This window comes from Homo sapiens, chromosome 9 (assembly GCF_000001405.40).
Source record: "Homo sapiens chromosome 9, GRCh38.p14 Primary Assembly".
NCBI lineage: Eukaryota > Metazoa > Chordata > Mammalia > Primates > Hominidae > Homo > Homo sapiens.
Window position 1 is genome coordinate 91,535,496 of NC_000009.12, and position 487,587 is coordinate 92,023,082.

General features: G+C 44.5%; 1 protein-coding gene, 3 long non-coding RNA genes, 2 other non-coding genes and 2 pseudogenes across 17 annotated transcripts, besides 35 other annotated features; 3 read left to right on the top strand and 5 right to left on the bottom strand.

Annotated features, from left to right (window-relative positions):
• Window positions 36,440-36,976: an enhancer, noted in NCBI's record as "NANOG hESC enhancer chr9:94334217-94334753 (GRCh37/hg19 assembly coordinates)". NCBI's record gives its function as "activates a minimal SCP1, AML or CMV promoter by ChIP-STARR-seq in primed H9 embryonic stem cells {active_cell/tissue: H9 hESC(primed)}" and the evidence as "EXISTENCE:reporter gene assay evidence [ECO:0000049][PMID:30033119]".
• Window positions 53,771-53,990: an enhancer, noted in NCBI's record as "active region_28587". NCBI's record gives its function as "activates an Ori minimal core promoter by ATAC-STARR-seq in GM12878 lymphoblastoid cells {active_cell/tissue: GM12878}" and the evidence as "EXISTENCE:reporter gene assay evidence [ECO:0000049][PMID:35858748]".
• Window positions 75,764-77,035, top strand: PAICSP2 (phosphoribosylaminoimidazole carboxylase, phosphoribosylaminoimidazole succinocarboxamide synthetase pseudogene 2; annotated as a pseudogene).
• On the top strand, window positions 100,756-100,866 carry MIR3910-1 (microRNA 3910-1). Its single transcript, NR_037472.1, has one exon. It is a non-coding gene; the product is annotated as a microRNA 3910-1 (primary transcript).
• Window positions 100,769-100,850, bottom strand: MIR3910-2 (microRNA 3910-2). The gene has a single exon (NR_037489.1). It is a non-coding gene; the product is annotated as a microRNA 3910-2 (primary transcript).
• Window positions 157,675-158,236: an enhancer, noted in NCBI's record as "NANOG hESC enhancer chr9:94455452-94456013 (GRCh37/hg19 assembly coordinates)". NCBI's record gives its function as "activates a minimal SCP1, AML or CMV promoter by ChIP-STARR-seq in naive and primed H9 embryonic stem cells {active_cell/tissue: H9 hESC(naive and primed)}" and the evidence as "EXISTENCE:reporter gene assay evidence [ECO:0000049][PMID:30033119]".
• Window positions 157,772-158,066: a silencer, noted in NCBI's record as "tiled region #8875; HepG2 Repressive non-DNase unmatched - State 23:Low, and K562 Repressive non-DNase unmatched - State 22:ReprW". NCBI's record gives its function as "represses a minimal TATA promoter and a strong SV40 promoter by Sharpr-MPRA in HepG2 and K562 cells {active_cell/tissue: HepG2 | K562}" and the evidence as "EXISTENCE:reporter gene assay evidence [ECO:0000049][PMID:27701403]".
• Window positions 179,132-179,181: a silencer, noted in NCBI's record as "silent region_20027". NCBI's record gives its function as "represses an Ori minimal core promoter by ATAC-STARR-seq in GM12878 lymphoblastoid cells {active_cell/tissue: GM12878}" and the evidence as "EXISTENCE:reporter gene assay evidence [ECO:0000049][PMID:35858748]".
• Window positions 184,216-184,385: an enhancer, noted in NCBI's record as "experimental_109450 CRE fragment used in MPRA reporter constructs". NCBI's record gives its function as "activates a minimal promoter by MPRAs in K562 erythroleukemia cells, with activity observed for both the introgressed and non-introgressed 9:94482078 variant alleles {active_cell/tissue: K562}" and the evidence as "EXISTENCE:reporter gene assay evidence [ECO:0000049][PMID:34662402]".
• ROR2 (receptor tyrosine kinase like orphan receptor 2) lies at window positions 187,106-414,733 on the bottom strand. Of its 10 annotated transcripts, XM_047423435.1 has the most exons (11): window positions 413,112-413,233; window positions 351,173-351,275; window positions 347,763-347,888; window positions 240,246-240,323; window positions 221,777-222,064; window positions 220,576-220,606; window positions 201,896-202,023; window positions 197,627-197,941; window positions 195,415-195,660; window positions 191,046-191,248; window positions 187,106-189,612 (listed from the first exon to the last, which is right to left on the bottom strand). In XM_047423435.1, exons 5-11 carry the CDS (start codon window positions 221,817-221,819, stop codon window positions 188,167-188,169), a joined length of 2,412 nt encoding a protein of 803 aa, XP_047279391.1. In that variant the 5' UTR covers window positions 221,820-222,064; window positions 240,246-240,323; window positions 347,763-347,888; window positions 351,173-351,275; window positions 413,112-413,233; the 3' UTR covers window positions 187,106-188,166. The 10 variants fall into 10 exon arrangements, with proteins under 10 accessions (XP_047279391.1, XP_047279392.1, XP_047279393.1 ...); XM_047423436.1 differs by lacking the exon at window positions 351,173-351,275; XM_047423437.1 differs by lacking the exons at window positions 347,763-347,888; window positions 351,173-351,275 and adding an exon at window positions 388,270-388,433.
• Window positions 246,650-247,149: an enhancer, noted in NCBI's record as "H3K4me1 hESC enhancer chr9:94544427-94544926 (GRCh37/hg19 assembly coordinates)". NCBI's record gives its function as "activates a minimal SCP1, AML or CMV promoter by ChIP-STARR-seq in primed H9 embryonic stem cells {active_cell/tissue: H9 hESC(primed)}" and the evidence as "EXISTENCE:reporter gene assay evidence [ECO:0000049][PMID:30033119]".
• Window positions 264,192-264,692: an enhancer, noted in NCBI's record as "H3K4me1 hESC enhancer chr9:94561969-94562469 (GRCh37/hg19 assembly coordinates)". NCBI's record gives its function as "activates a minimal SCP1, AML or CMV promoter by ChIP-STARR-seq in primed H9 embryonic stem cells {active_cell/tissue: H9 hESC(primed)}" and the evidence as "EXISTENCE:reporter gene assay evidence [ECO:0000049][PMID:30033119]".
• Window positions 308,100-308,674: an enhancer, noted in NCBI's record as "H3K4me1 hESC enhancer chr9:94605877-94606451 (GRCh37/hg19 assembly coordinates)". NCBI's record gives its function as "activates a minimal SCP1, AML or CMV promoter by ChIP-STARR-seq in naive H9 embryonic stem cells {active_cell/tissue: H9 hESC(naive)}" and the evidence as "EXISTENCE:reporter gene assay evidence [ECO:0000049][PMID:30033119]".
• LOC124902210 (uncharacterized) lies at window positions 315,485-323,718 on the bottom strand. Its single transcript, XR_007061662.1, has 3 exons — window positions 317,375-323,718; window positions 316,826-316,988; window positions 315,485-316,473 (listed from the first exon to the last, which is right to left on the bottom strand). It is a non-coding gene; the product is annotated as an uncharacterized LOC124902210 (long non-coding RNA).
• Window positions 321,370-322,029: an enhancer, noted in NCBI's record as "H3K27ac-H3K4me1 hESC enhancer chr9:94619147-94619806 (GRCh37/hg19 assembly coordinates)". NCBI's record gives its function as "activates a minimal SCP1, AML or CMV promoter by ChIP-STARR-seq in naive H9 embryonic stem cells {active_cell/tissue: H9 hESC(naive)}" and the evidence as "EXISTENCE:reporter gene assay evidence [ECO:0000049][PMID:30033119]".
• Window positions 322,030-322,689: an enhancer, noted in NCBI's record as "H3K27ac-H3K4me1 hESC enhancer chr9:94619807-94620466 (GRCh37/hg19 assembly coordinates)". NCBI's record gives its function as "activates a minimal SCP1, AML or CMV promoter by ChIP-STARR-seq in naive H9 embryonic stem cells {active_cell/tissue: H9 hESC(naive)}" and the evidence as "EXISTENCE:reporter gene assay evidence [ECO:0000049][PMID:30033119]".
• Window positions 349,982-350,565: an enhancer, noted in NCBI's record as "H3K27ac-H3K4me1 hESC enhancer chr9:94647759-94648342 (GRCh37/hg19 assembly coordinates)". NCBI's record gives its function as "activates a minimal SCP1, AML or CMV promoter by ChIP-STARR-seq in primed H9 embryonic stem cells {active_cell/tissue: H9 hESC(primed)}" and the evidence as "EXISTENCE:reporter gene assay evidence [ECO:0000049][PMID:30033119]".
• Window positions 350,566-351,149: an enhancer, noted in NCBI's record as "OCT4-NANOG-H3K27ac-H3K4me1 hESC enhancer chr9:94648343-94648926 (GRCh37/hg19 assembly coordinates)". NCBI's record gives its function as "activates a minimal SCP1, AML or CMV promoter by ChIP-STARR-seq in primed H9 embryonic stem cells {active_cell/tissue: H9 hESC(primed)}" and the evidence as "EXISTENCE:reporter gene assay evidence [ECO:0000049][PMID:30033119]".
• Window positions 351,150-351,731: an enhancer, noted in NCBI's record as "OCT4-NANOG-H3K27ac-H3K4me1 hESC enhancer chr9:94648927-94649508 (GRCh37/hg19 assembly coordinates)". NCBI's record gives its function as "activates a minimal SCP1, AML or CMV promoter by ChIP-STARR-seq in naive H9 embryonic stem cells {active_cell/tissue: H9 hESC(naive)}" and the evidence as "EXISTENCE:reporter gene assay evidence [ECO:0000049][PMID:30033119]".
• Window positions 359,029-359,611: an enhancer, noted in NCBI's record as "NANOG hESC enhancer chr9:94656806-94657388 (GRCh37/hg19 assembly coordinates)". NCBI's record gives its function as "activates a minimal SCP1, AML or CMV promoter by ChIP-STARR-seq in primed H9 embryonic stem cells {active_cell/tissue: H9 hESC(primed)}" and the evidence as "EXISTENCE:reporter gene assay evidence [ECO:0000049][PMID:30033119]".
• Window positions 362,977-363,591: an enhancer, noted in NCBI's record as "H3K4me1 hESC enhancer chr9:94660754-94661368 (GRCh37/hg19 assembly coordinates)". NCBI's record gives its function as "activates a minimal SCP1, AML or CMV promoter by ChIP-STARR-seq in naive H9 embryonic stem cells {active_cell/tissue: H9 hESC(naive)}" and the evidence as "EXISTENCE:reporter gene assay evidence [ECO:0000049][PMID:30033119]".
• Window positions 362,977-364,205: a biological region, named in NCBI's record as "H3K4me1 hESC enhancers GRCh37_chr9:94660754-94661368 and GRCh37_chr9:94661369-94661982".
• Window positions 363,452-363,746: an enhancer, noted in NCBI's record as "tiled region #1031; HepG2 Activating non-DNase unmatched - State 20:ReprD, and K562 Activating DNase unmatched - State 1:Tss". NCBI's record gives its function as "activates a minimal TATA promoter and a strong SV40 promoter by Sharpr-MPRA in HepG2 and K562 cells {active_cell/tissue: HepG2 | K562}" and the evidence as "EXISTENCE:reporter gene assay evidence [ECO:0000049][PMID:27701403]".
• Window positions 363,592-364,205: an enhancer, noted in NCBI's record as "H3K4me1 hESC enhancer chr9:94661369-94661982 (GRCh37/hg19 assembly coordinates)". NCBI's record gives its function as "activates a minimal SCP1, AML or CMV promoter by ChIP-STARR-seq in naive H9 embryonic stem cells {active_cell/tissue: H9 hESC(naive)}" and the evidence as "EXISTENCE:reporter gene assay evidence [ECO:0000049][PMID:30033119]".
• Window positions 370,161-370,724: an enhancer, noted in NCBI's record as "H3K4me1 hESC enhancer chr9:94667938-94668501 (GRCh37/hg19 assembly coordinates)". NCBI's record gives its function as "activates a minimal SCP1, AML or CMV promoter by ChIP-STARR-seq in naive H9 embryonic stem cells {active_cell/tissue: H9 hESC(naive)}" and the evidence as "EXISTENCE:reporter gene assay evidence [ECO:0000049][PMID:30033119]".
• Window positions 370,161-370,783: a biological region, named in NCBI's record as "H3K4me1 hESC enhancer GRCh37_chr9:94667938-94668501".
• Window positions 370,674-370,783: an enhancer, noted in NCBI's record as "active region_28588". NCBI's record gives its function as "activates an Ori minimal core promoter by ATAC-STARR-seq in GM12878 lymphoblastoid cells {active_cell/tissue: GM12878}" and the evidence as "EXISTENCE:reporter gene assay evidence [ECO:0000049][PMID:35858748]".
• Window positions 372,554-373,160: an enhancer, noted in NCBI's record as "NANOG-H3K4me1 hESC enhancer chr9:94670331-94670937 (GRCh37/hg19 assembly coordinates)". NCBI's record gives its function as "activates a minimal SCP1, AML or CMV promoter by ChIP-STARR-seq in naive H9 embryonic stem cells {active_cell/tissue: H9 hESC(naive)}" and the evidence as "EXISTENCE:reporter gene assay evidence [ECO:0000049][PMID:30033119]".
• Window positions 385,294-386,134: an enhancer, noted in NCBI's record as "OCT4-NANOG-H3K27ac-H3K4me1 hESC enhancer chr9:94683071-94683911 (GRCh37/hg19 assembly coordinates)". NCBI's record gives its function as "activates a minimal SCP1, AML or CMV promoter by ChIP-STARR-seq in primed H9 embryonic stem cells {active_cell/tissue: H9 hESC(primed)}" and the evidence as "EXISTENCE:reporter gene assay evidence [ECO:0000049][PMID:30033119]".
• Window positions 386,135-386,975: an enhancer, noted in NCBI's record as "OCT4-NANOG-H3K4me1 hESC enhancer chr9:94683912-94684752 (GRCh37/hg19 assembly coordinates)". NCBI's record gives its function as "activates a minimal SCP1, AML or CMV promoter by ChIP-STARR-seq in primed H9 embryonic stem cells {active_cell/tissue: H9 hESC(primed)}" and the evidence as "EXISTENCE:reporter gene assay evidence [ECO:0000049][PMID:30033119]".
• Window positions 399,205-400,038: an enhancer, noted in NCBI's record as "H3K4me1 hESC enhancer chr9:94696982-94697815 (GRCh37/hg19 assembly coordinates)". NCBI's record gives its function as "activates a minimal SCP1, AML or CMV promoter by ChIP-STARR-seq in naive H9 embryonic stem cells {active_cell/tissue: H9 hESC(naive)}" and the evidence as "EXISTENCE:reporter gene assay evidence [ECO:0000049][PMID:30033119]".
• Window positions 404,484-404,998: an enhancer, noted in NCBI's record as "NANOG-H3K4me1 hESC enhancer chr9:94702261-94702775 (GRCh37/hg19 assembly coordinates)". NCBI's record gives its function as "activates a minimal SCP1, AML or CMV promoter by ChIP-STARR-seq in naive H9 embryonic stem cells {active_cell/tissue: H9 hESC(naive)}" and the evidence as "EXISTENCE:reporter gene assay evidence [ECO:0000049][PMID:30033119]".
• Window positions 409,716-410,217: an enhancer, noted in NCBI's record as "NANOG hESC enhancer chr9:94707493-94707994 (GRCh37/hg19 assembly coordinates)". NCBI's record gives its function as "activates a minimal SCP1, AML or CMV promoter by ChIP-STARR-seq in primed H9 embryonic stem cells {active_cell/tissue: H9 hESC(primed)}" and the evidence as "EXISTENCE:reporter gene assay evidence [ECO:0000049][PMID:30033119]".
• Window positions 413,524-414,025: an enhancer, noted in NCBI's record as "H3K4me1 hESC enhancer chr9:94711301-94711802 (GRCh37/hg19 assembly coordinates)". NCBI's record gives its function as "activates a minimal SCP1, AML or CMV promoter by ChIP-STARR-seq in primed H9 embryonic stem cells {active_cell/tissue: H9 hESC(primed)}" and the evidence as "EXISTENCE:reporter gene assay evidence [ECO:0000049][PMID:30033119]".
• Window positions 414,026-414,525: an enhancer, noted in NCBI's record as "H3K4me1 hESC enhancer chr9:94711803-94712302 (GRCh37/hg19 assembly coordinates)". NCBI's record gives its function as "activates a minimal SCP1, AML or CMV promoter by ChIP-STARR-seq in naive H9 embryonic stem cells {active_cell/tissue: H9 hESC(naive)}" and the evidence as "EXISTENCE:reporter gene assay evidence [ECO:0000049][PMID:30033119]".
• Window positions 414,719-414,898: a silencer, noted in NCBI's record as "silent region_20028". NCBI's record gives its function as "represses an Ori minimal core promoter by ATAC-STARR-seq in GM12878 lymphoblastoid cells {active_cell/tissue: GM12878}" and the evidence as "EXISTENCE:reporter gene assay evidence [ECO:0000049][PMID:35858748]".
• Window positions 415,012-415,306: a silencer, noted in NCBI's record as "tiled region #183; K562 Repressive non-DNase unmatched - State 1:Tss". NCBI's record gives its function as "represses a minimal TATA promoter and a strong SV40 promoter by Sharpr-MPRA in K562 cells {active_cell/tissue: K562}" and the evidence as "EXISTENCE:reporter gene assay evidence [ECO:0000049][PMID:27701403]".
• Window positions 419,312-419,606: an enhancer, noted in NCBI's record as "tiled region #9366; K562 Activating DNase unmatched - State 5:Enh". NCBI's record gives its function as "activates a minimal TATA promoter and a strong SV40 promoter by Sharpr-MPRA in K562 cells {active_cell/tissue: K562}" and the evidence as "EXISTENCE:reporter gene assay evidence [ECO:0000049][PMID:27701403]".
• LOC105376148 (uncharacterized) lies at window positions 431,051-450,561 on the bottom strand. The gene is made up of 2 exons (XR_930124.1): window positions 450,200-450,561; window positions 431,051-431,181 (listed from the first exon to the last, which is right to left on the bottom strand). It is a non-coding gene; the product is annotated as an uncharacterized LOC105376148 (long non-coding RNA).
• Window positions 438,946-439,115: an enhancer, noted in NCBI's record as "experimental_109489 CRE fragment used in MPRA reporter constructs". NCBI's record gives its function as "activates a minimal promoter by MPRAs in K562 erythroleukemia cells, with activity observed for the introgressed 9:94736808 or rs7854552 variant allele {active_cell/tissue: K562}" and the evidence as "EXISTENCE:reporter gene assay evidence [ECO:0000049][PMID:34662402]".
• Window position 439,031: a transcriptional cis regulatory region, noted in NCBI's record as "Neanderthal adaptively introgressed variant 9:94736808 (GRCh37/hg19 assembly coordinates) or rs7854552 in the experimental_109489 CRE". NCBI's record gives its function as "modulates activity of the experimental_109489 enhancer by MPRAs in K562 erythroleukemia cells {active_cell/tissue: K562}" and the evidence as "EXISTENCE:reporter gene assay evidence [ECO:0000049][PMID:34662402]".
• A 14,028-nt stretch (window positions 450,562-464,589) lies between the features above and the next one.
• Window positions 464,590-469,011, bottom strand: LOC107987094 (uncharacterized). 3 transcript variants are annotated; one of them, XR_001746835.2, is made up of 4 exons: window positions 468,533-469,011; window positions 465,798-465,911; window positions 465,004-465,217; window positions 464,590-464,767 (listed from the first exon to the last, which is right to left on the bottom strand). It is a non-coding gene; the product is annotated as an uncharacterized LOC107987094 (long non-coding RNA). The 3 variants fall into 3 exon arrangements; XR_001746836.2 differs by having other exon boundaries at window positions 464,590-465,217; window positions 465,807-465,911; XR_001746834.2 differs by having other exon boundaries at window positions 464,590-465,217.
• Window positions 470,529-471,082, top strand: RPL21P82 (ribosomal protein L21 pseudogene 82; annotated as a pseudogene).

Genomic DNA, 487,587 nt, shown 5'->3' on the forward strand with positions numbered 1-487,587 from the left:
TTGGAGGACACACATGCACACCTGCACAAGTGCATATGTGCACACACTTCATCCTATTTAACAGGAAAATTGTTGGAAGCCTACTTCTTTATGGAAGAGCTCCATTTTGTATTCCTTGTTACCTGTGGAGACAAACTTAATACATGATTTCTAAGATGGTATATTCAAGAGCCATTCTCTGTGACTTTTCAGGCTCAGATTTAATGGCTAGTGATGTAGTGAAAGCCTGGGGCAGCTCATGATGAGGACCCTCAGTTTCTCAGCATGAGGCTCTATCTCACTGGCCACTCCACTGTCAGTAATAACCACCATCGAAAATTGAAGTCCCCTAGCAAAACACGCCCATTGCTGTTACTTCATTTTGTCTCTGAGACAAAGGTCTTTAATTGGAGGACACCCTCAGAAGTGTTGGGCAGTCACCTGGCCTTGATGCCTTTATCATCATGGGGAAGCCTGCACTGACCACCTCCAATCTCCTGCTAACTCCACTCCAGCCTAACAAAGCAGAAGCCGAGAGAAGCCCTCTGCGCAGACACGCAGCATCTGGGGTGCCAACTTCACACTCTTTCTTGTCAAGGCCCTGGCACTATTCTTACTCTTCCTAAAGAAAGACTTAGTGTTTCAGAAGGATGTACAGCATGGGTTCAGCCCAAGAAACACAGTGAGTGGCCATTTAATCAAAAACTAATATAAATAGCTTAAAGAGTGAAAGGATTATTCCAATAAGGGCTGAGTCTATTTTTCTATAAGGAGTGAAGCCAGGGAGCTGAAGCAGCCCAGTTACTCACAACCACAGAAATGACCTATACTGAAGACACTCCACTGAGTCACTGTTTAACCACCTAGGCCCCTCGGCAGGAGGGGACTCTGCTGACAAGCCTTTGGGGTCAGTCCTGAGACAACACCTTGATATGTGGCCCAGTGGGTAGCAAAGAATTCTGAGGTGTTCAACATTCCCCAGTTGAAAATGCATTGAGGGGTAGAAGCACTATGGAAGGCCAGGGTCACAAAGTGTGAGTGCTGAAGGCCGACTTGTTTATGGTGTCTGAGTCTCACATTGCTGCTGTCCTATGTAAACAAATGTTAGCAGGGCCCCATGGAAGTGAGCAGGCTTACACGCCTTTGGGAGGGGCATGCACCAGCATGACTCTTCAGGAGGCCAGCTTGGCAGTGTGTCTTAGAAGCCCTTTGACACAGCGATTTACGTGGAAGAGTTTATGAGACACAAATTGCTGCATGATTTATACAATAGAGTTTGAAAAGATGTGAAACACAGGCATGATACAAATAAATTATGTACCTCTATCCAGTAAAACACTCTATAGTCCTAAAACATTACATGCTAGAAGAACATTTAAGGACAGAAAAAAAATTCACCATGTATAGTTAAGTAAAAAGTGTATGAAACAGTATCACCCTGATTCCATTTTAAATTATTTAAAATGCCAAATTAAAGTTTAAAAATTAAAATTAAAAAGTGTCTAGATACATGATTAACAAGATTTTAAACAAGTCCCTTGAGATTTCATTCCCTTACCCCCAGAACTTGTGAACAGGGTGAGGTATCACTCCATGATTATGTTATGCTATATAGCACAGTTGCTCTTAATACAGAAAGATTCTCCTCGTGGGCCTGACATAATCACATGAGACCCTTTAAAAGCAGAGAATCTTTCAGGCTGTTTGAGGAAAGGAAGCCAGAGAGATTTGAAGCATGAGAAGTGGTCAATGCACCGCTGTTGGTGTGAACCTGGAGGAAGCAGGTGAGGAGGGAATCAGACAACCTTAAAGAGCTGAGAGATGGGGAGCTGACAGTTCGCCAGGATACGAGGATCTCTGTCCTGCAGATGCAAGGACTTGAACTTGGTCAAGAACCCAGTGATATTGGAAGCAGATTCTTCCCCAGAGCCTCCATGGAAGAGCCTAGCCTGGCCAACGCCTCAATATCATCTTGGGAGACACTGCACAGAGAACCCAGTCAAGCCATGCAGAACTTCGGATCTACAGAACTGTGAGCTAATAAATCTGTATTGCTTAAAGCTACATATGTGTGGTAATTTGTTACACAGAAATGGGATACTAATGCAAAAAAAAAAAAGCACAGAAAAGACTAAAAGATGAGAATCTAAAACAATAATAGCAGCCAGTCTCAGTAATAGAATGCTTCCATTATTGTGGATCTTATGTGATGGGTATGGGCTCTCTTTGAATTCAGGAAAAAGACATATTTTAATAAGCAGAAAAATGCATAATTATATCTTTACAAAAGAAAAAGATAAAATAATGTGTATGGTATTCATTCAGAAAGGGTAGATTTAAAAGGAGAAAAAACTTCTTTCTCTAACTTACCAATTATATCCAGGGATTCTTTGTGTTAAAAGATTTTCTTAATTCAGGAAGTTCACTTAGGAAAAGTGAGACAGTTTATAAGTGTGTCACTTTATATATGGTCATTTCTTTGTCCCATACAGGCACTCAAAAATTATTTGCATAATCCTCCTAGGTGTACAACTCCAGTTACCTGGGAATCTCATCCCCATCCCCCACAGCAGCCGCAGCAAGACCGGCCCAAGGAGACTCTGAGCTCAGACACGCCTAGCCCTGCCCCCATCTGATGGTCCTTCTCTACCCACCCTGGTAGCAGAAAACAAAGGACATATAATCTTGGGATTTCTAGGGCCCTGCCCACTGCCAGTCCCTCTCCACACTACCACAGCTGATGCTTTCTGGCAAGTGCCACCTCCTGGCAGGAGGCCAACCAACGCAAAAATAGAGCATTAAACCACCAAATCTAAGGACCCTCACAGAGTCCATTGCACCCTCCGTCACCTCCACTGGAATAGGCACTAGTATATACGGCTGAGAGACCCATAAATGGTTCACATCACAGACAACCCCCAGAACCAGCTTGGAGCCAGGTAGACTCACTGGGTGGCTAGACCCAGAAGAGAGACAATAAACACTATAGTTTGGCTCACAAGAAGCCACATCCATAGGAAAAGTGGGAGAGTACTACATCAAGGGAACACCTTGTGGAACAAAAATATCTGAACAACAGCCTTCAGCCCTAGACCTTCCCTCTGGTAGAGCCTACCCAAATGAGAAAGAACTAGAAAACCAACCCTGGTAATACGACAAAACAAGGCTCATCAACAGCCTCGAAAAATCATGCTAGTTCACCAGCAATGGATCCAAACCAAGAAGAAATCCCTGAATTACCTGAAAAAGAATTCAGGGGGTTAGTTATTAACCCAATTAGGGAGGAACCAGAGAAACGTGAAGCCCAGTGTAAGGAAATCCAAAAAAATGATACAAGAAGCGATGGGAGAAATATTCAATGAAATAGACAGTTTAAAGGAAAAAAAATAAAATGTCAGGAAACTTTGGACACACTTTTAGAAATGCAAAATGCTCTAGAAAGTCTCAGCAATAGAATTAAACAAGTAGAAGAAAGAAATTCAGAGCTTGAAGAATTAACCCAATCCAACAAAGACAAAGAAAAAAGAATAAGAAAATATGAATAAAGCCTCCAAGAAGTCTGGGATGATGTTAAACAACAAAACCTAAGGATAATCAGGTTCATGAGGAAGAAGACAATTCTAAAATCTTGGAAAACATATTGTGGGGAATAATAAAGGAAAACTTCCCCAGCCTTGCTAGAGACCTAGACATGCAAATACAAGAAGCACAAAGAAAACGTGGGAAATTCGTTGCAAAAAGATCTTCACCTAGGCACATTGTCATCAGGTTTTCCAAAGTTAAGATGAAGGAAAGCATCTTAAGAGCTGTGAGACAGAAGCACCAGGTAACCTATAAAGGAAAACCTATCAGATTAACAGCAGATTTCTCAACAGAAATGCTAACAGCTAGAAGGGATTGGGGGCCTATCTTCAGTCTCCTCAAACAAAACAATTATCAGCCAAGAATTCTGTATCCGGTGAAACTAAGCATCATATATGAAGGAAAGATACAGTCATTTTCTTTCCTTCAACAAATGCTGAGAGAATTCACTATTACCAAGCCACCACTACAAGAACTGCTAAAAGAGCTCTAAATCTTGAAACAAACCCTGGAAACACATCAAAACAGAATCTCTTTAAAGTACAAATCACACAGGACCTATAAAACAAAAATGCAAGTTAAAAAAACAAAAACAAAAAACAAAAAATAAAGAGCATGATGAATGCAACAGTACCTCACGTTTCAATACTAACATTGAATGTAAATGGCCTAAATGTTCCTTTTAAAAGGTACAGAACTGCAGAATGGAAAAGAACTCACCAACCAACTACCTGCTGTCTTCAGGAGACTCACCTAACACATAAGGATTCGCATAAACTTAAAGTAAAGGGGTGGAAAAAGACATTTCATGCAAATGGACACCGAAAGCAAGCAGGGGTAGCTATTCTTATATCAGACAAAACAAGCTTTATAGCAACAGTGGTTAAAAGAGACAAAAAGGAGCATTATATAATGGTAAAAGGCCTTGTCCAACAGGAAAATATCACAATCCTAAGCATATATGCAGCTAACACAGGAGCTCCCAAATTTATAAAACCATTACTAATAGACCTAAGAAATGAGATAGCACACCATAATAGTGCAGGACTTCAATACTCCACTGACAGCACTAGACAGATTATCAAGACAGAAAGTCAACAAAGAAACAACGGATTTAAACTATACCTGGGAACAAATGGACTTAACAGATATATACAGAACATTTCATCCAACAACTGCAGAATACACATTCTATTCAAGAGCGCATGGAACTTTCTCCAAGATAGACCATGTGATAGGCCATAAAACGAGCCTCAATAAATTTAAGAAAATTGAAATTATATCAAGCACTCTCTCAGACCACAGTGGAATAAAACTGGAAATCAACTCCATAATGAACTTTCAAAACCACACAAACACATGGAAATTAAATAAACTGCTCCTGAATGAGCACCGGGTTAAAAACGAAATCAAGATGGAAACTAAAAAATTCTTTGAACTGAATGACAATAATGACACAATTTATCATAACCTCTGGGATACAGCTAAGGCGGTGCTAAGCGGAAAGCTCACAGCCCTAAATGCCTACATCGAAAAGTCTGAAAGAGCACAAACAATCTAAGGTCACCCCTCAAGGAACTAGAGAAACAAGAACAAACCAAACCCAAACCAGCAGAAAAAAGGAAATAACCAAGATCAGAGCAGAACTAAATGAAACTGAAACAAACAAAGAAAAATATATAAAAGATAAATGAAACCAAAAGCTGGTTCTTTGACAAGATAAATAAAATTGATACACCATCAGCAAAATTAACCAAGAAAAGAAGAGAGAAAATCCAGATAACCTCACTAAGAAACGAAACAGGAAATATTACAACTGACACCACTGAAATACAAAAGATCACTCAAGCCTACTATGAACACCTTTACACGCATAAAATAGAAAACCTAGAGAGGGATACATTCCTGGAGAAATACAACCCTCCTTGATTAAATCAGGAAGAATTAGATACCCTGAACAGACCAACAACAAACAGAGAGACTGAAACAGTAATTTTAAAATTCCCTGCACGTTCTGCACATGTATCCCAGAACTTAAAGTATAATTAAAAAAACAAAGCAACCTATTTTGCAAAGCTGTAGGATATACTATCAGTATATAAAAATCACTTGTGTTTCTATACAGTAGCAATGAGCAAACTGCAAATAAAATTAGAAAAGCAATTTCATTTACAATAGCATCAAAAAGAATAAAGTACCCAGGAATACATTTAACAGAAGTTGAAACTTTATTTAAAAAAAAAATTCCAACAAAAAAAGTCCCAGACCAGATGGATTCACAGCAGAATTCTACCAGATGTTCAAAGAAGAATTGGTACCAATCCTTTTGACACTATTCCACAAGATAGAGAAAGAAGGAACCTTCCCTAATTAATTCTATGAAGCCAGCATCACCCTAATACCAAAACCAGGAAAGGACACAACCAAAAGAGAAAACTACAGACTGATATTTTTGATGAACATGGATGCTAAAATCCTTAACAAAATACTAGCTAACCGAATCCAACAACACATCAAAAAGATAATCCATCATGATCAAATGGATTTCATACCAGGAATACAGGGATGGTTTAACATACACAAGGCAATAAATGTGATACACCACATAAACAGAACTAAAAACAAAAATCATACGATTATCTCAATAAATGCAGAAAAAAAATCGACAAAATCCAGCATCCCTTTGTGATTAAGACCCTCAGCAAAGTCAGCATACAAGGGACATACCTTAATGTAATAAAAGCCATCTGTGACAAAGCCACAGCCAACATAATACTGAATGGGGAAAAGTTGAAGGTATTTCCTCTGAGAACAGGAACGAGACAAGAATTCCCACTCTCACCACTCCTCTTCAACATAGTACTGGAGGATATTACACTAAGTGAAATAAGCCAAGCACAGCAAGACAAATACCACATGACTCACTTATATGTGGAGCATAAAAAAAGTCAAACTCATAGAAACAGAGAGTAAAATGGTGGTTACCAGAGGCTGGAAGGTGGCAGAATTGGGGAGATGTTGGTTAAAGGACACAAAATTAGACAGGAGGAATATTGTACAACGTGGTGACTCGGATTAGTAACAATATATAGTATATTTTAAAATTACTCAAAGAGTAGATTATAAGTGTTCTCTCCACAAAAAAAAGTATGTAAGGTAATGCATATGATAAATAGCTTGATTTAGCCATTCCACAATGTATACACATATCAAAACATATATAGGTATAGGAGGCATGTATAGATGGTATATATAGGTATAGAGGGCATTGTACAGTGTAAATTGTACCTTTTATCATTATCAAACGACCCTGCTCACTGAATGCTCTTTGCCCCACATTAAATCTTTCCTGATATTTTTATTGCCACCTTGCTTTCTTCTGATTTTGTTTCCCTAGTTGTTTGCCCATCTTCTGTCATCTCAAATGTCCTGTGCCATTTTGTCATCTGTTATTTGTTTTTATATGCAGCTTTTACATGGGTTATGAGTCAATCTGAAAATCATTTTTTCCTTTTAATAAAGCAGTTCATCCCTTATTTGATGTTACGGATGTGTTTGCCTTTCTCTCTTCACCTCTTATTTTCTTATGTCTTCTGTGCCGCTGCTTCATTTTAAAAATCTTTTGCTGTTTGGCTTCTCTTTTTGAGTGTGTCAATATTTTCCTTTTTATAAAGAAGTAGCTTTACAACTCTTCATAATTTACTTAAACCTTTTTTCTTTACTGACAAACTTTAATAATATCTATTGATTCCCTGCAATGAAACAAGCACTTCCTTTGCCTAATTTTTGTTTTAATATTAATACTATAATTCTACAAGTGGCTGTTATTATATCTTTTAACATGCCTTCCCAATTCAAGATCACTTCCATGAGCCCTAGATTTGGCCAGCCAACTGTCTACCTAACATCACTGCTGGGTGGCTAAGTGCCTCCAACTTGATGTGTCAAAACCAAATCATGATTCCAGCCTCCCAGACGCTTTCCTTTCACACTTTCCCACATTTCAGTAAAGAGATGACTCTTTTACCTCCTTACCAGGTCAAAAACTGAGGTGTCATCCTCAATTCCTTCTTTGTCTTTATCCAGCAAAGTTCAATCCAACAAGTCATGTCATTTCTTCTCCACAGCACAATTGATTCCATTCACTTCTCACCCTCATCACTCCAGCCCCCTCAGTGTGACACCAGCACGTCTTCCTGGAGGAGGCAGGAGCCTCATTACTACCCCCTAGCCCTGCACACACACTCTACCCTCAACATTCATTCATTCTACACATGGAGATAACACTACTGTCCTGCTTTACATCCTTCACAGACTCCATTGTTCTTAAACTAACACTCCATTTCTTCCTCAATGCCTGCAAGGCAGGGTTCTGCAATGGGCCAGACATTCTAGGGCAGCCTCTCTGTATCTCTATTGCCCTAGCAGGGCTTGGTCATCCTGTCCAGCTCTGAAGCCCTTTCCACTCAGGGCTCATACACTTGCCCTAAAAGGTTCCTTCCCAGGTCCACACACGACTGCCACAGCTACTCCTTCAGGTCAAGCTCAGACATCACCTCCCCAGAGAGGCCATTCTTGACCTGGCATCCACTTTCTCCACCACATCTCTACCCTTACTATCATTATAACAAAGACCACCAAGTTACCGATCTTACTGTTGGCCAATTTTTGGTTGTCTTCTCCCCTCACTAGAGTGCAAGTTCCATGGGGACAACTGCATGACTGTCTATCCCAGGCTGGAAGCTGTGACAGACTCAGAAAAGATTTTCAAATGAAGGAATATACTTAAACATATTTATTTATTTATTTATTTATTTATTTATTTTTGAGACAGAGTTTTGCTCTTGTCCAGGCTGGGGTGCAATGGCGTGATCTGGGCTCACCACAACCTCTGCCTCCTGGATTCAAACGATTCTCCTGCCTCAGCCTCCTGAGTAGCTGGGATTACAGGCATGTGCCACCATGGCCAGCTAATTTTGTATTTTTAGTAGAGATGGGGTTTCTCCATGTTGGTCACGCTGGTCTTGAACTCCCGACCTCAGATGATCAGCCCACCTCAGCCTCCCAAAGTGCTGGGATTACAGGTGTGAGCCACTGTGCCCGGCCTAAACACCTTTTTTGTTTATCAAATTTGGGAAGTATATAGCAATTCCATATGATGGCAGTGGAGAAATTTACTCACTTTACACCTTCTCCATCTTCTCATTTTCTTAGTCCCTTCTCATTTGTGTCTCCTTGTTGCTTATAATACAGTACTTACCTTCCATTCGATACACACAATCCCCGTGCTCTGTGAATTTTATTTATTTGTTTTTTAAATTGAAAAGTAGGCCAGGCATGGTGGCTCATGCCTGTAATCCCAGCACTTTGGGAGGCTGAGGTGGGTGGATCATTTGAGGTCAGGAGTTTGAGACCAGCCTGACGGACATGGTGAACCCCGTCTCTATTAAAAATACAAAAAAAAAAAAAAATAGCCAGGCATGGTGGCGCATGCCTGTAATCCCAGCTACTCAGGAGGCTGAGGCAGGAGAATGGCTTGAGCCCAGGAGACAGAGGTTGAAGTGAGCTGAGATTGCGCCACTGCACTCCAACCTCGGCAACAGAGCGAGACTTCATCTAAAAAAAAAAAAGTAAACACTATGTATATTTAGGGTATACAAAATGATCATGAATCTCCACATTCCAAATAATCTATTATCAAAATTTATAAAGCAAAAACTGAAGGAAACACAGGGAGACATGGAAATACAACAGCCGTAGGAGACATTAACTCACTTGTCAGCTACTGACAGATCAAGTAGAGAAAAATTCAGTAAGAACATAGACAGTGGCCTTGAAAATGCACCGTGCACCGGAATTGTCTGTGATGTGCCTAAAACTGCCATCCAGAAGCTTCTATGTTAGCAAGTCCGGAGCAACACCCAGGAATCTGAGCTTTCACATGCTCCTCAGGTAATTCTAATGAACAGAAAACATTTCAAAATAAAAACCATGAGGAGATTCTAAATGATGCACAGAATAAGGTAAATCTAATAAATATATAGTGAATGCTATGCCTGGAATAAAACAGAATACAGCTTATTTTGAACTGTTCATGAAATACTTACTGATTATAGATAAAGCCCCAAATGAAACTTCAAAAAAAATTCTATAAAGTAGAAATAGTTCAGGTAACATTTTCAGATTACACTGTATTAATGAGAAATAAAGGAAAATTAACAAACAGAAAAACGCAAACATCAAAAGACATTTAACTTTCTCTTGTACAATAAGCAGATCTGGCCCCAAAGAGGGACTCAAAATCAAATTTGTGCAATACTTACAAAGTAGTACTTTAAAAAAAAGTATGTATCATAATCCATAACACTTGGTTAGCTTACACTCAGGGAAAAATTCTAGGCCTTAAACAGTTCCACTACAAAACAAGAAAGAATACAAATAAATGAAAGGGAAGAGATGACATCTTAGTTTTGCACCATCTCAGAGCTATGAGATTGGCTGATAATCTGTTCATATGCCTGCTGACCACTGCTTTTCCCCTTTCACTTTCTTCTGTTTGTATCTTTTCTTAAAGGTTGGTAGAAAATATTTACGCAGTTTTCTCCACCTCAAGTTCATGAACATTTTTTCTTATACTTTAAATAAGTTTTATCATAAAAGACTTTAAAATTCAGAGAAGATTAGAGAATAAAACAATCCAAATCCCATACATCCACCACTCAGTTACAACACATTTTCATATTTTGCCATGTTGCTCGTTTTTGCCATTTTAATCAAGTTTTACTATAAAATACTTTAAAATTCGATAAATTTAAGGAATAATATAATAAATACCCACATACCCACCACCCAGTTTTTACACACCCTAATATTTTGCCTTTTTTTGCCTATTTTTTTTTTTAAGTATTAAAGTATCACCTGTGGGCATTCAGAGGGCTTATGGTGGCAGTAGGAATTTTGTTTTGTTTTGTTTTGTGACGGAGTCTCGCTCTATCGCCCAGGCTGGAGTGCATGGCGATACCTCAGCTCACTGCAACCTCCACCTCTCGGGTTCAAGCAATTCTCCTGCCCCAGCCTCCCAAGTAGCTGGGACTACAGGTGTGTGCCAGCTACTGCACTACAGGTTGACCCACTGCAACCTCTGCCTCCCAGGGTCAAGTGACCCTCCTGTCTCATCCTCCCAAGTAGCTGGGACTACAGGCACATGCCACCATTTCTGGTGCATTTTTGTATTTTTAGTAGAGATGGGGTTTCACCATGTTGGTCAGGCTGGTCTCAGACTCCTAACCTCAGGTGATCCACCCACCTCAGCCTCCCAAAGTGCTGGGATTACAGGCATGAGCCACCGCATCTGGTCTATTCTCTCTACTTTAGAAATGTCTTCAAATTTCCATGATAAAAAGTTTAAAAATTATAATTCATGTAAATTTTTTATGAGAGGCTTTCAGTTTCACCTCTGACATGTCAGAGCTTGGAAGTCAACGTTCCCATCCTAGTAACAAGAAAAAGCTGTATAAACTGAAACGTAATGACTTTTCCGGGGCCCATCAGAGAACTGAGGATTCAGGGCAAGTTGCCATCCCAAAATCTTGAAAGAGGCAAGTCCAGAGACTCACGGTTGACATCTACTTACCTGGAACAGAAGCCACTGGAGTCATAAGCTAGTAGCAAAACTTCAATGGTAATTTTGGCAAATGACTCAGGGCTGAGTGTAGACTAGTGTGGGAGTGAGGAATGTCTGGGTCTGCAGGCTCTGGCGGGCACACTCTGCTGGGCTTTCCCTCCAGGAACCCCAGCAGGTTCCCATAATGAAACACTAAGAAAAAGCTCTAGGACTAGAGTAAAAGGAAAGAAATTGTAAAATTCACCCAGAACCATTCCCAGGGAAAAGACTGCTAGAGCTGTATGCCAGCTGTTCCAGCCCCCTCTAGCCTTCCTCTAAGGGTGAACCCAGAATCAAGAGGAGTGGGGGTTTCAAGGAAACAGACTGGGAACATGGCAGCCAGGAAAAGGAGTCAGGGGCAGGGAAAGACAAAAAAAAAAGAAAGAAAAAAAGCTATGCTAGGGGAGAACTACTTGTGAAGATCATCTTCTTGGCCTGCTGTCCAGAGGAGCCCAAAGTGGCTGGGAGGCAGTCTTAACTTCCAGTTCAATGGACTCATTGCTGTGCCTCCCGATGGAAGCATTTCTCCCTCTGGAACTAAAACCACAAGGCCAGCAGAACCTGAGGTTGTGGAGACAGGAAACAAAAATTTTGCTAATAAATCACTAGGGGTGATGGTAAGTGATGCCACTCCCATTTCTACCCCTTGATTTCTGGACCAGTGAACTCTGGCTATGGGAGAAACAGCACCATAGATTAGTTGCTGATTTGCAGCATAGGCCGCCTCCTGGAGAATGTTGCCCCAGCCCTGCAAGGTATTGCCACTTACCTGGCACTGGCACTGAGACTTTGAAAGGCCATTCCACTGTTCTGTGAAGTCGGCTGCACCATGTTGATGGGGAACATGATAAGACTAATGGATTCCATGAGCATGAGCCCATTGCTGTATGTCTTTGGCTGTGAAGTGAGTTCCTTGATCAGAAGCAATGCTGTGTGGAATACTATGATGGCAAATGGCATTCTATAAGTCCATAGGTGGCAGTTTTGGCAATAGCACTGCATGCAGAAAAGGCATATATGTATCTGGAGTATCTATTCCAGTAAGGACAAAACAATGCCTCCTCCATGATGGAAGGTGTTCAATGTAAGCAATCTGCCACCAGGTAGCTGGCGGATCACCGTGGGGACTGGTGCCATATCTGAGGCTTAGTGTTGGTCACTGCTGCTGACAGTTTGGGCATGCAGTCGTGTCTGTGGCCAGGTAGTCCTTGGTGAGTGGAAGTCCATGTTGCTGAGCCCATGCATAACTTCCATCCCTGCCACCATGACACTTTGTTCATGAGCCCATTGGGAAATGACAGGGGTGGCTGGGGAAAGAGGCTGACTGGTATCCACAGAATGGGTCCTCCTATCCACTTGATTATTAAAATCCTCCTCTGCTAAGGTCACCCTTTGGTGAGCATCCACATGGGACACAAATGTCTTCATTCTTTCTTTCTTTCCTTTCTTTCCTTTCTTTTCTTCCTTCCTTTCTCTCTCTCTCTCTTTCTTTCTTTTTCTCATTCAAAGAGTTTTATCCACACACCTCTTCCTCAGATCTCCTTCTCAGTAATTTTCCACTCATGTTTCTTCTAAGTCCATGACCATCCAGCAAAATCATTGGCTACAGCCCATGAATTTGCATATAATCACACATCTGGCCCTGTCTCCTTTCAAGCAAAATGAATAAGTTTCAAGTAGCACTGCTTGAAGTTCTGCCCACAGAGAAGATTTCCTAGAAAGGGGTTCTTGTGCTGCAGCTATCCACTTTTGGGTAGTGAGTGCGTATTGTGCAGAATTGTCTATAAATAAGGCCTAAGCCTTCTCCTCCTCTGTCAGCTGGTTGTAGGGAACTCCCCATTAGGTCATAGGTGCAGTCTGGGAGAGAGGAGGCAGTGTAGCTGGAGTGGGAACCATGGGCATTTGGGCCACTTCTTCGTGTACCTTACTTGTACCTTGAGTGCTCTGTCCTATTTGATGACAGTGCTACCGTTCGTGTCTCACTTTATGGCTTGGAGGGTCAAATAACACCCAGTTCATGATGTGCCGCTCAGGTCCCATAGTTACTTGGTGGCCCATAGTTAAGTGTTCCGTGTTACTAAGGCCCAGTGTCACTAAGGCTAAAAGGTGTTTCCCAAAAGGAAAATAATTATCTGCAGAGGATGAGAGGGTTTTGCTCCAAAATCCTAAGGTCTTGCACTACAATTCACTTATAGGGCCCTGCCTAAGACTGCAAACAGCATCTCTATCTGCTACTAGCACTTCAAGCACCACTTCATCTGCTGGGTCATATGGCCCAAGGGGTAAAGCAGCTTGTGCAGCAGCCTCAGCCTGTTGCAGGCCTTCCTCCTGCTCTTGGCTCCATTCAAAACTAGCAGGTTTTCAGGTTACTTGGTAGATGGACAAAAAAGCACAACCAACCAAATGAGAAATAAGTCCGCTTCAAAATCTAAAGAGGCCCAGTAGGTGTTGTGCCTCTTTCTTGGTTGCGGAGCCAGATGCAACAACTCCTCCTTCCCCCTAGAAAGGATAGCTCCACGTGCCCCACACCACTGGATCTTTAGAAATTTCGATGACATAGAAGGCCCCTGAATTTTTGTCAGATTTATTTCCCACCTACTGGCACACAAAAGTCTTACCGAGAACCTTAGATTAGTCACTACTTCCTGCTCAGCAGATGCAATCAGCATAAGGACATCCATGTAAGGACTAATGTGATGTTTTGTGGAAGGGAAAAGTGATGAAAAACCCTGGAAGCTAAACTATGACAGAGCTGGAGAGTTGATATACCCCTGAAATCGGGCAGTGAAGGTATATTGCTGGCCTAGCCAACTGAAATCAAGTAGCTTCTGATGGTCTTTACTAATAGGAATAGAGAAAAAAGCATGTGCCAGATTAATAGCTGTATACCAGGTATTAGGGATGTGTTAATTTACCCAAGCACTGAAACCACATCTGCCACAGCAGCTGCAATTTGAGTCACCAGGTTAAGCCATGATTCTATGTTTTTATGATTTAAGTTAATTTTTTATTCACTTGATGTAGAATTCTTCTGCAGATCAAGTAAGGATTTAGTAAGCATCTTACCTATTTCACTTCTAGAAGTACCATGATCACCAGCCAGTGCCACAGTTGTCTGCAGGTCAGACTATTACGATGGCTGCTTTGACTCCATTGTTCATTACAGCAGCCCCACCTGCCTTGTCTTTAGTGACTGAGTGCCAACACATGGTCCCTGCCACCCAGATTCAACTACCCTCCTTTGCATTCAGGTTTTCCAATTCAGTGGCAGCAGTTCCCACTCTAGTTTCTGATCTACAGAGAGAAGAGTAATCAAGGGGCTCCTCAAGGATGCTGGAGATCCCCTTGCAAATTTGTTTCTCACAGTTGTAGTGAAAGGTGTATCCTCTAGACTCTCCAGAGTGAGTGAGCAGGTCTGAGGTGACAAATCTACTCTGCCGTTCTAATTTCACAAGCCTTTGACTCTCTTTCTCTACAAAATGCCAAGGCAGGTGTGGCATTTCACATTTATTTCCTGTGGGCCACGTTTTGCTCCTTGTTTCATTTAACCAACCGAGCAACTTGTAGAGCCTTTCTAACTCCCCAAGCTGCAACATTAAATTTAGAATATCCACTTAGTAGTCGATGTTAACAGTTCCAGCTGGATCCAACTTTATATCCAACTCTATGTTCTTTCTCTCTTTATTCCACACCCTTACTATCCCTGGATTTCTGTCTGCGTACACTGGAAAAATCATGTAGTTTTTTGGAGTGTAGTGCACTCTTCGTGGATCCCACTATATGCCTTACCTTTAGGGGTCTTCTGGGATGTGAGTCTAGTTATAGGCCTAGAAGCAGAGCAGTGCTGGGGGTGGATCCTGAGGGGAATCAGCATTGTCTTGTAAGACAACTACCACGGAGGATACCATTACAGTTTCCTCAGACGGGGATAGAATAATAGCTTCTACTGGTAAAGAAACTCAGCAGAATCTAGGGGTTCAATGTCCCCAGCCTCACTGGGGTCTTCCTATATATCCCCATTCCATTGTTTGGAATCTCATTCCTTATCAATCCCTCACTTTAACAGTAGACACCTTACAAGGCTGGGAATTCTATTTGTATTGTAATTCAGTAACTTGTAGGATGAGATTCTGGATTTGGTTTTCCGCAATCTCAGCTTTGCAGGTACAAGAGTTAAGTGTCTCTTTCAGGGCACAGAAAGCTTTCAGATCATTCATGTGGATTTGAATCAAATCTCTGAACTCCTTTTCTTCTTCAATTTGTCCATTGAAAGCAGGAGCTACCGGCCAATCTTGTCTTACTCATTAGCTTGACAAAAATGTTTGAAGGGTATCACCCAGATCCTTGCTTCTTGATGAGTGTTTGATTAGGAGTATCTAATGACGGTCTTTTGCAGACCTGTATTACCACACAGCACCATGGACTATCAGTGCTCCTTTTACTACTGGAAATAGTCATTCATGTCTTTAAATCTAATCAGATTAGAGACAAAATTACAGAAACCCCAACCCAGAAAACTCATTCTTAAAATTCTGTTCCTTTAGAACCACTTTCAGTACCAAATTCTGTGTTAGGGTTCTCCAGAGAAACAGAACCTATATCTGAATCCATATTGGTACATATATGGTGTATTGATGCTATATTTTGGTTTGTTTGATATTTTCAAGCCTCATGTTGAGATTTCATCCCCAGCGTTGGAGGTGGGGCTTAATGAGAGATATTTGGTCATGGGGGCAGATCCCTCATAAGTAGATTAATGTTCTCCGTGGTTGGCGTGAGTGAGTTCTCACTTTATTAGTTTCTGTGAGGGGTGGATTTTAAAAAGAGCCTGACACTTCCCCTCTCCCTTGCTTCCTCTCTCACCATGTAATCTCTGCACACACTAGTTCCCATTCCCTTCCCACCATGAGTGGAAGCAGCCTGAGGCCCTCACCAGATGCAGATGACAGTGCCATGCTTCTTGAACAGCCTGCAGAACTGTGAGCCAAATAAAATTCTTTTCTTTATAAATTGCTCGGCCTCAGGTATTACTTTATAGCAACTAAGACATTTGACATGTACAGTTAGCCTTCTATATCCAAGGTTTCTGCAGAAGGGGGTTCAACCAGTTGTGGATCAAAAATGCTCAGAGAAAAAACAATAAAAGGTATCAATACAATAAAAATAAAACCCAATACAGTATAATAATTATTAACATAGCATTTACACTGTAATAGGTATTGTAAGTGATCTAGAGGTGATTTAAAGTATACCAGATGATGTATGTAAGTTATATGCAGATACTATGCTATTTTGTGTAAGGAACTTGAGCATCCACCAATTTTGATATCTGCAAGGGGTCCTGGAAACAATCCTTCTCAATTACTGAGGGACAACTGTATATAGTTTGTGCACACACACACACACAGACACATAACACACACACACACACACACACAGAGGGCAGGGAGGGGGAAAGAGAAAATTTTCTCACACATCTGTATAGGTTGACAAGTCCAAAATCTACGATAGGCTAGCAGGCTGGAGACCTAGGGAGGAGCGAATGTTACAGCATGAATCCAAAGGCAGTCTTTTGGCAGAAATCCCTCTTTCTGAGGGAGGTCATTCTTTTTTCTTTAAGGCCTTCAACTGCTTGATGAGGCCCACCCACATTGAAAGGTAATCTTCTATACTCAAAATCAACTAATTTAAATATTAGTCATTGCTTAAAAAAAAGCATCAGAGAAACATCTAGAATAGTGTTTGACCAAATACAGTAGTCCTCCCTCATCCTCAGGAGACGCGTTCTGAGACATCCAGTGGATGCCAGAAGCTATGGATGTTACCAAACCCTATATGCACTATGTTTTCTCCTATACATACATGCTTATGATAAAGTTTAATTGATAAATTAGGCACAATAAAAATTAGCAACAATAACTAATAAATAATAAAGTAGAACAATTAAAATAATATTCTGTTCAAATTTCAAGAATAGATTTTTATCTTACTGTAGATATTAGCAACCTCGGCTTATGATTTTTTTCTTATTAAGTTGAGAACTTTCACCTTTTCACTTAAAGTAAGCACTTTACAGCTTCTCTTTGGCATATTTAAATTGCTGGCATTACTACTTATGTGCTTTAGGGCCATTATGAAGTAAAATGAGGGTTACTTGAACACAGGCACTGTGATACCCTTATAGTTGACCTGACAAACGAGGTGGCTACTAAGTGACTAATGGGCAGGTGGTGTAGACAGGATAGAAATGCTGTACAAAGGCCAGGCGCAGTGGCTCATGCCTGTAATCCCAGCACTTTGGGAGGCCGAGGCAGGAGGACACCTGAGGTCAGGAGTTCAAGACCAGCCTGACCAACATGGTGAAACCTCTCTACAAAAATTAGCTAGGCGTGGTGGCAGGCGCCTATAATCCCAGCTACTCGGGAGGCTGAGGCAGGAGAATCACTTGAACCCACAAGGCAGAGGTCGCAGTGAGCTGAGATCTCACCATTGCACTCCAGCCTCGGCAACAGAGCAAGACTCTGTCTCAAAAAAAAATTAAATAAATAAGTAAAACTTTCATTTAAAAAAAAAAAAAAGAAATGCTGGACAAAGGGATGATTCATATCCCAGCTGGGACAGGGCAAGGTGGTATGAAATTTCACCGTGCTACTCAGAAGGAGGCACAATTTAAAACTTATGGATTTTTTATTTCTGGAATTTTCCATTTAATATCTTCAGACCACAGTTGACTGCATGTCACTAAAACTGTGAAAAGAGAAACTGCAGATAAAGAGGAACCACTGTATCTGGGTACTGTGGCCTAGCCAAATCAACATGTGAAATTAGCAACTAACCATCAACAAATATTTAGGTGTAAAGCTAACAAAATATGTTTAAGATCTAGATAAGAAAAACTACAAAAATCTGATGGGAGATATTACAGAAAATCTCAATAAATGGAGAGACTCCATATACATGGATAGGAAGATTCAATATTATCAAGGTGACCTTCTAACTTAATCTAGAGATTCAACAGACTCCCAGTCAAAATCCCAACAAATTATTTTATTGGATATCAACACACTGATTCTAAAGTTAATACAGCAGGCCAGGCGCAGTGGCTCATGTCTGTAATCCCAGGACTTTGGGAGGCTGAGGTGGGTTGATCACTTGAGGTCAGGAGTTTGAGACCAGTCTGGACAGTATGGTGAAACCCCATCTCTACTAAAAATACAAAAATCAGCTGAGTGTGGTGGCATGCACCTGTAATTCCAGCTACTCGGGAGGCTGAGGCAGGAGAATTGCTTGAACCCAGGAGGCAGAGGTTGCAGTGAGCCGAGATCACACCACTGCACTCCAGTCTGGGTGACAAAGTAAGTGAGACTCTGTCTCAAAAAATAAAAAATAAATACATATATAAAGTTTATACAACAAACAGCCCAAAATAGACAAAAAAAAAATATTGAAAGAGAAGAAGAAAGTAGGGAGACTGACAGTACCTCACTTCAAGACTTGTCATAAGACTACAGTAATCAAGTGTGAATAGACAAGAATAGACAAATAGACTAATGGAACAGAGTAGCCCAGAAAGAGTCCCACACAAATACAGTCAACTGATTTTTGACAAAGAAGCAAAGGCAAATTAATGGAGGATAGTCTTTTCAACAATTGGTACTGGAGCAACTGGGCATCCACATGCAAAAAAAGGATAGACCTTACACCTTCACAAAAATTAACTCAAAATGGACCAGGAAACGAAATGTGAAAATTCAAGTCTATAAAATGTCTGGAAGATAATATAGGAAAAAATTTAGGTGAACTTCGATTTGACAATGACTTTTTAGACACATTCCAAAAGCACAATACATAAATGAAAAAACTGACGTTGAATTTTATCGAAATTGAAAAACTTGCATTCTGTGGAAAACACTGTTAAGAGAATAAGAAGACAGGCCACAGACTGGGAGAAAATATTTGGGAAAGACATAGTTGATAAAGGACTGATATCCAAAATATACAAAGAATTCTTAAGACTCAAAGTAAGCAAATGAAAAAGTTAATTAAAAAATTAATTTTTAAAATTAACTTGCAAAAGACCTCAACAGATACCTCACTAAAGAAGACATATAGGCCAGGCACAGTGGCTAATGCCTGTAAGCCTAGCACTTTGGGAGGCCGAGGCAGGTGATCACTTGAGCTCAGGTGTTCAAGACCAGCCTGGCCAAGATGGAGAAACCTGGTCTCTACTAAAAATACAAAAATTAGCTGACTGTGGTGGCGCATGCTTGTAAGTCCCAGTTACTCAGGAGGCTGAAGTGGGAGGATCACTTGAGCCCGGAAATCAGAGGTTGCAGTGACCTGAGTTGAGGAGTGTCACTGCACTCCAGCATGGGCAACAGAGCGAGATCCTGTCCAAAAAAAAAAAAAAAAAGACATATAGATGGCAACGAGTACATAAAAAGATACTCAACATCACATGTCATCAGAGAATTTCAAATTCAAGCAACAATAATAAGCTACACACTTATTTAATAAGCTATGCACTTATTAAAGTAGCTGAAATCCAGATCAAATGCTGGTGAGGTTTGGAGCAACAGGAACTCTCTCTCATTGTTCATGTTAGTGTAAAATGACTCAGCCACTTTGGCAGAAAATTTGGCAGTTTCTTACAAAACAAAACATACTCATACCACACAATCCAGCAATCGTGTTCCTTGGTATTTACCCAAATGAGTTGAAAACTTATTTATACACAAAAACTTGCACATGAATGTTTATAGATGCTTTATTCATAATTGCCCAAACTGAGAAGCAACCAAGATGTCCTTTAATATGTCCTATTAAAGGTGGTACATCTCGGTCCTATTAAAGGTGGTACATCCATACAATGGTCTATTATCCAAAAATAAAAAGAAATGAGCTGTCAAGTCAAGAAAAACATGGAGGGAACTGAAATGCATATTGCTAAGTGAAAAAATTTAATGTGAAGAGGGTACACACTGCATGATTCCCACTGCGTGGTAGTCTGGTAAAAGCAAAACCATGGAGACAGTAAAAATTCTGGTAGGAAAAGGAGGGAGGGATGAATAAGTGAAGCACAGAGGACTTTTAGGGCAATGAAACTCCTCTGAATGATACTATCATGGTAGATACATGTCATTATACATTTGTCAAAATCCAAACCAAGAATGAAAGTTAATGCCACTATGGACTTTAGTTAATAATAATATATCAATGTCGGTTCATCAATAGCAAAAAACACACCACACTAATGCAAGATGTTTATAATAAGAAAAATTATGGGGGGTGGGGATGCTGGGGGTTTAGAGGAACTCTGTACTTTCTGCTGAATTTTTCTTTAAACCTAAAACTGCTCTATAAAATAAAGCCTATTAATTTAGCATTTTTTGGGTGTTTTAAGGTCTGCTGTCAGTGCTGAGACAATGCCAGTGACCACCTGCAGATGGTTCATGCTGGTGGCATCCTTGCATCTTGGAGCTTTCTCCAGCTGCCAGAAAATGCTCAATCTGTGGGCAGGGCAGGCTGAAAATACCATACAGTTAACACTCACAGGAGTGTCTCCACCAATAAGAAAAGAAAATCAGGAATCAATATCCCAGTTTCCTCATCCCCGGTTGTCACTCTGCTGAAGTGTTTTCTGCACAGTTGCTCAAAGGGTCCCAGTGGGATTGAGCTCTATTACCCACAACAGTAACCCACTCAACAATGAGTCCTTCGATAACTTTCCTGTGTCCCCATCTCGCTTTCCTATGTCCTCGCTGGGCTTCCTGCCATTACCGCTCAAATTCGTCTCAGGGTTGGCTGTGGGGGAAACCCAAACCAAGACAGGACCAGAACCAAGAAAAAAAGGCTCGCAGCTTCGCCTCAGGCTATCCACAACATTTCCAAATGCCCTTTCATTTTCTTTCTTTCTTTCTTTCTTTCTTAGTTTCTCGCTTTCTTGCTTTCCTTTTTCTTTTTTTTTTTTTTTTTTTTGACAGAGTCTTGCTCTGTCACCCAGGCTGGAGTGCAGTGGTGTGATCTCAGCTCACTGCAGCCTCTGCTTCCTGGGTTCCAGTGATCTTCCTGCCTCAGCCTCGTGGGTAGCTGGAATTGCAGACACTCACCACCATGCTTGGCTAATTTTTGTATTTTTAATAGAGATGGGGTTTCACCATGTTGCCCAGGCTGGTCTCGAACTCCTGACCTCACGTGACCCATCCACCTTGGCCTCCCAAAATGCTAGGAATACAGGCATGAGCCACCGTCCCTGGCCTCATTTCTTTTCTAATTGCATGTGATTTTCACAAGAACCAACCTCAGAAATAAGATAATTTTTTAAATTTTTTTTACTGTTTTCCTATTTGAATGATTGATATTGTTGCAGTTTTGTTTTCCACACTTTTCATTGCAGATGCAGAGTGTTTTAATTATACTATGTATTGAAAAGTTTCTCATGGGCTGGCCTGAGACACAACCAACTTTAACACTGTTTCTATAGGAAAGGGAATTCCAAATGAAAAGGAACAAACTTGGAAACCAAGTTTCAGAATGTGTAAATTGAGTGCCAAAAAGTTTAGGTGGAAGATACCAAGCAAACTGGCCCACCACTACGTGTGACCATGTCTACCAACTTTATCTTAAGGTTTTGTTTAGTTTTTTTGTTTGTTTTTGTTTTTTGGTTTTTACTTCTTTTAAATTTATTTTGATTGCTTGATAATAGACACATTTAGAAGCTTCTATCAGTTTCCCTACATCTGCCAGCGACTGGCATCATTCCATTTTGCTTGGATAATTCAGTAGCATAGCCTCCTGTGGAAATAGCTGCTTCTGGCAAAACTGTTTAGTTTATCATTTAATCAAAACATTTGCATAGTTCCACTCAGTTAGAACACAAAAATGAGGCTGATCGTTTTTGCATAAAGACAAGTCATAAAGTCATAAAGCAAAGGAATGCTTTAAACCATGAAATGAAATTTAATTAAATATTGGAAAGACAAACATTTCACCATGAGCAGACATTCTTAAATAATGGTTAAATAATACACAAAAGAAATTACAGTTTTACATGAAAAGGGTATTTAGTGGTGACTTTATAAATGTTTCCAAAAAACCATTTATAAACGCTGGGCTGATGTGTCTTGCTGCACCCAAGGCATTGCTCTCCTACCTTTCAGCACGCAGTTGGCTGTACCTCATATGTATTTGGCCTGGACGTGTTCTCATGTGACAGTAGCAGTGTCCCCTGAAAAACACCTTGCAAACATTCATACGCTGCCTAGTCTGTGCGATCAGCAACTCACAGGGTCACCTAAAAACATACTGCCCCTCTCCAGGTTGAGGAGAAAGGCTTGGGGAAAATTGGAGAATCCAAGTGTCACCCAACACGGCGGGGCTCAGAGGCACTGAAAGTCACTTGAGATGCGGAGGGCACTTGGAAGGCTGACTGGGTCCTGTGGACCAACAAGTTTAAGAAAGGATCTATCCTAAGGGAAAAGGCAGTGTTTCTAAAGTCAGCATCCATCCCATCCTTTTCAAGTGGGAAAGAGCTGCATAGGAGGCCCTTTGGGATTCAGGAAACATCCAGCAAGGAAGCCAAACCGCTTTAGACAAAATCCACAAACTTGAGAATCTGATCAGGACTCTGGGACCTCTATAGTTTTCTTCTCAGCAGCCTCATTAAGATATAATTCAATATTATGTAGTTCATTCAATTAAAGCATACAACTCCATAATTTTTAATATGTTGTCAAGGTTGTGCAACCATCATCACAATCTAACCTAATTAGAATATTTTCAGTTTCCACCCTCAAAGACCAGGCACCCATTAGCACTCACTCCTCATAACCCTCCTAACCAGCCCTGCCCTAATCAACGCCTAAACTACTTTCTGTCTCTGTAAACTTGCTTATCCTGGACATCTCATATATACAGAATCACAAAATATGCAGGCTTGTGTGACTGGCTTCTTTCACTTAGCATAATGTTTCAAGTTCATCATATCGTAGCATGCGTAAGTATTTCATTTCTTTTCATGCCAATAATGTTCCCTTATAAGAATATACTACATGTTATGTATCCATTTGTCAGTTGATGGAGAATTGGATTGTTTCCACTTTTTCACTGTTATAAATAATGCTGCTGTGAACATTCGTGTCAAGTTCTTGTATATGTGTATGTTTTTAATTCCCTTGGGTATAAATACCTGAAAGTAGAATTACTGGAACATGTAGTTTAACATTTTGAGTATCTACTAAACTGTTTTCTACAGCATTCCCATCAGAAACAGAGGAGGATTCCAATTCACCGATCTTGTTAACACTGTTATTGTCTGTCTTTTTTATTGTAGCCATCTAGTGGGTAAGAAATGGTATCTCATTGTTATTTTGATTTGCGTTTCCCTAAGGACTAAAAATGTTGAGCAACTTTTCATGTGTTTATCAGTCATTTGCATATTTCTTTGGAGAAATATCTGCTGAAGTCATTTGTACTTTTGAACATTGGGTTGTCTTTTTATTATTGAGTTGTAAGAGTTCTTCATATATTCTGGATACAAGTCCCTTATTAGATGTATGGTTTGCAGATGTCTTTTCCCGTTCTGTGGGTTCTATTTTTGCTTTCTCAATAGCATCATTTGCAGTGCAAAAGTTTTTGGTTTTGATATAGAGCAATAATCTTTTATTTTCTTTCATTGCTTGTGCTTTTGGTGTCGTATGTAAGATGTCCTTGCTTAATCTAAAGTCATGAAGATTTACTCCTATATTTTCTGCCAGGAGTTTTATAGTTTTAACGTTTCCATTTGGGTCTATGATCCATTTTTAGTTAATGTGTGTGTATGATGTAACATAGGGGTCCTTGTCATTCTTTTGTGTGTGGCCATCCAGTTGTTCCTGTATCTTTTGTTGAAAAGAATATTCTTTCTTTATTGAATTGTCTTGGCACCCTTGTTGAAAAACAGTTGACTATAAATCTAAGAGTTTATTACTGGACACTCAATTCTATTCCCTTGACCTATATGTTTATCCTTATGCCGGTACAACACTATCTGTTGTAGTGTATGCAACTACAAACACTACCTTTACGGTAAGTTTCACAGTCAAGAACAATGACTCCTCCAACTTTTTTTTTCAAGATTATTTTTACTATTCTAGGTCCTTTGCATTTCCATATAAATTTTAAGACTAGTTTGTCAATTTCTGGAAAAAGCTACCTGGGATTTTGCTAGGAATTATGTTGACTCTATAGATCAATCTGGAGAGTATTGCCATTTTAACAGCAACAAATCCAAAACAATGGGATGTCTTTCCATTTATTTAGATTGCCTTTAATTTCTTTTAACAATATTTTATAGTTTTCATTATACAAATTTTTGTACTTCTTTTGATAAATTTATATCTAAATATTTTATTCTTTTTGATGCTACTTTAAATGGAACTGTTTTCTTAATTTTATTTTTAGAATCCTTGTTCATTGCAAAAGAATAAAAATAGAATTGACTTTTGTACATTGATCTTTCATCCTGCAATCTTACTCAACTCATCTCTTATTTCTAATAGTTTTTAGTAGATTTTATTAGGATTTTGTGTCTATAAAGTCATATCATCTGATAATTTACTTCTTCCTTTTTAATCTGGATTTTTTTCTCTCTACTTGTTTCTTTCTTTTGTTCTTTTTTCCCCTGACTGCCTCCAGTCCATTGTTACATAGAAGTGGTGAGAGCAGACATCCTTATCTTGTTTCTGATCTTAGAAGGAAAGCATTCCTTCCTTCACCCTTAAATATGATGTTAGCTGCAGGCTTTTTGTAACATTCCTGTCTAGAACACTGAATAAGTTTGCCCCTATTGCTCACCAGCATTCTTCTGTTTTCTGAAGCTGGATGTGCTCGTAGCGTGTTAGTAAATGTATAACAACTGGTTCTTCAAAACATTTTTTGTTGCATTTGGGGATTTCTGTGGTGTAAATACTCCCACCATGGTTTAATCAAGCTACAAACCTGACATCACTGAATACAGAGTTGGGAAGAGATACTCAGTATCACATCAGTATATAGTATTTCCACTACACAGATACAATAAACATATATAATTTTAAGAACATAAATGGACTGGGTTCCCCTCTATTTCTAGTTTGTTGAAAAGTTTTTGTCATGAAAGGGTGTTGGATTTCTGTGAAACCCTTTTTATATCTATTAGGCTTTATTCTACCAATATAGTTCATTGTATTAATTGAGCCCTCACAATGGCTTTCTGCTTCTACATTTGCTACTACATGAGTTGCTTATTTGTAGAAAACCCTGTATAATAGCATATTTTGCTAAGGAATCGAAGAGGGAAGTTAGAGGCTGAACTTTAGTTGAAAAGTGTGTTCCAGCCGGGTGCCGTGGCTCACGCTTGTAATCCTAGCACTTTGGGAAACTGTGGTGGGCGGATCATCTGACGTCAGGAGTTCGAGACCATCCTGGCCAACATGGTGAAACCCCATCTCTACTAAAAATACAAAAATTAGCCAGGCGTGGTGATACACGTCTGTAGTCCCAGCTACTCGGGAGGCTGAGGCCAAGAAGAGTGGCTTGAACCTGGGAGATGGAGGTTGCAGTGAGCCAAGATTGTGCCACTGCACTCCAGCCTGGGCAACAGAGTGAGGCTATGCCTCAAAAAATAAAATAAAATAAATGTGTTTTGGGGGGAAAGAGAGAAAGCAGAAACAGGAAACTGATGATGTCCACTTCAATGATGAAGGGAAAGTAATTGGAATCTGTACAGAAAAGAGCCAGAGGGACGGTCAAGTGGGTACATAGACTTTAAGAGGCATTTTTCACAAAGTCATCATTGTTATAGTCATTAAAAATAAACTCTGAAATTACAATCAACTATTTTATCAATAATGATAATAAGTACTCAAAACTCATCACTGCCTAATTAGTTTGCTACATTTTACTGCTACTTATGCTCTTAAAAATATGTATGCTCATTGTATCTGTGTAGTGGAAATACTGTATACTGATGTGATATTTAATATCTCTTCCCAACTCTGTACTCAGTGATGTCAGGTTTGTATCTTGATTAAGTTATTGTGGGAGTATTTACATCATAGAAATCAGCAACTGTAACAAAAAAATTTTCTGAAGAGCCAACTGTTACACATTTACTAGTGCACCACCACTAGCACACTCAGATTAAGAAAACAGAAGTGGGATGGGTGCTGTGGCTCACCCCTGTAATCCCATCACTTTGGGAGGCTGACGTAGGTGGATCGCCTGATGTCAGGAGTTCCAGACCAGCCTGGCCAGCAGGGTGTAACCTTGTCTCTACTAAAAATACAAAAATTAGTCAATCATGGTGGTACGCACCTGTAATCCCAGCTACTTGGGAGGCTGAGGCAGGAGAATTGCCTGAACCCAGGAGGTGGAGGTTACAGTGAGCCAAGATTGCGTCATTGCACTCCAGCCTGGGCAATAGAGGGAGACTCAGTGTCAAAAAAGGAAGGAAGGAAGGAAGGAAGGAAGGAAGGAAGGAAGGAAGGAAGGAAGGAAGGAAGGAAGGAAGGAAGGAAAGAAAAAGAAAGAAAGAAAGAAAGAAAGAAAGAAAGAAAGAAAGAAAGAAAGAAAGAAAGAAAGAAAGAAAGAAAATAAAAGAGGGATGCAGGTGAGCAATAGGAAAACATTATATAATTTTCTAGACAGGCATGTTAAAGAGAAATATATAGCTCTTTCCTACTGTTTTTCCCTGGGAAGGATTAAGAATAAGATAAATTCAATTCACGAAAGGTTTACTGAAGGCAACTTCCTGTGTGTTCAGCACTGTGGTAGAAATCCAGCATAAATGCTTAGAATGATTTATGCAAAGGGTGCCTCTTTGTGGAGATGGAATTAAATGATCCACAGAAGTTTCTTTTATTTCAAAGAATCTATTCATCTATAAAGAAATGCATAATACAAGGCCTAGTAGCCAAGATAATTGTTTTTCTCCAGACTGTTGAATTGCAACATCATTTTCTTCTATTTACATTTAAAGCATTCGGGTCATTCAACGTTTGAGCTCCTTCTAAGATTTATATAAACAGATTTTTGAAATGCAGATAATTGTTATTTGATGTAGCTCTTCCTTATTGCTTTAAAAATGACTTAGAGAACTCAAATAAATTAATCTGGAGTAATCTTCTTTTTAGTGATCCAAAGCAATTGTCTTTCAATAAACCCTGTGCTTATAAGAGCTGCATAATCCAGTCGGTGTCCCTGTCTCCTCTTGCTTTTGCCTGAGCTACTGATGTGTATAGCAGGACACAGGAAGAGAATCACAGTCATCTTAAAAAAAATTATTCCCTTCATTTTAATCTGTCATCTTTGCTGAACAATATCATTTTAAGAGCTTAATCTTGAAAACAGAGCCACATTTAATTTTTATTTTATTAGAAAAATTCTTTCTGTCTACACAACCACAAATAGTGTTTAGAGATCCCAAATTAAATCTGCTGTTGATGTGAAGTGGCCAAGCTCGTGGTGGTGTTGATAGGCACTCAACAGCACTGGGGCATCCATAAAAATATTCATGGGGCTTCCTCTTCCAACCACATGAAGCCAGAATGGACATGAAACTTCTTCCCATTTCAAATATGGGAATGCTGAATCTAGTAGAGAAAAAAATAAATTTTAAAAAATAAGCATGGATGGGTGCAGTCATTCACATCTGTAATCCTAGCACTTTGGGAGACCTAGGCAGGTGGATTGCTTGAGGTTAGGAGTTCAAGACCAGCCTGGGCAACATAGCAAGATCCTGTCTCTACAAAAAATTTTAAAATGTGCCTGTGGTTCCAAGTACCTGGGAGGCTGAGATGGGAGGATTGCTGGAGCCCAGTAATTTGAGGCTGCAGTGAGCTATAATCGCACCAGTGCACTTCCAGCTGGGTAACAGAGTGAGAGAAGAAAGAAAAGAAAAGAAAAGAAAAGAAAGAGAGAAAGAAGAAGGGAGGGAGGGAAGGAAGGAAGGATGGAAGGAAGGAAGGGAGAGAAGAAAGAAGGAAGGAAGGCAGGAAGGGAAGGAAGGAAGGAAGGGAAAGAGGGAGGGAGGGAGGAAGGAAGGAAGGAAAAGAAAGAAGAAGAGAAAGAAAGGAAGGGAGAAAAGTTCGACTATGCAGTTTATCTCACAAGAAAGAAAATGCCAGACACAAGGAACAATCGGAGAGTGGGAGTGTCAACCTTGCACGATCTTGCTATAGCATCCTGGGGAATGAGAATGGTATTAGATGAAGTTATAGGTCAAACAGCCAGACTTGGATGTTAACACCCACAGAAAGACAAGATATGAGGCTGTGGGTCCAAGTGTTAAGACCTTGGTATAAATTGGGGGTTTCTAAAGGTTATAATGTCGGTTAAGAGGTGATAAAAAGTTCCTCCCACCAGCCAGGGTAACGACAAAGAGGCTTCTTCCATCAAAGGATCTGGAAAGAAAACAAAATATCTTTCATTAGGAATAAAAATGCCAAGCCAGAGCCACATGTGAGTCTAGAATTTATACTGTCCTCGTGCTGTAAGACGCTTCAAGGCAAGAAACTCACAAAACTGTAATGGATTAAGAACTACCCCAGAAGAAATAAGCACACAGCTCTTTTGGAGAAACAGCTTCACAATGCATGAAATGTGGGGTTGCCACAGAAAAAACAATCTCCAACAAAGGAAGGATTTTTTTAAGCAAACAAACAAAAAAAAGCACAGACCATGAATTGAAATACTTTTTAAAATCCACTACATAAAAATTAACATGTGAAAGACATTATGGAGTAAAAGGAAAAGGGAGATCTTTCACTGAGAGAAGATATTTTCATGTGCTTAGCTTGTAGTATATTAAAATCTGAATATGTAAAGAAACACCACAGATAAAGAAGAAAAATACAAAAACCCAATTAGAAAGACAAAGGTTATTGTAGGGGCCATGGTAAGTTGCATACCTAATGTCCTTTCTCTCATCTTCCCTGCAACTTTGAATCAGATTTGATTATGGTAACAGTGAACATACTCCTGGATAAGAGTCTTGCTTTTCCAGTCTTTCTTAGGTCCAAGGGTAGCCATGTGGCATGGCATAGGTCTGGCTAATGAGACACAAAGAAAGAATCTGCTGAGGGGGCTTATAGGAAAATCATTTCTCTCCGGATAGAAAGGGGGGGGGTGGATCTTACTAGAGCCATGCCTCCCTCTGCCTTGAAGGCTAATGTGATATCTAAAATGATCATGTAGACACAGGCAAGAGAGAAAGGCCCAGAGATGGCCAGAGGCAGAGGGTCTGCCATCAATGAGCCATTGACACAGAAGTGCTAAGTGGATTTAACATTTGAAAATCAATCAGTGTAATCCACCATATTAACATATTGAAAAAGAAAAACAATACAAACATGTCAACAAATGCAGAAAAACCATTTGATGATAAAAAAAGAATTAATAAACAGATTTATTAACTGGTCAGTCAGACTCATTGAAGGTGGAAAAACTCAGACTGTTTTTCCTCTGCTCACACCACAACAATCAACCAGAAGACTTCCGTGACTGAAGGGCCATGGAGTTTCCTACACACACAAAGCAAGCAATCAGTTCTGCAGCAGACACCAACTGGGTGTCCTCCAATTCAATTCTGACTCTATCTACCTGGAGATAGCATCAAATCCTGCAGGCTGAGGGCTCAGTCTCTCACACTACCCCCTCTTCAGACACCAATCACAAGTCTGGGCCTCCAGAACTTCTAACTGGTTAGCTTCAAGTTGGGCTTCCTACAACCCTTTCTTCAGGTTTGATAATTTACCAGAGTGGCTCACAGAACTCAGGGAAACACTTATGTTTACTGGTTTATTATAAATGATATTAAGGCCGGTCGCATGCCTATAATCCCAGCACTTTGGGAGGCCAAGGCAGGCAGATCACATGACGTCAGGAGCTCAAGACCAGCCTGGACAATGTGGTGAAACCCCATCTCTACTAAAAATACAAAATTAACCGGATGTGGTGGCGCACGGCTGTTATCCCAGCTACTTGGGAGGCTGAGACAGGAGAATTGCTTGAACCTGGGAGGCAGAGGTTGCAGTGAGCCGAGATCACGCCATTGCACTCCAGCCTGGGGCATAAGAGTGAAACTCCATCTCTAAATAAACAATATTACAAGGTAACAGATAAAGAGACACATACGGTGAGGTATGTGGGATAGGTGCAGAGCTCCCATCCCCTCCCCAAGCATGGCACCCTCCAGGAACGTCCACGTGTTCAGCTATCCAGAAGTTCTTCAAATCCTATTCTCTTGGGTTTTTATGGATGCTTCATTTTGTAGGCATGATTGATTACATCACTGGCCATGCTTCTCTGCCTTACCCGGAGTTTGAGGAGTAGGGCTGGAAGTCCCAACCCTGTAATCCTGCCTTAGAGGTCATAGGCCCAATTGTTTCTCATATATATGTCTTTGCAGTGACCAGGCCCCATTTTGAAGCTGCCTAAGGGCTGCCAACCATCAGTCAACTCATTGGGATACAAACAGACGTCACTTAAGCGAGTCTAAGGATTTTAGGAGTTCTATGCCAGGAAACGGGGATTGAAGACTAAATATATATTTTATCTGGCCTGTTGCTCAGGCTGGTCTCAAACTCCTGGCCTCCAGGGGTCCTCCTGTCTCAGTCTCCCAAAGTGCTGAGACTACAGGTGTGAGCCACCACTCCCACTCACCCTGTATCTTTTAATATGGTATTTTACATTAATTGATTTTCAGATGTTAAACAACGTTGCATTGCTGGTAGATACTCCCACTTGATCGTAGTGTAATGCTTATTATTATTATTTGTTGCTGGATTAAGTGCGTTAATATTTTTAAAGACTTTTTATGTGTATGTTCACAAGTGATATTGATCTGTGGCTTTCTGTACTTGCAATATTTTTCTTTTGGCTTTGTTATTACGGTAATACTGGCCTCATGAAATGAGTTGGGATGTGTTCCTTGCTCCTTGACTGTGGCAGAAGAACAGGCAAGTTTCTAAACTGTTTGGATGCAGAGCCTTTGACTCTGAAGGTAGGAGGTAGAATTTTATCACAATGCACGCGCTACCTTCCCAACTGAGCCTGGCCTCAGGACTTGGACCTTAGGTTAGGGGTTCTATGCTTGACACATACTAGTAGTGATTGATAGGGACAGGATGTTTATGTTCTGAAGTTTTTGTATAATCCTTTTTATTTTTCCTCCTTAAATATTTGAAGATCTTCACTAGTAAATCCATCTGAGCCTGGGTTTTTCTTTTCTTTCTTTTTTTTTTTTTTTTTTTTTTTTGAGGTTGAGTTTTGCTCTTGTTGCCTAGGCTGGAGTGCAATGATGCAATCTCAGCTCACTGCAACCTCCGCCTCCTGGGTTCAAGCAATTCTCCTGTCTCAGCCTCCTGAGTAGCTGGGATTACAGGTGCTTGCCACCAGGCCCAGCTAATTTTTGTATTTTTAGTAGAGATGGGGTTTCACCATGTTGGCCAGGCTGGTCTCGAACTCCTGACCTTAGGTGATCCTCCCACCTTGGCCTCCCAAAGTGCTGGAATTACAGGCATGAGCCACTGTGCTCGGCCAGGTTTTTATTTATGGGGCAATTTAATCACCAATTAAAACTCCTTACTTGATTTTCTATTTCTTCTTGAAACAGTTTCAGTTATGTCTTTCTAGGAATTTGTCCATTCCATTATGGTTCTTGGGTTTGTTTGCATGCAATTGTTTATAATATCTTTCTAATCCATTCAATTTCTTTAGTCTGAGTGATGTTCCCTATTCTGTTTCTAATTTTGGAATTGGTGTCTTCTCTCTTTTCTTCTTAATCAGTCTACCTAGTGGTTTATCAATTCTGTTGATCTTTCCAAAGAATGAATTTTTTATTTCATTGATGTTTCTGTATTGGTCTTTTTAAAAATTGACTTTTTTCTGGTCTGATTTTCATTATTGCCTTTTTTCTTTTTCTACTTACTCTTGCTTTAATTCACTCCTTTTTCTAGGGTTTTGGTTTTTTATGTTTTGTTTTAGTCTGGACACTACAATGAAGCAGGATATTTCCCTGACCTCTCTGTGGGTGGGAACTGGAGTGCACGGGCACTGGAACTAGCCACTACTTCAGCACCGACAGGGCAAACTCCACTTGCTTGAACCTGCTGCGTTCCACCCCTCGTGGGAGGGGGACTTCAGGTGAGCAGGTGCTGGAGCCAGGACGAGCACTTGTGGGCTCTGGCAGGAGCAAAACTCTATGCGGGCCTGCCTCAACATCTGCAAGGGGTACCCATGACCCCTGAAGCCCCAGAGGGAGTGTTACAGTACTCCTTTAGCTCTGCTGTCCACGGGCAGCCTAAGTGTTAACAGCTCAGTCAACCTTCTGCCTTTTCGCCTGAGGCAGCTGCCTCCTGCCAGCGAGGGCAAAGGGTCAGTGTGACAGCCTTTTACATCCACACTCGTGACACCCAAGCTCTTGTCCAGCGTCCAGGAAAAATAAGGTCACATGAACAAATTGAAGGATGGTAAATGTCAGGGATTTATTGCCGATGGAAGTGGCTCTCAGCAGGAAGGGGATCTGAAAAAGGGACAGAGTGGGAAGGTAATCTCCTGATGTCCAGCCTTCTCCGGCCAGATTCTTCCCTAAAGTTACACTATCAAGCTGTCCCTCTGAAGTCAAGCTGCTTCTCTCTGATGTTCAGCCATAGTCTCTGATATCCAGTGGCTTCTCCTCTCTCTGCTGGCTGAGCCTGGGGTTTTTATAGACACAGGATGGGATGGGGTAGGGGTATGGGTGGTTTTGGAAAAGGCAACATTTGATGGGGAAAACAGGGATGTAAGTTCTCACTTTGGGCAGTGGTTTCAGGCTTTTTGGCTTGAAGGTGGGACCCTTGCTGAGCACTCACCATCTTCTGTCCAGAATTTCCCTGCATCCTGTCCCTATCAATCACTACTAGTATGTGTCAAGCATAGAACCCCTAACTTAAGGTCCAAGTCCTGAGGCCAGGCTCAGTTGCGAGGGTAGCATGTGCATTGTGATAAAATCCTACCTCCTGCCTTCAGAGTCAAAGGCTCTGCATCCAAACAGTTTAGAATCTTTCCTATTCTTCTGCCACAGTCAAAAGAGGATCCACAGCCCCGTGTGGCCCTCTCCCTTCTGTGCTCACAACCCTTCAAGGCACCCTGCTGCGGAGTTAAGCACAACTTTTTTTCCTGACCTTGGGCAGCTGGCAGCTCCCCACCCCATGCCCTCACAGAAGCCTAGGGCTTCCCTCTCCAGGATCAGGCATTCCTTCCATCCCCCACCCTCCTAAATTTAGGACAGGGATGCTTTAGTGCCACTGTCTCTCTTCCGGGACTGACCACACTTCATTCCAAATAGGAAAAGATAGAGGGGAAAAAAGGGAGGGGCGGGAGACCTGGATGCTGGAGAGTTACCCCCTACAAGCTGCCCTCAGGGACCAGGTGCCCAATGCCCCACGGACTGCAGTGAACCCAGAGGGAGCCCTCAGTGCCCAGAGGGAGCCCTCAGACCCCTGCTTTGCTTGCCCCCTGGGCTCCATGCCCTTGATTCTCAGGCCAGAGAGGAAAGGGTCCCTTCCCTCTCACTCTGGCAGCTGGTGGAGGGTAGGATGCAGCACTGAGCCCTTTTTCTAGCTTCTTGATGAGGAAGCTTGTTATTCTTTTTTAAAACTTTCTTTTTTCAAATATAGGAGTTTAAACCTATAAATTTCCCCCTAAGCACTGATGGCATCCTATAAATTTTGAAATGTGGTACTTTCATTTTCATTCAATTTGAGATATTTTTAATTTTGTTTGTGATTCCTTCTTTGATCCATGAATACTTGGAAACTGGTAGTTTAGTTTCCAAATGTGTAACCGTTTTCCATATTTATTTCTCTTGTTGATTGCTAATTTAATTTTTAGTCACAGAACATTTGCATTATTGTAAGCCCTTTACATTTTTTGAAACTTGCTTGATAAGCTAAAAAAAAAAGATCTCCCCAAAGGTATTCATTTCCTAATCCCTGAAACCTGTGAATGTGACACTATATGGAAATAGGGTCTTTGTAGGTGTGATTAAATTAAGGATCTCAAGATTTAAGTCATGCAGCCACAAGCCAAGGAATGCTGCCAGCCTCCAGAAGCCAGAATTTGCCAGGAAGGGATCATCCTCTAGAGCCTCTGCAGGAAGTGCAGCCCTGCTGACTTCTGGATTTCAGCCCAGTAATACTGATTTCAGACTGGAAGTTTGGAATTCTGGAGTCCAGACTTGGGAGAGGATACATTTCTGTTGTTTTAGGCCACCACATTTGTGGCAACTGGTTACAACAGCCACAGGAAACTAATGCAACTCGTTTCATGGCTTAGAATAGGGTCTAGGGTCTATTCTGTAGCACAGCGGTCCCCAACTTTTTTGGCACCGGGGACCAGTTTCATGGAAGACAATTTTCCCACAAACGGGTGGAGTGGGTGTTGTGGGATAGAGGTGGTGGATGGTTTCAGGATGAAACTATTCCACCTCAGATCATCACATATTAGGTTCTCATAAGGAACACACAACCTAGATCCCTCACATATGCCGTTCACAATAGGGTTCGTGCTCCCACGAGAATCTAATGCCACCACTCATCTGACAGGAGGTGGAGCTCAGGCAGTAATGCACACCCGCCGCTTACCTCCTGCGGTGCAGCCTGGTTCCTAACAGGCCACAGACTGGGACTGGTTCCTGCCAGGGGTTGGAAATCACTGCTGTAGGATGTTCCTTGAAGTCCAGGAAAGAATGTGCATTCTGTTTTGGGGTAGCGTGTTCCATATATGTCCCTTAGGTCAAGTTGGTTGATAGTGTTGTTCAAGTCTTCTATACCCTTCTTGACTTTATGAATTGCTGTTCTATCAATATTTGAAAGACTATAATTAAAATCTCCGACTTTATTTCTGCTCTCAATTCTATCAGTCCTTGCTTCATGTATTTTGAGACCCAGTGTTAGGTGCATTTACATTTATAATTGCTATATCTTTCTGATATGTTTACCCTCTTATAATTGTGAAATGCCTTCTCTTCTCTTGTGATTTTTCTTCTTTCAAAATCAGTTTCATCTGATATTAGTATAGCTAATCCAGCTCTCTTTGCCTACTGTCTGCCTAGTGTACATTGTGTCATCCTTTTATTATCTACCTACTTGTTTCTATGAATCTAAAATGTGTCTCTTATAGATAGCCTATAGTTGCATGGTTTCAGGGTGAAACTATTCCACCTCAGATGGAAGTCTGTGACATCTGCAAAAGATGTCCTAGGAGAGAAAGTGGGAGAGAGAGAGAGGGCATAGATTCAATTGTTTCTCATACAGACATGTCTGTAATTTCCACAATTACTGCCCTACCCTGCAATTCAGTTGGTTTCCCAACATCCAGCAGTTCTCCTGCTTAGCTTCTCCAGTGAATAATACTCATCTCATCTATAGGGGCAGTGGTTGGAGGACCTGGAGGAGTGACTTGCCTGAGTGTGGAGGGTGAAGGTGTTCTAGAGTCTGACTGTTCCACAGTCTCCAGCCAGCCCTCATTAATCCAGCTGACCACTGTATGTACTGCCTCAAATTCCTGAGCATTTCACAAGTTCTGCAAGGCAGAACACTCTCTTCCCATTAGCCTCAATCTCTACAGGCACCATGGATTGTAAATTTCTTCCCCCTTCTAAACCAGTTGTATCATCTGATTTTTCTCTCCCAAAAATCTGTTGAAATTCCTTTTTTTCCCCATCATCTTCTGCACATTGCTTCCACCTCATGATCAAAACGACTGCTCAAATTCTGGCTACTACATCTGCATTTCATTCAGCAGGAAAGAGAGGGAAATAAGAAGGACATTCCATCCTCTTAAAGACTCTTCCTGGAAGTTACTTGCAACATTCTGCTACCTTCTCCTTGACCAAGTCCTACCCACATGGCCACACTAAACGCAGTGGAGGCTGAGAAATGTGGTCTTCATTCAAGACAGCATGTGTCTAACTAAAAGTTGTGAGTCTATAGCCAAAGGAAAAGGGAAGACAGAGATTGGTGGACGTTTCTGTCACACTCAAGACAATACAATGTTTCAAAAAAAAAAAAATTAAACAAGCTCATAAAAAGAATGGCTGTTCATTGAAATTACCCACATTAGGCCATCTCAGGTGAGTAGCAACTAATAGTGCCTATTAAGTATCTAATAAATATTTGTCAGGTATTTATTTGTCTGAATGGATGAACCTGAATCAACCATCAGCCTGAGAGAGGGGTGGCTTTCTGTTTACTATGACCCACGACAGGTGACAACATCCATTTTTTTCTTTTACTGAGTTTATCAACAAACAGAAAACCTCAACCTGCTTCTGACATCATATGCCAGCTTTGCATCTTGCTACTATATTATACCTGGTCTTAAACCTCCAGGCACACTAACCGGTGCCAAGTAGAAAGACTGGAGAGAACAAAGAGAAAAATCAGGAAACAGCAAGAAGTCTTTGACTCACATGTACCAACAAAGCCTCTCCCAACACAGAGAAATGGTGATAACGTAATCACAGGCATGCTAGCCATTGTTCCAGTGGACTTGAAGCCAAAGCCGGGATTAAATAAATGGCTGGCATTTTTCAAAGAACCAGAGGCAGCACTGTTTAAAAGAGCTGACAGCTGTGAGATAGAGTATTCTTATTACAGAGGCTTAGCGGGGAGACTTAAAGTAAACCTTTCCACCAGCAGAGCACTCTCAAATGGGAGAAAAAGTAGAAAAGCTCCCTCTATGAGAGCAGAAAAATGCACGAGGATATAGGCATGGTTCTGGGGCTGTCATAAAGATGTGAGAAGACCTTAGTAAAATATCTTCAATGTTATTAAAACCTTACTCTTTAGAGGTAAGAAGAAATATGGGGGGCAAAAATAAAGAGGGAACAAAAAGGAACAGTGTTTTGTTTAACCCATGGAGATGCAAGTTAAAATTTGGATGAGTCTACGTAGCTTTTCTTTGTACTTCCCATAAAGATCAAAATAAAGGTTCTTTGTTCATCCTGAAAATATGCATTGAACGGAAATATTGATAGGACCCTACATTCTAGTGATGGCAAGAAAGGTAACTAGGAAGTGAGCACACAGACTGTTTCAGTAGTAATGGCGGCTAGAAAAAGGCACCAATTGGGCAGTAGGAGACAGAGGGGTGATTAGTGGGGTAAGCTGCTTTAGACAGTGGGGCCAAGACAAGAATCTCTGGGGAAATGCCTTTCAAGTAGACACTTGAAGTGTAAGAAGAAGCTAGTCTCATGGCCAGGAAGTATGAATGGGGTGGAGTGAGGACGGAGTGAATTTCAGGCCGCAGGGTGAGCAAGGCATGGGGGGTGGGGCTGGGAACGCTCGCTGTTGTTTGTTGGTGAGCTGAGGCCCCAGTGCTGTGGCATGTGTGTGGCCCATGTGAGACAGGAGAAGGAGGAAGGAGGCACATCCAGGAAAGATGTGCTGGCCATGGGAAGGGATCCCATGCTGGGAGCATTGGAAGCCATCAGAGGGAATGAGGTCAGGTAGTGTCATTAACATTTACATTGCACACAGGTCACTGTGGCTACTGGGTGGAGGATGAGCAGAGGAGACAGATTAGGGAAATGAGCTCGAGGGCTGTTGCAGTAGCTGAGGTCAGAGGGAGTATGGCTTTGCTGAGTAGTTGTAAAATGGAAAGATGGAGAAAGAAATGAGAGATACTAGTGGAAGTACAAAAGGACTTGGAGGTTGATATGGTTTGGCTCTGTGTCCCCACCGAAATCTCATCTTGTAGCTCCCATAATTCCCACATGTTGTGGGACGGACCCAGTGGGAGATAACTGAACCATGGGGGCAGGTCTTTCCTGTGCTGTACCCATGATAGTGAATAAGTATCATGAGATCTGATGGTTTTAAAAACGGAAGTTTCCCTACACAAGCTCTCTCTCTTTGCCTGCCACCATCTAAGTAAGATGTGACTTGCTCCTCCTTGCCTTCTGCCACTGTGAGGCCTCCCCGGCCATGCGGAACTGTGAGTCCATTAAACCTCTTTCTTGTGTAAATTGCCCAGTCTCCAGTATGTCTTTATCAGCAGCATGAAAACAGACTAATGCAATGGTGGAGATGAAAACTTTGTTATACAGCTGCCATTGAAAATACTAGATTTAAGGCCAGGCACGGTGGCTCATGCCTGTAATCCCAGCACTTTGGGAAGCCAAGACACATGGATTGCTTGAGCTCAGGAGTTTGAGACCAGCCTGGGCAACACGGTGAAATCCCATCTTTACTTTAAAAAAATACAAAAATTAGCCAACATGTTGGTGCATGCCTGTAGTCCCAGTTACTCAGTGGGGCTGAGGCAGGAGGATCACCTGAGCCTTGGGAGGTCGAGGCTGCAGTGAGCCATGATTGTGCCACTGTACTCCAGCCTGGGCAACAGAGTGAGACCCTGTCTCAAAAAACAAAACAAAACAAATAAAACCTAGATTTATTATCCTGTTTGATACCTGAAAACACCTGTGTGAAGCCACAATATAAAAAAAAAGAAGTCCCACAGGCAATAACCTCCTATGTTAGTAGGGAACTGGCATCAGCATTTTAGAGTCACGTCTCATACTTAACCAAATGAGGAAAAATTAAAATTTAGTAAGTATGATTTATCATGATATGGTAGACCTGTTACAGAAAATAACAACCATAAGTGAGAAGTGTTATTACCAGGCACAGGAGCCCAGGTGTTCTTGTGTGTGTGTGTCTGTGTCTGTCTGAGTGTGTGTCTGAGAGACTTAGGATTCTCTAGAATATGAGGCCTATAGCAGGGGTCCTTCCTGTCTGGATCTAAAGGCAATACTATTTATAGATGCCCCCCAAAAGGAGATGGGAGGCAGATAGAGCTTCCTGGTTTTCTGATGTTTTTGCCCCTCAAGTGGCAAAAAGAAAAGTATAACAAAGATTATCTTCCTTGACCAAATTTGTCAGTTTCGTCAAGCCTGACCAGGCCCTGTTCTTGGCCATGTATGCCCAATTTTAGCAAGAATCTTTCTAAATTAGTTTAACCAGAACCTCCCAACTTCAAGAACTGATGGCCATCAGTTCTCATCCTCTACCACCCCAGGTGATGTCTGGTCATCCTGAGTTGCCTTTAGCAAGAATCATGTTTGGCTGGTTTAGCCAGAATCCCCATCACCCCTGATGTTTCTTCTTAGGAACTTTTCACTCACTGACCCCCATCTTTTTTCTCGGCTATAAATTCTCACTTTTCCTTATTTATGTTCTGAATTAAGGTCTCTTTTCCCCTATTGCAATAGTTCCTGATTAAAATCTGTTTTCACTCTTTTAACTACTGTCGGGCTCTGGGTTTTGGGTTTGTTTGTTTTCTGGTTTGGGGGTTGGTTTGTTTGTTTGCTTGTTTGTTTGTTTGTTTTGACACGGGGTCTCACTATATTGCCCAGGCTGGCCTCGAATTCCTGGGCTCAAGTGATCCTACCAGCTTGGCCTCCCAAGAAACTGAGAGTACAGGCAAGTGCCACCACACTGAACAGGCTCTGGGTGATTTTGTTTTTTGTTTTTTTGGACAAATGCGTACAATGGGTCCTGCAAAAAAATGAGAACAACAAATCACAAACATGCATTGAACACCTACTATTTATTTACCACTGTCCTTGGATGAGGAGAACATAATACAAGCAGTTTTGTGATGTAACTGGAGACAAAGGATGAGTCTTTTTTTTTTTTTGAGACCAAGTTTCACTCTTGTTGCCCAGGCTGGAGTACAATGGTGTGCAATCTCGGCTCACCGTAAGCTCCGCTTCCCGGGTTCAAGCGATTCTCCTGCCTCAGCCTCCCGAGTAGCTGGGATTACAGGCATGTGCAACACACGCGGCTAATTTTGTATTTTTAGTAGAGACGGGGTTTCTCCATGTTGGTCAGGCTGGTCTCGAACTCCTGACCTCAGGTGATCCGTCTGCCTCGGCCTCCCAAACTGCTGGGATTACAGGCGTAAGCCACAATGCCCAGCAAGGATAAGTCTTAAAGTGAGGGACTACTTCCTAGCTCCATGTCACCATCAGATTCTATGCAATAATTGCACCTACTCTGTACCCAAAAGAAAATTGGCAACCAAGAAAGTGCTAAGTTGTGCGGAATAGAGAAAAAGCCAATTATGTGATTCAAACGCTGCATGCAAAGGCTTAAAGAAAGGAAGAATTCCACAGGCTGTAGGAGTTCCTTGGCTGCCTTCAAGGAAAAAGATGTAGAAAAGGATGCTGAGTTGGATGAGATGCGGCTAACCGTGAAAGGACATGGGAAGGGGTCATTTTTTCAAAGAAAAAATGTTATTAATAGAAATGTATGAAAATAAACACTAAGGAGACTGCTTAGCCATGTTATCCTTACAACCATAAATTTCCACCCGGGTACTTCCCATTTAAATCCATATCTCCCCACGGAAGGTGGAATTCTGATTCCTTTGTTATTCCAACAGCTGTGTTTATCAAGCACGGACTGCAGGGATTCTCATCCTGCAGACTGACTTTGCATCCCGTAAGGTAACTGCTATGTGTACCCCCCAAATTAATATGCTGTGGCCCCCTACAAATTTATATGTTGAAGTCCTACCCTCCAGTACCTAAGAATGAGACCTTACTTGGAAAGAGGTCTTTACAAAGTTATTTATAAGGTTAACTGGAGTTATTAGGTTGGCCCTAATCCAGTGTGACTGGTGTCCTTGTAAGAGGAGGAAATCAGGACACACACACGCAGAAGGACAATCATGTGAGGATGGAGAAGGCGGCTGTTTACAAGACAAGGAAAGAGGCCTGGAACAGATTCTCCCTCACGGCCTCGGCAGGAACCAACTGGGATGACAGCTTGACCCCCAACTTCAGGCCTCCAGAAGTGTGACACATAATCCATTTCTGTCATTTAAGATGCCTGCCTAGTCTGTGGTACTTTGTTATAGAAGCCCTAGGAGACCAACATAGAAACCAACACTTCCAATCTGATTTTATTTATTTTATTTATTTATGTTAGAGACAGAGTCTTGCTCTGTTGCCCAGGCTGGGGTGCAGTGGTGTGATCACAGCTCACTGCAGCTTCCAACTCCTGGGCTCAAGTGATCTTCCCACCTCAGCCCCCTGAGTAGTTGGGACTAGAGGCACATGACATCACCTCTATAATTTTTGCATTTTTTTTTTTTTTTTGAGGAGACAGGGTCTCACTTTGTTGCCCAGATTGGTCTTAAACTCCTAGCCTCAAGTGATCCTTCCACCTTGGCCTCCAAAATGCTGGGATTACAGGCGTGAGCCATCTTGCCCAGCCCAGTCCTGAAGACCATTCTGTCTGCAGTGGAAAAGGGTCAGGACTAGTAGAACTTTGCTATCTATTATTTCTCATATTTATCAAAACTGCCCTCCAACTATAGAATTAAGAATTGGTTTTCTCCAGAGGACCACTGGAAATGTTTCAGAAACCCATAGTTTACTCTTCTTTTGTGAAATACATTGCAAGATAATGAAATCCTTTCCTGGACACCCAGCTGGCTTGTGCGTGAAGTGATTATGTGTGCCCTTCACCTCATCTTTTCCTCACCAAAGGCGAGAAAAAGGGTAGATGGGGAAGAGAGAAACAACGAAGTCACTTTTAATGAAATGCTTGAAATAGGCCTATTCTGAATAAGGCTGTTCAAATGTAGACACTATATTCTGTAGTTATATTTCACATTGTCCTGAGTTCCCTGATGGCACTTCTTGCTCAAAGTCCAAGACTTGGCCCTCAGATGTGACCCTGTTGAGCCTGGGCTTCACAAACAGTCAAATTTGAGCAGAGTGTTAAAATATTGTAATTATCCGGAAAATAATTCTTGGTGGAAAACATTCTGTCTTTTAAAATGGGAGGGCTCTGGACTGCTGAATAGGACATTCTGCATCTCAGTGGTGTGAAACTAACTGGCTTGGGGCTGCCCCTTACCTTGAATCCCTGCAGAATGAACGCACGCTGGCTGAGGAGTGCTATCTCTGTAACATCCAGCCAGTCTCAGCCAGTCTCCGGCAGCTGACTAATTAAACTACACCCAAATAAGGCAAACGCTGAACATAGCCAATCCAGCTACTTCTGTGCCTCACTTTTCTTTCTCTGAACTTCTGCTGGTTCTGAGGGCTGCCCAATTTGCCAGTCTTCTTTGCTCAAATAAACTCTGTTAAATTGAATTTGTCTAAAGTATTTATTTTAACAATGGTGAAGGAGGGCTAGATGTTAGCTCCCTGTCTTCCCTGTAGATAACAAGCAGATGGCTTCCCAATTTGGGATGCGTGCCTAATGAGAGACAATAGGGCCTGGGAAGACAGTTTGGTCCCACGAGGAATCTTTTCACCAAAATTGCAGGAGTTCATGCCAGGCACCCGGGAGTTCATGCCAGTTATTAGGGTGGCCCTAATCCAGTGTGACTGGTGTCCTTATAAGAAGAGGAAATTAGGACACACACAGGAATAACGACATGAAATACACGACTTGAATGCTATTACTGTGTTTATTCTCATAAAGAAAAAAAGTAAGTTCTATTCCTTGCTGCCACCAGAACTTAAGCATTATACCTTTCAGGGAGAAAGGGATCGGGGAAAATCTGGAGCTAGGATGCAAGACAGTTAAAGAACTGCCTGTGGCAACCTTTTCCCCAAGCAAGAAGACCCACTGTGCCTCTGCAGGCCAGAACAAAGCTCTGCAAAGCACAAAAGCAATGGAGTCAGGGGTGGATGCAAACACCCTCCTTGGCAGTGTCGCTGGAAAATTCACCACCATCATCCCCTTGACTAGCTGCACGAGAGCTCCAAATCTTGGGGGCAAGTTCCAACACTCACTTGCCATCTAGGAGACATCAGAGACCTACTTTGCCTGAAATCGCTCATTGGGCAATTAATGGTGCTCCTAAGGATTCATTTATGAACTCACGATTCCTGGCAGTGCTTGTTTGGCAAAAGCTGTTTGTTCCCAGGAGCCAGAGACAGCTCTCAGTAGCCAGGGCTGATTCAAAATTGCATCCTGGGAAGTTCCCGTTCATAAATGGGGTTCCCCAGAGAACAGACCAAAGGAATCCTGGAACTCCCACAGGGTGGAGAGTTCTCTGGAATCCTCAGGTTGCCTTTATATGTCTTTCTGGCTTTGCTCCATACGGGTAAGGAAAAGCTGATGGGCTACTCCCAGCAAGCAAGGGGCTGGGAGACAAAGTGTGGCAGAGCCCTGGGTGTCCTCCTCCTGTACAGACCTTGGGCAGTCTGCTCAGAAGGGGCCAGGACATCAGGAAAGCTGAATTGATTTTATTCTAATCTGTATGATACTACATGGTGATTGCATCAATATACATTTGTCAAAACCCATAGAATCTACAACACCAAGGGTGAACTCTCATGTAAACTATGGACTTTGGGTGATAATAATGTGTCAGTGTAGGTTCAGCAATTTTACAAGTGTGCCGCTCTGCTGTGGGAAGTCCGTAGTCAGGGAGGTTGTGCATCTGTGAGAATAGCAGGATATATGGGAACTCTCTGGACTTTCCACTCAGGATTCCTGTGAACCTAAATCTACTCTAGAAATAAAGTTTATTGATTTAAAAAGCTCATATGCTGATTTCCACTCTGGGCTTTATACGACTTTTCTGTCTAATTTCTTTACAATGCTTTATTCTTTTTTTACAAACCTTAATTTGAACTAATATATATTTTCAATCTTAGTTTAGTAGTGCATTTCAAGTTTATAAATATTCTCTTCATGTAACACTTTAGCTGCAAGGCACACATTTTTATTTTTGGTATCTTCTTGTTGTTATAAATACTTAAGAATCTCTATTGTTATTTTCTCTTTAGTATGTGACTTATATTTAGGTTTACATTTTTAATTCTTATTATTTTCCCTTTAGTTATATTGAAGTTGGAGCACATGGTTTCTATGACATATACTCTGAATTCAGTTTTTTGGGGGGAAATAGCATATGATTGGTTTTTATAAGTATTCTACATAACCTTAAAAGGAATATAGATTCTCTAGCTACTGAGTGCAACAGTCTATCCTGAGTCTAGCTACTCAGGTGGCTGATGCAGGAGGATCACTTGAGCCAGGAGTTGGAAGCTGCAGTGAGCTGGGATCACACACACTGCTTGGGTGTTTGTATCGAATCAAGCTTATTAATTTTATAGCCCAAATCTTCTACTGCCTGACTAATCATGTAACTGATATGGCAGTTTGTGATATAATTTTACCAAAATATCCCACTTTTCTCTTTCTTCTTGTAATTATGTCAATTTTTTACTTCATATATTTCAAAGCTATGTTGATGAGTGCATATAAATTCATGGCTGTTATTACTTCTTGGTATATTATTCCTTTTTTCATAATGTATTATCTATTTTAATCCCTATTTATGCTCTCTGCCAAATTCTATTTTGCCTGTTAGAAATATTGCTGCATAAGCTTTCTTTTAATTGCGACTTGTCTGGTATATCTGGAAACCTGAATTTAAATCCTGGCTCTGATTTTAACTCGTTATGCATTAGGTGGAAGGCTGAGACAAGCCACTCAACCACAATTTCCTTACTGGTGAGATTAAAATGCTGGGCTGGACAGATCCCAACACCTCCAGCTCTGACATCCTGTTAGCAGCCTGTTCAGCAGTCACCACAGGGGCTGGTTAGCACCTCCTCCCTGGCCCTTCTCAGCCCTGCAGCACCAACCTCCTACCAGAGATGTCTGCATGGGGTGGTGTAGTCATATATTCTTTTCTTTGTAAGGTTAAACTCCTCTGAAATGGAACTTGGGGAAACTGTCTTCTACAGCAGGCTCAGGGATCTCCTCCTTGACATTATCTAGTCCTCAGTTTCAACATATTTTATTTTCTGACTAATCTTGTCTTGATATGGGGGGAAATCAAATTTACCATGAAGCTCCCCAGTTTCTGTTAGCTCAGTTTGAACCTCTCCTTTAGGTTTTACCAGGCTCTTTAAGGCACAGACTGAGTCTTCTGCAGACACTCTAGCTATCAGAGACGCTCCTGTCTTCCGAGCAGCCGGCTCACCCATTTCTCTGTCCCAAATGGCATCTAGGTGCAGGGAGGCACATCCCAGCCTCGAGGCATTGGAGGAGCCTGCTGCTCCAGATTAGCTGCCCACTGCCTAGCTGTCTCACCCTGGTCTCTGGCTCCACTTGCTCTGCAGCTACCTGTACTCCCCCATGCTGCACAAATGGGGCTCAGACGATGCTCCTGGGAGGTCCCCATCTCAGCCCCTGGGGGCACAAATCCTTCAGGGTCTGTGTGCAACTCCCACTGGGTCCCACCCTCAGCTCCTACTCTGGGGTCCCTGTGCACCTTGTTCTGGTGCCCTTGAAAGCTCCAACCAGCAATCTCAGGCACAGTCCCTGTCCTGTGGCTTCCACAGAGAAAAGGCCCCAGGCTAGGCCATCATCTGAAGCTTCACTCTTAGCCATTGCTGCTTGGCCATGGCTGTCTTGGGAAGTTCCAAATAGGAGCAGGGATAAGCCCACACTACATTGCACTCCACCTCACTCCATTTGGGGTCTATACCTTCTCACGGAGGGCTGATAACATCCTCACCTTGGCCCTGTCCTTCCCTACAAACCTCCCTCTCCAATCCATCCCCCTGCCCACCTGGAGGCATGAGACCCCCTCCTCGGCCTCCCTGTTGAGGGATTCCCCTGTGCAGAGCCTCAGATCTCTCTGCCTGGGCTAAGAGGGCATGTATGGTCAGAACTGCTCATCTTCACTCTTTATATATGATGGCAAGTTTGGGAATTCCAAACTCTGTCTCTCTCTCCACAAAGCTGGGCTTGCTTTCTCACCAAGTGCTTCAAGAGTTTATCTTAGAAGTTAAAAGCTAGACATTGCCTCTTTCTCTTTGTTTTCATCCATAAAATGTCTAATCTTCCCCAGATAACATAAGGCCCTGGCTGAAGAAGAAGATCACATTGAAGAAGGTAGAAAGAACAGGTGCATCAATATTTTTTCAAACATTTGCTATCCTGCCATCTAGAAAAGGGAGATTTACTTCTTTTTTTTTTTTTTTTTTGACGGAGTCTCATACTGTCACCAGGCTGGAGTGCAGTGGCACAATCTCGGCTCACCACAACCTCCGCCTCTCTGGTTCAAGCAATTCTCCTGCCTCAGCCTCCCAAGTAGCTGGGACTACAGGTGCGTGCCACCACACCTGGCTAATTTTTGTATTCTTAGTAGAGATGGGGTTTCACCATGTTGGCCAGGATGGTCTTGATCTCTCGACCTCATAATCCACCCACCTCGGCCTTCCACAGTGCTGAGATTACAGGCGTGAGCCACCACGCTAGGCTGCTTTTACTTCTTTAAGGGGTTCAAAAGCCTCATTCTGTTGATTGGCAGAGAGGGACATTGAGGTGTTCTGGGAAAAACCCCTTCCCTCATGCCTTATTTCATGGGTTTAGACACATGGAGAAGAGACTATATTATAGGACATCATCTGTGGTCCCTAAATAGGTGTGTTCTTTCAGGGAAGAACACCTTTGTGGAAATATTTTTACCATTTTGGCACTTTATGTCATGCTATATTGCCACATACTTTCTACTCCTACAGTAATTATGATTATCCACACACTAAGGGGAACCAGAGCTAGTTTTTAATAGCCAATAAAGGATAATGTTAGCATTAACGGCGCTGGCTTGGAAAAAAGCCTGGCTGTGCTTGGATCCTAAGGGTCCCAGCGAGACCTTCTTCTCCCCTTTATTTCAGACAGCTGGGGCTCCCCCACTCTTATGCCCCTGAAGCTGGGCTTGTGGGTTACCCAACTGGCTTGCTTTTCAAGACTGTGCACTAGGAAATCGGTAGAATTTCTCTGTGCCCTGGTCTCAGTCCAATAAGAGATGATGAGTGTAAAATATCCGGCACTTATTAGAGGTGGGTAAATAGGAAAACACTGACATTTGCCCTGTGAATTTGGCAAAGCAGGAAAGTTTATTCTCCTCACCCGTGGAAACTGTACAATAACAAATGCTTATTGTTTTAAGCTGCTGTTTGTGGTCGTTTTTTCAGCAACAGAAAACGAATCCACTGGAAATTGGAATTCTAGTGCTTTTTGAACTCTTTATCGCCCCGCCTCCCATTTTTTAATGGATAGGAAAGGTGGAAACACTCATCACGTGTATCTTGTGTACGCACTAGGGAAAGTTTAACAGTTGCTATGAGAACTTGCTTGGACCCCTGCCTTTCCAGCCTTCCTCTATGTAGTTATCAGAGTATAATAGACAGGACCTGGACAGACCCAGTAAGACAGACCTTTACTGCTTTCATGGAGAGGCAAGAGATGGGAGTCACCCGAGGCATGGGGAATATTTCCTTGGCTTGAATGACTCAGCATTGTCCTCCCATTTGAGGTCCAAGAAGAGGAATTATATATTTTTTAATATTTTTCTTTCATCACTAGTACTATACTGAATGATAAAAAGAATGAGATGGATGAATAGATGGATGGATGGAAGGATGACTGGGTGAATAGATGGGTGGATGACTGGATGGATGGATGGAGGATGGAAGGATGAGTGGATGAGTGGGTGGAGGTTGGATGGATGGATGGATGGGTGGGTGGAGGATGGATGGATGAGTGGATGAGTGGGTGGAGGATGGATGGATAGATGGGTGGATGGGTGGAGGATGGATGGATGAGTGGATGAGTGGGTGGAGGTTGGATGGATGGATGGATGGATGGGTGGATGGGTGGGTGGATGGATAGGTAGGTGGATGCATGGGTGGATGAGTGGATGAATGGGTGAATGGATGGAGGATGAATGCTGGGTGGATGAGTGAATTGAGTAGATGGGTGGATGGTTGAATAGATAGATGGGTGGGTGAATGGATAGATGGATGGATAATGAATGATGAATGGATTTATGGAGGTCAAGCATGCTGTTAGTCTCTTGTGAGCTTGGGCCCATTCTAGGACCTGGACTTACATTTTGTTTCTGTAATGGAAATGTGTCCCTGCCCTTGCCCTTGCCAGCCTCCTCACCTATACCCCTAAAGGTGCAAGGCTGCCAGAGAGCCTGTCTTGATTACTGCATCTTCCCTATTCCTGGATCCTGGATCCCAACCTGAGCTGAACAGCCATGTCTTGGAGCCTTGGCTGCCATTAACTGTGGTCTTACAAATTTCCTCCATGGATGACCTTGGGGTTAAACCTAGTTTCTGCTTCCCCTCCATCCTCATGGGTCTGCAGTTCTCAGGAATCCCTCTCCCCTGACCTGGCTTGTCTAACTGTTGCCCACCCACTCCCCTCCCTGACAGGTGCTGTAAAACGTAGTCTCAGCAGGCATGCACCACGCCATATGGGATATTGTAGAATAGTGTGGTTACTATTTTGGGGAATACGCTCACATACTATTTTGGGGAATACACTTGCAGAAACACGATGATGGCAGCCACCTCCGGGTGGCTTGCATGGAAGCAGGAAAAAGTGTTTCCAGCTCCTACGCTTGGCTCCTACGTGCTCCATTGCATAGGCAAGGTCGGGGGACTGTGAGCTCACCAGGGAAACTGCTGTAGAATGGGATTAGCCCCTCAGGTTTTATTGAGGTGGGTATGCTGAGCTACCTGACTTGCTCTTTTGGCAAAGTTGAGGTCTCGTGGGGCCATCTTGGACAGCTGTCTGGGCAGCTGTGGAAGTGGACAGTGCCCTGGTCTCAGGGGAGGAGGGTGTCGTGAGCTGCTTCAGCCCAGGGCTCCCCGTCACTGCCACCTGGCAAGGTGGGAGAGCTAAGCAGGCCCTCAGGAGCACACACTAAAGCCAAGCAAAAGCACATGGGTTCATCAAAGCCACATGAAAATCGAAGAGGCTGGAGTTGGGTTTCCTCCCCAATCCCACATGAAGCACAATGCTGGAAAAGTCATTGTGAGGAGCTTTATAGTCTTTTTTAAAAAATTCATGAAGATTACATAATTTTCAGTTAAAATATCATTTTCAGCCCGAGATTAATGTGCTTCTCAGGACAGGGCCACTTCTTAAAGGCCTAGCACTAAAAATTGCATCCATTTTTGTCTATCAGATTCTGCTTTAGATGCATTTTTTCAACTGTCCCTAATAACAGTTCTGTGGGTGGGTTATTAATATTACTCCCATTTACCAGTGAAAACAAATGAGCGGGGCCACACAGCTAGTTAACAGCAGAACCAGGGTTCAAAGTGTGCCCGGACAGCTCCACAGGGCAAGATGCTGGTGGTGCGACACCCTGCAGGTCGAACTAAGGAGGCAAGAGGCTCATCGGGACCTGGTGACTTCACATGGATGTTGCTGCTGGGAAGAGCTTTCTTGCTTGTTTCAGTTCAATTCTCAGCCCCATATCCTGGCTGGGGTGGTGCCAGAGGCCCCCAGGTTTGGGTGTTCTCAGAGCTAGCACCCCATGCCATCTGGCATTTGGCTCTGTGAATGTGTGGGTGCTATTTAACCTAACCTCTGCTTCTCACATGTAACATGGGAAAGCTAGCAGTACCTACATCTCATACCGTGGCTGTGAAGAAGGCACGTTTATAAAGTACCTAAGCCAGTGCCTGACACAAAATAAGCACTAAATAATTGTTAGCTGTGGTTATTAATCATGCAACAGATGTTGGTTTTGTTGAAGAAAAGGTGTCCTTAATGGTTAGTCCCTACAGGAAAAAGCCCTGGACACCTGATCTGAACAGCAACTTGTTATGATTGATGTTCCACGGCTGAGCACAGGGTTGGAGACAGATCACGTGGGTGCTGTGGATGCCGTGGATGATGGTGATGATGCAGGAAATGCTGTGTTGCCTCGACAGACTTGGGGCTTGAGATACTACTCAGCAGCCCTGTCAGAGACGTCAGTGAGCACATCAGTCTTCTTTTTTTTCCTTTTTTTTTTTTTTTAAAGACAGGATCTCATTGTTGCCCAGGCTGGGGTGTAATGGTGAGGTCATAACTCACTGCAGCCTTGAACTTCTGGGCTCAAGCGATCCTCCCACCTCAGCCTCTCAAGTAGCTGGCATTACAGGTATGTGCCACTACACCTGACTTATTTATTTATTTATTTATTTATTTATTTATTTATTTATTTATTTATTTATTTATTTTGAGATGGAGTCTCCCTCTGTCGCCCAGGCTGGAGTGCAGTGGTGCGATCTTGGCTCACTGCAACCTCTGCTTCCCGGGTTCAAGCAATTCTCCTGCCTCAGCCTCCCGAGTAGCTGAAATTACAGGTGTCTGCCACCACAGCCGGATACTTTTTCTATTTTTAGTAGTGACGGGGTTTCACCATATTGGCCAGGCTGGCCTCAAACTCCCGACCTCAAGTGATCCGCCTGCCTCGGCCTCCCAAAGTGCTGGGATTACAGGTGTGAGCCACCATGCTCAGCCCAATTTTTAAAAATTTTTGTAGAGATGGGGTCTCATTATGTTGCCCAGGCTGATCTTGAACTCCTGGCCTCAAATAATCCTCCCACCTCACCTCTCAAAGTGCTGGGATTATAGGCGTGAGCCACCATGTCTGACCCAAATAAGTCTTCATGATGACAAACCTTGAATGTATCAGCCCAAAACAACTTTCTGCTAGATGGGGGCACTCTTTACTACAATATCTGTCAGGATGAAATGTACATGGCCATTTCCCCAGCCAATGCAGAAGCGCTCACAGCTTGTTTTCTGTATGTGAATGTTAATGGTGTCTCTGCTGGATGAAACACGGGTTGCAGAGTGTGTAAAGCAAGCCCCTGCAGAACCTGGAGGGACTACTCAACACGGGGTGGTGCTTTACAAAGAGCGCTTTGATGTGGTCGGCCACAGTCAGAGCTGCCCAGCAGCCTCTCCTGTGGCGTCTCCAGTGGCATCGCACACACCCAAGCCTGATGTGCTGTTCTCATCTTTGGAGCGAATCCTAGCTTATAGAATGCTCTGGAAATGTTGCCAGAGAATGATGAAAGGTGTTAATTTGACTATTAAAACTCAACAAAAGGGCCTCCTTGTTAATAAAGGACAATTTCAGACAGGAAAGAAACTAAAACAACATCGAAACTGCTACTGAAGTCATCCAACTTTACAGAGTGTCTTAGAGGGAGTCGCATTTCTTATACAGAATCAATACTAAAAATAGCAATGAAAACAAGTTGGTGCCTTCTTCAAACTACACACAGTAACTTGAGGATATCGGTTCTTTGGGTCTGAGAGTCCCAACCAAACACTAGGGCAAGGCTATAAGTCAGTGCCTTGTTCACTCAGTATCCCATAAAATGCTCCTTCATCCACACTTTTGGTTTTTCTCCCCTCATGCTCCCACTTAGACTAGTGGTGGACATTGGGCAGAGGAGGGCTCTGGCCAAATCCCCCCTCTACTCTACCCCAGCTTGTGGGGCTGAGCAATTTGTCCATGCCCCTGAGTCCCAGCTCCCTGTGTAACAGGGAACAATAGTACTAGAGTTGCTGGGATGACTCAGTAAGACGAAGGGGAGAACTAGCATCTATGTAAAATGCTTAGTACAGTGCTTGGCAAGTTCTGTCTTTGACAAACGTTAGTTGCTGTTATATTGTTGTTGTTATTGCTGTCATTGTTATTATTATTATTGTTAGTAGTAGTAGTAGTCAATTCTTCCAGACAATCATCCCACCTTTCTGGCCAGCTTGACTCTGGTGAGGCACTTTGTGAACATTCAGAGGTGACTGCTCTATGCTGCACTCAGGTCAGGCCCAGTAGGATTCTAACCATTTCCATCCGTTCATTGAGATGTTTATCAAGAGTCGAACGTGGCATGGAATTGACACACGAGTGTTTTAGAAGCGACTCTCTAATAGTATAAATTGAATATTCAAAAAAACGACAGTATGTTTTCTCACTGGAGACCTTAATTAAAGAAGTGTCTTACTGACTGTTTCGTAAATGAATCTCGCTTCTTACGTGAAAGCCCTGGATAATAGGTGCGTAGCACCGGGATGGAGAAATCTCTCTTAGGCCTCATCAACCAAGTGTTCCTGGAATAACTGATGGGCTCCAAAGTGCAGTACTGACAACACAGGGAAATTTGGGGCTGTGACTTCTTAGTCGGGTGGAAAGGAGAAAGAAAAAAGCATTCCTCTTCATTTCTGAATGCCTCAACCTAAACCAAACAGTTCAGTTTTAGAAGGCTGTAGAGTCAGGCTTAATGAAGTCTACAAATGACCAATGTGTAGAATGCTGAGAAAAATTCTCCAAGAGTTTTTTAAAATGCAGTTATGATATTATTTAAGTATTTGAGTTTTAAAACAAGCAATAAAATATCCATTTTTGGCCAGGTACAGTGGCTCACACCTGTAATCCTAGCACTCTGGGAGGCCAAGGCAGGTGGACCACCTGAGGTCAGGAGTTCAAGACCAGCCTGGCCAACATGATGAAACCCTGTCTCCACTAAAAATACAAAAATTAGCCGGGTATGGTGGCGCATGCCTGTAATCCCGACTACTTGGGAGGCTGAGGCAGGAGAATCGCTTGAACCTGGGAGGTGGAGGTTGCAGTGAGCTGAGATTGCACCACTGCACTCCAGCCTGGGTGACAGAGCCAGACTCTGTCTCCAAAATATATATATGTATATATATATGTATATTTTGGATATATATAATATATATCCCAGATGTCTCCTGGCTCCTGCCTGCCCATGTCGACATGAGACTCCACAGGGATAAAATGCAACAGAGGTCTCTGCATTTTCTGTAATTTAATCCTCTGCGGATCTATTGTATATAATATATATATAATATATATATTTTTTTTTCATTTTTGACCTGGCCTTCCTTTCTTCTTATTTTCCTTCATTCGTTATATCGTTTTTCCCTCCCACAGGTTTTTCATTAACTAGCCCAGGAGTTCTTAACTTTTGTTTTTAACTCTCTTTAGGCCACAGACTAATATTTTGAATTCCATGAAAGGAATGGAGTTTCTCCCCAGAAAAGTGAACAAACGCACAATGCGGACCTCCTGGAACCTCTGAGCACTCAGCTAGATAGACAGATGGTAGGTAGGTAGGTATATAGATAGGAAGAGGGCAGGTAAGTAAGTGGAGAGACAGATAGTGGGTAGGTAGATAGAAGACAGGTAGAGGACAGGTAGATAGGTAGGTAGATGATAGATAGATATGCATATGATAGGTAGGTAGACAGATACACTGGTAGATAGATGATAGGTAGACAAAGAGATAGACAGATGATAGGTAGATAGGTAGATTTATTTCAAGGAATGGCTCATGCAGTTACGGAAGCTGACAACCCCAAAATCTGGGAGTGGGCCAGCAGGCAAGAGACTCAGGGAAGAGTCGATGGTGCAGTTTACGTCCAAAGGCTCTTACAGAGACACCGTGAATAATATGTGACCACTCATTCGGGCACTGTGGTTCAGATATGTCCACACATAACGTGAACCATCATAAGGGGCCAGGGCCTGGGATCAGAGAACCAGGAATCAGTCCAGCCAGGGCCAGCATCCTTGATACTTCTTTTCTTCCCCTGGGCTCCTCAGCCCTTGCTCACTGTATTAACTGGCTTCCCCTTGACGTTCTCTCCCCCATGTGAGTGGGAGGCTTGCCAAGAGAAAGTCCCTGACGCAGGGGTTTCCCAACACATGATGAAGCCATCTTCAGGAAAGCAGGTCAGGCACTAGCGTGAGTTTTATTTGTTATTTGTGTATTGCTTTTGGCAAACGACAGAGCAGGCCAATCCTGGGTGTAGAATTGGCACAACTCCACATCCCCCACCCTCACCATCATGGCAGTAGCCCAGGTTCCCACACCAGAGGGAGCACAGAGTTCTGACGGGGCTCCCTGCAGCCTGCTTTGGAGGAGGCGGCTTCCCCGGGGCTGGTTTCTAAGCAGCACATCGCCCATTCCAGCAAGAACTGGGAGTGCTGGGGGGACACTGGACCTCAAATGATGTATGTGTGAGTGGCAAGAGGGTGTTGTCGTGGCCTCGAGGAGATGACAGATTCCGGGAGGGGACAGCCATTCCTGCGGCTGCCAGGTCAGGAGGCGACCCTCACAACTGCTTGGCGCTGTGGAGGGAGCAGGGGGCAGTGCCAGCTCGTTCCACCCATGTAGTTCTGGGGACTTGTCCCTAATGGATGTTTGAGTGGGGAGGGGTCTTCCTGCCTCCACCCATCAGTGTCTGTGACCACAGGCCCTTTCTGTGGCCAGACACTCATTGCAGCCCTGGCAAAGGACAGCTGAGTCAGGGCATTGGTTCATATCGAACAGATGCCATCACGGACTCCGTTCACTCTCAGTATTTTCAGGTGTCCCCAAGGGCCCACCCCAGCCTCTTGGTGAAGAGGGACCCAACCTGAGCCCAGCCCCCAGAGCTCCTGGACATCTCCTGGCTCCTGCCTGCCCATGTCAACATGAGACTCCACAGGGATAAAATGCAACAGAGGTCTCATTGCATTTTCTGTAATTTAATCCTCTGCAGCTCTTTGGGGGCAGTTGTTAAATGGAAATGGAAATCAAAACAAAATAAAACAAAAAGTGCCCCACATTTCCTAACAGACAACGTTGCCAGGGTACACCTACTTGGGAAATAAGATTTTTTTTTTTAATCCTTCTTTTTCACCTGGACACTGTGTCCCTCAAGCCTATGGGAGATTACTCAACTTCCTGAAAGAAAATGTTGAGCCAGAATTATGCAGAGATTCAGAAGTATAAGGGAAAGAAACGCAACGCACTCAGGTATCTCAGTGAAAGCTACAAGGGTTAGGAACTCCGTCCCCTCCACATCAGAATGCTCTGAGGTGTCAGCCCAGAGCATCATCGCATAGCCACAGAAGGGAACGTTAGGCAGAGGCCCCTCCCTAGCCATGTTGGCCTCACAATCCCCACCAGCCCATGCCTGTGAAGGAGACAGACACTGTCCAATATATACGTGCCCAGTACCACCAGGCCCTGTCCTTTTTCTTACTCTCTCCTGATCCTGCAAAAATGATGAAGGAGAGGCATAGGTGTGTCTTGACTGTCAGTGATGATGGGACATTCTACAGTCTCATCAATTCCTAAGCCTCAGGGGACCGTGGACACAGCCTGATCCTGCCTGCGTCCTCCCACAGCTCCATGCCTGCTCCCAGTGTGCTTCCAGAACAGCAGTTTTTTGTTTTTTGTTTTTTTGACAGGATCTTGCTCTATCACCCAGGCTGGAGTGCAATGACACAATCATAGCTCACTGCAGCCTCGACCTCCTGGGCTCAAGTGATCCTCCCACCTCAGCCTCCCAAGTAGCTGGGAATACAGGTGCGCACCACCATGCCCAGCTAATATATATGGAGATGGGGCTTTGCCATGTTGCCCAGTCTGGTCTCAAACTCCTGGACTCAAGTGATCCACCAGCCTCAGCCTCAGAACAGCAGCTTTGACACTCGGAGAGCCAGGGCTCTCAAGATGTATATGTCCTGGCCCAGCAGCTTCGACATCCCAGGGGGCACGGGTTAGAAAAGCATGCTGTGGGGCCCTCCCCAGGCTCGCTAAGTCAGGACCTCCAGGTGGACCAGCCTCTGTGCTCTCACAGCCCCCTCACCTGCTACCCCCACTCGCAGAGCATTCTGCTGCTTCTCAAGCCAGAGCCTGCCTTGGGGGTGAGCTTCAGGGATTGCTGACAGGGAGCTTTGGCTCTGGGAACCTCCCCTCAGGATGACCTTAGAAAGGGCTGCCCACAACAGCCAACTATTGGTTTAATTTTTTTCTTAAGGAGAAAGACGACCGCACAAGGCCTAGGTCTCCCCAACAGGCCTGCTTGAATCTGAGGGCTCATCCTCGTTCCCTAGATGGCAAGTTGAACCCTGGCCCAGGCAGCCCCTGTGAGCACCACCTGGGTCTATACCTGAGCCAGCTCCACTCCGTCTCACTCAGCCTGCTCTTGAGGGTTGTCGGCTTTAGGATGCAAGGAGTTTGCAGAGCACACCCACTGACTTGGGGGTTCCCAAAGGGAACACTTTGGCAGAAGAGGCACAGAAACCCGATCCCCACACCACGAGGATTCCTCCCTCCTTCCCTTTTTATTCTTCCCTTCTCCCTTTCTTCCTTCCTTCCCTCTCTCCTTTCTTCCTTCCTTCCCTCTCTCCTTCCTTCCTTCCTTCTCTCCTTCCTTCGTTCTCTCCTTCCTTCCTTCTTTCCTTCCTTCCTTCTCTCCTTTCTTCCTTCCCTCTTTCCTTCATTTCTTCCTTCCTTCTTTCCCTCTCTCCTTCCTTCCTTCTTTCCTCCCTTCCTCTCTTCCTTCCTTTCTTTCTTCCTTCCTTCCTTTTTTTGACAGAGAATAAATCAAGCAAAAAATACAGTGACACAGCTCCTGCACACTGCTGAGAGCACATTAACCTTCTGCGGTTGCTTCCGCTTCTTACGTAGAGCTTCATAAGCAGGGCTGAAAATCCCACACCACATGCCCGGCCTCCATGGAACCCTTCTCCTTAAGTTTGTGTGGCTTTACAGATCCACGTTTTTATACCTTTCCCTCACTATTATGCATCCAAAGCCAAGGTATAGCATTCTGTTGTGTGTTTTACATTTTTACACAGGTGTGCATTGCCTTGCAATGATTTACTTTTCTTTCTTTTCTTTTCTTTTCTTTTTTTTTTGAGACAGAGTCTTGCTCTTTTGCCCAGGCTGGAGTGCAGTGGTGAAATCTTGGCTCACTACAACCTCTGCCCCCGGGGTTCAAGCAATTCTTGTGCCTCAGCCTCCCAAGTAACTGGGAGGACTGTCATTCTGTTGAGTCATTTTGCAATGTTTAGGGAGAGACTCAGCAGCAAATTCGGTACAGGAGTACTGAATTTTCTGTGCCAACTGGGACACACACCACCACACCCGGCTAATCTTTGTATTTTTAGTAGGGACGAGGCTTCGCCATATTGCCCAGGCTGGTCTCGAATTCCTGGCCTCAAGTGATCTGCCTGCCTCGGTCTCCCAAAGTGCTGGGATTACAGGTGTGAGCCACCTCAGCCAGCCTACCTTTTTTATTTAACAACTTTTTTTCAAGATTAGTTTATGTTGTTACATTCATTTTCACTGATTAACATTATTTTATTGTATGAATATACAACAATTTATCTGTCCAAGTCCCTATAGATGGACAACAAATCGGCTTCCAGATTTTTGCTGTTACAAATACAATCATTCACCACATAACGTTTTGGTCAACGATGGACTGCACGTATGACAGTGGTCCTATAAGATTATAATACCTTTTCTATGTTTAGATACACAAATACTTACCATTGTGTTACAGCTGCTTACAGTGTTTAGTACAGGAACATGCTATATAGGTCTGTATCCCAGGAGCAATAGGCTCTACCACATAGCCTAGGTATGCAGTAGGTTCTACTAGTTAGGTTTGTGTTAATGTGCTCTGTGATGGTTGCACAATGATGAAATTACCTAACAAGGCTGGGCACGGTGGCTCACGCCTATAAGCCCAGCACTTTGGGAGGCCGAGGCAAGCCGATCATGAGGTCAAGAGATCGAGACCATCCTGGCCATTATGGTGAAACCCCATCTCTACTAAAAATACATGCCGGGCATGGTGGCATGCACCTGTGGTCCCAGCTACTTGGGAGGCTGAGTCAGGAGAATCGCTTGAACCAGGGAGGCAGAGGTTGCAGTGAGTTGAGATCGTGCCACTGCACTCCAGCCTGGTGACAGAGAGACTCAGTCTCAAAAAAAAAAAAAAAAACTTACCTAACAACACATTTCTCTTAATGTATCCTTGTCCTTAAGTAATGTCTGTTATTTTCCATTTTCCGTCACATATTGTCATTAAGTCTCTGACAATTACCGAACACAATTAACATTGTCGTGTTTAAGAGAAATCATTTACCGATTTCTCTAAAATACTCCTTCCTAGTACTGAATTTGCTGAGTCTCTCCCTAAACATTGCAAAATGACTCTGCAGAGTGACAGTCCTCACTATCCCATATCTTACCAGCTCTGAGAATTATCACACCTAATGATTTTTTTCAATCAGATGGGTGCGAACTGTTTCATTTATTATTTGCATTTCCTGATTTTTGTGAAGCTAAACCTCTCACTCACATTTATTAGCCAATCAGATTTTTTGGTGAATTATCCCTTCTTTTGCCCATATTGCACTTTTTCTTTTTGATTTGCCCAAATGTTCTTATATTATGAAAACACCAATCTTCTGTTAGTCTGTGTCTGTCTCTATTTTATCTTCCATTTCCTGTATTGGCAATGCTATCATCTGCAAATGATAATTTTGTCTTGTTCTTTTCTGCAACGATTACTTCTATCTTTTCCATCTCATCTCATTGTCCTGGTTGGGACCTTCACGACAATGCCGACTGGACACTGTGGTAGTCCCAGTCTCACTGCATATCTGCTTTTAAAGGGACTATTTCTAATCTTTGCCTGTTAAATGTTAATATTTGCTGTAGGTTTCCAGCAGATAGTATTTACCTGGCATAGGAGTCCCATTCTAATATTATATTAGTTTGCTAATGTCTTTCTTTCTTTCTTTCTTCTTTCTTTCCTTCTTTTACTTTATTTTTTTGTTGTTGTTGTTGTTGTAGTTTTTAGACAGTCTTATTCTGTCACCCAGGCTGGAGTGCAGTGGTGCGATCTCAGCTCACTGCAACTTCCGCCCCCTGGGTTCAAGTGATTCTTGTGCCTCAACCTCCCAAGGAGCTGGGATTACAGGTGTGCATCGCCGTGCATAGCTAATTTTTGTATTTTTAGTAGAGACAGGGTTTTGCCATGTTGGCCAGGCTGGTCTCTAACTCCTGACCTCAGGTGATCCACCAGCCTCGGACTCCCAAAGTTCTGGGATTACAGGTGTGAGCCACCACACTCAGCCTGCTAATGTATTTCTTAATGAGTAAATGTAGAATGTCATCAAATGCTTTTTTCCCTGCGCCTTTTGAGGATAGCATGCTTTTTCTTCTTTAACCTGTAACTCAATGAATTATATTAATATATTTCCTAAGGTTAATAATCTTGCAATCCTCAGGTGAGGTGTGCTGATGTGTGATATACACCGAAGCATTTCATTTGTAAATTTTTAAAGGATGTTTGTGTTTATGTTCACAAGTGAGATTTTCTTCTCTCCCCTTGTTTTGTCTGGTTCTCTCATGCCATTCTGTGGAACAGTCTTAAGATAAGAAGTTATCTTTTCTTGGGAAATTTGATAAATTTCACTTATAAAATCATCTAAGCTTGGCCAGGCGCGGTGGCTCATGCCTGTAATCCCAGCACTTAGGGAGGCCGAGGCAGGCGGATCACGAGGTCAGGAGATCAAGACCATCCTGTCTAACACGGTGAAACTCCGTCTCTACTAAAAATACAAACAATTAGCCTGGTGTGGTGGCGGGCGCCTGTAGTCCCAGCTACTGGAGAGGCTGAGGCAGGAGAATGGCGTGAACCCGGGAGGCAGAGCTGGCAATGAGCCGAGATCACACCACTGCACTCTAGCCTGGGCAACAGAGCGAGACTCCATCTCAAAAAAAAAAAAAAAAATCCTCTAAGCTTGGTGCTTTTTGGTTTATTGATTTTTGACTACTGATTTAATTTCTCTTATGGTCATTTTTAAACCTATAAGTTCTATGGCTATGGTTATATGGTTAAAGGTCTATTCAGGTTTTAAATCTGTACTTGAATCAGTTTTGACAGGACACCCTTTTCTAGAAAAATAACCATTTTGTCTAGGTTTTCAGATTTATTGGAGTAAAGTTGTCCATTGTATTTGGTTATAAGTTTTAATCTTTGGGACAGCTGCATTGAAGTCTCTTTTTTCTTCCTTCTTTGTTTTCTTTCCTTCTTTAACGTTTTCTCTTTTTTCCCTAATCAAACCTTCCAGAGATTGTAGACTTTACTTTTTTCCCCAAAATTAGCTTCTGCTTTTGTTAATTCTCACAGATATTTTTGGTTGTCTAATTTGCCAATATCTCCTCGTTTCTTTCTTATTTCCTTACTTGATTTTGGTTTAACTCTTTTTTCCAAAAGTAACCTCTTGAGTTGAACGCTTATGAGCTTTTAATCTTTTTTCTTTTCTAATATATTTATCTAATGCTATAATTTTCTGTACGCTGTGTTTTCATATGTTTTTATATGCAGTGTTCTTGTCATTCAATTCTATATATTTTATGATTTTTATAAAGGCAATTTTTTTTCTTTTTCAAGTTCAGGGGTACATGTGCAGGATGTGCAGGTTTGTTACACAGGTAAACGTGTGCCATGATGGTTTGCTGCACAGATCAGCCCATCCCCCCAGTATTAAGCCCAGCATCCACTAGCTATTCTTCCTGATTCTCTCCATCTCCCCACCCCCTGTCCTCCAACAGGACCCAGGGTGTTTTGTTCCGCACCATGTGTCCATGTGTTCTCAGCATTTAGCTTCCCCACTTATAAGTGAGAACACGCGGTATTTGGTTTTCTGTTCCTGTGTTAGTTTGCTAGGGATAAAGGCTTCCAACTTTAACCATGTCCCTGCAAGGGACATGATCTCATTCTAAAGGTTATTTTTTGAACCCAAAGTATCTAGGATTGTTTTTGAAGGCAAAACATTATTACTAATTATAACTATTTTACATTTTGATCAGAGGATATCATCTATAGCACAAGCCAGTAAATATTTTTCTGTAAAGGGCCATTATTGTAAATATTTTAGGCTTTGCAGGTTTCATTGAATCTCTGCTACAACTACAGCAAAGCTGAAAAGTGATAGAAACGTTTGACTGACATACTCAGGGGTGCGACCTGATCATTAAGCCAGGTGAAAAAGCGCCTGCTAGAAGATTCTTGAGGCAGAGCTAGAAATTACACCAAGAGTAGACGTGTTTTCTTTTTGATTTGTACCTAGCAGAATGGTGTGGCAATAATTTCTCAAGCATTCCATTCATTTCATGTCCTAGGTAGAAATAACCTAGAAAGAGAAAAAAGGCAAAGAAAATCAGGTGTCCATGCCTACGTGAAACAGAAAAAGAAAATTGTTCAGGTATCTGTAACCAGGCCTAGGCAAATAAAGGCAACTTACAAAAATACAAACACTATTAAGGTGTTTTATTTTGTTTTTTAAGGAAAACTGGGAAGGGAGAATAAATAACAGGGACATCAGGGGCAAGATCAGTTGCACCTGCAGAGTTCTGCAGCTTGTTAGAAGGCAGGCAGCTTGAGTTAGCTTTCAGCAGCCAACCCCCAGAGCTACATGCAATCATCAACCAGTGTCCACAAGGAACAAACAAGCAAGGGGCTCCAGTAGAAGAAAGGGAAGGTGCTGGTTGGTGTTGCAGGTCCTCTTAGGAGGACCAAGTTCATATCCACGAAACTCGTGGGCTGCTCCTGCACCCCCAGAGTCCAGTTGCAAGGCCATGGGCACCGAGACATGCTCTTCGTCTTTTCCAGCTCTAACCTAGACAGTCTTCTCTTTTTATGGAATACTCTTCTGAGAAATATCCCAAGTGAATTACTGAATGATGCTTTGATGAGATCCTTGAGGACCATCAAAAGAAACAGCCCTCTGAAGACAACCAGATCCAGTGGTGTGCACCTGAGTCTCAGCAGTTCCTCATCCTTTTCTAAAGGAGGTGCAGAACCTGAGACCGAGCGTGAGGTCTGAGTTCCAGTTCCATTACCTAACTCGCTGCGGGACTCTGGGCAAGTCACTGACCCTCCCTGGGCTTGCTTTCCTCATCTGTGAAATGGGATGCTACTTGAACTTCCCTCATACGGTTCTTGTAAGGATGAGTGAGCTCCTTTATAAAACTATCGGACAGTGCTCAGAGCACAGTAACTACTGCACCCTATCTTCTCAAATAGACTTTTTTTTTTACAGCAGTTTTAGGTTCACAGAAAAATTGGTCAGAAGGCACAGAGGTTTCCTTTATGCTCCCTGCTCCCTCACAAGCACAGCCTCCCCAACTATCGATATCCACCCCCCTCACAGTGGTGCATCTGTTCCAATCGATAAACCTACACTGATACCTTATTACCACCCAAAGTCTACATCCAATTTTTATTAGAATGATTTTTTTTCCATGGGGCAGTACAAACATATCTTGGCACAAACTTATTCTCAAGCTTGTACACTCTATTTTCTTGGGATAAAGGTGGTTCAAGGTGTAGAATTTTGGTTTTTAATAAGACCCATTGAGGAATGTTATTATCTGAATGTGTGTGTTTCCTCAAAATTTATGTTGAAATCCTAGCCTCCAAGGTGATGGTATAAGAAGTGCAGCCTTCGGGAGGTCATGAGGCCATGATAGTAGAGCCCTCATGAGTGGGATTGAGAGGCAACAGAGAGACCCTTGCCCCTTCCCCTATGTGAGGTCACAGCAAGAACTGCGCAGTCTGCAACCGTCCCCAGGTGGCCCTCACCAAAACCCAACCATGCTGGCACCCTCATCTTGGACTCCCAGCCACCAGAACAGGGAGAAATAAATTTCTATTTTTTACCAGCCACCTGGCCTACGATATTTTTTATAGCGGCCTTAATGGACTAAGACAGTAAGGGAGTCAATTAGCAGAGGAAATAGTAGACATTGGAGATAGAGGACCTGGGTTTGGCTCCAAATTCTGCTGCTAGTAGCTCTGAGACCCCAGTTCTCTGAAGCTCAAGGGTAAATAAATGCAGTCATAGTCCCCAAGGATGGTGGCCAGGCTAAAGTGGAGTTCACAACTTATTATTATTATTATTATTTTTATTTTTGACAGTTTCACTCTGTCACCCAGGCTAGATTGCAGTGGCACAATCTCGGCTCACTGCAAGTTCTGCCTCCTAGGTTCATGCCATTCTCCTGCCTTAGCCTCCCGAGTAGCAGGCGCCTGCCACCACGCCCGGGATTACAGGCGCCTGCCACCACGCCCGGCTAATTTTTTGTATTTTTAGTAGAGATGGGTTTCACCGTGTTAGCCAGGATGGTCTCGATCTCCTGACCTCGTGATCCGCCTGCCTCGGCCTCCCAAAGTGCTGGGATTACAGGCGTGAGCCACCGCGCCTGGCCACAACAACTATTAATATCCTGATGGTGCATGGCTGGGTGGAGCATACATAGTAACCTCACATTTATCCTTTTCCATGTCTTCCCCCAGCATCTCTGTCCCGTCTTAAAAGAAAAGGTGCATCATTTATAATTTTGGATGGTTTGGTGCAGGGAATATTATCAGGGTAGGTGGCAATTTACTTGAGGAGTATTGACACGTTAGCAAATACTCTTTCCTTTGCTGCAATACTGGGAAAGTCCATAATACAATGGGATTTTTTTCTTGTAGTCAAAAGCAGTTGTACATTATTTTTGCTTGTCTCTGATGGTGTCAAGTCTAAATCACAGCCATCAGCTGACTCCTGATGCATGGGTAGAAAAGGTCCTGACAAGCCCCATCTTTTCCTGCCCAAGAATGGTAAACAAGTTGCTCCCTCTAGCATCAATACACTCTCTGAAGGTGGCTTCCTAAGACTGTGTGTACCACAACAGGCTATTTCTTTGTGCAAATGACTGCACTTTAACTTTTTTATTATTAAAAATGAGAATGAGTGGGCCGGGCACGGTGGCTCACACCTGTAATCCCACCACTTTGGGAGGCCAAAGCAGGTGGATCACGAGGTCAGGAGATCGAGACCATCCTGGCTAACACGGTGAAACCTCATCTCTACTAAAAATACAAAAAAAATTAGCCAGGCATGGTGGCGGGCGCCTGTAGTCCCAGCTACTCTGGAGGCTGAGGCAGAAGAATGGCGTGAACCTGGGAGGTGGAGCTTGCAGTGAGCTGAGATCACACCACTGCACTCCAGCCTGGGCGACAGAGCGAGACTCCATCTCAAAAAAAAAAAAAAAAAGAGAGAATGAGTGGTAGGAAAACAAGTCCTTTGTGTGTGTCCCAGATAATTTCATCTGATTGTAAAGTTGAGATACATTGGGTTATGTCATTAACCTTTGGTAGCTTCTTAAGAAAATAGTTTCTCTAGAGTATCTATACTGTGAAATGTATTTTTATTTTCCAAGTAGAACATGCCTCTGGGATTTTGAGAAAAAATAAAAACATACATAAGTTCAGTAACATGAATATTGACATTTGTTTTTGAAGAAAATAAAGCTGAGCTTTCAAAAATGATGTCAGCTTTTTGGAACTCACAATCTATAGACGATTCCATCTAATCTTTATTGAATGCCTGCTGTATACAGGCACCAGTATGTGAAACCTTTTTATGGGGTAGGCTTTACTTTATTTATTCTTTTATTTATTTATTTTTTTGAGACAGAGTCTCACTCTGTCACTCAGGCTGGAGTGCGGTGGCGCCATCTTGGCTCACTGCAACCTCTGCCTCCCAGATTCAAGCGATTCTCCTGCCTCAACCTCTCGAGTAGCTGGGATTACAGGCGCATGCCACTACACCTTGCTAATTTTTGTGTTTTTAGTAGAGACGGGGTTTCACCATGTTGGTCAGGCTGGTCTCGAACTCCTGACCTCATGATCTGCCTGCCTTGGCCTCCCAAAGTGCTAGGATTACAGGTGTGAGCCACCGCACCTGGCCCTATTTATTCTCCTTTTATAGATGAAGAAACTGAACACAGAGGGGGGAATTATTCACCAAGTTTGCATGGTTACTATGGGGCAAGGCAAGATTCAAACTGAGCATTGGTCATCTACCAAGCCCACACACTTCCCAGGTGGCTGCACTGCCCTTCTCAGGACCTAAGGGAGGCTCCAGACCTGTGCTAAGCAGTAGCCTCATGAGGCTATTGAGACTAACTATAGAGTAATTACAATTAAATCAAATCAAAATTTTAATCCCTCAATTGCACCAGCCCCAGTTCAAGTGCTCAAAGTCTTATGGTGGCCAGTGCTTTCCCCTGTACAGCATGTCCTGTAGAACCCTTTACAGCAGAAGGCTGTCTTAGACATGGCCATTTGGTTGCTCTCCACCTCTCAGCCCCTCGGCTTCTGCTGGAAAATCATCAGGTGCCTCTGTGGAAAAACGACACCCAAAGCTGAGTTTCCTGGTCCTGGCTTACCTTCTCTCTGGGCTCTGTAACCCCAAGTCCTTGCTCTTTTGCTAGCTTTCTGGTTCCTTCCTACAGTTTTGTCCATGTTTTCTAGCTCTCGGTAGGAGTACTGGCCTGAAACAAGTCAGGTCACTTTCTCCAGCATTTCATTTTCCCTATGCATCTGTCCACATGCCTTTCCTTTGCTCTAATCCACAGAGTCTTCTGTTGCCTGGTGGAGAGTACACCTAACCATGCCTAAAATTTAAAATGTATTGTTTATAAACCTCATCTAGTGATTGTCTCAATGGAAGATAGCCCCATGTCATGCATCCAGAAAACCCCATTATATCCAAATGCCACCAGCCTCATGGGCATCTACACACACATGAACCCACATGGACAGCACCAAGGCCAGGTCCTCTCTTGGCACTCACATATAATCCCCCCTTAGCCAACTCTTTCAGGGCTTCCCCAAAACGTGCCTTGCTTGCCCATCCAGGGCATCAACAACCGTCCCCACTCAGCTTCACCTGCTCGCCCCTGCAGCTTCAATCTACCTATCAATCAATACACCCACAGTCCTGAAGACCACTGCCTACAGGACTTGCCGTGAGGATACTGTTATTTATGCCTCTTGAGGCTGGCTGAGTTTCCAGATTCCAAGAAGCCAGAGCAAACATGTATTCTAATGTAATTACATTTATTTTGTTTTTATTTTATTTTTGTTTATTACAATGTAATAAGCATGTAATACAATGTGGGAAGAACAGCTTCCCAACTCTTTGCTGCAGCTTGTTACCTGGTTCCCAAGTGCCACTGCTTGTTCCCAGAGCATTCCAGGAAAGCGGCCTCTCTCTCTCTTTTCTTTTCTCCTTCCTTCCTTCCTTCTTTCCTTCCTTCCTTCTTTCCTTCCTTCTTGTCTTTCGTTTCTCTCTCTCTCCCTATCTCCTTTCTTCCTTCCTTCCCTCCCTCCCTCCCTCCTTCCTTCCTTCCTCTCTCTCTCTTCTTTCCTTTCTTTCTTTTTCTTTCTTTCTTTTTTTCTTGCTTGTTTGCTTGCTTGCTTGCTTGCTTGCTTGCTTGCTTGCTTTCAACAGAGTCTCACTCTGTTGCCCAGGCTGAAGTGCAGTGGCATGATCACAGCTCACTACAGCCTCAACCTCATGGGCTCAAACAATTCTCCCACCACAGCCTCCCAAGTAGCTGGGATCACAGGTGTGCGCCACCATGCTCAGCTAATTTTTGTATTTTTTGTAGAAATGAGTTTTACCATATTGCCCAAGCTGGTTGCAAACTCTTGGGCTCAAGCAATCTGTCTGTCTCAGCTTCCCAAAGTGCTGGGATTACAGGCCTCAGCCACCGCATCTGGCCACAACTTTATTTTTTAAAGCATGTTTAGGTTCACAGCAAAATTCAGAGGCTGGCATAAGGTTTCCCATATACCTCCTACCTCTACATATGCATAACCTCCCACATTATTAACATCCCCCACCAGAGTGATACCCTGGTTACAACTGATAAACTTACACCGACACATCATTGTCACCCGAAATTCATAGTTTACACTGGGGTTCACTCTTAGTGTTGTAAATCCTGAGTTTAAACAAATGTATAATGACACATATCCATCATTATAGTATCACACAGAGTATCTTCACTGCCTTAAAACTCCTCTGTGCTCTGTTTCTCTCCCTATCCCCAACCCCTTGCAACCACAGATTTTGCAACCACTATAAGAATGTCTTATAGTTAGAATCATACAGTATGCAGGCTTTTCAGATTGGCTCCTTTTATTTAGTAATATGCCTTTAAAGTTCCTCCACATCTTTTCACAGATTGCTAGCTCATTTCTTTTTAGTGCTGAATAATATTCCATTGTCTGGATGTACCATGGTTTATCCATCCATTTACCCTACTGAAGGACATCTTTGTTGCTTCCAAGTTTTGGCAAGTATGAACAAAGCTGCTATAAAGCTGCTATCTCTGCGTAGATTTTTGTGTGTATGTGTATGAACATGTTTTCAGCTCCTTTGGGTAGATAGTAAGGAGCATGATTGCCAGATCCTATGGTAGACTGTGCTTAGTTTTGTAAGAAACCACCAAACTGTCCTTCAAAGTGGCTATACCATCTTGCATACCCACTGGCAATGTTCCTGTTGTCCCATATCCTCACCAGCATTTGGTGTTGTCAGTGTTACAGATTTGGTGATTCTAAAAGATGCGTAGTAGTATCTCATTGCTGTTTTAATTTGCACTCCCTGATGATATGTGATACAGAACATTTTTTTCTCATTTTTTTTTGCCATCCATATATCATCTTTGATGTGTTTGTTAAGGTCTTTGGGCCACTTTTTAATCAGATTGTTTTCTTACTGCTGAGTTTTAAGAGTTCTTTGTGTGTGCGTGTGTGTGTGTGTGTATGCCCTTACTGTGAAAAAAATATATATATATATTCCCTTTCTGTGTATGTATATATATATATATATATATATATATATATATATATATGCCCTTTCTCTGAATATATATATATGTTTCTTTCTTTTTCAAATTTTATATTAGATTCAGAAGGTACCTGTGCAGGTTCGTTACCTGGGTATATTATGCGATGCTGAGGTTTGGGGTATGAATGATCCCGTCGCTCAGGTTCTAAGCACAGTACCCAACAGTTTTTCAAGAAGGTGTTTTTTCTATGCTCAGTAGGTAAACCTAAAGAAACTGTGTTCAGCCTGGCCAGTCACCTTTTTTCACTCAGAAGGACTTTCCATGCTTTACCCAGATATATAGAGGAAACTGTCTTTTAGCCAGTTTCAAAGATTTTTATTTTATCTGTAATTCTGACAGCAACTGGTATATTGCAGTTCAATTCTGCCACTAACCACCTGGAGTTAGCACGGACCTCACAGGTGAAGAGCACAGTCAGTCCCGAGTGTATGTGTATGAATATTCACATAGACAGCCCCCTCCAGACAGCAGCCACAAGTTCAGTGGGTCCCAGGCCACTCACACTTTTGACCAACTGGCTAGTAATTCAAGGGTTTCCACAATCCTGTCATGTTTGATCATTGGCTATAACAATGCATAGAACTCAAGGAAGTGCTACACTTTTGATTATAGCTTTACGATAAAGAGAACAGCTCAGGGCCACCCAGATGAAGAGATACAGAGGGAAGGCCTGGGAGGATCCCCAACACAGAGCTTCCTTGCCCTCTCTGTGAAAATAGGGTGTACCTCCCTTCTGGCACACCCACGTGTTCATCAACAAAATCATCCCTGATGCTCAGTGTGTGGAGTTTTGACGGGTTCATTACGTAGGTATGATTGGCCACCAGGCTGAACTCAGTCTCCAGCTTCCCCTACCTTCTCTGGAGCTTGGGCTGGGTCAAAGTCCCAACCCTAGTATCTCATGGATGGTCTTTCTTCTGTCCAGCCCCTATTCCTGAAGCTGTCTAAGGGCTCACTGGGAGTCACCTCATTAGCATAAACTCAAGAGTGAGCCAAGAGGCTCATGAATAACAAACGCAGTTCTACCACTCAGAAAAATCCAAGAGCTTTAGAAGCCCTGTGCCAGGAAGTCAGAACAAACACCAGACAAATCCCTTATTATAGAAAACCTTTACAGCTTATTCACAGGTATATGATGAGACTCATATTCACAAACAGAAGGATGTCAGAATCTTATTTTCCTACTCAAGAATAAATCAAATACCATCTACTCCTTTGTATGACTTCCTCAAAATCTGTCCAAGAGAACAATTAAAATTGCAAGATGGCAACGGATCATATTTTTTCACTTGGAAAAGATAATATTGCTACTGCTACCTCTCCTACCATAATGACTAATAACAATTGCTGATCTTGCTTTTGGAGCCTATACTGTACACTACTTAAAAGGCAATGAGTCAGGTAAAGGCAACAAATATAAGAGAATTAGGCTTCAGAAAATCATTGTAAAAGTTTGCCTCTTGAAGCTGATTTCCACCAAAAGCAAACAACTTATAAACGCTATACATGTACGTCAGCTTGAATCATGTGCACAGAGACATGAGGAAGTTTGGAACGCCAGGTTTGCAAAACCCTTAGGGTCAGGCTTGAGTGAAAATGCAAGCCTCAGAGTCAAAACCAATTTACAATATAAGATGCAGTTGGTTGGCATAAAGAATTCAGTAAGGCTTGAAAAAAAAATTTAATTAAGAAAAGTTTGGGGGAAAAAAAAGATAAATGTTGCCTGGAGCTTTCATTTAAATTGGAAACATCCTAAAAAGCCCCTGGCCAGTTCTGGCCCCATACAGCTAAAGGACCTGGCAAAACCCCAGCCTTCAGTAATAATTAACACTCATAAAGTCACAATGAAGTTATCAAGGGGCCATTTTGGCCATGCTTAAAAGACTAACCACATCTGCCAAAACAATGACATTTCCAAACTCTTAATTTTTGCAACATGTATATATGTGTTCTCAGTTTTCAGTGTATGCATTACTGAGAGGAAAACAGCTAGAGAGAAAGAAAAGTGCTTTTTCATTAATCAAAAGGAGACTAGACTGCTGTTTCTGCATACTATGCACAGCAAGATTCAGAGTTAAACATCATCATTCAAAGAGTTGATGTTGAACAAAAAATAACAGTTGAACTTATTCCTGCTTTACACCAAAAAGTGTTATTAATTTTTAATTTCCTGGGCATGCAGTAGTATTTTCTGAATTAGATTCTGAGAGAGTGATTTTGACCATGGGATCACTAGTAAAATATCAGCTCACAATCTACAGTTATCAACATCCAGACAAACAAGCTAGTGTTAGGGAATGCCAGCAGAAACTAAAACAAAACACTCAAGAAATTTTGATTCTGAAATAGAATATAAAGTAACAATGTGTGAAATAAGAAATAAAAGGCAGAGGTAGTAAAAACGTTTATGAAAGATCAATGAGACAGATTATTTTTGAAGTTTTTTTTAAAAAAAACTTTGTATGTGTATGTGTGTGTGTGTTTGTCCAAAGTCTTGCAAGTTTCATGAGAAAAAAGAGGTAGAATGGGAGCACATTCAACTTCGTTCAGTGGATAAATGGATAAACTCTGGGTTGAGAGACAAAGTCAAAAGTTGACCTTGCCCGGATGTTTTGAATCCAGGGCTGCTGAGTTAAGGAACAAGATAATGGGGTTCCACTACTAATTAAAAACCCCTGATGCAAAGGCCCAGGCCTTCCCCACACCCTGGTTTTCCTCATCCATCTCTCTTCTTGTATCTCATATATTTTCCTAGGAGAAACCACGTACTTTGCAAGGATTCTAATACAGTACTTCTGAGTTGTAACTTTCTTTTATTTACTCAGTAAATATCTAATGAGTGACTACTAGGTGCCATAACTTCTTAGCACTGGGATTCAGCAGAATTTGTGCTCCTGGAATTATATCCTAGAAAAGAGGCAAAAATAAACAGAGGAAGTGTAAAAACAATTACGATCATTTTAAATGGTGATAAATGCTTTGAACAAAACAGGTAATCCAGTGTGACTGGTGATGAGGGTGGCTGCATTAGGTGGAATGGCACTGAGAAGCCAGACTGAAGCATGATTACTGCTGAGATCCTACTGATGAGGATCCTGGCATGCCAAGACTGGCCAAAGAGAGGATGGATGCTTCAGGGAAACAGGCAGAATTTCAAACAGAGGGTCTATAACTGTGCGATGGGAACTGCTGTCTGTGGAAAGAATCTAGAAAATGTCCCTCTGGACCATGCATGCAGCAGTAGGAAACAGAGTCCAAGAAACAGGCACCAACCAGATTCCGCAGGCCTGAGGTGCCAAGATAAGGTATTTGGGTTTTGTTCTCAGTGTGCTGAGAGGTGCATTTGAGAGTTTGCAACCAGGGAGGAGTGTAATGTGATTTATGTTTTCTTAAAAAGTCTCTTTGGCTGTTGTGTATCTACATGTATCTACAACCACATGTAGATACTTATGAGAGGTATCAAGGGCTTCTGACATTACAGGGTTTGAGGTACCCTGAAGGGCTCTCTCACTACAATATACATGGTAGGATCCCAGGAAAGCAATGGGAAATTTTCAAGAAGGAGTGAGGAGAAAGCCTGAGGTGAAACCTGAACAGAGCAGGTGTGCAAACACAAACTCTGAAGGCAAATTCTTAGAATTGCACTGCAAAGAAGTCAAACTTTGGACCCACTGCAGGATTGGAGATCTGAACTCAAGCTCTTAAAGAAGCAGTGTGGTTGTAGTCTGGTAGTATCCTTGAGCTCCCAGCAGAAGCAACAAAAATGCTCTATATTGCAAAGTAACCTATTTTAATCCCAAGGATTTTCTCAGATTAAGTTCAAAAAAATATGAGCTCACAATCTACAGTTATCAACATCCAGACAAACAAGCTAACATTAGGGAATGCCAGCAGAAACTAAAACAAAACATTCAAGAAATTGTAATTATAAAATAGTATATAAAGTAACAATGTGTGAAATGTTTGAAGAAATAAAAGGCGGATCTTAAAAATCATTATGGAGGCTGGGTCTAGTGGCTCACGCCTTTAATCCCAGCACTTTGGGAGGCCAAGGCGGGTGGATCACCTGAGGTCAGGAGGTCGAGACCAGCCTGGCCAACATGGCGAAACCTCGTCTCTACTAAAAATACAAAAATTAGCTGGGCGTAGTGGTGAACACCTGTAATCCCAGCTACTTGGGAGGCTGAGGCAGGAGAATCACTCGAACCCGGGAGGCAGAGGTTGCAGTGAGCTGAGATCAAGACACTGCACTCCAGCCTGAGTGACAGAGCGAGATTCCATCTCAAAAAAAAAAATAATAATAATTATGGAGTAAAATACTGTAAAAAATTACAAGACATATTTGAAAATGATCAAATGACACATTAAGGAATAAAAATGTAATTATTAAAATTAAAATGTTAATGATAAGCTAACTCGTGGATTAAGCAGAGATTGAGGAATTGGTGAACTGAAAGATGGGCCTAAAGAAATTGAACAAAGCCTAATACAGGGATAAGGAGATAGGAAATATAAAAGAGAATAAAGACACAGAGGATAGAATAAAATATTTAAGTTACATCTATCAAAGTCCCAGAAGGAGAGAACAGAGAGACAAGAAAAGAGGTGATTTTTAGGAATTTCCAGAGTTAGTTGATTTCATGGTGCACAGATGCAGGAAACATAACAAATACCCAACGAAATAAATAAAAAGCAGTATATATGCAGACAGATTTTGCAATATGGTTGTAGAATCTCAAGTCAAAGAGAAGATCTTGAAAGCAACCAAAGAGAAAAATAGAGCAACTACAAACAAGCAATCATTATCCTGACAGAGGCTTCTCAACAGTGAGCATGGAAACCAGAAGACAATGAAGTCACATCTGACCACAAAATTATTGCCAACTTAGAATCGTAAAACTATCAAAAGTATCTTTCAAAAAAGGTATCTTTCAAAAAGAAAGGCAGCATAAACACATTTTCATTTGAATAAAAACGTAGTTGCTTTTAGACATCTTCTGATCTAAAATATTCTAAAAGATGCATTTCATTAAGGAAATTCTAAAATATGTATTTGTTTCAGTAGGAAGTTCAGAAAAAGTATCTAGAATAAAAGCCTGGGATACTTAAAGGAATTATGACCAAAAGAACATTGAAGTAAATAAAAACAAATATTAGCAGTGTTAAATAAAAATGTCTCACGTGGGGGTTAAAAAAAGAAAGAAGAGAGCTAGAGTACTAGACATCAATGGCATGTGAACGAGGGGGGAGGAGATGATAGGAATTTTTTTGTTTGTTCTGTTTTGTTTTGCTTTGTTTTGAGACAGAGACTCACTTTGGAGTGCAGTGCCACGATCTCAGCTCACTGCAACCTCCGCCTCTCAGGATCAAGGGATTCTTCTGCCTCAGCCTCCGGAGTAGCTGGGATTACAGGCACGTGCCACCATGCCTGGCTAATTTTTGTATTTTTAGTAGACACAGGGTTTCACCATGTTGGCCAGGCTGGTCTCAAACTCCTGACCTCAAGTAATCCACCTGCCTCGGCCTCCCAAAGTGCTGGGATTACAGGCATGAGCCACCATGCCTGGCCTATAGATAGGAGCTTTATGCTCTAAGGTTCATATACAGATAAAGAGATAATTAAGATATTAATCAACTTTAGATTCTGTTAAATCGTCACAGTGACATTTCAAAGGTAGTTGCTCAAAGAGGAAAATAGATCAATAACTTCCAAACTATTATACACGGAAAGTATGGAATAAGACAAAATTAAAAATATACCAAACTCAATCTACTCCCCTTTCAAAGAAAGCAAGACAAAAGAAGGATAAAAGGAGCAAGAAAAAAATTAAGTTAGATAATTGAAGTAAATCTAAAAACATCAGTAATAACAATTACTATAAAGTGACTCACCTTGCTCTTCAAAAAAACCAGACTGAATATTTTTAAAAGTAATAAAATACTTTTTATAAGCAACATGCCTAAAACAAAAGAATGGCTGGAAGATTAAGAAGAAATGGTTGAAAAAATATAAACCAGGCAAATAATCAATAAAAGGCTGGTTATTACATCAAACAGAAGAGTCAAGTCTTGAAGCATTATTAGAGTAAACCCAGTAATCAAAAAAGAATAAAAGAATCAATTCACCAGAAAGCAAAATAATGTATAACTTATATGCGTCTAATGAAATAAGCTAAAAACATATAAAGCAAAACTTGATAGAACTATAGGAAGAAACAGCACGTCTATAATTGCAGTGGGAAACGTTAACACACTTCTCTCAATTATCAATGCATGAAACGATCTGAACAACTGTAAAATGGTAAATACAAGCAGTTATTCAAATAGCTACTAACAAGTTTGAACTCATAAAAATATATAGAATCCAGCCAGGTACAGTGGGTCTCGCCTGTAATCCCAGCACTTTGGAAGGCCAAGGAGGGAGGATCGCTTGACCCCAGGAATTCGAGACCAGCCTCAGCATGGTGAAACCCGGTGTTACTAAAAAATACAAAAATTAGCTGAGCAAGGTGGCATGTATCTGTAGTCCCAGCTACTTAGGAAGCTGAGGTGGGAGAATAGATTGAGCCCAGGAGGTCAAGACTGCAGTGAGCTATAACTGTACCACTGCACTTCAGCCTGGGCAACAGAACGAGACCCTGTCTCAAAAAAATACACACACACGTATGTGTGTGTGTGTATATATACATAAATACACACACACATATATATATACACATATATACACACACACATATACACACGTGTGTGTGTGTATATATACACATATATATAAATATACATAGTTGTGTGTACATATGTGTGTACATATATAAGCATATAGAATCCTGTACATCTCAAAGAATATACATTATTAGAATAAACAGAAGATTTGATAACCACATACTATAAAATAATGCTCCATAAATTTTTTTAAAATGTAGGGGGTTATAACCAAAATTTTTCTCTAAAATAAACCAGATTGGAAAAGAATAGAAAATATCAGAGCACATCATACTGAAGAAGAAAAGTATCATTTCGAGAAAATTGCTTTACATATAAACATCCTAATATATGTATATTTGTGTGTGTGATGAGTCTCAATATAAATGTATTTCTTATATAGTCACAGTAAAAAATGTTTCAAAACCACTACCTAAGAAACTTTTGTACATAGGCCTCTGGAGAAATGTACAAATATATTCACAGCAAGATTATTCATATCGGAAACCAATAAGTTGTTCTCTCTTCCTGGGATGGAGCATGGACAACACTGCAGAGCAGTAAGAATGAACCATAGATCTACGCCCAGCAACATGGATGAGCCATAAAACTAATGTTGAATTTTTAAAAAGCAAGACAGTATATATGAACCTCAAAAACAAAGTTAAATAACATTTTTTAGTGATATACAACATATAAATATGTGTTAAAAATATTTAAGTATCAGGAAAATGATAAGTTAATTTCAGGTTGGAAGAGAGCTATTGCTGGGGAAAAGGCAGGATAACAGGATTGGGGAAAACACACAAGTATGAGATGAAATCATATGAAATTGCCTCTATTCAAAAATTGTTTAATCTTCAAAAATGTCATTTCACATGGTTCAACCTAATAGCTCCAAGTGTACTGGTAACATCCTGTCACTTAAGATGAGTTGTGAGTTTACAAATATTAGGTTTACAATTATGATGCCTAATTTGAATTTGTTTATGTATTACATTACATGTATAAAGTATTACAACATTAAAAAAAAAAAACTTTTCTTAAAAGAGTGCAACAAGGTCCCTGGGGTCCATGTGAGAGAGGGTTGGACAAGGTTGGAAACCAGAAAAAGGAGAGACGTTAAAGGGTGGAGGATTTATTATAGTTAGTTGAAGGCAAACTCAGTAAGGCTCTCTGATGTGCTGGTTACTGGGAATGAGGGAAAGGACAGCAAATCTATGTCAATTTCCTCTGAGCTAAATGAAACAATATAAGATGATGCTTTCATTTGGGGATGAGGAGTTAGGGTTTGATATGGGTTTGTTTTATGGTATAAAATATACCACCATGAAAGTGATAGATGTTTAGGACAGAAATTTTAGGAAATGTAAAAAAAAATAAAAAATAAAATAGGTTACCATCCCCAACCCACTCAGGCTAATGGCAGCAGCTAAGGTACTGAACACTGGTTAAAAAAAGAAAAAGTGCATGAGAAAAAAAAAGTCTATGAATTGTTAGGTAGTTCACGGAAAGCCCTCTTGTAGTCCAAGGACCATATTATAGCAGGAAATGCAGCTAGAATCGCTTGGAAGGAAAAGCTGCAATCACAAATAAAATCATCAGTTGTATAATATTTTTCAGTCATTACAGGAAGCAAGTATCAAAGCTGCTTTCACCAAAAAATGTGGGGATATGGCTTTCATTGTGCCCCAGTGTGAAATTATTCCAGTTAAAGGGGTTTGCAGAATAGCAACTTGTTGTTTTCTTAAAAGAAATCCTGGTGTCATCGACAGATGTGAGTTTTACTCACCTAACGTGGAGATGTTTTCAAGGGTGCTGCCAGTAATGAGAAACAGTGAATTGCTGTGAAATTTTGCTGTGCTGGACTTGGTAAAGGCCAAAGTGAAGTAGCTAGCGTGAGTCATGCTGCACAGGTTATTTTTAAAATACTGGAGAAATCCTGGTTGCCACAGAACTGTGTACAAGTTGACACGAAGATTGAATTTGGTGTTGATGTAACCACCAGAGAAGTTGTTGTTGCTGCTGATGTTACTGATAATGATACCCAGAGACTCTGGCCATCGAGAGATCAAAGCAAACAGAAAGACAAACAGTCTTGTTGTGACCTCAAAGAAGCAACTCTGGAAGGGCTCCAGATGGTAAAGAAAAACTTTGAGTGGGTTGCAGAGATTGTAGAATTGCTTTGGAAATCAGAAAGTCAGTGCAGGGGTGTAATATGCATAGGCTCAATGTCTGATCTAGAACACTGTGAAAAAATCAAGAGGGCCTGTGGAAATTTTGGGTTTGGGTAACATCTGCCCATAAAGGACTAGATGAAACTCTGAGGATTAAAGCTGAGTCTGAAGGGGATGGCATTCCTTCTGTATCTGTGGCAGTGGTAGGCAGAGGCCATGGCTAGGGACCAGTGATGCCTGGGAACACTGCATAACCACGTAGTTATCAGCTGTCCTCCCCTCACACCAGACAGTGACCTCAGGATGTGTGAGCTTCCCTTTGACAGGGGTCTCAGGTAGTGGACCATACTTTCTGCAGAAGACTCAGCTCAGTATGATGCCCAGATATTTGGATTAAGCGATCATTTGGCAGGAGGCAAACTGTGAACAAGCATATTGAACACATGGATTTCATTGAAAAGAAAATCAGAGATATAATTTATAAGAAAAAATGCCATTCACAAGGCAGGGATGCCCTCTCTCACCACTCCTATTCAACATAGTGTTGGAAGTTCTGGCCAGGGCAATCACGCAAGAGAAGAAATAAAGGGTATTCAATTAGGAAAACAGGAAGTCAAATAGTCCCTGTTTGCAGATGGCATGATTGTGTATTTAGAAAACCCCATTGTCTCAGCCCAAAATCTCATTAAGCTAATAAGCAACTTCAGCAAAGTCTCAGGATACAAAATCAATGTGCAAAAATCACAAGCATTCCTACACACCAATAACAGAAAAACACAGAGCCAAATCATGAGTAAACTCCCATTCACAATTGCTTCAAAGAGAATATAATACCTAGGAATCCAACTTACAAGGGATGCGAAGGACCTCTTCAAGGAGAACTACAAACCACTGCTCAATGAAATAAAAGAGGACACAAACAAATGGAAGAACATTCCATGCTCATGGATAGGAAGAATCAATATCGTGAAAAGGGCCATACTGCCCAAGGTAATTTATAGATTCAATGCCATCGCCATCAAGCTACCAATGACTTTCTTCACAGAATTGGAAAACACTACTTTAAAGTTCATATGGAACCAAAAAAGAGCCCGCATTGTCCAGACAATCCTAAGCCAAAAGAACAAAACTGGAGGCATCACATTACCTGACTTCAAACTATACTACGAGCCTACAGTAACCAAAACAGCATGGTACTGGTACCAAAACAGAGATATAGACCAATGGAACAGAATAGAGCCCCCGGAAATAATACCACACATCTACAACCATCTGATCTTTGACAAACCTGACAAAAACAAGAAATGGGGAAAGGATTCCCTATTTAATAAATGGTGCTGGGAAAACTGGCTAGCCATATGTAGAAAGCTGAAACTGGATCCCTTCCTTACACCTTATACCAAAATTAATTCAAGATGGATTAAAGACTTAAATGTTAGACCTAAAACCATAAAAACCCTAGAAGAAAACCTAGGCAATACCATTCAGGCCATAGGAATGGGCAAGGACTTCATGACTAAAACACCAAAAGCAACAGCAAAAAAAGCCAAAATTGACAAATGGGATCTAATTAAGCTAAAGAGCTTCTGCACAGAAAAAGAAATTACCATCAGAGTGAACAGGCAACCTACAGAATGGGAGAAAATTTTTACAATCTACCCATCTGATAAAGGGCTAATATCCAGAATCTACAAAGAACTTAAAAAAAATTTACAAGAAAAAATCAAACAACCCCATCAGAAAGTGGGCGAAGGATATGAACAGACACTTCTCAAAAGAAGACATTTATGCAGCCAACAGACACATGAAAAAATGCTCATCATCACTGGCCATCAGAGAAATGCAAATCAAAACCACAATGAGATACCATCTCACACCAGTTAGAATGGTGATCATTAAAAAGTCAGGAAACAACAGGTGCTGGAGGGGATGTGGATAAATACGAACACTTTCACACTGTTGGTGGGACTGTAAACTAGTTCAACCATTGTGGAAGACAGTGTGGCGATTCCTCAAGGATCTAGAACTGGAAATACCATTTGACCCAGCCATCCCATTACTGGGCATATACCCAGAGGATTATAAATCATGCTGCTATAAAGACATATGTCCATGTTTGTTTATTGCAGCACTATTCACAATAGCAAAGATGTGGAACCAACCCAAATGTCCATCAATGATAGACTAGATTAAGCAAATGTGGCACATATACACCATGGAATACTATGCAGCCATAAAAAAGGATGAGTTCATGTCCTTTGTAGGAACATGGATGAAACTGGAAACCATCATTCTCAGCAAACTATCGCAAGGACAGAAAACACCACATGTTCTCACTCATAGGTGGGAATTGAAAAATGAGAATACTTGGACGCAGGGTGGGGAACATCACACACTGGGGCCTGTCATGGGGTGGGGGGAGTGGGGAGGGATAGCATGAGGAGATATACCTAATGCAAATGACGAGTTAACGGGTGCAGCACACTAACATGGCACATGTATAATATGTAACAAACCTGCATGTTGTGCACATGTACCACAGAACTTCAAGTATAATTAAAGAAAAAAAAAAAACCTCAAGCTTCTACCAGGCTCTCAAAAAAAAAGAAAAAAAGAAAAAGGAAAAAAGAATGCCATTGCATTTTTTAAGGAAAACACTTCAAATTTCTAATTTAGCTGCAGGAACAAAAGCAAGATAAAAAGATGATTTTATTTATTTATTTATTGAAATGGAGTCTCACTTTGTCACCCAGGCTGGAGTACAGGGGCGCAATCTTGGCTCACTGCAACCTCCACCCACTGGGTTCAAGCGATTCTCCTGGCTCAGCCTCCAGAGTAGCTGGGACTACAGGTGTGCACCACCATGTCTGGTTAATTTTTGTATTTTTAGTAGAGACGGGCTTTCACCATGTTGGCCAGGCTGGTCTCAAACTACTGACCTCAAGTGATCTGCTCTCCTCAGCCTTCCAAAGTGCTAGGATTACAGGTGTAAGCCACCACACCCAGCCAAAAAGATGATTTTAAATCAGAGAAGACAAATTAAAGGTACTGGTAAAAAAAAAAAAAAAAAAACAGAAACCAAAAATAAAATAAATTGAAAATCACTTATAATTTTACCATTCAGAAACTGTCTTTTAAATGACATTCCAATAGCAATGAGCACATCTAGCAACCCATCTTGGTTTCTAAATACCTTTCTCCACTAAAAAGAACCAGAGGCCAGGCGCAATGGCTCACGCCTGTAATCCCAGCACTTTGTGAGGCCAAGGCGGGCAGATCACCTGCAGTCAGGAGTTCGAGACCAGCCTGGCCAACATGGTGAAACCCCGTCTCTACAAAAATACAAAAATTAGCCCGGCATGATGGCACGTGCCCATAATCCCAGCTACTCAGGAGGCTGAGACAGGAGAATCACTTGAACCCGGGAGGCAGAGGTTGCAGTGAGTTGAGACTGCACCACTGCACTCCAGCCTGGATGACAGAGTGAGACTCCATCTCAAAAAAAAGAAAAAGAACTAGGGCTTTTGGGAGAAATAGTTGATTCTATGGCTAGGGCAGAAAAAAGAAGATGAAGCTGGAACATTTAGTTACAGAGTGTAAGAAAATGCTCAAGAGTGATGGAGACTTGACAAAGGGCATGAAAAAGAGATTTGAAAAGGCTTTTGCCAGCTAAATCTGGAATAACTTGAATATCAAAGTAAATAATGACGGTAAAGGATTATAAACCTTTTAATAAAACAGGGAACCATCAGTTCATACAGATATAAACACAAAAACAAATACAAGTAGAGAGAAAAGGAAGTTTTCCTTATAATATAACGCTAATAATAAATGTATAAGTGAAAATGCCAAACAACATGGTAACAATAAATTCAGCCAAGAAACATCAATAGGCGCTAAATCTGGTAGGTTAATGAGTACAAGTTTGAGGAGAAACTGGATAATCATACAATTTCCACATAACTTTCCACAAAATACCACTTAGAAAGAGAACAAGAATAGCATGACCGTGAAGAAGCTGGATGACCTTAACCCAGTGACCCAACTTAACATCACCTGTAATGGGACAAGCTGACATCACAGGCCACCTCACAGAAGGCAATGAGACCTCAGCATTATTTCTGTAATTGCCTGCCAAAAATGCATCACCTCTGCCCATTATGAGGAATTATCAGAAAGAAACAAACAAATGAGCATGCTTCAAAATGTGTGACAAAAAGTCAGGGTCTTAACTCTTCTAGAATGAAGGAGATTAAAGAAACATAACAACTAAATGCAAAGTGGGGTCCTAGGTTGGATTTTTTGGCTATAAAGGACATTACTGGTGAAACTCAAAGGGGGTCTGAGGATCGGATGGTAGTATTACGTCAGTGTTAATGGTTATTCTGAGATAACACAGAAGAAGGTCCTTCAGTATTTATACAACTATAAATACTGAAGTATTTGGGGGTGATGGGAATCCCAGCAACAACTTGCCCTCAAATAATTCCGTTAAAAAAAAAAAGCTCTTTGTACAGTACTTGCAACTTTTCTGGATGCTTGGATTTCATAATAAAATTACTTTGAAAAAAATATCTACTTGAGATAGTGCCATAAAGAAGCAAGAACAGAGAAATCTCTACTATTCTGTTATACAGCTTGGTGCCCTACCATTAATGATCCTTAACTTTAGATCTTCAAGCATATTTAAGTCTCTAGGCCTTGGATGACCATGCAGGGGGTTGTGCAGCAATAAGGTCAACCTTAGTAGCTAAGAGAGAGAGAGAAAGGCAGATCATACTAATCAAGTTAAGCAGTTTACACAAAACTACAATGTGAGTTGTCACTATTTCCATTTTTCAGGTGCAAAAATTGAAGCTCAGAAAGGGGAAGGAAGTTGGCCAAGATCACACAGTAAACATTCCAGCTGGAATTAAAGACCCCAAGGTCTGTGCGCTCGACAGCCCTTTAGCAGGGTTTATCTTTCTCGTGGTAAATTAAAAGCCAAAGGGCTACTTACGGGTAGTTGTCTGGTGAGGAAAGCCAAGGGAGTATATGCCCAGGATAAATACCATCACCAATTGCCCTGTTCTGCAGCGGTAATCGAAGATCCACACCCCTTGCTGCCATCCAGTGCTTCCTGAAGACCCCAGGGAAGTCCTCAGTTGACAGAATCTTCCTTATCCTGCTCTCCACCCTTCACTTCTGATGTTGGCTCTTCCAAGGCCTTCCTTTGGCACAGCCAAAGCAATACTCAGTGACAGATCAACACAAAATGATGTCCTCAGAATGCTCTGGGCCTCTCTGGGAATGTCATCTTAATTAGAAAACCTTTCATGACTTTTAATTTGTATTGGTCATTTAAGAAGGCATTGAATTAGCTGAGGATTCAGCAACATTGAATACTGACTCTTAAGAACCTCATTTAATTTACTTTGTTATTTACCAAGTACAGGTATTGGAATGTGAATGATGAGAGTTTATCTTTGCAAATGCATACAAGAGTTTTTAAACTTACAGTTTAAAAGAGTGTCTGAGGATGTACCGCCCAGACCAAAAAATATATATATCAAATGCTGTAAGATCTAATATTTGTTTCCTCCAAAGAAAAAGCAATCACTGCTTTTGAAATGGACATTAGCTCTTTTTTTAAGTACTTAGTTCAGTGCTTGTCACAAAGCAGATATGCAATAACAATTTATTGTATGGATAAATGAGTGCTGATACCAAGAGCCGAGAAAATTGCCATCATCTCTCAAATGGTCATGTACCAGCTTCGTCAAAATGAAAGTTCTTTATAATTAAATTTAAAACACACTATTTTATTTAGGAAAGTTCCTAAATTATGAGTGCCAATTTGCTAATCTTATTCAACAGTGATATTTAAATATTTTATTGATATTAAAAGCACTTTTCACTAAGAAAGGTATTTTGAAGTTGAAAGTGTAAAACTTTCTTCAACAACAAAGGAAAAGAATGCATAGAAAATGTTAGATCAAATTATAGCTTTCAATGTTATATTTCTATTTCAAAATTTTTAATTGTCTTTTTTAGAAATTTTTCTGGGTTCATAGTAGGTGAACATATTTATGGGGTACATGAGATGTCTTGATACAGGCATGCAATGTGAAATAAGCACATCATGAAGAATGAGGTATCCATCCCAAGGGTAGATTTATCCATTGAGTTTCAAACAATCCAATTACAGTCTTTAAGTTATTTTAAAATGTACAGTTATTACTGACTATCGTCACCCTGTTGTGCTATCAAATAGTAGATCTTATTCATTATTTCTATTTTTTAATACTCATCCCCACCTCCCTCTCAGCCTCTCACTACATTTCCCAGCCTCTGGTAACCATTCTTCTACTCTCTATGCCCATGAGTTCAATCATTTTGATTTTTAGCTCCCACAAATAAATGAGGACATGCGATGTTTGTCTTTCTGTGCCTGTCTTATTTCACTTAACATAATGATCTCCAGTTCCATCCATGTTGTTACAAATGACTGGATCTCATTCTTTTTTATGGCTGAGTAGTACTCCATTGTGTATATGTACCACATTTTCTTTATGCATTCATCTGTTAATGGGCACTTAGCCTGCTTCCAAATCATAGCTATTATAAACATAGGAGTTTATAAACAAACATAGGAGTGCAGATATCTCTTCAATATACTGATTTCCTTTCTTGGGGGTATATACCTAGTGGGTGAGATTGCTGAATCATATTGTAGCTCAATGTTTCGTTTTCTGAGGAACCTCCAAACTGTTCTCCGTGGTGGTTGTACTAATTGACATTCCTCCAACAGTGTACAAGTGTTCCCTTTACTCCATATTCCCACCAGCATTTGTTATTGCCTATCTTTTGGATAAAAGCCATTTAAACTGGGGTGAGATGATATTTCATTGTAGTTTTGATTTGCATTTCTTTGTTTATTTGTTTTTGTTTGTTTGTTTGAGACAAGGTCTCACTCAGTTGCCCAGGCTGGAGTGCAGTGGCGCCATCTTGGCTAACTGCAACCTCCGCCTCCTAGGTTCAAGAGATTCTCCTGCCTCAGCCTCTCAAGTAGCTGGGATTACAGGCACATGCCACCACGCCTGGCTAATTTTTGTATTTTAAGTAGAGATGAGGTTTTGCCATGTTGCCCAGGCTGGTCTTGAACTCCTGACCTCAAGCGATCCACCCGCTTCAGCCTCCCAAAGTGCTGGGATTACAGGTGTGAGCCTCCGCGCCCAGCCTGATTTGCATTTCTCTAATGATCAGCAATGTCGAGCACCTTTTTTATATGCCTGTTTGCCATTTGTATGTCTTTTGAGAGATGTCTATTCAGATCTTTTGCCCATCTTTTGATTGGATTATTAGATTTTTTTTCCTATAGGGTTATTTGAGCTCCTTGTATATTCTGGTTATTCATCCCTTGTCAGATGGGTTAAATTGTCTTTTGAACTTTTAAAGTTTAAATTAAAATTATTTTTGCCCTGTACACTTTGGCATTAGAGGCCATGGGCTCCAGGGCTTTGCTGGTGAGCAGGGGACGCAGCAGGCACATGCTCTGCATCTGCGCCGACTGTTCGGCATTTGACTCCCAACCCCTAAGTCCACTTTCCCCGCTTTTCTGCCCTGCCCAGGCCTGGGAGGTTCACCTCTGTTTTGCACCATCCATGCTCCATTGCCTTCTAGCTTCCAGGTGAATCCTGTGCACTAGCAGCAAAGTAGCTACAGGAGGGAGAAGTTGGATTATTTATTTTTCCTTCTCATTCCTCACCTCTCCAACTGTGTCAGGAATCCCCAAAACCCCCAGGCTTGATGATTTGCTAGGACGACTCACAGGACTCAGTGTATAGTCTTGTTTGTGATTATAATTTATTCCAATGAAAAGATACAAACCAAAATCAGAAAAGGAAAACGTTTGGAGGAAACCAGGCACAATCCATGTCCTGTCCTGGTAGAGTCACACAAGATGTGTTTAATTCCCTCAACAAGGAACTGTGGCAACACTTGTAAAATGTTGCAACCCCGGGAAACACAGTAGAAACTCAGTGCCCAGGATTTTTACTGGGGGCTGGTCATGTGACACCCTATTTTTCTATATCAAAATTTCAAACTCCCAGGCTGGGCATGGCAGCTCATGCCTGTAATCCCAGCACTTTGGGAGGCAGAGGCGGGCAAGTTGCTTGAAGTCAGGAGTTTGAGACCAGCCTGGCCAACTGGTGAATCCCTGTCTCCACTAAAAATACAAAATCTAGCCAGGTGTGGTGGCACGTGCCTGTAATCCCAGCTACTCGGGAGGCTGAGGCACAAGAATTGCTTGAACCCAGGAGGTGGAGGTTGCAGTGAGCTTAGATCATGTCACTACACTCTAACCTGGGCAACAGAGAGAGACAATGTCTCAAAAAAAAAATCCAAACTCCGAGAAGGAAAGCAAGTGTTAGTTAAACCATATTATTTGTACCATTCAGTCACAGTGTAGCCACTCTTATCAGTAAAGGTAGTAGGAACCCTCCAGAAATCTTAAGTTCACAGACTCCAGCAAAGGGCCACCCTTGTAAGCTGGCCTTTCAAAGGACAGCGGCCAGGTCTTCTATGCTAACACTTTTCTGCACCAAGGTTCTGGCAGCGGCTATTTTCCCGGCAGTCCCAGCTCTTCTTAAGTGTCCTCTTCTGCAGTTACGTGCTGCCAGATTCCAGGAACTTCTCCCTCCTCCTTATTCCTTCAGGTTCAGATTGGGGTGAATCTCTGAGAGCATTTCTTGTTGATTGCCTTAACTCAAGCCACCCAACTCTGCACAGAGTCTCATCATTACTATCTGAAATGTTTCCAGTGAAGAAGGAGGAAAAGGAACCAGATTTACCCTCCAGACTGAAATCACCCTAGAAAACAGACAAAATACAGGCATACCTCATTTTATTGTGCTTCACAGATACTGCATGTTGTAAACTGAAGGTCTGTGGCAACCCCATGTCCAGTAAGTATATCAGTGCTATTTTTCCAACTCCACCTGTTTACTTCGTATCTCTGTGTCACAGTTTGATAATTCTTGCAATACTTCAAACCTTTTCATTATTTTTATATCTGTTATAAAGATCAGTGATCTTTGATATTCTTATTGTAATTGTGGACTAATATGAGTGTAAGTGGATTTTACTAAGAAGAGAGAATAGGGATCACAAATATATCTTTGAAAAAAATTAAAATTTTCCAAATTTGGTATGAACTGTAAACCCACAGATTTAAAAAGTCATGAAAGCCCAAGCAAAAGAAACATAAAGAAAAACCATACAGAAGTATGTCATAATTAAAATGCTCAAGACCGGTGACAGACAGAAAATCTCAGAAGCCAGTGGAGAACAAAAGACACACAATAAACAAACAAAGATAAGCCAGTGTCTCATGAGAAGCTACGCAAGCATGAGGACAGCTTTAAAGTAGTGAAAGAATAAATCCTTTAGTTTATCTAGAACTCTATACTCACTAAAAATATCTTTCAAATATGAAGATGCTTTCAGACACAGAAAATCCGAAAGAATTTATCACAAGCAGGCCTGCATAACAGGAAATATTTAACATTCAAAATTCAATGTAAAATTCACCATATTAACACACTAAAAGAAGAAATAAAAACATATGATGATCTCAATAGATACAGAAAAGGCATTTGAAAATATCCGACAACTATTCCTGATAAAAACTCACAGAAAACTAAGAATAGAGGTAAATTTCGTCAACCTGTTACAGGGAATCTCTGAAAAGCCTGCAGCTTACACATACTTAATGATGAATGATTGATTCTTTTTCCCCAAACATAAGAAACAAGATTAAATGTTTGCTCCACCAATCCCATTCAACTTTTACTGGAGATTTGAGCTCTCAGATTTGAGCCAGTGTTATAAGGAACAAAAGAAATTTTAAAAAAGAGGCTGGGCGCAGTGCCTTACGCCTGTAATCCCAGCACTTTGGGAGGCTGAGGTGGGTGGATCATGAGGTCAGGAATTCAAGACCAGCCTGGCCAACATAGGGAAACCCTGTCTCTGCTAAAAATACAAAAATTAGCCAGGCATGGTGGCACACACCTGTAGTCCCAGCTACTCAGGAGACTGAGGCAGGAGAATTGCTTGAACCCTGGAGGCGGAGGTTGCAGTGAGTCAAGATCATGTCACTGCACTCCAGCTTGGGCAACAGAGTGAGACTTCATCTCAAAAAAAAGAGAAAGAAAGAAAGAAAGAAAGAGAGAAAGAAAGAGAGAAAGAAAGAGAGAGAGAAAGAGAGAGAGAAAGAGAGAGAGAAAGAGAGAGAGAAAGAGAGAGAGAAAGAAAGAGAGAAAGAAAGAGAGAAAGAAAGAGAGAGAGAAAGGAAAGAAAGAAAAAGAGGAAGGAAGGAAGGAAGGAAGAAAGAAAGAAAGGGAAAGAAAGGGAAAGAAAGTTATTACCAGCGAACAACTGGATATTTGAATTTTTAACAACTTTATTAAGCCGCATTTCAAAAACCATACAATTCACCTATTTAAAGTGTACAATTCAACAATATTTAGTATATTCACAGATACACACAACCATCACCATAGAACATTTTTATCATCTGAAAACAAAACCCTGTCTCCCTTAGCAATCAACCCACCCTCCCATCCGCCACCCCAAACCCCTAAGTAACCATTAATCTACTGTCTGTCTCAGTCAATTTTCTTGTTCTGGACATTTTATATGAATGGAATCATATAATATGTGATCTTTTGTGACTGACTTCTTTCACTTAGTATAATGTTTTCAAGGTTCATCTATGTTGTAACATACATCATTCCTTTTTCTGGCTGAATAACATTTCATTGTATGGATTTAATACATTTTGTTTACCCAATCATCAGTTTATGTACATTTGCATTGTTTCCATCTTTGGCTTATTGTGAACAATGCTGCTATAAACATTAGTGTATGAATTTTTATATGGATATATGCCATTTTTTCTCCTGGGTTTATACCTAGGAATAGAATTGCTGGTTACCATATGACACAACTATTTACCATATGAAAACTATGCTTAATAGAGTTATTATGTAAAGAATTGCCAGACTGTTTTCCAAAACAGCATCATCTTACATTCCTATCAGCAGTTTATGAAGGCTCAGTTTCTCCACATCCCTGCTATCTGATTTTTTTATTCTAGCCATCTTAGTGGGTATGAAGTCATATCACATTGTGGTTTTGGTTTGGTTTGGTTTGGTTTCCCTGATTACTAATTATGGTGAGCATCTTTTAATGTTCTTATTATCTATTTGCATACCTTCCTTGAAAAAATGCCTACTCAGATCCTTTGCCCATTTAAAATTGGTTTATCTCTTTATGATTGAGTAGTAAGAGCTCATTATGTATTCTAGATATAAGTAATTAGATATATAATTTGCAAACATTTTCTATTATTATGTATATATCATATTATCTATCTTTTTACTTTTGTGCTGATGTACTTTGAAGCACAAAATTTTTTAATATTTTTTCTTTTGTTGCTTATGTTTGGTATTGCACCTAAGAATCCTTTGTTAAATCAAAAGTCATGAAGATCAATCCTTGTGTTTCCTTCTAAGAGTTTTATAGTTTTAGCTTTTACATTTCAGTTTTTTATTCATTTTGAGTTAGTGTTTTGTAACTTATGCCAGTACCACAGTCTTGATTATTATTGCTTTGTAGTAAGTTTTAAAGTTGAGAAGTACAAGTTCTCCTGCTTTGTTCTTTTTCATGATTGTTTTGTTTTGCTTTGTTTTGCTTTGCTTTCAGATTTTTTGCATATCCACATGCATTTTAGAATCAACTTGTCAACCTCTACAAATAAATCTGCTTAGGATTCTGATAAGGATTGTGTTAAATTTATAGATCAGTATGAAGAGTATTGCCATATTAACAATGTTAAGTATTCCAATCCATGAACATAGGATGTTTTTCTAATTATTTAGATCATCTTAATTTTTTTCAACAATATTTTATAGTTTGTAGAGTATAAGTTTTATGCTTCATTATTGATTTAATGCTTGTGTCCCTACTACCCTCAAATTCATATGTTTGAAGTCCGAATCACTAACATGATGGTATTTGAAGGTAGTGCCTTTGAAAGTTAATTATGGCCAGGTGCGGTGGCTCACGCCTATAATCCCAGCACTTTGGGAGGCCAAGGCGGGAGGATCACGAGGTCAGGAGTTCAAGATCAGCCTGGCCAACATGGTGAAACCCATCTCTACTGAAAATACAAAAATTAGCTGGGCATGGTGGCACCACCTGTAATCCCAGCTACTCAGAAGGCTGAGGCAGGAGAATTGCTTGAACCTGGGAGGCAGAAGTTGCAGTGAGCTGAGATCACACACTGCACTCTAGCCTGGGTGACAGAGCAAGACTCTGTCTCAAAAAAAAAAAAAAAGTTAATTACATTTACATGAGGTCATGAGGGTGAGGCCCCCACGATGGATATGCTCTTACAAAAAGAGAAACAGACACTGGAACTTTCTCTCTCTCTCTCCATGCACACACTCCAAGGAAAGACCATGTGAAGATACAGCAAGAAGACAGCCTTCTGCAAACTAGGAAGAAGGCCCTCACCAGAACCTGAACATGCTGACATCCTGATCTTGGACTTCACAGCCTCCATAACTGTGAGAAATATATGTCTATTGTCCAAACCACCCAGTCAATGATGCTAATCTTAAATACTTAAGATTAAATATAACAAAAAAGTGCTAAGACACACTTTTGTTAAATTTAATCTTATGTATTTTATGCTTATCTTAATTTCATTTTCATATTGTTCATTGCCACAATATAGAAATACAATTGATTTTTGTACATAGATCTTGTACCCCACAACCTTGCTTACCTCATTTATTAGTTGTAATAACTTTTTAGTGGGTTTCTTAGAACTTTCTAGATACAAGATCATGTCATCTACAAATACAGATAGTTTTACATCTTCCTTCCCAGTTGGGATGCCTTTTACTTCTTTCCCTTGCCTAATTGCCCTGACTAGACTCTCCAGAACAGCGTTGAATAGAAGTTGCTGGAACAGACTTATCTTCATGATCTTAGGAGAAAAGCATTAAGTTTTTCACTATTAAGTATGATATTGTCAGTGGATTTTTTGTTGATGCATTTTATCAAGTTAAGGAAGTTCATTTGTATTCATAATTTGTTGAGAGTTTTTTTTTTCTCATGGATGGGTGTTGGATTTTATCAAATGCTTTCCCTGTGTCTATTGAGATGGGCATATGAGTTTTGTTTTTTATTCCATTGATAAAATGTATTATGTTAATTGATTTTCAGATGTTAAGCCAACCTTGCTTTATAAATCACACTTAGTGTGATGTATAATTATTTTTATGTGTTGCTGGATTTGGTTTACTACAATTTTGTTGAGGATTTTTGCATTTGTATTAATAAAAGATACTGGTTTATAGTTTTCCTGAGATGTTTGGGCTCACAAAATGAGTTTGGAACTTTTCCCAACTCTTCTATTTTTTGGAAGAGTTTGTGGGAAAATCGTATTAATTCTTCACTGAATGTTTGGTAGAGTTAGCAGTGAAGCCATCTGGGCCTGGATTTTCCTTTGTGAATAGATTTTTTTATGATTATTAATTCAATCTCCTCCCTTGCTATAGTTCTATTCAGATTGCCATTTCTTTTTTAGTCAGTTTTAGTAGCTTGTGTTTTTCTAACCATTTGTTCACTTTATCTAAGTTATCTAATTTGTTGGTATACAATTGTTCATAGCTTTCCTTTATAATCCTTTTTGTTTATGTTAGACTAGTAATAATGTCTCCTTTTTTGTTTCAGTAAGTTTTTGCTCCTTTTTTTTCTTGGCCAATCTAGCTAAAGATTTATCAAACCTGTTGATTTTTCCAAAGAACAAACTCTATTGCTTTTTTATTTATGCTTTCACTAATTTCCTCTGTAATATTTTTTATTTCCTCTCTTTTTTTGCTTTGGATTTATTTTGCTTTTTTTCCCAGTGTCTTAGGTGGAAGTTTAGGTAATTCATTTGAGCTCTTTCTTCTTTCTTAATATAGGCATTTATAGCTATAAATTTCTCTCTAAACACTACTTTAGGTGCATCTCATACATTTTTGTATGTTATGTCTTTATATTCATTCATCTCTTAGTATTTTCCAATTTCCCTTTTGATTTATTGTTTGACCCATTGGCTATTTAGAAGTGTGTTGTTTATGTTATATTTATTTTTGAGTTTCCAAATTTTTTTCTGTTATTTATTTCAAATTGCATTTTACTGCAGTCAGAAACCATACTTTGTATTCTTTATATATTTTCAAATTTATTGAGGTTTGTTTTACAGGTTAGTATATTGTCTATTATGGAGAATATTCAATGTGCCCCTGAGAGGAATATATATTCTGTGTTGTTGGGTGGAGTTCTATAGGTGTCTGTTAGTTCTAGTTGGTTTATAGTGTCATTCAAGTCTTCTATTTCCTTGTTGATCTGTCTAGTTATTCTTTTCAGTATTGAAAGTAGGGTACTGAAGTCTTCAGCTGCTTTTCTTGATTTGTCTTTTTTTTTTTCATTTCTGTCAGTTTTGCTTCATGTATTTTAGTGCTCTGTTACTAGTGCTTATGTTGGCATAATTGTTATAACTTATTGATGTGTTGACCCATTTATCTTTATAAAATATCCCTTTTTATCTCTAGTAACTTCTTTTGTTACAAAGTCTACTTTGATATAACTATAAGATTCTCTAGCTTTCTTGGGGTTTCTGTTTGCATAATGTATCTTTTTTATCTTTGACTTTCAACATATTTGTATATTTGAATCTAAAATGTGTCTCCTTTAGAAATCGTGCCATTGCACTCCAGCCTGGGCAACAGAGCAAGACTCCATCTCAAATAAATAAATAAATAAATAAATAAAATGTGTCTCCTTTAGGTAGCATATACTTGGATAATTTTCAGTCCCAATCTGACAATCTCCACCTTTGATGTGGATTGTTTGTGTGTTTAGTCATGTTTAAACTTATTATTGATATAGTTGAATTTATGTCTGCCATTTTATTTTTTATTTTTTATATGTCATGTTATTTTTATTCAATTTCTTGTTTATTGCTTTATTTGAATTTGGCAAATATTTTTAATGCTGCATATTAATTTATTTAATGCATTTTTCACTATATTTTGAGGGACTTTTTAGTGGTTACTCTAGGGATTGCTATATACATCTCAAAATATACAAATCAGCTTCAGATTGATACCAGCTTATTTCCAGTGATACAGAGAAATGTTAGTCTATACAGCTTTATTCCTTTTCCTTATTTTTGTGGTATTATTATGGCTATGCATATTATTTATCTTAATGTTATAAGCCCAACAATAAGTTATTATAATTAGTGCTTTAACATCTGTGTTGCGGGAAGTCAGGGACCCCAAACGGAGGAACCGGCTGAAGCCATGACAGAAGAACGTGGATTGTGAAGATTTTATGGACATTTATTAGTTCCCCAAATTAATACTTTTGTAATTTCTTATGCCTGTCTTTACTGCAATCTCTAAACATAAATTGTAAAGATTTCATGGACACTTATCACTTCCCCAGTCAATACCCTTGTGATTTCCTATGCCTGTCTTTACTTTAATCTCTTAATCCTGTCAGCCTAGAAGGATGTATATCGTCTCAGGACCCTGTAATAATTGCGTTAACTACACAAATTGTACAGCATGTGTGTTTGAGCAATATGAAATGTGGGCACCCTGAAAAAAGAACAGGATAACAGCAATTGTTCAGGGAATAAGAGAGATAACCTTAAACTCTGACCGCCGGTGAGCCGGGCAGAACAGAGCCATATTTCTCTTCTCTCAAAAGCAAATGGGAGAAATATCGCTGAATTCCTTTTCTCAGCATGGAACGTCCCTGAGAAAGAGAATGCGCACCTAGGGGTAGGTCTCTGAACTGCCCCCCCCACCCCGGGCATACCTGTCTCTTATGGTCGAGATTGCAGAGGTGAAATAAACTCCAGTCTCCCACAGCGCTCCCAGGCTTATTAGGAAGAGGAAATTCCCGCCTAATAAACTTTGGTCAGACCGGTTGATCTCAAAATCCTGTCTCCTGATAAGATATTATCAATGACAATGGTGCCAAAACTTCATTAGCAATTTTAATTTCACTTCGGTCCTGTGGTCCTGTGATCTCGCCCTGCCTCCACTTACCTTGTGATATTCCATTACCCTGTTAAGTACTTGATGTCTGTCACCCACACGTATTCGCACACTCCCTCCCCTTTTGAAACTCCCTAATAAAAACTTGCTGGTTTTTGTGGCTTGTAGGGCATCACGGATCCTACCAATGTGTGATGTCTCCCCCGGACGCCCAGCTTTAAAATTTCTCTCTTTTGTACTCTGTCCTTTTATTTCTCAAGCCAGTCGACGCTTAGGAAAATAGAAAAGAACCTACGTGAGTATCGGGGCAGGTCCCCCGATACATCTGTAGTTATGTTTTTAGTTCAATCAACTTTGCTCCCAAACACCTCCTTTGTGCTGCTATTGGCAAGCATATGATGCATATGCTGTATTTCTATATGGTCCAGGCCCAACAATACATCATATAAATATTATTTACACCATTGTTATTTAAATCAGTTAAGAGATGAAAGGACAAAAATTTGCATCTATGCTATTTTTTTTTTTAAATCAATGTTGACCAGGTTGGCCTCGAACATGCAACCTCGCCTCCCCGAGTGCCAGAGCAACCGGCCTGAGCCACAGCGGCTCCCTATGCTATTTTTTATAATTACGTAATTACCTTTACTAGTGTTCTTTGTTTGCTCACGTGGGCTTGAATGACAGTCCTGAGGCACTTGATTTCAATCTGAAAAATTTTGCTTTAGAATTTCTTGTAAAGTGTAATCTGCTAGCAATAAATTCTTTTTGTTTATCTTGAAGAGTCTTCAATTTTCCCTGATTTCTGAAAGATGCATTTCTGAATATAAGATTCTTGTTTGACAATTTTTTTTCCTTTAAGAACTTTGAATATGTTATCCCACTGTCTTCTGACCTCTGTTGCTTCTGCTGAGAAGTAAGCTGTTAGTCTTACTGGGGTTTCCTTCTAAGTGACCCGTTATTTCTCTCTCACTGCTTTCCAGATTTTCTTCTTGCCTTTGACTTTCAGCACTTTTACTATGATGTGTCTGTGGAACTGTTTGTAGATTTAACCTGTTGGAGTTCATTGAGTTTCCTGGATGTGTGGGTTATTGTTTTTCAGTAAATATGGAAAGTCTTCAGGGATTATTTCCTTAAATATATGTTCTGTTCTTTCTCTCTCTTTTCACTTTCAGGTAGTCCTATTATGCCTATCTTGCTGCATTTACTGGTGTCCCACAATTTTCTTAGGCTCTGTTCATTTTTCTTTATTCTTTGTTCTTTTGGCTGGCATAATTTTTATCAATCCGTCTTTAAGCTTGCTTATTCTTTCCTATGCTAGCTCAAATCTACTACTGAACCTGTCCAGTGAGTTTTTTATTTTGGTTATTGTACTTTTCAATTCCAAAATTTTTATTTTTTTATAATACCTATATCTTTACTGATATTTTCTATTTAATGCAAAATTGTCATCATACCTTCCTTTACTCCTTTAATTATGGTTTCATTTAGTTTTGTAAATATGTTTATAATGTCTACCTTGAAGTCTTTGTCTGATAAATATAATATCTGATTACTGTCATGGGTAATTTCTGCTGCCTGCTTTTGTTTCAATATATGACTCACACAGTCTTGGATTTGAACACCTTGTAATTTTTTATTGGATATGGGATATTTTGTATAATATATTGTAGCAACTTTGAATACTAGTGCCCTCCCCCAACCCCCAGGCTTATTCTAATTTCCTGGTTTATTTGTTTAGTGATTGACTGTATTATTTTAATGAAGTCTATGCCACCACACACACCCACTTCTGATGTTGCTCCTCTGGGAGGTTCAGCTTTAGCTTTACAAACCTGGAATGACAGTGGTTTTGGTAGGGCTGTCTTCCTCTGACCACACCCAGTTGTTAAACCCCACTAATTTCCAGCTGATTAATCCATTATTAACAATTCCCTTAGGCATAAATTGTTCTACAAACTAACCCAATCAAATTCTGGCTCCTTTGAAGAAACAGTTTCTGAAGTCACTGTTTGATATGTGTTCTGACACTATGAGGGCCCTTCCCAGATGTCTTCTTCCCCAGTTCTCTCCTGCAAACTAGAAGGCCTACAGTTTAGCCTAGATCTTGACCTGCCTCCCAATCATCTTTCACCACAATTTTCACTGTTCTTGAGAGAATCCTTGAGCTTGAACTCTTTTATCCTCTTTTGCAAATGAAGTAAGTTCCTTTAGGAAGAGATTAGGAGCTGTCTGTTTTATGGCCTGCTTCTGCCTTCCAGCCAGAGCTTTGACTCTGGGGGCTAGGACAATGGCAAGCTTCTCTCCCAGGGACACTTTCATTTCAGGTTCTGAATGCCCAGTGGAGGCAGGGCAGAAGCCTGGGGTCCTCTTGGTCCTTACATCTCCTGATGTGGAACAACTTCCAGTCAGCTGGAGCAAGGGTGATTATGGCACCACCCTTCTCAGCATGCCATGCCAAGGTAGAGTCTCCATTCCAAAAGTAGGGGCTGGGTGAAAGAATGGAGCCCCCATTACCTCATGGCACTTGCTCAGAACTTGGAAAGGGGTAACAGGAGAAGATTGCAAGGGGACAAAAGAAAACCTTTGGGTGATTATGTCAATTGTGGTGATGGTTTAATAGAGGTATACTAAAACTTAACAAAAATCCTATACATCAATAAAACTGCCAAAATTGCAGAACATAACTTAGGGGGAGATATTTCTAATATAATAAAGAGTTAGTATAAGAAAAGTTCATACCAAAGGAAGGGAGAAACAAGATACTAAAATAGGAATAAATTCAGTCATGAACTCAGGTATCTTCCATCTGTATCTCTAGATAGAAATCTTGGTTGCAGAGGAGGTAGAATAATGGCAGAATGCCTGGCAGAGAGCTTAGCATTCACCATGTACTTGTTAATGTTTATTGAGTAAATGTTTGTTGAGTTTGTTGCCCTTGGGAAGTTACTTTCACACCCATCACTCCCCTAGGGTCAGTTTCCCTCTAACACCACCATGATAAACAGCCTTTGATCACAACAGGAAGTCATATTGCATTAGACTCAAGAGTCATTCAGCACATCTTCCTTACATTGCCTTCGTCATAATAACGAAGAATGCCGACCCATTACATAGACACAATATAGCAATAATATTTAGCGCCTTATCTTTTTTTAAATCTGACCATCTCAAAATGGAGATGATAGGTTCCATATACCTTCCATGTATTTCCAGTTTTAAGAAGCTTTAAGAAGTCGAGAATAATTTTTAAAGAAATTACATTAGTTAATAATTTTCCATGACTTGGCTCCTACTGGAGCCTTTCAATTCTACATGCGTCTTTTTTCTCAGCCAGGCTGGTCTCTGTGTTGCTCTAACCATGCCTCATTATAGTAATAGCCGTCATTTCACATAATCTAATGAACACCATGCACATCATACACACTTCACATATGTCAGCAAAAATCCTCACATCCACCCTCAAAGGCATTAATTATTCCCCATTTTACAAATGTGAAAATTGGTGATCAGAGAAATTAACTAACTTGCCCAAACTCTCTCAGCAAGTAAAAAGTTTCTGTCTGACCCTCCAAACGTATACCATTGGGCTCTCTCTCTGTCTGATGTTCAGATTTTTGTCTCTGCCTTTTTCCTCCTGCCATTTCCTTAGTTTGGATCTTCCTTTCTCTCTTTCTTTCAAGGTCCTGCCTTCAGCACAAACCCTTCTCCAACAGTCCAGGCCCCAGGCTCCTCCAAGTACAGCTTGCCAATTCCTTGTCTGGCAAGGGAAAAGGAGGGAGAGAGAGAGAGAAATGGGGGTCAGAAGTGAAGCCATTAGATGCCAGGCATAGTGGCTCACACCTATAATCCCAGCACTTTGGGAGGCTGAGGTGGGCAGAAAATCACCTGAGATAAGGAGTTCGAGACCAACCTGGGCAACATGGCAAAACCCCGTCTCTACTAAAAATACAAAAATTAGCCAGTCATGGTGGTACATGCCGGTAATCCCAGCTACTAGGGTGGCTGAGGCAGGAAAATTGCTTGAACCCAGGAAGTGGAGGTTGCAATGATCTGAGATCATGCCACTGCACCCCAGCCTGAGTGACAGAGTGAGACTCCAAAAAAAAAAAAAAAAAAAGAAGAAGTAAGGCCATTAAGAAAGCCAGGAGGTGAGGAGTAGGGGATGAAGAGCCAATCTCAAGAAAAGGAGATGAAACTTTGTCTCCTCTGCCTTTCAAAATGCTGTAGCCTGATCTTGCTTTTGAGAGCAGGTAAGGAAGATGGGCAAGCAGAGGAAGGAAACGTGTTGGGTGGAAGATTCTTCTTCACCCAGAAATGGCTTCAGCACTCACCAGGACCAGAACCCAGGCTTTGTAGGGCAGGAATGAAGGGCGCTAGCCAATTTCCTTAGCCTCTGCTTCACACAGCTGTGGGATTACTGATTTCTTTGTCCATTTTGTTAATTAAACTAAAAATAATTTGCCATCATCCATCATGCTTTCAAGAGATAGTCTTTAGCTATGAGCATCTGATTTGGAGTAGCAGAGGAAATGCACACTCTGTTAATCAAATTTCAAAAACCAGAATCCAGTGGGACCTTTGGGCCAGCAAAGTGGGGCTAAAGCATATATGCCCTGTTGCTGCACTTAGGTAGTGAACCACTTGAGGAAAAGAACTGCTTTGAAAATCTTTATTTCCTGAATCTGCAGAGGAGGCCAGGAGAACTTTCTAGGGATGAGGGTGATGTTCTATATCTTGATAGAGGTGGTGTTTACACAGATATATAGCTGTCAAGTCATCAAATTGTACACTTAAGATCTGTACTTTTTACTGCAGGTAAATTCTACCTTATTATGGCTAATGGAAAGAAAGAAGGAAAGTAGAAGGGAAGGAAGAGGGAGGGAGGGAAGGAAGGAAGGAAGGAAGAAAGGAAGGAAGGAAGAGGAGGGAGGGAAAAGAAAGGAACAGAAAGGAAGAGGAGGGGAAGGGAAGGGAGAGGGGAAGGGAGGGGAGGGGAAGAAAGGGGAGGGGAGAGAAAAAGAATCCTCCCACTTCTGTAAACGTAGGTTTGCTGTATTAGAAATCCTGGTTCCCATTGGGCAGTGCTTCTGTCCAGGAGCCAAGTAAGGATTCTGCTGCACCTGCAGCTGCAAATGCCACATGGGCACTTTGGGCTGCTCTTACCTGTGAGCCCACACGTGGTGAAAAGACTAACTGCATGATGGACTAATTGACCCTGACTGTCATGAGAAGATGGTGCTGCCACAAGTGTGAATGGGAGGAGAAGATCTGGAATGCAGGGAGTCAGTGGACCTCTCTTGAGGCTTCTGTGTGGCAAACAAGAAATTGCAGCCATTCTGAGCTTCAATGAGAGTAGGTAGAAAGGGGTTGCTGTGCTGGATAGTGAAAAGCCAAGATGACCATCTGAAGGTCAGTCAAAGGCTTCTTGTCAAGAAGCTTCCAGGTTTCCTGATGAGATGTAGCTTGAGAGTCACTTCCTTTCCAATGGACAAAGTGATGGAACAAGTGACCTATTGTAGAATTAGTCTGAGGGTTTCACCTACATTTGCCATTATCCTGGCACACCCTCTCCATCTCAGGGCTGCGCCACCTTTTTGTGTCTGTCTGATACAGGCTAATTGCTCTCTGTGTACATAGGCAGAACAGGTTACTGTAACAAGTAGAGACTGCTATGGAGATTTCATTAAGGTTGACACATTCATTTCAACTGGCCAGGAGCGTCAGACCATATCCCAGAACACTCAGGCATTCTCAAGTACTAACAAATAATCCCTGTAAATCACTCACTTCCACAAAAGTTTAAAATAAAAATAGAGGTAGAGGAATCTTTCTCCAACTTTTTCCTGATGCTCTTTTCTATTCTAGTGTGATCCTGCTCTATGTTTTCCAATCTCATCATTCTTGTTCATTGCTGGTCCACTCAGTCCTTTTAAGTCAACAGTTATAAGTGTGCTTACATTCTATTAGAATGAGATCTGATGACAGGGCTTATCTAAGGCTGAAGTCCCTCAAGGACTTCCCTTCCCCAATCTCTCTCACACATCAATAAGAGCCGCAGGAGTGGCTTTATTATGTGAATTTATTGTGCCTTCTCTTGAAGAATATCATCCAATGCTGTTTTAAAATTGTATCTTTCAAATGCCATTTGAAATGGTTATAAGGCATAGAACAATATAAGCTATGGCATTTGCTAATAAGCATTAGCATGGAGCCATATGCTCCCAAAATATATTACACTTTCCACAAAGAAGTCAGAGACAGAGTTTATCAAGGATAGATACCATACTTCTTTATTCCCTAATAGCTATAGCTATATCCTTAGGGTTCTATGCTATTTTTATTTTGAAACTCTTAAATATGCAGTCTATTTCATCCCATAAACATATTAAAGACTAAATTTACCACAGGTTGTCAGACTAGAAAAAGATGAATGAGACTCTCTAAAGGCAGGCAAGCTCACTAAAAAAATATTACCCAAATGAAAACTCTGGGCAACAGAATAGTAAAGCAACACTCTTTAATGTTACTTGATCATTTGGTCACTAATTCCAGAGGATATTTGGTAAAATGTTCAACAGATAATCTGTTAAATGAGATGAAAGCCTGGGTTTGAGAAATAAAAGTGCTCTCTAAAGTTGTTTGAGTGGAAACTGTAGGGAAATAATGAGAGAGAGAGAGAGAAGAAGAAGAAGAAAAGAAGAAGAAGAAGGAGAAGGAGAAGGAGAAGAAGAAGAAGAAGAAGAAGAAGAAGAAGAAGAAGAAGAAGAAGAAGAAGAAGAAGAAGAAGAAGAAGGAGAAAAAGAAGAAAAAGAGGAGAAGAAGAAGAAGTAGCAGAGGAGGGGAGGAGGAGAAGGAAGAGGCAGAGGAGGAAGAGGCGGAGGAGGAGGAAGAGGAGGGGGAGGAAGAAGAGGAGGGGGAGGAAGAGGAGGAGGAGGAGGAGAAAGAGATTACATGCCTGTAATCCTAGCACTTTGGGAGGCCGAGGCGGGTGGACTGCCTGAGCTCAGGAGTTTGAGACCAGCCTAGGCAACACGGTGAAACCCCGTCTCTACTAAAATACAAAAAAATTAGCCGGGCATGGCGGTGTGCACCTGTAATCCCAGTTACTTGGGAGGCTGAGGCAGGAGAATTGCTTGAACCCAGGAAGCGGAGGTTGCAGTAAGCCAAGATTGCGCCATTGCACTTCAGCCTGGGCAACAGAGCAAGACTCCGTCTCAAAAAAAAAAAAAAATTGAATATTTTACCTCGTCTTAAGAGTTTCATGTCAATCTGGCCTTTATCCCTTTAAAAAGGGTCTTTCTTTTTTTTTTTTTAACTTCTCTCTGGGAGTTTCCAGAAACCTCTTTTTTCCTTTGGTGCTCATAAATTTAATGAGCATGTATATCAGTTGGGGCCATTTCTCATTCACTGCACTCAGGAATCAGCATGCCCTTTCAATAGGGGATTCATATCATTCAGCCCTGGGAATTTCCTTTAATTTTTTAAGAAATATAATTTTGGGCCAGGAGTAGCGGCTTATGCCTGTAATCCCAACACTTTGGGAGGTCGAGATAGGTGGATCACTTGAGGGCAGGAGTTCGAGACCAGCCTGGCCAACATGGCAAAACCTGTCTCTACTAAAAATACAAAAATTAGCTGGGCATGGTGGCAGGTGCCTGTGATCCCAGCTACTCAGGAGGCTGAGACAGGAGAATCCCTTGAACCCAGGAGGCGGAGGTTGCAGTGAGCCAATATCACGCCATTGCACTCCAGCCTGGGTGACAGGAGCAAAACTCCATCTCAACAAAAAATAAATAAATAAATATAATTTTGTTCTCTTAATTTTCTCTGTTCACTCTTTCTGAAAAGCCTGATGAATTGGTTTTCTATACTTCCTTTGCTTCTCTAATATTTTCCTTCTTTTTGCTCTGACTCTAAGGAGCTCATTGGATTTTCCAGGCCTTCTATTGAAATTTTTTTTAAATCCTAATTTTTCTTTATTAAAGATCTCAGTTTTTTTGTCACATTTTTGTAACATCTTGCTCTTGTTATCTAGATATGTTTCCAAAATCTCTTTTAATTCATCAATTAAGGGGATTTTTAATGTCTTCGGATTCTCTTCTTCTTTTGCTGTCAGTTTTTCTGTTGCTTGTCTTGGTTTTATGCCTTTTATATCAAGGCACATAAAAGGCATAAAACCAAGACAAGCAACAAAAAAAGGATTGATCACAGAAGTTTCTCCTTATGTGCCAATTGGTCTTCAGTTGCTCAGTTCTAGTTAAATCAAAAGACCAGGGTGGCTGGTGTGGTTTCCTCTGCTGTTGAGAACATTAGTCTGTTTTCCATCAGTCTCACCACTGAATGGGAATTCTTGCTGGATGCTCTGGGCAGGGCAGGGCATGACAGGGCAAATAGACTGGTGGGCTTTCTTTGGGTAAGCAGAAAAGGAACTGGCATTGACACTGGGCTCTCCAAGAGTCAAAATGAGAAAGACATGGTACACAGACTCCCAGACTAGAATACATATTATTTTCCAATTATGTTTTAGCATAATTTCTTTAAAACAGAGCCCTCTGTTCTTTGGTGGGAGTAGCATCCTATCCAATTTTATTATTGCCATTGAAAAGAAATATAATTTTAAATAAGTAGTTATCATTGCTATTCTAATTTGTAGGTAACACAGTATAATAGAATTAGCTATCTAATTTACAAGTTACTGAATAATATGATTTTTAAAAGGAAACATATCAAAAGATGTGAAAGAAAAGAAAGAAAATTTTAAAATAAAGCAACATAAACAGAAAACATAAAATAAGACTGAATAAATAGATAACACATATGAGTTATCATAATAATTATAAATGGGTTAAATTCATCTAACATGATTCAAAACAATTTTAGAATTATCCATCTTGGGTTCAAAACCAAAGTTTGTCGACAAGTATTTTACTTAAATTTACTATACTATCTGTTAGGCTACTGTCTCCCAGCTTCAAGCCCATCCTTCTACCTTCAGTATATGAGGCTGGGGCAGGAGCTCTGCAAACACATTTATGCTCTATCAATAGAAGGCACTAAAGGGATGACTGAAGCCTGGAGTAGAAAGAAAAAAATGTTTTACTTTTTCATTCTGAGAGTGTAATTTGTTCCACCATAAGTAGTTTGTTCCTGAATGTTCTCCCAACATTCCCCAAACCAGTCTCACTCCCCTGTAAAACACAGACACAGACACACACACACACACACACACACACACACACACACACTTTGAAATGCCAGCATTTGTTCTTTTGTTTTCTGCATCAGGTCCCTAAAATGGCATTTAAAAGATAAGCTGGGCAGACACCTCTCCTCAGAGGTCTAGGCCCCAGACTCAAGGGGTCCCCTCCTCTGAGATTTTAAGTTTTAAGAAGTGCAGCTTCTTTCCTTTGTTTTCCAGGTTCTATGGGTGGTAGCTGCTTCCAGCACTTGTTACTTCCATGATACTTAGAGTTCTCTTTGTTTCCTTTCAATTACCTGATAAACTTTATTCCTACTTAACAAGACAGTGCTGTCTTATCTTCTAAATGTCATTGTAGGGACCTGATGCAGAAAACCAAAGAACAAAGACTCAAGTAACTTCCAGCTTCCTATGTGTAGAAGTGAAAGAGGTGAATAAGTAGACTAATCCAGAGATATGAATTTGCAGGCTGGGAGCAGGGATTGATCCCAGAAGTTTAACATGATAGAGAGTATTGATATGATACATTATGTGGCTTGAACAGGATAGAAAAGAAGTAAATCAAAGCCAAGAATCAGCTGACAGACTGGAGAAAACTTCAGGAGTTTAGGGTGATGAGGTTTGCTGAATATTAAATTCTGGCATGGTGAAGTAAGTAAGAGGAAGAACAGATAGAAAGGTGTTTGCAGCCTATGGACAGTTCAGTGTTGAAGCGGTCCAGGAAATGACAGGATCAAAGCTGTGGAATTAGAGTTGAGATGGAGGCGAAGGCCAGTAAAGACAAGGAGATTGTTCTACTTAAAAATTTAGCGGCTTAAAATGACAGTGATATTTTGCAATTTTGTGAGTGAAGAATTCAAGGATTAAACTGGGCAATTCCTCTGGTCTATGTGTCAGTCACTTGTTTATATTCAATTAGTGGCTAGTCTGGCTTAGGGAGCTCAAGACTGCTTCTCTCACACACCTGGTGCCTTGTTTGAGACAACTAGGCTCAGCTGAGCTCCTTTTCCATGCCATATATTATCAGAATCTCCATGTATACACTCTTGTAAACTAGTCAGACATGGTAGCTCAGCACTTGCAGAGACCAAAACAAAAGCTTTAAAGACTAAACCTATAATTGCATAACATCATTTCCTCCATACTTGATTAGTCAAAACAGTTATGGGACAGTCCAGATTCAAGGAGAGGAGAAAAGGATCCCACTCTTATATGGAAAGGATGTCAAAGAATTTGTAGTCAACTTTAACCTGCCACAGAATTCCTACTAAGATAGGAGTTAGCTCATCTAGATAAAAGATAACATGAGTTGGACTTATGAGGGAGACAAAGGAAATGTTCCCAATAAATGTAGGAGAGTAGCCCAAAGGTGAGTGACAGCTACGAGATGGGGCAGAGAACAGTGTACTGGGATGATATTGCCTCTGTAGTTAGCTAACACAGTTACTTTCACCTGTGAGAGAGGGTGGGTGTTATGGGCTGAATTTTGTCCTCCCAAATTCCTATGTTGAAATCATAACCCCTGATACTTTTGAATGGGACTATATTTGAAAATAGGGTCTTTAAAGAGGTAATTAAATTAAAATAATGTCACTGGGATGGCCCTAATCTTTACAAGAAGAGGACCTTAGTACCCATACACACACAGGAAGAAGACCATGTGTCTTAGTTCAATTGGTGTTGCTATAACAGAATACCACCAACTGGGTAATTTATAAAGAACGGAAATTTATTTTGTCACAGTTCTGGAGGCTGGGAAGTCCAAGGTCACAGTGCTAGCAGATTTGGTGTCTGGAGAGGGTCCAGTCTCTGCTTTCAAGGTGGCACCTTGAACACTACATCCTCCAGAAGGGAGGAACATTTGTCCTCATGTGGCTGAAGGCAGAAGAGCAAGCAAGCTTAGCCCTGCTTGAAGCCTCTTTTATGAGGGCCATTAAGCTGAATCACAAGGGAGGAGACTTCATGGACTAATCACTTCTTAAAGGCCCCATCTCTCAATACTTTCACTTTGGAATTCACACCTGAATTTTGAAGGGTTACATTTAAATCATAGTATTATGAGAAGACATAGAGAAAAGATGCCATCTACATGACAAGGAGAAAGGCCTCAGAAAAAAAAACCAATCCTGCCAACATCTTGATCTCAGACTTCTGGCCTCCAGAACAGTGACAAAATCAATTTCTGCCTAGAAAACTAATGTGATAGGTGATTTTTGTGGGGTGGGGAGAGTGTCCACAGCACAAGAGGTTGCAGTGGCAATGGGAGATTGGTTACGTATGGTGGAATTGACCAAGCAAATGTATTCAAGACACTGAAAGCCAAGTTTCCCGCTGTCAGAGAAGGAAATTAATACACAGAAAAAGAAAATTAGAATGAACCTTCCAGTTTTGCATTGGAAATTGAGATATTAGGACAAATCTATGATTTTCAATATATAAGTAGGTTGATAGATAGATACATACATACACAGAGTAGGATACAGGCATGTAAATGCTTATATACAAATATTCCTTAGCTCTCTCTTCACTGAAAGAGTCTGGAAGGGGCAATACCTTAAAAGCGATGAGCACATCTAGAAGCCAGATCTTGGTATTTAAATACCATTCTCTACTAAAAGAAGACTTGGCTTCTTTGAGAGATGGCCGATTCTAGTACTAGGGCAGGGAAAGAATAAGAAGAGCCTGGAATGTCTTGTGCCATCAGGAAAGAATAAAGCAATCACAGCACACTGAAAGCTTAACAAAAGGCCACAGAAGCCAGCTTGAAGGGGCTCCCATTGATCAAATCTAAAACAATTTGGTTGTCAAAATACATGCTGAAAATAACAGATTATACCCCATTGAGTAAAAGAGGAAAGCACAAGTCCATAGTGATAGAAATAAATAAGTAAATAAATTAAAAATTGAGGACATTTCCATAGTTCCAAAGTAGATTCCCCCAAAATACTTATTAATTACAAAATAAAAAAGAGTACCTTGATAGTGAAGGAGGCTGGCAGACACCAGCTTAATCAAGAGATCAAAGTGAACATTGTAAGGAATGGGGCAAATCAAGATCAGGTGCTACCTGCTAGTGTATTATGAGGACATGACATAATTTCTGTGGGATTCTTGCCCAAAATGCAGAACCTGAATCAGATTACAAAAAAAAAAAAAAAAAATTCAGGCAAATCCAAACTGAAGGACATTCTGTAAAATAACTTGTGTGTAATCTTCAGAAGTGTCAAGGTCATGAAAATCAAAGAAATACAAGGAAAAGGGAGTTGTTCCAGATTAACCAAGACTACGAGTCACGTGACACATGCCCTGGCCTGGATCCTTTTGCTATAAGAGACATTATTTGCACAACTGATGAAATGTGAATGGGTCTGTGGATTACAAGCTTGTAGGAAATCAATATTAATTTCCTGCTTCTGATGGATGTATTGTGATTATGCAGGAGAATGTCCTTGTTTGTAGGAAATACACACTGAAGGATTCAGGTGTCCTGGGGGCATCAAATGAGCAAAACACGCTCAGATGGTTTAGGAAAATAAAATAGTGTATTTGCATTGCATTTACAACTTCTTTAATGTCTGAGATTTTTTTACTTAATGAAATTAATAACATTGATATTCTTTACCCAGAATAATAAATGGTATCTATTTTTAGTATCAGTCAAAGTCAAGTCAGGGGACAGAAACTAACATCTACTTAAATAGAGATAATCGAATACAAACAACTGGCAAATAAGTAAAAAGTTATTAACTAGGTAACTGAAATGGCAATAAAAGAACTCTGAGGTACCACAAATGTTGCATTTGCAAAATGCAGCTACCATTCCTAGGGCTAGGGAAATAAAAGAAAAAGTTTGGAATTATTAAAACTTAGAAACCTTGAGGTTGATCCCCATGGGCCTAGGCCCCAGACCTCTGAGGAATCTGAGCTCAAAAGGGAGAGTCAGGGACATTGCCATATAGATGATAAGCATGTCAATTCTCTATATCTGTGTAAAAAAGTCCAACAAAACTTAGGCTCTTAGAAATTTATTTTTATTATACTCATTGATTCTGTGGGCACTTTAGAAAGAACACGATAAGGTGGCTCTGTCAATCATTTTGGGGGCCTCAATTGGAAGGACCAGAAAGCTGGGGGTGACTTCGTGGGTAGGGTCAGGAATCTCAAGCACATGTGGTTTCTCCATGTGGCTTGGGCTTCCTCACAACATGGCAGCCTTGGATTTCTTACATGTCAGTCAGAGCTTCAAGAGAACCTGGAGGTGGAGGCTGTATCACCTTTCATGACCTAACCTCAGAACTCACATGGATTCTCTTGCCTGCCTGGATTTGAGCACAGGAAATACAGGTACTGCTCAGCATTTAGGGAACGGCAAGGTCACCTTGCAGAAGAGCAGGTGTGATGAGGATGTAGCTGTCTTTGGAAAATATAGCCTGCACATAGGTAAACTTACAGGTGTCATCATGGAAAAAGCAGTCTGCAAATCTCAGACTGCTATGACAGGAGGTTAAAACCGAAGCACTAAGACATAATAGAAACAAAATTACAAATTCAGATCTTCAAAAGAGATGGCTCAGAGCCAGTTTGACAAGTCTTGAGCCCCTCTACCTCAGCAAGGGAGGAGCGCTGGAGAAAAGAAGATTTTAGGGGAAGGGTTTTGAAGAGAGCTTGGGGAAGAAGTGGGCCCTGTCTCTTTCACTCCTGTCTCCTGAGGGGCTTCAGCCAGGGGAAGCATGAGCATGAGAGTCTTGGGGAACACCCTGGAGGGGAGTCTGATTCCTACCCAGGGAAGCCTGGATGACAGGAGAGAGCAGTGTTGAAGCAGTAGCAGAGTTGGGGGAAAGGCAATCTCCTGCCACGCTTGGGAGGAAATGCCCCACATTCAACCAGGAGAGGGGATGCTGGGTCCTGGGGGCATGATTCTCAAGACCTGGAGCAGAATTCAAAGTTAAAGTAGTGGTTGGGCACTTTGTCAGTTCTGCCTAGAAGAACCTACCGGAATAGGTCATGGGCCCTAAAAATTCCAGGCTACGAGAGGGGAACAGCAGGAGAACGAGGCCTGGGTGCGTGGTGGCCTCCAAGGGACTCCAAGCAGGGGCCTCTGAGCCCCCCTCCCAGAAGTTTCCATGGAGTTCACTCACAGAAGAAAGGACCTAAGAGTTAAGTAACTCACCCAGGGTCGCAAGTAGTTAGTGGCAGCACTTTAAGCACCTGCCAGGCCTGGAGGATGCAAAGACAGATTAAGATCCCTCTATCTCAAGTATAACTCCCTGGTAGCCCCCTGCTCTGCCTGCCTGCAGGAGGCAGCCTTGGCCACTGGTGAAGCATGGGTTGTACAATAAAGAGAGGCCGATGGTGCCTTGTCCACTCCCATTGCTTCCCCTCAGTGTGCCCGGCTGCAGTGGGCAGAGGGTCTGATCCCATATCCAGGTCCTGGACTTTATTCTTGTCTCAGAAAGGACATCCCAATTGCCAAGCCAAGGCAAGAGTGGGTGGAAAGGTCACAGGGCCTGCCCATGTTCTCCGGGGCAGGGCAAGTTTGCCCCTATGAAATAAATCACAAAGCAGCAGTGGAACATAAAAGTCAAACTGGGACATTCTTGTGGAACAGGCTGGGCGCAGCCTCAGGGAATTCCATGTATGGGTCACAGGACAGGCCGCCCAGAGGTGCTAGAGGGCTGAAACAGCTGGCTAGATGAAACGAAAGAAAGAAAGAAGTAAGCAGAGAAGAAGTGACATCCACTAAGAGGAAGGTGCTCCCAGGGCCAGCCCCTCTCAGACCCGAGCAAGTATCACAACCCTGTCTGGGAGGAGGAGGCAGAAGAAGGAGCCCAGAGAGGCTTGCAGGCCTTTGCAATTGTGCATCTTAGACCAGAGTTCCTCAGGCTCCCCATCCAGGTTCAGAGCCAACACGGTGGCAGCTGCTCAGGGCCGCCTGTTCAAACACAGATCACTGAGTCCCAAAATCATTAAGTCTGGGCTTGACCTGAAAATTTGCATGTCATCCCCAGATGAAGCTGAAGCAGTTGGACCAGGGACCAGAGTTTGAGAAGGAACACTGATTATGGTGTGGTGTAGCAGCAAGGGGCTCACCTCGTGCCTAGGAATCACACTAGTTTATTTTAAACACTGGCATGGACAGTGTTAAGTAGTGTACAGCTTTAGTAGAAATTGAAGATTAATGAAAATACTGCAGAAAACACACAAATAGATCATGTGCTATATATGCAATCATCGGCCTGTAGGCCCTAAGCAAACACTGCTCCTCCTGGGGGCAGCGCCTGGGAGGGAAGTAACATGGCCCCAAGAAGTTCGACAGGCCTTTGATGCTATGCAGGACAGCACAAAGCTCGCCAGTTTCCTCCATCTAGGTAGAGAGCCAAGACGGGAGTGGCTGAAGTAATGACTGCCTGCTGAAATGAGAATTCTTTCATTTGGTAAATCAATAATTACAAGCACACTGGGGAAATTAAGCAAAGAAAATTACATCACTCTAGTGTTGCACTAGAATCATACATGCCTACAAATAACAAATCGGGAATTCCCCCAGCAGTTATAAATAAACCACACACATTGCACACTTGCAAAGGGATGTGAGTAAGCAGAGTGTTTGCTCCTCATCAATGATAACACACATGTGAGCTGGTTGTAAATATGAAGGTTGTAGCAGCTACAGGAATCATTGCTTTAAATTTTCTGTAGTGTGCGTATGTGTTTGTGTGCATGTGTGTGAACGTATGTGTGAACGTGTGTGTGTGTTTTCCTGTATGTGTGTGCATCAGGCATTTCCCAGAGAGAAAGCACTATCTTTCTCTCCAGGGAAAAAAAAATCATTGAATGGAAAGAAATGGCAACAAACCACTTGGAAATCTAAACATCCACCTTAAGGATCAGTTCAGAGAGCTGAACAGAAACGCTCCAGCCCACAGACCCCATCAGTCCACGTGTCCACTTCCTTCCCTCGTGGTTACTCTGGTCCTTCATTACTTTCTGCTGTGTAAACTCTAGCCCTTCAGACTCACTCACCTATAGCCACGAGCCTTAGCAATAAATTGGGTGGGGTGGGGGGGTCTCTTTCATTTTAGGGACATTTCAGGTACAAGGGAATATAATTATTACATACTCATGCCAAAATTTGTATATTTTTAAGCCATCTGCATCTTAATTTCTAAAGTTAATATCCTAATTTTATAGGAAAGAAAAAGAGGCAAAGTTGGAGAGGTGAGTGTTGTCCAGAAGTTGACCCAGTGGAGGCTGGGGGACTGTGGTGGACTCCTGGGCTCCAGACGCCAGATGCACACTGGTCCTGCTGCCTGTGCTGCCCATCTCAGGCAGACTCACCTCTTCTTCCTCCATGCTGGTGCACCGGATCTGCCCCTCAACACCACCTTCAAGGCCATCACTGATGGCATGAAGGTTTGCTTAGCATTTCTCCAGCCACATCTCCATAAGCTTCTAAAGTGTTTGTGCACGTGTACACTCATGTGAAAGCACATTGAGTCCTGAGAGTGGGACTTACATACATGGCACTTTCCAGAGTGGAGGGACACAGAGGGCTAAAGGCCTGGGGAGGAGAGGTAGGCCTCAGCATGCTCAGCCCAGGGCCATTTGCCTGGAGCGTTCACCCTATCCAATGCTATCTCCCCTCTTCACCTGCCATCACCTGCCATCTGATGGACTCTAACCGCCATGCCGGCAGAGCCAGGTCAAGGGATGGGCCAGCCAGGGATGTGGACAGGACCCTGATCTAACCCAGACATAAACACCACTCTGGGAAGCGAGGCACCTCCAGAAGAGTAAGGGGTGGAAGAGATGGCATTGGCCAGAACTTTCCCCAGATATGTGGCTTAAGAGGAAAACACTGGGAAGCCATCCGGGCAGCAAAGAAGACCCCAAAGAACAGAGCTTGAGGAACGAAGAGAAATGAACTCCTTTGAAAGACATTTCTTCTGAGCTGGGGCCAGAAATGAACTGCTCAGGGAAATAGAGATGGGTGAGGCAGAGGTGCCATCCGGGACCTCTTTTCTCATGCTCCAAGGAGTACTCTGCCTCTCCGGATCCACATCAAGTGTTACTCAAAGACTCCCAGCTGGAAAGGTACCATGTTTGTTCTGGCCTTGCCTTCCACAAGTTTTAGGCTGGTACCAAATGAAAGCCTACGGCTTCCTCCCTAATGGCGGAAGATGGCGCACCTGCTGGCCTTGTCTGCATCAGCAGAGGGCACCGACTCTCCTTCTAAGAGGCACTCACGGAGTCTTGACTCTGCCAATCCAGGCTCACTTTCCATTTTACGCCTGCAGGTTTACCTGATTATTAACTGCACCCTCACTCTGCCTCCCCCACCACCATGCGAGTATTAGCATCACCTCCCAAAGACCCCTCTCTGGATATTCTCAACAAAATTCATCAACCAGTTATATTAAATGTCCTCCCTTGGCAAGTTTTCTTTTCCTCCTTTTGTGTCCCCCTGCCTCAAGCATTTCTCGGGTGAACTGAAGTCACAGTATTCCTCTTAGACCCTGTCACCCTCTCCCTTTCCCCACACAGTTTCACCAGCATAAAAACGCCATGTCCTCTGGGAACACAGGCTGCTTGGAGGGTGATGGAGTCACATTTACCAAATGCTAGTCCCCAGGAGAAACACATAGGGATCCCAAGATGACCAGGCAGCAAATTTCAGCAGCTTGCACCGTTCACAGTCCTGGACTTTTTTTTTTTTTTTTTTTTTCCAATTTCTGCCTTATCCTCAGAATCTGGCTACTTTCATTTTTGGAGCCTCTTCAGCTTACAAAATCAGCCAGGATCGTTGTTGTAGAGTCCTTGAGGGAGAGACAGCCTGAGTGTTCTAAAAGGTAGGTGCCTTGAGCTGCTATGTATGAGCCAGCTGCTGCATGGAGCCATCTTCTGAAGGCTCAAATGTTGGCACTTCAGTACTGAAAGAGGTTCAAGGAGGAGCAAAGAGAAAAGAGTTCATTCTTGCTGTGGCTAAGGAGTGTGCAATTTTCTGGACCCAAATCAGCCCAACAAAAGTAGGGAAAAAAGGCATCTTTGGAATCTGCCACAACTTCCCTTTTTGTCCTTTAACTCCTATTATTCTTATGAAGTGAAGATGGGTTCTCACAAAGCTCATGATGAAGGAAGAAAAAGGAAACAACGTTGAGCATCTGTTTCACTGCAGCGTATGCTTAAGGCATATTTTGACTTATAATTCTCAAAACAGTACCTTCTGTGATAGAGGTATTATGAAAACCATTTTACAAATGAGGAATCCAGAGCTCAAAGAGATTAAGTAACTTATTTAAGATATACAACTAGTATTATGTAGAGACAGGGTTTGAAAGCAGGTCAATCTGGCTTCAGCAGCATATTGGTACTAGAGTTCTAATTAATTCAGCCAGGAAATAGTTAAGTGCCAACCTTGAACCCAGAACTGTGACAAGCACTATAGGGCTAGAGAAGACATCTCATGTATTTCCACATGAGGCTTAAGATTTAGTTAAAGAGATAAGAATAATAAACATGAATGAATCAGCAAGAATTACAAGTTGGTATATAATTATGGTATATAATTATGTCCTAAATTACATGACACATAGTAAAAGACTATAAGAGTTAAAGAGAGAGGAACATCAGTGAAAAGTGGTATAGTCTTGGGCTCAAGGTGGCAGTCTAAATGAGATAACATTTTATCAATAAAACCAAAAGGGGAGAGTTTTTGGTTCCAGGCAAGGGGGAATAAGCACATTCCGCCCTATCCCTCCTACTAATTATAACTGAAGACCCAGATGAAATGCATAAAGCAACTATTAGAAGTCCCTGAAAAATGGAGAAAAGAGACTGATTGGGGACTTCAGGACTCCGCATAGAACCTGGTGGTAGCTCTTTGGAGATTTCTGGCTTCCTATATATCTTGCCCTGGTTCCTACATCTGCCTGCAACCCAGAATCACCAATAGGCACAGTCAAATAGGAAAAGAAAACCCAAGGAAACCCCACTATCTCTAGCCAAGACTGGAAAGAGAACAGCCCCACAGGATGAAACCACACAGACTCTGCCTGCCTTACTCAAGGCAAAACCGTGAAAGAAGTTGTGTCCTTCCCCACCTAGATCTGTGGAGACTCTGGGTTGCCAACCGTCCCCCCGCCCCAGCCCCTGCACAAACACAAGCAATAGTAGCCTCCCTCCTCTTCACCACTAGGTGCAGTAGAGACAGTGGAAGAGAGTTCTGTTGACCATTCCCACCCTACACTGAGTGAACATCAGCAAAGGCAGGTTGTGTCCCCCTATACACACTTGAGGCATCAGCCACAAAGACAGTGAAGCAGAGCTGTGCGGACCACCCCCTTCCTACCCAAGGGAGCACCCCAAGGCAGTGCCTCTCAACCCCTCCCACCAGACACAGTGGCCACAAAGACTGTTAGGGGGAACACTGTCCATTATCCCTGCCCTGCAGTAGGTGAACAACAGCAAAGGTGTGGGACAGTGGGAAGGGGAAGTTACAGAGAAGAAGAGGCTACAGAAAGATTTGTGGTTTTTTTTGTTTGTTGGTTGGTTTTGTTTTTTTTTTGTTTTTTTGTTTTTTGTTTTTTTGAGACAGTCTCACTCTGTAGCTCAGGCCAGAGTGCAGTGGTGCGATCTCAGCTCACTGCAACCTTCACCTCCTGGGTTCAAGAGATTCTCCTGCCTCAGCGTCCCGAGTAGCTGGGACTACCGGTGCGTGCCACCACGCCCGGCTAATTTTTTTGTATTTTTAGTAGAGACGGGGTTTCACCGTTTTAGCCAGGGTGGTCAGGATCCCCTGACCTCGTGATCCACCCGCCTCAGCCTCCCACAGTGCTGGGATTACAGACGTGAGCCACTGCACCCAGCCAAGAAAGGTATCTTTTAGTCTGGGTATAAAGCTCTGGGAATACCCCCAAAGTAGACTGTGTGTGAAATGACTCTGAGAACTGAACTGTGGTGTGGAATGCTGCCCAGGTTCCAGATTAACTCTGGGTCATCCACAACACTGCTGTGAACACTTGAAACTATTGACATTTGAGCCACAGTTCACAGAATTGAGCCAGGATATGCATTCTAAAGTTAAATGGGTTGACTACCTGGTAAAATGGAAAACTTAAATAGGAACCACAGTTGCATGGCATAATATTCAAAATATCCAGGATACAACCCAAATGTACCCGTCATATCAAAAACCTCAACTTGAATAAGAAAAAACAATCAATAGACACAAACAGCAAGATAGCACACACGTTGAAATTATCTGGCAAGTATTTTATTTATTTATTTATTTATTTATTTATTTATTTATTTATTTATTTATTTTGAGACGGAGTCTCGCTCTGTCGCCCAGTCTGGAGTGCAGTGACGCGATCTCGGCTCACTGCAAGCTCCACCTCCCAGGTTCATGCCATTCTCCGGCCTCAGCCTCCCGAGTAGCTGGGACTATGGGCGCCCGCCACCATGCCTTGCTAATTTTTTGTATTTTTAGGAGAGACAGGGTTTCACTGTGGTCTCGATCTCCTGACCTTGTGATCCTCCCGCCTCGGCCTCCCAAAGTGCTGGGATTACAGGCATGAGCCACCTAGCCCAGCCTGACAAGTATTTTAAAGTAGTGATTATAAAAATGCTCCAACTAGGAATTTCACCTTTCAAGCAAATGGAAAAATAGAAAATCTCAGCAAATACAAGATATAAGGAAGAACCAAATGGAAATTGTAAAACTGAAAACAAAATAACCAAAATTTTCAAACTCACTGGATGGGCTCATTAGTAAAATGAAGATGACAGACGGAAGAATTAGTAAAGTAGAAAAGATATACAGAAGTGAACCAACCTGAACAAAAGAGAGAAAATAGATTGAAAACCTGAACCGAGCCTCAGAGAGTTGTGCAGCAATAACAAAAGATCTAACATTCATGTTGTAGGAGTCTCAGAAGAAGAGAAAGAATGTGACAGTGAAAACATATTTGAAAAAGTAGTGCCTGAGGAAACTTCCAAAACTTGGTTACAAGTTATACTTAACCTACAAATTCGAGAAGTTTAGAGAGTTCCAACTAGAATAAATCCAAAGAAATCCACATCCAAATACTTAATAATAAATTTTTGAAAACATAAGACAAAGAAACAATTTTTAAAGCAACCAGAGATAAATAAAACATTATTTTCAAGAGAACATGATTCAAGTGTGTCTGGATTTAAAGAATAAAAGAAGAGGGAGCACTTGCAAACTCATTTTATGAGGCCGGTATTACCCTGATATCAAAGCCAGGTAAAGACACAACAAGAAAAGAAAGCTACAGGGCAATTTCCTTGGTGAACATGGCTATAAAAAATCTTGTTAAAATACCAACAAACCAAATTCAGCAGCACATTAGAAAGTCCCTATACCATGACCAAGTGGGATTTATGTCAGAAAGGCAAGGATTGTTCAATAAACACAAATTAATCAATGTGATATATTAACAGCATGAAAGAAAAAAACTACATGAACATTTCAAACAATGCAGAAAAAACATTTGATCAAAGTTTAACCTCAACTTATAATTAAAACTCTCGGCCAGGCACAGTGGCTCACACCTGTAATCCCAGCACTTTGGAGGCCGAGGCAGGCAGATCACAAGGTCAAGAGATTGAGACCAGCCTGGCCAACATGGTGAAACCCCGTCTCTACTAAAAATACAAAAATTAGCTGGGCGTGGTGGTGTGTGACTGTAGTCCCAGCTACTCGGGAGGCTGAGGCAGGAGAATCGCTTGAACCCAGGAGGCAGAGGTTGCAGTGAGCCAAGACTGCACCACTGCACTCCAGACTGGGCAACAGAACAAGACTCTGTCTCAAAAAAAAAAAAAAAATCTCAACAAAATAGGCACAAAAGGATCTTTCCTCAACACAATAAGGATTGTATATAAAAAGTCCACCACCAACATCATAATCAATGGGGAAAAGTTGAAAGCTTCTTTTCTAAGATCTGGTGCAAGGCAAGGATGCCCACTCTTGACACTTCTTTTCAACGTAGTATTGGAAGTCCTAGCCACAGAACTTTGGCAATAAAAAGAAATAAAAAGCATCTTAATCAGAAAGGAAGACGTTGAATTGTCTCTGCTTACAGATGGCATGATCATATATGTACAAAACCTTAAAGACTCAACAACCAACAACAAAAATGTGAGAACCAATACATAATTCATTAAAGTTGCAGGATACAAAATCAACATGAAAAAAATTAATGTTTCTATTCACAAATAACAAGCTATCCAGAAAGAAAATCAAGAAAACCACTTCATTCACAATAGCAACAAAGAGAATAAAATATTTAGGAATAACTTTTCACCAAAGAGGTGAAAGACTTGTACACTAAAACCTATAAAACATTGATAAAGGAAATTAAGGAAGATACAGATAACTGAAAAGACATCCTATGTTCTTGGATTGGAATAATTAATATGGTTAAAATGTCCATACATCCAAAATGACCTACAGGTTTACCATGATCTCTATCAAAATCCCAGTGACATTCTTAGGTAGAAACAGAAAAAACAGTTCTAAAACTTATATGATACCACAATAGCCATTATGGAAAACAGCAGACAGGTTCCTCAAAAAATTAAAAATAAAACTATCACCTGATCCAGCAGTCCCACTTCTAGATATATATCCAAAGGAAATAAAATCAGGATCTCAAAGAGATAACTGCATTCCCATGTTCCTTTTAGCATTATTTACAATAGCCAAGATATAGAAACATAAGTGTCCATCAATACAAGAATGGAAAAAGAATATGTGATATACACACATAATGAAATATTATTTCACCTTAAAAATAAGAAAATCCTACCATTTGCAACAACACGGATGAACCTAGAGGACATTATGTTAGGTTTGAAAAGCCGATACAAAAAGACAAATACTGTATGATCTCACTTATATCTGATACTCACAAAGAACTCATAAAGAGTAGAAATGATGGTTACCAGAGGCTTGGGGGAAAGGGAAATGAGGAGATATTGGTCCAAGGGTACAAAGTTTTAGTTACACAAGATGAATAAGTTCTGGAGATCTAATACACAGCAATGAAACTATAATTAACAAGAGCTTATTGTATACCTGAAATTTGCTAAGAAAGTACATCTTTAGTGCTCTCAACACCAGAAAAAGCAGTAACTATCTGAGGTGATTGATATGTTGATTAGTTTGAGATGCTTAATTTCACAATATACATGTATCAAATCATCAAATTATGCACCTTAAATATATATAATCTTTAATGGTCAAATATACATTAATTTAAGATATTAGTAAAAAATAAAGACAAAAATCGTGTTATTTGAAGGCAATTAAAAGAGAAAACTATTTTTAAAAACCGAAATGAGTCTAGATTGATGACGAGAATTCATGAACATGAAAAAAAAGTGGCACAATATATTTCAAGTACTGAAAAAAAAGAATAGTTTTTTTCCTAATAGATTTTTTTCTATAAGATTCTAATAACTTATATCCAGCAAAATATCCTTCAGGAAAGAAAGTGAAATAAAGATAGTCTCAGATGAAAGAAAACTTTTTAAAATATTCAGCCAACAGACTTGCTATAAAACAATAATTGCTAAAGACAGTTCTACAGAGAGAAAATAAATAATAGTCCGGGTGCAGTGGTTCATGCCTATAATCCCAGCACTTTGGGAGACCAAGGCAAGAGTATCACCTGAGGTCAGGAGTTCGAGACCAGCCTGACCAACATGGAGAAACCCCGTCTCTACTAAAAATACAAAATTAGCTGGGCATGGTGGCGCATGCCTGTAATCCCAGCCACTCAGGAGGCTGAAGCAGAAGAATCACTTGAACCTGGGAGGCAGAGGTTGCAGTGAGCTGAGATCTGCCATTGCACTCCAGCCTGAGCAACAGGAGTGAAACTCTGTCTCAAAAAATAAATAAATAAATAATAAAAGAAAACTTGGAAAATCAGAAATAAAAAACAATGAAAAGGTAAGCATTTTGTTTTAAAAAAATAGATTGTTTTTATTCTCTTAAAATTTCAAACACATGTTTGAAGGTAGAAAGCAAAAAATATAATACTGTCTGATATGGGACTTAATGTATATAGAGGTAATATTTAGACATGTCATAAGAAGGGAGGTGGATAAAGGGACCCAAATGGTGGTAAGGTTCTACATTTCAACAGCTATTCAACAGCCTATACAGGATAAAAGTAAAAGGGTAGAAAATATACAACTTGCAAATACTGATAGAAAGAAAGCAGGAGTGTCTGTATTAATGTCTGACCAAGTAGCCTTCAGACCAATAAAAGTTACCAAGGATAAAGAGGGGCATTACATAATGATAAAAGGGTTACTTCACCAAAAAAATATGACAATCTAAATGTGTCTGCACCAAACAACATGAAGCCAAAACTGAACGATCTGAAAAGAGAAATGGAAAAATCCTCAGTTGTTATCAGGGACTTCAGTGTCTCCTAATAGATACAAGATCTAGGCAGAAAAGAATCAAGGCTATCGAAGAACTGAATAACCATCAACCAATGAAATCCAATTAACATTTATAAAACACTTCACCCAACATAAGCAGGATACACACGATTTTCACATACCAATATTATAGATAACATCCTGATCCATAAAATAAAATTTAACTAACTTAAAAGCATCTAAACAATACAAAGTATGTTCTCTGAACATAATGGAATTGAGCTAGAAATGAGTAACATAAAGATAACAGGAAAATCTCTGAGCACTTGGAAATTAAATGACACATTTCTGAATAATCCATGGTTCTGAGAGAAAGTTGCAAGGGAAATTGAAAAATACATTGAACTGAATGAAGATAAAATAACAACATAAAATAAAATCTGTAGGATACAGCTAAAGCAATGCCTAGAAGGAAGTTTATAATACTAAATGCTTATATTAGAAAAGAACAAAGTTCTCAATTAGCAATCTAAGCTTTCACCTCAAGAAACCAGAAAAAGATGAGCAAAATAAATCCTAAGCAAGTAGAAGAAAGTAAATAATGCAGATAGAACAGAAATGAATAAAATTGAAAACAAAAAAATAATGGAGAACATTGAGCTAAAAGCACCTATTCATGATAAACTCTCAGCAAACTAGGAATGGAAGGGAATTTCCTTAATATGATGAAGTGCACACATACACACACACATGAAACCTACAGCTAACATAATACTTAATGGTAAAAGATTGAATACTCACCTCCTAAGATTAGGAATTAGGCAAGGTGTGCACTCCTGCCACTCTGTGACAGTTAATACTAAGTGTCAACTTGATTGGATTGAAGAATACAAAGTGTTGATCCTGGGTGTGTCTGTGAGGGTGTTGCCAAAAGAGATTAACATTTGAGTCAGTGGGCTGGGGAAGGCAGATCCACCCTTAATCTGGTGGGCACAATCTAATCAGCTACCAGTGAATATAAAGCAGGTAGAAACACGTGAAAAGTAAAGACTGGCCTAGCCTCCCAGCCTACATCTTTCTCCCATGCTGGGTGCTTCCTGCCCTCAAACTTCAGACTCTGAGTTCTTCAGTTTTGGGACTCGGACTGGCTCTCCTAGCTCCTAAGCTTGCAGACAGCCTGTTGTGGGACCTTGTGATCGTGTAAGTTAATACTTAATAAACTCTCTCTCTCTCTTTCTCTCTCTACACACACACACACACACACACACACACACACACACACACACACACATATATATATATCCTATTAGTTCTGTCCCTCTAAAGAACCCTAATACACACTCCTATATTCGACACAATACTGGAAGTCCTAGCTAGTGAAATAAGTCAAGAAAATGAAATAGGCTGGGCATGGTGGCTCATGCCTGTAATCCCAGCACTTTGGGAGGCCAAGGCAGGTGGATCACTTTAGGTCAGGAGTTCAAGATCAGTCTGGACAACATGGCAAAATCATGTTTCTACTAAAAATACAAAAAAAAACATTTGCTGGGCATGGTGGCAGGCACCTGTAATCCTCGGGAGGTCGAGGCAGGAGAATCGCTTGAACCCGGGAGGCAGAGGTTGGAGTGAGCCAAAATCACACCACTGTACTCCAGCCTGGGCAACAAGAGCAAAACTCCATCTCATAATAAATAAATAAATAACCCAGTCTCAGGTATTTCTTTACAGCAATGCAAGAACAGAATAATATAGAAATTCTCCCAGCAACAATGTATTTCAACATGCAGGCAGTATCGCCTTCCACAGATGCTCACACCAGCCTGAGTGGCCAGGATTCTTACAGGGGATCAGTCCTGTAGACATGCATGGCCCAAGTGACTGGCCTTAGTTAGTCTCCAGCTCCTCCAGGGGTCAAGTTGATACTGCATGGCCCAAGGCCCCCACCATAAATCACATTGTTAGCATAAGTTATCTGGAGTGGCCCAAGATGGGCAGGTATACAAGCACATTCTTATCAGGAAGGTTATTCTAAGGGTTTAGAGCTTTTCTCCCAGGAGCCAGCCAAGGGCCAGCCCTTCCTCTGGAATGTGCAAGGTTTAAAAATCCCAAGACTGTGGAGTTAACCCTTTACTGCATGACATGTGATAAAATCTTACAGAAATATATACCAATAATGTTAATAATAATAATTTTAAAAAGAGTGCATGTAATATCTTATGAAGTCCAAATAAAGTCTGCAGTTTAGTTAACAGTGCCATACCAATGTAATTTTCCTGTTTTTGGTGATGGAGGATTGTTCCGTGGTTATTATGTAAGATATTACTAAAGAAAGCTATAAATGCACTCTGTAGTATTTTTGCAACTTCTTGTGAATATAAAATTATTTCAAAATAAAAACGTTTTTAAAAAAGTAAATGACAGGCAAGCCAGATGAGGCAAGGGAGGAGAATGAAGATGTGAAGGACTCTGATCACCAAATACTCTGTGAATTGCAGGCACTGCTCCAGGTACAAGAGGTAGAGCAGCACACTGAGCTCATTCTAGTGGATAAGGCAGACCAATGAATAAGAAAGCAGTAAGCACTGGAACAGAGGAAACAAGCAGAAACAGTGATTCATGTGACAAAAAGGCCAGGAGAGCTGGAGGCGCTGCTCCGGGTAGGTCTGCGGGAGCCCCTTAGGGACTCCAAAGTGAGAGGGAGGCACTTGTTAGAAGAGCAGGGGAGGCCAGGTGCGGTGGCGCCTGTAATCCCAGCACTCTGGGAGGCTGAGGCGGGTGGATCACCTAAGGTCAGGAGTTTAAGACCAGCCTGGCTGACATGGTGAAACCCCATCTCTACTAAAAATACAAAAAGTAGCTGGGCATAGTGGTACAGTCCTGTAATCCCGGCTACTCTAGAGGGCTGAGGCAGGAGAATCACTTGAATCTGGGAGGCGGAGGGAGGTTGCAGTGAGCCAAGATCGCAACATTGCAGTCCAGCCTGGGTGCCAGAGCAAGACTCTGTCTCAAAAAAAAAAAAAAAAGAGCAGGGGAAACAGCAAGAGATAAAGGCCCAGAGATGGAAAAGGGCTTTTCACACATGGGGAAGAGAACATCAGCTGTGACAGAGCTTGGAAGAGGAACACGGGCTGAGACTAGGTCAGGGAGTTGGCCAACCTCAGACTTCCCAGGGCTTTTCAGGCCTTGGAAAAGGATTCGGATTTTCATGTGAATTTGAGTGACTGCAAAAAATGGAAGAGTTTTCCACCAGAGCATGATGTAGTCTGATTTCTATTTTTAAAAAATAATAATTCCTTTAAGAAGAACAGGTTGGAGAAGGAATGGAATGGAAGTAGGTCAATCCATCAGGAGGCTCTTAGCCAGGCTGATGAGAGGTGTCAGAGGCTTGAGCAGGCTGGTAATAATGGGGAGAAGTGAAGGATTCACACTAAATTATAGGGGCAAAATACACTTTTAAGGAGATGGTGCCTGAGGATGAACTTGTGGCAAGCTCTGGGCAGGGGAGGAGGGAGTGAGGACATCAGAGGCTCCGTGTCCAAAGTCTTTTGTCGGAGATGGGAGATAGAGAATGGGGTGGTGGGCTGATGGGAAAAATCAAAAAAGAGGGAGGACGGATGATCCAGGAAACAGAAGGAGACATAAGGGAGAGAAGATGGGAGCTGGGGCTCAGAAGACAGAGACTGAGGCAGAGTGAGGATTTGACTCCAGAAGACAACGGGGTTTTTCCTAGGGCACGTTTATTTCTCAGTGAAAGGTGAGGTCAGTTGACTCCGGTGGGGTGGTGAGGGGGTGGAGCTAGACAGGAATTTTAAGCTAGAACAAAATATAAACTCCAATGCTCTCAGAGTCTGAGATGAGAAAGCAAAGTTCCTGGAGGAGACGCTGCTGGCCAGTGGTGAGTGCAGATATGCAGAAGGAAGGTGAGGGGCCTTGCCAGAAGCAGGGCCAGCTATTCCCACTAGACGATGCCTTGCTTTCTTGAATTGCAGGGAAGCAGAAATGCATCACACCATGAAGCAAAGGCTAATCAAGGAGGTTTGCTGTACTTTTTCAGCTACTCCTCACAGCGCTAAGGGCTGTGGAGACACTGCCCTCTGTGTGCCTCCGTGCCTGAGCATGAGCTTTATCACTAGCCGAAGCCTTCCCGACAGGCTGGCATCACTCACCTGGATGCAGGGCAGATGCTGAGGGGTCTGTTTTCCCTTCATCAGTTTTTCCCTCCCAGCATCAATTTCTCCTTTTCTAGTATCAATTTCCCCTTCCCATTATCAATTTCCCTTTCCCATTGTCAATTTTCCCTTCCTAACATCAGTAACCCTTTTCCAATGTCAATCTTTCCTCTTTCCTTTCTTTCTTTCTTTTTTTCTTTATTTTTTTCTTTTTTTTTATTTTTTTCTAGATGGAGTCTCGCTCTGTCACCCGGGATGCAGTGCAGTGGCGCGATCTCAGCTCACTGCAAGCTCCGCCTCCCAGGTTCATGCCATTCTCCTGCCTCGGCCTCCCGAGCAGCTGGGACTACAGGCACCCGCCACCACATCTGGCTAATTTTTTGTATTTTTAGTACAGATGGGGTTTCACCGTGTTAGCCGGGATGGTCTCGATCTCCTGACCTCGTGATCCGCCCACCTTGGCCTCCCAGTGTGCTGGGATTACAGGCATGAGCCACTGCACCCAGCCTCCTCCTTCCTTTCTAACAGAGCCTCGGTTTGGTGCAGGAGTACTTTTCTTTCTTATGTCCATCCTCTGCAAGAGAGCATGGTCTTGTCCCCAACTCAGGCTGTTTGGTCCTGGAGCTCGGGAACCTACCCCACTGTTGGTACCCAGGGTCACTTCACCCCTGTGGCAGTGACATCCCCTCTACAAGGTCCCCAGTCAGACACCAAAACCACAGCCACGTCCCACCCAGCAGCACAGGGGCCCCCATCCCCTCTGCTGGGACTGCCCCCCGGCCACCCAACTTGTTCATCTCTGTTTTCCATCTAGGTCAGTGCAGAGAGTGGAGTGTGGGGTCAGGGCACAGCCCAAGAGGCCACTTCTCACTCATGTCTTAGCCTCTTCCACTGCCTTTCTTCTCTGAGATGTTGGTCCCTGGGTTCTTCCCTCCTCCATCTCCTTGTTTTCCTGCAATACTTGGACACTGGAAGAAGTGGTTTTTCCTTCCCCAGCAAAGATCCTCTAAGGTTTGGCTGAGGTTGGCCTACTCATGGGGAGTGTGGCACCGTGGACAGGACTGTTCAGATCCCAGCCTTGCACTTACTTTGTACCATTGGGAAAACCTCCTCACAGCTCGTCTCAATGGTAAACTGGGAAAGAAAATATCCCCAGTATTCCTTTGAGAACTAAACAAATTCATGTCCAATATAGTCAGCTAGACATCAGCAGTCCAAGAATTTAGCTTCTTCATCTACCTGTTTCAACAGACGCTCTTCAAAACCTGAAGTTTCCCCATCCCAGGAGTGAACTGAGTGCTGGAATGTCAGGGAAGATCTCATACTCATGGATGGGTGAGGTCTTTTGTTTTCCCTTCATGTCTCACTTACTCAAACCCATTCAGATGACTGCCTGTTAGCAGGACAACCATAGAATGTGGTGTTCAAACCCAGCCCCCTTGAGCAGGGCCTAACAAAATCTAGGGACTGTCAATCCCATCATCCCTCTAATCTTGGCAAAAACTCCATTGTGTTCCAGCATCAGGAGATGAGAACTAAGTTCTCTGCACACAAGGCACTCATGTCCATGCAAGCTGGGACTCTCAGTATTTGTGGAAAGAAAAGTCATTTCCAAACCCTCCCAATCAATAAACAAATAGCATATACTGGATATGAAAACCAGGTGAGATGAGGAAGCCAATAGGTTGGATGGCACCGGACTCCACACAGCTGCTGGGGGCGGCCCCTCCCTCTCCACATCACAGAGGGCCAGGCAAATGAGCTCAGGGAATAGTGAGCAGATGACACACTGCCCCTGAGTGACGGCGGGATAACAGCAGAGCAACAAAGTCCCAGAGGATTTCAAAATGTCAGTGGCTTTCTAAGCCTCACAAGATACACACGCTGTGCCAAAATCACTCGGCAAGGCTGAGGCCTCTGCTTATGCAGCTGATGAGGCAGTGTGAGGGTGCCCAGCTTCATGAGTGCAGATGCTATCTCTCCCGACAAGAGCAGGGCTGCTGCATCCAAAGCAGAATTAATTAGTCATAGAGAGAAAAGCCCACTGGTAATTAGAGAACCCTTCTCCCCACTAACCAGACAGCACCCATTCTACCCACAGTCATACCACAAGTACCTCTTCATCTCACGACCGCTCCTTCTCAGTCTTGAACTTGTTAGGACCCAGGGGCCCATTTCACAGAGGGCATCCAATGGCAGCAATTCCCAATCCAGGATCCTACTGCCATTGGTAGGAGATAAGGCCGCATTAGAAATATATAGCTAGGCCGGGCATGGTGGCTTATGCCTGTAATCCCAGCACTTTGAGGGCCAAGGCGGGCGGATCACCTGAGGTCAGGAGTTGGAGACCAGTCTGGCCAACATGGCACAACCCTGTCTCCACTAAAAATATACAAAAATTAGCTGGCCGTGGTGGCATGCGCCTGTAACCCCAGCTACTCAGAAGGGTGAGGCAGGAGAATCGCTTAAACCTAGGAGGCAGAGGTTACAGTGAGCCGAGATGGCACCATTGCACTCCAGCCTGGGTGACAAGAGCAAAACTCTGTCTAAAAATAATAATAATAATCATAGAAATATATAACTAGCTCCTCGCGCCCACCAGTTCACAGCATCTTGCTTAGGATGGGTCTAAAGTGTGCTGGACCATGGAAATAGTAACTAGCTCCTCATGCCCACCAGTTCACAGCGCATAGCTTAGGACAGGGCTGAAGTGTGCTGGACCACAGAGACCCCTCTTTTTAGACTTTACTGCTAAAGTCCTGAGAGAGGCATTTTGGAAAAGCAGTCTATGGCCTATGGAGGCAGAGTGACATGGTTCTTCCTGCAGGTGGTGTTCTGTCAAGAAAAGCTGAGCTGCTCAGAGAAACTTTCCCAGTTGAAGCTTTCTAAAGCTTTGCCCCTCTGTTAATAGGCAAATCCCCCACATGACAAATCCACTGTTGCTCTTGGCTAACCCTCTGTGAATTCATGCCCTAAAAGAAGCAGGTTATAAAAGGGAGGGAGACAGAACAAGGGAGGGATGCCACTGAGGTGGGGAGGTAGTAACCAGAGACTGCAGGAAACACCACCAGTGCCATACTCCTGATCCGACTCCAGAGGGAGTGTGCGGACCACTGGCCACACCAGCTGCCACATCATACACATACTTAATAGTTTGTCTGAGTTTAGCAGAGGGACACTAAAAAGTTTATTGTCTCATTCAGATGAAATGTTCTTAGTTGACATTCCAAATAAACAAGAAGTGCCCAGCTTAGCGGTAAGTCCCTCATGGTGTAACAGATGCCTTTATAATTTAATTCCTGTGCATTCAGTGACTATTCATATGCATTAGATGAGAATTGTTTGGCTCCAGTAACACTATGCAATGTCTCTTTGTCAACAAACAGAAAGAGGTGTGCAAGTCTGCCAAAAGTTTATGTACTCTTCATTAATGCCTGTGAACCAAAGTCCTACTGAATCTGCGTAGGTTAGAATGAGACAGCTTTGTTATTAGTTACAAAGCAACCGAGGCCTACCTGTCTGTTGCAATCAGAGGGCAGAAAATAAAGGCTCAAGTACACATTGCAGGCCCTCCATGAAATAAATGGTCTGATTTCTCATGTCATCTTGTGGGATAAAGCCTGCATAATATCACAGAACAGTTCTACCCTGGTACTTTGCAGTGAAGACTTAGCCAAAGAGCAAAGCATAGCAAATTGAATGGGTCAGAGAAACACACAGTGAAAAATCTCCATACATCTGTTCAACACATTTGGATTTTTATACCATTTCCTCCCAAATTAGCTTTTGAATGCTCTAGACCCCAAAGCTGTTTCTCTGCCTGGGCCACAAAATTCAAATCTACTGACTTTGCGCCAATGTGTGTGTTCTCTAAATGGCTGAGAGAATCAATCACTCAACCCCAATTTGAACCACAGTCCTTGATGTGAACCAGCCTTAAAAGTTACTCCATCTGTTAACCATTTATTTGGAAAACATAACTAGAATTGTGTTTTTTAATTGCTGTATCAATCACTATTTTTGCAGAACAGTTTCCATATATTCTAACCAAACCCACAATTTTTAGATGTTCTAACACAACAATTTCTCTAAACTAGGGAAATGCTCTAATGGTTCGATTGTGCAAACCACCAAATACCTTATCCCCAAACTTTAGACAAGTATAAGAATTATAGATGAGTTATGATCTAATATGATATATTATCATATATTTCATATTATACACAATTTAGTATATTATTATTTTTATAAATATAGCATGTGTGATATATTACATGTTAGATGTCATATGTTATATTATGTATGACAGGTTGGGCAAACTTTATCTTAAAGGGGGAGATAGTAAATATTTCAGCCTTGCAGGACATATGGCCTATGTTGCAACTACTGAACTCTGCCATCGTAGCAAAAGCAGCCATAAACAATATGTAAATGAATGAGTATAGCTGTGTGGCAATAAAAGTTTATTTACAAAAACATGTAGTGGGCCCATGAGTCATAGTTTGTCAATCTCTGATATATTTTATATATTATATATTTCTAAATATGGTTGTATACTAAATACTAGAAATGTTTCATATATGTGGACTGGATGTCCCAGTAACAGAGCTTAGATTCACTCTATGGGCAGCAGGAACTTCCAGGAGGCATTTGACATGGTGAAGAAAACACTACAGTGATACGATGCATCACTGAAATGTTCCAACATTAACACTGAATTTAAATGCATTTAAAATGAGTGTTGAAATGCTGGATAAACCTGTTTCACTCATGTTAGAAACTAGCAGGCACTTTGTCCTGAGTTTTGGAGTGCGCCACATTCCTCTCCTGTCTCCTGCCGCTGTCTTGGTCCCAGGTCCCAAACACACTTCAAGCAGAATTTGTGCATACATTGCCTCCTTTGATGGATTCCTCAGGAACTCAAATGGTAAATGCTTTCTTAGTCCCCTGTGTAATATCCTTGACATTTAGTGGAAACTTTTTACTTCTACTTCTTCTCCATCATGTATTTTTGACGAATTGACTTGAAGCGGCATTCCTTGATTTTGAGTTGCATTTTCTCACAGTGGAGTTCCCAGGGCCTTCCTACTCCTCCAAGATTTCTCACATGGACCACGCCTTGGAGATTTGCAAGCCTCTGGTAGTTCTCCTGTGGAGCTTTATGGTCCTTACCTAATTGCCAAATTTCTTGGTGAGGTTACTCCTGGTTTAACATTGACTCTTATATCCCAAGTGAAGAAAATGTATGTGTGTGTGTGTGTGTGTGTGTGTGTGTGTGTGTGTGTGTAAAAGAGAAGTGAAATGTCACTTCTCTATTAGGTGGGAAAGAAGGGGGAAGTGAGGAAAGATTGCAAAAGTGGAAAAGAAGAAAAGATTCTGGGAAACCTTTTGAAATGACCGATCGGGTACGCTGTACACTATTTGGGGGATGAGTACGCTAGAAGCCCAGACTCCACTACTATACAATTCACCCATGTAACCAAAAACCTCTTGCACAACTAAAGCTATTGAAATAAAAAGGAATTGAAAGCAAAATGTTAAAATAAATTAATTAAATTTAACTAAGCTTAATGAATGATTGGAAGCTTTGAAGAATGGTGAGTACTCACGATGACAGGTTGGAGTCCGAGAATACCTTGAACTGCAGGATGAACAGTAGATATTACAAAGGAAAGTATAAGAGGAATAAACATGAAGTCCTCTACTTGAATCCAAGAAATGAACAGCATGTACAAAACAAGACACATGAAGACTAGGAGGTGGGGCTTAGTGAACCGTAAACTCATTCAATAGCTTCTCACAAAGCTAATGTGGCCATAGGTGTATTAAAAAGTTGCCATATATAGAACAAAGGTGGTCATAGTTCTTCCACGTGTGTATTCTCCAGCTCTCATTGCCTGGGATGAACCTGTCCGTAGGGTTCCAGGTATCCAGGGGTTTCTCATCCAAGGAGATGATGGCGATGCCCAAACTCACTACCAAGCAGAGGGAAGACAGAAGTCCACATGTAAGAGAGTAAGTGCAGGATCCAGTGGTGCCCAAACCCGTGGCCAAAATACAGTGAAGCACTGAAGGTAGAACAAAAGCCAAGGAGCAAGTGGAGGTTAGGATGCCGTGACTGCCTGCTCTCTGTTTGGGTATTTCAGTCTGCCAGGGTCTGGGGCTGGAGACCCAAGGATGAACACATGCTCTACTTTGAAGGTTTAGACCATACTGGAGCACCATGGCTGTGGGCAGGAAGCATGTTGTAAAGGACGGACTGGGATGTCTCTCAAGCAAAGCAACTAGAATGGGAGGGGTCTAAAACCCTCGTCACTGTGTGGGGGACACACAGGCTGGGGGTCATGGCCTGAAAAGAGGAGCACAAAGGAAGGCATGGGGGGTGCGTGAGGGTTGTCGCTAAATTTGTGAAGAGATATCTCTAGAGGAGGGATTTGGCTCTGTTTCATAAGTTACCAACAGAAGCTACACAAACACATATTTGAAATAAAGAATGCATAGTTGATGGATGAGAATCAAGCAGAAGCAATTTCAATGCAAGGAGGTGTCTTTTATCATGGGCTGCAATGTGTGGACCACAGACGTTTCCCATCTCCAGATGGCTTGAGCAGAGATGAGAAAGACATTTGAGCCCTGTCCTAACTCTGCTATAAGTAGCTGCAAGACTGTGGCCACAACACTCAAAAACCCCTGTCCTAATGAACGTTCTGCTCACTGTGAATGACATATCCGAGAGCACTGCATGAACTTCAAAATGCTATCAGGTCAGGCATTACCACGTGGCTATGGAATAACAGAAAAGGGTTAAACTGTACTAGCTTTCGGGATTCTATGATGCACAAGACAGAGCAAAGTTAAACTGCAGTCCCACACAGGTAGAATTACCACGAATTTTAAGACATGGAATCTAAATAATCCCTGTTTCTTTTCTACTTCCCAAAAATGAATCCCCTGGGTGCAATCACTCCTGTTATGAAGAGGATTTACCATGCTGGGGAGTCAACGCTAAGACTCACAAAAAGACAAACAGTAAAGAGTTCCTGGGCTGCCCCATCGACTATGCCAAAAGGTAGTCCCAAAGGTTTCAGCAGGTCCCAGAGTCATCCTCCACACTCTCACCTCACCCTCACGCTCAGTCTTTGTGTTCGCGTCTCTGATCCCTCTCCACCCCATCCCAAAGGCACCAAAGGGTGGTTTGGTCTGGAAAGCCCTGGCCAAGTTGTGCAATTGACTAATGCCTCATATTCCTCCTCTCGAAGAGGATGTAAACACCTCTGCCCCACCCACCTCCCTGGCTTGCTGGAGGGATTACAAGATTCAATATAAGTAAAGCTGTTTCAAAAAGTGTAAAAGCCTTTTGCATTTTAGCAACTACTAAGGACTTCTAAGTCCCATATATCCATGTCCCTGGACTAATGAGCACTTCCCAAACATTGCCTTCTAATTCCCAAGTCTCCTATTAAAATGTTCTTACTCCATTAGACACAAGAGGAAATAGATTCTGTCCCAAAACTTGTAAATGGCACCAGGATTTAAATATGGTTCTGTTTCACTCCAAAAACCTATGCTCTTCCCCTCTTCCCCACCTCTTGGACTGCCTTCCTGATTATCAGCATCACCTTTGGAGAAAGCAGAGAAGGATCTTTGGGGAAAGATGGAAGAACAGATGAAGCTGCAACCCTCGGATATTTCTGTATCCCTCCTGTATCTTCAACCTCATGTATCTTCAACCCTCTTGCGTCTTCAAGGAATCCAGGAAAGAAACTGAGGGGTAGGCAGTGTGAACTAGCACATGAACTGCGGTGAAAGACACACACACACTCCCCTTCAAGCTGAAGCCAGGCTGGGTGTCAGAATGGTAAAACATCATCCTGACAGTTGTAAAATGCTGGAAGCGTTTAATTACACTGATGTGTATCTGCTGGAAGTCTTCCCAGAGATTCACGCACTCCATCAGCATTCTACCGCCAAATTAATCAACAGATTGTTATCAAGACACAAATCTGCTTGCAAAGATATTTTTGTGGAGTTTAATTCCACAAAGAAAACACTGCTGCTTGTTAACGTAAAAAAGAAAGACATAAAATACTAAGAAAAAATCGCATGCTTGGCGGTCCCCAGAACCATTTGAAAAGAAGATTAATAATTTGAATGATGTGTGAAATCTGAAATTTAGAGACTAGGGTCTCTCAAGAATGAGCATATTTTAGATTCTTTTTATGGCTTGCCATGGAAAGTCTGAAGCTGATGCAACACAGACCCTTGAAGACCTTTACTAGGTCCATCGTGTCGCTTTATTTTATTTTTTTATTTTTTTTAATTTTTTTTTGAGACAGAGTCTCGCTCTGTCACCCAGGCTGGAGTGCAGTGGCACGATCTCAGCTCACTGAAAGCTCCATCTCCCGGGTTCACACCATTCTCCTGCCTCAGCCTCCCGAGTAGCTGGGACTACAGACACCCACCACCACGCCCGGCTAATTTTTTGAATTTTTAGTAGAGATGGGGTTTCACTGTGTTAGCCACGATGGTCTTGATCTCCTGACCTCATGATCCACCCGCCTCGGCCCCCCAAAGTGCTGAGATTACAGGCATGAGCCACCGCGCTCGGCCTCGTGTTGCTTTAGGGACAAAGCATTCCAAGTGCCACCATTTTGTATGGCATCTTTGTGAAACAGTGGAAACAAGGCGGAAGTTCTAGCAGGCTGTTGGTGTCTTGGAGAAATTGTTGTTACATTATACTCTGGGCACCTCCTTCTTTCCTCCTTCTTTCCTTGTCCCCAACCAAGGAAGACACAAGCAGTTACTCCCATTGACTACAACAGCTGAACAAGCACACTCTCCCATTGATGGTGTCTGTCTGATCACTGCCCTTCATACACCAGGGAGATGATCACGCCCTGCTGCCAGGTCCTGCGGTCCCACTTCCTGGCCATGTTGTCTCTTAAACCACCTGAAGAGGTTTAGTTCCTTTGGAAATATCAGTAACCGCTCAACAGTGCTGTGTCATAGAGTCACAAAACAGGAAGGTAAGTCTAGGTCTATGCTGATGTGTAGATCCCTGTGTTGGCCTAATTCATATTTTCTTCTTTTTTATTTCCAGTGTTACTTACTTTATTTCAATAGTGGTTTTTCCCTTGTCAAATTATCTTTAACTGGAGACCTTTATTTTTTTTTTACATGGAGTCTCGCTCTTGTCACCCCAGGCTGGAGTGCAATGGCATGATCTCGGCTCACTGCAACCTCCGCCTCCCAGGTTCAAGCGATTCTCCTGCCTCAGCCTCCCAAGTAGCTGGGATTACAGGCGTCCACCACCATGTCTGGCTAATTTTTGTATTTTTTTAGTAGAGATGGAGTTTTACTGTTCTGGCCAGGCTGGTCTTGAACCCCTGACCTCAGGTGATCCACCCATCTCGGCCTCCCAAAGTGCTGGGATTACAGGCCAGAGCCACCACCTGGAGACTTTTAACCCACATCTAACATCTAAGGCCAGTTTTCACTTTAAACTTTGTATACCATTCCCTTTTTTTTTTTTAGATGGAGTCTGGCTCTGTCACCCAGGCTAGAGTGCAGTGGCATGATCTCGACTCACTGCAACCTCCACCTCCCAGGTTCAAGCAATTCTCTGCCTCAGCCTTCTGAGTAGCTGGGATTACAGGCACCCACCACCACGCCCAGCTAATTTTTTTGTTTTTTTAGTAGAGACACAGTTTCACCATCTTGGCCAGACTGGTCTTGAACTCCTGACCTCGTGATCCACCTGCCTCAGCCTCCCAAAGTGCTGGGATTATAGGCGTGAGCCACTGCGCCCGGTCTCATTTCACATTTTAAGCAATATTTTTACATCACTTTAATAAAGTTTAAAAGTATATTAAAGAAAATAAATAATCTTTCCCAAATTCCCCATCCCACAGTTCTCTCTAGAAAGATTTATTATTTATTCTGGATCCTTTTGTAAAGGGATTCTATGATTACATAAGTATGCGTAAATATGTGTGTGTGTGTGTGTGTGTGTGTGTGTGTACATAGGTGTATCTATATATATAGACACACACCCATGTACAATTGCTAATATATGATAGAAGCTTAAATTGCATCCTCATGCTTTAAAATTCAAGTTTCACTTAAACTGATACCCCCTGCATTTGCAAGTATTTATGGTATATGTAGTTTTGTTCCACAATTCTTAAAATCTGCACAATAATTCTAATAAATGGAGACAACACATTGTATGTACCAATTAACTGTTGAGTGAAAGAGTCTATAGTGGTTTTAACTTTGGAAAATTAGAAACAGTGCTGCAAATAACTTCCTCTTCCAGATATGCTGACACCCTTGCCCAAATAATTTTATGAGATAAATTTCTAAAATTTAAACTACTGGATCCAAGGGTCATGATGTTTAAATTTTTCTAGCTATTGCCAAATTGTCATCCAAATAGCGACGCTACCCACGAACTTTCTATGAGTGCCCATTTCCTCACATCCTCAGAACACTAGGTATAGTGAGTTATTTTAAATCATTGCCACTGTGATAAATGTTTTATGATGTCTTAGTATATTCATTTGGATTTCATTAATTATTGGTAACATTGAGCTTCTTTGGCATTTTAATTTTTTTCTCTGTTCATTCCTTTGGTCTGTTTTTCTATTATCTATTTTCTTTCTCATTAGGTATTTTATGTATTATTCATTACTGTGTCCCAAATATATCCTCAAAATTTGTCATAGGTCTTGCTTTATTTATAGTATAGCTTCCAGAATCACAAAGTATTATTTCTAAATATCAGCTCTGTTATCCTTCTCCTTCAGGCTTCCGAATTCTATATCATGCTTAGAAAGACTCCTTCCACCTGGATATTATGAAAATAATATATGTTTTCTGCCACTGATAATTAGGATTTTAGTTATTGAAACCTTCTGGAATTTATGTGAGTGACTTGACATATTTATGAATTTATACATGTGACTAACTTGTTTTGTTTTGGCTTGCCTATTTTCTCAATTAAATAATCCATACTTTTAGATTTGAAATGCCACTACTATTATATGTGAAATTTCCATATTTAATTGTTTGAACTTTGGACTCTGTTCCACTGATACACTGGTCTCTGCTATTACCACATTGCTTTAATTTTTGTAACTTTATATTATGTTAGGGTTGGTGCTCTTAAAAATATAATTATAGATGATAAGAAGTTGCAAAAATAATACATAGAAGTCCCAGGTACCCTTCCCCAGTTTCCCCCAATGGTTACTTATATCTTACATAACTATAGTACAATAGCAAAACAAGGACCTTGACATTGTACAGTGTGCTTATAGCTCTATGTCATTTTATCACATGTGCAAATTTGTGTAAGTACCACTGCAATCAAGATACAAAAGTATTCCATCACTACAAAGATCTCCCTGTTCACACCCACCTCCATTCCCACCCCATCATTCCTAATCCCTGGCAATCACTAATCTGCTTCCTATCTCTACAATTTTGTTAATTCTTGAATTAATAAGAAGGTGTGTGTATCTATCTATAGAATTTTGTTAATTCTTGAATTTTTAACAAAATTGTATATATATACACACACAGCATTCTTGAATTAACAAAATATGTATTTTTATATATATACGAAATCATGCAGTGTTGGCCCTTTTGATATTGACATTTTTGCTCAGCATGTTTTTGAGACCCATTCAAGTATTGTATGTTTCAATAACTTGTTTTCTTTTTTATTTCTGAGTAGTATTCCATGTATGATATATCCTAGTTTGCTTAACCATTCATCCATTGAGGAATCCTGTCATTGTTTCCACTTTTTGGTAATACAAATAAGGCTGCTATAAACAATTATTTATAGGTTTTGTGCAAATATAAGTTTTCATTGAGCTGATTGAAATAAAAGCCCAGGAAATCAGTGGCTAGATTTTATGGTTAGTGTAAGCTTAGTTTTCTAAGAAATTGCCAAATGACTTTTAAGAATGCCTGTATTGGCTGGCACGGTGGCTCACGCCTGTAATCCCAGCACTTTGGGAGGCCGAGGCGGGCAGATCACGAGGTCAGGAGTTTGAGACCAGCCTGACCAACATGGTGAAACCTCGTCTCTACTAAAAATATAAAAATTAGCTGGGCATGGTGGTGCACACCTGTAATCCCAGCTACTCATGAGGCTGAGGCAGGAAATCACTTGAACTCAGGAGGCGGAGGTTGCAGTGAGCTGAGATCACACCACTGCACTCCAGCCTGGGTGACAGAGTGAGACTCCATATCAAAAAACAAAACAAAACAAAAAATAGAATGCTTGTATCATTTTACATCCTCACCAGCAATGTATGAAAGATACCGTTTTTCTGCTTCTCCACCAGCATTTAGAGTTACCATTATTTTTAAAGTTTAGTTGGCCTAATAAATGTATAGTGATATCCCAATATGGTTTGACGTTGAATACCTTTTCAAGCACTCATTTTCTATCTGCATATCCTCTTCTTGCCTTTTGTCCATTTTCCAGTTGGATTGTTGTCTTTTAATGCTGATTTCTGAGAGTTCTTTGTTATTCTAGATATGAGTCCTGCGCCAGATGTGGCTTGCAAATATTTTATCCCAGTAGCTTGTCTTTCCACGTTCCTATCAGGGTCTTTTGCAAAACAAAAGTTTTAACTTTTGATAAAGTCCAATGTATTAACTTTTTGCTTTTATAGAATGTGTTTGTTTGTTTGTTTGTTTTAAAGTTCCAGGATACATGTGCAGAACGTGCAGGTTTGTTATATAGGTATATGTGTGCCATGGTGGTTTGCTGCACCCATCAACCCGTCATCTAGGTTTTAAGCCCCACATGCATTAGTTATTTGTCCCTCCCCTCACCCCCCATCCCCTGACAGACCCCGGTGTGTGTTGTTCCCCTCCCTGTGTCCATGTGTTCTCATTGTTCAACTCCCACTTATGAGTGAGAACATGCCGTGTTTGGTTTTCTGTTCCTGTGTTAGTTTGCTAAGGATGATGGCCTCCAGCTTCATCCATGTCCCTGCAAAGGACACGATCTCATTCCTTTCTATGGCTTCATAGTATTCCATGGCATATATGTGCCACATTTTCTTTATCCAGTCTATCACTAATGGGCATTTGGGTTGGTTCCATGTCTTTGCTATTGTAAATAGTGCTGCAGTAAACATACGTGTGCATGTGTCTTTATACTAGAATGATCTCTATTCCTTTGGGTATATATCCAGTAATGGGATTGCTGGGTCAAATGCTATTTCTGGTTCTAGATCCTTGAGGAATTGCCACAGTGTCTTCTACAATGGTTGAACTAATTTACACTCCTACCAGCAGTGTAAAAGCACTATTTCCCCACAGCCTCGTCAGCATCTATTGTTTCTTGACTTTTTAATAATCGCCGTTCTGACTGGCATGAGATGGTATCTCATTGTGATTTTGATTTGTATTTCTCTAATGATCAGCGATGTTGAGCTTTTTTTCATATGTTTGTTGGCTGCATAAATGTCTTCCTTTGAGAAGTATCTGTTCATATCCTTTGCCCACTTTTCGATGGGGTTGTTTTTTTCTTGTAAATTTGTTTAAGTTCCTTGTAGATTCTGGATATTAGGTCTTTGTCAGATGGGTCGATTGCAGAAATTTTCTCCCATTCTGTAGGTTGCCTGTTCACTCTGATGATAGTTTCTTTTTCTGTGCAGAAGGTTTGCAAAGGAAATGCTTCGCTTTTGCCTATTCAGTATAATATTGGCTGTGGGTTTGTCATAAATAGTTCTTATTATTTTGAGATAATGTTCAATATCTAGTTTATTGAGAGTTTTTAATATGAAGGGATGTTGAATTTTATTGAAGGCCTTTTCTGCATTGCATCTATTGAGATAATCATGTGGTTTTTGTCATTGGTTCTTTTTATGTGATGGATTACGTTTATTGATTTGCATATTTTGAACCAGCCTTGCATCCCAGAGATGAAGCCTACTTGATTGTGGTGGGTAAGCTTTTGACGTGCTGCTGGATTTGGTTTCCCAGTATTTTTATTGAGGATTTTTGCATTGATGTTCATCAGGGATATTGGTCTGAAGTTTATTTGTTGTTGTTGTTGTTGTGTCTCTGCCAGGTTTTGGTATCAGGATGATGCTGGCCTCATAAAATGAGTTAGGGAAGATTCCCTCCTTTTCAATTGTTTGGAATAGTTTCAGAGGGAATGGTACCAGCTCCTCTCTGTACCTCTGGTAGAATTCAGCTGTGAATCCATCTGGCCCTGGGTTTTTTTTTATTGGTAAGCTATTAATTACTGCCTCAATTTCAGAACTTGTTATTGGTCTATTCAGGGATTCGACTTCTTCCTGGTTTAGTCTTTGGAGGGTGTATGTGTTCTGGAATTTACCAATTTCTTCTAGATTTTCTAGTTTATTGCGTAGAGGTGTTTATAGTATTCTCTGATGGTAGTTGGTACTTAGCGGGGTCAGTGGTGATATCCTCTTTATCATTTTTTATTGTGTCTATTTGATTCTTCTCTCTTTTCTTCTTTATTAGTCTAGCTAGAGGTCGTCTATTTTGTTAATTTTTTTTTAAAAAACCAGCTCCTGGATTCATACATTTTTTGAAGGCTTTTTCATGTCTCTAATCTCCTTCAGTTCTGCTCTGATCTTAGTTATTTCTTGTCTTCTGCTAGCTTTTGAATGTGTTTTCTCTTGCTTCTCTAGTTCTTTTAATTGTGATGTTAGGGCATCGATTTGAGATCTTTCTAGCTCTCTGACATGGGGATTCTGTGCTATAAATTTCCCTCTTAACACTGCTTTAGCTGTGTCCCAGAGATTCTGATACATTTTCTCTTTGTTCTCATTGGTTTCAAAGAACTTCTTGATTTCTGCCTTAATTTCTTTATTTACCAGGAGTCATTCAGGAGCAGGTTGTTCAATTTCCAGGTAGTTGTGTGGTTATGAGTGAGTTTCTTAATCCTGAGTTCCAATTTGATTGCACTGTGATCTGAGAGACTGTTTGTTATGATTTCAGTTATTTTACATTTGCTGAGGAGTGTTTTACTTCCAATTATGTGGTCAATTTTAGAGTAAGTGACATGTGGCACTGAGAAGAATGTATATTCTGTTGATTTGGGGTGGAGAGTTCTGTAGACGTCTATTAGGTCCAACTTGATCCAGAGCTGAGTTCAAGTTCTGAATATCCTTATTAATTTTCTGTCTCGTTGGTCTGTCTGATATTGACAGTGGGTGTTAAAGTTTCCCACTATTATTGTGTGGGAGTCTAAGTCTCTTTGTAGGTCTCTGAGAACTTGTTTTATGAATCTGGGTGCTCCTGTAGTGGGTGCATATATATTTAGCATAGTTAGCTCTTCTTGTTGAATTGATCCCTTTACCATTATGCAATACCCTTCTTTGTCTTTTTTGATCTTTGTTGGTTTAAAGTCTGTTTTGTCAGAGACTAAAATTGCAACCCCTGCCTTTTTTTTTCTTTCTTTTTATTTTTTTGCTTTCCATTTGCTTGGTAAATTTTCCTCCATCTCTTTATTTTGAGCCTATGTGTGTCTTTGCATGTGAGATGTGTCTCCTGAATACAGCACACCAGTGGGTCTTGACTGTATCCAATTTGCCAGTCTGTGTCTTTTAATTGGGGCTTTTAGCCTATTTACATTTAAGGTTAGTATTGTTACGTGTGAGTTTGATCCTGTCGTCATGATGCTAGCTGGTTATTTTGCCCACTAGTTGGTGCAGTTTCTTCATAGTGTCATTGGTCTTTATATTTTGGTGTTTTTGCAGTGGCTGGTACTGGTTTTACCTTTCCATATTTAGTGCTTCCTTCAGGAGCTCTTGCAAGGCAGGCCTGGGGTGATGAAATCCCTCAGCATTTGCTTTTCTGAAAATGATTTTATTTCTCCTTCGCTTATGAAGCTTAGTTTGGTTGGATATGAAGTTCTAGGTTGAAAATTTTTTTCTTTCAGAATGTTGAATATTGGCCCCCACTCTCTTCTGGCTTGTAGGGTTTCTATTGAGCGATCCACTGTTAATCTGATGGGCTTCCCTTTGTAGGTGGCCTGCCTTTCTTTCTGGCTGCCCTTAAGATTTTTTCCTTGATTTTGACTTTGGAGAATCTGACAATTATGTGTCTTGGGGTTGATCTTCTCGTGGAGTATCTTAATGATGTTCTCTGTATTTCCTGAATTTCAATGTTGGCCTATCTTGCTAGGTTGGGAGGTTCTCCTGGGTAATATCCTGAAGTGTGTTTTCCAACTTGGTTCCATTCTCCCTGTTTCTTTTTCAGGTATTCCGATTAATAATAGCTTCAGTCTTTTTACATTGTCCCATAATTCTCGGAGGTTTCATTCATTCCTTTTCATTCCTTTTTCTCTAATCTTGTCTGCCTGCCTTATTTCAGCAAGATGGTCTTCAAACTCTGATATTCTTTCTTCCACTTGGTTGATTCAGCTATTGATACTTGTGTGTGCTTCATGAAGTTCTCGTGCTGTGATTTTCAGCTCATTTAGGTTCCTCGCTAAGCTGGTTATATGGAATGTGTTTTGATGGCATGACTGAAAACTCTTTACCAAGCCCTAGGACCCAAATATTTTCTTCCTTTTTTTTTTTCTAAAAGCTTTATGGTTTATTTTTAAATCTATGATCCATTTTGAGTAAACCTCTGCATTAGGTGTGAGGTTTATGTCTATTCTACTTCTATTCTATTCTATTCTATTCTATTCTATTCTATTCTATTCTATTCCATTCCATTCTTGTCTGTGGATATCCAATGGCTCCAGCAGTATCTGTTGAAAAGCCTATCCTTTCTCCATCAAATTATTTTTGCAACTCTGTCAAAAATCAATTGGCCGTACTTGTGAAACTACCTGCGAGTCCACTATTCTGTTCCGGTGACCTATATGTCTATCCCTCTGCCAGCACCACAGTACCAATTATTGTAACCACATAGTAAGTCTTGAAATTGGGTAAAGTGATTGCTTCCACTTTTTTCTTTTATTCCCGAATTATTTTAGTTATTCTAGTTCCTTTGTTTTTCATATAGATTTTTAGAATGGTCTTGTCTATATCTATTTAAAAAATCTTCCTAGGATTTGATAGGAATGGTGCTAACCCTGTCTGCTAATTTGGAAAGAATAGACATTCTCACTATGTTGAGTCTTCCAATCCATGAACCCAAATTCGGTCTCCATTAATTTAGATTTTCAACCAGTACTTTGTAGTTTTTAGCATACATGTCCCATACATGTTTTCTTCAATTTATGCCCAAGTATTTCATTATTCTCTGAGTGATTGTAACTGGCATTGTATTTTAAATTTTGTTTTACACATGTTCCTTGCTAACATATAGAAATAAAACTGACTTTTTTTTACAGTTGCCCTTATATCCTGCTTATAAATGAGTTGTTAAACTCATTTATTAGTTCCAAGAGTTTGGGTTTTTTGGTTTTGTATTTTCCTTGGGACTTTCTACATAGATCATCATGTCATCTGCAAGTAGAAGCAGTTTTATATCTTTCTTTAGTGTCTACGTGACTTGTGTTTCCTTTTCTTGCTTCTTACAGTGCCTAGAACTTCCAGCACTTTGCTGAATAGAGCAATGACAGTGTGGATATTCTTGCCTTGTTCCCAGTCATAGTAGAAAACCATTCCAATTTTCTCCATTATGTATGATTTTAGCTGTACAGTTTTTTGTACATATTCTCTATCAAGTTGAAGTTCCCCTCTACTCTTAGTTTTCTGAGAATTTTGTATCATAAACAAGTGTTAAACTATTCAAATGCTTTTCTTCATGAATTGATATGATCGTGTGATTTTTCTTCTTTAGCCTATAAATATAGTGGATTACATTGATTGATTTTTAAAATATTGAACCAGCCTTGCATACCTTGAATATGGTATATAATTATTCTTATACAGCAGTGAATTGTATTTGCTAATTTTTTGTTAAGAATTTTTGCATCTTCATGAGGATATTGGTCTATGTTTGTTTGTTTGTTTGTTTACTGTCTTTGTCTGATTTTGGTATTAGGGTAATACTGGCTTCATAAAATGAGTTGAACGTATTTCCTTCCTTTTTATTTTCTTGAAGATTTTTGTAGAATTGGTGATAATTCTTTTTTAAACAGTTGGTAAAATTCTCCAGTGAAATCATCTGGGCCTAGAGATTACTTTTGGAGGAGTTTTAAATTACAAATTCAACTGTCTTAATTTCAAACGGATATTTAAATTATCTATTTCATGTTAGGTTAATTGTGGCAGTGTACTTTTTGAGAAATTGGTTCATTTCACCTAAGTTGTCAAATTTATGTATGTACAGTTGTTCATAGTATTCATTTATTGTCCTTCTGATGTTTACAGGATCTATCATCATATCTTCTGTTTCATTTCTGATATCAACTTTTGAGTCTTCTCTCTTTTTTATTAGTCTTACTAGAGATTTGTCAATTCTATTGATCTTTCCTGAGAACCAGACTTTTTGTTTCATTGGTTTTCTCTACTGTTTTTCTGCTCATGATTTCACTGATTCCTGCTCTTATCTTTTATTATTTTTTTCCTTCTGCTTGCTATAGATTTATTTTGCTCTTCTTTCTCTAGTTTCTTGTAGTGAGAGCTTAAATTACTCATTTGAGAATTTTACTTTTTTCTTTTTTTTTTTTTTTTTCCGAGACAGAGTCTCGCTCTGTCACCCAGGCTGGAGTGCAGTGGCATGATCTCGGCTCACTGCAACCCCCACCTCCTGGATTCTAGTAATTCTCCTGCCTCAGCCTCCCAAGTAGCTGGGATTACAGGCTCATGCCAACATGCCTGGCTAATTTTTGTATTTTTAGTAGAGACGGGGTTTCACCGTATTGGCCAGACTTGTCTCAACCTCCTGACATTGTGATCCCCCTGCCTCAGCCTCCCAAAGTGCTGGGATTACAGGCGTGAGCCACCGCGCCTGGCTGAGAATTTTACTTTTTTCTTATGTAAACATTTATTGCTATAAATTTCTCTCTCAGCATTATTTTAGCTGTGTCCCACACATTTTGATAAGATGTGTTTTCCTTTTCATTTAGGTCAGTATTTTTTTATTTCTCTTGAGACTCTCTCTTTGACCTATGGATTATTTGGGAGCATATTCTTTAGGCTTCAGGTGTTTCTGAACTTGGAATTTAGCCATTCTTTCAGGCAGCTGGGGGTGGGGCCTTTCTCCTACTGATGGATAGAGAAGGTCTTGACTTTCTACTAAGCCTCTTGGGACACCACCTTTGAAAGAAGGAGGAACCTTGTTATATGTGAGTCAGGTTGGAAGCACAGGCTCCCCATGTGATATCCACTGATGCCACCAGACACAAGGTGGCTTGCTGCCACCCAGCGGGGAGCTGGGGCTCCCTGTTGGCCTGTCAGGAGTGAAAATCAAGGGTCCCCACTCAGCCACATGTAAGTGCTGGAGTCCTGCCATAGTTTTTTCTGTGTCATTTGGTTTGAATGCAGTAGTTATTGTCTGAAAGTTTTCTGTCTTGCTAGGCTGCCCCTTTGCTGATCCTCTGTCTAGGGGAAGCAGATCTTTTTTTGGAACTTTTTTTGTCCAGGGCACATTGGTGTTTACAGACTGCTGGCTTCTCCAGTATCCAGTCTAAGACATAAGAGGCAAAAGAAAGCCCAGAGAACTCATCACCAAGTCTTCCTTGGGTCCCAAAGCCCCTAAACAGTCTGCTTTCTTCTGTCTGCCAATCGAAGTATTCTGATGTTTATCTTATATACAATCTCCAGGGTTTTTAGTTATACCTATTGGTGGGACTAAGTAAATGTGCATCTACTTCATTTCCCCAGAAGTAGAAGTCTCTAGAGTATGTTTTGCTTCTGGTAAGGAAAAGAAATCTCCATTTTTCTTTATTTTTCTAAACCATTATATATTAGCTATTTTTTTTGTTCTTCCAGAAAATGTCTAGAATAAAATTGCTGATCTCTCTCAAAATTCCCATTGGGGTTACAGTAAATGTAAAGTGACTCTATGACCCAGTAATTTAGAATATTCAATAACTAAATTGCAAATAATCTCTGGTCTCATATCAGAGAGATTGAAAATCTCAGGGAAACATCAGCCCTGGATACTTAATGAAGATTTCAAGACATAGGCCTTCCACTTCGTACATAACAAGTTCATTATAAAGTTCTGCTTCAAAATGTCATTCTTTGTCAGCGATTTTTTTTTTCCTGTCACACCACGCTACTCTAGCTATAACACTAAATTCTGTCATTCCCACTTTTGCACTATAGGATAGGGCTATGAACTCCTGAAAATATGGACTATGCTAACTTGGGCATATGGTCTAGTTTTTGTCCCCTAACTTTTTGAATGGGAGGACTTTAGGCTGATCATTGTAGGGGATGGCCTTGCTGATAAGGAATCTATAAACTCTGACTTCAGCTGACTCTCTTTCTGAAGAAAGCAGACCAAGGTTTTTAAAAATAGAGCAAACTGGAGCTTCCTGATTGTAGTACATGTCTGTGTTTGTTTTCTACTGGTTACATAAATATGGCAAATCACTCGACAGAGATTTATACTGCATTTCCTGGGATCCCAGGAGGAATGTTTTCTTTTCACTTGCCTTTTCTGCAAGAACGTGACAGCAGGAAGAAGGAGGTGGTGGTATTAAAACAAGTAGTTACGACTGCAAGTTGCAGAAGAAACATTTTTGGACAGATGTCAGAATGAAGAATTTCAGTCTGGAGAGTAATTTTTATGTAAGAGAATATGATGTAAGTTACAGTGAAATTGGGAAAAAGAAGTATTTAAGGAAAACTGTGACTTTTAAAGTCAATAAAAGGCACTAAAGGTTTTTTAAGAAACATCTTCTTGCACAAATATTGCAGTGGTGCTGACTGAGTCCCTCCCTTTCCTCTCTGGGCCCCACATTCTATTCAGGTGCGTGGAGAATCCTGGGAACCTGCACACAGGTGCTGGGCAACACCTGGCCCGAGAAACGTTTCATTTCACATTGATATGTAACATGGCCTGGCTTTACCATGTCAAATTCCATTTAGTTTTGTTTAAAGATAAAATGTAAACATGCCCAGAAGAGTTCTCTTTTTTCCCTTATTGGAAACAGATGAAAGGACTTGATGGCGTGGGGGGAGGCAAGGGAGGCATCTTTTGTGATTCAATTATATAGATGCAGTGACAATAGGCTTTTCTCTAGAGGAGTACATTGTGTGCACAGGCATTTACTTAGTAGTAAATGAATTTAATTAAATTGGACTGCTTGAGCTCCCAGAGTTTCAAGAGAAAATTTGTTGGCTCCTTTGCTTCAAAATTCTTCTGCAGCAACATTTTGGAAAAAGCATTTTACTTAAGTAGAGTGTTATGGGATAAACTGCATCTCCCCACAACACCCCAAAATTCATATGTTGAAGTCCTAATCTCCAATACCCCAGACTGTGACTGTATGAGGAGGGAGGGTCCGCAGAGAGGTAATTAAGCTTCAATGAGGCCATTTGGGTGGGCCCTAATCCCATATGACTGATGTCCTTATAAGAAGAAATTAGGACACAAATTGGTAAAGAGGGACTGCAATATGAAGACACGGAGAAGACAGCCATCTAGAACCCAAGGAGAGAGACCCCAGAAGAAACCAACCCTGCCAATAGCTTGATCTCAGACTTCCAGCCCCCAGGACTGTGAGAAACTAGATTTCTGCTGTTTAAGGTACTCGGCCTGTGGGCCTCTGTTACTGTGGCCCTGACATGATACTGCATGTGGTTATACCACCTAGTGATGCAGCGGCTGCAACTGTTTTAATGGATTTAAGTTACAAACAAAGACAAGACAAAGCAAAAATATAAAGCAAGTCATTTGGGTAACCTAAGATAAGACAGACCTGAGACATGACAGTGGCATTTTCCTGGATGTTTTCACAGAGAATATATTCTCCATACCCCACCTGATTCATCCTGACACAGGTGTGGCCGTGTCATTCTTGTGCTTCAACCCCTTTGATGACTCTTCCCTTGGCTGAGGGTAAATTATGTCCACCTCCTGGCTCTGGTTCTCATCAAGGCCTTCTCAGTCTCCCTGCCTCTTTCCCCAGGCTACCCTTTCTGGGTACTGCATTCCAGACATACTCATTTTCTTTCAGGTCTTCCAATGCCTTTCCTGCTTGCACCGAGGAGGAACCTTTGCCTGGGACAGCCCCAGTCCTGCAGCAGGCACTTCCCACTTTCTGTCTAGATAACTTCTGCTCCTTTTCAGGAAACGTGGTTCTAACTCCAGACTACTGGTCTACCTCCTGTGCTTCCCTAGACCCCAAAAAGTTTCTTGGTCCAGGTGTTGCCCAGCACCTGTGTGCAGATTCCCAGGATTCTCCACGCACCTGAATAGAATGTAGGGCTGAGAGAAGAAAGGGAGGGACTCCGTCAACACCACTGCAATATTTGTGCAATAAGGATGTTGTTCCTCAAAAAACCTCTGTCTAGGGAAGGCACTCTGTGTCACTAAATTTCCCCCTCTCTGTGCTCGTTTGATTGACTGTCCTCCTGTGAGGCTGGAAGCTCCAGAAGATACCGTCCCTGCATTTGATTGCTGTATCCTCAGCATCTCGCACAGTTGCCTGACTCATTATTAATTTCACACCTACAAAATATTTGACAAACAGCAAAACAATAGCCTATAAGTCTCTGTTTGCTTCCAGAAAAGCAAAGGAATAAAAGGTTTTAAACACTCTACTCTCTTTTTACTGTCCCACTCTTGAATTTTAATAAGTAAGTAATTTCTTCTCATACCCTAATAAGCATGCAGGAAGGATCTCTTGAGGCATAGGAGTAGAATGAAATGAGGTCGATTGATCCTTCGGGCTACCTTATGAAACTCATCTCCAATTTTAATCCACCCACACAGACTGAGCACTTTCTTTTCTTTTCTTCTTTTTTTTTTTTTTTTTTTTTTTTTTTTGTAGACGGAGTCTCGCTCTGTCGCCAGGCTAGAGTGCAGTGGCACAATCTTGACTCACTGCAACCTCCACCTCCCAGGTTCAAGCAATTCTCCTGCTTCAGCCTCCCAAGTAGCTCGGACTACAGGCACACACCACCACACCCAGCTAATTTTTTTGTATTTTTAGTAAGACAGGGTTTCATCATGTTAGCCAGGATGGTCTCGATCTCTTGACCTTGTGATCTGCCCGCCTCAGCCTCCCAAAGTGCTGGGATTACAGGCATGTGCCACCGTGCCCGGCCAGACTGAGCACTTTCTAAGTCTGAACTGAATCCTGGTAACACAGTCCTTACCTTCAGCATGCTGGATAAATGCGTGCTGGTTTCTGCGTCGTCGTGTGTTAACATCTGGATAGGCTCTGGGAGAAGGGAATGGTAAGCCACCGGTTCTAGAGAAGTGGTTGGAAGTCTGTTAGAGGCAGAATCTTCCAGATTCAAAGCTTCCTGGGTGAGTCATTCAGCAAAAAATGTTTTAAAGTTACCTCAACCATATCAGTTAGACTATTTAAGTGAGTCGATTATAAATAATCTGTGGTCTCATATAAAAGTGATTAAAAATCTTATCAGCCCCAGATACTAAAGGACGATTTCATGCTCCCAGGCCTTTAATTTCATACCTAACATGCCAATCGTAGAGTTCTGCCTCAATATGTATTTTTTCATCATGCAAATGAAAGTTTGTGATTTTACTACAACAAAAATTAGTGTAATTCTTTTCATAGTGTTTGTCTCATTCAATATATTGTATTATGACCCCCGTTAGCTTCCAGTAAGCATATGGATTTAATGAAAAGGGGACTCCAGCTCTTGGTAAATTTCTAAATTTACTAGAACTGACTAGTTTTGGTTATTTGATGCCAAAAGAGGGCGTGTCAGACATTAGCCTTCCTGGCAGCCAAACGGCAGTGAACTGGAAGCACTGGGAAAGGCAGGCCGGCGCCCTCAGCCTTGCAGGAAATGTCTGTCTTTGGTGCCCCACCAGCCCCCTTGCCATGGAGCCCTACAGAAACCAGACTTAAAATCTGTTCACGCTGGCCTCGACGTAAAATACAACACCTCACATTTCACACCTTGTTGGCCTATCATGTTTAGTTGGATCCCGTTTCGACTAATATTTTTCCACAGTTGGCTCTTTAAGATGGCATAGAAATTATTTACAACATCAAAGACCTCTGTGACACCATTTCCCCCACCTTCCCCCCGACACCCACTCAACATATCACGTGGCCCCCTCCAAGGCACCAGCACTCACTGGGAGGCTGCGGATGGGCCGCCCCCACTGCTTGCCGCCCCACCCCACCCCAGCAGGAGGGGACCTGGCCGGGGCTGGGGACTGGGGACGTCTGTGCCACGGCCACAGCACGCAGTTCCTTGGGTCACACCCTGCAAAACGAGATGCCAGCATGTCGCCATGGCTTTGCTGGTCCTTCTTGTTGACGATAAAAAGGAACAAGCACTAACTGCTGAAGAAACGCAGGGGATCTCTGCTCTCTTCGCTCCTTTAGTGCCCGAGGTGGAGATGGGCTAGCCTCGGACTCTGGCGGGAGCAGCCTCACGCCATTCCCTTTCTTTAGAATAGTTTTATTCCAGTTCAATTCTTTAGAATAGTTTTTCTAGGCCATTTCCTCTTTTCGAAGGGTCTAATAACCGTGCCTCCTTCATAAGGATATTGTGAGATTACCGAGATGACATGAGTCCTTTAGAGGCTCAGAGGAGGCTTCCGCACACGCGCTCCTTCCCCGGCGCCCGGCTCTCCAGGCACGAGCAGGATCCCTAGAAGCCCCCCAGCTTTTCCCACTTCCCTCCCGGGGGCTGGCACAGAGGCCCCGAATCGCGGTTAGAAATTAAGCATGCGCAAGCACTTCTCTTCACACGAAATAATTCACAGATGAAGAAGCGCCCATAATGGGGCCACCCATCTGTATTAATTGTGAGAAAATACGCTCTCCCACCAGCCAAGGGCGCCGGGAGTCAACACAGGCGCTGCCAAGGCGCAGAGGAGCGGGCGCTGCCAGGACTCGAGCGCCATCTACAGCCCGCGGAGGCGCCGCACGGACCCCACAGGCAGGAAACAGCCTCGGGCAGCCGGGCTGCCAAACTGCACTCCCTCGAGAGAGATCAGTGTAGACGGAGAATTTCAGTCCTTTTGCTAAATTTATATATAATTTTATTTACCAAAATAAAATTTTATTTATAAATGTATAGTACAAATATATGTATTTATACAGAAATATATGCTGTATATATTGCGTGCATGTATATGTGTGTATATATATATTTATGTGTGTGTGTGTTCTTAAATATACTTAAATAGACAAGTGTTTTAAATAGAATCGGTCCGATCTCCAGTGCTGCCACTGAATCTCCGTTTGATCTCTGATGATCGCTAAACTCTGGGAACCCGAGGTCTCCACTTGTCCGCGGAGACTGGTCCCACTTATCCAGCACGGCTGTTGTAGTGATTGAGAGAGATAATGTACATAAAACGCTTACCCCAGAGTCTGAGACAGAGAATTATAACACTATTAAGAATGTGATGACAACCATTTGTTCATGTACCTAGTTATTTAACCAATATCTCTTGAACCTGCTGTGTACCCAGCCCTCGCTGGTTATTGGGGGATACAGCAGTGACCTGGAAAGACAAGGACCCTTCCCTGCTGGAGCTGCAAGCTCAAGTCATCTGACTTTGAGAACAAATAAAACAGGCAGGGGAAAGTAGGAACTAGCGCATGTTTTAGAACCGCGGGTGAGCATTCAACTACAAGTTAATGTAATAGGCCCTGGGAAAGAGTTAATATAAACATTATCTATTTCTTATCTGGATAAAACAAACCCGGTGGAATTGGTTGGAACATTCCAACCATCGTATGCATTAGCCAGGAAAATGACTTTCAGAAATCATCTGTAAGTCAATGTATTAGTTTTCTATTGCTACATAACAATTACTTCAAACATTATTGCTGCTTCAAACAACACGCATGTATCATCTCTCAGGTTCTGGGGGTCGGAGTACAGGCATTGCTCAACCAGGCCTCTGCTCTGGGTCTCTCAGGCTGAAATCATGATGTCCCCAGGGCTTGGTTGTGAAAGCTCCCTGGGGTGGTGTGTTAGACAAAGTTTGTGTCATTGCGTGTCTGGGACTGACTCATGGCAACTTGCTTTTTCAAAGCCAGCCAGGGAGAGAGGGACCAGAGTGAGTGAGCTGGCAACAGAGTCTAATCTAACATACCCTCACCACCGGAGTGACAGCCCATCACCTTTGCCGTATTGTGTCTGCCTAAGCAAGCCACAGGTCTCACGCACAGTCAAGGCAGGGGTCACACAAAGGTGTGAACATCCGGATGTGGGGACCCTGGAGGAGGTCACCTAAGGTTCTGCCCACCACAGACACTGTCACAACTAATTCCCAAAACATATAAAATAGAAAAAGGAAAAAATATAGTGATTATTTCTCAAGTACATCTTATTTCACAAAATAGAGCTAATCCAAGATGTGCCCTGCACCTCACCACAATGATTCCCCCATGTAAATTCTGAAGACTGGGTTCATTACCCAACAATTCAGAATTTTTGCAATGCTAAATTTCATGATGGGTTGCCTGGTCAAGAAAAGCTAGGGCGTTCCAAAAGAAAAATAAACAACAGAATGCATGATGAACTCTCTTAGGACTTGCAGAACCATGTCTCACATATGAAGAGTAATCTCATTTTGTAGATAAATGGAAACTACCTATCAATCAAATATTTACTGACTGGTTTCCTAGGAGGGTGACCCTCAAGTATCCCAGTTCCTCCCCATTATCAGAAGTGAGAGAAAACAGCACTGGTCATGTGGCCTTACAAGCAATTCAGAGGCACAACAAAAAGATGGCATTCTTCTGCATACAGCTCTACTGCCCAGATGATAAGGTTAGTAGATTAGGACTCATTTATTGCGATATAAGAATGTAATTTCTCAACCTGACTTAATGTATCTGCAAACATGACAGCATAAAGAATAAAATATTAAAAATAGAATATATTTGTTTTAAAGAAGCATTTGTGGGTTTTTTTGTGGTTTTTGGTGGTTTTTTGTTTGTTTGTTTGTTTGTTTGTTTTGAGACAGGGTCTCACTCTGCCACCTGGGCTGGAATGCAGTGGCGTGATCTCAGCTCACTGCAACCTCCGCCTCCCAGGTTCAAGTGATTCTCCTGCCTCAACCTCCTGAGTAGCTGGGATTACAGGCGTGTGTCACCACGCCAGGCTAATTTTTGTATGTTTAGTAGACACAGGGTTTCACCATGTTGGCCAGGCTGGTCTCCAACCCCTGGCTTCAAGTGATCCACCTGTCTTGGCCTCCCAAAGTGGTGGGACTACAGGCATGAGCCACCGCGCCCAGCCAAGAAGCATTTGTTTTTAAAATGTGTTTAGAAGAATCAACGAGTGGAGAAAACAGTCTGCAAATAGACTTCTTCCTGTGTTATGCATACTGTGACGGTGTGTCACGGAAGTGCGTTACACTCATAGAGAAACATCAACTTTTAATAAATGGTGCTGGACAATTGCCTATCCTGCAGAAAAATAGGTACGTTTTATTTTCCTACCTCATATCACACACTAAAATAATATATTCTAGATTAAATACCTAAATGTGAAAAGCAAACTTTAAATTTTTTGTAAGAAAATATTGTCTGGTATTTATGAGACATCTGGATGTGGAAAGAATTGTTGAATAAGACACAAGTCATCATGTAAAATCTGGTTAACTCCATTATGTTAAATGTAAAAGATTTCGTGGGCGAGGTATGGTGGCTCATGCCTGTAATCCCAGCACTTTGGGAGGCTGAGGTGGGCAGATCACGAGGTCAGGAGATGGAGACCATCCTGGCTAACATGGTGAAACCCCTTCTCTACTAAAAATACAAAAAATTAGCCAGGTGTGGTGGTACGTGCCTGTAGTCCCAGCTACTCAGGAGGCTGAGGCAGGAGAATCGCTTGAACCTGGGAGGCGGAGGTTGCAGTGAGCCGAGATCGCACCACTGCACTCCAGCCTGAGTGACAGAGAAAAGAAAAAAAGATTTTGTGAGACAGATATTATAAAGAAAGATAAAATTTGAGCAATATACTAGAAAAGATATTTTCAATTCATCTAGCCAGCTAATGATTAGTATCCAGAAGATGTAAAGAGTTCATGTGGGACAATAAGAAAATGACAAACTACTCAGCAGAAATGGCCAGAAAACATGAAGACTCAATTGATGGGAAAACACCCAAATGACCAGAAACTGTGAAAAGGTGTTTGACCTCTCCAGTAATCAGGAAAAAAAAAATGAACACCAAATTAAAAATGTCCATTTAAAAATCTAAATGAGGTGCCATTTCATACATATCCAGTCAGCAAAAGTAGCAGAACAAAAGGACAATACCAGTCACAACAGTTAATATTAGCCGTCAGCTTGACTGGATTAAGAATATCTAGAAGCCTAGTGGCACATTGTTTTTGGGTGTGTCTGTGTGTCTGTGAGGGTGTTTCCAGAGGAGGTTAGAGTGTGTCTCTGTGTGGACTAGGTGGGCAAACTCTGCCTTCAGTGTGGAAGGTACACCGTGCAATCTGCCGGGGCCTCAGAAAGAAGAAAAACAGAGAAAGGGGTCATGTGTCCACCTAGCTGCTGGCATCGGGACACACTCCTCCTCTCCTGTCCTTGGACAACAACTCCAGGATCCCCAGCCTTTGGACTCCAGGACTTAACAGTAATGGCCCCCTGGGTTCCGAGGCTTTTGGCCTCGGATTGAGAGTTACACCCCCGGCTTCCCTCATTCTTAGGCCTCGGGACTTGGGCTGAGCCACGCTACCAGGATCCCAGGGTCTTGACCTTGCAGACAGCCTGTGGTGGGACTTCTTAGCCTCCATAATCACGTGAGCCAATTTCCTGAATAAACCCCCCTCTCATCTGTCTATCTATCTATCTATCTATCTATCTATCTATCTATCTATCTATCTATCTATATTCCGTTGGTTCTGTCTCTCTGGAGAGCCTTGACTAATACACCAGTGTTACAGAATTTATTTCACTTGATGCTGAAATAGTACAGTAAAGAACTTCTGGGGCCAAGTGCGGTGGCTCACGCCTGTAATCCCAGCACTTTGGGAGGCCAAGGCAGGTGGATCACAAGGTCAGAAGGTCGAGACCAGCCTGGCCAATATAGTGAAACCCCATCTCTACTAAAAATACAAAAATTAGCCAGGTGTGGTGGCAGGCACCTGTAGTCCCAGCTACTCAGGAGGCTGAGGCAGGAGAATCACTTGAACCTGGGAGGCGGAGGTTGCAGTGAGCAGAGATCACACCACTGCACTCCAGCCTGGGCTGTCTCAAAAAAAAGGCTCTGTCTCAAAAAAAAAAAAAAAAAAAAAAAAAAAAAAGAACTTCTATAAAGCACAACTTGTGGTTACCACCGTGGAACCACAGATCTCAAAGAAGACCCATGCCCAAGACTGATGTCCCTCTGCATTTTGTCCTTAAGTTTCACCGGGGACGGTAACTGCAAAAGAACATCTTGGGGGAAAAGATAGCCTAGGGGAACAGAAGCAGGCTCTAGGAGACTGTATTGGAAAGAAAGAATGGATGAAATAGGACGTGGTCAGCTCCAAGGAGGAAGCTTCCCTGTCTTGCTCCCCTCCTCTTGTTCCCCACCACCTGCTTCTGTTTGCCTTCATGCCCTCCTACTCTCCACCTACCCCCATCAGTGACCATAGATGTTTCAAACAAGTCTAGTCACGCATTACTTAGCAATGGAAACACATTCTGAGAAATGTGTTGTTAGGTGATTTTGTCATGGTGTGAACATCATAAAGACTTAGCTGGTACAGTCTGCTGCACACTTAGGCTGTATGGCGTGGCCTATTACTCCCAGTCTACAAACCTGCACAGCATGTGACTGTCCTGAATGCTGTAGGCAATTGGAACACAATGGCAAGTACTTGTGTATCTAAACCTGTCTAAACATAGAAAAGGTACAGTAAAAATACAGTGTAAAAGATGAAAAACTGTACAGCTGTATAGGGAACTTAGAATGAACGGAGCTTGCAGGACTGGAAGTTGCTCTGGGTGAGTCAGTGAGCAAATGTGAAGGTGTAGGACATTACTGTACACTACTGTAGATGTTATAAACACTATAAACATAGGCAATGCTAAATTTATGAAGATACTTTTCTTTCTTCAATAATAAAAAATTAGGCCTGGTGTGGTGGCTCATGCCTGTAATCCCAGCACTTTGGAAGGCTGAGGCAGGTGGATCACCTGAGGTCAGGAGTTCAAGACCAGCCTGGCCAACATGGTGAAACCCCGTTTATACTAAAAATACAAAAAATTAGCCAGGCATGGTGGTGTACACCTGTAATCCCAGCTACTCGGGAGGCTGAAGCAGGAGAATCGCTTGAACCAGGAGGCAGAGGTTGAAGAAAGCTGAGATCATACCACTACACTTCAGCCTGGGCAACAGAGTGAGACTCCATCTCAAAAATTAATTAATTAATGAAACTTCGCTTACTGTCACTTATTTACCTTATATGCTTTAATTTTTTAAACTTTTTGACTCTTTTGTAATAACACAGCTTAAAACAAAACACATGGTACACCTGCACAAAAACATTTTGTTTATATCCTTTTTCTATAAGCTTTTGTCTATTTATAAATTTTTTTTTTTTTTTTTTTTTACTTTTTAAACTTTTTGTTAAAAGCTAAGACACACACACACTAGCGTAGGCCTTCACAGGGTCAGGATCATCAATATCACTGTCTTCAACCTCCACATCTTGTCCCTCTGGAAGATCTTCAGGGGCAGTAACACTCTTGGAACTGCCATCATCTGTGATGACAATGCCTTCTGAAATGCCTCCTGAAGCACCTGCCTGAAGCTGTTCTATAGTTAACATTTTTTTAAGATGTAGAAGGAGTACAATCTAAAATAACAATAAAAATCAGAGTAGGCCGGGCGCAGTGGCTCATGCCTGTAATCCCAGCACTTTGGGAGGCCAAGGTGGGTGGATCACAAGGTCAGGAGATCAAGACCATCCTGGCTAACATGGTGAAACCTCGTCTCTACTAAAAATACAAAAAATTAGCAGGGCATGGTGGCAGGCGCCTGTAGTCCCAGCTACTTGGGAGGCTGAGGCAGGAGAATGGCGTGAACCAGGGAGGCGAAGCTTGCAGTGAGCCAAGATCGTGCCACTGCACTCCAGCCTGGGCGACAGAGCAAGACTCCGTCCCCCCAGAAAAAAAAAAAATCAGAGTAGAGTAAGTATAGAAATCAGTAACAAAGCCGTTTATTATCATTATCAAGTATTATGTATTGTACATAATTGTGTATGCTAGACTTTTACACAACTGCCAGGCAACACCTTTCTTTACAGCATCACCACAAACGCGTAACATTTTGCGCTCAGACATTACGATGACCACGACGTCACTAGGAAATAGGAATTTTTCAGCTCCATTACAATCTTATGGGACCACTGTAGTACAGCGCTCCACCATTGGCTCCAACATCATTATGTACGCAGCACGTGACTGTAATAAACATAGGCAAAAATGCTCATGCCCACTAGAAACCCTGGAAATGGAAATGCACAAAAAGATAACTGGGTGGGTTTCACAGGAGAGCACAGAGTGCACCTTTTCACTATTAGAAAAATTGGTTTGTTTAAATGAGACTTATTGAGGGATAATTTGCATATCACACAATTCACTCCTTGCAGGTGTACAGTTGGATGAGTCTTCAGGAAATGCGTCCGATCATGTAGCTACCACCACAGTATGCAGAGATCTAGAAACATTTCTATCACCTCAGAAAGTTCCTTCGTGTCCACCCCTACCCACAAAGCCAAGCCCTCCCGCAACCCAGCCCTCAGCAACCTCTCATCTGTTCTGGGACCTTACAGTTCCACCTCTTCCAGAATGGCATAAGTGGAATCACGTGGTGTATGTGTGAGTACGCACATATGAGTGGACATGTTTACTGCAGCAAATGTGCACTCATGTATGTGTGCAAGAGTGTTTGTGCGTGTGAGCATGTTCCACAACACGCTTCAGTCCTGTGGGCTGGTTTGGGCCTCTTGAGTCACTGGGCACGTGCCCATCAATCTCCCCAAGGCCGAGATCAGACCTGAGTCCAGGCCAGGCCTGCACGGGGTGGAAAATGCCTCCTGGAGGCCCCAACCAGCCAGGCCCACCTCCAGCCCCATGAAGTCTCGCTCTTCTCTGAGCTCTTTCCAGGTTTTCACACTCTCTGCAAGGGCCAAGGACCTGGTTAGGAAGGTGGCCGCAGTGGAAAGAGAAGGAATTGCTTGGGAATTCTGCCAACAAAACCATTCAGAGTGGTTTTGTCAGAGACAAATTTGAGTCACTGGGGCTAGAGGTGGGGAGGTGAGGAGGAGGCAGACATGGGGATATTAATGGGGCACCCTCTCAGCCCTGCAGCATCATCCCTGACACCACCATCCCCTTGCCATTACTACATGGCATCCATATTTTAATCTGAATTTTGAATCATTACTTCATTATTATGTTATTTTTTAATTACAAAATATGTCAAATATACTGAAAAGTACAATAAATATCATCATAGGTACTCATCACCAGATTTAACAAATCTTAATAATTTGTTGTTACTTTTTATTTTTTGAGACGGACGGAGTCTTGCTCTGTCACCCAGGCTGGAGTACACTGTCACAGTCTCAGCTCACTGTAACCTCTGCCTCCTAGGTTCAAGTGATTCTCCTGCCTCAGCCTCCTGAGTAGCTGGGATTATGGGCACCAGCCACTACGTCCAGCTGATTTTTGTATTTTTAGTAGAGATGGGTTTTCGCCATGTTGGCCAGGCTGGTCTCAAACTCCTGACCTCAGGTGATCTGCCGGCCTCAGCCTCCCAAAGTGCTGGGATTACAGGCATGAGCCACCATGGCCAGCCTATTTTATTTCTTATAAAGAAAAATATATATGTAGATATAAAGTTCCTTCTCCAGCTGCCCCACCCCTGACATTTCCTTCCTCAGCCTCTAAGAGCAACCATCCCGACAAAGTTGGTGGGGGTCAGTCATGGGCATGTATTTCACTTTCACTGTATATGTAGGTTTCCATGACACGTTGGGATTTTAACATCTGTATAAATGGTATTATATTGCATGTGTCCTCTATAAATTGCTTAAATTTTTAAATGATTAACTAATTAATTTAGACTTTGTTACTGATTTATATACTTACTCTACTCTGATTTTTATTGTTATTTTAGATTGTACTCCTTCTACGTCTTAAAAAAAATGTTAACTGTAAAACAGCTTCAGGCAGGTGCTTCAGGAGGCATTCCAGAAGGCACTGTCATCACAGGAGATGATGGCAGTTCCAAGCGTATTATTGCCCCTGAAGATCTTCCAGAGGGACAAGATGTGGAGGTTGAAGACAGTGATATTGATGATCCCGACCCTGTGGAGGCCTAGGCTAATGTTTGCCAACATTACAGTTTTGAGATTCATTCATTTTAATATTTTGAGATCTAGTTCATTCATTTTAATGGCTGTAGTATGTAGCAATTTCCATAGAATGAATAAACCATAAATTATCCATCCATCCATTCTCCTAAAGTTAGACATTGAAATTCTGTTTTTTTTTGTTAGTCATTCATTCATCATCGCTGAGCTCCTATTAGGTACTGGGCAATGTTCTAGGGATTATGTCAGTGGGGAAAAAAAATTAGATAGAAACCTCTCCCCTTGTGTAGTGTAGAAATAAACCAAGGACAACCAAGTGAGAGCAGGCAAAGGCTGTTTATACAGAGCTTGCTCTAGCAAGGATGTTAACACCATCACTGGCATTTGGCAGAGATCAAAGGCAGGCAGAGGCCCAGGACAGCTTCACAGTGGAGGAACGGGAAGGTTACAGTGGGCCCTGGTGGAGGCTGTGGGCCTCGGGAAGCTGGAGGTGGCTAACTAGAAGCAGGGATCCAATGACATTGGTTAGGGGGACACATTTGGCTTTCTCTGCTTGGTCCTAAGTTGGAAATGGGGACAAAAATTAGAGAAGCTGTCAGTTATTAATCATGTCCTGGCCATTTGGGCCTGATTATTACAGAGGTAATTGTTTAGCTTCCTGGATTGTCGCCAGAAAGGGCAGTGTGACTTCCTACCAGGCTGACTGACAGCAGGGCTGCCTTCCTGGGTTGTTTACTGTGGGTAAGAGTTTGGTTTTCTGGACAGGTTGCTGCAGGCTGTGAGTCAGAGTGCTATTTTTAGTTTTTAAAAATTAATTAATTAATTTAGACTCAGGGTCTTGCTGTGTTGCCCAGGCTGGAGTGCAGTGGCGCTTCACAGTCATGGTCATAGCTCACTACAGCCTCAAACTCCTGGGTTCAAGTTATCCTCCCTGCCTCAGCCTCCTGAGTAGCTGGGTGCACACCACCACACCCAGCTCAGAATTTTATTTTCATACATGGTCTGACCATAATCCATTTGTATATTTATAGTTTATGTTCTACTTTGGGTGGGGGATGATACGGTTTGGATCTGTGTCCCCACCCAAATCTCACCTTGAATTGTAATCCCCACATGTCGTGGGAGGGAACTGGTGGGAGGTGATTGGATCATGGGGGCAGTTTCCCCCATGCTTTTCTCATGATAGTGAGTTCTCACGAGATCTAATGGTTGAAAAGTGGCAATTTTCCCCACATGCTCTCTCTCCTGCCACCATGTAAGATGTGTTTTGCTTCCTCTCCACCTTCCATCATGACTGTAAGTTTCCTGAAGCCTCCCAAGCCATGGAGAGTTGTGAGTCAATTAAACCTTTTTTCTGTATAAATTACCCAGACTCAGGCAGTTCTTCATAGCAGTGTGAAAATGGACTAATACAGAGGTTGAGGAGGACACACATAATAAACATAAGTGAATACATTTCTAGTGTGTTGGAAGCTGCTAAGTCTTACAGGCAAAAAAAAAAAAAAAAAAACCCAGCAGAAAAAGAGGGGTCTGGATGGTGTGGGTATATGCAGAGGGAAACAGGCTCCCATTTCAGTGGGGATAGGGGTCAGGGCAGACACCACTGAGAAGGCATCTTTGAGCAAAGGCTTCAAGGAGATAAAGAATCAGCTCAATGTACATGTGAGGAAGAGCCCCAGGCAGAGGCCAACATCAACGCTGCTGTTCAAACTTCTCTATGCCTGTTTCCTTGTCCACGGGTGGAAAATTTTCTCAGTGTTATACCGAAAAAGGGAATTGTAGAACATGGAGTATGCAATTCTTAAACTTGTTGATGCTGTCCAATTGCTCTCCAAAGAGGTTGTACCAATGTACCGCTCCACGTTCTGGAAATGAAAGTCTCCATTTCCTCACAGGCCCCCCCAGAGTTGGGGTTTGTCGGACACAGACACTTTGCCTGTGGCAACACCACTTCTCAGAGTCCTGTGGGAAGTCTTATGCTTCAGTTCTTAAGAACCTTCAAAGACAACAATTTGGACTGAAAGAAAACAGTAATATCCATATAACTAAGCTAGCAACCCAAAGTGAAAACCTAAAACATAACATTCTGCTCTTAAAGTCTTCTTCCTGTCAGGGTCATCATGGGGTATGAGTTAAGAAATAGGGCCAGGCACAGTGGCTCACACCTGTAATCCCAGCACTTTGGGAGGCCGAGGTGGATGGATCACCTCAGGTCAGGAGTTGGAGACCAGCCTAGCCAACATGCTGAAACCCCTTCTCTACTAAAAATACAAAAATTAGCTGGGCATGGTGGTGCACACCTGTAATCCCAGCTACTCAGAGGCTGAAGCAGGGGAATCACTTGAACCCGGGAGATGGAAGTTGCAGTGAGCCAAGATCGCACCACTGCACACCTGCCTGGGCAACAGAGTGAGACTCAATCTCAAAAAAAAAAGAAAAAGAAAGAAAGAAAAAGAAATAGGTTTCGTTGTGGGAGTCCACAAACGAAGGATCAGAAAGAGATGAGGTGAGAAGCTGGTTTCTCATCCTCGCACTGCCTTGTGGAGAGGCACTGCCCAAGGAGGCCACTCTGTGAGACATGGGATGGGTTGCTGTCCTGGGGAGGAAACTTGCTCCCTGAACCTTCAAACTTCCAGCCTTTAGAACTGAGAGAATAGACGTCCATTGGTTAAGCCACCCAGTCTGTGGCATTTTGTTACAACAGCCTGAACAAACCGACACTTCGCTACAGGCTGATGAAATTCCTCAATTGGAGGAGTAAAGAGAAAAACCTTAGAAACATACAGACTGGAAAAATGGATTATTTAAAGAAAAAAGAGAGTAAGAGTGGCACAGATTTTCTTGTCTCCCCATGAAGCAAAACTTTTTAAAGAAAATCCCATCCTCATTGTTTTTCTTTGCTCTCTTCCAATTTGCTCGTGACCCCTTGGCCTCTCCACCCAAACTGTCGAAACCTGCGAGGCTGCCACTTGGCTATGTCCACACAGTGAAAGGTCAGGTGTCATCCACGGCGTGGGCACAGCCAATTACTGCCTCCTCCCCATGACACCTTTTCACTTAAGTAATGCTCTCAGTTCTCCTCCTATCTCCCTGGGCACGCCTCCTTACCTCCAGGGCCCTTAAACAATAGAGTGCTAATGACTCAGTTCTCAGGCCTCTTCTATTTTTAAATCTACACTCAGACCCTCAGTGGCATCTCTTCCAGTGTTGCGGCTGGAATACCATCCATATGCCAAAGGCTCCCAAGTGGGTACTTCTAGCCCAAACTTCTACTATGAATTCCAAGCCGTGGAATTGACATTTCCAGTTAAATATCCAACAGGAAACTCTCTAAGCCTGGGTTCCCAGGAATACAGTGCGGGAGGCAATTGGAGAGTTGAGGGAACCAGGAGTGAGGCAGGGACGGAGGGAGAGCAAGCCTGAGGGAAGGAGTTACTGAGCTGCACCGTGTGGAACCATGCACATTCGGTTGGGACCATTGTCAGAGATGTGTGCACAGCAGTACCTCAGGAGAGTCTGTCTACAGGGGAGAATAAAGATTCAGTTCCAGTCTCTTGCAGGTCACACCAAGTGTTAGCACCCCTGCACATGGGGCTGCACCTGTGCATTCACTAGCAAGTCCGAGAGCCTTTCTACCTACAGCAACAGGGAGGCTCCTTGAATGGGCTCCTGGACCCTGGTCTGGCCACGAAATGACAGACTCTTAGCTGGACCTGGTTCTGCAGCTGGGCAGACCTCACCCAGAGAGTCCTCTGATCACAGCTGAGGAAGTGGTCCAGGGCCCTGGACACACCCAGAGAAAAGAATGGGTGCAGAAGGTGTAACAGAGACTCAAGCCTGAGGCTTTTGATCCTCCCTATCTCCATCAACAGGAACCCGTCCTTGCTGAAACCAAACATCTCATCTGATTGTCTCAGTTATCTCATGTTGTCCCATAACCCACTCCAAAACAGTGGTTTGAAACAACCACACTCACCTATTTTGTTCATGAGTCTGAGTGCTCTGGGCCCAGGGTCTGTCATGCGGTTGAAGTCACATGGCAGTGCAGGCTGGGGTCCCGTGGCATAACTGCATAGATTTAAAAAAATCTTTCATTTGAATGCAAACACTGTCCACTCACCATCTGCACTTTTGTGATGGGCAAGTATTAGCATCCACATTTAAGAACATTAGAAGGGTTCTTTGTATTTTTTTTAAAACCACTACTTTATTTTTTTTCAACTTTTAAGATCTGGGGTAAATGTGCAGGATGTGCAGGTTTGTTACACAAGCAAATATTGAGGTATACTTTAAAGCAGGGGTCCCCCACCCCCAGCCTGTTAGGAACTGGGTCACACAGCAGGAGGTGAGAGCCACTGAAGCTCCATCTGTATTTACAGTCACTCCCATTACCTGCATTACTTCCTGAGCTCCGCCTCCTGTCAGATCAGTAGCAGCATTAGATTCTCATAGGAGTGTGAACCCTATTGTGAACTGCGCACGTGAGAGATCTAGGTTGCACACTCTTTATGAGAATCTAATGCCTGATGATTTGTCACCGTCTTCCATCACCCCCAGATAGGACCATCTAGTTGCATGAAAACAAGCCCACGGCTCCCACTGATTCTACATTATGGTGAGTTGTGTAATGATTTCATTATATATTACAATGGAATAATAATAGAAAGAAAGTGCACAATAAATGCAATGTGCTTGAATCGTCGTGAAAAAAATCCCCCGTCCCTTGTCCATGGAAAAATTGTCTTCCACAAAACTGGTCCCTGGTGCCAAAAAGGTTGAGGACCGCTGCTTTAAAGTGTATATAATCTGTATCAATTTAAGGTTATCATTTAGTAAATTTTGACACGTATATACCTGTGTAGCCAACACCACATTCAAGCTACAGACACTTCCATTATGCCTAAAATTCCCACCTACGCTTGTACCCCTGGCTCCAGATACCCCCCAAAAAGCTGCCTAATCACTATAGACCAGTATTTCCTCTTCTAGAACTCCACATGGAATCATACCATATGCACTTTCTGTTTTTGAGACCCATGTGATGTGATGTGTGTGTGTGGTGTGAGATGTGTGTGTGCGTTGTGTGTATGTGTGTGTGATGTGTGGTGTGTGTGTTATGTGTGTGTGTGGTGTGTGTGATGGGTGTGTGGTGTGTGTGTGTGGTGTGTGTGTGGTGTGTGATGTGTGTGTGGTGTGTATGTGTGGTGTGTGTGATGTGTGTGGTGTGTGTGGTGTGTGTGTGATGTGCTTGTGTGTGTGGTGTGTGTGTGGTGTGTGTGTGGTGTGAGTGTGTGTGTGTGTGTGTGTGTGTGTGTGTGTGTTTCATTCCGACTGCTGAGGAGTATTCCATTCCATTGACTGGATATACATTCACCTGTTGATGGACATTTCGTTTGTTTCTCATGTTTGGACACTAGGAATGAGCCTGCTATGAACATTCATGTACAACTCTTTGTGTAGATGTTTTCATTTCTGTTGGGCAAACACCTAGTAGTGGAACTTTCAGGTCATAAAATACTTTAAATTTTCTAAGAAACTGCCAAACAGTGATTGCAGCACCAGCAGGATGTGAATGTCCCATCTTTCATTTGCCTGCACAAAGTCCTGTCCTAACTGTCCTTTAAGGGGGTTGGTGTGATTCTCTCCCCTCCTTCTGAATTGGCTAGGACAGGACTGTCTCTATGTCTGTGTCCCCAGGTCCCTCTGCCCACCAGCCCAGCCTCCAGCATCAAGAACCCTCAGCAATGTTCCTAAAATCCCACGATTCCTCCAGCCCAGCTCTGGTACCCAAGGTGCACAGCGAGTGCCTACTGACTTATTCAATTGCTTCAACTCCTTTTGGAAAATAGAACGTGCAGATATTAACTGATTCTTCAGCAAGGGAGGCTACTGCTGACCTCTTCCTTTATTACTTTCATTTTATACACTTCTCCGGTTTCCCTGCTCTGGCAATACTAACTTTTGAAGAATTTCTCCCCAAAGATAACTTTTAAAAACTGAAGAAGTTAAACTTTAAAAACTAGATTTCAAAAACCTGAGCATTAAAAAAACAAATCTTTGTGCATGGGGGCAGAGGCATTTGTTCTTAGTGCCTAATGTTTATGATATTTGGGAGAATTTTGTCTAAGATTTTCAATAAGCTTCTAGTGAGCAATCTGATTCTTTCTTATATTCTTTTGCCTCTCTATTTATTGTGCTTTGACAGTTCTTTCTTCTAAAACTAACTTTCTTTTTTTTTTTTTTCCTTTTTTTTTTTTTTTTTGAGAAGGAGTCTCGCTCTGTTGCCCAGGCTGGAGTGCAGTGGCAGGATCTCGGCTCACTGCAGCCTCCGCCTCCCGGGTTCAAGCGATTCTCCTGCCTCAGCCTCCTGAGTAGCTGGGATTACAGGTGCGTGCCACCACACCCAGCTAATTTTTTGTATTTTTAGTAGATACCGGGTTTCGCCATTTTAGCCAGGATGGTCTTGAACTCCTGATGTCGTGATCCACCTGCCTCAGCCTCCCAGTGTTGGGATTACAGGCGTGAGCCACCGCGCCTGGCCTCTAAAACTAACTTTCTAAAAGATCCTCCCACTCCAGAATGTTCTGCCTAATGGGATCTCTATTACTTGGGGCTATGAATATAAAATTACAAAGAATAATAATAAATTACATAATAAAACAAATGATGTGTAATATATGCCATTTTAATAACATAAGCTTTCCATCTTGGCATTTAAAAAGCGATTTCACAGCGTTTTAAGAAGTAGAAAACAAGCTTCCCCACTTTGAGGGTAACAAAATTATAAAATTCCATTTTTGGCTGGTGTGTGGTTTTACAGTTAAATTAACATTAAGTAATTGATGATAAAAGAATAAATGGGCCCACATCTCCATAAAGACAAAACCAGCTGGGTTCATCCGCCACGGTTACTCCGGGCTGAGGCTCATTCTTGGGGACCCCCCCACTGTACAGATCCCTGCCAGCCCTTCAGGTCACAGGGATCTTTCTGGGAGCCCCAGAGGACCTGCAGCCCAGGGCCCCTTTGGCCCAGCGGCATCACATCCATCGTGCCAGGACCTGTCCTGGAGGGCACTGTGGCTGGGGGCCCACAGGCAGCTCAAAGGTGCCGCAGCAGGAAGGGCTGGGGAAGGTGGGTGGAGAGGGGGAGCAACCTGCCGGAGGAGCCTCCTCTTCCCCCACACCCTCCCTCAGGACTCACACCCACCTCACTCTACTGCAAGGAGGAGTCCCTATGCTCCCCAGAACCTCTGCACTGCACTCCACACTACAGGGCTGAGACCCTCCTAGCACCTCCAAGTGCAAAGGTCCAGTGGGATTGCAGACAGGGGGGCTGACTGTCACCCCAGGTGTGGCACCTCCAGTCTGCCACCTGGCACTCGTGTTCCCACACCCAGACACTGTCACGGCCCTGGTCTAAATGCCTGCTTTTTCCTAAAGGATGCTTTGGGTTGCTTGATTCCCCTGAGCCTGTTTCCCCAAGTGAAAAGTAGGAACAGTACCTCTTCCCTGTCAGGATTTTGGGGAGGTTGAGGTCGGATTATGTAATTCTAGAATGTCCTGTGTTTATCTCCACAAATTCATCCCGTGTTTACTGCATAATTCCCGGCTCATAACTCCCCTAGCTCTTGCTGTAGTGTTAAAGCACTTTAGGCCTCAAAAGTAAGCCTCAGCAAACAGAATCTCTCTCTCTCTCTCTCTGACCTCCTGCTCTCCTTTCGCCCGATTAGGACCCTACTCTTTCCCTGCCTTTCCGTAAAGAAATTACCTGCCCTACCTTGTCTGACTGTGGCTCACACAGCCCCCATTTCAGAAGGGTCCTGCCCCCTACCCTGGGGGAAGGAGTGCCGCAGAGAGAGGCCAAGAAGAATCTGAACACACAGGCCTTGCCTGGGTTTCCCTCCCAGTCTGTCGTTATTAGATCATGGTCTTTTTTCCAATCACAGTTGTCAATCATGCCTCTTATTAAGCCGCTGAGTTTATGGTAATCTGTCGGTAGTAATTTGTCAGTAGTTAGTCTTAGACCTTAGAAAAATCAGGAGTAAAGGCTACTTTGTACTACAAATTACACAACTTACATGAAAGCCACAAATGACCAAAACTGACTCAAAAAGAGATAGTAAATTTGAATAACCTATAAAAGTAAAAAATGGAGTTAGCAATTGTGACATTATGCTATATATATGTTGGTTTTCAAGCACAGTTCACTCCTGACTCATAACTCTCATAACCCTTATTATAATGTCGGGGTGCTTTAGCCCTCACAAAACAGTCTCTCTCTTGAACTTCTCCCACCCTCCTTCCACCTGCTCCTTTTTCTCTTCCAGGCAGGATTCTTCTCCCACTTGTCTGTCTTGGAGTTGGCCATAAAGAAATTTTTTTTTTTTTTTTTTTGAGGCGGAGCCTCGCTCTGTCGCCCAGGCTGGAGTGCAGTGGCATGATCTCGGCTCACTGCAAGCTCCGCCTCCCAGGTTCACGCCATTCTCCTGCCTCAGCCTCCCGAGTAGCTGGGACTACAGGCGCCCGCCACTACGCCCGGCTAATTTTTTGTGTTTTTAGTAGAGACGGGGTGGCCACAAATAAATTATTTAACCTGCCTTTCTAATTGTGGGTCATAAGACCCCCATTTTGGAAGAGTCCTATCTGATATCCTGGGGGAAGGAGGGATGCTCAGAGAGGCCAAGAAGGATCTGAACACGCAGGCCTTATGGGGTTTCCTGCTCAGTCGGTCAGTATTAGATCATAGGCTTTTTGTCCAATCACATTTCTACATGGTTGTCAATCAGGCCTATCCGATAAAGTCCCCATAAAAAGGCCAGAGAGGACAGGATTTGGAAGCTTCTGGAGAGCTGAACATATGGAGGCCCCCAGAGGGTGGCACACCCGGGGAGGGCATGGAATCTCCGCACCTCGCCCTCCGCATCCCCAATACCTCGCCCCACGCATCTCTTCATCTGTATCCTTTGTAATACCCTTTACGGCAAGCCAGTAAACGAATAAGTGTTTTCCTGAATTCTGTGAGCTACTCCAGCAAATTAATCAAACCCAAAGAGGGGGTTGTGGGACCCTCAACTTGAAGCCAGTCAGTCAGTTCTGGAGACCGGACTTGGGACTGGCATCTGAAGGAGGTGCAGTCTTGCAGGACTGAGCCCTGTGGGATCTGACACTATCTCCAGGTAGACAGTGTCAGAACTGAATTGGAGGATACCTAACTGCTGTCCCCTGCAGAATCCATTGCTTTCTTGGTATGTGGGGAAAAAAAATCCCCACACATTTGGTCATGGAAGTCTTCTGTGTTGATTATTATTGAGTGATATAATTAAAAACAAACAAACAAAAAAAAACCTTTGAGTGTGTTTTTTTCCACTCTCAGAACTTTCAAGAGTCATCCTGGCCAGGCACGGTGGTTCACGCCTGTGATCCCAGCATTTTGGGAGGCTGCGGCAGGCAGATAACTTGAGGACAGGAGTTCGAGACCAGCCTGGCCAACATGGCAAAACCCCGTCTCTACTAAAAATACAAAAATTAGCTGAGAGTGGTGGTGAGCACCTGTAGTCCCAGCTACTCGGGAGGCTGAGGCAGGAGAATCGCTTGAACCCAGGAGGCAGAGGTTGCAGTGAGCCAAGATCGTGCCATTGCACTCCAGCCTGGTGACAGAGCAAGACTCCATCTGAAAAAAAAAAAAAAGGAGTAATTCCAATTTAGAATTCTGAGTTTGTGCAAGGAAGGAAAGGGAGGACAACATTTAGCTCAGAGGCTCCAATTTTCTTAGACCCCAGACTTGTGTTTAAGGCTCTGAGGGTTATTCCTCTAAGCATTACTTAATTGATTATTTCAGCAATAGAGGCCCAGAAAAGTTAAGAGTTTTCTCTAGGGTCATACACTGGGTCAAAAAGAGAAAGAACCAATATGATGTTAGCAAGAGCTGCACACACTCCTATTGTCAAGTTAGAGAATCTTAGAATCACTAAAAAGAAAAAAGAATCATTGAGAATCAATCACTACAGACTTACCTCAGCCAAAAAAGGGGGAGAAAAAAAAAACAGACTTGCCTGGGCATTGCTGTTTTAAAATTCCCTTCCTTCTTTGCTGTGGAAGTGCCAATAAACAAGGAGGGTGATGCCAGAGAGGGGTGGCAGATGAGCCAGTCCCAGGCAATGCATACCCGAAATAGAACGTTGTTGAATAATTGCCCATGGACAGTGGGAGTTAAGTCTGATTTTCTCACTAGGGAAGAAATTAAATAAGTCGGCTATTTTTCTTATTTTTCACCAGCTTTATTGAGGTATAATTGAATAACGAAAATTGTGCATATACAAGGTGTACAATGTGATGACTTGGCAAATGCATGCATTGTGAAATGATTACCACAAACCAGCTAATTAGCTCACCCATCTCCTCACATAGTTGCCTTTTTGTGAGTGGCTAGAATCTTCAAGATCGATACTCTTAGCACATTTCAAGTGTACAACATAGTATTATTAACTATAGTCACCATGCTGTAACTTAGATCTCCAGAACTTACTCATTTTATAACAGTAAGTGTGTACTCTTTGACCAACATCTCCCCATTCCATCACACCTGTCACACCCCATCCCTGTTCAACATAGCACCACCTAGTCTCTACTTCTATGAGTTCAACTTTTTAAGATTCCACATATAAGTGAGATCCTGTGTTATTTCTCTTTCTGCATCTGGCTTATTTCACTTATCATGTCCTATAGATTCATCTATGTTGTCATAAATGGCAGTACCTCCTTATTTGTTTGTTTGTTTATTTTGAGACAGGGTCTCACTCTGTCGCCCAGGCTAAAATACAGTGGCACAATCGTGGCTCACTGTAGTCTTGACCTCTCTGGGCTCAGGTGAAACCTCCCACCTCAGCCTCCTGAGTAGCTGGGATTACAGGTGCATGCCACCACACCTGGCTAATTTTTATACTTTTGCAGAGATGGGGTTTCACCATGCTCTCCAGGTTGGTCTAGAACTTCTGGTCTCAAGCAATCCACCTGCTTAGGCCTCCCAAAATGCTGGGATTATAGGCATGAGCCACCACACCCAACTAGTTCCTTATTTTTATTTTTATTTATTTATATTTTTTGAGACGGAGTCTCACTCTGTCGCCAAGGCTGGAGTGCAGTGGCGTAATCTCGGCTCATTGCAAGCTCCACCTCCCAGGTTCACACCATTCTCCTGCCTCAGCCTCCCGACTAGCTGGGACTACAGGCGCCCGCTACTACGCCCAGCTAATTTTTTGTATTTTTAGTAGAGACGGGGTTTCACCATGTTAGCCAAGATGGTCTCGATCTCCTGACCTCGTGATCCGCCCGCCTCGGCCTCCCAAAGTGCTGGAATTACAGGCATGAGCCACCGTGCCCAGCCTAGTTCCTTATTTTTATGGCTGAATAATATGCCCTTGTATATATATACTACATGTTTTTAATCCATTTATCCATCACAGACACTTAGGTGGTTCATAATGCTGCAATGAATATGGAAGTGTAGCTACCTCTTTGAGGTATTGATTTCAATTCCTTTGGATATACACCCGGAAATAGGGGTCCTGGATCATATGATAGTTCTATTTTTAATTGTTGAGGGACCTCCACACTCTTCCAAAATGGCTATACCAATTTATATTCCCACCAACAGTGTACAAGGGCACCCTCTTCTCTACACCCTCACAAACACTTGTTATCATTTGACTCTGAAAAAAACTTGTTATAAATTTGACTTTTTGAAAACTAGACTTGTTATCAACATGTTATCATATTGTTGATATCATCTTATCAACTTGTTATCATGTTGACAACAAGTCGAACAGATATGAGCTGGTATCTCATTATGGTTTGGATTTACATTTCACTGATGTTTAGTGAATCTTAGTATATTTTCACATACCTGTTGGCCATTGTATGGCTTTTTTGGAGAAATGTCTGTTAGGCGCTTTGCCCATTTTTCAATTACATTGCTTTGTTCTTTGTTTTGTTATTGAGATGTGTGAGGTCCCTATATGTTCTGAATATTAACCCCTTAACAGATATGTGGTTTGCAAATATTTTCTCTGTAGGTTGCCTTTTCATTTTATTGTTTCCTTTGCTGTGCAGAAGCTTTTTAGTGTGATCTAGTCCCACTTATTTATTTTTTATTTTGTTGCCTATTATTTTGGTGTCATATTCAAATAATCATTGACAACACCAATGTCAAGAAGATTGTTTCTATGTTTTCTTCTAGGAGTGTTACGATTCTGGGTTTTACATTTAAATCATTTTGAGTTAATATTTGTGTGTGATGTAAGATAGGGGTCCATGTGGATATCCATTTTCTCAATACCATTCATTGAAGAGACTGTCGTTTCTCCCATTGTGTATTCTTGGCATTCTTGTCAAAGATTAGTTGACCATATATGCTGGAGTTTATTTATGGGATCTGTATTCTGTTCCATTTATCTATGTGTCTGTTTTTATGCCAGTATTATACTGTTTTGATTACTATAGCTTTATAATATAGTTTCAAATAAGGAAATTTGGTGTCTCCAGCTTTGTTATTCTTACTCAAGACCTCTTTGGCTATTTGGAGTCTTGTGGTTCCATATGAATTTTTTCTATATCTGTGGAAAATGCCATTGAAACTTTGATAGTGATTGCATTTAATTCATAGATCACTTTGGATAGTGTGGATATTTTAACAATATTAATCACTCCAACCCCATGAACATGGGATATGTTTTCTTTGTCTCTAAAATTTCTTTCATCATTGTCTTATAGTTTTCAGTGTACAGATCTCTTACCTACTTGGTTAAACTTCTTCCTACATATTTTGGATTTTTTATGAAATTGTAAATGGGATTATTTTCTTAATTTCTTTTTGGATAGTTGGTTGTTTGTGTATAGAAATGCAACAGATTTTTGTACGTTAATTTTGTATCCTACAATTTTACTGAATTAATTTATTAGTTCTAGCCATTTTCTGGTGGAGTCTTAGGGTTTTCCATATATAAGATCATGTCATCTGCAAACATAGGCAGTTAACCTCTTCCTTTCTGATTTGGGTGCCTTTTATTTCCTTTTCCTAGCTCTGGCTAAAACTTCCAGAACTGTGTTAAATAGTAATGAAAATTATCCTTTCTTGTTCCTAACCTGAGAGGAAAAAGCTTTCAACTTTTCATTATTGAATATGATGTTAGTTATGAGCTTGTGGCATATGGCTTTTATTGTGTTGAGGCACATTTCTTCTGTTCCTCATTTCTGAGAGTTTTTTAAAATCATGAAATGATGTTGAATTTTGCTGAATGTCTTTTCTGCATCTATTGAGATGATCATATGGTTTTTGTCCTTCATTCTCTTAATGTGGTGTATCACATTTGTTGTTGGTCTGCATATGTTGAACTATCCTTATATCCCAGGGAAAAATTCCACTTGATCATTATGTATAATCTTTTTTTTTTTTTTTTTTTTTTTGAGACAGAGTCTCGCTGTGTCATCTAGGCTGGAGTGCAGTGGCATGATCTCGGCTCACTGCAACCTCTGCCTCCAGGGTTCAAGCAGTTCTTTGCCTCAGCCTCCCGAGTAGCTGGGACTATAGGCGCCCACTCCTACACCTGGCTAATTTCTGTATTTTTAGTAGAGATGGGGTTTCACCATCTTGGTCAGACTAGTCTTGAACTCCTGACCTCGTGATCCACCTGCCTCAGCCTCCCAAAGTGCTGGGATTATAGGCGTGAGCCACCATGCTCGCCCTGTATTATCCTTTTAATGTGCTTTGAAGGTGGTTTGTTAGTATTTTCTTGAAGACTTAAAAAATCTACACTCATCAAAAATAGTGACCTGTAATTATCTTTTCTTGTAATGTCCTTATCTGGCTTTGGTATGAGGATAAAGCTGGCAATGTAAAATCAGTTTAGAAGTGTTCTCACCTCTTCAATTTTTGGAAGAATTTGAGAAGAACTGGCAATAATCCTTCTTCAAATGTTTGGTAGAATTCATCTGTGAAACCATTTGGTCCTAGGCTTTTCTTTTCTTCTTCTTTTTTTTTTTTTTTTTTTTTTTTTTTGAGACAGAGTCTCGCTTTGTCGCCCAGGCTGGAGTGCAGTGGCATGATCTCGGCTCACTGCAAGCTCCATCTCCCAGGTTCACGCCATTCTCCCGCCTCAGCCTCCCGAGTAGCTGGGACTACAGGCACCCATCACCACGCTGGGCTAATTTTTTTTTTTTTGTATTTTTAGTAGAGAGGGGGTTTCACCATGTTAGTCAGGATGGTCTCCATCTCCTGACCTTGTGATCCGCCCACCTGGGCCTCCCAAAGTGCTGGGATTACAGGCATGAGCCACTGTGCCCAGCCAGTCTTAGGCTTTTCTTTAATGTGAAACATTTTATTACTGCTTCAGTAATTAAATTTAGTAATAAAATTCTTGTTACTCATTATTGATCTGTTCAGATTTTCTACTGCTATATGCTTCAGCCTTGGTAGGTTGTTTGTGTCTAGAAATTTATCAATTTCTTCTGATTATTCAATTTGTTGATATATACATATTCATTATAATCTCTTATGATCCTTTGTATTTCTGTGGTATCAGTTGTGGTGTCTCCTCTTTTACTTATAATTTCATTTATTTCAGTCCTCTCTTTTTTTCTTGGTGAGTTTAACGAAAGTTTGTTTATTTTGTTTATTTATTTATTTAAGATGGAGTCTCACTCTGTCACCCACCCTGGAGGGCACTGGCATAATCTCAGCTCACTGCAACCTCTGTCTTCTGGGTTCAAGCAATTCTCCCACCTCACCCTCCAAGGAGCTGGAATTACAGGCATGAGCCACCACACCTGGCTAATTTTTGCATTTTTTAGTAGAGACAGGGTTTCACCATGTTGGCCAGGCTGGTCTTGAACTCCTGACCTCAAGTGATCCACCCACCTCAGCCTCCCAAACATTTTGTTTATTTTTAAACATGAATCCAGATGTCCATATTCCTCCCAAGATTTGAGAAGTCTTCAGCCATTATTTCTTTAAATAGGCTTTAATTTCCTTTGTTTCCTCCTCCTAGAAATCCTCAAATGAATATATTCATTTGTTTGATGGTGTCTTGTAGGGCTTGTATACTTTCTTAACTCTTTTTCATTATTTTTTTCTTTCTATTCCTCTAACTGGCTAATTTCAAATGACCTGTGTTTGAGTTCACTGACTCTTCTGCATAATTAAAAAAAAAAAAAAATCTGCTGCTGAAGCTCTCTATTGAATTGCTTAGTTCTGCCGTTGTATTCTTCAGCTCCAGAATTTCTGTTTGATTCTTTTTTCTCCATTAATCTTCTTATTTTATTCATGCATTGTTTTTCTGATTTCATTTAGCTGTCTGTCTGTGTTCTCTTGCATCTCATCAAGCTTCTTTAAAATGAGTGTAGTTGTCCCTCAGTATCCATGGAGGACTAGTTCCAGGACCTCCCATGGATATGAAAATCTGTGGGTGCTGAAGTTTCTGATATAAAATGGCATAGTATTTGTATATAACCTATGCACATCCTCCTGTATACTTTAAATCATCTTAGATTACTTATAATACCTAACACAGTGTAATTCTATGTAAATAGTTGTTATACTGTATTGTTTAGGGAATAATGACAACAAAAAGCCTATCTGTGTGCAGTTGGAGACACGAAAATAGTTTTGATCCATGGTTGACTGAATCCATGGATGCAGAACCCACAGGTACAGAGGCCTGACTTCATTTTGAGTTCTTCATCAGGCAATTTGTAGACCTCCATTTCTTGGGGTCTGCTACTGGAGCTTTATTAGTTTCTTTTGGTAGTGTCGTGTCTGCCTGATTCTTTGTGCTCCATGTAGGCTTGCATTGGTGTTTGCACATTTGAAGGAGCAAACCCTTCTTCTAGTCTTTACAGGCTGGTTTTGGCAGGCAAAGACCTTCTGCTGCCATCCAGACCAATGGGATTGTTTCTGGGATCACAGCTGAGTGGGTTTGGGGCCAGGTTATGTGGCTGTTGCTGGGTCTGCATGGGGTCCATCATTGGTAGGCCTGTTACCAGACATTCAGGTGGGTGATAATTCAGCCTTTGTCCCTGGGCAGATGGAACTGCCTCCAGAAAATTGGGCAGTAGGTCTGGCACTAGGACAGTAATCCACTTCAGAGTGCTCAGTTGGGTCTGCAAACAGTGGGCCTGTTACCATGTGTGTGGATGAGTGTGGCTTCTGCCAGGTCCCTGAGACGTCTCCTATTGGGTCACTGGGAAAGTCTCTGGGTGGGGAGGACTGACTTTAGGCTATGGCTGAGTGGGGCTAGAACTAAGTCACAAGGCTGCTTCAGAGTCTACAGCACAGACTGAGGTCTGCAAGTCTGCCTCCAGGGGTATGGATGGGTATGCCTCTTGCTGGATTCCTTGGTGGGCAGGACTGCCCCAAATCATGGCTTAGCAGAATTGGGGCTGGGTCACAGGTCACTTCATTATCTCCAGTTGGACTGAGGTCCAGGGTCTCAGTTGGGTGTGTCTCCATCTGATGCCCTTGGTGAGCAGAACCATTCTCAAGCCATGGTTGAAAGGAGCTGGAGCTTGTTACGGGGCTATTTCAGGATCAGCAGTCAACCTTCAGTCAGTGGGCATGTTACATGAGGCATGGGTGAGCATGACTCCTCCTAGGGCCTTTGGTGGATCATGTTGGTGGCAGGACCAAGGCCAAATGGGGCTGTAGCTGAGTCCACAGGGGAATAGGCTGTTTCCAGGTGTGTAGCTGGGACCACAGTCAGTGAGCCTGGCCACCTGGGACTGCCATAGTCAGTGAGCCTGCTTTCTCAAAATGGCCCTCCTTGGTCATGGCCTCCACCAGAGTTTTGCAACCTCCTACCTGGATCCCAGAGCTTGCACACAGGCATTTTGTCTGTGGATGGCTGTAAAACTGTTGTTGCTGTAGGGGATACAAGAAAGGGAACTCCTTTTCCACCATCTTGCTAAAGTTACCAGAAAATCAGTTATCACTTTTTTTTTTTTTTGAGACAGAGTCTCGCTCTGTCGCCCAGGCTGGAGTGCAGTGGTGCAATCTCAGCTCACTGCAAGCTCCACCTCCCGGGTTCACGCCATTGTCCTGCCTCAGCCTCCCAAGTAGCTGGGACTACAGGCGCCCGCCACCATGCCCAGCTAATTTTTTTGTATTTTTAGTAGAGGCGGGGTTTGACCGTGTTAGCCAGGATGGTCGCAATCCCCTGACCTCATGATCCACCTGCCTTGGCCTCCCAAAGTGCTGGGATTACAGGCGTGAGCCACTGCGCCCAGCCTCTTTATCACTTTTAATGTCAGAAAATAATGAAAAAATAAATAAATTCAGTTTACTATTCATTTAACAAGTTACTAGCAGAAGTAGAACACTCAGAAAGGAAAGGGTCGAAGACGAGGCCTGAGTGAGGATGTCAGAGGGAGGAAAGAATGGGGGTGGATTGCAGAGGAGAACAGAGTTAAGAGTTGAGGAAGCTCTAAGGGCTCTGAAAGCCAGTGTCACAGCAGTGTGGACAGGAGGATGGGGGTTGGGGATCTTTCCTGTTTGTGAATATAAATTGTGCTTGCTTTTTATTGTTTTTAAATAAGATAGTAGTTAAGCTCTAACTTTTCCTTAGAATGCAGCTTTAGCTGTATTCCATAATTGTATTCTTCTTTCATTAATTTCTAGATACCTTGACATTTGATTTTGATTTTTTCTTTGATCCAGGGTTTACCTAGAAAAGTGTTCAAGTAGTTATTATTATATATTTTTTTTGAGATAACGTCTTGCTCTGTCGCCCATGCTGGAGTGCAGTGGTGCGATCTCAGTTCACTGCAACTTCCACCTCCCTGGTTCAAGCAATTCTCCTGCCTCAGCCTCCCGAGTAGCTGGAATTACAGGTGTGTGCCACCACACCTGGCTAATTTTTGTATATTTAGGAGAGATAGGGTTTTGCCACGTTGACTAGGCTGGTCTTGAACTCCTGGCCTCAGGTGATCCACCTGCTTCAACCTCCCAAAGTGCTGGGATTGCAGGCGTGAGCCACCGCACCTGACTGGAAGTAGTTATTTTTCTGGTCATATTAAGATTTACGGGCCAGGCATTGTGGCTTGTGCCTGTAATCCCAGCACTTTGGGAGGCCAAGGTGGGAGGATCACCTGAGGCCAGGAGTTCAAGACCAGCCTGGCCAACATGGTGAAACCCTGTCTCTAATAAAAATACAAAAAAAATTAGCCAGAGGTGGTGGTGGTGCATGCCTGTAATCCCAGCTACTGGGGAGGCTGAGGCATGAGAATTCCTTGAACCCGGGAGGCAGAGGTTGCAGTGAGCAGAGATCATGCCACTGCACTCCAGCCTGGGTGACAGGGCAAGACCCTGTCTCAACAACAACAACAAAAAGATTTATGGAATTATGGTCAGCAAAAACAGTTTGTAAAGTTTCTACTTTGGGGATTTTAATAAGGCTTACTTCGTTGTTAAGTACATGATTGATTATTAAAAATGTGCTATAAGAAAAACTTGATACTATGTGTATGAACCAAGGTTATCAGTCTGCCTAATTAGACCAAGCTGAGGGATTGTGTCCTTCAGAACGAAATGTTTGCAGATATTTTTTCTGACTTGCTCTTTCAATTTCTGAAAGCTGCATTTAATGTTCCCACAGTGGCTATTCATCCTGGGAGCTGCTGCTCTACACATCTATCTGCCAAGCTTGGTGTGGACTAGTTGTGGCTTCCATGACTTTTCATGGCCTTTTATCAAAACATGGACCCCTTCATTATCTCTGAATATTTCTGACCTTACTATTTCTGATTAACTAACAGTAACCCACCTCTTGTTGTTGTTGTTTGTTGTTGTTGTTGTTGTTGTATTTTTAATCAATCTTTTTGGCCTCAGGCAAGTGACAAAAATTCTTCCTTGGCCAAACTCTAAACAGTCTCTTTTGAGCCCCTTCTCAACCAGGCCCCAATAAACTCTAACATAGTTTCTAATAGCTCACAGCTATATCCCTAGCACCCATAATGTGCCTGCCTAGGAAAACTCAAGGCTGCCAAAAGAATTTAGTTTATTCCAGCCAACACCTGAAGGTAGGGCCTTCAAGCAGGGTCTCCCAGCCTCTGTGGGCAGACAGGAGCCTAATCTTGATATGTGTCAGTTAGTTAGCAAATCCACATGGGTTTCACATGGACCAGAGCCGCCTTCCCAGCTCTCTGTAATTTTTTACTTCCCTGGCTCCACTGAGCCCCTACTCACCCACTCCCTAGTCCCTCATCCTCCCTTTAAAATGCCTGGTCACTTCTGTTCAGATTGATGCGTTCATGCTGGATTTTCTCCTATTACCAATAGTTACTAATTGAGGCCGGGTGCGGTGGCTCATGCCTGTAATCCCAGCACTCTGGGAGGCCGAGGCAGGTGGATCACCTGAGGTCAGGTGTTTGAGACCAGCCTGGCCAACATGGTGAAACCCCGTCTCTACTAAAAATTCAAAAATTAGCTGGGTGTGGTGGCGTACACCTGTAATCCCAGCTACTTGGGAGGCTGAGGCTGGAGAATCCCTTGAACCTAGGAGGCGGAGGTTGCAGTGAGCCAAGATTGTGTCACTGCATTCCAGCCTGGCCTGGGCGACAGAGTAAGACTCTGTCTCGAAAAAAAAAAAAAAAAAAGTTACTGATTCTGATTGAAACGTGTCCTCACCACTCTAGTGTCTGGCTTTGGCAGATGGTCACCTGGCATTTGGCAGTGGAACTCACGGAAGGATTAACTTCTGACAGAGCACCAGCACCCAACATGCACCCCATTTCATCCCGTATCAGTATTGGTGTCCTACTTTTTAATCCAAATGAAAACTAATGCAGACATTTTTACTTGGTGTAAGAGAAGTCGCCTTCAAAAGTTCAATAATTTAACTTCATGGTAGGAGGGAAGTGCAGGAAAAGTGTTTTACTTTTCTTCTGCACATGTGAATTCATGCGCACGGTCACCAAGACCTGTGACCACAAAGCCTTGTGTGAGGGCTTTATTACTTGGCTGCACTTGAAGCCAAGTTAGGGGGAGAAAGGAGGGGCTTCCGGTGAAACACGAAACTTTGTTCCCCTGACTTCCATCTGTGGACATAGATTGTGAGAAGAAAATCAACTTGAGTTCGAGAAAAGCAAAACAGTATCAAAAAACAAATCAAAACAAAGGTAAATAAAGGTAAGACGCAGAGAACAAGAAAAGCAGATAGGATCACGCTGGCACCGCAAGAACACACAAAGATGGTAACTGCAACCATCGAGCCCACACTCGGCTAAGTCAGGTAAGGTGGCAGGTTAATGTTTGGTGCACAAGAATGTTCACTATGACATTAGAAGAGCAACAGTTTAGAAACAGCCTAAATGCTAAAAAATTTAGAGGTGGAGAATTTTATTTACCAGAAATTCACAATGAGGATTTTTAGAAAGAAAACCAGTGAACAAATAATTGCACTCCTTGGGGTAGAAGAGAAACTTGTGTGCGTGTGTCTGTGTGTGTGTGGTGTGTGGTGTGTGATGTGTGGGTGGTGTGTGTAGGGTTTGTCTGGTGTGTGTGTGTTGTGTGGTTTGTGTGTGTGTGGTATATGTGCTGTGTATGTGCATTTGTGTATATGATGTGTTTGGTTTGTGTGTGGAATGTATGTATATATGTATGTTTGTGTGATGTGTGTTTTTGTGTGAGGTGTGTATGGTGTGTATGTGTTTGTGTGTGGTGTGTGTGTGTGAGGTGTGTGTTTGGTGTTTGTGGAGTGTATGTATGTGATATGTGTGTGGAGTGTATGTGTATGGTGTGTGTGATGTGTGTAGTATGTGAGGTGTGTGTGTGGTGCATGTTTGCGGTGTGTGGTGTGTGATGTGTGTGGTGTATGTGTGTGGTATGTGAGGTGTGTGTGTGGTGTTTGTGGTATGTGTGAGGTTGTGTGAGGTGTGTGGTGTATGTGTGGATGGTGTGTGAGTTGTGTATGTGATGTGTGGTGTTTCTGGAGTGTTTGTGTGTGTGCACATGTGTGTGCTGTATGTGTGGTGTGTGTGTGTAATTTGTGTGCGAGGTGTGCAAGGTGTGTGTGTTATCTGTGATGTGTATGTGGCGTGTGTGATATGTGAGCGGTGTGTATGGTATGTGTGAAATGTGTGGTGTGTATATGTTATGTATGTGTCTCTGGTATATGAGGTGTGTGTGTGTAGTGTGTGTGTGGTGTGGGTTGATGTGGTGTGTATGTGTGTGGTGTGTGCAAGATGTGTGTGGTGTGTGTGGTGTGTGTGTATAAGTGTGCATGTGAATGTGTATATGGTGTGTGTGTGAATGTGTGTGGTGTTTGCAGAATACGTGTCTGTGTGTGGTGTATGTGTGTATGAGTCTGTATGGTGCTGAAGGTGTGTGTGGTGTGTAAGTGTGTGTGGTGTGTGTGGAATGTGTGTGGGGGTGTGGGTGTGTGCAGTGTGTATGAGTGTGTGGTGTGTGTGGTGTATGTGTGGTGTGTGTGTATGAGTGTGTGTGGTGTGTGTGGAACGTGTGTGTGGGTGTGGGTGTGTGTGGTGTATGTGTATGTGTGGTGTGTATGTGTATGGGTATGTGTGGAATATGTGTGGGTTGTGTGTGTGGTGTATGTGTATGGGTGTGTGTGTGGTATGTGTGGTGTCTGTGTGGAATGTGTGTGGTGTGTATGTGTATGGGTATGTGTGGAATGTGTGTGGGGTGTGTGTGTGGTGTATGTGTATGGGTGTGTGTGTGGTATGTGTGGTGTGTGTGAAATTGTGTGTGTGGTGTATGTGTATGAGTATCTGTGTATGTGTGTGGGGACAATTATTTATGGAGCACCTACGCTCTTCACCAGCAGTGAACACAAGAGAGGGGGAAACCCTGCTCTGGGGACGTCACCTCCCATGATGCCATTCGCAGTTGGGGACCAACTTCCTCCATTTGTGGCTTTCACTCTGAGAATGCCTCAACACGCAGGTTTCTCCACCGATTGGTATTTACACCCCCCACTTTAAACTGCTTTCCTGCCCTTTTTTCTGGCTGTGACTAGAATTATTTTTAGGGAAAAGAGAGAAGGATCTGGATGAATGAATTAATTAGAATTCATTTTCTAGTGGCATTTCTCCCAGTTCCTTCATTTCTGCTTGAAGGACAATTAAGGGTTCCGGTGTGGCTAATCATGTGGATTAAGAGTGGCTTCTTGTCTCCCATACAAATCCAAATGACTCACCACCAGTCATTTTTCCCGCTTTCTATGATCCTGAGATCCTAACTTCACTAACTGGGAAGTTACAGTTTTCAGAGATGCATTTTTTTTTTAAATAATGAGAGTGACTTTCTCAGTTTTATGTTACACTCTCTTGGCAAATAAGCTGCCTGTGCTGCTGTAGCCTGCACATTTTTGTTTGCAGTTAAAGAGGATGAAGAAGCCATCACCGGGTTCAGGTGCAGACACCTTTTTAGATGATTCTTAGTTACAGTGATTTTTAGAGGCACAGTTGATGACTAGTGGAAAGGCTTTCCGACCAGACTCTTTAAACTACCCACTCAGGCCAAGGAATCCCCCTCACCAGCTGCGTTTTCCTCAGGGAACTGAGCTTCCCAACCCTGTAGAATGTACTTCCCTTCCCTTCATGTGTCTGTTTGGTTCTCTGCCCCATCCCTGTGCCCAGAATAGCACCAGGCCTCCAGCAGACTGAGATCTCCATCTGTGGTCCAGGTTAATCTAATAATCTCACATCGGATCAGTTTGACCATCGGGATTTCTGTGGTCTAGTCTCTAATACCGCATGTCTGCATTTGGGATAGAGCATTTCACCCACAATTTAACCAAAAAATGCTGTTCCAAATAATCGTGTTGGCCACAGTATATTAAACACGCAGCTTTCCTAATAAGCACTTTAGTTTTCTTGCACATACAAGGAAGAGATTGGGTTTTTATATAGACTAGGTTATTTCAGCAAAAAAAAAAAAAAAAAATCCCGAAGGGATAATCAAGTTAATACAATTTGTTAAAAGGGAACACTACATGTGCAATGAGTTTGCATATTTATAGAACCCACATAATAAAGCCAGCTTTTACCAGATCACTTTCCCTTGTAAACATGGTCAATTGTATCTTGTAGGAAAGAAATGTAACAGTTATGTTAAACTAATGAAGTTCACATTGAAAACTATTTTAGGTAACTAGAAGTTTACTCTTACTGCATAATAACTAAAACTCGAAGAAAATTTACCTGAAATTAAAAAAGAAAAGCGTTGCTCGCTTTTATGGGACCACTTGCCTTAGAGAGGGAGCCCCCACAACACGTGAGTCTCCTCCCACCCCGTCCATGGACCTCCGTGCCAGCAGAGAGCAGCTCTTATATATGAATATGTGTAGTGTGTATGGAACGTGGTGTGTGTATAGTATATGTGTATATGAGTGTGTATCTGTGTGTGGGAACAATTATTTATGGAGCGCCTCTCTGTGCTGGGGACCAGCAGTGAACACAAGAGGGAGAAACCCTGCCTTAGGGACCTCACCTCCCACGATGCCACCTTCGCAGGTGGGGACTGACTTTCTCCATCTGTGGCTTTCACGTACCTCGACACACACATTTGTCCAGGGACTGGTATTTATGCTACCCCCCCCCCCCCTTCTTAAACTGAAGGACCTTTTTCTGGCTGTGAACTAAAATTACTTTTAGGGAAAAAAGAAAGAGAACCCTTGTGAACATGGTCAATTGTATTTTGTAGGAGAGAAACGTAACATTTATGTTAAGCGAATGAAGTTCACATTGAAAACTATTTTAGGTAACTAGAAGTTTACTCTTACTGCGTTATTAAAACTTGAAGAAAATTTACCTGAAATTATAAAAAAATTAAATTTTTGAAATTAAAAAATATTTTTTAAAAAATTAAACTTCAATTTTAAAGTTAAATTAAAATTTAAATATTTTTAATTTTAAAATTAAAAATTCAGAGCCCGCGAGCACAGCAGACAGGCACCAGCTCCCAAGCAAGAACAGCAGCGAATCAACATTTACTCCGAAAAAAAAAAAAAAAAAAACCCTTTCAGAACAGTTTGTGCTCCTGTTCAGCCCAGGAGACGTCGTTCCTGCTTTTACGCGGCGCCATGTCCTTCTTGGCGTACACTTGGCAAAACAGAATGAGAACTGTAGGTCGATAGAGAGACCTCCCTCCCTCTCGCCGGACCCCTCCCTCTCGCCGGACCCCTCCCTCTCGCCGGACCCCTCCCTCTCGCCGGACCCCTCCCTCTCGCCGGACCCAACTGGGTAGGGCGAGGAGCCAGGGGTGGGCGGGGAGGCGCCTGCGGGGAGGTCTGGAGCACGCCCGAGGCCAGGAGGAGGCGGAGCCGTAGCGAGCGTATGAAGGGAGGACCTGAGCTAAGGACCCGCGCCCGCCCGGGGGTTCCAGCATGCGGGGGAGTGGTCCCAGAGGAAGACAGGTCATTCCAGGGCCCCTAACCTTTTCTGCACCTTGGACCCATTTGGACTTGGGTCTCTTCTCAGGGTATAATTTCATAACACAAAAAATAAAACACAAACTTCAAAGATAACATCTAATATTAAAATTATCAAAATATTTAAAAAATAACATTGGGATGTGTTATCATTTGTGTGCTTCTGTATTAACTCAATAACAAGATTTTGCAGCGGGCCCAATAATGTGTGTTATTGTCAAGCAGTGATGAGCGAAATAGAATTTCTAGTATCGGCCACAACTGCAAAGTGACATGAAAATAACCAGTGTTTAGTGGCGACCAGCCACCCATAATAGCAATACGTCTCTGGGTTTTTTCCCTATGTGTATAATAAGGGAAATGCTACATCGCAGTTCTGAATGAAATGTAGGTTAGTGATTTTTTTTTTCCCAACCCAAGTTCCCAGGCAGAACTATGAGGGTCTTGGCAGAACCGTGGGGGTCTTGGGCTCTGCGACTGAGGAAAGATAGAGTCTTCAGGTGAAGGAAGAGCTCTGCCTCCAAAGAAAGAGTGCAGCCACTGGGAATCACAAGCTGCAGAGGAACGCAGGTACCAGATGTCCTGGTGTGCCCACGATGGAGGCGGCAGGCTTTCGCCCTTTATCTAATGCTATGAGCGTGGGCCTCATCAGCTGCCACAGCTGCGCTCTGGCTGAGGCATCACTCAGCAAATACTGCTTTCTCAGGAAGACCTATTCTGTTTTTTGTTTTTGTTTTTTGTTTTGTTTTGTTTTGTTTTTTACAGTATTTCCTGTTTAATAACCTGCCTCCAGAGAGTAGGGATGGTGTTCCCCAGCTTGTTCACCACTGAACCCAGCCTGTGCCCAAGAAGCATTTGTTGAATGGCTGTGTGGACAAATAAATAAATGAAGGGCATTTGATGAGAATTCATAAACTATTCATAGAACTTTCTCTGTGACTGCAATCCTTTCATCTAAGTAATGTTTTCCTCAGATATTCTTAAAAGTACATGGCTCTCATTCCACACCCACTGAGATGGCTATATATACAGTACATAAGGCAGATAATAACCAGTGCTGGTGAGGATGTGAAGAAACTGGAGGCCTCATTCATTGCTGGTGGGAAGGTGAAATGGTGCAGCCACTATGGAAAATAGTTTGGAAGTTTCTTAAAAAGATAACAAATGCCGGGTGTGGTGGCCCATGCCTGTAATCCCAGCACTTTGGGAGGCAGAGGTGGGAGAATTCCTTGAGCTTAGCAATTTGAGATGAGCCTGGGCAACATGGTGAAATCCCATCTCCACAAAAAAAAAAAAAAAAAAAAAATTAGCCAGGCATGGTGGCATGGGCCCGTAGTGCCAGCTACTCAGGAGGCTGAAGCAGGAAGATCCCTTGAGCACAGGAGATTGAGGGTACAGAGAGCTGTGTTTGCACCACTGCACTCCAGCCTGGGTGAGAGAGTGAGACCCTGTTTCAAAAACAAAAATCAACGATTTACTATACGACTCAGTGATTTCACTCCTAGGAATCGACCCAAGAGAAGTGAAAACATATGTCCACACATGAATGTATGCAAATGTTCACAGTAACATTATTCACAATAGCCCCAAACTAGAAAAATTCAAATGTCCATGGATGGATGAATGGATGAACAGTGTGGTATATCTTTACAATGGAATACTATGCAGCAAAAAAAAAGGACTTTTTTTTTTGAGATGGAGTCTCGCTCTGTACACCATGGATGAAACTTGAAAACTTTCTGCTCAGTGAAAGAAGCCAGAGGCAAATACTACATATTCTATGGTTCCATTAATATGAAATGTCCAGAAAAGGCAAATCCATAGAGACAGGAAGCAGAACAGGTTGCCTGGGGCTGACAAGCATGAGGGACCCTTGCAGGATAATGGAAATGCTCTGAAATTAGACTGGGGAGAAGGCTGCACACTCTGCAAATGGACTAAAAAATCACTGAATTGACACCTAGAATGAGTGAATTTTACGCAAGTAAATTATTGAGAGGCGAAGCCAGCTGGACTTGAGTTGAGTGGAGACTTGGAGAACTTTTCTTACAAGAGAATTGTAACATGCACCAATCAGCGCTCTGTAAAAATGCACCAATCAGTGCTCTGTACCTAGCAAGGGGATTGTAAAATGATGCACCAATCAGCACTCTGTAAAAACGCACCAATCAGTGCTCTAGCTAGCAAGAAGATTGTAAAATGCACCAATCAGCACTCTGTAAAACACACCAATCAGCGCTCTGTAAAATGCACCAATCACTGCTCTGTAAAATGCACCAATCAGCAGGATTCTAAAAGTAGCCAATCGTGCAGAAGACTGAAAAAAAGGCACTCTGATAGGACAGAAAGGGAACATGAGAGGGGGGCAAATATGGGAATAAAAGCTGGCCATCTCCTAGCCAGCAGCGGCAACCGCTCGGGTCCCCTTCCACACTATGGAAGCTTTGTTCTTTCGTTGTTCACAATAAACCTTGCCGCTTCTCACTGTCTGGGCCCGTACCATCTTTAAGAGCTGGAAAAACTCACCGCGAAAGTCGGTGGCTTCATCCTTGAAGTCAGCGAGACCACGAACCCACCGGCAGGAACCAACTCCAGACACATTATGCCACAACAAAGCTGTTAAAATATGAAGTGGGGACTCAGTCTTCTGTAACACAACCAGGGGACACTAACTGAGCCCCAAGATTTCTACCTGAAGGGACCAGAAGAGCCTGCCGTGGGGCCTGGAACTCATTGCTAAAAAATGTTGTGGGTCTCCCAGGGTAAGAAGTGTGAGGTCGCAGCACATAAGAAAAGTCAAACGAGGCAACAGCCAGATTTCAAGAGCACCGCAGGTCCGTGCACCCATCTGTTCCCACCCTGTCGGTCCATCTGACACTGGCCCGTGTTAGTTCCGTGCTGTGGCTGCAGTATCCCTTTGCATTATTTATGGGAAAAGCTTTGCCAAGCAAGTTGAGAATAGAAATAATAGAAGCAGGAGGATGCTTCGGGAACACTAATAATATTCCAGGCAATCCGCATGTTAGTCTTTGGCTCCTGTAGCCTAATTTGAATTATTTTGTGTATCTGAAAGTAATGGTGAATTTTCTGAACAAAATGCTATGGTTCCACATTCTTATTAGTTTACACTGGCTTTCCCCCAAAACAGGTGGCTTTAGTGCAGTTTTCCTGTAAAGACACCACCGTGGTGAGGAGACAATCAAAATGCAGTTAAAAAAAAAAAAAAAGAGAGACAAAAAGATGATTTTTCAAAACTAGGAAAAGAAAAGCCATATTAGACAGCTAGTGGAATGTAGAAAAATGCTTGTGCGGATAAGGCAATAAGGATGGAAAGGCGGCCTTGTCAGATACCGTACAGGAGCAGGCAGTGCCATGGAGAGAACACAGAGCTGGCACCAATGGGCAGGAGGAGCTGGAGAAGCCACTGCCTCCCTGCCTCCTGGATTCCCTCCACCTGTCTGGACCCCTCTCCCTTCCCAGACACCGCCTCCACTTTGACTCATCAAGTATCGTTCACGTAGGCACCCCAGTCCATCTGGAGTTAGCCCCTGGTGGACTGCAGCAATGAAAGGGCAGGGCTGGGACATCTTGGGGGGAGTGATAGTTGCCCTGTGGGCGGAGGTTGTTGCTGCCGTCCTGCGGGGGTTGTAGCTGCCATCCTGGGAGGGGAAGTAGCTGCCATCCTGGGGGAGTTATAGCTGCCACCCTGGGGGGGAAGTTGTAGTTGCCATCCTGGTGGGGGTTGTAGCTACCATCCTGGGGGGTTACAGCTGCCATCCTGGGGGAGTTGTAGCTGCCATCCTGGGGCGGGGGGGGGGGGTTGTAGCTGCTGTCCTGTGGAAGTTGTAGCTGCCCTACCAGGGGACTTGTAGCTGCCATCCTCGAGGTGGTTGTAGCTGCCATCCTGGGCGAGGAGGTTGTAGCTGCCATTTTGGGGGGATTGTTGCTGCCATCTTGGGGGCGGTGGTAGCTGCCATCCTGGGGGTGGTTTATAGCTGCCATCCTGGGAGGGTTGTAGCTGCCATCCTGGGAGAAGTTGTAGCTGCCATCCTGGGAGAGGTTATAGCTGCCATCCTGGGGAGGTTGTAGCTGCCATCTTGGGGAGGTTGTAGCTGCCATTCTGGCGGGGGGGGGGGGTTGTAGCTGCCTGGGAGGGGTTAAAGTTGCCATCCTGTGGGGTGCTGTAGCTGCCATCCTGGGTGTGGGGCGCGGCTTGTAGCTGCCATCCTAGAGGGGTGTGACAGTTGGCTTCTGAAGTTCCAGAGATATAGTCACTTTCTTCTGGTGCCTCCCCTGGGTACTTGCAGATGCCCAAGGGCCTTCCAATGCCCAGTGGATGGTTTGATACACCTCTCTGCCTCTGGGCAACATTTTCACTGAAAAGCTGACTGAGAAGGAGCATGAACAGGACAAATTAGTGTAAAAAACAATGAGCTTAAGATGCCAACTTGCCCTGTCTTTCTAAAAGCCTGCATGAGAGTTGAGCTATGTGTCCCCAGGCCCTTCATGGGCAGCTGCCCTGGGCAGAGATGTGAACAGCATTCCAGGGCTGGGGGAGCCAGCACTCTCAGGTGTCTTGGTGGCTGGGTGCACTGGCCGAGCCCCACGGAGGGCACTGTGGCACTGATGATTGGCAGCTCATTCCCCAGCAAAGCCACTCTGGGGATGTCTCCAGCAGTCACACTTGCAGACTCCGCAGCGGCAGTGAGCAATGGGTTCAACCAAGTTCCCTCCACCCCTAGCACAGAATACTAATGAACCAGAGCTCCCTACCACTAACAAGCTGAGGTCACCAAAACACACTGTCCAGTGAAAAGAGCAAGGCAGAAAACAAGTTGTAGAGAAAGTTACCACTTGTGTAAAAAAGTCAAAGGAAGAACTAGAAGAACATACGTGTATATTGACTTACGTATGTATAAAGGAACTCTGGGAAGATCCCTCAGAAACAGTTAACAGCAGTTACTTGTAGGGGGAGGGTGGAGGGAAATCTGGGCAAATGAGGGATGGAACTTCCCTTGGTATCTTTAAACTATGGGACTACATCAGCTACTCAATAATTAATAAGTTAAATGAAAAAGGAACGCGACACTGTAAAGACAACGAGGCTATGTCCTTCTTTGCAGCTGGTATCAGGTAAACCTACACCCAGGCCTTCTCTCCCTAAATAGAGCATTACTCTTTTATTTCAAGAGCCAATTATTGGGCACCCACTAAGAGCCAGGCCAAGAAATACTTGCAATCTCTACTACTTTGGGGAATGATGAGGGAGGAAAGTGTGTGGGGTGGGAGGAGAATTGATCTTGGGAAGTTCGTGTGGACTGACTGTGGCGAGGAGAGGGTCAGAGATCTCACTTTGAAGCACACTGACTTTGACACAACCCCCTTTTCAAAGTTCATCTCAAAAAGGATTTTAGATATTCCCGTAGGAAACACATAAAACCAATGCCTGTGCAAGATTTATTTTAAACATCAGATCACAAACTGTCCAAAAATAGTGATCAGTGTGCAATTGTGAGGTCAAACTAAACCTGAATTGAGTTTTTAAACAGTGTTTCCATGTTGGGAGAACCAAGGGATTTTCCTGAGTCAGTTGGAAGCTCTTATATACTGGAGTAGTCACGCACCCTACATCAGTAGAGAAAAATGTATCCAGTGCTCTGACAGACTGTTGCAACAATGATGATCAAAAAATATAAGGAGTGCAAAGGCATTTGTGAGTTCATATGGCTGGATTAAAAATCATGTTTAAGTGACTTAATAGCTGTGAAAACTTCCCTGTTGTGTGGGTATGAACAAGGACAGGCACGTTACTAGTATCTGAATCATGCATCTCAGCTCTAGAATCAATTGTTCTGGAACATCCCAACCAAGTCGCTATTATTCAACTGCAGGAACTTTAAACACTCAGTAATCTTATGATGCATCAAGATTTTACAATTAAAATGATGGTAACACACAGAGATGTTCAAAATCCCCAAACCAAAATCTCCCCCACTCTGTAAAAATAAACCTCCGAACGTTTTTCAGCAGAATCTCTGCAGCTGTAGTTCTGCGGCACTGTCAGTTGCCTGGGGGTTAATTCTGGCAGGGCAGGGTGATGGTCAACTGCTTGTGGAGAAAGCAGCCACAGGGGGGTTATTTCCCATTTTTCACTCTCAGGTCTCAATAGAACAGTTAAGCCATCAGGTGTACCAAATTCGAGATAAAAGTAAGTTCCTCTTTCAGCTCAGTGGAAATGAGAAGTAACTCCATTTCACCGCGAGCTTTTTTACTATTCAATCCAGACCGCACTGGCCGGGAGAGGTGCTCTGAATCCTTAGTCTAATCACATTTCTTCCTTCTGCTGAGAAGGGAGGGTCCATCCTGACTTTTTAGGATGCACATTAGAACTCTGTGTTTATTTGTGTGTGGGTGAATCTTCTGTGAGCAGCGCTATGCGCAAACCAGGGGAGGACAGTGATGGGGTCAGGACATGATCCCCCAAAACGTGGCACCTGGCATTTGAGGAAGCCACAGAATCAGGAAGGTCTCTCTGACCTTCTCCCGCCCTTCTCCTCCCAGACAGGCCATAAAACCCTCATTCCAGAGGTGCCCTCCCTCTACCCAGAGGAAGGGAAGCTCCTTATCTCTGAAGATACAGGGACAAAGAAAAGAATCTGAACAAACAAGCCTGCAAACAAGCCCCTACCCGGCCCCACCCCGGTCTATTGCCATTGGTCACATCCCTTTGTCCAACCACACTTCTGCCTGCCTGTCCACTCCACCAAACTTAGTATGGAAATACACAGGCTTCCCTGCTTCTTTGGGTTGCTTGAGGCTTTTCTCGTTAAGCTGTCTTTTGTTACAGGGGCCTCAGCCATGAGCCTTGCAGTGGGTTAGAAAAAGATGTTACCACAGTGGCTCACGCCTGTAATCCCAGCACTTTGGGAGGCCGAGGCAGGTGGATCACGAGGTCAGGAGATCGAGACCATCCTGGCTAACACAGTGAAACCCCGTCTCTACTAAAAATACAAAAATTAGCTGGGCGTGGTGGCACGTGCAAGTAGTCCCAGCTACTGGGGAGGCTGAGGCAGGAGAATCACTTCAACCCGGGAGGTGGAGGTTGCAGTGAGCTAAGATCATGCCACTGCATTCCAGCCTGGCAACAGAGCAAGACTCTGTCTTAAAAAAAAAAAAAAAAAGGAAAAAGAAAAGAAAAAGATTTCTCCCCTATGACAAGATAAGGTTCAGGTCGACATGGTCAGTTTGATGATCTACTCCAAGTGAGGGGACTTGCTACACCTGAGTCTCTGCATACTCTCTCCCCACACCAGTTAATACTGGAAGCTCTGAAGCCACTGCTCCCCAGGTCACCCTATAACAGCTGTGCTCAGACCCAGGTGTACCTTGGACTAGCCAACTGCACCACAGATAGAGCAGGGGATGCAGGCAGCCCATGAAGGAGGCCCATTCTCTTTCACCCCCTCCCTTGAACTCAGCCCTGCTGCTCCAGGGCCCCCAGAAGTGCCAGGCTCCAGGTTTAACAATGTCAGGGGCTCTGGGACCTCAGGAGGGGATGAGATTAAAACCAAAGACCATCTTCACACCATCTGCAATTAACTAACCTGCATTGGAGACCTTAACAGAGAGAAGCCACGGAGCTAGTTCCATCATTTATCTGCCAAGGGATATCCCCATTAGCATGGGGCTCCTGGCTCAGGGCAAACCTCCCAAACCCACAGAAAGGGCTCAGCTCAAATCATCACCGTTTGGCGTCTCCGTCATCCAGCACTGCCTCCCGCTGCCTCGCATCCTTACAACCTGCAAGAGAGCCAATCACATGCTTTGTTTCACTTTATTGGATACACCGGGTGTGGGATTTACAAATAGGACCAACAATGTGTGCGGGGCACAGACGGCTGCCTGTGGGTCTGTGTGTAACAGGGGCTGTAAAATGAATGGACCTCATGTGCACGTGGTACAGAGAGAAGCAAACCAAGACCAACTGGATCCCAACGTGGGTAACATAAACAGTTAAATTACTAAAGTCATCTTAAGACCAAAATACTTCAATGAAAATGGCATATTAAAAACATATAAATTACATTTAAGCTCTGTACATGATTCTTAACAAAAATAACAATACCGTGTTCTGTACAATACTGCTTCCTCTGAACATTCCAAACCCAAGAAACACTTTCCCTTGAATTCCCAAAAAAAGTGGGCAAAATACACATGGAGTATAATTAAAACCATTTCACCAAATACAAAGCTGTCAGTTTCTTTGAAGGCACACATTTTGTTGTATCTCAGGAACTCCCATTTCAGAAGCCCCTTGTCTTCCGACCCCAACAGGCAGCAGAGGGCAGCCTCCGTTCCAGCGAATCTTTGGCTGCTAAAGGGAGAATATTCTCAGCAGGGAGGCAGCAGAAATGGAGCCCCTTCATCCTCAAACCAACAGACCAGATCGGTTGTCAGGAACCTCAAGACCCGAGGTGCCTCCTCGCTGCCTTTTGCAGGCCCTTATTCCCAACGTTTTGAAATATTCACTCCATATATGACATGGAGTGAAGCTGCCACCTATTTTCTTGAAAGGCATTTGCTGCTCACTACCAGTCTACCACCAGAATCAATGTATACAGCCCTGGGGATGACCATGTGTCCTGCTCCCCAGGACGCCGTGCTGCCAGACCCCCTGCCTGGCTTGGGTGCTCCTAGGCAGGGCAGCTCTCTGTGTCAGAGGACAGAGAGGAGCAGGGCTCCACCTCACCCAGTCTGCAAACAAGCCCACTGGCCGGCGGGCTCTTGTGATTGCTGAGTATGGTGTCTTCTCAAAGGTGACTGAGGTCCCTGTGGGGTCTCGGCGGGGCTTCTATCCCCGAACCCCGGGCCCTGGTGCCACTCAAGCTTCCAGCTGGACTTGGGCCTCGTCCACCTGCAGAGTGTCACAGTCCCCCAGCAGCTCAGTCTCTGGGACAGAGCCTTCCTCCTCCTCCTCTGCTTCCTGCACGGTGCTCTGGGCCCCATCTTCTGGGGCGTTCTGTGTGTCATCAGCGCCCTCTGAGAGCAGGGCTGCCCTGTCTGCCATGGATGTGTTGGAGGGGGCCGTGGTGACGTAGCCTGTGCTGGTGGAGCCACTGCCACTGTGGTGTGAGCTGGGCTTGGGGACCATCTGAGGAGGCACCTGCTGCGGGGCCATCTGCATTGGGATCTGCACCGGGTAGAAGTTGGGCAGGTAGGCCCCATAGGCCGGCACCGGCTGGTAGCCGTTGACGGGGACGTAGAGCTGCGGCGGGGGCACCATGGGTCTGATCTGGCCCTTCATGGGGATGAACTGGGGCTGTGGGAAGGGCGGGGCCTTCTGCTTGGGCCCCACGTAGCGGGCGTTGCTCACATTGCTCACTGGGCTGGTGCTCAGGGAGCTGGTCTGCGTGGTGTTGCTGGCCCCCGAGGTCTGCGCCGAGCTGTTGTAGTTGGAAAGGTTGCCCCAGGCTCGGAGCCGGCTGTGGATGTCCTTGAAGCGGGGCCGCCGGCTGGGGAACTCGTTCCAGCACTCGATCATGAGGGCATACACCCAGGCGGGACAGTCATCGGGGCAAGGCAGCACCTGCCGGTTCCGGATCATCTCCACCACATCCTGGTTGGAGTACCCGCAGTAGGGCTGCAGGCCGTAGCTGAAGACCTCCCACAGGACCACACCGTAGGACCAGATGTCTGAGTCGATGGAGAACTTGCCGTACATGATGGCCTCTGGGGCCATCCAGCGGATAGGCAGCAGCGAGTTCCCCAGCAGCTTGTAGTAATCGGCGGCATACACCTCTCGGAAGAGGCCCAAGTCTGAGATCTTCACGTTCAGCTTGTCGTACACTAGCACATTGCGGGTGGCCAGGTCCTTGTGAACCACGTGGTGGCTGGATAGGTACTCCATCCCCGCCGCGATCTGTGCCACAAGGTGCACGAAGTCGGGGGGCTCCAGGGCGGACTTCACCGTGCGGTCATCATCGGTGCTGCCCACGTCCGAGTGCGGCGAGCGCATGACCAGGAATTCGTGGAGGTCGCCGTGCGAACAGTAGCTGAAGATCATGCTCAGGGGCTGGTCCTTGGTCACCACGCCCAGCAGGCAGACGACGTTGGGGTGTTGCAGCCGTGCTCGCAGCATAGCCTCATGCCGGAACTCCTCCCGCAGGGGCCCCTCCGCTTTGTCCTTCAGCGTTTTGATGGCCACAGCCTGGGTCTGCTCCCCCGGGGCAGGGCCGAACAGGTGACCTTTGTAGACTTTCCCAAACCGGTCCTCTCCCAGCTCCTCCATGAACCTCACCGCAGACAGGCTGATCTCTTTGAGTTTGGCCTGTCAAGAAGAAAAGCCCCACGTGAAACATCACTGTCACCGCAGCCCTGGAGGAAGCTGCAGAGCAGCCGGGAGGAGTGGAGTCCCTGTGCGGCCACGACTAGGGGGGCCTTGCAGAAGACCCGCTGGTTTTGCCCACCCAGCCTTGGCCTGCCCACCCACAGCTCTCTAGTTAACCTTAAATACGGCTCTGATGCCAAGGTTGCTTCCCATCTGCAATCTTCCACAGATCCCAACCAGGCTACAAATAAGGTCCCTCCAAAATCCAGCTGGGACACACTGACTTCCTTCCCACTTGTGCATGTGTGGACACACACACACACCCTACAGCCAGGCCCAGGCACCAGCTGCCCTGGGGCTGCCCCGGACATACCCTGCCAGGTTCCCTCCAACCCCCATGTGTGCCGACACATCACGTGAGATGTGATGTCTTTTTCTCATGGACCCCACAGAGGCTTTCCCACGACATTTTTGTCTTGGCAATTTTGTCACTTATAAGAGTCCAAGCCAGTTGTTCTACAGAGGTTCCCTCAATGGGCCTGTCCATGGGCCTCTTGACTAGGGTCTCTGTTAAACATGTTCCTGGAAAGAGTACCCCACAGGTGATAGGAGCCCTGAGAACCCTGCATCTCTCTCGGCCTCTATGACACCAGCTCCTCCCGTGTGGCCAGCCCTCATCCTCCCCAGAGGTTCCTGGGCCTCCGTGCAAGCCCCGGGGCTCTGTGCCCTCCTCGCTGGCCAGCCCCTGCCCATAGCAAACTCTCACCGACTCTGGGACTGAAGAGCCAAGTGCATCAGCTCCCTCCTGGCCACCTTGAAGAGCCCCTGCAAAGCTGGCTGAGAATGATGTTACCTACGGCTTGCAATGAGTGTAAATGCCCTTTTACAACACAACCTGGAGAGGCTGCAGCACATGTTCTCATCTGTTGTATTTCAGTGCCCCACCCCCATCTAAGGCTGCTCTGGGATGAGGGGTGGCCTTTTAGTGGTAGCCTGTCCACCTACTCCCATTTAAGAGCTATTCTCCTATCCTTCCCTGTAAACAAAACAAAGCAAAACCAACCCAACCCAAAAGTGTCAAGAAAAATTATGGGGAGCATTGGAGCCCTGTTGTTCTTGTGTGTCTTCTGGGCAGAGCTGAGGCACCTGGACAGTGAGGACACTCGCTGGGGCCCACAGGGGCAGCATGGTCCAGGCAGAAGGAGGCCCATGGACTCTGGGGCAGTGAATTCCCAACACGCCTGCCATTTATTTTCTAAAGCACACATGTCCTGATCTAGTTTACAGAAAAAAAAAATGGCAAAATGAAGCGGAGTTTAAAATAATTATGTGCTATGTATCAAGTAAATTAAGACATTTAATGTTGGGGGAAACAACCCCTGAGGATTAAACCTGGAAGAGCCACCCGGGTAGAAAATGTAAGGCATGGAGACCTGTTTGTGCTGGTTAATGAGGGGCATTTCCATGTCTTGGCTGGGCGAGGCCATCAGCTGTCGCCGCTGCGGTGTGGACGCAGATGCCTTCTGCTTATTCCGGCACATGCAAACCAAGAAGAAAAGGCAAGCGATGACCAGTGGAATTGCGATGCTGGGGACCAAGATGTACAGAATCCCCATCTTGCTGCTGTCTCGGGGACCTGTGAACAATAAGGCTTTCGTGATTTTTCAGAAAACATCCCTTTTCTACTCTAAGTTCTCTACCAACCCACTCTCCACCTCCAGCCAAAATCTTCACGTGCACGTGTGTCATCACCTAAGTTACACAATGGGGTAAAAGGGCACACCACACCTTAAAAAACATGATGCACCAAAAAATGCACACCCGGCTGCATCCTGGGGAAACAAAACCCAAAACTGCCCAACCTGGAAACAAGCGGGAATATGCAGTATAAAAAGTAAATGAATTCTAATGATCTTAATAACGACCACATCCGCTTTCTGTTCCTGATGTTTGAATACCATCGGAGATAGGTGCTCTGCCCAATTTCACTTTTATCAAGGTCTCCCCAGCTACTGACAAGTTCATGAAATTCACTGGAGACCCTTGTCCAAGGTGAGTGAAACTTGGTACTGGGATTAGACACGATCCTTTTCCTCATTCAACATTTTAATGTTTTCTTCACATTTTTATCTAATGATGACAGATTCTTTTAGGGTAATAATTAAACATGCACTAGATTTAAAAGAGCACCAGTAGTCCATGCTCTTGACCCAATACAATATGCAACAGGGGCACAAGAATTCTTGGAAAGCACTGGGTACCAAGATTCAAGGCCACCAGCTACCTTCCCTGCATTTTTTTTTTTTTTAAATCACAGGGAAAAGTAACTCTTTGTCTCCCTCTACAGGATTTACAGAAAGGTACAGGGGGCACACCAGGCAGGCTGAGGTGACCTCAGATTCTGAGCAGGACTCCAGGCAGGGCTGGCTCCTCCCAGGCTGCGTGGCCCCAAGCACCCCACACGTCAAAGCAATTGAATGTAAGACAAAGTGGTGCCGTTTCAGGACGCTGACCCTAAGCCTGGTGGAAGGTGAGTTCTCTAGAGAGCCACTTTCCCACATCCCCAGAAAACCACGGTGTTCTGTTTTCTCCTTAACCTTGCAAATAACTATATCAGACTTAGAGGGCCCCATGGCCAGGGGGCAAAGCGCTTCTCATCTGGAAGCAAACAAGTGATTTCTGGTCAGTGTGAGGCCTAAAAGAGCTAACTCGGTTCTAAAAGTGAACATGCTACTGCCACCTTAGGAAAAAAGCACCTTGTCCCAAAACCCAGCCTTGCCCCACCCCTGCTCCCCCAAATAAGAAGAAATCAAGTAAAACCACAAACAAAACTTTCTTCTGGCCCCACCTAGCAGCTTCCCCTCTGAAAGGGTTCTGAGGCAGGTGTTCCAGAAATCTTCGGGGCACTGGGGATGCCGATTCATTCTTTTTTACTAGGGTTTGGTTCATTTTTCATTATTAAGGTTAGCAGGAGAGTCCAGGCCACTCTCACGCCAAGACCAGAGGTGTGAGCTCACACTGACACCATCACCTGCTTTTATTATCTACTTAACATTACCAACATGACTCATGCTTACTGGGAAAAACTGTAGTATTACAGAAATGTGGCCTTTCAAAAGATAGTATTTCTAACAGTCCTCTTTCCCAAAGGCTATAAATGGTTAAGTTTCGTGTTCTCCTAACTTTATGTATATTTTAGGTTGAACCACATGGAACAACCGATATTCAACTATTCTGACATATAGACACAGTAGTTTTATATGGTTTTCTTAATTCGAATGTTGAATGAACTTTATTTTATTTATTTTTGAGACAGAGTGTTTGTTTATTTATTTATTTTTGAGATGGAGTCTCGCTCTATCTCCTAGGCTGGAGGGCAGTGGTGGGATCTCAGTTCACTGCAACCTCTGCCCCCTGGGTTCAAGTGATTCTCCTGCCTTAGCCTCCCGACTAGCTGGGATTACAGGCGCCCGCCACCATGCCTGGCTAATTTTTATATGTTTAGTAGAGACAGGGTTTTGCACTGTTGGCCAGCCTGGTCTTGAACTCCTGACCTCAGGTGATCCGCCTGCCTTGGCCTCCCAAAGTGCTGGGATTACAGGCGTGAGCCACCACACCCGGCCTAAATGAACTTGATTTTAAATAGAATCGTGTCATCCATATTTTCCTGCTCCTGTTTTTTTGGCAGAATAAAATCTCTTGGACAGCAGCTCATGTTGGAGCAGATAGATATGTGTGTTCTCCCACAGCTGCATGCCACTCCACAGCACAGGCGTCTCCAACTGCCCCATCCAGCCCTACTGATAAACAGTCTGTTTTATGTTTAGCTCTCACAAGTGATTCTGCAATAAATATCCTTCCATTTATGCCCTGTAAGTACAAACCTGCGATACAAGATTCTAAGAATTGACTGGTCCAAAATCATACATTTTTTTCATGCTTTGATTTATTTTTAATTACAAAAGTAATTCCTACTCACTGTAAAAAAAAAAAAAAAAGTCTTGTATTTGAACACTTTTGTAGGTCTGGGGAAATCACTGCTAAAAGTTTGATATCCATCTTTCCAAAACCTCGTAAAAGTCAGGAGCCTGTGTGTGCTCACACACAAACTCCCACTCATTTTCCTTTTGCCAGAAACAAAACAATAAGCAAAAAAGCACCTCTAACACAGTTCTGTCCTACAACCTGCTTTTGTTCCTTACAGGGCACAGGGCCATCCTTCATTGCAGGACAGCTTTAAGGTCTGGAGTGCTCCAGAGTGCCTAGACCGCAATTTGAATGACTGATAATTTCATTCTTAAAATTTGTTCTCCCATAATGAACACATTCTTGAAGATTTGTGTCTGATCTGCTGAGCCAGAGGCAATGCCAAATCTGGAGCTGCTGAATCACACATCAGGAAGGTCATTAGTGCCAGTGTTTATTTCCTGCACTTCGGAGTAGAGACACGCGGGCCTGCACCCCAGGAGGAGATCTCCAGGTGCATGGTGAGCCCAGCCTCGCTTCACCGGCTGCTCTCTCTTTATCCGCGGGTGCCCACTCATTCACCAATTGCTGCTTCCAGCTCCCAGCCCAGCCTTGGTTACCCTGCTGCCTGGACTGGTGAACCGGGCATGACTAAGACAGAGGTGAGAACTGTCGAAGCTGTCAACCATCAGCCACGTGAGCTTCCATATTCATGACATTACAGACACACTTGCAAGGAATGAGGACAAGCAATGAATTCTATTTTCGCCTCACTCCACCAAACCTAAGTGTAAAATCTGAGAAGCAGTGAAAAGCTCAAAAGCTGGTGGGTGGAAGGGAAATATTTTTACGAATATTAGGAACTACTGAGCAATAATGGTGTTTTTTGTTTTTTGTTTTTGAGAAAAGGTCTTGTTTTGTTGCCTAGACTGGAGCGTAGTGGCACCATGATGGCTCACTGCAGCCTTGAACTACTGGGCTCAAGCAATCCTCCCACCTCCACCACCCAAGTAGGTGTGCCACCACGCCTGGACAATTTTTGTATTTTTTGTAGAGACGGGTTTTTGCCATGTTGCTCAGACTGGTTTCAAGCTCCTGGGTTCAAGAGATCCACCCGTCTTGGCCTCCCAAAGTACTGGGATTACAGGTTGTGAGCCACCGCACTGGGAGATAATGTTAATGGAGAAACAAAATGTCAAAGTGAATATCCCAGGACCATCCATACATGGGAAAAGGGCTGATGGAAGGGGGTGGGCCAAAACGCAAACAAGTCACTACTGGGTGGTAACATTAGGGGTGATCTGACATTACTCTTCAGACTTTTCTATATTTTAAAATGTCTTGTAATGGTCAGATGTTACTTTCATAACAACCAATAACTTGCGTTATTTATTTATTTATTTTTGAGACAGGGTCTCACTCTGCTGTCCATGCTGGAGTGCAGTGTCACAATCTTGGCTCACTGCAACCTCCGCTTCCCAGGCTCAAGTGATTCTCCTGCCTCAGTCTCTTGAGTAGCTGGGATTACAGGCATGTGCCACCGCACCTGGCTAATTTTTGTATTTTTATGGGGTTTCACCATGTTGACCAGGCTGGTCTTGAACTCCTGACCTCAAGTGATCTGCCCACCTCGGCCTCCCAAAGTGCTGGGATTATAGGCATCAGCCACTACGCGTGGCCCAACAGCTTTATTTAAAATGGTCACTGTGGTAAGATCAGGGGTCTCTGGTCGCCACCGTACAGAGGCACACCCCAACCCAGGTCAGGACAGAACGCCCTCATCACAAGGTTCACTCAACAATCAACACATTAAAAAAAGAGAGAGAGAATACATACTACACGAGGGTACGTCACACAGTTCCATGCGTACGTTTTTATTCTGCGTAAAGCACCAGGGGCCCTCCATCTGGCCTCCGGGGTTCCGGCAGTAGGCGTGCCCCCCTCCAAGCTCAGGGAAGTCTGTGCTGGACAGGTGGTGGCTGTGGGGGTGCTGCAGGGCCCACGGCTGGCACTGGTGGCCTGACTTGGTGGTGCTTGCCGTTCCTCTGTAATCCATGCCTGAGCCGTTATAGCACTGATGGTCTGAACAAGGAAAACACGTTAGGAAAACCTCCGGGGTACAACAAAACCATTCTGCCTACACATGCCCAAACTAGAATTTCCAAAAGATCCAAGGATTTTACATAACTTACCAGAAAAGAGGCATTAAAAGTAATGGCTTAATGAAGTCCCAAGCCCACAAATTAAATGCAGGGCACATCAGGGATAGGCATGGGGAAGGAAACTTGTCTAAAGTTATTCCACAGCCCCAGAACCATCTCTTGGGACCCACGAGGCACCTGCACACCACCACCCCACCAGAATGGGGATGTCTCCCCAGCCTCAGGATCAACTTGCTCTAGGAAGAAAGCCAACTGTGCAAGCAAGAAGGGCCTGGCCCCTCCATCTCAGGACACCCTGCTCAGCCATGGGTGAGAACAGTGCAGGCCACGCCACCTCCATGGAGGAACCCTGGGGTTGGGGTGTGCATTTGGTGAACATTTCTGTAGTGTTTACCATGTGTGGGGCGCTGCTCTAAACCCTCCTGGCTGGGGCACCGTGGCTAACAAGGCGGGTGGATCACTTGAGGTCAGGAGTTCAAGACCAGCCTGGCCAACATGGTGAAACTCCGTCCCTGCTAAAAATACAAAAATTAGCCAGATGTGGTAACGCACGCCTGTAGTCCCAGCTACTCAGGAGGCTGAGGCAGGGGAATCGCTCGAACCTGAGAGGTGGAGGTTGCAGTGAGCCAAGATTATGCCACTGCACTCCAGCCTCAGTGACAGAGTGAGACTCTGTCTCAAAAAAACAAAACAAACAAAAAAACCACCTTCCTAAATATTGCCTCATTTGACCTTCATTTCAGCCCCACGGGTTAGTACTGGTGTCATCCCCACGGAATATAAGGATATGAGAGCTTAGCAACTTGTCCAGGGTCACAATGAGGGTCTGAATGCAGGCAACGGGCCCAAGGACCAGGCCCTGGCTGGTCCTGGTAAGGAGTCCTGGCCATTCCTGGACCCCCAGATTAGCCAACGATGCTAAATACAGCCCCGGAGCTGTGGCGGAGGTGGCCCGTTCCCTAGGTCTCACTCCTCAGGGAGGCAACAACCCGTATGGATGCAGTGATGTCAGCCAATGGTTTTCCTCGGAGACATAAGCAGCGCTCCCTGTCCTGTGTCTGCCATCCTGACTGGCCATGGCCACCCTGCTGGGGCTCACAACTTGGGGTTTACTAAGCCTCCAGAGGGCAGGGGCTGCTGCCAGCAAGAGGGGCAGTGGGGAGCATGCTCTTCGTCCTGTGCAGACCCCAAACAGGCCACACCCAGGCCCCGGGCTCAGAACTGTCCCCCTCCCCCACGCTCATCCCTTAGGCCCCACGATTCAGGGACCTGTAGAAAGGTGCACGGTGCTTCCCTGTATTTCCTTCCCTAGTGATGCCTGATTGTTACAGGTTCTTCTCAGGTGCCCTCCCAGGCCAGTCCTGCAGCATCTCCGTGGGCCTCACATTCATCCAAGGCTAAGGATCCTACAGGTTTCTGGGGACTGATCCTCCAGGTTTCAGGAGGTTGGGGCAGGAGTTGAGAGTCTGCATTTTCGCCTGGCGGCCCGAGTGCGTGCTGACCGTCGGGCAAGTTAGGAAGCTGGCCCTGTCTCCTCTCATGCCCGCAACAGCCATTTCCACAGGAAGTGAGATCACTCCCATTTCAGAGAAGGGAAATCCCAGGCTCAAGCAGGTGGAGGGACTTCACCTGAGTCCCACAGCTGGACACAGTGCAAGCCCACATGCGAGCCTGGGGCTGAATGGCTCCAAAGCCCCTGATCCGAGGCCCCGCCTGCTGCCCTGCTGGAATGGAGGCCTAGGCTGTGGGGCCCTCGGCTGCTAAGGGGGTTCTGTGGGGCCTGGACAGATGGGGCTCCCTGGGCTTCACCGACACCCCCATACACATTTCAAGGGCCCTACACTCCCTGCGCCCCCCGGTCCCGCCCCGGGCCCTCGGGCACTCACAGCGGCCCAGCCTCTCGGCTGGGATGCCAATGCGCATGCAGTTGGCAGCGTCGGGGCTCTCAGGCATGGGCAGCGCCTCACACTTGGGCAGCTGAAGCCGCATGAGGATGAGCGGGTTGGAGCGGGCGATGGTGTACTCCTGGCGGCACAGGTCGCTCTCCAGCACCTCGCACTCGTCGCGGCACAGCTCACGCGGCTTGGGTGTCCGGGAGCGCGCGTCGCACAGAGGAAACACGAAGTGGCAGAAGGATGGGATGGCGAACTGTGAGCACTGGTCCGACAGGTGCGTAGACGTGCCGATCATGGTGAAGGCCGCTGCAGAGCCCGCGAGACTCGCGTTAGCGGGGGACCCACCTTGCGCCCTTGACATTCATCCAGTCCCCACCCCCAGCCTGGCATCCCAGACTGCCCACTCAGCCCCCTGATGCCCCGCCCCGCCCCAGACTCCCCAACCCCGAGCCCCGCACACCACCCTGGAGAGGCTCCCCACCAGCAGGCCAGCCTGCCCATCACCTGCTCTGATTTGCAGCAGTCACAGAAAAGTCCCTGGTCCCAGGGCCTCACTTAGAAACATCAGAAGCAGAACAAGAAAGAAGGAAAACTCGGCCCCCTAGCTCACTCCGCTAGGTGCTTCTTCCAGGACAAGAGGGTTCAGACTTCAGATGCAAAAGCAGATCCTAAGGACCCGCCATGTGTGGAGAGCGCAGGCCAAGAAGTGCAGTACCGAGCCCCAGGCTTCCCAATGTCCCAGATCTGTCTGGGGAGAAGGCTGTCCCGGAAGAGGGAGTCAGCTCAGCTCTGTGAACTGCAGCTGGAGGAGACAGTTGGTAAAATGCGGAAAGCCAAGAGGGTGAGAGCAGCAAAGTGGGAGGAGAGCCGCGTTACAACTCTGGAAGGTTCTGTGATAAGGGGGAGCAGAAAAACCCGAAGATCCAGAGCCCCCTTTGGTAGGGCGGTTTGTTTTTTAAGGGCAAGATGTCAGAGGATGCAGTTTGGTGGTTAGAAGATGGGGTGAGTTCGGGAACAAAGTGGGGGTGTTGGGGAGAGATCTGCTGCACCTGGGGTGCATGGCTGGACACTGGTAAGGGTGAAGAAGCTGGCCAAGGCAGGGCTCTAAGGAATGCATCAGCCTGCCCTGGGCTCACTACCCCATTTTCACCTGTGAAAGGCTGGCTTACAACAATTGAGCTTGGGGACAGTGGAGGCAGACAGGCCCCTTTGCCTGCACACCCAGCAGAGGCTGTGTCCTCCAGCGTGGCAGAAAACCCAGAAGCTGGCATTTAGTCCCTGAGGAGCCCTAACTCCACCCACGAATGCAGTTCAATCCCATCATTACAGATTTGGCGATTATTTGGTGATTATACAGAGGGCTGTCAAGAATGCTGGCCTTGACCTCCAGGCAAGGAAAGCGTGTAAGTGCTGTGCCAGGTTTGGCCAGCAGGTGGCAGTGCCGCTGTCAGTCATTCCCTGGGAACCCACCCAGGAACGGGATGGGCAGCTGTGTGGGAACAGCCTTGTGCGTGATCACTTTGTGGTATCACTCATGCCTTTCCGGGCCTGTTTCTGTACCTGAAGAGTGATTTGAGACCCCACACTGGGGAATGAGAGTGCACACAGAGCCTATAAAGTGGCCCTCAGCGTGAATGGGCCCAGGGGTCTGGTAAAAGGCGGCGTCAGTGGGCGGGAGCAGCCACGCTGTCCTGATTGTGTGCAGGCACTACTGTGCTCATCACATCACCTCCCCTCCTCTGGGTTCCTGTGGCCGATATTTAAATGGAGGAACAGAGAGGGCAAGCAGTTACAGTACAGGATGTCTTGGATTTGGAGGAAGAACTGAGGCTTCAACCCTGTTCAATCCCATCATTACAGATTTGGGATTATATGGATGGCTGTCAAAAATGTAGGTAGGCCTTGACCTCCAGGCAGGGAAAGATTGTCTAAGAATGCCAAAGCTGTCACTTCTCTTGGGCTAATCCACTGATAGGATGTCTCTGCTGATCTTTATAGGATTTCTCTTTCTCCTTCTCCTCACCCTGAGAATGTACTGCTTATTTCTGAAAGTGCAATTCTAGGCACAAAGAGATCCAACAACTCACATCCTGTTATCTGTCCACACCCTGAATGTCACACAACACTTTCCAACACAACACTGCACACAACGCAGTCATTACTATGCTTATTTCAAAACCACAAGTCTGTTGAGAGCAACTTCAAATTTACTGTTTTCAAAAAGCCACCCACCTAGAAAATCTTCATTCTAAACTCTTCTCTAAAAGATGCTATAAAACCAGGCTGCTTGGATGCAAGCTGATTCCTTAAACAACTCCTGAAGAGATAACTGAGGGACAATCTTGTGCCCTGGATCAGTGCTTGCCAATTAGTAGGGTGTCTAATTAATTCTGAGAGTCTGCAGCTAGCATTTTAAAAGATGGTAAGAACAGACTAGAGGATGTCAGAATGCACGGTTCCTACTAAGGGCTCTAACTTTTTTTTTTTTTTTTTTTTTTTTTTTTTTTTTTTTTGAGACAGAGTCTTGCTCTGTCTCTGGGGCTGGAGTGCAGTGGCGCGATCTGCAACTTCCACCTCTCGGGTTTAAGTGATTCTTCTGCCTCAGCCTCCCAAGTAGCTGGGATTACAGGCACCCGCCACCATGCCCAGCTAATTTTTTGTGTTTTTAGTAGAGATGGGGTTTCACCATGTTGGTCAGGCTGGTCTTGAACTCCTGACCTCGTGATTTGCCCGCCTCAGCCTCCGAAAGTGCTAGGATTACAGGCGTGAGCCACCGTGCCCGGCCACTTTTTTATTTAATGAAATAAAACTGAAAAGAAAAATCCAAGTGCACCGCTTTTACGAAGGGTGAAAGTTATTCCCTGTAACCTATGTCAGTTGTGTGAAATACATGTATGTGTACACTAAGTCATGGCGTAAAGTATATTCTCTATTTTCCACTGTGTGTTTCGGTAAAAACCTTTGAGAAGTCCTACTTTAATGGCAAAGAAAGCTTTTGCAGTGAGAGGTAGCCATATTTTCAAAACCATCTCCCGCTGGAACAGGATGGCATCTCCAGGTTCCTCTCTGTCTCATGATGGCTCTTTCAGTTTGCACAGGACCCCCTGGCCCTGTCCTCAGAGGTCTCTGTACCAGCACATGGGCCAGGCAGTCTCTTCTGTGACCGTGAATGTGATGTTCGACTCTCTAGTCCGAGGGTGACCTGAACTTAGAAGGGCTTGTCAGTGACATGAGGTGACTTTCTGCCTTGGATCCTCATTGTCACCCCTTAACAGGTCAGTGCCCTGTATCCCCTTTGCCCCACCACACTCTCCCAGGAGCGCAGGCATCAGAGATCACCCACTGACTCTAATCTGCAGCAGAGCCTCCCGCTCCCATGGAGAGGATCCAACTAAACTGAGGTGCTGGGGCACCGGCCATCTGCACAGGATGTGTCTTGCTCCTTATGGGATCTGGAGAGAAAATGTGTATGTGTTTGTGGAGAGAGTAGAGACAGCAGGAGGAGGGCTCTGTAGGACTATTGTCTAATTAATTTTCTTCCTTTCCAAGGCCTTTCCCCTAAGAAGGACCCCGGACCCCATCAATGTGTTCGAGTTGTATGCTGGGAACTGGGACAGCCAATCAGAGAAGTTAAGTCCTAATGAGACCAAGGATGAGCAGCTGCAGTTCCTAATTGACTTGCCACTTTCTCAGACCCTGAACCAGGTACCCAAAGACGTGGCTTTGTTCTCTGGAAACCCAGGACTGACAAAGTGTGTGTTCACTGCAGCATCCCTACCACTGATGACCCGCGACTCTTTCCCCAAAACAGCTGCAATCAGGCCTGGGTGCCTTTGGACCAAACGTGGCTCAGAGAGGATAGAAGAGTCAGGAAGTACAGAATGAGAAGTCAAGCAGAGTGAGTGTGGGGGCGCTGAGGCTATCTGCGCCAGTGTGGCAGGCCCGGGGCAGGAGGCCCTGGCGTTGCAGTGAGGACAGTGCTTTGGACCCACACGGTTTGGCTGAGTTAAAAGTGCAGAAGTATATTCCAAGCAACCCACACTTGCTAATTTAAACATACAGGCCAGGAACATTTTTAGGGCAAATCATGTTAGCAATTGCCACTACTTCTAAAAAAGATCTCTGGTTTCTACCACAAATGAAATGGAAGAGGCACCCACTGACCATGCCATTAACTGATGAAACACAGTGGCCACCATCTGTGCGACAGATGGCTGTGTGCATGCTTATCATCCTGGGAGAAAGGTCTGCAGCTCCTACCTGTGATTCGGTTTTCAATCTCCCCCTGCATCTGAAGCGAGTCCACATAAATGGTCCGGTTGCCAATGAAGCGTGCACAGGCAATTCCCCGGTAAGGCTGGCAGAACCCATCCTCGTGGTAATCATCCCTGGTAAGAAACACACAAAGTCTGTTAGAGCTCTGGGAGGTGCCAGGTCCCGCCAATGACTTCTTTTATGATCCAGCATCTTGCGATCCAGCAATTTTGTTACTTGGTATTTATATAAGTAAATTTAAATAAGTAGAACACATAAGTCACACAAAAACCTGTATGTAAATGTTTATGGCAGCTTTATTCATAATTGTCAAAACTTGGAAGCAATAAGATGTCTTTCTGTAGGTGAATGGATAAACAAACTGTGGTACATCCAGACACTGGTATTATTTAGTGCTAAAAAAAAATGAGCTATCAAGCCACAAAAAGAGAGGAAACTTACATGCATATTACTAGGTGAAAAGAGCCAATCTGAAGGCTACATACATACTGTATGATTCCAATCATATGACATTCTAGAAAGTGCAAAACCATGGACAGCAAAACTATAGAGACTGGTTATAGAGAAATGTCAGTGGATGCCAGGGGTTATGAGGGAGGGAGGGATGGATTCCAAGAGACACACTGGGGTTTTAGGGCAGTGAAATATTCTGTATGATACTGTAATGGTGAGCACACGTCACTATACATTGGGCAAAACCCATAGAAGGTAAAACATAAAGAATAAGCCCTAATGTAAACTACTGATTTTAGTTAATAATAATGTTATCAATATTGGCTCAGCAGCAATAAATGTCTCACATGAATGCAAGACATTAAAATAAGGGAAACTATGAGAAGGAGGGCGGGAAGACTCTGGATTTTCTGTTCAATTTTTCTATAAACCTACAACTGTTCTAAAAAATGCCTATTAATTTCAAAAAATTCCACATCTTTAAGGGAGTATGGAAAAAGAATGGGAGGACTGGTTAAGGGTGAGGATGATTCTTGAGGTGAAGGGTACACGGGGATGGGTATGTGTTTGTGTATACATGCACATACCCAGAACATCAGGCACGTGTTTCACCTTACCCTTGAACTATTTAATACATCAGGGACATTATGGCAATGCCCCTGCAAACTTCCCTTGTTTGCAAACAAGGCTTTTATGATAACGATGACAATCCACAAGGTAAACAGCAGAAATATTTGAAAAGGAGAAAAGCAATACACAAATGTATTCTCTACTATGTTCAAAGGTGATGGTAGGGACTCCAAGAAGTCCAAGCCTCAAAGAACTCACAGAATGGCATACATGCATGCCTACTCTACGCAGAAGTGCGACCTGGCCACCGCTGCATGGACGGCACAGACTGCATGTCACAGGCGTAGGAGGTCAGAAGAGGGAGAGACACGGACAGGCTGTTCTCCCTCCTGCTCCTCCCGGTCAGCCTGCATGGATGGGAAGATGGGGTAATCCTTTCCCAGGTCCCCAGGTTGGAGTTTGTGCTGAATTATTTTCTGCAGAAACTGTTGGTCTGGCTTCAGCCAATGAAAGCCATCATGATAAGTATCCTGGAGGATTTTAAAGTGGTGCTCAGGACCCTCCAAAGGTCCATTGACGCCAATGAGCCACAGCAGACACATCGGGGGCTGCCACTGCTGGCAGAAGAGGGGACTGAAGATGCTCGGACAAGCCTTGCATGAGCACCTCAAGCCTGTAGCTTGTTTTCCAGAAAATCTGGAACCTACCCCATAAGCCTGAGAGCACTCGGCTTTCCATTCTACATCCATTTAGAGTAGACCATCCCCAAATGAAATCTGAATTCTGTTCAATTTAAGGCTAGGCACAGTGGCTCGTGCCTGTAATCCCAGCACTTTGGGAGGCCAAGGCTGGTGAATCACTTGAGCCCAGGAGATCGAGACCAGTCTGGGCAACATGGTGAAACCCCACCTCTATAAAAAATACAAAAACTAGCTGGGCGTGGTGGCGTGTGCCTGTAGTCTCAGCTACTCAGGAGGCTGAAGTGGGAGGATCACTTGAACTGGGAGACAGAGGCTGCAGTGAGCCGAGATCAAACTACTGGGCTCCAGCCTGGGTGACAAGAGCAAGACCCTGTCTTTAAATTTAAAAAAAAAAAAAAAAAAAAAAAAGAATGTGTTCAGTTTAACCACATGGATTTAAAATCCCTATCTGAACTCTCTTGCTAAGGCAGAGGCTGAACACTTGCAATAGTGAAGACCTTCTCAAGCTTCTGCAGAAAACCCTTTTCTCAAAGAACAGAACCTGGAGCTATAAATACTTCAAGAAAGAGATTTTGGTGTTAACTCCAGCTCACCAGCCATTGTTTCCTTGGGTTAAGGGTTCCTTAAAGGTAGTTTAAATAGGCAGCACATGTGTTAACAATGCGAGCCTGCCTGCCCAGCTTTCACTCTTTTTGCACTGGAGTTAACTGCTGATTAGACACTGGCCACACTACCAACATAAATGGAAGTCACCTCTGCCTGGGTATGTGCTGGACATGTCCCTGTCTGGAGGCGGGCTCAGGGTGCTTTGTCCACTCTGCTAGAAAAATCATTAAGACATGCCTGATCAGATTAATGTCAGCTATGCCTAAGCTATGAGATTCAGATCAGTCCCTTGGGATGCCCCCACAAGTGTAAGCCATTTCTTTTCTACCTTGCAAGAGTCAAGGAAGAGAAGGTTGTTCCCCCTGTTGCAGGCTTCTCCCTGGCCGCTGGTCAGGTGCCCACAGGACAGAGAGAGCAAGGGATGTAAGGAAGATGACAAGGGGGTGCTGGGGTGGAGGGTGCTCCTGCCATCATACCCCGCTCACACTTCCCTCACCGAAGCGGGCTTTCAATCTGAATAGACAATATCCAGGCTGGGCGCGGTGGCTCAAACCTGTAATCCCAGCACTTTGGGAGGCCAAGGTGGGAGGATCACAAGGTCAGAAGATCGAGACCATCCTGGCTAACACGGTGAAACCCCATCTCTACTAAAAATACAAAAACAAAATTAGCCAGGCGTAGTGGTGGGTACCTGTAGTCCCAGCTACTCGGGAGGCTGGGGCAGGAGAATGGCGTGAACCCAGGAGGCGGAGCTTGCAGTGAGCCGAGAATACGCCACTGCACTCCAGCCTGGGTGACAAAGCAAGACTCTGTTTCGGGCGGGGGGGGGAATATATATATGTATATATATATATACATATATATATCCCCAAAAAGCCAGATAGAAGTGCTTGGAAAATGGCATCTTTGCTTTTGAATTGTCTGAGAAAACTATGGGAGTTGCTTTCTATTTTCCAACAATTATATTTTATCTTTATCTGGCACATTTGGGGCCTTGGAAGAGGAACAGAGCTGGAGAGAGTCTGTTAAGTGGATCCCTGGGAAAGCAAGGAAAGGACTGAAACGGAATTTGGCAGCTATAAAATTCCTTCAGCAACGTAAGTGCAGTAGACATGCTCACCAGCTGGTGGAGCATCCACGTTTCAGAAATGAAGTGTGGAAATCCCCTGCCCCTCATGCTGCCAGGCACTGATCCAAGGCCTGACGGGACATGGATGAAGAAGAAACTTCTACACCAAGAAGTGATTGTCAGGGAGGAGAGAGGGTGCTAAATAAAGACAACTCGGCCGGGTGCGGTGGCTCACGCCTGTAATCCCAGAACTTTGGGAGGCCAAGGTGGGTGGATCATGAGGTCAGGCGATCGAGACCATCCTGGCCAACATGATGAAACTCCGTCTCTATTAAAATACAAACAATTAGCCGGGTGTGGTGGTGCACACCTGTAGTCCCAGCTACTCGGGAGGCTGAGGCAGGGGAATCGCTTGAACCCGGGAGGCAGAGGTTGCAGTGAGCAGAGATTGTGCCACTGCACTCCAGCCTGGTGACAGAGCAAGACTCTGTCTCAAGTAGTAATAATAATAATAATAATAATAATAATAATAATAATAAAATAATGACAACCCTGGGTAAGAAAAGCAACAGGAGAGGGGTAGGAGATCAGGGAGAAACAGAGGCAGGGGCCAGCAGACTGTGATGGCAGGTGCTCCTCCACCAAGACTGGCAAGATGGTGGGGATCCACAGCCTTCCCCTAGATGACACATGCTGAGAATAAAAATTCATGGGTATTAATAATGAAGGAGGTTTAAAGGAAACTAAGGCTTTTTTAAGGTTGAAAAGGAATCCATGTCAAAATTCAAATGTAGCTACATATTGCATAGGAAGTTAACATTTTCCCCTAATTGTTTTGTTACAAAGTAGTAACCCATTCTCATAATTGTTTATCTTATTATGAGAGAGGCTGACTGTCTAAATGGGCTGCCTGCCTAGGTGAAGCAGAGGAAGCTCAATCTGTGACTCACCAGGAGACAGAGCAGACCAGCCACATTCACAAAGCAAAAACTCCCTAAGCATTGGGTGCTCTGACAGTAAGCTAATATGCAGCTGTATCAAAACTCAATACTCTTTACTTTGAATGCAAAACCTAGCATACAAACCATGATGTCCACTATACAATAAAATTACCAGACATGCAAAGAAACAGGAAAATATAACCCGTGGTCAAGAGAAACAAACACAAAGATAACCTAGATGTAAGAATCAGCAGAGCAGGTTGGATTAGGCCATTTTCATACCACTGATAAAAGACATACCTGAGACTGTGAGCAAAAAGGAGTTTAATTGGACTTACAGTTCCACATGGCTGTGGAGGCCTCAGAATCATGGTGGGAGGCACAAGGCACTTCTTACATTGGCAGCGGCAAGAGAAAAATGAGGAAGAAGCAAAAGTGGAAACCCCTGATAAACCCATCAGACCTCGTGAGACTTACTGTGACAAGAACAGCACAGGAAAGACCGACCCCCATGATTCAATTACCTCCCCCTGGGTCCCTCCCGCTACATGTGGGTGATTCAATTACCTCCCCCTGGATCCCTCCTGCAACATGTGGGAATTCTGGGAGATACAATTCAAGTTGAGATTTGGGTGGGGACACAGCCAAACCGTATCACAGGGCTTTAAAGTAATAGATGTGGAAAACACAGAAGAAGGTGTAGTGAAGATGTGGGGTATTTCAGGAGGGATGGAAACTATAAAAGAACTAAACAGGAAGCCTAGAACTGAAACATAAGAGTCTACAATAAAAGATTCATTGGATGGTGCAGCCATGCACCACATAACGATGTTTTTGGTTAACAGCAGACCACATACACAATGGTGGCCCCCTAAGATTACAATGGAGCTGAAAAATCCTCATCGCCTAGTGACATCGGAGCTGTCATAACACTGTAGTGCAATTACTCAATTTTTAATAAACTCACTGTAGCCTAAATGTATAGCGTTTACACAGTCTACAGTAGTGTACAGTAATGTGTAATGTCCTGGGCCTTCACATTCACTCGCGACTTACTCACTGACTCACCAGCAACAGCTTCCAGTCCTGCAAGCTCCATTCATGGTAAGTGCCCTATGTAAGTGTACCATTTCTTAATTTTTATACCATATTTTTACTGTACCTTTGCTGTGTTTAGATATACAAATACCATTACGTTACTGTTGCCTACAGTATTCAGTATAGTCATATGCTGTACAAGTCTGTAGCCTAGGAGCAACAGGCTGTACCATATAGCCTAGGTGTGCAGTAGGGGAAATCATCTAGGTTTGTGTGAGTACACTCTATGATGTCCCTACAAGGAGAAAATCACTAATGCATTTCTCACAACGTATCTCCACTGTTACATGATGCATGACTGTATAACAGAGTGGATACAGCAGAAGAAAAAAATCTATGAACTTGAAGACAGATCAACAGGAGATTTCCAAACTGAAGCAAAGAGACAAAAAGACTGACAACTCTGATACAAATATCTAACAAGGACATCAGAAAAATATGATAAGGGCCGGGTGCAGTGGCTCACATCTGTAATCCCAGCATTTTGGGAGGCCGAGGCAGGTGAATCACTTGAGGTCAGGAGTTCAAGACCAGCCTGGCCAACATTGTGAAACGCCATCTCTACTAAAAATACAAAATTAGCCAGGCGTGGTGATGCGTGCCTGTAATCCCAGTTACTCAGAAGGCTGAGGCAGGACAATCGCTTGAACCTGGAAGGTGGAAGTTGCCATGAGCCAAGATCATGCCATTGCACTACAGCCTGGGTGACAGAGTAGGACTCCATCTCAAAAAAAAAGAAAAAAGAAAAGAAAAATACGATAAGGACATCACAAGAGTATCTAACAAGGACACCACAAGAGCGTTACAGACCAAAATGCCTACCATCAAAAGGGGCAACGTCCTCCTCAAAACATTAGCAAACTGAATCCAGCAAAATAAACACAGACAATACTAAAGAGGCCCATGGACCAACTGGGGTTAATTTAATGCCACTGCACTCTATATTTGAAAATGGTTAAAATACCTGGGAATAAACCTAACAAAAGATGTCCAAGGCCTCCACACTTGAAACTTCAAAAATCACAATATTGAAATGAAAACATGTTCACAAAAATATGTGAAAACAAATGTTCATGGCTTTATTTATAATTGCCCCCAAATGCTCATCAATAGGTGAATAAACATATTGTAGTACATTCATACAACAGAATACTTCTCAATAAACAGGAATGAAGTGCTGTATAGTTAACCAGAATAAATCTTTCAGACATTACATTTAATGAAAGAGGCCAGACATAAGAGTCTCCAAACAAAATGTCAACAGCACAAGGCAGGAATTTTTAGTTTTTATCTGTTGCATTCATTGTTGTATCCTCAATGTCTTGAATGGGACCTGGCGCACAGTTGACCCTCCACAGAAATTTGTTAACTTTTTTTTTTTTTTTTTTTTTTTTGAGAGACAGAGTATTGCTCTGTCGCTCGCCCAGGCTGGAGTGCAGTATCACGATCTTGGCTCACTGCCACCTCCACCTCCTGGAGGTTGATTCTTCTGCCCAGCTTCCCAAGTAGCTGGGACTACAGGCAGTCACCACCACACCCAGCTAATTTTTGTATTTTTTAGTAGAGATAGAGTTTCATCATATGTTGGCCAGGCTGGTCTCAAACTCCGGACCTCAGGTGATAAGCCCACCTCAGCCTCCCAAAGTGCTGGGATTACACGCGTGAGCCACCACGCCCAGCTGAAGCTGAAATGTGTTAACTGAATGAATGATTTCCTTGAGAATTAGACGCTGTATATTACTCTCTGCTTCCAAAATGAAATACTCTGAATATCTGACTGTACTGATAACAGATGTGGCAAAAACATCCACTTGATCCAACTAAACATGCCCAACACCAATGTTTGATATCATAAAAATCCAAGTCAGCAGAACCTTGGAAATACTGGCTTTTGCAATGGCCACCTCTAAGGCCAGGATCACATAAGGTGGCCAGAGGCAGAGAAGACAATGGCTCTGAGGGTGCCAGTTCCCTGGGAAGTAAATTTTATTTTCCCCTACGCTGTTCAGGTGGCTAGTCCCTCCCAGGTAAGCCAAACACTTTCCCCCTTGGAAGGTTGCTGTATCCTTGAAAAACCCTGAAGTCAGTTGGTAAAAGGCTCTCACTGTGCATAATATGGTGTAAGAGCTAGCCCCTGGAATCCACGGGCTCGGGTGGAAACAAAACAACCTAAAGCGGCATTCCATGTGTGAGTGCACATCAAGTGTGCACATTTTCATTATTGTTGAAATGCAAATATCCTGTGTCACCATATGGTCTCATTTATTATTTATTAATTATATTATATATATATATTTTTGAGACGAAGTCTCGCTCTTTTTGCCCAGGGTAGAATGCAGTGGCGCGATCTCGGCTCACTGCAACCTCCACCTCCTGGGTTCAAGCAATTCTCCTGCCTCAGTCTCCCAAGTAGCTGGGATCACAGGCATCTGCCACCATACCGGACTAATTTTGTATTTTTAGTAGAGACGGGGTTTCTCCATGTTGGTCAGGCTGGTCTCAAACTCCCGACCTCAGATGATCCACCCACCTTGGCTTCCCAAAGTGCTAGGATTACAGGCATGAGCCACCATGCCCAGCCTATTTTTTTTTTTTTTTTTTTTTGAGATGGAGTTTTGCTCGTTGCCTAGGCTGGAGTGCAATGGCGCGCTCTCAGCTCACTGCAACCTCCACCTCCCTGGTTCAAGCAGTTCTGCCTCAGACTCCCAAGCAGCTGGGATTACAGGTGTGTGCCACCACACCTGGCTAATTTTTCTATTTTTAGTAGGGATGGGGTTTCACCATGTTGGCCAGACTGGTATTGAACTCCTGACCTCAGGTGATCCGCCCACCTCGGCCTCCCAAAGTGTTGGGATTACAGGCATTGAGCCACCGCGCCCAGCCTATAGTCTGCATTTAGAAATGTGTATCTATTCTCGAATTATCTTACTGATGATTGTCTATTTAGTCACCTACTGCTTGTATCACATAACCTTAAATTCAGTTTCTAGCTTTTATTCCGGTTCTGTACTATGGGATTTAAGGAAAGTTGTATTTTCTAGAAAACAGAACTTACCATAAAAAGATGTCACTGAGAAAAAAATTAGACTGGCTTCCCTCCTTCAAGTTCTGTCTGAATTAAGTTGAACTTGATTAGGTTGGTGGTCTGAGGGCTTTAATATCAAATGCCAAATGTCAGCCTTTTGCCTGAGTTTGTCAGCAATAAGGTGGCTTGGTTTTTTTGTTTGTTTATTTATTTATTTATTTTTTAAAACATGGAGTCTCGCTCTGTTGGCCAGGCTGGAGTGCAGTGGTGTGATCTCGGCTCACTGCAACCTCCACCTCCCAGGTTCAAGCAATTCTCAGGCATCAGCCTCCCTAGTACCTGGGATTACAGGCACGCACCACCACGCCTGGCTAATGTTTGTATTTTTAGTAGAAAGAGGGTTTCACCAAGTTGGCCCGGCTGGTTTCCATCTCCTGACTTCAAGTGATCAGCCCGCCCTGGCCTCCCAAAGTGCTGGGATTACAGGCCTGAGCCACCATGCCTGGCCTGGCCTGGTTTCTGCTCACGTCATTTCTAATTACCAGCTTCTTACTTGGCACTTTCAATTTTATAGTGCTGTTTTCCTGTAATTAGGATAAACTCTGAACTAGACTTATGAAAACTCCCCGAAAATAGCAATGGAAGGAGTTTGGGCTGGCAGCTGGCCGAATTCCGTGTAGACACACTTGGCGAGCGGTGCCTTCGAATCATCCACTTGGCGAGAGGTGCCTTCAAATCATCCACCTGGAGAGGCTCATTATGTGGGTGAAACATATGGGGCTGGAGCTGGGGAGATAAGTCAGACTTGAAAACAAGGAGTCCCGGGTCACAAACATCTGGATGGAGAACGGCTGAAGTCTTGGAATTAACTGATTCTTGTTCCCATAAGAAAATAACAGGGCCATGGCCCCAGGAAGGTGATTTCCCAGAGGCCAATAATTAACATAACTTTTCATTATTCAAAAGAATAACACACTTTCCTTGAGCAGGTGTGTGTGTGTGTGTGTGTGTGTGTGTGTGTAGCACAATATGCATGCACACACCTGTGGGCCATGGGGTGGGTCCAGGACAGCAACACACGCCAGCCAAGGGCTCTGGTGCTCTGACTTCGGGAAGGCAGCACGCCCCACCCCACCACTTCCCTCCCACTAGAAGCAGGACCTGTGTATGGGCCTATACTCATCTAAATGTGCCACGTTTCAGCAGAGCAGGAAAAACAAAACCCACATATGAAATATGAGACAGGCAGCCTAGCATTAATCTCCAAGCACGACCAACACTGCCGCTGAGTCAGCTTGGATAACCCGGGCCTCGGAAGGTCCATCTGTGGAGGCACCGCCTTTTCTTCAAGCTTTGTTCTCCATATACACACCCTCCTCACCCCCAATTAAACAGGGATAGAAGGGAAAGCAATGTCTTATGGTGGTAAATCCTTTAACCTTCAAGGATATCCACCTCCCTCAACATGCACAAGCTTTAGTCCCACACATCACAGCGCTCACGCGTGTGGACAGGCCAGGGCAGCACCCAAGGAAGAGCCACGAGTGGAAGGCCTGAGTTAGCAACCATCAGAGTTCATGGCTAAGAATCCATGGTACCATGTCTTGCTGTCACGCTGCACACAGGGCTAAGCCAAGGCGATACTACTATTCGCTGTTCAACTCTCCATTTATACAGACAGGACACACCTCTTGACCAACAATGAAAGAATGCGAACTGTTGTGCATTTTCTATAGAAGTGGCCCAAAAGAGGTGTCACTGATTGATAAACTGGTCGAGTAAAAGAATCAGAGAAACTGTGGATTATTGTTTTAAGCTCACTGATTCTCTCCTATCTTTGGTTAAGGTCCAGAGATATCGTAAGCATATCATCACGGTGGGGCGGGGGAGGAGTCAGTCTACTGAAACAGAATCAGGGTCACTGGGGAAAAGAAACTCATGGCTGCAGAAAGATGACAGCCAGTGGGCTGCTACTACACACTACAAAGTCAAAGGATGTCCTCGTGTGGAAAAGCCCTCTGCCAGAAAGCACAGTGGTGGTTACCAGAGGCTGGGACTGTGGAACTGGGGAGATGTTGGTCAAAGGATACAAAATTTCAGTTAGAAGGAGGACTAAGGTCAAGAGATCGGTTTTACAACATGACTATAGTGAATAACAATGTATTGGCAGATCACCTGGGGTCAGGAGTTCGAGATCAGCCTGGCCAATATGATGAAACCCTGTCTCTACTAAAAAACCAACCAACAAACAAAAAAATTAGCCAGGCATGGTGGTGCACGCCTGTAATCCCAGCTCCTCGGGAGACTGAGGCAGAAGAATTGCTTGAACCTGGGAGGCGGAGGTTTCAGTGAGCCAAGACTGTGCACTGCTGCACTCCAGCCTGGGCGAAAAAGCGAGACGCTGTCTCAAAAAAAAAAAAATGCCAAAGAGAATAGACTTTAAGTGTTTTCACTACAAGAAAATGATGAGTTGTCAAGTGAGACATATGTCCATTAACTTGATTTAGCCATTTCACAATGTACACATATATCAAAACATCGTGTTGTACACTGGAATATAGATAATTTTTATTGAATACATAAAGGTGGGAATAGAAAAAAGTATTTGTAGAAAACTTTAATTCCCCCATGGAAAAAAAATCCAAAAGATACTTCAGGAAAAAATAATGAAAAAGTTCAACAAAGTTGTGGGTGTAAGATTTGTATTTAAAATTTAATGCCTTTCTCAACCACCACTAGCACACAATTTAAAAATAAAATTTGGGAGAGAAAGATTATCAGTATCATTAGCAGAATCAATGAACCACCTGGAAACATACTTAAGAAAGATATGCCGGGTCGTCATGGAGAAAATTATAAAACTATATTGCAAAGGGCACAGAGGCCGGGCCTGGTGGCTCACGCCTGCAATCCCAGCATTTTGGGAGGCTGAGGCGTGTGGATCACCTGAGGTCAGGAGACCAGCCTGACCAACATGGTGGAACCCTGTCTCTACTAAAAATACAAAAATTAGCCGGGCGTGGTGGCAGGCGCCTGTAATCCCAGCTACTCAGGAGGCTGAGGCAGAGAATCACTTGAACCTGGGAGGCGGAGGCTGCAGTGAGCCGATACCGTGCCACTGCACTGCAGCCTGGGCAACAAGAGCGAAACTCCGTCTCCAAAGAAAGGAAAGAAAAAAAATAAAAGCACACAGACAACTTAAAGAAATATCAAACTACAAACTAGAAACAGCAGCATTAGTTCTCCCCTAATCAATCAAACTTCTATTCAATTCTAATACAAAGATATAAAATTCACAAGGAAAAGAACAAGGCAAATAACAGGAAAGATAATTTAGAAAAATGGTATGGTAATAAGGTGGGTCAATCATCAGTTTAGGCTGCCATAACTAATATCATAGACGGTGGCTTAAGCAACAGAATGTATTTTCTCACACTCTGGAGGCTGGAAGTCCAACATCAAGGTGCCAGCCACTTTGGCTCCTGGTGGGGGTTCTCCTCCTGCCTTCCAGATGGCACCTGAGATCTCTGTATCTCTTCCTCTTGTATAAAGACACCAGTACTCTTGGATCAGGGCTCCACCCTTATGACCTTATTTAACCTTAACCACCTTTCTAAAGGTCCTGTCTCCAGTACAGGCTCTGTCACCACATGAATTTGGTGGGAAACACATTTCAGTCCATAGCAGTAGAGGAGGGTATGTTTCCCTATATATGGCAAGATATATTACAAAGCTGTACTGTTAGCATACTGTGGAATTCGTCCAGGAACAGAAGCTATAGGGACAAAACAGCCTATAAGCAGACCCCCATCTATAGAAATTTCACACAGGACAGGGGTGATATTAAATTTAATGATTACAGATTAGGTAATTCATTAGATGATGCCAAGACTCCAGGCCATCTGTAGAGAAAAATGTTATAGGAGAATACTAGCTTATACCAGCATAAAAATAAATTCTAGATGGAGTAATAACTATGTAAAGGCATATACCTAGAAATTATTTTGAAACTCTTATAAAGCAAGAAAAACACATATTCTTTCTTTTTTTTGAGACTAAGTATTGTTCTGTCGCCCAGGCTGGAGTGAAGTGGCGTGATCTTGGCTCACTGCAACCTCCGCCTCCCAGGTTCAAGCAATTCTCCTGTCTCCGCCTCCCAAGTAGCTGGAATTACAGGCATGTGCCACCATGCCCAGCTAATTTTTATATTTTTAGTAGAGATGGGGTTTCACGATGTTGGCCAGGCTGGTCTTGAACTCGTGACCTCAGGTGATCCACCCGCCTTGGCCTCCCAAAGTGTTGGTATTACAGGCATGAGCCGCTGCACCCGGCCGAAAAACACATATCCTAACAGAAACATGGACAAAGTGCAGGCTATTTTAGTTATCTACCATAGTTATTTTCTATAATGTCACGACAAACACTGAATTAGTGAATATTGAGCCACTGTTCCCAGGGAAAATACAGTTAGTTTTCTGAGAGCCTCTGGTTAAAACATTTGCTTCAACCAATCAATACACATCTTGTTTTATGTACATTTTTGGTTAAAGACATCTTATTTGATGTATATTATTGATTCGTGGAAAACGCACAGCCTCTAACAACACATCTTCTCCGTAAGGCACATCACAGCTCCCTGCACTTGGGACACCAGATGGCACTTCAGCGCCACGCCTGGGAGCCATTTACAACAGCAGAATCACCAACAGAAAGCACACAAATAGGAAAAACGTGACACTAAGTAGACAGAAAGGATATGTGCTCACAGTATGAGGACTAGAACAAGAAGGCAGTGTAGTTTGGTTCAGTCTCAGCTGGAAACATGTGTCAGGGAGCTCAGGTTTTTCTCCACTCTGTGCATGTCCAAGAATGACCATGAAAATACCACGAGTGTTGATTTGGGGGACACGAAGTTTAGTGAATAAGCAAATTTGCAAATATGGAATCTGAAAATAATGAGGATAGGCTGGATACACACAGGCAATGCAATGGCTTTTAGAACGACAAAATGATGTTCAACCTCACTATTTACTGGTGAAATGTAATGTAAAATTACTATTTGACACCTAAGATGCTGGCAACATTTTAAGTTCTGATAATACCATGTGCTAGAAAACATGAGGAAATAATAACTCATGTGTTGCAGGTGAGGCTATGAATGACTTGGCCATCATAGAGGGCAATCTGGCCATTCCTGGGAGAGGTGGGAGATGCACACCCGTAATCCTGCTTCCTGATCTCTGTCCCTGGAGGACTTTCACCCATAGGGACAAAGAGACTTGGGATGCACAGTCACTATAAGAGGGTCCCTATCAGTGAAAAGAACTAACCTTCACTCGGCAGTCAATGCATGATTCAAGTGGAAACTGACTCACAGAATGGAATACTGTATATTAGTTAAAATGAATTTAACTATGTATTAACATGGACTTTCAGACTGGAAAGGTCTCCACATCAACCTCCCAAAAAAAGTCTAGTTATGCATCATTTACAAGAGACCTACATAAAACAGAACACAAAAAGGTGAAAGACTAAAGAGTGGGACAGGAATCATAAAAACGGTTCCTGGCAAATGCAAATTTAAAAAGCATGTGGAACTCTATTATTGTTAGGCAAAACTGAATTCAAGGCAAAAAGCACTAAAAGGGACTGTAAAAAGAAACCAAAAAACCCCACAAAAACCTATATAACCTTAAAATACACACAAAATATTAAAAATAGAGAACTAATAGAAACTAGCAAATCCAGATTGAGTGTGGGTGACTTTCACAAATCTTCAGGTATCTGGTACTCATGTGGATAAAAAATATATAGATATTTTTAATAACATACTTAATACTCAATCTCACAGATGAGTCAAGAAATGTGCAGATACATCAAAGCACACGTATTTTTGAAACAACAGGCAAGATTCACAAAAATGGACCGTATCTAACTGGTTACAAAGAAAAATCTCAATAAATTATCAAGAATAAAACATAAACAGCCCATATTCACTAATAATAATGCAACAAAAATCAGAAAACAGTATCAAACAACAGAAGCCTAAATGCGTGGTGGAAGCAGGGAGATGGTATTCAGAGGAAACTTTACAGCTTTAAATACATTTATTTGAAAATTTAAAAATGACTAGTAAAAATTGCTTTTTCAAGAGGCTGGAATGATATAAAAAATCACTTGAATCACTGCATACACCGGAATAGCTACACTTAAAAAGGCTGACCACACCAATGTTGGGAAATATGTGGAGTCATCACAAGTCTCCCACACTGTGGGTGGAGGTAAAAAGAGTTCAGGAGAAGGCCCAGGAATGTCTTATAAAATTAAGCACACACATGCCCTATAATGCAGCAATTCTACGCCTAGTTAACACTAACAGAAATGAAAATGCATGTCCACAAAAAGTATAGAGTATTCCTATACAAGGAACTTTATTCATAGTAGTCAAGCCTGGAATCTGCTTAGGTGTCCTTCAACAGGAGAATGGATAAATCAACGCGTATGTTCATACCATAAAATGCTATTCAGCAATAAACAGCTGTAACCTACTGATACATGTACAACACAGATGAATCTCAAAAGCACTATGCTAAAAGGACGCCAGGCTTAAGTGGCTACATCCTGAAGGATTTCATTTCTGTGATGTTTAATAACAGGAAAAACTAGTCCATTACTTAAAAAATCAGAATAGTGGGTGCCTGGGGTAGAAGGGAGTTGACTAGGAAGTTGCACGACAGAGCCTGCAAGCGTGACAGAGATTCTGTATCTGGATAGGGTGTTTCGATTGCAGAGATTTATGCATTTGTCAGACCTTATAGTGCTATACTTAAGATGTGTGCATTTCACTGGTATGCAAATTTTAACTGAAGAAGGAGGAGCAAGAATCATAAACAGATACTGAACTCTCATTAATGATATATATGCTGAAGTATTTCAGGGTAAATGTACAAGTATCTGCAACTCAGTGAAATGAATGAAAAATCAGATGGATTGATGGACAGATGGAGGCTGGATGGAACGATAAGTGATAAAGTTAGCACAGTAAAATGTAAATGCTAGCATCTAGCTGGTGAGTATACAGGAGCCCACTATAAAATTCTTTCAACCGTATGTTTGAAATTTTTCATTATAAAATGTTAAGAAAAAGAAAACACCTCAAAACACAAAGGAAAGTAGTCCTTGATAAGAAAATTCAATTTAGATATTAATTCTCACCAAACTGACCTAAAAATTCATTGTAATTCCAATCAAACTACCATCAGAATCTTTCAAGGAAATCATGACATTCTTTAACAAGACATAACATGAAAAACAAATTATTAATTTGTAAAAGTTTTAATTTCTATATGATCAAGAAATAAGACATAAAGAATTATCAAAATTCATTAAGAAACAATGTAAAGGAAAAATGAGCGAAGAATATGAAGTGGCAATTGACAAAGAGGAGACATGAGTGCCAAGCAATGTGTGTCCACATGCTCAGCCTCACTAGTAACCAGGGAAATGGAGAACAAAGCAGGTCATTTATTCATTTTTCATCCTTCAGAGTGGCAGAAGTTAACAAGTTTGGAAGTCATCTTATGGAAGATAAGGAGAAATGGGTCCTTTGACGTTGTCGGGAAAGTAACCTACGAATGACCATTTGGCAGTATCAGTTTTAAAAAGGGGATGCCTGTGCCCCTTTAGTTTTTCCTCTTCAGAATCTCTCCTAGAGAAACCCAGCCACAGGTCTCAGGGCCAGGGAAGGGAGACGCGGTGGCACGAGTGGCTGGGATGAGGCTTCCCTGATGGGAATGCCTGTCACAATGGAACAGTCACATGCTCTGCACATGAGTCCAGAAACAGGGAAAGAGAGCATCTGGAAACCTCAAATACACTGAGATGGAAAGATTTCTGTGAATACTGTTAACTAAACATGTCAAGTATAGCATCATTTATGTAAAAAAGTATATAAAACTGATAAGAGGTATTTCTTTTTAAAAATATTTTTGTGTTTATTGTCAAATAGCACTCCAGAAATTTCTCATCAATAGTGTATAGGTAAGCATATTTCTTCATTGCCTCAATAATACTGAGTAATTTATGTGCTTTTAGACCTTTTTTCAAGTTGATTGTTTTGTATTTCCTTAGGTAGATGTATGTATGTACTGAGTGCCTACAAACTCCCTGGATGATTTACCTTTATGACAAGGGAGGCAGGAGGCCTGGAAGGATGGGAGGTCAGGCGGGACTTTCCGAAACTGCCCCAGTCATTTACATCAATGTGTGGATTAAATCCATAACTTAAAGTGAGAAGAAAGTCAATGTAAAAATATTGTGAAATAATTTATATAAATATATATATTTACAATTTGTATATAAATATATGAATGTTTAATATTTGTATAATTATAGCTCTGTAATTATATGTTATGTATTTACAATATATTATATAGTTACATAATATATTTATGTAACTATATATAAATGAACTATAAAAGTTTTATTTATAAAATACATAAATATAGGCCGGGTGCAGTGGCTCATGCCTGTAATCTCAGCACTTTGGGAGGCCAAGGTGGACGGATCACTTGAGGTCAGGAGTTCGAGACCAGTCTGGCCAACATGGTGAAACCCCGTCTCTACTAAAAATACAAACATTAGCCGGGCATGGTGGTGCGCATCTGTAATTTCAGCTACTCGAGGCTCAGACAGGAGAATTGCCTGAACTTGGCAGGCAGAGGTTGCAGTGAGCGGAGACTGCACCACTGCACTCCAGCCTGGGTGACAGGGCGAGACTCTGTCTCAAAAAATAAAATAACTAAAATAAAAGACATAAATATAAAATAAGAGAGAACAATAGTTCAACTTTTGAAATGACTTATATGCCTTTTTCCAAAGCCCCATAATTGTGCTCATGATGCAATTTCTTCTTTCCTTACTCTGTGTCTGAAGGACTATTAAGGAAAAATGCTCCATCACTATTGCTCAGCACAGAATCTTCCCAAATATCTTCCCTCTAGGTCAGGTGTGGTGGCACACACCTACAATCCCAGTGATTTGGGAGGGCGAGACAGGAGGATTGCTCGAGGCAAGAGTTTGTCACCAGTCTGGACAGCATAGTGAGACCCCATCTCTACAAAAAATAAGAAAAAATTATCCGGGTGTGTGGTGGCACGCACCTGCAGTCCCAGCTACTTGGGAGGCTGAAGGGGGAGGATGGCCTGAGCCCAGGAGTACAAGACTACAGTAAGCTGTGATCGTGCCACTGCACTCCAGTCTGGGTGAAAAGCCAGGCCTGTCTATTTGGGGGGGGAAAAAAATCTGCCCTCTGCAAGCAAGCTGCTGATGTCTGCTGAGACAGGTCGCTGCCCTGCCCAGCCTCCCAACGTGGTGTTGCAGCACATCATGGGTGGGTAATGGGTACAAGGCCCAGGGAAACAGAAATCAGCCAACACTGCACACTTTACCAACCATATAGTGTTCATGCTATTGTTCAGAACATCTCAAAGTGAAGCACTGCTCTCCAATATGTCTGAGGAGGAAATGCAGGAAACCCGGACAGTCACTGCTCATCTCAAACACCGGCAATGGAATGAGCACTCCTCTGGGTACACGATGGGAGAGTGTGGGCAGTTCAGAGGGGACTCTCCCAAGACAGCCTGGCCACAGTGGAATAACCTCGTACTGGGAAACCAGAGGCCTGAGTTCAAAGCCACTGCTGTCAGCAGCTCGTGAAGGAGTGTGAGCCTGGCTGTGAGCCTCGGTCTCCTCATCTGCAAGGTGGGGTTGAGACTCCCACCCACTGCCACGGGGTGGCCCAAGGCTCAGGGGCACACATTTATTAACTGCAGCTGGTAGTGCTGGGATTTCAGAGTGAATTACGTCCCTGTTTCCCAATGTCCTAATGAGCCGGTATCCTTCCTGGTGCCCAGGCAACCTGGCCTGTATATTTATACTCCTCTCAGTAGCCCTGTGTAAGGTCACAATCACAGAAAGAAATTAACCATTTTTGTTTTTCTGACTTTTTTTCTGTACAAGAAACATGAAAAATGTAAATGTTTCCCAACCCTAAGCAAGCACGTGGCCACCCCTGTGTGAAGCCCAGCCAACTTCTAGCAAATTCGGCAAAGACATGAGCTGGCAGGATTTAAACCCCGGATTCCTACATAACAAAAACCCTCAGAGCAGCAGAACACGGCTTGGGGAAAACAGATACTTACTGAAAGTTATGATTTGGGCTGTGCGTTGGACCTAAAAAGAGGAAACAAAAAGACAAGTTATTAATACTCCATGATTTGGAATACAACCTTCTTCAAATCAGGCCAGTGGCAAACAGGCTGAAGCCAGCGGGCTCACTGGTGGGCAGCTGTCCTCGGGCCTCAGGCTCCACTCGTGATTACGTCAGCAAGGCTGGAAACCACACACAAGGGAAGGGGTGCTTTGTCACTGAGGATATCTTTGTTTTTGGAGTTTTTGCTGTCCTTACTCTCTCTCTTCTCATCTAGTCTTTACACACAAAATCTGTTTTACTACTTATGATCGGATGGCGTGGGCTTCGGTGGCAGGGCCGGGGCGTTTGCTGCCTGGGAGTTTTTCACAGGTGGGATGAAGGGGGACACAGTCCTTCCTGCCACTTAATTCCTTCACCAGGTGTGACGAGCACAGAGACTCAGAATCTCTGGTCATCGCACTCAGCTCTCTCCCCACCCCAGCCAGGTCAGCCTCGGGCCCTACCTAGCCGTCCTGCAGTGTGGCCACTCTCCCACTGACACCTGACCTCCTAACAAACAGCCTTCCTGCTAAACACCTCAGCTCCTCGTGTGTGCCTGGGATTGTCTTCTGGGCTCCAGGTCCATAAACCTCTCCATCTGCACCTATTTTCTTTTTGTTCTCTTTTTTTTTTTTTTTTTTTTTTTTGAGACAGAGTTTCACTCTTGTCACCCATGCTGGAATGCAATGGCGTGATCTCGGCTCACTGCAACCTCCACCTCCCAGGTTCAAGCGATTCTCCTGCCTCAGCCTCCTGAGTAGCTGGGATTACAGGCGCCCGCCACCATGCCAGGCTAATTTTGTATTTTTAGTAGAGATGGAGTTTCTACTAAACTGGCCAACTACTACCATGTTGGCTAGGCTGATCTCAAACTCCTGACCTCAGGTGATCCGCCCACCTCGGCCTCCCAAAGTGCTGGAATTACAGGCGTGAGCCACCGTGCCTCGCCCTATTTTCTCTTATTACTAGTAAATGGGTAACAGGTCAAGCTGGGCCCTGGGGCACATGGGGAAGGCCCTAGGGAACGGTTTCATTGCTCTCCCCTCGTGCTGACTGGTGTGTGTTCAGTTTCAAATAGCAACTGGACCTCTTGCTCGGTGGCTGGGAACCTTCATATCTGCTAACCCACACAATTTCACTGTCCAACTCACCCAGCCGCACAAACAGGACGCCAGTGGCGGTAATGGTCTTCATCCCGTTGGTGGCCACGCACTGGTAGTAGCCAGTGTCTGTCGTGTCCAGGTCCTGGATTCGCAGTCGTGAACCATATTCTGTCTTCCGGATGATGATCCGCCGCGGCTCCTGCACCACCGGGGCATCATTCTTTAGCCACCGCACGTTAGGGGGTGGGTTTCCTGCCACCTTGCAGTGCAGAATTGCCGTCTGGCCTTGGACAATGGTGATATTGTTTACTGGCTCCAGAAAATTCAGAAAGTAACCTGCCAAGGAGAGCGGTCACAAAAGAGCAAGCGTCAGTGAGGGCTGGAAGGAAGGGCTACCTGGGGGCTCTGCTATGAACTCTTCCAAGGGAAGGTTTCGATTTTTGTCACCTACTAAAATAGGTTGTTATCTGCGGTAATTATCTTCTAGAAAGCTACAGGGAACACTGAATTAGTGAATACTGAACCACTGCTCCTATGGGAAATACAGAGTCAAATTCCTGTGAGCCTCTCGTCATAATACTTTCACCAACCAACCAATACATAACCTTGGTTTATGTGTGTTTCTGTTTAAAGACACCATATTCAATGTGTACTGTTGATTCCTTCACATTGAACCCATGGCCAACAGCCTCATAACTCATGCCTGAACGAAGCTTCTCTCACACACATTTTTTTCTCCATAAGGCATGTCGCAGCTTTCTTGCACTTAGGAACACCAGACCACTTCAGTGCTGTGCCTGGGGGCCATCATAAACAATAAAATCACCAACAAAAAGCCCAAATATGCAAGAAACTTGGCACTAAATAGACCAAGAAAAGGCCACATGTTCACAATATGAGGGCAGAAACCAGGGAGCAGACCATCGCCTTGTTTAGCCCCAGCTGGGACACAAATTTTTCACTGCCGTGGGCGTGTGTCTGTGAAAGGCCACAAAAGCACCGTAAGTATTGATTTGGAGGTTACAAATAGACTTTAGGTATTAGGTGAACTCACAATTACGGAATCTGCAAATGATGAGGATCAACTGTGCTTCTCTTTCCAAACACTACATCTAACCCAGGCTGGTCAAAATGATGTAAATTCACGCTCAGAAAGTCCCTCCTCCTTGCCTACCATATCATTAAGCACAAAGCCACAGAAGTAAAATATTAAAAAAAGATGTGTGACAAAACATGGACATCCCCAAACCAAGCTAATCACAGTCCTGTAAATAGAACAGAAGTTACAATGCTGATGAGGGGGAGCTGAAGGCTTTGTCCTGCTGCACCCAGGTCCAGAGCAGACAGAAGCAGTCCCGCGCACACACACTAGGGGGCACACAGGGTCTTAAAGCACCCAGAATGGGGAGTGAGTGGGCTGCTCCTAAAATAGGAGCTGGAAACACTGCCCTGATAAGTGGGGAGCCCAGTACAGCCACAGGCAGGAGCTCTAGGGGGCAACGCAAGGCTACAGGGAACAAGGGGAAGTGAAAGGGACAAAGGAGGAGGGATGTGTGTGAGTATGCATGTGTGGTGTTTGTGTGGTGCACATGTATGTGTGTGCCTGCACACGCAGGTGTGTGGTGTGGTCAAGAGGCTGGAGAACTACTCCGTCTCTTAAGAGGAACATGCAAATACAATTCTGTTAATGTAACATGTAGGGAAAACTAATGTTGGACAAGAAAGTTAATCATCAACATGAACTTACATCAGACAAAGCTAAAACAACACAGCAATCTGAAAATGACTTCAAAACAGATACATCCATGTTCTGAATCTTTTGGCTCATTTCTGGTTGGCCTTGATCCTTTCTTTTCAAGTGAAGTTGAAAGATGGCAGGCATCTGTTGTTACAGATTTAATCGGAAAATTATAGTATTTCTAGTGAACCCTAAGGGTAAGAAGTGTTGTAGGATCCTCCAGCATCTGTGGAGGTGGAGGTGATGGAGAGGTGGGGGAAGCCAGGCGGTGGATTTAAGATGAGGAGACGGTCTTCATTCACGGGACAGTGGAAACGCACCTGTCTGCAGAGTAGTCATTAATGAGCAGAGACCACTACTTATAATTATTATTAACATCATTAGGTTCTACCTGGATACTCTCCTAGCCAACCCTTTTCCATTCACTGAATTAAGTTATAGAAGGTACTTCTTATTGACAACATAAAGCTGGAAGGTCACTAAAATGCTGATGACAATTCTTTAAAAAGATAGGCTGAATCAGGCAGGGTAAAGTTCTGTATGTATGATCTTCATTAACTCAACCATACAGGCACAGCATGGGGAATCTGCATTCCCCATGCTCCCGTCTACTGGATCCCATGTCTTTGTTTCTCTGTTGAATGCAGTATCTAATCTGCTGTGACGATGTGAAGTGGTGGTTTTGATATAATCTGGGCTGCCCATCCCAGCATATCATTTCACTGTGTTCTGGCCAGACTAGCATTGAAAAGAATATTGCTAAATGGCCAGCAGCTATACCTGGGAAGGTGCTGAGGCAGTGGCATATAAAGGCCTGCCCAGGTGGGAAGGGACCAGGATAGAGTCTCACGGACAGCACCACGTTCCAGCCAGGCCTTGAGGCAGCCATCTTCACATTATATTGGAAGCTCAGTGGGACCAGTACTCAGATGGGGCCATCATTAGGTAACCTGATAATTTACAGCTGTCTCCCCAAGTAGGTGAGTAAAATTGAGCCTTCAGAAAGAAATCAGAAAGACAGATAATGGAGAATAACTAGATTATATCCACAGTATCAACGCTCCCAAATTTTTCTCTAACCTCCCCACACTTCTTCCCCACTGGACAGGGAGTCCCTTGCTCTCTCCAAAGCACAGCAAGCTGGTTCCTTGTTGTTCAGTTGGCCAAGGCCACTCCTCAGTGTTCTTTGCTGTCTCTCATGTATCACACCTGCTGAAATGTCCCCTCCATGGAAGGTGTTTTCTGGCTGCCCATCTAAAACAAGCTCTATTCACTTCTAACCTTGCCTTTCCCCTCCCCACTAAATCACTTGGCTTGTTGCTGTGGCAACATCACATTTGTTAAATTATGATGACTGAAGTACGTTTGGACATTAAGAAAAACAACTGTGGGCTAGGTGCGGTGGCTCACGCCTGTAATCCCAGCACTCTGGGAGGCCGAAGCGAGTGGATCATGAGGTCAGGAGATGGAGACAATCCTGGCTAACACAGTGAAACCCTGTCTCCACTAAAAATAAAAAAAAATTAGCCAGGCGAGGTGGCGGGCGCCTGTACTCCTTGCTACTCGGGAGGCTGAGGCAGGAGAATGGCGTGAACCCGGGAGGCGGAGCTTGCAGTGAGCCGAGATCGCGCCACTGCACTCCGGCCTGGGTGACAGAGCGAGACTCTGTCTCAAAAAAAAAAAAAAAGAAAAGAAAAACAACTGTTACTTTTTGAGGGCAATATTCTCAATTTCATTGCTACTTTTCTCTTCTAAATTTTAAAATCATCCCAGCAAGTTCCATTTTAAAAGTAGGACTTTAATGGATAATTTGCATAAAACTACCCACTTCATGATATTGAGAAAGCATGGTCTATGTATCTATTTCAGACCTTCTGAAGTATTCAGAAAAGCTTTGTAATTTTCTTAATATAGATCTTCACATATATTTTTAGGTAGATTTCTAGCTGTTCTCTAATTTTTCTTACTATTGTAAATACTTTTTCTATTATTTCTGTCTAAATGACTTTAGGTTTATAGGGAAACTATTAGATAGCAATCATCTACATAGTGTACTAATTTCCTGTGGCTGCTGTGACAAGTTACCACAAACAGGGGTGTAAAGCAACACATATCTTTCATCTTACAGTTATGGGGGTCAAAGTCCTCATATCCATGTGACACGGGCTGCCTTCCTTCTAGAGGCTCTGTGTGAGAACTGCTTTCCTCAAACCTTGCCAGGTTTCCAATGAAACCAACCCAACAGTCCCATAGACCAGTGGTCCCCAGTCTTTTTAGCACCAGGGACCAGTCTCATGGAAGATAATCTTTCCATGGCCTGAGGTAGGGGCCTTGGTTTGGGGATAATTCAAGAGCATTACATTTATTGTGCACTTTATTTCTATTTATTTATACAACTCACCATAATGTGTAGAATCAGTGGGAGCCCTGAGCTTGTTCTCCTGCAACTAGTAGTCCCGTCTGGGAGTGACAGGAGACAGTGACAGATAATCAGGCATTAGACTCTCATAAGCGCACACCCTAGATCCCTCAGATGCACAGTTCACAATAGGGTTTGAGCTCCTATGAGAAGCTAATGCCACTGTTGATCTGACAGGAGGTGGCGCTCAGGTGGTAATGTAATTGATAGGGAGTGGCTGTAAATACAGATGAAGCTTCACTTTCTCACCTACTGCTCACCTCCTGCTGTGTAGCCCAGTTCCTAACAGGCCACGCACCAGTACCAGTCCATGGCTGGGAGGTTGAGGACCACTGCCATAGACAGTTCTTTTGGATAAACATAGAAATTGACCCTTCCTCAGGAAAGGACCTCTCAAAAAAGTATCAAAGAATTGAAACTCACCAGATCATCACATCACATCCAGACAATAAGACACTAGGCCCCTCCATCATCAGGATGGCTTCCTTACCCCTTCCATGTTCCTGTTTTCCCACACATAGCTACCTTTCTTCCCTGCTATATAAAGCCCTCATTTTAATCAGACAGGGAGATGGATTTGAAGCTGAGCTCCCATCTCCTCAGCTGCATCACCGGATTAAAGCCTTCTTTCTTGGCAATAATTGTTGTCTCAGTGATTGGCTTTCCGTGTGGTGAGCAGCAGGACCTAGACCAAACCCCGGTGTTTCAGTAACATTAGGGACCCCCTCTTTCCTTGGCCAGTGATTCCTCATTGCATCACTCCACCCTCTGCTTCCATTGTCACATCTACTGCTGAATCCAGTCTTCCAGCCCCGGTTTCCTAAGGACCTCTGTGGTTACACTGGGCCTACCCGGATAAGAGAGAATGATCCTCTTTTCTCAAAATAATTAACTTAATCCCATTTGCAAGTTTTTAAAGATCTTGCCACTTTACTCAGCTATCTTAGTTATAACAGTTTCTGAGTTGATTGCCTTGGATTTTCCACATAGATACCATCTTCCTCAAATAACAATAACATAACCTTTTTGCTTTCAAAATTCATATCTCCCATATCTTTTTGCCTAATTGTTTTTTCAACATTCTTTTTTGATTTAAAAATGTTAAATGCTAAAATGCTGCAAACATACAGAAAAAACACAGCTATCAAACAATAACCATGAACAAAACGTATAAAGATTTGACATTAATTTTCCCATATTTCACTTTGAACACTTAAAAAAAATTCTAGAATGCAACCAAAACCTACTCTTGCTTATTTTTCTCCAGAGAACTTGTATGCATCATTCCAATGCATATTTATATTATTTTATGCTTTTAGAAATTTTCCCTGAAAGGTCATATTTGCTAGTTGATTTCACCCATCTATGTTGGTTGATGTGCTCCATTTATTTTAATTACTGTGTAATAGAATAGCCCATTATACAAACAAGCCACAATTTCCTTATCCATTTCCCAGTTGAAGGACTGTAAGCTATTTCCACATTATTGCTATTGTAACATTTAATGACCACCTATATAGATGTCTTGTCCTGTGCATATACAAGAGTCTCTCAAAAGTACATACATGACTGGATAAAGAAAATGTGGTACTTATACACCATGGAATACAATGCAGCCATAAAAAAAATCATATCCTTTGCGCAACATGGATGCAGCTGGAGGCCATTACCCTAAGCAAATTAACACAGGAACAAAACCCCAAATACCTCATGTTCTCACTTATAAGTGGGAATAAAACACTGAGTACACATGGACATAAAGAAGGGAACAACAGACACCAGGGCCTACGGGAGGACTGAAGGTAGGAGGAGGGTGAGGATTAAAAAACTACCTATTGGGTACTATGCTCATTACCTAGGTGACAAAGTAATCTGTACACCAAACCCCCACGGCACACAATTTACCCATGTCACAAACCTGTACATGTACCTCCGAACCTAAAATGAAAGTTGGAAGGGGAAAAAAGTATCCACTTGGATGTGGTGTCATAGAGTCTTGAAATCTTTCATTGATCTGAGTCTCAAAAGTGCTTGAAACAATTTGTACTTCACTAACAATATCTGAGTTAAAGTGCTTCCCTACAGCTGTGCCAGAATTTGGTGTTTGGGTGCTTTAAAATATTTGCCAATCTGATAGGTGCTGCGCTACAGTTTTAGTTCGCATCTTATGAATTCCTCGTGAGCTTCCACATCCTTTGGAATATTTCTCGTCATTGGGGCTCCCCTTGTGTAACTGCCTGTTCATCTCTCTATTCTGATGCTTTTTCCAACTTCTGTAGTTAATTCATTTTATATCTTTTTCCTTTTCTATGTATGCATTAAGTGTAAAATTTTCCTTCCACTCTTCTTTAGCCATCCAATTAATTAATCTTCACATCATTAGTCAGACCCAAATATTGTGTAATATATCTTATGACATTTTTCTTTTAGCTATGAGTTATTTAAAGTGTGCTTTAATTGCACTGTTGTCACAGAACATGGTCTGTGTGATCACAATTCTTTGAAGCCACTGAGATATGCTCCGCAGAGTCGGCTTCCTGAAGATGGTCCACATATGCGTAGTAAGAATGTGCTTATTCTACATTCATGGCAGAGTTTTAAGTGCCCATTTGATCAAGCTTGTTGATTTTGTTTTTCATATTTTTAATATGTTTATCTACTAGATTCAAAGACTTTGCATTTGTCAAATAGCTTTTAGTAATTCTGTCAAGTTGAGTTGATATATGGGAAATGATGGGGCTGGATGCATTCCCAACTTCAGTTTTATTACATCATTTGGTCCATACATCACTAAGCAACAATTCTGCCTAGAAAATCATTTTATCTGATATTATTATAGCCATCCTCAGGGAACCTTTGGTTAACATAGCCCTACTTTTATCTTTTTAATATCTTTATCATTTTTATGATTCTGTATTAGATATAACTCTTATAAGTGGCATATAATTTTACATTTTGAGTCTACATTTTTAACTGATGAGTTTTATTTTTAATATTTCCATTGCCTTTTATTTTTTCTTTCCTATCTTCTATTGGATTTTTAAATGCTCCATTTTTCCCCTCTGCTTATTTGAAAGTTATACATAAGTGGCTAGCTTAACTACTTTTTATAGGCTTACCTAATTTAGCAAAGTCCCCCAATTACAAAAGACTTTAAATGCTATGAGCTATAATCACTTACACACACACACACACACACACACACACCACACACATTGAACTGCTTCCTACTGCTTAGATACACTCTGATTTTAAGCCTCCAATTATTGTTATTTTTACTGTCAGAGTATTTTGAGATCTACCAACTTCTTTCCTCACCAACACATCCTGCATCTCACTCCTTCCTCTTAGGTTCAATTGAGCTCATCCTGAATAACATTCATTCTTTGGGTAAAGGACTAAGGCTGCAAACACTCTTAGTCTTGGTCTGAAAACATCCATGACTTTCACACGTGAATGATAGTTTCGTTGGGTATAGAATTTGAGGCAATACTGTCCTCTGGCTTCTATGGTGACTGTTGGAAGTCCTGCAGTTCTTGTTCCCTTTGCAAGTATTCTGAACTTTCCCCTTCTTAGGCTATTTTCAATATTTTTCCTTTGTCTTTGCCATTCCAAATTGTCTATCATTAATAGTAAATTTATTTTTATTTTAGCCTCCTCAGGTCTCAGTGCTCTTCCTCAAATCTGAAGATTTGTGCTTTCTGTCAATTCTATAAAACCTCTATCAGTATTTCATAAAATATTAAATATCCTTCTAGGTATATGCTGGTTTTCCTCATATGATAATTCCACTGTGCTCTCTCCCTATTTTTAATACTCCTTACCCTTTTTGTCTTTAGCTGTGTGCATCTACCCTGTAACATACCCATCAAGTTTCTCATTTCATGGACTATATCTTTCTTTTCTAGAAGGTCTGTTTGGTTCCTTTTCAAATCCACCACTGCTTTTTCTTCTATGTGGTTTCTGTTTCCTCCTTTCATCTTTAATCCTTCTGGCTTCATTGTTTACTAGCTTGCCACTCATCCTGGGCCTCGACAAGTGTGCTGTGTAATTTTTTTATTGTAAGGCTGGTTTTTCTGAGGGAATCCCTTGAGGACTGGGTTCCCTTGACAGGCAGTGCCAAGTTTTATCTTAACTTTTTGGCTTGGAATTTCCTATAGCATGCTGGTAATGTAAATCTGGCTTCCAGAGATGCCAGTCCCAACTGATTTCTCATGGGAGAGCCTTCTGTGTTTCCCATCTGGAGCCAGGGTGGAGGAAATCTCTCATCTGACCTCCAGGGGCTGACCCTGTGGCAATGTGCTCATCCCTCTTCTCCAGGACTGCAGCTCGCAGGTCTCCTAGCTTCACAGGTAAGCTTGTCAACAAAGCTTTGGTTCTGTAGAGCCCATGGGTTCCCTCGTGGCTTGGTGTGGAAACCCAAGGCTCTTGATGAAACTGGACCTAGCAGAATCGTTTCTATATTAGAGATGATATTTCATAGGCCTTATATCAGGGTGCAAAAAATGCACATTCCTTTATTTTCCTAAAACCAAGCTAGATTTTTCTCCTAGTCCCTCATTTCTCCTGATTAGAAGAAACTTAGTACATCCAATTCCAAGTGAAATCAGTAACTTTAGGTTTCTTATTTCATTTACTCTCCATCAGGATTTCCCTATCCCTGCATATTCTCAAGTGTAGCATTTATGTTCCCGAGCCTATTCTGACATTAAAGCCCTGCAGGATTTGCTGTGTCCACGTCTTGGTGCCCTCTCTGCTCTGTGGCCCACAGACACGTCCACATGTGTGCCACGGCCATGTGGTGACACCACTTTTCACTGTTGGTGAGCTCATGTTACAACTCCATGACGCCTTCAGAATTCGGCCCTTGGTCTCAGATAAACTCTTTTTGAGGACCTAGGAAAATTGGGCTGTTCTCCAAAGCTGCAAACGTAGTGGGCTACCTCAAGTGGCTTCTGCTGCGGCAGCCCAGGGCTGTCACTTATAATTCTGCTTCCTTTCCATTCCTGGCTCCTGGGCATTTCTCCACCTCCCTTGCACATTCATATAAGCATTTGCATCTTTTACTAGTATTTTATTGAGCACTCATATGTAATTTATGTGGGAGGGCTGCCAAATGAGTCTGGTCCACCATTTTCAACGTCATCGATTCTCTAGGGGCCAAACATGAAAGCGGGAAAGAAAGCTCTCTAGAGATTAAGCACAATATTTCTTTCTCCATTGGTGTTTAATTTATAGCCAGTCATTTAGCCTCTCTTGGCTTCATTTCCTTTATGTGCAAAATACGGGGTTTGTATTAACCATTTTCTAAGCTCTCCTCCAACTCACAAAAACATTCCTTTGTAGCTGCCCTAAACCTCTCCAGAAACAATTTGCCAGGCCAAAAGGAGCCAGGCATGGCTGACTGAGGTTTCGGCTCACTTGGATTTGGGCAGCACTCACACTCCATAGCGTTACACAGAACAGAAGTCTTCCCTTTTAATTGAACCAAAAAACTTCCCCTTTCTAACTTAACAGTGGCACAACTTTAGCAACTGATGGTACAGGCTCATCTCCCCAGTGCCCACGTCAGCTCTCTGTGCACTGCAAATCTCTGGACAGGGAGCTGAGTCCAAGCATCAAAACAACCCAAAGGCAAAGTAACAGAGGAATCCCCTCACTGCTCTGTCTCACAGTCAGAGTCAGATCAATGACTTACGGTTTTTTTTTTTTTGAGGCGGAGGCTCGCTCTGTCGCCAGACTGGAGTGCAGTGGCGTGATCTCGGCTCACCACAACCTTCAACTCCCTGGTTCAAACAATTCTCCTGCCTCAGCCTCCCGAGTAGCTGGGATTATAGGCATGCACCACCACGCCCAGCTAATTTTTGTGTTTTTAATAGAGACGGGGTTTCACTATGTTGGCCATGATGGTCTTGATCTCCTGACCTCGTGATCCACCCGCCTCAGCCTCCCAAAGTGCTGGGATTACAGGTGTGAGCCACCATGTCCAGCCGACTTACGATTTTTAAATCCAGCCAATCATCCAAGTATTCACCAACTTGGTCAAATTACTTAGGCATTGAGGATCTGCTTTTACCAGGTCACACTGATCAGTCCAGGAAGATCAAGAAAACTTTACATATTAGAGATCATGAGGTCATGGCGCTTTGATTAGCGGGAAATAAAACAAATTTCCTGGAAGGGCACATGGAATGGAAATCCTGAGAGCTGCAGGAAGGACATAAAGCTGCTCCTCCCAAGGGAAGATACTTCCAGGTTAATAAATCCGTTGCGGGTGTGGAACAGTGGCCACTCCACTCGGGCTTTCCCACTGAGCTGTTGAGTGGTGCATGCAGCCAGCTGCAGAAAACCAGGGGCAGTGTCAGGAAGGATGGGAGTCAGATAAAACGGGGAAAACTAGAAGCATGGGGACTTGCGAGATGAAGAAAACCACCTAAGAGTGTTTGTACCTTTGAAGAAACTGAGAGTATGGTGGGGTGACCCGTGTCCCCCAGCCACTCATGCTGAAGTCCTCATCCCCGCAACCCGTGAGTGTAACTTTATTTGGAAACAGGGTCACTGCAGATGTAACGAAGTTAAGAGGAGTCCTACTTGATTAGAGAGGGCCCTAATCCAACAACACTGTCCTTACAGGAAGAGGGAATTTCAGACACGGACCTAGAGGGAAGAAAGAGCAGAGATGGAGTGATGCCGCCACAGCCACAGAGCACCATGGGCACCAAGGGTTGCCAGCAATGCCTGGAGCTCAGACCGAAGCATGGCACAGACTGTCCCCAGAGCCTTCAGAAGGAACCGACTCTGCCAACAAACCTTGATTTCAGACTTCCGGTCTCCAGAGCTGAGAGAAAACATTCTGATGTCTTAAGGCACCTCGTCTTGAAGTCCTTTGCTATGACAAAGGTCCTCATCCTTTGCTAGGGTAGAGGAATTGAAGAAGAAAGAAGAACGGCTGTAGAAGGAAGGAGACAGCCCAAGAAACTAAAGTTAAGACCTACACACAGGTGACATCCACACCCACCCAAAGAGACAGAGACATGGGTGTGTGCACACCCTGGGGACAGACAGAGACAGACAGGTGGTGGCACAGCCCTTTGCAGTATGGTCTCAAATCCAGCAAGCTCAGGAAGAATCACTGCTGTCCGTGTGTGTCACCCGCAGGAGGAAGAACAATAGCCACTGACAATACCAGTCAGATGAGGGAAACGGCCGCCCACCATAGGGACGCCACCCCGCTGGGCGCAGGTTGTCAGAACGCTACCCCTGGGAGAAAGACAGGGGCTGATCGAGGACTGCAGGGAAGGTTCGGAGGCAGAAATCAGCCTCATCGATGGCAGGAAGCCGCTGTGGGTCTCCAGACAGTCCAGACAGTCTCAGGTGCCCGGCCCAAACTCTGCCCCGAATAACCAACGGTGCACACTTTGAAACCTCCTATTTGTGGGGTAGAGTTTTCTTCCAAGACCATTCAGTGGCTCCAGATCCAGACAACCCAATAGGCATTGCAGACTCACAGCCAATAGGAGGATAAAGGGTCCCCTACTTGGATCAAAGGTGCCTCGAACATGGCCTTCAGCCTCCAGAGTGGTGCAACGCTCACAACCTGGACATCTCATGTTTGTTTTGTCCAATGGATGTTAGAAAACGTCTTAGGGAAAGGTTTGCTTGGGATTGCGTGGCTGTGGGCCGGGCGGAGGCAGACAAGACTGGCAGGGGCTGAACTGGCTGCTGACTTGGAACCTAAGAATGACCTGCCTGGAAGCTTCCCTCCACCAAGTCCTAGTGCTCGACAGCTGCTCCCTCCCCATGTCATCCTGGAGCTTCTCTTTGCGCCCACAAAATGTACCCCTAGCAATCCCCAGCCCAGGGTGGATGTGGATGTGGACACTGGACACTGGGCTCAGTGCAAGCCTCCCGTGTCCTCGTAAAAGGAGTTTCTAGCTCCAGCCGACACCCGCAGGGCTGAGATGCCCCACAATGAGCATGGAGCCCACCCTGGCCTCCTTGGTGGCAGCCTGGTCCTCTCCCTACCTGTGCCCCTTAAGCATATCAGCACCTTCAGAGCTGTCCTGGGGGTTCCCTGAGCACGCAGGGCATGTGGGACACCACCCCCCACTCCTGCCCTTGGCTACATAACAGCTGAAGTGGCCAGAATGAAACCCGAGTCTGACCCTGCGTGCCCACCGTGAGACTGGGTGTCATAGCCTTGCTGCTCTGAGCGGGACTCTACGTTCCCTTCCTCTCCCACGCCCGCCTCCTGCCTGGAGCATCCTGAGCTGTGGGGCCTTTGCCAGCCATTGCCCCTACGTCCTCTCTCAGTGGGGCTCAGCCTCTCGACCACCCCAACTGTGACAGCCAGCACCGCTCACTCCCGTCCCGGCCCCGCCTCCCTCCAGTACCTTCATGATCTGAGGTCCTCCTGTGGTTCCCACACTTGCTTCTCCCATTTAGAAAGACACTCAGAGAGCCCGGAGGGGCAGAGACCACGCCGCCTCATACTGGGACGTTTTCAGAGACTCTGAGCGCCCAGCATGCTGTGGGCTTCGGTAAATACTTGCTGAATGCAAGAAGCCTCAGTTCAGGGGCCACATCCTCCCAGAAACCCCCCGTGCCCATCCGAGTACCGCCTTGGACATCCAGACCACCAGCAGTTCCATGTGCATTTCTGCTGCACCGTACTCTTCACGTTATTTTCTCTTTATTGTTCTATGTGTCTAGACCCTGTACTTTCTCTCTTTGCAGGGAAATTATTAAGGAATAACAGAGCAGTCTGCTGCAGGGGGATGCCCTCATGGTGGCCCTGGGGACTGCACCACGCTCCCCTGTGCATCCTTATTTGTGCCTGAGTACCCCTTGTGGGTATCTGGTAAACCTAAGCGTCACCTCTGTGTTCAATCTTTATGTTCTCAAGATGAAAAGAATTCTGAGGACAGGCTACAATCACCTGGCAGGAGGACATTCCTCATAATCTTTACCCTGGCTCGCCTGCTGGCGGTCAGCACGGGGGCCCACCCCAGCCTCACTCGGTATGGGCGGGGGCAGGGTGCCTCTCACATTCTGGTCTGGGCACCTGGAGCACACCCACTCCAGGGAGTGTCTTCCGTATTCTAAGGAAACAACAAGCCCAGGCACAACAACGTTATTGCCTCCTGGAACCAGGCGTGCACCCAGCAGCTGACACACAACTGCCATCTCTGTGCACGCTCAGAACAACTAACATTCATCATGCCCAGTCTGTAGATTCAGAAACTGGAGCCTGAAAAGTAACTTTCTGTGGGGTCCCTGGCCAGAGGAGACACACCTAGCAGAGTTGCATGGCACATCCTGATGCTGAGCCCAAGTTGTGAATAACAAGCCTGACAGACTTTATGCTGACTATGTTTGCAGGGATGATCCCATTTTCATTTGTACCCTTTTAGCCTTGGAGACCCTCACTCTATGTTAAACCTAACAAACTATCATACGTACACACAGGCACGCATGCCAGGAGTTCCAGAATAAACCAGAAGCACACACAATAATTCGGCCGATATGACCTACATGAACTGGGAAACTGATGCTTGGTAAACAGAGACCAATAGGCATGGTCTCCATGTCAGCTCAGGGAGCTCTGCTGACTGCTTTGTTTTCTCTTTCCAAGGAAATTTTAGTTCAGCACCACAGCCTGACATGGCACAAATAGCAGGGAACAGCCTAGTAACCCAGGCACTGGTTTCACTACCCTGTTATTTAGAATCCACTTGAGATCACCTATAATTGCAACACAACCTCATATGGGCAAAGTCAGGAATCCCCCTGCTGGCTGCAGTGTGGACGAGGAGCAGCTCTTCTCTGAAGTCGAGAGACACAGCTCGCCGGGTCTATTTTGGCTGAGCCAGAACAGGAGGCCAGCAGACGGGCGAGCCCACATCACCCCGCCCCAGCCTTCAGAAATTATCCACTTCCCACAAACATTCCAAAGTACTGATCTTTCAAAACACAAGCTGTATTCCATGTGCATTTAAAACACAGTCTTGGAACGAAAGAGCATGTGGTTTCTAGGTCAGATATAAGCCTCTGTAAGTAACAGAATGATAATTCTAAAGCATGTATGTGTGTATGTCTCCTGGACGTCTAATGTAACAACGAAGACAAAGCTCTGTTAAATATTCACTCACATGTTAACCCGGTTATAACCAAGTCCTACAGTCGCCTGCAGTCTTAAACAATGACAGTACTTTGGCATATGAAAACTGAAGGCAAACTTTTCATCTGTAAATCACAACATCCTTAGTGCTCATTTTCTCTATATAGGCTTTTTGCTCTGAGAATCTCTCTCTCTGTCTCTCTCTCTCTCTCCTCTCTCTCTTCTCTCTCTCTCTCTCGATACCATCTACCAAATATAAGCTTCATGCCAAATACTGACCCAGGACATCTGAACAAAAACACATTTTCCAGCTAATTCTTAGATTCGCTTTTGCTTGGCCAAAGGTAAAGCTGTCATATCACTGATGAACTGGTCCACAGGCCAATGTCACCTGCCAGTGATTTTGCAGATGTTTATACATCATGACTGATGATTGGGTTAAATAAATAGCTAATATAGTACATTCAGCTATGATTATACATGTGATTAGGCCAAATGTGGCCAAGCGTGACATTCCCAGAAGCTCTATGAGCAAAAACGTGCAGGAAGAATGAGTCTGGCTTTGCCAGGCCGACTCCTTCTATTACTAATCATATAAGGAAGGGGCCAGGAGTAGAAGGACGGGTGGAGTGAGTCTCCATTTGTGCAGGAGCAAGAACTCAAAAGGAAGTAAAATCACACTACAGGACCAGATAATTCATGAGCAAGGGAAAGATTGGGGCCCCTACCCTGAGACTTCTGGGGGGCAGTTCACTACAGATCCTGTCCCGCTAAGAGTGCTGATGATCCACCAATCATCACGATGGTGATGCTAACAAATGGCGCCAGCATCAGCTACTGTTTCTAGGTGCTTGCAGTGAACTGAGCAAGCCCTTTCATCCCGCCTATGCTGGGGGTGCTCCCATCTTGAAACTGTGCTGAGAGCAGTGCCATGCCCAAGGCCCTGACCCCAGGGGGAAGGGTGAAGCCACCATTTATCCAGGCCCATCCTCTTGCAAACCCAGGCTCAGAACTGTGATACTATACTACTCTATCCTGCTACTGCAAAGAAAGGCAGCCCGGCCTTCTGTGGTTCTTTGCTTTCTTTTTGTACTACCCTTTCATAAACATGCATGTATGTACAGATGTGCCCACTTGACGGGCCACCTTTAGCGTCCGTGTTTCTGTGCTCTGGACAGGTCCGAGGCAAACTTCCAAACTCTGTAATCAATCAACTCCTTTCGGTCATGGGAACGCACTGAACACACATGGTTTTTAAACCATTCACTTGTGGGTTAACAACAACAACAAAAAAGTCAAGAGATTATCAAATCCCAACAAACAAAAAGCACGGTAGAAAGCATTCTATTCTACGCTTGAGAAGTTGCTCCACTCCCAGAAATGGAACTGAGAGAATCCTACCTTAGAGCACTGAATTTGACTTATAAATGCCAGGAGCTTGCAGCATCCAGGGAATAAAATTTTCTGTCAAATTTCATCTGATGGTCATTTTTTCACCTTGATAAGCAAATGCATCTTCCTAAGTGCATCATGAATATGCAGCTGTTTCTGCCTCGCAGGGTTATTTGTGATCACTCCACTTAAAGAACAGCTCCCATCCCACATGCAGTCCCAGGGCCCCTGCAGCCCTCTGCTCCAGAAGCCTTGGCACAGCCCCGCCCCAGGCCCACAAGGAAGCCCCCGGGTGAGAGGTTTGCAGCGCATCTGAAACAAAGGACTGCAATACATTTTCCCAAGGAAATATCAGAGTCTATGGAATGACTCAAGTTGGATTCTCGGCCGTTAATATGGCCTGTCTGCTTCTCATCACTCGCCCCCTCCCCCTCAACTGCATCCTCTGCTTCTCCTCAAACCGTGCTTCACAGCTGCCGTGTGATTTTTTCACAGAGTAAATCAAACTGCACCACCCCCGACACCAGACGCCCTCAACAACCGACAATCAAACACAAATTCCAGGACCTAAAGTGCTGTGCAGGGCGTAGCCCAGGGCTGCCCCATGAACTTTCCGTGATACTGGAACGTTTTAGATTTGTGCTACCCATTGTGGGAGCCTCTTGCCAAACTGAAATGTAGCTAGTACAACCAAGGAACTGAAATCGTAATTTTATTTATTCTAACTGACTTGAATTTCAAGAGCCTTCCAGCTGCCCTATTGAGATTCATGGGTTCAACCCCGGCTGACTCTGACCTCCACCTTGCCCCAGCCCATAAGCCAGGCATCTCCCCTGCGGTACCACCATGACACCAAGTCCCGCTTGACCCAGGGCCCCCACTGGGCTTCGCACACACTTCCCTCTCGTTTTCACTTGGCCAGTGTCCACTCTTCAGATCTCAGCACAACCATCTGTGCCCAGATCAAGAGATGTGTTCCTCTTCTACCCTCCCAAAACCTGATCTCTTCCTTTAGGCCACTTGGCCACAACTCAGAATTTTATCATGACCTGACAGCTTGCCTTTCCCCAGACCTGTAAAATCCACACAGCAGAGAGCACAGTTCAGCCAACACGTCCTAGGATCTTGCGCAGAGCCAGCTATGGGGACAATCAGTAAGTATCTGTGGTCTGTCTGCACTGTGGGTTAAGTCAGGCTTTTGAGAAAGAAGTTGAGAATCTAACCAACAAAAACTATTTTTCTTCCTAAGGAAATGTGGTCCCCAAGGCCAGTGTACTAAACAAGCTTTCAGAGCATGCGTTTACTACATTTAACATCCTACAGAGGATGGAATCCTCTTAAGCCTCCAAGCACCAGGCACCAGCCTCACTGCCACCCTGCATGCTGGGCAGAGCTCCACCTGCTCTTGGTTTTAAACAACTGACCTCCATGAGGAAGCTGTGCAGAGCCACTCTGTAGATTGGACAGAAATAAAGTGGCTGTTCTGGCAGTTGATTGTTATGGACTGAGCAGTGGTGCCCCCCAAACCCATAAGTTGAAGCTCTATCCCTCAATGTGATGATATTTGCAGGTGAGGCCTTTGGAAGGTAATTAGGATTAGATGAGGTCATGATGGGGGTGTTATGAAAACACCGGGATTCGGTCTAGGTCCTCCTGCTCCCCAAACAGAAAGCCAATCACTGAAACAACAAGCAGTGCCAAGGAAAAGGATTTTAATCGGCTTTAATCAGGTGCTGCAGCCAAGGAGATGAGAACTCAGTCTCAAATCCATCTCCCCAATGGACTAAAATTTGGGGTTTATACATCAGAGAAGAAATGTAACTATGTGTGAGAAAACAGGAACTAGGGAGGGGTAAGGAAGCAGACATGATGAAGGAGGGCCTGGAGAAGCATGATTCGATACTTTTTTGAGGGGTCTGGGCATCCTTTTCCTGAAGAAGGAAGTCAAGATAAAACAAATGTAAGTTTCAAACTTTAAGACCAGAAGGGTCAATTTCTCTGTTTATCCCAAAGAACCGCCTATAGGACTATTGGGTCGGTTTCAGCGGGGCCTCCATGACAGGAATAGTGTCCTTATGAGAAGAGAATCAAACAGACCTCTGTCTCTCCACCGTAAGAGGACACAGCAAGGCGGCAGCTGCCTGCAAGCCAGGAGGAGGGTCCTCTCCAGAACCCAACTGTGCTGGCACCTTGATCTTGGACCTCCAGCCTCCAGAACTAGGAAGTGTGTGTGTTGTTTCAGCTTCCTGGTCTGTGGTGCTTGCTAAGGCAGCCTGAGCTGACTGAGACAGGCTATCTGTGGCTATGGGGTAACACTATATGCATTAGCAAACACGTCAGTTCCTCAAGCCACAGGTCTGCATCCGGGGGAAACTTGTTCTATTGACCCTACAAATCTATGGTGCATTCCTGCAAGGTGTGCCAAGTGAGCATGGCTCTGACCACAGGCCCAGGGGAAGAACTGAAGCCACAAGACAGAATTCCAGGTGGCTGGGAGGAGGAGGGCCGTCCATCTGCCCACTGAGACGTACACACACCTCTGGAGTCACATGCAACAGGAATCCAGCTCCTAAGGCTCCGCTCAGGCCCTTTCCCCATCTGCCAGGCCGCCATCTGTCCACCCATGCCTCCCTGCGTGTCACCTCCCACCTGTGGCCCCAACAGGCCCTCAATGCCCTCCAAGTCAAGAAACACAGGAATCAAGGTGGCATTCCACCATACCCACCACCAGGGGGCACCAAGGGGCCAGAGGACCCCCAGCGCCTTCCTTCAGGCAATGGCAGTGCAAGATGAGCCTCAGCACAGGGCATTTGGAGGACATGGAGAGCACCTGCATGTCCCAGCTCACCTTTCAGAGTTGGAATCGGGCCGTCCTGCCCATCAAGGGGTCCTAAAGGGTCGTTCGGATCCAGAACCTCCACTTCACCTGGGAAAAAGAAACCAGGATAGGTATTAAACAAGTTTTCCTTTCAGGAGCCTTTAATTTGCTTCTTATGCAAAGACAACAGCATTCTAGCAAAACTACCCAGTATTTGTAGAAAACACAGAGGGATAAGACATTATGGTAACCTCTAGAGGGATTTTATAGTGATATAAAGATATGATGTAACAGTAAAAGTGATTTTGAAGCTTATCACAAGAATAGCAAATGCGGGGGCTTTGCAACACAGGTATGGAAATAAGTCAGTGGAGCCTGGGCTTCATTCAGAGAGGGACAGAGAGCGGGAAGGAGAGGGAGAGAAAGAAACCAAAGCACTGGCTGGCAAAATCAAACACTTCTGTAGCCAGATGCCGCAGACTGCCCTCCAGATGGAGGTCCTGGTAACTGGGTAATAAATTCAGAGTTGGAGAATTTCTTAAGCAACTCATTCCCCTCCCCATCCCCAGACCCACTGGCAGCAGCCAAGTACCCACCCCACAATGTAAAGGACATAAATGGGCGCTGTGGCTTTTCACTTCCATTCTTCCTATCATTTCTAGTCCAAATTTACCCGTCCCCAAAAGCCAAGCCCTGAGCCATCTTTCATAAAATGTCCATGACCAGCCATTTAGAAGAAAAGTTTCTATTCTCTAAGTCTCCCTGCAAACCATACACCTCTCCCGGGGCAATCCTACCATTCTTCCTCAGGTTAACAGTTGCATGCATTTTACTCTTCCTCAACAATAGGTAAACCACATGGGGACAGCTGGTGCTGCACCCCTGGGGGAGGACGAGTGGTCCCATCATGGAAACCCAGACAGAAGCACCTCCTGCTACATAACAGAGGCTGACATCAGCTATGCAAGGCAGTCCATGGACTTCTGCTGAAGTATTAAAGACTTCAGTTTGGATTTGAAATTTTACATCAGCACATTACACACACCATCACTCAGCACTGTTTAAATGTAGAGAGACCACATGAAATCAAACATACTTGCACTATATACACACATCGAAAAGAGACAAAAATTATTAACTGCTTAGAAATTGACAAATGGTCTGAAACACTCAAATAAATACATACCCCAAAGAAAAATAAGCTTCACTAGCCCAATTTCCCTGTGGAAAAGAGTCCTAGCTCTTCCCAAGTCAGCTTCTAATTCAGAAATGGAGGCATTTTCACGTGTGGAAATTTCACTTCCTCTGCCAGTCAAATGTGGTTAATAAACTCAGCATGTCCAATCACGAGATCTTTAGAACTGACACTTTAAGTTTCAACAAAACTAGGTTGTTATTGCTAATCTGAGAAACTAAGACACCACTTATATTTCGAAATTTTAAAGTGTTATCTTCCTATACTACATAGTTTGGGCTCACTCCAGATACTGCAGCCTTCTAAAGTCAATAAGCAAAATGTGACAGGAAGTATGTGAACTAGTAGAATGGGTACAAGTGAAAACAGGGCTCAGTGTTTTCAGCAGAACCCAATAGGGTTTCTCCTAACCCGTAAAAAGAGCTAAGAATACCACCTTTCCTCCAAAATAAACAAAACATGGAAATAATAACAACAAAACTGCCACACACACACACACACACCCCATCATCATCATCATCATCATCAAAATGTTATTATTAGTTATCTGGAATTATAGGTAATTTAAATTTCTTTTATTTCCATTTAAATGGCTCTACTGTGAACAAGTATCAATTTTTTAATGGTGTGTGAGACATAATTCACACACTATAAAATTCACCATTTTAAAGTGTGCAATTGAGTGGTTTTCAGTACATTCTCAAGGTTGTGCAACGATCACCACTATGAAATTCCAGAACATTTCATCATCTCCCCAAAAAACCTCATTCCCATTAGCAGTCATCCCCCCGCCAACTCTATCCTGTCTCCTTCAGCCCCTGGTAACCACGAATCTGCTGTCTCTATGGATTTACCTATTCTGGACATTTTCTATAAATGAAATCATATAATATGCAGTATTCTAAACAAGCATCAATTTTATAATTATACTTTTCAAAATGCATGCCCTGTAGTAGCAAAAAGAAAAAAAAAGAAGAAAGCATGCTGTACCACGGGATTAGTAAACAAGGCCATTAATTTGGCTCACTCAGACCACTTCCCAGACTCGGGGGGTCTGTCTCCACAAGGAGAAGGGGATGTGGAAAACATACATGAGGCCGCAGAGATGACTGAAGTATGAAAGGGAGGAACTACCCCAAAATGCCAGAGCTACTAGGATTGCTGCTCCCAAGGTGGGGCAATTTAGGAGCAGCCAGGCTGGCCTGGTAAGGAGACCTGCACATGCCCTCACTCCTGCTGCACACAAGCTGGGAGGAATGGCTGGTGACTCGCAGGATCAGGGAACACTTTCAACTTGGCCAGTTTAGGGGCCACCACAACGGATGTTGCAATGGGTACACATACTGAGCACGTGCTTCTGCACCTAATGGGCTATCATCGTTCCTGACCGAATGACTTTGTGACAACCTCACAACACCACAACTTGCCTTGGTGGTGACTGCCAACCCGATATGGCTGGTGAATGATCACGGTCGTGCGCCCTGCAACATCTCCTCGGTGCCTGTCCTGAGTCATTCTTTACATAAAGGCCTTTTCGGTTTTCACCTGGTGCAGGCACCCTTGCACCCCAGCTAGATGATGAGCTCACCAGGCAAGGTCCCTGTCCTCGTTAGTTGCCTGGATTTAGCTGGAGGAGCAAGAGAAGAGGCCACGTGGCCTTCTGGACCATCAGAAAAGAGATTCTGAGAGGAGATTCATCTGTCCTGACTCTTCAGGACTTCAATATATTTTTCTCCTGAATATGAGGACACTACTCTAGCCAAACCCACACGTCCTCCGTTTGGGTAAAATGCTCTTAAGTGTGCCCTACATGACCATCAAGAATGTCATCCGTATGACAGGCACAGTGCCCTGACTTTTCTCCGCTGGACCTGGGTCATTTTCACTGTAAAAACATCACAGAGTGGCGAGGTGAAGCCAGAGGGAAACTCAACCCTTGGGTAGATGAGTAGGGGAGTAGTGATTTATAAGCTTCTTTTAGTTTTTTGATACTTTTTAAAGAGAGGAAAACATTTAATATGAAACAAAAATTTAAGTGTGGCTGGTATAATGAAATGACACATTCAATATCTAGTTTTATCCATGTCAAAAACACACATGACACTCTAGAAGCAAAGACTAAATATAATGTGGTATCCTGGTCAGGACCCTGGAACAGAAAAGGGATATTAGGTAAAAACTAAGGGAAAATGAATAGTGTGAACGTTAGTCAAGAATAATGCACCCGTATTATGGGGCAAATGTACCATGCCAAGGTAAGGTGTTAACAATAGGGGAAACTGGGTGTGGGGTGTGTGGGGGCTCTATGTACTGTCATCACAACTTTTCTATAAATCTAAAACTAAAGTAAAAAGCTTACTGAAGAACAATTACACATTTCCATCACCTTGTTCAATCCCTTAAAACCAAGGCTCACAAGTAGAACTGCATAAAACATTCTACCTCCAAACACTTATACTTTTCTTTTTTTTTTTTTTTTTTCGAGACAGAGTTTCGCTCTTGTTGCCCAGGCTGGAGTGCAGTGGTGGGATCTCAGCTCACTGCAACCTCTGCCTCCCGGGTCCAAGCGATTCTCCTGCCTCCGCCTCCCAAGTAGCTAGGACTGCAGGTGCCCACCACCACGCCCGGCTAATTTTTGTATTTTTAGTAGAGGTAGTGTTTCACCATGTTGGCCAGGCTGGTCTCGAACTCCTGACCTTAAATGATCCACCCACCTCAGCCTCCCAAAGTGCTAGGATTACAGGCATGAGCCACCGTGCCACCGTGCCTGGCCAATACTTTACATTCTTAATGATGCAATCCCTGGTAAATGGCCTCAAAGCCAAGTATGCACCCTAACCCTATGAACAGAATCTGACACAGATTCACTGGATTTAATATGTTATTCAATGATTTATACAGCATGCTGGCAAATATTTAGAAATTAAAACATTTTGGAAAATGTTGGATTTTTCAGCTGAGTCCTACAGGAATTGTCATTGGCATGGAGACATCAGCTCTTAAGCAGGAATTTGTAGCATATTCTTGGAAGCACTTTATGAATGTCTTGTATATTCCAGGCTGAACCAATTGGTGTCTACAGAATGGCCAAAGTGAAAGGGTTCACTGTTGATAGGGATGATGCCCGGTTGCTGTTAAGAGAGTCACATCAGGCCTGCAATAGCTGGAGGTGCAGATTCTGAAGAATTAGAAATTATATAACCAGGCCAGGCACAGTGGCTCACGCCTGTAATCCCATCACTTTGGGAGGCCAAGGCGGGTGGATCACGAGACCATCCTGGCTAACACAGTGAAACCCCGTCTCTACTAAAAATACAAAAAATTAGCCGGGCATGGTGGCAGGAGCCTGTAGTCCCAGCTACTCGGGAGGCTGAGGCAGGAGAATGGCGTGAAGCTGGGAGGCGGAGCTTGCAGTGAGCCGAGATCACGCCACACTACTCCAGCCTAGGCGACAGAGCAAGACTCCGTCTAAAAAAAAAATGAAAGAAAGAAAGAAAGAAATTATATAACCATCAAACAAAACTCTTCTGAAAACCTTCTTTCAACACAGACCTCTGATGTGACATCTTGATTTATGGCATCAACAAGATAAGATTAATTGGGCTGGCGTGGTGGCTCATGCCTGTAATCCCAGCACTTTGGGAGGTCGAGGCCTCGGGTGGATCACCTGAGGTCAGGAGTTTGAGACCAGCCTGGCCAACGTGGTGAAATCCCATCTGTACTAAAAATACAAAAATTAGCCAGGCGTGGTGGCAGGTGCCTGTAATCCCAGCTACTTGGGAGGCTGAGGCAGGAGAATCACTTGAATCTGGGAGGTGGAGGTTGCAGTGAGACAAGATGGTGCCATTGCACTCCAGCCTGGGTGACAGAGCAAGACTCCATCTCAAAAAAAAGATAAATTTATATCTGCAAAGTAGCAAGCACGTCTGTTCTGATTCCAAGGCTCTACCTCTAGTATCACAATCATTCTCTCATTAACAGCAGTCACACCATTAAGCAAGCATTTATTAATGAAGTTTCACCTATGCCCTTGGATTTGAGTCCATGGTGCTATTCTGGTTTTGATTTGCGTTTCTTTTAAACATGCTTTGTTATTCAGACTGTTCATCCATTCATCTCTTCACCTGTTGATCTGAATCGGTATGCTTACTGTGATGCAATTAGATGCAGTCTTCAGGATGTTCAGACAACTTCAAAGCAGCCTCTTTTTAATTAGTAAGGGTATTTTATTCACCAGAGCTTGGCATTCTTGGATTTGGTTGTCCTCATGTGAAGGTATAATTTGCAGGATGTGTTTAAGAACAGAAGTCACGGCAGGGAAAAAGCACAGCCTGAGAAAGTGACGGTGCTGCAAACCAGACACCCCCTGAATGAATGGCAAGGACAGATTTCACAATGAGCTACGCTGCGAGCAAGCTCTGTGCACCCACTGTCCCACTTGCACGTGCAAATGTCACTCATGTGTTCCACAACAACTACTCAGCTCGGCAACACGTCAGATCGAAAACACCCATGATGCTAGAAAGGCAACAGTTAAGGAAGAAAAGTTAAAAATTGGGAAGGAGCAGCGTATAAAGTCCCGAAAGGGTAAGGCCATTATTAGTCTGGGACCTGGGTCAGGAGAAGTATGTCAATAGCAAAGAGCCTTGAGACTGTTTCGGGGAATGCTCTTACTAAGACACTGCACCCTGTGTTTCAATTGCAGCTAGAAAACCAAACAGCATTCCAGGTGGGCTGCCAGTACCTAATTGGTAGTGGTCTTAACAGTCTGTAATTTTTTATTTTCATTATTTCTAACTTTGAGTTGAGTAAATACTAGCCTCTGTTCTTATATTCCTTCAAGGGCTGGCTTAACTCTACTTTGGAAATAGGGAGTTAAAACTCATCAACTTGAAAATGGAGTAACCGTTTCACCAATTTGAACTTTGCTGTGATTCCACTTCTAAAGCAAACGTATTAAACCTCCAAGTGAGTCAATGTACCAGCCCAACTCCCTTCAATATTGCCTTCATAAAGCTCTTTCTACTTTCTGTCTCTGACAGCCCCCAGAGCCCCCAACAAAAGCCCACTGTCAGGGGCCAAAGGAATATTTAGGTGAAGGGGGAGAGAGGCCACTCAGGCAGCTGAATTGAGGCCTTTCACAGACCTTCTCTCTTCCCAGCATCCACAGCCCTGGCAGCGGTGAGCCTGGCCGGGCTGGGAGGCCAAATGCCGCACCTCCACCCCCACCAGATACAGTGAGAAGGTGAGGTCCCCTCCCTGTGACAGGGAGCTGAGGCTTGCTTTCTCTTAAGTGGCTGCTTGTTTCTGCACCAAAACCAGCAGAAAAGGAGCAAACAGAAATGCTAAGTAAAGGCTCCAGGTTTATTGTATCTTTTCATCTAGTTTCAAGGAAGTAGCTCTTGAATATTAGTTACTCCCATGCATACAAAAGGTTACTTTGTCACCTTGAATCTCTGGAAAGTTTTTAATTAAAGGGAGGGATGTAAAAAAGAAAAAAAAAACACCCTGATTAGAAAAGAAACTGCATTATCCTTTGGCAGCAAAAGCAGATGTCTTCCATTTGCTTAAGGCTTTTCAGGGGTGTCCAATCTTTTGGCTTCCCTGGGCCACACTGGAAGAAGAATAATTGTCTTGGGCCACACGTAAAATATACTAACACTAACGATAGCTGATAGCAAAAAAAAAAAAAAAAAAAAAACCCTCATAATGTTTTAAGAAAGAAGTTGTGTTGGGCTGCATTCAAAGCCGTCCTGGGCTGCATGTGCCACGGGTTAGACAAGCTTGCTTTAAGTTAAGGCCAGGTCTGGAGCAGGCTCCACCTCCATCAACCAGGAATCCAGGTCCCAGGCCATGTAGCCAGAGGCTAACCCAGAGGGGGTTCAAAAGCAGAAGATTCTCTGGTAGCCAGAATTTGCTTCAGAGTCTTGGAATCAAACAGGGGTAAATGTCTGCTATGATCACAGGAAGTAGCAGTGATTCTTTTTAAGGCAGCTTCTGTGTTGGTTTCCTAAGGCAGCCACAACAAAGCCGCACAGATGGGGCAGCCTAAACAATGGAAACGCCTTGTCTCAGTTCAGGAGGCTGGAAGGCCAGGATCAAGGTGTCAGTAGGGCAGGTTCCTTCTGCGGCTGGGAGAGAGGATCTGCTGCAGGTCACTCCTTGCTGGCAGACCATGGCTTCTCCTTCCATCTCCTCATTGTCCCTCCATGCACACCGTCTTTCCGTCCAAATCTCTCTTCCTACAGGTCACCAGTCCCATAGGATGAGAGCCCTGATGACCTCCTTTTACCTTAATTACCTGTGTAAAAACCCGATCTCCAAATAAGGGCACATTCTGAGACACAGAGGACTAGGACTCCTGTGTTTCTATTTTCAGGGACACAATTCAACCCATAAGGGAAAGCATTATTTGTCTTCAAAACTTAGTGCTGACTTGAGAATGACACACACAATGGCAAGGCTCAGCCTCACAGTGAGTGCCTCGCTGAGAAGGGATGGATAGGCTCTCTGGGCTAAGTACAGGTGTGCTGGGACTGCTCGCATGCCCAGGAACTGCCAACTTGTTAGTGACTCTAGTGCCCCAAACCCCTCCCTTCTGAGGCCAACTCTCACTTATATGGAAGCCACCTCCAACCCTCACAGCCATCTGCTGAGACCGGCAGTCCTCCCACTTCACCCCTCCAGGGTTTCAGCTGCAGCTGCAGCCCCGCCCTAGGCCTAGTCTTGTGCCCAAATGAGCTTTTCAGCTCTTACCTCCTTGGCTGACATTTCTTTTTCTCATAATATTTACACCAATGCCACTCCACGGCTCTGCGAGCCTGGAGGGCACACCAGGGATGGAGGTGGAGTTGGCCTTCTGCAGCCTGACTGCTGTGGGTAACGACCCTATTCAGCATTCACACAGCCCCCATTCCACGCACATCGTGCTCACAACCTCCCCACTCCACTGCCCACGTCTGGATCTTTTCCTGCCTCCACCCGCTTGTAAGTCTGTCCTCCTCCCCAGTCCTCTGAATGGAAAAGCTTTCCCTCTCTTTCCATCCTGACTCCTTGAGGGCTTGCTTTAAATAACACCAGAACACCTACAACTCCCAAACCACCTGTCCAGGCCAGACCGCTCCCCTGAAAGCCAACTCAGAAATCCCGCCACCTGCTCACACCTCCACTTGCATGTCCAGGAGACACCATGCTTGACCTGTCCACACCACAGCCCGGCCTCCCGTTACACACCTGTGCCCTGCGGAGCTGCCCAGCTGCAACAGTGCTGATTCCACCCTGCTCCCAGCTAAGGCCACAAGGCTGGAGTTCGTCTTGACTCCTTTCCTCTCAAATCCCACACCCAATCCATCACGAAATGCTGTTTGCTCTATCTGCAGAATGTATCAGGACCTGCCCTGCTAACATGCTGTGGGCGACTGCAGCACCCCCTGGCCCCCACCTGCTCTCCATGCAGCAGCCACAGGAAGCCTCTCAAAGGGGCTTCAAATCCTGTCACCTACAAAACATGGGTGAAGTTCAGATGCATCAGGTGGGGTGCAGGAAGCCAGATACAAAGATGCGTGCTGTGCAGTTCCACTCACACTAAGTTCAAAGGCAGGCAGACGTCATCCGTGGTGATGGCAGTCAGAACACAGTTGGCTTCAATGCCTGGGTGGGAGCAGGTTGCTGGGAGTTGCTGGTGTGGCTGCTGTTAGTGGGTGTATATACCACGTTAACATTCATCAAACTATACACTGGCAATTTATGTACTTTTGTAGACGTAAATTACATTTACAAAGTTTACCGAATTTTTAAAAATCTTTCTCATACAACACTACATCCTTGAGCAAGGCCCTCCCTGGCCCTACTCAAAATGTCAAATACTTCCCTCCACATGTACACACAAAGTCCTAACCTAACCACTCCCAACTTGCTTTTCTGTTTAACTTTTCCCTTAATGTCTTCCATGAGGTAACTGGCTGTTTATTTTTCTGTCTCGCCTTCATGGGGCCAGGAGATTCTATCTGTGTGCTCACTGCCAGCCCCAGCACCTGAAGAGCAGCATGCAAGTTGCTCATTAGGTGGATGAATGAATGAATGAATGAATGCTCCTGTACTCAGTACTTTCCAGCATCTTCCCACTTGCTCAGAGGAAAAGCTAGCTCCCTTCACTAGCCCTACACACATGGACATGGGTACACACACGTATACACACACACACACAGAGTTTGCTCCTGGGGTGGCCTCCACTCCTCATCTCTCCCTCCCTTAGCTCCAATTCCAGCTGCTCCCCTGCAGTTTGCATTTATTCTTTCCTCTGCCTGGAAAATGCTTCCCCATATGTGCATGTGGTTCGACGCCTCACTTGTTTCAGGGTCCCTGTGCATATGGTTCACCCCTCACGTTGTTTCAGGCCCCTGTTTCAATGTGAGTTCCTACACAAGGCCTCCCCTGGACAACCTGAAGCCTACTTAGCCCTACTCTCAGACTGCTGTCTTCCTTGCTGTATTTCTTTCCAGAGCACTGTGTGTGCACACATGCATCTGGTTCACCATCTGTCTTTGCATCAGAATGAAACTCCAGAGTCTAGGTGATGGTGGTCTGTCCCACCCCTGGAATAGAGCCCAAGATGCACTAGGCACTCGAAAAATATCTGATGAGTAAACAAATACTTTGGTGACCACCATCATGTTCATTTTGCACGAGGAGTCTCTGAGTTTTGGCTCACTGTCTGAAGGCTGGGGCCAGGACTCATATCTGCTCCAGATGTGGGGTGGTGCCTGCTACACCAGAGGCCAATGACAGTGTCACAGTTCAGAGCCCCTGCGACACGGCTCTGTGGCCCTTGAGATCTGCTGCAGGGCATGGGCTCCTGTTCCTCCACAACACTGGAGAGCACTGACCTGCTCCACTGGCTTTGAACCTGAAATGCCCCGAAATTCTCCAGGAACTGTGGCAGGCCCAAGGTTCCACAATCTCTCTGACAACATCCCCTTTTACATGTGCATATATATCTTTACAACTCCAAAGAAACTCCCATAACTTTAAAACTCTACCATACACTACTCAACCATAGAAAGAGCCAACTGATACAACATACACACGACAGAAGTGTCTCCAATACATTTCACTAAGTGAAAGAAGCCAGACTCAAAAGGCAATATAGCTGGCACCCGTGGCTCATGCCTATAACCCCAGCACTTAGGGAGGACCACTTGAGCCTAGGAGTTCAAGACTAGCCTGGGTAACATACGGAAACCCTGTTTCTACCAAAAAAAAAAAAAAAAAAAAAAGCCAGGTATGGTGGTGTGCATTTGTGAACCCTGACACTCCACAGACTGAGGTGAGAAGATCGCTTGAGCCTGGGAGGTTGAGGCAGCAGTGAGCCATGATCATGCCACTGCACTCCAGTCTGGGCAACAGAGCAAGACTCTGTCAATCAATCAATCAATCAATCAATCAATAAGTAAATAAATAAATAAATAAATAAATAAATGGGCAATATACTAGAGAATCCACTTCCAGAGTGGCAGAGTGATATCTAGGATGAACTTGCTCTCTGCTGACACCAACAAAAATATGAGGTGAAAATTGTCTGTTCAAGGGAACCTGCTGAACCTTGATAAGAAGGTGGGTCTGTGACCAGTTAACCTGGGCTACTCCCACTGCCCCTCCCTCCCCAGCTCAATGGTGAAGTAGCCAAGGCCACCAACCTCGCAAACAGTGAGAGACTCCACTTGTGGAGCTCTGTGAAAAGTACTGGCCCCATAACAGAGTCAACATTTTGTCTGGACTTGCAGCACTCTGGGAAATCTCTAGATTCGCCTCAGAACTCAGCTGGGGGCGGAGGGGTAGGGAAGGTGGCAGATGGCAGATACCCCTGGGGCATTATGAAAACAACAGCAAACTGCTGGCAACCTCAGCTGCCTAGAGCTGACTATAACTGCAGTCAACATGAGCCTGACCCTGAATTTAAAATGAAATCCTAAAGAATTAGAGGAGCTACGGAACTTCAAAAGCTCTGACACACTCCCGGGGAAGGGAAGAGGTTGTATGCATGCTCAGAAAAGACCTGGGACAGGAGAGGACACCACAGTCACTCCTCTCTGGGTGACAATGAGACCCTGTGCAATCCGGAAATGAAAGCTGAAGCCGTCTTTACAAACTCCCTGAAGCTGGACAGCATGTCATCTCCGTCTCATACAGATCTTTGATGAAAGGTGTCAGAAACACAGGCAAGGCATGTATGGAAAGGAAATGTGAACAGTGACTGGCTAATTATATACAATTATACTGGCTCAGATGTGACCCCACAGAATCCAGGGTTTAAAAATAAAAAGAGGCTGGGTGTGGTGGCTCACGCCTGTAATCCCAGCACTTTGGGAGGCTGAGGTGGGTGGATCACTTGAGGTCAGGAGTTCAAGACCAGCCTGCATAATATGCTGAAACCCCATCTCTACCAAAAATACAAAAATTAGCCATGAGTGGTGGTGGGTGCCTGTAATCCCAGCTACTCAGGAGGCTGAGGCAGGAGAATCACTTGAACCCTGGAGGCTGCAGTGAGCAGAGATCAGGCCACTGCACTTCAGCCTGGGAGACGGAACAAGACTCTGTCTCAAAATAAATAAATAAATAAAATCTTTCTTTTTATTTATTTATTTAAAAATTAGCAGATAACTCAGTGGTCACACATTACAGGAAATACATAAACCAGAGAACTAGTCAAGGAAAGCTGCTAAACTAACAGTAACGAGGCAAACACCATCAACCATCAAATAAAAAACAAAAAGAAAAAACACAGCATCAACAACAAACTTTGAAGGGTATGGTGATTTGCTACCTGAATTGTCCAATTTTTAACAGAGAATCACAAGACATGCCAGGAAACAAGAAAGTATGTCACATGCACAGAATGGGGGGGAGAAAGTGGCCAACAGAAAATGTCCCTAAGAGGCCAAGATTTGGGACTTAACAGACAAACACTTTATCAGCACCACATGCTAACCAACTGAGCTAACCAGCCATACAACAAAGACTTTAAATAGGATGTTATAAATATGTTCAAAAAAATAAAGAAAAGGATATGTGAAGAATTTTAAATTACAATAACTTTATCTTCCTGAATAGAGAATAGTAATAAGGTGATTAAAAGCATCAAACAGAAATTCTGGAGTTGAAAGTGCCATAAGTGAAATTCACTAGACAGACTCAACAACAGATTTGAGCAGGCAGAAGAAAGAATCAGTGAACTGGAAGGCAGGTCAATAGAGATTATCTAGTCTGCAAAGAAAACAGAATGAAGAAAAATGAACAGAGCCTAAGAGACCCATAGGGCACTATCAAGAATACCAACACATACATAATAGGAGTCCAGTAAGAGAAGAGAAAGAAGGAGAAAAAAATACTTGAAGAAAACATAACTGAAAACTCACCAAGTTTGATAAAAGTATTAATTTACACATTTGAGAAACTCAAAGAACTCCAAGTTGGATAAACTCTAAGATATCCACGACCAGGCACATCATAGACTGTTGAAAGACAGAATCTTGAAAGCAGCAGGAGAAGCGGTTTATCTCATAAAAGGGATCTTCAATAATGTTAAAAGCTGGCTTCTCATCAGAACCCAGGGGGACAACACAATCATAGTGTTGGGGAAAAAAAAAAAAAGATTTTTCAATCAAGAATTCAATATGCAGGCCAGGCGTGGTGGCTCACTCCTGTAATCCCAGCACTTCGGGAGGCCGAGGTGGGCAGATCACCTGAGATCAGGAGTTCAAGACCAGCCTGGCCAACATGGTGAAACCCCCTCTCTACTAAAAATACAAAAATTAGTCAAGCGTGGTGGCGGGCACCTGTAATCCCAGCTACTCAGGAGGCTGAGGTGGAGAATCGCTTGAACCTGGGAGGCGGAGGTTGCAGTGAGCTGAGATGGTGCCGCACTCCAGCCTGGGTGACAGAGCGAGACTCTGTCTCAAAAAAAAAAAAAAAAAAATCAATATCCAGCCAAACTCTTCTTCAGAAATGAAGGACAATTTAAAAAGGTTGATCATAGAAGTAGAGAGTAGAATAGTGGCCACTAAAGGGTGGGTAGGGGAAGGAGAAGAAAGGATTGGGGGAGGTCGGTCAATGGGTTCAAAGTTACAGTTACAAAGAGTGAGTTCTGGTGAGTAACAATGTAATGTATACTTCACGATAGCTAGAAGAGAAGTTTTTTAATGTTGTTACCACAATGAAATAATAAATGTTTAAAGTGATGGACATGGTACTTACCCCAATTTGATTATTATACAATGCATACATGCACTGAAATATCAGACTGTGCCTCATAAAAATACAGAATTATTGCATCAATTTTACATAAAAATTAAATTTAAAAAATGAGAAAATCTATCATTAGCAGACTACCCTATAAGAAATAGTCAAGAGTCCTTCAAGATGAAATAAAAGAACACTGGATAGGAATTTTATTCACATGAAGAGATAAATAAAAGAGTACTAGTAAAGGTAACTAAGTAGGTACTGTGAAAGACAGTATAAACATGTTTTTTTGTAATTCTTTTATTCATTTACTTGTTTTAAAAGACTACTGCATTAAGCCCCAATTGTAAGACCGTGCTGATGGACTAATAGCACATCAGATATAAAGTCTATGACACTAATAGTTCAAAAGAGAGGGAAGGGAAGCAAGATATTTTGCAGGAAAATTTTTGTATGCTACCAAAATTAAGTTAGTACTAATCCAAACTAGATTTTAAAAAATTTAAGATGAAGTCACTAAGAAAATAACCCCATCAAATATATATAAACAAATAATAAGGGAATTTTAAAAGTATATTAAGAACTATCTAATGCAAACAAGGGCAGAAATAGAGAAATAAAAAAGACACAATTATGACATGCAGAAAACAAGTAGCAAAATGGTAGAAGTAAAGCGTACCATATTGGTAAGTAAGTTAAATGTAAGTGGGTAAAAAAGGCAAATCAAAACACCAAGACTGGCAGAATGGATTTAAAAAAAACACTACCCAAACATAGGCTGCCTACAAGCAACACACTTCGAATTCAAAAACACAAATAGGTTTAAAAGATGTATCATAAAACAACCACCATGAGAAATCTGGAGTGGCTACACTAGTATCAGACAAAATAATCTACAGTCATGTGCTCCATAACTAAGAACCACATATAAAACAGTGGTCCCATAAGATTACAATGGAGCTGGAAAATTCTTATCACCTAGTTACATTGTAGTGTGATGCATTACTCACAGGCTTATAGTGATGCTGTCTAAGCAAACCCACTGCTCTACCAGTCATATAAAAGTACAGCACAGGCCGGGCACAGTGGCTCATGTCTGTAATCCCAGCACTTTGGGAGGCCGAGGAGGGCAGATCACAAGGTCAGGAGATCAAGACCATCCTGGCCAACATGATGAAACCCCCATCTCTACTGAAAAAAAAAAAAATACAAAAATTAGCTGGGTGTGGTGGCGAAAGCCTGTAATCCCAGCTACTCGGGAGGCTGAGGCAGAATAATCGCTTGAACCTGGGAGAAGGAGACTGCAGTGAGCCAAGATCGCGCCACTGCACTCCAGCCTGGTGACAGAGCGAGACTCCGTCTCAATTAAAAAAAAAAAAAAAAGTACAGCACATAAAATTATGTCCAGTACATAATACTTGATAATGACAATAAAGGACTATGTTGTTGGTTTATGTACTTACTATACTATACTTTCTATCATCATTTTACAGTGTACTCCTACTTTCAACTGTTAAACAGCCCCAGGCAGGTCCCTCAGGAGGTATCCAGGAGAAGGCATTATTATCACAGGAGTTGACAGCTCCATGTGTGCTACTGTCCTTGAGACCCTGCAGTGGGACAAGATGTGGAGGTGGACGACAGTGATATGGATGGTATGGACCTTGTGTTGGCCTAGGCTAATGTGTGTGTTTGTGCCTTCGTTTTTAGTTTTAAAAAACTGAAAATAAGAAAGCTTCTAGAATAAAAACATAAAGAAGAAATATCTTTATACAGCTGTGCATGTGTTAGTGCTTTAAGTGTTTTTACAACAGAAAGTTTAAAAAATTTATATAGTAAAAAGGTTACCTTAAGCTAAGGTTAATTTATTATTGAAGAAATAAATATTTTTATAAACAGTCTAGCCTAAGTGTCCAGTGTTTATAAAATCGACAGCAGTGTACAGTAATGCCCTAAGCCTTCACATTCACTCACGACTCACTCACTGATTCACCCAGAGCAACTTCCAGTCCTGCAAGCTCCATTCGTGGTAAGTGCCCTATGCAGATGGTGCATTGAAATCTTTTATACTATATTTTTACTGTACTTTTTCTATATTTAGATACACGAATACCACTGTGTTATAATTGCCTATAATATTCAGTCCAGTAACATGCTGTACAGGTTAATAGCCTTGAAGCAATAAGCTCTACCATATAGCTGAGGGGTATAGTAGGCTAAACCTTCTAGGTTTGTGTAAATACACTCTATGATGCTCACACAATGACAAAATAGCCTGGTGACATATTTTTTCAGAATGTTTCCTACCACTAAGAGATGCATGATCGTATAAGGCAAAAATCATTACTAGAAACAAAGAAGGACATTTTATACTGCTAAGAGGGTCAACCCATCAATCTATTATAAATGTATATGAACTTAACAACAGAGACCCACAATATGTGAAGCAGAAACTTACAGAAATAAAAGGAGACATAGATAATTCAACAATAACTGGAGATGTCAACACTCCACTTTCGATAACAGAAGAACTAGACAATATATCAGTAAGAAAATAGAAGACTTGAACAACATTATAAACCAACTAGATACAACACGAACAGAACACTCGACCCAAGTGCAGAATGTATGTTTTTCCTAAGTGCACATAAAACATTCTCCAAGATACTAGGCCTTTAATACATTTAATACATAACCTTTAATACATTTAATACATAACCTTTAATACATTTAAAAAGATTAAAAATCAAAAAGTATGTTTAACCACAATGGAATGAAATTAGAAATCAGCAGAAGAAAATTTAGGAAATTCACAAATATACGAAAACTAAACAAAACATTCTTAAATAACCAACAAGGCACAGAAGAAATCACACACAAAAATTAGAAAATACTTTGGGATGAACAGAAATGAAACACAACATAAAATTTAAGGGGCACAGCTAAAGCAGAGAAAAATTTACAGCTCTAAATTTTCAGTCTACTTTTTAGAAGATTTTAAATCAACAGCCTAACTTTACACCTTAAGGAATTAGAGAAGGAAGAACAAACTAAACCTAAAGCTAGCAGAAGGAAGGAAATAACAAAGATTTGAAGGGAGATAAATAAAATAGAAATCAGCAAAACAACAGAGAAAAATCGAGACCAAAAGTTGGTTCTATTTTTTTTTTTTTTTTTTTTGAGACGGAGTCTCGCTCTGTCGCCCAGGTTGGAGTGCAGTAGTGCAATCTCAGCTCACTGCAAGCTCCCGCCTCCCGGGTTCACACCATTCTCCTGCCTCAGCCTCCTGAGTAGCTGGGACTACAGGCGCCCGCCACCACGCCCAGCTAATTTTTTGTACTTTTAGTAGACACTGGGTTTCACCGTGTTAGCCAAGATGGTCTCGATCTCCTGACCTTGTGATCCGCCCACCTTGGCCTCCCAAAGTGCTGGGATTACAGGCATGAGCCATGCGCCCAGCCAAGGCCTGGTTCTTTGAAAAGATACTGGCAAACTTTAGCTAGACTGACCAAGAGAAGACTCAAATTATTAATATTAAGAATATTAAGAATGAAAGGCAGGGATTACGTTGACCTTCAGAAATAAAAAGGACTATAAAGGAATATTAAGAACAATTGTGTCCCAACAAATTAGATAACCTAGAGGAAATGGACAAATTCCTACAGAAATGAAAACCACTAAACTGACTCATGAAGACACAGAAAATCTATATAGATCTCTATTAAGTAAAGAGGTTGAATTTATTAAAAACAAAAACAAAACAAAATGAAACAAAACCAAAAAACCCTTCCCAGAAAGGAACACAAAGGACTAAAAGGCTTTCCTCGTGAATTCTATCAAATGTTTAGAGAAGAGTTAAGGTCAATCCTTCATAGTCTCTTCCTAGAAGAAGAGGGGATACTTTCCAACTTATTCTATGAGGTCAGTATTACCCTAATACCAAACCAGACAAAAACATCGAAGGAAACAAAACTATACATCAGTATCTCTAATGAATATAGACACGAAAGTCCAAGAAAATGCAAACAGACAAGCACATCTTCCTTGGAGTAATGTCTATTACTCCATGAAGTCTAACACATGGATTGACAGATCAATAGGATGGAATTTGAGAATAGAGAAATGATCCAAATATGTATGAAAACAAAGATTATTAATAAGGCAATTTTTCAACTAAATGGGAAGATGAAGGATGAATCCATAAATCACTGGAACAGGACAGTTATTTGAGAAAAAAAAAAGCTGAAGTCCTATCTCCTTCTTCATAAAAAGTAAATTCCAAATGATCACAGACTTAAGCATATAATACAAAACCATGAGTGAACAGCTCTGTTCATTAATGAGAAAAAAGACTATAGAAAACCAAAAGCACTTTGGGAGGCTGGTGCGGGTGGATCATGAGGTCAGGAGTCCAAGGCCAGCCTGGCCAACATAGTGAAACTCTGTCTCTACTAAAAATACAAAAAATTAGCCGGGCATGGTGGCAGGTGCCTGTAATCCCAGCTACTCAGGAGGCTGAGGCAGGAGAATTGCCTGAACCTGGGAGGGGGAGGTTGCAGTAAGCCATGATCATGCCATTGCACTCCAGCCCGGGCGACAGTGTGAGACTCCGTTTCAAAAAAAAAAAAAAAGACACAAAGAGTTTACATAAAAATAAAATTGCAATAGCTAATAAATATGAAAAGATTCAAAACTACAGTGCTAATTAAACAGAGGTAAACTGGGATAGGAAAGAGAGTTCATGCATGACAATGGAAGGGCTGGGAGTCGGATACCTATAGCCTGGTCCATGGTGTGAACGATGCCTCAAAATCTCTGCTGCACCATAAGGACTTCTACCAAAACCAGCCATGTGCCTATGCACAGTTCCACAGCCAGGAATTTATCTTCCAGGCTATCTGGAGGTGCAACTATAAGGATGCTTGTTCCAGCTCTGGTTGTCACAGCAAAAGATGGGAGACTATCCAAATACCAATCAAGCCCAAATTCATTAACGAATTACAGTATAGACACACAATTGTTAAATGAAATAGATAACAGTGGATATAATAAAAATACAATAAGGACAGCAATATTCACAAGTTTTGAGTGCTGGGCACTGGCTAAACCACTTCTCCTTAGTTATTTTGTTTAACTCTCAAAACAACACTAAGTTTCTACTGTCACCCCATCACCACTGAATTAATTGTCACACTTCACTGGGCTTGCAGCTTGAAGTAAATCTGTGCATGAGATGCAGAAAGTCGGCAGACTCACCAGTAAGTAAAGCAAGGTGAGAACCACAGTGTGTCCCTTTCCTGCCATTCCTGGACACACACAGCTTGACCTGTTACAGTCACCAGAAATCCCAGAAGAAACAAATCCACATAGAGGCTTTAGGGAGGGAAACCCAGTGAGCTGCTGTCTTAAGTATTTTAGCACATTTAGGCATTTCTTTTTGTCTTTCTCTTTTTTCTTGAGGCAGAGTCTCTGTCACCCAGGCCCAGGCTGGAGTGCAGTGGCGTGATCTTGGCTCACTGCAACCTCTGCCTCCCAGGTTCAAGCGATTCTCCTTAGGCATTTCTTTTTCAATTAAAAAAAAAACTAGTTTAATTTTTCTAATAAAAAAGTAAAACAAAATAATTCACCTTGGAAATTCTGATTTTAATGAGATTCTCTAGTTCTCTAAAAATTTTTAAATATTAATGTATTATAGGCCAGGCGCAGTGGCTCATACCTGTAATCCCAGCACTTTCGGAGGCCAAGGCAGGCAGATGACTTGAGGTCAAGACTTCGAGACCAGCCTGGGCAACATAGTGAAACCCAGTCTCTACTAAAAATACAAAGATTAGCTGGGTGTGGTGGCAGGCGCCTGTAATCCCAGCTACTCCGGAGGTTGAGGAGGCTTGCTTAAACTCAGGAGGTGGAGGTTGCAGTGAGCCAAGACTGTGCCACTGCACTCCAGCCTGGGCAACATAGCAAGACTCCATCTCAATAGAAAAAAAAAAAAGTAATGCATTATATAACAAAATATCAACTGCATGAAACTATATGTAGCTGCATTTAGATTTCTCTGCCTCTAATCGCCCCATGCATTTCTAATATGAGACAGAGTCTTTACATTCTGTTTTCTGAATATCTTCCATCCACCGTCTTTACATATTCAGTGCCATTAGCTGATGTCTGATTTCTACAATAAGAAGAACGAGAATTTTGGAATGAGGACAGAAATGTATATTTTATGGTGACTGTATTGTGGCACTGATGTTGAATATACTTAAGCAGTTTAAACTACTGTTTGTGATTATCATAAAAATACATGTAATTGCCAACTATGAATTTTTTCTTTAAACTAATGGATTAGTCACTTCTAAGCTTTCTCCTTTTAAAAGAATTTATTGAATGAATTAAGTTAGCAATCATATCACCAGACACTGCTTACTTCCCACGCCCCTATAAAAAAGAACATTTTTCAATACATTGTTTTCCCTAATTGAGACTCATAAACTCATAAATCATGGTTGTTTCCGAGCTTTTCCTTGAGGCCTTTTTATTTTCACAGCCAGAAGCCCTAAACTAATCAATCATGGCATCATGTCATGGGTAATTACCACTGGGTGATGTGCCTCCTGTTTCTCCAGGCTAAAGGGAAACTCTCAGCTTGGTATTTTAAAGCACTTTTGTCTGAACAACCAAATAGCACACAGGAACCTCTGTTATGGCAAAAATAAGCATGAATGTACATACAGGTGGGACAGCCTAGGAAACACGTGCACACTCACACCCATGACCCCTGACTCAGAGGCTCCCGGTGATGCCATCCTCACAGTGTTAAGTGACTTGGAAGATGAGACCATGAAAAGAACAAGTGCTGGTGGCACTCCCAGGCAAAGATCCCCAGGCTGGAGGAGTTGGCGCCTGAAGAAAACCAGAGCAAAACCTCAAGGGTCAGAGGGCCTGGGCATCGGTGCAGGGCTCACTTGAGACTGAACACGTTCCCCAGGGAAGATCTGTATGCTTCTAAAGAACACTTTTGGCCAGGCACAGTGAATCATGCCTGTAATCCCAGCACTTTGAGAGGCTGAGGCAGGTGGAATGCTTGAGCTCAGGAGTTTGAGACCAGCTTGGGCAACATGGCAAAACCTCATCTCTACAAAAATTAGCTGGGCATGGTGACGCACGCCAGTAATCTCAGCTACTCTGGAGGCTGAAGTGGGAGGACTGCTTGAGTCTGGGAGGTCAAGGCTGCAGTGAGCCGAGATGGCAATACTGCACTGCAGCCTGGGCAACAGAGTGAGACCTTGTCCCAAGGAAAAAAAAAAAAAAAAAAACATTTTCACATGTTTTACCTTTTCTTTCCAAATTCTCATGGCACATCTTCACTCTACAATTTTTGTGTCTTCCCAGATCTGTCTTCTGGAGTAGTTGTGATAATGTCTATTTGAGGTTCCAGTGTGACTAAGCTATGCCTGGGTACCTGGGTGGGACGCTGACGCCCTGGGCTCAGTGGGAGGGGTTGACATCCTGGATTCAGTAGGTGGGCCTGACAGTCTGGGCTAGTAGATGGGGCTGATACACTGGGACTAGTAGGTGGGGCTGACACCCTGGGCTCTGTGGGCGGGGCTGACACCCTGCATTCTGTGGGCAGGGCTGACACCCTGGGCTCTGTGGGTGGGGAATGACACCCTGGGATCTGTGGGTGGGGCTGACACCCTGGGCTCTGTGGGTGGGGCTGACACCCTGGCTCTGTGGGCGGGGCTGACACCCTGGGATCTGTGGATGGGGCTGACACCCTGGCTCTGTGGGCGGGGCTGACACCCTGGGATCTGTGGATAGGGCTGACACCCTGGGCTCTGTGGGTGGGGCTGACACCCTGGGCTCTGTGGGCGGGGCTGACACCCTGGGATCTGTGGATGGGGCTGACACCCTGGCTCTGTGGGCGGGGCTGACACCCTGGGATCTGTGGATAGGGCTGACACCCTGGGCTCTGTGGGTGGGGCTGACACCCTGGGCTCTGTGGGTGGGGAATGACACACTGGGCTTTGTGGGAGAGGCTGACACCCTGGGCTAGTGGGTAGAGTTGACACCATGGGGTCTGTTAGTGGGGAATGACACCCTGGGCTCTGTGGGTGGGGCTGACACCCTGCATTCTGTGGGCAGGGCTGACACCCTGGGCTCTGTGGGTGGGGAATGACACCCTGGGATCTGTGGGTGGGGCTGACACCCTGGGCTCTGTGGGTGGGGCTGACACCCTGGGATCTGTGGATAGGGCTGACACCCTGGGCTCTGTGGGTGGGGCTGACACCCTGGGCTCTGTGGGTGGGGAATGACACACTGGGCTCTGTGGGCGAGGCTGACACCCTGGGCTAGTGGGTGGAGTTGACACCATGGGGTCTGTTAGTGGGGAATGACACCCTGGGCTCTGTGGGTGGGGCTGACACCCTGCATTCTGTGGGCGGGGCTGACACCCTAGGCTCTGTGGGTGGGGAATGACACCCTGGGATCTGTGGGTGGGGCTGACACCCTGGGCTCTGTGGGTGGGGCTGACACCCTGGGATCTGTGGATAGGGCTGACACCCTGGGCTCTGTGGGTGGGGCTGACACCCTGGGCTCTGTGGGCGGGGCTGACACCCTGGGATCTGTGGATAGGGCTGACACCCTGGGCTCTGTGGGTGGGGCTGACACCCTGGGCTCTGTGGGTGGGGAATGACACACTGGGCTTTGTGGGAGAGGCTGACACCCTGGGCTAGTGGGTAGAGTTGACACCATGGGGTCTGTTAGTGGGGAATGACACCCTGGGCTCTGTGGGTGGGGCTGACACCCTGCATTCTGTGGGCAGGGCTGACACCCTGGGCTCTGTGGGTGGGGAATGACACCCTGGGATCTGTGGGTGGGGCTGACACCCTGGGCTCTGTGGGTGGGGCTGACACCCTGGGATCTGTGGATAGGGCTGACACCCTGGGCTCTGTGGGTGGGGCTGACACCCTGGGCTCTGTGGGTGGGGAATGACACACTGGGCTCTGTGGGCGAGGCTGACACCCTGGGCTAGTGGGTGGAGTTGACACCATGGGGTCTGTTAGTGGGGAATGACACCCTGGGCTCTGTGGGTGGGGCTGACACCCTGCATTCTGTGGGCGGGGCTGACACCCTAGGCTCTGTGGGTGGGGAATGACACCCTGGGATCTGTGGGTGCGGCTGACGCCCTGGGCTAGTGAGTGGAGCTGACACCCTGGGCTCTGTGGGTGGGGAATGACACCCTGGGCTAGTGGGCGGGGCTGACACCCTGGGCTCTGTGGGTGGGGCTGACACCCTGGGCTCTGTGGGCGGGGCTGACACCCTGGGCTCTGTAGGTGGGGAATGACACCCTGGGATCTGTGGGTGGGGCTGACACCCTGGGCTCTGTGGGTGGGGAATGACACCCTGGGATCTGTGGGTGCAGCTGACGCCCTGGGCTAGTGAGTGGAGCTGACACCCTGGGCTCTGTGGGTGGGGAATGACACCCTGGGCTCTGTGGGCGAGCTGACACCCTGGGCTCTGTGGGTGGGGCTGACACCCTGGGCTCTGTGGGCGGGGCTGACACCCTGGGCCCTGCTATCTTGTCCATGAATTTTTCAGTGTGAGATGCCCCCTCTCATCCTCCAGCTCTGTGCTCTACTTTTGTCTACTTTCGTTTTGCCAGAACACAGTGTGGAGGAAATCCTGTGCTTTCTATTGTGACTCAGTTCTGTATCTGTGAAGTGGGTGACCCTTGGGATTGGAGAAGCAGGCGGGAGAGATACACCACGCAGCAGAGACGCTCTGACCCTGTGCACCTGCAAGTGCCTTCACAGAGAAAGAGCAACCTCTTGGAGACTTGCGATTAAGAATTTCCACACAGAAACACCAAGCTGAAGAGAGATCCATTCCCCACCCACTCTGTCTCACACATGCCCCTCGCGCCCTGTCACTCTGATTTGGCATTGTTCCTTTTCTTGTTCTGAATCCACCTGTGTGTGGTGGAGCCAAGTTGTGATGGAGTGGTTTCCTTTTCTGTTGCAGTTCTCTCCCCACCCTCTGGAAGGTATCTTTCCTCTACTCCAGTGGTTTTCAATGACACTGCCCCAGGGGACACTGCCAAAGCCGAAGACATTTTTGATGATCAGACTTGGGAGGTGCCCCTTGGCCTCTCATGAGTGGAATCCAGGGACGCTGCTCACTCCCCCCAACACACAGGACAGCCCAGCATGGAGTATGACCGTCCCAAGTGTGGACAGTGCCGAGACGGGGGCACGCATTCCCCTCCAGCCCACCTTACATTCTCCCTGCGGGCTCTCAGCACGGAGGTGGCCAGCCTTAGAGTTGAAATAAAATGCAGCTATAACGGAGTCCAGCCATCAACTCTGTGCTGCACCCTCTCCCCATGTGCACTCAGAAACGGAGCCCTTAGGAGGTTCTGGCCAGATGGGGGCCATGCAGAGCCTGCCTCTGCCACCTACCAGCCCTGAGCCAAGGCAGGAAACACAGCTTCTCTGCCTCCATCTCCTTAAATACCAAGTAGGGACAAGGAAAGCTCTCTCCAGCTTACTGAACTGTGTCTCACATTCCTGACACACAAGTCCATAAATGCCAGTTGTTTTTCTCCATCTCTCCCCTTTTCTAATTTTTCCACCTCTCACCACTCATTTGGGAAAAATCCCTGATGCCAGCAATGCTCCTGGCCCACTGTACCCCTCAGCAGGGGCCATGGCTCCCTTCTCAAGGAACCCCCACACAGTGGCACCCAGCTCTAGCCCCAGGTGTGCGTGGCCAGGGTCCACCAAACAGCAAGGCCACAGCTGAGGAGTGAAGGGAGACACATGGGGCAGCACAAGCCGTTCAGGCCTTACTTTCCTTTTTTGTGACTTTTGGACATTTGTTCATTCATAACTCATCAGCCTCTTAGAGAATAACATCACTGGCCCGGTGCAGTGGCTCATGCCTGTAATCCCAGCACTTTGGGAGGCTGAAGTGGGTGGATCACCTGAGGTCAGGAGTTCGAGACCAGTCCGGCCAACATGGTGAAACCCTGTCTCTACTAAAAGTACAAAAATTAGCCGGGGGCGGTGGCACACGCCTATAATCCCAGCTACTCAGGAGGCTGAGGCAGGAGAATCGCTTGAACCCGGGAGGCGGAGGTTGCAATGAGCCGAAATCGCACCACTGCCCTCTAGCCTGGGTGACAAGAGCAAGACTCCGTCTCAAAAAAAAAAAAAGAGAGAGAGAGAATAATACCAGTGCAGATATTTCTGTCATCTGTGGTGTACTGCAAAGCACTGTTGGCCAGCACCTCTCTTAGCCAACGATGGGAACATGACAGTTGCTGACTGGAGAGAGACCTGAGATGTCCAGAAACGTCAACTCCTTGAGGACACACGTGGCCTCAAGGAAAGGAGCAATTTCTTTGTGGCCCCTCTTTCTCTGTGGTCTCTAATTTGAGTTACTGAGCTTACTGTATTAAAAATGTTAACACAAAACTGAGGCCATCGAGGCAGATCAGCTTCCTGATCAAGATGGAAAACAGGAAGGGGCGAGGGACCAGAGCACAGCACGTGGGCATCACGCCCACGCACTGCTGTTGTCCTCCCAAGCCATTCCCAGCGGGCTTCACGTGTAGTTACGAGGCCACAGTAAAGTTCACAGCCACGCTTCCAAAGAGACTCGTTATTTGTGCAAACACACACTGGCTTGCAGACAGCAAGGAGCCCTTCATGGGCTTCAGCCCTATTTAAAATATTTACCAAAACAGATGCCAAGTCTGACACCATGTAAAAAGTGGATGAGGAGAAAAGGCCTGGAACACTCTCCTCTTGGAGGGGAAAGTTTTGCAGAAATGAGGATATGAGACCAATGCAGCCAGGAAGGGCCCCTGGGAACTCTGCTACCTATGGGCATGCATGAAACCTACAGAGGGAACAGAATCTCACCCCCTCCCACCCCCACTTACATTTTTGCTCCCACCATCATTTTCATATGTAAAGAATTCAAAGCATGGAGGAGTTTAATTGGACACTTCTCCATAATTAACCACCCTAGCCCAAACCCCTCTGTCTTGCCATGTTTCCATAGTTTACTGCTCTTTGTTCAATCTGGGATAGAAGCGTTCAGCTCCAAATGTTGCTTTGAGTCTTCATTCTTCATGTGAAGGCTCTCGTGTCCATGAAAAGCTTACTAAATAAAATTTGCACGCTTTTTTATTTTATTTTATTTTTGAGATGGAGTCTCACTCTGTCATCAGGCTGGAGTGCAGTGGCGCAATCTCAGCTCACTGCCACCTCCACCTCACGGGTTCAAGCAATTCTCCTGCCTCAGCCTACCGAACAGCTGGGACTACAGGCGCCCGCCACCACACCCAGCTAATTTTTGTATTTTTTGTAGAGACGGGATTTCGCCATGTTGGCCACGATGGTCTTGATCTCTTGACCTCGTGATCACCCCCCTTGGCCTCCCAAAGTGCTAGGATTACCGGCGTGAGCCACAGCTCCTGGCCTGCATGCTTTTCTCCTTGTCCATCTATCTCATGCCGGAATCCCCAGGAGGGGAGAGGAGGAATTCTACCTCCCTACACTAGAAACTGCTATATTCCACAAGTTCACTCAACACAGACAGACCCCACAGGAGGACGCTAAGGAGTCAAAGGATTTTCCAGCAGCTTTGACCTCTGAAAAGGGTTCCTTGACTGGATATGCTGAACATGAACGGGCGGGCTCATGCCAAAGCATGAGCTTGGCAAGGCAGGGTAAAGGACCTGGACTGAAATGTTTGGGGACCATCGCGCACAGCAGGTTCTCAGCGTCTGGGCAGATGGGGCCATGCCCCAGTGCATCCTTGCAGGTTTGCGTGACTGGGCTTAGGACTGACAGCCGAGCCCAAGCCATTTGCTTGACGAAGCCCATCATAAACAAACCTTTTCTTAATTTGGAAGGTGTTTTTTTTTTTTTTTTTTTTTTTGGAGATGGAGTCTCGCTCTGTTGCCCAGGCTGGAGTGCAGTGGCGTGATCTCCACTTACTGCAAGCTCTGCCTCCCAGGTTCACGCCATTCTCCTGCCTCAGTCTTCCAGGTAGCTGGGACTACAGGCGCCCGCCACCAGGCCCGGCTAACTTTTTTTTGTATTTTTAGTAGAGATGGGGTTTCACCATGTTAGCCAGGATGGTCTCGATCTGCTGACCTCATGATCCGCCTGCCTCGGCCTCTCAAAGTGCTGAGATTACAGGCGTGAGCCACCGCGCCTGGCCAATTTGGCTCACTTGGCCCAACCTGTCCTTTTGTATCACCCAGCAGAACTTGGAGGCATTTGGGTTTGAGACCCCTGCCCAGTCTCAACTGCAGGGAAAAGGAGCGACTTCCAGAGGCATCACTGCTTACACCCAAAAGACATAAGGGCAGCATTGTCTCTGGGCAGCAGTTTCTGTAAACACCATTTAAACACAGGCAACTTCAACCACAGGGCTTGGCAAAGAGAAGGAAATGGAGAGAGCTGGGGAGAGAGAGGGCAAGGCTTACAAAACTCCAGTTTCAACAGCACCAGCAATGCCTCCCCTTCTGCCCAAGGGAAACGGACTGAATCCAGCCTGCAGTGGCACGAGGTGCGCAGAAAGCCAAGGTGGAAAGAACGTGAGAGGTTTTCCTGGTCTCCCAATCACTGTGGAAGTGGAGGAACCACCACACTATGACTCCAAGAGGAAGGCGAAAGGCATTCAGGGGCCACACAAGAACAAACCAACCACAAAATGGGCAACAAACTTCAGCAGACATTTCTCCAAAGAAGACATGTATATGGCCACCGAGCACACCGAAAGATGCTCAACATCGTTAGCCGTTAAGGAAACGCAAATCACAACCACGACAACAGGTTATCAGCTCACACCCACTAAGGCAGCCGTAAAAACAGAAAATAACAAGTTTTGGTGAGGAGGTGGAGAAACTGGAACCCTGTGCACTGCTGGTGGGGGTGCAAAATGGTGCAGCCTCTGTAGAAAATGGTACAGAAAAAAATTACAAAGACGGGGAGGCAACCCAAGTGCCCTCAGGTCGGATGAAGAGATAAACAAATGTGGTATATTCCACAACAGAATATGATTCAGCCTTGAAAAGAAAGAAAATTCTGTCATTTGCTACATCAGGGATGAACCTTGAGGACATTATGCTAAATATGCCAGCCACAAAACGACAAAGGCTATGTGAATCACTTCTGTGAAATATCCAGAGCAATCAAATCCACAGAAACAGAAAACAGAATGGAGGCTGCCAGAGGCTGGAGGAGGGGACAGGGAGTTGTTTAATGTTTCTGCTATGCAGGATGAAAACAGTTTTGGAGACTGGTCACACAACAACGTGAATGTATCAGAACTGTACACTCAGAAATGGTTAAGATGCTAAATTTTCTGTTATGTATTTTTTAACACAATTTTTTAAAAACCATGCAAACTATGAGAATTTCACAGAAGGAGACAACAACAAAAAAACCCACATAGAACATTCCAAGAAGAGAAGCATGCCCTGGGTGGAACCACAGCCAGGCATGGACATACACGGATGTGTTTCCCTTCATGACTGCATGTGGCCTTGCGTATGGGTCCTTGGGGGGCCCACAGCCCTACGTGGGCGTACACACAGATGTGCCTCCCTCATGACAGCATGTGGCCTTGTGCATAAAACCGACAGCTTATACTTTCCAGGGACCTTCAGTCATTTTCAAGAATTGCTTTGACTGTGCAAGTCCTGCTTCATGGTAGACCTTACAATCTCTGCTGAATGTGCAACTCCATGGCATAAAACACCTTATTAGGGAGTTGACTTTGAGGACACACCACATATTTTCTGGGATGATCTCTTCTCTGGATGAAAAGATTTGAGATTTCGTTATTAATTTGCTATGACCCTAAAATCACCAGAAACACACTCATTTCTGACCTTTTGACATTAGGAGAGTGGCTTGTGGCTGAGTCTACTCATCTGAAAATAGGAACCATCATGGTATCATCCACCCTTCAAAGCTGCTCAGCACAGAGCCAGGCCTGCCACACGGCTCCGTCAGGGTCCCATTGCAAGCATTGCCACTATCAAGGCTAGCAGCAGGAATGGCAGGCTCAGGAACTGGCAGGAGGGAAGAGTTTACCACCACCTTTGCCTCTCTCTCTCCTGTGTTCCAGCAACCCTCTGATTTGAAACGTTGAGGCAATTAACACAGCCCTAATTCCCAGAAGCTATTGTAGCAGTGCGTGTGCCAGCCCCACAGCTGCCAAGGCCACAAAGCCACCCTTGGGGGACCTTTGCTCGACAGCCTCTTATTAAACTCCAGCCTCATGGAACTGCCAGGCCAGGGAGCCTCCAAGTGTCAAGGGCTTAGCACCCCTGCGGCCGTCCTTGGAGACTGCATGCTCATCTCCTGAGGAGAGAGAAAGGCGGCTCACATGGGCCACGCTTTAGCCAGGGTGGCAGAGCGTCATGCGGCCTGTACTTCAGTTCCAGGCATGCCTTCACTGTGCAGCTGCCTTGGGCTCCTGCCGGCTCCTGCCCAGGGCTAATTCCTAAATTCCCAATTCACCAACTAGGGCCAATCTTTAGAGATGAAACTACAGCAATGGATTCAGAGTGGGGGGGTGGTCACAGAACTGCACTCTGAGATGAGAAGCATGAATGAGAACGGGCTGTCAGGCTCCTCTGTCAGTTGACTGAGTTATTTTTACTTAAGTTAGCTAGATCATTCAAACGCTTCATTCTACTATCTAGCCCTCTCTATGACTGCACACCCACCCCCTAGGAAATTCCTTTTTCTTTCCTTTGTGATTTAAAAGCTAAAACCAAAATGCTTCATAGGAATAAGGTATGTACCCTTAGCCCTCCTTTCTCACAGAAAAAAGCATTTATTCAAAGTACTTCACATGGTAGGACGAAAGTAGTATTTAATGATGACACCCAATTAAATGGCTTCTGGCCTTCCAAAGCCACATGACTATCCTCGAGTTCCCTGAGGGTGAGGCCCCTCAGAAGCCCTGTCTGCCTCAGTGACCACTGCACATAAGGTCATGCAGAAGCCTCTGGTGCCAGCACCACCTGCAGGCCTCTGGACACCTTTGCTCGGCCTGGGACAGTCACATGGCCATGCAGTTCTGTCCATCCACTCCAAGACACGGAGTTAGGGGCAGGGGAGAACAGATTTGAGAGACCATCATCCAGCATTCCTTCTCCCAGCCTGGGGCCCAGGTACACAGGTGAGGACCCCAAGACACAGCCTCATGGCAGTCAGCGGCTGCTCCTGGGATTCCAAGTTCTCCTATCAGCCCCTCTCCTTCCATTAGTTTCAGCTTCCCTCCTTCTCTTCTCCTGTTCCTGAATAAGTCTCTACTTCTCAGCTAGAGCAGGAAGCCTAAACAGGCTGCTCCCCCTAGCCGGAGAGGCACACACTCTCCACATGAAAGCTGGAAATCTAAATCACACTCACCAACCTAAGGAGTGGCAGAGGAAGAAATGCCAGCGTGGCCTGGGCATGTCTTCATAGGATGGCAGCAGAAGTACATGTACACACCCATGCACATGCTCACACACAAGTATGAACATACGTACACACACCCACACACACACATATGCACACCTTTCAACCCAACGCCGAGGGGTGAATACAGAAAGAAGAAAGATGGGAAGATGAAATTCCACTCAAAAATGTCCAGCGAGATTGCATTCCTTCACCAACACTGCCCTCCCCATGAGGGTGCAGGTACAGACTATGCCCAGATGACATCCTCACAGGGACAAAACTGATGGAATCGCACAAACTATCACCACTCCAGAGAAGTCCAAAGCCTCAGTAAGTATATTCGGGCAGTTGAGGGGCACTTGAGGATTCAGTGCAATTCAACAAGCCTGATTTTAATTTGATGATGAAAAAGTACAACTGCATACAATGTGCCTTTTCAAGGTAGAACCGGCTGCTTTGTGTGACTGTTCGGGTGTGGAGGGCTGAAGAAAGGACCCAGCATGGCTTATTAGCAGAAATAGGGACAGGGGGTTCTCTCAGTGCACCTGAGCCACTCTAACAGCATACCATAGACCAGGCAGCTTATAGGCAACAGAGATCCGTTTTCAGTGCTGGAGGCTGGAAAGCCCAACATCAAGGCACTGGTGAATTCATGTCTGATGAGGGTCCACTTCTTGGTTCATAGACAGTACCTCCTGGCTGTGTCCTCACATGGCAGAAGGAGAAAGGGGTCTCTCTGAGGCCTCTTTGTTAAGGGTGCTAATCTCACGTATGAGGGTTCCACCCTCCTGATCTCATCATCTCCCAAGGTCCCTACACCTCCTAATACCATCACCTTGGGGGTGAGGATTTCAATATAGGCATTTTACGGAGACACAAACATTCAGACCATGGCAGGGGGCAACAGTGGTTTGGAGAGAGGAAAACAGCAAGTTCTATTTTGGACCTTGTGATATTATGATCATATTAGTTTTGTTTGTTTGTTTGTTTGTGACAGAGTCTCGCTCTGTCGCCCAGGCTGGAGTGCAGTGGCACGATCTCAGCTTACTACAAGCTCTGCCTCCCGGGTTCACGCCATTCTCCTGCCTCAGCCTCCCAAGTAGCTGGGACTACAGGCACCCACCACCACACCCGGCTAATTTTTTGTATTTTTAGTAGAGACGGGGTTTCACCGTGTTAGCCAGGATGGTCTCGATCTCCTGACCTTGTGATCCGCCCGCCTCGGCCACCCAAAGTGCTGGGATTACAGGCATAAGCCATCGCGCCTGGCCGATCATATTGAGTTTTGTCCACAGCTCCTTGCTCATAATTTTTTGTTATAATGTTGGGGTGCTTTAGGCTTCAGAAGCAGACTTGGGAAACAGAATCTCTGACCTTCTCCTGCCCTCCTTTCACCTGCCCAAAGCAGGACTTAATCAGACTTAGGGTCATAAAACTCTCATTCCAGAAGGGGTCCTGCCCCCTACCCTGGAAGGCTATGTAGAGAAGGAAGGCTACATAGAGAGGCCAGGAAGAATTTGAACAGACGGTCCTTGCTGGAGTTAGATCATATCCTTTTTATCCAATCACATTTTGACATGGTTGTCCACGCTGCAGCCTGGACAACCAATGAAGCCTCCATGAAAGGCCCAAAAGACAGGGTTTGGAGAGCTTCCTGAGAGATGAACACGTGGAGGCCAACAGGAAGGTGAAGAACTCATCCACGTGCTGGGAGGGTGGGGCACCCCAACTCCACAGGAACAGAAGCTCCTACACTGGGGACCCTTCCAGACCTCGCCCTGTGTATCCCTTCACCTGGCTGTTCATCTGGATCCTTTGTAATACCCTTCAAATAAACCAGTAAGTGTGTTTTCCCCAAGTTCTGTGAGACACTCCAGCAAATTAAACAAACTCAAAGAGAGAGCTGTGAAAACCCCAACCTGAAGCCAGTAGGTCAGTTGGAAGTTCTGGAGACCTAGACTTGCAACTGGTGGGAAGAAGAGGCAGTCTTGCAGAACTGAATCCTCAATGAGGGGGGATCAGACGCTACCTCCAGGTAGACAGTGTCTAAAGTGGACTGGAGGACACCCAGCTGGCGTCCACTGCTTGTATGTGCACAAAAATCTCCACATTTGGTCACAGAAGTCTTCGTCTATGTTGGTGATTGTTGCTGTGGTGTGAGAGCAGAGGAAAAATACTTGAGAGTTTTTCCAGAACAGGCCTGTTGGGGAAGTCAGTGAGATCACTGTACACTATGACACGGCGACCCTCTCCAAGCTGATCTGACAGATGACACTGTCCATTTCTTCTGTGAAAGGTGCTGATGGATGAATGCCTCTTGCACCAGCTAAGACTTGTGCTCACCCAGGGCTAGCTCGGTCGCAAGCCTGTCTATACCAGTTGTATTTGTTACTATAATTATGTTGTTTAGGTACCTATTGCAAAATGTGACGTCACCTGACAGCTAACAAGAAGAAAATTATTTCTATAAACACTAAGCGGAATGCTTTAGGAAAAAAAAAAGTGGGTTGCTTAAAACAGCTACTTGTGCATATGATGACAGTAAAACACTGAAGTGAGGGGGTGAAAATCTATTAGGATCCTGCATTTTCCAAGTGTCTTAAGAGTTTTTGCCCATTTTAAAGGAACTGAAACCTGAGAATCACTAAATATGCACTTTGAATGTGGTTGATGTGAGAAACATAAGGTGGCATTCCAATCAGTAAGCCTCTCCTCAATTAAAATCTTCATAAATTGGCCAGGCGAGGTGGCTGACACCTGCAATCCTAGCATTTTGGGAGGCCGAGGCGGGCGGAAGAGGTCAGGAGATCAAGACCATCCTGGCCAACATGGTGAAAGCCCGTCTGTACTAAAAATACAAAATTAGCTGGGTGTGGTGGCACATGCCACCCAGCTACTGGGGAGGCTGAGGCAGGAGAATCACTTGAACCCGGAAGGTGGAGCTTGCAGTGAGCCGAGATCGTGCCACTGCACTCCAGCCTGGTGACAGAGCAAGACTCCATCTCAAAAAAAAATCATAAATTATCATGCATTGTAAGTAAGGTAAAATGTGTGAAGTAGGCTGGGCACGGTGGCTCACGTCTGTAATCCCAGCACTTTCGGAGGCCGAGGAGGGCGGATCACGAGGTCAGGAGATCGAGACCATCCTGGCTAACACGGTGAAACTAAAAATATAAAAAATATACATATTTTTTTTTACTAAAAATATAAAAAATATATACTAAAAATATAAAAAATTAGCCGGGCGTGGTGGCACGTGCCTGTAGTCCCAGCTACTCAGGAGGCTGAGGCAGGAGAATGGCATGAACCCGGGAGGCGGAGCTTGCAGTGAGCTGAGATCGCGCCACTGCACTCCAGCCTGGGCAACAGAGTGAGACTCCATCTCAAAAAAAAAAAAGTGTGAAGTATTAAACTGTTTTGGGCTGTCATTTGGAAATGGACATGCCCTAGGGGATGAAAGGTTTCCTCTCCCCTAAGAATATTAAATCAAATCCTCTTGCCTCCATGTTGCACATCCCTGTAGCTGACTTCCTTCAGGGGTCCCCAAATAGTCTACAATGTCACTCCTCCCTTCCATCTCTCCCCACCAGGTGTTCTTTTATGCCAATATTCCCTGGAAAAACCAAAAGGATACATGCAGATAATTTGCTCAATGGGAGTGTCAGTGTGAAGTCTAACATTTTGCTCCTGAGTCAGTACACAGTTGAGACTCCTTTTCAGCTGACCCCAACCCTCTGCCATTGTGAACCCACCAGGAACAGTGGGCACCAGGCACACAGCTTTTCTCTGCCTTCTGTTATTTCAGCTTCTTTGCAAATGGCCACATTCATTTTCACAGCCACTGTTAGGGCAAAAGCAACAATTCTGCTTCACAGTTCTCTCCGCACAGCTCTTAATAAGCCACTGACCCCTCAGCCCCACAGAGAGCTGGGGGTGCAGCAGTGCAGCCCACGCAGTTAGCACCAACCGGGCAGGTCCAGGGCCAAAGCCAAATCCTGCTCAGTGGCCAGCGGCACTCGCCAGTGTGACTCATTTTTAGCAATTCACAGACATGCAGCAACATCTTGGCTTGAGGCGTCTGGGGTACAGCCGGCAGCAAGAGTGGGCAGGCGCCGTGGGCGTCCTCACCACTGCATGTTCAGAGCCCACATGCCCACAGACCAGGCTGGTGAGGCTCCCGGCTCCACTGCCACCTTCAAGGGTCACTGCTAACCTTGCTGGGAATGGGAAGGGCATCACCACAAACTGCCCTCCGCACATCTTGACTCAGCAACAGTGTCCAGTGTCCAAGGGCAGCTGGAATTGAAACGAGTGCCTCTCTCACACGTCATTTGTGGCAACTTGGTAAAGCTGATCTTGCAATGCACCGAGGAGCAAGTGAGACCCCACACAGGCTGCTCAGCGACTAAATCGGCCACGCCACACATGACCCCCAGTCCCGCCCTTCAGATGCCCCAGGGCAAGACAGCAGGCACAGGGCCTCCAGCCCCCATGTCGGCGGAGCCAGCACCAGCAACCCTGGGCTGAGACATTTCCCACCATGCCCGAGGCTACGGTGGCGACAGAATCAGAATGGGGTCTATGGTTTCCTGAAGTTCACCAGGGCTTGGCATCGGTACTGGGCTGGCGTCTTTGGGAAGAGTTTGAACAGCTACACTATCTAGTGTATGCAGCAAGCCAGACATGTTCTCAAGCACTCAGGTGAGAGAGTTCACGTGGCAAACATGAGAAGCCATCAGCAAATGCCTTCCCAGAGGCGAGTTTCAGGCCCGAAGCACCTGCGGGATTGACGGGTGCGGTTTTGCCTTCTGCTTGAACAGATGTTCTCCCGGGCTTTACCTCCTTGTAAGACACGATCATCTACTTCCGCAGACAGTGCCTAAACATGCCAACCCAGCTGGGACCCTCTGCTCTGCACTTCAGCTGCAAGCAGGGCCCGGCCCAGGCCCTTGTGTTCTTTACCGTTAGCGGCAGCAACACCTCAGTAAATTCCACCTCAGACAGGGCATTCACACAGGACGCCTGTCCGGTCACTCTCGGCAGAGGCTGCATGCTCAGCAATAAAGGCTGCCACAAGGACAACCGCAGGCAGCACCGGGAGCCCTGCGGTCTGTGTCACCAGGTGTGGCCGGAACAGGAGGGACGACGCTGGCCTCTGCATCCCAGTGGAGTCTACGTTTGCGGGTCACACACAGGGAATGCGGCCCTAATTAGGACCCCACTTCGCTGTGAGGAAGACAGACCCAGAGGGGAGACATCGGCACTCTCATGCTGCACAGAGGCTAGGACCTAAGCCCCACCTGGCATAGGAAGGTACAAGGACAAGTGGTATCGATTCTGGTGTCACACGTCACGTGGTTCTTTTTCTCAGCAGAAACTATAAGATGCAGTTTCTCATCAACAGAGCAAGTGGCAAACTCATGGGAATTCCCCCTCTCTTCGGCCTGAGGAGGCTGGCTAGGAGGAAAAGGGACACTGGCTCTGGCAGCTGGGGGACAGGAAGCAAATGCCCATACGAATCTTTCCTTCCCACACCTCCCCTAGGCCGGGACAGCGGCGCTGGTGGGGGAAAAGCTGTCAGGGCCTCTGCCAGCCCTCCGTGCAGTAGTGACAGGCAAAGGTGGGAAAAGCTGTCCCTCCAGGGGAACCCAGGCCCAGACTGCACGGGAACCACGGGGGAGCGCAGGGCCCACATGGGGACATCCTTTTGTGTGGCCGGGGGTGCTCATTCGGCCCGTGTGGAAAGCTGGCCACTGCCCCAGGTCCGCCCCAGCGCTTCTCCAGTGAGGGGGAGGGTCTCTCTGAGGAAGGGGCTGTGTTAATCATGCCTTTATATTTGCTGTATTTCTGGATATTTTGACATCTGGGGCCTTGCTGATCCTAGAGATATGGCCCCTCTCAATTGCTAGAAGGGCTGGCCAATTCCTAGAGGGAAGCACTCATCACCTGCTAGTGGGCCTTCATAGGCAAACCAACCACACGGAAGCCACCCAACTACCTCCTCATGCAGCTCTCACCCTGGGCCACCATTTCCTGGCCACAGACACCCAGGGCCGGGGATCCGACAGCCAGGGGCAGCCCCACACCTGGAACATGCTGACATGCCTGCCCTGTTTCCCTGCACTCCCTCAGCCTCCTGCTGATCTCAGAGTGGTCCCTCACAGCAAGCCTCCTCTTCTAGGGTTTGTGACACAAGCCATTTCCGTATCTGTGTGTCTTTCTATTCCTGGTTAAAACAGATCCCGGCACACTTTAAAATGGGGCCTTGCTCCCAGGGGAGCTCCCCACACACTCCAAGTGCCTGCCTCCTTTTTACTCTGGTTTGGTCTTAGTCAGGGATATCCAATCTTTTGGCTTCCTTGGGCCACACTGGAAGAAGAATTGTCTTGGGCCACACATAAAATACACTAACACTAATGACAGCTGATGAGCTTAAAAAAATGCAAAAAAAAAAAAAAAATCTTATACTGTTTTAAGAAAGTGTAAGAATTTGTGTTGGGCCACATTCAAAGCTATCCTTGGCCACAAGTGGCCCACAGGCTGGACAAACTTGGTCTCGGTGTTCCATTCACTTGACTCCTCGTCTCTGCTGAAATCTACACAATCCCTTCGGCTCCTTGTGTGTGTTTGTGTGAAATCCCTACATCACATCTCTTGGAAGTAGAGATGCAGAAGAAAACGGGCGGATTTAGCAAACAGGTCGTTGAGATTACCCGATCCTTCTATTTTTCCCAAGTAGGTAATCTTAAAACAAATACATCCTCAGGCTCCTGCGCGGGGGCCGGGCATGTGGGGAGGGGGGATGTCAGGGGAGGCCTCAGAAGCTAATCCACGGATTGATGGTGACTGTGAAAACCAACACTGAATGTTATTTCCAACATAAGGCGGGATCAGCACCTCTGAGGGTCAGGCACACACGTGTGTGTGGCCTGTCCTCCCCGCCCCACCCCCCCCACACACACGTGTGTGTGGCCTGTCGCACACACTGGGGCCCACTGAAATAGGCCTTGGATTGGAGCTGGGTGTGTGTGAACTGTGCTATTGGTGGAGAGAAACCCAGTAATCCCTCACACCCGTGGGACTTTCTGCCTTGTCCCTTTCTCCTTGTAAAGAAAAATAGTTAATTTTACAGGTCTTCAGATAATTCCCACTTTGGCCAAAAAATAAAAAGAGGGAGGCTTCATTCTACCCCTTCACCAAAGAGAGACCCAGCCAAAGACTGTGTTGACTTACAGAGCTCAATTTATTATGCTCTGAAAGCCATAGCATTAGGCTCTCTACCTGGAGCCAATGTTTGTGGTTCTTTTTCACATGTACATCTGTCTCCTTACCGTAGAATTCACCTCAATCATATGCCTCTGTGGTTTGCCCTTAATTATTTTTTCAATACTAGGAGAGGCTAACCAAATGCAATCCTCCATACAAAGTTCATCATCATTGCCCACAACAGCCCTGCCAGGGTGCCCATCAACACTGGCCACCTAGGTGACATTTACTTTTAGAAAAAAAAAATAAAAATTCTGGCAGGTGCTGCCCCCTCAAGATTAATTCTCAGCAAAGGAAATATAACAAAGATCTCCTCCTGGCACAATGACAAAAAAACACATAAACGAAATGTCGACCTTCTACAGTTGACATCACTCACACCCCTCGCTCTACAAAGGCCTACAAATTACAGCTGTTGATGTTTTCCCATAACCTAAACTTTCACTCTACAAAACTCTGACTTGTCTAAATGTATTTATACTCTTGGTAATGGAGGGCTCATTATTTACACTGGTTGTTTAAACAGTAACCAGATTGTTTGGGGCTGGCGCGTCTGGGTCAGGATGGGTTTGCCGTCTGTGGAACAGCACTCAGGGCCCACTGGGTGGAAGGAGCCACAGAAACTGGCGAGGGCAAAGTGGGAGTCAAGAAAGGGGCTTTGTGAAAACTGAAACTAGGCCTACACTGTGGATCCTTGAGGAACCAAACTGCAACGCAATGTCAGAAAACACCCAACCCCAGAAACCCAATGGGCCCCGCCTTGAACCCAGAGCAGCTTCTGGAAGATTCCAGCGTGTCCCATTTCCTCAGCTGCGCTTTGCCACTCCATATGAATTCAGGGCCCCCTCTAGAAACCTCTCTGAGAGCCCTTTCTGACTCCCTTCACCAAAACACTCCATCCTAAACTCTAAGTCCTCAGAGAGCGTGTTTACCGCCTGGGAAAAATGAGGCTTCCCCATGCCAGAGTTCAGAAGGCCCTTGGACACTGGAAATGAGCAAAACTCACTCAGAAAACTTAAAGGGGGCAGCAAGAATGAGAGCTGAGGGCCTATGGGACATGGTGGCACTGAAGTATAATCCTGAGCTGTACTGCATTTTCCCTCCTAAAGGAGAAGATATTGCAAAATAAGATGCTCTGTCAAGAAGAAAAATGTTCCAGCCGGGTATGGTGGCACACACCTGTAGTCCCAGTTACTTAGGAGGCTAAGGCAAGAGGATCGCTTGAGGCTGGGAGGTCGAGGTTGCAGTGAGCAGAGATCATACCTCTGCACTCCAGCCTGGGTAACAGAGGGACACCCTGCCTCTGAACATAAGAATAAAAGAAGGAAGAAGAAAGGAGAATGTTTGAGGAAAAAAATCAAAGTGAAAGAAACCTTGATCTATTTTTGATCGTGGAAGGCATCCCTCTGCCTCTAGAAGGCAACAGCCTGGCTCTGTCACTTCCCCAGAGAACAGAAACCACTCCTGTCCGTTCGTCAGAGGCCACGCACTCTAGCCTCCCCTTACCCCACGCACACTCCAGGGAGAAGAGCGGCCATCCATCATTCAGGTGAGACAGGCTCCGGAGGGCCCTGGCATGACAGCATCATCCTAGAATCTGGCCCCCTCCATGACTGCCAGCCGCTGACAAGCCATGACTTCTGAACACAAAAATAACATCACTATAAGCGATACCATTAAAGCAGACCAGCTGTTACATACCACTCTTTGGAAGAAATCCACAAATTAAAGACAAAAAGTTAACCTGAGATCCCCCACGTTTACAGGCTCCCTCATTAAGTCAAATGGTAGGGCATTACCACCATGTGCTCCTAATTTCTTCTCTGTAAGATAAAAATGACAGGGTTCTGCCTTTCAAGGATCTGGGTGATGCTGTGAAGAAGGAAAACTCCCAGGAAGGGAGCCAGTGTGGCCATGAAGTAACACACACCTCCGGCATGGCTGGACGATGGGCCCATGGGCCGTGGAACGTAAAACACAAAACAAAGACAACCCAGCTGAAACCCAGGCCCGGCTGGTTTCCACGGGCTTAGAGAAGCACTCTGGGCCCCCTCCTCACCCCACAAGGGCTGACACAGTCGGTGACAATGCCTCGAAGCACCTGCAAGTGATTGTCCCCAGCAATGACTCAGAGGTGTGCCCTCTCACTGCCTGTTCAGAAAACAGGACACAGAAAAATATTAACAGCTATAAGGCAGAACCAGGTAATACAAGTAATTTAATTCTTGTAGGGAATTGAGGAGTCCTGCTTACTGAATGGGTTTAAGAAAAAGTTCATGGTTATATAGATTATGTTTCAAGAAGGAAATCCAGTAACATTAAAAAATACCTTTTTCCATAATAAATGATATGCATTACATTTTAAAATGATCTATGGTTTCCAACATGCCATGTTACAGATTCATGGTGTGTATAAAATGATTTTTCTCTTATGATCAGTTATTACAGAGCGGTATAGCTTCCTCTCAGGAGCAAAGAAACCACAGGCATTTTCATTCATAATAAAAGTTGTCACATGGTTTGAAAAATAAACTTTAAAGGCAATTACAATACATGGGTCAAAAAAAAAGGTGCTTAAAAGAGAACATTAAATGTTCACACGTAGAATGAATACAACCAGACTGAGGCATTCAATCAAGCTCCTCTTGCCTTTGACAGGCATATAGTGAGTTACAGGATTTTCACTAATCCTCAAATAAACAGTGTAAATACTGTTCTTAACTCAGAAATTACCTGCTGGCTATCGAGAGGTATTCTTGACGAACAGTGTGATGGCACTGTGACCGTCAGCCTCTGAAACCCATGGTCTTTGGATAAATTCCCTGCAAAGGAAAACCATTTCACAGGATGCCAAACCACCCTGCAATGCAGGGTACGGTCCCAAGGCCCTTCTCAGTTGATCGGAAGGATATCATCACATCCCTAGGCAACACAGATGTATGGAGATAGGCATGTCTCAAAAACCCAACAGCAACACAAAACCATCAGCGCCCGTGGAAGGGGTTGCCCTGAGACTGGCTCTCACGGCACAAACTCGGCCTGCCCCATGGGACCCTACTGGCCACTCTCTACCTGCTCACGGTCACCCCCAAAGCCTGTGCATCTCCTCTCTCAGAAAACCCTTCTCCATAAACGGTAAGCAGCCTCACCTTCTACCCAGTGGCTCAAGGCAAACACCCGATGCCATCTGGCTCCCTCTTCCCTGGATTCCTCAAGCCGGTCCATCGGTCATCAGTTCTATCCCAATACAGGTCTCGGAGCCAGTGTCCCCTGTCTTTCTCCCTGGGCCTGCCCTCACGGTAGCCACCAGCAACCTTGCTCGGGCTCACTGCTGTGGCCTGGCCCCACCTCCATGCTCTACCACATTACCCAAATGTTCACAGCCACAGGAGACCCTTCAAGAGATCAATCAGATCACATCTCCTCCTTGCTGAAACCCTCCAAGGCGTTTCCACCTACCTCAACTAAGCTCCAAATCTTCACCAACCCCAGCCGAGGACCTGCCCAGGCTCTTTGGGCAGCCTCACCTCCCACAAGAGTAGCCCCCTTTCCCCTCTGGCTGGTCTCAGATCACCCACGCTCTTTCTTGTCTTGAGACGTGGACACTTGTGCTTCCTCGGCCTTGCCCCGAATGCCAGCTCTGTCCCCCAGCCTGGACCTGATCTCCTTGCAGAAGCCACCTCCCCCCGCCAGGCTTCCTGCCCACCTGCCAAGGCTCCCACACCACCCCACAGCTCCCCGCTGTGGTATGCAGGGCCCTCCCTGGCATCCGCGATCCCCTCCTTCAGTGGGTCCTTGTTTACCACCCCCCCACCCCCCCAACACACACACTCTAGAATTGCCTGGTTCTACATATTTCCAGAGATATGACATGTCAGTCCATGGAGGATTTAAACATGAGATAAAGGAGTGAGGGTATGGGAGAAGGGGGAAGAGACCAGCATTTACCACTCACCATTGGTTTTCAGCCCCACTTCACAGAGACAAGACACTTGGAGAGAAAGATAACCATCCCACAGCAAAGCTGCCCTACCTTAAGTTGACATGATCTTAAATCTCCTAAAAATGTGACAAAGCATTTGAAGAGGTGTCTTTAACTGACCATCTGTACTTCTAAATCACTTTGAACATCTCAGAAGGAGAGATATAGACTGCCTGTGGGGAGACCCATGGGCTGTGGCTCTGCCTGCCTTCCAGAAGCTTCACTCGGGGCCTCTGAGCAGGCAGAGGGCAGAGCTGACATCTGCCGTTTCAAACACAACCCCAGGGGCTCAGTGCTGGTGAGGCGGTTGGCTTGGCATTTCTCTCAGCCAACCTGACTTTACTGAAATAGAGTCGAGAAGGAAGGCCGGGACCCAGCAGGGAGGGGCAGAACTGGACTGTCCCCACCCTGAGTTCATGCCAGGACCCTGGCGTGCCTCCACCAAGGAAGGCAGGAGACCTTCGTGGGGTCCAGGGCTCCTGGTAAATCCCAGACCAATGCAGCTATAGGACCACTGCAGGTGGCCGTGCAAGATAGAGACAGTGACCTGCAAGACAGAGATGGTCTCTACCTCAAGGCACCAGGGAAGGGGTTCGGCTTGGACAGATCCTGATGGCTGCCACCTGCTACATCTGACCCCTGCAACTTGCAGGCTCCTCCAGCTTGGCCACCTGTGCACGTCTCCTCCGGGGAGTGAAGGGGGTCTCTCAAGCTGTACTGGGCCAGGCACTGATGCTCAGGATCATCCTACCCGGCCACCAGCGCCAGGAGCAGCACCCCCTTCGCCTGCCAGGCACCCGTCGGGGCCTCCTGGGTCCTGCAGTCCTATGGCCACCTCGCCAATATGAGGCCCCATCTGGTATCCATGGGAACGGAAAGAAAGTCAAGGCTGGGTTTAACGACAGTGATTAAGATTTACTTAGGGAGTAAAAGCAAAAAGAAAACAAAGGCCCAGCTAGTTGTTAAGGGGAGGGAGGAGGAGGGGAAAGAGGGAGGAGAGGGAGGGGAAGGGGCTATGGGCTGTTTTAGCGTCTCCAGCTTTTGTTTATAGCTGTTCCAGACGATCTGAAAATTATCAGGTGGGGGAAAGGGAGCCTCAACACGCTCTGGTCCGCAATGCAACTTACGAAGCATTTCCTTTTCTCTGGGGCCAGAGCGGTGATCACATGAGCCTTTGCTTTTTCTAAACTCCGTGTTTGTTTTTGTAGTTTCTGCCAAACTAAATCAATTCAGCTTGTGGCAACTTTAAAGAATCATGACTCGCTCAAACAGCCTCAAAGTTTGACTTCTTTCCAAGAACATGGACCAACATTTGTATAGGTTTCACATGCCTGGCGATCAAATCCTCTAATTACGCAAATCTGTGTCACAGAACTGCAAATTAGTAACTTCTAAGATGACAGATTCCTATTCTTTGATATGCAAGGCTAAATGTCTTTCATTCAGGGAGGACAGAAATACTAAACTTTTTTTTGCAACAGCACAACCACGTATCTTTTGCAATATCTTTAACTGGAACAAAATGCCACACCCCCCCACAGGCTATCTCCCTGTACTCCACCACAACCACCAACTCCCGCCCACCACGCCCCCCCACCCCACCAGTAGCCAGCCCTCTCCAAAAGGGCCCCTCATGCCACCTGGACCCCAGGGGAGCTGGAGACCCCTCAGGTGACATGGCAATGTCTGCAATGACTGAACCATTCCTAACAGAGCCTTCTGAGGTGGCCGAGAGGAAGCATATGCCACAAAGGAAGTCCCTGGGACTCTCTAGAAGAAAAGAGACCATGGCCCACGCTGGCATAGTAAGCCTAACACTGTATCCATGAGAAAACAGAAAGAACAGAGTGGGCTCAGGGGGTCTTAGCGACTGCCCCAGCAGTCCTGGAGATGGAAATACCAATGGCGTGGAGAACAGCCCACACACAGCCTTGGGCAGCCTCACCTCTGGCCTCTCTTAGTTGCACAGGAAGCCACCAACTCAACTCCCTCCCACCCTGAGCCCTACCCATGAGCAGCTTGGGGGACCAGGGCCTCCCCAGCCTGCAGAGTCCTGCCCCCTCCCTCTTCTGCAGGTCATGCTATTCTGTCTCTGTTCTTGAAGGATGACTCCTTCTTCCATCCCAAGAAGAACCCACGGTCCCCACAGCTCTGTCCGGTCAGTCCCAAAGAGGTGGTCCGCCTCTTCCTCTCTTCCCAGCCAGAAGCCTGGTGGGTCTAGGGGAGGGAAATGGCCACAGTGGCGTGAATGGACTCGGCCCAAAGATGAGCCCTGGTGAATGATCTCTGCAGCCCCCGCAGCCACAGGGAGCTGGCGGGCAATGAGGTGTCAGCCCAAGGCCAGGACTGACACAGCATGGGAACACCACAGAAGCACCAACCTTGTCACTGAGCTGCTGACCCCCACCCCCAGGCTCCTAGCAGAGCTGTCGCTGCACAGAGAGGGTCCTGCTTCCCAGATGCCAACCTTCGGGGCTACAGGCAAGGCTGTTCATCTGTATGTGTGTCTATGTCTGTGACGATGCACGTGTCTACGTGTGTGTCTTTGAGTGTGTCTGTTAGTCTCTGTGTGTGTTCTGTGTGTGTCTGTGTATGTGTCTGTGTGTCTCTTTGTGTATCTTTGTGTCTCTGCGTGTCTTGGCGTGTGTTCTGTGTCTGTCTTTGTGTGTCTGTCTTTGAGTGTGTATCTTTGTGTGTGTCTGAATATTCTGTGTGTCTCTGAGTGTTCTGTGTGTCTGTGTTTGTCTGTCTTTGAGTGAGTGTGTGTTGGTGTGTTTCTGTGTTCTCTGTGTCTGTGTCTTTCAGTGTCTGTGTATCTGTCTTTGTGTGTTTTTCAGTGTGTTCTGTGTGTGTCTTTTGAGTATGTATCTGTGTGTCATTCAATATTCTGTGTGTGTGTCTCAGTGTTCTGTGTGTATGTCTGTGTCTTTGTTCTGTGTGTGCCTGTGTTTGTCTGTCTTTGAATGTCATTGTGTCTCTAAGTGTGTTCTCTGTGTATGTCTGTATTTGTGTGTGTGTGTCTGTTTAGTGTTCTGTATGTGTGTCTGTCTTGGAGTATGTGTCTGTGTGTGTGCCTCTGAGTGTGTATGTGTCTGTCTTTGACAGTGTCTGTACCTGTGTGTCTGTACCCGTGTGTGTCTGTGTGTGCACACCTGTCATATGAAGAAGAAGGGGCAGTAAGAAGGTCGGGATGGTGATGAGTCTCTCACAATGCTGCCTTCAACACTACAGCTATCTTTGTAATCTTTTTCCTTTCTACTTAAAAATTAACGTACATTTTGCATTCTTTATTACATGTCCATGTTTGTTTTGGTTTTTAAAATGCACTGCCCCCACCTCAAATTTTAATTTAATAAACAAAACAATGTCTGGGAAGATGGACGTGTTTCTCCTGAGGCTCCAAGTCTCATCCTCAAGACCCGAGCAAAGCCACGCTCCCACGGCAGGATGCCCTCTACAAGTCAGCCGGGAATCTGAGCAAGATGGACACCAGGGCCCCAGCAGAGACCAATGGAAGCAGAATTCAATGCCCTGAACACATTCATCTGGGGTGTCCTGGGGAACTCACAAAGAGCCAGGCAGTCACCTCCCCAGCCCTGAGCAGAGAAAATGCACAGTGGCTTCAGTGTGGTCCCCAGATCTACAGTCAGGAGCCACGGCAGGCAATCTACCAGGAGAGTCCACCACTACGCTGGCTCCCTCCCTCCCCTCCCCTCCACACCCACGTGCGCAATGCTGTTTCACAGTCAGTGGGTTATTACATAGCCAAGTGCTTCCTATCGATGGGTGTGTTATGGGTTGACTTGTGTCCCCCAAAATCACATATTGAAGTTAAAACCTCCAGTCCCTCAGAATGTGACCTTATTCTTTAGGGTCTTTGCAAAGTTAAACTGAAGTTCTATACATGGGCCCTAATCCACTATGACCCATGGCTTTATAAGAAGGGGAGGTCAGGCCAGGTGTGGTGGCTCACTCACTGTAATCCCAGCGCTTTGGGAGGCCAAGGCGGGTGGATCACCTGAGGTCAGGAGTTCAAGACCAGCCTGGACAACATGGTGAAACCCCGTCTCTACTAAAAATAAAAAATTAGCCAGGCATGGTGGCACATGCCTGCAGTCCCAGCTACTCAGGAAGCTGAGGCAGGAGAATTGCTTGAACCCAGGAGGCAGAGGTTGCAGTGAGCTGAGATCATGCCACTGCATTCCCGCCTGGGCAACAGAATGAGACTTCGTCTCAAAAAAAAAAAAAAAGAAGGGGAAGTGAGGACACAGACACGCACAAAGGGACAGCCATGTGAGGACACAGGGAGAAGACAGCATCTGCAATCCATGGAGAGGCTCAGGAGAACCAACCCTGCCCACACCTTGATCTTGGACTTCTGGCCCCCAGAATTAGGAGAAAGCAAATTTCGGTTGTTTAAGCCACCCAGTCTGTGGCATTTTATTACAGCAGCCTGTGCAAATAAATACAGTATGTGATAGGCATGCATTGCTTCGTTATTATTGCCCAACTCCTTTAGTTAAAAAGCACCTCCCCTCCACCATGGAACCACCATTCTGCTGTCTGTACCCTTCCTGGTGGTCTCCTTTCCACATTGGCTGCCTGGTCTTCCCAGCAGCCTGCTCCCTCAGCAACACCTGCAGATCAGACTGCCCCATACAGTAGTACCCCCTGCCCCACAGCTCCCCTCCACAGCCATGCACCCCTGAAAGGCCCACATGCTCACCTGTGAGTCACTTACTCCCCCTGTCCTCGTTCTCCAGCCCTTCCAAATGTGAGTCAACCATTGTCAGTGCCAACCCTTAGTCTTTCTGCTATCCTCAAACATCATCTTGGCTCAGACATTCACCCCAGGACACAAATATTACTGCCCTGGCGAAGATCCTCACGTCTCTGCCTTAGACAAGGACTCCAGCCCCGGCGTCATTACACAGCACTCATCATGCCCACTATACTATCTACTCAGCAGGTCCAAGGCATCTACTCAGCAGTTCCCAGGCACTGGGACCGAGGGTCCTTGTCTTTCAAGGCTTCCTATTTCTTGGATAAAACTGATGCTGAATGTATGTTTAGTGAAAGGTGGACACAAGCAAAGGAAAGATGGAAGGAAGACAGCTAAAATATATATATACAAAAAAGCCTCACAGTTAAACAAAAACCAAGAAAAGGCTAGAAAAAAAGGCGCTTCAAAACAAATTGTAAACACGGCAGTTGACCCAAATCGGGATGAGAGAAATCCATGAAGTGATGGAAATGTAAAGAGGCCAACATTTGAATATGAAATTTGAACTGGAACCAGCTATACAAAGTCAAGATTTTTAAAACATGTTTTCTCCTGGAGCTGGTTACTGAAGGGCCTGGAGGCAGTGGCCACTCAGGGTCCCTGAGCACACCAGCATCCATGCATTGGTGTTTACACACCACCACCAAGGATCAGAGTTCCTTGGAAAAACAGTTCATCTTCACTCTGGACGATGTGGATGTATAATACAAGGTGAGCTGGGGTACCTCACTGTGCCAGATTGGAAGAAAGACTCAAAAACTAAAAGAACAAAGGCACCTGCTTCCAGGGCTCCCATAGACTGAATTTGAGCATCAGGAAGAACAAAAATGATTCTGTAATACACTGAGTTTTTAAAAATATCATCAGCCATCAATGATTCTCAAAAGCAGAGGAGGCTTTTCTTTTCAGTAGAAATGGCAAAATTAGAAAATTGTCATTTTGCAACCTGCCATAAAATTCCTGATTCAGGCAAGACTCACTGGATGCGAAAACCACTGAGCAGAAGGCTGTTTGGGGAACAAGATAGATACAGAATGTCCAAGTATCGTCCTACAGATTTCATACTCAGGACAGGCAGAAATACAACATGGCTTTTCAGAGGAGTGGGAGAAGGGGGCAGCCACCACTTTCACCAGGTGGTCGGATTTAGCATCTCTGACACAGTGGGACCACTGACCCCTACGTGTGATGCAGCCAGACGTGCACAGCTTCTCCAATAAGTCTTCTGGCCACAGACGCAGAGACATCCAGTCTGACAGCAAACACAAGGGCAGAGAAAGACAGTAAGGGAGACAGTAAGAAACATCACCGGAGGGAACAGTCACACTAATTCAAAGGTGCGACATTCTGGAAGATAACTAGCTTTTCCTCTTCTAACAGTTAATGTCACAAAGGTAAGAACAAAAAGGAAGGGCTATTTTAGATTAAAGAGTCTAAGCAGTTATAACAAGCAGATCCAGGTTTGCAGAGAGAGAAGCTATTAAACACATTCTGAAGAGAACTGGAGAAAGGTGAATATCAAGTAACCATTAGACGATATCATGGGACTGCTGTTAATTTTGTTCCATGTAAGAATGGTGCTGCCATTATGGAGAATGACAGTTTTTCTTAGAGGAGATGGATGCTCACATATTTGGGGCAGGGGCATGTCATGATGTCAACAACTTATTTTCAAACTGTTCAGCAACACTTTTTTTTTTTTTCAAGACGGAATCTTGCTCTCTCGCCCAGGCTGGAGTGACATGATCTCGGCCCACTGCAACCTCCACCTCCTAGGTTCAAGCAATTCTCCTGCCTCAGCCTCCCAAGTAGCTGGGATTGCCGGCGCATGCCACCACGCCAGCTGATTTTTTTTTTTCAAACTCCTGACCTCATGATCCACCTGCCTCAGCCTCCCCAAGTGCTGGGATTACAGGCATGAGCCACCGTGCCCAGCCTCAGCAACAAATTTTTATAAAATATGGATTTAAGGAGCAGAGAGGAAGTGGGGGCAAGAAACAGCATACTATCAACAACCGCTGAATCTGGGTGGAGAGTTTATGTGTGTGTTTGCAGTATTATCTTTCAACTTTTGTGCATATTTGAAAACTCTCATAATGAAAAGACGGGAAGGAATAAGGAGGCCCACATTCCCAAGGTGACAATGAATAAACAGGATTACATTTAGTTAGGCTGGGGCGTCAGGGAAGGTGCCCCCAGAGCTCCAAATGCCCAAGGCATCTCAATCTCCTAAATTTCTCTGAAATACACAATCTCTGCCGGATTCACCAGCGGTTCCTCTAAGATCCTTGCAGTTTGTTGCTGTTCTTCCATGCCTGTGCTCAGAGTCAGCCTGCTTCTACCTCCACTAGCAGAGCTCAGAGAAAACAGGCTTTTCACAATGAGCTGGTGCTTCACAGCAGTGTGTCTAAGTCGATGGGCAGAGAAAATAAGAATTTCATGTGCCGACGATAGAATCTGCCAGACTTTCTCTACTTCACAGTTCCCAGGTAATCATCACGACCAGGCCACCTTCCCAGAGAGACACCATTACCGGCATCTTACAGATAAAGGATGGGCCTCAGGCAGGTAAACAAATGCTCAGAGCCACAAGGAAATGATGAAGCTGGGCATTACATCCAAGCCCCTTGGATTACATGCCTGTGGGGTTCCCCCAGCCAAACTCACTGTGCTTCCTGCTAGAGGGGCCTCTCCACTCAGGGTGTGGCCTTTTGGGACTGCAGCATCAGCATCCCCTGGCACTTCATGTTCCCAGTGAAGTGGGCACTAAACCTCACTAACAGGTAGGAATGTGCACACGCCGGGGGCAGGGCATCCCCTCTGCAGGACACAGTGCATTCAACAGGTCTACTTCATAGTGGCAAACACAGGAAGAAAAGCGAAAGGGAGAAAAATTTCAAAAGCACTCACCAAAAATGTAGTAGGAAACAGAGGACGATGAAATGCAACCAAATCCCAATGTTTCAACGCACACCAAAAATGTTCCCAGCAGGCACATCTGGGAGTGCCCGGGAACTCCCCCACCCGAGGCAGCTGTCCTCTGGCCCTGGTATGCAACACCCCCATTTCCTTGATGAGAAACAGGGCATCGGGGTGGGACACACACAGCTCTCCCAGGCGGGACATGGAATCCGTCCCCACGCTCTGGAACCAGCCCATGTGTTTGCAATTAGGAAACAGCCTGCCCTGGCAGGAGGGGGTGACGGGCAAGGCCTCTTGCCAGCTGTATTTTCTTCTCTGACAAAACAGGGCCCCCTTAACCTAGTGAACAGCGCTGCCCACAGGGCACCCCCGGCCCGCTGGCCCCAAGGAAATGAAAAGGAAGGGGGGCGATCTGGGCTTGGGTCCTGTTCCCAAGTCAGACAGGCCACAGGGCTGGGCTGTCAATGTTTCTTTGTGGCCTTAAGTAAGCCAATGACAAATAACATGTGTCTTTCAGACATGGGGGCCAACAAGAAAAACACATCTGTTTCCACCGCTGGCAGCATGTCTGTAACACACAGAAGCCCTTAAAGCAAGGCGCCCCTCCCAGGATACGTAAGAAAGCCTTCGGTAATCAGGGAAGGCTGAGGACACGCAATAAAGTTAAAGCTTGCTCGAGCCACACCCCACTTGGGAGCAGATGCTCCCAGGTGCTAGGAGAGACTCTCCCTGGAAGTGCGGGGCATGTGATGGGCTATTCACCCACCTGGACACCTGGGGCGAAGGTGTCAAACTTGTGGGGCACCCGGTGGGCTCCACTCACCTGTAATTCACCTCTAATTCCCCTGTGGTGAGAACATAAAACAGAGTGCAATGTACTTGTGAAACCATCCTGAGATCTTGCACTTGGAAGACCTGGACAGCTGCCATTGCCCAGACGATGCAGAAAGACTTGGACAGGAACATCTGCCTGAGACCCAGGCAGGGGGAGAAGGTGGGTGTCAGGAAACATCCCAACGCCAGTATTCGGGATGCCGGGAGAGAACAGGGGGCACACATCCAATGTTGTATTTCAACAAGTCACAGGACTTTTGAGTCAGCTCTGAACTGGTTTGACCACAGAGAAAGGATGACTCTTATGCCTAGAAGGTGAGTGAACTATCACTTATTTTGCTGGAAAAAAAGTGGGGGAGGGTAGGATGGACTGTGGAGGACAAGCCTCAATTTAGCAAAGCCACAGAAGAATTCTCAGATTTTCTCCATTTCCACAAATTGCTGTCTTGGGCAAACACTGATTCTGAGGCAAGAGAAAGAAAGAGAAGGTCCTTCCATCGGCGAATAAACCAATGAAAAGCTTTAATGCTGACTTACATCAGCTTTGATCCAGCAGGAGTGTGGGTCTCCTCCTTTCTGGCTCTTAGGAACTCTCACTGGGTGGCTTCGCCCCCCTGCCTGCTGGCGATTTGGACAAGGAATGTCGATGTCTTATGTTGTACGTATCCTGTGGTTTTGTAGTTAACAGCCCAGGCTCCCTGGGTTCAAAGCCCACCTTGGCCAGGGCTACCCAGGATACTCCCAAGAAGCGTGACTACCAGGCTTCAGTTTTCTCATCTACAGAATGGGGGAAATGAGCCCTTCCCATTCATAGGACTGAATGTATGGAGCATAGAACATGGTGCGGCATAGTGAACATTCTACCAGCAATCACGCCATTTCATTGTTATACCCAGGTATATCTCCACACATACTCCAGACCCCCTTTCTTATTTCATCGTGTTTTTAACCTTGACGTAAACCTTACATTTTTATTTGTGTTCCTTAAAAAACAACAACAACAAAAAGAAATATACTGGTTAATTACATGATCCTGCCATTGTACCAGCATAACTATGCAGAAATCAGTGGTTAGTTACTGGGTTAAATAAATGTGGCTGGGCGTGGTGCCTCACACCCGTAATCCCACCACTTTGGGAGGCTGAGGCGGGCGGATCACAAGGTCAGGAGATCGAGACCATCCTGGCTAACACAGTGAAACCCCGTCTCTACTAAAAATACAAAAAGAAATTAGCCGGGCGTGGTGGTGGGAGCCTGTAGTCCCAGCTACTCGGGAGGCTGAGGCACGAGAATGGCGTGAACCCGGGAGGCGGAGCTTGCAGTGAGCTGAGATCGCGCCACTGCACTCCAGCCTGGGCAACAGAGAGAGACTCCGTCTCAAAAAAAAAAAGAAAAAAGAAAAAAGAAAAAAGAATGTGATCTTTTGTAAATGTGTATGTACTGCATCCAGTAACATTTTGAGAAGGGGAGACTCTGAAGGTTCTTTTATAACTTTGCTCTGATTATTAAAATGCAAGTCAGCTTTTACAGAAAATTGGGAAAGTGCTAGAAAGAATAATGAAGGAACAAAAATCATCTGCCATATGTTTACCAGACAAGACCATTATTAAAGCATTGACGCATGGCCTTCTGACTTCCCTAACTATATACGCACTCTATAGTTCACTTTTTGTTACACGATTAGACTCATTTCATAAATTGAACTTCCTGCTACATTAACTTTTAATATAATATTAATAATATTTTGTTATATTGCCCCCTAACTATATGCTCCATAAGGAACCCAATTCTTCTATGTAGTCAAGTATCTCCTGTGAGCTTAGCTTAGTTGACTAAATCAACATTATATTATAAAAATTTTCCCATATCATTATAGATGAATATTACATTTTGAAGGTTTTGCTATATCATTTTTTTTTAATGTGACTTTTAAAAGGCGGAGGTTGCAGTGAGCAGAGATCACACCATTGCACTCCAGCCTGGGCAACAAGAGTAAAACCCCAACTCGTAAATAAATAAATAAACATTTCTCTATGTAGCTTATGAAATCTACTTAAGTATTTTCCTGCTTCTGAACACTAGGTTCATTTCTAATTGTCAACTGCACCAAATAAAGCTATGATACACTTCCATCTGTAAATCTTTATTTCTCTTCCCATCTACTCAGGACGGATTCCTAGAAGTGAAAGTACTGGGTCCAAGGAGCAGGGGGTGGGTTCAGGATGCATGGCCCAAAACGTTCCCTCAAGAGACTGGTCCAATGTACAGATCAGTCCAATGTACAGATCGGTCCAATGTACAGATCGATCAGCAGTGTCTAAGAATATAATTTTGTTCAATTTGATAACCAAAACGTGTTCCATCGGTAGGCTTAATTTCTAGTTCTGGAATCAATGATTCTCAGGACTTTTAAAATTGTTATAACAACCATAGTAGTTTTCTTCTGAAGAAATGTATTTGTCTCCTTTGCCTGTTCTCCTATCAGTATCCATCATTTTGGGCAGTGCCATGTTGTTGTAGTTTTTGCAGCTTTTTTATGTATTTGAAAACACAGTAAAGATCTCCTTTCACCATTTATCAGACTCAAAATTTTCTTTGGCATTTGCCATTTCTTTATTCCTCCAAATGAGTCATAGGATCCTTTTGTCCAGCATCCCTGAAAAGTCCCACTGGGGTTATTTTAAATGTTTGCTACCTTCAGAAGAACTGACATCTTTAAAACATTCAGTCTTCCAGAGCATAAATAAATTATTGTACTTTTGAAAATTTCATTATTCTTACATACTTTCTTATTGTTTGGTGAAGTTTTTAGGTAACTTCAACAGCACCTGCATATTTTTGATGGTACAGTGGTGTGGCTTATCTATTTTGCTTTTGCAATGGAATGTTTCCCCTGTACATCTTCTGATTATTGATGATACATAGGAAATCTTCTCCAATATATTGTATGTAAATTCATTAGTAAGTTCACAAATTAATTCTAAAAGTTTTTAGTCTATTTACTTGGGCTTTAATGTACATATTCTCGGCAGGGTGCGGTGGCTCACACCTGTAATCCCAGCACTTTGTGATGCCGAAGTGGGTGGATTACTCGAGTTCAGGAGTTCGAGACCAGCCTGGCCAACATGGCAAAACCCGATCTCCACTAAAAATACAAAAATTAGCTTGGCGTGGTAGTGCACGCCTGTAATCCCAGGTACTCGGGAGGCTGAGGAGGGAGAATCACTTGAACCCGGGAGGAAGAGGCTGCCCTGAGCCAAGATTGTACCACTGCACTCCAGCCTGAGTAACAGAGCAAGACCCTGTCTCAAATAAATAAATAAATAAAGCACATATTCTCTTAAAAATAGTAATTGCATCTTCTACAATCCATTAGCTCGCCCCTTGTTTCTGTTTCCTGTCTTAATACACTGACAAGACTTGCTGAGCAACCTCATACAAGGCTTTTTGAATTAGCCTTGATATTAAAGAGACTACTTAGATTATTACATCATTAATGTTTGCTTTGAGTTTGGTATAGACATTAATTAACATTATAAAAAGCTAAGTGGGAGATTAATTTCTTAAAAGCCTTCCAAGTGTCTCATCATCTCCCTATTTTAAATGGCTAAATGATTAGAAACATCAGAGGATAAACACTAGCTGGGCACTAGGGAGAATTCCATTTTCAAATGACCTCAAGGTATAACTTAAATATATGTTAACTAGACATCATGGCACTGTCCCACCTCCAAGCCAATTAAACTTCACAGGCAGTCGCTTCCGCGGAGTGCAGCCAGAGTGAGACATACAGATTAACATGCTCTACCCTTCTCAGAAGTGTATGGGCACATTTGTAATAAAATGCAGACATGTTGGCTGGGCACGGTGGCTCACGCCTATAATCCTTGCACTTTGGGAGACTGAGGCAGATGAATTGCCTGAGCTCAGGAGTTCGAGACCAGCCTGGGCAACACGGTGAAACCCCGTCTCTACTAAAACACACACACACAAAAATTAGCTGGGCATGGTGGCATGCAACTGTAATCCCAGCTGCTCGGGAGGCTGAAGCAGGAGAATCACTTGAACCCAGAAGGCGGAGGTTGCAGTGAGCCAAAATCACGCCATTGCACTCCAGCCTGGGTGACACAGCGAGACTCCGTCTCAAAAAAAAAAAAAAAAAAAAAAAAGCACACATCTCAAAGAAGGCTGTGAGCTCAGGTGTAATCTGTGAATATTTCCAGGTTACCTGAAACCAAGGGAAAGAAAGTTGTAAATAACTAGAGCAGGGAGCAATGAAATGAAGGCACAGTCATATTCTGGAACTGGACCAGCTGACGCCTTCCTACGGATATAACCAAGATCCATACGAATCTTCATTCATATGAATGTTCATTAATGGAAACATTAAAAATGATAGTTAGGTACTATAAATAATGATCCACACCCACAATAAATATTTTTAACGTAATACAAATAAATGAACCATCATTAATCAATCAACAGATGTGCAGCCCAGCCCTTTCTTTGAGTAAAAAATCTACTCATTGCCGTTCACATTAATTTCTTCACAAATCACATATTTCATCTGTTTCCTGGTTTGGTTTTCTTAAAGTGTCTAAATGCACCTATGCATCTGAATACAAAACCCTAATCAATTTTCATTATGACTCATATCTAATTCAACAAAAATTATCTTTAAAAGTTTTCCTCATCCTGTATTTTCAAATCAGTCAACTTGAGTTTTTCCTTTCTTTACACCCATTGAATTTATAGATTATGTCATTTATACTATTTCTGATTGGGTGTGGTGGCTCTTGCCTGTAATTCCAGCAATTTGGCTGTGCAAGGCAGGTGGATCGCCTGAGCCCAGGAGTTCGAGACCAGCCTGGGCAACACAGTGACACCCTGTCTCTACAAACGATAAAAATTTAAAAATTAGCCAGATATGGTGGTATGAACCTGTTAGTCCAAGCTACCCTAGAGGCTGAAGTGGGAGGATCACTTGAGTCCAGGAGTTCAATGCTGCAGTGAGGTATGACCACACCACTGCACTCCAGTCTGGGCAACAGAGTGAGACTCTGTCTCTAAAACAAGAAAAGAAAAGAAAGCTATGTCTGTACAATAACAAACACAACTCCCATAAGCAGGTTTCAGAGCACACAGCACTAACAACACAAAACCCAACTGCAGAAGCAGGAAAGTAGACTGGAGCCCACCAGCCTCCCCAAACTGGGTATAGTGGGCAATGGTCTTGTTTATTTGCAGAGGAAATGGAGCTTCGAGTTTATTTTGCAGCCATTAAAAAGATAAGAAAGAATTATGCATCCATCGTTCATGGAAGTTTATGTTATTATATTGAGGGAACAAATTTTGAAAAAAAAGTTAGTATGAATACATTTTACCAAAACTAAATAACTGTGTCCGTGTGTGTGTGTGTGTGTGTGTGTGTGTGTGTGTGTGTGTGTGTGTAGAGAAACTCAAGTTTGAAAAGGTAGACATCAAACTGTTACCAGGAGCTACATTTGGCCTTTGAGACCTGGGAAGGGATTGACAGTACACACTTTCTATGATTTCAATTTCTTAAAAAATTTGTGGCTGGGTATGGTGGCTCACGCCTGTAACCCCAGCACTTTGGGAGGCTGAGACAGGCGGATCACCTGAGGTCAGGAGTTCAAGACCAGCCTGACCAACATGGAGAAACCCCATCTCTACTAAAAATACAAAATTAGCCTGGTGTGGTGGTGCATGCCTGTAATCCCACCTACTCGGGAGGCTGAGGCAGGCGAATTGCTTGAACCAGGGAGGCGGAGGCTGTGGTGAGCCGAGATTGCACCACTGCACTCCAAGCCTAGGCAACAAGAGCGAAACTCCATCTCAAAAAAACAAAAAAAAAAAATTGTATTAATACTTTTGTAACGTAAGTTTGTTATTATTTTTAAGAAAAAGAACACAAGCATGAAGTCATGTTTTGGGCTGAGAGGAATCAAATATCTTCTTGGAAGGGACCAGCCGCGTTTGGTGGAAATGAGGTGAGGATTCTGTGCTGCTTTTCCTTAGAGGCACCTGGGGGGACAACATCCATTCCCCTGCAAAAAAGCAAGTGAACAGGCCAGGTGTGGTGGCTCTCAACTGTAATCCCAGCATTTTGGGAGGCCGAGGTGGGTGGATCACATAAGGTCAGGAGTTTGAGACCAATCTCACCAACGTGGTGAAACTCTATCTCTACTAAAAATACAAAATTAGCCTGGCATGGTGGCGCATGCCTGTAATCTCAGCTACTTGGGAGGCTGAGGCAGGAGAATCCTATAATCTCAGCTACTTGGGAGGCTGAGGCAGGAGAATCGCTTGAACCCAGGAGGCGGAGCTTGCAGTGAGCTGAGATCACACCATTGCACTCCAGCCTGGGCAACAAGAGCAAAACTGTCTCAAAAAAATAAAAAAGCAAGGGAAGGACTGCAGACTTCAGCTTGCCCTGCCAGAGGAGATGGTGCCATCTCCCTTCCCTGTAAAAAGATGCTGTGTGTGCGGTCAAATGCAAGCCAATCATGTCCCTGACCTAAGAAAGAAGTCCAAGTCAGAGAGCCCCAGACCAACGGGTGCCTCCTTCAGGCTGGGCCACACATGTTCTGTCCTGTTTGGACTTGCAAGCTGACCACTGGTGGGCTTGACCATAAAGTCACCACAAGGCTGACCCTGTAGAGCAGGATGAGGAATGGAGATCCCCTAATGAATCTCTCATAGAGCCCAAGGCACTCACAGCCAATCAACTCCAGCCATGTTCACTGCCATTCCAGGTGTGAGGGAAAAATAATTCTTAATTCTTCTTTGGATTAACACTGGTACAATTCACTACTTTAAAATTTAAACACAGTGACTAGCGACAGAAGAAATATCACAGATTATGTTATGTTTTCAAACATCCATGAGATGTTAAATGAGAAGTTTGGAGGAGTCTTTGTCAACTTCTGGGGTCACAATGGCAAAAAAAAAAAAAAAAAAAAAAAAAAAGGCTGTGTCCCCTACCCATGACGGCCAGGGTCCACGGTCCAGCCATCAGTCAAATGCAACTCTAGGTGCTGCTCTCCAGGTATGCTGTCACATGACTGAGGTCGGCTGTCATGTGACTGACTTTAAGTAAGGGAGATAATCTTTGATGACCCAGGTGGGCCTGGCTCAGTGAGTAGAAGGCCTCAAAAGCAAAGCAGCGGCTTTTCTGAGAAAGAGGAAACTCCCACCAGGGACAGTAGCCTCAGCGGTGCCCACAGTTCCAGCCACCCTTCCCTGTGGTCGGCCCCATGGATTTCAAATGCGCCTGGTCAGACCCAACAACCAAGTAAGTCGATTCCCTGTGACAAATCTTTTCATATATATCTCCTACGAGTTTTGTTTCTCTAGTTGGACCCTGACAGGTACACTCCTCAAATCACCCCAAAACAATGGAGAGAAACAGCAACTAGAAATACAACGTCCATCTTGGCAGAAATCGGGGCCTCCTATAGCCCCAAACCTCAGTGGAGGGGAAAGGAGGAAGAGAGATGCCAAGAGAAGACGCTGCAGTGCCAGACCTGAGCCCTGCCCAGGTCAGCACAGCCCTCCTGGGTAGGAGCCCACCAGCAAGTCAGGATGTGGTACACAAAAGCAGGTGAGGGGCTCAGAGTGGGCTCCCCTAAGCCCTGCAACACCCCCAAAGAGGGACAGGGAAGGTGGGCTGAGAGACAAAACACCCAGGTGTTCTCTGCCGAGTGGGCAAGAGGCATGGCATCAGGGTGGCTGCAGATGCGTCACCACGACACCAACCCACAGACATAAATGCTTGGGAGGGAGGAAGGACCCCCAAGGCTGCTCAGCTGCTTGTCCATCCAGCCTGCCGGATGCTCCCGACGCATCCACGCTGGGCTCCAGCGTCCTGCTCTGCACTTCTGCAACAGGTCCTCATCCTGCCACCCCCAGCTGGGTGTCCAAATGGCATGCCGAGTGCACTGTGCCTGTATCGTGACTCCCAGCTTTGCCCCAACCGCTACTGTCCCTTTCCCAGCAAATGGCGGCCATGTCCTTTCAGGCGCTCAAGTCAAATCTCTTGAGGTCACCCTCAACTGATTCCAAGACAAAGACAACTCCCAGTCCCACCACCAGCACCGCCACACGCCAGAGCCGTGCCCCCCAGGCCCCTGGAGTAGCTGAGCACTCCTTTCCATGCACATCCCTCAATGACCCCCTATCGAAGAGAAGCAGCCCATGGCCAGCGCACCCTGCAGACCTGCATGCCCGCCTCGAGCTGCCTGCACTCCTGCCAGCCTCCAACTGATCAGCTCTGCTCAGCCCCCGAGAGCTCCCTGGGGCCTCAACACGCAGAAGGAGCTGTCCTGGACATCTGCTGGAGCATCCCCTCTGCCCCACGCAGCCAAGAGCAGACCCGAGTCCTGCTGCAAGACTCAGCTTGAAGGGATATGGAGGGAGGGACGTCCCCTCACTGTGTCTGAAAACAGCTTTCCCCAGCCCAGTGTTCAGGGAAATCTGAGGCATATTCGAGCCATGGGATTTCTCTTTGTGTTCTCTCCCCCAGCCTCAAGCACCCACAGGCTGAGGTCAGGGATGGTTCCAGGGAGGACACTGCGTGGAGAGTGGGTAGGCCGTCCCCCTGGGCCTGCAGACTGTAAAGCTCATTCCGGCTTTTGTTCCAGCTGACAAATGGAAAGTAAAAACAGGTCTCGGGTTCCAAAGTACATGATCTCCATGGCAAAGGTCAGTAAATCTATCTTGTTACCCAGAGAAAAAGGCACAGCCTGGCTCAGGAAACAAGACCAGAAACTGTGGGCTACGGGAGCCCACTCAGGTCCTGGCTTTCCTGAGCATCGCTGGGTGGACTTGCCCAGAGCCCCAGCTGTGTTTCATCTCCTCCCTTCCCTGTGCCACAGATGCCCAGGACCACGTCCCCGCGTGCAAACCCACCATCCACAAGTCATTTGGCAGCTGCTAACTCAACACCAGCCCTGCTGGAGGACAACCATGTTTGTGGTTTATTTTTTAATGCAGACACAGAGCAAACATCAATCCTGAACTCAGCCTGGCATGAATTTTCCTTTATTTAACTCTAGCCATGGCAGAAGACATATTCTCTACACCTTATGCATGGAATAGCTGGGACAAAATACCCCACCAGTCCCGTCGTCAGCAGGGCTGCTCTGTGACAGCCATGAGAAGCAAAGGTCAGCGAGATTCATGCAGACACACAGCACTGAGAAAGGGACCCATCTATCAAAACACTTAAGATTCCAACATGAAAAACCTAAGTGGAGTCAAATTGTCAGGACCTTCTCCAAAGGTATGGATCCCAAATGAGAGCTCTTGCGATTTTAAAGCCGAGCAAAACTGTTGTCCTGAAACCAAGGAAGGTGTGGCCCATCTGCACACACACAGGTTTTACCTAAAAGTTCCAGTGAGCTTTTGACTCCTGCAGAGCTCAAGATAAACACAGCTCCAATAAAACCCGATAGCATGGGCTCTGTTCAAGTGAGACCACTTTACAACTTGACCAAGCACTCTGCCAGGAAATGATTGCTTTTCCAGTCCAGCACAGGAATGCACCCTGCCTTATGTCTCTGGGCACAAACGTCACTGTGGGTGGGTGGGCCAGGGATGAGGAGCCTGAGGCCAGGCATGTCTTACAACACATGGTGATGGAGCTGAAGATGCCTAAAGAGACCCCTGCAGACACAGCCCCTGCAGACACAGCCCCTGCAGTCTTCATGTGCTGCCCCCTTGTTGGAAGCCTCTCTCCACAACCTGCTGCCCCCTCACCTCCAAGGGTCCTGCACCAATCCAGCCAGTTCACAGCAGTGCCATTTGCTAATGGAAGCAAAGATGTGCCTCATGAAACAAACATGCTAGGCCACCCCAAAATAGCCTTGGCTCCTCTGTCTTAAAACACTTCCATTTCCGTGGCTTCTTTAAGGAGACATGTACAATTTCACCATGACGGTTGCACTGATTTATGGGCTCCATTGCTCTCTTCTCTGCACACACACTGCCCCCAGCCCTCATTCCATATACTGGAAAAGCAGAAGGAGCAAAAACAGCCTGTCAGAGCCACTGGGGGCTGCCCTGACATGCTCAGAGTTAAATGTAGATTGGAACTCTCTCCACGGCCCTGCTGCCCCATCCCTGATCCCCATCTCCTATGAGTGAAAATGTTCCCAGTAAGGCTACCGACTCATCGCAGTAAACTCAGGAGCCTGCAGCAACAGCAGTGAGCATCTTTCCATAAGACCTGTAAAATCATTAAAATGAACTAAATCTCTCCAGGAAGACCAGCAGGGGTGGGAGGGAAAAGCTACCACTACTTGCAGCTGCAGGAGGCGGAAGGGTGCACCTGTGGAGCTCAGGGGCTGACTGGTGGAGGCCAAGCCACCTGCCAGCCTGGGAAGGTCTCCCACAAAACCTTTCTCAAGAAGACACCACAAAAACACTCTCACGAGATGTCTCCTCCACATGTCCGCCTTTCACTTCTATAGTAATTGCTTAATTTCTGGGCGCTAGGACAACGCTTTTGTGATCGTCACTTCCCTACCTTTCTGTATAGCTTGAAAACAGCTTTCCCCAGCCGTGTTTGGTAAAATCCAAGGCACATGCAAGCAATGAGGTTTTACTTCCTGCATTCCCCCGCTAAACAACAGAGTTTGGTTTCACCTATTTTAAAAACACACAAAACTTTGCACATGGAATCCCACCATGCTTCTCTGTGGCCTCCTTCTTTCCTTTGTCATCTGGTGGTGGGATTCACCCACAGTGTAGCTTGTGGGTGAAGTTCATTTGTTTTTATTGTCGTATGGCACTTTGTCCTGGGAAGAGGTACCAATTATTAATCCAGTCTGGACCAGGCATCATGGTTCACGCCTGTAATCCCAGCACTTTGGGAGGCTGAGGCGGGCAGATCACTTGAGGTCAGGAGTTCGAAGCCAGCCTGGCCAACATGGTGAAACCCCCTTTCTACTAAAAATACAAAAATTAGCCAGTCGTAGTGGTGCGTGCCTGTAGTCCCAGCTACTTGGGAGGCTGAGGCAGGAGAATCGCTTGAACCCAGGAGGCAGAGACTGCAGTAAGCCAAGATCGCACCACTGCACTCCAGCCTGGAAGACAGAGTGAGATTCCATCTCAAAAAAAAAAAAAAACAGTCTGCAGCTGATGGATGTTCAGGAGCAGCAATGCTAAGAAAGCCCAGGTCTCCTCTGTCCTCTGGTGCGACAACGCAGCTAACTGCCTGCCCCTGCCCCACCCCCGGTCTGGGGGCTGTGCCAGCTGATGTCAGCTCTGAGGGTGGCAGGAGGAGCTGCGGCTCACAGGATCCTGCATTGGGGCGAGTTCTGGAACTTCTTGAAGCCTTGGTTTTTCCAGGCTGCCCAGTTATGAATGGCAGCTCGCTCCTCCACCTCTGCCGCCTGGGCAGTGGCCTCAGCCAGGTGCCAGGCAGGAACCCCTCAAATCACACAAGCCCTGTCCATTCAGTCTGTCTGCTATATTCCACTTACTAGCTGCAGATTTTTGTTTGCAGCTTTGGTCAATGGTATATACCATGTTTTTCTAGAGGAAAGAAATTACAGTAATTTAAGATTATTAGATTGGAAAATCATCACAAGAAAATAAAATAATTTTTCTTTAAAAAAACTGTATTCAAGGAAAACAACTTTAAAAGTTCACTCGAGATGTGTACATGGTAATAAATGGTTCCTTAGGAATTTCTGTTCTGCATTGCTTACTGTTTTTTTTTTTGTTGTTGTTGTTGTTTTTTGAGATGGAGTCTCACTCTGTCGCCCAAGCGAGTGCAGTGGCGCGATCTCAGCCACCACGCCCAGCTAGTTTTTTGTATTTTTAGTACAGACGGGGTTTCACCATGTTAGCCAGGATGGTCTTGATCTCCTGACCTCATGATCGGCCCGCCTCAGCCTCCCAAAGTGCTGGGATTACAGGCGTGAGCCACTGTGCCCAGCCTGCTTACTGGTCTTAAAACAAACAGCCATGTCATGAGATCACATCACATCCACTATAAAAAACCAAAACTTGTAACAATAAAAAAATCACCAAATATGACTGGCTGAAACTTAGCTGTTTAAGAAGGGAGGCGGGGAGAAGCCTTGCCATATTAAAACAATCCCCCTGCTCTTTGCACTTTATGAACACTACCCAAAGGTAAGCGATCTTAAGGGGCTTGGGGAAGAAGGCCAATCAATTAAAGGATCAGCAGTTATTCTCAAAGCCATCTCATAAATTTTTCATGTCCCAGTTGTCTCATTTTCAAGATGTTTAACGTGTTTTAAAAGGAGAAGACAAATTCCACTTGTGCATAAGAAAATTTCTTAATGTCCAGTGTTCTTAGATTGATCTACACACATTTGGCAAGTAGAAAAAAATATATAGTTTTAATCACTGTTGTAGGTTTTTTAATTTTAAGCTATAAGGTAGAAGTAAAAGAATAAGGAATGTAGGCTACAGCGCCACGTGTTCACACATTCTAAGTGGAACACATAAAAGAAAAAAAATCACCGAACCATACTTTTCTTTTCATTGTCGAACTGCCACTTTAAATATGTATTTTAGGAAAAACAGAAATTACCCATACTCCCCCTACCCTCACAAAACTAGTTTCATTTTTGCATGTTGACGTCTAGCTTTTACTGCCTTGTCTGGGAGTTTATTTAGGGATTTACAGTTTATTAGGCAGTTAAAATCTTTACCGTGTTCCTTAACCTGGGCATACCTTATGTGTGTAATTCTCCCTCTGGATCCTGAAAGATGTGTTCACTGCAACTTTAAGAAGGAAAAATCGCCCCTTTGAAATGCTCAACTTAGCCTATTAGCTTATAAAAGCAAATTAAACCAGGCACCACCAGGCCATTTCTGAACCAAGTGAGCCACTCAGACTATGGATTAACCTGAAGGCCCCGAGAGCTGGGACCAGGGCCAAGTGCGCACACAGTGTTGAGTGAAGGGCTGAGACGCCCTTCTGCATCTCCTGCAGCCCCTCCCCTCCTGGCACCTGAAACATTCCTGACTCACCAGTCATGCCACGCCTGGTCACAGCCGCTATCTTTTCTCTCCTTGGCATAAGCTATCTTTTGTATAGACAAGACACGAAAACACCCTGAGATCGGACTGCGGGGTTTCATTCCGAGTTAAGATCTCATCTTCAGAACCCTCTGCTTCTGATGTTACCACTGGGGAATGGGTCCCTCACCAGGCTCGCAGGCAGCCACCCCAGCATGGCTGTCTCGGCCCCTTGGGAATAGAGACCCCGAGCACCACGGCCGGCGCAGGAGACCCCGCTGCAGTCGGAAAATAGGATCTCTCCCGTTAGACCCTTTTTAAAAGAGTAAAGGCATTGTGTGTCCAAGCATTAACCATGACAGATGTTATGAGTTATCGTGAAACCCAGCATTCATAAAAGCAGTGCTCCATTCTGGAGTTTTAAATAAACGGGCACAAAGAACAAGAAAATCGTCTTTCGGCACACAGTAGAAGTCTGCTTCAGCAGAAACTAGAGAGAAGTTCCCGGTGGACTCTAAGGGAGAATTAGATAAATTTCAGTTTGGGAGAGAGGGAAATCTAACAACGGAATCCTGGGCAACGAGTCAAAAATGGCATTAAAATAAAGACACAAAAAGCACACACTACACAACATGCAAGGCCCTCCGCACTGGCTACGCGCAGGCACATAGCAACACAAGCGTGGGATGACAGCAGCTTAGGAAAGAATTCACCAATTAACAAGATGAAGGGGTTCTGGGGGGCAGCAGGAGGCTGGGTGTATTTCGTGTTTACCAAAACACCTCCTCCAATATCCTGGCCTGATTCCTGGTGCTGTCAGATCGGGGGTGTGTGTGTGTGTGTGTGTGTGTGTGTGTGTGTGTGTGTGTGTAAGTACAGGCATGTGTGCCTGTGTGTATATGTGTGGTGTATGAATGTGGGAGGGGTGTGTCTGTGTGTATATGGTGTATGTGTGTATGTATGTGGTGTGTGTTGTGAGTGTGGGTCTGTGGGGTGTGTGTGTATGTGTGGTGTGGGGTGTCTATGTGTGTGTGTATATGTGAGGTGTATACGCGTGAGGATATGTGTGCACATGCTGTGGGTATGTGTGGTGCGTGTATGTTGTGGGGAGGTATATGAGTGTGGTGTGTCTGGTATATGAATGTGAGGGAGTGTGTTTGTGTGTTTCTTTGAGTTTGTCTATGGAAGTATGTGGTATATATTGTGTGTGTGGTGTGAGAGGTATATATGTGGGGATACATGTTTGTGCATATGGTGTGGGTGTGTGTGTGTTGTATGTGGTGTGTGTGTGCTGTATGTGTGGTGTGTGTGGTATGTGAGTGTGGCGTGCATACATGTGTGTCTGCCTCTCTACTGGGTGATGTGTCCCGGGGGAGCCTCGGGAGCCAGAAGTCGGTTTTCTCCACCGACACTCCTGAGGGTGATCTGTTTAATACAATTCCCCTTCTCAACCACCTTTTACTTGGGGACACCCCACCAAAAGTGCACCCCTTTCTTTTCATAAATGTGTTTCTTTCCATCACTCACAAAAGGCTCTGGTGATGAAACATCCCCACCTGCGTTGCCCACAGCGCTGTATCACCCCACACTGTACTGGCCCCCGTTCCCTGGACTGCCCAGCATTTCTCAGGGAGAGCCTCACCCTGCCCGGGAAATGCCCACTTCATCTGGCAGAGCAGAGAGTACCTGGCTGCTTAAGGGGCACTCCCGAGGCCCCGCTGTCCTGGGAGGCACATTGGGAGTGGGTAGTAGAGGAATCAGAGCGGAGGGACCCGGGAGAGCAAGGACCAGCAGCTGCACAGGAACACACGTGTGACATTAAAATGCCACAACGGCCCGGGATAACGTTACCCGTTTCTCTTTCTCTTTCTAACCTTCTCTTCTTATGAATGAGGAAACCTGTAGTTCTGCAGTGCACTGAAAACCCAGAGCCTTCCAGTGACAGACCCCAGACAAGAACAAACACTTCCAAAGGCACCCTCCAGACGGGCCCACCATACCCAATTGCTTCAAGGAGGCCTCTGTTCATTAAAATAAACCCACATCACTGAGACAGGAGAGATGTCTGACGTTTTCTTTCCAGTTTTGATGCCAGCTCCCCTCTTTCAGGCCTGGGGCCACATGCAGCGAGGCTGGATCCCCAGCTGGGGGCCTTCCTCCTGAGCTGGCCATGCTCCCTGGCCCTACAACAGCACCGCCCATACTTTCTCAGTCAGTATCTGCCCAGCGCACAGGGAATGAGGAGAGACAAACACACCAACAACCAAGACAGGTGAGGCGGTGATGGCCAGAACCAAATGCCAGCCTGGGTGACTCTCTCAACTGTCTCCCAGGCAGGCCTGGAGCATCCAAATCCCCTCTGCGTGTCCAAATGAGATAGCGGCAGCCCCTTGTTCCTACGCAAGGACCTGAGATCCACACCCCATGCTCCAGCTCTGTTTCATTCTCTAGCCATTTCATTGCATGCATTTGTTGTATCCTATACATGTGAGACCATTATAGATGTGTGGTCATGGGCTGTATGCATTAATGGCATGATTTGCAAGACTGTGTCCAACTACCAAAGACAAGCTGAAACAGCTCCTTATATGTAATACAGCAGAGCTTGTGCACCCACAGCCAAATCATAGACTGAAACAGGCATCACGTGGGTCCAGTCTCATTCCCCGGCCATTGGCCCATCAGTTGACCGCCCTTGAGCTCACGTATGCTCCTTTTATCCTCATTTTACAAAGCAAAACAAAGCACAGAATACAGAGGGATCTGCACGGATGACCTGGAACTTTGTGGGTGTTCACTCCCAGAGTGATGGAAGTGATTAACACATTAATAAATACATGAGTCCACGGAAAACTCAACATTTTCTAGAGTTTGACCAGGAGCTTTTTAAAACTCACAGCAGTCCCTCTTCTAAGCTGCCACACCAACACTTTAAATGCTCCTCTACCAATTCATAAATTCTCTTAGGTCTCGGAATGTGGCTTCTGCCTGAATGCCCATGAGACTGCCCCTAAAGTCACAGCCAAAGCTGCAGTCCCTGACACAGACTGGCAAAGGCCGGAAGCTCTTCAAAGTATTAATTTTAAAAGATTATTTTTATTGGTTTAAGGTGATAATGTTTTAAATCTAACCATCAGGTGGTTTGCAAATGGGTGAGGTCTGTGAAAAAGTCTGTAAATGTGTATTTCCATGCAAAAGCTGGTGCTCAGCAGTACAGCCCGGTGGGCTCCTGAGCAGCCTCCCTCGTCCCTCTGCCCTCCACACGTCTGCATGACCTCTCCTGGGAGCAAGCTTTGGCAGGGGACTCCTTCAATCTTCAGTGCCCTCGGATGCCAGCCTGGTGGGGTTTGCACCAGACCTCCCTGCCATCCCCACTGGGTTTCCTCTTCTTAGACTGTTTCTTATATTAATGGCACCTCAACTGCCAGCAGCCTATGCATTTCCTCCACATTCTGTGCATGGCCCTGGCAGCCACCATGAGAGTCATCTCTGTCTGCATTTTCCAAAGAAAAGACAGAATGCCTTACCCAAGGCCAAGCAATGAAGTCAGGGCGGGGAAGGATGTGGACCTCTGATGGACTCACCCTGCCAGCCCCACCCACCAGCCTCACCAGGCCAGGCTTCCAGTAACAGGACTTGGATCCATACTGCCCCTGTGCAGACCCATGCCTGCAAAGCAAGTGCAGAATAAAGAAGAGAGAGAAAGAGAAGTAAGGAAAGAAAGGAGAGAAAAAGCATAAAGAGGAGAGATGGTCAAAAGCAAGTATCTTCAAGAAATGGACAGCAGGTGAAGGAAGGAGTTATTTTCCTCATCCCCTAATTACTCGAGCATACTCCTGATCCCCAAGTGTCACAAACATCTACTGTCCTGATTACTATTACTGCTGTCAAGATTAGGAACAGCCAACACATGTATGCCAGGTGCCATGCATGTGTTATCTCCTTTAATCCTCACAATGACCCCATCATTATCCCGATTATCAGCTGAGGAAACTGAGGCACCAAGAATGCAAGTCAATAGCACAGGCACAAGAACCCAAATGCTGGCCCTTGGGGGCCGTGTCCTCACCCCGTGCGTTAGTGTCTCATGCCAGAGGCCAATCGGACGCCACAGGCATGGGCACTCTCCACCAACTGTGACCTAAAGAACAGCACAGCCAGCCCACTTCCAATTGTCCACAGCTTCTCTGCCTCTGAGGCAATGAGGAGAAATGGGCTGGGTTTGCCCAGACAGGCACTTTGAATATTCCAGTATCTTAATTCCACCTCTGGAATCAGAGGGCAGCAGGCAGGAGGTGCCAGGGCTCCTGCCACCCCCCTCCTCCTTTCCCGAGAGCCCAGAGGCCACCTCCAGCCACCTGTCACTGATGTGCTGCTCTGCATCCAGCTGGCACACAGGTGCCACCTAATTCTCTGCAGCTCTTTGCTTTCCTGCAGCAGTGGTGAGGGGGGCATCCCCTCAAGAGGTGTCTTCCCCCTCTCTCGAGCAGAGGTGAAAACACAGATGCTCCCAATTGAGAGCTGCCTAAACACCCTTGCACGTGAGCCCCTCAGATGGGGCACTCTGGGGTTTCTTTTCCTCTTTACATTTACAAACTATTTGCTAAAAGGATATGAATTTAAAAGAGAACAACTAGAAGCAAAAATGAGAGAAAAAAAACCCACAGAGAATGTGTTTACATGCGCAGGAGGGAAAGAGCATGTTGGAGCTGGAGGGAGCAGCCAGTTATCCAGGGAATACAGAAAAAACACAGTGGCCTGCGGCCCTGCAAAGACCCTGAAGACACGTACAGGAACTAGAGGATGTCCTCAACCTCTCATGGCTCCCCTGGAATGAGGGCCTCAGAACACAAGCAGGTGCTGTCCAGGAGCCCTAAAGTCAGTGGGGTCTGAGCCAGAGGGCCCTCCACGCTCCCCCGTGGGGCAGGTCAGGTGCATGACCAGGTTAAAGACTCAGATGGCCCCATCAAGACAGTCTGTTGTATCCTAGACTTATTTTTCCAGAAATGTTCTTATTTCCGACATAATACGTCCTTCCTGACAGCCCTCAGTGCCTTTAAGAAATGCTGATCTAGATGAGAGGCGCAGGTGGGGAGTAGGGGCTGCTGACTTCAATTCTCTGCTTTGTAAGGAGAAAATGGACTTCTCCTAAAGGGCTGTGACCCCCAATCCCACTAGCTTGCTCGCACTTAGAAATTACTATATGTCTAGAGACTCCACACAACTACAGTTCCTCCGCATGCATGTCGATGTCTGCAGGTGATAAATCACAGGGAACACAGGGGCAGCAGGAGGAGCCCCAGTAGAGACAAGCCCCGTGGCACCACCCCCGGCTCCAGAGTCTGCACATGCCCCGCCTGGCTGGACCATGTCTGCTTCTCATTGAGGAATGAGTGACCTCGTTTAGTTAGAAGGGCTTGGCAGAGTTTTTCTAAAAATCTCAATTCAAAACACAACCAACCCCCACATTGGTTCCAGCTGCTCCCAACCCTGGGATGCCGGCCCTGCTGTCTGCACCTCTGGCCTCTGAAGGCCACTTTCCTGCAGAGCGGGGCCTTTCAACAGCCACTCTGGCACTAACGGCCGTCCCCACACTCTCCTTCTAAATGCTTTTTCATCCCTGCAGCGGGGCGGATGAAGGGAGGGGGCCATCAAACGCGGAGCTGCACACGTTTCAGCAAGCTGCCCTGAGCCAGCAGCATAAATCAGAATGTGTTTTCCTATTTCAGGGTGGAGGAAATGGTTCTCCAGCAAAGTTCCCTACCGTTTCTTAAAGTGATTATTTTGATTTAAACTGCTGCCTGGTGGCTAGACTTCTAGCTACCAGTTTCAGGTCGTCTGTCCTGGGATCCGAGAGCACAAAGAAACACTGTTTGCAGGTTCCTGGGGGCCTCCTCTGGGCCGGCACACAAGATGGGCTCTCGGCCTCCACGCTCCTGCACCTTCCACAGACCAGCGCTTGTTCCTCGCCCAGGGAGCTGCCAGCCCCAAAGACACCGCCTCCTTCGTGCCACTTGCTGTCACGCAGGCTGTGGTTTTACTTCCTCCTGCCGTCCTCCAAATATCAGGCTCTCTCTGTGTCTGAAGAGAACATATGAATTTTGGGAAGGACGCAATTCAGTCCACAGCAAATCTGAAATCCACTGTACGATATTCTTAGTTTTAGGAGGCAGCGGCTGGGGCTGAACTTGCTCAAAGTTGTCCTAAAGAACTGCAGCCCCGGATGGGCCCCATGTCCAGCCCCCATACTGGCGGGATGTTGTCTTAATAGGTGTAATAGGTTCGTGGCTACCAGAACCTACACTGTTAGGAAGGTTGAAAAGAAAACCAGAAGCTGAATAAGTTCACGGGTCAAAAAGGCTGTGTTTAGTAATGATTTTCTATACTCCCCCACGGTATACAGAATAGCAAGCCTCGCCCCAGGTCCTTGCATGCTCCCATGGGACAGGGAAGGCGGGGCGGGGGGAAGGGGGTGCGGGAAGGGGAAATGTCATTCCTGCATTTTCTACACACGCATCCTAATGTAAAGCAACTATTTCATGGTTTGCAAAAGATTGCCAGACAAAGCAAAATGCATTCATGACACAGTTCAAAATTATGAATCCAATCCAGCAGAGAAAGTTACGGTGGCCTGTAAGGGGAGGGGCAGTTTTGTATTTTCTGCCCTCCCCACCCTACGCCCAAGGTGTAATGAGGAAACTTTCTCAGAAAAGGGCCCTCTGTCCAGCGACTCAAGAGCACAGTGAAAGCCTCTGCACGCACCCCTCCCCACCACCCAGCACCCTCACTCCCAGTGTAGGGCCTGGGCTGCCCAGGGTGAGAGCCTGTCCTGGGGAAGCCAGGCCCTGACCACCTGGTAAGTCTCTTCTAGGGATGCTGCAACCAGCCAGAGCCACAAGGCCATGCCTGCCCCCAAATCCAAGTCTTTCAGGTGATCTCACTGTGTGGATCCCAGGCAAGAGGATGTTCAGAGAGACATCCATACCAGCGCACCATCCCATCTAATTCTTACCCAAAACTCACCACAGGACAAGCATATGCACTAGGGGAGTTCCCAGTCAGCACCTTTCAGAAGCCAACCCCCACCCTCATGCACACCCAAAGCATGCTCACACCAAAGCATGGTTTTAATCAGCTTTGCTGGGGTATAATCTACATATAATAACACACACCCAGGCTGGGCGCGGTTGCTCGCATCTGTAATCCCAGCACTGTGGGAGGCTGAGGCGGGCGGATCACCTGAGGTCAGGCGTTTGAGAAGAGCCTGGCCAACATGGCGAAACCCCATCTCTACTAAAAATACAAAAATTAGCCGGGCATGGTGGCAGGTGTCTATCATCCCAGCTACTCAGCCGACACAGGAGAATTGCTTGAACCCAGGAGGTGGAGGTTGCAGTGAGCTGAGATCATGCCACTGCACTCCAGCCTGGGCAACAGAGCAAGAATCCATCTCAAAAAAAAAAAAAAAAAAAAAAAAAAAAAAATAGGTGTACCTTATGAAGAGCTCTGACAAATGTCTACACGGATGCAACCACCACCACAGTCCCCACTGAGAAGCAGCTGGCAGAAGAAGCAATCCCATGGTGGTTGCAGCCAGAGGTGACTAACACTCACACAGGGAGCCACTGGGTGATACCAACCCCAGGATGCCTCCCGGCTGGGCTTCTACAACAATGGGGCCCAGGCAAGGCCTGCTGTTCTCTCTCTGGACGACCTTGAGAAGTTAAGCCTGTCTCTTCATCTTAAAGCTTGGAATACTGTAGAGTGGATTACAGGCTTTGCCATGGACTGAGGCGTGTCCCCACAAAATATGTCAAAGCCTGAACCTCAGTAAGACGGTGTTTGGAGTCGGGGCCTGTAGGGAGGCAGTCAAGGTTAAAAGGGACAAAAGGGAGCTTCCAATTCAATATAGTTGGCATCCTACAAGAAGGGGAAGAGACACTGGCACTCACTCTTTCCACCCCATGAGGATGCAGTGAGAAGGCGGCCATCTACAAGCCAAGAAGAGAGCCCTCACCAGAAACCAAATCTGCTAACACCTTCACTATGGACCTCCAGCCTCCAAACTGTAGGAAATCAATGTCTGCTGTTTAAGCCGCCCAGTCTCGGTGCTTTGTCAGGGCATCTGGAGCCTACAGAGCAGACTTTCTGCAGAGAATTGAAGGTTCTCAAGGAAATCTCAGGAGAAACCTCAGTAACCACAATGCAATGGAGCTGCTCCATTCAAGCAGGCCAGAGGTTTCGGATTTCAAGTTTCGAGTCTTGCCTGTACCCTCAGCCCCCTGATAAGCACCCTCTGCGGTGGTCCCTGAACCTCATTTGCGGTGGTCCCTGAACCTTGTTTGAACTCCAGAGCTCTGGAGAAGACCCTTGGAAAGCCACTGGGCTGGAGTCTGTCTTTTCAGGTACCACTCCGTTGCCTTCTAGGGCAGATGGGGCTCAAATATCAATGACTTCAGGAACAGAACTGTGCCTCCAGAAATTATCTGTCAAAGCGGCTATAGACATGTTTAAGAAGAGGTGCCCTTCTGGTACCCAGATAACCACAGGGTACCGCATGGATTCACCATGGGGCAGAGCTGCAGACATCACAAGCTGAGGGAACAGCACATGCAAAGGCTCACAGACACAAATGGCATGGATTGGGCCGGGGGGAAATGGGGGAAGATGGAGGATGACTACAAGGAGGGAATGTGGGCTCAAGGTGGGTGTGGCCCCATCCTTCTTAAAGCAAGATTCAACAGAGAAATGAAATGAGAGCTTTAAGGCATCAGTATGTGCAGGTCTGCAGACAGCACAGACAGACTTAGAACCAGAAAGACGGGAGAAGTGCCTGTCCCACTGGACAGAAAGCCTGACCCCTCTGGGAGGCCACTTTCCCTCCCTCCTGGACCCCTCATTAGGCCTCGCTACCATCTCCCCAAATTCCAGAGGTAGTCCTTTGCAGACAAGATCTACTGCCAGGTCCCTCGACGCCCCCTTGCTCCTCTGTACAAGGCACCAAAACATGGGAAGCAGGCTTCATTTGCATACCACACATATACTCCCCCAGAAAGGGCTCCCTAATGCAGTCCCCCCACTTCCCACATAAAGAGACTTGAGGGCGCCAGAGGAGGCCCTGCAGGAGCCAGCTCATACAGCAACAGTTCCAGTCTTTCAAAGTAAGCCCAGGCAGGCGGGACCCAACTGCACCCCAGCTCTCCTCCAGAGCCGCTTTTCTCATTTCCGTGTGCAGCCTGCCAGGGCTGAGGGTCGAGAGCAGGCCTGAGAATGAACCCCACTCCCAGCACATGATGGATCCTGCCCTTGCCGGCCAGGAGATGCTGGTCGCAGGAAGACATCCTTCACGTCTTCGCTGCCACCAAGAATCACACTCCCCAGAACTCAAGTTCCGCTCGACCAAGCTCAAGTCAGGCTTTGATCTTGCAGGAAACACCCACGCAGACTCACTCTCCAGGACGGGAAGGATGCAGGAGCCAGCTTCAGCAGAACTCCTGGCTAGCAGCTCTGCCTGGCAGTACAGAAACTGTCTCAAAATGTGAAACAGATGAGCCTTTTAAAGAAAGTTATTTATATTGTGGAATCTTTCAGAGCAAGCAGAAACTTGAAGAGCCTTATCACCTGGGGCACAAAACCAAGGATACTCGAGTCTTCTCTCACCATGGAAATGGATGTGATTTTACCAAAACATAACAAGGAAATATGTTGGTTTGATGCTATTTCTTGATTTCTACTTCTGATAACGTATGCATGCCAGTCCTAATCAAGACAGAATGCCATTCAATAAGCTGACAAAGAACTCTTTTCCTGCGAATCCCCTACCTTGAAGGTCAGTATTAACAGTGAAGCATGGAAATTAAATTAAATTAAACCAGGGGAGCGGAGCTGTATGTAAACTCTGCTGGTTTTTCAGAAAAGGAGTGGACCTCTGTCTGTCCACCCATCTGGAGGCAGGGCATCAGATGATGGACGTAGATATATGGGGGCTCTGCTCAGTGCCATCTGTGTTTTAATCAATCTGGCTAACGCTTAATTTTTTAAAAATAACATTTGGGGCCAGGCAAGGTGGCTCATGCCTGTAATCCCAGAACTTTAGGAGGCCGAGTTGGGTGGATCACCTGAGGTCGGAAGTTCAAGACCAGCCTGGCCAACATGGCGAAACACTACTAAAAATACAAAATTAGCCAGGTGTGGTGGTGCATGCCCATAATCCCAGATACTCGGGAGACTGAGGCAGGGAGAATCGCTTGAACCTGGGAGGCAGAGGTTGCAGTGAGCTGAGATCGCTCCATTGCACTCCAGGCTGGGCGACAGAGTGAGACTCCGTCTCAGGGGGGAAGAAAAAAAAAAAAAAAAAAAAAACAGTTGGACCTAAGGCTGTAGTTGAAATACTGTACTAGACTCATGCTGGCTGAGAGTTGGGAACATGTTTATACTATTATCCAGGTAGCATACAAAGGGGAGATACACATTCTAGTGTTTGGAGATTTTTAAAGCAATTACAATTCCTTAAAAGGTATTATTGTCTAGGAACATCAGGACTCTTACAATGGACTGCAGTGAGTCTACAGGGAAACATTCCCCAGCCCTAAGTGCAGTTCCACAGCGACCACCCTCCATCATCCCATCCGAACAGATATCTAGCAGGCATGTCTAGCAGGTGCCCACACTTCGGAAGTGACTCTAGGGCTTGCTTGAGATCACCTTGGCCAACCTTACCATGGGACCAAACCCTTTCTTGAGTGGTTTTGTAATTTCAAGAGAATCACAGGAAATGTTCCCACAAGCTCTTCTTTACCTCCCAACTACGGTCAGATGAGATTCCCAGGCTTTTCTTGATTTCAACATGGAGAATCAATCCAGGGGTGAGGAAAGAGAACAAGAGATCAAATAAAGGGGCCCTGTAGGTAGAAATAAACTGCCACATGGAAAATATCTTGACTGGCGAAAACGCAATCTCTTCACTTTCAAAGATGTGCTTCCAAGCTCCCCTCTTCTCTTCAACTTTCCTGTTAAAACTAACACTTCCAAGGAAGCCGGCTAGAAAGAACCCTGGGCTCTGACCCTGATTCCCACCCTAGGCCACATGGCCATGTTCATATGTAATCCACAGCCCTAGAATCAAATTTGATTTCCTAAAGAATGTGGACTTCTGGAGATTACTACAGAATATCTGACCTTTTGTTTCATTATGCCCTTTATTGTGTTTCATTATACCCTTACATTTGAAACTTTCTTTTATACTATGCAAGTATTACGTGAATACACTCCTCTCTTTGAGTCACACTTGTAGATAAAGCTGAAGTCTCTTGGACATGACTTCAACCTCCCCAGATAGAACCAGTTAGTACTGTGTCATTTACGCTTTCAAATCTTCCTCTGCCTGTAGGAATATCGTGTTTTGAACATGTTGTTTGGCCTAAATAGCATCACTATCTGCATGCTACTTGGAGATCTTTGAGGTTTGAGTCACCTCATTTTCTTCATTGCTGTGTAATATTCCCTAGCACTAATATTCCATATTTATGAGTTGGTTTTCTGGTCATTTCCAAAGCAATAAACACTTAAGTTATTTCTTTTTCTCCCACAAACAGCATTGCTATGAATATCCTCATATCGACTTCTCTGTGCCCTGAGCTCAGTATGTCTGGAAGGCAAATCCCAAGACACAGAATTACTGGGTTTGTGGGTGCACCTGTTATTGATTTTAAGGACAGCTGACTGTCCTCCAAAGTGGATGTGGTAATCTATACTCCACAGTTTATTAAAATGCCCATTTCCCCATACCCTCACCTTAAACCCTGCTAATATAGTTAGAAATCATAACTTATGTTATTTTATGTTTCCTAATATAGTGTGGAAGACAGAGTAAGGATCCACCCAAGATGGCCACATTGTAATCCCCAGAACCTGTGACCATGTGGCCTTACATGGCTAAGGGGACTTTGTGGGTGTGATTAAATTAAGAATCCTGAGATGAAGAGACGACCCTGGACAATCAGGTGGGCCCAAAGTACCCACAAAGGTCCTTCAGGACCACAAGAAAAGACTGTGACGCTGAAGCAAAGGGAAGGAGACAGGGAAACCATGCTGCTGGCTCTGAAGATGGACAAGGGGCCATGAACCCAGGTGGGTCTGGAAGCCAGAGAAGGCCAGGAAATGGGAAGAGGCTGTGGGGCTGTGAGGCCACACCCACCCAGGCTAGACTTCTGGCCTGCAGAACTGTAAGGGGATAAATTTGTCTTGTTTTAAGCAACTAAGTGTGTATTGGTCACAGCAGCCAGAGGAAATTAACGTAACTCGCAAAGATGAGTCTCTTCTCTAATTTTACTATTTATATATTATTTTTTGAGAATCCCTTTAAAAATTGTCCTTTGCCCCTTCAATAGGGCTTCTATTAAGATTTACCAATTATTTCTATTACAGTTCTTGTTGACTTATTAAGAACGATTTTCCTACCTCAATGTCATAAACAAATTCTCATCTATTTTTTTCAGGGGGTGACTGGTATTAAAACAGATGTCTAATATGATCTTCTCCCAAAGGCACACTCAATTGTTCTAACATCATTTATTTAAAACTTCACTATTTCCCCACTCATTGGAAAAGTGAGTGAATTTATCACTTAATAAATTCCATAGATTCCGGCCGGGCGCGGTGGCTCATGCCTGTAATCCCAGCACTTTGGGAGGCCGAGGCAGATGGATCAAGAGGTCAGGAGATCGAGACCATCCAGGCTAACACGTTGAAACTCCATCTCTACTAAAAATACAAAAAATTAGCCAGGTATGGTAGCACATGCCTGTAGTCCCAGCTACTCAGGAGGCTGAGGCAGGAGAATCGCTTGAACCCGGGAGGTGGAGCTAGCAGTGAGCTGAAATCACGCCACTGCACACTCCACCCTGGGCGACAGAGCAAGACTCCGTCTCAAAAAAAAAAAAAAGAAAAGAAAAGAAAAAGAAAAAAAATTCCATATATTCCATAGGTCTGTGTGTGGATTATCTATTCTCTTCTTTTGATCTATTTGTCTATTTAATTATGACAATACATTTTGACACTGGGTAGAGCAAGGTTCTCACGATAATTTCACTTTTTCTGTCTTGGTTCTTCTTGCTCATTTTCAGTTCTACGTGGACTTCAGAAACAGCAAGCCAAATTCTATAAAATAACTTACTGGGGTGCTAGTTGGAACTGTATTAAATTTGTATTTTAATTTTGGGAGAACAGATATCGTTACAATATTACTTTCCCGTTAACAATAGGGTTTTCTGGCCGGGCATGGTGGTTCATGCCTGTAATCCCAGCACTTTGGGAGGCCGAAGCGGGCAGATCATGAGGTCAGTAGTTCCAGACCAGTGTGGCCAACAGAGCGAAACCCTGTCTCTACTAAAAGTACAAAGAATTAGCCGGATGTGGTAGTGCGCGCCTGTAATCACAGCTACTCGGGAGGCTGAGACAGGAGAATCGCGTGAACCTGGGAGACGGAAGTTGCAGTGAGCCGAGATGGCACCATTGCACGCCAGCCTGGGTGACGGTGCAAGACTCTGTTAAAAAAAAAAAAAAAAGACAATAGGGTTTTCTTCTCCAGTTAGTCTAATCTTCTTTCAAATTTTTCAGTGAAGTCTCAGGAGTGTTGTGCCTTTCTCACTAAGGTTATTCCTGGGTATCTGAATGGCTTTGCTGCTACTGGTTTTTTTTCTATTACTTATTTTTATGGTTACAGATATATAAAAATGCCACTGATGTTTCTAAGTTGGTCCTGAATCCTCCAGCCAACATACTACATCTCTGTATTGGTGCTAACATTTTCAGTTGAGTCCCTTGCATTTTCTAAATAGACAACTGAACCAACCACAACTAATGAGAGTTTTATCATTTTACAAAATGTATACTTACCATTTGCTTAATTTAGCTTCCCCACTTGGAGAAATTCTGTCATATCCAATAAACTCATGTGGCTCTTTGCAACCTCCTAGTGTCCTGGAGACCAGCTTCATCTTTCATGACAGCAGCTATGACTGCTGTAAAGCAATGACTCCATCCCAGATGGTGGAGGGAGCTGCATTCAAAATATAATACAGGAGGATTTCCTGAAAGAGGTGCGGAGGGCAGCATTTTGTCTTCTCTTCACACCAGGGAACTTGAGCCCATCTGGATTCAGTTGAAAGGGCAGAGTTACAAATAAATGGAAAACACACAAACACACACACACACACACACACACACCCACACACACAATGTAAGTCCATAAGAAGTCGGTAAAAAATAGGGTCCGTGTAACAGGCCAAGGCACTGTCTTCAAAAAGTTAAAGAAATCATTCCTATCCTAACAGGAAAGAAGAGGACAAGGATGCCTATAGGAAAATGGACCAAGAACTTGGGGGATTCCCCTTCTGAAGACTTCTTTCTCCTCTGAAGAGAGTGAAGAGAAGGGAGATTTCTGACCTTCCCACTGGCACAGGCCTCTGCCACCGGACACAGTGCAGCACTGGACACGGCTGCCCCTCCTGCGTTCGCCACCTTCCTTGCTCCCTCTTCAGCGCATGCTCTGTGAGCACACTCCAGAAAGGCTGGCGGAGCGCGAGGTTGTGGGCGGGGGTGAGGGTAAAAATAACCACCATGGAGCGTGGAGGACCAGCCCCAGAGCAAGGCGATGAGGCAGCCAGGCTGTGGGAGACTGGCTGGGGACTGGGGCTGAGGCATGAGGGGTCTGATCTATGCCTGGGGTTGGGCCTTTGCCCCTGGGATTGCCAGGCCTGAGTCCGGAGACCAAAACAGCAGGGCTCCTCCGGGATGGGCCTGATCAGAGGGCACCAGGACTCAACGGCCAGAGGGCGGGCGAGTTTAACGACCCAACCAGAGTTACTGGGAAAGGTGACCGTGCTGTGAATAGGTAAGGTGGCCCCAACAGGTGAGGTGGAAGAAGGAGGGGAGGTGGCACCAGAGGACACAGCCTGGGGTCAAAAAGGTGGCACCGGGGCAGAGTGAAGCAGAAGGTCCCGGGAGGTGTGGCTCCACATAGATGGCCTTTGCAGACACAGTACTGTGACAAGTCAAGTTGGGAGGGCAGGTGCTGTCCAGCCTCCAGCCCTCCACTACACCCTGATCAACACAAGAGACTCAGGTGGGTGCAGGACCCGCTCTGAAGCCCCGAGGAGTAGTATCCACCCCTATGACAGGCAGTGCTCCTGAGACCAAGGGCTACCTCACCCCCTTGGTCCTCACTCTGGGTACTGGCTGCTAATTCAAGACAACAGGACACGTCCCACTCGACATCCCACTCTGAGAATCTACAGTGCCCGGGCTGATGCTGTGACAGTAGCGCATGAAGAGCCGAGTTGGTCAAATTTTCATGCATGAATATTCAACTCGGCCTGATGGGGCTGTGGGCAGCAAGGACTGTGGGAAATGGCAGAGAGACATGAAATCTAAAAGGAAGCAGCAAGCTGTGAGCAGAGTGAGGGTGCATGAGACGCTGAGGAACAAAGTGTTCCTTGGCCAATATCTGTAATATTTCCATCATAGATTGGGCTCCCCAAGAAGTCAATCCAGAGTGCATTTGGGAGATGAAGCCAGGGGGCCCTGAAGTGGAGTAGGAAGGAGAGGAGAAGGGGAAGAGGCCCAGAGGTAGTGCATGAGTAGGTTCCTGCTATGGGCAACACCACGCAAGACACTGGGCCCCTGTGGGAGGCCACACAGACCCTACGTCTCAGAGCTGCCCACCCCCATAGGCAAGGCAGCTGGAGCATTCACTACCCAATGAGGGCTTATTGTTGGAGGATTGCTGATAGCAGGGGGATGCACTGGCTCCCAGCACCCGACTGTACCTTGCCTGTAGACCAAGTACCCTGGCCAGGAAAGTCCTGTGACCAAGTCACAAGGGCGTGGAGTCAGCAGCCTGCAGGAGGTGGTGAGGCGTAGGATAGGGGCCAATGGCAACACTCTCCACTACATAACGACCAAGACTTGACTGGCATGGTCTTTTCTTGTCACAGACAAGCACAGACAGCACACTCTGCTGCTGCTGACCTTCTGTTCAAAGACAGTACTCCATTTGCAGAGTTGTCACTGCAAGGTAATGAGGCAGTCATTTCATTTTACCCGGAATCCCTCAGTGAAGGAGACTGGCCTTCCTATTGCTGCCCCAGTTTTGTAGACAAGAAAATTAAGAGCAAGTGTCCTCTTTTAAGGAGCCGAGGTCACGTGATAGGAGGAGTGCAGGATCAGAATCTCAGGGCCCTGGAGTCTCCGCTGCCTCTGAGAGGGCTGCAAAGTGGAAGGCGGTTGGTAAGCTGGAGGTCTCAGACCTAAACGCTGGATCAAGCAAAACCACTTACACATGCACTTTTAGAATAAGACCTCACTGCTTTGCCTCTCGTTAGAGGTAAGGTTTGAATGGTAGAGTGCTGTTTAAATAGCATTGCCACCGGCCATTTGGCTTGGATGAGCCAGCAGGGAATTAGCAAAGCCTTTTATTTTAAAAACTACTTTAATCCATCAATTAGAATAATTAGTAACTAGAAGATATGCCTCCAATATTTTAGTAAAGGCAAATGAAAAGACACATCAATAGCTTATATTACAACTGATATTAAAATGCTTCAAACAACATTTTCAGGAGAATGGAACTGTTCTGTAGGCCTCGTGAACATAAAATTTAACTTAATTACTCTTAAAAATATCTTAACTTTAAGTCAAATTATCACCCCACACCCCATCCCAACAAGTGCCTCCCCTTATCCCACAGGACCCACGTTCACATTAGACTCAATGCTCGCAGGCTGGAGGAAGCTCCTGCTGGATTGCTAATAGTTGCTCCTAGAGTCCATCCATCCTCACTCCTAGCAAGAGAGCAGCACGTGCCCAGAAAGCCCAGGCCCTGCAACTTTCCTCCCACAGGAGTGTCTGAGCGTGCATGACAAGTGCTCCTGAGACAGGACTCAGCCCAGAGAGATCAGGGCACGGCGTTCGGCCCTCCCGCCAGGGCAGCCTGGCCCTAGGCGAGGTCGGGAGATCATGCAGGCTGAAAAGTCCTGATCCCAGGCCGAGAAGGGAGGGGTGAAGGTTCATCTCCCACAGCACTGGAACAGCCCTTTCCATGGAACAGTGACCTCCACCCCCAGTTTCCTGCCCCCAGTGGCAGGGTAAGCATCTTAGAGAAGGAAGGGACACCCAGGGGCAATCAGCCTGCCTTTGCTGGAGGAATGCTTCTCCCCAGCGGGGAGCAGTGTGAACAGGCTTCCTCCTCTGGCTGCTGGTTTACGGACATCATGACATGGTGGCATGGATGAGGGGAATGGGGGTGGTATGGGGGAGAAGCATCTGGAAGCAGAGGACCAGCGTAACTACACAACTCTGGGATGCTACCTCAGAGAGGAGGGACCAGGGCGGCCTTGGGGTCAGCACCCCCAAGAGACACTGCTGCACAGAAGTCTGATACACCTGCCGGCCGGGTGAGGCACCGGGGCCGCACCACCAGAATGATCCTGGGGCTCTGGGTTCCAGGAGCCCCCAGTGAGCCAGAGAGGCAGAAATAAACAGGTTCCAGAGGTTACCCATAAAATCTTGGAATGCTAGGTCTTCCTAGCATTTGTTGGGACTTCCCAACAAAAAGTAAATTTAAAAGAAAAACGAATTGTCCTTGTAACCCATAAATAAGCTGGGTGCAGTGGCTCAAGCCTGTAATCCCAGCAACTCAGGAGGCTGAGGTGGGCTTGAGGCCAGGAGTTTGAGACCAGCCTGGGCAACATGGCAAGACCCTGTCTCCACGAACAAAGTAAAATTAGCCAGGCATGGTGGTGTGTGCCTGTAGTCCCAGCTACTTGTGCAGCTGAGGCAGGAGGATCACCTAGCCCAGCAGGTGGAGGCTTCAGTGAGCTGTGGTTGCACCACTGCACTCTAGCCTGGGCAACAAAACGAGACCTTAATATGCTCAAAATGCTGTAAGTTAAATTGCATGTCTGGGCTAAATTGTGTTCCTCCAAAATTCACAGGCTGAAGCCCTAACTCCTAGTACCTTAGAATGCATTTGGAGACAGACTTTTAAAGAGGAGATTAAGGTAAAAACAAGGTCATATGAGTGGGCCCTACCCCAACCTGACTGGTGTCCTATAAGGAGAAGAGATGACACAGACACACACAGAGGGACGACCACGTGATGAGTCAGGGAGAGGACAGCCAACTGCAAGCCAAGGAGCAAGGCCTCAGGAGAAACCAACCCTGCTGACACCTTGATCTCACACTTCCACCTCCAGGGCTGTGAGAGAATGAACGTTGTTTAAGCTGCCCAGTCTGGGGTACTTACGGCAGACTGAGCTGACAAATACGATGTCCTTGTCTGAGGCTCTACCTCCTAAACAGATGGCCCATAACAATGGCAATTCCCAACATGCACTGGGATGCTTGCTGTGCTGGCTGCCTCACTGCTCAAGCTCATAGAGTCCCCACAACAGTCCCATGCCAGGGGTATTATTTTAACCATCCACAATGGACGAGGAACAAATTCCACCATTCTCTACTAAGGTACTCACTTGAGGTCACCCTACTACTGGTAAGTGGCAGGGCCCCTGTCTTGAGTCTCCAGAATCCGTGTTCACTCCCAGAGCCTGTGTTCACTCCCATCCCCTAAAACAACCCCTTCACCAGGTGCCCATGCACACTTATGTGCAGTGTGGCAGAGAGGAGACTAGACCATGGCTCCTGAACCTGCCATCTTGTTTCACGAGTGACCATCGGGGAGGCCACCCAGCCTGCAGTCATCACCTCCTCCCCTCCCATCCAACTACACAGGTCTAACCATTTTTAGAATCCTACACATATTACAGAAACAATTTCCTAAGCAACATGAAGGCAGCCTTCCCTTTTGCACAGGAACCACCCGCAGCCAGGCTTGACCTCACTGGGCAGGCGGTGGGGCCTCGCCGCCCCGCCACTCCAGGTCCCAGCTTGGAGCAAGGGCTTTGTGACTGCCAGGGCTTCGGCAGGATTTTTACACAGCCTTGCCTTTATGAGCAACTGCGACCAGCATGAGGAACTGAGTCAACTAAAAACACACTTTTTAAAAACATTCCAGTAGGTCGTGTTCTACAGCAGGAGACTCGCAGGCACCATGAGAAAAAGGCCTTTATAAATCCAGGGCCTGTGTGCAGAGCAGTGCCTGACTGCGTCAGGAGTGAGATGTTACACACCGGCTGCTAGGCAGGACCCAGGACGAGGGGGTGGCAAGCCCGGAGGCAGGCCCCTGTCTTCTGGGCCGGCAGGAGCAGGCAACTTCCTCCCTGAGGAGCTTAAATCCCCTCCCCTCCGCCCCCTCCCCACAGCTCCCAGCGATCAATCTCCCTGGGAGGGGCCTGGAGCCACAGGGCAGCCCTTGTTTCCCTGCAGGTTCAACAATCTGGTTTTCATTGAACGGAGTATTTAGCGCTCTCCCACCACATTTTTCTTTAATTATGATAAAAGAGAGTAACTTAATCAAGCATAAATCCTGTTGAAATGAACAGGAGAAAATAAAGGGGTTAACTTGGAGAAGGAGGGGGAGAGGGTGGAAACGACGACCACAGGTCCTCCGGATATAGGCCGCCAAGCCCAGCAAATAAAAACCAAGGCTGCTTCCCACCCAGAATCCGGTCCTAATCCTCCCGCTGGAAGAAGAAACAAAGGTTGGCCATGGCCTGCTCCACTGAAGCACCTGGGGAACAAAGACCACGGTTCACCAGGCTGTGCCCAAAGACAGGACCCCGAGTTCCTACAGCTTCCAACCTGGGCTCCTGTGCCCCACACCGAGGGCTAACTGAGGTGGGGGTGCGGGTAACTGCTGGCAGCTCACCTGGGCCATGAGAAGGCACAGGCACACCTGCACACACGCATGCATCCACACGGGCATACACATCTAAGCACAGGCACACACATGCAGGCACCTGCGTGCACACAGGCACACACACGAACGCACAAACACACACACATTCACACAGGCATACATTCACACAGGCACACACAGGCGCGCACAGGGCACACACCCCACAGAGCAGTGGTTCTCAAAGTGCCCAATGAGGAGCAGCGGCTGCAGCCCCAAGGAAGTCCTTAGAAAGGCAGAATCTCAGACTCACCCAGATCTGTGGGTGGGGCCAGGCATTGTGTACTTAACAAGCCTTCTGGGCTACAATTTGAGAACTGCTAGGGCGGCTCATTAACGTGGAGGCAAAGTAATGAGTTGAAAAACAAGATCACAATATTGTCACTTCGCTTAAGGACACATTTTGTGTGTGCACTACAGCTCACAGGCAGTAATAATAACAATAGCACTTAGCCATCCCTCAGGGCCTCTGCATGCCACAGGGAGTTCTAAGTCCCGACAAGAACCAAGTCATGTAATCTCCACAAGGACCCGTGAGGCCAGTGCCAGCAACTCCAGCTTACTGATGAGGTTTACAGAAAGGTTAAGCAGCTCGCCCAAGATCATGCAGCTATGGGGGACAGAAGAGGAATCAGAGCCAGGCATCGGGCTCTATTGCCCACCTCCTGAACACACACAGTGCCAGGTGTCACCGGGGACACCAGGCAAACAGGGTTGCCACCAAGGAGGGATGAAGAACAAATGCTGGGAAGGCCTAATGCAAAGGGCTCGGGAGCCAGGCAGCATGGGTCCAGCCAAGTACAAGGCCCAGCCTGGTCAGTCCATAAGTTTGGTGACCCACAAAGAGATTCAGGGCAAGGTAAAGACCCTAGGCCAGGATGGAACTCATTCCTGCCAAGAAGGACCATCTGAAAGTATTCCTTTTTTTTTTTTTTTTTTTTTTGAGACAGAGTCTCACTCTGTTGCCCAGGCTGGAGTGCAGTGGTGCCATCTTGGCTCACTGCAACCACAGCCTCCCGGGTTCAAGCAATTCTCCTGCCTCAGCCTCCCGGGTAGCTGGGACTTCAGGCACGCCACCATGCTTTGCTAATTTTGTATTTTTAGTAGAGATGGTGTTTCACCATGTTGGCCAGGATGGTCTCGAAAGTATTTCTCTTGTAGCCTAAGAAAGATCTGAAGGCGGCAAGGGTATTTTTTGGAGTGTTCCAGACTGTGGTCCTGGGAACAATTAACAACAGTCTCTTTTGGAAAAAAACATGTTTCAGGCCAGGCAGGGTGGCTCACGCCTGTAATCCCAGCACTTTGGGAGGCAGAGGCAGGCGGATCACCAGAAGTCAGGAGTTCAAGACCAGCCTGGACAACATGGCGAAATCCCATCTCTACTGAAAAGACGAAAAAATTAGCCGGTCGTGGTGGTGCACACCTGTAATCCCAGCTACTTGAGAGGCTGAGGCAGGAGAATTGCTTGAACCTGGGAGGCAGAGCTTGCAGTGAGCTGAGATCTTGCCACTGTACTTCAGCCAGGGCAACAGAGTGAGGCTCCGTCTCAAACAAACAAACAAACAAACAAAACCATGTGTTTCAGCCACAATAAGTACATGCAGCTCCACCTGGCGGGACCATCACAAAGAAAAGCACAACTAGAAGACCCAGCCCCGTTGAGCCCACACTGGAGATGCCAGGGTGTGCTCAGTCCTGCGGGCCTGGACGCTGCTCCGGATGAGTAAGGGAGCTCGTCCTGAAAACAAGCACAGGCAGGGGCCTCTCTTGGGGAGGCGAGTGGGGACCCCAGTTGGCATGGTCTGAGGAAGGCACAGGGAGAAACAGGAGCCCTCTCAGGAAAGGCTCGGTTCCAGGCCCTTCCCATCAGGCACTGACCAGGTTAGACCTTCGCCATCTGGGAGAGGGAAGGGTGAGAGAGAAGCTGTGGGGTTCCCTTGAGAGCAGGCCGGGAGACAACGGGCATCCTTAGCAGAGAAGCCCTCGGCAGCGCTTGGTGACTCCCTGATTGTGAAAGAAACTGAAGCACCCCAAGGCTCCCTGGATGAATGGGGGATCTCATGAGAAACAGGGGAGTTTCCCATGAGAAACGGTGGCTTGAGGGGGAAGATAGTCCATCTTTGAGCAAGCACATGCCAACGGACAAAATGTATTAGTCAGAGTTGGCCAGAGAGACAGAGCCAATAGGATGTACATATGGAAATGCATGAGAGGGGATTCATTTGGGGAACTGGCTCACAGCGATCATGGAGGCTGAAAGACCCACAATACGCAGTCGGCAGTCTGCAAGCTGGAGACCCGGGGATGCCGGGGCACAGCTCAATTCAAGGCCAAAGGCCTAAGAACCCAGGGAGCCATGTGTGAGTCCTAGAGTCCAAAGGCTGGAAGGCCTGGAGTACTAACGTGTGAAGGCAAGAGGAGGGTGTCTCAGCTCCGGGAGAGAGACACCTTTTTTGTTCTATCCAGGCCCATTGGATGGTGCCACTCACATTGAGGGCAGATCTTCCCTACTCAGTCCACCAACTCCCACGCCAGTCTCCTCTGGAAACACCCTCACAGACACACCCAAAGGTAATGCTCTACCATTCTCTAGGTACTCCTTAGTCTAGCGGACACCTAAAATTAACCATCACTTGTATATACAAAACGAATATACAAAAATCATTTGTATTTCTATATGCTAGCAATAAACGATGTGAAAATGAAACCAAGTTAACTCCATTTACAATAGCATTAAAAAATAATATATTACTTAGGAAGAAATTTAATCCTCCCAAAAAAGTACAAGGCTTACACTCTGAAAACTACGAACATTGTTGAAAGAAATTTTTTAAAGATCTAAATAAATGGAAAAATATCCTGTGTTTATGGATCAGAATACTTAATACTGTTAAAGATGGAAATACTCCTCAAATTTTTCTATAGATTGAACACAACCCCAACCAAAATCCTCACCTATTTTTTGAGGTTTTGTTTTGTTTTGCAGAGATTGACCTGCTGCTTCTAATTCATATGGAAATGTGAGGAACACAGAATAGCCAAAACAATGTTGAAAAAAATAAAAGGAACTAAGTTGGAGGACTCATAGACTTCTCAGTAACTGAAGTAGTATGGTACTAGTATAAAATTAACATACAGATCTACAGATGAGTGGAATGGAGGTCCAGAAATAAACCCTCACATTTATGGCCAGCTGATTTTTGACAAAGTTGCCAAAACAATGCCAGAGAAAGAATAGTCTCTTCAACAATTGGTATTGGAATAAATGAACATCTGCACACAAAGGAATGAAGTTGGAGCCCTTCCTCACTAAGTACACAAAAATTTACTCAAAATGCATCACAGGCCATGTAAGCACTAAAACTATAAAACTGTTAAAAGAATACAGTGTACCTTTTCATAACCTTGAGTTAAACAGTTTCTAAGAAATAATACCAAAAGACAAAGCAACAACAAAATACATAAATTAGGTTTCATCAATATTAAAAACTTGTGTGCTTCAACAGATAACATTAAATAAGTAAAAAGACACAAAATGGGAGAAAGTACTTTCAAAGTATATATTTGTTAAGGGATTTGTATTTAGATTATATAAAGAACGCTGTTATGGACTGAATGTATCCCCCCCACCCCAAATTCTTATCCCTAATGCCCAATGTGATGGCATTTGGAGATGGGGCTTTGTGGAAGTCATTAGGTTTTAGATGAGGCCCTAAGGGTGGGGCCCCCATGATGAGATTGGTGCCCTTATAAGAAGAAGAAGAAGGCCGGGCATGGTGGCTCATGCCTGTAATCCCAGCACTTTGGGAGGCTGAGGAGGGCAGATCACGAGGTCAGGAGATCAAGACCATCCTGGCTAACATTGTGAAACCCCATCTCTACTAAAAATACAAAGAAAAAAAAATTAGCCGGGTGTGGTGGTGGGCGCCTGTAGTCCCAGCCACTCAGGAGGCTGAGGCAAGAGAATGGTGTGAACCCAGGAAGCGGAGCTTGCAGTGAGCTGACATCACGCCACTGCACTCCAGCCTGGGTGACAGAGCGAGACTCCATCACCAAAAAAAAAAGGAGGAGGAGGAGGAGCAGGAGCAGCAGGAGCAGCAGCCAGGAGTGGTGGCTCATACCTGCAATCCTAGCACTTTGAGGGACCAAGGCAGGAGGATCAGTTGAGGCCAAGAGTTCAGAAACAGCCTCGTCAACACACTGAGGCCCTGTCTCTACAGAAGACACATGTAAAAATTAGCTTGGCATGGTGGCACATGCCAGTAGTCCCAGCTACTCAGGAGGTTGAGGCAGGAGAATCGCTTGAGCCCAGGAGTTCAAGGATGCAGTGAGCCATGAACACACCACCGCACTGCAGCCTGGGCAACAGAGTGAGTCCCTGTCTCAAAAAACAAAAAAAAAGAAGAGAAAGAGAAACCAGAGCTTGCTCACCCTCCACCATGTGAGGACACAGCAAGAAGGCAGCCCTGAAATCTTCCAGCACCTTGATCTTGGATTCCCAGCATCCAGAACTGTGAGAAATACATTTCTGTTGTTTAAGCCCCCCAGTCTACGGTATTTTGTTATGGCAGCCCAAGCTGACTAATCCAAACACAACTAAATAGTAAAAAAGGCAACTCTGTCAAAATATGGACCTGAATAGTCATTTCTCCAAAGAAAACACATAAATGGCAAATAAGCACATGAAGAAATGTTCAACATCATTAGCCATCCGTGAAATGCCAATCAAAACCACAATGAGATACCATACTTCACACCTACTAGTTCGCTTATAATAAAAAAGACACACAATAACAAGTGTTAGTGAGGATGTGCAGAAAGTGCAAGCTTATATGCTGCTGGTGGGAATGTAAAATGGTACAGCGCTGGGGCAAACAATCTGGCAGTTCTTTGGGCCAACAAGCCCAGCTAATTTTTACATTTTTCTTCTGTGGAGACAGGGTCTCAGTATGTTGACAAGGCTGGTTCTGAACTCCTGGCCTCAAGTGATCCTCCCGCCTTGGTCCCCCGAAGTGCTAGGATTGCAGGCATGAAGGTTAAGCACAGAGTTACCAGAGGACTCTGCCTATTCCACTCATAGGTATACAACCAAGAGAAATGAAAACATAAAAATGTAGATAGGAACATTCACAGGAGCATTATTCATAATAGCCAAAAAGTAAAAACATCCCCACTGTCTATAGATAGATAGATAGATAGATAGAAATGTGGTAATATATCCCAGAACTTAAAGTAAAAGAAAAGAAAACAAAAACAAAAACAAAAAACAAAAGAAACGTGGTGTATCTGTACAGTGAAAGATGATTTAGCCATTAAAACAGGCTACAACATGGATGAAGCTTGGGAACCTTATGCTCAGTGAAAGAAGCTAGAGACAACAGACCACATATTGCACGACTCCGTTTATATGAAATGTCCAGAATAGGCAAATCCATAGAGATGGAAAGGAGATTCGCAGATGGCTGGGCCTGGGGGGAGATAGGAGAAAGGGGGCTATGACTGATGGGCATGGTTTTCAGGTGATTATAATGTGCTAAAATTGATTGTGGTAATGGTTGCAAAACTCTGTGAATATACTAAAAACCACTGGGTTATAGACTTTAAATGGTGAACTGCATGATACATGAGTTGTATCTCAAAGTGTAAATATAAAAATGACTAATTTGGAGATGCTGGAAATGGGAAGGGAAGGGGAACAGATTCCGGCAACATAAAAACTAGAAAGACACACAAGGAAGCAGACGCAGAAACAAAGTGGAAAATAAGGTGGGTTCAGGAAAAGATGCAGGCGGGCTTAGTTTGGGAGATAAACTCCTGGACCCCCTTAAATATGCAAGGGTCCCATCCTTAACCTCATGTGCAGACTAATTTCCTTTTCCACTGCACACCTCTGTGTTCCCCGAATTCAAATTCGACAGGAAAGGCCCCAGGATTCCTGTTAGATTATGTGAATTACTGGACACTGCACCCAGGGAAAGAGATCCACCTGTTTCCATCCACCTATCAGTGATTCTGGCCAGAACAAGGCTTGGTTCTTGCAATGAAGAGAATCCTAAGTCCTGCCACAAGTCCACAAGCCCACGCTGGGCCCCAAGTCCACCTGTCCCTCAGGAGGCCAGGAACACGAGCCATGGACAGAGACAGGGGAGGGGATAAGGAGCACTGTCAACACACATGGAGAAGGAATGAACAATCCAGCCCTGCTACACAATCTTAATTATGACTTAAACACATTAGGATTTTCTTGCCAAATTTTGCAGAGACGCTGCCATAGATCAAAGCATGTGGAAGGCTTCTGGCCAGGACTGCAACACAAATCAAGACAATCAGCAACCCTGCCAGAGCGATCACTCACACCCACTCTCTCCTTCCATATGTGAGTCTCAAGAATCAACTGCTTCCCACGTCCATGCTGGCATGTCAGAAGGGACCAGGGGGCCAGGATATTTTCAGGATGTGCTCATTTTAGACAATAACTTATTAAAGATAGGTAACTTTCACCATAACTTGAGCACAGAAAAAAAGTAACAAGATAAATTACATCTTGGTCGGTCCAACTGTAGCATATGTTTTATTTAAGCAGATGTTGCACACCCCTTTACATCTTCCTTCTCTCTGAAGGGAAAGGGGGATGATCAGAAGATAAAGTGCTGTCACATCACTTTAGCGGACGGGCTTCTTCAAGTGGCAAGTTTAAATGGACACAGTACTCCCCTTAGCCAGGAAGTTTTATACTTTGCAAAATGCTCACCTCAACAGCAAAGTCTTCAATAGAGTTCTCTGTAATCTACAAAATCCTCAATGTGAAAGCTAAGGCTAAAAGTTTTTTTTTTGCAGTATACTTTTCAAATACAGTAATTCTACACAGCAATAAAGAGCTTAAGAGATCTCCACGAGTTCTTTCACAGGACAACAAAGAAAGAAACCACATGAAGGCACTTGCTGCTCTTAAGCCCATCAGCTGGCAGGTTACACACTTCCAGCCAGCGCTCTTCACTCGGTTACAGTGACGCCTCTCCTACTCTGGGACTCTGCTTAAGAAAACAGTCTCCAGATTAGAGACACTCAAGGAATCAAATGACCCAACTGTGAAACCACGTTTTGGCTTTCTTTAATGTATCTGAAAAATAACATGACTGTAGTATCATTAGTTTTCCTCCTCTACAGAAATTAGAATACCAAAACATTGGCTTTGTAGGAGTCAACATAGGGAAGGGAGACAAGTCATTTCATTTTTAAAAGCACACCAAGTAATCAAAAGCAGTTAGGTAAATACCTTATTCTAAGCAAGGAAGAGATACAAATTTGCAGATCAGTCCTTTGTCATTCCTTTAAAAAGGGCCATGACAATATTTCATTTTCAAAATATGGGCCCAAGGCCATTTATTTTAAATGAAATACTACAAAACTATGGATTAAGTCCTACTTTAATTTTTGGTTGGAGGCATGGGGGTGAGGAAGTGAAGTGAAAACAAGGTGGCTTATTTGGGGGCCACATCAACCTGCCTAAGGTGACTTCTGAAAGAAGGGAAGAGCTCAGTCAGCATTGCCAGTGATGTTCAACAGGGCCCCACCTCCAAAAAATAGAATACAAAAGGTATTTTCTTTAAACTGCTCCAGAGGATATATGACTCTAACATGGGATGTTATCCAAATTTAGCTACACATATTGAATAAATGACACTTTCTGAATTACCTAAATCAAATTACTCCAGCCAGGTGCGTGGTACAATATTGGCATCACAGTGAAAATGATTTACAGTGAAACAGTCAAAGAAGAAATAGTGATATTCTTCCCTCTGCCCAAATCCAACCCTGCCAGCTGCATGTTTTTTGGGTTTTGTTTTTTTGTTTATTTTTTAAGATGGAGTCTCGCTCTGTCACCCAGGCTGGAGTGCAGTGGCGCAATCTCAGCTCACTTCAACCTTTGCCTACTGGGTTCAAGTGATTCTCCTGCCTCAGTCTCCTGAGTAGCTGGAATTACAGGCGTGCACCACCACACCCAGCTAATTTTTATATTTTTAGTAGAGACAAGGTTTCACCATGTTGGTTAGGCTGGTGTCAAACTTCTGATCTCATTATCTGCCCGCCTCGGCCTCCCAAAGGGCTAGGATTACAGGCATAAGCCACCACGCCCAGTCTTTTTTTTTTTTTTTTTTTTTTGAGACTGAGTCTCTATCACCCAGGCTGGAGTGCAGTGGCATGATCTTGGCTCACTGCAACCTCCACCTGCCAGGTTTGAGTGATTCTCCTGCCTCAGCCTCCTGTGTAGCTGGGATTACAGCTGCGCCACCACGCTTAGCTAATTTTTGTACCAGCTGCATGTTTTAAAGCGTGCTTTCCACAGCAGAATAAACTTGCTGCACTGAACAGTAAGGGAGCCACCAGACATATGGGGCTACTAAAATTTAAATTTTAAAATTTAAATTAATTAAAATTAAAGAAGATTTAGAATTCCATTAGCCCATCCCACATTTCAAGAGCTTAATATTGCCACATAAGGCTAACAGCTACCATACGCAGATACAGAATATTTCCATTTTCCCCAAAAGTTCTATGGGGCAGAACTGACAACGGAATCTAGTAATTTAATAACCCAATTTTGGGGAGAAAATGGAAAGGATTTTGAAACCATCTGAAATCTGCACATCCTCCTCAAAATAGGGTTGGTGCTACTTGCTTGAAAACCACATAGAAAATAAAATTTGTAAATTACTCTGATCAAAATATCTTGAGGGTTCTGGTTCTGGACAAGATACATACAGTCGGCATATTCTGCCCACATCTCCCATGAATGGAGCTATAAAACCTGGAACGAATAGGGGAGCACTTCTTTAGGGACTCCTTAGCATCTCCAGGTTTGAACTTAACATAGTCCCAAACTCATACAAGGGCATCAGCACAGAAGAGAGCTTCCAGAGGAGGCTTCCAGCTCTGCTGGAGCAGGGTGAAGATAAGTATATCTTTCCCCACTAAAAGAGCACAGAAAGCATGGTTCTTTTTTCATTTTCTTTCTTTTCTTCATTCTCTTGCACTCCAGTCCCCATCCAGTGATGGTGGAGGTGGCAACAAGTAACTGCAGTAGCTTAAAACCCTGAGAGATAACTTAATTCTGCAATTGGAGGAGCTGGGGTCTCAAGAGGTGGTCAAACTCCATTGCTGTTTTTTCTCTCTGTGTCCTCAACTGTTTTTCTGAGACGTGGACATAGTCAAGGTGAGTATGCAGCCAAACAAGGGAACTAAAACCCAAGATGTTGGGCTAGAGGACTGAAATGGGTGTTTTAAGGAACTTGAAAATACCAGGGAGATGATGGAGAAGGGAAAACTCAGAAAAGTGACCCTTTAAAGTTGTTTACAAGTTCCTGAGACCACCCATGAGCTGTGTGTGTGTGTGTGTGTGTGTGTGTGTGTGTGTGTGTGTGTGTATCTGACCCTAAGCAGATGTTGAGAACAGAACTGCACAGCAGAACACCACCCCCGTCCCAGTCTGGCCACAGTGTGGCACACATGTGGGACAGATCCAAGAGCACTATAGAGGCTTTGAAAGTAGAACCGGCATTGGGACTGCAAACACGGAAGGCTGTTCGGAACTTGCAGCCTGAACCCAAACAGACTGACTGCCCGTAAAACAGTATCAACATTCCCCACAACGGCTGAACAACACCCAGAGTCTCACCACCAAAATCTAATATTCAAAATCTCCATGATGCAATCCAACATTACTCAACATACAAAGAACCAGGAAAATCTCAATCAATGGACATTAGCAATAAGATGTCACAGATGTTGGAATTATCTGACAAAGACTTCAATACAACTATTATAAAAATTGCCAACAAGTAAAGCACTTTGGAAACAAACAGAAAGATAAAATGTCTCAACAAAAAACCCCCAGAAAATATAAAAAAGAGAAAACTGAAAATTTTAGAAGGAAAACATATAATAACTAGAAGAAAAACCTCAATGAAAGGGATCAATGGGAATAAGGACAGAGAAGTGTCAATAAAAATTATACAAGGTGAACAAAAGAGAAAAAAATTGAAAAGAAATAAACAGATCACTTCTGTGGGACAAAATGAAATGGTCCAACATTTATATCCCCAGATTCCCAGAAGAAGAAGAAAAAAAGAGTGACGAAGTGACTAAGAACTTTATAAATGTGGCAAAAAAATGTAAACCCACAAAATAAATTTGGTGAATCCCCAAAAAGATAAGCCCAAATAAATCTACATCCAAACACAGAATAATCAAACTGATGAAAATTAAAGACAAACGGAAAAAATCTTAAAAGCAATCAGAGAAAAACACGTTATTTATAGAGGTAAAACTATTTTAAAGTCTGCAGATTTCTCGTTAAAAACAATGAAGGCCAGAAGGATGTGGCACAGACTATTTAAAGTGCTCAAAGACACAGACAATCAACCCAGAATTCTATACCCAGTGAAAACATCACTAAGGGATGAAGGTGACATTCTCAAATGAAGGAAAGCTAATAGAACTCACTGTCAGCAGACTTGCAGTGGAATAAGCGCTGAAGGAAGTGCTTCATGCAGAAGGGAATTAATACCAGAAAGAGAACTTGGACCACCAGGAATGAAGGAAGAACAAAAATGATGAAGTGGCAGTCTCACACATCAATGTTGGGAATGCAGTCTGGAAAACAGTTTGGCTGTTTCTTATAAAGTTAATCATACACTTATGTCACCAGTAATCCCACTCCTAGGTATTCACCATAGAGAGAGGAAAACATATGCTCTCACAAAAACCTACACGTGAATATATTTTTTTTTTCCTTTTTAGAGACAGAGTCTCGCCCTATCACCCAGGCTGGAGTGCAGTGACACAACCATAGCTCACTGCAGCCTGGAACTACTGAGCTCAAGTGATCCTTTGGCCTCAAACTCCTGAGCACCTGGGACTGCAGGCACGTGCCACCACACCCAGTGAATTTATTATACATTGTTCTGGAAACAGAGTCTCAATAAATTCCAGGCTGGTCTCAACTCTTGGCCTCAAGCAATCCTCCCACCTCAGCCTCTCAAGTCACCAGGATTACAGGCATGAGCCACCACGGCTAGTTGTGTACAGGCATATTAAAGCACCTCTATCTATAACTGGCAAAAACTAGAAATAACCCAAATGCCCTTGAACAGGTGAATGGATAAGCGAACCGTGAACCCCTATACAATGAAATACTGCTCGGCAATAGAAAGGAATGAACTATGGGTAACTGCAACAACTTGGGTGAATGGCAAAGGTATTATGCTGAGTGAATAAACAAGTCTAGCTCAGAAAGTTAAATAATGTATGATTCCACTATTGACATTCTTAAAAAGACAAAGCTACTATAGGGACAGAAAAAAAGACAAGTGGTTGCCAAGGCTCGTGGGTGGAGGTAAAGGCAACTCTAAAGAGGTACCACAAGGCAGCTGCAATTGCTCCATATCCCGATTTTAGCAGTGGCTATACAAAGCTACCCATACTTGTGTTAAAATTCATAGAACTACATATCACAAAAATCTATTTCGGTGTACTAACTTAACTAAAATTTTAAAAAATCTTCCTCAGGAACTTTTTTAAGAAGAAAAAAAAATAAGCATTCATAAAAGTTATCTAAGTCAAGTATCCTGTTAAAATGTGTGTCTATTCCTGCAAGATATTGGGAAGTAGTCAGTAACCTACAATCCGTGGGCCAAAGGCAGCCCACCATCTGTTCCGAGAGCCAAGAATAGTTTTTACACTTTAAAATTGTTGAAAACAACATCAAATGAAGAAGATTTTGAGGCATGCATAAAATTATATGTCCACAAGTTTTAATAAGACATATTGTTTACATATGATCTCTGCCTGCTTTGACACAGGAGCAGAGCTGAAGACCCAAAAAGCCTAAAATATTTACTATCTGATTATTTTTTGGAAAAGGTTTGCTGACCCCCAATCTAAGTCAATACCTGGATCATTTAGTCATGAAATATGAAATGTTGTGTTTTTCTTGACTGATCCCAACTGTCCAAAGACTAGAACACCATCATGTGCCTACAGCCTGTATTTTAGAACCAAGGAAACTCCTTCGTACGGAGCAACAGCAGGGTACACACCGGGATCAGGGAACCAGTTGGCTGGGCAAGGATAGCCAGACCGGGTCTTGATGGCAACTTCCCCTGCAACTGCCCAAAAAGCCAGGGCTCCCAACATCTATCACTTAACAAAGAAAAATGAATGTCTAATTCACCATTCACTTATTTTCAGGGCTCTATCTATTTACAAACACTGTTATCCTTTCAATTCCCTAGCACGTGTCCCATATAACTTTTACAAAAGAAGGAAACATTTCTAGGATGTTGAAAACAACTCAAGATCAAAAGGAGATTTTTAACATCAAATAAAGTACTAAATGTTGGAAGTGCAGGTGTCAAAAAGAAAAAACCTCATATTTCAACAAATCTGGACTGCATTATTTCACATAGCCTGCAAATGGCCTCAAGCCACAGCTATGGCACTGATTTTTGCAGGACAGCTTGAGCTAGTGTGTAGAATATTTTTATACACCTGGCAAAAATATTTTAGAATAAGTCTTTTCTAGTGACACTCACAGAGTCAAGAAAACTCAACACATGATCTTCCTTTAGTTTCTGGAATGCTATCAACAGAGTTCACATTAAGTAAAAACATAAACGCAAAGAACTGCTAATACCAGCATTAAAAATAGTATTGTTCTACAGATCAAATTACTCTTTAAAGCAATGCCTTCCAGGAAGAGGCAGAAATGTCCAGGTTTAGGGACTCTCCTGACCAAAGAAACCCTCGGTTATTTTAACATGGTCTTCTCTAGAGCTGAGGACAGCTTGGGATGTTCTGTCCCATCCTGTTCCTCAAAACTCTAACATGCAGCTTCCTCTGCTGTCTCTCCTCTGAAGAGTCTCACTTTCTCTGTTTCCATGTTGGTCTCCTTCCATGTGTAGAGCAGCTGTCTGCCATATATATCACTGTGTGTGTTTGTCTTCCTCTATCTAAACCACTATCTGTGTTTCTTACTATCTCATTCTATCATTCTCCCTCATCTTGCCATGGATTGGCATGATATATCACACAGCATGTGCTAGATAAAAGTTGGCTGAATTAATTAATTAATCACCCTACAGTGGAAGAATGTGTTCATGTCCTATAATAATACAAACATACATATGCCTGTGACAAAGGGATGGTATATTCAATTTCCATTTTAAATTCTTGCGACAGGTTGTATTTTCCAAAGAAGGCTACAACAATATCTTCCATCTCACATGCTCTCCATATGGTGTCCCCGACACTCCCCCAACAAGAGCTGGAGTCTGTTTCCCCACTCTCCTGAATCAGAGTGGGCCCTGTGATTGCTTTGACCCCCAGAATGCAAAGAAAGTGGCCTTGAGTGCTGGTTCTGAATGAAGCCTGTAAGTGGCCAAATTCCACTTTCTGCCCTTAACACACTCCCTCTTGAGAGAGTCCTTTTTGGAACCCAGCCACCATGCTGTGAGAAGGCCAAGCCACCTGGAGAGGCCACGTATGGGTTCTTGGGTCGAGAGACCCCCCCAGCACCCAACAGCACCACCAACCAGCCATGTCAGTGCGCCATCTTCATGTCTGGCCCAGTTGAGCCTTCAGATGACTGCAGCCCCCACCAGCATCTTACCGCAGCCAGCATCTGACGACAGCCACGCAAGAGACCCCAGGAAAGACCCTGTCAACCCACAGAACTGTGTGCTGTAACAACACATTATCCATTTAAGCCTCTAAATTGTGCAGTAGTGTTTTGTTACACAGCAACAGATAACAAAAACAGATCTGTGGAGGAATTTCATTTTCTCCACAAATAATTATAATAAAAAAATTTACATTACTTATTCACCCTCATTTGTTTTTTCTCCCTTTTCCTGGAAAACAGCATAAAAGAGACTCCTCACTCTTGGTATGATATAACCTGAGTTTATGTCAAAAGGAAAGTTTTCAGATTGTGGCCACTCATGTAAACACACTCGGAGTTACACTCTCAGGCTGGCACCGTTCGTCCTGGGGTGCATCTCGTCGTTTTAACTGTGAATGATGCACCACCACCCAAGGGAAGCCTGACAAATGTCCATGAACCCCAAGATTTCCAATACATCCAATGACTATTCCTCACTTTACTGCCAAACCTTGACGAGGAATCAGGCAGTGTTTACACCACACAGCCAGAATTTGTTCTATTTTTTTCCTGTACAGATTTTTATGAGGCTACTAGTAAGTTACCTCTTCTTTCACCCTAGTATTTCCCAAGTCCTACCTTGGGGCTGGTGTGTTTATAGGCCATTTTATTAAGTGTTCCTTATACTACACATTGCTTATGAAGCAGCACTGTCGACTGCTGAAACACAGGGCGTGCGTTTTATTATATTACAGAGGCTGGGCTGGAAATACAGAAATATGCAGAGTAAGAACTCCCTTAGCAGCTCTTCAGTAGAAATGAGGAAGGCATGGCTCATGGCCGAAGTACCAACATCCTCTGGGGGATGGAGAGGGACCTGGATGCTGTGGTCCCTTACACACTGGGGAAAAGTAAAGGCACCCTGGTGTGTTTTGCATCAATCTATGGAACCAGGAACCAGGCCCATGCAGGTCCACAGGCCAAGTGTCCCCTCGACCATGGCATGACTCAAACATTTTTAACTCTGTAAAAGAACCTAAGTACAGTTTCTCTGAAATTCTTAAACTTCTTGGAGACATGACTATTTAATGTCAACATTTTTGTCATCATCATACTTTCGATTCCAACAGATATTGGATAAGGCTTGCTCCATCAACAGTCTCTGGTCCTGTGGGTCCGGCTTGCTTTTCCGGATACACAGTGTCAACATTGGTTTTCACCCTCCCCTGTCATTCTTGAACTTAACATAAAACTGTACATCGACTCATCTACCACTACCACTGCCTGTGTGCATCGGGCCCATGTCCCACTAGACTACTACTGGAAGCTCTCTCTAGCAAGAGCATTAAAAAGCCACCAGTGGGGCTGGGCATGGTGGCTCACGCCTGTAATCCCAGCACCAGCACTTTGGGAGGCTGAGGCGGGTGGATCACCTGAGGTCAGGAGTTCGACATCAGCCTGGCCAACAGGGTAAAAACCCCATCTGTACTAAAAATAGAAAAATTAGCCAGGCATATGGTGGGCGCCTACATTCCCAGCTACTCGTTAGGCTGAGACAGGAGAATTGCTTGAACCCGGGAGGCGGAGGTTGCAGTGAGCCAAGATCGTGCCACTGCACTCCAGCCAAGGTGACAAAGCAAGAATCCATCTCAAAAAAGAAAGAAAAGAAAAAGCCACCAATGGGAACAAAAAGTGTCACAGGGCCTTCTTTGTTGCAATCCCACAGACATCTGAAGTGCATTTGAGCCACGGCAGATGTACACACCACCTCCACTGGAACACACTGTACCCAGCCCAGCAATATATATAGCTGTGTTGACAGCACTGTAATTTATCCAGCGCCGAGCAGCTGAATCTCAGAGTCCGAAGCCGTGTTCTACATCCAGATTCTTCCATCAAGAGATGCCTTCAGGGGAACCTTTTCCTCCCCTGAATATTCAGGCTGTAAATTACCTTTGACAAATTAACTTTCGCTTCTCCTCAGAGATAAATTTTAAAAGGAGGGCACTAAGAGAGCAGATTAAAGGCTTTCTGTCTGGGGTCCTATTGAATTGGTTGGGGGAGTTGGGCTTCTTTTGCTCTGATGAACACTTACAGCCTGTAATTTGGTCTCTGCCCATAGAAAATCAAGTCAGGGCATGAGAAAGTGATCGCATCCACCTGGAAGGGGGCTGACGAAGCCTCCCTCCCAGACAGGGCCTCAAGGAATCACCCCACTTAGGGGAAGAGAAAAGACCCTTCATTTTCACTCCACTGACATGAAACCCAATCTGCTTCAGAGCAGGATTACCCCAGTAAAAGGTGCTCTGTGGCGGCCACTTGGCCACCTGCACCGGTTCAGGAGGCTCTGCACACTCGCTCCTCATTTCTGCCTCGTGAAAGTGGCACACGTGTCCCAGGACTCAACCACAGCTGCTCACAAACCTGCTTAGGCCAGCTGCACTTATTCTACTCATTAAATTATGTAATTAAGTATTTAATTGATGAACTATAAACATTAAAAGTTTTATCTAGAAAAACTAAGTTGGCTTTGAAAAGCCTCCATACAATGAAAAAAAATCCGTGTTCGAAAGAAGCCTAGGCGATAAAACAGAAAATGACTAGGAAAATACTGTAAACATCTGACCTCAGCCTGCTTCACAGATTTCTTCCCGTTGTCATATGACTTCTAAAGAAACCAAAACTGAAAACTCTGTACTATAAGCAAGAAAGACAACTGGGCCGGGCGTGGTGGCTCACACCTGCAATCCCAGCACAGAAAGGCCGAGGTGGGTGGATCACCTGAGGTCCCGAGTTTGAGACGAGCCTGACCAACATGGACAAACCCTGTCTCCACTAAAAATACAAAATTAGCCAGGCATGGTGGCGAATGCCTGTAATCCCAGCTACTCGGGAGGCTGAGGCAGGAGAATCACTTGAACCCCAGAGGTGGAGGTTGCAGTGAGCTGAGATCGCCATTGCACTCCAGCCTGGGCAACAAGAGCGAAACTCCGTCTCAAAAAAAAAAAAAAGGAAAGACAACTGAGAACTCCTCTATCAGCTGATTCTCACCAAAAAGCCTTGGCCTACCTCAAAAAATTGGTAAATTAACGGACACTTACATGATCTAAATGGAACAGAATGTTTAACATATGGGTGGATCATTTTATTACATTTTCTCCAACTTTAGAAGACATTTTGAGTTATGCCAACCAATTAACGGTCCCAGGATCAGAGAGTGAGCAGACTTCTACTCTAACTTCAACATGTAATTCCGTAAATGAAATGCCTAGAGATATCCTGCAAGTGCTTTCACATTTTTGTGAAGAAGAATTGTTTAAATGAACAAGAATTTGACTAAATCAAAAGTAACAAACATCTGGTAATAGGGAGTATTGTAGAAATGCCAGTATTTCTCTGATTCCACTCAACAAAGTTGTGGAAATGTAGATGCTTTGAAAAGAATGTCCCAGTGCCCTAAAGGAACTAATTGTTTAATTTTCTCATTTTAAGAGCCAGCAGAAAATAGCAAAAGGTCTATTGCAGTACTTCTCAAATTATGATACCCACCAGTGAACAATGCTGGATTGACCATGCTTTCTTTATTTTCCTTCCTAAAAGTCCTACAAAATGATAAGAATGAAACAAAGTAAGAAAGCCATAGCCATACAGAGAACATGAGAAAGGTCACAAGACGTGCCAAGATAAGAAAACAAATCACTCCAGGGGAAACAAAGATGATTCAAGAGCCAAAAGAAAGAAAATGAAGTTTTCAGAGACATTCTCTGGAGGTGAGAGAGCTCCAGAAATGTACAGAAGAAAGCAAGTCAACAGACACATAGCACAGCAAGCCAGGGAAGCTAGCACACGGACGATCTTTGCATGGGGAGTGCCACTAAAAGATAAAGCAGCTTTATAAGGGGGGTCCAAGTGGCTCCCTCAGCCACAGGAAGACTCAGAACCTGGAAACACCAGGTTCATCAGAAAGCAAGGTGGGGTAACAAACAATGAGATTGAGTGTGAATGTATAGATGGACACATGGAAACCCAAATGGCCAACTGCTATCTCAACTGAGCTCGGAGCAGACCTGGCACTCAGGCATTTCTACCTTTCTCCTAATCCCTGCAGGGGGCAAAAAAAAAAAAAAGTGTGTTTGTCATTAAAATTAAAATAAGGCCAGATGCAGTGGCTCCCACCTGGAATCCCAGCACTTTGGGAGGCCAAGGCAGGTAGATCACTTGAGGTCAGGAATTCAAGGCCAGCTTGGCCAACATGGTAAAACCCCATCTCTACTAAAAATGCAAAAATTAGCCAGGTGTGCAGGCGCCTGTAATCCCAGCTACTCGAGAGACTGAGGCAGGAGAATCACTTGAACCTAGCAGGCGGAGGTTGCAGCGAGCCAAGATAGCACCACTGCACTCCAGCACGGGCGGCAGAGCCAGACTCTGTCTCCAAAAAAAAAAAGTGAAATGAAAGTGAAGGCCTCAGGAAGGGACTTGTATATCTTGGTACCCAGGGTCCCTGGTAAAATAGCCAGTCCCCGACACCAAATGTGAAGTGAAGTTCACCATCCACGCATGCAAACTCTCCAATTGTGAGCTATTGCTTGAACCAAGAATTAACCAAGAATAACCAGACATCTGCAGAAAGCTCCCAATATGAAACAGAGGTGCCAAGATAAGAAAACAAATCACTCCAGAGGAAACAAAGATGACTCAAGAGCCAAAAGAAAGAAAATGAAGTTCCAGAGACATTAGAGAAGGCATTGCCTTCTTAAAATATCATCAGAATGCAATAAAAAATAGAAAAGAAGGTATTGAAATCAAAATAGGATTCCAACATTAAAAGGAAAATTCAACTGTAGGATTGAAAGATAAAGCTGAAATTCCACAGTGAGGAGAAGAAAGAAGTAAAGAGGAGCTTCAGAAAGAACAGAAAAAAAGTGGGAGAGAGGAATATTTTCTAAAAGGACACGAAGAGCATCACCAAGCTGAACGACTCAAGTGTCCATATGAAAAGGGCCAAGCCACAACTGAGAACGAACAAAAGACATGCACATTTAACACATCATAATGAACTCCAGGGTACACAGAAGATCCCAAAACCCCTCCAAGCAAAAACAAGTCACCAGAAAAGGAATGAGGCTTCAAGTGGCAGTGAACCGCTCAGAAGGCAGCACAGGGTGCTGGGAAGACTGTGGGGTGACATTCCAAAGAACATGACGTGCAACTGAGAATGATACCCAAACTATCAAGCACGTGCAGGTGGAAATTACAAGGACTCAGAAAACTTACCCTTTAAATGCAGCTTCCTACATTTGTGTCTCCTCTTCCCATCCCTCTCTATTCTCTTTCCAACCTCACTCACCACCATACACACAAGGTTTCATCCATACTTCCTGAAAGAAGGTGATCAAGAAGTTCCAGGAATGCTTCAGATCAGCCTGTCAGGGGGTACATGGCTATCCATAAGTCATGTGCCCAATCTAAGTGGACGGGGACAGAAAGACACAGGATGACCTCCCCAGTAAGGGGTCTTGCGACCAGAAGAGGATGAAGAAGATCAGATAACTACTATGGTGTTCAGGAAAAGAAGATAGATACCTATACAGGGGAAATGAGTGATCTAAATGTACCCAAAATACTGAATATTTAGGAGACATATTAGGTGTTGCCAGACAACAATTACAATCACTCCTAAGAGTCAATTCTCACTCAGCCTCTAATGAAGAACCATCACCAATGACTTTATCAAACCATTTTATAACTGGAGTTCATTATATAGCAGCTATTCCTGCTATGCCTATTGACAGACTAAATTACACTTATGCAAGCCACTTCATCTCCCAGGTTTAGATTTATGCTAAAACAGGAGAAGGAAGTACCACGGTGTAATAATACCTGCCCCAACCTGGGTGGGAGAGTGTCAGGCTTATAATTAGATTACATTTGCAAACAGTTCCAGAGTTCCCCAGGGAGAAGGGTTATAAATAACTCAAGGTATTCTTTTCCCCAAAGATAATCAATTATTTTCTCATCAAAAGGAGGCTAACAAAGAAAGGGTTTAAGGATGAGGACCCCATAATTTATGTAAGCCTCCAGCTTTAACAAGATTTCCAGAGTGTTCAGAACTTCACAGGGACCCAGTACTGGCTCTGGCTTCCTCCAGCAAATGGAATATTTATAGCAGCTGAGAAATCCTTTCATTGCTAGGAAAAAAAACACCCTAGAGTAGCCCTTAGATGGGATACATTCATTAAATTCATTTAATCTGCACACTGATGTGGGGCAAGGGAAATGGCAGGAAGCAGGTAAGAATGAAAGAATTTTGCCTCAACAGATCAAAATTGCGCCCTCCCTTTCCTGGGCTTCAGGGTCCTGGGCTCCTTCGCACCTCCATGGCCCTTCTTCTCCACCTGGTGAGGATGATTCACCCCTCATGGTCAGCTCCTGAGGCCAGACTCTTCTTCTGCAAAGCCTTCCCAGCCTTGCCTGGCAGAAGTGGGTTTTTTCTTTAGGTCCTCATGGTGTTTCATGCAAACCCACCTGAGAGCATCTCCCAAGTTATTCATTTCTTGGACTCTTATTATAAAATGTAGTTTCCTAAGGACAGAGTCTGGGTTTATTCATTGTCAGTAATCCCAGAAGCTCCCCCCTTGCACATCCAGTGCCTGGCTGGGCTCAAATTGGTCCAGTTCACCTCTTTGGAAAGCCACTTGGAGGCTGAAGCCAAACCATAGCCCATCATTCTCTGAGAAGCACACTCAGCGGAAAGAGCCCTTACTCCTTACAGACCAAAATTAAAACCCAACTACACTTCCAGAATCCCCCAACAAGAAACTCATTACAGAAAAGCTGCACTTTAAGAAACAAAGACGGGGGCCGGGCGCAGTGGCTCACGCCTGTAATCCCAGCACTTTGGGAGGCCGAGACGGGCAGATCACGAGGTCAGGAGATTGAGACCATCCTGGCTAACACGGTGAAACCATGGTGGCAGGCGCCTGTAGTCCCGGCTACTCAGGAGGCTGAGGCAGGAGAATGGCGTGAACCCGGGAGGCGGAGCTTGCAGTGAGCCGAGATCGCGCCACTGCACTCCAGCCTGGGCGACAGAGCGAGACTCCATCTCAAAAAAAGAAAAAACAAAACAAAACAAACAATAAAAAAAAAAAAGACAAATCCAAACAACATTGTTCCCAAAAGCCACAGAAATTGGTCAAACATGGGAAAAGGATCTCTTAATGGGTGCATCACCAAACGGACATAGGGCTCCATTTCCAGGAAGGGAGATGAGTAATCGGAACAGACTGGGCCACTGCACCACACCAAGGGCCTGGCCCAGGAAGACCTCCACCTTGGTAGGGCCTTGGAGGTTCAGGGAAAGTGATGATGTCCTTATAATGTTAAAGACAGAGGACAAGCAGTAAGAGAGAATGCTGATCCCTTTTTCTTCTCTACTTCCTTTTTCCAAAGTTATCTTTTATTTATTTTCTGAGTGGGAGTGGGTGTGGGTGTGTGGGTGTGGGGGGGTGTGTGTGTGTGTGGACACATGAAACAAAATTCAAAAGTCACAAGAGTGAAAGACTTTCTTCTACTCTTTTTCCCCAGCCACCCATGTCCCCCACTGCAGAGGCAATAACTTCAGCTTTCTTTAAATAATTCATAAACCCTTCAACACTTTTGATATACACTCACGCACTTATGCAGGTACCTGAGCAGGAGGTCAGCTGGGCCTTGGAAGAGCCCACTCTCTTCCTTCTATATATTAAGTAATGCAACATCAAGGTATGCCCACCAAGAAACAAATCCCAGGAAAAGCCCAGGGTCTAACCAAAGTCTGGGTGCAGCAGACTAAGTGAACACCTCATCGTGTATCTAGACAGTCCTATTAACTTAGACAAGAACTGCAGAAAGTCTAGTTCCAACTCCTTCCACGTGTCCATCTTTGCTTAAAATCAGAGCTTTTTGCCTCTGCTTGCACTCATTTTTTCTGAGAAGATTCTCAGAAATGTTAAGGAGGTCAATACTAAGTTTTTCATCACAGTAGAAGTCAACAGATGTTACTACAATACAAAGCATAGCTCCTAATTATTATCGGCTGAATTGTGACCTCCAAAATTCGTATGTTGAAGCTGTAACCTCCCATAGCTCAGAATGTGACTGCATTTGGAGACAGAACCTTTGAAGAAGTAATTAAGCTAAAATAAAGTCATCAGGGTGGGCCCCAATGCAGTATGACTTGTGTCCTTATAAGAAAAAAAAAGGACACACACACAGTAGGATGACCATGTGAAGACACAGGGTGAAGACACCATCTGCAAGCCAAGGAGAGAGGCCACAGGAGAAACCAGCCCTGCTGAAACCTGGACCTCAGACTTCTGGCCTCCAGAACTAGGATGAAATAAATTTCCATTGTATAAGCCCTTAAGTCTGTGGTGCATTGTTACAGCAGTCCTAGCAAACTAATGCCGTAATAAAATATATTTAAAGCATTTGTAGGTGCATCAGCTATAGATATTCCAAAGCAGGATTATAACCCACTGGATAAAACAGTAGTGCTGTGAGCACACTAATACAAGTAAATCCATGAATATAGTGAGAGCCTGATGAGGTTGACGGTTTCCAAGAACCTCCCCACCAAATACCAAATGCTGATTCATTTGAAAGGGAAGGCCTAACAGATGCCACCTCAGCCAGTCAATCTCATCAGTTAGGGGACAAAGTGACCCTGTGCACCATTCAAAAACAGCACTGAAAACGATTTCTACAACATTGTTTCTGCAATGGGCCTGCCCATATACAAAGCCTGATAAACAGAAGTTGTGGGATTTCCTACAAAATAACCTGCCTGCACTCTTCAGAAATGTCAAGGTCATGAAGGTCAAGGGCAGGCTGGGAAATGTTCCAGACTGGAGGAGACTCCAGAAGCACAGAGCCAAATGACCCTGCAGTGAATCCTGCTGCTCAAAGGGACATTACTGGGACTGCTGTTGCAACTGTCCAGATTGGGGTCTGATGGTGGTCATGCATCTGTTCTAATTTTGTGATTTTCATGATGGTTGTATTAGGATTATGTACAAGAATGTTCTTGTTTGTAGAAAATACATACTAAAGCATTTTGGGGGTAATGGGACATCTTGCCAGCCGCTTACTTTCAGATGGCTAGAGGGGGGAGAAGGAACTTCCATATACTCTACTTGCAACTTTCCAGTAAGTTCTGAACTTCACAAATATAACTTGGAAAAACTGAAAAAATCCTACATATTGAAAACGAGTGGAGTGTTTGATCTGTTACAGGAAATGGCACTTGACTAGATAATATGCAACCATTAAAATTGATTATTATAAAAACACCAAGTAGGTAACAAGAAAAACATGTTTATGAAATAAAACCATGTCAGTATGATCACAAATGTGTTAAAATGCTAGTACAATGAGTCCTATGTCCTCACTTGACATCATTGATAAGGTTCTTAGAAACTCCAACTTTAAATGAAATGACATACTGTATGCTGCAAGAACTTAACTCTTGTTTATATCTGTTAGTGTATGGTAAAATCAGTTTTGTTATACAGTATGTCATTTCACTCGAAGTCGCAGTTTCCAAGAGTCTATCAATGCTGTTAAGTGAAGACTTACTGTTAGTACTCCTTTTTTGATGGTGAGTTATCTCCAGCAGCATAGTTACAAATAATTTTTGTTTCCTTATTTATACTATTTTTCTTCTAAATACTGACATACATGTATTAATTTTATCATGAGGTGAAAAAATTAGGGAGGACGAGCACTCCTGAGCTATCAGGCCTCATTAGCGAAGGTGATTAGCAAAGACAAAACAAGACCAGGGGAATTATCACACGGAGAGAGGGTTTGTAGAGAAAAGCCCGACAGGGGCAAAGAACCTCCTGAGATGAAGAAGGATGAGGGGAGAAATTCGAGGAAAAGCACTGAGGCATCTGAATTTTGAGGGCTTGAAAGAAAGTTCTACTAAAGGAGTAGGAGGGCAGGCGAGGCCCTCAGGCTGGGCAGCAGTATGTGTCGGGCATCTATCTAGCTGGGCAAATGGAGTGTAGGGTTCCACACAGGAGCCACCTCTCCTTGTCATGTACAGGGAGAAGCCTGAGGAGCCTACAATTAGGACAGTTTGGTTCCTGTCCTTTCGACCTTGAATGAGAACCCAGAGCTCACAGCTCAGTCTATAGAACTAGCCTATGACCAGCCAGGCACGGTGGATCATGCCTGTAATTCTAACACTTTGGGAGGCTGAGGCGGGTGGATCTTGAGGTCAGGAGTTTGAGACAAGCCTGGCCAACATAGTGAAACCCTATCTCTACTAAAAATACAAAAAATTACCCAGGCATGGTGGCGGGTGCCTGTAATCCCAGCTACTAGGGAGGCTGAGGCAGGAGAATCACTTGAACCCAGGAGGCGGAGGTTGCAGTGAACCTAGATCATGCCATTGCACTCCAGCCCAGGCGACAATGTGAGACTCTGTCTCAAAAAAAAAAAAAAAACTAGCCCATGACCAAGACAATCCACTCCCCATGAGAGCTGGAAGGTGGTCTCCAATTGACCATGAAGAGGCAGTGAAAATGCTGAACGAAAAAATATATACAACAAGCCTCCACTTATCAAAAGGTCAAAAACAGGCAAAACTAAGCAATCTGCTGTTTATGGATTGTTATGAACTGAATTGTGTCTCTCCAAAATTGTACCTTAAAATCCTAACCCCAGGACCTCAAAATATGACTGTGTTTGGGGATAAGGTTTTTAAAAGAGTAATTCAGTTAAAATGAAGTCATTAGGGTGGACCCTAATCCACGAAGACAGATGTCATAAGAAGAGCAGATGAGGACTCAGACACAGAGAGGTGCCCACGTGAAAACAGAGGGAGAAAGGCGCCATCTGCCAGCCAAGGAGAAAGGCAGGAGAAGTCACCCCTGCTGACACCTGATCTGGGACTTCCAGCCTTCAGAACTGGGAGAAAGTAAATGCCTGTTGTTTCAGCAGCCCAGCCTGTGGGACTTCGTTATGGCAGTCCCAGAAAACTAATAGAGATATATACTACAGGTTGAATATTTCTAATCTGAAACAAGAACTCAAAGTGTTTCAGACTTTGGAACATTTCAGAGTGCCAACATGATGCTCCAAGGAAATGCTCACTGGAGTACTTCAGATTTCGGATTTTTGGATTAGAGATGCATAACCTGTATGTATGGTACAAAACCCAAATCTGAAACACTTCTGTTTCCAAGCATTTCAGACTAAAGGATAGTTGGCCTGTCCTATATGGCAAAACTACAAAGTACAGGAATTATTAACACAAAACAGAGGACCATCACTACCTTGGAAGACGAGATCCAGAAAGCTTCACAGGAACTGGGGATGAAGTTCAATCTCTTCAACAGGGTGGGAGTCACTCAACTTGTTCATTTCATCACTCTTCATGTTTCCCACTCACATTTTCTTCACTGTTTTGTACGGATGATATAAAATTATTAAGGTGATAGATGGAGCTCTGTAACAGCACTGTCCAATATAGTAGCCACTAGCCACATGGGGCCCTTTACATTTAAATTAATTAAAATCAAGTAGTAAGATCAGAAATGCAGTTCTTCATTCACACTAATCATATTTCCAGTGCTCAATAGGGACATGTGGCTGCAGGCTACTGATTTGGACATGACAAATATAGAACATTTCTATCATTGTAGAAAATTCTATTGGACAGTGCTGCCCAACAGAATTTGATGGACAAGAGGCCTTGGAATGAGACTCCTACGCACCAGAACCCTCTCTCACTCCAAACAAGAAACACACCCCACCCACTGTACTACTGCCCATCACACCTCTGAAGTGTCCTTGCAGGAAGTTAGTGAATCATTTCCAACAGAGCCCTTGCTAGCGCTTAAATCACCACCAAAATCCCTTCCCCTTCCAAGGTCCTGGTGGCCTCGGAACCCCCTTCTCAGCCCCCTACCCAGGGCCCCTATCTAGCATGAGTTGCATCTGGAGGTAAAATCTCAGGGGATTTCACACCAATGCAGTGCCATGTTATGGCCATTGAGACAAGTACACAAAAGAAACCCAGAGAGAAAGCACACTCACCATCCTACCACGGAGCTAGAACCAAAGCTCACTCAACAAAAATGGAGCTGAAGGAGTCACCAAAGGGAAGCTCTGTACTTCTGAAGTCAAGGTACTTGAGTACTAATCCCTTTCTTTTCTCTCTGGTTTCACCAATCTGATCATCTGTCAATTAGGTTTCAGTTTGACCTGTCCCTCATTCAACACCATCTCATAAAACCCACCTCTCCTGTCTGTGTGATGGCTTCTGCTGAAATACATCCAAATAAACACAGGCAGCAACAGACCAGCCAAGGCTGTTCAGATAAGCATTTTAGATCTCAACCAGCAGGGATGTGTGTTGGTGGGTACCCCTGTGACAGGGAGTCTCAGTCTCCTCCAGGAGTCATGGGGGGTGGGGGGAGGCTTCAGGCATGACTTGTCTAATTGGCCTACAAAAAGAATTACTTACTCTCCACTTACCTTTGATTACCTTTAAAAAAAAAAAAAAAGGCTTGCGGGGGGCCTTCTAGGTACAGAAATTCTGTATTCTCCATTCCCCAATCCCCAGGCCTGGTTTTCTAAGATAATTTTTAATATTGCCAGAATATTAATGCTGAAGGGTTTTATCTAAATCTTCTCCCTGATCTGACGATATCTGACAAACTCATTACTCTCTTGGATTTTTGGCTGGAACTGGAGCTAACACATCCTGCGGGCTGTCATACACATTCAAGACTCTTCCCATCCACAGACCATAACATGTCTCCATTTCCAGTTTGGCAAAATTTTTTAGTCTTTTTTTTTTCTAAATGAATGTCAGGATATAATCTGGATACATATTAACATGCACAGAACTGAGTCCAAAAACGCTTTGAGGCCAATTTTTAAAATCATATTTTCTAAATTAAGTCATCAACTTCCTGTGCTGGGAAGTGATCAGTTGGTTGGGGAGACCATTTTATTGCCTTAACTTGGTATTTTCTGTGTTATCACTGCAAGCTTACAAAGCCTTAAGAACTTAAAGCCTCGCGAACTTAAAGAGCTAACAAGCCTGTGTGTGGCTCACGAACCCCACCCCTGGTAGTTCTCAGAACCCAACATTGCAAAGCCAGCAGCTCTCTCTAGTTCCCACCTTTCTCCAAAATATTCTCTGGAAGGCATGAGCCTCTGCATCCCAATTCTCTCCCATTTGTCAATCAAACCCAAGGAAACTCCTTTCCAAATGGCAGTGTGGCCTGCAGCTGGCCAGAGAACAAAGCGGGAAGGCAAACAAAGAGCAAAGGGCACCGGAAAACTTTAAAAAGGAGCCTTTGTTGAAGCTTTGGGGGTTGGGGGGCGGTAGGGCAGGGTGTGGAGGGAGATGGGGATGTCTATCACTCCAAAGGCCCTACTGTGGGATCTCCAGGCGGGAATAACCATCCTTCAAGGGCTTTGCTTTTAATAAAACCTAATTCTCAGCCCATTATCTCCATTCCTTGCACAGAGTGGAGGGGCTTGGGATTCCCCAGGACTGAGCAGCGTGTGGCTCCCGCCTGGGCCTGCACCAGGGTGGCTATGACATGGGACCTAAGGGAAGGAGAGGCCAAATGCCTGGGTGAGACCGAGATCTGGAAACATGCTGGTCCCCGCCAAAATGTAATTCCAAATAGAAATAACAGGGAACCCTAAAAGTGATCTACAAAAGCCCTGCCCCAAGGTTCTGATTTTTCTCCCACATGACCACTGTGATGCGTTTAAATCAAATCAACGAATCAAAATACCTAGGTCTTATCTAAATCCTGTTGAATAACACACAAAATAAAACAAAACTCATGAAATAAACAGGAAAATGTGAACTGTGAATATTTTATATTAGGAAGTGCCTTTTTAAGTAGCAGTATGGTTTCCTTTTTTTTTTTTTTTTTTTTTTGAGACAGAATTTCACTCTTCTTGCCCAGGCTGGAGAACAATGTCGCAATCTCAGCTCACTGCAACCTCCGCTTCCGGGGTTCAAGCGATTTTCCTGCCTCAGCCTCTCCCGAGTAGCTGGGATTACAGGTGTGCACCACTACGTCCGGCTAATTTTGTATTTTTAGTAGAGACGGGATTTCACCATGTTGGTCAGGCTCGTCTCGAACTCCTGACCTCAACTGATCCACCCGCCTCAGCCTCCCCAAAGTGCTGGGATTACAGGCATGAGCTACCGCCCCCGGCCATGGTTACTTTTTAAAAGGCGCATTTATCTTCTGGAGACATAAAGATGCCATCTTAAAGGGGTTTCACATTTAGAGGAGCAGGAGAGGAGGCCATGTGAACAGCCCAGATTGTTGGAGCCAGCGGGGACCCACCAGGGCCATCATTCTCCCCCTCCCCTCGCCATTTCCAGGGTGCAGAGCTAGACAGAACTGGACCGACAGCGTGGGCCGGTAGACGTCGGCGTGTGTCTACACCACGGCCTCTGCACACCCACTTGCTTCCTCCCCACACCGCGATCTGTCTACACCAGGGTCTCTGCTTACACCACCGACTGTGCACCCACGCACGGCGCGGCAGCCCCTCCGCCCGAGTCACAGCCTCTTCCTGCCCTCACGAGGGGACCCGCGACCACCACTCCCCCGCCCCGCCCTTCCCGGCAACCCCCGGCCCGGGCTGCTCCGGAGGGTTAAGCTATCCCTGACCACACCGCCTCTACTCGGGAAATACAAACCAAATTCCGCTCCCGGGATGAGGTTTCTCTTCTCCTGAAGAAAATCAGGTTTTTCAGCTTGGGGGTGGGAAGGCCGTAATTGCAGGACTCAGGGGTGCTTTGCCTGCAGCAGGGAGATTCACAGATGAAAGGAAAAGATAACGTTACCTGCTGGGGCATCTTTCTTCTCACCACAGGTCACGAACCCACTACTTACCATTTAAGAGCCCGCAGGAGAGGATTCCTAGGGATATATAAATACAGACCCAGAAGGGACTCCCCTGACAGTCAGACTGCCTGCCGTGTCTTTTATCCAGGACTGTCGGGAAATACAACCTCTTCAAAAATCCCGAGTGAGGCCGCTTTCAACTTCTCTGGCTCCCAGAGCAGATGCACAAAGGCAAGGCTTGCTAGGACCCCTGCGGTCGAGGGCCTTGGGTTGCTACTCCAGGTGACAGCCTCCCATCCTAGGCAAAGGGTACATTCGTGGGGAGGAGGAAATCTTTTGAGAGTTCCATTTCTAACATCCAATTATTTGAAAGTTGCCATCGGTTTTATAGGTTTGGAAACACAGTATTTTAATTTGGTATGTAATATTTCAGATGCATTCCAAAAAAGTGAATGAACACACCAGGCCAAATGAAAGGCTTATTCTTTTCTCGAGCCCCCCTCCAATGGCACCCACAATCCTGAGTTTATATTAATATAGTACTTCCCTACAGTATGTATCCCAGAGCAGTACGCAAGATTTCCTTGCATAGGTTTAACCTTTACATAAATATCAAGCCTCCTACAACTTGTATTTCCTGCTCAATGCTAAGCTGTGAGATCTATGTTTGAACATGTGGCTCCAGTCAATAAATATATCACAAGTTTTTTCCCACTGTTCTGTGGGTGAACATTTGGGTTACTTGCAGTTTTTGCAAATTCCAAAGCTGTTATGAACATTCCCCTTATGGTTTCCTTGCGCCCTTATCTGAGGGGTTCTCTGACCTATGCCTGGGAATGCAATTGCACTGAGTAGGAGAAGCATGATTCAGCTTTTCCAGTAATTGCTAAATTGCCCAATAATGTAGGTATAACGGGGCGTACAAATTCAACGCCCTCCAGCAGCTTCTTCTCTCCATAACACTTTTTTTCTCTTTTTTTTTTTTTTTTTTTTTGAGATGGAGTCTCACTCTGTCGCCCAGGCTGGAGTGCAGTGGTGCCATCACAACTCACTGCAACCTCTGCCTCCCGGGTTGAAGCAATTCTCCTGCCTCAGCCTCCTGCGTAGCTGGGATTACAGGCACGAGCCACCACTCCCAGCTAATTTTTGTATTTTTAGTAGAGACGGGGTTTTGCCATGTTGGTCAGGCTGGTCTCAAACTCCTGACCTCGTGATCTGCCCGCCTCGGCCTCCCAAAGTGCTGGGATTACAAGCGTGAGCCACCATGCCCAGCCTCCATAACACATTTTTGCCAACACTTCGTATTGTCAGACTTCTATATTTTTGTAAATTTGATGGCATCAATGCTTTTTCTAGACTTTTGTGAATTTGATGTTACTTCCTTGTGATTTTAACTGTGTTTCCCAGGTTCATGAGTGTTTGGAAGGTCTCCTCCTAGTGAACTGCCTGTTTATATTTTTGAGATCCATTTATTTAGAGCATAGCTGAACATGGATTTAAAGACTTAAAGGTACAAACAATGGACTACAAACACCACTGCTCAATGGGAAGCAAATAGTGCCAGATTAGAGGACGCAGATGCAGGAACACACCTGGGTAAGAATCACAACCTCCTCTTCCACTGGACGCTGATACCCTCCTGCAAGACTCAATGAAGACACCATTTCATCCTAGATCTCTAGCCACTACTGCAAGACACTCCTAAAACTCCTTCCTGGCTTAATGTCTCTGTCCTACCCAGGAACAAGTGAAGCCAGGCTGGGATGCGATTGAAGCTGTAATCAACACTTCTGCCTCCCTGCCCATGCGTCCTCTTCCACTCTGCTCTCAGAGGGTGATCGAGGCCACACCACTTGCTCAGAAATGGCAGAATAAAACATGTGTCCATGTGCATTAATAAGAAACAAGGGGCAACTGGACAAAACGAGCAGGAGGAAATCACTGGCAAGACTGGAAAGGGGCTGGCAATGCTCAGAGACCTCTGGCTGGCTGTGTCCTGCACGGGAAGCAATGTCCTTTCTTTATTCACTCCTCTCTGCTGCCAAAGCCCACTCTAGTGTGACAGGCTGTCCACGAAGCAGGTTGGTGAGGTTCTTCCTTTTTTTTTTCATGTTTATGGCTCTTCCATTTTTTTCATGTTTATGGCTCTCCCATTTTTTCTTTGCTTTCTAACTGACTCTGAACAACTTCTTGGAAAAACAAATGATCACAGAATAACCTCATTTGGAAGAGAGACCGTGTAATAAAATAGAGAGCTGGAGCTTCATTCCCCCATGCCTAGCCAATAAAATACTAAATCTTACTTTCCAGTGAGACCAGTAAGAGGATTCCACAGTCCTGGGACACTTCCTGAGAGTGGGAACACCTGGTACCAAGGAAGGAGCAACCGCTGCCTGCAAAGCTGAAGCTGCCGAGTGTGGGACCCACTCCCAAGCCCTGAGTGAGGACAGGGACAAGGACAGAGGAGCCAGGAGTCCCAGGGCCCCAGGCACACAACGCTGGGCCACTGGGCAGATCACACCCTCAGGTGGACACACTGTGAAGGTGCCTGTCTCAAATCTATACCATGAAGGCGCCCCAATAGGACAGAGAAGGTATGTCCACACACACTAGACATACTGCATGCTAGACGTGGTTGGGGGGTGCCTCGGCGTCTCTGTTTCTGTTGCCAGGCGACTCCAGACCTAGAGCTGCTGACCCTCTCTGTGTGGACCCGGACAGACCCCCTCACTCTGTACAGGCTGCATAGCTGCCCACACCTACAGGGCGGGCCAGAAGACCACTACGGTCCCTTCCATCTGAAGCAGTCAGTGGGCTCATGACAAATGCCAAAGCCAACATCAGACGCCAAAACTCTCTGCACACAACACACTAACTCCCTAAAACTGGGCCAAGGACCTGGCTTTGGAAAGGCTAACTCAGGAATTTCTTGAAGTCCAAAAACTTAGCGCTAAGCTTTATAATCTACATTTGTGCACCCCGCCTCCTTGAGGAGCCTTCAGAGGGAGAAATGATATTGTTTTATGGCTGACCCACACGGAAGACACACTCTGCACAGCAAAAGGCTCCAGAATAATCCTGGCTTCGGCCCATAAGAACAGTGGGTATAATATTAGCGGGGAGGGGGTTACCATTCCTGTAGCCAAAGCTCCTGGCTGAGCCAACCAGAACAGGCAAAAAGTCTCCAGGGCTTTTTCTCCCACACTGACTGGACCCCAGGGCAGGGGAGTTAGTGGCTTCAGCCAAGTGAGTAGTAAGAGCCCAGTGAGGGTCAGAGGTGTTCTTAGGATGGATTGCTCTTTTCTTAGAAAATGGCAACTTCTTTCCCTCTTTCTGGAAGAAAGTCAGAAGAGAAAATCCAGAACCAGAGAGCAGCCCAAAGGGCCACCGATGGAGACACCAGCAGGACCAGCAAGGACCCACCTTGGGTACGGACCCAGGCACAGGGGCCAGGGAGCCACTGTCGGCCTCAAGCAGGGAAACGCTAACTGTGGAATGAACGAGTTCCACATAAGGAGGCAGGAATCTTCTCCTGTAAAGCTTTTTCTTCATTTCTTTTTCTTTGATATTCACTAAGAAGACTTCTCATACCTTTTGGGATTTTGATTAACAACAAACATAAGTAAGTGTTATGGTTTTCTTCTCGTAGACGCTGCACTCCTTATTAAACTTATAGATGCTGTACTCCTTATTAAACTTATTCCTAAGTGTTTTATAGTTTTTGGTTCAAAGAGGCCCCTAGCAATGCATCCGGAAGCTAATGGGTTTCCTATGTTAATTAACATGTGGCCACCTTGCTCTCCTTAAGTTTCAATAGTTGTCAGTTGATTCCCTTGAATTTTCCAGTTTATTACCTACAAATAGTGAGAGCTTGCTCTTATCTTTTCTAATTATCGTATTGGCTGGGACGACCAGAGCAGCACTGGACAGTAACGGTGACAACAGAAATCTGTATCTTCTCCTGTGTTTTACCTTGAAATGGAATATTCACTGAAGATCTTTGAAAGAATCCTTTTATGGAGTTAACTAGGCCTATTTTGCTAATGTCAGCAAAGAATGCTGACATTTAGCACAAGCATTTATAGCATCCACTGAGATGATTTTTCCCTCTAAAATTAAAATGCCCTCATGTGGATTTTTTTAATGCTGAACCATCCCAGAATTGCTGTTGTTCTTTTAACATAGTACCAGGGCTTATTTGCTAAATTCTATGCAGGACTTTTCCATCTCTATTTTCAAGTGTTCAGAGGGCATCTGTAGTTTGATATTTTAGTTTTCTACTGTTACATAACAAATTGCCTCAAACTTAGCAGCTTTTCTAAACACCAACTATGTATTAAGTTACGGTTCTGTACATCAGAAGTCTAAGAAGAGCATGGCTGGGTTCCCACCTCTTACACAGCTAAAAATCAAGTTGTCAGCAGGGCTGTTCCTTTCTTTTTTTTTTTTTTTTTCTTCTTTTGAGATGGAGTCTCACTTGTCACCCAGGCTGGAGTGCAGTGGCACGATCTCACTGCAACCTCTGCTCCTGCAACCTCCGCCTCCCAGGTTCAAGCAATTATGCTGCCTCAGCCTCCTGAGTAGCTGGGATTACAGGCACCCAACACCACTCCCGGCTAATTTTTGTATTTTTAGTAGAGACGGGGTTTCACCATGTTGGCCAGGGTGGTCTCAAACTCCTGACCTCTGGTGATCCACCTGCCTCGGCCTCCCAAAGTGCGGGGATTACAGGCGTGAGCTACCGCACCCGGCCCTAGCTGTGTTCCTTTCTAGAGGCCCAGGGAAAGAATCTTTTGCAGGTTCATTCAGGTTGTTGTCCATATTCCGTTCCTTTTGGTTGCAGGACTGCATCCCTGTTTCCTTGCTGGGTGTGGGCTGCAGCCCCTCTCGGCTCCTGGAGGCTGCCCACATTCCCGGCCCTGGGCCCCTCACCTTTAAAGCCAGCACAGGGGCTGGGCATGGTGGCTCACACCCGTAATCCCAGCACTTTAGGAGGCCAAGACGGGAGAATCACTTGAGGTCAGGAGTTCAAGACCAGCCTGGCCAATATGGTGAAAACCTATCTCTACTAAAAATACAAAAATTAGCCAGGCGTGGTGGTGGACACCTGTAGTCCCAGCTACTTAGGAGAATGAGGCAGAAGAACTGCTTGAACCCAGGAGGCAGAGGTTGCAGTGAACCGAGATCGCGCCACTGCACTCCAGGCTGGGCAACAGAACAAGAATCTGTCTAAGAAGAAAAAAAAAAAAAAAAAAAGCCAGCACAGGCACATCAAATCCTTCTCACAGTTTCAATCTTTGACTTCCTGTCCCAACCTCTAGGCCCAGATTTTAAGGGCTCCTGTGATGAAGCCAAACTGGCCAGATAATCTCCCTTTCTAAACTCACCGTGCCACACAACACAACCTAGTGATGAAAGGGAAACCCGCCATCAGCACATCCTTGGGTAGGGCCCTAGGTAAGTGCACCGGCAGGTGGGAAACTTGGGGCATCTTCAAATTCTGCCATCGTCTGCAGAAGGGCAGAGCAGCCTGGGACAGAACCCCAGTTCCTGGCACCCTGGCTCCCACCTTGGGCAAGTCCCTTACCCCGCCCATGCCTCAGTTTTCTCATTTGTTAAGTGGGGTAACTCTATACCTATCTCAATGGGTTCTTGAGGGGATGAAACAGATTAAACTATATAAAGAGCTTACACCAGCACCTGACCTAAGTGTTGGATTTTTTTTTTTTATTTTACCTCAGAATGGCAGATTCTTTTTCTTTTTCTTTTCTTTTCTTTTTTTTTTTTTTTTTTCAGATGGAGTCTTGCTCTGTTGCCAGGCTGGAGTGCAGTGGTGTGATCTCAGCTCACTGCAACCTCCACCTCCCGGGTTCAAGCAATTCTCCTGCCTCAGCCCCCTGAGTAGCTGGGACTACAGGTGCCCACCACCACACCCGGCTAATTTTTGTATTTTTTTAGTAGAGACGGGGTTTCACCATGTTGGCCAGGATGGTCTCAATCTCTTGACCTCGTGATCCACCCGCCTCAGCCTCCCAAAGTGCTGGGAATACAGGCGTGAGCCACCATGCCTGGCCACAGATACTTTCTCTTTTGTACTATCCTTGTGAGGGCCTGGGGTCTATACTATAAAGTACATTGATGAATTTACAATCATTTTTAAACGTCTGCTCAACAAAAGAAACCAAGGGTGAAGTGAAAAGTCCACCTGTGGTAACCATGGGAGCAAGCTTCTCAGACCTCTCACTGCAAGGGGACACTGAGTCAGGACCCCAAGGCCACTCTTCCCACAGACAAGGACATTCCAGCATGCCTGGCACTGGAAGATACAGGACACCTCTGATGGCTAGCTTTGGCTAGGAGACACCCCTGCCGACTTGGCCAGACAGAACCCCAGGCTGAAGCTGGGCATGGTGGCTCATGTCTGTAATCCTAGCACTTTGGGAGGCCAAGACAGGAGAATCTAAAAATACAAAAATTAGCTGGGTGTGGTGGTACACGCCTGTAGTCCCAGCTACTCAGGGGGCCGAGGCAGGAGAATTGCTTGAACCAGGAAGGCGGCGGTTGCAGTGAGCCAAGATCATGCCACTGCACTCCAGCCTGGGTGGCAGAGTAAGTGTGACTCTGTCTTAAAAAAAAAAAAATTTGCAGGCTGAGGTCCTTGCACCAACCCTTCTTCCCCACACCCCTCCACTGGGGGACACGCCTCACGGCAGGCTGGTGACTCTCCCAACAACCCCTGCCTATTCTTCCCATTTTACTCATTTTAGTCATTTCCCTAATAAATGTTTTGCACCTCTAATCCCCTTTGGGAGTTTGCATCTCAGAGGGCCCAGACTAATACACCACATATGTAACAGAAGATATTCACATCCAAGACTCCTTCAACGGCCAGTGCCTCTCCCTCTACCTTCAAACTGTATCCCGCCACTGATCAATACTCCATACCACCCATCCAATCCGAGCCACCATCCTCTCCCCTGCCACACTCTCCTGCCATTTCGGAGAGACTTTTTACCCAAAATAGCATAAAATTTACCATCTTAACCATCTCTAAATGGACAGTTCTGGGGCTTTAAGTACATTCACACTGTTGGCAACCACCATCACCATCTATCTCCAGAATTCTTTTCACTTTGCACAACTGAAACTCTGTACCCATCAGAGGGTGTTTTTTTTAGCATAAAACTAAGTCACAACATTCCCCTGCTGAAAGCCTTCCAAAAGCTTCCCAATGCACACAGGATGAAATCCAAGTTCTCACTGTGGCCTACACAGCCCTTGTGACTGGTCCCTGCTCCCCAACTCCAGCCCCGTCACTCTCCCAGCACCCACCTCTAGGTTCACTGGCCCCTGCTCTTCCTTGAACACACCAAGCTTGCTCCAGCCACGGGGCCTTTGCACTGGCCACTCCCTCTACCAAGAAGTCTCTTCTCTCAGACATGCCAATGCTTGGGTCCCTTGTTCCCCACCTTCGTTTGCACAAGGGGCCTCAGCCTCATCTGATCTCCCCTGGCATCATAACATGTGTGTCTGCTAACTGATTAACACGGATTTTAGATTACCATTGAGGAGAAAAACATAATGAGCTTAAACTTTAAGGGGAAGGGAGCATATAAATTCCTATTTCTTGGTGTCCAGTGAGGCAATTTCTCTAATGGGAACCAGAAGCAGAGAGAGTAAGAAACATGCTGATGTGAGCAGGCACATTCGAGGTATAAGAAACTGTCAAGTGATTATTCACTTCTGTTGGCTGTGCAAAAACACAATGAGTTTAAACTGAACATTCTCACAGAGAACTTGTGAGTGCCCAAAATATGCCCAGAACTATAGTTTTAAACATCAGATGCCCTGGGCATTTCCATTGTTATTCTTGAGAGTGGAGGGGAATTCTGTCCTTTCCAGTTCCTTCAGTATGCTTAATTATTTCTCCCCTGAAAGTTCCTCCTATCCAAAACACTGATGACACCAAATGCTGGGAGGATGTGGAGCAACAGGAGGTCCCATTCACTGCTCATGAGAATGCAAAATGGTACGGCCACTGAGGAAGACAGTTTGATGGTTTCTTACAAAGCTAAACACACTCTTACCCTATGTTCTAGCAATCACACTCCTTGGTATAAGGAGATGAAAACTTATGTCCACACAAAAACCTGCACAAGGATATTTACAGCAGCTTCATTCATAATTGCCAAAACTTGGAAGCAGATGTCCTTCAGCAGGTAAGAGGGTACACAAATTGTGGTACATCTAGTGGATGAAATATTCAGCACTAAAAAGAAATGAGCTATCAAACCATGAAAAGAGATAGAGCAAACTTAAATGCCAATTGCTAAATGAAAGAATCCAATCTGAAAGAACTACATACTATATGATTCCAACTATAAGACATCTAGAAAAGGTAAAACTATGGAGTCATGTGATTGCCAGGGATTGGGGAGGAAGGGATGAATAAGTGGAGTACAGAAAATTTTTACGGCATTGAAAAATATCTGTATGATACTATCATGGTAGACACATATCATTTTACATTTGTTCAAACCCACAGAACATACAGCACCAAAAGTGAACCCTAAGGTAAACTATGGACTCTGGGTGATAATGATATATCAATATAGGTTCATCAACTGTAGAAAACACACCACTCTGGTAGGGGATGTTGGGCAGGTTACAGGGAATATGGGAATTCTCTGTTCCTTCATCTCTATTTTGTTGTGAACCTAAAATGTTCTAAAAAATAAATCTATTTAGGCCAGGCACGGTGGCTCACGCCTGTAATCCTAGCACTTTGGAGGCTGAGGCGGGCGGATCACTTGAGGTCAGGAGTTCAAGACCAGCCTGGCCAACATGGTGAAACCCCATCTCTACTAAAATACAAAATTTAGGCGGGCATGATGGCAGATGCCTGTAATCCCAGCTACTCGGGAGGCTGACACGGGAGAATTCGCTTGAACATGAAAGACGGCGGTTGCAGTGAGCCGAGATCGCGCCACTGCACTCCAGCCTGGGCGGCTGAGCGAGACTCTGTCTCAAAAAAGAAAAAAGAAATACATAAATCTATTTAAAAAAATGACTCTACTCTTAATTGGTAATTCAGGCATTTGGTGATACAGGGAAGCCAAGGTCCCTCCATGTCACCCGCGTGCCAGTACCTCCCACCAGACACCTGTGGCAGCTGAGACTGCTTGTGTATCAAGAAAACTTGAGCCCATGTCACAATCTTTCAAAAATATTCAAACAGCCTCCATCTTTGACAAATGCCCAAGGTTAATGTTGCAAAAAAGGATGAAATCCATAGAACACATTACTGGAAAAGTTTTCCAAAATCTGTCTTCCTTCCTCTAGAAGAGAAATTCACGCAGTGCATACAATATTGTGAAGATGAAAAAGCAGCATCACCCTAGACCATCTCTCCTTAGACTGCGTGTCCTTCCTTGCCAGTGCCGCTCCACTGGGTATATTTGTAGCCCTGACTCTGTCTTGGCTGAACATCAAAGATGCAATCTTGGTTCCCCCGCTTCCCCACAATGCTGTCCTCATCCAGTTTATCTTCAGAAACACCACTTTAAAAACAACAGAATTAATTCTCCTCAGATCCCTATTTCTCCTCACAAGGTGATCAGATTCCAGGTTTTTCCTTCGGCTTCTGGAAAGATCTCACCATATCCGGATTTTGCGCAGCCAACAGAAGTGTGAATAATCACTTGACAGTTTCTTATACCTCAAAAGTGCCTGCTCACATCAGCATGTTTCTTACTCTCTCTGCTTCTGGTTCCCATTAGAGAAATTGCCTCACTGGACACCAAGAAATAAGAGACTTATCTGCCCCCTTCCCCTTAAAGTTTAAACTCATAAACTAGATGGGAGAAATGTTCACATGTATGTTGTAATCCCTTTTAAACTTACTTCTAAGGGCACTTTTTTTTTCATTTGGGCTTAGAACTGATTAAACAAAACAATGTTCTGTCCAAACCTGCATTTTTCTTATTACTTTCTAATCATTTTACCACCAACATAAAGGCCTGTTCTTTTCCAACACTGGGCTCTTTAATCATTCCTGACAGGCCTCTGCTTTCTGCTTGGCCAGGCCCCAGCAAACACCGTTGGGCTCCACCGCCCTCGGCTGCTCTCCCTAAGTCCTCTCTGCCCGGTAACACAGCTCATTTAAAGAGCGAGTGGGAGCAAAGGGAAGGAAGGGGAAGGCCCATGCTCCTCGTGAAAGCTCCTCTTCCGTGTTCGGTGCAATGCAGCACTGGCAGCTGGATGCACACGTAGACCCCGTAAGTGCATAGGAAGCACGGGTGGGTTGTGGAGCCCCACCCTTCCCCACACAGCACTGTGATCAGAATAACTGCTCCCAAATTAAGGGAAAGGCTGGGAGTTTTCGAGTCCCATTAAACTTGATAGTCAAGCTACTTATTAAAATTAGCAATTAAACTTATACAATTTAATTTTCAAAGTGAAATCAAACATGGTCTCTTGTTTTAGGCCAAAATAATCCCAAAGGGGAAGCAGGGAAGACATGCCTATCCCACTTGTACAGAGGAAAGAAGGTGATCCAGGTCTTCTGGCATGTTCTCCTCTAAGGCATTGCCAAAAGTTATGTGGTTAGTAAACGTTATAATAATAGTCTCATGGGGTTGGTGATAATGTCAATAGTTAGTACAACCTTCCATGGCTTTAGGAAAATTTTGTCATAAGAACAAAGTGATACTGGGTGATGCTCTGACCAAAGAACAGGATTTGGAAGTGGGTGGGGGGGTATTCCAGGTGGGGGGAACCACCTGGCCAAAGGTGTGAAGGCGAGCCTAAGATGTGGGGTGAGCTTGTGGAGCAGAAGACAGGTGGGCTGAGGACAGGCTTCCAGGCCCAGGGGCATCTCACAAAGGGGCCTGGGGAGGCTGCCTCACTCCAAGCCTCACCCTTCTTTCTAAATAAAAACACTCAAGAGAAATAAGTGGGATGTCCACACCAAAGTTCCAAAGGCAGCCCAGGCCCGGTCACCAAGACTTCCCTCCCTGAGGACGGGTCTGCTTCTGAGGGAGTCCCTGTGTGTATCATTGCATCCACCTGAGGATGTGTGGTGAGGAAGGTGGACATGTGGACAGAGAGTGCAGTCCCCCTGCCTGGAGCCACAGAAGGTGAGACTGAAGAGGAAGGGAGAAGGAGCACCAGACGGGCCACCCACAGGCTCCATCCTGACCTTGCCACGGCGGGGTCCACACACCCCGAGAACCCCTCGGGCCACACCCCTGGGCCTCTCTGACTCCCACAAGCCTGTCTACAATCACTGATCCCCTCATGGTCACCGGTTCTGGAAAGAAAGTCTCAAGTGGCTTTGCCAATTTAGTGAAGCATCCGTTATCTGGTTCCTTCTCTGCAAATGAGTCTTGTGTCCAGAGCCTTTCTAACCACTTCCATCCCAAACTTCCCTCGGAGGAAAGGTGACCTGTGGCCAACTAAGAGCCCAGAGTGACGACAGCTGTCATCTGGATAACACCATGTGGCTGGCACTGTGCTTAGTGCTGGGTGCATATCCCATGCCCCAAACCTCACAAAACCCTGTGGGGAGAGAAGTGGTGTCCCCGTTTCAGAGATGGACATTTGAGACCCAAGATACTAAATGATCTGCCCAAAAAACACACTGGAGAGCCAGGATTACAACCCCAAGACGTCCTACAGAACCCCACCCCTTTATTCATGACAACTTTATGGAGGTGTGATTTATACATGACAAAGTGTTCCCATTCAAGGGCAAGACAAACGTACAGCCAGGTGGCCAGCACAACACAGAGCCCCACTTCCCCAGGGAATGAGAACAATGAGGAAATGCTAGCAAGGAGGGCATCTGCCCAGAGATGCCCGTAAATCACCAACTCTCACAGGACTTTAAAAGGACAATCTTGTTTGCAAAGCTGAATTTAGATTACCCTTCTCCTGACTATTAGTCACAAGGCTGACTCCAGCCCCAGTGCAGAAGGAGACGCAGCACAGAGCAACACATGATGGCAGGCAGGCCCGGCTGCCTCCAGAACGGGCATGACCAGGTGCTTTCCACGCTTGGCACACAGCTGAGCAAGGCCACAGTAACTCCAGGAAACTGGAAGAAGCCTCAGACACCCGATGCCACGTGGCCTGAGCATCTTCTTGGTCTTCACTCTGATACTGTTCTGATGAAGCAACAGCAGAGGCTGCTTTCCAAACAGAGAGGGCAGCGGAAATGGCAGCCCGCTTCAGCACGTGTGTCAGGACAAACAGCCGCCAAGAGCTGCCTGAGCCCACCAGGTGGCCTCTTCCTGTTCCGCTGACTCCGGCCTGACCTCTGTCCTCCAGAAACACATGGACCGGAAAGGGCCCCCAGGGGGTGCGGGGGATGGCAGAGCAGGAGTGTATCTTGGAGAAAATGCACAGGAACTCATGAGGCAAATAGGTGGCATTATCTGCTGGGAGCCTCTGCAAAGGGCGACTGCAGACACCAGGCCACAGCTGAGGCTGGGCAGTTGTGCAAATATTTGGGGAGCAGCAGACAGAGCAGGACCCAGCACTTATACCATGTGTGGGGCCCCAGGTCAATGTCCCCTGCTTGGCCTCTTTCCTCTTCTGTCAAAGGAGACTATGGAACCCTGTGTCCCTCCTGTGTGCTGCATGTGAACACCACCCTACCAGTCCCGGTGCCTTCAGGTGCACACATGGGGTAAAGAGGTATAGGCAGATACACCTGGGGAAAAAGGTCTGCTTAAGAGCTGAGCAGCAGGAGAGCTGGGAACTGGCACTGAGCAGGTGGGCAGGAGAGAACAGAGCCTCCTCCGTCCCCAAGGAGAAAGATGGGGAGGAGGGGGCAGCTGGGACCAAGTTCCTCAGAGTTCCCCACGCTCTGCCTGACACCTCAACCCTTAGACACACACACCAGGAATCTACACACAAGCACACACATATACACTCACACACAAACGTGTGCACACAACACATGCGCCACAATCCCCACATGCACTCACACGTACGCACACGTACACATACACCAGGAAACTGGTCGCAAACACACACACACAGGTGCACTGTGCATACACACACATACACATTACATATGCAACACATCTGCACACTCGAACACATACATCCACCAGGAAACTAGGAATATGAGACCCAAGTTTATTAAAGTATAAAATCTACATTTGACCTGTGAATGCAGGCTTGATAATTTAGTAAAACATTAATCGATAAGTACCTAGAGACCAAAAGAATGCCAGCCTGGAACCCACTAGATGCACTCACCAGTAAGATAAGTTTTAAAGCCTGCAAACTGACAGACAGCAAGTCAGCAGGGCTCCAGATAAGCCTCCCTCCAGTGCTGGGCAGGCCCCCAGATAAGCTCAGGATGCAGCGGGTCCCCCAGGGCCGCCAGGGGGTGGGGGGCAGGGCCCCAGCAGCCTCGCATCCAGAGGCCCAAGCGCAGAAGCAGAAGCAAACTGGACGCCGCAAGGGGCTGCAGGAAGGGCAGACGGCAGACGCAAGTCCTCCAGCTGCCTCCCGCACAAGATGGTCAATGACAGCGGCTGAGAGGCACAGCAGGCAGCCGACCCTGGCGCAGGCCCCCCCACGCAGGGAACGGTGGCGGCGCGGGGCAATCCTCCGGCTGCCTGGAGCAAGAGAGGCTGGCAGGGACACGAGGGCGCCGGGCCTGCACGTGGGACCCGCAGGAAACAAGAAATGAGGAAGGCACCGCGTGGCATCCAGAACATTCAAAAGCAGCCAAGGAGGCGGGAAAACGACAAGCTTCTGGAAGAGAGTGCTGACAGTGAACCAGGACAGGCCCCAGGAGAGGACTCCTCGCGGGGCACGTCGGTTCCATGGACTGGGGGCAGCTGGGCCGCCAAGGCCACTCCCACCTAGAGTCAGCACTTGTCACAAAACCACAGGCTTAAAAGTCCTTCAAATTGTCAGGACCATTAGACCCACTTCACACCTCAATTCTGTGCAAACAGAGGCATAGGTTCCAGCTTGAAGGGAAAAAAATAATAAGCCAAGAATGCACATCTGTTTTTAAGAAGGAAATCCATTATTAATTAAAAAGAGCAACTAGGAAGCAAAGTTCTGGGAACTGAAACACACATCGTTTAATCAGATACTGGACTATAAATCCCTTTTCTGGGCAGATTGTTTTTTAAGCTGAAGGGTTTTTAATGTGTACTACGAGGAAGCTGCACAAGGGGCCCCTCAGCTCAGCCAGACTGAATCCAGAGCCAGGAAGGTCGGGCAGAATCCCCCTCCACTCCACCATCCTTCAACTAGAGAAAAGAACTGTCTTGTAAAACTGTGTTACTTGACAGCCCAACTATATTCTTCTGAAATGCAAACTATACTATAAATAGGTATACTATGTTACATGGTATGTATAACACATAAATTATACAGCATATTTAGTATAAGTTAGACTATCTCCAACTGTACCCATGGGAAATGCAAATCTGCATGTCAGTAGTTTGTGAATGTTTCTGATACCTGTGGGATATCATGAAACACCAATAACTAGGAGGTAGTGATAGTTTACTAGTTGCCTCAAGTATAATCAAACCAACAGTGTCCTTCCTCACTGGCTTATCTTCCCACCCACTTAGAACTAAGATCTTTGTTTTCCAACAGGAGAAAAGGCTCACGTCATTTCAAATGTGGGCTCAGTACATTATCTGCCTTCTACAGGGGGTTAAAAATAAAAGTGCTCTGGGATGGGTGTGGTGGCTCATACCTGTAATCCCAGCACTTCGGGAGGCTAAGGCAGGCGGATCATCTGAGGTGAGGAGTTTGAGACCAGCCTGACCAACATGATGAAACCCCATCTCTACTAAAAATACAAAAATTAGCCAGGCATGGTGGCATGCGCTTGTAATCCCAGCTACTCAGGAAGCTGAGGCGGGAGAACTGCTTGAACCCAGGAGGTGGAGGTTGCAGCGAGCCATGATCTCACGAATGCACTCCAGCCTGGGACTCCATCTCAAAAAAAAAAAAGAGTGCTCTGAAAAAAAAAAAAGCAAAAAATAAAAAGGAGCTTTGTTTATTTTTCCATAGCTACTGTGTGAGGAAAAGTCAGTTGTACCTTTGCCAGGTGTAGGTGGGGGGGCCTACCCTCAATTCTGGAGCAGCAGGCCAACAGAGCCAGAGGCACTTGAAAAGAGGCCATTCGCACAGAATACCTCCCTCAATTCATTCAACCAGTCCCAACATTTAATCCACACAACGGTTAACATTCCTATTTTTCAGATGCAGAAACTGGGGCTCATGGAGATGAAATATTTAGTAACTCACAAGGGCTCCCCACCACAGATGACGGCCTGATTCATCTAAGTAGTCAACAAGTAAGAGATGCATACTCACACAACAAAGAAGAGGAAGGAGAAACAATTATTTTTAAAGGTTTTCTCAATTTTCCTTTAATTCTTTCTTCATAGTAGAAATATCTCATTTCTAAACCAAAGCTCAATTTCTATCCTCAGGTATCACAAAATGAAGTAAACTTCCCCTTCGCTGTCAGGGTCTTTTCCCTTCTTTCCCTCCAGGAAACCCAAATCCCAGGCCCTCCATCACCTCTCCACCAAGCCCACCCTGCTTGTACCTCTCACAGCCAGGGCCTTCCCACGCCTCAGGCCCCTACTGAAAACAGATCTCAAAAGCAGTTCCCGATGGGGAGCTGGGTGGTCGTGGCTGTGAGCCGCCTGAGACCTCCTGAACTGCCAAGGATCTCCGTTAACACCAAGGGCCCTCCTTGGGCGACCCTGCCCCCACCCCCAACAGACACCATGGGGCCCTCCCTGAGACATCCAGCATCAGTTGGAGAGCTCAGTCTCAACTGAAGCAACAAGAAAGGGACACTGTTAAGCTCACTGTAAGAAGAAACCGCTTCATCAGCATGGAGTTAATATGTAAACATTTTATCTGCACTGGCAAAACAAATGACTATTTAAAAACCATATCCTTAGGAATGGAAATCTGACACATGCTGCAACATGGATAAGCCTCGAAGGCATGCTAAGGGAACCGGGCCAGTCACAGAAGGACATAGACTGCATGTTCCACTTCTACAAGGTCCCTAGGGTGGTCAAATGCATAGAAACAGAAGGTAGAATCGGTGGCTGCCAGGGTCTGGGGGAGGAGATGGGGGAGGCATTATTTAATGGGTGCAGAGTTTCTGTCGGGGATGATGAAATGAGTTCTGTGGATGGCGGTGATGGTTGCAAAACAATATGAATGCATTTAATGCCACCAAACAATACTTATGATGGTAAATTCCATGATATGCATATTTTACTATGATAAAGAAAAAAATACATATACTTAAACAAAAGCAAATAAAAAAAATACATGTTCTCCCCTAAAGTATGAGTGCATGGAAAATTAAAACTGCCACATCCAGAGAGCAACAGGATTTTTTTTCTGTGCCCCTGACTGCAGTCGGCCCAGGAGGAACCCAGATAGATGCTGCATGGAGGGGTCTCAGATGCCCACACCCCAACCCGCTGGCTTCCCCTGCCCAAGAAAGTCTGGGAAGGGTGATCTGCTCCAGTTCTTCCCATCGGGCATCAACTCACTTCTACAACACAAGCCCCCAAAATAAATGGAAATGAGGCTGCTGGAGTGGTCTGTGGCCCCAAGAAGTCGATTCGTTGTGTCTTTTTTTTTTCTCCTCAAGTCAAAACTTAAGCCATTCCTACATCTCCAAATTCTTCCATGGAGTATTTTCAAGGCAGACACTTCTGGAACAAACAACCCCAACCTAAATATTTTCTGTAAAGGGAAGAACAAAGATTTTCTCCTAAACCAGCCCCTAAGTCAGCAAATGGGAAGTGGTTTCCCCACATTCTCAACATCCCCAAAGGGACAACTGCCCACCCCTTCCCGGTGAGCATTCGACAACTCTGTAGACAAAGAGGAACAAAAACAAACGCAATTGGCTTGAGACGGGGTTTACTAGGAGCTCATAAAAATACCTCAGACTGGGGTCGTGGAGAGAGTCCACGGCAATAAAATGCCCATACTTATTTTACGTATTTAAAGGGATATTGCTGCATTCTCAAAACAATATCCATTTAATTTCCAAAAATACAGTCAGTGAACAGCTGAAATATTTTTAAAGGAGAGTGGTTTTAGATATTCAAAGAAACATGTGAACCATCCCACAAGGTAGGAATCACTGCCCTGACAGGTCATCCTTTTTTTTGATTTTTTGTTTTTGTTTTTGTTTTTTTTTGGGGGGGGGGACAGAGTCTCGCTCTGCCGCATAGGCTGGAGTACAGTGGTAGGATCTCGGCTCACTGCAACCTCCACCTCCCAGGTTCAGGCAATTCTCCTGCCTCAGCCTCCCGAGTAGCTGGGATTACAGGCATGCACCACCACACCCGGGCCCAGGTCATCCTTTTTTAACCACAAAGCCAGATTTGGCACCAGGGATCATGGAAGGATCCCGGGGTGAGGAGGTTCCTCAGATCAGAAACTCAGAGCTCCCTGCCTCCATTGTGCCTTGTTCACCTGACCTGAGGATGCCACAAGTTTAGCGGGTGGAGCCCACTGCCCTCCTAGCACCAAGAGCCCAAGAATGTTCCAGTCAGGCGGGCTCAGTCCATAAAGGGCTGGAAGGCCCAAGGGCTGGGGTAGGGAGCGGTAGGACCTGCGCCACGACCAACAGGCCATCGCCCTGGAGAAAAGCCATCCAGTCACAGCCTGGAGAGACCAGGCAGAGGGTGGCCCAGCCTTGTGGAGCAAGGAAGTGGAATCAGGCTTCAGGCCCATGGTGGGGGTGCCTTGGCGCTTGGAGCAGCCACCAACACTATAGGAGGGCACCCAGTGGCAGGCAGCAAGACACACAGGATGTCCCTTCCAGGCTGTAAAGATCCCATCTCCACCCCAGCGCCCTGGCTCCTACGCTCCACTGCTGGCTTTGGAGGCCTCCTCGACTCTGCCACCCGTGGCCTCAGGAACCTCTGGTTCCAAGTTAATGAGGCAAAGCCTCCAAAAAGGGAAAAAACAAACTGCTCATCACTCATTATTGCCTCCATTCTGGCTTACTACCTGGGACGGCTCCAAGGTGCACAGCTGCAGAACACACGTGTGCGCACACACACCACACACACAGCACATACACCACACACAAGACATACACAAATGTCACATGCCACACAACATACAATACACACAACACATACCACACAACATATACCACACACAAAAACGTAACATATACGCAAACATCACACCACACAGACATACAACATATACCACACACAGCACATACACAAAACTCATACACCACAAACCACATATCACACACACACCCCCCACACAAATATCACACATGCAAGACACACCACACAACACATACCATACACAACACATACACAAACACCACATATACACCAAACACCACTCAACACAAACACCACATACAACACATACACAAACATCACACACCACACAAATTCAGCACACACAATACCACACACCAGACACACCACACACATACAATCATACCACACAACACATACACAACCATCACACACCATACACACAAGACACACAACACATACCACACACACAGAGAGACAAAAACTATACAAATGTCACATCACACAAAGATGACAACACAACCCAACACACAACACATACCACACACAACAAAGACACAACACATACCACATACACGACATACACAGACATCACACACTACACACAACCCAACATACACAGACACAATACAACACATACACAAACATACAACACATACACAAACATCACACATGCCACACACAACACATATACAGATGCCCCCAACACACATAAACACACATAACACACACGTACACCACACATACACTCCAAAATCTGTTTTTCTTTTTAGAAGACCACAAACCCCACTACATGGTAGATAAATGGGGGTGGGGGGAGGGGCCATCACACTCTTTAGGGAGAGAAAATAGAAATTAAAGCAAATTTGAAAGCCCAAGAACTAAGAGAGGGAGCCAATCAACTTTTTTTTTTTAAGAGCTAAGAGCAGAGCCTCTCCTGGGGAATTCTTGATCCCAGTGGAAGATTACATATTAAAGAAAATGCAGAAAATTACAGACTACATTTATGTGCAACCCTGAATTGGTGGTTTTAAGAAACTATTATTAATGAAGAAGCAAAAACACCCCTTAAAGAGAATTCTTTGAAAAAAAAAAACCACACACACACACAGAGTAATAATTGCTGAGCAGGCATAATAAAGTTAAACTCAGAGGGTTTTTAAACCACACCAAAACCCTGAGAGGCGTCAGCGTCCCTGAAGCTCCCGTGGCCAGGCTGTGACCACAACTCCGCCTGCAGAAGGAGGTGGCAGGGCTGAGGGGGAGAGCAGCGTGCACTCGCAGCAGCCATGCAGGTCACCCAGAGGGGCTGCACGACAGAGCAGGACTGGACAATTCTGTGCCCAGTAGGATACCTGGAATGACAAACTGCCCGTTCATAAGGAAAATTCTACCCTGACCCACAGAACAAGATCTCTGCATGGCAGCCTCTGAGGAAAGTCTGCGCATTTGAGGAAAACGAAACCTTAAAGGGTGGCTCTGCCGTCTCAGCTCCCAGGAAACCCACAGCACCCTTCTTAGTGGCACATGGTCACAGGCTGCCACAAGTCCACTGCAGGTAGAGTCTTAGCTCCCGCCAAGGGTCTTCTGCAAGCAGAGAATGCCCCTCAATTCTCTGACCTTCCAAGAGCCACCTCCACCATTCATTTCCCCTTCATTCATGGAATTCAAGAAAATCCCCTCGGTTTTGTTCTTTCGTTGTTGTTATTTTCTTAAGTCATGGTCAATGACCGTTGCATTATTAAGGGGATTTCATCTATCCTTTTTGGTCTTTATTTTCTATTAATCTTTTTCATTATATTTTAGAAACGTTTTGGTTTGCAGTAGCTGGAGGGAGAACCTGCTACATAGTTCTGCACCACGGACAGTCTGAGAAGCACCAAGGACTTCCAAGGTCCAGGCTCCAGCTTTAGAGCGCCTAGAACTCAGTGGATTCAGGTTTTCAGGCTTTTATATTTTTCTAATTGTGGTAAACAGTATACCATAAAAGTTGCCATCTTCGCCACTTTTAAGTGGACGGTTTGGTGGCGGTGGGAACATTCACTGTGTTGTGCAGGATCACCACTCTCCACCCCCAGCACACTTTACATCTTGCAAAATTGAAACTCTGTCCCCATTAAGCACTAACTCCCCATTGGATTTCATCTATCTTTTTTTTTAATTGAGGGAGACAAATTGGCAGGGGGCTGTCTCACAGCAGCGTATGAAATCCGTTAAAATAAGAAATCTGCATAATTGTCTTAAGTGATAAACAGGAAGCCATTTGTTCCAGGTGAAAAGCCCCTTCTTTACATTCTCAATGGCTCTGCATATAATTTTTCCCCCTGTACAATGGCATGCAGCCCCCAGACTCCTCCTCACATTAACAGGCAGGACAGTGCTGATGACCTGGGAGGCAACACACATGGGAATGTCCTTCCCAAACCAAATGGACACAGCTGTGTCCAAAATCCACCAGCAAAAGGAAATGAAGCACTGCCTCTCCTGAGTTCCTGGGGCAAGGGGATCTGGGTGACTGCCTTGCCCAATTTCTTTTTAGGATATCAGCACGTTAAACCCTAAGTTTCTTTCGTTATCACTGAAGTGGGATTCTGCACAGTGAAAAAAGGTGATATTTTTAAAAGGGGGATCAAAATTGAGTCAATTAAGTCATCTTTCTGAGAAAGCCACACCCTGAGCAGCTACAGGAAGGGCCTCCTCTGCTGGGAAACCTGGCGCTTCCCACTCACTGCAATGTCTACAAAGGGGGCTGGCTTCCCAAATTCCTGAGATCTATCCTCCAAAATCCATTCCTTAAACAGAAGGCATATTATCAGGATACCTCATACTTAACAGGAGCATTTCTCTTCCCAGTGGACCCAAGAATGCAGTAAATTGAGTCATGAGCTTCCTGCCTCACAAGGTCTTCAGGTTACCCAGCTGCAGCGTGGATCGGATGCTGCCCCACCCCAGGTCAGCTTGGCCACCCCACACCCAGGGCCACCCTACATGACTGCCTCCAGGTGGGCACAGGGCAAGGGGCCAGAATAAAGGGAAAGGTGACTATCTGGTCTTCAGGGAAACATCCAGGACTTGTGATGACACTAATTGTTGTGGGAAAGAACTTCCTTTGGGAACTGCAAATGCCGCAAAACCCTATGACAAAAAGTTGGATAAGATAGAGAGTGGAATCCAAACTGAGTCTGGAGGCACAGGTGACACAGCTGTATTATCAATGGGGGGAGGGAGGAGTTGAAAGCAACTCCCTGGTTTCCATCTTGGTCACATGGTGAGTGGTGGGGACGCTATCTATGCCAGGAAGGGCTCCAAGGGAGACAATGGGACACGTTTGTATTTAAAGCTGTGCCTGGGGCACCCGCAGCACATCCAGCTTGAGATGTTTTAGTAGCAACTGACAGAAAACATCAATCAGAACATCTCCTGACCATGCAACTCAGAAGGCCTTTTAAAATGTAATAGTAAAAACATAACGTTTTAATGACTTTTTAACAAGCAGGCTTAGTATCAGTTATCTTAACAAACACCCATCTAGCACTTTCTGCAAGTCAAGTGCTGGCTCTAAGGACCTTATAACCATTAACTCATTTAATCCCCAAAACAACAACCCCAGGAGGTAGATAGGGACCAGGTACTTACACTATAGGAGGGGATGTTTACATAAAATCAAGGAATACGCCATTACCAGTGGGAAATAAACAATATCAGTCTCAAAGAAATAAGTTTAAAATAAATTCAGCATCCCTCTACTGGTAATTCAAAATTGATACTAATAACAAATAAAATTAATAACATATTTAAAAGATTACCCAAAATGAGCTCCACTGAGATTTTAAACATTCAGTAGAGCCAAAGGAAACAGCACTAAGATTTCAAGCGGAGGGTGCCAATTAAGAAAAGTGACTCAAATTCCTTAAAATGTAAACACCTTATATTTTCATTATGAAAACCCATAAAACTGACACTTTGAACAGTTAAAAACTCCACTGACCATGAGGGAGTTTCCCTTCCATCACCCCAAATTAGTACATCCTGGAAGATCCAGCTGTTGTCAGTATCGAGCCAACAGAGGAATTTAAGAAGAAACCACAATGACCCCAAACCTCTTTAATTTGCAAAGCACCGGAGTCCACAGGGCCTAACGCAACATGCTGCTTTGCCAGAAACAACCTATATAATTTCTTTCTGATGAGAAAATGAAAATTGCTTGCTAATTGCTTCTCCTTTTCCATTTCCATTGCTCTGTCTGGGATCTCATAGCATGGGTGCATTTCCTCACCCAGGGTAACAAGAGTCAAATGTGTGCATCTCAGGAGTGGGGTGCATGATGCACACCCCCTCTGCATCCTCTTCTTATTGGAAAGAGGAGCTTTTTTATCTGTCATCACTGATTGGAAAACCAGGAATGAAGACCAAACCTGCCTCTCCTCTCAGGCTCCCATGGTTTGGTTTGATTTTGGAGTCAGGGTCTCACTGTGTTGCCAAGGCTGGAGTGTAGTGGCCTACAGCCTCAACCTCCTGGGCTCAAGCAATCCTCCTGACTCATCCTCCCGAGTAGCTGGCACCACAGGCATGCATCACCACATCCAACTAATTTTTTTTTTTTTTTTTTGGTAGAGACGGGGTCTCACCATGTTGCCCAGGCTGCTCTCAAACTCCTGGCCTCAAGTAATCCTCCCACCTCAGCCTCCCACAGTGCTGGGATTACAGGCATGAGCCACCACACTCGGCCCCAGGCTCCTATGTTTAACTGTATGAAGGATCTGGTTTTTCCTCCTGTTCCATCTATGGGTTTTAATATCTTGGAAAGCTTTATGTCTTTCTAAAGTAAAGACATACTGGACATACTGTGCTTTTTCTTCAAATCATTAGCTATTTTATAAGCATTCTGATAATCTTTATTCTTTTTTTTTTTTAGGTTTGTTTTGTTTTTTTTTTTTTTTTTTTTTTTTAGTTTTTTTCAATCAGAGTCTTGCTCTGTGGCCCAGGCTGAAGTGCAGTGGCGCAATCCAGCTCACTATAACCTCCGCCTCCCGGGTTCAAGTGATTCTCCTGCCTCAGCCTCCCAAGTAGCTGGGACTACAGGCGCCCACCACCACACTGAGCTAATTTTTGTATTTTTAGTAGAGATGGGGTTTTGCCATATTGGCCAGGCTGGTCTCAAACTCCTGACCTTGTGATCCGCCCACCTCAGCCTCCCAAAGTGCTGGGATTACAGGCGTGAGCAACCATGCCCAGCCAATCTTTACTTTTAACCTGTCAATTTAGCAGAAAAGAAACTTAAATGTCAGTGCCCAGTGCTGGCACTGGTGATGTGAAATAGGCAATTCCAGACATTTCAGACTGGAGATTGAATTGATGACTGTGTGCTGAAGGCAATCTGGCCAGACTTATCAAACAACTCCAAAATATCTGGGCTTATTACTACTATTACTAGTATCTCCACCCCCAAATATCTTTGAGACTTACTAATTTTACATATGGGAATCTATGCTTAAATAATGACTTTGAGATATGACATCAAAAACATAGGCAACAGAAACAAAAACAGACAAACTGGACTACATCAAACTTAAAAACATCTATCCATCAAAGCAAACAACCAACAGAGTGAAAACACAACCAAGGCAATGAAAGAAAATATTTGCAAATCATACATCTAATAACAGGTTAATATCCAAACTACATAAAGAGAAGCATCATATTCAAAGAAAATTGGTTTTCATTAAATACATAAAATATGTAATACTTTTTTTTTTTTGGAGACAGTGTCTCACTCTGTTGCCCAGGCTAGAGTACAGTGGCCTGATTTCAGCTCACTGCAACCTCCACCTTCCAGGTTCAAGAGATTCTCCTGCCTCAGCCTCCTAAGTAGCTGAGATTAGAGGCGTGTACCACCATGCCCAGCTAATTTTTGTATTTTTAGTAGAGACGGGGTTTCACCTTGTTGGCCAAGCTGGTCTCTAACTCCTGACCTCATATGATCTGCCCTCCTCAGCCTCCCAAAGTGCTGGGATTACAGGCGTTAGCCACCGCGCCCAGCCAACTATGTAATACTTTTAATAATATAGAATGATGGAAACAACTTAGAACAATAGAAAATGCTTCAGAACACTATTAGTCATTCACTACAAATGATGCTTCCAAACAATACCTGGGACAAAGGAAGGGATCTGGCCGTTGCCAGGCCCATTTCCACATCTGCACACTACCCCACCACCTGTTCCTTTGAAAATATACAAAATGCAGTGTTCTACACACAGGCTCTTTTTGAAAACAATGCACCAGAACAAACTATAGTCATGTGTCCCCTAAGGACAGGGATACATTCTGAGAAATGCGTCTTCAGGCCATTCTGTTGCCATGCGTGCATCAGAGTATACAATACTCACACAGACCTGGATGGTACAGCTTACTACACACCTGCACTAACCCTGTACAGCATGTGACTGTACTGAATACTGTAGGCATTGCAACACTGTGTATCTGTGTATCTAAACATCTAACACAGAAAAGTGCAGTTAAAATATGATATAATCGTATGAGACCACCATTGTATATGTGGTCTGCTGTTGACCGAAACATTACGTGGCGCATTACCATACTTTTAAAATAAGCTTCAATAAATAATTCAATAAATAGATAGGGAAGTAGGGACCAAAGAATTCCAATTAGTAAATGCAGAAGAGATGGTGAAATACAAAGCCACACTAGACAAAAGCTGAAATCATTATTACTGCAAGCAAAAACTACAGATGGAGGCTAGAATTAGTGGAGGAGAACATGATGAGAAACAGTATACTCACACTCAAAGTATCTTCTGGCAAGATACATACTAGTTAAGACAGGAAAAACAGCAGCTTTAAGGTGGAGAAATCTGGCAGATAGCTCCTTAACCCAGTGATCAAAGTAAACATCCCCAGAAAAGGAACAGAGAAATTCACGTGCTTCCTGCTACAACACAACATTGTATCTGCTGTCTTCCTGCCCAGTGTCCATTACCTGAGTCTAAGCAAAAAAAAAAAAAAAAAAAAACCACAAACCCAAATTAAAGGACATTCAACAAAATTTATCGGAGGTACTCCTCCAAAGTGTCAAGGTCAGGAAAACAAGGCAATACTGAGGAACTGTCACAAACTAGAAACAAATTAGAAAAACAGGTGAACTAAATGCAATGTGGGATCCTGGATCACACAAAACAGACATTAGTGAGAAAACTGCTAATTAGAGATTCAAACAAGGTCTGTGGCTTCCTTAATAGTATCACTAGTATACCAATATTAACTTTCTAGTTTTCATAAAATGTATCAATTGACTTAAGAGATTAACATTAAGGGAAGCCGAGTTAAAGGGAATATGGAACAGTTTTTGCAACCTTTCTGTACGCCTAAAATTTCCTACTTATTAGTACAGTAGCAAAATTACAGTTAATTTATTATGAATTCCAAAATGGCTAGAATTGTAATGTTTCCCACAAAAAGAAGTGTTTGAGGTAATGGATATTGCAATTACCTTGACTTGATCATCGCACATTGTGTATACAGATATCAAAATACCGTATGTGCTCCCAAAATATATACTACTATGTATCAATAAAAATATATTAAAAATAAAATTATTTCAAAATTAAAAGTATGCTTCTGTGTATTCTTCTGCCAGGATGTGCTTTCTTCCAAAGTCAAAGCAAAAATCTCCATATTTAAAAGAATGTGAAGCTTAAGTGTTTTGGGAAAAAAATTAACAAACATGTAACAGGAAAAATCTGGAATATTTCTGATTTATCAGCTATAACTATTCCTTAAATAATTTTTAAATGTAATATTTTAATATTGTTTCCCTTAAGTATTCAAGTTAATAGAATAATTTCATTTTTAGCTAATCTTAAGACCATAAAAATGGATAGGAATACTTACAAAATAGGCCAGCAGGCCAGGCGTGTTGGCTCACGCCTGTAATCCCAGCACTTTGGGAGGCCGAGGCGGGAGGATTACCTGGGGTCAGGAGTTCAAGACCAGCCTGCCCAACATGGCGAAACCCTGTCTCTACTAAAAATACAAAAAGTAGCTGGGCGTGGTGGCACATACCTGTAATCCCAGCTACTTGGGAGGCTGAGGCAGGAGAATCGCTTGAACCCGGGAAGCAGAGGTTGCAGTGAGTCGAGATCACGCCACTGCACTCCAGCCTGAGCAACAGAGTGAGAGACTCCATCTAAACAAGAAACAAACAAACAAAAAACAAAACAAAAAAAGGCCAGCAGAGAGTATACAATGGTACTCTTTTTAAAAGAAAAATCGACTATAGTTACTAAAATTGAAAATAACTACAAAAACAGGTCAGACAGCAGTATCTGATACAAAGCCTTCAAATGCACCACTAACAGTGATTCACAGTAGATACCGGTTGAGCAGATTTTTATTCTTTGGAATGAATCACACTTTCAGTCTTTCCAAAATTTGATTTTTTTTCTCTCTTTGTTCCAGAGAAGAGACAAAAAGATTCTTGCTTTGCTAATAAATGAAAACAACAAAAAATTCTATGTTGTATCAGCTGAGATAAGAACTTGCCAATTTTTCTGGAGACTCAAACCCAAAACTGCCCAGGTAGAAGACAGAATTACCAACAGCTGCCCCTGGATCCACCGTTAATAAAAACTTTGACATCAACTGGGACAAACCCAGGTACCCATAGTTGGCATGGGAAGGGACTACTTCAACCTCTAATGGATTTACTCTCTAAACTACTCCCCAAATCCTCCTCTGTTCCGGCCAGTCTGTACTTTCACCAATCTTGACAGTTTAAAAAATCTGATTTTCAAAAAGCTTTCACATACGAGGTATCTACAGCAATCAAATGCATACAGAAAGTAGAGGGGTGGTTTCCAGGGCCTGGGGGAAGGGAAAAGTGGGGAGTTGTGTTTAATGGGGACAGAGTCTCAGTTTCCCAACATGAAAAGTTCGGGAGATGGATGGTTGTGATGGCTGTCCAACACTGTACTTAATGCCACCCAGTGTACACACTGAAAAATGGCCCCTTGGTCAATTGCATGAATATTAACTTTTTTAATGTTAAAAAAGACTTTTACAAAATAAGATGGTAAAGTCTCTCTGGAGAGTTTCCAGCCAGAAACTCTTGCCAACCAAAAAAAAATCTCATGCTGTTATTCCCCAAGTCTGACCACCGCTGCCAAGTGCCAATGCCCCCGTGTGCTTGCTGGGCCACGCTCCACTGTCTGGCCACCTTATACTGTGTGTAAGCTAAGAACTCAAGTACAAAGGCGCTTCCCTTCGAGCCACGGGGCCATCCTATCACTTGGTTGATAGCTTATTCCCAGCCAAGCATAACGTGGCCATATTTCAAATGTGCAGAGTTTAAACCTCCAGGAGGCCTCAATTTAGTTCAGAAAATCGAACACTAGAATGAAACTAAATTCCCAAGAGATACCCTGTACTACAACTTCCTTCATTTCTAGCAGTGAGGATATTTTGGGCTGTATTATGAAAGAAAACTCTTGACCATAAAGGAATCTTCCCTTAACAAGAGAGCTGCGGGGAGGTGGTTCATGACGTCACCGAGGTCCAGGTTCTCTTTCCCTCCCATTGGGGTTGTGAATGAGCTTTCCATCCTCCTGCCGGTCACCTTGTGGGCACAGTGGCCGCTCCAGGGATCACACCAGCTACTGACTAAACAGTACGGCGGGGCAGGGGAGAGGCTTTTCCCCAAAACTCCTCTGCCTGGAAAGGAAGCCCCGCCCCCCTTACATCTCATTGGTCAGAACCAGGACCTGCAGTCACAGACAACCAATCACTGACAAAGGCAACCGTGATTGCCACGGCAGGTGTAGATCTGTCATGACTAGGGGTCACCTGGCCCCTTCCTGCTCCTGAGCACCTGAACAGGAGCACAAAGGAGGTCCACAGGGCAAACTTACACAGGGCCTGGCCTTCCAGCTGCTTTCCTAAATTCTGGATTAAACGTCACCAGTCCACTCAGCATCACCATTGAAGAGTACATTTATCATCTTTCATATGGGTAGGTGGGTCCATCACCCCTGTCAGAATATTTCCATCCCTCTGATGTAGTATCTGGAATCATCACTGCTTCTAGGATCAGGAACTAGCCATTTGAACAAAGGGATCATCATCCCGAGAACAGCAGGGGCGGCTCCGTACCTCACCCTGCTACCTGGCGTTTATGGTTGCTGAAGTCTCAACCCAAGCTCAGCAGCTGGTCGGAGTTGTCATCCCCAACATGAGGACTCTTAGGTGCAGCGGCCTCCACCTGGCACAGGACCGTGAAGGGAACTGAGGACTGTGACTACCACACGCGGCTCCCATAGACACCAACAGCAGCCCCCTTTTAACTGGAATCATCTTCTCTGGCACCCCTGGGGAAGAGGTTGGTGCATTTCCATCTCCCAATGGGGAAAGTGTGTCCGGAGTTTTGTTCCTTCCGGTAGGTTCACAGTCTCCCTGACTTCAAGAATGAAGCTGCGGACCTTCACAGTGAGTGTTAACAGCTCTTAAAGGTGGTGTGTCTGGAGTTTTTCTTCCGGTGGGTTCGTGGTCTTCCTGACTTTAAGAATGAAGCAGTGAGTGTTACAGCTTTCAAAGGTGGCACTGGACCCAAAGAGTGAGCAGCAGCAAGATTTATTGTGAAGAGCGAAAGAACAAAGATTCCACAGCCATGGAAGGGAACCTGAGCAGGTTGCTGCTGCTGTCTTGGGGGAGGTGGGGGGCGGGGGGAGGTGGCCAGCTTTTATTCCCTTATTTGTCCCCTCCCACATCCTGCTGATTGGTCCATTTTACAAACCTCTAGCTAACCACAGAGTGCTGATTGGTATGTTTTTACTGAGCAGTCATTGGCACATTTTACAAACCTCTAGCTAGACGCAGAGCGCTAATTGGTGCTTTTTACAATCCTAGATACAGAATGCTGATTAGTGCATTTTACAATCCTCCTATAAAACGAAAAAGTTCTCCAAGTCCTCACCCCGCCCAGAAATCCAGCTGGCTTCACCTCTCAAAATGAGGGGCAGGCGAGGCAAAGACCAAGTTCCTGGCTTAGGCTCTGGCAGGATCTAGAATTGAGTGTTGCACAATTCTAACACCTCCATCCTAATTGTGTTATAGCATCTGTCAGCAGAGGCCCTGGGATGTATGTGAAGTCACATCTTGGCTGTAACTCATTCCACGCAGGAAAGCAACAAGGAAGAAGGGAGGGAAGGGTGATTCTGCTCCTAGCAGCCAAAGTTGTCTTGATCTAATCACGGAAATTTGTTTCCCCCGCAACTAATCTTTTTGGCACCTTTTGTGTTCTTGCTAGGAGCCAAAATCCCTGGAATGGAATTAGAAATTCTAAGTCATGGATAATCTTACGTGGATTCCAAATCCTGTTAGCTTATTTTGTTCAGGTGATGCTCCCCTGACTTTATATTGGTTAATTCTTTAATCTCGCCAAGCATTTTGCCTATGCAATGCCCCACCTGTCGCAGCCAGGCCAGCCCTGATGCACTCCCTGCAGGGAGTCCTGAGGGAAACCCTGGGCTCCCACCCTGCCCCTCACCTTTACCCACAGAACTCCCTCTTCCCCACCTGGCAACTTCCCCTGGACTTCAAAGATCCTCCTCAAATTAAGATAATTCTTAAGTGGAAAGAATTCCAAATATTAGCCAGCCACTCCCATCTGGTTCCATTATGTACGGTTTTTTCCTTATGGTAATTCAGACTGCTAGCAAAGCATCTAAGTGGATGCCAATGTGTTTGGGACCCTTTTCCAGGTCCTGACACTGGGATTTCATATATGGACTTTTTTCCTGGTAATTTAAGAAAAAAATCTTGGAATCGCTCTTAGAATCTGAAGCCTTATCATACAAAAATACTTAACTACCATTTTCTCCCAAGAAACTGGCAAAGGAGGAAGAAAGGTGAAGTCGGCCACCAACATGGTAGAAAGATTCTCTCAAGAGCTTTCAAAGAAGAGGCTTCACTAGATGGTCGAGGTTGTCCCATGCTGGAGTGGAAAATGTTCCCTGCCCCCACAGACGCTCTGCTTTTCCTTGCTTATTCTTTAGTTTTACTCCTTCCCAGCAGCTCCAAAATTAATTCCCCGTGTTTATTCACGTGTTGCTTATATGTTTTCCATCACCAACCATTTCGTTGAAGTTCATTAATTTCCTCCTGACCCCACTGCACTCTTCCCACTCCCTTAAACAATTTAAGAGCAATGCTTCAGCTCAACCATTTTTGGTCTGGCATGAATTTCAAATTCCCTCTTCAAACAGACTCTCTGTTCTATTTTTTGTGCTGTCATTTACCCCCTTACGCTGGGTCTGTAGGTTTCTTAGTTCTAAACACTTTGGCCAATACCATCTAAAAATCAACATAGGAAAAATAATCTCAAACCCAGACACGTGCGAGAAGAAGATACGTGCAGAGAAACAACGCCAAGAAAGAGACTGGAGTTCATGGGGAAGTACGATCCATGTCACAAAAAAGGACCCAGACTGGAGGTGTGGACGCTGACACATTATGCAGAGGGCAGGGAAGCTCGTGTGTCCTCACTGAGAGGGCACCCCTGGGCCACACCCCGAATCTTTAAGAGCATCATCTGTGCTGAAAAGGAAATGTGCTAGAAACCCTGGAAAGCATGCCCAGGAAGACCTGGGCACCCAACGTTGGCCAACCCTCCCCACAGCGGGCACAGATCCCACTTCTGCAGGCTGAGCACAGCAACGGTGCTCCCCACATTGGGCAAAACCAGCGTACCTGGTGTAGAGCTGCATAGGGGAGAGAGATGCGTGGGTGCACACTGGGGTTGGGGTGCTCAGGAGAGCATCTGGACAAGTGAGCAAAGCCAGACAGGCCAGCAGGGCACTCCTACTGGAGGCCACAGTGCAGGGCATCCTTCTGCCTCCATCCAAGCTCACCCAATGACACCTGGACACTGCACAGAGCTGGATAGTGAGGCAGCTTTATAAGTAGAAAGCTCATTCTTGTATCAAACTGAAATTGGTGTCCCAGTAACCTCCACCCAGTGATCCTAACTGTTCCCATTAGAAGCTGAAGGGCACAGGCCGGGCGCGGTGGCTCACACCTGTAATCCCAGCACTTTGGGAGGCCGAGACAGGCGGATCACGAGGTCAGGAGATCGAGACCATCCTGGCTAACAAGGTGAAACCCCGTCTCTACTAAATATAAAAATCAGCTGTGCGTGGTGGCAGGCGCCTGTAGTCCCAGCTACTTGGGAGGCTGAGGCAGGAGAATGGTGTGAATCCGGGAGGCGGAGCTTGCAGTGAGCTGAGATTGCGCCACCGCACTCCAGCCTGGGCGACAGGAGACTCGTCTCAAAAAAAAAAAAAAAAGAAGTTGTTGAAGGGCACAGGGCCAGAGGTCAAGTTCTCCCACTTAACAGACTTGCAAAGATCTGAAGCCACCCCAACCCTAGGCTCCCTATAAAGTCCCTTAACTGTTCTCAGCACATGTGGTTCCCTAACCCTAAATACTTTCCGACAGTTTAAAAGAAGGTGGAGGAAAAATCTCATGCTAGCTTTCAGAGGAGGGCTTTTAAGACAAGTGTTTGACAGTAGGTAAATTAGGTTTGAACATAGGAAACTGCCATTTTTGTAGGTTGAAACGGGCTTAAAGAGAGGCAGTCTCCTATGACACAATGTAATATGTTGTCAAAACAGAAGCAAGTGATAAAAATTTTCTGCAATTCCATAGTAGTGATGGTTATACGATTCTGTGAATATCTTAAAAACTGGTGAATTGTACGCTCCGAAAAGCTGAATTGTATTGGCTTGTGGATTCTATCTCTTAATTTTAAGAATTCTGTTGTTAAAATAAAAGGGACAGGAAGAGCCTACAAATGTCCTGTGCACATAACTGGTGGTCAACTCTAAAAGGCTGGCTTACATGTAGCAAAAGCTCCTTTCATTACAGATGACTGAAGTTGAAAAAGCAAAATAAGGCAAAATTCAGCAATAAGCCCACACGTACACAGCCCCCCAACCCCTGTCCTTGTCATGCCCACAGACTGAGTGTCCCTCTCTGAGGTCTTCCCCGCCCCTCTCTGCAGTCCGCACCCCTGTGACCTCATTTCCAGACCACTCCACTCAACACAGCCAGACTGCCTAGGATTTTATTTGCATCATGTTTTAACACATATAGTCCAGCTTCCCAGGTAGATTAGAAATCTTTAAGGACAAATACTACATGATAAATATACTACTTCCTCATACTGCCAGGATAACAATATTGGCTTTTAAATGGGCACTTAATAAACATTCGTAATTGCTACTGACAATAATTAGGGCTTTTAGGCACGATCCCCTTGCTTTTAAACAGTTGATGCTCAGGCAACCAGAATTCCTGAGCTCAAACGTAAAATATGGTATGCCTTGGATCTCTACAAGACTCTGCTTTCTTGACTGTTCTTTCTTTAAATACCAAATTCATTCAGGATAAATTCACATCAAAGCAAAGGCCAACTCGTGTAATAACAACGGTTCAGGAGAACCCACAAATTCCTCGCTGTCTCCGAGCACTGGACCATCTGAATCCAACGGAAACACCAGGTTTACAACCTGCCCACCATGAATCCTACACCTCAACCTCACTTTCAGTATTAACATTCTTCAAAATTCTCAGAGGATCATTCAGCCTCATTTAGGTTTTTTTTTCTTTCTTACCAAATGTGTACCAGGGTTCCTATGACACCCATTCAGCTCTAAGTCTCCTGGAAAACCTGCCCTTCTGGTGGTTGATGATATAAAGTCTACTGGCAGCTGCTTCCCCCAGCCCACTCTGCTCCTTCATCCTGCAGGGTGGGGGCCGGAGTGGGGAGGGTTTCACCCAGCCTGGCCGATCTCACACTTTTCCTCCTGTACCCTTCCTGGGAAGGTTTCCCAGCCCACCTTCATGGAGGTGTCAACCACTGGGGTGGACTCGGAGGAGAGTAGAACCAACAACCGGTACCAGCATTTACTGAACCTGAACTTTCAGAAATATTTTGAACAGTTTAGAAGGGAATATTTGGAGCAGCACCCACCGCCATCCCACACCTGCCCCACCAGGCTCCCTTGACCCCCTCAGAAGCCAGCACATAAATCCCACTCAACTCCCAATATCAACAGGCCATTTGTGAAACAAAGTTTGAGGAGATATTATTCCTTCTCTTTTGAGTAACATAAAAAATTATAAAAGAATCAAAACCTCAATGAATTCCATGTTCATTAAAGGAAAAAATTTAAAAAGCATTTTTACTTTAACTTTAAGCCCTTACTTGTGCTTAAGAATAAACACGATGGCCGGGCGTAGTGGCTCATGCCTATAATCCCAGCACTTTGAGAGGTCGAAGTGGGAGGTCACTAGAGCCCAGGAGTTAATGATCAGCCCTGGCAACATAGCGAGACACTATCTCTACAAAATATTTAAAAGTTAGCTGGGCATGATGGCACATGCCTGTAGTCTCAGCTACTCGGGAGGCTGAGGTGAGAAGATCACTTGTGCCCAAGAGTTTGAGGCTGCAGTGAGCTATGATTGCACCCCTGCACTCCAGCCTGGGTAACAGAACCAGACCCTGTCTGGAAAAGAAAAAGAACAAGTACACAATGCTTTACCCTGCCCACAGGAGACATTCAGAAAGAGGCAAGGGAACAGAGATCAGGTGAGGAAGCCTAGCATTTCACTCCTTCAGCAGGTACTTCCTAAACACCTGGTCTGTCTCAGGTGCTTCCAGGCACTTGGGAGCATATCGACAAAGCAAATGAAGATGTCTGCTCTGGGGTGTGAAGCAGATAAAAACAAATACACATGACAGATAGGTCAAGCAGACGATATGTTCAGAGGTGACAGAGCTACAGGCAGAAGAGGCGGAGACCCCACTATGGGGCACAAAGAAAGATCTGAAGTGAACATAATTTAATTAATGTGGCCCCAGGCACTCAGGCACGGACCAAGGGTGTGCTTCACTGATCTGCATCAAAATGTAAATTGGAGGTTTTATACACTAAAATATGAAAATAACTCATATTGAAACCAGCCAGAGACTGTTTAGGATAGCCAAGCCTCAGACAGCTTGTGTGCAGTATCATTGCCAACAAACTGGACCTCCACCCGAGGGGGTGAACACAGCACTGTGGAGTGGACACTCATGTCCCATCCTCAACCAGGTGCCAAATGGCAGGTGGCCAGCCACAAGAAGTAGCGGACAGGAGAAGCACTGTCCCTTCCCCACAAAGGGTCCCACAAACTGGCCCTGGGCATGTCCTAGTGCTCTCTGACCTGCAGGAAAAAATGAATCAAGACCTCAACCCCATATCAACAAAGAAGTGGCTACTTCAGCCTAAGTACATGCAAAATCAGTCCTTCTTTAATATAGGGGAAAGTTAAAACAGGAATTCCAAATTAAAAGTAATTATATTTTTTCCTCCGTTCTTAAATATATACACGTATACACACACTTACATATATGGCAAAAGTAAAGCAGAATCAGGAATAGAATGCAGAGGCTGTGGAAATCCCAAACCACACTGGCAAAAGAGGACACTTTTCAAGAGCCTGTGCTTAATTGCAGACCAAGCCGCAGGCCTCTTTGTGTCACCAAGTTCTTCCCTTCTAACTTCAAGGGGATGGTAATGTTTAGTCTTTTAAAAGTAAATGAAGCCGGGTGTGGTAGCTCACGCCTGTAATCCCAGCACTTTGGGAGGCCCAGGCGGGTGGATTACTTGAGGTCAGAAGTAGGAGACCAGCCTGGCCAACATGGTGAAAGCCTGTCTCTACTAAAAACACAAAAGTAGCCAGGCGTGGCGGCGCACGCCTGTAGTCGCAGCTACTCAGGAGGCTGAGGCAGGAGAATCGCTTGAACCCGGGAGACAGGTTGCAGTGAGCCAAGATCGCGCCACTGCACTCCAGCCTGGGCAACAGAGACTCCGTCTCAAAAAAAAAAAAAAAAAAGTAAATGAAACTCTAACAACAATAATAAAAAGACAACCCAAGGTGAGATTGGGCAAAGGATCTGAATAGACATTTCTCCAAAAAAAAAAAATACACAACTGGCCAAAAAGAGCATGAAAAGATGTCATCATTAGTCACTGGGAAAATGCAAATCAAAATCACAATGAGAGACCACTCCACAGCCATTAGGACTAGGACGACTATTACCAAAAAACCAAACAACAGCAACAACAACAACAACAACAACAACAAACAACAACAACAAAAACAGAAAACAAGTACTGTTGAGAACGTAGAGAAATTAAAACCCTGGAATACTGCTGGTGAGAATACAAAATGGTGCAGCCACTGTGGAAAAGTCTGGCAGTTCCCCAAAAAAAAAAACATGGAATGACCATGTGATCCGAAATTCTACTGCTAGGTATGTACCCAAAAGAAATTGAAGACTTGTGAATGAAATGTTACTTGGAAATCAACAGCGTCTTCTCTGAGTCCCATCTTCCTTGCAATCAAATAAGAAACAGGTTAAATATCAACAGTTTGATGTCCATACTGAATGTTGTTCTACTTAAATAATTTTTTTATTTTTTATTTTTTGAGATGGAGTCTCACTCTGCTGCCCAGGCTGGAGTGCAGTGGCATGATCTCAGCTCACTGCAACCTCTACCACCCAGGTTCAAGCGATTCTCCGGCCTCAGCCTCCGAAGTAGCTGGGACTACAGGCGCGTACCACCATGCCCGGCTAATTTTTTGTATTTTTAGTAGAGACAGGATTTCACCATGTTAGTCAGGATGGTCTCGATCTCCTGACCTCGTGATCCACCTGCCTTGGCCTCTTGAAGTGCTGTGATTACAGGCAGGAGCCACCGCGCCCGACCAAGAATATTTTTTAAAACTATTAGATGGGAATCTTCTCCAAAACCTGTCGACTCCTCAGTGTCCTCTCATGTCAGGCTCTCCAAATCAGCTGCATAGCTGCTGCATCCAACCCCAGTCCAGCTGCTCAGCCTTTTGCCCTCCTTTCTGGGTGCACACTGGGGCAGCCTGCCTCTCAAAGCCCTGTCCTCCAACAGACTCACTCTGCCTCACTTCTGCTGGGCATGACCTCCCCACTCCCCACTGCCCAATACAGCTCCATTCCATCTTCACATACATAAAGCCTCTCCCTCATGCCAAAGAATAGATGTCTGTTACCTAAGTAGCTATGCCAAGGAATTCAGTGATCACCTGGACAGAGAAGATGCCCAATGTATTTTATTCAATAAGCTAACAAGTTAGCAGCCTCTAGGCACAGAGCAGGTGCTCAGAAAGTACTTATGACTGGCCAAAATGCTGGGGATGAGGCAGTATAAAGCAGCACTGCCCAACTTGCTGTGAAGAGGGAGAGTGTCTCTATCTCCACTGTCCAGTGTGGCCTCCAGCCACATGTGGTATGTGGCAACTGAGCACTTAAGTTTGGCTAGTGCAGCCAAGGGTCTGTTTGTAATTTTATTCAGTCTGAGTTAACTTCAATTAAATAGCCACATGTGATTAATGGCTATCAATTGGACGGTACAGCTACAGAACAATGCACACCCTGGGCATCCTCCTATATCCAGAAATACCCAAGGTAAGGAAATTTGCAGATGGCTAATTTAAGACTTGGCAAGCAAAACAAAGCTCTGGAGACCCAGGGTTGAGGAAATGTGCAAAACTCTGAACAAAGGCTTTCTTTTTAAAATTCACATCTAAACCATAACAGGACCACAAATATTACATTTTTTCTTTAGCAGTAATCAATAACTCATCATTTATTTCAAGTTGACGCACTGACTTTAATATTTTAACCCTCACATGCAATTTTACCAAAGTGCTTATAAACTTGTTGCTTGTTGCAAATAATGTACACACAAGGAAGGCCGTTTTCAGGATGGCATGGCTATCCGATGAGTCAGTATCTTTTTGATCTGAGAGATTCCAAGCTCCCTGAGTTCCTTGGTGGTCCCAGAGATGGAGGAATGCAGGTGTCGTTCTTCAGGTGGCAGAAGTGTTGGGTCAACTGTCCTGTGTGGCTCCTGGAATGAGAGCCGAGGAGAAATCAGGGCACATGGGTGCCTTCCTATTCCAGGGTTTGAGGATGTTCTCATGCATCCCAATTGCAGTCCATACTTGGACCCTCATCAGGCCCTGAAATCCGTCTCCACTACAACATTGGCAGCTGATTCTTTCCTGCTCTCCCCAAGCTGCTGTTCTGCTGCCTGTCTGCACTGAGTAGAACTGAGCTGGTACTCCATGAATGGGAGGGACACTTGAGGGCAAGGTCTTTGTCCTCCATGGTAGGTGATCCCTCCTGCTGCCCAGCCCTTTTCCTATCCTTTGTCCCCACTCCCAACATCAGGCATCCTGTGGTCACGCTGGGGACTGCCCGGCCATCCCTCCTAGTCCCTGCGGTGGAGAGAGGCAAGGGGAGGACTGGAGGAAGGTGTCCATCGGGTCTCAGTCCCTTGTGGTGGAGTGACAGGCAGCTTCAAGGCCAGTGGCTTCTGCCTGCGTCCTCCTGTCCCAGGCCCTCTATGGGAATCACAGCCAGTGGATCTCAACTTTTACGTGCATTAGAGAGGCACAGATTGCTGAGTTCACCTCAAAATTTCTGATTCAGGCCGGGCACGATGGCTTACGCCTGTAATCCCAGCACTTTGGGAGGCAGAGGCGGGCGGATCACGAGGTCAGGAGATCGAGACCATCCTGGCTAACACGGTGAAACCCCATCTCTACTAAAAATACAAAAAACTAGCCAGGCGTGGTAGCGGGCGCCTGTAGTCCCAGCTACTTGGGAGGCTGAGGCAGGAGAATGGCGGGAACCCAGGAGGCGGAGCTTGCAGTGAGACAAGATCACGCCAGCCTGGGCGACAGAGCGAGACTCCATCTAAAAAAAAAAAAAATTCTGATTCAACAGACGCGGGGCAGGCCCAAGAGTTTGCTTTTTTTGTTTTGTTTGTGTGTTTGTTTGAGACAGGGTCTAGCTCTGTCATACATGCTGGAGTGCAGTGGCACAATCATACCTCACTGCAGCCTCAACCTCCCAGGCTCAAGCAATCCTCTCACTTTAGCCTCCCAAGTAGCTGGGATCACAGGCACGAGCCACCACACCTGGCTATTTTTTATTATTATTATTATTTGTAGAGATAGGATCCCACTATGTTGCCCAGGCTGGTCTCAAACTCTTGGGCTCAGTAATCCTCCCATCTTGGCCTCCCCCAAAGTGCTGAGATTACAGGTGTGAACCACTGCACCTGACCATGTTTGCATTTTTAACAAGCTCCCAGGTGATGCTGATGCCAGTGGTCCAGAGACACCACTGAGAGAACCATCGCTGTAGGGCCCTAGTCTTCTAGAAGAGGACACCCTCATGACACCAACCATCTGCTCATCTCATAGACATTAACTTACACAGCTCTCAAGAACGCACTTCCCCCAAGATACAGCCTTCAGCCATCCCAACAGCTCAGCCCAAGCCCACGAGACCCAGCCCCCAGCTCGGCAAGCTCTGTCCTTGCTCAGCACAAGTGAGCTCACAGGTACACACCCCTGACAATGCTGTCAGCTGCCTGTATGTGTGTGTGTGTGTGTGTGTGTGTGTGTGTGCAGCATGCATATGCACTTGTTTTGGTGCCTGGCACATGCACCCATTTCTTCTCAAACTTATGACTTACCTCCACACAAGCCCCAATTCCCAATGCCCTCGCCATCCTTATCCTCCAACCCCAAATACATGCACACACCTAAGTTTCTTGGATGGCAGAAAACCAACAGATGGATAATCCATAGGAACTCAAATACAGAGTAACAGCAATCCTATGTCAAGAGTGCTTGCCAGAGAGCCAGAGAGAAGAAAACTCGCTCACTCTACCCTTTCATTGCACAGAATTTGGGGGACCGATCCTGAGGTGTGACACCACTCTGGGTTCAACAGACACCTGGGTAGAGAAGCCACCAACTGACCTCAGAGATGGGGTTTCCTCCTGGTGAGAAACAAGTCACTTGGCTTCCACGCACTCTGCCTAATTTCTCCTGCATGATTTGCGTGCACACTTAAGAAGACATCCTAGGCCTGGCGCGGTTGCTCACGCCTGTAATCCCAGCACTCTGGGAGGCCGAGGCAGGCGGATCACCTGAGGTCAAGAGTTCAAGACCAGCCTGGCCAACATGGCAAAACCCCATCTCTACTAAAAAAATACAAACATTAGGCCAGGCGCGGTGGCTCACGCCTGTAATCCCAGCACTTTGGGAGGCCGAGGCGGGAGGATCATGAGGTCAGGAGATCGAGACCATCCTGGCTAACATGGTGAAACCCCATCTCTACTTTAAAAAAAAAAAAAAATTAGCAGGGCATGTGGCGGGCGCCTGTAGTCCCAGCTACTTGGGAGGCTGAGGCAGGAGAATGGTGTGAACCCGGGAGTCAGAGCTTGCAGTGAGCCAAGATCATGCCACTGCACTCTAGCCTGGGCGACAGAGCAAGACTCCGTCTCAAAAAAAAAAAAAATTAGCTGGGCGTGGTGGCACATGCCTATAACGCCAGCTACTCAGGAGGCTGAAGCTGGAGAATTGCTTGAACCCGGGAGGTGGAGGTAGCAGTGAGCCAAGATCACACCACTGCACTCCAGCCTGGGCGACAGAATGACTCCATCTCAAAAAAAAAAAAAAAAAGAAGACATCCTATATTTATCCTTGCAACAGGATTTGAAACACATAAACATGGGATACATTTTTTTAAACTCCAATCACTGTAGCCAGATGTAGAAATCCATCTACCTTCTTTAAAAGATTAAGAGTATTACGTCCGGGTGAACCCTGATGAAATCACGCTCAGTGAAACAGGCCAGGCACAAAGGACAAACACTATACGAGTCCACTCACACGAGGTCCCCAGCGTAGTCAAATACATAGAGACAGAAAGGAGAATTGGGGTTGCCAGGAACTCAGGAGCGGGGAATAAAGAGGTAGTGTTTCATGGGGAGAGAGCTTCTGTTTGGGAAGGGGAAACAGTTTTGGAGATGGATGGTAGTGAGGTGGTGATGGCTGCACAGCAACGTGAATGTTCTTGATGCTGCTGAACTGTATGCTCAAAACCAATTAAGATGGCACATTCTATGTTTTGTGTATTTTAATACCAAAATTTTAAAAAGAAAAAAATAACACGTTTTTTATAAGAAGTGTTATATCATTAAATTTGGTAGAACGGTGCTCTTTTGCCCCATTTCATGGGCCATACTCAGCCCACCAGAGCAAAGTGATCTTTTTCAGACCGTAAGTCTTTCAAGACCCAAACTGCGTCCTGGACACAGCTGGGTTAGAGGTCATACTCTCCAGGTCAGAGACCCACAGCTCCCCCAAAAACCAGGATCTTAAGGTCACTTGGTGGTCACCGCCCTCAGCGGCTTTTGGAAGCTCATCCAAATCCCCAAACCATTACACAGGTAAGTGTAACTTCACAGCCTGCCTGCAAGAAAAGTCCTTGCTGACCCACTCACTGCAGGAAGAACTAAACACCGTACACAAACTCCAAAGCCAGAGGACCCTGAAGGGGGACCAGGGGAGAAAAAAGTCCGAGGGCCACCTCCATGCCCCACCTCCATTCACCACCTCCATTTGCTACCTCCGTACCCTATCTCTGTGCCCTCTGTGGCTGGCTCTGTGTTTTCTAGATTCTTTTTTTTTTTTTTTTTTTTTGAGACGGAGTCTCTCTGTCACCCATGTTGGAGTGCAGTGGTGCGATGTCAGCTCACTGCAACCTCCACCTCCCAGGTTCAAGCAATTCTCCTGCCTCAGCCTCCCAAGTAGCTAGGATTACAGGTGCATGCCACCACACTTGGCTAATTTTTTGTATTTTAGTAGAGACGGGGTTTCACCATGTTGCCCAGGCTGGTCTTGAACTCCTGAGCTCAGGCAATCCACCCTCCTCGGCCTCCCAAAGTGCTAGGATTACAGGCGTGAGCCACCGCGCCCAGCCTCTAGATTCTATAACTGTCTACTTGGCATCCATTCATCACAGGGTCAATTGTATCAACTATATTTTATTTTCTGTATCCTTGATGCTCCTGCATTTGTGGCCCCACTAGCTAGAGACTGCCCTTCCCAGGCCTGGCAAATCCTAGAGACAGCAAAGGGCCCACTGGGAGCTCGCCTTTCTTATGCAAACCAACCACCCTAGAGCCCCACTTCCCGCCACCTCCTGCATCACACTCACCTGCCACCACCTTCTGCATTACATTCACACGCCAAGCCAACTTCTTGGCCCTATGTGACCCCAGGGCAGGCACCAGGCACCAGACACCCAGGAACAGCCCCCACCCCCAGGCCCCAAAGCCTGCCAACAAGAGTCACATCAGCCCATCTGGAACCGTCCCCCACTGCCTTGTATTTCCCAATCCCCTCACTGCCCCTCTGCCTCCCAACCCAACCTGCTGCTGCCCTTGAGGCCCTGCGTGGCATGGCAGGTACCCTTCTCTTAGGAAATGTAAATAACAAAATCTTTCCATGTAAAATCCCTCTGGCACCATCACTGGGATGCCACCCACCACGGTGTGGGACTGTGCCCTGGTGGCCACATAAAGAAAGGAAGGTACACCACTCTGACGTGGGCTCACCGCTGACCCTGGGCAAGGAAAGAGGCAGACTGTGGGCTTCTCATGGGAGAGCAGAGTCTTGGAAAGCCAAACTGCCCCAGATGAATCCAGATTCACCATTCTGGGGACATAATGCTGGGCAAGGCATGCTGCTTCTCTCTACCTCAGTTTCCCCATCTGTAAAAGGGACAAACAGCATCTCCCCTCACAGACTGTTTCAAAGACTAAATGACATAATTCATCTAAAAAGCAGGGCAGATCCTGGCATGAATCACATGCTGAGGAGTGCTTCTGAAGAACCCCATGATAGTAAGTGGAGGACCCCCGTTCAGTGGTGTCAATCATGCAAGCTCCACAGGAGAAAATGTGCACCCTGCACTTTCCTCATCTACATCACTAGTTCAATAAATATCAGGACTGAATGTTGAAAAGCCGTCATGTCAATTATCCTGCTTATTTTGCTACAGGTGTTGAATAGAAAGACTGGCAAGAAAACCAGCCATGCCTGCACAGTATCACTGCTTTTCTCTGCAGAAGGCTGGGTTCATGCTGTCGAGCAAGGAAGCATGGGCACTGTGGCTTTGTGCCTGCATGGGAACACGATTTGACTTTTTGTGGCTCCACAGAATCAGAAACAGTAAACCTCCACACCCGTATTTCCCCTAACACAGTCCCCAAAATAAAAGAGCGCTATGATCAAATATGTTTGAGAAACACTATGTTAGAAAATACAAAGCAGGTTTTTGTAAAACAGGCTGCACCAGTTTCCAAATGTGCCCACCCTGGAGGCTTTGTCATTCTGTGAAGGAACGCAAGGGAGGGGGGCACAGTGAAATCCACTTTGCAAAACGTTACCGCAGCCACAGAGGAAAATTTAAAAGCTCCGCAAAGGCATGGCATCTTCGAGATGACGCCAGTGGTCAGCATGGACGCCCTTGCAGCTTCTCAGAGGATAAGACAAGTGCATCAAGGTGTAACCCGTGGAGAGGGGGTTCCATCCCACACAGCCAATGTTCTATCCCATCAAGAGACTGAGGCAACACCTCCAGAACAAGTCATGTTTAGAGACACAAAAGAACCAGCACCAGAATTTGCCTCTGGTCCCCACGGGCATTCTTTTCAATTCAACTTATGACCCAAAGACATTCCAACACCCATGCAGGTGGCTCCCAATGACAGAGGACAGAGCAAAGTTGCTTCACACTGCTCCAAGTCCAAGAAAACCCAAAGGAGCCTCAACTCTAAACCACCCAGAAAGGTCAAACAAATCAAGAGTGGGCACCAAAAGCCAAAACACACCTCCATAAACCCCAGGAAGAGGACGGCCACTACCTCAAGTGGCTTCCTGGGTGCTAAGGCCAGGGGCGTGCAAGATCCTGAGTACCACAGAGTTTTCCCCGGGACCTGACTCCCACATCATTGAACACAGAGAGCAAAGATGAAGGAAAGGCCAAGAAAATGTGCTGTCTTTGTTTTCATTCCCAGATCTGTGTCCTACTGCAGTGGCTGCTCAACCCCTACTGCACACTAGTTTTAACTGCAAGCTTTAAAAAAAAAAATCTGGGCACCCAAGCTGCACCCCAGACAATTGAAATCATAAGCAGGAGGAAACCAACCCAGCCACCATATTTTTTAAAGCTCCCCTGAAAAGCAGAGATTCTCAACTCTAGCCACACATTAGAGTCACCTGGAAGCTTTTATACAGACCTAGGTCCCACATGCTGGAAACAATCAGTTCCTCTTCAAACGTTCTTGCTCTTTCCTGTTCTGTTAATAACGCTTCCCACCTTTGCTGTGCAAACTGCTAGAAACAAAGACTCAACTTTTTAGTCACAAATTGTAAACTACTCCTACTTTCCCCTTCTTTCCACGCATTTACCCTGTTTGGAAAAGTTTAAGTCTCAGCCAGTCGGGATCAGCTTAGACTGTGTGGTCCGACTGCAGCCAATAGGAGAAGGAAACAGAAACAGAAGCTGCATTAGGGATAAAAACCCCTTCTCTCCTTTGTTCAGTGTGCTCTTGCAAGCGTGACAAACACAAGCAGCACTCTTCTGCAGAAGTAAATGTGCCTTGCTGAGAAACTTCCTATTTAAGTGCTGGTTTTTCTTTGCAGCACTGGGCACTTGTTTCTAACACACACCAGAGGAATGTAAAGCTGCAAAAGTGAGTTCATCATGGGGGCAAGATTGACAAATCACTGTGTCAGGGGAAGTCAAAGAGAAAGGACAGAAATGCTGGCTACAGACAGCTGAGATACAACACACCTATAAGCGGTGTTCCTGAAAAACAGAATACAGCAAACAGAAACACATGGATTCAAACGTTTAATGGATGAAAATGAAGCCAAAATAAAGCAAGACTTAATTTGCAGACTGAAGACCTAATTCCCAAGAAGAATGGATATGGCTGGTCATTATCAGAGCATGAACTGGTGAAGTTGCTGAATCTCAAAAATTCATAGTATTTGTCTGGTACATCATTGCCTTTCTTTTCACTTTTTTACCTTCTAATCACTTGGATTTGGACAGATATTTTACATAAAAGTCAAAGAAAACAAACAAAAGGGAGAAAAAAGGAGGCACTAAAAATAGAAACTATGCTCCCCCAAATGTGACAAAAATGAGATCAAATATGTTATCTCAGTAAGTGTAACTGAGGGAAAATAAATATCAAGAAGAAAAAAACAATAGGATTAAACTCCAAATAAAACTATTTGTTATATTTAAAATCTGTCTGAATCCAAACAACTAGAAGATAGAAAATTTTTAAATGGCAACGATGTACCAGGCAAGTCACAAATAAGGAAGAACTGTAATATTAATGTCATACTCTCCTTAATTAGAAGTAAAAGGGACACTTTAAAATGATTAAGAGTAGAATTCTCAGTAAGGCTCTGTCATGAATATATGTAAAAGACATCCCAGTGTCCAAAAGCACAACACAAAATCTGAAGCAAAATCAGAGAAACAGACCAAAATAATGGCTTAGGATACCTTCAACTTTTCTCTCTACTTAGGGCAGATAAAGAAGACAAAAGTGTAAGTGAAGATACAGAAAAACTAAACTATATAACCAATGAAGTTGCTCTTAACTGAGATTATATCTAAGGTCCCACTTAATAACCAAATTTTAAGCCATTTAAAAAAAAATCAAATTCCCTAAAACCAAAACATAGCAGATCACACTATCTACACAAAATGCAATAAAACCACAAAATAACTCCCTACAAGTATTAAAATTTCTTCTTGTCTTGCAGAAGAAATAAAATTGAGATGACAAGCTATTTGGAAAAGAACAATACTAAAAACATCATGCAACATGAACACAACATAAAAGCTGTAGCTAAAGCTACACTCATGGGACAATTTATAGCCTTAAGAACTTGCCTTACTTATAATAAAATTGTTCTAAAGTTTATCTAGAAAAATAAGTGACACTAGCCAATAAAGTTCTGGGAACAATGAGTAAAGAGTTAGTCCTACCAAATACCAAAATTTAGAAAGCTATGGTAATTAAAAGTGAGATAAAAACTGAATTTTCCAGAAATAACACCAATCTATCATGGAATTTTAATACCCAAAAAAAGAGGGAGCTGCTTTTCAAATCTTTGATAAGGAATTAATTACACAATGAAGAATTTCAGGACAATTCATTTTTCTGAGGAAAATAAAGCTGGATCTAAGTTGCATGTGAACCGAAGATTTAACCATACACACACAAAAAAAGATCATTAAGAACCTACCCAAAACAGCATAATTTTTTAAAAACAAGCTTAGAATGGCAAAGGGATTCTAATATATGTCTCAAAACTCAAAATATATAAAACAAAAGCTGGCTTAATTTGACTCCATAAAACTTAAGACTTACCGCATGAAAACAAATATCATAAAAAAAATCAAAGGAGAACGTGAGGAAAAAAACACGTTCACAGAATCTGGTACATGGCTAAATATTCTTAGAAATAGTCTTAGATTCATGACCAGGCTGGCCAACATGGCAAAACTCCGTCTCTACTAAAAATACAAAAAAAAAAAATTAGCTGGGTGTGGTGGCGCATGCCTCTAATCCCAGCTACTTGGGAGGCTGAGGCAGGAGAATCACTTGAACCAGGGAGGCGGAGGTTGCAGTGAGCCAAGATTGCGCCATTGCACTCCAGCCTGGGCAACTGAGCGAGACTGTCTCAAAAAAAAAAAAGAAAGAAAGAAAAGAAAACAGAAATAGTTGTAGAAACCAGTGAGGCAACTGAGAATAACTGCTAGAAAATTAGTAGAGAAAGTGAACGCTTATTTGCCAGAAAAAAGAAACACAAATTACTTATAAGGACAGTTGGCCTGGTGGACAATTGTTAAAATGTCAACATACAGAATTAAGATGCCATTTCTATTTTTCATACTTCTTAAGATGAAAATGCCAGATGATTTCCAATGTTGCTGGGCCTAGAAAAACCCAAAAAGTTCATGCATCATTACTGGGAGAATAAATTGCTGCCACCTTCTGGGAAAACAACTTTGTAGACAGTATCAAAAGTTTAAACATAGGCCAAGCACAGTGGCCTATGATTACAGGCGTTAGCCTGTAATCTCAGCACTTTGGAAGGCCAAGGCAGGCGGATCATGAGGTCAGAACATCGAGACTATCCTGACTAACACGGTCAAACTCCGTCTCTACCAAAAATACAAAAAAAAAATTAGCCGGGCATGGTGGCACGCGCCTGTGGTCCCAGCTACTCAGGATGCTGAGGCAGAAGAATCGCTTGAACCCAGGAGGTGGAGGTTGCAGTGAGCCGAGATTGCGCCACTGCACTCCAGCCTGGGCGACAGGGCCAGACTGTCTCAAAAAATATAATACTTTGCACAAAGTACTGGACTGGAAATTGGCTCTACAGATACTCACAGAGTTAAAAAAAAAAATATGTTTACAGATGTTCACTACAGACCTGTTTCAAGTAATAGCTAAAAATCAGAAGTATACATCCACAGGAGACCAGGGAAATAAATTCCAAATGAGAGCTATCAGCAAATTGTTTTAATGACAGATACTACCAATGTATACATAAATGACAGATATTAGCAATGGTTTTTAAAAATGAGGTAGCCTGGCATGTACTAATACAGAAAGACTTATGAGAACTATCGTTAGGTGAAAACAGCAAACCTCAGTATGTATGGTATGATCTCACTGTGTATAAAAACAAAGAAAGAATGGAGCAATGTGGATGAACCTTGAAAACATTATGCTAAGTGAAAGAAGCCAGACACAAAAGGCCACATACTGCATGACATTTTCTACATAAAATTTCCAGAATAGGCAAATCCACAGGGAGAGAAAGTAGATTAGCGGTTGCCAGAGGCTAGGAAAAAGGCGGGGACGGGGAAATGGGGAGTGATGGTTAATGGGTAGAGGACTTCCTTTGGGGGTGATGAAAATGAACTGGATGGTAGTAATGGTCAAGTAACAATAAAAGTGGATTAAAAGACATTGAATTGTTCACTTTAACATGATTCATTTTATGTTATGCGAATTTTACCAGAATTTTTAAAAATAAATAAAGGAGAAGCACAAACAAGCACATGTGCGCAGAAAACATCAGGAATGAAGCATCAAGTCTGTTCAGTGTGTTTATGGATGCGGGGGGGCGAGTGAAAAGGGAGAAGTGGGAGGTGCTCTTCAATCACACCCTTCTCAGTTTTGGTTTCTTTTTCAAATCATCAACATGTGTTACTAGATTTTTAGTTTTGGTTTTTTCTTGTTTTTTACTTAATCAAGTACTAAATACACTGTTCTGATAGAAAATTAAAGCAGTCCAGTGAAAACTTACAGAAGTCCCTTTTGATCATACCCCAGCACCAGGAGGGGCCACTTAGAGATATCTGCCTCCATAAAAGACAGAAAATACGTAGCATTGTTTAAATACTTAGAATTATGAACAAATAATTGGCCCCAGCCAAAACTCCCCGAATATTACAAGGACCCTTCCCCCAGCAACCCACCCACCCACACACCCAAAGCACACAGCAGGCCTTAGTTTCTGGCTGGGGAAGACAGCAATTATGAAAAGCATTTGTTTAAACTTAATCCTGAGTAGTTCAACGTATACCCTCATTTGGCTGTTGTTCTTTCTTTTTCATTTTGCTTTATTTTTAAACAGCTGAGTTTTTAGGGCCCCATAGAAATGTGTGGTTGGTCAACTATGAGAAACTTGACTTAGTTCTTTTAAAATTATTATTTTCTTAAAAAGAAAGAAAAGAAATGAGCTCAGAGTTTAGAAAACAGCAACAACAACAAAAAGAGAGTACGTGAACCTTATTTGAACTCTGAAAACATATACAACACTTCACTAATTAGACGTAATTGTGTCAGAGCTCTGCCTTGCAAAACAATGGAGTTTCCTTCTTTCAAAAGAAAATAATAATGACATTTTATTTCCAAAATAAAATTTCCAAACTAAAATGATGACACACTAAATTTTGCAAATGGTGAAGGAAAACTGAGATGTCAAGAAAGCTGGTTGAATCTTACATAATTACGTTCTTGACAGCACTGTTAATACAATCAGAAGACAGAATTCTGCATCTCATTTCAATCTAAAGCATCCACTAGGATCCATCTGTGAAAAGTCACCTTCCAGTCCCAAGTCCCCGGCGGCCACCTGGGTCCACACTGACACCCCCAAATATGCTCATTGCAAATCTCCTCCTTGCACCGCTCCATGGATACCCCACCTCCGGCACTCAACATGACTTGGCTGCCACACACCAGGAAACCTCAGAGGAGCAGCCAGCTGGCCAAGCACCCCTGCCCCTGCCCTGCGGGCTCCACAAAAGCTGGAGGAGCAAACGCAGCTCACCTCTTTTTCTGTCCACTGCTTCAGGGCCTACCCCTGTGCTTTGGAGATGGAACAAAAGTGAGAGAGCTCCCTGACACACCCTCCCAGGGCGAGGATGGCAGCTCCTTCCTCCATTTGGTCCTAACACAGCCTCCCCAGGAGACCAGGGGCATCCACTTTGCCTCCTACTTCAAAGGGCTTCCAGGTCCCGCATAAATCACACTTGCTGACAGCCCCACAATTCCAGCCGCCATGAGGATGTTTGCTTTTGTTGGCTTTTTTGTTTTTGCCCAGGTCCCTGTAAGAGAAACAAAGGCCCTAGGACGGGCAGCACTAGGCGCCTGGCATCAGGGGGCTTGGCCCTGGGGGCAGACTGTCTTTCTACCAGCACCCACCCCCGGAGAGCTGCCTCATCTGCTCTGACATCTGGGATGCCCCGCTGCAGAAATCATGTACCCCAAGCACAGCCCACAAGTGACAAGGCTCAGGACTCTTCTCCAGGCCAATAGCTGGAGGGAGGTGATGGAGACAGATGGGCAGCCTAGCAATGACCCCCAGAGAGAAGGCCTTGGACACAGGACAGGATGCACAGAGGTGCCCCATATGCCCAAGGGGCTGGCCAAGTGCAGGGATGACAAGCGGTGAACACACAGACCGCAGCCCCAGCTACTCCACAAAGCACCCACCGCCTCCAGCCAGGACTGGCCTCATGAGTCTGTGCCCCCAACTCCTGACCGCAGCACTGACCAGCGCTGAGGGCCGGGGCCAGACAGCTCACCACCACTACCCCACTTCCCGAGGCTCAGCAATAGTTTAGCAGTAGAACCTTTTTTTCAAGTTAATTCTTAGGCAGAAACCCAAAAAGTAAAATCAATAGTGAGCTGCACTTGATCCACAGGCACTTATGGGTGGATGCGTGTGTTAGCCTCCTAGGGCTGCCGTAACTAAGCACCACAAACTGGGCAGCTTAAACAACAAGAATTTGTTGTCTCACAGCTCTGGAGGCCAGGAGTTGGCAGGGTTGGCTCCTTCTGAGGGTCCTCGGCTGTCCATAAGCCGAGTGTCGTCTGCCTGTGGTCTCTTACCTTCAGCCACCTTTCATGTCATCTGCCCCTGTGTGAGCTGGCCTGTGGCCAAACTGACCCTTAAGGACACCAGTCACATTGGATTATAGCCCACCGTAAAGACCTCATTTTAAATTATCACCTCTGTAAAGACTCTTTCTCCAAATAAGGTTACATTCTGAGGTACTGGAAGTTAGGACTTCAACATATCTTCTTTTGAGCAATTCAACCAATAACAGTGTGATATTCTCTGTTAAAAAGTCAGTAAGTGGGAACCCTGAGCCTCCATTATAATGGCCATAAAAACTTGAAACTCCAAGTTTAGGAAGCAGCTCTAATCTTATTTCCACCTCAACAATCTTTTAGATTTCCCATCTTCGGCCGGGCGCGGTGGCTCACGCCTGTAATCCCAGCACTTTGGGAGGCCGAGGCGGGCGGATCACGAGGTCAGGAGATCGAGACCATCCCGGCTAAAACGGTGAAACCCCGTCTCTACTAAAAATACAAAAAATTAGCCGGGCGTAGTGGCGGGCGCCTGTAGTCCCAGCTACTTGGGAGGCTGAGGCAGGGGAATGGCGTGAACCCGGGAGGCGGAGCTTGCAGTGAGCCGAGATCCCGCCACTGCACTCCAGCCTGGGCGACAGAGCGAGACTCCGTCTCAAAAAAAAAAAAAAAAAAGATTTCCCATCTTCTACTTTAGTTTCAGAATATCAAGAAAATTATGATTTTCTGCAGCCAGTAACACAAGCTAAAGTATTTTTTCAAGAGCTCACAGTGCAAACTCGGGATTATAGAATTAAACAGAGACGGCTGCTTCAGTCTGTGCTAAAACAAGCTGACCCAGAGGCGCCTGTGGACCCACTGTTGGTCTGGCAGGAAGCAAACTTGAGTGGAGGCTTTCATGATCATTTTAAAAATGTTAAATATGCTCAAAATGGAATGTGGATCAAATATTTGTAAAGCGCAGAGACTCCCCTCGTGGGGAGTCTGCAAACCCAGAGGATGAGGCGAGTTTCTGACAACTCCGAACTCCCATTTCTCTAACAGCTCACAGGACGCCCCCCAGACCCAGAGATCCAGACGCCCCAGGGGTCTAGATGCACCCCAACTCACATATGAACTGCCACAGCCTACTCAATAAGCTGACTTCCCACCTTCTCCTCTGGTCAGAGCCAGACAAAGGATTCTTACAAAGCAAGGAGGGAGATGAAGGGAAAGAGGCCCTCACTGCAGCAGCCCGACTCACTTGTTCCAATTTGTAGAGATAAATGTCTTCCCCAGGAGCTTCAAGAAAGGATTCAACAAAGTGATCACCAGCACAGGAGAGACAGGCAAAAAAGACCCTGAGTCTTTTTATCTTCTTTTGAGACTGAGTTTTGCTCTGTCACCCAGGCTGGAGTGCAGTGATCACAGCACTCACTACAGCCTTGAACTCCTGGGCTCAAGTGATCCTCCTGTCTTAACCTCCCGAGTAGTTGGGACTACAGGCATGCACCACCACGCCCGGCTAATTTTTCATTTTTATTTTTGTAGAAACAGGGTCTTGCTATGTTGCCCAGGCTGGTCTCCAACTCCTGACTGCAAGTGACCCTCCCACCTCAGCCTCCCGAAGTGCTGGGATTACAGGCAAGGGCCATCGTGCCCAGCCTGAATTCTATTAATGACACTTGAGAGCAGCTTCCTTGTTAGAGTAAATAAGTAAATAAACAACTTCAGCTAAAATAAGACAACACCTTTGACCAACCCCCTCATCTCCTCCAGGCTGACCCGAGTTAGTCTAATATTTGGGTATTTTAAGATCTTATTCCAGGCCAATCACAGTGGCACACCTCTAATCCCAACACTTTGGGAGGCCAAAGTGGAGGGATCTCTTGAGTCCGGGAGTTGGAGACCAGTCTGAACAACATAGTGAGACTCTTTCTCTTACAAAAATTTTTTTTTTAGTTAGCCAGATGTTGGTAGCTAATCCCAGCTACTCGGGAGGCTGAGGCAGAAGAATCAGCTTGAACCTAGGAGGTGGAGGTTACAGTAAACCCTGAGATTGCACCACCACACTCCAGCCTGGGTGACAGAGTGACACTCCATCTCAAAAAGAAAACAAATGTGAGCCAGATGTGATGTGCACACCTGTAATCTTAGCTATGTGGGAGAGTGAGGCAGGAGGATCACTTGAGCCCAGGAGGTGGAGGCTACAGTGAGCTATGATTGTGCCACTGCACTCCAGCCTGGGCAACAGAGCAAGACTTCATCTCAAAAAGGAAGAAGGGGATCTTATTCTAGAGATTGGTATCTCCACAGAAATGAGAGCAGGAAGGCGAGAGTTTTTAAATAGGTAAGTACACATCTCTCCTTCTGTATCATTCTCCCCACTCAGAATCTCTTCTTTGAAATCTTCCTCTATTTGCATCAGTAGATCCCCATATTGACTTGCATTTGTAGAATAACCCACAGTTGAGAATTAGCACCACTTATTTGGCTCCCATTAAAAGACACATAGATGTTTCCATGTTTCACTCCTGCAAATGGTGTTGCCAAGGAAGAGCATGAGTATTTCCTTAGAGTGGGCCATGGAGTATGTGCATTTTAAATGTTAACAAGTGGCCAGGCGCAGTGGCTCATGTCTGTAATTCCAGCACTGTGGGAGGCCAAGGCGGGTGGATCACAAGATCAGGAGATCTGGAGCATCCTGGCCAACATGGTGAAACCCTGTCTCTACTAAAAATACAAAAAATTAGCCAGGGGTGGTGGCACGTGCCTGTAGTCCCAGCTACTCAGGAGGCTGAGGCAGGGGAATTGCCTGAACCCGGAAGGCAGAGGTTGCAGTGAGCCAAGATTGCGCCACTGCACTCCAGCCTGGCGACAAAGCGAGACTCCATCTCAAAAAAAAAAAATTAAATTAAATTAAATGTTAACAAGTAATGCCAAATGGCCCTACCTGTGGCCAGTCCTGCACCATTAATGCCATGCTCCCGCATCATGGTTTTCGTGCTCCTTATTACCCACTTCTGATTTCAGTGATCCAATGAGTCAAAGAGCTTGGGATAACTGTTTTATAATCTGCATTTTCTTGAATCCTAATAAGGCCACACTTTTCACAAGTTTGTGGCCTTTTGTATTTGTTCTTCTGCAAACTGCCTGACTGTACCTTTTGTCCCTCGTTTAACTGGGGCGTTCATCTTTTTCTCACTGATCTTGTGAATTCTTTTACATACTCTGGATGTTGATCCCTCATCTGTTCTCTCTGTGGTAAAGGCCATCTCTCCATCCCACAGTGGGATGTCAAAGCCTCCACACCAAGAAGGAGAAAATTGAGTATTTTGTGTTTGTTACTGGAAAAAAGAAGAAGAGGGGCAGTAAACACACGGAAGTGAAAGTGCCTCCTCCCTCCTTTCTACGCATTAATACTGCATTTGTTTTCATAAAGCCAGTGTTCTGAGTACAGTGGAGACTGGTCCATGCCACAGGCTGTGCTGAAGGAGGTGGTAACAAGAGCACCCACCAAAAGAGGGCTCCAGAATAAACGGGACTGGGAAGGGCTGGATTAAACAAGGCTCAGCAGATGCCTCGTGGCCTGAATCTCCGGGCCCCACCCCACATTCACCTGCACAAAGATGTCCAAGAGAGACTCAGTGCCACTCCAAGCCCAGGTTCCTGGGCTCTGCACCCAGAGGGCCACAGCCTATGTGATGCAGGGAAGCAACACCTTCCAGAATTCGGAGCTTCCAAGCCCACGGGAACCCCAGAGCACAGCTGCATTCATGGCAACTCAGCCCCGCTGTGCGCAAATCAAGTGTGAAAGGCCATTTCCAGCAGGGCTGGGTATCAGACAACACCAGGGCTCCTTGTTGATAACAGTATTGAGATGGTGTGAAAAAAACAGTTCTTACCATTCATGCTGAAGTATTTTCAGGTAAACAATTAAGGCTGTCTGGGGACTGTTAAGTAGGCCGGGGGAAATGAAACGAAATGAACGTGGCAACTGTTGAAGCTGAGTGAAAAATATACAGCGGTTCACTGCAGTCGTCTAATTTTATGTGTGTTGGAATTTCTATAATAAAAATCTTAAGAAAGAAAAATCAGAAAACTTGGGGCAATCCAGAAACTAGACAAAGACAGAGATTTTCAGTCCCTTCAATGAAATGCTGTCTGGCCTCAAAAGCACCTGGATCGCATCCATCCTCAGTCCCTGTGACACCATTTCCAATAAAATCATAACGTGCAATTCTTTTTTTTTTTTTTTCTTGAGACAGAGTCTTGCTCTGTCACCCAGGCTAGAGTGCAGTGGCTCGATCTCCGCTCACTGTGACCTCTGCCTCCTGGGTCCAAGTGATCCTCCTGTCTCTGTCTCGGCCTCCCGAGTAGTTGGGATTACAGGCACCCAGCCCCCACCCCCGGCTAATTTTTGTATTTTTAGTAGAGATGGGGTTTCACCATTTTGGACAGGCTGGTCTTGAACCCCTGACCTCAGGTGATTCACCTTCCTCAGCCTCCCAAAGTGCTGGGATTACAGGCGTGAGCCACCACCTCGCCGGGCCTTGAGTCTTTCTTTTAACAGCATGTGCTAAACTCCATTGTTCATTGCACTGGCTTCAGCCATCCATTGTTAGAATTTAACATTTTTAATTCTTTTTTTTTTTTTTTTTTTTGAGATGGAGTCTCGCTCTTTCACCCAGGCCAGACTGCCATGGCGCTATCTCGGCTCACTGCAAGCTCCGCCTCCTGGGTTCACACCATTCTCCTGCCTCAGCCTCCCAAGTAGCTGGGACTACAGGCGCCCACCACCGTGCCCAGCTAATTTTTTGTATTTTTAGTAGAGACGGGGTTTCACCGTGTTAGCCAAGATGGTCTCGATCTGCTGACCTCGTGATCCCCCCGCCTCAGCCTCCAGAAGTGCTGGGATTACAGGCGTGAGCCACCGTGCCCGGCCTTAATTCTTTACTTTGAAACCATTTCGCCTTTACAGAGAAGTTACAAGAATGGTGCATGAAACTTCCCTCTACTCTTTGCCCAGGTTCACTAATGTGTCACTCTTGCCCCATGGGCTTTATCATGGTCTGAGATGACAATAGTAGGCTGGAGACATCAAGCCCCTTTATCCTTTAACATGGCAGCGTGTATGTCCTATGAGTACAGACATCCTCTTACACCACCTCTGCACAATTAACAAACTCAGGAAAGACAAGTCTGACAACACGTTTAAATAACTTACGCTCACCTTCCAATTTCCTCAGTGGTTCCGTTAGTATCCACGACAGCATGTTTTTCCCTCCAGCACAGGGTCAGGGCCAGCACATGCACTGGACTGCCTTGTCCCTGTGGTGTATTGTATTGTACTGTCTTCTCTACCTACCCTGTGGTGTACTGTATTGTACTGTCTCCCCACCCCGCCCAGCCCCGCCCTGCCCTCCTTTCTCTTCTCTTCTCTTCTCTTTCATTTTTGAGACAGGGTGTTGCTCTGCTGCCCAGACTGGAGTGTAGTGGCACGATCTCGGCTCACTGCAGCCTCCACCTCCCGGGTTCAAGTGATTCTCCTGCTTCAGCCTCCCTAGTAGCTGGAATTACAGGCACATGTCACCACGCCCGGCTAACTTTTGTATTTTTAGTGAGGACGAGGTTTCACCATGTTGGCCAGGCTGGTCTTGAATTCCTGACCTTGTGATCCGCTGGCCTCAGCCTCCCAAAGTGCTAGGATTACAGGCGTGAGCCACCACACCAGGCCCCTGTGGTCTTCTTCAAGCTGGACCTGGCCTGCCCTGTTTCATCGCTCATGTCCTCGACAATTTTTGCTACAGACCATTGTTTCATAGAATGTCCCTCCATTTCGTTTGCTGATTTTTGCTCATAATCAGACTCTCTTCCCCAGATAGAAAGCAACCTAAATGATGTATGCTCTTGGGAAGGACGGCATCCATCTGCCCAAATCTGTGGCATTAACCTGGACCACCCAGGTATTGGGATGCAAATCTCGCCAGTCTACAGTTAGCAACTGTCCCTTGCCAACAAGGAATCTGTGGGGAAATCCTTTGAGACCACAGACATTTCCTGCTCCTCATCAAACATGTCTTCTTTAATGAGTTTAGCACTCATTCATGACGCCTGCCCAAATCAATCCGTACAGTTATTGCTGTAAAATGTGATTATTCCCAACTCGCCTCCCATTTATCAGTTGGCACTTTGCTCTAGGAAGTGCCCTCTCTTCCCCACCCCTCCCACTTAGGTTTTGTAGTAAATTAGTGTTTCCCTATCCACCCAGAAGCTCAGAAAGTGACCTTATTTGGAAATAGTCTTTCCAGTAGTAATAAGGAACATGAGATTAAATCATCCTGTATTTACAGTGGTCCCTAAATCCAATCACTGGTGTCCTTACAATAAAAGGTCATGTGAAAATGGCGATAGAAGTCAAAGTGATATAGCTCCAAACCAAGGGCACCATGAGCCACCAGGAACTAAAAGAGGCAAAAAAGTTTTCTCCCCTAGAGCCCTGGGAGGGATCGTGGCCCTGCCGCCACCTTGATTTTGGACTTCTAGCCTCTAAAACTGTGGGAGAATACATTTCTGGTTTTTAGGTCACCCCGTTTATGGCATTTTGCTACAGCAGGCCTAAGAAACTCATACATATAGTTATGTACTTATTATCAATGGTGAGTCCTGGATGCCTATTTTGTTCCTTGTATAATCCATGCTTGTCTTTATTTATTCTGATGCCTAAATGGTCCCAGACTTGGCTGCAACTCCTTCAAGTTGGCCCCTGAGTACATCTGCCATGCCCCCACCACTTTTCACCACTCACTTGCGTTCTAACACAAGAACACGTTTCAGGCTTATTGTGTATTTTTCCCTGTCCCCATCCCATATTCAGTCATTTCTCCAAGGTTCTCTAGCTCCTTTAAGATGCAACAGTATTGAGAAACCAACATCTGGGCACTAAGAAAGCTCACTGCTAATGAGGTGCTAAGAAATAACTGTTATGTGTAGAGTATGTTTTACAAATTACGGTGCATAATTTAACATAATATATACCAAATATATATATAAATGAAAGCATGAGTTACACTGATACCTCCAATTCCAATTCAACCCCTCCAGATTCTTCCTTGCCTTCCCCTATTCCATCCTTATATCTCCCTCCTTCCTCAGTGAGCACCCTGGCTACAACACTATTAACACACTTCTTATCTGTCTAATCTCACAATTCACACAAAGTCATTTCAGAATGGATATACCCACACCACTATGAAAATCAAACCTACTAAGAAGGGTGCCAGTTTTGCTTTCAGGTTGTTGTTTCTCCTGTAGGCTGAGGATACACCGTCAAAGCACTGAGTCCAACATTACGGTTTCTTTTCCCCCATCTGTGTAGTCATGTTACTCATTTGCAACACATTTGCATTTATGTGCTTCTTTGTATTCAATTCTAGTTTCCTGCTATTCTTAGTGATTTATTTTTTGAACTTGTAGAATGTTAGCATGTTCTAAAAGTCAAAAATATACCAAAAAATGAGAATAAACTAATAGAAAGGAAACCACCTCAACATAGTAAAAGCCATATACGACAAGCCCAGCAAACATCACACTCAATGTTAAAAGACTGAAAGCTTTTCCTCCAAGATCAGGAACAAGACAAGAATGCCCATTTTCACCTCTTCTATTCAACACAGTACAGTCATGCGTTGCTCAACGATGACGATACATTCTGGGAAATGTGTCCCTGGGCAATTTCATCATCATATGAACATCATAGAGTGTCCCTCACACAAACTGCACACCTAGGCTATGTGGTGTAGCCTACTTCTCCTAGGCTACAACAAACCTATACAGCATGTGGCTGTACTGAATACTGTAGGCAACTGTAACAGGATGGGAAGCATTTGTGTATCTAACCATATAAAAGGCACAGTCATATACAGTAGTGTTATCTTATGGGACCACTGTCATATAGGTGGTCCATCGTCTGAAAACATCATTATTTGGCCCATGACTGTATTGGAAGTTCCAGGCTGAGCAATTAGGCAAGACCAAAAATAATAAAAGGCATCCAAATTGTAAAGGAAGAAGTAAAATTATGCCTATTTGTAGATGATACGACTTTACATACAGAATAAGAGCTACAAAAATGCTATTTGAGCTAATAAGCAAATTCCACAAGCTTGCAGGTTAGAAAATCAACACACAAAAATGTTACATTTCTGTGCACTAACAGTGGGCAATGTGAAAAGGAAATTTAAAAAACACAATTCCAATTACAACAGCTCGAAAAGAATAAAATACTCAGGAATAGATTTAACTTAAGAGGCAAAAGACTCATACACTAAAAACTAAAAAACATTGCTGAAAGAAATGAAAGGTCTAAATAAATGTTAAGACATCCTGTGTTTATGGACAGGAAGACAATACTGTTAAGATGATGGCCAGTGAGGTGGCTCATGCCTACGATCCCAGGACTGGGGTGGGGGTGGGGAATCCCTTCAGCCCAGGAGTTCAAGACCAGCCTGGGCAACACAAGTGGACCTCCATCTCTACGAAAAAAAATCAAAGAATTAGCCAGGCACGGTAGCGCGTGCCTGTGGTTCCAGCTACTTCAGAGGCTAAGATGGGAGGATAACTTGAGCCCAGGAGGTAGAGGCTTAGCCCAGGAGGTTAAGGCCAGAGGTAGTGAGCCGTGTTTGCACCACTGCACTCCAGCCTGGGTGACAGAGCAAGACCTTAACTCAAAAAAAAAAAAAAAAGTTAATACTACTCAGATCCATCTACCAATTCAATGCAACCTCTACTAAAATCCCAGTGACATTTTTGCATAGCAATTTGTGGCTACTGACACCTGAAATGAAGCCAGTGAAGGGGAGGAAGTGAATCTTTAATTTCTTTTAATTTTAATTAATTTTAACTTATATAGCTGTGTGTGCCTGGTGGCTACTATATTCCACAGCACAAGCCTACAATGAGGAGTTCAGGCCTAAACATTTCCTTATTTTAACTGCCCATTGTGTTAACTATCCCTCCAGGAGGGTGTGGAAACCATTAGGCTAGGAGTATTTGGGATTTAGGGGAACCCTCCCCCACTCCAGGAGGACTTGAAGCAGCCGCCACATTCTCCTCTGATAACATCTAGAAAGTGACAGAGTGCTTACTGAAGCTCATTCCAGCGACAATTAAAGACATACACACCACTTCCCACTAGAACTTAAGGATTTCTAGAGGACCAAGCTACTTAGTCGAATTAAGCTACATTTTTCTGTAATTATTTCCTTCCCTTTAGCTTTTGAGTTTTTTGCTTTTTTCAGAGATAGGACTTAAAAAGAAAACACCCACAGAAATCCCAAAAACAGTGCCAACCACACCAATAAAATTCCCTATTTTGTAAAAGCTTTATGAAAATTCCCAACACTGTTCAACAATTCTTTGGCCACTCTACGAATATGATTTTAAACAGATTACACCCCAGACATATTTTATGACAACTGCACACGCAAGCAAAGCTGTCCCGCCCTCGTTTCCAACTTGGCAAGCTCTTCAACAAAACCAAATAAATACATGCTAGAAAAAGGCGGCTGCTACAAAACCCCGGCCAGTTGCAGCTATAATTAATGGGCTGGAGCGCCTCTTGTTGCTTGGATTTTTACTTTCAAAACTCAAGAAGCCCACACTACCCACTGAAAGCCTCAACAGTGTTATGGTGGTGTTGTGGGGCAAAGCAGAACCTAAGAGCCCAAAGGGTCACTGAGAAGTAATGTTTTCAAAGCCAGTCCCTTCAACCCAACAGTCCCTTCATGAAATTGCTATTGGCCATGCAGCTGGGGTGCAACCAATAAAAATCCAGACCTAGCTAGCAATGCTTCCACTGCAAAACAAAGCCCCCTGGTTTCTTTACTTTGAAACCTTACATGCTTGGTATTCTCCACTTGGTGGTCACCACGGGGCTCCCAAAAAGGAAATATCCTAATGACAATGTATGGAGTCACAACCAATGGGCAAGAGCAAGGAAGAGCCCGCCCCGAGGAGCCCCCAAGGAGGCACCTCAAGGTAAACCCAAAATTGGGCTGCCCAGCCCTTCACCACGTGGAAACCACAAGACGCTGATGGGGTGTGGAAGAGGAGGAGGAGGGAGTCCTTCACAGTGTCCCCTCCAGGTTCCCAGGGAATGAACCAGATAAACACCAAAAGGAAAGGCCTGTCATCAAGGAACCATTTTAGAAGATGGTTATAAACCCTGGGAAGGAGTAACAGTTTGTAGCGTTAACTTTCTTTTCCCTGACTACAATGTGGAATTATATAATTAGAACTCTCCAAGGGAAAGGATTACAAAGAGTACACAAATTTCCAGCACTACAACAGACTAGCCAGGTCCTGCAGATTAGGGAGCTCAAGTCCTTCACATCCAGTTCCCATTTCACTAATAACTTTTCCCATCCTGGCCTCTCAGGGAATGCATTTTAAAGGAGTGCCAGTCCACCAGCTGAAACCTTTCTAAAGGGGATTAATCTTCCCTACCTGTCAGATGAGCTGTTCGTACCCCTGTATTTCTATTCCACTGATTTCAGAAGAGCTTCCAAAGAAAAGAGCAGTGTAAAATTCAGACTCTGCCAGACTTAATCTCTTGGAGGTTAAATCCAGGCTAACTGTTTAAGGGGCAACAAGTGATTCACTGCAAACCACACTTAAGAGAGAGACATACAAACACCAATTACAGCAGCACTTTGAATAAACAATAAAAAAAAGGTTTCACAATAAAAATAAAAATGTTGTTTAACATTGCCTTAAAAATCTGCAGAGCAGTCACCAAAAACTACCCCTGGAAAACGCACATTTTAAAAAACCCATGTTGCTTTTTTACATATAAAATATAAAGCAGACTTGTCAGTTTTCCATGATTTGCTTTACTAATTAAAAGTTCAGCTTGGCTTTCCAGAGCCCTCTCAGTTACACTGAGTGTCACATAGGGTCCACGGCGATCAGATTTTCAGGGTGACATGCTTTATGAAGTGGACATGAGAGTTAAGCAGGATCTCACAATTATACTGAAAAATTTCAAATGTGTAGCTCTGTGCTTGGTACACAGCCGTAATAAGAAAAATATGTTGCCTTACTATATACATAAAAACTTTTCTTTTTCCACAAAGTCTTCTTATTCAAGATGTTTCCATTTATTTTCTTCTAGATGGATTTCTTCTAGACGGATCACTATCATTATTTATTACCACCATCACTCCAGGGATCTGGGCCAAAAGTAAACACTACACTGCCAAAAATGGGGGCTGGGGGGACCCTAATGCTCCATCGTTCCCCACCTACCCTACCTAGGATTGGTATATAGTCCCAAATCAGTATTTGTCATCAGAGGAAACAGAGTCTTGCTATTAAAATGTGGAATAAGAACTTACAAATCCTTTTAGAAAAACCCCTAAATAGTTTTACATAATAAATTATTTCGTGGATAAAACACACTCAAATAACAGGGACTCCTCTTTTCACAGCAGAAAAGATCCCAAACACTCAAATCTCCTGTAATCATATAATTTTATTATTATTTTGAATAAAAATTATCATACTCTTTGGATTTTGTTAACCTAGCCATACAGAACGAAGAGAATTATATCCTATGCCCTCTCCTATAAAGATTATGAGTATTTCACTAGAAAAAGAACAGGGTTCAAAAATTAAAGAAAACGACTCCAATTGCTTTGTTCATATAAGACATTTGTACATTCACTGGAAACTATGAGTGTTTAAATTCCTTCACCCAAAACTCAAGGAACTTTCCTGTTACAACCACCTTGGCTTAAGCAATGGACCCATCATGCTTTCCTCATCACCCATCTAAAAACCCCCACCACAGCACCGCCCCTCAAAGGCTGCGCTCAACCCTCATGGTCTGCAAGGCAGAGTTTTTGTAGGACAATTAACCGCAGGGTGAACAGCAAAAGCCGCCCAACAGCACGTCCAGCAACGTGTTTAAGCCGCCTCCCCGCCACCCCTCTCCCCCAGCAAAGGGATCTCCTGGGAGATTCTTGGGGGAGGGGTTGCAGAAATCGACAGAGGTCTTGAGTGATGGATACCAACTTAGAATGTGGTCTACTTATTTTATTGTGCACTCTGAGCGGTTTATGCTTTAATGCACAGTGAGATAAACGCAAGCTCCCTTCCCAAATCAAGTAATTAGGAATGTCTGACGTAATCAACATCTGCTTAAACTAAAACCCCCCCCCAGGAAAGACTGTGCAGCCTTTCTGACTCGCGTACCTTGGGCCGGCTAGGGCGGCAGGCCAGGATACCTGGAGCGCGCAGCTCCCAGCAGGACGCAGGAAAAGCAGAGCGTCTCCCAGCCTGCGACTGTCCCGATTCTCACCTTCCTGCAGGAGTGCAGGGATGGGGGATACTGAAGCCCATTTACTAGTAAGAAGTGTCTCACACATTCCGGGGGCTTCAGGCGAACCCCATAGGTCTCTGGCGCTCCTGGGCCTGAAGGCCCCGCCCGCCCTCCTCCACCCCCGCAGGGTGCCGAGAATCCGGCCCGAGGCGCGCGGGCGGGAGGTGCTCCCGGAGTCTGCACCGCCAGAGCTAACGCCGCCTCCTCCAGGCAACCTAGGCAGGTCCCAAGCTGCACTTCCGAACCTCCCCGCCGTTCCTCTGCGCCCCGGATCCAAGCAGCCGAAACCGCGCAGGGACTCGGGGGAAGTGGGGCCCCGGGAGGAAACCCACCTAGGAGCCGGGCCCCGCCCCTCCCGCCGCCAGCCTCCTACAGGTCCCGGGGGTCCCCCCGGCGCGGCCAGAAGGCGGCCGCGCCCCAGCCGCTCAGGGACCCGCGATCCCAGTCACAAACCATTTCAATCCAGATCACACACCACTTCGGCCACCCCAGAGCGGTGGGGGAGAGGAGGTTTCAGGGACCAACAAAAGGGATGCCAAAGAGCCCGTTTCCATCAAGCGGCCCGCGGGCTGGGAAAGTCAGGACCCGGGAGCCGCCGGCGCCCCCACCCCCGCCGCAAGAGCCGCTTCTCCGGGGCCACGTCCACCCCAGGATTCTGCCAGGCATCAGGCCGCCCTGGGGGTGGGGGGACGCTCCGAGACAGACGGGGGACACTCGGGGCCGTGTGCCCTTGAAGGAGGAAGACCTCGGGGAGGAAGCCCGGGTCCTGGGACCCTCGGGGCACATCTGCGGACTCGGGTCCCGGGCCCAGGGCGGGTACTCACATTCACACTCGCACTCCCACTCGCGACCCTCGGGAAGCGCCACCGAGAGGCTCCCAGCCGCCGCCGCCCGCCCCCAGACTCTGGAAACACTTAGGCGTCCCCAGAGCGCGGCTTATTGTAACCAGCCCGAGGGGGTCCGGGGTGCGGGCCGGGAGCGGCGTCGGGCGAGATGCGAATGGCCCTGCCTGGCGCCCCTCGTTCAGGAGCATGGGCGCCGGCGCAGCGGCCGGGAGCATAGTGGCGGCGGAAGGGCTGGCCAAGCGAGCCGTGAGCTACCGTCTGCGCACAAGCCGGAACGCCAGATCCTACCTGAAGTCCGGGACACTGAGAGCAGAAGCGCGGCGGCCGCCCAGACGGCCGGGATGCACAGCAGCGGCCGCCGCGGGAGCGCCGAGCCCCGGGCCATGCCGCAGGCAGTGGGGGCCGGGAAGCCCTCAGAGCTTCGGGCCGGGGCGCGGGGTCGGGCGCCACCACCCCTTTCTACGATGCGTCCGCTCCTCCTTCTCCCTGGCGCTTCGCAAACGGGTCCACTTCGAGGACCTCGTCGTCGTCCTCTTCTCCGGCCCGGATGCGCCGCTCGGCTCCGGCCACGGCAAGGGCTGGCTGGGGAGGTTCCTTGGCGCGGGCTGGGGCGTCCCGCCGGCCGCCAGGACGAGCGCGGGGGGCGGACCGCGGGCGAGCGCGCAGGAGGCAGGGTCCCCGCTCGCCCGCCCCGATGGGCAGAGCGAGGCTTGCGCCGGCGCCCCCTGCCGGGGGAACGCGCGGGCGGCGGGCGGGACCCAAGGAGCTGGGGCTGCAGCTGGGGCCCCGGACCTGCCTCCTGCGCCCGCCCTCGGGCCTGCGCCTCGGAACGCTTGAACACAAAGGTGGCGCCTTGGGGGCGTCAGCCGGAGTTCGGCGGGTCTGCCCACGCAGGAGAGGCGCCCAGAGCGGGTGCCCCCGACTTTCGGGGGCGACACACCCGGGGATCTAGGTCACAAATCAGTAACTCCAGGCTGCACTGCGCACCGGGACAAATCTGAGAGCCACCCAGCCCCAGACACCAGCGGTGAGGCAGGAAGAGGAGAAGCGAAAGTTGCAAAAGGAAATGTTCAGGAAAACAAACAGGCCGCCTTGGCACCGGCGCCCTCCCAGGTCGGTGGGGACAAGCGCGTCCCCCGAAATGCTCAAAACTGCCAGGGGTCGAGCTGCGTGGAGGGAGCCCTCGGGAGCGCGATGCTATCCGAAGCCACCGCGGCTTTTGGTTTACTGTTAAAAGCAAATTGTATAATTTTACCCATTAAAGGCAGAACACTATTTGTTCTCTGCAGAGGCCCAGAATGTGCAGAATTTGCTTCACTTATTAGAGACATTTTGAACGGAATTCAAATAGCATGTTTTCTTGCTTATTCTTGGTTTTGCTCAGCACATGCAAATGTCTTTGTTTTTCCTCTTAGAGGAAGGAATTGGATTCTCCAGCATCTCAGTTGCTTGTTCCATGAGATTGATCTTTTAACTGATTATCCAGCAGTTTGTTTGGTGTTTTTGCTGGAGTACCAAGCTCTGTTAATTGGAGGGCATTAGGGAGAGCCCTGGCCTTGGGTGCCAGACGTGAGGCCTCAGACGTGGCCAGAAATAAAAACTCTCTTGCTATGGTCTGCGGACAAAATGACTAAGCCAGCTCTAGCTTGTTACCTCTGTTAAAAGTATTTAGGCGTCCGGCTATCTCTACCCAATTTGTGTAGGGAAATATCTCACGCAGTTCTCATTCCCAGGAGCTGCTGTAAATCCAGTAGGAGAATGGGAGAAGATCCTAGCCCCTCCTCAACTGGATGGCAAAATTATTACCAAACTTCTTAGACGGGCTCAGGCTGTTCCTCTGCCCAGGCTGGTGCGGGTCTGAACGGGGGGGCTGCTCTCCCCAGTGGTTAGAGGACTGCCAGGGGTTTATCTTTGGGGTTTTCCTCCCTTTAGCTTCCCTTAGAATCCTTAAGGATGCTTTTAGAGTAATGTTTTAAGAGTAGGTGCTGAAGCACTTAGTTCCACACCCCTCTCTTCTGGATCTAGGGAAAACCCAACAGGGGCTGCAGAGAAGGGTCTTGAACCTGCCCTGGAAAACCCCTCCCTCAGCAATGCTGTGTCCTTTCCGTGGTGCTGTGCAGCTCGGAGAAGGTGGTCCCAGCACCTTTGCTTTCCACTTCACACAGCGTGAGCATGTGGCTCCAGAACCATTTCATCAGCAGCCCTGCCATTTATTTTTGTGTGACCTTCAGGAAAATGACCTCATCATGCCCCCATCTGTGTGTTATTTTCACATGACTGAGGCCCCACAAACCCAACTCAAAGGTTTAAACAGCAACATATATTTTGCTGACAGTTTCTTGGGTGGAGTCAGAAATGTGGGTTATATTGCATATGATTTCTTAAAAGCCTTTTAAAGCTTTCTTTTTTGGCATTTCTCTCTCACTCTCTCCTTCCCTTTCTGTAGGTTCTGAACTGAAGGATAAACAAAAAAAGCAAAGTTGGAAGGATGAAAATACAAGCTTTCTCAGTGGTTAAGAGAATATGGCTTACGTCCAAGGCCAAATTGGAGCAACATATTCCTTTCCATCTGTATTAGTCATCAATTGCCACATAACAAATTGCCCCACGATTTAACAGCTAAAAACAGTAAACATTCGTTATTTCACACCATTTCTCTGGGTCGAGAAGGCAGGAGAGACTTAGCTAGATGGTGCTGGCTCAGGGTCTCTCAGGAGGTTGCAGTCAGATGTCAGCCAGTGCTGCCATTATCTGAAGGCTCGCTGGGGCTAGAGGAGTCTCACAAGGTGGATTACTCACATGCTCAGCAAGTTAGTGCTAGGTGTGGATGGGAAGACTCAGTTTGTAGCCACGTGGGCTTCTTGGGCATCCTCACAAGATGGCTTCTAGCTTCTCCCAAAGTGAGCAATCCAAAAGAGAGCCAGATAGAAGCCACAGTGTCTTTTATAGCCTAGCCTTGGAAGTCACATGCCATAATTTCTGCAGTATCTATTGGCTCCATGGGTGGGCCCTTTGTCATAGAAGGAAACTAAACAGGTTTATATATACCAAGAGATAGGAATCACTGGAGGCTGACACCACACCAGCTGTATGGGGACAGCCATTTTCATCCTTGTGATGAACAGCAAGCAAGAGGGAGAGAAAATGAGCAGGGTCTATACTAGCAAGACCGGCGGGAACAAGCCCTTGCAGGCCTTAAGAAAGGAGGGAGCCATGCACATATCTGGGAAGAGTATTTGAGCTGGAGTGAAGAGCCAGTGTGAAGATTTCAAGGCCAGGGGTATCCTGGGATATCTGAGACCTGGGTGGTTAAATTATGTGGTTTAATTCACATTTTCCTGATGAGGAGTCATATTCTATATTTTTTCTTATGCTTATTGGCCGTTAGCCTACCTTCTTTTGTCAGATGTCTAGTCAAATTTTTGCTGATTTATTTTTATTTTTATTCTTTGTCTCCCTCAAATCATGGAATTTCTTTTCTTCTCTGATTTTTTCATAAGGTTGGATGCCTTCTTCTTTTCAAGTGTTGCCCAGGCATGGTGGCTTTTGCCTCTAATCCCTATACTTTGGGAGGCCGAGGTGGGAGGATCACTTGAGCCTAAGGGTTCGAGACCAGCCTGGGCAACATAGTGAGAGCTTGTCTCTACAAACAATAATTTAAAATTAGCCAGGAATGGTGGTGAGCGTCTGTAGTCCCAGCTACTCGGGAGGCTGAGATGGGAGGATCACCTGGGCCCAAGGAGTACGAGGCTGCAGTGAGCTATGATTGCACAACTGCACTCCAGCCTGGGCTGCAGAGTGAGATCCTGTCTCCAAAACAAAACAAAAAAAAGTTTTTAGAGCTCTTTTTTGTATGTTCTGAGTGAAAACTCAAAGAGACAGATATATTTTCTTCCAGTTTCTGGCTAGTTTTCATTTTTTTAATGATGTCTTTTCATAAGTTGCGGTTTTTCATTCTGCTGAAGTCCAGTTTATCCATTCTTTCATTTGTAGGTAGTGCTTTTTGAGTTTCAATAAATACCAAATCAGACCCCTCCCCCGCTACAAAAAAAAAAAAAAAAACGATATGGAGTATCTGGGCATACCAAACTTCACTGCGTGGACGTGGAAAGTAGGTGACTACAGTCCAAGGCCTTGGGCCCACCGCGCTTTTGTGAGGAATACATGCAGACCAGTGTGGTAGAGTTTTTCACTTGCTTATTACTTTTTCAGTTAGGAAATCCTCAGCTGAATTGTACCCTTCTGCTCCACTAGCAGGGAGCTCTACAAATATCCCACTGCAAACAAGATAAATCGCCAGACGTGTCAAACACAATGGCTTCATTTCCTCACTCCACACTCCTTGCCAGTCTGCCACCCTGAATCCACACAAGCAGCTGGGTGTGGTCATCCATGTACTGAACCAACATACATTTTTGTTCTTCTCTCACGCAGTCTCTCTGCAGCATTTTACCCTAGACCATTCCCTCTTCAAAACATGTTTTCCCTCGGCTTGTATGATATCAAGAGCTCCTGGTTTTGCTTCTACTTATTTAGCCATTTCTCCTTGTTCTTCTTTGCACCTTAACCTCTTCCACTTGGTGATTATGCTGGTCTTGGTCCTCTGCCATCCTCTCATCTTGCTCCACACTCTCCCGGTGGGAAATCTCTTCCAAGCTCATGGCTTCCAATGTCACCTATGTGCCCAGCACCTCCTAAATCTGTAACTCCAGCCTGGCATGCTCCCCTGACCTCCAAACTTACATTTGCAGCTGCCTGCCTGGCGTTTCCACATGACTGTCCCAATGGCACCTCAAACTCAAGTTATTTAAATCATGGACTCAAGCTCTACATCGCCCTACCCCAAACCCTGCCCCAAACCTCATCTTTTTCCCACGTTCCCTCCTGCACTTGATGGCACCATCATCCGTGTAGTTCCACAAGATCAGAAGCCCAACCCCCTCCTTGCCCTCTCTCCTATGTGCACTTAGCATCACGGCCTTTGGTCTCCACCCAATGCCCTCTGCCTCCCGTCCTCTCTCTCTATCACCATCACCCTAGCCGGAGATGCTTGTCTCGTTTGCCTGGAGAAGAGCCTCCTAACTAGTCTTTCCATCTCTAGCTTCCACCTGCTCCAGTCTCCTCTCCACCCATATATGGGAAGATCTCTTCAAACTAAAGCTAACGATGCTTCTGCCAAATGCCTTGCTCCTGTTCCTAAGTGAAAGCCTGAAATCTTTCATAGCCCTGGGGATCTGACACCTCCTTACCTGTTCAGGCCCATTCTGTGCTATGTTCTTGCTCTCTACTTTCCAGCTATTCTGATCTTTCATTTTCTCAAAAACATAGAAAGCATGAACTCCCTTTCACCAGGGGGCGCTTTAGCAAGCAGTTCTTTCTGCCTACAGCATGCTCTCGCTCACTCCCTTCACTCAAACGACTTTGTCTCATCCCTGTGGATGCCACTTCCTTGGAAATGCCTTCTCTGTTGTCCTCACCCCACAGTGGGGCAGGGCTCCACGGAAACCCACCTGAGCACAGACCACTGTGCTCTGCATGCTCACTGAACTGAAGTCTGTGTTCCCTGCCGACCTGAAACTCCACAAGGAAGAGACTGGCATGTCCCCAGCAATGCCTGTAATGTGCCAGCAGTGTATTTGTGGATAAAAGGAAGAGAGGAAGGCAGAAAAATGCTGACATGTTGAGCTCTGATTTAGGGCAAATAGAATAAATTCTTTTATTTCCCAGTCTGCTGTCTTTCCCTCTAATGTACAGCAGATTCTTTCTTAATGATGCTGGCGGTCTCTCCATTTCCCACTTACATGACTGAAGTGTAGACTCATCCTGAAATTATTCATTATCCAGAAACATGGGGCTTTTGTAAAGTAAATTTTACCTCAAACCATATATTTGTGTGTACAGCTGTTTAAGCTATTCAGGCTTTCTTGTTTCCAAAAATTCAGATTCAGGAATAATAAAACAAGGATTCTTGTTTTCACCAATAGCTACAAACTTTAGAAGTTCACAAGGCTTGAGTGCAGTAGTCATTATAATAAAGAAATTTTGGCCGGGCGCAGTGGCTCATGCCTGTGATCCCAGCACTTTGGGAGGCCAAGGCGGGCAGATCACCTAAGGTCAGGAGTTCAAAACCAGCTTGCCCAACATAGCAAAACCCCGCCTGTACTAAAAATACAAAAATTAGCTGGACATGCTGGTGCACACCTATGAACCCAGCTACTGGGAGGCTGAGGCAGGAGAATTGCTTGAACCCGGGAGGCGGAGGTTGCAGTGAGCTGAGATGGTGCCACTGGAGTCCAGCCTGGGTGACAGAGCAAGACTCCGTCTCAAAAAAGAAAAAAAAAAAAAAGAAACTTTATCTTAAATTTCCAATCTTTTTTTTTTTTAGATGGAGTATTCACTCTTTGTTGCCCAAGCTGGAGTGCAGTGGCACCATCTTGGCTCACTGCAACCTCTGCCTCCCGGGTTCAAGCAATTTTCCTGCCTCAGCCTCCTGAGTACCTGGGATTACAGGTGCCCGCCACCACACCCGACTAGTTTTTATATTTTTAGTAGAGACGGGGTTTCACCATGTTGGCCAGGCTGGTCTCGAACTCCTGACCTCAGGTGATCCACCTGTCTCGGCCTCCCAAAGTGCTGGGATTACAGGCATGAGCCACTGCGCTCGGCTGACTTAATCTCCTTAATTGTGTTGAGAATTCTCTTGAAATCAAGTATGTGGTATCTTTGCCAACACCAATTCTCTGATTCACCCAAAATCAGCTGGGTGCCCAGCAGTTTCATTTTATTATGACACTAGCTATCCAGATTTAGGAGCAGACTCGACAAGTTTAAAGGCTCAGTTCCACAAGACTGACCCCCACGTCAGATGCCAACCCCAAGTACTGAGTTCCCAGGTTACCTACACCTCTGTCTGACTTGCTACAAATTCGTGGGTTCCCACAACCTCATCCTCAGTGGGATAATTTGCTAGAACAGCTCACAGAACTCAGGAGCACACCTTACTTACTATTGCCCGTGTATTATAGGGACACGGTCAGGAAGAGCCATATGGAAGAGATGCACAGGCTGAGGTTTGGTGTTAGGAGGCATGGAGCTGCCGTGCATCTCCAGGCACACCACCCTCCCTGTATCCCAGTGCACTCACCAATCCAGAGCTCCCCCAGCCCCATAGGTGAGGGGTGTTTATGAAGATTCCATTACATAGGCACGATTGATTATATCATTGGCCATGGTGATTTGACTCAGTCTGCAGCTTCTCTCCCTTCCCCAGATGTTGGGGAGGTGTGCTGAAAGTTCCAACCCTCTGATAAAGATTTGCTGTTTCTGGTGACCAGCCCCTAATACGAAGTTATTTAAGGCCCCGAGCCCAAAACCATCTTATTAAGATAAACCCAGGTATGGTCTAAATGAGTTCTTATCAACGACAAAAGACACGATCATTCAGGAAACTCCAAGAGTTTTGGGGCTATGTGCTATGAACTGAGAACCAAGACCAAATATATACTTCCCATATACCCCATATGTGGTCAGGTTTTTCCTGATGGAACAGCTAAAAATAATAGATGTATTTATATCATCATGGTTACTACTATAGGATTGTTAGATTAAAATACTAATGCCGCTAAGATTTTTGTTCAGCAAGATTTCATGCCAATAATATCTTCCAAAATCCCCTTTAAAAATAATGTGTAGGCTGGGCGCAGTGGCTCACGCCTGTAATCCCAGCACTTTGGGAGATCGAGGCAGATGGATCACCTGGGGTCAGGAGTTCGAGACCAGGCTGGCCACCATGGTGAAACCCCGTCTCTACTAAAAATACAAAAATTAGCCGCACATGGTAGCGTGTGCCTATAATCCCAGCTACTAGGGGGGCTAAGGCAGGAGGATCACTTGAACCTGGGAGGCGGGAGTTGCAGTGAGCTGAGATCGTGCCACTGCACTCCAGCCTGGGCAACAAAGAAGACTCTGTCTCAAATAATAATAATAATAATAATAATAATAATGCATAGGCCAGGTGTGACCACCTGTAATCCCAGTGCTTTGGGAAGCAAGGCAGGAGGATCATTTGAGCCCAAGAGTTCGAGACCAGCCTGGGCAACATAGCAGAACCCTGTCTCTACTAAAAATTAAAAAATATTAGCCAGGTGTAGTAGCACACGCTTGTGGTCTCAGCTATTTGGGATGCTGAGGCAGGAGGATCGCTTGAGTCCAAGAGTTTGAGGTTGTATGAGTCATTATCACACCACTGCACTCCAGTCTGGGTGACAGAGTGAGACCCAGTCTCAAAAATATAATAATAATAATAATAATAATAATTGGCTTCTGGTCTCAAAAGCACAGTTACAATCTCTATTTCCTATGGATTGGCAATCACCAGTTTTGTTGGACAATGCTTAGACATACAGCTACTCTCTTGATTAACACAATCTCTAAAATATATAGAAAATGATGGCTCCACCTGCCACTGGAACCTGCAGTGAGCTGCCTTACATCCACCCCACTGGTTTTAATGTATGTTGTGGGTTGAATTGTGTTTCCCAGGAAGCTATTGAAGTCCTAATCCCAGTATCTATGAATGTGACGTTATTTGCAAATAGTCTTTGCAAACATAATCAAGTTAAGGTGAGGTCACTAGGGTGAGCCCTAATCCAACTGGGTTTCTTTAGGAAATGGGGAAATTTGGGCCAAGAGACAGACACAAAGCAAGCGCACAGATAGGGAGAACACCACGTGAAGAGTAAAGTTGTGCTGCCATAAGCCAAGGAATGTCCAAAAGCTGGAGAGAGGCCTGGAACACATCCCTCCCTAGAGCCTTCAGAGGGAGCATGGCCTGGCCAACACTCGGATCTCAGACTGCTGGCCTCCAGCACTGTAAGACAATAGGTTTCTTTTGTTTAAACCACTTAGTTTTGTGGTCTTTTGTTACGGTCGCCCCAGAAAACTAATAGAAAGTAATATATGGCCACAGACCAGAGGTAGTAGCCCTTTCAAATTACCACTCATTATAAAATTACTAAACATAAAAAATTGTCTAACATAAAATTATCTCAGCTAGACCAAACACACACACACACACACACACACACACTCACACACCTTGTGTTAGGGAAGAAGGCCACAGTTCCTTCCCCTCCAGGAGGGTACAAGTGATGTCCATGGGCTGCCTTGTATACATGGATGCTCTTGCTCTCTGGGAAGTGGCCTAGGCCATCCCTAAACTGGATCCACTCTGAGGGTTCCATCAGAAGGAGATCTAGCCTGTAATCCCAGCACTTTGGGACGCTAAGTCAGGTGGATCACCTGAGGTCAGGAGTTCAAGACCAACCTGGCCAATACGACGAAATCCCATCTCTACTAAAACATGCAAAATTTAGCCGGGTGTGGTGGCCTGTAGTCCCAGCTACTCAGGAGGCTGAGGCAGGAGAATCGCTTGAACTCAGGAGGCAGAGGTTATAGTGAGTCGAGATCGCGCCACTGCATCCCAGGCTGGGCAACAGAGTGAGACTCCATCTCAAAATAAATAAATAAATAAATAAATAAATAAATAAATAAATAAATAAATAAATCAAATAGATAAATAAGTAATTAAAAAAAAAAGAAGAAGATCCAGAGCATCCAGAAAAACCTGGATCTTCAAGCTTTAGGTAAGTGGAGCCTAAAGTCTTCACAAGCAGCAAACCCTCATGTGCTGATGGAAATTGTGATTAGCACATGTGCTGGCTCTGAGACCACCCCCCGCCGCCCCCAAGGTTTCTTGGGTCTTACAGATATGCAAATGAGGCCATCCTACTGCACTGTTGTTAGTAAGATGTAGTGGTCCTCTCTGGGACTTAGGCAGTCCTCAAATGGAAGGTGACAGGGAGTTATGACAAGACAGAGACTTCGGGTTATAATTCCCATCACAGTTCAGCAGGATGATCACATGATGTTGCCGCTCTCATCACCCCATGAAGAGGCGTGCTCAGGCTGCATGCAGCTTCTCTTTGTTTTTTGTTTTTTTTTGTTGTTGTTGTTGGAGTGTCGCTCTTGTTGCCTAGGCTGGAACACAATGGTGTGATCCTGGCTCACTGCAACCTCCACCTCCCGGGTTTAAGTGATTCTCCTGCTTCAGCCTCCCAAGTAGCTGGGATTACAGGCATGCACCACCACGCCCAGCTAATTTTGTATTTTTAGTAGAGATGGGGTTTCTCCATGTTGGTCGGGCTGGTCTCAAACTCCTGACCTCAGGTGATCCACCCGCGTAGGCCTCCCAAAGTGCTGGGATTACAGGCGTGGGCCACCGTGCCCAGCCTGCTTCTCTCTGTTCTTAATAGGATTTTGGGAGGGTATAGGTGACATCCACCTAAGTGTATGACAGTAGGGTTGTTGTGGACATGGGCATGGCCTGGCCAGGGCAGGTATATAAATACCTTGCAGTTGTCAGCTGCAGGGAGAAGACAATCCTGTTTGTCTCTTCTCCAACAGGCAGTTAACAGAAAAGTCAACACAAATATCTAGTAAATATATGAAAAACAAATAATTTGATTAGTAATCAGAGAAAAGCAAAATGAAATGAAATGTCTTTTTTTTTCTCGATATGTCACCCAGGCTGGTTTTGAATTCCTGGGCTCGAATGATCTTCTGGCCTCAACCTCCAGCATAGCTGGGATGACAGGCATGGGCCACTGTGCCCAGCTTGAAATCCCACTTTTTAACTGGCAAACATTTTAAGGGAAATTGGTACCCCTCATCATTGTGGGTGGGGATATAAAGTGATATACAGCCATTTTGGAGTGTAACTCAACAGAATTTATTAAGACTTGATTTGCATGCCCAATGGCCTAGTCATTTAGTTCTCTGTATACTTAGAGGATAAGGAGGGAAGTTCTGTTGATGTTTATTGCAGTATTTCGCTTATCTATGGCCATGCAGTAAATCTCAACACTTGAAAGCTTAAAACAATTCATGATTGCCTCAACACTCTGTGGGTTGACTGGGCTCAGCTGGGTGGTTCTTTTGCTAACTTATGGTACTTTGGAGGCTCAAGTGGATGAAAACATCCAAGATGGCTTCTTCAGTCACATATCTGGCACCTTGGTGCTCTTCCATGGGACCTGTGTTTCCAGAGGAAGTATGGGACATCTCCTTCTTCTAAGGCCTCTGTATGTGGCCTCTTTCTTCAGAAGAGTATTGGACTTCTGACATAGTGCAAGCTCCCAAGACCACAAAAGTGGAAGCTGCCAGTTTTGTTTTGTTTCATTTTGTTTTGAGACTGAGTCTTGTTCTGTTGCCCAGGTTGGAGTGCAGTGGCACGATCTCGGCTCACTGCAACCTCTGCCTCCCGGGTTCAAGCGATTCTCCTGCCTCACCCTCCCGAGTAGCTGGGATTACAGGCACGTGCCACCATGCTGGGCTAATTTTTTGTATTTTTAGTAGAGAAGGGGTTTCACTGTGTTCGCCAGGCTGGTCTCTAACTCCTGACCTCATGATCCACCCACCTCGGCCTCCCAAAGTGCTGGGATTACAGGCGTGAGCCACCGCGTCCACCAGAAAGCTGCCAATATTTTTAAAGGCCTTTTTAAGGCTTAGGCCTGGACCTGTTATAGCACCAATTCATTTTGACTGGGTTAGTTAAAGTGAGCCACAGCAGCATCAGCCCAGATGCAGTGTGGGAAGGACATGAAAGCTTGGAGGTGTATTTTATTGGGAGCCACCTTTGAAGACTACCTACTACATACAATACTGTTTTTCATAGCAAAAAAAAATTAGAAATCACCTAAATATCTATCAGTAGGGAATGTCTAGATGAACCGTGTGTGTGTATGAGTGTATATATGCACACACACTTATATACACACACATATATACTATGTAATATACAGTTGTATGGCAGTATAAAAGGATGAGGTAGATCTGTACATACTGACACAGATAGATTCAGGGCTGGAGTTTTTGGACAAGGAATGACCTGGAAGCAGCAATGAAAGTGAAGGAGAGGGGCCGGGTGTGGTGGCTCACACCTATAATCAATCCCAGCACTTTGGGAGGCCAAGGCAGGCGGATCACGAGGTCAGAAGATCGAGGCCATCCTGGCCAACATGGTGAAACCCCGTCTCTACTAAAAATACAAAAATTAGCTGGGCGTGGTGGCGGGCGCCTGTAGTCCCAGCTACTCAGGAGGCTGAGGCAGGAGAATCGCTTGAACCCGGGAGGCAGAAGTTACAGTGAGCCGAGATCGCACCACTGCACTCCAGCCTGGCGACAGAGCAAGACTGTCTCAAAAAAAAAAAAAAAAAAGGAAGTGAAGGAGGATGACTACCTACCTCCCAGCCCAGGGTTAAATCCACCTGCTGGCCTGCACCATCATACCAGAGAATCACCCAGCCTTGCTGATGAGTCTCATTTTAAGTAACTAATGGCTTACTCAACTGGGCCCATAGTCCTAGCCAGAAATCCCATAGTGTTTCCCTGGTTGGTTTGCTCTCCCACCCTTTCTCTTTCCATAAACCCACAACATGGATTCTGCCTCCTCATTCTTAGCTGCAACCTTGCCTCTTACTTCATTGAGAAAAACATACAGTGCAGCTGTTTGTGAACACTCTCTTTCTTCCTGTTAAGATGAGGCATCTTATCTAACCTTCGCACCTAACAAAGGCAGGAGTCACTGAAGCTTATCTGTTGTCATCTGCTCAAGATCAACAGGGTTCTTCCCCTGCCATCTCCTGCAGCTTCTTGTTGCTGCTGTACTGGATTAATCTCATCATCAAATCAAACGTGCTATTATTTCTTCCTTATTAAAGAAAAAAGTCCCCTTTGATTCCACATCCCACTTCAGCTACTGCCCCATTTTTCTGTTCCATTTTAGAGCAAACAACTTGAAAGAGTTGCAAACAACTTGAAAGATACATTGAAGAGTCTGTTCCAATGTATCTCTTGATGTACTCTTTTGAATCTATTTTCTTTTTTATAATTTGTATGTCTTTATTGGTATTCTCTATTTAGTAAGACATTGTTCTCATACTCTATTTCTTTCTTTTTTTTTTTTTTTTTTTTTGAAACAGAGTCTTGCTCTGTCACCCAGGCTGGAGTGCAGTGGCACGATCTCAGCTCACTGCAACCTCCACTTCCCGGGTTCAAGCAATTCTCCTGCCTCAGACTCCCAAGTAGCTGGGACTACAGGTGCGCACCACCACGCCCAGCTAATTTTTGTATTTTTAGTAGAGATGGGGGTTTCACCATGTTAGCCAGGCTGGTCTCGAACTCTTGACCTTGTGATCACCCACCCCCGCCTCCCAAAGTGCTGGGATTACAGGCATGAGCCACCGTACCTGGCCATACTCTATTTCTTTAGACATGGTTTCCTATAGTTCTTTGGACATACCTAAGGCAGCCAATTGCAAGTCTTTGGTTTAGTAGGTCTAATGTCTGGGCTTCCTCAGGGACATTTTCTACTGACTGCTTTTTTTCTACATGTATGGGCCATACACTCTTGTTTCTTTACATGTTCCATAATTTTTTGTTAAAAATTATACATTTGGCTGGGTGCAGTAGCTCATGCCTATAATCCTAGCACTTTGGGAGGCCAAGGTGGGCAGATTGCTTAAGCCCAGAAGTTTGAGACCAGCCTGGGCAACATGGCAAAACTCCATTTCTACAAAAAATACAAAAATTATCTGGATGTGGTGACACATGCCTGTAGTCCCAGCTACTCAGGAGGCTGAGGTGGGAGGATCATCTGAGCCCAGGAGGTTGAGGCTGCAGTGAGCCATGATCATACCACTCCACTCCAGCCTGGACAACAGAGTGAGACCTCATCTTAAAAAAGAAAACAAAAAACATGGACATTTAAATAACATAATGTGACATTTCTGGAAATCAGAATCTCCTCCCCTTTCCAGAACTTCTCCTTGTTGCTTCTTGTTTTAGCTGTTGTTTGTGTGTTTAAAAATTCTTCTGAAATTAATTCTGTCTATAATTGCTTTAGACTGAATGTTTATGTCCTCCCAAAATTCATGGGTTGAAACCTAATGTGATAGTGTTAGGAAGTGGGGCCTTTGGAAGGTGATTAGGCCATGAGGGTGGAGCCCTCCTGAATGGGATTAGTTCCCTTATAAAACGAGGCCCCAGAGAGCTGCCTTGCCCCCCTCCACCATGTGAGGATACAGCAAGAAGGTGCCAACTATGAACCAGGAAGAGGCCCTCACCAGATACTGAATCTGCTAGTGCCTTGATCTTGGACTTCCCAGTCTCCAGAACTGTATGCAATAAATTTCTGTTGTTTATAAGCCACTCAGGATATAGTATTCTGTTACAGCAGCCCAAGTGGACTGAGACAGTACTCTTTGTCATGTGTGGCCACTGAAGTCTCTGCTTGATTAGCTTATTGGCCTGCTATTGATTGAACAGATTTCCTTAAACACCTGGAATCAGTCAGTCTCCCAATCCTTGCCAAGGGCCTGTGTGTGCATGCTGGGACATGCCTTCCACATTCAGCCAGGCAGCTGACAACTCTGCCTTCGCCTTCACTTCCTGCTGACACAGAAGCTCAGGGTCCATCAGAAGTGGCAGCTTAGGGGCTTCTCGGGTTTTTTCTGAGTTTGCACAGAGCAGAGCCTTCCAGATTCTCTGGAATGTGTTGGAGCATTTCAAAGCCCCATGGACATCTCATTTTTCAGCTTTTCCTTTTAAGCTTCCTTGTTAGCCTGTTGTTTTTCCCAACTATGTAGCAGTCAGGTTAAACAGTTGCCTGTAAATATTTTCAACAAACATCTCTGGGAAAAGGTTTTTCTCTCTAGGCAAGCTCTGAATCTGGTCAAATAGAGACAGCCTTTCAAGTGGAACCTTCCAGGGAACCACCAGACAAACCAAAGAATTACAGTTCTTTGGGAAGGAGGCTTTGAAGAAGCTCCACCTCCATTCTGCTTTTTCTGGTGGCTAACAGGCTGCTGGTTATCAAGGCTTCTGTGAAGCTGAAGAAGAAATTGGGAATAGGGCAAGTTAAAGCACCATAATTTTACTGTTTTTACTGAGACTTGGCCTCTTTTTTTGCATAAATACTCCCTGGATTGCTACAAACCTTAGGTTAATTTCCGGAGTTCTTAGAAAGTTGATTCTGACAGTTCTCTCAGTTTTCCCATTGCTTTTGTGGAGCAGAAAATTTTTAGAGGTTCTTACTTCACCATTTCCACTGACCTTGAACCCACTTCTACCAGGATTTTACCTCTATCTCTTTACAAAAGCTACTCTTGACAAGGTGTGGGTTTTTTTGTTTTGTTTTGTTTTGTTTTGTTTTTGAGACACAGTCTCGCTCTATTGCCCAGGCTGGAGTACAATGGCTCTATCTCGGCTCACTGCAACCTCCACCTCCCAGGTTCAAGCGATTCTCCTGCCTCAGCCTCCTGAGTAGCTGGGATTACAGGCATCTGCCACTATGCCCGGCTAATTTTTGTATTTTTAGTAGAGATGGGGTTTCACTATGTTAGTCAGGCTGGTCTTGAACTCCCGATCTCAGGTGATCTGCCTGCCTCGGCCTCCCAAAGTGCTGGGATTACAGTTGTGAGACACCATGCCCGGCCGACAAGGTTTTTGGTGACTTTCATGTTTCTAAATCTAAGGAATCAATTTGAGTCCTCATCTTATTTGACTTATTAGTAGCATTTGACCTTCACCTTGAAACAGTTCCTTTGTTTGGCTTCCTAAACATTTTACTCCTCTGGTTTCCTTCTGACCATACTGGTCATTTTCTATAATCTCCTTTTCTGCTTCCTCTCAGCAATCTAACTTCTAAATATTAGGATGTCTTGTTCCTTTAGTGATAGTTTCCAGTCTCATGTCTAAATGCCAACTCGATGCTGATATTCCCAAATGACCATCTCCAGTCTGAATCCCTGAACTTGAAGGTCAGATGTTCAACGACATACTCAACATTTCCACTTGAGTTTTCAAAGGCATATCAAATTTTGAAATGTCCAAAAAATAGCATACTCCTCCTGCAATCTTTCTCATCTCAGTGAATATCACTTAGGCCAGAGACTTTGAAGTCACCCTTGACTCTTCCCTTTCTCTTACATGCCAAATCAAATCCATTAGCAAACATGCTGGCTTTATCGTCAGAAAATATTCCTATAACGACCAATTTTTAGGGGCTTGACCATGGTCCAGGCCTCCATTGTCTCTTAGATGAATTAGTGGAACAGCCTCTAACTTGCCCTCTCTGCTTCCATCCTTGCTATGCTAAGCCTGGTCTCAACGTGGCAGCCGGGATGCTGCATTTAAAATCCAACTCACACCGTTTCCTTCTCTCCCACTGACTTTTTCCACAACTGTCACCATCTGTAGAAAAGGCAAACACCCAGCCCGGTGCAGTGGCTCACACCTGTAATCCCAGAACTTTGGGAGGCTGAGGCGGGTGGATCATGAGGTCAGGAGTTCGAGACCAGCCTGGCCAACATGGTGAAACCGCCGTCTCTACTAAAAATAAGAAAATTAGCTGGGCGTGGTGGCGGGTGCCTGTAATCCCAGCTACTCGGGAGGCTGAGGCAGGAGAATGGTTTGAACCTGGGAGCCGGAGGTTGCAGTGAGCTGAGATCACACCATTGCACTCCAACATGGGTGACAGGGCAAGACTCCATGTCAAAGAAAAAAAGAAAAGGCAAACATCCTTCCAGTGACCTGCAGACTCCATGTGACCTGGCCATCTGTTCCCCTGTGCCCTCTGCTCCTAGGACCTTCCCTGTCTATCACTCACTCATTCCTGCTGCACTGGTTTGCTTAATCTCCCTCAACAGGTTGGGTACAGCTCCCCTGCTTCCTGGAATGCTCTTTCCTAAGAGCCTACATGGAAGATTTCTCCACCTCCTTCAGCAGTGTCACCTTCTCAGTGGAGCATTTTCTGACCACCCTAGTCCCAAACTTAACTGTTCCCATCTCCCTTTGCTGCTGTATTTTCTCCTTGGCACATATCACTATTTATAAAACTACAACTTTACTTATTTTTATTGAGGGTTTATTCAATATTTAACTCTCCACATGTGCTGGTCCAAATGGCCTCTTTTTAGATTTCACTTTCCTCCTGCTTCTCTTCTTTAAGACATTGTCTGGGAGACTGATGTGATTCATCCTAATAGCAAGGAGAGAGAAGAGTCATCAGATCCACACAGACGCCCGTCAGCTTCACTGGCAGGATGGCTGAACTGCTTCCCTCACTGGTTCTAACAGGCCTTTTGGAGTGATGTGCCACTACCTTTTCTGGGGAGTCTGTGCTGCCAGCCAAGGGACCACCACCTCACATGGTCTTTTCCACCTGAACCAGGGCACTGACATTCCACAGATGTGCTCAGAGTTCCTTCACTGGAGCACATGGGAACTCCTTCTATCCTACTGCACAAAAATGTATGATTTATGCATCTCTTAGGGGGTGTAGATTATACGAACGACACATTATGCCATGAGTTCCAACCCTGCTCCTGTCAGGGTTTATTTGAGAAACTGATGCCATATCATAAAAATGATATGAACAGTAACAACTAAAATTTATTGGGTCAATTTGAAACAATAAGATTGAGAACTTGTTGAAATAATAAAACACAAAGTATTTTTCTTCTTAAGGATAGAAAGAAATTTAGTATTCACATGGGATGGAAACTAAATCCGTCTTGGTAACTCCTGATCTAACCAATGTAGCAAAAATAATATAACAGAATGCATACCATCCTCAAAATTGATTATACTCTCAAGTTAAACATTTTCTGAATTGTCATCTATAGCAATGGTCACTGGCTTGTTGTAAATAGACTACGATGAAGTAATAGTAAATAAATTAATATATGTACAGCATTTAGAATGGTACCTGGCATACTGTAAGCACCATATGTGTAATTAAATATACTAATTACGCAACACAAAACTGTGTATTACAATATGTATACTTTCCAAGTGAAAAAAATAGATTAGAGTAACATTACTCTGGAAATCTATCAATTGCATCCTAGTAGCATTTGATAATACATCAAGAATTTTATAACCATCAAGAATCCATACAGATGTGATGTTGAATTTCCTGATTGTGTTGCATTTTAGCCAGGATCCCGCCTTATGTTTAGCCAGCATGTCTTTCATAGCTGAGGCTCCTCAGAGCCCAAATTTGAGCGCAGGGTTTTTGCTTATTCATTTGTTTTTGTTTGTTTTCTTGAAGCAGTTTAGCACATATATTAAGAGGATGGATTTTGGCTCAGACAATTCAGGCTCTGAGACCATGTGGCCTGAAACAGTGTGTGGGGTTTCTAACATATGTAAAACTAAAATATATGACAACTACTATAGCAGAAAGAGCAGGAAAGGAAAAATGAGAGTATAGTTTTATAAGGTTTTCACTGTACTTAAAATTGTGTAATATCCCTTGAAACTAGACTGCAAAAAGTTAAGGATATAAGCTACAAATCCTAAAGCAACCACTAAAATAACAAACCAAAGAGTTATAGTTCATTAGCCAATGAAATTGATCAAACAGAATCATAAAAAACATACAGTTAATCTAAAGGAAAGCAGAAAAAGAGAAAAAAGAACAGATGGGACAAACTGAAAACAAAAAGCAAGATGATTGACTTAAATGTATTTGAATTAATAGTCACATTAGTATATTTGGCAAAGCACTATAATTAAAAGTCAGAAATTATCAGATTAAATACAGAAGCAAGACCCAAGTATATGTTGCTTACAATAAATGCAATTTAAATAAAAAGATGCAAATAGGTAAAAAGTAAAAAGATAAAGAAAGATATACCATGCTAACACTAGTCAAAAGAATGCATAATGGTTATATTAATATCAGATAAAGTAGACTTTATAGTTAAAAATGGTATCAGTGATGAAGACCATTTCATAATAACAAAGGTATCAGTTCATCAAGAGGACACAATTTTAACATTTCCAAATTATAAACAATTACGCATCTAATAAAGGAGCTCTGAAATAGATAATACAAAAGTGAAAAGATAAAAAAACCAACTGTATAATTATAGTGAGAGATTTCAGCACTCCTCATTCAATAATTGATAGAAAATGGAAAATCAGTACGGATGTAGAAGACCTAACAATGCTATCCTTCAGCTTGATCTGACTGATATTTTTAAAACACTCCATGCAATGCTCTTTTAAGGATATAAGAAAATTAGGAAGATAGTATATATTCTGTACCATAAAACAAGTCTCAATGAATTTAAAAGGATTCAGTCATAAAAGTATATTCTCTGACCACAATGTAATTAAATTACAAATCAACAACAGTAAGATCTCTGGGAAATCCCCCAAATATTTGAAAGCTAAATAACACACAGCTAAATGATCAAAGGAATACAAAAGAAGTAAAAAGAGAACTTACAAACTATTTTGAATTGGATGCAAAGGAAAACACTACATAACAAAATTTATGGAGATGCTACAGAAATAGTATTTAAAGGGAAATTAATAGCACAGAAATCAATGACCTCTGTTTCTACCTTATGAAATTATAAATAAGAAAGCAAATTAAATGGAAGGAAAGCAGGGGAAAAACAGTAAAGATCAGAGGGGAATTCAATGAAGCAGAAACCAGAAAATCAACAAAACCAAATCTTTCAGAAGATCAATAAAACTGATGAATCTGTAGCCAGAGTGACACATTATAGGAATGACATCAGTGATGTCCATACAGAGCATATGACATTAAAAGGGTAAGAAGGAGATATTTTAAATTATTTTATTCTAATAATTTGAACAACTTAGATGTATCTGCTCAGCTCCTTCAAAGACACAAACTAAAGCTCATTCTGGAAGAAATAGCTAACCTGAATAATTCTGTATCTATTAAATACAATTAAAGAAATTGCAAATGTTGTTAAAAATTTCCTCCCAAAGACAATAGCAGACCCAGAGGGCATCCTTGGTGAATTCTACAAAATGTTTGAGGAAGAAATAACAACAATTCTATGTATAGTCTTCCATAAAATTGAAAAAGAGGAAATATTTCTTAACTCAATTTATGAGGCCAGGATTACCCTGATACCAAAACAAGGTAGACATTACAAGTAAACAAAACTGGCCAGCACAGTGGCTCACGCCTGTAATCCCAGCACTTTGGGAAGCCAAGGTGGGTGGATCATGAGGTCAGGAGATCGAGACCATCCTGACCAACATGGTGAAACTCTGTCTCTACCAAAAATACAAAAATTAGCTGGGCGTGATGGTGTGCACCTGTAGTCCCAGCTACTCAGGAGGTTGAGGCAGGAGAATCACTTGAACCTGGGAGGCGGAGGTTGCAGTGAGCCGAGATCACACCATTGCACTCCAGCCTGGATGACAGAGCTACACTCTGTCTCAAAAAGAAAAGAAAGAAAAAGAAAACAAAACAAAACTGTAGATCAACATCCGCAATGAACTAAATGCAAAATACCCTAAGCAATATTTTAGCAGACTAAATTCTACAAATATAAAAAGGATAATACACTATGACCAAGTGAGGTTTATCCTAGGAATGCGGATTTTGTCACAGAATGACATCAGCTATTTTGTTCCCACACCCATGTATGGGTGAGAGTGTCATGGTCTTCATTTTTTTTTTTTAGATGGAGTCTCACTCTCTCGCCAGGCTGGAGTGCAATGGCAGGATCTTGGCTCACTGCAACTCTGCCTCCCGGGTTCAAGCAATTCTCCCACCTCAGCCTCCCGAGTAGCTGGGACCACAGGTGTGCACCACCATGCCTGGCTAATTTTTTGTACTTTAGTAGACACGGGGTTTCACCATGTTGGCCAGGATGGTCTTGATTTCCTGACCTCGTGATCCACCTGCCTCGGCCTCCCAAAGTACTGGGATTACAGGTGTTAGCCACCGCGCCTGGCCGAGAGTGTCATGGTTTTCTGTATCATCCCATACTTGTATTTCCTGAGGATATGTTTATTTCTTCTGGTTAACTATTGCTATGTAACTACCTACCTCAAAACAGGGGATTTAAAACAATCATTTGATTTTGCTTATGAGTTTGTAGGTCAGGAATTTGGGAAGAGCTCAGCTGGGTGGTTTGTCTCTGAGCCACGTAGGGTCAACAAGGATAGCTGGGGCTGGTGCATTTCCTTTCCAGATGGCTTCTTTATTCACATGTCTTGGGGCTCATTGGCCTTTCTCTCTCTTCACATAGTGTCTTTCTCTTCTTGGAGTTTTCCACATAGCTTGGGCTTATCACAGCATGATCACCTTGGGGTGGTCAATCTCATTACATGGCTGCTCAGGGCTCCAAAAGCAAGCTAATAGCCATTGGTATGAAAGGCTAAGCCTGAAACTAACAGAGCTTCACATATGTTACATTCTAACGGGCAAAGCAGTTACAGGCTGTCCCACGTCTAAGGGGAAGGAAAGAGACCCCTCATCCATGGGAGAAGCAATGAAGAATTTGTGGCCAGCTTTAACCTGCCACATGCATTTACCCTTCTAATGGCACTAATTTATGTTTTATTTAGGGCTTATTTTTTGGAAGGAACAGAAACTCAGGTTTCCTTAAGTAAAAAGGAATTTGTATGGGGGAATACCAAGGAATGGACAGGAATTGGAAATCACTGGAAACCAGTGGACTTCAGTACGGCCTGTAATAGGAATCACTGCATGAGTTCTAGATAGGGTCAGTCTGATGAGTACGAGCCTGCTACAATGAATAACCTCCAATCCATGTTCCTGCCATCATGTTTCAAGCTCCAGGAGAGAGCATTCATTTGGATGAACTTGGTGCACAGGTGTCTCTCTCCCCGCAGCTGTGCTGATACTGGCCATGGGGAGAATCATCTGCTATGACCTTAAAAGTAGCAGATGGTGTATTTGAATGAGCCTATGCCAGCACAAAATAGGAAAGTGATTCTCCAAAAGGATACTAGCAACCATTAGGAATGAGGAGAGGTTATTGAGCAAACAAATTCCAAATGTCCACTATAGGTAGGAAGGATGAATAAAATTATAGAAAGTTAAAATTTGTGGGAGGAAAGTTGAAATGATTCATACATGATGGCCAAGTGTTATAGGTTGAATTGTGTCCCCTCAAAAAATTCATATATTGAAGTCCTAACTCCCAGTACCTCAGAATGTGACCTTGTTTAGAGACAAGATCTTCATAGGGGCAATCAAGTTAAGATGAGGTGATTAGAGTGGGCCGTAGTTCACTACAGTTGTGTGTTTATGAAAAGGTGAAATCTGCAGACAGACATAGACACAAGAGAATGCCATGTGTCTTAGCTTGGGCTTCTATAACAGAATACTATAGACTGGGTGGCTTAAACATCAGACAATTATTTCTCAAGTTCTGGAAACTGAGAAGTTCAAGATCAAGGTGATGACAGAATTGGTTCCTCATCATGGCCTGTTTTTTGGCTTGGAGACCATGGACTTCTCACTTATGTGGCTTTTCCTCTGTTTGTGTGTGTGGAGACAGTGTCATAGAAAAGGCCACAAGAGAGAGGGTCCAAGATGGTCGATTAGAAGCAGCTGCGGTCTGTGGCACTCACAGAAAGGAATGAAAGCAGCAAGTGAATTCAGCACCTTCAACTTGAATATCCAGGTTCTAGTGTTGGGACTGACTAGGCAAACAACTCAACCCTTGGAGAATGAAAAAAAGCAGGGCGGGTGACAGACCACCCAGGAGTGGCACGGAGCCAAAGAAACCCCCAATCCCAGCCAGGGGAAGCAGTGAGTGATTGTGTGACACCACCTGAAAAACACCACCTCTCCCACAGATCTTTGCAACTCATGAATCAGAAGATCCCCTTGGGAGCCCATGCCACCAGAGCCTTAGGTCCAATACACAGAGTTGTGTGTAGTCTTGGCAGCAGCAGCTCAGGCACTCACAGAGTCCCAGGAGTCTGACATACTCCAGACCCAGGATCCCCGGTAAGGCAGGAGATCTGTCCGTATATATCCCTAGGAAGGGGGCTGAATGGAGGGAGCCAGGCAGTGTCATTCTGCAGGCCCCACTTCCATGGCACCTTAGAAGTTAAGACCCACTGGCTTAGAATTCCAGCCACATCCAACAGCAACAGGCTGGAGTCAGCCTGAGATAGGAGTGAGTTCCCAGAGGAAAGGGTGGCTGCCGTTTCTGTGGTTCGGTACACTCAGCAATTCCAGCCTGTCGGCTTTGGAGAATACAAATGGTCCAGATAAGGAAGGGTCCCCAACAATGCAGCACAGCTGCCTTGCCAGATTGTGGCCAGACAGCTTCTTTAAGTGGGACCCCGGTTCATTCCTCCTCACTGGGCAGGACCTCCCTGTGGGGGCTTTAGCAACTCTAGCTTGGGTCCTGCGGCAGAGCTCTGATCTCTCCCTGGGATAGAGCTCCTGGGGGGAGGGATGGCTGCCATCTCTGTGATTTGGTTGACTCAGCCATACCAGCCTGGCTGCTTTGAAGAATACAACAGAATAAATAACTCAGAAATAAGACCACACACCTACAACCATCTGATCTTCAACAAACCTGACAAAAAAAAAGCAATGGGAAAGGATTCCCTGTTTAATAAATGGTGCTGGGAGAACTGGCTGGCCATAGACAGAAAATTGAAACTGGATCCCTTCCTTACAGCATATACAAAAGTTAATTCAAGATGGATTCAAGACTTAAATGTAAAACCCCAAAGTATAACAACCCTAGAAGAATATCTAGTTAATACCATTCAGGACATAGGCACAGGCAAAGATTTCATGATGAAAACACCAAAAGCAATTGCAACAAAAGCAAAAATTGACAAATGGGATCTAATTAAACTAAAGAGTTTCTGCACTGCAAAGGAAACTATCATCAGAATCAACAGACAACCTACAGAATGGGAGAAAAATTTTGCAATGTATCCATCTGACAAAGGTCTAATATCCAGAAACTGCAAGGACTTAAACAAATTTACAAGAAAAAAACAATTAACCACATTAAAAAGTGGGCAAAGAATATGAACAGACACTTCTCAAAAGAAGGCATACATGTGGCCAACAAACATAGGTAAAAAACCTCAACATCACTGATTATTAGAGAAATGCAAATCAAAACCACAATGAGATACAATCTCACACCAGTCAGAATGGCAAGTATTAAAAAGTAAAAAAACAGCAGATGCTGGTGAGGTTGTGGAGAATAAGGAATGCTTTCACACTGTTGGTGGAGTGTAAATTAGTACAACCACTGTGGAAGACAGTGTGGTGTTTCCTCAAAGACCTAAAAACAGAACTACCATTTGACCCAGTAATCCCATTACTGGGTATATACCCAAAGGACTATAAATCATTCCATTATAAAGATACATGCACATGTATGCTCATTGCAGCACTATTCACAATAGCAAAGACATGGAATCAACCTAAATGCCCATCAGTGATAGACTGGATACAGAAAATGTGGTATATATATATATGTATATATATATATATAAAATGGAATACCATGCAGCCATAAAAAGGAATGAGATCATGTCCCTTGCAGGTACATGGGTGTGGTTGGAAGCCATTATCCTCAGCAAACTAACACAGGAACAGAAAACTCCTCATATTCTCACTTATAAGTGGGAGCTGAATGATGAGAACACAAGGACGCAGGGAGGGGAACAACACACACTGGGGCCTGTTGGAAGCTGGGGAGGGAGGAGGGACAGCATCAGGAAGAATAGCTGGGCTGAATACCAAGGTGATGGGATGATCTGTGCAGGAAACCTCCATGGCACATGTTTACCTATGTAACAAACCTGCACATCCTGCACATGTACCCCTGAACTTGAAATAAAAGTTGGAAAAAAGAAAAAAGGGCATGAATCCCATCATGGGGCACCCCCCCTCCATGACCTCATCTATCTGATTACCTCCCAGAGGCCCCACCTCCAAATACCATCACACTGGGGGTTAGGGCTTCAACATATGAATTTTGGGGGGACAAAAACATTCAGTTCCTAATACCATATAAAGATGAAGATGGATATCCGGGTGGTTCTTTTACAAGCCAAGGATATAAAACTGCCAGCAAACCACTAGAAGCTGGGAGAGCAGCCTGTAACAGATTCTCTTTCACAGCCCTCAGAAGGAACCTACCCTGCCAACACCTTTATCTTGGACTTCTGGCCTCCACAACTGCAAGACAATCACTTACCTTGTTTAAACCACCCAGTGTGTGGCAGTCTGTTGGAGTAGCTGTATCAGTCAGGGTTCTCCAGAGAAGCACAACAGGGTGTGTGTGTGTGTGTGTGTGTGTGTGTGTGTGTGTGTCTGTCTGTGTGTGTGTGTATACAGAGAGAGACAGAGATAAATATCCATTTTTGAAAAAATTGGACAGGATTGTGGGAACTAGTAGGTTCAAATTCTGTAGATCAGGTTGGCAGGCAGGAGCCCCAAGGAAGAGTCAGAGTTGCAGAGCAAGTCCAAAGGGAGTCTGGAGGCAGAACTCCTTTCTTCTCAGGGTATTTCAGTCTTTCTTAAGACCTTCCACACAGGCACTCATTTATTTAATAATTCTTTATTATCGTCTAGATACTTGAGAATACAGTAACAAAAATATTATCCCCGGCCGGGCGTGGTGGCTCATGCCTGTAATCCCAGCACTTTAGGAGGCCAAGATGGGCAGATCACCTGAGGTCAGGAGTTCAAGACCAGCCTGACCAACAAGGTGAAACCCCGTCTCTACTAAAAATACAAAATTAACCAGGCGTGGTGGTGCATACCTGTAATCCCAGCTACTTGGGAGGTTGAGGCAGGAGAATCGCTTGAACCTGGGAAGTGGAGGTTGCAGTGAGCCGAGATCATGCCATTGCACTCCAGCCTGGGCAACAAGAGTGAAACTCCTTCTCAGACCAAAACAAAACAAAACAAAACAAAACAAAACAAAACAAAAAAAGACCTTCAACTGATTAGATGAGGCCCACCCCCATTATGAAGGGAAATGGGCTTTATGATGAAGGGAAATTCTGCTTTACTTGAAGTCTACTGATTTAAATGTTAATCACATCTAAAAAAATAGCTTCATAGCAACACCTAGGCTGGTGTTTAACAAAAAATTGGTACTATGTCCTAGCCAAGTCTACACAGAAAATTAACCACTGCAGCTGCCCTACCAAACAATACACATAGTATGATAGTTCTTCCTTTATCCCCTAAGGGGGGATACTTTCCAAGACAGGGGATACTTTCCAAGACCCCCAGCAGCTGCCAGAAAGTGCAAATACTACCAAATCCTATATATACTGTTTTTTTGATCTGATAATGGAGATGTCTACTGAGTGACTACTGGGCATGTAGCATCTGCAACATGGATATACTGGACAAAGAGATAAGTCATATCCCAGGTAGGACAAAGAAGGACAGTGTGGCCAGGCGCGGTGGCTCATGCCTGTAATCCCAGTATTTGGGAGGTTGAGGCAGGTGGATCATCTCAGGTCAGGAGTTCAAGCCCACCCTGGCCAACATGGTGAAACCCCATCTCTACTAAAAATACAAAAATTAGCTGGGCATGGTGGCACACATCTGTAATCCCAGATACTTGGGAGGCTGAGGCAGGAGAATCACTTGAACCGAAGAGACAGACGTTGCAGTGAGCTGAGATCACATCATTGCACTCCAGCCTGGGCAACAAGTGTGAAACTCCATCTCAAAAAAATAAAAAGTCGGGTGTGGTGGCTCACACCTGTAATCCCAGCACTTTGGGAGGCTGAGGCAGGCAGATCACGAGGTCAGGAGTTTGAGACCAGCCTGGCCAACACAGTGAAACCTCATCTCTACTAAAAATACAAAAATTAGCAGGGCATGGTGGTGTGCAGCTGTAGTCCCAAGTACTTGGGAGGCTGAGGCAGGAGAATCACTTGAACCTGGGAGGTGGAGGTTGTGGTGAGCTGAGATCATGCCATTGCACTCCGGCCTGGGCAACAGAGTGAGACTCTGTCTGAAAAAAAAGAAAAAAAAAAGTAGCGTGTGATAAACTTTCACACTACTCAGAATGGCATGCAGCTTAAAAGTATGAATTTTTAGTGCTGGACTTCTCTATTTAATAATATTTTCAGATGGTGGTTGACCAGGAGTAACTGAAACTGTGGGATGCAAAACTGGATAACGTGGGACTACTATAAAGTAGGTGGAGTGACAGTTAAACTGAGCTCTAGGTCATAGTAGATAAGGTAGGCAGTGGAGAAACTGTAAATGTGCATTCCATCTATAATAGAATGAAGTTGGGTTTTAAGAGGGGTGTTTACTACCTGCCATGGTCTAAATGTGTCACCTTCAAATTCATATGTTGAAAATTAATCATCAGTGTGAAAGTATTAAGAGGTGGGGTCTTTAGGAAGTGATTAAGTCATGGCTAGCCATGGTGGCTCACACCTGTAATCCCAGCACTTTGGGAGGCCAAGGTGGGTGGATCACTTGAGTTATAGATCAGCTTGGCCAACATGATGAAACCCCAGCTCCACTAAAAATACAAGAATTAGCCTGGTGTGGTGGCACGTGCCCGTAGTCCCAGCTATTCAGAAGGCTGAGGCAGGGGAATCACTTCAACCCAGGAGGCAGAGGTTGCAGTGAGCTGAGATCGCGCCAATGTACTCCAACCTGGGCAACAGAGCAAGACTCTGTCTCAAAAAATAAATACATGCATACATACATACATACATACATACATACATACATACATACGGAATTGATTAAGTCAGGAGGGTGGAGCTCTTATGAATGGGATTAGCCACCTATCAAAAGGCTGCAGGGAACTACATAGGCCCTTTTTGCCCTTCTGTCCCTTCCACTAAGTGAGAACACAGTGCTCCTCCCCTCTGGGGACACAGCGTTTAAGCTGCCGTCTGGAAAGGAGAGGCCTGGCCTTCACAGAAACCAAACTTTCTGGCACCTTGATCTTGGACTTCCCAGGCTCCAGAATTGTGAGAAATAAATTTCTGTTCTTTATAAATTACACTACTGGTTCTCTACCCTGAGGACTCCAATGGGCTCCAGACCATGCATGCAAAGGTGGCCCTTGAGCTCCCCAGCTCCTGGCTGGTGACTGCACAATATCAAGATTAGTGCCCCCACCCATTAGAAGTCCTAGGACCCTCCAGGGCAAGTCCAGCATTGTTCCCTGCCATGTCCAAGGATGTTGCTGGTTTGCTAAAATTTTAGTGACTTGATGGGAAGTTCCAGGTGGCATGTCCATAGTACAACTGCTTGAGTCCAACATGTTCAATTAACGAAGGAGGAGTAGGTGGGGGCTGTGTAGGGGCTGCAGTGCTGGGATGGTCCCCTAGTCCTTTTTTTTTTGAGATGGAGTCTCGCTCTGTCGCCCAGGCTGGAGTGCAGTGGTACAATCTCGGCTCACTGAAAGCTCTGCCTCCTGGGTTTATGCCATTCTCCTGCCTCAGCCTCCTGAATAGCTGGGACTACAGGTGCCCGCCACCACGCCCGGCTAATTTTTTTTGTATTTTTAGTAGAGATGGGGTTTCACCGTGTTAGCCAGGATGGTCTTGATCTCCTGACCTCGTGATCCTCCTGCCTCAGCCTCCCAAAGTGCTGGGATTACAGGCTTGAGCCACCGTGCCTGGCCTGTTTTGTTTTTGAGACAAAGTCTCATTTTATTGCCCAGGCTGGAGTGCAATGGCGCGATCTCGGTTCACTGCAAACTCCACCTCCTGGGTTCAAGCTATTCGCCCCCTCAGCCTCCCGAGTAGCTGGGACTACATGTGCCCGCTACCAGGCCCAGCTAATTTTTTTGTATTTTTCAGCAGAGACAGGGTTTCACCATGTTGGCCAGGCTCGTCTTGAACTCCTGACCTCAGGTGATGCTCCCGCCTCAGCCTCCCACAGTGCTGGGATTACAGGCATGAGCCACCCCACCTGCCGGTCCCCTAGTCTTAGACCCTTGTGTGATGCCAGCCAGCAGCGTCGTCTTGCCATGCACAATCTTGCACCTCCCAGGACTGGTACCCATGCTGGGATCGGAGGTCCACCACCTCTCAGACACAAAGCCTGGCAGCGCTGGGACTGCTGTTATCCGCATCCTCCCTCAGAGCCAGAAACTCATTTATGTTCTCAAATACTGGATCAGTTATCTATTTCTATTAAACAAAGCATCCCAAAATGGAGTGGCCTATAATAGCAATGATTATTTATTTTTCATCATTCTGTGGGTTGGCTGGGTGGGTCCTCTGCCGGTTTCTCCTGGCTCACCCACAAGATCACATTTAGCTAGAGGGGCAGCTGGGCAAGTACGTACCCAACAGACTCACTCGCAGCTTCTAGCTCTGGGGTGGGACATCTGAGTCCTTCTCCATCCAACACAGGCTAGATATGGTGGTTTCTTGGTTCCACCAGGGAGAGAGCAAGAACTGCAAAGCCTCTTAACCCTGGAGCCAGCACTCTGTCCCTTCTGCCACCTTCTGTTGGCAAAAGCAAATTGCATGGCCAGCCCAAATTCATGGGATGGAGAAATAGACTCCGTATCTCAAAAGGGAGAGCCCACTGCCACTTGTCAGAGGAGCCTAGACTCAAGGAGATATGATTCCTCGTGGACCATGGCTGACAGTCTCCATAAATACCAAGAGCAGATCCCATCCTCTCTAGCAAAAAATGAGACTTTATTGCCTTGACCGAGTCCTGACCCTCAAAGCTCACTTGAAGGTAGCTGCTAAGTCACAGTGTCAGGATCCCTCACTGGAAGACTAAATGCATGCTTTCACTGCCTGTGCGTCTTTGCTCCATCCAGAAATGTGATGACTCATTCTTGGAGCATGAAGGTTTGTTGTGGGAAGTGTGCAGAAATGTTTTTCTTTACTTCCAGAATGACAAGCCAGGGGGAAAAAATGGAACAAATTTTTTTTTTAAAAAGTAATTTATTTGGAAACTGTGTTAAATTCAAAACAAGCTACCATTGGAAAGTCTGAGACCTACCTTTTTGGTAGTCTTTAAATGTAACACAGCAGTCTGGGCGCAGTGGCTCATGCCTATAATCCCAGCACTTTGGGAGGCCAAGGCAGGCAGATCACCTGAGGTCAGGAGTTTGAGACCAGCCTGGCCAACATAGTGAAACTCTGTCTCTACTAAAAATACAAAAATGAGCCGGTTGTGGTGGTAGGTACCTGTAATCCCAGCTACTCGGGCAGCTGAGGCAGGAGAATCGCTTCAACCCAGGAGACGAAGGTTGCAGTGAGCTGAGATTACGCCATTGCACTCCAGCCTGGGGACAAGAGCAAGACTTCATCTCAAAAAAAAAAAAAAAAAAAAAAAAAAAGTAACACAGCTAACCATCGGTCTTTATAGAGAATTTGGAGCATGGATCCTCAGGGCCAATCGGCTGGTTAAAGACTCACACACTGGAAGCAACCCAAGTATCTATCAGTGAATGAAGGGATAAGCAACATGTGATCTATCCATGCCCTGGAACATTGTTCAGCCTTAAAAGAAGAGAACTCTGACACACGCTACAACACGGAGGAACCTTGAGGACATCATGCTGAGTGAAGTAAGACAGTCATGAAAGGACAAATACTGTATGATTTTACTCATATGAGGTACTCAGACAAAATCATAGAGACAGAAAGTAGACTGATGGTTTCCAGAGGCTGGAGGAAGGGGACTGGGAGTTGGTGATTAATGGGAATGGAGTTTCCATTTTACAAGACAAAGAGTCTGGAGATCAATGGTGGTGATGGTTGCACAACAATGTGAATATTCGTCTTTTTTGGGGGTGGGGGCGGGCAGAGTCTCGCTCTGTCACCCAGGCTAGAGTGCAGTGGCATGATCTCGGCTCACTGCAAGCTCTGCCTTCTGGGTTCATGCCATTCTCCTGCCTCAGCCTCCCCAGTAGCTGGGACTACAGGCGCCCGCCACCACGCCCGGCTAATTTTTTGCATTATTTTTTTGGTAGAGATGGGGTTTCACTGTGCTAGCCAGGATGGACTCGATCCCCTGACCTCGTGATCTGCCTGCCTCGGCCTACAATGCGAATATTCTTAATACTACTGAGCTGTTCATTTAAAAATGGTTAAGATGTTTTGAAGATCCTTTTAAACCAATGTCTCAACTCACCTGGGCTGTTTTACCCCAAGGGTTCAGGGATAGCCCCCATCTATTTGGCCAGGCATTAGCCCAAGACTTGAGCCAGTTCTCATACATGGACACTCTTGTCCTTTGATACGTGGATGATTTACTTTTAGCCGCCTGTTCAGAAACCTGTACCATCAAGTCACCCAAGCGCTCTTAAATTTCCTTGCTGCCTGTGGCTACAAGATTTCCAAACGGAAGGCTCAGCTCTGCTCACAGCAGGTTAAATACTTAGGGCTAAAATTATCCAAAGGCACCAGGGCCCTCAGTGAGGAATGTATCCAGCCTATCATTGTTTGAATGGCTCTTCGGAATCTATGTGCTTCCTCTCATTCTTAGTGCCCCCTATGACCATCTACACTGAACAAGATTTATACAAGTATGTCATACCTAAGCCCCACAACAAAAGAGTACCCATTCTTCCTTTTGTTATCGGAGCAGGAGTACTAGGTGGACTAGGTACTGGCATTGGCAGTATTACAACCTCTACTCAGTTCTACTACAAACTATCTCAAGAACTAAATGGTGACATGGAACCGGTTGCCGACTCCCTGGTCACCTTGCAAGATCACCTTAACTCCCTAGCAGCAGTAGACCTTCAAAATCGAAGAGCTTTAGACTTGCTAACCGCTGAAAGAGGGGGATCCTATTTGTTTTTAGGGGAAGAATGCTGTTATTATGTTAGTCAATCCAGAATCATCACTGAGAAAGTTAAAGAAATTCGAGATTGAATACAACGTAGAGCAGAGGAGCTTCAAAACACTGGACCCTGCGGCCTCCTCAGCCAATGGATGCCCTGGATTCTCCCCTTCTTAGGACCTCTAGAAGCTATAATATTGTTACTCCTCTTTGGAACCTGTATGTTTAACCTCCTTGTTAAGTTTGTCTCTTCCAGAATTGAAGCTGTAAAGCTACGAATAGTTCTTCAAATGGAGCCCCAGATGAGGTCTATGACTAAGATCTACCATGGACCCCTGGACCAGGCTGCTAGCCCATGCTCTGATGTTGATGACATTGAAGCCACCCCTCCTGAGGAAATCTCAACTGCACAACCCCTACTACACCCCAATTCAGCAGGAAGCAGTTAGAATGGTCGTCGGCCAACCTCCCCAACAGTACTTGGGTTTTCCTGTTGAGAGGGGTACTGAGAGACAGGACTACCTGGATTTCCTAGGCCAACTAAGAATCTCTAAGCCTAGCTGGGAAGGTGACCGCATCCACTTTTAAACACAGGGCTTGCAACTTAGCCCACACCTGATTAATCAGGTAGTAAAGAGAGCTCACTAAAATGCTAATTAGGCAAAAACAGGAGGTAAAGAAATAGCCAATCATCTATCGCCTGAGAGCACAGCAGGAGAGACAATGATCAGGATATAAACCCAGGCATCCTAGCCAGCAATGGCTACCTTCTTTTGGTCCCCTCCCTTTGTATGGGAGCTCTGTTTTCACTCTATTAAATCTTGCAACTGTGGGAAAAAAAATGGTTAAGATGGTAAGGTTTTGTTTGTTTATTGTTTGTTTATTTTTATTTTTTTTGAGACAGGGTCTCACTCTGTCCCCCAGACTGGAGTGCAGTGGTGCAATCTCAGCTCACTGCAGCCTCATCCTCCCAGGTTCAAGCGATTCTCCTGCCTCAGCCTTCCGAGTAGCTGGGATTACAGGCATGTGCCACCACACCAGGCTAATTTTTGTATTTTTAGTAGAGATGGGGTTTCACCATGTTGGCCAAGCTAGTCTGAAACTCCTGACCTCAAGTGATCCACCCACCTGAGCCTCCCAAAGTGCTGGGATTACAGGTGTGAGCCACTGTGCCCAGCCAAGATGGTAAGTTTTATGTTATGTATATTTTACCACAATTTAAAAATTAAAAAAAAACAGATCTATGCAACCTATCATGTCATGCCTGATAGTTGCCCTGATAGTCACAGATCACAGACTGCTTTAAGACACACACTCACCTGGGCTTACTCTGTGTCTAGCCACAGTGCAATGTCTCTGTTTTTTGTTTTGTTTTGTTTTGTTTTGTTTTGTTTGTTTGTTTGTTTGTTTGAGATGGAGTTTCCTTCTTGTTGCCCAGGTTGGAGTGCAATGGTGTGAGCTTGGCTCACTGCAACCTCTGCCTCTTGGGTTCAAGTGATTCTCCTGCCTCAGTCTCCCAAGTACATGGGATTACAGGTGTGCACCACCACACCCAACTAATTTTGTATTTTTAGTAGAGACAGGGTTTCACCATGTTGGCCAGGCTGGTCTTGAACTCTTGGCCTCAGGTGATCCACCCGCCTCAGCCTCCCAAAGTGTTGGGATTACAGGCGTGAGCTACTGCACCCGGCCGCAAATGTCTCTTTTATCTTGAAAGCTCAGAAGTGTGATGGGTTACATCAGTCAATCAGCTCCAGCAAGTGCCCCCTGGAATACAGAACTACATGAATGTGTGTGTGTACAAGAGGGGGCCTCGGGAGGCAGAGAGAAGGTGGAAAGCTCACTGCCTGCTGGACCCAAGTCCTGGCAGCCATGCTAGGGCAACTCTGCTGGGCTGATTGTCCACCCAGCATCCATCTGACCTTCTGTCTTCCTTCCAGTACCTTGGTTTGTTTCTGTGTTTGCTCTTCAGGTCTTCTTTCCTACAGACTGAAGCCAGGAAGAACTGACCCACCCCCATTTCCATGCTCCCCCCACCCTGTCCCTCAGTGGAACTCCATTCCCTTAACTGGTGAAGGAAGAGTCTGCTGGGAAGTGAGGAATTCTGGAATATGTCCTTCTAGATGTTGTCATGGCTGAATGTGAGGTCTTCCCCTGCTGCCCCACTGTGCTTGCCAGAGAAAAGCCAGCACCCAAACTGCCAGAGGACAAGGAGAGAAAGCTCCCCAGTCACTGATGGCATAGCTGAGCCTCTCATCAACCACACCTGGAACCTAACCCACCTTCCACTTATAGTTACCTTCATCGCTTAGATGAGCCAAGAGTATTCTAATGGATATGTTATCATCTATCCGATATTTCCAGAAAAGAAAACTCATGCCTCAGTCACAAAGAAAATCAAGAAAATTCCATACAGGTAAGTGCCACCAAGTCCACGATGAGGAACAGCTCAGCCACTATGAGGATGTGGGGATTCTGGGTGAAGGGGTGCAAAACTGGCCACCCCAATATATATGTCTTTGGCATATTGATTTCGTTGAACTGAAAGCACATCAGAAACAGATGCAGACAGGGTTCTCTGCCCTGCCGCTTCTCTACCTAAAACCAGGTCATAAAATTCCCCATGAGAAAGGTGCCCTCCCTGTACCAGGAAGAGAACATTCATGTCACCGGAGACTGGGAGTCGATGCAGAATGGACCTGCGCAAACAAGCCCTACAAAAATAATGTTTATCCCCTACTGGTTTTCCCCACATATTTCCTAGTCACCATCCCACAATTTACTGTCCCTAACCCAAGCCCTTTATCTTGTCACATGCCCATAATTTACCATTCTGTGTGTAAAATGGTGTCTATACTTTTGAGCCTAATGGCTTCTTCAAGTCTTTGTTTTCCTTCTGAAGACTCCTGTGCACATGTTAAAATATTAAACCAATGTGTATGCTTGTCTCCTGTTAATCTATCTCAGCTGAATTCTTGGGCCAGCCACAAAACCTGAGAGGGTAGAAATAAGTGTTTCCTCCCCTATATGGGTAAGCAAAGCAGAAATAGTAAGAAAGCTGAAAAGTAAAAGTGATGCTGGAAGGCTATTTTATAATAGAAAAAATCAGTATGGGCAGGCACGGGGCTCATGCCTGTAATTCCAGCACTTTGGGAGGCTGAGGTGGGTGGATCACCTGAGGTTAGGAGTTTAAGACCAGCCTGGCCAACATGGTGAAACCCCGTCTCTACTAAAAATACAAAAAAAAAAAAAAAATTAGCCAGGCGTGGTGGTGCACACCTGTAATCTCAGCTACTTGGGAGGCTGAGGCAGGAGAATTGCTTGAACACAGGAGGCAGAGGTTGCAGTGAGCCGAGATTGCACCACTGCACTCCAGACTGGGTGACAGAGCAAGACTCCATCTCAAAAAAAAAAAAAATCAGTATTTTTATAGTAAAAAAGAAAAAACTAATTATAGAAAATTTGTATAACCCCCAAATAAAAATCACCCTTAACATCATCATTATGCAAAGTTAACAATTCTTTCTTTTTAGCCCATGACTTTGCAAATCTTTTAAATGCCCCCTCTTGATTAGGTGAGTAAAAAGGAAAATAAAATCAGAGAAAAAAAAAACAGAGGTCTCTAAGGGAAAAGTACATATGGAGTTAAGTTTGAATTGGAGGAAAACAACTCACTGAAATTAAAAAAAAAAAAACAGCTTGATGATATAATTAACATATACAAAACTCTCTTAAAGTATACAATGTAATGTTTTTCAATATATTCACCAGGTTATGAATATACCATCATCACAATCTAATTTTAAAACGTTTGTGGCTGGTTGCAGTGGCTCACCCCTGTAATCCCAGCACTTTGGGAGGCCAAGGCAGGTGTATCATTTGAAGTCAGGAGTTCAAGACCAGCCTGGCAACATGATGAAACCCCGTCTCTACTAGAAATACGAAAATTAGCCGGGCATGGTGTCGTGCACCTGTAATCCCAGCTACTAGAGCGGCTGAGGCAGGAGAATCACTTGCACCTGGGAGGAAGAGGTTGTAGTGAGCCGAGATTATGCCACTGCACTCCAGTCTGGGCAACAGAATGAGACCCTGTCTCAATAAAACAAAAACAAAAACAAAATTTGTGTCCCTTAAAAGAAAATCTCCCGATAATCATTCACTCCCCATGCCCAGCAGGTCCCTGAATTCACCCCGTTGTGATTTCCTAGTTTGAGGACGCACGATTGGAATGAATGTACTCAGCAGCTCGTTGGATCCCCACATTTGTTCCCTGACCAGTAGAGTGGAGTAAGGGCTATTATGATGGGAATGGCCAAGTGGAAGCCACTAGAACTACTTTGACTAGGAAAATAGTAAACCAAAAGTAGCACCACATTTCTGGAGAGGTTGCAGAGATTAGTGTCACCATCAAGGACTTAAGGATGCACCATAAACCTATTCAGCTCACCTATTGGACTGTGCAGAAGACAGATGGATTTTGGAGGACGACAGTGGATGGATTATCGTGAACTTAATCAGGTGTTGACTTCAATTGTAGCAGATGTAGTTTCATTGCTTGAGGAAATTAGCACAAACCCTGGTACATGGTGTGCAGCTATTGGTCCAGCAAATGCTTTTTTCTCCATCTCTGTTAGTGAAGACTTCCAGAAGCAGTTTACTTTAGCTGGCAAGGCAAGCAATATACCTACACTGATAGGAGTGTGTCAGCTCTCCAGCTCTATGTCACAATCAGTTCACAGAGATTTTGATTGCCTTCCCCTTCCAGAAGACATAAACATTCATCCATTACATTGATGACATTATGCTGACAGGACCTAAGAACAAGAAGTAGTAAATATGCTAGATTTATTGGTAAGACATTTGCATGTCAGAGAATGGGAAATAATATTTTTTTTTAATTTCAGTGGCTTTCTATGTCTGTGAAATTTCTAGGGCATCTAGTGATGTGGAGGCACATTAAGGTGTTCATATGAAAGGTAAGCTATTGCATCTGGCCTCTCCTGTAACTAAGAAAGACGCACAGTGCCTAATGGGCCTCTGAATTTTGGAGGCAACATATTCCTCATTTGGGTGTGTTACTCCAGTCCATTTCCCAAGTGACCAGAGAAGCTGCTAGTTTTGCTTAAAGCCCACAACAGGAGAAGGCTCTGCAACAGATCTAGGCTGCTGGTCAAGTTGCTTTGCTGCTTGGCATATGACTCAGCAGATCCAATGGTGTTTGAAATGCCAGTGGCAGATAGGGATGCTGTTGGAACCCTCGGCAGGCCTGTATGGGTGAATGGCAGTACAGGCCTTTACATTTTAGAGCAAAGCCCTGCCTCCTCAACAGATAACCACTCTCCTTTTGAAAAACAGCTCTTGGCCTGCTACTGGGTCTTAGAGGCTGAACACTCAAGCATGGGCCATCAAGTTACCAGGCCACCTGCACTGCCCTTCATAAACTGGGTGGTATTTGACCCACCAACCCATGAAGTTGGGTGTGCACAGCAGCACTCCATCATCAGATAGAAGTGGTATATACATGATCAGACCCAAGTAGGCCCTGAAGGCACAAGTACATTACGTGAAGTGGCCTTGCTACACTGCCTCCTCTCTCCTAGCCTGCACTGATGGTCTTACAAGTAAGTTCCTGACAATCATTGTCAGAGGAAGAAAACAGTCAGTCCTGGACTACAGAGGGTTCTGCGGGATATGCAGCCCCCACTCTGAAGTGGACAGCTGCAGCACTGCAGCCCCTTTCCAGGACAGCCCTGAAGGACAGTGGTGAAGAGAAATCCTCCTAGTGAGCCAAACTTTGAGCAGTTTACCTGGTTGTCCACTTTGCCTGGAAGAAGAAATGGCATGATATGCAATTACAAACTGATTCATGGGCTGTAGCCAATGGTTTGGCTGGATGATCAGATACCTGGAAGGCACATGACTGGAAAATTGATGACATGAAAATTTGGGGAAGCTCTATGTGCATAGACCTCTCTGGGAAAAGAACACAAAGATATTGTGTTTCATGTGAATGCTTATCAAAGGGTGACCTCAGCAAAAAGGACTTTAATAATTGGGTGAATAGGACAATCCATTCTGTGGATATCAGTCAGTCTCTTCCCCCAGCCACTCTGTCATGGCCCAGTGGGCTTGTGAACAAAGTGGCCATGGTGGCAGGGATGGAGATTGTGCACAGGCTCAGCAGCACAGAGTGGAAGTCCTGAGTACAGCCTCCACTGACTGCTCAATCTACCAGGAGCAGAGAGCAACACTGAGCCCCCAGTATGATCACCCAGGGGGATCAGCAAGCTATCTGGTGGCAGATTGATTACACTGGACCACTTCCATCATGGAAGGGACAGAGTTTTGTCCTTACTGGAATAGACACTTATTCTGAATACAAATTTGCCTGTCCTGCTCACAATGCTTCTGCCAAAACTACCATTTGTGGAGTCACAGAATGCCTTATTCACCATCAGCCGCACTGCCTTGCTTCTGATCAAGAAACTCACTTTACAGTGAAAGAAGTGTGGCAATAGGTCTGTGCTCATAGAATTCACTGGTTTTACCATATTCTATATCATCCTAAAGCAGCAATTTTGCTGGGAGAGTGAAATGGCCTTTTGAAGACTCAGTTACAGTGCCAGTTAGGTAGCAGTACCTTGCAGGGCTGGGGCAAGGTTTCACAGGAGGTTGGATACGCTCCAAATCAGCATCTAATCTATGGTGCTGTTTCTCCCACAGCCAGGATTCACAGGTCCAGACATAAAGGGGTGGAAATGGGAGAGGCACCACTCACCATCACCCCTAGTGACCCACTAGCAAAAGTTTTGCTTCCTGGTCCTGTGACTTTATGCTCCACTGGCCTAGAAGTCTAGTTTCAGTGGGAGGACAAAAACAATGGTTCAATTGAACTGGAAGTTGACTGCAACCTGGCCACCTTGGGTTCCTCATGCCTCTGAATCAATATGCTGCAAAAAGAGCTAGTGTTGGCTGGGGTGACTGATCTTCATTACCAAGGAGAAATTGGACAACTATTCCACAATGGAGGTAAGGAAGTGAATGTCCAGCATACAGTAGATCCCTTAGGGCATCTCTTTTTATTATCTTTTATTATCACAATGCCTTGTCTACTGTTTCTATGACTGTAGACCACGCTTACAGGAGGAAAATTACTTCTGTACAAGGCACAGCACAAAAAATGGAGGTGTGGGACCATGACTGGTCATATCATACCAGGCACAGGGACAGTGTGCTAGGGAGTCATGAGCATTTGTGGATAGAAAGCAGAGGCAAAAGATCAGTGACCAAGAAGCTCAACTCCGCTTATATGTGTGAAGCTCCACACAACTCCACGTGATGAGCAGACACCATAAGAAATACACACATGGGGCCGCGCACGGTGGCTCACGCCTGTAATCCCAACACTTTGGGAGGCCGAGGAGGGCGGATCACGAGGTCAGGAGATGGAGAGCATCCTGGCTAACATGGTGAAACCCATCTCTACTAAAAAATACAAAAAATTAGCTGGGCATGGTGGCGGGCAACTGTAGTCCCAGCTACTTGGGAGGCTGAGGCAGGAGAATGGCATGAACCTGGGAGGAGGAGCTTGCAGTGAGCCAAGATCACGCCACTGCACTCCAGCCCGGGCGACAGAGCGAGACTCCGTCTCAAAGAAAGAAAGAAAGAAAGAAAAGAAAGAAAGAAAGAAAGAGAGAGAAGAGAGAGAGAAAGAAAGAAAGAAAGAAACAAAGAAACAAAGAAAAGAGAGAGAGAGAAAGAAAGAAAGAAAGAAAAGAGAGAGAGAAAGAAAGAAAGAAAGAAAGAAAGAAAGAAAGAAAGAAAGAAAGAAAGAAAGAAAGAAAGACAGACACACATGGATCTCCACCACGTTCTTGCCAAATTTTTTTTTTTTTAGATGGAGTCTCGCTCTGTCGCCAGGCTGGAGTGAAGTGGCGTGATCTCTGCTCACTGCAACCTCCGCCTCCTGACGGAGGTTCAACCCAGGAATCTCCTGGGTTCAAGAGATTCTTCAGCTCCCAGTAGCTGGGATTACAGGTGCGCGCCAAGAGACCCAGCTATTTTTTGTATTTTTTTGGTAGAGGCAGGGTTTCATTACGTTGGCCAGGATGGTCTCCATCTCTTGACCTCGTGATCCGCCTGCCTCGGCCTCCCAAAGTGCTGGGAGTACAGGCGTGAGTCACCGCGCCTGGTCACCAAAAATATTTTTAAGTTAAATCTCTCCAAACCTTTAGACCTAACTTCCAGTTGACAGACAATACAGGAACAGAGGAACAGGTAAAAGAACATAAGAAGGAAACAATTTGACAAAATCCTTAAAGTCACACACTTTTCATGCTAACTAGCCTGGTCTCTTTGACAAGCCAAAATCATGAAGAAATAAGGGGGTGGGGGGCCTAATGTAGATTAAAGCATAATGCAGTGATTGGATCCTGGTTTTTAAAAAAGCAAATAGAAATTTGGAGTTGGATTATTGGGAAAATTTGAATATGGATTGAGCACTAGATGATCTTTGGGAATTATCAACTTTCTCAAGTATGATATTGGTTGTAGAAGTTCCTCATTTTTTGGAAGTGTAGGAGGAAGTACTCAGGGATAAAGTGTCATGAAAGCTGTAATCTTTTAAAAATCATTGTTCAGAAAAATACATACAGTTGACCCTTGAACAATGTGGGAGTTAGGGGTGCTGACACCCACTCCTTTGTACAGTCGAAAATCCAAAATAACATTTGACTTCCCCCAGACTTAGCCATGAATAGCAGACATTTTGACTGGAAGGCTTACTGATAACATAAGCAGCAATTAACACCTATTCTGTATATTATATGTATGATACACTGTGTTCTCATAATAGAGTAAGCCAGAGAAAAGAAATGTTATGAAGAAAATCATGAGGAAGAGAAAATATATTTACTGCTCATCAAGTGAAAGTGGACCATCGTAAAGTTCTTCCTCCTCATTGTCTTCACATTGAATAGGCTGAGGAGGAGGAAGAAGAGGAAGGGTTGGTCTTGCTGTCTCAGGGGTGGCAGAGATGGAAGAAAATCCTTGTACAAGTGAACCCATGCAGTTCAAACCCATGTTGTTCAAGGGTCCACTTTATATAGTTTTATGTTGGGAGATCATACCAGAAAAAAATATATATATATACATATATAAGACTTGGGAACGTGATAATACCCTCAAGCAGGTTTTCCTCTAAATTCTAAAAGGCATCTTCATTCTTGCTTAGTCTTAGTCAAGCTGTGTATTTCCCTTCTAACTAGCACAGTGCTTGCTCAGAGCAATTGCTCCAAAATTTTTTTGAACTGGAAGGATTCAAAGATGTTAGGCCTCCTCCTGCCTAAAAGTGGTTTACATAATGAAGGGCATATTTTTCTTAAATAACAAGAAGTCTGGAGGCAGCAGTTGTTACCAGAGGTTCAGCTGCTCCATAATGCCTTCAGGAATCCTAATCCTTTCTATCTTCTTGCTCCTCTGTCCTTGGTGGGAATGGATTTCAGATTCATATTTGCTGCCTTGTGGCTGCTGGTGGCTGCAGCAACCTTCAGTGGAAGAGAAGGGCCACAGGGCCCTTTCTTTAGCAATGCCCACAGGCCCCTTTCTTTATCAAGAAGCCTCCCAAGGGACTCTCACTGATTTATCTTTGGCCATGCCTGAATCACATGGCAAACTGAGCTGCAAGGGAGCCTGGGAAGCCAGGATTTCACTATCCTAACTCTTCTAAGTGCAAGAAAGGGATTTGAGGGTTATGAATTGGGTTCTGGGGGAGCTAACAAGTTTTGCCTCCAACCATTTCCTAGAAAACCTAAATGTATTTGAAGTAGATTTCCTTGGCAGTTATCTCTGGAAAAACTAAAGTAAAATAAAAAGTTGAAAAAAATTTTGATTTGAAAAGTCACTGAATTTAGTATGGATAGAGCGTCAGTTCATTCCAAAAAACATCTAACAAGCCACTGACTACACACCAAGCATTGAGCAAAAATCCAGGAGGCAAAGATGAATAAGGACTAGCTCACATCCTTAGAAAGCTGACAACCGGGCAGTAGAAGCATGCCTGCCGATAAGTAGTTATATTATGAGAAAGAGCCAGCAAAAGAAATGCTAAGTGGCCGGGCGCGGTGGCTTACGTCTGTCATCCCAGCACTTTGGGAGGCCGAGGTGGGTGGATCACCTGAGGTCAGGAGTTCAAGACCAGCCTGGCCAATCTGGTGAAACTCCGCCTGCATTAAAAATACCAAAACTAGCTGGGCATGGTGGCGGACGCCTGTAATCCCGCTACTCGGGAGGCTGAGGCAGGAGAATCACTTGAACCCAGGAGGCGGAGGTTGCAGTGAGCCGAGATCTGCCACTGGACTCCAGCCTGGGCAACAAGAGCGAAACTCCGCCGCAAAAAAAGAAAAAGAAAAAAGAAAGAAAGAAACACTAAGTGGGCAAAGAGAAGCTGGCCTGGGGACTCAGAGCTGTTTTAGAGAAGCTCTGATTTCATCAGTTGGAAGAGAAGAAAACAGCGCAAGCACAGACCGAGGGATGAGGCCAGCCTGCCCCCCACCCGCCTCTTCCGCAGAGCTGCTAGCGTTTCCCGTGGCCGCCGGGATGAGGGGTTTGTACTTGTTACCAGAAGAATTTCCATTTTTCAGCCTTGTAGAAAATGCCTAAGACTTGGAATGACACATCTTCTTCTAGTTCTGCTGCTAATTAACTGTGTGAGATCAAGTTTGAAATTTAAGTCAGGGAGCCCCTTTATTTATCATTGCGACTCTGCAGCGTTTCTAATCACGTAAGCACGTGCTCTGCACACTGTTTCTTAACCATGTCACTGACATAGTGGCTGCAATTGAATCCATCTACTAGCACTTGGTGTTTTTTTTGCAGAACAAGCCAGACATAACTTACTACGGCAAATTTGTACCTGGAAATCACGGAGATGTGATGGCAGACAAGCTCTGCGGTCATCTGGGAATGTCTCGCCAAACCGAAGGAAACCCGTGTGTCGTGTGCAGGGATTTCCATGACAGCACTGGCTTCCCAGTGACTGGCAGGATCCAAACAACCGTCAAGAGAAGGAAAGTATTTTAAATCAGGAAATATGGAAATAACCTTGTATCTGCCAGATTAGGAGGGAGAGATCAGACGACATCATCAGCTCTTTAATAATTTTTTTAAATAGAAAGTCTTCATCTCTCCTTTTTTGGTCACTTAAGTGTTTGCTGGCGGTTTCTAAAATGTCTTTTACTCCATGACATTATAGGAAAGGCGCTTTTGGAGCCGTAGTTTGGTTATAAACGACTCTCCCACAACTGTTTTCTATTTCCATTTTGTTTCACTGACTGAGAATGTAAATTGAACTTTAGTGCTATTGTGCTTTGTTCTGCCTCTCTTTGTGGAAATGTGTTTTGAATTAAAGTCCACAAATAAACCAGAGCGGTCCCAAATATTGCCCTTCAGCTTTTGAACAGCTTGAGAGCCAGGAAAAGACAGAGCATGTGGTTTTATGAGCCCCAGATGGTGTAATGGGTGTCACGCATGTCTTTACGTGGGGAGGTCAGGGGTTCAGGTTCCATCTGGAGCCATCTCAGAGACACTTCATATCCGAGGAATAAAGATGAGATCTGGGGCAGAAAACATGGCCACCTGCGGGGAGGAGACATGGTGCCTTCTCACCCTAACCACCGCCATCTCAGCCAATACCCATTCACTTATCTGAGTCTAGCGATGTTGCCTTTGACTCAGAACAAAACAATGTCATGGATTGTTTCCCTGGAATCTTCTGTCTCCACCGACTTCTTCTTTGCTAAGATCCATGAATGAGCTTCTTCCCTTGTTCATGATTGAGAAATCCAAACCATCCTCTCATTTACTGCTGAAGCAAGTAGGAATGTTTGTAGGAATATTTTCTTATCATCCCTATGCTGTAGTCCTCGGAGAGAGATTAACTAAAAGAAAGTTTCTGAGACCATTTTCTACTTCTTCACCAGAGTGGACATAAATCTAGAATTAGTGATGCTATTTGATTTGGCTTCCAAATAGTATTGATACAGTATAGCCATAATGGATTTGCAGCCATGCTATTAATTCATGTACTATTTCCTTTCATTTCTTAAAAACTTAAATTGTGTAGAGCGCGATAGCTCACACCTGTAATCTCAGCACTTTGGGAAGCAGAGGCAGGTGGATCACCTGAGGTCAGAAGTTGGAGATGAGCCTGGCCAACGTGGTGAAACCCCATCTCTACTAAAAATACAAAAATTAGCCAGGCATGGTGGTGGGCGCCTGTAATCCCAGCTACTCAGGAGGCTGAGGCAGGAGAATCACTTGAACCTGGGAGGCGGAGGTTGCCGTGAGCCAAGATTGTGCCACTGCACTCCAGCCTGGGAGACAGAGCAACACTCTGTCTCAAAAAAAAAAAAAAATTAAACTTAAATTGTGATAAACTATATATTATATGGATTTACCATCGTAACCATTTTCAAGCATACAGTTCAGTGGCATTAAGTACATTCATATTGTTGTGCATATTACAGTGGCTCACACCTATAATCCGAGCACTTTGGGAGGCCAAGACGGGAGGATTATTTGAGCCCAGGAGTTTGAGACTAGCCTGGGCAAGATGGAAAGACCCTGTCTCTACAAAAAAGTACAAAAAAAAAAAAATTAGCCTGGCATGGTGACACACGCATGTAGTCCCCAGCTTGGAGAGGCTGAAGCAGGAGGATCTCTTGAGCCCAGGGGTTCGAGGTTACAGTGAGCTGTGATTACACCACTGCACTCTAGCCTAGGTGACAGAACAAGACCTCGTCTCTAAAAATAAAAAATAAAAAAAAGAAAAAAGAAACATATGGTTGTGCTACCATCACCACCATCCATCCCAAAACACCATACCCCCCACCTGACTTTTGTATTTTATAGAGATGGGGTTTCACCATGTTGCCCAGGCTAGTCTCGAACTCCTGGAATTATAGGCACGAACCACTGTGCCTGGCTCCAAGACCTCTTACAATCTTGCAAAATGGAATCTCTGTCCCCATCAAACATTAACACCCCATTCACTACCACACCCAGCTCCCAGGCGCTGGAAATCTTAATTCATGTACTTTTACTAGACTTTTAGGTAGGGGCTATAGGAAATGTATTTTCCTTCTTTTCCCAGCATTCTGAGTTTAGCCCATGTAAGAGAGGAAAATTTTCTCTTCTCTCCACTTATCCTGGGTTCATTGGCGGAGGCCCTGTAAATTGAACTGACAGAAGACAGATTAACAAGAGAAAAACAAACAAGTTTATTAGCACTTGCACCGTGCACACACGAGAGCACTCAGAGATGAGTAACTCAAAGGGGTGGTGAAAACGTGGGCTTGTATCCTTATCAAAGAACAATACATTTGTAGAGAAGAGATGAGATAAAGGAAAAGGACTTTGAGCTTTTAGTTACAGCAAACTGTGGGAAGGCAAATCATCTATGGGTAGAGTGGAAGATAAGGGTGGTTAGTAGGATCCTCTAGTGTTTTCTCCAGCTGATAAGCATCTAGAATTGTCTCTGGTGATTAGCTTCTGTCCTTCCTAGCAGAGAGAAGGGGGATATCTTTGCCAATTTCTGTCCTGATTTAAGCAAATAGGGGGAGGGCAGAGAGCTTTTCTTGTATCTCCATCTTCTCAGTTGCTGTCAACTCCAATTAATCCTGATGTCAAAGTGCACATTTCGGAGCAGCACATTCTGAACCCCTTCACCTATGAATAAGGAATTTCTACTCTCTTCCCCTTCACTCCAGTCCGTGGAAGGGAAGACAGGAACTTTTTGGTGGGTGTCTAGAGAGGAGAAGCAGAGGGTTTCTGGCTCTTTCACGATTTGGGGAAGTAACGGGCTATCTAAGACATAGTCATCGTATTCTGTCATTTCAGGGGCTGTGGTTACTCACGTGTGCCTGTGATTGGGTGAAGCTGGATAAGATTAGGAAAAAACCTATTGGAAAGCAGAGGAAAAACCCTGTTCCCCAGTGAGGTTAAACACTAGTAAACTGCCATTTTGCTCCCTAGCTGACGGTACTGTGAATTGGTTCAGAACTCAGGAGGAGAAGAGTGTTGTTTATTCCCTGCTGCCCCCCACAACCTCTCCACGAGTCCGAGAGCCCTGTGATGCCATGCATTTTCAGTGCTTAGCACATTTTGGTCAGTTTGCCTATGTGTCTTTGAAGATCCCTGAATTCAAGCTTCTGCTTATCATATGCCAGCTGTTGGTAAGCAAGAGCCAGTTCTTTTATCATTAATAACCAGCACTTTGCTATTTTGCCCAGAACTTAATTTACAAATCAATCAATCAGTCCCTACCATGGTTCTCCTGGGGGCTGTGACAGTTTCTCCTGTGAGAAGCAGCCAGATCACAAATTGGTGGCAATAACTGGAGAACAACTGTCTGGGGAACATGTGATTGATTTGAGGCTCAAGTGGGAAAGAACCATCCTGCTTGTAGCCATTACTTCTTTTCTTTATATTTTTTTATTTTCAAATAATATTGGACTTACATAAAACTTTGCAGATAGAACAGCCAGTTCTTATATAACCTCACCCAGCATTCCCAATGTTCACATCTTTCATAGCCAGGGCAAAACGATCAAACAGGAAATTAGCAGTGACATGATGCAAAATAAACTACAGATCTAATTTGAATTTGGTCAGTTTCCCCACTCACACCCTTTTTCTCTTCCAGGTTCCCATCTAGGAGCCCCCTTGCATTTAGTTGTTGCAGCTTCTTAGTCTCCTTCAATCTGGGACTGTCTCTCAGTCTTGTCTTTCATGACCCAAACACACTTCTGCAGAATACTCGTCAGTTATTGCTGTGGAATGTCTGTTGGTCTGGGTCCGTCTGATGTTCTCTCATAATCTGATTGAGGCTATGCATTTTTAGCAAGAATACTGCATAAATAATGCTGTGCCCTCAGTGCAATGCATCCACACAGGGCTTCGTCATTCAATACGTCTTCTTCTTGGTGATGTGAACCCCCACCACCCAGTGAAAAGTGGTGCCCGCTGGCTTTCTCCACTGGTGCAGTGTGATTTATTAATGAGGGAGTTACTTCAAGACAATGCAAATATCCTGTTTCTCCTCAAACTTTTCCCCACCAATATTAGCATCCATCGGTGGGTCTTGCCTACAATAATACTTTATCTGGATTTAATGATTATATTGATTATTCATAAAAAGTTTTATATTCATTCAGGAATTTCTGCAGGCATTTTTATGAATTGTCCTATTTATAGCTATACTGCATATGAGTGATAAGAACAATGACAATAGGAATAATAATAATACTCATTTTTGAGTTGAATAAGTACCTGACAAATTGCTGGGCTCATTAAATGTTAATCATTATTATCGTGGGGTTTTTTGTTGTTGTTGCTGTTGTTGTTGTTTTATGAGATAGGGTCTCACTCTGTCACCCAGGCTGGAGTGCAGTGGTGCAATCTTGGTTCACTGCAACCTCCTCTTCCTGAGTTCAAGCAACTCTCCTACCTCAGCCTCTCGAGTAGCTGGGACTATGGGCATGCACTACCATGCCTGACAAATTTTTTGTGTCTTTTGTAGAAATGGGGTTTTGTCATGTTGGCCAGGCTGGTCTCGAACTCCTGGGCTCAAGTGATCCGCCTGCCTCGGCCTCCCAAAATGTTGGGATTACAGGTGTGAACCACTGCACCCGGCCTGTTATTGTTCTTATCCCTCACATGCAGTATAGCTATAAATAGGAGAATTAATAAAGATGCCTGCAGAAATTCATTCAGAAGAAATTCCTCATTGATGGAATGGGAATAATACCTATTTTACAGAATGAAATATATGTAAAAACATACGTATATATAATTTTTTGAAGTGTTAAGGGTACCTTCTTCAAACATTTGTTCTTAAACAATTCCTCTCCTACCTCCTGAACGAACTCTGTCACTAATTATACTACTTTTTTTTTTTTTAATTTGAGACGGAGTCTTGCTCTGTCACCCACGCTAAAGTGCAGTGGCGCCATCTCAGCTTACTGCATCCTCCTCGTCCCGGGTTCAAGCAATTCTTGTGCCTCAGCCTCCCAAGTAGCTGGGACTACAGGCACACACCACCACGCCCAGCTAATTTTTGTATTTTTAGTAGAGACGGGTTTCACCATTTTGGCCACGCTGGTCTTGAACTCCTGACTTCAGGTGATCCGCCCACCTCGGCCTCCCAAAGTGCCAGGATTACAGGCGTGAGCCACCACACTCGGCCTACCTTTTTCAAGTCTTAATAATAATTTGTTGGTTACCTCTGTGAAGTAGAATTAAGGATAATTTTTGTATGTGATACTTTCCTGAATTTATAAAGTTTTTATGTAATAAACATTATTTCTTACATATTTTATAATGTAACCCTTAAGTCCTGCTCAAAATGGAGTGAAAATCTTACTTTGTAGAGGAGACATGATACTTTTTTCCCATTCTTCATATCTAAATGCACAGTTGTTTCCTCTTGGGCACACATACTTGTTTGTTTATACATTAGAATGCTGTTAGGTAGATTATTTTGTTGGCATTTAAAATATACACAATTTTATTGTGTATATTTTCATGGTTGTCCTTTTGAAAATAGTACTACCAGGAAAATGTGATCAGTTAAAATTTTCCCAATACAGTAAAGAATTTTAATTTACGTATGTTTTGGCTTTGAGAGAAACAAGATTGCTTAAACAAACTCCCTCAAGACCTTCAAGTGCTGTAGGCCAGGTACTGGATTAAATTAAACAAGTCGCATTTCCTTACCTAAGCGTAACTGGGTAGAAAGGAGTATTATTGTTGCATTAAAACAGCATTTGTTCACCATACTTTGTTAAAACCTTGGATGGAGTTTTAACCTAAATTGGCTTAATTCAGAAAAGTCTTTCTACAGAAGTAAACCTTAAAAGCATTGTTATTCAAGGCTGGGCATGGTGGCTCATGCCTGTAATCCCAGCATTTTGGGAGGCTGAGGCGGGCAGATCACGAGATCAGGAGTTCGAGACCAGCCTGACCAACATGGTGAAAACCCATCTCTACTAAAAATACAGAAGACAGCCGGGCGTGGTGGTGGGCACCTGTAATCCCAGCTACTCAGGAGGCTGAGGCAGGAGAATTGCTTGAACCCAGGAGGCAGAGGTTGTAGTGAGCCGAGATCACGCCACTGCATTCCAGCCTGGGCAACAGAGCAAGATTCCATCTCAAAAAAAAGAAAAAAAAAAAAAGCCATCCAGCCTTAATTCTAGTTGAGATGAAGTGAACTGAGTGGCTGCAGGCTGTCTCTTCCTGAAGTTCTTCAGAAATCAGGGATGGCTTACATAAATCCATGCCCAGGGGCGGGGCAGGACTAACACCAAGAAGGTTCTTAACAAGGGCCCAGATTCGAGATCCTCACACAAAGCAATTATTTGCAGAGAATACCCATTCCAGTTAAAATCTCCAGGCTGTTAACTTACTTAATGAGTGCCCTGTTGGGATGTGGAAAGATGCAGAGACTCTCACCATCTATTGCCTCTCCTTTATCCACACAAGTAAGACCCATGCAGGGTGCTCCTGCAGTGCAGGGAACTCTCTTTATTGCAAAAGGGAAAAAGAAAAGTTGCATCTGTCAAGTTTTTGAAGGGCTAGGATTTAGACTGGCAGTTTGTTTGTTCCCTTTGAGAGCCTGAGGGAAGCTATGGGCCCTCTTCCCAGAAGCAGGTCCACAGATGTGTGATGTAGGGTGGGTGGTTCCTCCTTATTGTCTGCAAAATACTTTCTTTCCAATCTTTGGGAGATATGATGGTTAATTTTAGGTGTCAACTTGACTGGGATAAGGGATGCCCAGATAGCTGGTAAAGCATTATTTCTGGGTGTGTCTCTAAGGGTGTTTCTGGAAGAGATTGGCATTTGAATCAGCAACCTGAGTAAGGAAGATGCCCTCACCTAAAGTGGGTGGACGCTATCCAATTTGCTGAGGGTCTAGGTAGAAGAAGAAGGCAGAAGAAAGGTGAACTCATTCTCTCTTCTGAAGTTGGGACACCCTTCTTCTCCTGCCCTTGGACATCAGAGCTCCAGGTTTTCCTGCCTTTGGACTCTGGGACTTATACCAGCAGCCTCCTGATTTCTCAGGACAGCAGCCTCAGATGGAGGGTTACACCCTCAGGTCCCCTGGTCCTCAAGCCTGCGGACCTGGACTGAATTACACCATTGATTTCCCTGGCTCTCCAGCTTACAGACAGCAGACTGTGGGACTTCTCAGCTTCCATAATTACATTAGCCAATTCCCATAGTAAATTCCCTCTTCTATTACATAGCATTGCTGTGAGTACTGAGCTCACAACAATGGGTTAATATGAATAAAACTCCCAAAACAGCTCTGAGAACATGAGAACATGATAAATGCTGTCTCAATATCGTCATTCAATGATCAATACATTCAATGTTTTCTTAGATTCCTTCTTGCTCTAAGAACCTGTGAATTTTTTTTTTTTTTTTTTTTTTGAGATGGAGTCTCGCTCTTGTTGCCCAGGCTGGAGTGCAGTGGTGTGATCTCAGCTCACTGCAACCTCCACCTCCTGGGTTCAAGTGATTCTCCTGCCTCAGCCTCCCAAGTAGCTGGGATTACAGGCACCCGCCACCATGCCTGGCTAATTTTTGTATTTTTAGTAGAGATGGGGCTTCACCATGTTGGCCAGTCTGGTCTAGAACTCCTGGCCTCAGGTGATTCACCCGCTTTGGCCTCCCAAAGTGCTAGGATTACAGGCATGAGCCACCAAGCCTGGCCTATAAATCTTGATAACACTAAACCTATCTCTATACATTAATCAATTACCATGTCCCAGATACTAATGGGGAGTTGACACACTTTATTTCACTTAATGACCCAAACAATCCTGTGAGTTGGGTTATATCACTTGATTGTCCACAGTGGAGAACAAGGTTGAGTAGCTTGCCTAAGATTAGTGGTGTGTTCATTCTCAAAGATGGGATGTCTGGAATCCAAACCCTCATCTGTCCAAATCACAAACTGGGAGAAGTTATTTGCAGCATAGAAAACAAAGGAGTAGTATCAGAATACAAAAGAAGCTTTGCATATTAAGAAAAGAGACACGAAATTCAAATCAAATGAATGGACAGTTTCTAGAAGAAATCCACTAGGTCAATGTGTCTGTGATAAAATGCTCAGTCTCACTGGGTATAAGCAAATTCAAATAAAAGAATGAGCTGCCACTGATGAAGACAGAGGGAAATGAGGACTCTTACCCACAACTGGTGATTGGTAGTCTTTTTGAGCTTTGAAGATATATTTTGCTATATTCTAACTTTCCATATTGCTGTTGAGATGTCTTATGGTATTCTTATTTCTGATTCTTTGTATGCCTATTAAATAAGATGGCTTGGGCAGCAAGGAACTGTAGAAGAGGGAGAACTTTTCCTCTGGTGTCTTAGGTTCTGCCGTTGGGATCTGCTAATTAAACTGACAAAAGACAGACTAACAGTAGAAGAGGAATACGAATTTTATCTGATGTTAATTTTTACATGTATATGGAAGCTTCCATAGAAGTGAAGACCCAAAGAGAAGCTAGACCCGGGGGTCTATATGTTATTTTAACAGAGTGATAAATTGTGGAGACAGGACAAAGGAAAAGAATTTGTGCTTCTAGGAGCAGTAAATTGTGGGAAGGTAAATTTATGGGGGACACCAGTTGATGGTAAGGGTTATTTAATAGGTCTGTTTGTGCAGACTCATCTCCATGCTTTCCCCACTCCAGTAATAAAGGTTGTCTTTCCCTTCCTGATATGAGAGCAGGGGATGCCTTCACAACAGGAAATGTATGCCTTGTTTTGTCAGCAGACAGAGAAAGGTAGTGAGCGTTTCTTGAGTCTGCTGCTTTTCAATTGTCTTCAGCTCAAAATAATCCTTATGCTAAAGTGGCATAGTTTGGGTGACTCCCTTCAGAACATAATATCTGTCTAAGAATAGTATAGGTACATTGACTGCTTCCTTAGTAGGAGGACTGGAAGTAAGCTATCCCAAGGCTGAACTGGCACCTCACCATGCTCACCAGGGCCCCGGCTCCTTTCAGCTCTCTGCTCTTCCATCCTCAGCATGTTGATGATGTTATGCTTCAAGGAGACAAGATGACTGTGCCAGCTCCAAACATCACAGCCTGAGTCACAAGGAGAGAAGCAATAAAATTACCCCATTCCCAGCAGACGTCTCCCTGAATTTCCTTGGTCAGGACTGTGCCATACTACACAGTTTAATAGCCGGCCAAGGAGCCCCCTGTGCCTGGCGCAATCATGATTCCTCCCTCCGGAGGTCCGTGCTACAGGCCTCCAAACCTGGCTTCTATTAACAGGCAGGAAAGGGAAGATGGCTGTTTGGCAGACTATCTGCAGTGTCTGGTGCAGTAGAGGAAGTTTTTTTTCTCCTCTGGAAGTTTAGGATTATCAGTTCTCTCTGGTGTTTTGGGTGGAATTAAGCCTCATTTCCTTGCAGACAGACTTGGCTAGAAAATCTAGCCGAAGTGGAGGCATTTAATGAAAAACCTTGACAGAATGAGAATCTGTTAAAACAGGTACTTTTAAAAGAACAAACTTGAGCTAGTCATTAGATATTGTTTAGATAGATAAGAAACAGTTTAGTAACAAATCTGTTAAATCTACACATATTCTGTGCCTTATCATCATAAAATAATCTTCTGGCTACATCTTTTTGTTAAGAAGTATAAGGGCTAGTCTTGTGTTAATAGTTTCAAGAACCATTTTCTTGTAACCTTGAGACTTGCTTATGGTTGTCACAAAATAGTCCAAATTTTTAGACTATTTGACATAGACAAGTATAGACTGGGTTTGTTCTTACTAAAAGCTGACTTTTGGCCGGGCGCCATGGCTCACGCCTATAATCCCAGCACTTTGGGAGGCCAAGGTGGGTGGATCACCTGAGGTCGGGAGTTTGAGACCAGCCTGACCAACATGGAGAAACCCTGTCTCTACTAAAAATACAAAAAAAATTAGCCGGGCGTGGTGGTGCACGCCTGTAATCCCAGCTACTCTGGAGGCTGAGACAGGAGAATCGCTTGAATCCGGGAGGCAGAGGTTGCGGTGAGCTGAGATCACGCCATTGCACTCCAGCCTGGGCAACATCTCAACGAAAAAGAAAAAAAGAAAGAAAGAAGAAAAGGGCCGGGCACGTTGGCTCACGCCTGTAATCCCAGCACTTTGGGAAGCTGAGATGGGCAGATCACGAGGTCAATAGATCGAGACCATCCTGCCTAACATGGTGAAACTCCATCTCTACTAAAAATACAAAAATTAGCCAGGCGTGATGGTGGGCACCTGTAGTCCCAGCTACTTAGGAGGCTGAGGCAGGAGAATTGCTTGATAGATAATCGCGAGATTCCATCAAAAAAAAAAAAAGCTGACTTTTTTTTTTTTTTTTTTTTTTTTGAGACAGAATTTCACTCTGTCACCCAAGCCGGAGTGCAGTGGTGCAGTCTTGGCTCACTGCAAGCGGGTTCAAGCGATTCTAGTGTCTCAGTCTCCCAAGTAGCTCCAATTTATTAGATATTGTACTGCCAAGAATGAGTCTCTACATTTCTTATATTTTCTCTTCTAGTTTCCATCTCTCTATCCCTCTTACCCTGATATTTCCTTAATTTTGTCTCCCACCTACCTACTGAACTTTGTTTAAAAAAACAGCTGGGCGCAGTGGCTCACGCCTGTAATCCCAGCACTTTGGGAGGCTGAGGCAGGCAGATCATCTGAGGTCAGGAATTCGAGACCAGCCTGGCCAACATGGTGAAACCCCATCTCTACTAAAAATACAAAAATTAGCCGGGTGTGGTAGTGCATGCCTGTAGTCCCAGCTACTCAGGAGACTGATGTAGGAGAATGGCTTGAACCCAGGAGGTGGAGGTTGCAGTGAGCCAAGATTGCGCCACTGTACTCCAGCCTGGGCAACAGAGCTAGATTCCGTCTCAAAAAAATAAAAATAAATAAATAACAGGCTATTTTCAAGAGCTCTGTCCCTGATTATTCTCGATTCATGAGTGCAGATTTTCTCTTCCAGTTCTGATGGTATCTAACCACAGGAGGATGTGTGAATACTTTGCTACCTGAATTGTCTCTGTTCTGTTTGTTCTGCTGTGTCTGCCCCTCCCGCGCTGGTAATCCTTGCCTCTCTGCTCCTATTTAAGACTAAGGCGCTAGGACGCTGGTTGTGCTGCGTGTGTGTGAGGGAAGCTTGAGGCTTGGTGGCTCCCACCAGAGCGTGGTCGGCAGGAAGCCAAGTCTCCCCTCCACAGATCATACCTACAGGTCTTTTCTCCAGGAATGGTTCTCAGAGGGGTGGCACCGGGCAGTGAGACCCCGCCTGTCAGAGTTCTGGAAGAGGGCAAGTGTGCTGGACACAGACGCCATGCATAGACCGCTCCTGGGCAGACCCTGTTGCCCCAGCTGGCAGCAGGCCACCCTCGGCTGTCAGCTCCCCCCAGGCCCGCCTCCCTCGTAGGGAGCCCTCGACAGCCTTTCTGGGCACCCGCATGGGTGCCTGATGGAGGTGAGCCTGCTGTCTACTGGAGCAGCCCGGGTAGGTCTGCCACTGTGTAGAGAGAGACCAGGGAGAGGCCGCACAGCCGGGCAGGGAACTGGGCCCCTACGCATTACTGGGCGCAGTACCCCAGGGGCGCAGGCAGTTCTCCCTCGGGCTGCGGGCCCCTGGCGGGGGGCGCGGTCCTTCCTCAACCAGGGCAGGAGCCGTGGGTCGCCAGCCAGGCTTCCTTCTCACCAAGCAGTCGACGTGAAGGTCCCAACAGGCTTGAGCCCGGTTGTCCACAGCGGAAGCCTCAGTCATTTATTTCTCAGTGAAGTCCCTGCAGGGACTTGGGCGGCTCCATTTTCCTCTCCCCTACAGGCGTTTCCTGGGATCACCTCCCACATAGCTGCTTGCACTTCAGTCCTTCTCTCAGGATCTGCTTCTGAGAGAGCTGGAACCCACCCACATCGTAGTAGACATTCAATTAGATGCCAAGACGCGGACTCTCAGACCTCACTGTGCTACAGAGCGCCCTCTCTGCCGGGCCCTGGGCTGGAATCATCCGCGCTCCTGCCATAGCGTTAATGACGGCCCTAAATGTTACCTCTGCTCTTGCTGCGTGACGCCGTAAAGCCGATTGTAGTACCTTATTTCGCAGACGAGGAAACAGCCTCAACGAGCTCCCTGAGGTCACATGGCTAAGAAACTGAGAGACCATTACTGAAATTCCAATTCCCAATTCCCATCTTCTTGACTCCGAAGCTCTATGTTCTTTTTTTTTTTTTTTTTTTGAGACAGAATCTCGCTCTGTCGCCCAGGCTGGAGTGCAGCGGCGCAATCTCGGCTCACTACAGCCTCCGCCCCGGGTTCAAGTGATTCTTGGCGCCCCAGCTGCCCAAGCGTCAGCCTCCCAAGCTGCTGGGATTACGGGCGCGGCCACCAAGCCTGGCTTTTTTTTTTTTTTTTTTTTGTATTTTACTAGAGATGGGGTTTCGCCATGTTGGCTATGGCTGGTCTTGAACTCCTGGCCTCAAGTGATCCACGTTGGCCTCCCAAAGTGCTAAGATTACAGGCGTGAGCCACTGCACCCGGTGGAAAGCCCTATGTTCTTTTATTTTCTTTTTGAGACGGAGTCTCGCTCTGTTGCCCAGGATGGGGTGCAATGGCATGACCTTGGCTCACTGCAACCTCCGCTTCCTGGGTTCAAGGGGTTCTCCTGCCTCAGCCTCCCTAGGAGCTGGGATTACAGGCACCCACTGGCTAATTTTTAGTATTTTTAGCAGAGACGGGGTTTCGCCATGTTGGCCAGGCTGATTGGCTGATCTCGAACTCCTAACCTCAGGTGATCCACCCGCCTCGGCCTCCCAAAGTGCCGGGATTACAGGCCTGAGCCACCGCGCCCAGCTGGAAAGCCCTGTGTTCTTAACATTTAAGAGTCTATTCTGCCTGGAAAGAAATCAGATAAAGAGCAATTCAAAAACAACAAAAGTTGGGAGGCCGAGGCGCGCGGATCACGAGGTCAGGAGATCGAGACCATTCTGGCCAACATGGTGAAACCCCGTCTCTACTAAAAATACAAAAATTAGCTGGGAGTGGTGGCATGCACTTGTAGTCTCAGCTACTCTGGGAGGCTGATACAGGAGAATCGCTTGAACCCGGGAGGTGGAGGTTGCAGTGAGCCGAGACCCTGCCACTGCACTCCAGCCTAGTGACAGAGCGAGACGCTGTCTCAAAAACAACAACAACAACAACAACAAAAGAATATTCATCAACAAAGTACTCAAGACTATAATAGACACGTATTCTCTAAGAAATAAGGCCGGGCGCGATGGCTCACACCTGTAATTCCAGCACTTTGGGAGGCCGAGGCGGGCGGGTCACGAGGTCAGGAGATCGAGACCATCCTGGCTAACACGGTGAAACCCTGTCTCTACTAAAAAAAAAACAAAAAAATGAGCCGGGCATGGTGGCGCGTGCCTGTAGTCCCAGCTACTCCGGAGGCTGAGGCAGGAGAATGGCGTGAACCCGGGAGGCACAGCTTGCAGTAAGCTGAGATCGCGCCACTGCACTCCAGCCTGAACGACAAAGCGAGACTCCATCTCAAAAAAAAAAAAAAAATAATAATAATAAATAAATTAGTTTCTCTCACTTTCTTGTTTTAAAAGTAATTTTTGACATAAAAGAGAAAAAAGCAGACGCTGTAATTTGAAGGGGAAAAAACCTTACATTTAAAAGTAGAAGGTAGACTTTTCAGCCAGAACTGCCATCTTTCAGTAATTCGCCAAAATGACGAACACAAAGGGAAAGGGGAGAGGCACCCGATATGTGTTCTCTAGGCCTTTTGGAAAACATGGAGTTGTTCCTTTGGCCACGTATATGCACATCTATAAGGAAGGTGATAATGTAGACACCAAGGGAATGGGTACTGCTCAAAAAGGAATGGCCCACAAGTGTTACCTTGACAAAACTGGAAGAGTCTACAATATTACCCAGCATGCTCTTGGCACTGTCGTAAACAAACAAGTTAAGGGCAAGATTCTTGCCCAGAGAATTAATGTGTGTATTGAGTACATTAAGCACTCTAAGAGCCGAGATAGCTTCCTGAAACGTGTGAAAGAAAATGATCAGTAAAAGAAAGAAGCCAAAGAGAAAGGTGCCTGGGTTCAACTGAAGTGCCAGCCTGCTCCACCCAGAGAAGCACACTTTGTGAGAACCAATGGGAAGCAGCCTGAGCTGCTGGTACCTATTCCCTATGAATTCATGGCATAATAGGCGTTAAAAAAAATAAAAGACCTCTGGACTGTTCAATGAAAAAAAAGTAGAAGGTGGGACACAGAGAATCTTACAGCTTAGGGGAACAAAGGGGTTGTTAGAAGTTAGTGGAGATCCAAGAGCCCTTTGGAAATTATTGTTTGTCCAAGATTTTATATTCCAGGGCTATTTTTAACCCATTTTGGATTGCTGTGTGGTAAAGAGAAAAGTACTGTATGGTAATGAACAGGAGTTAAGAGTGGGTCTGGGTTGTGTCCTGGTTGTGAGATCACAGTCAAGTGAATTAGTTTTTCTGTCTCTGCTTTCTCACCTGTAAGTGGATTTTGTGGGGTTTAAAATGGGATGCAATTTATTAGAGAGCTTTGAGATATAATACAGCAGATACAAATATTCTACAACCTTGAGTAATTTTACGATAAGTCTTGGGGAGAAGAATGGGGAAGATCCAATTAGGTCCCCTGACCTGTATATAAATGAGAATCTGCATTCTAGATCTACAGAGCTGGCACAGATTTCTTTCTTATGCAGAATCTCTTCTCAAAATATTTTTTTACAAAGTCTTTTACGAATATGAAAGCTCATGGAAATATCCTGTTCAACTTTGAAACTTGGAATTTTGTTTCTATGAAATTGACAAGTGAATGTGTGACAGTATTTCAGAAACAATAGAAAAGAAGGAATAGAAACAGCTGGTAAATTCTTTAGATGTGAAAGTGGTTTTTCTTTTCTTCTTCTTTTTTTTTAACCAGACTCTGATCCTGAAAAATAAGCATCCCCAAAATCAGAAAACAGTACATATTAGCTGCTGAAAACTGAGGTTGAACCCAATTTTACCCTGTCTTGTTTAACTTCAGTTAGGAATGGAATTAAAGAGATAGTTTTGTTTTGAACTCTTGACCACTGGAAATAAAAGGGAGTGAAGTGTGCAGGTAGCCAAAAATCCACCTAATTCACCTCCCATAGCACACTCACATTTGTTTTGTTTTGTTTTGTTTTTTTGAGAGACAGAGTATTGCTCTGTCGCCCAGGCTGGAGTGCAATGGTGCGATCTTGGCTCACTGCAACCTCCGCTTCCTGAGCTCAAGCAATTCTTCTGCCTCAGCTTCCCGAGTAGCTGGGATTACAGGTGCCCACCACCATGCCCAGCTAATTTCTGTATTTTTAGTAGAGACCGGGTTTCACCATGTTGGCCAGGCTGGTCTCGAACTCCTGACCTCAAATGATCCACCCACCTTGGCCTCCCAAAGTGCTGGGATTACAGGTATGAGCCATCGTGCCTGGCCCACTCACATGTTTTTAATGATAGTTTATTTTGGAGTAATTTTCCATTCATTTAACAAACATTCATAAATAATCTATTCAGTGTTACTTATGCTTCTGAGGGAATAAATTAAATACTAATCAAATGACATAGATTTGATTTATCTGTGGCATGAAGGCCACCATTACAGATAAACCATAAAAGGTTGTTACCTTGGAATTCTAAAGATTTATAAAGTGAGGTACAAAACAACAAAATCAAGAATAAATATAAAATTTATTTATAAATATTTAGAACCCATATTAATTTCCCAAATAGTCTCAGGATGTAAGGCCTGCTGCAGTAGCAGTTTCAGAGAGGAGTGGATACCAGCACCCCACAACCTGATTTAAAATAATAAAGTCCAGATGCTCTTGCCAAAAAAGAGGTCAGCATCACTCACTGCCATGACCTGGATCGTATTTCAAAAGTGTCAAATCAAAGCTGTCCCACCAAAGCCTGATTTCTTAATGAATTCCTTATGCATTTCATCTCTTGAATACAAAAAGTTGGGTATCTGTTGTGGAGTAAAATTTAGATGTAAGAAACAAAACCCAGCGAGTGTGATCCTATGTGAAATGCATCCCCATGCAGTTGGTCTCTTACTGTACGAGTTATTTACTGCGTAATTAAGATGCTTTCATTTAAAAAGCCACATCTGAGAATCATCATCATATTTACAGGGAAAAGGGAGTGTGAGCTGAAGGAAATTTAGTAGAAATCTAGACATTTAAGTCTTTAAAAAATGCTGACATTCTGTCATGTTGATCCAGCACTATCAAGAGTAAAATCTAAAAATTTTGTCATTTCGGTATGTTAAATGCCGGCATCTTTTCTGAAGAAAGATTCCAGCTAAGGGGGTGGTTTCCAGTCCTAACTTATTATGCTCAGTATAACTGGATACTGAATAGCAAATATTCTTTTTTTTTTTTTTTTTTTTTTTTTTGAGACAGAGTCTCACTCTGTTGCCAGGCTGGAGTGCAGTGGCGTGATCTCAGCTCACTGTAACCTCCACCTCCTGGGTTCAAGCGATTCTCCTGCCTCAGCCTCCCAAGTAGCTGGGACTACAGGCGCATGCCACCACACCTGGCTAATTTTTATATTTTTAGTAGAGATGGGGTTTCACCATGTTGGCCAGGATGGTCTTGATCTCTTGACCTCGTGATCCACCCGCCTCGGCCTCCCAAAGTGCTGGGATTACAGGTGTGAGCCACCATGCCTGGCCCTGAATAGCAAATATTCTTTTTGAAGAAGAGAAAAGGAGACCTCAGGGTGATTAGATAGATAAATAGATACATCAGACCGACAGACAGATGGATGAACAGATGAATGGACAGATAGACTGATGGGTCAATGAATGAAAGGATGGATAGGTGAGTGGGTGGGTGGATGTATGTATGTATGTATGGATGGATGGATGGATGGATGGATGGATGGACAGGTATAAGTAGATAGCAGTATCATCAGCTTTTGGAAAATAGTAACGTCTTTACTTCAGATTAGCAATCAACATGATATTTTCTCAGAAAGATGCAGCCTTAAACCCTAATAGATACTTGCCCAAGAATTCAGAGGTATGAGGCTCTGTCTTTTATTTTATTTTATTTTATTTTTTGAGACGGAGTCTCGTTCTGTCACCCAGACTGGAGTGCAGTGGTGCGATCTCGGCTCACTGCAACCTCTGCCTCCCAGGTTCACACAATTCTCCTGCCTCAGCCTCCAAAAAGTAGCTGGGATTACAGGCACATACCACCACGCCTGGCTAATTTTTTTGATATTTTTAGTAGAGACGGGGTTTCACTATGTTGGCCAGACTGGTCTCGAACTCCTGACCTCGTGATCTGCCCGCCTCGGCCTCCCAAAGTGCTGGGATTACAGGCGTGAGCCACCGTGCCCGGCCGAGGCTCTATCTTACAAATGGCTTAAGTATACTGAAATTGAAGTATGAAAACTTTGTTCATTCATTCATTTATTCATTCATTCATTCAACAAATCATTATAGAATGTCCACTCTGTACCAACGCCCAGCAATGACGCCTGTCACTATGGAACTTAATGGTTCATTCCCATTTTTATTTGTAAAGTCATAAATGACACTTCTAGTTCAAGAACAAGAAAGTATAGATGGCTTGCTGTGGTGGCTCATGCCTATAATCCCAGCACTTTGGGAGGCTGAAGTGAGCAGATCGTTTGTGGTCAGGAGTTCCAGACCAGCCTGGCCAACATTATGAAACCCTGTTTCTACCAAAAATACAAAAATTGAGGCTGGGCACAAAGGCTCACGCCTGTAATCCCAGCACTTTGGGAGGCCGAGGTGGGTGGATCACGAGGTCAGGAGATTGAGACTATCCTGGCCAACATGGTGAAACCCCGTCTCCACCAAAATACAAAAAATTAGCCAGGCATGGTGGCAGGTGCCTGTAGTCCCAGCTCCTCGGGAGGCTGAGGCAGGGGAATTGCTTGAACCCAGGGGGTGGAGGTTGCAGTCAGCTGAGGTCACACCACTGCACTCCAGCCTGGCGACAGAGCAAGACTCCGTCTCAAAAAAAAGAAAAAAAAAAAATTGGCGGGGCATAGTGGTGCATGCCTGTAATCCCAGCTACTCGGGAGGCTGAGGCAATAAGAATTGCTTAAACCCGGGAGGCAGAGGTTGCAGTGAGCCAAAATTGCGCCACTGCACTCCAGTCTGGGCGACAGAGTGAGACTCCATCTGAAAAAAAAAGAAAAGAAAACAACAACAAAAAAAAGAGAAAGTATAGATTCACTTTTTTCTCCTCTTACCCTCTAACACCTCTGAAAATAACAAAATACCCTGGAAATCATTCAACAGACAATGATAAAAGAATTCTGAGTGCTTGAGAGAAGAAGGTAGATAGGTTAGAGACCTTAAAACTTCAGAAATGACAACCTGGTGAGTTCCCTGGTTTTTCTTTTTATCTCCCATATGACCCCAGACTGGATGCCAGAGAGGCCTGAAACCTCCAATAGGCATAGACAAACAATCAGACAGACAAACAAAAGTCTGGCTGGAGAACTGGGTAAAGGGGAAGCACAACAGAGACCAAATGGGGAGCTCTAACTCCTGTTTCACAACTGGCCACAAACAGGTGGCCTGATTTTCCTCCAAAACCCTGCTGGGTTGACCCAATCCTTACTCCACACTTGGGTAATTGGTGAGTGGGCTAATCCATCCACAGGGGCAGCATTAGCAAAGCCCAGCATCTCCCTACCCTTTATCACAAAGGGCATATAATGCACATGAAGTGACACACAAAGATAAGCCCAGTGGCTTCAGCCCCTTTTAACTCCTATGGCAGAGGTTGGCCTAGGAACATCAGGTGATCCAGGAAAGTAACTTCCACTCCTTAAGGGAGCCCCAGCAGGAATTAAGTGAGAATTTCAAAAATGTCAGAAGAATGAGGCAAACCAGAATAGAACTGCAAGGGCTCTGAAAACTAAACTGTTGTTTAGTACATTTTCTGCTGATATAACAGAATACTTGAGGTATAACAGAATACTTAAGGCTGGGTAATTTATAAAGAAAAGAAAGTTATTTGGCTCACAGTTGTGGAGGCTCGGAAGTCCAAGATTGAGGGGCCACATCTGGTAAGGGCTTTCTTGCATGTCATCCCACGTCAGAAGGTAGAAAAGCAAGAGAATGTGTGTGAGAAAGCAAGAGATTAAACTTGCAGCCTCAAGTCCTTTTATAATTGACATTAATCCATTCATGATGGGACAGCCCTCATGACCCAAATGCCTCCCATTAGGCTCCGCCTCCCGACACTGTTTCATTTGGGATTAAATTCTCAACACACACTTTTTGGGGAACAAATTCAAAGCATAGCAGCTGTCATTGGAACTACAGCTCACAAAAATGGGCCAGAAGCTAGACTAAATTGGAAAAGGTTAACTGTCTGCTAAAACAGAAGATTTAAGTGGCATCAGCAGCCTCCTAATGTAACAACCAAAGTGCTCAGGATACAATAAAAATTCACTCATCATACCAAAAATCAGGAAAATCACACTTTCAATAATAAAAAGTCAATTGATGCTAATACTAAAATAAATACAACATGGAAATTATTCGACAAAGATTTTAAAACTTTTGCAATAAGAATGCTTCAACGAACAATTGTGATTCTCTTGAAACAAAAAATTAAAAATCTCAGCAAAGAAATAGAAGTTATAAAAAAAAGAACCATATGGAAATTTTAGAACTGAAAAATACAGTTGAAATAAAAAAATTCATTGGATAGACTCAATACTAGAGTAGACATGACAGGGAAACTTGAAAATAGATCAACAGAATTTATTCAATCTGGAAAATAGAGGAAAAACAGGCTGAAAAAGGTGAACAGAGCCACAGGGATCTGTGAGACAGATATCCAACTCTCTAAAGTATCTAACATTCATACAGAGTTCCACAAGGAAAAGAGAATAAGGTGGGACTGGGGCTAAGAAGAACTCAAAAAACTAATGGCTGACAACTTCCCAAATTTAGAAAGAGACATAAAACTACAGAATCAAGAAGCTCAGTGAAATGGAACTGGATAAACCCCAAGAAATCCACACAGAGACACATCATAAACTTCTGAAAAACTGAAGACAAAAAAATTTTAAAAACAGCTAGAGATAAACGATGCATTACCTATAGTGGAAGACCAACTTGAATGATGGTAGATTTTTAATCTGAAACCATCAAGGCCATATTTTTCAAGTGATGAAAAAAAATAACAAAAATAAAAAAGTAAAAATCAGCCAAATCAAAACCCCAACTATCAACAATGAATACTACATCTAACAAGCCATCTTTCAAAAATGAGGAGGAAATAAGACATTTTTAGATGGAAAAAACTATGAATTTGTTGCTAGCAGATTTAGTCTTTAGCTAAAGGATGGTCCCCAAACATAAAGAAAATGTTAGGTACTAAATTGTGTCTCCTCCACCCTCACCTTTATATATTGAAGTCCTAACCTCCTCCAATGTGACTGTATTTGTAAACAAGGCCCTTAAAGAGGTAATTAAGGTTAAATGAGGTCATAAGGGTGGGTTGCTAATCCACTAGGACTGGTGTCCCTATAAAAAGAGGCAGGCACACCAGCTGTGTATATACAGAGCAAAGGCCATGTAAGGACCCAGAAAGAAGATGGCCATCTGCAAGCCAAGGAGAGAGGCCCCAGGAGAAACCAAACCTGCCAACATCTTGGACTTCCAGCTTCTAGAACTGTGAGAAATAAATTTCTGTTGTTTAAGACAGTTGGCCTATGGTATTTTGTTATGGTAGCACTAGCAGACTAAGACAGACAAGCGCAATAGATGAATGATTGGACCTTCAGAAAGGAAAGAATAATGGAATAGGAAAATAGAAAGGTAAGCATAATAGACTACACTTCACTTATGGAGTTTCTTTAACCATACTTTGTGTTTGAAGCCACAATTATAACACTGTTCAGTATGGCACTCGATGTATGTAAACACTTCATATAATTATATTTAAAATGTTGGAAAAGTAAAGAGATCTACATGGAAGCAAGGTTTCTTAACTTCACTCAAAGGGGTACTGACATCAGTAGGCTATAGTAAATTACATATATATGTGGTAATACCTAGAACAATCACTAACAAAACTGTAGAAAGTAGTACACTAAGAAATATTATAAATAAAAAGGAATCTAATTCCAATGAATGTTTAAGTAACTCACAAGAAAGCAAGGGAAAAATACCAGAGGAATAAGAAACAAAGGAGACAAACAGAAAACAAATAATAAAATGGCAGACTTAAGCCTTAGCATATGAATGATTAATTTAAATATAAGTGGTATACATATACCAATTCAAAGATTGTCACATTGGATACCACAGGACTTAATTATATGTGTCTATGAACCAAAGATGTAAAAAATAACAAAATAGGTAGGAAACAAAAAATGGAAAAAGATATACTATGCAAACATAAATGAGAAAAAAGCAGGAGTGACTATATTAATGTCACATAAACTTCAGAGCAAATAACATTATTAGAAACAAAAAGAGAATTACATAATAATTAAGAATTAATCCTCCAGGATAAAGCAATCCTAATTATGTATGCAACACACAACAGTGTTTCAAAATATATGGAGTAAAATCCAATAGAGATGAAAAGAGAAATAAATTCAAAATTATAGTTGGGGAATTCAAAACTCAGTTTGAAGCAATTGATAGCACTACTAGAGATAAAATTAGCAAGGATATGGAAGAATAGACAGCACCATTAACTGACTCACATTTATAGACTACTCCATCAAACAACAGCAGAATACATATTCTATTCAAATGCTCATGGAACATTCATCATAAAGACTCTATCCTAGGTCATACAATAAACCTTAACCAATTTAAAAAGACTGAAATCATGCAGAATATATTCTCTTAACCATAATTGAATTCAACTGGAAATCAATAACTTAAAGACAACAGAAAAAAATCTCCAAACACTTGGAAATTAAATAATACACTTCTAAGTAATCTATGGGTCAAAGCAGTCTCAAAGGATATTGAAAAATAAAAACAAAATGGACATAAATGAAACTAAAAACACAGCTTATCAAAATTTGTGGGTTTCAGCTAATGCAATGTTGAGAGGGATATTCATAGCACTTAAATGCTTACATTAGAAAAGAGAAAATATATCAATTGATAACCTAAGTTCTAGCTCAAGAGACTGGAAAAAGAAGAGAAAAAAATGAAATAAACAAAACAAAGCAAGCAGCAGAAGGAACAAAATAATAAAGCAGAAATCAATAAAACTGAATACATGAAGATAAAATTAATAAGGCAAAAAACCTCATTTGTCAAAAAAAAATAAAATTGATAAACCTCTAGTAATATTGACAAAGATAAAAAAGAAGATACAAATAATCCCCAATGTCAAAAGGAAAGTATATCAACATATCCTGCAGCCATTAAAATAACAAGTAAATAATATAAACAACTCTATGCTCATAAAATTGACAAAATTTGGGCTTCTGTTCAATGAGACAGGTAATAAATAAATGACAAATATCTGACAGTGCAATTGCCTAAAACCTATAAGGGGTTACTACCCAGCATAAACTAGGAACTCTTATAAGAATGAACGCACAAAAGGCAGTAATTTGGATAGCAAAATGGGGAAAGGAAATATATAAAATAGTTACAAAATAGGAGATCCTAATTACTGCTGAAGGTTGATAAATCAGAAAATAAGGGCATCATATCATTCAGGCAAATGTTTGGTTTTTCAGTAGAATTAAAGAGAACATGGTTTAAGTAGTTCCCTCTTGAGAGTGTGGCTGAAGGTGGTGACACTTGTGGTGGAAATCTTCCAATTCAATTTGATTTTTAAACCATATGCGTGTATTAGTTTGCTGGGTTTTTATGTTAAAAAAAAGGAATAAAGGTCAAATTGCTTCATCTACATCTTTCAAAAAATTAAAGGAAATATCTCACTTAAGAGTCGCCTAGACAATTATATTTATACTTAGCAAGTTATATAAAAATTAAAAATTTTAAATATAATTCCCAAAATGATGGCAACGTATTATTCACAAAATAGGGGTCAAATAGGTAAAGATAGATGTTTATTTGACAAATAAAACACAGGTATAAATAAAGTAAATCTTATATAGCAATTAAATATATCCCATTTTACTCTACAAAACATTTTTAGTAGGTTACAAGAATATAAAAATACATTAAATAAAAAAATAGATTGAGAATGAAGCAGTTAGGGAATGCAAAAATGAAGAAGAATGCATAAAAATATAAACTAATAAATATTTAATTTCTAAAGTACTTTATAGTACTTCCAAGCATTTTCCTTTTCTAATACAGATTCATTTTTTTTTCTAAAAATAAAATGAGTATATTATTGAATTTTCAAGTTAACACCAGAAAATTATAAAGAATCTAGCATTTCTCAACATTCTGGCATCTAGAAATAATTACTATTAACATTAGCTGAACATCACTCCAGACACATTATTTTGGGTATATGTATCTAACACAGATAGACAGCTAACATACATACACACTCAACAAACAGAAAGAGCACCATGAAAATGAGATCTTGCTTAAGAAAGCAGTGTGGGCCGGGCACGGTGGCTCACGCCTGTAATCCCAGCACTTTGGGAGGCCGAGGCGGGCAGATCATGAGGTCAGGAGATCGAGGCCATCCTGGCTAACACGGTGAAACCCCGTCTCTACTAAAAAAAAAAAAAAAAAAAAAATTAGCCAGACGTGGTGGCAGGCACCTGTAGTCCCAGCTACTTGGGAGGCTGAGGCAGGAGAATGGCTTGAACCTGGGAGGTGGAGCTTGCAGTGAGCCGAAATCGCGCCACTGCACTCCAGCCTGGGCGACAGAGCGAGACTCTGTCTCAAAAAAAAAAAAAAAAAAAAAGAGAGAAAGCAGTGTGATTTCGTGGTCAGGAGCACAAACACTGCAGCCAAACTGTCTGGGCTGTACCCAGAGTCTACCTCTTATGGGCTATGTGCCCATGGGCTAGTCCCCTCACCTCTCTGTGCCTCAACGTCCTCAGCCATAAAATGTGGATGCTAGTAGCATCCACCTCACAGGATTTTGGGGAAGATTAAATGAGTTAACACATAAAAAGTGCTTGGAATGGCATAGGGAACATTGCGAGCCTTCAGTCTAGGAATGTTGTTTTCCGGTGTGATTTCCAGTAGCCTGAAGGCACCAAGAGGAGCAGGAAGGAAAGGCTATCCTGGATCTAGGCTCTGTACACTGGAGATTTTGTCAGATGTTCTAAGCAGAATTTCATCCATCATCCGAGGAGGTGTTCTCCCCGGGGTCACAGGCTGCTTCCCATGACTTCTGGAGGTTTGAGAACAGCATGTCTCTTGCCTCCTCCAGAGGCTTCTGCAGGAGTGATGCATGGCAGATGGCTGGGGGAGAACATTTTCATTTCTTCACTGGCTTTTACCTCTATTTCCATCCACTCCCTTTCATTTCATTAGATGTGCAGCATCACTGCAGTGCATTTCTTTTTTTTCTTTCTTTTTTTTTTTTTGAGATGGAGTCTCACTCTGTCGCCAGGCTGGAGTGCAGTGGCGCGATCTCAGCTCACTGCAAACTCCACCTCCCAGGTTCAAGCGATTCTCCTGCCTCAGCCTCTTGAATAGCTGGGACTACAGGCGTGCACCACCATGCCCAGCTAATTTTTGTATTTTTAGTAGAGACAGGGTTTCACTACGTTGGTCCGGCTGGTCTCGAACTCCCGACCTCAGGTGATCCGCCCGCCTTGGCCTCCCAAAGTGCTGGGATTACAGGCGTGAGCCACCGTGCCGGGCCAGCAGTGCAATTCTTTAAAACTCTGCCAGCCCATCACACCCATGGCATCATTTGGTGTCAGAATCACCCTGTGAGGTAGGCAGAACCCGTACAACCGTTGTGTATTATTCATGAGAAATCCAGCTATCTAGAGGTAAAGCCAATTGCTCAAGCAAGAGTGGAAGTCTTATAAGCTCTCTGCTGTTGTAGACATCCATTGATGACATTTATGTTGAACAAGCATCGGATAGGGATGGGTCATATACTGATGTTGGGGGGCAAAGTGAACAAAGCATAGTCTCTGAGGACTTTCTAGCTGAGCAGATTTAAAAGCAGCTTCCAGCAACACAGCTGGCTGGAGCATTTCGATCTCATCAGGTGGTTTGTTAACAGAAAGGACCGACACCCATCAGCAGGTGTGAAGGAAAAATGGCTGCAGACACAGCCAGACCAATTTTATAACATAATAAGCTGATTCTAGAGTTCTGGAAGAGAAAAAGTGTGAATGTAAGAATGCCTGAGAATCTTTTGAAAAAGAGAACAATAGGAGACTTGCCCTACCAGATACAAAAACATATTAGAAACCTACAATAGCTGGAAAGTTTTAGTATTTATTGGTCAAGAGACAGACAAGCAGCTCACCAACCAGCTGTGAATACACGGGGAGCACTGGACATTGCTGGGAGAAAGGATGACTTCTTTATAATTCAGGAGTAGGGACAATTTTCTAAGCAAGGCACAACTTCCAGGCCATAGGCCGGGTGCAGTGGCTCATGCCTGTAATCCCTGCACTTTGGGAGGCTGAGGCAGGTGGATCACCTGAGGTCAGGAGTTTGAAACCAGCCTGGCCAACATGGTGAAACCCCATCTCTACTGAAAATACAAAAATTAGCCGAATATGGTGGTGGGTGCCTGTAGTCCCACCTACTTGGGAGGCTGAGGCAGAAGAATCACTTGAACCCTGGAGATGGAGGTTGTAGTGAGCAGAGATCACACCATTGCACTCCAGCCTGGGCGACAGAGAGAGATTCCATCTCAAAAACAAAAACAAAAACAAAAACAAAAACAAAAACAAAAAACCTTCCAGGCCACAATGAAAGAGATTGGCAGATTTGACAAGACAAATATTTGAAACAAGAGACAACAAATTCAATAACAGAAAGAAAAAATGTTTGGAATAAAGATGACTTACAAAATATTTGTTGGCCGGGCACGGTGGCTCCCAGCACTTTGGGAGGCCAAGGTAGGTGGATCACCTGAGGTTGGGAGTTCAAGACCAGCCTGGCCAACATGGAGAAACGTGGTCTCTACTACAAATACAAAAATTAGCCAGGCGTGGTGGCACATGCCTGTAATCCCAGCTACTTGGGAGGCTGAGGTAGGAGAATCGCTTGAAACCGGGAGGTGGAGGTTGCAGTGAGCTGAGATCATGCCACTGCACTCCAGCCTGGGCAACAAGAGAGAAACTCCTTCTGAAAAAAAAAAAATGTTGGTATCTATCAAAGGCTTTGGAAGCCCTTTGACTCAGCCATTCCAATTCTAGGAATCCATACCCCAGAAACACCTGCAGATCTACGTAACGTTACAGGATCAAGGATGTTCATTTCAGCATTGTTTGTAATAGGGAAAAAAAAGAAACTTAAATGTCTATGAAAAGAAAATGGGTCAAATAAATTGTACTACATCCAAACTACAGAATACTCTGCAAGAATAAAAGGGAATGGGCTGGGTGCGACGGCTCACGCTTGTAATCCCCACACTTTGGGAGGCCGAGGCAGGTGGATCACGAGATCAGGAGTTTGAGACCAGCCTGACCAACATGGTGAAACTCCATCTCTACTAAAAATATGAAAATTAGCCGGGCATGGTGGCGCACACCTGTAATCCAAGCTACTCAGGAGGCTGAGGCAGGAGAATCGCTTGAACCCAGGAGGCAGAGATTGCAGTGAGCCGAGATTGAGTCTCTGCATTCCAGCCTGGGTGACGTAGTGAATGAAGTAATGCTATGGAAATGTTCCTACATTAAATCAGAACAACAAAATTGCTCTATTTATGTTTTGTAAAAAGCAATTTGAATACAGGTACATATGTAAACGTTTAGAAACCATTCTCGGAGGATAGCCAACAAACTGTTAAGAGAGTTACCTCTGGAGAAGGGAGTAAAATTGGGTGAAAACAGGATTTTCAAGATTTATTCTTCAGGCCTCCTTACTGTTTGGATGTTTAATACGAATGTATACCACTTGTGTAATGTAAACAACGTACACAACAGAAGCAAGGCTTCTTGTCTCTAGAAACAACAAATAAGGAGCTCCCAGGCCCGTGTTAAGTGATAGAGTTAGATGAAACACACACCCTGAGCCAGGAGGGCCACACAGGCACCAGGTGAGGAGAAACAGACGAGGAACAATGGACAGCGCACAGTTACTGACCCCTGGTCGTGCTCAGCTCCAGGCAGAGATTGTGGGCATCCGCACCAGGGCAAAACAAGGGTTTTGTCTTCACTTGAACAAAAGAAATCAAGAGTTTTGAAAAGGTCAATGCGACAGCCATTAGGACTGTATCTTCCAAAGATCTGGAGGCTGTGGAAATGAGAGGCTGAGATGCACACTGCTGCTCAGTCCTGTTCCAACCCAGTGTCCACTCAGAAACCTTCCCAGGACTCTCCCACGAGGCCCTGCACTGAGGAGGGGGCAGGGGACTTCTTCCTGAGGAGGGCCCTCAGGCTTGTGTGTGTGGAGGGCAGCCTCACACTCAATTTATTCGCTCTGAGCTTGCGGGCTGAGGTAAGGCTAAGCTGCAGATAGGACTCTTTGTCACCTGGAAGGGTTGGGAAAGCCCACAGACAACACCAGCCTCCCAGACTCTCACTTCTGGAGGCATGGTCTCCGTGCTGGGATGCTTTTAGTGATCTGAACAGAGTTCTCTTTCACTTGTTAACTTTCTTAACAGGGTGGGAGGTGCAGAGGTCGATGAGGAATTTACTGCCAGGATATCTGGATTTCTGTGTAAGAGCCAGGAAGCTGGTTCTAAAGCTGTGCATGTGAATTAATAGGGACAGAAATATTCCTTTCTCTAAAGCAGGGGTATCCAACCCCCAGGACGTGGACTGGTTGGTACCAGTCCCTGGCCTGTTAGGATCTGTGCCGCACAGGAGGAGGTGAGTGAGAGCCAGCCAGCATTACCACCTGAGCTCTGCCTCCTGTTACATCAGTGGGGGCATCAGATTCTCATAGGAGCGCGAACTCTATTCTGAACTATGCATGTGAGGGCTCTAGGTTGCGCATTCCTTATGAGAATCTAATGCTTGATGACCTGGGGTGGAACAGTTTTATCCCAAAACCCTCAACTCCCCGCGTCCCCCACTCCCGGGCCAAAAAAGTTGGGGACCGCTGCGCTAGAGGATGAACAGCAGGAAACGCAGCTGCAAAGAAATCGCTTCAAAGCCATTAATTAGGGAAGGGATAATATTGAATTTTGGGGGACAGAGACACTCCAAGGATAAATAACAAGAGTTCCAGGAATGGAATGCAACGTTTGAAGCTTTTGGTTTGCACACCTTGGTCAAAAAGAACACTGGCACCATGGCTCACACCTGTAATCCCAGTGCTTTGGGAGGCCCAGGCAGGAGAATCACTTGAGGCTAGGAGTTCAAGACCAGCCTAGGCAACATACCAAGACCCCATTTCTCTAAAAAATGTTAAATGTTACCCAGATGTGGTGGTGCACGCCTACTCAGGAGGCTGAAGTGGGAGGATTGGGAGTTCGAGGCTGTGGTGAGCTATGATCGCACTATGCACTTCAGCCTGGGTGACAGCATTAGCCATCTCTAAAAACAAAAACTAACTGGTTAGTGTGGACAAGAACAAAAGGGATTTTGCACTTTTCTAGAGGGAGGTATGTGTAGTAATTTCTCAGTGACTGAGGTGTGTCTGGAGCCAAGTAGAGTTTCCCAATCTGGCCTGGGGAAAATGCTATGAGAAGAGGAGGATTTGACAGTCCTGAAAAATACAGTTCTCCAGTGCAACCCCCTATTTTGTAGGTGAGGATGTGTTCAGCGAAGATCATGTCCCCAGACTCGTGGCTAGGACTAGACTGGGATAGAGCTCTGTGTTGTAAAACTTGCCTCTTGCTGCCTCCTTGCTCTCAGTGTGGCATCTTGCCTCTGTGCGTAGACATGCCACCTGTCCCACATCACAGACTTCTTTCTAAATGTTTGTTATGGGCAGCCCAGATAAGAAACTCTTTGCTATAATGACAGAAAGAAAGTTGATTCATTAACACCTCTGTTTATTGTCCAAGGCTGGGCTTGCACTTGACTCAATGGGTTTTAGTATATTCACAGAGTTGGACAGCCATCACCATGACCATTTTTACAACATCTCCATTACCCCAGAAAGATCCCTCCAGCTGGTTTTGTCAATCCCATTTTCACTGCTAGCTGTGGCCAACTACAAAACCTATCTTCTGTCTCTTTCAATTTGAGTTTTTTTTTTTTTTTTTGAGACGGAGTTTTGCTCTTGTTGCCCAGGCTGGAGTTGCCCAGGCTGGAGTGCAATGGTGCAATCTCAGCTCACTGCAACCTCCACCTCCTGGGGTCAAGTGATTCTCCTGCCTCAGCCTCACAAGTAGCTGGGATTACAGGCACGCACCACCACGCCTAGCTAATTTTGTGTTTTTAGCAGAGACGGGGGTTTTCTTCATGTTGGTCAGGCTGGTCTCAAACTCCCAACCTCAGGTGATCCACCCACCTCGGCCTCCCAAAGTGCTGGGATTATCAGGCATGAGTCACTGCGGTCGGCCTCAATTTGCTTTTTCTGGACATTGAATATATATAGAATCATACACTATGTGGTCTGGTCTATTGCATCTGGTTTCTTTCAGTTAGAATGTTTTTGAGATTCATTCATGTTGAAACATTTTGTCCATAGTTCATTTCCTTTTTTGCTGAATTATATTCCATTGTGTGGACATACCACACTCTGTTTATTCATTCACAAGTTGATAGGTGGTGTGGTTTGGCTGTATCCCAACCCAAATCTCATCATGTAGTTTCTCTAATCCCCACGTGTTGTGGGAGGGACCCAGTGGGAGGTAACTGAATCATGCTGCTGTTCTCATGATAGTGAGTGAGTTCTCATGAGATCTGATGATTTCATAAGGGACTTTTTCCCTTTGCTTGGCACTTCTCCTTCCTGCCACCATGTGAAGAAGGACATGTTTGCTTCCCCTTCTACCATGATTGTAAGTTTCCTGAGGCCTGCCCAGCCATGTTGAAGTGTGAGTCAACTAAACCTGTTTTCTTTATAAGTTACCCAGTCTCAGGTATTTCTTCATAGCAGTGTGAGAACAAGCTAATACAGTAGGCATTTGGACAGATTCCAGTTTTTCACCATCATAAATAATGCTGCTGTTAGCATTTGTTTACAAGTTTTTGCATAAACATATGTTTTTGTTTCTCTTGGGAGCAGAATTGCTAGGCCATATTGCCTTAGTCTGTTTGGGCTGCTATAACAAATACTGTAGACTGGGTGGCTTATAAACAAGATCTTTATTTCTCACTGTTTTGAGGGCTGGAAAGATGAAGATCAAGGTGCCAGCAGGTTTGGTGTCTGATGAGGTCTTGCTTTCTCATAGATTATGCCTTGTTGCTCTGTCCTCACATAGTGGAAGAGGCCATTGGATTTCCTTGGGCTTTTTAGGGACATTAATTCCATTCATGAGGGCTCCACCCTTGTGATCTAATCACTTCCCAAAGGCCTTGACCTTTACTAGTATTATATTGGGGAATAGGTTTCAACATAGAAATTTCAGGGGAACACAAACATTTAGACTATAGCACATGACACATTTGTAAACTTTTTAAAGAAACTGCCACATTGTTTTCCAAAGTGATAACACCATTTTACATTTCTACCAGCCAT

What these genes read in the sequence shown, in the direction of transcription:
- ROR2 (NM_004560.4), bottom strand. Translation starts at nt 414,468, where the DNA reads ATGGCCCGGGGCTCGGCGCTCCCGCGGCGGCCGCTGCTGTGCATCCCG. An exon ending in AGCCCAAATCATAACTTTCA is followed by an intron (nt 202,024 to 220,575) that starts GTAAGTATCTGT and finishes GTTTCTTACCAG; the next exon opens with GGATGATTACCACGAGGATG. An exon ending in AGCCGAGAGGCTGGGCCGCT is followed by an intron (nt 195,661 to 197,626) that starts GTGAGTGCCCGA and finishes TTCCTTGTTCAG; the next exon opens with ACCATCAGTGCTATAACGGC.